Raw genomic sequence first — 576,716 nt, 5'->3', positions numbered from 1 at the left:
AGCCTCAAGTATTTGTGCCAAAACCCCGACGCGCGCGGCACGGGTTTATTCGCTCCACAGATACTTGTTGGCTGTTTTGCTGTATGGACTTATTGTTACATTCCAACATCCTATTGTAACTTTGACCATTTATCATCATCTGGCTGCTCTGGACACATGGGGCCTCATTATGACCCTGGCGGGCGGCGGAGGCCGCCCGCCAGGATGCCGCCCTCCAAAATACCGCGCCGCGGTCAAAAGACCGCGGCGGGTATTACAAGTTTTCCCCTGGGCTGGCGGGCGGTTGCTGAAAAACCGCCCGCCAGCCCACGGGAAAACGACCTTCCCACGAGGATGCCGGCTCGTAATCGAGCCAGCGGAGTGGGAAGGTGCGACGGATGCAGTGGCACCCGTCGCGTATTTCAGTGTCTGCAAGGCAGACACTGAAATACTTTGCGGGGCCCTCTTACGGGGGCCCCTGCCGTGCCCATGCCATTGGCATGGGCACGGCAGGGGCCCCCAGGGGCCCCGCGACCCCCCCTACCGCCATCCTGTTCATGGCGGCTTTCCCGCCATGAACAGGATGGCGGTAGGGGGGGTCAGAATCCTCATGGCTGCGGAGCGCGCTCCGCAGCCATGGAGGATTCACACGAGCAGCGGAAAGTCAGCGGGAGACCGCTGACTTTCCGCTTCTGACCGCGGCTGAACCGCCGCGGTCAGAATGCTCGTTGGAGCACCGCCAGCCTGTTGGCGGTGCTCCCGTGGTCGGTGGCCCTGGCGGCCACCGGCCGCCAGGGTCAGAATGACCCTCATGGTCATTTTGTACAACGCAGTCTTTTGATTGAGATTTCTACTTTCTACCTGCACTTATAATAAATATCTACACATCATCTTCCAAGAACGAACTTTCTACTTATTCTTGAACATTATCAGGATCAGGATTCATGCTATTGGTGTGCCCTGGCCACTCTTCTTTCAATGTTTAGATGACTAATAGTGTTCATGGGTGTTTTATGATGTGGTTGTGAGTCTAAAGTTGTGTATGTGTTTCTAATTGTGTGCTTTTGCACCTAATTTTGTCCCTGTGGCTGTTGAATGGTACCTATGGAAGTCTGAATAGTGTGAGTGAGTGTCTGATTAATACATACAGGTATTATTTTGTGTTATAGGTGTGTCTGATGTGGAGAACAGGCTTCAGAAAAGTACATGCAGTAGCTTGACGGTAGGTTTTTGGGCATTTGATGATGGATGTGTAGGTTTCTGATGTTGAGTTTGCAGGGGTGGCTAATAGTGGATGTGAAGTCATCTAATGGTTTGTATAGGTGTCAGGTAGTGGCTGTGTGGGTGTTTTATGGTATGGTGGTGTTAGTGTCAGTGTTTAATTTGTAAATAAAAACGTGCCGGCGCCCAAAGCCCTCCTTTTGAACACGCGGCTGCTGCATTTAAATGTGCAAACATTGAATACGGAGACAAAGTAATACTCAAGCCATCTTGGGCCTCTTCAATCCACTTAAAGCCACTCCCTGCCTCTTCAGGTCACTCTTGCCGCTTTCTGCTTTCTCCCATTGTGACGCTTTTTCATTTTTTTCTTTCTCCGTCTTTCCCATATGTGTCTTTTGCTTGCAATAAATGCTTGATGCAGCAAAATGAGTGCTGGCCCTCAAAAATAAGTGCTGGTGCTCCACACAAGCAACAACAAGCACAAATCAAGCACTGGTTAGTGTGCAATTATGTATCTCTGTGTTTGTGTTCAGGTGTCGTATGTTCCTGGGTGAGTATGTGTGGGTGTGTGATGCTACGATGTGGGTGTCTGATGGAGAACATTAAGGACTACATGTATAAAACTCTGAGTTTGCGACTTGCAAAAAGGGATGTAAGTAGAAATTGCAATTCCAGTTTGCGATTCGGTGTGGAGTCGCATTGCAATTTGCGAAATCGCAAATTGTGACTGTGACGCAATTTGCGAGCGGGTGCCAAAACAAGAGAAGAAAACACACTTCCTGGTTCTGAGTGATGACATCAGAACCAGGAAGTACCCCCCATGGAACTCGGAGGAGTCTATCCAGCACAGACAGCAAAGGCACACCCAGCTGTGAGGAGCGCCTGCAGCCATGGCAGCTCAGACCAAGGAGACACCCACTGCAGGGAGGAAGAGGAAACTGAAGTATTCTGATATGGAGCTGGAGGTCCTGACTGAGGAGTGCTGCCTGCACCATGAGGTCCTGTTTGACAAGGCAGCAATAAGTGTCCCTGACACACAGAAGAAGAAGATCTGGCAGGACATTCAGAGTAAGATCAATGCGATAGGCGTCAGCCATCGCACCATTGACGAGGTACGCAAAAGGTGGAACGACCTCAGGTCCAGGACCAAAGGAAGGGTGGCAGAGCGGATGATGGAGGCGCACCAAACTGGTGGAGGACCATCCACAGTACCACCTCCTACACCCATTGAGAGCATGGTGGAGACCACTCTAGAGCCGGAGGCTGTCGTTGGAATTGGGGACCTGGACAGTTCTGTACCGGGAACATCCAAAAGTAAGTAGCAAATCTTACTTATTTACACCATTCAATGCACCATGCACACAACCAAGTACACAAAAGCATGCATCCCCCAAATTTGTTCCATGCCTATATTGCAACCTATAGAACAATGCATTATGGGCAATGTGGTACAGTAGTCCAACTTTTGAGGAATATTTATTTTTAAACACCACACATATGAGAGGCACTGACAGTGTATCCCCTGTGTCCCACAGGTCTCCCACAAGTACCCACCGATGACCCTACTGTGCAGGGAGATGAATCTGCCACCACCACCGCAGACGAGGCAGCCTTTGTATCAGCAGGGGAGTGCATGACCACACCACTTGTCCACCATGCATGTGATACCACTGAGGAGACAGACGTGGACACTGAGACAGGAAACCTGACACCGGGGCCACAGATGAGTGTGAGTCGGCCACATAGGTCAGCTGGGTCTGGGCAGAGACAGCAACATCAAACACAGTCAGCAGGTGAGGAGGATTTCACAGGGGAACAATTCCTAGGACTGGAGGCATCCTTACTGAGCAGTCAACGCCTGCAAAATAAACATATGCGGTTAATGAACAGGAGCCTGCACAGACTGCAATAGACCCTCTCACAGGGTTTTGCCAATGTTGACACACATTTCACCACCATGAACAAAAACATGGCAAACCTCACCACCGCCATCCTGTGCAGGGAAATGGTCGCAGATAAGGCCCATGCAAGGCGCAGAGAACGCAACACTGCTGCCTGTTTGGACCGCCTGAGTCAGTCGATTGGCCACCTCGCAACCACGACTACCTGCCTGTCAAGACGCACTGTAACGCTACAGGTGTAACTTGGGCATTTTGCTGGTGATGTAGCAAGGGGACTAGGGTGCATAGGTCATGCAGTGGACCTAATACAGACCACCTTGGCAGCAAGGGGCATTGGCGATATCCCTCAGGATAGTGAGGACATCTCCAGCGTGAGCAGCATTTCTGCCTCAGATGCACACATCCTGCAGAGTAGCAGTGCCCGCCAAACAACAGGTGATTAACCAGGATCAGGACAATGTGGCCGTAGTCACAGGAGGGTGTGATTTTGCCATTCTGGGATTTGCCTGAGGCAGATGATGTAAATGTGTCAGACATTGTAACATTTTACGTTTTTATTGTTGTTTAGACATCAACAGTTCATTATTACACTCCTGACATTAAAGGGAATTTTTGTTTTTATACATCCTGGCTATGTGTGTCTTACATTTGTTAGTGCTATAACGGTTGCCACGTACCTGCCAAAGTAGTGAGTTGCAATGTGGTCCCGTCTCTGTCTGCCCTCCATTGCTATGCTACCATCCCCAGGCTGTCATTGTGTTGGCTCTTGCTCCTCATCCTCCAAATCTGTGTCATCTAGGGTGAGATGTAGCCCACGTCTGGTTGCTATGTTGTGTAAGATGGCACATGTTCCTACAATCTTGCATGCACTCTCTGGGGCATACTGGAGTGCCCATCCACGTTTGTGCAGGCATCGAAAACGTGACTTCAACATGCCAAAGGTCCTCTCAGTGATGGTTCTGGTTCACCAATGTCCAATGTTGTAGCACCTCTCATTCTGATTGGCAGATGTTAGGTAAGGGGTGAGTATCCATGGCCTCAGAGCATATGCACTGTCACCTGTGTAACAAAACAGCAGATATGAGCATGGCTTCAAGTGGTTCTGCAGTGACATGTATTTAAGACATCGGTGTGTACTACACAGTACCTAATAAATATCCTTCGCCAAACTCCCCACGGTCTAGGCGTTGGTGTAGCCCACTGTGCCTGAATATGTACGCATCGTGTGTACTCCCTGGAAATTTTGCCACTATGTCAGTTATTACATTATGGGCATCACATACCACCTGGATGTTGAGTGAGTGGGTACATTTCTGATTTCTGAACACATATTCCAGATTTGCAGGTGTCCTGTCCACACACCCTATTACATGGGGGAAATTTGCAATTCTGTAGAAGTCCAAGTTGGTGTTGTGTATTTCTTCCTCATTCCTGGGAAGGTATATGTATCTGGACATGTGTGTGAGTATGGCATGTAAGAACCATCTAAAGAATCATGACAGGGCACTTTATGACACCCCACCAGCAACAGCAATCACCCCCTAGTAGCTACCCGAGACCAAGAGGTGCAGTGAGCAGAGCACTTGCACATGTGTGGGGATAGAGCAGCTGCGCAAAGTCGGACGTTCTAGCTGAAGTTTCAGCAGTTCAATAATTTCTAAAATAAATGCGCTGCTCAGTCTGTTTTTTTCATATATTTCCTCCTCAGTTTGTTGAAATATGGTCTGCCTGGTTCTGTATATCCTCTCCTGTCTCCGCCTCCTCCTCCTCTGCTGGGCAGCCTGGACTCTCCTCCTCCATGCAATCACGTTGAGTGCAGCCATTTTGAGAAATCCAGATGCCTTCTGGGTCTGCTTTTATACTTTGGTTCTGGTTATCACCTGTTTGGAATCAGTGCCAATCTGGGTGTGCAAAACTGGCTTTTTGTGACTATTCACAATTAGCGACTACCTTGTAGATGCGGTTTGCGACTCGCAAATTGTGATTTCTTAATTGTGAGTTGCAGTTTTTGCGAATCGGTAATTGGTCGCATGGAAATTTGGGTCTCCGAAATGGCCTTGGAACATACCATCTTGCTTTTTGCACGGTCGCAAATAGCGCTGCGACCAATTTGTGACTCGTAAAACTTTTGTACATGTGGCCCCAAGTTCTGTGTAGTATGTTTGTGGCATAGTTGCAAGTGTATGTATCTGATTAGTGTGCACAACAATATTATAGTGGTTGTGTAGAGATGTTGGATGGTGCATATGAGGGAATGTTTGGTAGGTCTGTGGTCATCTTGTGGTAAGTATGTGGATTTTTGGTGGTTGTGATTGAAGATTGGTGGGCACATGCTGGTGTGTTAGGTCTGTCTGTTGGTTATATGGCAACGTAGGGTAACGGAGTGGTGCCAGATGGGGAGTTGTGACAATGTTTCTGGTGAGAGTGTGAGTGTCTGCAGCTGAGTAAGTGGGTTTAGGATGCTGGGTGTGTTGGAGTGTGATCATTTGTTTTTGGGTCTCATTGTATACAGGTAGCTGATAATGTGCCCGCGTGTCTTCAAGCATATTGGATATTTGATGGTGTACATGGGTATCTGATGGGGCGTGTGTGTTTCTAAGTATGTTGGGGAATTTGATGGTGTGTATGGAGTTCTTTGATTAGTGTATGTGAGTGTCTGACAGGGTGTGCATTTGCCATCCCATGGTGGGTGTGCATGCATCTGATCGGATGTGTGTGCTTGATGGTAAACATTGAGGTGTCCACGGGTGGATGCATGTGTCTGATGTGTGTGATGGGAAGCATGTTTGGCCTATGATGCATGTGATAACATCAGATGTGCATGTGTCTCAGTGCATGTGGGATTCTGATGGAAGTTGTGTGTTGGCTTCTGGTTGGTATGTGGGTATATGATGGTGTGTAGGGGCATCTGATAGGAGGTGCATGTGATAGAGAGTATGTGGGCATGTAATGATGTGTACATGGAGTATGTTGTGTGTGGGGCGAATGATGGTGTAGGTGTCTGTTATGTGGGGGCACTGGTTGATGAGTTATGAGAATTTGGTGGTGTGTGAGGTAATCTAATTTGTGTTAGTGTAGGGGTGTCTGTGCATTTAGTGGTTGTGCGGGCGTATTAGATAGGCTTCTAATAGTGGGGATGTGGGTATCTGATCTGTGCATGTGGGTGTCTGCTGATTAGTGTGTGGGCATCCACCTATATGTGCAGTGGGTTTTAAATAGCATGTGGGGTTTTTGATGGTGAGTGTGTTGCAAGCTGATAAAACGGGTGTCTTGTTGTTGTGTGGGTGTACTGGATGGTTGGGTATTGAATAGGATAAGGTTGGATATTTGGGCATGTATTTGTGGCTGTAGGAGTGTTTGAGTATGTATATTTAGGTGTCTGATGATGGGTGTAGTTGTATTTGATAGTGCTGAATCGTGAGTGATGGTGTATTTGGCTGTCTCATTACTGTTGGTGTACTGTTCAGCTCACTCCTGCAGGAACCCCCAAATGAGTGCTGGACAGACGAGATGCGATGGAGTTTGGGTGCAGGTGCTGGCTGCGTCAAAGTCGAGGTGATGCACTGATTCCGATGTGCAAAGTGGCTGCAATGTGCATTATCGTTGAGGCTGTCTTCGATGGGGATGCAGGGTCCTTGCACACAAGCAAGCACCGCAGTACTGATAACGAAAGAGATGAATCGGTTTTATCCACTCATGGCAGAGATGCACCGGTTCTGTCCAGGCAACAGCGGAGATGTAGTGGTTTTACTGGAGCAGCACCCCATGATCTACCTCCAAGGGACCAGGACTGGGATGGCACCACATTGCAGGGTAGGCTCACACCTGGCAGAGTCTAGTTCCACTATTGGATTGGTTGGAAGTCTTTTATGTCACTCAGACTTCAAATCAGACCAGTAGGCTGGCTCTTGGAGTCAATCTAGGTTCTGGTTTGGAGAGATGCGGGTCCAGTCCTTCTCACCCAAATAAGGAAGAGAGCAGGTCAGCACAGGCAGGCAGCAGTTCTTCCATAGAAGCAGTCCCGAAGAGTGGCAGTCCTTGTATCAGCACAGCAGCCCTTCTTCCTCCCAGGGTTTCCACTGCTGTAGTAATAAGGTCTGACCTCCAGTTCTTATACCCAGTGGTGCCTTTGAAGTGGGGAAGACATAGAGCGCCTCCCTTCCTGCCCTGGCTCAAGACTCCAGACTCACTCACAGGGGGGTATGCAGCCCTTTGTGTGGGGACAGGACACAGCCTATTCAGGTGTAACTGTGAGGTCGTGGCCAGCCTCTCCCTCCCATCCTGCAGGATGGCCCATCAGGGTCCACCAAGTCACACCTCTGATTGTTTGTGGCTGTCTAGAGGGAATACACAATGCCCAGCTGTCACCTACCCCAGACAAGTGATCCAAGACAGAATGCAGGCACACAGAGCTAAAAGCAGGAAAATGCATCTTTCTAAAAGTGGCATTTTAAAAACTGTTATTTAATGTAATAAGCCATCCCCTTTGTTATCCTATGTAGGGGTAGGCCTCACAGTAGTTAAAAACGAATTTGAGAGTTTTCCACTACCAGGAGATGTAAAACTGAAGGCCATGCCTACTTTTGAATTACATAGCACCCTTCCCTATGGGCTACCTAGGGACTACCTTAGGGGTGATTTATATGTAATAAAAGGGGAGTTTAAGGCTTGGCAATGTGTTTTAAATGCCAATTTGGCATGGCTGTGTGACACTACATTCAGGCTGCACTGGCAAACCTGAGACATGTTTTGGAGTGCCAGAGAGGTGGGAGGCACAATAAGTGCTGCAGGCCCACTGGTAGTATTTAATTTATGAGCCCTGGATATATGGCATACCACTCTACGTAGGAGGTACAAGTAAATTAAATGTGCCAATTAGGTATTTACAACTCAAACCATGTCAGGGGAGTGAGCACAAGCACTTTAGCACAGGTCAGCAGTGGTAAGCTGCACAGAGTCCTAAGTCCAACAAAAAACGAATTGATCAAAATTGGTGGCAAGCAGGCAAAACGTTTGGGGGAAGACCACCCACTCTGTGTCAGAGAAAATGTATACAGTGAAACTACATTTAAATAATTGATCCATGGGCATCAACTTCAGGCTGGTGTGTTGTACAAGAATATAATTGTGAATTCCCAGGGAGTACTACCAGGCCGAGGAGGAACAGGCAGGGGTGTAGCTTCAGCAGAAGCGTTTGGATGGTGACACCCCTCTAATGCATCCTTGGTTTGGAAGTTGTATCTGAGGGACCTGAGTGGGGACTGATATGTCTTCAGGTTTTCTTGTCATTCTCATTTCACTAGGAGGTTTTAACTTGTTCATTTTTTTGATTGGGATCTTGAATACATATAGAGTGACCATTTGCCAAACGGGAGTAAATCTGCACCTATAGAAGATTGAATGGGTGGAAATGTACTACTTTTTTGAATTCACAAGCAGAAGTAGCAAGCACCAGTTTCAAGTTTCCAGGAATATTATTGGCAATCAAACACCCAAATTTTGATGGGATGAAAATTTGCAAATGGTTTAATCAATGGCAATCACAGGGTAGGATTGCAGCCCTTGTTTTTGCGCCCAGTGTGCCAGGCTAGGCAGAGACCCCCCTAATGAAAATATATACTAAACCTGATCCTCATGGAAACAGTCCATCCTAAACCTCAGTCATTTCAGCCCTTCACCTGCAGCCCACTGCTATTTTAGTTGACAAATTTGAGATTCACACCACTCAAATCCTATTGATTAAGCTGCACCCCTACATGTGTTGCTGTTGCACTGCACCTGCTTCACTAACAATAGCTACTGCCTTACAAAGTCCTTTGTCAAAAACATGGGGCCTCATATTTTCTAATCACCCTCTAAGCCATCAGTCTGAACCCAGCAAGGGTGTCTCATCTGCTTTAATTTCCCCTTCTTTTTGCAGCTAGTTCCAGTCCAAAGCAACACCAGCACAGCAAGAGCATAGTTTGCTCTAATACAAGCAAGGAAATAAAGTAAAACAGCAATAATTGTGGTTTACTTAGCCCCTGACACCCATTGGCAATGGGTGCCACTGCACCTACAGCACTAATGATACCTACAGCCCTGCAGCTCTTATTCCTGAAGACCAAAGCAGGTGGTCTGCCCATTTTTGTAAGCACAAATGAGAGGATAAGGCACCATATCTCGCTTGGGCCCTGTTTTTCCTGCAGCAACGGTGACCCTGGACCTAACGCTAGCAAGGAAAATGGGGCATCACCCCTCTTTTAGCTAGTAAGACAGCCATAATTGGGATGAAGTGGCCCTCACACTATTGTCCCCCGCGATCACGGCATGCGTTGCACTAATGGCAGTAATGGCCCTGTAAAAAAAAACACCATCTCCCCTCCTTTCTCAGGGCATCTATGAAGAAAGCTGTCTCTGCCCATTCGTAAATGAAAACATTATCCTCCTTATAGCCCCCCTCCTCATGGCCATATCATTGATGTTATCTATATATGGCACTACTTCTTTCTCCTGAGCCATTACTCTGAGTCCTCAAGAGTACAGACAGATCGATTATCTGCATCCATATGCAACTCTGCTGGCTTCTACTCCCTACCACCATCTCCCTAATCCCTTTCTACAGACTCTTCCCTCCTCCATCTCCCCTTTTACTTATCCCAAACCTCATCTTACTACTATGATATCCCAATTAACACTTTTTAGATTCTTCCCACTTCTATCTCTCTGTTATTCTAATCAATCCAACTAGCAGACTCACATGTCCACTTCTCAAATTAACTAATATTTCCCTATAATAATCCACCACTTATCCTTTTGGGTTCTGGAGTAGTGTGCTATTCGCTGAAAATCGATTCAATGCCTCATCAGGGGTAGTATGCGTTACATAAATAACATTTTATTTGTGTAGGTGTTTGGTGGTGAATATATGAATATCTGATGGTGGCTGTATGGGTGTCTGATGGCTTGTGTGGATGTGTGGTTTATGTATGGGTGGCTGATGGTGTGTGTGTGTTTGATGATGTGTATTCTGGTGACTGTGTATGTGTGAGTGTCTCTGCATTTCAGATATATGATTGTCTAACAGTTCTTGTGTGCTGGTATTTGAAGGCTGGTGTGGATGCATATGACTGTGCATACTTTGGCATTGTATGATGTGCGTGGAAAGCTGATGAGTATGCTAAGTCCATCGAATGGTGGTGTAGTTGTGGGTGTCGGATAGTGTTTTAGTGGGTATCTAATGGCGGGAGTATAGTTGCACTATAGAGTGTGTGTTTATGGAATTGATTGTGGGTAAGTTTGGGCCTCTAATGTTGGATACCCTAGCATCGGATGGTGAGTATGTAGGCATAGTTTGGTTGGTGAGTGACTGTGTATGGGTATGACCATACCTATGGATGTCAAACTCAGTGTGTGGGTGTTTATGGAGTGTGCGGGTGTCTGTTGTGTAGGCATATAAATCCATAAACGAGTGTCCGATGGCATGTATGTGTCTGATAGTATGCTTTGGTGTGTGATGGCATACATGGGTATCTGGCAGTATGTACAGATGTCTGTCAATATGCATTGGTTTGTGAGTAATTTGTGTCTTTTTGACAATGTACATGTTTGTTGAATATGTGCATTAGTTCTTAAGACCTTGTGTGTGTATCAGCAACTTGTGAACACCATTTCTGACTTGTCCAAGGATGCTAGGAAACATATTTAACAAAAAGCACTCACCTTCTACAGTAACAGCCCCATTCTCACCCCTTCTTCTGATAACATTTTGCCCAAAATTGCAATTTTAGTATGAAAACTTTTTCAAAAGGAAACGTTCGCTTAGTTTAATCAAGTAGAGTGTGCCCTCGCCCCCATTCATTGCCTAATTTGTAAAAGAATGAGTGCTAGTGCCCAAAACTCTGCAATTAAATGTTGGCGCTCTGAATACTAAGGTGGTGCAGGCTTAAATTCACTTAATATCTTTTAATTCACTAGCAGACACTTACTGTTCCTTCATCTTACTTGTGCAGGTTCCTTCTTTATCCCTTTGTGAAGTTTTTTCAATCCTTCTCTTCCTTCGTCTTTCTGCTTTGTGTCTTTTCCCCTATTTGTCTTAGTAAAAGCCTGATGAGGAAAATAAGTGGTGGTCCCCAAAAAGAGTGCTGGTGCCCCCCTCTGGCAACCACTAGCTTGAATTAAGCTCTGACTCCTTTCCTAAAGACCCAAGGAAAGTTATTATTTTTAATCTCAAGAGCAGATCAGGTGCCTTTTCTTCCTTTCTTCTTCAACCTGCCCAACTACGAGGCTTTTTTATTTTGTTCATGGACGTTTGAGATACCCTGTTTCTCTTTTGTGTCCTGTAGCACTTGGGAGGACTCAGAGGAGCTGGCAGCCCACAGATTCTCCTGCTCTCCGGTTGCAAAATCGATCAGGGTGCAGGGCCAGCTATTCTGTGTACCTCCATATGTTGAATATTATAAAGGAGGGTAATAACTCACAACTACCGCTATGCCCTGTTTGAAATTGACCTATCACCAATGTTGATTCATTACCCCAATGAGAAATTTACTTAGTCGGGCATGACTCTAGGAGTCTGGCATCCTGTCCAGGCTAGACCTGAGAGGTGCCCTGGCTAATGCCTTGAGACCAAGCACTATCTTGCACTGTCTTTTCTCTCATAGTCTTCTCCAGGAACTTCAAAAAATATCGACTGTCCTGTCATCCTTCAGCCTCCTGCTCCTCGCCCCCTCTTCCTGGTAGCCTTTCCATGTGATATCAAAAACACAGCCCTGTGAGGCTGGGTCACATGACCTCATTCGAACTGCAGACAGACCTGATGTGCTGTAACCCATATGATGAAAGCACTGACAGCCAACTTTGGGGTAGAGTAATAAAACACAATACTAATAATAATAACAATAACAACAACCATAGTAATACTAATAATAACCCCCTAGCTGCTCGCCCCCAACACCCCTCCCCCCCAAGTGCTGAGCCCTTTTTTGGCTATTTGGGGTAGTTCGCACTTAGGCCCCCATAACCTTTTGTCCACATAAGCTATCCACACCAAATGTGTGTCCTTTTTCCCAACATCCTGGGGATCCTAAAGGTACCCAGAGTTTATGGGTTCTCCCAAAGGAGACCGAGAAATTATCCAAAATACAGCTAAAAAGTGTTTTGGGGGGAAAAATGGGAAAAAAGGGCTGCAAAAGAAAGCATCTGTTTTTTTTCCTGAAATGGGATCAACAAAGGGTTTGCAGTGATAAAATCACCATTTTCCCAGCTTTCGGGAACAGACAGACTTGAATAAGAAAATCAAATTTTTCAACTCAGTTTTGGCATTTTACTGGGACATACCCCATTTTTACTATACTTTGGTGCTTACGGCCTCCTTTCAGTTAGTGACAGAAATGGGTATGAAACCAATGCTGGATCCCCGATAGCTAAACATTTCTGAAAAGTAGAGAAACTTTTGATTTCAGCAAAGGGTCAGAAAGTAACAGTGGAAATAAAAACATATTCAAATTGAGTTGAAAAAAACTGCCAGTTTTGTCTTCGCTTTCAGCTGTAACCTTTTCCATCTCTAGCAGATTTTTTAAAGCAATATACAGTTGCCTCTGCTGAACCCTTCTGGTGGTAGGGATGTATAGGGCTTGTAGGTTCATCAAGAACCCAAAGTACCCAGAGCCAATAAATGAAATGCACCTTGCAATGGGTTTTTCATTTTATGACAGGCATACAGCAATTAATTTGGTAAAATATAATGAGTGAACAATAGGTATCAAGGAAACATATGTATTTCTGAAAAAAAGCACAAGATGTGGAGTTTAGAAGCAGTGGTTATTTGCACATCTCTGAATTCAGGAGTCCCCACACTAGCATGTGAATTACAAGGCATTTCGGAAAATGACTTCTTTCTTACACACTGTCTTACAGTTGGGAGACGAAAATGTAGAGAAAGACAATTGGCAATAGCACTTGTTCTTCTATTCTGTGGTCCTCAAATCTCCCAATAGAACTGGTACCTCACATGTGTGGGTAGGCCTAGTACCCACGTCAGGAAACGCCCCAAAATGCAACATGGACAAATCACATTTTTCATTGAAAACTGACGTGTTTTTTGGAAAGTGCCTAGCTGTGGATTTTTTTTAAACTAGACACTTAGGGAAATCCAGGATGGGGTGACTTGTGGGGCTCTCATTGGGTCTGTCACCCAGACTCCTTTGCAAACCTCAACCTTGGGCTAAAAAACCCTTTTTCCTCACATTTTTGTGTTGCAAAGTTCTGTAATCTGAGGGGAGCCACAAACTTCCTTTCACTCAGCATTTCCCCAAGCCTCCCAATAAAAATCGGACCTCACTTAAGTGGGCAGTCCTAGTGCCTGCAACAGGAAACAGCCTAAAACACTACGTGGACACATCACATTTTTCCAATGAAAATGGACGTTTTTTTTGCAAAATGCCTAGCTGTGGATTTCGGGCTCTAGCTCAGCCGGCACAACGGAAAACCTAGCAAACCGATATATTTTTCAAAACTAGACACCTAGAGGAATACAGAATAGGGTGACTTGTGAGGCTCTCACTAGGCTCTGTCACCCAGAATACTTTGCAAACCTCAAAGGTCTGCTAAAAAACTCTTTTTCCGCACATTTTGGTGATGGAAATTTCTGTAATCTGAGGGGAACCTCAAACTTCCTTCCACCCAGCATTTCTCCAGGACCCCCGATAAAAACATTACTTCACTTGTGTGGGTAGGCCAAGAACCCGAGACATGGAAGGTCCCAACATTTATTGTGGCAATAATGATAACTAAAGTGAGTGTACTATTTAGACCTGGGATTGGGAACCATTTAGGGAAACTTATCAAACCCAGACATTTCTGTAAAGTAGACATCAAGGTAAGTCCAGAGGGGTATCGCTTGTAAGGGTTTCCCAAAGTTTTCTTTCCCTCAGAATGCCCCGCAGACGTAAACCATTTAATAAAAACACTATTTGTAGCTGCATTTCTGTGATGTAAACTACAGGAATATGCATGGATACACAAACTGCTTATCACCCAGCGTTCCCCAAACTGGCCTGATAAAAACAATACCTCACTGTTGTGCCTGGGCTTAATGCCCGTGACAGGAATGGATCACACAGTGGTCAATGGTAGTCCTTCATGAAGGCTACTGTTGACTCTGGGGTGATCCACTCCTGATGCAGGCGCGAGGCACAGGCACACAAGTGGGGTAGCATTTTTATCAGGACAAGTGGAGAAACACTGGGTGGTAGGAATTTTGTGGATCTCTGCACATTCCTGTAGTTTGCGTGAGAGAAATGCAAGGAAAAATAGAGTATTTATTCAATGTTTCACTTTTGCAGGGTATTCTGGGTAAGAAAACTTTGAGGAATCCACACAAGCAACACCTCTGTGGACTTAACAGGGTGTCTAATTTTCAGAAATGTTTGGGTTTGGTAGGTTTCCCTATATGGCCGCCGAGCCCAGGGCCCAAAACGCAGGTGCCCATCTTACAAAAGTAGGTTGTTTGTGAGATAATTTTGATATCTCCTTAATACGATTGGGTCTTCCCTGTCATGAACCTTGATGACGATAGGGGTTACCCAAACCATGCGAGTCGTCCAGCAGGTCTGAAAGGTGGGTTGCTGCACTAACCCCATTTTGAGCGTAAGGCCCAAAACTATCTTCAACTCCACCATCAAAGTGGGAGTCCACTGGCTTGCCCTGGAACTAGGGATAACCCATTGTTGTCCTACTGCACAGACTGTGCTTGCGAAGGGCCCTAGAGAGCCTCCATGCTCCCTCAGAAATTGTTCAGAACGCAAACTTGTTTGCTGCACAATTTGCTGAAGGAAGTCAACATTCAGAAAGAAGTGGGTGTAGTCAATTTAGCAAAAAGTTGGCCTAATCTACTGTACATCCAGCGCACCAGTAAAAGGTGGAATTTGGGGCTGAACTACATTAGGGGGCTGCCAAGAGAGCAATCTCTGTGCTTGCCGCCGCACACACCTGTTCTCTGGTTTGGGCTAACCTACTATTGTCCCACTGCACAGACTGTGGGCCTCATTATGACCCTGGCGGTAGAGAACCGCCAGGGCCAACGGGGGCGGGAGCACCGCCGACAGGCCGGCGGTGCTCCCTTGGGCATTCTGACCGCGGCGCTTTGGCCGCGGTCAGAAAGGGAAAACCAGCGGTCTCCCGCCGGTTTTCCACTGCCCCTAAGAATCCTCCAAGGCGGCGCAGCTCGCTGCGCCGCCGAGAGGATTCTGACAATCCTTACCGCCATCCTGTTCCTGGCGGCTCGCCTGCCAGGAACAGGATGGCGGTAAGGATTGTCGTGGGGCCCCTGGGGGCCCCTGCAGTGCCCGTGCCAATGGCATGGGCACTGCAGGGGCCCCCGTAAGAGGGCCCCGCTAGTATTTCACTGTCTGCGTAGCAGACAGTGAAATACGCGACGGGTGCAGTAGCACCCGTCGCACCTTCCCACTCCGCCGGCTCGATTACGAGCCGGCATCCTCGTGGGAAGGGAGTTTTTCCCTGGGCTGGCGGGCGGTCTTTTGGAGACCGCCCGCCAGCCCAGGGAAAAACTCATAATACCCTCCGCGGTCTTCTGACCGCGGAGCGGTATTATGGAGGGCGGCATCCTGGCGGGCGGCCTCCGCCGCCCGCCAGGGTCGTAATGAGGGCCTGTGCTTTCGAAGGGACAGCATGACTGACCTCATCGTCTCCCTCAGAATAACTGGAAGAGGTGTCCTCGGATGGGACTCCGCCAACTGAAAAATCACTCCCAGATTCTGCTCTGTTGTCCTCTCAGTCAGATGCTGTCTCAGTATCTGCTATCTCAGTCTCTGATCCTGCCTCATAGCTGTTCGCCATAACCCGAGTTATTGCATCAGAAGCAGTCATCTAACGAGATGCCATCTCTGCTATTAGCTAAACTGTAGCTCTAAAACACTAGCCTATGTAGGTGGCAGATATGTTGACAAAATTGCTAGTGGGTGTGTGTGATGTGTGCAACAGTAAATGTCAGTCACCTTACCTTTGCTTCTTTCCTCCATCAGCAGACACTGAAAAAAAACAAAAAAGACACACTATTACTTAACCTTGGCACATACACATCATCACAGCCTTTAGGGCTCGTGGTGCCTAGTGCGACAAGCATTTTTGTCGCTCCCCCTGTGATGACCTCCTCCTTGGATTCCCTCACTACCACCCAGCAAAATTGACCTTCATCTCTCTATAGCACCCCTGGCACATATATTTCATGTGTTTTAAAGCACAGATAATGGCTGGCTTTACTAATCCACTCAGCAATTCCCATAAATAAAATACAGATCTGTTCTTTGCAGCAGGCATATAAACCTTCTGCGCTACTTCATGGTGTCAAAACTGCCACCAGACAAAAGTTTGATCTCTTTCTCCAGCAGGAACATAATCACTTATATATAGGGAGAGAGTGTTCCTCTCTCCATATGTATATATAAAGAGATCACTTTTTATGTGTGTGTGGTTCCCTGATGGCCGATCGCAGCCAAATGCCAAAGGGGATCGCTCTATATATACACATATATCCATACATCCATATATATATCAGGGTTTAGCCCATTTTCAAGGAGCCCGACCCCCCAGATGACATCTCTGGTGTCCGGTGGGGTTTCCTGGGCATGTATCGCAGCACTGCTGCCCGGGAATCCCTTTCAGGAAGGCCTTGTTTGAAAGGGGAGAATATCTCCCTTCAAACAAGGCCTTCCTGAAGGTTGGGGAGGACCTTTTGGGCCAGTTTTCCCCATCGGAGCAGAAAGCGGCCTCACTTCTTCTCTCCAGGTGGAGATACGGAAGCTCTTCCGTATCTCCCGATGGGTATTAAATAAAAAAAAATCTCTGGTGTGAGCACTGGAGGATTCTTAAAAATCCCTCCTTGGCATTGGCCACGAGACATGGGCCGCACCAGGGAGGGAGTGCATGTGTCGGCCATTGGCCGACATGCACCCATGAGGATAATAATAATAATAATAATAATAATAATAATAATAATTATAAGCTGATTACAAAGCAGAGCACATGATAAATAACTTAATGATATTCCTTTTATTAAGCTGGTGGGGGGGCAGGAAAACTGTAAAACAGTAAACCCACTGCAAACCTGTGTATTGTAAATTGCAACTCTATTCCTGCAGGAGCTAATATACTGCCAGATTCACCCACAACTTTAGATATACACATATTGAAATATGCATGTCATGTGGATCATGTAGAATTGTCAACAGAATATTGCATTACCAGACACCGGGAGCTAACATTTCTTTTACATAGTTTACCTACAATTTAGATGCATTATAGAGATAGATATATTCAGAATCACTCTTCTAACTAAAATCACACTGTAAGGAATTTGAGTAATAGTTGAAGGGGATGAGAACCCACTTCAACTAATATTCACAATACAGGTCAGGGTAAACCACAAAAGTCACTAAATAAACCTTTGCTCAACACCGTGGTAGCTTTCACACAGAGCAGCCAGGATAAACTTTAGAAGCAATGTCTAAAATATTTTTGTAGTACTTAAACAGTAATAAAGTGAAAACACAACAAAAGAATAATCACAAAACAAAGTAAAAAATTAAATAATATTTTAACAACTGAAATGACACCAAAATTACAAAAGTTCTATAAATAGAACTGGACATATGCATTTTTAAAGTTTGAATTAAAAACAGCACCAAAAAGCATAGAGCTCCAAATCGTGGGCATCTGGTTGTGCTAGCCCGGGTCAGGTCAAAAGTCAAGGCTGACTGCAATGGATCACCAGTCAGATACGAAGAGTAGGTTCGTCCCGGTGGTAAGTTTACCTTCTGATTCAGAAACTGTTATGGACAAAAAGTGGTTGTGGATGTGCCATTGGCAAGCTGCAAGCTGAATCCAAAGCGGGGCTCGACTATGGCAATCTACTGGAGAGTGGTTAAAGACCAAAGTCTGTGCTTAGGAAGGTCTCAATGCTGATCAGATGTTGCTTAACCGCCACGGTGCCTTGGACGAGGTGATCTCGTCCTGCACCCGGGAACCGGGGGGAGCGCTAGTGCTCCCCCCATGGGCCCCCCACCCACACCCCCCGGTCGTGGATGGAAGGGGAATCACTTCCCCTTCCACCCCCCTGTGAAGTCAGCGCGCATCGCACGCTGATTGTCACAGAGGCCTCCTCCTTTGCGCTGGAAGCTCAGCTTCCAGCGCGCTCGGAAGATAAATGCAAAGCATTTCTCTTACGATCACTTGGAGGAGGCCCGGAGAGGCTTCAAAGGGAAGGAAATGTATTTCCTTCCCTTTGAAGTCTCTCTCAGCGTTTCAAAAGCTGGATTGTGAAGCAATCTGGCTTTTGAAACGCCCACTAGACACCAGGGATTTTATTTTTAAAAGGCCTTTTCTGCCCCCCCCCCCCAGGGGAAGATCGGCCTAAGGGCAGAAACCTCTAGGCACCAGGGATCATTTTTTTTTTAGAGGTGGGGAGCGCCCCCTTAGGCAAGGGTCGCTACCCTAGGGGGCAAATCACATTTAGGCCTACTTTTATGAGGTCTAGGTTTAGGCCCCGGGGATTTTTTTTTTGCGCTAATGTCACTCAGGGGGAGCGACCCCGTAGGAAAGGGTCGCTCCCTGGGCGGGTTGGGGGGCATATTTATTTTAGGCCATTTCTGCCCCCACTGGGGCTGGCTGAGCTAGAGGCCAAAATCCCCAGGTAGGCAGTTTGTAAAAAACACCTCTGTTTTCAGTGAAAAAATGTGATGTGTCCACGTTGTGTTTTGGGCCATTTCCTTTTGTGGGCGCTAGGCCTACCCACACAAGTGAGGTATCATTTTTATTGGGAGACTTGGTGGAACGCTGGGTGGAAGGAAATTTGTGGCTCCTCTCAGATTCCAGAACTTTCTGTCACCAAAATATGAGGAAAATGTGTTTTTTAGCCAAATTTTGAGGTTTGCAAAGGATTCTAGGTAACAGAACCTCGTCACCCCATCTTGTATTCCTCTAGGTCCCCTAGGTCTCTAGTTTTAAAAAATGCACAGGTTTGGTAGGTTTCCCTAGGTGCCGGCTGAGCTAGAGGCCAAAATCTACAGGTAGGCACTTTGCAAAAAACACCTCTGTTTTCAGTGAAAAAATGTGAAGTGTCCACATTGTGTTTTGGGCCATTTCCTTTTGTGGGCGCTAGGCCTACCCACACAAGTGAGGTATCATTTTTATTGGGAGACTTGGGGGAACGCTGGGTGGAAGGAAATTTGTGGCTCCTCTCAGATTCCAGAACTTTCTGTCACCGAAATGTGAGGAAAATGTGTTTTTTTAGCCAAAGTTTGAGGTTTGCAAAGGATTCTGGGTAACAGAACCTGGTCAGAGCCCCACAAGTCATCCCATCTTGGATTCCCCTAGGTCTCGTTGCACATGTTTGGTAGGTTTCCCTAGGTGCCGGCTGAGCTAGAGGCCAACATCTACAGGTAGGCACTTTGCAAAACACGCCTCTGTTTTCTGTCTAAAAATGGGATGTGTCCACGTTGTGTTTTGGGCCATTTCCTGTCGCGGGCGCTAGGCCTACCCACACAAGTGAGGTATCATTTTTATTGGGAGACTTGGGGGAATGCTGGGTGGAAGGAAATTTGTGGCTCCTCTCAGATTCCAGAACTTTCTGTCACCGAAATGTGAGGAAAATGCATTTTTTTAGCCAAAATTTGAGGTTTGCAAAGGATTCTAGGTAACAGAACCTCGTCACCCCATCTTGTATTCTCCTAGGTCCCCTAGGTCTCTAGTTTTCAAAACTGCACAGGTTTGGTAGGTTTCCCTAGGTGCCGGCTGAGCTAGAGGCCAAAATCTACAGGTAGGCACTTTGCAAAAAACATCTCTGTTTTCTGTCAAAAAATGTGATGTGTCCACGTTGTGTTTTGGGGCATTTCCTGTCGCGGGCGCTAGGCCTACCCACACAAGTGAGGTATAATTTTTATTGGGAGACTTGGGGGAACGCTGGGTGGAAGGAAATTTGTGGCTCCTCTCAGATTCCAGAACTTTCTGTCACCGAAATGTGAGGAAAATGCATTTTTTTAGCCAAAATTTGAGGTTTGCAAAGGACTCTGGGTAACAGAACCTGGTCAGAGCCCCACAAGTCACCCCATCTTGGATTCCCCTAGGTCTCTAGTTTTCAAAAATGCACAGGTTTGGAAGGTTTCCCTAGGTACCGGCGGAGCTAGAGGCCAAAATCTACAGGTAGGCACTTTGCAAAAAACACCTCTATTTTCTGTCAAAAAATGTGATGTGTCCACGTTGTGTTTTGGGGCATTTCCTGTCACGGGCGCTAGGCCTACCCACACAAGTGAGGTATCATTTTTATCGGGAGACTTGGGGGAACGCTGGGTGGACGGGAATTTGTGGCTCCACTCAGATTCCAGAACTTTCTGTCATTGAAATGTGAGGGAAATGTGTTTTTTTAACCAAAGTTTGAGGTTTGCAAAGGATTCTGGGTAACAGAACCTGGTCAGAGCCCCACAAGTCACCCCATCTTGGATTCCCCTAGGTCTCTTTGCACATGTTTGGTAGGTTTCCCTAGGTGCCGGCTGAGCTAGAGGCCAAAATCTACAGTTAGGCACTTTGCAAAAAACGCCTCTGTTTTCTGTCAAAAAATGGGATGTGTTCACGTTGTGTTTTGGGGCATTTCCTGTCGCGGGCGCTAGGCCTACCCACACAATTGAGGTATCATTTTTATCGGGAGACTTGGGGGAACGCTGGGTGGAAGGAAATTTGTGGCTCCTCTCAGATGCCAGAACTTTCTGTCACTGAAATGTGAGGAAAATGTGTTTTTTTAGCCAAAGTTTGAGGTTGAGGTATCATTTTTATCGGGAGACTTGGGGGAACATAGAATAGCAAAACAAGTGTTATTGCCCCTTGTCTTTCTCTACATTTTTTCCTTCCAAATATAAGAGAGTGTGTAAAAAAGACATCTATTTGAGAAATGCCTTGTACTTCACATGCTAGTATAGGCACCCCGGAATTCAGAGATGTGCAAATAACCACTGCTCAGCAACACCTTATCTTGTGCCCATTTTGGAAATACAAAGGTTTTCTTGATAGCTATTTTTCACTCTTTATATTTCAGCAAATGAATTGCTGTATACCCGGTATAGAATGAAACCCACTGCAGGGTGCAGCTCATTTATTGGCTCTGGGTACCTAGGGTTCTTGATGAACCTACAAGCCCTATATATCCCCACAACCAGAAAAGTCCAGCAGACGTAACGGTATATAACTTTCAAACATTTGACATTGCAGGAAAAAGTTACAGAGTAAAACGTAGAGAAAATTTGCTGTTTTTTTTACCTCAATTTCAATATTTTTTTTTCAGTTGTTATTTTCTGTAGGAAACCCTTGTAGGATCTACACAAATTACCCCTTGCTGAATTCAGAATTTTGTGTACTTTTCAGAAATTCTGGGATACAGCATTGGTTTCATGCCCATTTCTGTCACTGACTGGAAGGAGGCTGAAAGCACAAAAAAATCGTAAAAATGGGGTATGTTCCTGTAAAATGCCAAAATTGTGTTGAAAAATTGGGTTTTCTGATTCAAGTCTGCCTGTTCCTGAAAGCTGGTAAGCTGGTGATTTTAGCACTGCAAACCCTTTGTTGTTGCCATTTTCAGGGAAAAAACCACAAGACGACTTCTACAGCCCCTTTTTCCCATTGTTTTTTTAAAAACTAAATTTTCACGGTATTTTGGCTAATTTCTTGGCCTCCATCAGGGGAACCCACAAAGTCAGGGTACCTCTAGAATCCCTAGGATGTTGGAAAAAAGGACGCAAATTTGGCTTGGCTAACTCATGCGGACAAAAAGTTATGAGGGCCTAAGCGCGAACTGCCCCAAATAGCCAAAAAAAGGCCTGGCACAGGAGAGGGACAAGGCCTGCCAGCGAAGGGGTTAATCTCAGTTCTAGTGAAACCCTCTACGTTCAGACTTAAAATCTTTTATGGCACTCAGATCTCCCTCACTGAGTCAAGCCGGCCAGTTGAGGCCGACCAGTGATTTCACTGCGGCTTTAATGGCAACCCTTGTCTCAGTCGTTTCTCCAGGAAAAAGTGGTTAAAAGTCCCTCTTCTTGCAGTTTGGGGACAGGAAAACACTTTATCTAATACCAGCCAAGGGTCTAGGATCTTGGGGGTTAGGACTCACTTCAACCAATGTCAGCAGCAGGTTCTAAAGCAGGTCCAGTAGGAACTGGTTAGCTGGGAATGCAGCCAGCTACCTGACCCTTGGAGTCACTTACTGGGTCCAGTGTTCAAGTCAAACAGGTCCAGCCTTCCATCAGCATCTTCTAACAGCAGGGCAGTTCTTCTGATTCTTCTCAGGTCCAGGACAGTTCTCAGAAGAGGATTGTGGGGTCCACATTTATGCATAGTGCCAGCATGTGGATGAAGGGCAATCCGAAAGGGAGGCAGGCCAAGGTGTGACCTTCATCTGCCAGTAATAGAACAGGCACCCTTGAAGCTCATGAAGGGGCTAGGCATGGCTCACAGGCTATCCTGTTGAGGTTAGAGACTCCCTCCCCACACCCACATCCACAGCCCTTTGTCCACTGTCTGGGAGCAATACACATCTTTCCACAGGGAAGCCATTGGTCAGGTACAGCTATACACTGGAAGGGAAACCTTGAGATTTTTGGTATGAAAATTACAACTTTCTAAAAGTGTAATTTCCAAAATGGCAATATAGGAACCGGCATGGCTGTTACATTGGATTTTATATTACTAATAAAATGAGTCCTTTAAATATTGTTCTAGCTACTCCCACACTGAATTTAGCATGTATTAAATGTAATAGTGTGAACCAGCCTTAAGCTACAGGAGAGTCAGCATTGCTATATTGATTAATGACATTGGAGGTTTACTGTTTTACAGGACATGTAAAACAGTAAACATTCATGCCACACTTTTACATACCATGCATCCTGCCCTATGGACTTTTAAGGCCCAAGTAGGGGTGACTTCTAAGTATTGATAATGACATTTTAGGTCTGGCAGAAGGTTTACTTTGCAAGTTTAAAACCTACACACACAGGCTGCAGTAGCCAGACTGGAGACATGTTTTAAAGTACTACTTTAATGGGTGGCACAAGGAGTGTTGCAGCCCACTAGTAGCATTTAATTTCCATTACCTGGTGATAAGTGGTACTAGGCACTAGAAAGTTGAAAGCAAACTAAATGTGCCAATCAGGTGTATCCAAAATTAAATAGGTTTGAAAGGAGAGCACAAGTACTTTACCTCTGGTTAGCAGGGATAAAGTGCACAGAGTTATACAGCCAACAAAAACGGTTCAACAACAGAAGGTAAAAATCTGGGGGAATACCACACAAAAGACAGACATTTCCAACACACGAGCAGGATTCATGTTTTAATTTCCAACAAATGTTTTCACTTCGTCTTAGAAATACAGAACTCTTCTCAGATAGTTTGTTTCTGTCGCATTGCTGTCTCTTAATTACCTTGTGATGGGAGCTTGCATTTCCTCTAATTTGTCGCCCTGGGATTGTTAAAGGGTGCTGTACTGTTTCTGTGTAGATTTGAGAGGGTTGTGATAGAGCCCCTTTTATACCTATTGTCATAAAAACACTTAACCACAGACAGACCCTTTAGGCATCTTAAGTCATTGCTTAGTAACATCCAAGTAAAGAGATTAGGCAAGGTGAACTTTCAAAGGTCTATGACAGCACAAAACATTAGCTTTGTCCCATTGTGAATGGGTTTTAGGAGGACCAAGAGGAACCTGTTGATGGAATCCATGTAGTGTATCTGTTATCACTCGGTTTACCTCACAAGACTGTTAGAGACAAAAGGAATGTCCTGGGCCACATTGGTGGATCTGAGTCAATGATCAGACTAGGGTGAAAATAAAAATTAGGTAGTTTATAAGAGCAGTGAAGTTCAAATAAAAATTAGGTGGTTTACAAGAGCTGTGAAATTCAACTGTGGTTCCATTATGGTGAGAACCTGAGGTTCTGTGGTGAGAACTGGAGGATTACCCCCAGGGACGGGATGCTGGGCCTGAACATACCCAACAGTGGGGGCAAAAACAACAGGGCAAGGCAGGCATGCTCACCAGTAGCCCCTATGTTTCTATCTCAAACTGAGGAGCAGTGAATGAGTCAAAAACTGTCAAAGATGATGTACCGGCTAAATGTTACAGTATATCTACCTAGGAGGCTGATGCAACAGAAGAAAGTGAAGAACAATATTTTATCTTCAGGAACTTGACAGTGTCATGAACAGCCTTCATAAACACCCCAGGGTTTCCTACCCCAGCACTGAATCCCGAGGAGAATATCATGTGATATCATGACTAATACCCATCATAATATCTGTACGAGGAAGGTCGTGTTACATGAATTAAATGGCATTGATATGCCTATATTTACTAGCTATCTGGCAAAGCAGAATTCTTGATTGAATTATGTACAATGGGACCGATGTACAAAGTATTTTTCAGGTCGCAAATGGTCTGGTTCACAGAATTGGGCTGTTTGCAATTGGAAAAAAACATTTCATAATGTACAAAGGCACTATTTGTGATTTGATAACCTATTACTGAATTACAAATAGGGGTTGCGATTCAGTATTAAGAAGGTGCGTGTTTAGGACGTCCCTTCCTAATACCGACTCGCAGTGGTATGTGTGAATGTTTCCAGCCCAAATGCTGTCACAAAACATTTGCATTTTACTACCACTTCAGAAATGGTGGAAACTCATTCTCAGAGGGGAAGGGGTCTCTAAGGGACTGCTGTGCCCTTGATGAATGTTGATGAAAACATTTTTTTAAAGTAGGCAGACGTGCCATGGACCACTGACTTCTCTTAAAAAATGAATTGAAAACTTTTAATTTTTCCCTTTGAAACGCACCCCATTTTCCTTTAAGAAAAATGGGCTGCATTTTAAAAAATTGCTTTATTGAAAAGCAATCACATATATGGTGGTCTGCTGACCCAAGCAGGCCACCAGCCCTGTGATTTGTGTGATTGAAATTGGTCACAAAGCGAAACCTACCTCATGCATATTAAGGAGGTAGGTCTGTTTGTGACCCAATGCAACTTGCACAATGTGGTAAACGAGCACTGGTACATGGGTATTTGTGATTACCAAATTGTGAATCACAAAAATGTGCGTATTTATAATCGCAAACTCAAATGTATCTGGCTCATAGCTTCATTATAATCTTAGGGGGGCTCTACAGTCAAAAACCCTACCGGCAATCCGTTGATTGGGTTGTAAGAAATATTTCCATCAGATCGAGCAGAAAAGATGGCAGACGAAAAACACTTACGCAGTTATGGATTTTGGCATGAGCCCTTTTACTTACCCAGATCATAGAGTGCTCTTGCTCAAGATTTCAAATCTACTGGCACAAAAAGCATGCACGACTGCTCAGTCCTCTTATTCGAAAAGCGCATCATTTAGGTAATAAAAAGTAACTTTCCTTTGTTCTTGTTCCCGCAGATCTTCCCATGAATAATGACCCTACTGAATCAAACTAATTCAAAATAATATTTTCCTTGCTTAAAGAGATTCAAGGCACATCTGAGTTGAGCGTGACAGCAAAGATGCCCATATGATATGGGTAGCCCGTTTATTGCTATATTTTGTAGTGAATACTACCTTGTTTTAATGGGAAGCAGGTGTTAGCTTAGCCTTCTGGCTTGCAGACTTGTGCCCCCGTCACCCTGTTTCTTTTACCCTACTTGCTTTAGCGTAATTATTTAATTATATCTTTCCAAGATGACTGCATTGTTTTTAGTTAAGACAATGTTTTAGTTTCATGCTATTGGTGCCACTCTGCTAAGGCGTCACTATCAGCACCAGACATAGATAAGATGTAGGTATTCACATTAGGCACTTTCCCACTTTGTGCTTTCGAGGGAATTGTTTATGTAATTGCCGCCCCAAGCATGTCTTGTTATCTGTTGTTTGGGAACAGTCCTACGTCAGGGGTCCTATCAGATTTGTATAAATGCACCTTATACAGACAGATAGTTAGAGGGATTTGTACCAAATGCCATCAATGCTATCGATGCTACACCTCGCCTTGATACTGACCCAGTCTCCGTGTCCCCACAGAGTCTGATCTAGAGACTTCACACTTCACACCAAGGTAACAAGTGTTGTGGAGATCTTCTCATGGACAAGACTTGGCAGATTGGGTTTATCACACCTAGTTCTCTTTAAGGTAGAGGGTAGGCTCATAGTGCTAGGGTATTAGGACATATTTCACATCTCATGTCATTTCATGCTGTTTAAGATGATGGGTGTCTTTGTATTCATGACTCTCGTCTTTACAATTCTGTTTCTTGCACTGTTCATTATCCTAATCATTGTAGCCCATGTAACTTATCGTAGATTGCAGTCTTCTTAATAAAACCTATTGAACACTTTACTGCATCTCCTTCATTGCCTGTGTTTGACTGAGGCAAGTTGTTCATGTGAAAAAAAGGGGTAATCCCCGTTTAACCACAACCTCCCCGAGATGTTGCATTCTCGAGTTCATGTGTAAAGGCTGCCACAAATCACCTTCTACTGTTTGGGTTTTGGGGAGGTGCTGCTTGTGAGCCGGAAGGGTTTTGGATGACAGTTGTGACTTTTTGTAGGATTGACTTAGTCACTTACAAACATAAGTACTGTCCTCCTCAAACCAGCAGTCTTGCCTAGAGCAAGAGGCAAACAATGACAATTTCTTTGTCAATTGCAAAAAGGCCTGTAATTGGATGATTGACTAATAATTTAAAGCAACCTGTTCTTTGACTCACTAACTAGTCAGAGTTGAAAGTTCACCAAGTAAAGCTGCTTTACATAAGGTCACCTAGCATTTAACAGATGTGCTTTGTGTAATAAAATGTGTGAAAAAACGCAACACAAATGCCTTTGTATGAGAGACACAGTTGAATAACTTGCCTCAGTCACAAAAGAAAATAAATTGGTGCCTCATATCATACATGCTTGTGGCTGAACGTCAGGGCTGCTGCCACTATGCCGCAAATTGCAGTCGTTGCATAAGAAACACTCTCATTTCACATGTCACACGTCTGTAAAAAGGAGGGTGCTGTTTTTTATCTGCTAGAACAGCATGACGCCTTAGGAAACCACAATGGGGCTTGACCTTCGTGCATCCGTACCATATTCTAAGCACAGTAAGAGGATAAACGGTCCGCCTTCAACCCTTAAGTGGTGTCTGAATAGAAAGGGCCACCAATCAGGGAAAGGCACATCCTTGTGAACCTAGATGGAAAATACGGAAGCTGGCAACAAGAATTTACAAAGCCAATGGGTCTCACCTTTTTAAATGCAAGATGGCTTGCCAATGTTTGTCTGTAAGGTATTGCTTAAAAAAAGTAAAAGATAAAAACTTCAAAATACTGGAAGAAACATATCTTTTAGTATCCCAAATGTACATTGAATTGACTTCTTTATTTAGTGGGAAGTTTTTTTTTTTCAAACACCTCAGGAAACTGAACACATTTTTTAAAAGAATAAGCGAATGTTAGAATGTACAGGGAAACCTTGCTAATTCTTTTTACTTTCCACAGGAATTCCATATTTGGCCCTCCTATAGTAGCCCAGGGAAGAGATTTATGAGCCACCAGAAGAAGCGGCACTTTCTGCCTCAGAGGCCAGTTAAGTTAGTACAGCAGATGACCCTCCTCCCAGTACCATAAAATCCTTTGTTTGCCACAATGTGTGCTTTCATACAGTATGTGGAATACAGGAGATAAAATAAACCCCTTAATGTTTTAATGTTTTCTCTTCAGCCATACCCAGCAAAAATATTCCTGCTGTGTTTTTACAGATGAGCTGGGGAGATGGGGATCAACACAACCTGAGGGTGGAAGCAGCACAAGAAGAAGAGAGTTAGAAAACGCATCCTCGCTCAATAGTAGCCAAATGAAAAAGCAAAAAAGCAATTTCCTAAATCCAATCAGTAGATTCGGAATCATGAATCTCTAACATTTTTAGTGAAAAATAGCACCTAAAATATCACAGCACCAAACACTGGCATCTAGTTGTGCGAGACCAGGGCAAAGTCAAAAGTTATGGTGGACCAGAATGGAAAGCGGGTTGGATACAAGAGGTGGATTGGGCCCAGACTCGGCTTACCTTTGGACGTAAAAGAAATTGCGACGAAAAGTTCCTGTGAAGGTCAGCTTCAGCTGAGGAAGGCAGCCGGCAGTGTCTGAGGAAGAGGCGTCGTTATCAGAGAGTCGCCGGACGGGATCGGTGAAGATTTCTACCTACTTACTTTCTCACTTTTTTGGAAGTCAAAAATCTCCAGTGGGATGAAGCTGCAGGGTGCAACCGTCAAGGGCTCCACAAGGTAGAACAAATGCTTTTCGAGAGGTCTCATAAAGAGGATTTGCTGCTGCAGAGAAGAAACAGCAGGAACCACCATGAAGTCAGGCAGACCGATGATGCACTTCGGTGCGATCAGCGAGCAGAAAGATCCTGGCCTTCTGTTGGTTCTCAGGCCATGTTTTGGTTTGTGGGGTAGGATCGGCTCTAGGATGGCGCGACTTGTGCCCCCTCACCTGGTGCTGGCTTTGGGTGGGGGCACCTATTTGCAAGTATATATGGTTTTAAAAGCACCTGCATTCATTGCCTCCAGCAATTTTCAGGCAACCATAAAAATGTCAATATAACTCTGGTGATTAATGTTCTTCCTGGAGAGAGAACAGTTAAGTCCAGCGGAAGTTTTGACTCATCATAAGGTAGCGCACAGGGTTAATATGCCAGCTGCAAAGAACGTGTACCATGCAGATCACAAAGTGCCTATAATGTAAAGAGGTCAGTGGATTGCTGCTTTTGTCAGAGAAATCCTTTTGTTACTTGTGGTTTAAAAGTTAAAATCCTAATTTAGAACAGTGAGCAATTAACTGTCACCCAGGAGCTGGATGCAAACTGCAAGGTATAAATAACAGCGTTATGATTTTCCCCAGTCTTTCATTATCCTGATGTTGCAAAAAAGGTTCATTTAGTTAGAAATCAATTCTTATTATTAAAGAGAACCCCCAATCTGGGTTTGTGCTTCTCCAAACTAAGCACTCTTAAAGTATACTGCCTACTAGTATAGATGTCAAGTGACTCCTACACCTTGTAGTCCTCTGTAATATGTAATATTTCCTATACACTGATTTACACACGTTTGATTAATTGACTCTGTGAAATGTGTGTGATATAGAGTGCTCTGACACCCTATACTGTTATGAGTGGTGCTATGAAGGTAATTAAATGCATGTGAGAGAGAGTGGTTATGGAGACTTGAGTGGCATTCTTAAAGGGTGAAAGTGAGTGAATCCAGAGGTGGCCATAGTGGGGCGCCAACAAGCACTGTCGCACTGGGCACCACCGGTGCTAAAGCGAGCCCTGTAGAGGGGCACCTTTAACACCACTTTCATCAAGGGTCCAGGACTGGTTGGGCACCACTTGGGGGGGTCAGGGCACACTCCTGGCAGAGGCCAGACGCAGAACTCAAGGTCTCTGGAGCTTGATATATCCCTGTAGCTGGCAGAGGAAGCTAATAAACTTGTCCTTGGAGCCACTCTGGTAGCCCTGGGATAAAGCAGTACATCGGGCAGAAGGGCAGTCCTCTGAGAGTACAAGGCAAGCTTCAAGCAACGGGGCAGTCCTTTGAAGTACAAAATAGTCCTTCTAGGGGACCTCTGCCGATCCAGGAATGTACTGACAAGGTGGTTTGGGGGTCTAATATTTGTACCTGGTGCAAGCCTTTGAAGTGTGGGAATAGGTTATACCCACATTTGGTTTTGAAAAGTTCCTTCCTTTTCCTGCCAAGGTTCCAACACTGCAAAGTACCCTGGGGGCTCCTCCAGGAGCAAACATGGAAGAGAAACTGTGATGTCAATGGCCCGTGACACGGATGCAGGACTAAAGGAGGCAGACCTCCTAGGAAGCGCACCTGGAGCAGGATGAGGAGGCGAGAGGATGCCAGGAGCCACAGGAGAAGGGGAGGCCAGCTGGAATCGGAGGATCAGAATCCCAAGAGAAGTGAAACAGAATGACAAGACGGGTTGGACTTTGGCGGAAGGAACAGGAGTAACAGATGCACACTCCCACCATGTTCCCAGAGGGACATGTCTGACAAAAGTACGGGCCCGTTTGGGGGGAGGATGGGGAGCTAGCAGACCGACCACCTAATGGAAGGGGGGGATGAGAGGAAACTGAACTGGTGGGGCATGCAGCAGTAATTGATTATGAGTCTCCATGATGTCACCAGCATCCGTACATTCTGGCCATAAGGGGAGCACAGAAGGAACATACACTACCGTACGATAATCCTGAGATAGCTGGAACAGTGCCAGCTCAAAGGTGGTGCGACCTGTGCCATCCCACTGGGTGCTGACTTTGGGAGGGGGCCTGTGTTTACAAGTGTATTATGATTTAATAGCACCTGCTGCAGCGTTCCTCGCCTCCAGCAATTTTCAGGTAACAATGAAAATGTAAAAATAACTTTGGTTATAATGCCTGGGGAGAGATCTGAGTTTTGAGGGGCATTGTTAAAGGGTGGTAGTGGGGGCGCCAACAAACATTGTTGCACAGGGGGCTACTAGCATTAAGGCCGTCCCTGATCTGGAACCACTTATTGCACCACAATGGGACCTGCCTGTTGTTTCTTGGTCTCTCAACCCCCATGCCCCTTTGCATCTCCCTTCCCTCCTTCTTCCTAACAGTAACCCCTCCCTGACATTTTGTTATCCTGTCTGTTTCCTGAGAGCTAGAGAATCCAACAAGCAAGTCACGGTATCATGTGGCTGGGGAACTCTCAAGAAGAAAAACACAATAGAAAAAGACTGAAAGACTGAATAAAGCCTGAGGTGAAGTAATATTCTGATGAGGGATAAACCTTAACCTTACCACAAACCTTTATATTAAGGAAAAGAATAGACAAAAGACAGTGCACCAATTATTGGTTGTCGTTTTTCCACCATGGTCTCGGACTCCGTATCTGCCCCAACACCCTTACCACACTCACACAACTATTGGATCCCAACCCTGAACACCAGTGTAAGAAATTGTGTTATTGGCTGAGAGGGGTGAAACCCTTCTTAAGTAACAACAATCCTTGTCAGGGGAACCACAAAAGTAACTAAATAAACATGTGTTTCATATGCTGGTTGCTTGGCATAAAAGCGGTCAGGCTTAACTAAGAGTCACTGTGATAAGTATTTATGCAACACAGTAAAAAAGACAGTAACAAAGTGAAAACTCAACACAAGAAAAATCCCATATCCATTTAGAAAACTAGATTCATGTTTCTAGTGAAAAATAGCACCTAAAAGATCAAAGCGCCATCAGCGAGCATCCAGATGTGTGAGATGGAGGCAAATGTTATGGCTGACCGAGATGGAAAGCCGTTCGGACACACAAGATGCATTGGGTCCAGTCTTGGCTACCTTCACACTATGAAGAGATTTCAAAGAAATGTTGCTGAGGAGGTAAAGTTCAGAGGGACAAGGCAAAAGGCATTTGACGAAGAAAAATTGTCATCACTGAAGAGCCACTGGACAAAGTCACATTGAAGATTTCTACCTTCTGATTTTGTCACTGTTTTGGAAGTTAAAAATCTCCGGTGGGCAAAAGCTGCAGGCTGTAGCTGATGAGGGCTCCACGAGGCTGGCTACACTTTATGAGAGGTTCAGGATTTGCTGCTACAGAAAGGAATGTAGTGGGACGTACTGCAAAGTCAAGCCAACAGGCGATGCATCTCAGGAAGATCGGCAAGCAGATAGATCCCAGTCTCCTGTTAGTTCTTGGGCCATTTTGGTAAAAAAATGTCTAAGTCCCAAATGTCAGTTTTGGCTAGAGGAGCACCTAAAGCACCACTTTCAAGGGTCCAGGAGTGGTTGGGCACCGATCAGGGGTGGAGGGAGGGGTCTCAATCCAGGCAGAGGACAGGGGCAGGGTTCAAGGTCTCTAGAGCTTGTCATGTCCCTTTAGCTAACACAGGAGGCCAACCACGTAGCCCTTAGAGTCACTCTGGTAATCCTGGGATCAAACGGAAAGGCAGGCCTAAAGCAGCACAGCAGTGCGCTAAGGGTACAAGGCAAGCTTCATGCAGCAGAGAAGTCCTCTGGAAACAGCACAACAGCCCTGTGAGGTACAAAGTAGGCCCCAAGCAGCAAGGCACTCCTCCGAAGTACAAGGTAGTCCTTCCAGTGGTCCTCCGCTGGTCCAGTAGTGTACTGAAAAGTTGGTCTAAGGATCGAATTTTGATACCTAGTGCCAGCCTTTGAAGTGTGGTAAACTTCAAGGTTACCCCCACATCTGGTTCCGGAAAGTTCCTTCCTTCCCTTGCTCGGGTTCTAAATGGGCTAGTACGACAATAGGCTGGTGTCAGGGCCAGGGAACATCTGCCTACCTCCCATTCGAGCAGGATGTTTCACTGTTTGGGCAGAATACACAAAGGCGAACTGCACAGTCATGTGAGTCAGGACACAGGCTGCAGGCACCACATAGTTAGGGTAAGAAAATGCCAACTTTTGAAAAGTGGCATTTTTGGAGTTGTGACTAAACACCTGACTTACCATTGAAGATAATTTTAAATTAGAATTTATTTGAGATCAAACATGAGATTCCTACCTGTTCCCAATCAAACATTAGCAGTTATTAAATGTAATCAGATAACCAAATGTTATCCTATGGGAAAGTGAGGCCTCGCTGGGGTGAAAAACAAATGTTTAAGTTGTTCATTACAAAGACATGTAAAAGTAAACATTTCATTTCCAAACTTTTAAATACAATGCACCTCGCTTTTAGACCTGACAGCCTTAGGGTGGTCATCCCTAACTTTTTGCCTGCCTCCCTCCACTTTTTGGACACTGTTGTTTCTGGTTTTAGGGCTCTGCGCACTTTACCACTGCTAACTAGTGCTAAAGAACATATGCTCTCTCCCTTAAACCATGGTGGCATTGGTTAATACACAATAGGCTTATTTAATCTACTTGTAAGACCCAGTAAAGTGCACTACATGTGCCCAGGGACTGTAGATTGAATGCTACTAGTGGGCTTGCAGCACTGATTGTTCCACCCACATAAGTAACCTCTTAACCATACCTCAGGCCTGCCATTGCAAGGCCTGTGTATGCAGTTTCAGTACCACTGCAACTTGGCATTGAAAAGTATTTGACAAGCCTTAAACTCCCCTTTTTCTGCATGTAAGTCACCCCTAAGGTAGGACCTAGGTAACCCATAGGGAAGGGTGCTATGTAGATAAAAGGCAGGACATGTACCTGTCAGTTTATGTTTATATGTCTTGCTAGTGTAAAACTCCTAAATTCGTTTTTACACTACTGCGAGGCCTGCTCTTTTCATAGGCTAACATTAGGGCTACCCTCAGATACTGTTTGAGTGGTAGATTCTGATCTGAAAGGAGTACCAAGGTCCTATATAGTATGGCCAGAACAGTAATACCAAATCCTTCTGACTGGTGAAGTTGGATTCAATATTACTATTTTAGAAATGTCACTTTTAGAAAGTGAGCATTTCTCTGCACTCAAATCATTCTGTGCCTTACAATCCACGTCTGGCTAGGTTTAGTTGACAGCCCCCTTGTGCATTCACTCAGACAACCCCAAACACAAGATGCTCAGTCACACTTGCATACATCTGCATATTGAATGGGTCTTCCTGGGCTGGGAGGGTGGAGGGCCTGACACTTACATGTCAAAGGACAGTAGCCTGCCCTCACACAAAGGACTGCCATACCCCCTACTGGGAGCCTGGCAGACAGGATGGAACTGAAAGGGGACCTTGTGCACTTCTAACTACTCTTTGAAGTCTCCCCTACTTCAAAGGCATATTTTGGTATTTAAGTAGGGTCTCTGACCCTACCAACTCAGACACTTTTGGACAAGATAACACTGGTGAAGAATCCCTGAACCAGAACCTGCAACCTGCCAAGAAGAATTGCTTGTCTGCCCAAAGGACTCACCTGACTGCTTTTCTGCAAAGGGCTGCTGCCCTGCTGTTGCCTTGCTGCCTTGCTGTCTTCTGGCTCTGCTGAGAAGTGCTCTCCAAGGGCTTGGATAGAGCTTGTCTCCTGTTCCCTGAAGTCTCAGGACCAAAAAGACTTAGGCCCTCATTCTGACCCTGGCGGTCGGTGATAAAGCGGCGGCCAAGCCGCCAACAGGCCGGCGGTCTAAAATATGCAATTCTGACCCTGGCGGGAACCGCCAACACAGCCCGCCAACTTAACACTCCGCCCACCACGGCGGTACAAACAAACAGCGCGGCGGTTCCCGCCAACAGCCAGGCGGCAGACAATGTACCGCCCACCCTATTACGACCCACCAATCTGCCACCTTTTCCGGGGCGGGAGCACCGCCGATAAGAACACGGCGGAAACAGACTACGAACGGGAAAACGCTCACCTCTACGCACTCCACGCGAGATTCCGGCAGTATGGAACCAGAGTTGCAGGTCATCCCCGCACTCCTATTCCTGCTCATATACCAGGAGCACGCCCGGCGGCGCGGAAGACATCGGTGAGTACTGCACCTACGACACAGGGGAGGGAAAAGATTACCGGCACACACCCACCCACCCACACCCACTACAACACACACATCAATGCATTCCCACAGATCACTGTCACAACCCACAAACCACCCCCCTCCGAAATAATGCAAAGACCAAAAGAAGAGATCATAAACGGGCAGATATATTGAAATATGTACACCAGTAATCCCAATAAATAAATAAACTATGTACAAAATATATACAGCTACTAAATGTAGTCCAACCACTGTCCGTGGATCACAGGGGTCCTGTGCAAAGGGGCAAGGCCCAGTCCCACGACAAGAACTCCACGGAGAGAACACTGCAGGGGCATCAGAAAGAAAATAGGACAGGCACCTCAGGGGGAAGGGAAGGGGGGGCACCTCAGCCACTTGAGTACACGACGCCAGATCCACGAGGGGACTCCATGACCACTGGCCCATCCTGGGGAGAGCAAAGCCACAGTCCAAACAGTCCATACAGTGGGTGGCCTGCCCACTGGGCCATCCTGGGGAGAGCAAAGCCACAGTCCATACAGTCCATACAGTGGGTGGCCTGCCCACTGGGCCATCCTGGGGAGAGCAAAGCCACAGTCCAAACAGTCCATACAGTGGGTGGCCTGCCCACTGGGCCATCCTGGGGAGAGCAAAGCCACAGTCCAAACAGTCCATACAGTGGGTGGCCTGCCCACTGGGCCATCCTGGGGAGAGCAAAGCCACAGTCCAAACAGTCCATACAGTGGGTGGCCTGCCCACTGGGCCATCCTGGGGAGAGCAAAGCCACAGTCCATACAGTCCATACAGTGGGTGGCCTGCCCACTGGGCCATCCTGGGGAGAGCAAAGCCACAGTCCATACAGTCCATACAGTGGGTGGCCTGCCCACTGGGCCATCCTGGGGAGAGCAAAGCCACAGTCCAAACAGTCCATACAGTGGGTGGCCTGCCCACTGGGCCATCCTGGGGAGAGCAAAGCCACAGTCCAAACAGTCCATACAGTGGGTGGCCTGCCCACTGGGCCATCCTGGGGAGAGCAAAGCCACAGTCCATACAGTCCATACAGTGGGTGGCCTGCCCACTGGGCCATCCTGGGGAGAGCAAAGCCACAGTCCATACAGTCCATACAGTGGGTGGCCTGCCCACTGGGCCATCCTGGGGAGAGCAAAGCCACAGTCCAAACAGTCCATACAGTGGGTGGCCTGCCCACTGGGCCATCCTGGGGAGAGCAAAGCCACAGTCCAAACAGTCCATACAGTGGGTGGCCTGCCCACTGGGCCATCCTGGGGAGAGCAAAGCCACAGTCCATACAGTCCATACAGTGGGTGGCCTGCCCACTGGGCCATCCTGGGGAGAGCAAAGCCACAGTCCATACAGTCCATAACAGACCCCACTGCCACTGGAGGAGGCAAGTTGGCCAGAGGACATCCTGCAGCCCTGCCCGAGATAGATCCTGCCCTGCCACGTCTGCCAAAGGGCCAGCGGTTCTTGCCTTGAAGGGCCCAGTTCAGCGGTTCCTGAGACGGCGGGGCCCAGTTCAGCGGTTCTTGAGACGGCGGGGCCCAGCGGAGCGGTTCTTGAGACGGCGGGGCCCAGCGGAGCGGTGCGTGAGACGGCGGGGCCCAGCGGAGCGGTTCTTGAGACGGCGGGGCCCAGCGGAGCGGTGCTTGAGACTGCGGGGCCCAGTTCAGCGGTCCTTGCCCTGAAGGGCCCAGTTCAGCGGTTCTTGAGACGGCGGGGCCCAGTTCAGCGGTTCTTGAGACGGCGGGGCCCAGCGGAGCGGTGCGTGAGACGGCGGGGCCCAGTTCAGCGGTTCTTGAGACGGCGGGGCCCAGTTCAGCGGTCCTTGCCCTGAAGGGCCCAGTTCAGCGGTTCTTGAGACGGCGGGGCCCAGTTCAGCGGTTCTTGAGACGGCGGGGCCCAGCGGAGCGGTGCGTGAGACGGCGGGGCCCAGTTCAGCGGCTCTTGAGACGGCGGGGCCCAGTTCAGCGGTCCTTGCCCTGAAGGGCCCAGTTCAGCGGTTCTTGAGACGGCGGGGCCCAGTTCAGCGGTTCTTGAGACGGCGGGGCCCAGCGGAGCGGTGCGTGAGACGGCGGGGCCCAGTTCAGCGGTTCTTGAGACGGCGGGGCCCAGTTCAGCGGTTCTTGAGACGGCGGGGCCCAGCGGAGCGGTGCGTGAGACGGCGGGGCCCAGTTCAGCGGTTCTTGAGACGGCGGGGCCCAGTTCAGCGGTCCTTGCCCTGAAGGGCCCAGTTCAGCGGTTCTTGAGACGGCGGGCCCAGTTCAGCGGTTCTTGAGACGGCGGGGCCCAGCGGAGCGGTGCGTGAGACGGCGGGGCCCAGTTCAGCGGTTCTTGAGACGGCGGGGCCCAGTTCAGCGGTTCTTGAGACGGCGGGGCCCAGTTCAGCGGTCCTTGCCCTGAAGGGCCCAGTTCAGCGGTTCTTGAGACGGCGGGGCCCAGTTTAGCGGTCCTTGCCCTGAAGGGCCCAGTTCAGCGGTTCTTGAGACGGCGGGGCCCAGTTCAGCGCTCCTTGCCTTGAAGGGCCCAGTTCAGCGGTTCTTGAGACGGCGGGGCCCAGTTCAGCGGTCCTTGCCTTGAAGGGCCCAGTTCAGCGGTTCTTGAGACGGCGGGGCCCAGTTCAGCGGTCCTTGCCCTGAAGGGCCCAGTTCAGCGGTTCTTGAGACGGCGGGGCCCAGTTCAGCGGTCCTTGCCTTGAAGGGCCCAGTTCAGCGGTTCTTGAGACGGCGGGCCCAGTTCAGCGGTCCTTGCCTTGAAGGGCCCAGTTCAGCGGTTCTTGAGACGGCGGCCGGTCTATGGCCAACTGCTAATTGCCTGGTGGTGCCCTCCTGGGCAGCGGGGATGGTGCTCCTTCACTGCCCACCTGGGCTGTGGGTGGTGGGGCCCTCCTGGCCAGCTGGGCTGGGTCCTCCCTGGGCAGCGGCTATGGGGGTGGTGGGCTCTCCCGGGGCAGCTGTGCCGGTTCCTCCCAGGGCAGCGGCTATGGGGGTTGTGGGCTCCTCCTGGGCAGCAGGCCTGCTGCCTGACCTCTCCGACTTGCTGCCCTTGCCCTCCTTAGTCGTGGGCCTGTGGCCCTTTCCTCCCTTTGGAGCTGTGGCTGGTGACTGTCTCTGGGTGGTGTCCGGGGGGGATGTAGAAGGCGGGCTCCTGCGGCGCCCCTTCCGCCTTCTGCTCCTCTTCCCAGGGGGTGGGCTGGCTGTCCCCTTGCTGCTGGGCGAAGATCCAGACATGCGGGCTGGCGGGCTCCAATACCCCTGCACCCTTGTCAAGGGGGCTGCAGGGCTGGTGGTGGCTGAGGTGCTCTTCTTACCCCGACGAGAAGGAGGGGGGGGCTCAGGGTCAGGAAAGAAGTTAGTAGTGGCGAGGAAGAGCTTCTTGGGACAATGGAGAGTGGTAGGTACAGTGGGAATGGGAGTGGAGGGAGAGGATGTGGTTGTAGGTGAGTCACGTTTGCTGTCTTTGGGTGCAGGTGCAGGAGGGATAGGCTGTCGTGAGGTGGATGGCTGTTGGGTGGGTGGGTGGCTGCGTTTGTGTGGTGTGGAAGAGGGGGTGACAGACACAGTGGGAGAGGACACAGGGGACGTGTAAATGGCAGTGGGGGTGGTGACTGCACGTGTGCGGACTGGAGTGGAGGGTGTGCTGGTGATGGAAACACTGGCTGATGGTGAGGTGAATGGAGGTGTGAGTGTAGACGTCACAGGGAGGGAGGAGGGAGACGAGGAGGTGGGGGTCACAGAGGTGGTAGTGACTGTTGGCATGTCTGCATCGGAATGTTGCGTGTGTGAATGTCTGCGTGATCTGTGGTGCTTATGTTTGGATGAGCTTCTCTTGGGTGTTGAGGTGTGTGCAGGCTGGTCTGATGGTGTGGGTGGGACAGGCAGAGGAACAGGAGACTGGGAGGAGGGAGTTAGTAGAGGCAGGCAGGAGACAGGGACAATGGCTGCCGTCAGTGCTGAGGCCAGAGCCTGGAACGATCGCTGATGGGCAGCCTGACCCGAATGAATGCCCTCCAGGTACGCATTGCTGCGATGAACCTCCCTCTCCACCCCCTGGATGGCATTCAAAAGGGTAGTCTGCCCAACAATGAGCGTTCGGAGGAGGTCAATGACCTCCTCACTGAGGGCAGCGGGGGTAACAGGGGCAGGGCCTGAGGTGCCTGGGGCGAAGGAGGTGCCCGGCTTCCTGGCAGAGCGGGCACGGGGCGAACGCTGAGGGGCTGCTGGGAGGGCGGAGATGGTGCGCTGGGTGGCGGCTGTACCTGTAATGGCGGGGGGCACGGATGGTGCCACCCCCGCAAGGGAGCCCCCTTCCGAGGACGTGTCCGTGTCGCTGCAGGGTCCAGTCGTCCCCGTCGTGGAGCTCCCCTCGCCCTCCGTCTCACTGGTCCAGTCTGACTCTGTGGCATGGCCCTCCTGGGCCATGTGAGATGCAGCTCCCTCCTGCCCCGATGCCACTTCTCCTCCGCCTGATGATGCTGATGCACACAAGCACAGAAAGACAAACAAAAAGGGGGGGGGAGAGAGAAATAAAGGGATATTGAGTACATGGATCTCCGGTACAGTTAGCGGACATGACAGACACAGATGCCCCCTGCACTAAGTTGCGCACTTGGGGTCCGCTACGCATTCCGTGGAACATGCCCTACACGCCTAGAGTTGACAACTGCACCCATGGATGACACGGCCCAGGGATGGCTGTACTGACAAACTACTGAGGGTGGTGGCTGGGGACACAGGGGCTTACGGGGGTGCCCAGCCTACAGATATCGCCCTGGCCTAGGGGGACCCCCAGCCCTCCTCCCCCACCCAGACACCTCCACTGCGCGACAACAGAGTAGATAATGCTTGTACTCACCCCCTTGTGTCTGCTGTGCTGCCCTCACGCGCCCATCCAATTCAGGGTAGGCCACCGCCAGGATCCGGAACATCAGGGGGCTCAGTTGACGGCAGGCACCCCGCCTACGTTGGGAGGCCATCCCCAGCAGAGACTCGGCGGTCTTCTTGGTCCCGCGGCGGATGTCCTCCCACCTCTTGCGGCAGTGGGTGCCCCGTCGATGGTGGACCCCCAGGGTCCGGACTTCCTTGGCGATGGCACGCCAAATCCCGAACTTCTCATGGGCGCGGACCTATGTGACACGTACAGGGAGGGAGAAATACCACGTTCAAGTTTGTCAGCATTTTCCTTTCCAGTGGCCCAACGCCCCCCATCCCCGCCAGGCCCCCCGCCATGCCCCCCGCCAGGCCCAACATGCCCCCCATCCCCGCCAGGCCCCCCGCCAGGCCCCCCGCCAGGCCCAACATGCCCCCCATCCCCGCCAGGCCCCCCGCCATGCCCCCCGCCAGGCCCAACATGCCCCCCATCCCCGCCAGGCCCCCCGCCAGGCCCAACATGCCCCCCATCCCCGCCAGGCCCCCCGCCAGGCCCCCAAGCCAGCCAGTGGCCCCAAATCCATATTGAATTAAACTCACTTGTTGGTCTGGAGGACCGTAGAGTAGCGCATACTGGGGGAGGACCCCATCCACAAGTTTCTCCAACTCCTCTCCAGTGAAGGCAGGGGCCCTTTCCCCAGGCGCAGCAGCCATTGTCCCTTCCAGACCGAGGTCACAGCAACACTTGCAGTATAGGTCCTCTCCTGTGAAAGTTCAAGTCGCAAGTGGATAAGTAGATAGAAAATGGCGGTGACGTCCGCGGCGGTGCGTACCGCGGCGGTGCGTCCCGCCACCGCCGGCGCCCTTCGCCATTGGCTCCTGAAACCCATAGGCTTCAATGTTAACCAATGCGGCTTTGCGCCGCGGTCTTCGCCCGCCGCCCGCCGCGGTGTGCCACGCCAGCGCATTGACCTCACATCCCATTGTCACACTTCACAGGTCAGGCAGCCGCCATTTCCAGGGCCCACATGGCTCAATTTCAACTGCGTCACACAGGCCTAGGCCTTGCATAGCCACTCAGACACGCCATTCACTGCATAGAGAATCGTATACTGTGCTAGCTGTGAGTACGTACCTGTGGGTTGCTTGACTGTGTGCTCCATGTTGTCCTTCCTAGGCACCGTCCGCTGGGTTGGGCGAGGAGACGGATGAATCCTCCCGTGTACCGACCGCTGGTGGACCTGTCGACAATGGAAGAACGCCATATTATCCTGACCTACCGTCTTAACCGTGCCACTATCCATGAATTTTGTGCCCAGCTGGAGCCCGACCTGATGTCCCCCATCCGCCAACCCACAGGGATTCCCCCTCTGGTGCAGGTCATGTCAGTACTCCATTTCTTGGCAAGTGGGTCATTTCAGACAACCGTGGGAATTGCTTCTGGGATGTCTCAGCCCATGTTTTCGAAGGTGTTATCCAGAGTGTTGTCTGCCCTGATGAAATCCGTGAGGAGCTACATCATTTTCCCTGAGGTGGGCGAATTGGCTACAGTGAAGGGTGATTTCTACGCCCTTGGACATATTCCCAACGTCATTGGTGCCATTGATGGGACCCATGTGGCTTTGGTTCCCCCAAGAGACAGGGAGCAGGTGTACAGGAACAGAAAAAATTACCATTCAATGAACATCCAGGTGGTGTGTTTGGCTGACCAGTACATCTCGCATGTAAATGCCAAATTCCCAGGGTCAGTGCATGACGCCTACATCCTCAGGAATAGCAGCATCCCTTACGTGATGGAACAGCTACAGAGACACCGTGTATGGCTAGTGGGGGACTCTGGGTACCCCAACCTGTCGTGGCTACTGACCCCAGTAAGGAATCCCCGGACCAGGGCAGAGGAACGGTACAATGAGGCCCATGGGCGTACTAGGAGGGTGATCGAACGCACCTTTGGCCTCCTAAAGGCCAGGTTTCGGTGCCTGCATATGACAGGTGGATCCCTAATGTACTCACCTAAGAAGGTGTGTCACATCATCGTGGCCTGCTGCATGCTTCACAACCTGGCTTTGCGCCGCCAGGTGCCTTTCCTGCAGGAGGATGGTCGAGACGGTGGTGTTGTGGCAGCGGTGGAACCTGAGGAGAGTGACGAGGAGGAAGACGACGGGGCTGAAACAGACAACAGGGACAGAATCATTGAACAGTACTTCCAATAGGACACAGGTAACATTTCAAAGATAATTTAGTAAATGTTAACTACTCTCCAGCATCTCTGCTGCCTGTCTATTTGCCCCAGTGTATGATGACTGAGTTTTGGCTTTTCCCTCCCTATTTCAGATCTGGGGTCCCCACTACGAGTCCTGTGCTTCGTTTCCCCATGGACTACAGCTTTGTGGCAGCTGTTTGTTGACTTCACCATGTACAAGGACATATTTGCACTGTCATGTCAATTACAATATATTGAAATCACAGCCAGACTCCAGATATTTTGGTGCAAAATAGGTGTTTATTTAAGTGCTCAAAATGGGATGGGTGGTTTCAAGTGGGTGGGGGCTATGGTGAAGGAATGTCCATGGCAGAGTCCAGAGTAACAGTCACACAGGTGCATTGTCCAGAGGCCTGTGGAGAGATGGAGCATGGGCAGTTCATGGATGGACAGGGTGACAATGTGGGACAGTGGGATGACATCAGGTGGTATCCATTGCTGGCGGGGGTCTTGACATCCTACTCTGTCTTCTTGCGAGATCTCAGGGCCCTCTTGCGGGGTGGTTCTTCTCCTGCAGGAGGTGGGGGTCTGGTGGGCTGCTGCTGTGCGGGGGCCTCCTGTCCACTAGCGCCGGCGGAAGTGGTTGGCTGTTCTTGGTCCAGGCTAGTGGCAGGGGCCCTTGGGTGTTGTTGAGTGTCCGCCCTGTTGTTGACGAGGTCCTGCAGCAGCCCTACCATGGTAACCAGGGTGGTGTTGATGGCTCTGATGTCCTCCCTGTACCCCCAATAGTGTTCCTCCTGCAGTACCTGGATCTCCTGGAACCGGGCCAGTACCGTCGCCATCGTCTCCTGGGAGCGGTTGTATGCTCCCATGATGGTGGTGAGGACCTCGTGGAGAGTGGGTTCCCTGGGCCTCTCCTCCCCCCCCTGTCGCACAGCTGCCCTCCGAGTTCCCCTGTTTCCCTGGGCCTCTGCCCCCTGGCCGGTGTGCCCACTACCACTGCCCCCAGGTCCCTGTTGTTGTTGGGGTGGTGGGTTATCCTGGGTGCCCTGTAGTGGTAGACACACCGCAGATTGACGCGCCCTGGAGACAGAGGCATGGGCCGGCTGGGTGGGAGCTGTGCTGGTGTTCCCAGAGGGGTTTGGGTCTGTAGTGGCCTGGGCCTGTGTGAGGGGAACCGACTGTCCAGAGGTCCCCGATGGTCCGGGCTGGTCATCGGTGTCCAGGTCGACAGAGCTGCTGTCATCGCTGACGGCCTCTTGGGTGGGGGGTGTGGAGAATTCTGGCCCCTCCGCCGCGGTGTGTTGACGGTCGGGTCCTGCAGGGGTATAGAGGTATGGTTATAGTTTCAATGTGTGGCATATGGGTGTATCTGTGGGTTCTCGTGTCCCCAAGTGCTGGCATTCGTGTGTGGGGGCTTTGGTGAGGGTGGCTTGTGGGGGGGATGTGTATATGCATTGGGCATGCTTTGGTGATGGGTGTCCATGCTTAGTGGACGCATGCAGGCCTAGGTTTTGGGATGTGTGGGTTGTGATGGTGAGACATTAGCGGGGAATAGGTGTGCTGGGGGTGGGGGTGAGGATGGTGGTGGGGGTGAGGATGGTGGTGGGGGTGGGGGTGAGGGTGGGGTTCGAGGGTGGGGGTGAGGGTGGGGTTCGAGGATGGGGGTGAGGGTTGGGGTATGATTTGGCATGCAGGTGGGGGGGAAGCAGTATTGAAGCTTCAACTTACCAGTATCCATTCCTCCGCCGACTCCTGCGAGGCCGTCAGGATGCAGGATGTTCAAGACTTCCTCCTCCCATGATGTGAATTGTGGGGGTTGAGGTGGGGGTCCTCCGCCAGTCTTCTGCACGGCGATGTTGTGCCTGGATACCATGGAACGCACCTTCCCCCGTAGGTCGTTCCATCGCTTCCTGATGTCTTCCCGATTTCTGGGGTGCTGTCCCACTGCGTTGACCCTGTCGACAATCCTCTGCCATAGCTCCGTCCTCCGGGCAATGCTGGTGTATTGTATCTGTGTGCCGAACAGCTGGGGCTCTACCCGAACGATTTCCTCCACCATGACCCTGAGTTCTTCGTCTGTGAAGCGGGGTTGTCTTTGGGGTGCCATGGGGTGGTGTGTATGATGTGTGGGGTGGAGTATGTGTATTTAAGTGAGTTGAGTGTGGTGGTGTGTGTTGTTTTGTGTGTGGATAGTGTGTGGGTGATGGTGTTGAGTGGCTGTGGCTGTTATTTTTTGGATGCTGGTGTCTCGCTCTTGCCTTCTTTACGAATTTTTTAGCGTAGGGGTTTGTGGGTGATGTGGGTGGGTGTTTTATATTGTATTGTGTGTGTGGGAGTGGTGTGTGTATGTGTATCAGGTGTGTGGGATTCAAATCGTCCAATGTGGCTGAGTTTTGTTCGTTTGTGTGTATTCTGACCGCGGCGGTGTGTCCCGCCAATGGAATACCGCGTTTGAATGACCGCCGCGTGGATTCGTGGGTCGTAATGGCATGGGCGTATTTCTGTTGGCGTGACGGTGGAGGTTTTGTCACCTCCACTTTTCCGCCGACCGCTGGTCTGGCGGTCTGTTGTGGCGGTCGGATTTTCGGAGGTTTGCCTTCTGCGGGTCAGAATGACCGTGGCGGGTTTCCACGACCGCGGCGGGATTATGGAGGATTTCTGACCGGCGGTAGGCGCCTTTTACCGCCGAGGTCAGAATGACCACCTTAATCTCTTTAAAAGAACTCGTTGTGCTGCGAAAATCGACACACAGCCTGCAAGAAACGACGCACAGCCTGCCTTGCGGTGAGAAAATCACAGCATGCTGAACCGGTACAACGCAGCCCGACTTCTGATGAGGAGATCGATGCAGCGCCAGCGCTGCAACCGGAAATTAGACGCACGACCCACTGGATCGCTGCAAAGCTGAGCCGGAACAACGCAGCCTGACTACCTGAGAGGAATTGATGCAGCGTCTGCCATGCATCAGAAATTTCCACGCATCGCCCACCGGATCGACGCAGCCCCTGTGACTTCATCCTGCACGCCGAGGATTTCAACGCATCTTCCCCGGGGTGTCCGAAAACCCTGCAACCCGAAGAGGATCCCAGTCTCTGCTTTGGAAATCAATGCATCACCTGGCCTGTGTGAAAACTCAATGACGCATAGTCTGTGTGCAGCGGAAAAATCGACACACTGCTCCCCGTTTTCCACGCAACTCCTCCTCTCCAGGCCCTTGCAGAGAATTTGAACACAAACCAGGAACTTTGTGCTTGCAAGAGACGCTTGTTGCTTTTTAAAAGACTAAAGACACTTTATATAATTTTTACAGTGATATCTCAACGTATACTTATTGAATCTTAATCGTTTTGACCTGCATTAATCCAGATAAATATTATATATTTTTCTAAACACTGTGTGTTGTATTTTTGTGGTGTTCTACTGTGTTATTGCATGATTTATTGCACAAATACTTTACACATTGCCTTCTAAGGTAAGCCTGACTGATGAGTGCCAAGCTACCAGAGGGTGGGCACAGGATAATTTGGATTGTGTGTGACTTACCCTGACTAGAGTGAGGGTCCTTGCTTGGACAACCTGACGGCCAACCAAATAACCCATTTCTAACACCCTCCCTATGAGCTGTTTAGGGAATTTCTTAGGGGTGATTTTCATGTATTAAAATAGGAGGTTAAGGCCTTGAAAAGGTTTTTTTTACCAGGCCAAATTGGCTGTTTAAAACTTCTCACATGCTGCTCGCAATGCACAATGGCTACCTAAATGGGTGGCACAATAAGTGCTGCATGCCTCTAGTACCATGTTGCTAGAGACTTATGTATAGCTGACAAGTTTTCCAGGTCCATGCGTGATGTGCTGCTCCAGTTCAGGTTTTCACTTTGTATTCTGGGACTTGTAGTCCTGTTTTATATTGGACTAACCAGGACACGAAATTCCTGAATTCAAAGACAAAACCTGAACTAGAGCAGCACATCATACAAGGAACTGCAAAACTTTGCAGGGCTGTTTCTAAGTAAATTAAATGTGGCAATCTGGTGTAGGCCAATTACCATGTTTTGAGGAGTGAACCCAAGTACGTTAGTACAAGTTAGCAGTGATAAAGTAGACAGAGTCAGAAAGCAAACAAAAATGAATGGCAGCAAACGAGAGAGGGAAAGACAAAACATTTGAGGGAAGACCACACCAAAAGCTTTCAGGTCTTACAGACATGCACAAGAAGAGGAAGGCAAGCCATCAAATAAGAAGCGAACAAATGAGACTGACAATAAAGCCAACCAGTGATAAGCAGTGGGCAGGATGTAGGCACACTGTAAGTTCACAATAGACCTTTCACTACCTGACAGAGAGTGGGCTCAACCTAAAAATGGCAACCTCTGGCTGTCCCTCTTGTAGCACTGCTCGCACTACTCTCAACTGTGGAGATGAGCATGGTTGAGGAGTTCCCACAAGTGTAAACATATGTGTTTGAGTGCATTAGTGTGCAAGTAAATTACATGGGTGTGTATGGTTGGGCCATGGGGAGGGAGATTACCCTGATTAAATGGTACCAACATGTAAATTATTATGACTCATTCAAGGCACTGTTCTGGATATATTTTGCTTTATACAGGCCCATCTGTGACACAATGTGAGCATTTCTGGTGACATTCTTGTCATTGAGGTCATTACTGGAGTCTGTCAATGACACGGCGGCGTGTGCTTTCAGGCTAGCAGTCTAGCTGTCCCTTTGCAATAACAGGCCTGTCTTATTTTTGAAACACTTTTTTTTTTTTGGGGGGGGGGTTGTGTTTTTACAGAAAAAAGGAAAAAGAGATCCAGGGTTATCACGACAGTGAATTGTGACAGGTTTGGTGTACCATCAAAAAATACAGTGCATGACAGCTGAAAACGAAAGCCCAATGTCATGTTCATATGCAACAACATAGTACATTCGAAAAGTGTTGAGCGGACGTCAGCAAAGTTCTTCAACCCCTTCATCAGATGTATCATCTGGAGACGGAAGTCCTACCAAGCGAGCACATTGCAGGATATCGAGCACAGTAGTTGCAGAAGTCAAAGTGTCCCTGTGTCTTTTGTCATACAGTTTGAACAGTAGCCAAATCCTTTCAAACTTAAATGTCTTATCTTAAAGTAGCGCGGTCAGGCATTCCATAGAACAAATGTGCCACACCTTAGTCCACCACAGTTTAAGACCTGAAGGGAGGGGGTTCTTCCAGATGTGAGCTATTGTGTAGCATGCTGCCAAAACGAAGAAGGAAAGTCACCGGCCCCTCTGGGTTATGTAAGAGTAGACCGAATTTTCTCCTGCCTCGCCCAACAGTAGCACTAGTGAGTCCAGTGGCAGAATCACTGAGCAAATAAGGTGGATCTGTTGGAGCACCTCACTGCTTCGCCTGTGCAAACTACCACCACATATGGAAATATATGGCCCGCTCCCCACCGCCCCCCAGCAAAGGTCGGAAGCCCCTGTCATAGCATGTATGTGTACTGTAGTAAAGTACAACCTGGTGAGCACTTCGTTTGTGTTAGCTTTGTGTTGAAGACAAACCAATATCCCTGCCACCTGCTTTCACAGTCGCTGCCAGAACTCATCTGATGTTGTTATTCCAAGTTCATATTCCCAGCGTGAATGCTATGCGTGGGTATGATGGCTATGAAAGCATACACAGGGCTGTGTATAGGCAGGTAATACCCTACTTCACAAAACCCTGGATAAACAGATACTCAGGAAGGGGCAGATTTAAGAGCCCCTTACACCATAAATTGGCACATTAGCATCATTTTTTATGGTAATGTGGCGGTAATATGGAAAAAATGCTGTGCCATAATTACAAAGTAGCGCAATGCATGCTTTGTAACCCCTTGCGCCAAATTATGCCTGAGCCAGGCATAATGTATGAAAGGGGACGTTCCTCTATTAGGAGGGCTGAAAAAATGGGGCAAAGAAATTCAAAAGATTTATTTCCACCTTTTTTGTGTGGCATTTTTAATGCCTGCTCAGAGCAGGCATTAAAAGGAGGCACACCATTATTTATAATGGGCCTCAATGTGCTTTGCAGGATTAGCATCAACATTTTTGACACCAGTCCTGCAAAGCACCAAACTAACACCAAAATGTTGACATTAGTTCCCTAACTACTGCCATGGTGCTCCGTATCTTAAATACGGTGCACACATGGTGGCGTTAGGGGGCGCTAAGAGGCGAAAGAAAAGAGGCGTTGCATTGGATTCAGTGCCATTTTTCTTAAATCTGCCCCAAAATGTTTTAGCCCTGCTTCCCTTTTCTTTGACCATTTATAGGTTTGCCCAGTGAAGGAGTTGGGCATGGAGAAACTCATCTACGTCGTATAGCTTGAAGAGTTGTTTACATGCATGCCTGTCTAGTAGAGTCCCGCTGCAATGTAGGTCACCCAGTAGTGTGGTCACCCCCCCCTCCAGTCTTCAAAGGTGGTATCCATCATGCCTGGTGGGAACTCTGGGTTTCACGTGATGGAGGAAAGCGGTGAATGATAAGCTGTAGCAGTCTGATGGCAATTGATGCCCCAATGGCTAAAAAGGGTGGCTGTTGCATAAAGGGGCCTATGAGGGTCCGGAGACCGATCCACATGATGAGGTTTAAAGGGATGAGAAACAGTCCTGCTCAAAGATCACCCAGGGTTTCACATAGGGGAGGCAGTGCCATTCTAAGATTGTTTAGAGTTGTGCGACATGAATGTAATGTCCTATGTTGGGAAACCCCAAACCCTTGTCCCCTGTGCTCTTGTAGAGAGTCCACCTTGATACCCTCAGAATGGAAATATGCCACACAAACTGAAACTGCTGTTTCAGGGTTTGAAGCATGGCCTCGGTGGGTTTCCACAGTGGCAGAGTGTGAGTGATATAAGGTAGTCGAGGGAGGTAATTCATTATAATGCTATTTATGTGGCCAAGACAGAAGATCCCGAGCCTTTTCCATTGGTATATGCTTTTGCGAAGGGCCTCTAACACTGGAGGCATATTACTAGCATAACAAGTGTGGGTAGAATTTGTGAGGGTTATTCCAGTTAACACTAGGAAGAGGCTTCCCATAAGAGGCCCAATGCAGTCAGTAAGTGCCAAGACTGGTAGGGTCCACCACTCCTTTGATTGTGGACTTTGCATTATTAATATGAAAGCCTGAGACCACTTTTAATGATTGGATCTCGCTCAGGAGGACTGGAAGGGGCATGGCACGGCTCCTGAGGAAGCACAATATGTCATCAGCAGAGAGCGCTAACTTATATTGTTCACCATCTACCTCCATCCCCTTGATTTCTGGGTTAGATACTAAATGGTAAATTAGAGGCTGGTTGGTGAGTGCAAAAATAAGTGGGACAAGGGCACCCTTGTCTGGTGCACTAATGTAACGGTATTGGAGAAGAGAAGACACCTTTGACCCTGAGACGAGACCCCAGGCTATATAATTTGCCAGCAGATAAGTCATCACACAGGGGCTCTGTGCGGTCTTCTAAAGGACTGCTTGAAGGAACTGTCAGTACACCAGTTCAAAGCCCTTCTATGCATCAAGCGAGAGAAGGCTAGTAGTGGTACGGGTGTGCTCTTTCATGCTTATAACATTTACTGCCAGTCTTACATTATCCCTAGCCTGTCAGTTTCTTCTCAATCCTGACTGGCAGCTGGATATTAGCAATGGCCAAACTTCGTGTAGTCTTGATACCAAAATAGAGGTGAAAAGTTTTAGAACAATGTTGAGGAGTGTGGGCTGATAGGACGAGTGGAATGTCAGGTCCTTACCCAGTTTCAACAGTAGGGTACCCGTTGATTCGAGCATGGCTGGTGTCTCTCTTTTAGTCTGCAAGAAGGAGTCCTCCTATCAAGCTATCTGATATTCCATAACCACATTTTTAAACTGCCTGCAATAAATGTAATCTTTCAGACCACTATTATGGAAATTATGCTGAACAATCAATCCACTGTTCTGCTACCATTCCTTCAAACCTCAACAAATCTGGAGATAGTACATCTTATATTGCACATCACAAAATATTGTAACATCCGAGTTTTTAGCCAATTTATGTGAAAGTTCCACTATAAAATGCATCATTTGGCTACTGCTTTTCCAAATGGAAGAATTCCCTCAGTGGAAAAATTAATAGAAGTTGGGCTCATTCGTTCAGTGAATCTGAGGAATCAGCACTTGCAAAGTCCTCCAAATACCACCAGATAGAGAGACCAGCATCTTTAAGAAATAAATGCATAGTTCATCAGGATCACTCAGATATCATCAGGACATAGGGCTCATTCAGCTACAAAGTATCTCAGAATTCAGGAAGATCTGAAATAAGAGCAGACGGCAACTCAGAGATGAAGACAGAGAAGAATGTTATTCAGAACTAAGGACAGAGAGAAAGAATCAGGGTCCAATGTTATAGTATGTTGTTGGGTAAAGTGTTTAAGGTAGTAACAGAGGGGGATCATAGGAGGCACAGGGGGAGACTAAATGAGGGTGGAAATTGTGAATAGAAAGAGCTTCGGCAAAAGTCATTCCAATCGGGCTGTTGGAATGGTAGTCTGGAAACGGTAGTCAACCAGAGGAACTGACTCAAGGTTATTTAGTGGAAAAGTGTAAGATGCATCCCTTTCAGGCCCAGATTTATACTTTTTGATGCAAAACTTCACTTTTTGCACCATTCCAGGATGCCAGCCAGGCGCCAAATTTATGGAATGGCACAATCTGGCGCAGAGGGTGGGCTAACGTCAAGGAAAATGACGTAGCCGGGGGTGGCAGTTTGGGAGAAGGGGGTTTTGCACTGACAAATGATGTTAGGCTGGTTAGAGTCAAACAAAATGACTCTAACCAGCCTAGCGTCATTTCTTGATGCAAAACCTACCATACCACATGGCTCCTACCTTATAAGGAAGGGGAAACTGACCTCTGCGCTCTGCTCCTCGAATTTAATTTTATTTCTTTTAAAAAGAAGTAGGAAGTATTAGTTCGTTTTTTAGACAGAGTGTGATTTTAAACTGTTAATATATTGTTTGCATATCATTGAAAAGGGCCTGTCAGAGCCCGGTGAAATACTTAGTATTTCTGATCTATTTTGGGACGGCTGACCGGCATTGAATCGGGTACGGCGCCACGCCCCTTTTTAGAATCACATGGGCACTTCAGCCCTTAATTGCCAGACGAGGACGCAGAAGTGAGCAGCGGGCACGCCTAGGGCAAGCCCGTCTGTGCCCTTCCGCGCCCGACCGGGACCAGGGACTAGAAACTCTGCTGGTGGGGCAGACTCCAGGCAAGTTAAATATTATTCGTGTTCTCAACTAAGAAGCCTTATGTAGCCGGGATCGCCCGGCTACGGACACGGGAACTGACGTATCGGCCGAAGCCGATACGTCATTTCCGCGTCTTCCCGTTGCCGGGGAGACGCGGCCGGAACACGGCCGACAAGGTACCGTTGCCCGGGAAACGACGTGTGTTTCCCGGGTTAAAAAGGTGAAAACAGGAGACGCGGGGGTGTGGAGAGAGAGGAACAACGCGGTAAAAGAAAGGCGAGAGGAGAGAAAAGAAGACGCAGAGAGACCAAGGAGAGAGCAGCGCGAGGAGGAGAAGGACACCAGGAAAGAAGCAGACGAGGAATTGACAGACAGAGAGGGAAGAGAAGAGCTCCTGAACCTGGAAGCAGGACACCAGCAGGAGGAACACTACCAATCCAGCCACGACCCTGGAGGGTCGTGGCTTAACAAGGTACGGTCCTTTTGGGACAGAAAGAAGGGAAATAGGGGAGAAGGGACTGGGGAGGGGTCATAAAGGAGGGTTGGAGAGGGAGGTAAAAAGAAGGGCACTATAAGTAACTCACCGGGGTCACGTATTTCTACACTAATAATAGAAGTGTGCGCACTAGTCCCTGAACCACTTCCCCACTGGCACCAACCCCTCCTTTTGTGTATACCACCTCCCAGTCCAAAAGTAAGAGTATAGGAAAAGCCTATTACTGAAACCCAATACTTACCTTGGCGTTCTCCCTTCTATTTCCGGCACCATCCTGGACTCCGATGAGCGAGTACGACAGCTGGGTTACCTGTAAAACAAGAAACAAGGATATACCATCACGAACCTGGGAAGCAATACAAAGGAAGAACAAGTGACTAAGAAAGACGATAAAACTTGTGACTTTGTGTATACTACTCCAAAACCACCACCCCCCCCTATCATAAGGAAAATAAACCACTTACCGTCACCTAAAATACGTCTCAGTGGTCTTTATACTGTTCGACCTGCGACAGTGGTGTCAGAAGTGGGATCTAAACCTGTATAGCCCTCGCAGTAATCGAACAGTATAACCATGAGTGACCAACCCTCATTAGAGGATATGATAAAGCAATTGGCCGAGGGCCAGCGGCATCTCCAACTGGTGTGGGAGGCCCACCAGCGAGAGGCCAAGGAGGACAGGGAGGCGTTGCAGTCGGCTTTGAAAAGTCAGGCAACCATCCTCGTGAATAATCAACTGGTACATGAGACCGCCATGAAAAAATTGACTGAGACCATTGCTAGTAGTAAAGTACATCCCAATGTCCCAAGTTCCGTGTTACAAAAGTATCAAGACGGGGAAGACCCCGAAGCTTTTTTCACTAATTTTGAGAGAGTGGCGTCCTCCGCCCAATGGCCTGAGGATAGATGGGGTCAGTATGTCGCCCCCTTACTTACAGGGATTCTACAAGCGGCATATCAAGCAGCAAACCCGGGTGGAACCACGCCATATCAAGAGATAAAGACTAGTATTTTGTAACGCGTGGGACATGACACAGAATATTATAGGGTTAAGTTCAGAAAAATTAAATGGGGACCCAATGAAGACCCCCGAACCTTTTATTATCGGGTAAAGGACTTGGCCTTAAAATGGTTGGGGTCTTCCGGAAATAGTAGGGAGGAAGTGATCCAAACAATCGTCCTTGAACAGTATTTAGAGTCCCTGCCTACCTCCACTAAACATTGGATACGTCAACATCCAAAGGTGACTACTGACATGGCAATTGATTTAGCGTGTGCCTATCATCGCTCCACTGATGTAAGAAATATATCCACCCGACCCAACCTAAAACCAGGACCTCCCATTCCTAAAATTGCATTTAAACCCTTCCCGGAGGAACCAGTACCTCACCGAGTTCCTAACCCTCCCCCGGTAGCAGGACCCCAATGTTACAACTGTGGGGAGTGGGGCCACATCGCCCGAATGTGCCCCAGGAAACAAGATAGTAGTGAGCCAATGGAAATTGGAGTTACTAGGCGAAGGGTACTGTGTACGGGAAAAGGTAACCCAAAATTTAAACAGCTTTTGACAGTCAACGGGAAACTCATATGGGCCCTTGTTGACTCAGGATGTAGTCAGTCGGTGGTGAGAACAGATATAGTCCCCGTAGAAGATGAGAGAAACGAACAATGGGTGAATATATGTTGCATACATGGAGATAAAGAACAATACCCTTTATGTGACGTCATATGGGAAAACACCGAGATATCTTGTCGATGGGTATAATGCCCAATCTGATTGAGGAGTGCATCATTGGAACTGATTATGAACATTTCCAAGAAATACAGGATTATGTTCGACAACCCAAACTGACACAGGATTGGTGGAGAGAAGCCCCTTTCTCCAATAGCAGTATAGAAAGCCCCACAATCCGGAGGAAGTTATCACGCAGAGAGAAACGAATAGAAAAATTGACTTACTTGGGGAAGGAGAGAACAGGACCAGACACAGGCATTATTGCAGAAACACATGAAGTCCCTGTCAGTTTTCCCCATCAGCAAAGAATAGATCCTTCTCTCGCTCACGCTTGGAAGTCGGCCAGAGAAGAAGAAACCGAAGAGGTAGGTCCCTACTTCCTCATTAAGAAAAGCCTCTTATATCGAGTAACCACTACCAATACCGGAGAACATAAACAGCAATTACTCGTACCCGATCATTATCGCAATCAGGTCCTAACGATGGCACATTGTCAACCAGGGGGAGGCCATTATGGGAGAGAAAAAAACAGAAGAATACCTTCTTAGACGGTTCTATAGGCCGGGGGTGTTTGCTCACATACGTAAGTTTTGTTCCCAATGTCCCAGATGCCAACTCACTGAACCCGGCAGACCTAAGAAAGCTCCTCTAATACCACTACCCATTATTGACATTCCCTTCAGTAGGATAGGAATGGATCTAATTGGACCCGTAATACCATCCACAAAAGGTTATACGTACATCCTAGTACTGGTTGACTATGCCACCCGATACCCCGAGGCCATTCCCTTAAAAAGTATGACAACTAAGACAGTGGCCTAGGCCATGATTAACGTTTTTTCCCGAGTAGGATTCCCACATGAAATACTCACTGACCAGGGGACTCCTTTTATGTCCACTCTTATGAAGCAAATATGTAAAACCTTAGGTATTTCCCAAATCCGTACCTCGGTATATCATCCTCAGACGGATGGATTAGTCGAAAGATATAACCAAACAATAAAAAACTTACTAAAAAAAGTAATGGAAGAGTCAGGGAGAGACTGGGATCAAAAACTACCCTTAGTGTTATATGCCATTCGAACACATGAACAGTCCTCTACAGGACACAGCCCCTTTGAACTGATGTTTGGAAGACAGCCAAGATCTCTTCTTGACATGGCCATCGAAACATGGGAGGAAGAGGCCGAAGAAGGGGGAAGACCCCTTCTAGAATATGCTCACAATTTAAGGTCACAACTACAAAATCTATGGGATACGGTCAAGGTAAATATGGAACAAGCTCAAAACACTCAAAAACAATATTATGACCGCGGAAGCAAGTTACGGGTTTTACAACCAGGGGATCAGGTCTTAATTATGCGTCCGACCTCAGAACAAAAACTAATTGCTAAATGGCAGGGCCCATATAAGATAATAAGAGCCGTATCTCCAGTTACCTACCTGGTGGAGTTATCAGATACTCCCCGGAAATCACAGATTTATCATATAAATCTTCTAAAAAAATGGGAAGACCCAGACCCCTCGAACACTGCTGGCGTGTTGGCAGGAGTTCTATGTCCCAATAATAAGTCAAGTATTGAGTTCTGTCCAACCGAACACAGTAACAGGGACGATCTACCCTCAGTAAATGAAACCTTAACAAAAGCCGAAAAAGAACAGGTATACAGAGTACTTGAACATTTCCGGGATTTCTTTTCAGCATTACCAGGTAGAACCACCTTGATAACTCATAAAATAAGAACCATACCAGGGAGGATTGTGAGGTTACGACCATATCGTATTCCTGAAGCAAGGAAACAGATTATGGAGACTGAAATACAGAAAATGTTAGACCAAGGGGTGATTGAACCTTCAAATAGTCCCTGGTGCTCCCCGGTGGTTTTAGTACCAAAACCCGACGGTACTATTAGATTCTGTATTGATTTCAGGAAGCTAAACGAAAACTCCCTGTTTGACACATATCCTATGCCCAGAGTTGACGACGTATTAGAGAAACTAGGGAAAGCCAAATATATGACCACCTTAGATTTGACAAAAGGGTATTGGCAGATTCCCTTAGACACAGAAGATAAAGAAAAAACAGCATTCGCCACCCAGTCCGGTCTGTATCAGTTCACTGTACTACCCTTTGGTTTACACGGAGCACCAGCCACGTTCCAGAGGTTAATGGATAGACTCCTAAATCCCTTTCAATCTTTTGCAGCGGCCTACCTAGACGATGTGGTAATTTTCAGTGAAACCTGGAGTGATCATCTCAAACATTTACAGCAAGTTTTCCACACCCTTGTCACCGCAGGGTTAACTGCCAATCCAAAAAAATGCGTCATAGGAACTCCCGACATATCATACTTGGGGTATAAAATTAGTCAAGGGAACCTGAAACCCCAAACAAAAAAAGTAGAGGCCATACTAAATGCCCCTAAACCAACAACCAAGAAAGAGTTACGCTCCTTCTTAGGGTTAGTAGGTTATTATAGAAGATTCATACCTGAGTATTCTACCATAGCTGCCCCTCTCACGGACCTTCTATCTAAATCCCATCCTAATCGGCTAGCACCCTTTTCGGCCCAACAGACGTCCAGCTTTGAACAACTAAAATCCTTCCTAACCAGAGATCCGGTACTCCGTTGCCCAGACTTCTCCAAACCTTTCCATCACTATACTGATGCCTCAGTTGTGGGTTTAGGGGGAGTATTGGCCCAACCTGACGGGGACGGTAGAGACCACCCGGTAGTGTACATCAGCAGGAAACTATTTCCCCCGGGAGCAACACTATCCGACTATTGAAAAAGAATGTCTGGCCATAAAATGGGCCGTGGATACGTTACAATATTACCTTCTCGGCCGCCCCTTCATACTTTTTACAGATCATGCTCCCCTCACGTGGTTATCTGCCCACAAGGATACCAATTCTCGGATATTACGATGGTTCCTTGAACTGCAACCATTTTCTTTCCAGGTCCGTCACATCCCCGGTCGCCAACAGGCCCCAGCTGACTACTTATCCCGCTTCCCAGACGCTGCTGCGGTCCTCGACCAGGACCTTTCCTGGGGAGGGGAGTGTAGCCGGGATCGCCCGGCTACGGACACGGGAACTGACGTATCGGCCGAAGCCGATACGTCATTTCCGCGTCTTCCCGTTGCCGGGGAGACGCGGCCGGAACACGGCCGACAAGGTACCATTGCCCGGGAAACGACGTGTGTTTCCCAGGTTAAAAAGGTGAAAACAGGAGAGGCGGGGGTGTGGAGAGAGAGGAACAACGCGGTAAAAGAAAGGCGAGAGGAGAGAAAAGAAGACGCAGAGAGTCCAAGGAGAGAGCAGCACGAGGAGGAGAAGGACACCAGGAAAGAAGCAGACGAGGAATTGACAGACAGAGAGGGAAGAGAAGAGCTCCTGAACCTGGAAGCAGGACACCAGCAGGAGGAACACTACCAATCCAGCCACGACCCTGGAGGGTCGTGGCTTAACAAGGTACGGTCCTTTTGGGAGAGAAAGAAGGGAAATAGGGGAGAAGGGACTGGGGAGGGGTCATAAAGGAGGGTTGGAGAGGGAGGTAAAAGGAAGGGCACTATAAGTAACTCACCGGGGTCACGTATTTCTACACTAATAATAGAAGTGTGCGCACTAGTCCCTGAACCACTTCCCCACTGGCACCAACCCCTCCTTTTGTGTATACCACCTCCCAGTCCAAAAGTAAGAGTATAGGAAAAGCCTATTACTGAAACCCAATACTTACCTTGGCGTTCTCCCTTCTATTTCCGGCACCATCCTGGACTCCGATGAGCGAGTACGACAGCTGGGTTACCTGTAAAACAAGAAACAAGGATATACCATCACGAACCTGGGAAGCAATACAAAGGAAGAACAAGTGACTAAGAAAGACGATAAAACTTGTGACTTTGTGTATACTACTCCAAAACCACCCCCCCCTATCATAACGAAAATAAACCACTTACCGTCACCTAAAATACGTCTCAGTGGTCTTTATACTGTTCGACCTGCGACACCTTAGTACTAGCTTATGCAAAAGTAGGGAGGAGATGCCTCTATCTCCCTCCCCCTTGGGCCTAGCTGGTTTTGACAGGCATGTGCTTGGACTCCTTGGGTGCCTCATTTCCAGGAGTCTGGATTCCAGGCCCAGTGTCAGGAAGCAAGCATCAGCTCTGACCCCTTATTAAATGTGAGCTATTGAATGCTCGATCACTTCCCAAGCATGGTCTTGAAATTGGGGAACTAATAGTAGATAGAAATTTGGACTGTTTGTTCATTACGGAGGCCTGGGCTAAAATTGATTGACTCAGATCTTGACTTTGTGGCTGTTTTACCCACAGGATATGGGGCGGTTAGTGTGGATAGACAGAATAAAAGGGGAGGAGGGGTGGCAATCATTGAGTTGTAGCCTTATTCCATTAGCAGACTACTCTGATGTCTGCGAAGGTTCTCACTTTAGAATCAAAACAGGTAATGCACCAAATTTGGAAGGTCTTCTACTCTATCGCCCTCCCAGACCAAAAAAGCATTTTTTGGAGTTGTGGCTGCAAATTATTGAACCTCTATCTACATTAGACCAGAGTATCATCCTTGGGGACTTTAACTTCCACTTGGATGATAATGAGGATAAAGACAACACCACTCTTTTAGATTTTATGTCAGGGTTGGGATGGTCCCATATGGTGAGTTCCCCCACCCATTTAGCTGGTCATACTTTGGATGGCATTTTTACTACACCTAATACCCTGGAGATAGGGGGACTGTAATCAACTAGATTGGACTGATCATAGTATTATTGCTTTTGGGATAATTCTGAAGGGCAGTAATAAACATTCCCATCCTGGGACTGTGAAGTACAGGATATGGGATCAGATAAAGATTGAAGATCTTTCTGCCATTTTAGAGAAAACTCAGATAGATGATCTGAACGCACCTGGACTATCCGTCTCTGCTTTTAACACTTGGATCAAGGAGGCTATTGAGTCAGTGGCTCCCCTGAGGGTAGTCCACCATACAGAGAGGACAAGAAATTCTGCCCTTTGGTTCTCCGCTGGCTTGAAGAGTATCCAAAGAGACTGCAGAAGACAGGAAAGGAAATGGAAACTTTACCCTACCCTATTAGAAATTATTAAATTAAAAGAAATTAGAAATCAATATAAATTAGCCATTAAACAGGCGAAAATTGCATACTTCTCTCAGAAACTTTTAAAGGCCTCAAATTCCCCTCAGGAATTGTCCAAAACTGTGAAGTCCCTCTCCACTCCTTTTTCGACACAAGGACTAGACAACTCACAATCGCTCTGCGATAGGATAGCTAGTTTCTTTAAGGACAAAATTATTAAAATACATAATGGTTTCCAGGATCCCCTACCTCTGCTGAGAGACTGGGATCCAGATCTTTATGCAGAGTAGCCTGAGCACCCTATCCTAGAAAGGTTTGCCCCACTTTCTTCAGAACAAATTAAGGGCTTTTATCCAGGACTCATTTAGGATCCCCAGCTGACCCCTGTCCCCCCAGGGTGTTACAGCGGATTGGCAATTAAGTCAGGGCCTTTGGAAAAGCTGTATGCTGGGGTGTTGGAAAGGGGCACTTATCCTCCAAAATGGAAAGAAACAATCATTGTCCCCTTAAAGAAAAAAATGGACGGTGACTCAGAAGACCTTAAGAATCTTTGCCCTATCACCCTCCTACCCACTCTAACTAAATTATTGGAGAAACATTTAAATCAGGAGCTTACCTAGTTCCTGACTACTCATGCCTGTCTGGATGGCTCCCAACATGGGTTCCAGAAACACCATAGTATGGAAACTGCCCTGTTGGCAACCACCGAGGCAATTAGGAAACAGGTAGATACGGGAGAGGGTGCAATCTTGATATTATTGGATTTATCAGCTGCTTTTGACACCATCTCGCCACTCAGATTAACTGACCGTCTTTATGAGGTCGGGGTGAGAGGATCAGCCTTAAACTTGCTCACATCTTTCTTTCAGAATAAATCACTTGTAGTTAAATGTGGAGACTACATTTCGAACCCTTTTCAGCTCCCTTGTGGAGTTCCTCAGGGATCCTCCCTTACTCCAACCCTGTTTAATTTGTATGTTGCACCTTTGGCAGAACTAGTGCGTTCGATTAGGAAGTGGATCATTTTTAAAGCATTGTGCCTGGTTCACAAGTCCGTCACTTACAGGCTCCTTTCTCGCCTCTTCCTTTCATTAAGTGGTACATACCTGGGAGGATTCTCCGCTCAGCTGATCGAAAGCTAGCTTATGCCTCCAGGACCAAGAAAGTGAAATGGGGGGACCGAGCTTTTTCTACAGCGGCGGTCAAATTATGGAATACTTTACCTTTGAAAATTAGGAATATCCCTTCTCTTCAGCTATTTTGTAAACTATTTAAAACCTAGTTATTTCAAGCCTAATCTTAGACGGATCGTTGTATCATGGTCTCATTTCCTCTAATAGCGCTTTTATACCTCTGGTCGAAATGCGCTTTATTAAATAACAGATAAATTAAAAAAATAAAAAAAGACAGGAGTAATGCCCACCACCCCAATGGCCAGCACAGGGGGATAGGGGACCCCTGGGCATGGCCATTGCACCCAGTGCCATTTAGGGGGGCCCTAAATGGGCCCCCAGTGGCACTTAAAATATGAAGAAAAAAAAATACTTACCTATACTTACCTGGGATGGGGTCCCTCATCCTCCGGTGTCCCTCTGGTGTGGGTGGGGGTGTCCCTAGGGTCTGGGGAGGGCACCTGTGGACTTATTCCATGGTGTTCCACCATGGAAATTGGCCCACAGGTCTCCTAACGCCTGGATAAATTAGACACTAGGGCCTTAAAGTCATTTTTTGGATGGGAACGCTCACCTTGCATCTCACTGACGCAAGGTGGATTCACGCATCCAAAAAATGACTTGGACTCCAATATTTTGATGTTAGACTAGTCTAGCTTAAATATGGAGTTAGGTTTGCGCTGAATTAGCGTAAAAAATAACTCTAATTCAGCGCAAAGCGAGTACAAATCTGGGCCTTAGTTTGTTATATTTTACTCAAGTAACTGTGAATTTAAATACTTAATCTATATAAAATTTAAGCGGAGGCAATTCACTCATTCAACACTCGATTCCCAACTATGCTGGGTAATGATACACAGTCAGAGTTTATGGATAAAGCATGAAAATGCTCTGGGTATTTCACTGCAATTATCAGGGCACATATAAGCTGAAGGACTTGGGGGTAGATTTACAAAGATTTTGCGTTGGGTTAACCAGTCAGACATATTTCCAAGGCAATGTGTAAAGTATTTGTACCTAAACACACAGTAATACAGTGAAAACACTACAAAATAGACACCACACCAGTTTAGAAAAATAGCCAATATTTATCTAAATCAGACAAGACCAAAACAACAAAAATCCAACATACACAAGCAAAGTTATGAATTTTAGAATCTTACGCCATAAAAAACAATGGAATCGTTGTTGTTACACAAAGTAACTGGTTTAGGTAAAAAATAAAGCCGCATGGGCAAACGTGCGTCTGACAAGTCAGCGATGCGTTGATTCCTTACTCGCAAGTGAGGCCGTGCATCATTTCTTCTCCAGTCGGGTAGGCGATGTGTCGTTTTTTCTCTCCCACAAGAGAGCGGTGCGTCGATTTCCAGATGGGGCACCTCAGATCCACGCTGGTTCACGTTGATTTTGATGCTCAGCGATGATGCGTGTCAAATCCGCACGGTGATGAAAAACCATGCCAATTGGGGGTTGCATCATTTTCAGCAGCCGCAAGCTGTATTGCGTCGTTTCTCCAGCCGCGATGCAGGTGATGTGTCGATTTCCCAGCCACAATGCAGGTGATGCATTGATTTCAGCCACGAAGTGGGGTTGTGTGTCGTTTTTACAGCCGCGTTGCAGGTGGTGCCTCAAAAGTTTCCATGCACACCTCCTGTGCATTGATTTCCACCTTGGTTCTACCAGCTTCACCTTTCAAGGGCCAACGGACTGGATAGGGCACCACTTGGCAGGGTAGGAGTCTCAGCAGAGAGTCCAAGTGCTGGCAGAGGAAGTCTTTGATGCTTCTGAGACTTCAAAACAGGAGGGAAGCTCAGTCCAAGCCCTTGGAGACACTTCACAAGCAGGAATATAACACAAAGTCCATTCTATGTCCTCTTTCAGGCAGAAGCAGCAACTGCAGGCCATCCCAGCAAAGCATAGGCAAAGGGGTAGTACTCTTTCTCCAGCTCTTCAGCTCATCTCCTTGGCAAAGGTTCCTCTTGAATCCAGAAGTAATCTAAAATTCTGGGGTTTTGAGTCCACTACTGATACCCATTCTGCCTTTGAAGTAGGCAAACTTCAAAGGAAAGTCTCTGCTGTTCACAAGATTCTGCCTTGTCCAGGCCTGGCCCCAGACGCACACCAGGCGGTTGGAGACTGCATTGTGAGAGGGCAGGCAAAGCCCATTCAGGTGTAAGTGTCAGCTCCTCCCTCCACTGTAGCCCAGATGACCCATCAGGATATGGAGGCTACAACCCAGCTCCCTTTGTGTCACTGTCTATAGAGAATTCATAACAGCCCAAATGTCAGTCAGACCCAGACAGGTAATACACAAGCAGGCAGAGGCACAGAATAGTTTAAGCAAGAAAATGCCCACTTTCTAAAAGTGGTATTTTCAAACTGACAAACTAAAACCAATATCCCCAAAAGTTGTATTTTTAAATGTGAGTTCAGAGACACCAATCTCCAAATCTTATCTGCTCTCAAAGGGAAACTGCACTTAAAAGATATTTAAAGGCAGCACCCATGTTAACCTATGAGAGAGACAGGCCTTGCAACAATGCGTCAGACAAACAAGGCAACTGAACAAGGACAACATCCAGGCCCACACATTGCTGACATGATAATGCAATTGAATGGAGTAAAGGTTTTTGTCTTGCCTGATATAAATACAGGTTATCACATTACAACCTTTTCTACACATGCTGGTTTGTTTCTATACAAAAGACTTAGGCGGTGATTCTAACCGCGGCGGGCGGCGGTCGCCGCCCGCCATGCGGTTACCACCAAATGACCGCACCGCGGTCACAAGACCGCGGCGGCCATTCTGGCTTTCCCGCTGTGCTGGCGGGCGACCGCCAAAAGGCCGCCCGCCAGCACAGCGGGAAAGACCCAGCAACGATGAAGCCGGCTCCGAATGGAGCCGGCGGAGTTGCTGGAGTGCGACGGGTGCAGTAGCACCCGTTGCGAATTTCAGTGTCTGCTAGGCAGACACTGAAATTCTTTTTGGGGCCCTCTTACGGGGGCCCCTGCAGTGCCCATGCCAATGGCATGGGCACTGCAGGGGCCCCCAGGGGCCCCGCAGCACCCCCTACCGCCATCCTGTTCCTGGCGGGTCTGGCGGTAGGGGGTGTCAGAATCCCCATGGCGGCGGAGCACGCTCCGCCGCCATGGAGGATTCTCAGGGGCAGCGGAAAGTCGGCGGTACACCGCCGACTTTCCGTTTCTGGCCGCGGCTGAACCGCCGCGGTCAGAATGCCCAGCGGTGCACCGCCAGCCTGTTGGCGGTGCTACCGCGGTCATTCGCCTTGGCGGTTTTTACCGCCAGGGTTAGAATGACCCCCTTAGGCCCATTATGTGCTATGGAATTTAGATTTTGGCGGACATGATATCCGTCACCATTGTGACAGAGTAATCCCCCCTCCGAGTTTTAAATCAAGTCCTACCTTTTGGTGTGTCATCGGCTGCAGAACTTTTTTAAGATGTAATTTAACGTATCATGCAGCCTGTGGTAAATGTGTTCAGTTATAGCGATGATATATTGCTTTTCTGAGCAATGCAGAAGGAGCGTTATAGAACTCTCATGCAGTAGGTAATTTACTCAGCGATGCCGGATTGACTTTGAATGCAGACAAGTGTGAGTTCAACAACACAAAAGTGAAATTCTTTGGCCATATCTTTTCTGATGGGGGAATGACACCTGATCCTGCAAAAGTACAAGCTCTGTCAAATGCTGATCCCCCTCAAGATGTTTCAATGGTACGTTCTTTTTTAAGCATGACATGTTACTGTTCAAGGTACATGCATGACTTTGCCACTTTTAGTGCTCCATTACGAGAGTTGACAATGAAAAATATTACATATATGGTCATAAAAGTGTGAGCAAATTTTCAATAGACTCAAACACACCCTCGCAAATGTGAGTGAAATGGCATACTTCAATCCAAAGCTTCATACAGAGATTGTAGTTAACGCTAGACTGGTCAGGTTAGGTGCTATCCTTGCACAGCATAGAGTATGCCCAATTGTTTGACATCACATTGTGGCCTATGCTTGTAGAGGTTTGTCCCAAACAGAATGTACTTAATCACAACCTGAGAAAGAAAGTTTGGCTGTGGTATGGGCTTGTGAACATTTCCATACATACCTGTACGGAAAGCCTTTTATGCTGGCAACTGATCATCAAGCTTTACTGATAAGCTGTGGCAATCCAAAAGCCAAGATGCCTCCTCTCATTGAGCGATGGGGACTATGATTGCAGGAGTATGATTATACAATTGTGCCTCGTCCAGAAAAGGATCAGATTCCTGCTGACTACTTTTTGAGAGTTCCCTGTACTAGATCACGGTACTCCATCCAAGATGGCTCAAGCCTACATTAAATTCATTGTCAAGTTAAGTACACCAGCTACTATCTTGTGAGCCAAAATCATCACTGCCACAAGCCATGATAGTGATATGCTGAAGTTAAAAGACATAGTTACACATCAGTCATGAAATAAACACACTCGACCTCTCACAAATGATAGTGTATATCAAAATTACAAAAATGTCAAAGATGAATTGTCCATTACTCAGGAAGGAGTTATACTGCAAGGATTAAGAAGCTTGATTCTAGAGAGCTTGCAAAAGAAAGTGATTGAAGTGGCTAATGAAGGACATTGTGGTAACGGTGCCTCAAAAAGAGCTCTCTTAGACCGAGTTTGGTTTCCATACTTAGATGGAAGAGTTGAAAAGGAACTCAAGGCCTATCATATCTGCAACTGCCTTCTACCAAGGTTATTAAACCTACTCTAAACATGTAAGAACTCCCTGAACATGCATGGGAGAGAATAGCCATTCATTTATTTAGTCCCCTTGACAATGGACATCATCTCACGGTGATTGTATATGAATACTCCTGTTTCTCCTTGGTTGGAGATCTTTCATCTACAACTCACCGACGAGTCCTTAAAAAGCTTGATAGCATCTTTGAGACATGGGACATTCAAGCCATTTTGAAATCCGATAATGGCTTACCCTTTAACAATAAAGAATTCAAGTAGAACATCTGAACATAAAGCATCCAGAGAGGACACCTTTATGTTTACAGGCCAATGGTGTAGTTGAGTGTTTTATGAGTACATTAAAGAAAGCAGTACCATGTGCAACTCTTGAGAAGCTCACTACTAAACTGTATTTTAAGAGCTTATTGTTCAATACACCACTCTAACACAGGTAAAAGTCCTGCTACTTTAATTTTTGGGATAACAATTGCAACCATGTTATCTCAATGGGCCACCAAACAAGACAACAGTGAAAGAATGATTTGTACAATGGACTTGGTTAACAAGAAGAAAATGAAAGCATATGCAGACAAGAGGCGACATGTGAAGAACATCTTGTTTAGCGAAGGAGATCTGCTGATCCCCTAACAAATGCTTAAGAGAAAATCTGATGCTCCTTTCAATGCTGAACCTTTCCAAGTGATGTCTACCAAGGGAAATGGTGACTGGCCAGTGCCCTGGGTAGTCTGTTACCAGTGACTCTTCTCACTTTAGACTTGTGATTCATCTGTCTTCAACTCGAAATGGTGAAACAAAGACTGACCCTGAACACTCAGGCCCATATTTTTACATTTTTAATGCCACATTTGCGTTGCTTTTTGAGACAAAAGCGGCACAAACTTACAAAATACAATTGCATTTTGTAAGCTTGCGCTGCTTTTGCATTAAAAAGCAGCGCAAATGAGGCGTTAAAAAAATATAAATATGGGCCTCAGTGGCTACTGAAACCTCTTTACCATCCTTGTCAATCTCTGTCACTTACAGCTTCCATTAACCAGGTCAGGTCGTTTGAATGAAGCACCAAGAAGATTGATTGAAGAGACATAGTTGTATATGCTTCTATGTAAATGTATGTCTACTGATTTTATAAAAATTGTAATTGTTCATTTAACCAAGGAGATGTAGTGTTTTGCATGTTTTAGGACGGAATGTTTTTGGCTCCATATGGCCTCTGTATCAGTGTGACGTAATCGCTAGAATACAATGTAATTAAAGCTTGATTTAGAATGTTGGAGTTCATGGTACTCGCAGAGCAATATAGCCGAGATTTATAGATCTGTGTGTGGTTTAGTCATTGGCAGGTAACAGGTTGGGGAGGATGCTACACATTTCAAGCTAAAATAACCAGTTCACTGTGAGGTCTGATAACTTATACTGCTTTCACCTTCTGCTGTTCAGCTTTTTGGAAGCTTAAGAGCACAGCAGTGCAAGGCACAGGGCCTGTGTGAATCAACCCTTCCTGCCAGTCCTTTTCCCAACCCCTAACTGTCCCCCTGTACCTGAATTAACCCTCCAGCCCAATCCTTTGGCTTGTAGTGGCTGATGCTTTCAGTGAAAGTTTAAAATACATGAAATCTGCCTGATAACAAAGCAAATTTGTTCTGCTGGGTGGCATCTTCCAAATTTTGAGGAACTTCACTTTGCTCTTGGAATTTTAGCCCTTGCTGTCGCCACATCACCATGAAACACCACAAACCAGAGAAATTTAGTTATTTTTACAAATGTGGAAATGTGAAAAAGAGGCATTTTTTGGTACATTCTGGGTCTTGCAGTCTATGAAGTAAAAAATATGTTGCTGCACTGTCTTGCGTGAAAGGAAGTGAGAAAAAAATCAGGCATATGCACATTTTTTCCTTTCCCCCAGCACTAGCAAAATAGGCAAAGTTGGAAAAATAAGAATGAATAAAAACATTTCTCCTCATTATGCGTGCCTTGAGTAGATTAGGTGCACTCTTTCCTCCCCATAATGGTGGTTATTAGAACAAAGTATCTGCCTGCTAAAGCCTACTGCTGTGAAGCACTTTGTGGTCGAGAATCTGAATGGGTAGAGACATTGAATCCTAACATCTATAGGAAGCTCTTTCAACTGCCCCAGAAAGAGTTGTCAGCACACATTTGGCTTGTGTTTGGGCTTGTGAGGCAAAAATACTCAAGACAAGGCGCCTTTGTCAAATTCTGTCACAAACTGAGAGCAGCAGAGGAAGACTCATTAGACCAAAGGCTCTAGACTGAATTGTCTACAACAGCGGCCCATACAGTGACTATTTACAGTCTAGCATACGGCTCCTTTAAATAAATAGAGCTATGGGAACTCTCCACATAATTTCAAGCCTTCAGGAAACATGTCAACAAAAATATATGCAAGCTCTGGCTTTTGGATGACAAAAACATCATCTCAAATCGTGCTCACTTGTATATTATCATTCAATCCTAAAAGGCCCTAGCACAACAGGAATATCTAAGTTCCCAGTTATTCATTTCATCAAAACAAATGAAAATAATGCCTTTGCACTTGGGAGATTTCCAAACTTTGGCCTTTTTTACGAAATGGCTTGCAAATGTAAACAACAAGTCCTGCAGAAGCTGTAATCAAGCTCTTGAAACTATTACAAATATTGGGCCATTTTTGTGAGGGAGTTGCATCGTTCTTGTACTGTGCAACGTGGTGCATGTGTGACGCAACTCCAGAATGCAATTTATCAAGTCATGCAAAACTACCTTGCGTGGCCCTGAGTAGCTTGACAATTTCAGAGTAATACAGCAAAGCGCAAAGCGCAATGTTGCGTTACTCTGCCACAGGGAGGCTTTCCATGGGTGTAGCGTGGTGTTCCCACTCAACACCCATGGACTTTGACACATTTCCAGATTTATTAAAAGTGGAAGACCTGGGAATGCACTAAAGTGCTACACCTCCCCAGGTGAGGCGTAACGAGGAGAAATATCCTAATTTCTCCTTGTTTTTACCTCTTGCTATGTCTGCTTCATTCTTCAGCACACATAGAAAGAGGAAAATGCCTCAGAGGATTGTTTTGTGCAGTAAAGTACCCCTTTCTGCACAAAACAATCCTCCTTACAATAGCAGTACCCTTAGACCATGGTGCAAGGATGCCTGCTGTGGCACTGGGTAGCCAAAACGGGCCAGTAGAGGGAAAAGACAGGAATGCACTGTATTATTTTACATATGGTGCATTCCTGCCCTTTCCTTGTCATGCAACGCAGTTTCACTTTCTCATAAATATGCCCCATTATCTGTATCTGTCTTGGATTTCTGCCAGCGCAATGACAATTCCTAGGGCATTTTTTCAACTCACTAGGAGTGCAAACTTTCCGTCAGGCAGTTAAAGCATGTTTCAAAGGAGTCAACATAGGACTAAACCTGCAGATGGTCAAATCTGTGACACATTTTGCAAACAAACTGCAACAAAAAACAAGTTACACAAACCTTATGCCCTCCGTGTACACTGCTGCTAGCACTGGTATAAAGATAATATTTCTTGATGAGTTTCTAAGACGCCCTCCGAAATGAATTTTAGGCTTTATGTGTAAAACTGTTGCTAGCACTGGTATTGTGATAGTATCTCATAATGACTTCTTAAAGTGTTTTTTCAATTGTATTTTTATGACAAACTTTTATTGTGCTTTTTTGTGCAATGCCTTTTACTAACTAAGCATATGTAATAAAATTGAATTGAATTGAAAATTGAGGTGCACATTCCGGTCTACAAATATTAGTACATAGCCATTGGAGGTGATTGCAAGGAAATGCCCCTGTACCACCCATGGAACTCACACTTAATACAAAGCAGCACCTAGCACAACTTTGCATTACTTTGGGAACTATCACATTCAAATCCTGGTTTGTATTGGATAACCCAATTCAACACGTTGTGCCAGGTTTACTTCACTTTTGTGATGCAACCCCAGCGCAAAGGATCTGTATACCTGGGCCCTGATACAAAGCACAAACGCATAAATACAATGTGCAGCACATTGTGCACAGTTTTGAATAACCTCATGAAGCTCAGGAGATGCTACCCAAGATGAGCATTCCCAAAGGCTGATCATGAATCTATGAGCTGCCCACAGTGTGCAGCATGGCCACACCGGCTGTCCTATGTACATTGTACAGCAGTTGATACATGGCACTGAATAAAGAGCGCTCAGCATGCTTATCAGGATTACTCTCTACCTTGGCTAAATCACCTTACTTTATCACTTTTAAGTCTTTCTTATTTCTCAAAGTACGTTAGCCCACCATCCTTTTATACTTCTTTAGTTTCCTGCAACATTGAACACACAGTCTTAATCTGCTCTCAGATGTCACTGGGCATTCTCTTGGCATTCTCCAAGCATCAGTCTAGGGCATTTCTTCCTGTTCACTTCTTTCTTTAACAGCATCAACTCTTTGTAGCAAAAATATCAAGGACAAGAATATCCAGAAGGTAAGTGCAAATAGGTAGGTACAGATTTACTACTCATAACTCCACATCTATGCACCTTGAAGAATATATATATATATATATATATATATATATATATATATATATATATATATACATATATATATATATATATATATATATATATATATATAAACATACATACACACGCTGCAGGATACAGCAAAAGGTCTGGAGAAAATTGACAAAGTAACTAGAGAACTGTTGGTTCTAGTACACAAAGATGTTTTTGATGACTATGAAAAATTTGGAGATACGACTTCAGAAATTGGAATCATGAACAGGAAACAGAGGGAGTTTAGTCAGGATTTCAAAGACTATCAGGCATTAAGAACATTGACCTTTCACCGGAGGACACAGTGCTTAATTTGCTTAATTTGCACAATAATCAGTGCTGGTGCTCAAAGCGCTGCTCAGAAACCTATGGCGGCACCAGTGCACCGAGGACCACGCTGATTGGCCTTAAATTCACCTCAAGACACTTTAATACACCACAGTCAAAGGGGGACACAGCAAACTGAAAATGTTATGAATGCACCATGAAATGCAGACAATGCCTGTGGGTTGCAGAACAGGTATATGAACTGAAGGAGGAGAACAGGACAGGTAGGTACATATATTTTTAATGTTTACTGGGTCCATCGCACAGGGGAGAAAAAATCAATAGCCATGGTTCTGTTAAATAAGTGCTGGTGCCAAGCACTGGAAACCACCAATACACATGAAGCACTGGGAAGACCCTAATGGACAAAAAACACCTGTGGGAAATGGGAAACCACAGTTCTGCATGGAACCTGATGAGAGCAATGCCTCACATAGTAATCTATCGGATGTCTCTAATACAACTTCAGCCAGGGGTCTCCCAGTGGATAAAGGTGCAAGTAGATCAATTTTTTTAAAGCAGTTGCAACTGCTCAACCAGGGGAGGACAGAACAACGCAGAGAGCAGTCTTTCCAAAGGGGCAGAGGGGGAGGAGTGAGAAGAAAAGAAAGAGGAACCAGCGGGCAAAAGCAAGAAGGTGGAAGAGAGGAGCCAAAGCCAATGGGAGTGACGATAAGGGCCAGAAAGACAATACAATGAATGTGGTAAATCTCTCGAACTGGAAACTGTCGACAGATGAACAGAAACTCTTATCTCGAGGCCTCACCTTTTGTCCGACAAGTAATTTTGATTATACACAGACTAGGATAGACCTGTGTACATTTCTGAGAAAGTTAAAATGAAAGAAGTGTTTCCAGACTAGAAGCACGCATCAAGTCAATGCAACTGTTGGGTCCAATCTTAGTGCTTTGTGCATTGAGTATATGGATATATTACATACTTTGGCAATTTTGCATGAGGACCTTGATCCCCATGAGGACCCTTTTATTATTCCGAATGTTTGGGTATTGCGGTAGACAAGGCTTGTCAGAGTCCCTTGAAGCCCAAATCTACTTTTATACCATGTGTGCACTGTGACGCCATAGAGGTTTTTGAAACAGATGTAGTGAAAGAACTGAAAAAGGTCAGATTCAAGCCCAGTAACACCAGAAGATAGGACTTACCAAGGTCTCAATTGTATCCATTTGAGGGCATGAGACAGTTGGGGGATCCTAGCAGTTATGTAAAATCAAATCGAAATGAAGTCAAAGAAGCTCATATAAAATACAGAGATATGTTGTTTGAATGGAAGGAGAGTGGCCTACTTGAGTGGGATGAATATCTGTTTCTGAAGTGTAACCATCCGAAAATTCCTGTGTTATATTTACTGCCCAAACTACACAAGGATAGGTTCAACCCACAGGGTAGATCTATTGTGTCTGCAATAGGATCACTGTTAGAGAACACCTCAAAATATATTGACCATTATCTTCAGTTCTTTGTAAGCACCCTGTCACTGTACATTAAGGACACCACACATTTTTGAGAACTATTGGAGACATACAATGGGAGCAAGATCATTTATTACTGACACTTGACTTAATTTTGGGGACCAGAACTTATTTTTCACCATCAGACTTTGACCAAAAAAGACAGAGACAGGAAATGAGTGAAAGAAAGAGAAACGAAAAGATAAGAAAACCAATGTCAAAGTGTGAAAGTGAGAATGAGAAAAACATTCAGAAGTCAGGTAAAAATAAATATGGAGTGTTGGGTGATGAAAGAAAGAACCCCCGAATGACAGCCCTGGCAGCAGGCTCCTAAGAACAATGTTTGCCCCCGCAATTATTTTCTTAAATGTTAAGCAGTACCTCTGCTAGTACTTTTAAAGGCTTATTCAATTCAAGGGAACTTTCGAATAATTCATCCACAAGACAGCCTCAGCAGCATGAAATGAGCTATACTGTACTGCATTAAAGAAATTCAACCCCACCTCCCGTTCTACAACACTGAGATATTCAACAAAAACACACATGAGTAAGCAGAATTACTGTAAACGTCTGCCCATGTTCCTCTTAGACTACTCCTCTCCTATTTACAATTTGATCAACTTTTCAAACTGTGCAATTTTTAATCTCTCATTCCAGCAACCTTGTTTCCATTACCAAGAATAGGTAGAATAGCTATTTGCAGTTACAGAGAAGAGTTCTGGCACCTACCTTGAGTTTTCAAGGCCATCCACCCTTAATTCTCTCTTTTCCGCGCCTCACTCTTATGTTACACTCCTGATAGTTCACTGTTCTCTTCTAACCTTTGTTAAAGCGTCCCTTTATGATAATTTATTACACATCAGGACTCGTTTTAGGCCAATGAATCTTTTGACCCAGTTGACAGACACCTTAGGACGATATAACTAATCAATATATCAATCAATACGTCAATAATGTCATCAATATTTATCACAACAATGCATTTCACTTTAGTCAAAGACATTAATCAACTTAAGACACCACCATGACCTTGCAGTCATGAATAACCACACCAGTTTAGTAGAATTTTACGAGTTTTATTCCCTATTAGTTACAATTCTAAAAGCAGAAGCGTTAATCTCAAAACCAAGAAACACAATAGCATAGTCACAATATGGCAACTCTGACAAGATTTCATTAAGGCAAGAATCACAAACATTAGAACATAACACGGCGTAAACATAGATCAACTTTAGCAGAGTGTCATTAACGTGTCAGTTCAACAAAGCATTGTTTCTGTTGTTCGTCTATTTGCGTCTGTTTAGTGAACCCCTGAGCTGCCCACTGATTAGCATTAGCATGTTGGGCTTCATGCTAAATAATTTAGAACACCAATTTGGAAAACATGGTCTCTGTCAAAAGTAAGCAGTTGGTACCTAGAAAGGAAAAGCAAACAGACAAATCACAATTTCATTGTCAAAGTTACCCTCCAAGGTTTAGGTCAGCACTCAGGTTCAGTCTTCGTCATCAGGACATCAGTTGATTCGCCATCAGTCAAAACTCAGCTCTGGGGCACAAAGGGGCACTTCCCTCATAAGGAGGTAAAGTGTAAATGGGAAATCTAAGGAAAAGGATGGTTTAAACAAAACCAAAATAAGTCACCAAACAGAGTGACAAAGTTTCTGGATCAAATCAGCAGCATCTCCCTAACCAATCTAAATGGCTCCCCGTGTCATGGGTTTTTATCCCTTTTCCGTTGTACATTCCCCTAAAATGTCATTGGTTCATGGTTATACCCTACTATCTTTAGCCTATTAGAAAACAGATTCTGTCATTAATCTTTCACCCCATATTATTTTACAGACATTTTATCGGTCCATGTGATTTACGCCTTCAGAGGTAGCACGTCCGGTATGATTCCATCCTTCTGTAATTCGTTGCACATCTTTTGGTCAGTACCTCCATTGTCCATATCGGTTTGAGCGACCTTGTACATTATACTGATCTACACTGTTGCTTTTTAACTAAACATTTTCTACAAGCAATATGAATTTCATGAGAACGGATCCACTATAGTCACATTCAGCTTCTAGTTGAAGAAAACAGGAGGTCATGTCCTTTTGCGAGTCAGCACACTGCACGTTAAAAAAACACATTCGATATGAGAGCCAGGCAGCTAAGCTAACTTAAGGCCTACAAATTTATTTAGCATACTTTAATAACATAATCATTAATAATTAGTACAAAACTAAGTCTAATACAAGAATTTATAAACATTAGTCATTTTCATTAGTACACGTATACATTGGCGGCCACTCCCCGTGGACACATTTCAGGTGCATGTTTAAGCAAAATACATTACTACAGTTTCTATTCGGCATTATTATATATTAGTTCATAAGCATTTGCATATTAATATAGATTATATAAGCTACGCTCTCTCACCTTCATCTCCTCTATATTCACAATACCACCAAGCTGCATCCAGCTTCTTTTCACTTCATGCACTTTACTTCCTTTTGCTGGAATGCTCATTCAGCATTTCCTAGTGCCTAGATTGAAATCTATTTGCAAAATTCCATATTTCCAACTATGAAATGTCCTAAAACCGACGCACAACATACCTCACAACACTTTGCCACAACGTTCTATCCTCAAAAATGCTAGCATGTTAGCTCACAAGAGCCTGAAGAAAGGTTCCTCGAAAACTGGTGCATATCTTAAAATTAATCATTGATGCTGTATTGGTAATGATTTCCCTTTCCATGAACCACCAGCCAAAATCCAACCACTTTTAATTATCCCCCAGATTAATTTTCTACCTCTGCGTGTGATCTATTCTTACATAACTTCTTTTTGAAATACTCAAATGAGCCAGGTTTAACTAATGTCAGTTCAACTCCAGAACTGTGTCGAAGCAGGGGTTCCAAGATATTAGCCAGAGTGCTCTCAAATGTAGAGGCCAACGTGGTGCTGCTGGGGTCCATGAAGATGTGGATGGACCTACTCTTCTACATGAGCTACTAGGACCTCCTCACAATGATCAAGTCCATGCGGATCCCATTCCTCTGGCTAGAAAATTCATGAATATGTGGAATGCTGCATATTTCAAAAGTATATTTTCTCAAATTAGTGGCTACTAGACAACTACATTGTCCCCTGAAACCAAGATGAAATTGTAATTATCGACACCCAAGGGTTCTATTAGTGCAAGGGAATGCCTTTTGATTTGAAGAATGTCTCATTTTTGAGGTGGTGTATCAGGTGCTGGCTGATGTGTGCTTCTGACAACAGGGCGAGGTTCACACTGGGCCAATCAGTGGTAAGGGATAAAGGAAGGGAGCACCCATTGGTCATCAGCAGTTACAGACTGTAGCTTTGGAAAGAGAACTGACACTGTGAGAGACAGGACAGCTTCACAAATATTTGGGCCATGAAATGCTTTAAACTCTCCTTTTAAAACATTCAGAGCCAGATGTGCGAAGCTTTTTTTCTTGTCGCAAACAGCCAGATTTGCAGAATCAGGGCGTTTGTAACCAGAAAAAAGCATTTCTGAATGTATGGAACCCTATTTTGTGATTCGCTAAATAGGTAGCAATTCGGTATTAGGAAGGAGCATGCCAGGGCCGTCCCTTCCTAATAGCAAGTCACACTGATATGTAGGAATGTTTTATGACTGGGAATGAGGTCACAAAACATTTGCAGTTACCACCAACTTCAAGTTGGTGGTCAACCACAAATGGGATGGGGTCCCCAAGGGACCCTTTCCCCTTTGTGAATGGGGTGCAAAAAAATGTTAAGAGCAGTTTTTCATTTTTCTTTTTGAAATGCATCCTGTTTTCCTTTAAGGAAAACGAGCTGCATTACAAAAAAATTTGCGTTACTGTAAAAGCAATCATAGACATGGTTGTCTGCTGACCTCAGCAGGCCACCATCCCTGTGATTGTAGCCATTCGCATGGGTCACAAATTGCAACCTGTCTCATAAATGTAGATGAGGCAGGTACATTTGCTACCCACTGGGAATTGCTAACAGTGTCAAACAGGCTGTTGTACATCACAGTTTGCAATTTCCTAATTGTCAATTGCTAAAATTTGCTATTAGGAAATCGCAAACATTTGATTTCGTACATCTGGCCCCAAACACCTCAGTTCTAGTCAGCTGAGCTGTAAGGTAATTGGGGGTTTTAACTGGCACACTTCCACAAGACAAACTCAATACAGTACAGGCTTGATGTAGGCATCAGTCTCCTGACTGTTGTCTCTTTGTTCTGCACACGCATGAGTTTCTGGCCACTAGATAGATAGTAGAGATTCTTCTTTCAAGGCTGTATCTTGGTTCATATCATTCAAAGGAAACAACAACATGCACCTTGTTTCTGGGAAATGTTCTCCTGTTGTAGGGACAACAGAGCTTCTCCTTGAAATTCAGAGGGTTACTGGCTCAAAGAGACAGTCCTTATCCTTCTCTGGGGGTCCAGGCACAGCCAACTTCATCTGTTTGGGCTTTCTCCATATGCCTTTGACAGGGGCAAAGAAGGGGGCAGGCACTAAATGATTGTTTTTTGTATTTCACATAGGTAAAAAATCCAAAGGATTATATAAGGGGCACCTGCTCTTTGAGTGTTGTAATGGGAATGTACCCTGTACGTTATAGAGACATGTACCCCTGTTCTTAGTACTCTTCTGCTTGTGTATATGGTATTGGGACTTCTATTTTAACCCTTGCTTTATGCTAATCTAATTTAGGTCCTAGACCTGTACTTCACAATGTGTGGTCCAGGAATTGTCCTATGACCAGGAGGAGTACACCAAGAGTGCCTTCCTAGTAGATAGCAGACTTTTGTCCCTTTCCTAGGTTTAGTATATAAAAAGGGAGTGGAAGTGTAGCAGTCCTATTTTACCTGTGTTAGTGAGAGCTGTTGACCCCTCTATTGTAAACTACTACTATGCGAAACCCAAGTGACACCTCACGCTAACATCCTATGTGCATGTTGAGTGCATGCATGTGTACAGAATGTGAGCAATATTTCTGTGGTGGTAGGACTCTGTGGGTTTATGAGTCTGAGTACAGAAGCCAGAGGGATCCATTTTAGATGCTCCTGGTTTGGGATGCCACATGATGGTGATACGGTCAGCTTCCCCAGATAATGGACATGTACTAGCTGCATTCTTGTGGCCGGAGGGTGGAGATCCAGAGACTAAAGCCAATAGGATGGAGACAGATGAAGACATCCAATAGGATGAGACCTTTAGAAATTCCATGAAGGCTTTGTTAGCAAGGGGTTGCTCATTAGTTCTTCTTGAGCACTGCCATTTTATGGATGGCAAGTTGAGGAGTGGGTCTGTAGCTTCTGTTGTTCAAGATGAAGAAGTTTGTAGGACAGGTCTACCCCTTTTTCTGGACCTGTTTACTACTTTAGGAAGGCTGATGAGAGCCAGCTGCAGAAACTTCACACTTCATTGTGCCCATGTAGTGGGTGCTCCAGCTTGGACACAGTTCCAGTTCTACCTACCATGAAAAGCATCACTTTGCATAAAGGCTGTCTCTGGAGAGCAGTCTGAGATGGACACTTGAAAGAGAACTACCCCAAACTGGTTCTGATTTTTGAGTCAGTGAATCTATGTTCCTGTCAGCAAAATGTGTTTAAAAGTGGGATCCAAACAACTCCACTTTGATCCAGCTCTAAATTTGTCATAGCCAAGGAAGGGAGTGCTCTAAAGAATAGGCACGGGATTGATTTGTGATCTGCCTAACAACCAGTCTCCTAGAGGTGAGGGCATATCGTCTGAACTCTGTTTACTGTGGGACTTAAAGAACCAGGGTCACTCACATGGGAGAGAGCACTAGGTGGTTGTAGCACCCACAGGAAAATTGAGATCAGGACTATGACCTTGTAATATCCAATTGGACTGTGTTGTATTTTATTGTCCTGGGCAATTAAAATTACTTACTTTCTTCTTCAAAACAGCAAGCATCAAATGATTGTGTCTGTTGGTAGATTGTACAGTTCTTAGCTTGTGCCCGCACACTTCCTCCCTGAGAAGGATATGCTTGCTTACCCTCACCAGCCTGTGAGCCAACTCCAGAAAGGGTTGTGCTTGGTCCAATGAACGGAGCCATAGTAGGACAGACCTTTGGGACATTGGCGGCCAGTGATCTCAACCACCACCTTTGGGGCCCAGTAGCTCCTGTCTGTCCTACGGCTGCCTGGATGAAGTTTCATCGCACGCCTTAAGTTGGCTGTGTGTTAAAGCATGCGTTTCTTTGGAGATATTATGTATGCGACAATAACTGAAGGGCAGAATATCTTTCTATCAGTCACCTCAACAGCAACGTCCAAGCATATCCAGACAGGAGATATTTCTTCTGTTAAGTAGCTGTTGGCAGAAGAGATACAAATGGATCAGTATTTTCCTTGTTTATAGTAGGAGAGTCGAAATACAGCCATTCTAGTTCCATTCTATCCCTCTTCTGCCTTCATTAGTGCTTGGATCCTCTTTGCTGTCTTTGGTGCTTTCGAAATTGCCATGGAAAGCACTTCAGAGTAACCTGGCCTGGCACTCCAGTCCAGGTTACCCCCTTGCAGGGGGAGTAGGATTGAAGTTAACGTCCACGCAAAGGACAAATAAATGAAAAAAACAATTTATTGCAGCATTCACAGCATTTACCTTAGGCCAACATTAACAATGTGCATTATGTTTGAAACTCAGTGATAGCATTCCATAACACACACATTCTTGGCTGAAATAAGAGCCCTGGTTATGGGGATCTGAAAAGATTTTGCATGCTCCATATCAAATGCAATGGTAAAGAAGCATCGGAAAAGGCAGTAGGTCTGGCATGTTGGAATTGGCGTTTCTTGTTTTGTTGTGTCACGGTTTTTGCAAAAGGTTATTGTTAGGAAAGCTGGTGGGCCCTCATCAATCTAAAAATAATGGCTAAAGGTAAAAGCATTTTGGTCTGTAAAAGGCACACATTACCATAGTAGTCCTGGCACCAAACAGAACTACTTTGTGTGTGGGTGTACCCCTTGTGAAAGGGTATCATGCCGTAATTAATAGTGAAGTCATGAAAATGTTGGAAGGGTCTGAAACACTGCTCCATGATACATGCTTGAGTGGCTGTAAGGGAAATGTGAATGTCGCAACCACAGACTAATGAATGAAGTCTGGCTAAAAAAACGCTAAAATTAACTATGTTTTACACATAATTTTAGTAAAATCAGAAGCTGTTACTTAATCACAGACCTAAAAAAGCCAATAGATTGGACATTGGCTGCCAACCTCTTGCCTTTGCCAGGGCTTATTTTTGTAATGTTTTAATGTTTTTAAATCTTTGCTACAAATAGATAGAGAGTGGGGGAGACAATATGGGTAAATACAGAGGCTTGCAAAAAGGATATGGAGGGTAGATAGATGGTGTTAGAAATGGGGTTTTTGGTTGGCAGTCAGGTTACCCCCTGTCCAAGCAAAAGCCCTCACTCTAGTCAGGGTAAGTCACACACAATCCAAGATTATCCTGTGCCCACCCTCTGATAGCTTGGCACGAGCAATCAGGCTTAGAAGGCAATGTGGAAAGTATTTGTGCAATAAATCATACAATACCACCATATAGCACCACAAAAATACACCACACAGTGTTTAGAAAAATATATAATATTTATCAGGATAATTGTAGGTCAAAAAGAATAAAGTTGCAATGGAAAATTGTAGAAATATCACAGGACAGTGATATAAAGTATCTTAGAATATAAACAAAGTCTCTTTCAAGCACAAGTACCTGGTTGGGAGTGGAAAAATCTCCTCAGAGGGCCACAAGAGAAGAGGTGCGTGGAAAAAGGGTGTGTGCGTCGATTTCTCCCCAGCACACACGGACTTGCGTCTTATTTTCCACGCGGGGAAGTCGGCATCGTTTTCCGGCGCGTGGACAGTCTCTTTCTGTGGATCGCAGGGATTACCAGATGTCCCGGGTCTGTGCGTGGATTTTCCTACTTGTTCTCCGGCTGCGCGTCGGTCTGCGGGGCTGCGCGTCGAAATTACGATCTCACGGCAGGCGTCGCGTCGATTTCTCCTCTAGACTTCGATCTGCGGGGCTGCGTGTTGAAATTACGATCTCACGGCAGGCGTCGCGTCGATTTCTCCTCTAGAGGTCGGGCGGCGTTGTCCTTGCGAGGCCGCGCGTCGGATCTTCGATCGTCCCAAGAGGGTCGCGTCGATCAGCGTCGGAGTGCGGCGTTTTTCTCGCCGCGAAACAAGCTGTGCGTCGAAATTTTCGGCGCACGGAGCGTCCAAGTAAAAGAGAGAAGTCTTTTTGGTCCTGAGACTTCAAGGAACAGGAGGCAAGCTCTATCCAAGCCCTTGGAGAGCACTTTCACAGCCAGACAAGAGTTCAGCAAGGCAGCAGGGCAACAGCAAGGCAGCAGTCCTTTGTAGAAGCAGACAGGTGAGTCCTTTGAGCAGCCAGGCAGTTCTTCTTGGCAGGATGTAGTTTCTGGTTCAGGTTTCTTCTCCAGCAAGTGTCTGATGAGGTAGGGCAGAGGCCCTGTTTTATACCCAAATGTGCCTTTGAAGTGGGGGAGACTTCAAAGAGTGGCTAAGAAGTGCACCAGGTCCCCTTTCAGTTCAATCCTGTCTGCCAGGGTCCCAGTAGGGGGTGTGGCAGTCCTTTGTGTGAGAGCAGGCCCTCCACCCTCCCAGCCCAGGAAGACCCATTCAAAATGCAGATGTATGCAAGTGAGGCTGAGTACCCTGTGTTTGGGGTGTGTCTGAGTGAATGCACAAGGAGCTGTCAACCAAGCCCAGCCAGACGTGGATTGTAAGGCACAGAAAGATTTAAGTGCAAAGAAATGCTCACTTTCTAAAAGTGGCATTTCTAGAATAGTAATATTAAATCCGACTTCACCAGTCAGTAGGACTTTGTATTACCATTCTGGCCATACTAAATATGACCTTCCTGCTCCTTTCAGATCAGCAGCTGCCACTTCAACAGTGTATGAGGGCAGCCCCAATGTTAGCCTATGAAGGGAGCAGGCCTCACAGTAGTGTGAAAACGAATTTAGGAGTTTTACACTACCAGGACATATAACTACACAGGTACAGGTCCTGCCTTTTACCTACACAGCACCCTGCCCTAGGGTTTACCTAGGACACACATTAAGGGTGACTTATATGTAGAAAAAGGGGAGTTCTAGGCTTGGCAAGAACTTTTAAATGCCAATTCGATGTGGCAGTGAAACTGCACACACAGGCCTTGCAATGGCAGGCCTGAGACAAGGAGAAGGGGCTACTTCAGTGGGTGGCACAACCAGTGCTGCTGGCCCACTAGTAGCATTTAATTTACCAGCCCTAGGCACATAGAGTGCACCTTACTAGAGACTTATAAGTAAATTAATAGTCCAATCAGGTATGATTCCAGGTTACCATGTTTTAGGGGAGAGAGCATATGCACTTTAGCCCTGGTTAGCAGAGGTAAAGTGCGCAGAGTCTATAAACCAGCAAAAACAGTGTCCAAAAAGTGGAGGGAGGCAGGCAAAAAGTTAGGGGTGACTACCCTAAGGCTGTCAGGTCTAACAGATAGATAGATAGATAGATAGATAGATAGATAGATAGATAGATAGATAGATAGATAGATAGATAGATAGATAGATAGATAGATAGATAGATAGATAGATAGATAGATAGATAGATCAGAGCTTCAGTTAGTGACATAATAGTTGAATGACTATAAAAACACTATATACAAGAGCACTGAAAGTCAACAAGAAGAGAAGCTGTACAAGAAAGACAAGCAGGCCAAACTGGTTTACTAGTATAGCTGTAGGCGTCAATAAAATCAGGTCAGCATGAAATAGGAGAGTTCAGTTATAAATGTACTTTGTTGCATGCATAGTAAAAAGCGGACATCTTTATAAAGAACCTATTCAAATGGACACAGTCTGATATGCTGTGAAAAAGCAGCAGTCAGATAAAAAAATCCCACTCCTGAAGGAATTTACAACAGCATTAGCAGAAGTGAACTGCTAATGCTAGAATGTGACCTATGCTCGCATGAAGAGCTGGTAAATGCGTCCTGATTCCTGCATCCTGCTTAGGAACTCTATAGTAATAATAAAATAAAGACAAGAAACTGGCACCGGGTGAACTATCTTATGTGCGGATGTGCTCTTTGTGAAAGAGCAAAATGCAGTCACTCAAAGTGTAGTTAGCTGGCAGCTGAAGAAGGCTGAACCATTGCCCCATGTTGCATGCTGTAGAGGGTGGAAGCGATATATGAATGACTCAAGAATGGACCAATGGATGAAACCTGCTAGCAAAAGGCCACTTTAGGTAAGCAAGTTATACACATACTTTTAGTCAAATCAAAACATCTTGGTATGTGCTAGACCTAAAAAAGTAATTCCTTCTGAATTTTGAATCAGCTGCCACCAACTGTGAGACTCATCATGGCCTGTGTAGGAGGAGCAGTAGCCTTTCTCTACTATGGTGAAGTGCTCTCTGAATTATACTCATTGTTGCAGCGCTTGAGCATCTGCTGCTGAACGTCATTAAAACATAGTATCCACCACGAGACTCCTAGTTTGTCAAATCCTACATGGAAACACACCTCATAGGTGAGATTAGAAAAAGCACAACTTTCTTGCCATGGGAAGGCGTTTGTTCCTGTAAGGATTTTATTTATAAGTCCTTGGGCAAGCAAAGAAGCAATGCTGACGACCTTCCACTCAGCTTTGGGAAACTCTGCCTGCTTCAGCTGTATGTATTGAAAAAGTTACAGCCAATGTCTATGCCTGGAAGATCTTATCTTTAGATGTCAAAATCAAAACAACAGCACCCCCAAAGACTTTGAATTTTTTATGACAGTGTATTTGACTGTATGTGCATGCAGTGGTGCTGGGTTAATTTTCAGAGTGGGGGTGCTGCGTATAATGTTACATCAGTGAACTAAAAGGAACTGTGAAAAACCCAATGTTCGCACAACAACTAAGGCCCATATTTATACTTTTTTAGCGCCGCATTTGCGTCATTTTTTGACGCAAAATCGGCGCAAACATAAAATACAACAGTTTTTTATAAGTTTGCACCGATTTTGCATCAAAAAACGACGCAAATGCGGCGCTAAAATAGTATAAATACGGGGCTAAGGGGGTTATTACAACTTTGGAGGAGGTGTTAATCTGTCCCAAAAGTGACGGTAAAGTGACGGATATACCACCAGCCGTATTACGAGTCCATTATATCCTATGGAACTCGTAATACGGCTGGTGGTATATCCGTCACTTTACCGTCACTTTTGGGAGGGATTAACACCTCCTCCAAAGTTGTAATAACCCCCTAAGTGTTGAAAATGAGTCCTAACTTTTCAGCAAGACAGTGGTATGGGTGTAGTGTGCAGCTGGCATTTTGGAGCACACTGTTGCAAATATATTATCAATGCATTGTGTGAAAGGGGGCATGGCCTAGATGGTGGCAGAAGCGATTGCATGGTTGCAAGCTCTGTCCTGTCACTGCAAAGATCCTGGTGATACTGGTGCAATCCCCCCCCCCGCCTCCGGAAACGGAGTGCTGAGCCTACCCGCAGTCTGCTGCACTGACAGGGAGTCGCAGTGGGCCTTGTGGTCTCCCTGAATGATTTGGGAGCAGCCGCAGTGAACTTCGGCCTGTGTGTGTAGGCCATTGGGAGCAGCTAGCACAGGGGAGTTTGATCCCTGTCTCAGGTCCACTATAGAATGGTAACAGAGAGAGGGTATATGTCGGCCACGGGGGACAGTCTGTTTGTGCTGATTACCCGGGCAGGTTCACAGGCCACTAGGACTTCAGGATTGTGGAGAGACTCAAGCAGCAGCAGGGAGAACAAGCGGGCCTTACCCCTTTTCACTTTTCGGGCCATTGGAGATCACGTCGTGCATAGTAGGTGGCTGGGGAGGTCCCACCACTTAATTGAAGGTGCGGCCGGGCAGTACCTTGAGGCGCAGACAGACAGCACAGTCTGCCAGGACTTTAAGGCAGTTCTTCCTGCTGCTTGCAGTATTGCCACATGGACATCTGTGCTGCTACTTGTTCATTAAGGACGGGTAATCCAGGGCCCACTAGTTGGCCTGGCTGCCTATCAAGGGGGCACTGGTGAAGCTTTACTCCTGCGACATCCTGCATATTTGGAAGCCCCCTGAAACCCTTGGATGAACCCTTGCAGGACTACCCACTGGGAGTGTTTGGGACTCATCGTTTGCAGGGAAAGCTGTCCCTTCTTTACACTGAATAAACTGAAGGCCTAGATGCCCACCTGCATTGGGGAACAAGCAGAGGAAACACTGCATTGGGTGAGCTCACTGGAGGAGTAGCGAGCGACCTGGTGATGTGGCCTGACTGCACCTTGGATAATCCTAAAGGGTGCCACTATGGTGAATATGAAGGGGACCAAAGCAGGTGAGGGACAGCAGTCATCCTCCTTGGGTGACACTGGGGCATGACCAATCTGGAGCACTTCTCAACGTGAAGCTTATGCTACAGGACACCAATGCTAAATTCGCTGAGCTCCTTGCCACTGTGCAAAATTTGAAAATGTCTCTGGATCCAAAGTTGGATACGCTGCTCATTGATGTGCAAAAATTAGCCATGCGTGTGACAAACATAGCTCAGCTGCATTCCACTGTGACCACAACACAGATCGAGGCCTTGCAGTGGGGGGCAGAACTGTTGTGAGGCAAGGCGGACGATGTGGAGGGCCACTCGCGCTGCAATAGTATTAGGGTGTTTGGACTCCCTGAGAGGATTGAAGACCCACGCATGGACCTGTACATGGAACTATGGTTGGCACAAACAGTCCTGGGATGCAGGGTGTCCACCTTCTTCGCTGTGGAGCAGGCACACTGAGTCTCAGCCACCCCCACCCACCACCTGGGGCGCTCCCGCATTTGCTGGTGGTGTGGTTGTTCAATTTCCACAACAGAGATAACATACTACAGATCACTTCCATCAAAAACCCATGATAGGTAGAAAATCTCATAGTCACAATTTTCCCAGACTACAATCCAGATGTACAGAAGCAGAGAGCTTCTTACTGCTCAGTGAAACAACAACTTTGACTTCTTGGCCTCAAGTATTTTCCCGCCAAGCTAAGGGTCCTTGAGAGGACAAGGTGGTCCCCTTTCAATCGGCACGAGAGACCTGGGTGTGCCTGGAGGCCAGGGAAAAGCATGCACCTTTGGACGAAGATGAGACGGGAGAGAGCTGGAAGGATGCGAGGAACAGACATCAATTGACTTGTAGGCTTTGTTCCAAGCTGTCCAAGGCACATGCAGCACATGAGAGGGTGCAAGTGGTGGCTGTTCTGGAGAGAGGGTGATCCACAGTCTCTGGGGCTGGTAACTTTGACACTACTAGGATGCCATCACTGTGTGGTTCCCTTCCAGATGAGATCCGGGTGTCCTTATTTGGGGCCCCCCAAGTTACTGTTATGACAGACAATTTCCTGTAATATAGCCTGCACTGATGTATCCTTTTTGCTTCCTGTTGTGAAGGTTGGTACTGACTTCCCTGATATCTTGACAGAAGTGCTGGGAACTTGATATACTTGAAAGTTGGGGAGGAGAGGTGCTGGGGACACCGCAAAATATCTCAGTGTACTTCCGAGTTGCAAGGCAATACACCATCCATAAGAACCTTATGTTGGACTATAATTTTCTACAAGGTTTGTGGGCATTTACAGCACTATTGTGAAATGGTCTGTGAAAAGGAGTACTTGGGCAATGTTTGTTGAGACTTCATGTGTGTACAGATGTGTGTGACAAAACACCCCCTCTTATTCTGCTATCTCAGAACCCCTCAGGAGTCCAGGCACATAGCTTTATTATGGTCTTGTAGGATTATAGACTGATCACATGGAACGTGAGAGGCATGGGTACATATGTCAAGCGGCACAGGGTTCACGACTACTTCAGCAGGCATCAGGTACACTTTGCATATCTGCAGGAAAAACACCTAACAGAGGCGGAAGTCTCTAAATTATGCAAGCGTTGATGGATTGGGCTCTTTGGCACGGCTGATTCAGGTTCTGCCAGTAGGGTCCTCGTGTGTGTGTCCCCTTGTGTCCTGTACACAGTCTTCCATACTGGCATAGACCATGAGGGCTGATTTGTGGTGGTGGGGGGATCCCTGGATGGGAGGCCACTGACACTAGTGGTGGTATATACCCCAAATGCAGGACCGGCTATCTTCCTTACATCTCTGGCACCCACCCTTTTTACTGATCCTCCAGCATCCATGCTCCGGTGCGGGGACTTTAGTGGAGTCCTGGACCTCACAGTAGACAGAGCCACACCTCCACTGCCGGGGGCTTTGTCCTGCATCGTTTCACAACAGTTGTGCACATGGGCCCACAATATGCAGGTGGGGTAGGTGAGGAGGCTGTTACATCCTGAAGACAGGGAGTACTCTTATTACTTAGCAGTATATACATTACACTCATGTTGGACACGGTATGTAGCTCCCTTGATCTGTTCCCTCAGTTCACACAGGTGGAATACTTGGGGTGCACACTCTTGGACCACAACCCATTGATTATATCATTAGCATGGGGTAGACCCAAGCAGAAAATTCCTACTTGGTGCCAACCCACAACTGCACTGAATGACACAGGGTTCTGTACACAGACAGGTGAAACCATAGAGTAATACTTTCAGGAAAACTATGGAACTGCCTCGGATGTCCTGATTGAATGAGAGGTGTGTAAGGTGGTCCTCAGTGGGCTATGCATGAAACAAGTTTATAGGGTGAACAAAATCTTGTTCTGGAGGCCATTACCACAGAAACCCGTAGTAAGTCACTGGAGAAAGAGTATGTGATATGACCAGACCAATGGGCAACGCTGGTAGAGTTATGGAAGGTATACAGGGCACTAATGTGTAGGCTGTCTAGCTTTGACTATAAAACCTAACCTCCAACGACAACACGAATTGAGAGATAAAGCTGGCCACCTACCAGCCTGGCTACTGAAGACGGAATCTGTCAGGTTTCCCATCGGCCCTCTGCCTGCACTCAGGGCAAGTGGTGAATTCTCGACCGGAGATAAATGCTGCATTTGAAGAGTACTAAAGCGGGTTATGTGAGCAGTAAATTGTCAGAAGACATAGCCTAAAATGTGTCCTCTGTCTTTGAATACACAGGAAATGGAACAAGATCAAAATAAAATTTCAAGGCATCATTCACCTTCTGGACTCCAGCAAGGTTATTGTTGGGGTTCTGCAGCATCCCAACCACACCACTAATTCCAGCGCCTATGTGTGCATGGGGAATGTAGCTGCTTCCATATTAATCAAATATCTTTTAAGAAAAATAGATACTGTCAGGGCAGGGTCTTGTAAGGTAGCTGCCAGCGGCTGCTATCAGCTAAAAGCATAAGGTCAGTGTTAAGCCTGACATCCTTGCATCCTCAACGTGGGGCCTCACAACACTCTGCAACCAAGATTTAATGTACTTTGTTTAGTGGGCCTAACTTGGTACCTGTATCCAGTCCACACTCCATCTCGGTCAGCATAAACTTGTGACTTTGTCCCAGTCCGGTGCGTACACATAACCAAAGCTTGCACTTTTTGCTTGTAAACAGTATTTTTACTCACATCTTTAAATTTGCATAGCTTCAGTTCCACTGGTTAGATATTTGTTGCTTTGGTGTCAAATAACGTATTACATTTTACTTTATTTCTCTAAATTGGTGTGGGATTTTTCTTGTGTTTTCACTTTATCACTGTTTGAAGTATCCAACCTGTGCTCCATCTCGGTCAGCCTTGACTTGACTTTGTCCCAGTCCGGCGCAAGCAAATAACCAAAGTTCGCACTTGGTATGTGCAAGCACTATTTTTACTTATATATTTTAAATTGCAGGTCTCCAGGCCCACTGATTGGATTGTTGCTGCTTTGGTGTCAAATAAAAGTTGACTCTATTTTTCTAAATTGGTGGTGTTTTTTTCCTTTTTTGTGTTTTCACTTTATTACTATTTGAAATGCTGTATAAATAATTTACAAATTGCTTATAAGTTAAGCCTGACTGCTTTTGTGCCAAGCTACGAGAGGGTTCATTTGGGATTTGCTTGTGTTTCACCCTGAGGAGAATTGTGGTTGCTGCTTGAATAGGGCTTCACCCCTCAACAGTTACCCAGTTTCCTAAAATCAGTGATTTCAAATGTCACGTTCATAGAGCGAACAAGGGGGCGGGCACTGAAATATGATAATCAATTTACTGCCAAGGTCATGGCGAGGCATGAGGAAGTAGCAGTCACAAAACACATACGCTCACAGATTCGTAAGTTCCAGTCTCGCAAAGGTTGAAATAACTCAAGAAGAGGCAATACCAGCAACCATTCATGGAAGCCAGAAATATTCCCATGGCTTCAAGGCACCCTTCATGGCAAAATGTGGACTGACACTGTGGCTCTCAGAGCCTTCTCACTGTCTCACACCAAGTCATGAGTCCTACCATGTAAAGGTTCTCCATTGGTCCTGGCCCTGTGGTATGAACTGTCCACCCCACAGCTGGAATTGTTACCAGCTTGGTTTACTGATTCACAATCCACCTCCCACACACCATCACTGGCATTCCTAAGCCCCACAACAAAGTACTCGTGCACCCCCCTTCCACCCCAGAAACCCTCCCTGACACCTTTTGCGTGGTGATCCAATGTCAGATTGCATGCAGTAACCATTTCTTGCACGAGGACATCCTATTGGATAGATGTACTTGACTTGGACATCATGACTGGTGGTTTGCTCTAAATCTCCCATTAGCAAACTGGGCAAGGTTGGAAAACTTCAGAGGCTTTCATGTCTTAAGTTTCTTTACTTGTTTGACTAAATGGGTATAAAGTTTGTCCTGGCCTACTTTTGGCAAGTGTCACATCTAGCAATAGAAGCAGGGCAGTTTCCCTTCATAACACCAGTTGCCAATTCCTAACAGATTCATGCCTTCTCTCTGTAAAATATGAGTCTCTGCCAAGTGAAAGATATCTGGACGATGTTTAACTCGCACTAGGGTATGCCACTCTGTCTGCAAAGGACATAGCAAGGGTGTCAGGGATTAAAGAGAGTTGGACTTGTTGAAAGATGAAGGAAGGGTAAAGGTGGCCACATGGTAGCCAGAGATAGGCCTTAGCTGATTTGTTGTTGCAATTTCCCTTGTGCATTGCTTTGTCCTGGCCATTGAGTCATTTGTCGTCAAGTATGATTCACACTTTGCATACAGGTGATTTGTACAGAGAAACAGTACTCCTAGCCGAAGACTCAACATATTGGCAGACGTTCTCTCCTAATCCCCTTGCTTTAGGAAAACCTCCTATAAGGGCTAAAGAATTCTGGCACTGGGGCTGAAAAGATAAAACGGAAATTTCCAGGAGTAGCTTTGATTGAGGAGTGAATGCTTAATCATAGATGGCAGTGCATTAATAACAGTCTTTTGCAGTCAATAATTATCAATGTGCAGCCAGAGATATTGATTTTAAAATTAGGGAGCCTGATTCACGAACTTTGTTGTGCAACAACAGTGTGCATAACAAATCATGATTGTAAATTCCACATCGTGATCCACTGAATACGAATTCGCAAAATGTTTTGCTCAGAAAATGTATAATAGAGCAAAATACCAGATGTTCCACCATTGTATACCAAAGGGTAAAGAGTGAAAGGTGATTTCTAGAGAATTAGCCCTGTAAAATGCAGTGAATACCTAAACCTGTTATGTTTGTGGATATTCACTTGAACACATTTTGAAAAGAAGACTCCTAGAAATCTACAAATGAAGTGGATCTTCATGAGTCATTTAGAGATTTTTGTTAGTCAGTTCTACTATGTAATATAAGTGATTATGGGAGTAGATTTTTTGACTTTTTGGAGCCTGTTTTTGTGAATACGGCCCGATATGTTTTTAATAAACATGCAAATTATTATATCAGTTAGAAAGACAAACAACATCAAAATACCATTACAACATAGTTCCAAAAATATCACCTCAAGTAGCTTTCCAGTTACACAATAAGGTTTTTTTTTTCAAAATTGTGGTTATCACTTCTATTCTTCTACTAGGCAACCTATGAAATGAAGCACAAACACTTGCAATTCGCAACCCCCACCCCTTGATATCGGCGGGGATAATCTCAATCTCAATTGTTACCATTACTGGGGCTTTCAGAAATAAATGGATGAGGGAATAATAGGATTAAAACATTTGAGCAACAGCATGGAGGAATTAGATGTTATCCCTGCATGCTTTTGACCAGTATTTCACCCGAAGACTTCACGTACTTGCAGGGCCAAGTGAAACACTACGGAGCTGTAGTTCTTTAAGAAAATGTATAATTCAAAAGGGCCAATAATTCATTATATATCACCCCATCTGTGTTATCAGGCCACTCGTAATGACTGCCTAAGTGGTCTCAAAGTGGCACAGAGTGATACAAGAACATTGAGACCACTTTTGGGTGAGTTTCTTCAAATGTAACACTGACCAGACCCGAATTGCTTTCAAGTCTACAGCTGCATTCCGAAATTTCTGAAAGGGTTTTGATCTTGAGGCCATGAGTTGTAAAATAAATCATTTTCTAAAGAGTTTCTTGTTATTTGTTTGATGTTTTGGAGTCACAGTTAAAGTCGTCTCATGTACACTGATATCTGTGATTATGGTGCTTCAGTGGCAGGAGGGATTATATAGGGTGTTACCTAAAGAATTACCTTTTACGGATAAACTTTCTGATGCCCAATGGGAGCTCTGGTTGCTCGCACCTCACTGTTAGATTTAAGGGATAACTGTCAACTGAACAGGCCGTTTAGCAAACGTCACAGGCAATGATCAGTATTTTCTGGAGCCCGGTAGAGGCAGTGGAGAACCTTGGGTTAGATACCTTGTGAACAGACTTTGGGTCACTGGGAACATTTACTGGCCTTGATATTAGAATCTAGTAGCCATGGAAGAGTTTTCTTTTCCTTTGGTAGCCTTTCCTGTTATTGGGCACAGGAAAGGGGACCCTGGATGTCAGCAGGGACCATTCAATGTTCACCATCACAGAATCTGGCTTGAGGGCTGCCAATTGCTGGATAGCACTCAGCCCCACAACCGACCATGGTTAAAGTGATACCTCAAGTAGTCTCAGACACTCCTACAGCACACAGATGGTGTCACAAACACAGTGATGCTACTCTGAGCACAATGAATGGGTTGTCCGGTGCAACTTAGTTTCTTGCATGGCAGAATCAATATTTTCGACCCCCTCACCTGTGCATGGTTGTCAGTTTCCTTTAGACAGCTCTGCAGTTTCAGGATGTTCCTGTGTATTCTTCATACTGGAGATACATAAGGTAAGGTTGGCTCCTTAGCTGATTCCTAAAAACAAGACCTTTTTCCCAACTGCTGCACAATATGTAGCCTGCAGCTCTACGATCCAGGCAGCTAATGCAAAGGTCTATGGAGAGATTCAGGGGGCGACTTTCAAAGTACTGCCATAGAAGCACAAACCATATTTAGTTCAGGGGAACTAGCAAGGAGCTTTGATAAAAATGTTGGCCAATCAGAGGAAAGAGGAGGAAAGAGCACTTTGGTGGGCAGTCCTCAAGCATACTGGAGCAAACTGACTTTGGGTGAGAAGGATGAGGTCCATCCTAAAGCCAGATATTTCCAAAGCAACTCCTCATTAGGTTAATGGATGCAAATAGTGGTTTGAGGCAGGTAAGTTGGTGAGGTCTGCAACACTGATCCTGGTACTCAATAGACTGCACACATGCGCCCATTAAATTAGGTTGTCATCAGTTTATCAATCTTGCCCCAAACACGGGGTATGGGTACAGTCTATGGGAGGGCATGGATTTACGCAGATGGGGCTCACATTCACATAGATTTTACACAGAAGGGGCTCGTAGGCACACACTACGATGACTGCACTTACTAATGTATGAGACTGCCACCAACCAAATAGTATCTTCGGAGATATGTAAGAAAGATTGCTCCCGGGAGATTAGAAAAAGTAAGGGGACAATATCTAACACCCTCCCCCCCACCACCGCGCATCCAGTGCTGTGTTGACAAATATTTAGAACTAGCTTAGGTGGTTTCCTTGCGCAAAAGGCCACCAGGTGAAAGCTGAAAATGGCAAAATGTAAAAGGAAACAAACAATGGGAGAGCAGTGACAAATACCTCTGGACCTTCATACTTGGTTTATGGTACCTCAAAGATTCTTCACGAAGATTTCAAATAGGAGCTATGGAAATAACATATATATAATGTATGCGATGTACCACGACCAGATAGCGTGGACATAAAGATCTGTTCATCTCCTTTGCTTTCTCTCACTTTTATCTCATTTGGCAATTGTTCATTTCTTTCTAGAACCAGGTGTAAAGTCATGTATTAGTCACAGAGCCCTACAAATCCCCACCGTCATTCCTGAGAAGTCCTTGCGCCCTTGCGGACAGGGAAAGCATTCCCTCAAAGACGCCAACCGTGAACACCACCAACGGATCCGAGTCGCCAAGCGCGCCCACTTCACTGAACGCATCAACAACAACGCCCACGACTGCAAAGAACTCTTCGGCATCGTGAAGGAACTCTCAAACCCCAACGCCAACTCCAACGACATCCCGCCCTCCCAGAAACTCTGCGACGACCTCTCCACTTTCTTCCACCAGAAAATCACAACCATCCACGACAGCTTCAACGCCACTCCGCCGCCAGACCCCACCCCTGACATCTCCACAGACGCCTGCCGCCTCACCGCCTGGACCCACGTGGACGACACCGAAACAATAACAACCATGAACACCATCCACTCAGGCTCTCCCACGGACCCATGCCCACATCACGTGTTCAACAAAGCCAACGCCATCATCGCCCCCAAACTCCGCAAGATCATCAACCTCTCCTTCGACTCCGCCACCTTCCCAGACAGCTGGAAACACGCAGAAATCCAACCCCTCCTCAAGAAACCCAAGGCTGACCCCAACGACCTCAAAAACTTCCGACCGATCTCTCTCCTCCCTTTTCCAGCAAAAGTCATCGAGAAGATCGTCAACACACAGCTCGCCCACTTCCTTGAAGACAACTCCATCCTAGACCCCTCTCAATCCGGTTTCAGACGAAACCACAGCACCGAGACTGCACTCCTCGCCGCCACAGATGACATCAGAACTCAAATGGACAACGGCGAAACCTCGGCCCTCATCCTCCTCGACCTATCAGCCGCTTTTGACACAGTCTGCCACCGCACCCTACTGACCCGCCTCCATGAAGCCGGCATCCAAGATAAAGCCCTCAACTGGATCTCATCCTTCCTCTCCGACAGAACCCAGAGAGTCCGACTCTCCCCTTTCCGCTCCAAAGCCACCAACCTCATCTGCGGCGTCCCCCAAGGCTCCTCCCTCAGCCCTACGTTGTTCAACGTCTACATGGCCCCCCTCGCTAAACTGGCCCGCCAACATCACCTCAGCATCATCTCCTACGCCGACGACACCCAGCTCGTCCTCTCCCTGACCAAAGACCCACTCACCGCCAAAACCAACCTCCACGAGGGACTAAAAGCCATCGCCGAGTGGATGAACGACAGCCGCCTGAAGCTCAACTCCGACAAGACGGAAGTCCTCATCCTCGGGCGCACCCCTTCGGCCTGGAACGACTCCTGGTGGCCCACCGACTTCGGACCCCCACCCACCCCAACCAGCCACGCAAGAAACCTCGGCTTCATCCTGGACTCCGCCCTCACCATGTCCAAACAGGTCAGCGCCGTCTCCTCTTCCTGCTTCAACACCCTTCGAATGCTACGCAGAATTTTCAAGTGGATCCTAACAGGAACCAGAAAGACGGTGACCCAAGCCCTCGTCAGTAGCAGACTTGACTACGGCAACGCACTCTACACAGGCATCCCAACAAAAGACATCAAACGACTCCAGCGTATCCAAAATGCATCCGCCCGCCTGATCCTCGACATACCCCGCCGATGTCACATCTCCCCTCACCTGAAGGACCTCCACTGGCTCCCCGTGGACAAGAGGATCACCTTTAAACTCCTCACCCACGCTCACAAGGCTCTACACAACACCGGACCTACCTACCTCAACTCCAGACTCAACTTTTACGCCCCCACTCGTCAACTCCGCTCTGCCAATCTCGCCCTCGCCATCGTCCCCAGGATCCAGCGCAAGACCTCCGGCGGCAGATCCTTCTCCTTCCTCGCCGCCAAGACCTGGAACTCTCTCCCCACCTCGCTACGCCAGACCCAGGACCTCGTCACCTTCAGGAGACTCCTCAAGACCTGGCTCTTCGACCGCTAACAGCTCACCCACCCCCGTCCCCCCCCCCAGCGCCTCGAAACCCTGACGGGTACATAGTGCGCTTTACAAATGATATGATTGATTGATTGATTGATTGATTCTTCCTATTGCTTTGGGGGTAAGCTCTATGCAAATGGATACATTGTATGTATTGGAGTCTTGTGCTGGAAGGTACTTACCGAAGATACTCTAGTACTTTATCCCATTCTTTGTTATAAAACAACCTCCTGAGAACCTAGTTGTGGACTGTTGCTTTGGTTCCGAACCATGCAGTCCAGTGGATGCATCGATTTTCTCCATGCAACAGGAGAGGTGTGTTGGTTTCAAGATGCGGTGGAGTTAGGATGCAAGTTTCTGCTGCGTTGACATCGAGACTCCAGGTGCTGGGTTTGCAATGCAAAGACTGTTGTCGAGGATGTGCTGCAGTTGAGGCAATCAGTCAGTTCTGAAGAGTGCAGAGGCTGTGATGCGAAGATTCGTCGTCGAGCAAAAACGATTTTGGGAGTTTTTCACTACCAGGACACGTAAAGCTTAAAAGTACATGTGCTGCTTTTTAAATTCACCACATCCTGTCCTGTAGGTTGTCCAGGCCCGCCGCAGGGTTGATTTCTATGTAAAAAGGGAAGGTTTGGCCCTGGCAAAAGTGTTACTTTGCCAGGTCGACATGATAGTGTACAACTGCAGATGCAGGCTCTGCAATGGCAGGCCGGAGACATGAAAAGGGCTGCTTAAGTGGGTGACATAATCAGTGCTGCAGGCCCACAAGTGATATTTAATTTACAGGTCCAGGGCACATGTAGTGCACTTTACTAGGGACTTATAAGTAAATTAAGTATGCCAATTGGGTGCAAGCTAATTGTACCATATTTAGGGGAGTGAACACGAGCACTTTAGCACTGGATAGAGTCTTAAAGCCAGCAAAAATGAGGTCAGAAAAGAGGAGGAAGTAGGCAAAAAGTTGAGGCAAAGACAGCCCCAAAGCTGTCAGGTCTAACACAACCCAACTGATCAATGATTAGAACATGATAAGGAATCCATTTTTAAACTCACCCCCTAATGTATCCAGCATTATTAGTCCCCAGCTCTGTGAAAGACTGAGGCGCTTCATTAACCGCAAGACTACATAACAGTATTCAACTAGTTGCGGTTCGCTTCGGTCAAAAAGAGAGGGGTGGGTGCAGCGCACCGTGGGGGGGGGGGGGGGGGGGTTGACCTGAAATTTAATACAGTTAAATAAAACAAAAAAAAACACTTACCTTTTCGGTGCTGTCGGTTGACGGGGATGTATGGACCTTGTGCCTCTGTGTTGGTTCTGAAGGCAATTAGCCAGTTCTGTTCCAACAGCGTTGATTCTGCCCCAGCAGCAGAGCATGCATCGGTTCTGCTGGAGAAAACACCTACAGCCAAAGGTGAAGACAGCTCGAGCACTGGGCTCCAAACACTGGTCACTTGGTGGTTTTCTTTTCGTATTGACGGTGATTGCAATTTTTACATCCTTTAGGCACACCAATCCTTTGCCAGTGCGTGCGTTTTACTTCCATTTCACATCCTTTAGAATGTGTTATTTATGTATGTTTTGCTGGCACGTACTACTGATGTTGACAGAGATTAGTCGCCCATATTGGTGCATTCTAAGCCTACACAAGGGATTACCATGATTTTTGAGTGTTTCCAAAAATCTCTTTTCATTCTGAGGATGACAATTATATGAGTAATGTAATATTGTTGAAACGTCGACAAGATACTAGTGGACTGTTTTCAATTTGATTTGGAACATGATACTCTGCTACAGAGTGCTGTTTAACAACAATTGTATCCATATCAGTCACAAGTTTTGTACATATGCTTTAAGTATAGCACTTGCACAGAATAAAATCAATGATTTCACTTTCGCTGTGCCTTTGTATTTTTGGAGCACCTTATTGCAATCCAATGTGTTCAAAAAAGGTATCTTTATCTTCATACTTCAAAGAGGAAGCAGACCATAGTATATCGCACCTAACCCGTGTTCCAAATTTTTTAAATCTTTAACCTTGCAATGTCTAGCTGTGTGCACTCACTACAAACAGCTGCTGCCAAGGTGCAACCCTTATAGAGGGCTAGAACAACAATATTAAATTGAGAGGTGCACCACATCAAAAGTAACAGCATAAAAGTCCCAATCAGCTGAGAGAATCTTCTCTTTATTTTTGTTTCTTAAAATCTTCACACAGTTACACTGGAAACAGCCAATGTGTTTAGTTTCTTAAAAAGGACTACTTCAGGGACGATAGAAATGAACATTTCTCTAAGTCAAATGCATAGAGTGGGCTTGATTTATGACCTTAGTGGGTTCCCTTCATCAGTTTATCCTTATCCATCATGATTAGAAAGTTATTCACTTGGTTTCCAATCTTCCCATGCTTCATGTATGTCATCAAACCCCACATCAAACAGTAGTTGCGTGGTAGATGCAGGCCACTTTTGCCTGATCGTGGCACTCCAATTGGTGCCGGGAGCTGCATCCACCCATCTTCTTTTCCTCTTGCAAGTAAGAAAGCCAAGTCTCTTATCTTTGTCTTTATTGTTTTAAATGAATTGAATACATTTGATTGACTCGTTCAAACCAATCTAGTGATGGTTTTGTATTGCTACTGAGGAAGTTGAGGCTCACACTTCCCCCTTTGGGACCATAACATTTTCTTTATTCAGAATCAAAAACCTTAGGCCCACTTCCAAGGGTCCAGGACTAGGGTGGCACTACTTAGCAGGATAGTCTCACAAATGGCAGAGTCCAGGGTAGGTGGAAGTGATGAAGCAGAAAATGAAGGTTTTGATTTATTAACGCATAAACGTAGTGTGAAATAATCATGTGTGACTTTAACCGAACTAATAAAGATTGTACGGGGACAAAATGTGCCCTTAGAGTAGTTCGCCAACATTTATAAGCGCGCTTTATATAACGTGGTGTATTAGAATTGCACTAATCCGACATAATCATAAACGTGTGCTACAATTTGCTTGTTTGAAATGCTTTAGCTTAGCATTACTTTAATGGAGGCTTTGGCCTAGTTGCCTGGTCTCACGGTTTAGATGCTCGTATTTTTCCACTGTGCTAATAAACGTGTATTTTTGCTTGAAGCTGTACTTTTCCACAGAAACTGTTCACATGCTTATCTTAAGGTTTCGTGCCAGCCTGGCATATTTTCTCTTTACTCCAAGGTCGATTTGCAGGTGCGGACAATGGAGGCTCTGAAAGTGAACTAATTGGTATACAATGTTGCAACGTGCGTACCCATCTCCAAGGATAATGTATGCTTAAGTAAAAGCTTGAGAACTGTCGTTTTTGATTGGACAATTTGAAGCTAACCTATGAACCCTCCAATGGAAGACCCTATTGGATTCGAACTGTTGTCTATAAAAACCAGGTGCACGAGAAGAAATTAGATCATTACAGCCATTACCAGCTATTGCCCGACATTGCGTCATTTCGTAGCTATTATGGCCCATCTTGCTGCGACGCCATTTTGAGAGATACTTTGATGCTTTCTCTAATCGAGAGAAAGAGACTTTAAACGATTCCTGCCCTAGAGACTTTAACTTTGAAATGCTCTTTGCATGAAGTAGTAGTTTTATTGCCACCGTGAGGCAATTGCCCCGTCCACCACTGCCCCTTTTGTCCCGTCCCATGCCGATCGAGAAACGGTACCTGTGAGACGAAGACTTCCTTGTATGCTGATCGTAATTGGTAAATATGAAAGGAAAATTGTAAAATTGCATTGTGTTTCTTTTAGGTAACCAACTGCTGATTTTGATAAGAGCCCTAGCTAGGAGTTTTCTAAATTTATGTTGCTAAATTGTTTTTTGCATGAAGTCCCACATGCCGATGCCAATTTGAGGTTAGACGAGGATTCCATATGTCGCACGATGCAATTTGAGATCTTGTTATGCTGACTAAATGTACGCAATTAGCTCATTACAGATTATCGTATTAGTGATTTGCATTGCCATTATCGAATGCCTTGTGGTTCAAATGTTACATAGATTACACTTGTTTCGCCGTTATGGACAGCTATTAATGTTCATTTATGTTTATCATTTGGTGTTGAGACACATATATATTGTGCTAGCTTTGTTAATATAGGGAAATAAATTCACTAACTTTGCAATAAACTGGTGTGGTTATTCCTGACTGAAAGGTCAGGGTTCGCCGAAATGTATTCTGGATTAATTGTTAAGTGTTATGTTGATCAAGGTATTGCTTATGTTCGTTATTGATTATTGATTTGATGCAACTGATCGATATAAGAGTACGGAGAGTTCCCACTTAGTCAAAAGATTCATCGGCCTAAAGAGCGTCCGAACACAGGTAAATTATTACTACGGTTCGCTCTATCAGTAGATGGTAGCAGGGGACGGTTACGACTTTTGGGACCCTGTACTCTTAAAGTACATGGTGTTGAATTAACGGTTACGCATTTTGAGACCCCATTCGAGAAGTTGAATTAGATTTTTCTTGGGTAAAATAGATTGACAGAATGATGATGGGCTTGGTCCACCGCGACTTTCCCGGGATCTCGGAGCTTGCGAATGGAGAGAATGGAGGTGTGGAATCAGCGTTGGCGGTACTAGCGATGGTATGAGTGAAGTTAGGGTTTTGCGCTTGCACAGCTTATTGCCGCAGGGTGTGTGAAAAGGTTGCGAGGATTTTTTTTTCTTTTAGAGGATAGCGGAGGTGCGGCTCCGAGTGTAGAAGTAGAGAAGTCGTCGAACTTCATAGAAATAGCGGAGGTGCGACTCCGAGTGTGAGAGTAGGGAAGTCGTCGAACTTCATGTGCATGTGGCGCTTTGTGCATAAAAAGGTCCACGTGGTTGTTGTTGTTGAGACGGGCCCTGCGAGGTCAAGAGACTCCGGAGTATGTTGATCCATGTTGTGGTCTGGGCGGTTTAGTAGGTTGATCGGGCGTGGTCAACAAGTCGGTACATGTGTTAGGGAGTGAAAGAAACTTTGACTTCGGGCTTTGACAAGATTCTAAGTGCACTAGAATAGATCATTGACAAGTTGAGAGTAGGTCTGCGGGTCAGATTTGCTTGCGAACGTGGGGACCGAGAAAGACGGAATAGCGGCCGAGGCTAGTGAAAGGTCCCTAAGGTCCTGAAGCAACTGTGTTACCCTTCCTGTAGTAAACCGACAGATCTGTTTTATTTTTTGGTAGCTCGCAATATATGCAAGAAGTTGTTACGAAAAGAGGTGAGTGAAGGAAGACTAGCCGCGAGGCTTTGTCAGCCGCAGTGTGTGTGAGTGTGACGTCACTAGGAGCCGCGCTGGGATAGGTTGGTTGGAGAGAAGGGTCGCACACGGATTGGACGCAGTCCGTGGGGCTCGATTGGAAGGGGAAAGGCAGGCGAAGAGTATTCCGGGAATTAAAGTCACCTATTGATTACAAACTTTGTGAAATAAAAGACGAGAAAATGAAATTCCTTAAAGCATTTAGGAGTGCGATGAAGGGTGAGTCTTACATTAAAGCAAGCGTAGGAGAGGAGACGCCGCCCGAAGGTACACCAGCTTACATTGTAATGGAAGAGAAGGGGGTAGCTCCGTGTCTTTGGCTAAAGCAATGGCACAAACTGACAGAGAAACATGGGAGCGTAGCGTTCCCGATACATGGGACATTCAATATAAGGATCCTAGAGAATTTGAGATTCACGATGTACGACATGAAGGTACCTCCAAGGCCAGCACAGTTTGAGGCTCTAGCGATTTGGGAACTAATGGCCAGACAGCAACAGCAGAAGAAGTTTGAGACCAGGATGAGAAAGGTAGAAAAGACACTAGCGGATGCTAGGTGGGATAATGCACAGAAGGTGTGGAGGTCAGATGTACTGCAGGGAATAAAACTGTTTCCCGCAATTACTAAGGAAGAAGAAGAGACAGGCAAGAAAGCTACCTGTAAGACAGATAGGAAGTGTTCCAAGGATAGAGAGGACGAGAAAAAGTTGAGAAGAGAAGAGGAGTTAGAGGATGAGGAGTTAATAATGCAATTGCTGAACGACCGTCCACCACCTTATGCGGAGAATGGACAAGGTCCAAGTACCAGTTCTGCCCCTCGGGCATCGGTACGGAACAGTGAAACCCAGAGTTCAGGAGCATCATCGGGATCTAAGGACCCGAGTTTATTGTTCACTCCGCAGATACCGCAGGTTAGGAGAATATATCCAGATGTGCCCATGTTGAAACCAGCAGAAAATTATCAGCCGCAGATGCCAGGGTACTACAGCAGTGACAACGATAGTGGAGGAATGGTTCTAGAACAAACCGTAAGGGGAGTACAGAATGGTCACAATCCAACAATGACACAAGCTGAATCAACTCAGTTTTTGATGCCTCAGAAGCAGATGCAGGGGGGAAACGCACATGCTCAAATGACGGGGAGTCAGATGGGCATGCCGGCAATGATGACCCATGGTGTGGGAATGAACATGCCTCAGAACATGGGAAATGGACAGAACCCAGATGCGATATCCCTACCCATTACTGTAGGTCCACTGGTACCTTTGTATAGTCAGCCTAACTTAGGTATGAGCAGTCAGGGATCAATGCTGCAGAATGGGACAGAGAGGAGGTGCATAGAAAACACTCCAGGGATAACTCCTATAGCGGCTCAGCCAAATGGATCTGGGTCCTTGATGGAGTTTAGTCCCATATGTGCTCAGTCAACACTGGTGAGGTCGAGCCCCCCACTGATAATACCTCTAACATTGAATACTGAAAAGTTGCCGCAACCATCAATGGCAGTCGATGTGAATGCTACACTGATGGGGGTAAATGCGCAACAGCTGACACAGTGGTTCAACAGTTTGAATTCCACACAAAGTTCAGACAGTGGGAAAGGGGAAGATTATCTGAATAGGATGAGGCTGAACATGGAAGCACAAGAATTGGTGGAAGGGACTATGGGTGTGAATAGGTTGGAGTCCTACTCGGAAGAGGAGCTGAGATACCTATGTCCAAAGATCACGAAAGAAGTGAACAAGGTACATAAAAGCTTGCAGGAAGTAGCGGATAGAAACGGGGTTGACATAGACAAGATGAAACACTTGAGCAGAAGCTATAGGTTGGATTTTGGGGCCACAGATTTTGAACACATGAGGTCAGCAGGCATGAAGGCGCACCTTAGAGAACTGCTGCAGAGTGCACAAGTGTGGAGGTGCTTAGACAAGTGGGAAAGCAGATGGGTAAAGAGGAAGGAAAAGAGGAGGGACAGTGCTACAGAGCATAATGAGAAAAGACCACAGAGTAGCGAAACAGTAACCATGTTACCAATGAGGGAGACAGCAGGGGGAAAATTAATACATGTACCATGGCACAGAAGCGATATTCAGTCTTTTACGGACGATTTTCCCAAACTGAGAGAGAAACCGATCGAATGGTATCAACAGACTGATAGGTTTGTGAAGCTTGCAAAATGTCTCTGGGAAGACCTGAACACTCTCTTTGAGATTGTGGTTCCGGCAGATTTGTGGGAGGATTGCAAAAGAGCTGTAGGTTGGCCGACAAGTGAACCAGAGAGAGACAGGGAGACGGGTGCACCATCACCTATGGTGATGAGCTTGTACTATAAGGTGATTGAGCATTTGAAGACGAAGGTTGCCGCGAAAAATGTGGATTGGCAGAAGATTGATCGAACTGCCCAAGAGGCTAAAGAATCGATTCATAGTTACTATGAGAGGTTGTTGAAGGCGTTTAAGAACTACAGTGGCACGGAAACAATAGAGGCGAAGGACATTCTTCATTTTGTGTTTAGATTTGTGGAAGGGCTGAGGCCAGAGATAAGTCAGATGATAAAGTCGCATTTGATTTGCTGGCAGTCTAAACCGATTGACGAAGTATTGAATTATGCGAAATACTGTAGCGACGAAATTGAGGTGAAACAGAAAAGGTTGAAAGAGAAGGTGATGATGATGCAGCTTAAAGCAGCTCAGACAGGTTTGCAAGGTCTGCAAGGGTTGCAAGGGTTCCAACAGCAGGTACCGCAACCGCAGCCGCAGTTGCAGGGAAACATGGCGTTTCAGCCACAGGCGAGAGGCAGAGGCAGAGGAGGTTTTGTGAATAATGGTCCGGATTTGAACACTGTTGTGACTGGTGTGCAGGCAATGAAGAAGGTGATGCCGTGTCACGTGTGCGGAATCGTCGGTCATTGGAAACGCGAGTGCCCGATGGTGGTGCAGGAAGGTACAGGTGCAGGTGCAGGTGTTGGTCAGCAAAACAATGATGTCAATGCATTTCAGACAATGAGGGGACCGAAAATGAGAGGTCCAAACCCAAATTTTCAGACCGTAAATCAGCTGCAGGGATTACAACCTATGCAGCCGCAGCAGATGCAGATGCCCCGTATGCAGATGACGCAAATGCAGCCAATGCAACAGCAGTTACCCATGGTACCTAATCAGCAAATGCAAATACCTTTGGCACCAATGAGTCAGCAGCAAGTGATGGTTCCTCCACAGGTCTCGGGTCAGGTAATGAGTACAAATGGCACCGTACAACAGTTCCCATTACACAGTGAGAGTGGAATAAACAATGTATGGGAGAGTGAAAGTTCAGAAGAAGAAGGAGATTGTGTGCTTGCAGCATCCTTGGAAGTTGATCAAAAGGGTCCGTACGTGGAGGGAAGAGTAATGGGTCATCGTGTCTCATTCTTGGTTGACACGGGAGCCACACGTTCAACTGTTAAGAGCAGTGAAGTACCAAATTTGCCACTCTCAGGGAGCACAGTTCAAGTGGTGGGAGTAGCAAACAGGCACCTGACAAACCCGATTACAGATCCGGTACCAGTCAGCATTGGTAACTATCAAGGGTTACACAAATTTGTGGTATGTGACTCAAGCCCGATAGCATTGTTAGGGAGAGACCTATTGTGTAAATTGGGTTGTTCGATTACGTGTTCGAACGAGGGAATAACAATACAGACGAGCAGTGATGGGGAAGAAGAGGACAGTGTAGAGGGGGATGAGATGGAAACTGTAGATGAAGAGTATCCTCTGATTTGCCTTTTCCCGATTATAACTGAAGAAGATATTCCAGCCGAATTACGGGAAACAGTCGGAAGGGAAGTGTGGGATATGACAGGGAAAGAGGTGGGATTGATGAAAGGAGTGGAACCAGTGAAAGTGACTGTAAAGCCCAATGCAATCTTTCCCCAGACCCCACAATACCACATGGCACAAGACACCCTCATGAAAGTTGCTCAACTTATTGACGAATTTGTAAAACAGGGGGTACTGAAGGAAGTGTTAAGCAGTCCATGTAATTCACCAATAATGGGACTAATAAAGCCAAGTGGAAAGGTCCGACTTGTGCAGGACTTGAGGAAAATAAACGACATCATAGTCAAATGCTGCCCAGTAGTACCGAATCCAGCTGTGATAATGTTCCAGATCCCTTGCGATGCCGAGTGGTTCTCAGTCATCGACTTGTCACAAGCATTCTTCTCGGTGCCTCTTCATGAGGACAGCCAGTTTCTCTTTTGTTTCAAATTCTTAGACAGAGTGTACAGTTGGTGTCGAATTCCTCAAGGGTTTTCTGAGTCACCGTCAATATTCAATCAGATTCTAAAGAAAGATTTGGAAGCATTAGAATTGCCATTCGAGTCAACCCTAGTACAGTACATTGATGACTTACTGGTTGCATCAAAGACAGAAAGTGGCTGCACCGCCGATACCATTGCTCTGTTGAATCATTTGGGAAGGAATGGTCATAAAGTGTCTCCTTCCAAATTGCAGTTCTGTCAGAAGAAAGTGAAATACTTGGGTCACCAGATAGAGAAAGGGTCACGGAGAATAATGAAGGAAAGAATAACGAGTGTACTTCAGATGAGTCCACCAAAGACAAGGAGGGAGGTGAGGAAGTTTTTGGGAATGGTGGGTTATTGTCGCCAGTGGATTCCCAACTTCTCGACTCTAGCAAAGCCTTTACTGAAGTTGACCCAGAAGGAAGCCTTGGATCAAATTGAGCTGAAAGGAGACGAGATGGATGCTTTTGTTGAATTGAAAGAATGCATGTGCAGGGCTCCAGCTTTAGGTATGCCTGATTACACAAAGCCTTTCACATTGTTTTGTCATGAACGTGATGCATGCTCTCTGTCTGTCTTGACTCAAGCCCATGGTGGCGTAAACAGACCCGTAGCGTATTTTTCAGCTACTTTGGATCCGGTCGCAGCAGCACTCCCAGGGTGTTTGCGCGCCGTAGCAGCAGTTGGTATCAGCCTCACTCAGAGTGAAGGAATAGTGATGGGACACCCAGTAACAGTCATGGTCCCTCACTCAGTTGAGATACTTTTGACCCGCTCCCGAACGCAACACATGACTGGAGCAAGACTCACAAGGTATGAAACGATTATTCTGGGCTCACCGAATGTGCAGCTGAAAAGGTGCACTACGTTGAATCCAGCAACCTTGCTTCCTGGAGAAAATGCTGAAATTGAGAACGCTGAAGACGTCGAGCATGACTGCCTTCAGGTGACTGAATTTTGCACAAAACCCCGACCGGACATTAAGGATACTAAGCTTGATGAAAATGACCAAATTCTTTTTGTTGATGGTTCATGTCTAAGAGACGGGATGGGGATTTTGAAAGCAGGATACGCTGTATGTACTGTAACAGGTGTCTTGGAAGCGGGATGGCTCCAAGGAGTCTATTCTGCACAAGTAGCAGAACTTGTAGCCCTTACCAGAGCATGTCAACTGTCTGCATTGATGAAAGTCACCATTTACACTGATAGTCAATATGGGTTTGGGATTGTGCATGACTTTGGACAACTATGGTCACAGAGAGGTTTCCTGACTTCTTCAGGATCCCCAGTGAAGAACGGGGAGAGGATAAGGGAATTGTTACACGCCATTCAAGTGCCAGCTGAAGTTGCAGTGGTAAAGTGCAGTGCTCACACGAAAGGACAGGACTATGTTTCTCTGGGAAATGCATATGCGGATCAAGTCGCAAGATTTTGTGCCTTGAACTGTATATTACTCAGAGATGAATGGAATTCAATAAGTGAGCCAGAACTAGAACCAGCTGAAGCATTTGCCTTGAAGGTCGTAGATACGATGGATGAATTAAAAGCATTGCAGAATAACGTCAGGGAGGATGAAAGAGATTCCTGGATTAAATCACAGTGTATAAAGAGACCAGACGAGTTATGGGTTTCAAATGAGGGAAAATTTGTTTTGCCAAACAGTCTCTTATCACAGCTTGCGCGGTTCTATCATGGGCAAGCTCACTTAGGGAGAGATGCCATGATAAGATTGTTCAAAACTGATTGGTTTAACCCCAGATTTCGTCAAGCTGCAGAAGCAGTTTGCCATCGATGTGTCACTTGCCAGCAGATGAACCCAGGAAAGGGAACAGTTGTGAACGCGAGCCACATTGGTAGGGCAAGCGGGCCTTTTAGTCGTATGCAGATGGACTTCATTGAGATGCCTGTGCATGGAGGTCTAAAGTATGTGTTGGTGATTGTGTGCATTTTTAGTCACTGGATCGAGGCATACCCCACACGTAGAAATGACAGCCTTACAGTTGCAAAGCTATTGTTGAGAGAATTAATACCACGTTTCGGATTCCCGATCTCTTTAGAATCAGATAGGGGAAGTCACTTCAATAACGAGGTGATAAAGTTACTCTGCGAAGCGCTGAACATTGAGCAAAAACTGCATTGTAGCTATCGCCCTGAAGCATCAGGACTGGTGGAGCAGATGAATGGTACACTGAAATCAAGAATGGCGAAAATATGTGCATCGACAAATTTGAAATGGCCTGACGCATTGCCCTTAGTGCTAATGTCAATGAGAAATACCCCTGATAGAAAGACTGGATTGTCTCCGCACGAAATTCTCATGGGCAGGGCTATGAGACTTCCTGCAGTTCCCGCAAACGCGCTTTTGAATATTACAGATGATATGGTGTTAGACTACTGCAAAGGACTGGCTGACGTGGTTCGCTCTTTCTCTCACCAGGTGGAAGCGACCACCTTGCCACCGATCCAAGGTCCAGGACACGCACTGAAAGCAGGTGACTGGGTCGTGGTAAAGAAGCACGTGAGAAAGTCGTGTCTGGAACCCCGTTGGAAAGGCCCTTTCCAAGTGATCCTGACGACAACTACCGCTGTGAAGTGTGCGGGGGTTCCCAACTGGATTCACGCCAGTCACACAAAGAAGGTGTTGTGTCCCACAGATGAGGAAGTTGAAGCGCTGAAACTGCCAGTGCCTGATAAAGCAGTGCTGAGTGCTGAGACAGAACAAAACCGAACTGAAAGCGGACAGGCAGAAGCAGGAGAGAGAGAGATATTATTGGAGAACGAAGAGTCCGACTCACTTGGGGAAGACCAAGGAGAAAGTTCAGACAGCGACGAAGAAGTTGAAGGTCACAGAGAACCTGAAGCAGCTGAGGGTAGCAAAAAGCCTGAAGCAGCCGAAGGTGACAAAGAACCTGAAGCAGCTGAAAGTGATACAGAGCCTGACGAAAGTAACGGTGAAGAAGGGCTCGAAAAAGGTGAAAAAGCAGGAGAGCCTGATCAGAGGAGGGCTTTCCCAGAAGCAGACGATACAGAAAAAGAAAAAGAGAACGTGACTGATTCCCCAGAAGGAGGGGACAAGTCAGAACTGAACGAAAAGGTTCAAGATTCCTCAGGAAAGATCACAGGTCCATCAAATGGACATGGTGCAAAGAGAAGACTAAGCATATCACCAATAAAACAAAGGACTGAAGAAAGTTTGAACGAGGGAGGAAGGCCAAAAGTGAAAGAGAAAAGAAAAGAAGTAATTGTCGGGTGTCATCACCGAGTGAAGAAAACGACTCGACAAAAGAGGAAAGTACCAGCGAGGCAGAATCGAAAAGGGAAGCCAAATTGAAAAGGAAAAGGATACCAAACAGGAGATATTCCGGTCCTGAATGGGCATATGCAGTCAATGACGATTGGACTGACGAGTTTGTATCTCTAAGCATCGAGAACGAAGAAGAAGAAGAGATACCAATAGAAAAGAAAAGTTTTATAGACTCTGTCGATTGAAAGAGTAATAAATGATATTGCTTGCTACAATCTAACGTGAAACAAATAACCAGCTGAGACATTGCTAAACCGGATGAGACTTGCTGAACTGATAAAGACTGAGTTATTGCCGAATTGAGACAAATGCTGCTAACCGATAAGTGACTGGCCTTTTGAAGAAAACTGTGTGAACATTGCGCTCGTTCAGCTTTGTAACTGAATTGCTAAATAGTTCATTTATAGGTGCTTCTAGCTCTCTGATTCTATATAGATCATGACGCAAAACAATAGAAAGAAATATTGTAAATATGTGTGTATAGGCTTGGTAATTACATGTGTACTAATAATAATGGCAATTGTGCTTGGAATGCATGGAAAGGGTGAGAATGAGAATATTGAGGCTTCTACTTTTGCTCCTGTTACTGTCACTGAACTAACCGCATTGAAAAGATTAGAAATAGATGAGAGGCTCTTGCATGATAGGAAGGAGCTTTCGTATAACGTTTTCTATCGCTTGCTAACAGAATATGTTGAGACTCTGGATGCGAAAGATTGTTATGTGTGTACACAGATACCGACATCAGTGAAGGAAGGGGTGACATATCACCACATGCCTCTTACATACGGGATTACATGTAGTATAGTAATGTCTAGGTTTTATGGTCAAACTAACATACAGTATTTTTACTCAAATTATGATGTTACCTTTGCTTATGTTCCTATAATAGCGCAGCTAAGCCAGATTGCTAAAGATTGGGATGCTAAGATAATGAGGGAATTTTTCGAGCCAATGCTACCTTTTGAAACGGCTCACGCTCATAGGGAAAATCTTACCTGCTCGCTCTCTGCAGTAGAAATAAGCTTTTTAGATCGTACAGATGATAGAAGGGCACAAATGAAGGCGAAATTAGAAAAGGAGTTACATAAGAGGACTTCAGTAGATAATTATGATTTTGCTGCAATAAAGACACAAGGGAAGATTGCTTTAGATGCTTGGCATGTAGGGAAGTTTTGTATATATCGAGGTGAATCTTATTATGACAACATTTTTGTAGGAGCGAGTGAGTGTAAACACACGTTTATCTTTAAGGCCAAATGGACATTCATGATCGATGGACTTGACCCTGTCATTCCAGGTGTATATTACATTTGTGGGTATAATGCCTATTATCGTCTTCCAAAGGGATGGTGGGGGAGATGTTATTTGGGTATAGTGTTCCCAAAGGTTTATCAACTGGATGACCTATCGATGATTCAAAAGACATCTGGATCCCATCGTATCCAGAAAAGGGAGACCGCAGCTGCTGTGGGAGGAGATATATTTGGAGCCATGATTCCTTCATTGGGAGTTGTGTTGAATTCCATCAAGATAAGAAAGTTGTCTACTATAGTGGATAACATGTTGACAAAGTTTTCAGGTGCTATAATCCTGATAGATGCTGAACTTGCAGCGGAAAGAGCTATGACTCTTCAAAATAGGCTTGCTTTAGACATTCTTTTAGCAAAGGATGGTGGCGTTTGCAAAATGCTTGGTGCACGACACTGTTGTACCTATATACCTGACAATAGTGTGAAAATTAAAACTATGCTTGCTAATCTAACAAAGGAAAGTGCAGATTTGAAGGAACTGAAAGAACCAGGAGTGTGGGAGAAGGTTGGAAAAGGACTTGCTTCCGTGGGACATTGGATTGGGGGAATTTGGAATGGAATATTGTTAAAAATAATAGAGGGAATTTTAATAGTGATAATTTGTGTATTTGGAATTTGGGGAATAAAAAGGGGAATAATAATGATTATGGAAAGAATAAAAAGAAGAAAGGAGGAGAAAATTATGAAAAGAATGGCAGAAGAATACAAAGCGCAAACTAGGGGAACTAAAAGGAAAAGAGAACTGACAGAATTTTAATGGAATAAAATTTGTGGGCTTAATTTGTGTGATGACCAGTAGTCATCAGAGGAGGGATTGATGAAGCAGAAAATGAAGGTTTTGATTTATTAACGCATAAACGTAGTGTGAAATAATCATGTGTGACTTTAACCGAACTAATAAAGATTGTACGGGGACAAAATGTGCCCTTAGAGTAATTCGCCAACATTTATAAGCGCGCTTTATATAACGTGGTGTATTAGAATTGCACTAATCCGACATAATCATAAACGTGTGCTACAATTTGCTTGTTTGAAATGCTTTAGCTTAGCATTACTTTAATGGAGGCTTTGGCCTAGTTGCCTGGTCTCACGGTTTAGATGCTCGTATTTTTCCACTGTGCTAATAAACGTGTATTTTTGCTTGAAGCTGTACTTTTCCACAGAAACTGTTCACATGCTTATCTTAAGGTTTCGTGCCAGCCTGGCATAATTTCTCTTTACTCCAAGGTCGATTTGCAGGTGCGGACAATGGAGGCTCTGAAAGTGAACTAATTGGTATACAATGTTGCAACGTGCGTACCCATCTCCAAGGATAATGTATGCTTAAGTAAAAGCTTGAGAACTGTCGTTTTTGATTGGACAATTTGAAGCTAACCTATGAACCCTCCAATGGAAGACCCTATTGGATTCGAACTGTTGTCTATAAAAACCAGGTGCACGAGAAGAAATTAGATCATTACAGCCATTACCAGCTATTGCCCGACATTGCGTCATTTCGTAGCTATTATGGCCCATCTTGCTGCGACGCCATTTTGAGAGATACTTTGATGCTTTCTCTAATCGAGAGAAAGAGACTTTAAATGATTCCTGCCCTAGAGACTTTAACTTTGAAATGCTCTTTGCATGAAGTAGTAGTTTTATTGCCGCCGTGAGGCAATTGCCCCGTCCACCCCTGCCCCTTTTGTCCCGTCCCATGCCGATCGAGAAACGGTACCTGTGAGACGAAGACTTCCTTGTATGCTGATCGTAATTGGTAAATATGAAAGGAAAATTGTAAAATTGCATTGTGTTTCTTTTAGGTAACCAACTGCTGATTTTGATAAGAGCCCTAGCTAGGAGTTTTCTAAATTTATGTTGCTAAATTGTTTTTTGCATGAAGTCCCACATGCCGATGCCAATTTGAGGTTAGACGAGGATTCCATATGTCGCACGATGCAATTTGAGATCTTGTTATGCTGACTAAATGTACGCAATTAGCTCATTACAAATTATCGTATTAGTGATTTGCATTGCCATTATCGAATGCCTTGTGATTCAAATGTTACATAGATTACACTTGTTTCGCCGTTATGGACAGCTATTAATGTTCATTTATGTTTATCATTTGGTGTTGAGACACATATATATTGTGCTAGCTTTGTTAATATAGGGAAATAAATTCACTAACTTTGCAATAAACTGGTGTGGTTATTCCTGACTGAAAGGTCAGGGTTCGCCGAAATGTATTCTGGATTAATTGTTAAGTGTTATGTTGATCAAGGTATTGCTTATGTTCGTTATTGATTATTGATTTGATGCAACTGATCGATATAAGAGTACGGAGAGTTCCCACTTAGTCAAAAGATTAATCGGCCTAAAGAGCGTCCGAACACAGGTAAATTATTACTACGGTTCGCTCTATCAGAAGTCTATTATATCCCTGAGACTTTGGATGAGGAGGCCAGTGAGATAGACCTTGGAGTCACTCTGGGTTCAAGTGATGCAGGTCCAGTCCTTCTTACCCAGAGAGGGAAACAGCAGGCAGCAGGGAAGCATAGCAGGGCAGGTGTCCAATAAAACAGTCGTCCAGAAGAGTGGTAGTCCTTCAGCAGCACAGCAGTCCTTCTTCTAGGCAGAGTGTTCATAGGTCCAGCAGTGTACTGAGTTGGTGGTATCAGAGATTCACTATTTATACCCATTTGGGCCTTTGATGTGGGGTGGACTTCAAAGACAGGCCTTTGAAGTGCACATATGTCCTGGTCTTCCTGCCCTGGCTCCGGACTCAATACAGGGGGTTGTGCTGCCCTTTGTGTGGGGGCAGGACACTGCCTATTCAGATGTAAGGGAGGCTGTGGCCAGCTCCTCCCTTCCATTCTGCCAGAATGGCCCATCAAGGCCTATATTGTCACAACGAAGCTCCCATTGTGTGTGGCTTTCTAGGGGGAATGTACAAAGCCCAGCTCTCACCCATCCCAGACAAGTGATCAAAGATGGGCAGCATGCACCAAATAACTAAAGTCAGAAAATGCCAACTTTCTAAAAGTAAACAAACACAAATGATGTACAGAATGCGGAACTAATCAAACGTTCACCCCCAGTCACAGATCTGGGTAGAATCCATAAATTCTTTTGCTCACCATGCCACCCCAGTTTGGACCCAGCCATATGCAATTCAGTCTTGACCCTGTTCACCATGGGAACAGTCGAGCCCGAAATGCCAGGCCAAGTCCTCCCTGGACCGGAAACAAGCATCCTGGGACCGATTTCAGGGTATCGCCCTTCATCAGCCAGGCTAGTTTGAATCCAGTGGCATAGTGAGCCCGGGACCCATGTCTGAGCATACTCCGTGCACTTATGGCGACAAAAGCAAACAAACACAAATGATGGACGGAAAGTGGAACCAATCAAGCATTCACCCCAGTCACAGATCTGGGTTTAATCCAACAATTCTTTTGCTCACCATTTGTGATGTTAACTTTTTAAAAGTGGCATTTTCAGAATAACAATTAAAAATCTGTCTTCACCATAAATTGTGATTTTAAATTGTGGTTCCAGAGTCACCAAACTCAAAATGTTTATCCCTTCCATATTGCAAATTACACTTGATGTAATATGGTTTGTCCCAAATGTTATCCTATTGGAAAGAGAGGGCTAGCTGTAGTGAAAAACGATTTTGGGAGTTTTTCACTACCAGGACACGTAAAGCTTAAAAGTACATGTCCTGTTTTTTAAATGCACCACATCCTGTCCTGTAGGTTGTCCAGGCCTGCCGTAGGGGTGATTTCTATGTAAAAAGGGAAGGTTTGACCCTGGCAAAAGGGTTACTTTGCCAGGTCGACATGATAGTGTACAACTGCAGATGCAGGCTCTGCAATGGCAGGCCTGAGACATGGAAAGGGCTGCTTAAGTGGGTGACATAATCAGTGCTGCAGGCCCACAAGTGATATTTAATTTACAGGTCCAGGGCACATGTAGTGCACTTTACTAGGGACTTATAAGTAAATTAAGTATGCCAATTGGGTGCAAGCTAATTGTACCATATTTAGGGGAGTGAACACGAGCACTTTAGCACTGGATAGAGTCTTAAAGCCAGCAAAAATTAGGTCATAAAAGAGGAGGAAGTAGGCAAAATGTTGAGGCAAAGACAGCCCCAAAGCTGTCAGGTCTAACACAACTCGACTGATCAATGATTAGAACATGATAAGGAATCCATTTTTAAACTCGCCCCCTAATGTATCCAGCACTATTAGTCCCCAGCTCTGTGAAAGACGGAGGCCCTTCATTAACCGCAAGACTACATAACAGTATTCAACCAGTGGTGGTTTGCTTCGGTCAAAAAGAGAGGGGTGGGTGCAGCGCACCGTGGGGGGGTGGTGGTTGACCTGAAATTTAATACAATTAAATAAAAAAAAATAAAAAAAAACACTTACCTTTTCGGTGCTGTCCCGCGCAGCGCTCCTCTTCCCTGCTGGCTGCAGACACAGGCTCCCAGCCTGCCCTGCGGTCAATCCTGACACTGCTCAAAGCGGCGTCAGGATTGTCTGGGAGCACCCTGGCTGGGCCGGGCTGGAGAGAGATTACCACGCATGTGTGTTTGGCCAGCCTGAGCTGGCCGGCCAAACATACATGCGCAGGGAGGGGGAGTGTTGAGCACTTCCCTTCACAGCTCCTCACCCCAGATGCCCCACCCCTTTCACAGCGAGGGGAAAGGGGTGCAGCTTCTGCTGCTGGTGACGCTCCTCAGCCCTAACGCAGGAGCCGCCCCTGCTTACACCATAGCATCAGCTCACTGACTGGCCCTGATGCAGATCGGGTGAAATCCCGTTGACTGGGGTCTTCGGATATCCTAGATACGATTAGGACCTTCTGATGAACTCAGTTGTCTTCCCCATAGAATCACACTGTCCTAGAAATTAACTATCTATTCATGATTTAATTCCCTGGGCCTGACAATCCTGTCTGGGTTCATAGCCCAGCTCTGGTAAGAGTATTCTACGCTGTATATATTTTTAAATCTTGGGGTCTTGTCACATAGAGCACTAAAAGTGCCAATGTAAGTAATTGTTTCTGCACACTTTTTGGATGAGTGGTGTCCTAAGTACTTGAAGAGCTGAAGCAATGGTGCTGGAGCTGGTGGTAATTTATCACCAAGACTCAAAGCAGCCCTGGTTTAAAAAAACAGCTCAAAGCAGTTCTGCCCCCTTTGTGTCCTTGTGCCATTTCTCTCTCTCTCTTCCGTTCCATCCAAGACCTCTCTCCTTCTCACCTCTCTTCCTTCCCCATCTCTTGTTTCCTTCTCTGTATCGTCCCCCTCCCTCCCTGCTTTGCTTTCTTTCTCTCTTTTGAAGCCTCCCCATGCCCGTTGCAGTTAACCTTGGGAGCTAGGGAAAGTGACAGCGGCACCAGGAGCTGTCCTGGGCTTTCAAAACTGGCCATGAAGGGCCCCAGTCCAGCTGGAAAATGCCCAGTAGAATAAAAGGCCTGTCCGGCCACGTTTACCACCTTGGACAATAGTAAATGGTTGCTTGTCACAGGAACTTTAATTGTCCTGTTTTTGGCTGGAAATGTAGCAACAAGCAGCATGGTTGACATATCTAAATGAAACAAAAGAACATACCACTTAAGAAAAGCTCAAGAGGCATCACTTTCAGCTCCGTCCGAACCCCTAGTATTTCCCATCTAAATACATTCCAGACTTGCCACTTATTTTCTGCTTCTTACAATCTTGATCTTTCACCAAGTCTTGCCTCATCATTCCGTATCTTCATTTCCCTATTGGATCCATGGAACCGGTATAGTGTTGTATGATGAACTAAAATCTCAACTTCCTTCCAATGTTTTACCTTCTCTCTCACTTTTTGTTCATCAGTTTGTTAAATGTTCTTCCATTGTCTGATCAACACATTTGTAATAGTTCCTCCATTCCAGGTTCTTTGCTCTTCGCACTCCTACACTCTACCTGATCTTCTCTCATCTTGCTCTTACCCTTCTCCTTCACCATTAAAACTTTGACAGGCTCTTTCTTCCTTCGGGCATACCCCTTCTGTTCTTTACATCTAATTCTAAACTCAGCACTCCCAATGGTAATGTTCCCTTAAGTGTGTTCCTCAGTTCTTAAGAAGAATTAAAATTGAGTTTTTTTTTACTTTAATGTTCTTTTTCCCTTGTTAGCATTTTGTTAACTTCATGAAAGATCTACCTAAGCTGTATGGTTGCTGCTGGGCACCTGGAGCGATGTTTGGCCATCTGTTGAGCACATTGGACAGGGTAAGAGAGATCATTCTTAACTGTTTGTTTACCTGTAAAGCACGGTGACACCCTTTGATTAGGTTGTGTTGGAGTGTAGCTTTTAGAAAACGTGATAGACTAATATTAATACACATGTTTGAAATGTGCCCACGGGGAGTGGCCACCAATGTGTACGATGATTAATGAAATTGACTAATGATGAATTATTAATGTACTAATATATGATTTATATTAGCATTAAGAGTTATATGGTAAGGTTTTGCTAAATTAATTACTAGGCCTTAGTTAGCAAGGGTCTGGGCCTTGCTGCCGGGTCTCATATTAAATGTGTTTTTTCTAACGTGCAATGTGCTGTCTTCCTGAAGGACATGAAACTGTACTTTTCCAGGAGCTAGAGATGTGTTTGTAACCGTAGTAAATACTTTCTCATGAGACCCGACTTGCTCAAGGAGACATTCTTGCTGAATGCAACAGTGTAATTCGCAACAGGTGCAAGTTTGCCTAAACTGGTAAAGACAATGGAACTACTGACTGGAGCAATGAGTGTAACTTTTCTTCCCTGACATTCTACCCATTGAAGACGTCAATTACAGGAGCCAATAAGCTACGTGAGAACTGTCTTAAGTGAAAATTCTAGTAAGGTGTGTGATGGATCATTGGACAGAGATAACAATACACCAAATATTGCCCAATGGGAAATTAGAAGCTTGTTAGCCGGATTCGATATCACGACGTGTCACAAGGAAGAATCAGCCATTCTATGCCATTTTCCTGAAGCCATTATAGAGACATTCTTGATGTTACTCTGATATTCTGCCTTAAGACTTTGCGGTTTGATTTTTCGAACCATCTTCACTTTTCTTGCCTCACCCAATACTTACTTCTCCTCCTTATGAGGGAATACCCTATTGCCCTACGTTGCTGAGACTTTGCTGTTCTGTCCTGGCCGATGGCAAATCGACTGATGTCCTGAGGATGAAGACTGACTCTGTATGCTGACCCATTGCGGAGGGTAACTATATGGTAATGAAATTGTAATTGTCTGTTTGCCTTTTCTTTCTAAGTACCAACTGCTCTTTTGATGGAGACCATAGTTAGATGTTTTCTAAATTTGCGTTACTAAATTGTTTTGCATGAAGCCCAACATGCTGATGCTAATTAGAAGTTAGTTAAGGAATTCACTAAAACGGATGCAAATAGACAAATGACTGAATCTTTGCTTTGTTGAATAATGTGCTAATGATACTCTGCTAAAGTTGATTCATGTTGACGTCATGCTTTGTCCTAATGTTCATGATCTTTGCTTTGATAAAGTCTTATACAAGTTGCCATATTGTGACATTGTTGATGTGTTTTCTGGTATTGAGACTAATAATCTTGCTAGTAGAGTGTAACAAATAGGGAATAAATATCGTAAATCTTACTAAATTTGCGTGGTTATTCATGGCTGAAAGGTCATGGTGTGTTTTGATTCTTATTAATGTCATTAACTAATTTGATTGATCGTTATTGTGAATATTGATGAGGGTATTGATCTAATGATTGAAATGCTAAATAGATATCTCGTCTTAAGGTGCCTCCAATCAGGGTCAAAAGGTTCATTGGCCTAAAACGAGTTCCAGTGTAAGTTAAATTATTAGAGGTGGGACCCGTTATCAGTTCTGGTAGCAGAGGACGGTTTTGCCTCGTTGGGGCCCTAAGACGAGGGACCATTGTTTTAGAATTGTTTTTTAAATAATGCAAATTGGAGAGATGATGTGCCCCTAAGTCCCAAATGACTTTCTCGGAATCTCAGAGCTTGCCGAAGTGAGTTGGGTATGTTCTCGGTGTTCTAGTGATAGTGTGAGTCACGTAGGGTTTGCAATTGCACAGCTTATGCATACCACAGGTGAACTGTGAGGTTTGTGAGAATTTTAGGCCAGGTGATGTTTTAATAGGAGTGGGTGTACTCCGCAGTATGAGAGTAGGGAATTCAGTGAACTTCATGTGAGAGTGGCGCTTTATGCTCCAAAAAATTGTCCACGTGGTTGTTGGTGATGTACGTACCCTGCGTGGTCTAAGACTCCGGAGTATATTGATAAGTGTATGTGACACTTGGTTTATGTTGCAATTTGCGCAGTTTAATAGGTCAATCGGGCGTGGTTGACGAGTCAAATTTGAGTCAAAATGTGTGAGTGAAAACTTTGATGGAGATTTGGCGAGTTCTAAAGTGCACTAGGACAAACCATTGAGGATTCGAGAGTAGAATATGCGGGTCAAATTTTGCTTGCGAGTGCGGGATCTGAGAAGGAGAGATTAGCGGCCGAGGCTTTAAGTGAAATCTCTGTAAAGTTCTGAAGCGATTGTGTTACCCTTCCTGTAGTAAACCGGCAAATTTGAGTTTTGCTGTTAAGGGCTCGCAAAATATTGCATTACGTTTTTGTGTGAATAGAGAGTGAGAAGGACAAGCCGCAAGACTCTGTCAGCCGCAGTGTGTGTGGGTGTGACGTCATTGGAGCTGCGCTGGGATAGGTCGGTTAGTGAGAAGGGTCGTGCACGGATTGGCAGCTGTCCGTGAGAGGCAATTGGTTGAGAAGGTAGGCGAAGAGTGTTCTGGGAATTAAAGACACTCCCAGATTCGATTGATAAACAAAATAAAAGACGCAAAAATGAAGTTTTTCAAGGCTTTAAGGAGTGCTTTGAGGGGAGATGTGTACATTACAGCGAGTGTGGGGGAGCCTACACCGCCAGAGGATACTCCGTCTTATGCCGTAATGGAGGAGAATGGGAGTTGCGCCTTGTCTTTGGCTAAAGCAATGGTGCAAATTGAAAGAAAAGGATGGGAGTTTAGCGTTTCCAGAGAACGGGTCATTCAATATAATGATCTTAGAGAATTTGCGGGAGGCGTTAAATGAGCAAAAACCGCCTTCGAGACCATCCCAGTTTGAGGCGCTAGTGATTTGGGAACTAATGGCCATACGACAGAGGCAACAAAAGTTTGAGAGGAGGATGAGGAAAGCAGAAAAGATAGTGAGTACAGGATGTGAAGAAGGGAATTAATAGATGGAGTTATGATGGTTCCGGCAATAACTCAACAAGCCGACATGCAGGGAAGAAAGGCCACTTGTAAAACGGACAAGGGCTCTAACAAGGAAAAGGAAACTAAGAAGTCTTGGGCAGATGCAGATGACTCAGATGATGATGAGTTTCTTAATCAGTTGTTACATGATCAACCACCACCATATGCCATAGATGACAATAGACTGAGTACGAGTGCAGGTCCTGTAAATTCGACACAGAATCAGGGGACCACAAGTACAGCACAGGTAAATAAATGTTACAACACCGGCTCCGATAAAGAATGGTGTTAGTGTATCCACTGCTCCAGAGATGCAGACATAGTTGCAGCCACCACCAGTTCAGAGGCTCTACCCTGATGTCCCGATATTAGAGACAACTACGAATTTGATGGTGCCGCCTGATCAGGCATATACGAGATTAAAGTTGGTGCCCCAGCAACAGATGGTTCCAAGTTATACTTCGGTCACAGGACCGCAGTCAGCCACAGCACCTGTATTGAATCAGAATACGGGAATTAATGCTCCACAGGCTTTGGGAAACAGACAGGCGCCAGCTGCCATATCCTTACCTATTACATTTGGTCCACCAGTACCATTGTATGCTCAAGCAAAACCTAGTGTATGTGATCAGGGGGTAAGGACCCAAGACATGATAAGAGGAGGGTTCGTAGGGAGCTCTCAAGGGATGACACCGGGAGAACAGGCTGTTGAGAGGCCCAGGTCCCTGTTAGACTTCAGCCCAATTGGGATTCCTCCAGATACAATGAGACAATCAGGTGTGGGACTGCTGACTCCGCAGATCTCTAGTGCAAATGTGCCGCAAACACCGATGTTGCAGGCTGGAAATATCTTGTTGCAAGGTTTAACTGCGCAACAATTGAATGAATGGTTAGACAAGCTGAATTCCCCACAGACCACTCCGGCGACAGCAGAGTGGTCAGAGGGAGAGGAATACCTGAATTTCGTGAGGTTGGGCGTGGAAGCAGCTGAGCTAGTAGAAGGGAGTATGGGAGTGAATAGGTTAGAATCATACACTGAAGGTGAAGAATTGAGGTATCTGTGCCCAAAGATAACCAAGGAAGTGAGTAAAGTGCACCAGAGGCTAGCAAATTTGGCAGACAAATATGACATAGATCTAGACAATATAAAACATCTGAAGAGGAGCTACAGGTTAGACTTCGAAACTAAGGATTTTGATCACATGAGGTCTACTGGGATGAAGGCACACCTTAAAGAAATACTACAGAGTGCTCAAGTTTGGGGACCATTAGAGAAGTGGGAAGGCAGATGGGCAAAGAAAAGAGATAAAAGGAAAAGTGACTGCTCGGAACAGCAGCAGGTGAAAGCCGTGCCAGATACAGGTACAATAAAGATGTTGCCAATGAGAGAAACTGCTGGAGGGGTTCTTGTCCATGTACCATGATCTAGAGGTGACATTTTGTCATTCCCAAATGACTTTCCCAGATTGAGGGAGAAGCCGATAGAATTGTATCAGCAGACAGACAGGTTTGTGAAGCTCGCCAAATGTCTCTGGGAAGACCTGAATACCCTGTTTGAGATCATTGTTCCATCTGATTTGTGGCTTGAGTGCAAGAGAAGTGTGGACTGGCCGACAAAAGAACTGGCAAGGGACAGGGTTACTGTAGCACCATCTCCTGAGGTGATGAGGTACTACTTTAAGGTGATTGAGTTCTTGAAGCAGAAGGTGTCGCTGCAGAATATTGATTGGCAAAAGATTGATCGAACGGCACAGGAGGCCAAAGAGTCGATACTACTGTGAGAGGTTGTTAAAGAAGTTCAAGCACTACAGTGGTACAGAGGTTATAGAGCCGAAAGACATGAATCACATAGTGTTCAGGTTTGTTGAAGGATTGAGGCCTGAGATTAGTCAGATGATTAAAAATCATTTGATCTGTTGGCAAGCGAAGCCGATTGATGAGGTGTTGCAGTATGCAAAATACTGTAGTGATGAGATTGAGTTGAAGCAGAGAAAGTTGAAGGAGAAAGTGATGGTGATGCAAATTAAGGCAGCGCAAGCAGGGATGCAGGGAAATGGAGTACGACAAATGGTGCAACAGCCGCAAGGAAACGGAATGTTTGAGGCGCAAGCGAGAGGCAGAGGTCGAGGAGGTTTTGTGAACCGTGATCCAGATCTGAATTCTGTAGTGGTTCAAAATGATGTGCAAGGGATGAAGAAGGTGTTACCATGTCATGCTTGCGGGGGCGTTGGACACTGGAAGCGGTAATGTCCAATGATGGTGCAGGAGGGTGTTGTTCAACAAAGCAATGATGTCAATGCATTCCAACATGCTAAAGGACCAACAATGAGGGGTCCAAACCCAAACTTTCAGAATAACATGGTTCAGATGCAGGGTCTTCAACCCATGCAACAAGTGCAGATGCCACGTGTACAACCGGTGCAGATGCAGCAAGTGCAACAGCAGATTCCCGTGGTACCTAGACAGCAAATGCAGTTGCCCTTAGCACCAATGAGACAGCAACTGGTGATGGTTCCTCAACAGGTCATAGGTCAAGGAATGAGTCAAAATAATGCAGTACAACAGTTCCCATTACGTGGTGAGAATGGAATAAACGATGAATGGTCGGATGACAGCTCACATAGTGAGGAGTGCAGGCTTGCAGCGTCCCTAGAAGTAGATCAGAGAGGGCCCTATGTGCAAGGGAAAATGATGGGTCACAAAGTTTAATTTTTGGTAAACACAGGAGCTACACACTCTACAGTCAGAAGTGCAGAGGTTCCAAAGCTGCCTCTTTCAGGGCGTGCAATAAAGGTAGTAGGAGTAGCAAATCAGCTCCTGACTAACCCGATTACAGATACGGTTCAGGTTGAGATTGGTACCTTTCAGGGATTGCACAGATTTGTAGTCTGTGATTCAAGTCCTGTGTCCCTACTGGGAAGAGACTTACTGTGCAAGACGAGGTGTTCAATCACCTGTTCCAATGAAGGAATTGAAGTGCAGACAAACAGTGATGATGAAGGGGATGATGGTCAGATCTCAGAGACGGAGACCACAGATGAGGAGTACCCCTTGATAAGCTTCTTCCCAATGTTCACAGTGACAAATTTGCCAGCAGAATTGCAGGGAACAGTCACAGAGAAGGTGTGGGACTTGACAGGAAAGGAAGTGGGATTGATAAAAGGAGTAGAACCAGTCAAAGTAGATGTGAAGCCAAATGCCGTGTTACCCCAGGTACCGCAGTGCCACATGGCACAAGATGTCCTTATACAGGTAACGCAGATAATTGCAGACTTTGTGAAGAAAGGGGTCCTAAAGGAAGTGATGATCAGCCCATGTAATTCACCAATAATGGGACTGAGAAAGCCTTGTGAGAAAGTTCGATATGTCCAAGATTTGAGAAAAATAATTGACATAGTGATAAAATGTTGCCCAGTGGTGCCAAACCCAGCTGTGATTATGTTCCAGGTCCCATGTGATGCAGAGTGGTTCACAGTCGTGGACTTGTCTCAAGTGTTCTTTTCTGTGCCTCTTCATGAGGACAGCCAATTTCTCTTTAGTTTCATATTCCTGGACAAGGTTTACAGTTGGCGTTGAATTTCTCAAGGGTTTTCGGAATCACCTTCCATCTTCAATCAAATCCTGAAGAAGGATTTGGAGTCATTGGAATTGCCTTTTAATTCAACTCTAGTACAGTACATTGATGATTTGCTGATTGCATCCAAAATGAGAGATGACTGCAAGTACGATACTATTGCCTTACTTAACCACTTGGGAAAGAATGGACATAAGGTGTCCCCAAAGAAACTGCAGTACTGTCAGAAAGAGGTGAAATATCTAGGTCATCTAATTGAGAAGGGGTCGAGGAAAATATCCAAGGAAAGAATGACTGCCATATTGCAGATGAATCTCCTGACATCTAGGAGAGACTTTAGGATGTTTCTGGGAATGGTGGGCTACTGTGGTCAGTGGATCCCGAATTTCTCAGTTATCTCCAAGCCGTTGGTGAGACTGACCGTTAAGGAGGTTAAGGATGGCTCAGATACCATAACTACGTCCGAGAAAGAGATGAAGGCGTTCATTGAGCTGAGAGAGTGTATGTGCAGGATTCCAGCTTTAGGTATGCCTGATTACACTAAGCCTTCTGTCCTGTTTTGTCATCAACGTGATGCTTGTTCCTTGTCTGTCCTGACACAGGTCCATGGAGGTGCAAACCGACCAGTAGCATATTTTTCAGCTACTTTGGACCCAGTGGCAGCAGCCTTACCGGGTTGTCTGCGTGCCATTGCAGCAGTTGGTCAGAGCCTCACACAGTGTGAAGACATAGTGATGGGACATCCTTTAACAGTCATGGTCACACAAGCAGTTGAAATTTTACTGACCCGAACCAAAACTCAGCACATGACAAATGCCAGATTGACGAAATATGAGACGATTATATTGGGGTCACCAAATGTGTCACTGAAATGATGTACTGTGTTGAACCCGGCAACTTTGCTTCCAAATGAGAATACAGAGGTTGATGATGCTGAGGAGGTAGAACATGATTGTCTTGAGGTAACAGAACTGTGCACCAAACCGAGACCTGACATTAAAGACACCCAATTGGAAGAAAATGATTATATCATCTTTGTTGATGGCTCATGTTTGAGAGACTCAGTAGGAGTACTGAGAGCCGGATACGCTGTTTGTACAATCACTGGTATCCTAGAAGCATCCTGGCTTGAAAGGGTATACTCTGCTCAAGTCGCTGAATTAGTTGCTCTTACTAGGGCATGCCCTGCCGCTGACAAACTGAAGGTCACTATCTATACTGACAGCAGGTACGGATTTGGAATTGTCCATGACTTTGGCCAGCTATGGTCACAGAGGGGTTTTATGACTTCTTCTGGTTCTCCAGTGAAACATGGTGAAAGAATTAAGGAATTGTTGCACGCGATTCAGTTACCTCTTGAAATTGCCGTGGTGAAATGCAGCGCACATTGGAAATCACAAGACTTTGGCCCGTATTTCTACTTTTTTTGCGCCGCATTTGCGTCGTTTTTTGACGCAAAAACGGCGCAAACTTGCAAAATGCCATTGTATTTTGTAGGTTTGCGCCGTTTTGCGCCAAAAAGCGGCGCAAATGCGGCGCTAAAAAAAGTATAAATACGGGCCTTTGTGTCAATGGGAAACGGATATGCAGATCAAGTCGCAAGGTTTTGTGCATTGAACTGTATATCGTTCAAGGATCAGTGGGGATTGTTACCGGAAACAGAAAAGGAGACATGCACAGGTTATGCATTGAGGGTGGTTTACACATTGGAGGAATTGAAATTGTTGCAGAATTGTGCCAGCAGAGATGGGAAGCGCTCTTGGCTTAAGATGCAATGTGTACAAAGACCAGATGATTTGTGGGTTTCAGATGAGCCGAAAATGGTTTTGCCAAACAGTCTTTTGTCCCAGTTTGCAAGGTTTTATCATGGTCAAGCACATATTGGGAGAGATGCCATGATCAGGTTATTCAAAACTGATTGGTTCAACCCGAAGTTCAGACAAGCCTCAGAAATGATTTGTCACAGGTGCATCATCTGTCAGCATATGAATGCGGGGAAAGGGACAGTGGTGAACTTGAGCCACATTGGGAGAGCAAGAGGTCCATTTAGCAGGATGCAATTGGATTTTATTGAGATGCCTGTGTGTGGAAGTTTGAGGTATGTGCCGGTGATTGTGTGTATCTTTAGTCACTGGATTGAAGCATACCCCACATGTAGGAATGACAGCCTCACAGTAGCGAAGTTGCTGCTTAGGGAATTGATACCACGTTTCGGGTTTCCTATCTCTTTAGAATCAGATAGAGGAAGTCACTTCAACAATGAGGTGGTTAAGCTGTTGTGTGCAGCATTGAACATTGAACAGAAGTTGCATTGTAGCTACCGCCCTAAAGCATCTTGTTTAGTGGAGCAAAATAATGGTACCTTGAAGTCGAGGATGGCAAAAATGTGCGCAGCTACAAATTTGAAATGGCCTGATGCATTGCCCTTAGTTCTAATGTCAATGAGAAATACACCCAATAAGAAGACAGGACTGTCTCCTCATGAAATTCTCATGGGCCGAGCTATGAGATTACCTGCAGTACCTGCAAATGCTCTTGTGAATATCATGGATGATATGGTGTTGGACTACTGCAAGGGTCTGGCTGACGTGGTCCGCTCTTTCTCTCACCAGGTGGAAGCAACCACACTGCAACTGATAAATGATCCAGGTCACAACCTGAAAGCTGGTGACTGGGTTGTTGTCAAGAAACACGTGAGGAAGTCGTGTTTGGAGCCACGTTGGAAGGGGCCGTATCAAGAAATACTGACAACTACTACTGCTTTGAAGTGTGCGGAAATTCCAAACTTGTTCCATGCCAGTCACACAAAGAAGGTGACTTGTCCAACTGATGAGGAAATTGAGTCGTCGAAAATAACAGCTACAGAAAAGGCAGTCTCAGGGACGGAGAGTAATCAAAGGGGAACTGAGACTGAAGGAGAGCCCGTTGAGGATGGCTTGCTCACTCAAACAGTAAACGAGATCCAGAGGGGTGACGGTGAGCCTATCTCAACTGAGAAACCAGGAGGACCGACCCAAAGAGAGGTTCTCCCAGAAACAGACAGATACGGGTTTGAAGTTGAACCCCTGACAGACCCAGAAGGCGGAGGAGTTGAGGCAGAGGGAAGTCAGAGTGCCCGGACTCCTCCTGAGCCAGTTGCAGGTCCAGCAAGAGAAAACACCATAGAACAAGAGGAGGGCATTGGGCCGCAACTAGGAAAGTCAAGCAGTAGAGAGACACTGAAGGGAGATAAAGGGCCAGAATCGCAAGTGATAAAAGGAAAAGTGGTTGTTGATGGGACAATAAAGGAAGAGGTCGATACGACAAAGAAAGAAGACCTGAGCGAAGGAGAACTGCAAGGTGACCGCAAGTTGAAAAGAAAGAGAATAACGAACTGAAGATACGCAGGTCCTGAATGGGCTTATGCAACGTCAGCTGAGTGGCAACAAGAGTTCTTGGCATTCTGTTTTGATCGAGAAGTCCCAGGTCAATACTATGGTACCTGAATTTGGCCACAAAGAAAAGAGATTGTGTTAAGTTGAAAACTGAGCTAGAGAAACCTGAGAAAAGAGACTGATAAGTTACCGGATGTGACACTGCGAACCTGAATTGACTTTTGAAAACAGATTGTGACAAGCTGCTAACCTGAATTGACAAGGATCCTGGGAGTGAATGAGAAAGCTGTAAATACTTGCTGGAGAAAGACTTTGCTTAGCTTTGCTGAAAGAGAAAAAAAAAAGCTTTTAACCATCCTCAGTTGGTTGTTGTTTACACTTATAGCACTTTACTTTCTGATTCCTTACAGATCATGCCTAGCACGGGAGATGATAATGGAGGAAGTAGGCGTTGTAAATATTTGGGTGTTGCTTTGGGTGTTGTATGTGTGATATTCATTATAGCTTGGTTTGTGGAAATGCGATTGGTGGTTGAGACTGAAACTAACGATGCTACAATTTCTGAGACTGCTACACTAACTCCTTGGGAGAGGTTTGAGCAAGATACGAAGTATTTGCATGAGGAAACTAACACAAAGGGGGAGCTGTCTACTAATTTTTCTATTGCTTGCTGAGTGAGTATGTTGACACTATGAAATGCGAAAGCTTGTTATGTGTGTACACAAATTCCTGTTTCAGTACAAGAAGGAGTTACCTATCATAGTTTGCCCCTAACCTACGGGATAAGCTGTAGTTTGCTACTAACACGTTTCTATAACCAAGAAGAAGTGCAATATTTTTACTACAATCATGATCTTGTGTTCTCTCATAGAAGATTTGAATGGTGTAGCTAAATATTATGCCATAAAATTGATTAAAGGATTCTTTGACGCAAGAGTAACAATTAGTACATCTTATGCCCTCCGCAATAACTTGACATGTTTGCTTACACCTGTAGAGAAAAGCTTTTTAGATCACACTGAAGATAGAAGGAAGGTTCTAAAGGGGAAACGAGAAAAAGGCTTGCAGCAACGATCTTTTATTAAAAGTGGTAGTTACAATGGGGTTAGGGAACAAGGGAAATTAGCTTTAGATGCACTACATGTAGGTAAGCTTTGCATAACGCGATCTAAGTCATATTATGATAATGTGTTTGTGGGAATGAGTGAATGTAAGCATGTGTTTTTGTTTCAGAGTAAATGGACGTTCATGTTAACTGGACAGGATCCAGCGATCCCACTGGGTCTATATGTGGGCTTAATGCTTATTACTGTCTCCCAAAGGGACATGTTATTTGGGGATAGTTTTCCCAAAGATATATCAGCTAGAGGACTTAAAGGAGTTTCCGAAAGTGTCTGAATTACATCGTACTAGACAAAAGAGAGAGACTGCTGCTGGGGTAGTAGGAGACATATTTGGAGCAATAATTCCTTCAGTGGAAGTTATTTTAAACTCCATAAAGATTCGAAAGTTGTCTACTATTGTGGATAACATGCTGACAAATTTCACAGGAGCTATACTACTGATGGATACTGAACTTGCGGCGGAGAGGGCTATGACTCTTCAAAACAGGCTTGCTTTAGACATACTTTTAGCGAAAAATGGCGAGGTCTGTAAGATGCTTAATGAGCATCACTGCTGTGCCTACATACCTGACAATAGTAATGCGATTAGAAGTATGCTTACTAACCTAATGAGAGATAGTGCAGATTTGAAGGAACTGAAAGAACCAGGAGTTTGGGAAAAGGTTGGAAAGGGACTTGCTAAAGTGGGAAGCTGGTTTAGCAATATTTGGCATGGGATATTGGGAAAAATAATACAAGGGATAGTGATTGTTTTGGCTTGTTTAGTTGGGCTATGGTTATCATGCAAAATTAGTAAAAGAAGTAGAGCAAAATTGGCAAAACATAATGCGAGGAGTGAAGAAAAGAAAAGGGAAAAATTGTTCAGAGCAAAATATGCAAAGGCAAAATCAGAGGAAGAAATAGAAATGAAAGAGATAAGAAAGTGAACGAATTGTGAAGGAAAATTTGTGTGATGACAAGAGTAATCAGAAGAAGGATTGTTGGAGTGTAGCTTTTATAATCAATATTAACATGAAAAGCTTGCAAATTCATGTGTAATAAAGCTGTATAGAAAACGTGATAGACTAATATTAATATACATGTTGAAATGTGCCCACAGGGAGTGGCAACCAATGTATACGATGATTAATGAAATTGACTAATGATGAATTATTAATGTACTAATGTATGATTTACATTAGCATTAAGAGTTATATGTTAATGTTTTGCAAAATTAATTACTAAGCCTTAGTTAGCAAGGGTCTGGGCCTAGCTGCCTGGTCTCAAATTAAGTTTGTTTTTTCTAAAGTGCAATGTGCTGTCTTCCTGAAGGACATGAAACTGTACTTTTCCAGGAGCTAGAGATGTGTGTGTAACCGTGGTAAATACTTTCTCATGAGACCTGATTTGCTCAGGGAGACATTCTTGCTGAATGCAACAGTGTAATTCGCAACAGGTGCAAGGTCACCTAAACTGGTAAAGACAATGGAACTACTGACTGGAGCAACGAGTGTAACTTTTCTTACCTGACATTCTACCCATTGAAGACGTCAATTACAGGAGCCAATAAACTACGAGAGAACTGTCTTAAGTGAAAATTCTAGTAAGATGTGTGATAAATCATTGGACAGAGATAACGATGCACCAAATATTGCCCAGTTGGAAATTAGAAACTTGTTAGCCGGATTCGATATAACGACGTGTCACAAGGAAGAATCAGCCATTCCATGCCATTTTCCTGAAGCCATTATAGGGACACTCTTGCTGTTACTCTGATATTCTGCCTTAAGACTTTGCGGTTTGATTCTTCGAACCATCTTCACTTTTCTTGCCTCGCCCAATACTTACTTCTCCTCCTTATAAAGGAATACCCTATTGCCCTACGTTGCTGAGACTTTGCTGTTCTGTCCTGGCCGATGGCGAATCGACTGATGTCCTGAGGACGAAGACTGATTTTGTATGCTGACCCATTGCGGAGGGTAACTATGTGATAATGAAATTGTAATTGTCTGTTTGCCTTTTCTTTCTAGGTACCAACTGCTGTTTTGATAGAGACCATAGTTAGATGTTTTCTAAATTTGCATTACTAAATTGTTTTGCATGAAGCCCAACATGCGGATGCTAATTAGAGGTTAGTTAAGGAATTCACTAAAACGGATGCAAATAGACAAATGACTGAATCTTTGCATTGTTGAATAATGTGCTAATGATACTCTCCTAAAGTTGATTCATGTCGACATTGTGCTTTGTTCTAATGTTCATGATCTTTGCTTTGATAAAGTCTTATACAAGTTGCCATATTGTTACATTGTTGATGTGTTTTCTGGTATTGAGACTAATAAACTTGCTAGTAGAGTGTAACAAATAGGGAATAAATATCGTAAATTTTACTAAATTTGCGTGGTTATTCATGGCTGAAAGGTCATGGTGTGTTTCGATTCTTATTAATGTAATTTACTAATTTGATTGATCGTTATTGTGAATATTGATGAGGGTATTGATCTAATGATTGAAATGCTAAATAGATATCTCATCTTAAGGTGTCTCCAATCAGGGTCAAAAGGTTTATTGGCCTAAAACGAGTCCCTGTGTAAGTTAAATTATTAGAGGTGGGACGCGTTATCAGCTGCACTATATACAAATGTAAAATAAAACAATAACAACACAAAACATGACAGGGGACAACAAAACAGTCGATTTAGAATGCAACACAATAACCACCGTCCAATACAACATCACAATACAATAGATCAGCACGAAAATGTAGCATTATAAAAAACACTGTACATCACAAATTCCACACAACAAATCTGCATTACACACTCTTGCCACATGATAAAACCTGAAAAAATCTGATTTCATATTACGGTAGTAAAAACTGTTACCACCAAAGGCTGCCTTAACTTTCCACCATGGGTGCGAAATACCACCAATGAAGTATGTTTTGTGATCCAGCCCTTCTTGTTTAATTGCGTTATAGAGTAATACTATTTTAAAGAAAAACCTCACCAACTTGTCATGTACCGTTTGTTACAATTTTGACAGTACCTGGGCAGTAACATCTATAGTCTGTCGAAAAATGTGATGGCCATAAGAGAATATAAGTAAATAACTGTGAGACAGCAACATGTCTTCTGTATGCCAGCAATATTTATATGAATTTATAAGATAATTAGGAGGGGATATACCTTTTCATTATGAGAATGATGCAAGTGATGTGCATAATCGACTGCCTTTTCCTGAAGAGATCTCAAATGAGGAAGTTGTAAGGTCATAGATCTATCATTTCAATGATCTCCTAGGTCTTGAAGATTTGTTGTTTATTCTTTTATGCCCTGAAGAAATGTCTCACCACCGCAAATTATGTATTGGCTGTTTGGGTTTTTGTGACACTTCTTTATATACAGAAAATTTTGGTCACAAATTTCAGGACACATAAATATTTTGTGTTTCAATGTGAACTGGATACATCTTTTTTTCTGAATGTTTGTATCAGTTGTGTTTATTCAGAACATATGTGGGATAGTAGATAAACAATGGAAGATAGACAACATTGAATTAAAAAAAAAAGCATAATTGTGTTTTTTTATCCTATTATGAATATGATGTAAGGTTGATGAACAAAGAGGTTGACTCCTCCCAAACCTACGGAGTTACAATTAAAACAAAACAGAGCACAACAAAACAGTCAAAACAGAATGCAACACAAACCGCACCATCCAACAGAATAACATCACAGTACACTAAAGCAGCACAAAAAGAAAGCAGAAGAAAAGACAATGTCCGTTGTAAATGACACACAACAAATCTGCATGATACACTCTTGCTGCGTGGTACCACCTACAGAAACCTGCTTTCACAACAAGACAGCAATAGCTGTTACCACCAAGGGCTGGCTCAGTCTACCACCAAGGATGTGAAATACCACCAATGAAAAATGTTTTACGCCGTCGGGAAAACAATTAGTCAATTCTTTTCTCAAAGGGAAGGGATACATCAATTTCTGGACAGGCAGCCTTGGGTCTGTGTGGCAATGCTGACAATTTGACGGCCAGGCTCTGTGCATGGAAATTTCTGATGCGCTCTGCGAAGGGTCCACGTTGAGAGCAGGCGCTGCATCGATTCTCTAGCCGCGAGGAAGGTGCTGCATTGAATTTCCAGCCACAGGACAAACAGTGCATCAATTTTTCTGATGCGCATAAGGCGGTGCATGGATTTTCCCCTGCAGGTTACCAACTCACACTCCAAGGGCCCTGGGACTGGTTGCGGCACCACTTGGCAAGTCAGGGGTCTCAGCAAGAGAGCCCAGATGCTGGCAGATGAAGTCTTTGGTGTCCCTGAGACTTCTTAACAGAAGGAAAGCTCAGTCCAAGCCCTTGGAGAAACTTCACAAGCAGGATTTCAGAAAGCAAAGTCCAGTACTTTCCCTCTTAAGGCAGAAGCAGAAGCAGCAGGCCAGCACAGCAAAGCAACAGGTAGAGTGGTAGGTCTTCCTCAAGCATCAAGCTCTTCTCCTTGGCAGAGGTTCCTCTTGATCCAGAAGTAATCTAGTTGTGGGGTCAGCAGTCCAATACTTATACTCATTTCTGCCTTTGAAGTAGGCAAACCTCAAAGGAAAGTATTTGTGGTGCTCAGGACCCTGCCTCTTCCTTGTCCTGCCCCAGTCACACTGTAGGGGGTTGGAGACTGTATTGTGTGAGGAGAGGCACTGCCCGTTCAAGTGCAGGTGTCAGCTCCTCCCTCCCATTCTAGCCCAGGAAGACTCATCAGGAAATTCAGGACACACCTCAGCTCACTTTGTGTTACTGTCTGGAGTGAATTCACAAATAGCCCAACTGTCAGTCTGACCCAGGCGTGGATTCAGCAGCCAAGCAGAGGCAGAGAAATGTTAAGCAAGAAAATTGCCATTTTCTAAAAGTGGCATTTACAAACTTACAATCTAAAAACCAACTTTACCAAAAGATGTATTTTGAAACTCTCAGTTCAGAGACCCCAAACTCTAAATCTCTATCTGCTCCCAATGGTAAACTGTACTCAAAAGATACTTAGAGGCATTCCCCATGTTAAACTATGGGAGAGATAGCCTTGGCAGTAGTGAAAACCAAATTTGGCAGTATTTCATTATCAGGACATGTAAAATACACTAGTGCATGTCCTACCTTTTAAATACACTGCACCCTGGCCATGGGGCTGCCTTGGAGCTACCTTAGGGGTGACTTACAAGCAGTAAAAGGGAAGGGTTGTACCTGGCCAGTGGGTGCACTTGTCAGGTCGAAATGGCAGTGCAAACCTGCACACACAGACACTGCAGTGGTAGGTCTGAGACATATTTACAGGGCTACTCGTGTGGGTGCACAATTAGTGCTGCAAGCCAAAGAGTAGTATTTGATTTACAGGCACTGGGCACACAAAGTGCACTTTACTAGGGACTTACTAGTAAATCAAAAATGCCAATCACCAGTACAATTTAGACAGAGAGCAGATGCACTTAAGCACTGGTAACCAGTGGTAAAGTGCCTAGAGTCCTAAAGCCAACAAAACAGGTCAGAAAGATTAGGAGGAAGGGGGAAAAATGTTTGGGGGTGACCCTGCAAAAAGGGCCAGGTCCAACATCGTGGTACCCAGTAATACTGTTATAAAGAGAAATATCACTAACTTATAATGTACCTTTGTTGTGTTTATTGTGTGTGATTAACTTTGTGGTACTGTATCCAGATGTGAGCTCCCAACCCGCTCCTGATTAAGCTTTGATTCATGACCACAGTTACCACTGGCAAGTTAAGGACATTATTGTTTGCCTAACAACTTGAAAGTAACAATAAATAAGCCCTTGGAACTGCATTGGACTCCATTACTAATCATTAGTGTTTCCCAGTTAACTCTGCCTTTCGCACTACCTGGAGAAAAGCAGGCCTGGGCAGAACTTGCAGAGTTTACAGAAAAACTCTGCGAGACTCTGCAGAGTTCCACAAGTGGGCAGAATCCGGCACATCGGGCTGTTCAAGCTGATTTTTAGCGACAAAAGCTTCTTCTGCACTGTAAAATCAGTGCAAACAGCACCATGTGATGCACCAGAAGTTGCTGCTTCGTTCTGCCGCTTGAGTAGATTTTCTACTCAAGTGGCTGCTTTCCCATCACAAACAGTCGCAACCTCCTGCGACCGTCCACATTGAGAAATCTCGCCAGGAGGCATTCTAGCGCCTGAAAATAGCACTAAGGGACGCAAATCCCTGCTCGCCAACTTACTATTGCAAGTCGCATGCAAGAAAAAGCTCCACCATGCAGCAGTTGGCGGAGTTTTGCCAGAACTCTGCACTTCAAGTAGTGCCCAGAGTGGGCAAAACTCTGCAAACTCCACCAGTGGACCAGAATTTTTCACCCACTCCTAGAGAATAGGCCGGAGTTTATGAGGTTGCAGTTGGTAGTAAACTAACAGAGTAGGCACCATACAAATATTTAAAATATTAACACCACAAAAGTTACTTTTTGATATCAAAGTGATTAATAAGAATCATTTGAATGGGGAAATGCAAGGATGTTTTTCTTGTTACACACATTGAAAGCCCTAGCAGAAAATGTTTGTTTGCTTTTTTCTTTTTTGTTGGCCCTTTAGCAACCTTACTGACTTTACTACATTATCCATGTGTTTTAAGCCTACGATGTATACGGAAATCACACTGGAGAAAAAATATGTTTGTGCAAGGTACTCTCATAGAGACATGATTACAAAAGGAAAATGATAACAATGTGCCTAATTAAGACCCTTCACAAACATGCCAATAATAAAATTAGGGCCTCATTTACACAGCCCTTGCACCACTGCGACATCATTTTATTTACGCTGCAGCAGCGCTAAAACAACTCCAAATCTACAAAGCGGCACTAGAGGCTTCTTGAATCACTTTCACCCATGGGCTCCAGCTACCAGCAATGATATGCAAGGTAGGTGTTCCCAGTAAAAAAGCCATGCAGAACTGACGCAGTGAAATTTACATTTCACTGCATCATTCTGTGCTTTCACTGCGTCAGAATTTTACAGCCTGCTCTAAAAGTGACACAGGACGTTTGTCTATGGGGGCCTCCTCGCATTGCTGGAGTAGCTTCATTTGTTTACCCTAGTCCAGCAATGCATGACTTTTGCACTACAGATGCATCAGAATTTCTGACGCATCGGTGAAAACGTGCGCCATAGAGCTCTGTGTTGTTAATACAGCGCATCCATGGCGATGTTAGGGGGTTTCAGGGCAGCACAAGAAATCTGATGCATCGGAGCCGATGCGTCAGATTCTTGTAAATGAGGCCCATAATTTGTAATTCCAATGAGAATCCTTTTATAACTCACTCTCAAACTCTTCTTCTTACAACTTCATTATACTTGTGCTGCAATACTACAATTTACACATTATTTAAACTGTTATCATGCTGGTCGTCATCACAGTTTTCTGAGGTGGTTTCCCTGTTTCTACGAAAAATGCTTTTTAATCAACCAAAGAAAGATGAACAGATGAAAAATCTGTATTTTCTGAAACTTTCTAGAGTTTTCATTTCCATACATTTCCATTTCTATGGACGTCATCTAACTTGGTAATCAGGGAGACTTAACAGGTGAAATCAGAAGGAGTGTACTGCTAATTTACCACAGTGCTCCCTACACATCTGTTCCTCACCCTCGCCTCATCTGAGTCTCCCCTTGAATGCCCCCTCCCCCCTCTCCCCTGAGCTCTGAGGAGGGAGCCAGGAATACAGGGCTAGAGGAAAAGATACAAGTATCTTTGGTAAGTAAAAATAAGCACTGGCAAAGCCAATAGATCTGCCTTTTATTAAGTATGTGCACACATGCACACAAAGAGAACAATACGGGGACACATACATTCTGCCATACACTCACAAATAGGAGAAACATACAGGTACTTATGAACGCTGGGGCAGTGTTCATAAGAGCACATGCACACACATGCGCACGTAGAAAACCAATGTATACGGCAAATGCAGAGGTAGGCAATACACACATGTTCACAGACACACTAGCATCACGACAGAAGTGAATGTGCACACAGAACACAAACCATTGTGTCCAAATACATGCGTAAGCTGTATCTTGTAGAAATGTTTAAACTGTTTGGCATTAATGGGTTAGTGAAAATCAATTGGAGGTGAGGTTGTGTCACCTGTGTGCACTTGTAGACCATCTAAATTAAGGGCCACATGTATCATCACGGCCCTTTGCGATTCGGAAATAGCGATTTTTAATAAATCGCTATTTCCGACTCGCAAAGTGCCATGTATCACATTTGCGATTCAGTAATAGTGATTTCTTAAAAATTGCAAATGCTATTACCGAATCGCAAATTGCGATACCGGCTCCATTCGCAGCTATGGGCCTGTTGGCCCATATCTGCAAATTTTTTGCATTTTTTGCATTTTCAAAATTGCGATTTCTGGTTTTGGATATGCAAAACCCCAGGGTGCTGGGGGGCTAAGGCCCCCTCTGCTGCCCCATAAAATATTTTTCGGGGACATGTATGGTGCACACATGCCAAAAGGGCATGTGTGCTTTACATGTACAATTTAAAAATGCATTTTCAATGCATTTTTTTATTTTGCACCTGGGTACCACCTGGTTTCAGTTAATGGTATTTTGCATGTGCAAAAAGCCATTCTGCGATAAATCGCAATTTGTGATTTTTTGATGCATCTCTTTGCGACTTGGAATTTGCGACTCGCAATTTGCGCCTCGCAATTTCCTACTGGAAATACCGAATCGCAAATTGCGACTCGCAAATCCAGGTCGCAACGCAAAAAATCGCAATTTTTGCGATTTCTTATTTTTGGTCGGCGAATGCCTTTCATGCATCGCAGACCCCTTTTTTGCACTCGTAAACGGACGATTTTTGCGATTTGCACCGTTTGAAAGTGAATAAAAGTTTCATACATCTGGCCCCAAGCTACTGTGAACTGTCATTGGGATGGAAATGCGTTAACATATTTTATCTTTGCAGAAACTAATGGCTTATAAAGCTTAGGAGATGTATTATACAGAGTGGCCCAGGACACAAAGGGCGAGTGTGCTAACTTTTCCCTCCCATGGATCACTTTGGTCTTACAAAAGGAGCCACATATGCTTGAGAAGTCCCTTTTGAAACATAGATCACACTTGTGCTAAATGTCCACCTGTGCAACCCCAAAAGGGGCGGGGTGCTCTCATTTGCATGAGGGTATTTGAGAGGATCAGTCGCCTTTGTGCCCTCAAAGTATTTTAGAGGTAGGTGCAAAGCCAAAAACACCATCGGGAGAAACACTGAGGGGCATATTTATACTCCGTTTGCGCCGAATTAGCGTCGTTTTTTTCTACGCAAATTCGGCGCAAAACTAACGCCATATTTATACTTTGGCGTTAGACGCGTCTAGCGCCAAAGTATGGGCAAATAGCGTCATTTTTTTGCGTGAACGCCTTCCTTGCGTTAATGAGATGCAAGGAAGGCGTTCCCGTCTAAAAAAATTATGGCGACGCAAATGCGTCGTATTTATACTCCCGGCCAAAAATCACGCCCGGGAGTGGTCGGGTCAAAAAACCCCACATTTGCGCCACTATTTAACGCCTGGGTCAGGGTAGGCGTTAAGGGGCCTGTGGGCTCAAAATGAGCCCACAGGTGCCCTCCCATGCCCCCAGGGACCCCCCCTGCCACCCTTGCCCACCCCAGGAGGACACCCAAGGCTGGAGGGACCCACCCCAGGGACATTCAGGTAAGTTCAGGTGAGTATACATTTTTTTTGTTTGTTTTTTTTTTTTGGGCATAGGGGGGCCTGATTTGTGCCCCCCTACATGCCACAATGCCCAATGACCATGCCCAGGGGACATAAGTCCCCTGGGCATGGCCATTGGGCAAGGGGGCATGACTCCTGTCTTTACTAAGACAGGAGTCATGTAAATGGCGTCTGGGCGTCGTTTAAAATGGCGCAAATCGGGTTAAGACGATTTTTTAGCGTCAACCTGACTTGCGCCATTTTAAGACGCCCTAACGCCATTTTTCCCAACGCCGGCGCTGCCTGGTGTACGTGTTTTTTTTCCACGCACACCAGGCAGCGCCGGTCTGCTTGCGCCGGCTAACGCCATTCAATAAATACGGCGCCCGCATGGCGCTTCAGAATGGCGTTAGCCGGCGCAAAATTTTTTGACGCTAAACTGCGTTAGCGCAGTTTAGCGTCAAAAAGTATAAATACGGGCCTGACTTTGTCCCACATAGAATTGGCGCACAGTCAGTGCACTCTCGAGAGCACGGCTTGAAAGAGGGAAAAAGGGGTCACACAGACCTCCACTACAACCCACATGCAGTAATTTGCTGCACCCACCTGCAGGTGGATCTATTCCCTCTTCTAAGTGAGAGGCCAGGTTGCAACCTGCACAGTGAAATGCAGACTGGCCACTTTCAACAACTGCTCCCCCTTTCACTAATGCACTGTTACTTGTGCAGACGCGAGTTTGCCCCTGCACTGGGAACAACACATTCACTATAATAGGACACACTGTCCTAGTGTGCACCTATTACACTCGACTGCGTGTGTAATACAGGCGTAGATGGGTAAGCGCAGACACTTTTCGACAGCACTGCGAAACTTTTAACATGAAAGTAGCAGAATTTATGAGCAATGATTCTATCACTTAACAGGACAGAAGTGACCCATTTTGTGAAGAATACTATTATTTGTTGAGGATGATAGCTTTTCTTTTGAACTCACTTCCAATACTTGAGTACAATAGTGCTTCTTGTCAGTTTCTGCAATCCGTTTAATGGAGACGTGGTGGTACTTTTCGTTGAGATGCCGTACTTTAAAAAAAGAGAGAAGCAGCACTTCTAAGAAGTGACTGTTTTTTAACTGGACACCAGCAGCCTATATCCTAGCATCTTCGGAAACGTTTCCGAGAGCAGAACGAAATTGACAGCATATTCCTATTCAAAGGACTGCACGAGAAACAGAACTTTGTAAAGGATTCATGTTCCACTCTCTAATTTGGTTTTTCAGAAGCACAGTCTATTGTCTGCTGGGTGATGTTGTGAGAAAAGCCCTGATAGAATAAGGCGGCATCACAGTTAAACTACGGATGTGCTTCTGTAGTGAGGCTACTTCTGCGAGTAGTGATGAGTGTCCAACTTTAGCCAGTGGGTGATGGTCGTAAGGGTGAAAGACATATCATGGCGCATAATTACACTAGTTTAAGCAAGAATCACCTGTGAGAGCACATGGAAATATTATGGACTTGCATTCTTAAAAGGATGTGGCCCCAAAGAAGATCTTATGTAACTAAGCCTGCTGGGAGATCGAAACGCGTAGTGTTTGGGTGCTGTCAATGACAATGAACTAAGGGCCATATTTATACTTTTTGATGCAAAACTGCGCCAACGCAGTTTTGCGTCAAACATTTTACCGCCACCTAACGCCATTTCTTTGCGCTGCTCGGGCATCAAATTTATACTTTGACGCACGGCGGCGCAAACCACTGGTGTGAGTCTTTATTTTTACTCAAACCAATGCGTCACGTCGTAAAGAAAAACAACGTTAATGTGGCGAAAAAGACTGTGAGCCAGTTTACGACGCCGCAAACCGGATACCTGCAGTTTGTTGACGCAATAGCGTCAAAAAGCGCCACAAACACTGCAAAATGTGCTAAGGAGAGCCAAAATGGATCCCAGGTGCTTGGACAGACCCCAGGATGATGACAACAGACCAGGAACCAGCCAGGAGGAGCCATACAAGACCCAGGAGAGGGAGAAGAAGAAAAGAAAGTGTTGCTTCAGTGCAGAGGAGCAGGAAATTCTGGTGAAAGAGGTGACAGAACACCAGCACCAACTGTTTGTCACCTCAAAGTTGCCAATCAGTAGGAGAAAGGCAATTTGGCAACAAATTGTTGACAAGATAAACAGTGTGGCAGAAGTATCGAGAACAGTCATCGAGCGCAAGAAAAGCTGGCATGACTGCAAGTGCAGGACCAAGGAAAAGATGGCAGGAAGGCAGCACTGCACACTGGAGGTGGGAGTCCAGCACTGCAGGAGGCCCTGGACCACATGGAGGAGATGGTGGTAGCCGTCATCCCTGAGGAGATCGTCACAGGGATTCAAGGACAGTACAGCGCAGACTACCAGGAGACAACACAGATGCAGGGTAAGTCACATGAGGAATTAAAATGCACAAATGTTAACTGCAAGCAGGGGGGGGAACATACCTACTACACAATGCATGTAAGTCATGATATTCAGGGAGTGGAATGGGTAAAGGGGCACGATACGGGGGCATGGCCTGTTCAGAGGAAACCTGGGGCACAGTACTACACTGCACCAACAAACTTTGCATGGGTGTATGCTGCCATGCCAAGGATGTTGGAAAGGTAATGCCAGTCCAGGAGGGTAGGGTACAATGTAAAACTGGCCTGCTGTCACACGTCAGCTGGTATTCTCCCTACATAAACTAGGGCTCAACGAACAGTCTCAGGCCATATCTGCAAGTGGAATTTAACATTGACAACAGTTGCCACTACCACCTCTGCTGTGTGTGCAGGTCAAGTAGCTAATGGCAGTAAGATCCCCATGGGTCAAACACACCCAAATTAGAGGGTTCAGGATGACAACTTTATCAATCCCCTGTAATCAATACAAATGTTCTAATCCTGTCAAATGTGATTGTCCATAGTTGCTACAAACATCAGTCATTGTCATAAACGTTATGAGGAACACATCACTAATGTCATACCCATGCTGCATATGTCAGGGTCCACCTTGTGCCTGGGTCACAATAGCTCCAATGACGCCATCCAACATCCTAAATGTCATACTGCTCAGACAACAGCATTGAGGGGGAGGACATATGTCACTGGCTAGTGAAATTCACCCTCACAGTCAGAAGAGGAAATGGAACACTTCTAGGACCATCAGTGCAATCCAATGTAGCACACATTCCCCAACATCAACATTACACACTACCAATGCTGACATCTGTAGTGTGTCATGCCAATGCTATACATAGTATATAATAGATCTCCGCAACATATAGCTGGATGTGAAATATCTGAGACTGGTTCAGTTCCAGATTGTGAAGTGTGGTGCAAATGCCATCAGAACAACCACAGCCAGTGCAAGGCCTCACCATGAGAATGGAAGTAGACGGAGGGTTGAGTAGGACAAGAAGGTGGTAATTCACAATTTGGCCAGAACCAACACCTAGAGGATGTGATGCTGACAAGTCCCCAAACTGAACACAATACATGTGACATGCAGGTGGGGCATAGGCCATGGGAGAATGCTAATATTAGAGACACAGACAGGAGTAATGAACAGGAACCAAGATCACAATGTGCAACAAATAGGAAGTTCAGGCATATCACATTACAAATCCCACAACACAGACACACTAATTGTACAATATCTCATTGCAGAGGACGATGGCTCTCCTGGGGATATGTCTGTCCTGGACTACCCCGATGACATGGATGATGAGCTGATAAACATCAGCCAGCAGACCCTCCAAGATGTCCTTGGGACCCTCCAGACCCCACCTTCAGTCACAAGGAGGAGCACAGATACAGCAGTCATACCAGAGGACCCACCCACTACCCCAATTGTACGACCTGCCAGCTCCAACCCAGCTGATGTCTCTGACGACACTGGCACCAGCTTTGAGAGAACTGTAGTTGGTGTACAGCGGGAGCTGGCCAAGAAGGTGCGGGTGGGGATGGAAAATATGGCAGCCAGCCTAGAGGGGGTGCGTTTGTGCATGATGTCAACTGCAGAACAGGCAGCAGCCATGCAAGGGCAAACATCAATCTTGCATGAACTTGAAAAAAAATGTGAAGGAAAACAGCACAACTGTAAGAGAGTTGACACAACACCTCCAACAACAAACCTTTCACCGCGTGCACAAATGCAATACTGACCCCCTCAGGGCCGACCTGGCTGCCTGCCACAGTGATGTGGCTGCTATTCTTAAGAACCAGCAGCTCCTCCTTGCTGAAGTACTGCCCTTAATTGCCCCACAGTTGGCAGCTACCGGGATGTCTGACTCCACATCTTCAAACACTGAGGTGTGTGTTGCCCCTTCACAACCACCACCAGCAAGGGCAGAGGAGACAACACACACATCAGAAGATGAAGACGTGGAACAGATCACCTTCACCCGTAAGAGTACCCAGTAGCACTAGTCCCTGCCACATGGCTACTTATAACCAAGGTCCTGTGCTTTGTAAAATGCCAGTCTTGTAACAGCTGCTCACAAGCACTGTTCAACAACCCACTGTTTATCTTGTCACTCTGCCCTGTGATTGTCTCTCACTAACTCATTGGCAAATCCTGTCCCTCTGCACTGTCTGACACTTCACCTCAGGATTTCCAATGACATGTCCTTTTGCACTTGTGTAGGATCACAATGGAAGGTGTCACACTAATGGACTCACAATCATGGACAATGTAAATATAGCACTACAGCACTTTAAAATAAATAGCACTTACACAACAACTTTGTCTCTGTGTAATGTGACACATCAACCATGATGGAGATCAGTGATGTTTACCTCATGTGAATGATTATAGACTGTCAATACAACTGCTCTGATAACTATGCACTGTGGTCTGGATTGTACCATCATCTGCCCTTCCTGAGGGTTAATTCTGAGGGAAATAGAAATTTTACAGTATAATGATGTGTTGGACAGAATAAGTCTTCCTCAAGGGATGTCTAAGTCAAAGATTATTGCCTTTAAATTTGTCTTCAAGCCCATACAGCAGGAATGGATGTGTATGAGTGTACGTACAAATATGTAACCTGGCTGAACAATGTAACAAATGATAGGTGTGAGTTATGTATACCGTACTACATGAGATCATACTACCACCCTCCTTATAAGGCTTCACTTGAACATTAGGTTGCAGGCAGACGAAACACAGTGTCCTCAATACCAAATCTGTCCCAAAGTAGGTGAGATTGAAAACATACATTAACAACACTCTGGGATCCATAGTAACCTTGACTGGCGGGTGCAATGGATGGCAGAATCAAAGTAGCTTTGGTGTAGCTGTCAATGTAACAGCTCAATTGGGATTTGGTTGCAGGATGGGACACAGATGCAAATACTAAAGAGACACTGTTCAGCCATGGCAAGGCCCTAATCCCCAAGCATGTGACACATACTATAAAGAATTACCTAAATATTTATTTAACAGTAAAAAAGGAAGATAAAACCTGGGGAAACACCTTACCTAACCTAACCTATCCTAACTACACATTACCCACAACAGGCCCTTACTAACCTAAGCTAAACTTCATTATCACATTTAACTAAATAATCTAAACATCAACCCCCTGCCCCCCTTATAAGACGGGACACATGGAGGACAACATATACTGACCTAAACACATACTATCTTATTCTAAACAAATATATATTTTTTGTATTTTTATATTTTATATATCTATATATTTTATTTTTGTAAAACACAAAAACCCCAACATCATCCCCCGCCCACCCACCCACACACATAATAAAAACTGACATTAAAAGTATCATACACCCACCTGCTAACCCACTACTACTATCAAAACTAACAGCCTATTCTAACCTAACACTAAGCCCCCTAAACCCACTAATTTAAAGAGCCAGGAAAGAGGAGGGAGGGGAGGGAGGGAATCATGGCTGAGGGTATATTGTTCACAAGTTCACCCTCCGCAGGGTCTTCTTTATGGCACTTACCCTCTTATTAACTTGTGCCACCACCTGCTGCAGCCTGTTCATTTTCCTCAACATACGTTCAATGTCACGTTGCATCCTTTGGAAATCTGCAGAGTCAATGACTGCAGCAGGGGTGGTCTGGGTGCCAGTTGAAGATGTTTGTCCAGGTGTCGTTGCCAAGCATGTAGGAGGAGGTGCAGGTGGTGCTGTGATAGGTCTGGGAGCAGTGGAGGTTGATGGTCCTGCAGTGGTGCCTGCTATGGTTGGTGCCACCTGGGTGGTAGTGGTGGTGCTGGTGGCTGTGGTGAACACCGAAGGGCCCCCTTGGGCAAATGCCCTCCACACTCTGGAGGCTCTTTCATGGCGATAACGCCGTGCAATGTGGCAGAACCCAGACTCCACATCCTGAATGTGGCGGTAATGCATCGCCTTGCCCTTAAACTCCCGAATCTGGGTGGCATTAATATTGGCTGCTGTAAAAAAAAAAAGATAAAACCAAACATTAGGTACTTAATTGTGTGATATAGCTACTGAAGTAAATCAGACAATACATCTAATGTACCAGAAACAGGCCATATCATCATACAGATCACAGATTGTCCCTGAGGAAGTACATGCCAATGCAGCCTACAAATGTCCTATCTAACAGCACAGCAATGCTCTAAAAGATGTGTAACAACTTAAATGACCTAAGCATCATAGTTCAGCCATTTGTCATGTAAAAAATCCTCCACACGTGACAGGCCAACTAATGACTATCCTCTGGATGACAATCAAGGGCCACAAGATCTGTGATTTGTAAATGGAATTGCCAGGATAGAATGCAGTTGCTAATCATAAGTGGGTATCCTAGTTTTGGACAAGTGATTTACAGATTTACATGTCTGTGTACTAAACTTGGATCATCAGTCCTAGGTACACATTTCATACCCCTAAGCCTGTGCCTGAAGGGGTGGGATGGACAAGCAACAAATACTTTCCAACATCTAGGACACCCAGGAAGCTTTGGACAGCTGTACATGGGGATGGGCGGTCCACCACAGATAAGGAGGATGTACAACTAGGATACACCCAAACCTTTGACAATCCCATCCACATTTATGTTTGGAAATGCAGACAATTGTCAACATAATTTAATTCCACTAATACATGTTTTACAATAAGCAGATAGATGCAAGCACACATCTGGCTATGAGATGCATGCACACCTATGACATTGTACTGAAGTGCCACATACATGCAGCACAACATGGTGAGCTACATGCTGCTAGGAAGTCAAACATACAGTCAAACATGTTCCTTAGTGAACAGGGAGGCTCAAGTCTGTGGGTAAGACTTTGGCATCCCTATTCTGTGAGATTCAGGGTCTGACTTGCTGACTAAATCATAAATATGGTCCTCTGCTAAATTTTGTTAATAAAAGTTTTATCAACAAATGTCACCCTATTCACATGGCCATGCCTACAGGGCTGCACTACAAAACTATGAATATACGCTAATGATTGTCCAACTCAAAGATGGAAAAAAAATGATACTCCACTCAAGTAACATATCCAATCATTTACCAGCACATCATACCTTGCTATATGTCCAACACACAGGAGTCAATCACACAACAGCTGCAAACACAACACAGAACAGATATATCCACACTAACTGGAGATGTCTGGCTCCGCAAATCGAGCCACCTCTCCGATTGTGTAGGGGGCAGGTCCACCTGTAAAGCATGGAAGGGAGAAATGTGCTCAATGTCTGTGCACTGTACAACACTTCCAAATACAATTACTGTGTGTAACCTTAAATCTGAAAGTCCAGCCTCTCAGGCATTATGATACTGCAACAGACATACCACTGCAAACATGTACAGACCCAGTCACTCCAGTGAGTGATACACATATATCTGCACACATGCAGTGGCCCTAACTATCATGTGGTGGCAAACATGCTCCATCATTTATTTGCAGACTCATTTATGGAGTGCACTCCTCTCATCATTTGTATCAATGAGAGACATGCAAAGCCACTTTCCTGGCGCACTGCAATACCAGTCACTCAGGTATTGTGGCTTGGGCATCAAAGGACAATCATTTACTGTGTGACGCACCTGTGAGTTGATTCAAGATCATGATTTATCATGTGCTCTATTGTCCCTTACATGTAGGGCCTGTGTTGTGTCTAGGGGCCACATGTACGAACACATTTTCCCATAGACACAGAATGGATAAAACCCTTTACTACATCTGGCCCTAGGCTACATATGCTACATTAATAGGGTACCCTGAGCCACATATGCCCCCTATGACACCATAATGGCAGGGATCCTGTGCATTATTTGGTGACAGTTTGAGGATAGCCATGGATTGACCAGTTTTCATATTTGGATACAAACAGGGAGATATATGTTGACAGTGTATATTGTAGTCATCCATGACAGACTGCATGGGCACAGGTGTAGTCATTGCACATGAAATGTGTCACTCGTTGCCCTGTTTACCCAATATGGGTTTCAGAAATCACAGATGAGACACATTCATCATCTTACATTTGCCAATTTGGTTGATCAGCGGATATACAGCAAACTGACACTGTGATATTATTAATACATGGTTTATCAAATGTACCACTATGTCAATCATGATGATGTAAGTTTCAATTTGTATATACCTTCAGAATGACAGTAGACACAGGAAGGCTGGTCCTCTGATCTTAGCATACACCCATGTCAGTGATAGCCTCCATACTGGGAGGTTAGTTATTAAACATATGCTGCACTAGATCAACATGGGTGTGCCAAACTAAACTAGCAAAGTATTAGTCAACTTTATATGTATGATGGAATTGGTCAGAGGTCCCTTGCACGACATCATGCACTTAATCCATTGTGATCATGCATTTCCCAACGTCAGGTATCCCATAATGATCCCTAACTTATGAGAAGTACATGGCAATAGAGTAACACAGATGGCAAATGCATTAGCTTGGGTCCAGCTATTGTGACTAATACCAATGTAAAACACATAGGTACAATGAACAGAGGGCCATGGATAGTTGTTACCCCTCAATTTAGATCATTTGCTTCATTTTATGTGCCACAGCTATGGTAAGTAGCAGCAAACATTTTGATATGAACCCGTGTGCATTACTTTTGGCATCCATCCCTAATTTAATTGCGGCACAACCAAGTCAAACTATCAGCTTAAGATGTTACCTGAGGTCAGAAATAACTTGTTACGTATGTGTCAGAATCCAGTTCAGACATGCATTCAAAATAATTGGGGGACACATTAATTCTTGAAAATATCTGGACTAAAAACATGTCTTTCCTGGTACACTCTCAGACCATGCATAAAACATATGTTAGAGCCACATTTGCATCATCGATTGACGTGAAGACAGCACTAATTTACAGGCTCCAGTTGTGCTTTGTAAGTTAGTGCAGCTGTTGCGTAAACAAATGACGGTAATGTGTAGGAATTATTGTATAACTCAAGGCAGCTGTAAGTTTAACTTGCATACCACATGTCCAAAAACATTGCCTGCAGCATATGAACAAATCTGCTACTGTCACTACCGAGCATTAAAATGTGCACACTACTCTGAATTGTACTCACCAACAGGGCCACTAATCACAATCCCCAGGTGGTCCAGCAGGGCTTGCTCCCTGGCAACCAGGTCAGCCCAACAGTGTTTTAGCTGGTGGTCGTTGCGCGGTGTGTTGTATTTTCTTTTAAGATGGTACAGGACCTTTGCCCACCGCATCCTCATTGCCTCTGTGTGATACCCCTGTGTCACCTGTCCACCTGCTTCAATCATTAAGGGGAGGAAGTGGCCAAATAAATCCCACCAGCTCCTCCTCTCTCATTCTACCAAGACGTGGCCTACCCAACATGCTTGAAAAAAAAAAGGAATTAAGGGGTACAGAGGATAATGAAGGGAAAGGAGGAGAGGGAAATGAAAAATAAAGAACACTACAACAGCTCAACTATCCCAAAACTAACGCTGCCCACAACAGACTCCCAACAGTACAAAGACAAAATTAGACACCAGAAATGACAAAAATACACTTACACAGGATACCACAGACACTTAAGAAACACCAAAAGACAATATAAAGAGCACACAGGAGACAAATTCACAATATTCACAGAGAGACAAGTCCAAACACAGCCACACAGTCAAGAAAAATCACAGACTACAAAGTGAAAGTGAAAGTACACCCACTATACCGATTCTGTAAACAGGATATCCTATTACATCACTTCCTGCCTCAAATGTGGTGCGTTTTTATTGTTATGCGTCAAAATATTGTAACAGTTACAGTCTGTGCGTCATTTTTTTGACACACATGCTTAGAAATTACCCTGCATCCATAATTCCAAATATTTTTCATAGTTAACCAATTTCATGCGGTACAGTGTGGGAATTACCGCTCAGGGCCAATGGATGTATCATGGCAGTGAGCGTAATTTTTCAACGCATATGCGGCATTTTTTGATGCATGTGCGTCTTTTTAGATGCATATGCATCAAAGTTTCTGTCTTCCACTGGGTTTGGGTCATTTCTCAATTTTATTAGTACATGACAGGTGTGGCTATACAGAGATACACTGTTTGCATCTACATTGTGCCTTCCTGTGTATGGGCACATGTGGCAGATCATACTACTGCGGACCATGACCCTCTAGTTGTAATACCGGATTTGCACTCTACATATTGGTATTCCCCAGTTTGAGCAGGTTGTGTGTCAATAGAGGATGGCAAGGCTACGCAACTCAATACAGTAACTCATTGCCTGTGTGTCACGGTGTGTGAATTGGCTTTTACAAATGTAGTTGTCCCACTGTGTGAACATCACAAGACGTGTTTTCTTTAATGTGCTTGTATGTATGTATTATCAATGTGGCCAACCATCAGATGCTATTCAGTGTGGAGATGAGAACGGAAATGTGTTTGGCATACACGTAGCAACAAATGCTGTGTGAACTTCCCAGATTTGTTGGGACATAAGCATCTCCAATGACAAACCATGCACAGGATAGATAGAAGATGGTTGATCATGGTAAATGTTCCAAGACTAGGCCATCACATATTCTGGAATGTTGGATACCACTTCCTGGGCACTTGCTTGTATACTACCCATGAGTCAGGCATTGCAAAATGCTATGTGGGTACGGTGTTTGTGACACCAAGTTTCAAAACCAATCCACAAATGTAATGTCATGCCACAGTTTGAGTCATATAAATAACCTATGTTTCTCTCGTGGCAGTGGAGGCAGCACATGTTCACATATTTCCAGTGGTTAATTGCACAAAGGTGTCCAGTTTAAGTGTGTGGGCCAATGTTTAGCCTGTATTATTATTGGGGTCCATGTTGTCAAAGTTACGTGCAGGTCTAGTCATGAGTCTGTGGAGCCATTCCCTGCATCAACAAAGTATCCTTCACAGCTGAATTGAATGAAAGCCAAAGAGGAATAGAAAACACAGATGGGGATAGTCCAGCTATGGCACTGCAGAAGTTTAATGAGCCTGACAACAGGGCAACCTTGGTGTCCTCACAAAGTTAATGAATCAGTAATTTTAAACCAGCAGGTTTCCTCACAACATTTGTACACAGGGTGGCCTCTAGAATTCCCACTGCATCCAGGAACATCAGTGCCTCTGTGTTGATTAATCTCACAGCTATTCACCACGCAAGCCCCAACAATATTTTGGGGGCAATGTGAATCAGTGTGTGGACCGTCAGGGTACAAACATGTGTTTACATTTCATGCACATTATCTAAAGGTGTTTGTTGTGCTGGAGGCACCATAGCCAATCCATGCATACTGCCATGGTACACTGTCACTATTTGTCACTCATGCATACATGAAACCCAGACAAGGGATGGGCCATGATTAGGCTATTTGAAGACAAGTTCCACCCCATGATACGATAAGTAAACTGATTACGCTATACAATGTATTTGAGTATTCATTGTAGACCTACCTGACACAATACCCCAGGAGGACAGTGAGGGCATGGAAAGCAACTATGAGACAAATGTAGCCACAGGGAACCTTTATGGTAATGCAAAGACAGGAACCAGTCAGTCTAACAGGATGCAGGGTCAATCAGGAACAAAAATTAAAAAGGCAAACATACAGTGAGCAGACTGATACTGGTCAAAGGTGGAACAACACTGTGGAAAATGAAAACTGTATTTGTCCTGTGTGCTGCAACGTTACACAATAACCCAAGACCTGGGTTACCCAAGTGATTTATACGGCAATGCATAACAGTGATATGCATATGATGGAAGTTTCTATGCTGTTCCAGGCAGCTGCAAGGGCAGTGCATGTTCAAATGGCTGGTCTGCATGGAGGTGCACACAGGTGTGTGCAGCTTCAGTCTCTCACAAGTTCTGTAGATGAGAATCAAGTTCAAAGGGCCAACAGTACCTTTCACATGGGAAGCAATGGACAGGTGATTACAGGTCCTACAGTCTACAAGGCAGTGCATTATCCGACCAGAAGTCCATGCAGACAGAAGAAAAATGACTATGGCATATCATACTGAAGAGGGAAGCACACTGGAGTCAGAATGTGAGTCTGGGTGTGTGTAGATGAGGGATTATCTGGGTACAAATAGTCCATTTCCAGAGCACTCTCGAGATGGGTGGGGAGAGACAGAGAACATGGCAGTGACAGGACTTATGACCTGGGATGGCATGTGCAGGGGATGTCTTGTGAGCAATGCTAGTCGTACCTGGGGCACTCGTGCTATCCACTTGCTGCTTACATGGATTTCTTGTCACACATACTCCTTGCAAAAATAGCTGATGTCACACTTACTGCTGTCAAGGGTCTTGCCATACCTTCTTGTTACCAATGCTATAGCACATCCACTGCCTCATGTATGAGGCATTTTTTTCCTTAGTGAATGATGGTGTCTTAGTTGTGTGCCATATGCTGCAATGAACCATGTTGCCAACATGTATGTGTGAAATAGCTGTGGTCCTCTGCTATTGCAGTTCAAATGTGAAATAGACAGGATATATGTCATTTACAGTGTGTGTGATGTTGGGTGTACATTCATACCCATCAAATGTGATGTGGATTTTTCAGTATCCTAATATGTAATCCTGCAATGCTCCATGAGGCTACACTCTGATTATGAATCTTAGGGATAATGTGATGCAAAAATGATTATCCAGGACATGATATAGTGATTAGAATAGGTGTTTAATGACATATGGTAAGACAGTGGTGATGGTGAGTAGAGTTAAAAGAAGTTTTGGACTATGTGTTGTATCTGACGCAATCCTATAGCTCTGTTTGGATCGTCCCCATCAAGTTGATGGACAACGTCCTCCTCTTTCTCCTCTTCAGGCATTTGTGGGTCTGGTTCATATAGGGGAATGTTCCTCCTTACACAAATGTTGTGCAGGATGGCACAGGTCAAAATGATATTACAGACCATTTCTGGTGAGTATAGGAGGCTGTCTCCAGTGATGTCGCGGCACCTGAATCTTGACTTCAGGATGCCAAAAGTCCTCTCGACTATGGTGTGTGTCCTCCAATGTGCCTCATTATAGGCACGCTCTGATGCTGTGCTTGGGTTTGCAAATGGGGTTATGATACCCCTGATCAGCTGAAAGAGAAATCACATCTCCTTAAGTTGTCTGCACTGACGTGTTGACAATTGACTATGCACAAATATCCCATGTGTGACAAGTTCTCTGCAGACCTATTTCTCTGCTCTTGCTGAGTCGATTCATGTTCAAACGTGTACCTATACTACTGAACATGTTCCAGTTCAGCTGGCTAACTTGGTTGTGAGGTTGTCGTTTACAGTACAAGAAGGTCTATATGCCTGTACATCTGTTGTGTGTGTGTGAAATTGTCTCAAACCCTATGTGTAGGAATGTGCACTTTCAATATTGTCACATCAATATGTGTTTTTAGCACAGTTCACTTGCTTATTGGTAGTGGACAATGTCAGTGCAGGAGTGATGTGAGATATTGGTACAGCCTCATTGATCCCATGTCACCTTCATTGTACTCATCATCATCATGCTATGTGTCTCATGGTGTTTGACCTGCAGCAAAACACATTGCACACACCTTACACAGTACTTATTGGTTGGAAGTGTGTTTGATTGAGTGTTATTGATGTGATATTGAAAGATTAATTTTCCAAGTTGTAATGCCAGTTAAGGCCATGTCATTGTGTTGTTTTTAAATTGTTCCCTTGAGTCTGTCGAGTGGCATCTGTTGTTATTTGGAACTGTCATTTGTCCAAAGGTGTGTATCCCATTGTGTGAGGATATCAAACATGCCTAGCGGTGTCACAACCTCAGTAACTTACTGGCCACGTGTCAAAGTAGGGGTGTATGTGTTGTTTGTCCTAGAGGGTTGCCGTGCTGTGTGTATATAAGTAAATTTCTGTACTTACCAACAAGTAGGCCATTTCCATATCGTCGATCCTGGAAGTGTTGATTGATGGTGCAGTGACGGAAGATGAATGAATCATGTACACTCCCAGGATACTTTGCCACGATGCTGGTGATCAATCCCCGGTGATCGACAATGGCCTGCACATTGATGGAGTGTGTGTGCTTCCTGTTGCAGTACAGATGCTCGGTTGCAGCAGGTGGCACAATGCGTATATGTTTGTCAATGGCACCAAGCACGTGTGGGAAGCCGTTGATTTGGTAGAAGCCCTGTTTTGTCTCCTGCTGCTTCTGCTGTGTGTTGCGGAAGCTGATGTGGTGGGGTGTGAGGGAGATGATGGAATCCAAAACCTTGGGTAGGAAAGCAGAGATTGAGGGCTGTGAGATCCCGGCAACCAGGGCACCAGTGGTTTGAAAGGAGCCACTTGCCAACATGTGGAGGACAGCTAACAGCTTGGTTTCTGGAGGAATGGTGTGGGGTGTCTGCAAGCTGGGTGCCAACTGTGGCTCAATGTTGCGCAGCAGCTGCTGAATGGCTTGCCAGTTGAGTCTGTACCTCTTGATGACGTCTTGTTGCCGGAGTCACAGAAGGGTTGTTCTGGTGCAGAATATCCTCTCCTGCCTTCTGCGTTCCCTTTGGGGTCCCTGCTGGTGTTGTGGAAGCTGCTGTTGTTGGTCCTGTGCTCTGCGTCTGCATGCATGCTGGATGAAAGGCACCTCCATGCCATCCTTTTTGGAGCTCTGCTGTTGCTTCTGTGTGTTTTCCTTATGTACTGGTGTGTTTGCTCCATTTTAACGCCTGCCCTGACCCAGACGTTATTTTTTGATGCAAATCGGGCTATGCGCCATTTTCCGTCTCCGCCTCCCAGCCGTGTGGGTTTTTTGCATGGTAGCTTAAATATGGCGCACGGGTGTTTAAGTAATTTTTTGGACGGGAACACCTACCTTGCATGTCATTAACACAAGGTGGTTTCCCGCATCCAGAAAATGATGCACATGGCGGACTTTTGGCGTTTGCGGGCTTGGGCGTCATTGTATAGATATGGTGCAAGGTTTGCGCCGAATGTGCATCAAAAGTTTTGACGCACATTCGGCGCAGACAGAGTATAAATATGCCCTAAGTCCTTGATGCTGGATTAATCGGCACTGTTTTACACTCATGCTATGGGGCTACTTGTGTTGAAAAAGTATCTGGGTGATTACAAAACTCTGGATAGGCACTGTGAAATACTTTAATGGTCTTGGTTTTTTATTAGGTTTCCTTTGTTAATATTTGTATTGATTAGGTATTGCATTACTTTGTAAGCATGGTTCACACAGTACCTGTGTTTATTGAAGGATATTTCTGCATTTAAGTAAATTAATTATTGACATGATGAAAAATTACAGCATTGTCTTATTGTTAAAGTTCTACCTTTTCAAATAATGGTGAATTAGGGTATTGATATTGTGGATATATTCAGTAACCCGACCACCATTCTCCTTAATTGGGTCAGGCCCCTTCTTCTTTATGTTTAACTTTCTAAAAGTGGCATTTTCTAAATCATTACAATAAATTCAACTTTACAATTAAAGAGAATGTATTATTAAATATTGCATATGTACAAAACGTGACATGTCTACCTCTTCTCAATCAGGAATTACAGTTTATTAAATGTAATAAGGAATCCCCAGTGTTATCCTATGAGAGGGGTAGGCCTCACAGTAGTGACAAATTAATTTGAGATTTTTTCACTACTAGCACATGTTAAACTTAAAAGTGCACATCCTACCTTTAGTTACACCACACTGTGCCCTATGGGTTACCTAGGGCCTGGCTTAGGGGTGATGTATGAGTAAGAAAAGGGGAGTTTAAGATTTGACAAGGGGTTTTAAATGGCTAGTCAACATGTCAGTTAAACTGCACACACAGACTCTACAATTGCAGGTCTGATACATGTTTAAAGGGCTACTTAAGTGGGTGGCACAATCAGTGCTGCATGCCCACTAGTAGCATTTAATTTACAGGCCCTGGGCACATGTAGAGCACTTTAGTAGGGACTTATAGGTACATTAAACATGCTAATTGTCTATAACCCATTATTAGCATGTTGTAAGGAGTGAGCACATGCCCTTTAGCACTGGTTAGCAGTGGTGAAGTGTTCAGAGTCCTAAGGCCAACAAAAATGGTCGAGCAAAAAAGGAGGGAAAGCAAAAAGTCTGGGGGAAGGTTACCTGAAGGCTGACAGGTTTAAAATTTAAGAAGGCACTTACAAGCTATTGTGAATACCAAACCATGGTTTTTCACAGTTAAGACACTCTTAATTCTGCTCTTAGGTTTAGTAAATCAACCCTATATATAGGTAATAAAATAAACAAAATTAAAATTATCAAACATGATTATTACAACATAAAAGTTACATACAAAATGATAGTATTAAAATTAACATTTCTCAAAAAATAAACACAACACAAACTCAAAAAACAATATAAGAATATAAAATTAAAATAAATACTGAAAAAATAAATAAAAACTAGCTAAAAATAATCACAAATACTAGAATAAATGAAATTCTAAACACAGAAATACCATTATAACTCTATGCAGACAAGAGGCTAGATATTGGTGGGATCAAATGTATTATTCCCACTCCAAAAAAGAAAGTGTTGGATACAAAGGGTACAATTTACAATACCCACTACAAACTGAGCAACAGTAAGGAAAGTGTCGGACAATGGAGGGATAAGATATGCTATTCCCACTCCCAACTTAGCAATAGCAATGAAAGTGTTGGACACTGGAGTGGAGAAATTAACAATTCCCACTCGAAGCTGAAAAACATTGATGAAAATATTAGACTTTGAGGTGGCATTTAGATTTATGAATCCCACTCCAATCTGAGCAACAGTAGAGAAACTGTTGCTCTTCGGAGGGGTCAGGTTTACTATTACTTCTGTAAAACGAGCAACAGTAAAGGAAATGTTGGACTCTGGATGGATAATATTTATTATTCCCACCTCAGTATGACAAAAATTATTAAACGTGTGGCACTTTGGAGGGGGTTAGATTTACTATTCCCACTCTATCCTAAACAACAGTACAGAAAGTATTGGACTTTACGGAGTTCAAACTTAACATCACCTATCTACCTGGCCAGCAGTAGAAAAAAATTCAGACCTCTAAAAACAATTTTACAATTTACTATTTATTTAATTACCAAATGACACTGATTCATAGTAAAATAAATGTAAATATATGTATACATTAAAAACTGCAAACAAATATTACCACCAAAGTACTCCAAATAAATATACATCAATGTAAATAAAATGTACAATTTGAAATCACAATATTAAAAAAAAATAATAATGTCAATTAGAAACATATGAAAAAATAACAAATGCGTAGAAAAAAACATAAAAAAGAAATTATATTTAAAAAATCAAGAGCTAAAAAATGTACATATTTTAATTAACAATATTAAAATATAAACACAAAGGTATAGTCATTATACAATTTTAAACACTTATCAAACATAATTAATAAATGTTTAAATAATTAATAAGTAATACATAATACATTTTAAATCAGGAAAAACAAATTTAAAAACACTTCCACGCTACTTCTCTACAAACCAAACATCCCACCAAAACAAATTCTAATTTATATGTTACTAAATGGAAAATATAACTAAAAATAATAACTAAAACTACTATTAAAATACATCTTAAAGGTTTTACAAACACAACCATGCATACTTGTAAGTCCCAAAAATATTTTGTAATTGTATAAACCAATTTATAAATATGTACATTTATTAAACAAAGTGACAAATTCAAAATTGTTTAATATATTTAAAAAATAAACATATAGTTTGTTAGTAAATACTTTATTTCAACTATGAAGCCAAGTACATGAAAATCTTGTTCACACTAGAATCAATTAAAATGTATACAATTTGCCATGTGCAATGTTTGCAACAGTCAACCCAAAATAAATTCAACAATCACTTGGGATACTATACCATAGTTATATATAGATTGTGTCTATTTTGGCTTCCATGATTACTGGGTCTTTTGAGTACCAGTTCTCAGTCTCAATTTTCAATGCCAGTGCAAATAGCGAAAAACTGCAAATCATATACATAGTAAAATTATTTACAATTCATACAATCTACCATGTCGAGTAATTACATCAGGCAACCCACAATAAATTCAACAATCGGATAAAATACTGTACCAGAGTCATAAGTGGATTGTGTCTATTTAGGCCCGTGAGGTTGCTGGGTCTTATAAGTGTTAGTTCTCAGTTCCATTCTCCAAGCCCAGTGCAAATAGCGAGAAACTGCGAACATGATTATTTCTTGCGTTTCGCTTTTTAAGATTTGTTACTTTACCTTATATTGTCTTATACCCATTAATTTACTTAGTGTAATTATCTGTTTTTTCTGCGCCAGGGTGTATTGTGTACAAAAAATGAAAAAATTAGCCTCAGACTCTTTAAGCATTAAGCAGTGTGGGCAGGAAGATTGGCCACTGAATTTATTTCCCCAACTTGCAGTGAAGGACTTTAGGGGAAGAACCCCACATCTGAACAAAATATGAAGTTGTTTTGCTTGGAGGGGAGTGATGTTGTCAACATATGGTTTGAATTTGGTAGTACACTTATGTAACAAAAGCTGTGCAGTTATACTCCCATTTTTCTGATCAGCCCAGGCTTTTAACACAATGTGATCCCAAAATTCTTTTTTCAGTTCCTGCACAGTGTCTTTTCTCATTGACCAAGGCCTGCTCCACAATTGCCCCATTTTTAACATATCCATTAATTGTTTTAATGTTTTAAACAGGGTATAAGTAGCTGTGAGTCTAAGGATACCAACTCGACCAACGATTTCCTATGTGGGGAGGATTCCGCAGATGAGAACAATTTTATCCAATACACTAAGGGTCTCAAGGCAGTCAAATGATGAATCCTATTTAGGGACAGGTCATATGTTAGTGGTAGAAGGGGTATACATGTTGGGAGATCAAACAAAGCCCTGATAAACTTGTTTTCTGTCTGTAACAATAGTGTTACATTTGCGTAGCCCCAAATCTTAGCCCCATATGTGGCTGCTGACACAGCAGCAGCCCCATAAACTTTTAGAACCGGTGAGACCAAGCCCCCTCCCCTCCGGTAGCTTTATATCTTCTTCATATAGCCATTGCCCTCTGAAATAGGATAGACTTACTTTTATCTAGTTGAGGTCCCCAGTACATGTTATCTGCCAAACTTACCCCCAGGAAGTCAAACATTTTGACTTGTTCAAGTAGGGTTCCACAAAATATTGGCTTCTTTCTGGAGGACCGATGAGGATTGATTGTCATAAACTTGGACTTTGATGGATTCAATTTTGAACCTCTTTTATGGCAGAAAACAGCAAAGGAATCCAGCTCACATTGTAGTCCCATAGGGGATCTTGATATTAACAGCGTATTGTCTGCAAACATAAGGAGTGGAACAGGTACCTCAGTAATTGTAGGCGCATCATGCCTACAGCGTAACAGCCTTTTCACTGCGCCATTTATGCACAGGCTAAACAATGTTGGCGCAAGCATGCACCATTGCTTAACGCCTCGGCTAATGGGGATTTTAGGTATAAGGTCCCCTCCTCTGCTCCATCTGACTTTTGCGTCTGTTTCTTGGTGCAATGCTCCCAGGCTCCACAGGAGATCACTGGGAATTCCATATGCTTCCAAAACCTCCCATAAGGTGTCTCTCTGTACCAGTCAAATGCTGCTCATAAATCTATAAATGCAACATACAGATGGTCAACCAAATAGTTACGAAACAAAAAACCTGGTCATAGGGTACTAGTTTTGGCCCTAAAGCTTGCCTGTTCTTCTGCAAAGATTGAATTGTTTGCAAACCAAGATTGAAGTCTAGCCAGGACCTGCCTATATATATTCACTACTCCACAACAAAACCACCAAAAATATCAAAATATTATTTAAAAAAATCTAAAAGTATATGCTATATAAAATACACACAAATATGTGTCAGGTAGTCATTTGACACAGCCAAATAATTGAACTTAAAAGTCTAAACTGGGAATTGCCAAGATTTGCCTTCAGTGACGTGAATTCATATCAAAGGTGTTTTGACTACAGGGATGACCCTTTCGTTAAGGCAGAGGAGTGTCACCCCCAAGCCCCCGCCAGCAGCAGAAGCTGCAAAACATTCACAACGAGGGGATAATAAACTATGTTTATTATTCCCTTGTTGTGAAAGGGGCGGGGCATCTGAGGTGAGGGACTGTGAGGAGGAGTGCCCAACGCTCCCCCTCACTGCACATGTATGTTTGGCCGGCAGGCTTGGGCCGGCCAAACACACATGCGTGGTAGGCACTCTCCAGCCTGCACAGGCTCCCAGTCTGCCTGGGACTGGCCGCAGGGCAGGCTAGGAGCCTGTGCCTGCAGCCAGCAGGGAAGAGGAGCGTGATGCGGGACAGCGCCAAAAAGTTAAGTGTTTTTTTTGTTTCATTTAATTTTATTAAATTTAGGTCATCCTCCCCCTTTGAGCGCCACTCCTGCCCCTCTCCTTTTGAGCGAAGTGATCAGTGACTGGGTGCAAGAGGTGGAACTCAGTCTGGCACAAGAGATTTGCACCCTCTTTAGAAGCTGGCCAGTAAACTGGTGCACAGATACTAGACCAGTTATTTCTGGTACCGGCAGGTAAGTGTGTGCAAGGCACAGAATAAAAACTTTTTCCATGTCACATGGTACTGAAATTAGTGGGCAACCGAATTACAGAATCTGGCCATTAATATGGGTAACACTTGTAATACTACGCCCGGTATTACTGCACATGTTAAAAAATTTGCGAGTCAGCTTCCCATGAGTGTGGGAAGAGAGTGTTCTGTTGATTTCTGAGCCAGCCTGATACACTTCGCACTCATCACTCCCATGAAGTTATATGACCTTCGACATTTTAGTCCATTAAAGCCAACTATAATAACAATCCTCAGTATCTATATCATGGTCAGAGAGCGACTCAGAAAGTCAAATTTAAAGAACAGTAGCTTCAGGTTCTTGTGTAAGAAGGTTGTGAAAGAGGAGCTAAGACTCGTGGGCCATTTGCCCCACAAAACTAGAGTAAAAGTAAAAGGGAAAATCTTGCAAGAAATATACAAAAGGATAATGCAGGCCTCTCTCACTCTCGAATCCTTGAATATTGCAAGACAAAGTCCCAAGACCTAGAACTCTGGGGCATATTTACAAGAAGGTGGAGCATCAGCTATGATGCACTACTTTTCTTGCGCCCCCCTGCGTATCCCCAACATCATCATGGTAGTGCCGTATTTACAATACAATGCACCGTGGTGCACATTAGCACAATAGCGTCAAAAATGTTTACGCTATTGGGGCGCATTGGTTGTCTAGCGCCCCAAATTATGGTGCTAGTTCAGCAATGTGTGGACAGGCCCATTGAAAAAAATGGGAGCATCACTTTAACACCTGCCTTGGGTAGCCGTTGAAAATGATGGGAAAAATGGTGCAGTGAAATCTCAAAAATTTCACTGCGTCATTTTGCTGGGCCTCCTAATGGGGAATTCCCCCCTTGCATAAATTATGCCTGGTGCAGGCTTAATGTGGTGCAAGGGGTTACAAAGTGGCACAATGCTTGCATTGCACCACTTTGTAAGTCTGGTGCGGGGAAAAGCCTCCTTGAGCTGCCTCAGCGTAAAAAAAACAAAAAATGACTCTATGGCAGCACAAGGGGGAGCTAGAAGCTTGTAAATATGCCCCTCTTTGTCAGGGACATACTGTGAAAGGACAGGTGACAGAGTCTGCCAGCTGGGGAAGATCAGCACCTGACTTAGACCTAAAGTCATGGCAAGAGAACAGGAGCGCAATTAAAAGCCTGACCAACAGAGAGGAGCAAGAAAAGGGTTTTAATTTAAATAATTTTATACATTTTATATGTTTGCACTTGCCTATTTTACATTATGTTCACAGCTGTACTGGAGAGTGTACCTCGAAAACAGATTTGGTGGGAGACATGCTTGCTTCCCTTTGCTTTCTCGGGCAAGACTGAGGGATATATTTAGTAACATTTTGCATGGGCTTTGCGTCACAAAATCTGTGATAAATGTTAAAATAAAATTTACTTTTCAGCCTACTTAAAAAAGTAGAGAGTGTTGTATATCAAAAAAGCACTGTTTTGACATTAGTTATTGATCAGAAATGCTTTCATTTCTTCAATCTTTTCTGACTTTGCATGTGTGCTGCACTGTGCAGCATACAATCAAAGTGTAAAAAATGTAATTCTATGAAAAGTATTTTGTACTGGAAGGGTAGCCAATCAGAACAAAACCCTAGACAGGAAGCAGACTCCCCGGCATTGCACTGGTAGCCTAAATGTGCGTCAGTGCTGGGAAGTTAATCGGATAGTACCACATCTCTGTGGATATGGTGCTGTCCTGCACTCGAACTCTCAAGCCAGCAATACAGCAACTGTGCTGCAATGTGTTGCCAGACATTTTAGCAAATGCACACCAGAGTCTCGTGCTAAAACAGCATTTTCTTGGCACGAGTGTTGCCGGTGACAATTTAGCCGTGTGAAATTCATTAAATATATCCTGCACACATTTTCCCCATTTGTGCAAATCTGAATGGAGTTTTTCACAGAGGACTGTGAAATTGTAGTAGTAAGCCTGGGGTAGCAAATAGAAAATTCCTAGAGATAGCTGAGAACTTCCATCGTACCACAAGATGGCGCCAGAGCAACATAAAAATGAAAAGAATACCTGTACTGCAGTCTCCCCAGCTATGCTTTTTACGTTTTTCAGTAGTAAAATACCGAATGCTACGTGTGGAGCAGTATTTATTTCTATCACTCCATTGGATAAATGCAGACTGTAAATCTCGTTTTTAGCATTACAAGACGTGCTACTCGCAAAGTAAACTACCATAAAGTCTGGCACTTGTGACGTAATTAATTACGCAGTCATAGTTGCAGTATAAGAAAAAATGGGATTCGGTTATAATTGGAACATGGGCTTGAGAGGGACATTTAATGGTAAGCGCATGTTTATGTTTAAAGGGGGCACACGTTATAGTTACCTTAGGGCACGGGTTATAGTCAGTGCTTTAAATAGGCCGGTACTCTCCGGTACTGAGTACCGGCACTTTTTTATTTTGAGAGGGAGAGTACCGGCATATCTCCAGAAAAACGTAATACTTTTAATTGGAGAGTACCGGCACTTCTCAGAAGCAACCAGGTACTCTATTACAGAGTACCTGCACTTCTATTTTTCCATTTAAAGCACTGGTTATAGTTACATGAAATAACGAACTAAAAATGTTGAATTTCTATTGTTTTGACAGGGCAAATTCAGTACTATAACTCCCCTTAAGCTTTGGTAATGTTTAAAGAATTTCTATGTTTTTTAATTTCTATTTTCTAATATATATATTCCACAGCATATTTAATTTAAAAGTGATTTGTGTTGTTACGCGTTTCTTTACAGCTAGTGTTCTCTCACCAGCTTTAAACACCAAAGCAACTTGCATGCCTGCGTCTTTAAGGGCTGGAAGAATTAAGGGTGTGCATTTCTTGGTCACCCACAACCATTCACAACTAGGTTAAACAAAGATGACTTCCTCTTGTGCCATCTCTAAAAATAAGAGAAGATGCTGTAGGGTGATGGGGTGTTAAAAACACCAAAGGCCACGTTGCAAGTGAATGTGACACATTGTAACGAGTGTAAATGCAAACACAAGTATTGCTGGGACATAGAGTGACATTACCAACCTCTCCAAGCCTCCTTTATGTCTTGAGCTAAGGGGGTTGGAGTCCCTTCTCTTAACATAGTGCGCTCGACTTCCACCCCATCTTGTTCCTCGATTAAATGCTAGGAAGTATTGCACACATATGGATTGCAGAGAGGGAGAAGCAGACAGTGGTGGGGCAAGGCTGCCCTACGGGGCTGTAGACTACCGGATTCTGGCTGGTTGGAAATGTCATCTGTTGCAAAAAAACTTGCGTCTGGGTCAGGGCAGGCAATGCTTAATTTGTGCCGATGGCTGCAGATGGTTACCACCTGAACTTATTTCTCTTGACCAGAACTTGTTTGCCACTGTTCAGCAGTGGTGGCAATCATTTTCAGGTCTTCCCTGCGCTTTAATGGCTCTGGGAATTGGTCAATTCTCTGCGTCAGTGTCTTATGATGTGTCCTGAGCTCTTATTTGTGCCCATGTCGCCCTGCCTCACCCTGGTAGTCGGGCTCGGACTGACCCTCTCACACGTACAGGTGCACAGCAGTAGCAGCTATCCGTCCCTAAAAAGCACAGCTGACAGCTGTGAGGTTGACAGGTGGGCCCTCTGGCAGCTTCAGTCTGCACATCCTTGCTGACATCTCCACCACAGGCGCAACTACACTTGAACCTCGGTGGGGCTAACATTTTAAGCAGCAGTGATGGGCCTGATACCTTAAGCAATGGGGAAGAATTAGGCCCTGAACAAGTATGACAAAATTGAGTAATCAACTTTAGTACCATGTAACCATAGTGGACCAGACCGTACAATTAGAAGAAGCACGTGTTGGTAGATTTCACACCTTATGGCTACCTTCGGTGATGTTTGGAAAGGAGATTGTGTGTTTTGGCAACTGAAAGGTAGCTTCCACAGATTTCAATACAAAGCACATTACAACCGTTTTTTGCAAAGTTATTTCAAGAGGTAACAGATTTTGGCTATTCACCCACAATTTCGTCTGGGTCAGGCCAATGTGTTAATGAAATACATATCACTGCAAGTCCAGAGAGGCACTCATGCATGATTGTTAAGTGAAGGAATGTTTCATGTTTTCACGCTGAAGGATGCACAAATACGTGCATATCTCTAAATGCTGAGCTTAAATGTCACTTGATGTCAGGGCATAGTGAGTTGGCAAGTCACAGGTTTGATACTTAACACGCCTTTCCTTTTCCTGGGATTGACACATTTCAAATCAGTCAGTCTTATTACTGCCTTTTAATTGCTGTGAATCTGTGCTACACTAATTAAAAATAAAATTGTTGCTAGACCCTCACAATGAGCAGTAATCACATACATGCGATATTGCTTTAGATTATCTTCAAGAGGTCTGCCTTTACATTCTAATAAGCACCAGAACCTGAAAGGTTTTTATGGTTGTTCTGAACAGAACTGTCTTGGAAAACCACAGCGTTCCTGAGCATTCCAGAGACGGCCCTGACTGGCAAGTTGGATTGTTTCATGGACAGTAAGGAAACACTTAGGACGCCACATAGCTCCTTATTCACCCTCTTTTGTCCATGCCCAGTCTTCCAGTTTGGAAACGTCCTCTATTTCGCTTTCCCCTCAGCTCCTGGGGTGATTTCCAGGTGGGGTCTCGAAGGCCATTATGATCAGGAATCTAGATAGCTCTATACCTTATATTTCTGTTACGGTCACTGATGATCTTTCTAATGTTGGTGTACTTCTCACTTTCTCCCCTATTCAATAAAATCTCCCTTCTGTATTACAGTTTCTCTGGGAGGGATTTCAGTAGACTTCTGCTTTCCCCATCCTAAGAACGCAATTGGCAGCGATTAGAGCACTTCCTGATTCTTGGGTCAGTTTGGGTGAACTACAAGTTCCGGTTTTCCATATCATGAAAGGTTTATTCATGTCTTGTCCTGTGCCTAGGCTTTCATCTCCTACTTGTGATTTACCTCTGGTTTTATTATCACTTCAGACCTTCTCTTTTGAACTTTGAACTTCTGTTGGCCTTAGATTTCTGACTATGAAGTTTGTTTTTCTGGTTGCGATCGTTTCAGCCCTTCGGATTTTCGAGCTATGTTCTTTATTGTGAAGACCTCGCTCCCAGATAATATATTCTATGTCGCCCTGATCTTGAAGTTCTATACAAGCTGGTAACCATAGATCATATGGATAAGGAGATTATTTTGCACATCTTTTTCCCTCGCCTTCTCCTCCGAATGGAGAAGCATTACATTCAATGAACGGAAAGCGGGTAATTTTTATTTCTTTGGAATGTTCTAAACATTTTGGTTTGTCGGATTATAATTTTGTCCTTTTTATAGGAGCTAGAGGTGGGACACAAGTATTCTTCGTAAGCATTGGTTGTTTTGTTCCACAATACCTTCAGCCTGAACCTTGGCTTGTGCTCCTCTCTCTGAGGGTTTCCAGGATAAAGCAACAAGGATGTGGGTATCTCTTGGATGGAATATCTGGGAGTTTCTTTCCCTGAAATTTGTAGAGTGGCTGCATGGGCCTCTCCCCATACCTATGTACAGCATTACAGCCTACAAAATCTGTTATATGTGGGTTGTTCTTTTGGACAAAGTACTCATTTCTGCTCTGCCTTACATTTTGTTAAAATCAGCAATAAATTATTCACTGGGTGTTTCAATAGTAAGTGATATACTGTGTGCATTTACTTTTTTATATTTTAGGTTGTTTTTTTTTGCTTTGGTTTACCTCCTCTAATGATGAAGGTAATGGAAGTAGAGGTAATGCTCTGATTACTTACCAGTAATCTTAATTACTCCTAATTCTTCTCACTCTCATCACATTCATTTTAAAAATCCTACCCTTCCTTGACTTCAGCCTTCGAGTTGGCTATGACATATGCTGAGAAGTCATGCCCCTTGTATCACCCTGCAGAGTGGGCAGGCTTTGTCTTTTCAGCATGGTCATGAGTTTCTCCTGTCTGGATATAGGCCTAGCACACACTTGATGACTACGACTACGCCTGGGGGAAATTTGAATCATGCCAGAGTAGTCATTGTAGTTTTGGTAATCTTGCATTACTCTTTTGATGCTAAAATACTGAAAATTAGTCATGTTTCTGTAATTATTAGCAATTTAGCACAAAACTCCGATAGCAGGAGCACAGGCACAACAAACTTATGCGCAAGCAGCTTCTGGTTAATGATTTTCATGTTCTTCTCCATTTAGAACTATTTGTTTAGTGCAAAGTGCGTCCTCAGGTTTATTTTGGATGCGAGGTGTATTTCTCGCTAAGAAAAATAGTTCTAAATACTGGGTTATGCTCCTTGCATAATTGCACATATTCTTCTGTAATTTTGCTGAGTAATTATGCTACACCAAATAACATGAGTTATGCCCACCCCAACTGTGACTATCATATTTAGGAGTAACAACGATTACTGGAAAGTAATTAGGACATCAGCGATTCTGCTATAATGTATTGAGGTGGGAAGATATTAAAATAATTGCAATGCAGATCACAAGCCCTTTGAAAACCTATGCAATTTGGATTGATCAGTATCCGTTAGGGTCCTGGAAATTGTGTGTGATGTGTATAACATCTGTTGCTTTGTGGTCTAAGTGTTCTTATTCCTGATTATCATCAAGGGCCCTGTAGCCACAGACATACATTATTATTTGGCTACCACGGTGTAATGCGCAGCAGATTCCTATCAGAAAAAAATCACCAGCAGCGGCCTCGTGTGAAAATAAAATACGCTGAACACCGGCATGCTGGGCAGGTGTGGAACCTAGCAGAACAAGAGAGGGACACCTTAAACTGGGAGATTTTGTGCACCTTTATATGGTTTCATAGTGCTTTTAAAGTAAATAGTCGAGGACCTCCAGCCCTTTCTTTCTCCATCTGACCTCAATTTGATACCCTTAAACTACTTGCAGCCTGTCACACTCACCAACAAACCTTTCACTGCTGTCCATCAGATAATTTGTTGCTGTTTTTTGTAATAGGCATGATTCTGAATTTGTCAGTAACTCCTATTCTGCACAATCCAATTAAGAGTTTCTCCACCTGAATGATTAATAATATACAAAAGTAGTTTTATCAGGTACAAAACCTGCAAATGGATCCCCTTTCTATGAGGACTACTTGGCCCTTTTCCTGTCCCATGTACCACCTGCTGTCAGCAGGCATGAAGTGGAAACGCTGGGCAAGGGAGGCTAGTGCCAGGAAGGAAGAGAATTACTTTGTCAGGCGGGGGGCAAGCTGCGCGGGTGTTCACAGCCCGTACCTGATCCACACTTGATTTTAGAGGCCACCATTTCTGGCCAGTAAAACAGCCCAGTGTTCTCACACCTAATGAATCCATATATGGGAATATCACATTACTAAGGTGGAGCAGTATCCCTCTAGGAATACCACTCTGTCTTGCTCATAAAATGGCCCTAAGTAAGGTGCTGTAAATGATATGAAAAATTGAAATATAGGCTAGTCTGCTGGTCCTGGCTTGTCATCCAAAGTTATGTATATTTTATCTTGAGCATCTATTTGAGTATATATTATGTCAACAGACTTTGCAATGGAGCTCTATACGCAAGAGTTTGGTCTTAGAGTTCTGTGAGGCTCAGGTATGTTGTATGGTGCCATATTTGCATTTACATAGCGCTTCATATCCCAGACAAGGACTGAAGCTCATTTTGCGGATGGGGTGTACTCCATGGAAGTGGATTGGATGCAAGAGTGTGTGTTTGTCATGTGGCCTATATGGGTAGTACATTGACACATGCATCAGAACAAGAGTTGTGCTTCTAATGTGTTTTGTGACTGTACCTTTGAGTGTATTTAAAGAAGAAAATAGTGAGAGATATGTTTCTTATACGTTAGATGATAGTGTTCGTTAGATGTGGATGAGCTCATGATGGCCTATGAGGGAATTTATGTGGCAGAGATTACTCAAACTGTGTCATTAACACCTTCTAGCTCTAGCTCTAAATGTGCCCTATATGCCCGAAGAGGGGAGATGGCTGTACCTCAGCCCTTAACTGGATCCCTGGCCTTTTATCTGGGCATGTGGGCCGAGAAACGTGAAAGGGAGGAGTAGGAATGGCCAGGATACCGAGATTCAGTGTAACAGCCATGTGCAGGAAAAACTGTGCCCTGTGCGCAGGCCGACAGCACTCATTTTGCATATTGCTTGTGCCTACAATTACATTGACAGGCTCACTCACAAAGGTTCAGTGTAGAAAATTAGCTGGGAGTATTAGGACAGTTAAGGTAACAAGTATGGGTCCACCTATGAGGCCAATCTGAAGATGACACACAAGACGAACAGACCACGTGGCAGATACGAGGTGGGAAAGGCACACACGAAATCTAGCAATGCAGGCAGGTGCAAGGGCTCGGATTTTACCCAGTCACGTAAAAAACATAAGCATCAGTAAAATCTTATGTGCATGGCTCAGAACAACAGGGACTACAGCACAAAAATACAGATTGCACAAACCAACAATTATCTGGAATGATCAGAGCAGTCCGGCTGGAAGGGCTTCGGTATTTATTAGAATGATCAGTAAAACCTAAGGCAAAATGTACTAATATTTCAAGGAAAGCAGTGTTGTGCAAAAGTGAGCTAGTAGGACAGTTTCATTTCCATATGGACATGGCCCAGCTGCGCTCCTACCAGGAACTGGCACACAATCTGGGCCACATACACACACACACACGTTGGCACTACAGTGCAAATGTATATGTGTGGATCAAGCTTAGGTATTGTACTGGAAAGGTAACCTTCTAGTACAAAACACTATTAGTAGATTAATTTAAATGTTTTCGCACTTGGTATATGTGCTGTACAGCATGACATTCATGCAGAGTTTGAAACGTGTGGAGAAATAAAAAAAATTCTCCTACTTTGGTCCTGCCACGAGGAGGTTCCATTTTTTGCTTCAAAGCTCTGTCTACCATTGAAAGCAGTGAGGCCTTCCGTCAAAAACCATAGATGTTAGCCTGTGAACACCTGTGTACCACCAATAGGACGCCCACTTGATGCAAAGTAATGTAAAGCAGTGCAAAGCACTGGCAAAAGGTGTTGCTGAACCGGGTCACTAGTGTCAGAAGGCACAGAATGCAACATTTCTTACTTTCAGTCTCTGTTTAAACAGTGCCTCCTACTGTGAATGGCTTCAAAGTACAGAGGGTAAAACAACTGTTAACAATTTCTTTCTAATTTCCTACACATTGCTCTTTTACTTTGAAAGGCAAATCCTTCTCAGATTGTGTATTCTGCATCTGTCTAGAGGAACTTAGGGGTGAACCCTACCGTGTAATTGTAGATCAGGTGGAAAGTGACAAAGGGGCCTTTAATTCATGCTGTTCTTTCCCCAGATACTTCAAGTCACCTTGGTGGTTACTTTGTAAGGCGACTGATAAGTCAGTGAGAGTGGGGTCTGCAGTCGGTAGGGTAAGTAAAAGAAAAAAACAAAATAAAGAAAGAAAGTCTTTGAAGCCTGTAAATGGTTTTTGAATGGCCAGCAAAACACTTATGATGAGTTGACCTGAAGGCCACAGTCCAGAGTACCTCACAGCAGTTGGGAAATTTAGGGGCAGATTTACAAGGCCCTAGCACCTTTTAGAGTCATTTTATTTTTATGCTAAGGCGGCGCTAAGTAGGCCATTCCCCTGCGTCATATTTACAAAGAGGTGCAATGGAGGCATTACACCACTTTGCAACCCCTTACGCCACGCTGTGCCTACACCAGGTATAATGTATGCAAGGGGAGCGTTCCCATACAGGAAGACCCCAAAAAATGGTGCAGTGAAATTTACAAGATTTCACTGCGCTGTTTGTTCTGTCATTTTTAACTCCTGCCAAATGCAGGTGTTAAAGTAACACTCCTGTATTGGCCTATAGGGCTCCCTGTGCTTTGCTGCACTAGCATCAACATTTTTGATGCAAGTGCAGCAAAGGGTCACAACAGCATCATAAATTCAGACACTGATGTGGTAACGACCGTCATGGTGGGCCATATTATAAATATGGTGCAACCATGGTATCATTAGGTGGGGCAAGGGGAACACAAGAGAAGTGGTGCATCAGGACCAGTGCTCCACTTTTTCATAAATATGCCCCTAAGTGTCTTTCAGTGCTGCAGCAGCCCAAGCTGTGCAGGTGAGGGTGGGGCTAAAACCCTTTGAATCTAATCATAGACCTGACAACTAAAACAAATCATTTTGTGAGGAGGCCGGGTTCTTGATGTGGGCATGGCTTGTGCCAAGAATACCTAAGAAATACCTAAGAGGCACCTTTGTCCCCTCACCTTCACTCCCTTATGCAAAAAACAAAAAACTTGTTGAGGCTGGTGCCGATGTCCTCAGGTGTTTTCACAAAGCTTAGTGAACATCTGTGAGGAAGGACCTTTTTTGACATGGTTAGGCCCCACTTTTTGCCTGGTATTTGATGTGGTTTCAAAGTTGTTGTTACTGCCCAGGGCCCCTGCTAACTAGGTTCCCTGGGCCGGATCTCTTTCCCAAAACTGTTGTGATGCATTGGCACAATTGGAAACACCATTAGGTGCCCTTATAAGTCCCTAATAAATGGTACTAAGGTACCCAGGGCATGAGGTACTAAGGGTAGGCACCCAAGGGTAGCAGCACAGATTGTGCCACCCTCAGGGACATGCATCCAAGTGCACCCAGCACTGCCATTGGAGGCTTAGTGTCCTGGTTCAATCCTAAAATGCAAAACTGACAAGGCACATAGCCCGTGTGCCCTGTCTGCTACACACTGCATGAAATATAGGTAAGTCATCCCTCTGCCAAGTCTTTTAGCCCCAAGGTGGGGTGCACTATACTGCATGTGTGGGCGTAAATGAATGAGCAATATGCCCCTACTGTGTCCCTGCCAAACCTGGGACATAGTAAGTGAACAGAGCAGCCATTTTACATACATGTGCTGGACACTGGTCAGTACGAGTTTCACAGCTACACGATGGCCACTCTGCCCGCTGGGTTGTTTAGTATCAAACAACTCAGAACAATAAATCCAAACTGGTACCAGTATTTGATTTATTGCTAAATGTACCCAGGGGCCACCTTAGAGGTGCCCCCCAGCAAAAGCTAATTACCCTGCCATGGTTGCTGGCTGGTCACAACCAGCCTGCCACCACTAGGCAGGATTCTGGAACCCTGGCATGAGAGCCTGTGCTCTCTGGGTCCAGAGAACATAGCCCTTTTTGGGCAGAGGTGTTACACTTTCTCACCCAGCAATGTGCACAGCCCTGCTTATAAGCTTCAAAGAGCTTACCGCCCTTGAAAACCAACCCTCAGCCCTGCTGCTAGCAGCAGATGGCCACACCCATTGGAAACTACCACTTTTGGCAGGAGCAATGGCGGGAAAATGCCTAAAGAACAGCAGGAGTGGTCCCTCACAGATTGCACCACCCCTAAGATGTTGCAAGCAAGGTGACCCGTCCATTTAATTTTCCTCCATCTTGCATGTTAAGAAAATCGCCTATCAGGGACAAGGAAGTGACCTCTGCCCCCAGGAAGTGGTCACATAGTGGGTGTAGCCACCCTGAGGTAGAGTGACCCATTGGTCACTACTAGGTACTCCCCTAAATGCCCACTAAATGCAGTATTTAGTGGGCACCCCTAGAACTGCAGATCAGATTCCAAGGACACAAGAATGCCTGCAACAAAGAAGACCCAAGACTCAAGAACTGCATTCCTGCTGCACAGAGAAAAGGGACCAAACCCTGCCTGCTGCACCCAGGACTCAACAGTCACCGCTGAAGGGTTGCACGAACATTGAACGGACTTTACAAAACGCCAGAGGTCCTCCGTCCTTCTGAAAATCTACAAAGATCTCCCTCTAGAGTGAAGGCATCACTCCCTGCAACAAAAGACCCAAAGACTAGTGAAGTCCAGTTCACTGACCGGTTGCTGACCATGGAACCAGATGTTACAGCCAGACCAAAGTGTACCTGACAGACCAGGAGGACAAATCCTGCAAGTGTACCATGTTTGGTGGCACTGGAGGTTGCAGTTCAGGGACTTCAGGACACATAAGAATCACCCCCAGAGTGGCTCTTCAGACATGAAATCCACCCTCAAAGCGACCTGCCTCCTACTTCCAAGGGCTCCTTTGCTCACAACTCTTGGCTCACCTATCTCCTGTGCACCCAGCCTCCCAGGGCCCTGCACCAGAGAACCAGCTGCACTCTAAGGGCCCCCCACCCCTTGCACCCTCTACAGTCCAAGGAGATCCACCAGACTCACCTTGAAGTCCACCGTGTACGGCTTTTCCAAGTGGTCCCCCACAGTGGTGCTGCACCAGCTCCAAGGAATTTTCAGTAGCTCTTCCCACCAAAACTGGGAACTGTCCAAACTTCCCTGGCTGGCCTACTGGACTTCTTGACAACCTCGACCTAAAAGCAAAAGGAGACATTGGTAAATGCACTGCCTGATTTTATTTGTATTTTTAAAGTTTTCTCCCATTGATTCCTATGGTGCATAATTACGCACAAAATCAAGACATTTTCTAAACTTTGAAAAATCTTAACTTAAAAAGTACTTACCCAGCTTTGATGATCTTTGTCTTAAAAACATGTATAAAAATCTGAAGTATTTTTGTAAAGTGGTTTAGAATTATTGAGTTATTGATTGGAGTATGTGTCTTCATTTATTGATACTACGAGTACAAAAAATGCTTTGTACTTCTCCAAGATTAGTTAACTGCTCAACCAAGCTACCATAAAAATTACAGCATTAGGCGGTCCACTTTTTATTTCTGTAAACCAATGTGTGTTTGCCTGGACTCTCTGCACAGTGTGCCTTGTTTTGCACACTACAGAGAGTGCAAGCCTCCTACAACTTCAGCTGCTCAAAGCCTTAAAAGAGAATCTGGACGTTCACTATTTGTGTGGTTTCCAACTTGTTTTTCCTGCCACTGTGTAATATCAGCTCCTCACTTGGGGACAGTTTGAAGGGAGCCAATATTGTGTGCATTCAGTGGCAATGTGTGACTTGGTAGGTCTGCAGACCTGACAACCACCCCTTCATCTGAACAATATGCTGTGGAGGGTGCTGCTTGAGTATGGATATGGAAAATGACAGGGTGGAAGTGGCTCCAGAACCACTAGCCTGGTGAATTAATGACTCATCACAATTGTAGCAATACCCCAAAATTGTGTGTACTCCATGTTAGTGTCCCAAGGGTCAGAAGGGCACTGTAGGGCATATGCTATTTCTATAGTCCTTACTCTTGGATTTAGGAAAACACTCTTTTAAACCATTACTAAAAGAATTTTTACAGGCTTGCACTGATGTCTGGTGCATGTTGAAAGCTGTGGGAAATTAACACCTATTTCAAATAGGGTTGAGCAAGCAATCCAGTTCCCTCTCAAAACTGAAGTGAAAGGGGATGTGGTGGTTTTTCCCCTGAGAAAATTTTGAAGAATGCTGCCAAATGGTGCATTTTAAAGTGCAACTTTCATATAAGCTAGCTAAAAATACAGATGTTCTGAATTAACTATTATAATCGTTGGAACTGGCCCTTTCAGCATAGTTTCCCTTATCTTTTTGGCTTCTGACTTCCTGTTTTGATTATGTGCTGAATTTAGTTTTTGCTGGCTTTAGGACTCTGGACACTTTACCAATGCTGACCAGTGCTAAAGTGCAAGTGCTCCCTGCCTAAATTGTATTGGTGATTGGTTTATCCATGATTAGCATATTTACTAGTAAGTCCTTAGTATAGTGCACCATGAGTTCCCAGGGCCTGTGAATCGAATGCTACTAGTGGCCCCGCATCACTGACTGTGCCACCCACATGAGTAGTCCTGTAAACATGTCTCAGACCTGCCACAGTAGTGTCTGTGTGTGCAGTTTTAACTGCCAGTTTGACCTGGAAAGTGCACCCACTTGCCAGGCCTAAGCCTTCCCTTTTACTACGTTAGGCATCCCTAAGGTAGGTACAATCCAGTGCCATGGGCAGGGTGCAGTGTATTTGAAAGGTGGGGCATATACTGGTGTGTTTTACAGGTCTTGATAGTGAAATACTGTTAAATTGGGTTTTCACTATCGTATGGCCTAGCTCTCCCATAGGGTGTTTGACCTGGCATCCTTGGCGTGGTCTCCTCTGTCTTTTTTGCCTCTGCTTCCCATGTTTTGAATGTTTTTGGTACTCTAGGCACTTTACCACTGTTGACCAGTGCTAAAGTGCAAATGCTCCTGTGTAAATTGTATGTGTAATTGGCATTTCCCTAACTGGCATATTTGATTTACTAGTAAGTCCCTAATAAAGTGCCCTAGAGGTGCCAATGGCCTGTAAACCATATGCTACTAGTGGGCCTGGAGCACTGGTTGTGCCACCCACACGAGTAGCCCTGTAAATATGGCTCAGACCTGCCACTGCAGTGTCTGTGTTTGCAGTTTTAAACTGCCAATTCAACCAGGAAAGTGTTCCCACTTGGCAGGCCTAAACCTTCCCTTTTTTTACATGTAAGGCACCCCTAAGGTAGGCCCCATGGGCAGGGTGCAGTGTATGTTGAAAGTGGGGCATGTACCGGTGTGTTTTACATGTTTTAACAGTGAAATACTGCTAAACTCAGCTTTCACTGTTGCAATGCATATCTCTCCCATAGGTTAACACAGGGGCTGCCTTTAAAGAACATTTAAGTACAGATTCCCTTTTGAAGCAGATAGAAATGTGGAGTTTGGTGTCTCTGAAATCACAATTTTAAAATACATCTTTTAGTGAAGTTGGTTTTTAGATAGTTAGTTTGAAAATGTCACTTTTAGAAAGGGATAATTTTCTTGCTTAAACCTTTCTGTGACTCTGCTTGTTTGTGGATTCCCTGTCTGGGTCAGACTGCGAGTTGGGCTGCTGTGAATTCCCTCTAGAAAGTTACACAAAGGGAGATGGGGTGTAGCCTGCATATCCTGATGGGCCACCTGAGCTAGAGTGGATGGAGGAGTGGTCATTTACACCTGAATGAGCTGTGCATGCCCTCATGCAATGCAGTCTCCAACCACCTGGTGTGTGTCTAGAGCAAAGACTGGGCAAGTCAGGATCTTGCAAACAACAGAGACTTTCCTTTGAAGTTTGCCAACTTCAAAGGCAGGAAGGGGTATAAGTATTGGACCCCAAACCCCTGAAAATCAGATTTCTTCAAGATTACTTCTGGGATCAAGAGGAACCTCTGCCAATGAGAAGAGCTGAAGAGCTGAGGAGAAGTGCTACCCGTGACTGTGCTTTGTTGGGCTATTCTCCAGTTGCTGCTTCTGCCTGTGAAAGGGGACAAAGACTGGACTTTGTTGTGCATTCCTGCTTGAGAAGAATCTACAAGGTCTTGAACTGAGCTTGCCTCCTGTTTAAATGTCTCAGGGCCAGCAAAGACTTATTCTGCTAACACCTGGACTCTCTGCTGAGACTCCTGCCCTGCCAAGTGGTGTCCCATCCAGTCCCTGGGCCCTTGAAAGGTGATGTTGGCAGAACAAGAGTTGAAAATCCACGCACAGAACATCGTGTGGGGAAATTTTCGATGCACCATCTGCAACGCGGCTGACAAACAACGCGCCACCTGCTTTGCAGCTAAAATCGACGCTCAATCTGCATCACGGCTAGGAAATCAACACATCCTGGCTGAAGAAACGATGCGCAACACCTGCTTGCGGCTGCTTATAACGACGCAAAGCCCACGCAGCGCAGTTTCCTAACAACGTGCAACCGGATTTTCCACGCATCGTCCCTGGGCGTCAAAGTCATCCCGACTCTGTGTGGATCCGAGGTGCCCCATCCGGAAATCAACGCAGCGCTCTCCTGCAAGGGAGAAAATTATGCATTGCCGACCTGACCAGAGAAGAAACGATGCACGGTCTCCCTTGCGAGGAAGGAATCGATGCATCGCTGACTTTTCCAACACACACTCACCCCTGAGGCTTTATTTTTGAGGCAAACCAGGTACCTTGTGCAAAATCACAGTTTCCATTGTTTTCTATGGAGTAAGACTCTTAGGGGGTCATTCTGACCCTGGCGGTCCATGACCGCCATGGCGGAGGGCGGCGGAAGCACCGCCAACAGGCTGGTGGTGCTTCCTGGGCGATTCTGACCGCGGCGGTAAAGCCGTGGTCAGAAATGGGGAGCCGGCTGTTTCCCGCCGGTTTCCCGCTGGCCTAGGGAATCCGCCATGGCGGCGCTGCTTGCAGCACCGCCATGGGGATTCCAACCACCTTCCCGCCAGCCTGTTTCTGGCGGTGTCCACCGCCAGAACCAGGATGGCGGGAACGGGTGCCGTGGGGCCCCCTAACAGGGCCCCACAAAGATTTTCACTGTCTGCTTTGCAGACAGTGAAAATCGCGACGGGTGCCACTGCACCCGTCGCACCCCTGCAACTCCTCCGGCTCCATTCCGAGCCGGCTTCATTGTTGAAGGGGCTTTCCCGCTGGGCCGGCCGGCGGTCTTCTGGCGGTCGGCTGCCGGCCCAGCGGGAAAGCCGGAATGGCCGCCGCGGTCAAAAGCGGTCTTTCGGCGGGAACCGCTTGGCGGGCGGCAACCGCCGACCGCCGCGGTCAGAATGACCCCCTTATTCTTTTGAAAATTCATATCTTGACTTGTGTATGTCGGATTTGTGTCATTCTGTTCTTGTTTGATTTAGATAAATATTGCCTATTTTTTAATAGTGTGGTGTCCATTTTGTAGTGTCTTCACTGTATTACTGTGTGTGTTGGTACAAATACTTTACACATTGCTTCTTGGTTAAGCCTTCCTGCTTGTGTCAAGCTACCAAGGGTGTGTGTGGAGGTTAACCAGGTGTGTTTCTCCTTTGCCCTGACAAGCGTGAGGATCCTTGATTGGACAGAGGGTAGCCTGACTGCCAACCAAAGACCCCATTTCGAACAGGGCATTTTCTTGCTGAAACGTTCTGTACCTCTGCCTGGCTGTTAATGCACGTCTGGGCGAGGATGATAGTCAGGCTGTTTGTGAATTCCCTCTATAAAGTCAAACAAAGGAAGCTGAAGTGTACCCTGCAAATCCTGATGGTTCTTCCTTTGCTAGAGTGGCGGGAAGAGCTGATACTTGACCCCGAATAGGGATGTGCCTGTCCTTACAAAAAGCAGTCACCAACCCCCTGAAGTGTGTCAGGGGCCAGGGCGAGAAAGGCAGGGTCTTGTGCACTACAAAGACTTTCCTTTGAAGTTTGCCTACTTCAGAGGCAGAAATTAGTTAATGTATTTGGACCTCTGAGACCACAACTTTAGAATCCTTCTGGACTGAAGACATTCTGCCAGGAAGAAGACCTAGATGCTGTAGAAGGGACTGCCATTCTGCCTGTTACTTTGCTGTGCTGGCCTGCTGCCTGTTGCTTCTGTCTTCTGTGAGTGAAAGGACTGGACTTTGCTTTCTACAGCTTGCTTCCAAAGGTTCTCCAAGGGTTTGGCGTGAGGTCTTATGAAGTCTCAGGAGCATCAAAGACTCCACCTGCCAGCACCTGGGTTCTCTTACTGAGAGTCCTGACTTGTCAAGTGGTGCCCAATCCAGTTTCTGGGCCCTTGGGAGTGAGTTCTGGTGTATCAAAAAAGAAACAAGCACATCAAGTCCGCGCTACTACCTCACTGGAGCCGTGGTCCCCGCGGAGTGCAATGACCATGACCAATGCCACAGCGTCTCCGAAGTCCCGCCACAGCATGAGTCCTGAGTGCCGTGTCACCGACATCTGAATCACCCAACTCCAACTCGACCACAGCACCTGTGGCTCTGTGATGTGATTGTGACACTGTGAAGTTGACACCTCACATCTTGACCTGCTGGATTTATCGACCCCACCGAGTCATAAGGAACCAACTTCTCGCCGACACTGCATCAGCTCCCCTGCAACCGTAAGGAACCAATGCCTCACCTCCTTTGCCTAGCAGTAAGAAACTGATGCTTCACCTCTCCAGTACCAGTAAGGAACCGACCCCGCACTGGCTACTTCAACGCCTCACCTCCCCAACTACATGCAACATCTTTTATTCCTCATTTTCCAAAAGTATTGTACCTGGGGTCTATGCAACTCCGTATCTCACCCCCCACTTCCCTGTGAGTGGTGTCGGACTGTTGGGAACGACTCCGTCAAGCCTTTATGACAGGCCCACTTGGAGTTATTGGGCTTCTAAGTGCTATATTAAGATTTAGGCCCTCATTATGAACACAGCGGTTTACATCCCCGTGTTCATGTTGGCGGTCTTTCCAGTGACCGCCAGCTCCCCCGGAACCAGACTGGCTGTATATTGGACATTCCTCAGGGCCGGCAGGCAGAAACATTGTTTCCGCCCATTGTTTCCGCCCGCCGGCCCAGAGTAATGCCTGGCGGGGCCATTGCCGGCGTCTCCACATGGAGCCACTGTCAATGCCTCTGTACGGCGGGGGCAGCTGCACCTGTAGCGCAGATCACTGCCTGTAAATCGGGCAGTGACCTGCGCGATGGGGCACTGGACAGGGGCCCATGCCAAGTGCATGGGCAGTGCAGGGGCCCCCAGGGGTGCCCCGGTGCACCCCTTCCACCAGCCAGGGAAAGGCTAGAGGCAAAGGGATCATTATCCGAGGGGCAGCAGTGCTGCCCTGTCGGATAATGATGCAGTCCACCGCCAGGTTGTCTGTCGGAGGCAGCCTGGCAGTGGGTGAGGGCCGCCTATGGTGGCCCTCCCTATCATCATTATGTGGTGGTGTGGGCCGCCGTGCCGGATGGTGGGATTTCCCACCACCGCCGGCATGGCAGCCCACACCGCCACGTTCATAATGAGGGCCTTAATCTTTGAGAATTCATATCTTAACCTGTGCATGTTGGATTTTTGTCATTTTGCTCTTGTTTTTTTCAGATAAATATTGGTTATTTTTCTAAACTGGAGTGGAATAATTTTGTAGTGTTTTCACTGTGTTACTGTGTGTATATGTGTACAAATACTTTACACATTGCCTCTGGGATAAGCCTGGCTGCATGTGCCAAGCTATCAAGTGGGAGAGCCAGGGGTTTTCTTAGCTGTGTAGCTCCCTTACCCTGACTTCAGTGGGGGGCCCTACCTGGACAGGGTGCAAACCACTGCCAACTAGAGACCCCATTTCTAACAGTAATATTTAAGCCAAGCACACTCTATCCTCACAGGGGTGTTGTGCCTCACTGTGTCCAAGAGAAGGTAAAAATGGTGGCAAAATAGTGGATTATTGCGAAAAATATCCATCTGGGAATTGCCATCATTAAGCTATTAAAAGTCTAATTATCTCCAAAAATAGCCATATTAATGCAAGGATGGGCCACTCTGGATCCTCAAAGAAAACATCCAGGCCAATAAATTCACAGACATACAAGCACACTTCTCTCCTCTCCTACTCCCCACACACAAACATTCTTTCTCTCTCACTTAATACAATTCCGGGGCTACTTGACTGAAAGCTCAAATTCACAGATCTCTCAGGGTGTATAATGTGCAAGAGAATCCAATAGGTTCAAATGATAACACTGTTGGCTCTCTGAAAACAGTTATTTGTATACCATGAACACTTTGTGGGAAGCTGAGTAATATGTTCTAATGCTGATAATTTCTGCAAATAGGCACTCTTCCCTGGTGCTTGTTCCCGATCCTGGCCATACTATACTTCCACTCACAATCTTTTATTTTCTTCTGCCGTCTGTGAAATATGTCTTACTCCAAATGTTGTCTCCAAAGAGAATCTCATATTTATTTGCATTTGTAATTTAATGTATGTTCAACTAAAGAACATTATTTATTCAAGCAAGGTGATGTAGCTGCCTATTTTCTAAATAACAGTTGATACCCAACTTATGAAAGTTCTTGCCGCCATGAATAACAGATGCTAATCTCCTACACATTTACATATTCCATTTTAGAAAACAAAATGTACCAGCTACATCACAGATACACCCCAGAGCTGGTGGAGCATCATGGTCCACAATTTGTTTGATGTTGTTTTAGCATATGTAGAGGAATTACACACTGGGCTGCCTGATGCAAGGATAGCAACTGCACAGTGCACGCATTTGCAAATACTGTGGGCCATAATTAACGTCATTTATTTTGATGTTAATGTGGCCCCACGAGGCCAAAATCCCTGCGCCATATTTACAGAGTGGCGCAATGCATGCATTACAGAGTGGCGCAATGCATGCATTGTGCCACTTTGTAACCCTTTGCGCTACATTATGCCTGCACCAGGCATAATGTATGCAAAGTGGGCGTTCCCCTGTTAGGGGAGGCGGAAAAATGGCGCAAGGAAATCTATGAGATTTCTTTGCCCCATTTATTAGGGCACTTTTTACTCCTGCTCAAGAGCAGGCATTAAAAGGGGGCTTCCATTCTTTAGAATGGGTCCCTATGTACTCTGCAGGAGTAGCGCCAATATTGTGGCGCTATTCCTGCAGAGTACATCAAAAGCGTCATAAAAAATGACACTAATGCCCCCTACCCTGCACCATGGTCTGCAGTATTTTAAATGCGACGCACACATGGTGGCGGTAGTGGGGTGCTAAGGGGCGCAGGGAAAGTGGTGCTGCACTCGGTGCAGCGCCATTTTCCATAAATCTGCCACGTAGTTTATAAATATACACAAAACTCTAATGTCAGTAGTTAATCATTCCAGCACGTCACAAATGGGGCATTGATGGGGGTATTGATTTTCTTTTATTTATTTGCTTTTGTAATTTAATGTATGTTTAACTAAAGAACATTATTTATTCAAGCAAGGTGATGTAGCTGCCTATTTTCTAAATAACAGTTGATACCCAACTTATGAAAGTTCTTGCCACCATGAATAACAGATGCTGCTGTCCTACACATTTACATATTCTATTTTAGAAAACAAAATATATCAGCTACATCACAGATGCACCCCAGAGCTGGTGGAGCTTCACGGTCCACGATTTGTTTGATGTTGTTTTGGCATATGTAGAGGAATTACACACTAGGCTACTTGATGCAAGGATAGCAACTGCACAGTGCACACATTTGCAAATACTGTGGGCCATATTTATAGGCCCCTAGGGCCACCTTGGCCACATTTACGGCATTTATTTTTATGTTAATGTGGCCTACGAGGCCAAAATCCCTGCGCCATGTTTACAGAGTGGCGTAATGCATGCATTACAGAGTGGCGCAATGCATGCATTGTGCCACTCTGTAAACCTTTGCGCTACATTATGCCTGCGCCAGGCATAATGTATGCAAAGTGGGTGTTCCCCTGTTAGGGGAGCCGGAAAAATGGCGCAAGGAAATCTCTGAGATTTCCTTGCCCCATTTATTAGGGCACTTTTTTAAACTCCTGCTCCAGAGCAGGCATTAAAAGGGGGCTTCCATTCTTTAGAATGGGTCCCTATGTACTCTGCAGGAGTAGCGCCAATTTTGTGGCACTATTCCTGCAGAGTACATCAAAAGCATCATAAAAAATGACACTAATGCCCCCTACCCTGCACCATGGTCTGCAGTATTTTAAATGCGACGCACACATGGTTGCGGTAGTGGGGTGCTAAGGGGCACAGGGAAAGTGGTGCTGCACTCGGTGCAGCTCCATTTTCCGTAATTTATAAATATGCATAAAACTCTAATGTCAGTAGTTAATCATTCCAACACATCACAAATGGGGAATTGATGGGGTATTGATAGTTTAGCTTCAAATTAACTTGATAATCATTTACACATCCACCAAAGCAGTTCATTTTAGGTTCCCTAGATTAACTCCTAAACAGTCTAACCGCAACAGCATCTTGTACCATTGGATGAACAGACTTAATGTAGAAGGTATGTACCTTTAATTTCAATGTGTAGCAAACCCGCAAGAGAAGGAACAGGGCCCAAATTAAAGGTTAATCATACAAATATGAGATAGTCCCTTTCCAAAGCAACAGGCAATAAGATATACATAAATGCTGTTATTTAAACTGAGGGGGACATTCTGTTTGTCATACACAAAACCTAATTGGTTTGAAACTAATCACAATAGACATTCTTTTTTTGCGCAACAAAATTCTGAGCCTGTGGTCCCTGCAGCTTCCCATTATAAATCAACAGGGGCAAGTCTTGAACTGCACGCCTCTGTGGACACAAAAAGATAAACAAGGAATTTATGTTGGTAAAGTCTAAGGAATAAACAGTGTGGATGTGAATAACAACAAGCTTAGGCTTCCAGACTACCAGGATAATTGTGCACAATTAGTCATTTGCAGATTATTTAGCCCAGATGTGTAGTGGAAATTGTGTTTTTTTAAATATTGTGCAAAGGAACTGTGAGGCTATAAACAAAGAAACAAACAAACGAAATAAATAAATAGTGTATGCAGTCTAATGGCATTGTTTTCTTTATCTCCTTTAAAAAAGGATGGGTCAAGAATAGCAAAAGCGGCACTCCTCCTTATCTGAGGACGGGAGCCCTTAATGGCCTTATCCTAAATGAATGGCAGTCTGGTTCAAGAAATCAAATGCAAGTCACACACCTAACAGACACCGAGAGCCGTTATCTGTTGGAGTGGAATTATAGAATTGCAAGTAATTTGAACGTCACCCTCTGGAGACAAGTTTTTTTAATGTTATGAAAATAAACGTGAGCTGAACTAAAATGGATAATGGGAGTACTGGAAAGCGAACTTATCACATGTGGGGCCAGATTTACAAAAGCCAAAAATGCTGCTGTGTTGCATGAAAGGAAGAGAGCAGGAGAGCGCTGTATCTACAGAGGTATGGCACTCTCCTCCCCTCTCCCCCAGTGGCGTGACAAAGACCACCGCAGCCCCTGTGGTGCTGGGGCGAGCTCTAGGGGGCCCCATCGTCACAGTACCCTGGCCTGAGAACTTTTGATGTATTTTGGAGAGGGGCCCCTCCATGTACTTTGCAGGAGGGCCCCCTCAAATTTCGTTACATCACTGCTCTTTCTAGCGCAGGTGCAGAATTTTGCTGCTGAGCACCACACACACACTTTTGTTCCATAGTGTAAGCGGTTGTGCGTGAGTCTAGCATAGGTTTTGTACTGGAAGAGTTTCCTTCCAGTAAAAAATACTGTGCCTAAACCAGCTTTAGGCTTATCTCTGTTTAAATCAGAATACAACAGCACCCACCTACAACCATTGGCTAGTGGGGAAGGTAAATTCAAAAAGATTGTTTAAAAAAACATGAAGTGGGATAAGAATAGGGGGTAAGATAGAGGACTCAACACTATCTCCAAGTTGAAGAAAGGAGCTAAGGAGAACTAATGTGTGTATGGAGGAGGGTATGAAATAATCTGTCTTCCATATTAATCATTCTCATGTGTTGTTATCGTAAATCGGAGTATCGGGAAGTAGATCGGGCAGGTCATTGCCCGAAATTCATCCAATAGGTATTGCATGCATGGACCCGATGTTTTGTCAACTGAGGCAGTGTATGTGTAGCAACTGCTGTCAGTTTTTCCATTCCTAAAAGATCCCACAATTTGTACAACCAATCTAGCTTTGTTAGGATAGCGCCTGCCACCCCATTGTGATAACAGAACCTGCTTAGGTGCTCCCAAAGGGAGTGTGATAGCGCATCCCTTTGCTGATCTCAAGAGCGTAGGTCAGAGCGTTTTGGAGACCTAGTAGGATGTAACTAAGGAATCACAGCAATTTAGTGTCATGCCTTTCATCTATGTCCGCCAGAACGCCTGCCTAGAATTGGTGTATTTTGGGGTGAAACATACACCCCGTAGGGCAGGACCTCTTAGGAAGCCAGGGGTTTTTCCAGATGTGTATTCCGCTAATTGCTTAGTGAATAAAGCACCAATGTTTCTCTGTTTCTGTTCGAGACCATTCCACTAGGTATCTAAGTTGGGTCGTCTGGTAGTATTGTACCAGGTGCAGTATGCCCAATCTCCCCTCTGCTGGGCTCAAATAAGCCTGCACCTTTGACACTCATGCCCTTTTCCGGGCTCACATGAAATAATTTATGAGGTGTTGTAATTTGTCTAACATGTGTGCAGGAGGATGCAAAGGTAAAGTTTGCATAATTTAAATAATTTTAGGGAGCAAGGTCATCTTGACTGCTGCTAGCCTCCCCAACCACAATATAACATATCCCTTCCAAGATGAGAGATCAAATCTAATGGTCGAAAGAAGGGCAGTATAGTTAGCTTGTGAAATGTAAACGATAATGGAGTGTGTCTGTAGGTCTAAATATGTGACTCCCTGAGTGGCCCATTCAAATGGAAAAAGGCGTTTGAGCTTGGCTTTGTCCTCTTGAGTGATAGTAAGGTTAAGGGTATGTGTCTTCTGCAGATTCATTTTTTAAACCTGATGCTTGTCTGAATTCTTTCAAATCAAGCAGAAGTGGGGAAGGGAAGTAAAGGGCTGTGTTATAGTCAGCATCACACCGTCAGCATACATTGCTAATTTATGCTCTCTACCGCCCATACATATTCCTGTTATAGAAGGGTGTCTCCTTATGCGTTCAGCAAAGGGCTCCATATACAGGGAGAATAAGAGTTGGGACAATAGGCAGCCCTGACAGGAGCCCCAAGCCACTCAAAATGGCTTGGACATCATTCCATTTACCCTGACCCTTGCCTGTGGAGCCGCTTAGCTGCGTCGTACCCTGCTGTGAAAACGTGCGCCGAAGCCAAACTTAGAAAGCACTTGCAAAAGGTGTGGCCAGTGTAAGCCGTCGAAGGTTTTCTCAGCATCGACTGATAATAGAAGTGTTGGTATGCGTGTATGCTGTGACTTATCCATTAGGTGGCAGAGATGCCTAGTGATGAAAGAAAGCTGGTAAAGATCTTAACATCCACATTAAGCAACAATATAGGTCGATATGAGGCACAATAAGTTGGATCCTTACCCGGTTTAGGGAGGACCATTATGGTTGCCATTTTCACTGTTTTGGTGAGCACACCTGTGTCACTAAAGGCGTTATAAAGATGTGACAGGAGTGGGGAGCGAGTGGATACAAACGTTTTATATAATTCTGAAGTGCAACCATCCTGTTCGGGGGCATTACCTAATGGTAAAAATCGAATGGTCAAAAATACCTCTTCTATGTGAATATCTTTGTCTAAATAGGAGGCATCATGTTCCGGAAGCTAGGTGATGGAAGCCTGGGCCAAGGAGCCCCTGCCGTGCAGCTGTCAAGCTTCCCTGATGTGTATAGTGCGGAAAAGAACTGTTCAAATTCCTGAGCTATTTGCATATCTTGGTATATGTGGCTACTCTGATACCCTTTAAGTTCGACCAACCATTGTTGCATAGTTTAGGCATGAAGTCGATGAGCTAATAGTCATCCTGCTTTGGTGCCTTCAGCATAGAAAGTTTGCTTTGTACACAAGAGAGCATATTCCGCCTTGTCATTATCCAATATCCTGAGCAATTTGCAGGCTGCCGTGAGTTGCCCCCCCCCCACACTTTAAATGAGCCTGTACGTGTATGTATCCCCTCTAATTCCCGTATTTCCTCTTCCAGACACATCTAGTGCTGCTTCCTTTCCCAATTTATTCTAGAAGAGATGGCAATGAAGTGGCCCCAAATGACCGCTTTCAAAGTCCCACAGCATCGCAGCTGGTGTTGTTGGTAGGTCATTAGCATCTAAATAGGCGTGTATAACTTTAGTAATTTCTGTGATGTTAGAGTCATATGCGAGTAGTTTATGATTCAAATGCCACGTCATGTGCGCTAGTGTGGAACCTCCCCCCCCCCCCCCCGCAACTGCAGAGTGATGGTAATAGGCGCATGATCAGACAGAGCCACCACACCAATATTTACTGAGATGGTAGCTAATGTGAAATGAGTGGTTGCCAAAAATCGTTCAATGTGTGTATACGTCTGCTTAGCGACAGAGAGAAATGTGTAAGCTCTTGTTGTCGGGTTATGTTGCTGCCACACGTCGGTCAGACCTATGTCCACTAACCATGTTTGACTGGAAGCCTACAGGGTCCCCGCCTGTCCCGTTATTTGAATGGATATTTACAGTAGGGCATTGTGAACTATGTTAAGGTCGCCCCCCCCCATGAATATGGCTGTGTCTACCATGGCCACCACCCGTTCCCACCGCATCTTTGGTAAAGGCCTCCTGGTGATCTTTTAATGCATAGATCAAGGCAACTGTGAAGGTATGATCCCCTACTTCTAGTCAGAGGGAGAGCGGTCGGCAAGGCAGTTCCACTTGGGTCTGTACTATCTTTCCTGGGAAGTGTGATGCCAGTAGTATAGCCACCCTGGGCCTCTTCCCAGGTCTAGAGGAGAAGTGCCTGTAGTCAATCCAGCACGACCGCAATCATTTCCAATCTCCACAGCGGAAGTGTGTTTCTTGCAGTAAGCAAACATCTCACCCAGAGTCCTTAAGATATGAGAGCAGTGCCAATTACTTAGGTGGAGCATTGATACCCCATGTATTGAAGCTTAATATCCTAACCATATGTTTGTGTATTGTAGGAATTAAACCTGGTAGGATATAGGGCAGGGAACTGTGTGATCCTCCATTTATTAAGAAAGACAAGTAAAACAGAGATGGCTCTCAATATATCAGGATCTGTCGAGCCAAGGATGGAAAGTAAAGTATAAAACTTAACAATCAAACTGGAAAGTTCTCCTTCTGGGAACAGGATAATCAATTATTAGAGGGTCCGTGTCACCGGTGGCAGCAGCATCCATTTCCGTTATAGTACAGTGGGAGGGTAACGGGCCCTGCCCCGACATGAAGTATAAGTTGGGAGGGGCGACAGCTCCGCCAAGCCCCCGACGGACACCATAAGGTGGGCCTTCAAGGGATGAAGAGGATTCCTGATGTGGGCGATTGGAGACTGTTATTTCTTAATCATTTTTGTGATCTGAAGCATTGTTTTGTTGCTGCAGCTGATGCGGGAGTGCAACCCTTTCTTTGCGGCTTTCAGTATTTGTAGGCTTATTGACCTATTTCGAGAGTGCCAGCTCTCTGGCCCAGATCACCGATGTCCATGTTCATATCCTTAACCTCTGTTGCTATGTCGTGCTTCAAGGCCACTAGATCCTCTCTGAGAGTGACAAAGAGGTTCCTTAAGAATGACCGGGTGACCAATGCATCTTCCTTCGCAGTCACGGGCGGGGTGGGTTGAGTGGCTGACGTCTCAGCATCACCGTTTTGATTGTCCTTCTTTGCAGGAGGTTTACTGAACATGTCCTTGGGGGACCTTTTTTTGTGGTGGCAGTGGGAAGACATGACTGATGTGTTGATATCACCAGATGTGATTCAGGTAGTGCTCAGGACCCCTCACCCGGGATGTCCGCTACACACCAAGATGCTCCCCTCAATTAATGATGCTGTGGCAATGCTGTATTGGTGCCGAGGGTGTCGACCTTCACCAAACTCATGTGGCACGAAGGGTCTGCGGCGTTCTTTCAGGAGTTTTGGTGATTATAACTTTGGTCTTGAGCCCATGGGTAAGCCCACCAGATGAATGTGCAAGTCAATCATGAGTAAACCTTTCTCATCTGTCTCTCCTCAGTAGGGTGCCTATGTGAGCGCCGGGTACAGAGCGATATTATCTGGGCTTGTGTGTACTCTGGCAAAAGGATATATCAATGGGGTAGCAAGTATAGGCCTCTCAAGCAAGGACGCCGCACTCCAGGTGCCTCCCTGGGCCCTCCATGCCTGTGGGCTAATGCTGAGTCTTTCAAGGTAGTTTGCGGACGGGCCCCCAGTAAGTGTAGCAACATATGGGTTTCCACGGGCCCGGGCTCCTATGCTTCCACACTAGGGTTTCTTAGGGTATCTGTGGAGGTGGGCCGTGCTGTGTGGGAAGTAAAGCAGTGCCTTGGCAACCGGGCCGTGGGGTGATTCAGGGGAGACTGGCCTCTCCCATTCCCACCAGTTCTTTTGCGCTCACCTTTTTGTGCCGGATGGGGGCGAAGGTCTCATCAACACTGCATGGCCCCCATAAGGCGGCTCTGAGGTCACCTTCTGAAGCGTCTGCAATCCCCCAACACTTTCTGCTGGTAAGGAGAGGGTTAATTATTACATACAAAACTGCCCCAAAAGGGAAACCAACAAATTATTTATACATCATAGAACAACATAGGTGAAAATAGAAAAACTATTTATTCATATAAATATATGTTCATTCATCTACATATGCATCTAAAAATCATCTTAATATATTCATCCTATACGGACATCCCATCTAATAAACAACACACCAAAGGACAGGCAGTGTAGGAAAAAGTGCTTGTGATAAATGACAGAAAGAAGAAGAATAAATATTAAAATAGATCCAAAACCTATACAAAAAAACATTAAAAGCAGTCGTCTGGTTCTTTTTTGCTGCATTGACTCCATTCCAAATCCTCAAAGAGTCTAAATGACTTCCTGAAGTCCTCCAAGGATCCTATGCAGAAACCAATCCGAACTATGACATGCACGTTGACGTTTCGACCCCTCAATATCTTGGGCCAAATCATAGCTCCACAATGGGTCTTCTTCAGGACTAACTGATGGGAGTCCCTTAATATATCATCTGACTCCGTCACATTTCTACTTGTCTACTTATCAGGAGATTGAATCTGATTCTAAATTACAATTTCTCACCATATACCGGGTCACTGATCAATTCCATGCAATCTTCATCCGTGTGTGAGCCCTCGTAAAACTGATCGTTGTCAAAGCAAACCCCTATTGGGGTTTATGGGTTACCCTCTGTGGTTTATAAGTAAATGGTAAGGAGAGGGGAGCCGCTCACTTTGGAGGCACCCAGCTGCAAAGCATCCCCATAGCTCTTTGTGCCACCACCAAACAGGGCCAAGCAGGCCGCAGGCTGCTGTCACTCCCCTCTCATGTGCCCTTCTCTGCATGGGCCTGCTGTCGTCTTTGGCGGGCCTCGGAACATGGAGTGCCAGTCCCCCTCAGCTCTGATATTGAATGACGGCAGCTCTGGCTGAGAGGTAAGGTGTTGCAGTCCTCTCCCTGCCCCAGAGTCAGAACCAAAGAGCAGTCAGAGCTGCAAGCCACTGCAGTGGCCATTTTAGGTTACAGGCCACTCACTCTGGCCATATTAAATCAGGTCCTGGGAAGGGGGTCCACACTCCGGGCAATGTTGTTTCAGTTCTCCCCACCTTCAGCAGACCTCAGGCATGTCAGTTCTGAGGTTGGAAGCCCCGCCGTGTGCCACCACCATTCTGTTCATAAATTGAGGCAGCAAGGGTCCGAGGTGATGCTGCTGTTCGGCTGCTATTTTAACCACACACCCCAAACCAGCTTATAAACTTTTCTATTTTTTATGTATGCTGTACAGTGCAGCACATATGCAAAGTTGGAAAAGAAAGGAGAAATGAAAACATTTCTCGTATTAGAACCTGCCTTCCATTTGATTCATTTTTAACACAAAACCCTGTCTACTATGGTCAGTAGAAAGGGTTTGCATCAAAAAGCATGGATATTTGCATGGAAAGGCCCGTGTCCAACTCATGTACTACCCACTTGACGCTAACTAGCGCAAAACAGAATCTTGCGCTGCTTTGCATTACTTTTAAGCAACTTTCTTTTTTAAAGAAATATTTTTACTGATTTTATAAGGCAGTTGTAAGGAAATGCCTCCTTGGCATGGTTGCCCCCTGACTTTTTGCCTTTGCTGATGCTATGTTTACAATTGAAAGTGTGCTGAGGCCTGCTAACCAGGCCCCAGCACCAGTGTTCTTTCCCTAACCTGTACTTTTGTATCCACAATTGGCAGACCCTGGCATCCAGATAAGTCCCTTGTAACTGGTACTTCTAGTACCAAGGGCCCTGATGCCAAGGAAGGTCTCTAAGGGCTGCAGCATGTCTTATGCCACCCTGGAGACCTCTCACTCAGCACAGACACACTGCTTGCCAGCTTGTGTGTGCTAGTGAGGACAAAACGAGTAAGTCGACATGGCACTCCCCTCAGGGTGCCATGCCAGCCTCTCACTGCCTATGCAAGTATAGGTCAGTCACCCCTCTAGCAGGCCTTACAGCCCTAAGGCAGGGTGCACTATACCATAGGTGAGGGTACCAGTACATGAGCATGGTACCCCTACAGTGTCTAAACAAAACCTTAGATATTGTAAGTGCAGGGTAGCCATAAGAGTATATGGTCTGGGAGTTTGTCAAACACGAACTCCACAGCACCATAATGGCTACACTGAAAACTGGGAAGTTTGGTATCAAACTTCTCAGCACAATAAATGCACACTGATGCCAGTGTACATTTTATTGCAAAATACACCCCAGAGGGCACCTTAGAGGTGCCCCCTGAAACTTAACCGACTGTCTGTGTAGGCTGACTAGTTCCAGCAGCCTGCCACACTAGAGACATGTTGCTGGCCCCATGGGGAGAGTGCCTTTGTCACTCTGAGGCCAGTAACAAAGCCTGCACTGGGTGGAGATGCTAACACCTCCCCCAGGCAGGAGCTGTGACACCTGGCGGTGAGCCTCAAAGGCTCACCCCTTTGTCACAGCCCAGCAGGGAACTCCAGCTTAGTGGAGTTGCCCGCCCCCTCCGGCCAAGGCCCCCACTTTTGGCGGCAAGGCTGGAGGGAACAAAGAAAGCAACAAGGAGGAGTCACTGGCCAGTCAGGACAGCCCCTAAGGTGTCCTGAGCTGAGGTGACTCTCACTTTTAGAAATCCTCCATCTTGCAGATGGAGGATTCCCCCAATAGGGTTAGGATTGTGACCCCCTCCCCTCGGGAGGAGGCACAAAGACGGTGTACCCACCCTCAGGGCTAGTAGCCATTGGCTACTAACCCCCCAGACCTAAACACGCCCTTAAATTTAGTATTTAAGGGCTACCCTGAACCCTAGAAAATTAGATTCCTGCAACAACAACAAGAAGGACTGCCCAGCTGAAAACCCCTGCAGAGGAAGACCAGAAGACAACAACTGCCTTGGCTCCAGAAACTCACCGGCCTGTCTCCTGCCTTCCAAAGAACTCTGCTCCAGCGACGCCTTCCAAAGGGACCAGCGACCTCTGAATCCTCTGAGGACTGCCCTGCTTCGACGACGACAAGAAACTCCAGAGGACAGCGGACCTGCTCCAAAAAGACTGCAACTTTGTTTAAAGAAGCAGCTTTAAAGAACCCTGCAACTCCCCGCAAGAAGCGTGAGACTTGCAACACTGCACCCGGCGACCCCGACTCAGCTGGTGGAGAACCAACACCTCAGGGAGGACCCCCGGACTACTCTACGACTGTGAGTACCAAAACCTGTCCCCCCTGAGCCCCCACAGCGCCGCCTGCAGAGGGAATCCCGAGGCTTCCCCTGACCGCGACTCTCTGAAACCTAAGTCCCGACGCCTGGAAAAGACCCTGCACCCGCAGCCCCCAGGACCTGAAGGACCGGACTTTCACTGCAGAAGTGACCCTCAGGAGTCCCTCTCCCTTGCCCAAGTGGAGGTTTCCCCGAGGAAGCCCCTCCTTGCCTGCCTGCAGCGCTGAAGAGATCCCTTGATCTCTCATTGACTTACATTGCGAACCCGACGCTTGTTCTAACACTGCACCCGGCCGCCCCCGCGCCGCTGAGGGTGAAATTTCTGTGTGGGCTTGTGTCCCCCCCGGTGCCCTACAAAACCCCCCTGGTCTGCCCTCCGAAGACGCGGGTACTTACCTGCAAGCAGACCGGAACCGGGGCACCCCCTTCTCTCCATTGAAGCCTATGCGTTTTGGGCACCACTTTGAACTCTGCACCTGACCGGCCCTGAGCTGCTGGTGTGGTAACTTTGGGGTTGCTCTGAACCCCCAACGGTGGGCTACCTTGGACTAAGAACTGAACCCTGTAAGTGTCTTACTTACCTGGTAAAACTAACAAAAACTTACCTCCCCCAGGAACTGTGAAAATTGCACTGTGTCCACTTTTAAAGTAGCTATTTGTGAATAACTTGAAAAGTATACATGCAATTGAAATGATTCAAAGTTCCTAATGTACTTACCTGCAATACCTTTCAAACAAGATATTACATGTTAAATTTGAACCTGTGGTTCTTAAAATAAACTAAGAAAAGATATTTTTCTATAACAAAACCTATTGGCTGGATTTGTCTCTGAGTGTGTGTACCTCATTTATTGTCTAGGTGTATGTACAACAAATGCTTAACACTACTCCTTGGATAAGCCTACTGCTCGACCACACTACCACAAAATAGAGCATTAGTATTATCTATTTTTACCACTATTTTACCTCTAAGGGGAACCCTTGGACTCTGTGCATGCTATTCCTTACTTTGAAATAGCACATACAGAGCCAACTTCCTACATTGGTGGATCAGCGGTGGGGTACAAGACTTTGCATTTGCTGGACTACTCAGCCAATACCTGATCACACGACAAATTCCAAAATTGTCATTAGAAATTGATTTTTGCAATTTGAAAAGTTTTCTAAATTCTTAAAAGACCTGCTAGGGCCTTGTGTTAGATCCTGGTTAGCATTTCTTTTAGAGTTTAAAAGTTTGTAAAAGTTTGAATTAGATTCTAGAACCAGTTTTAGATTCTTAAAAAGTATTCCAACTTTTAGAAGCAAAATGTCTAGCACAGATGTGACTGTGGTGGAACTCGACACCACACCTTACCTCCATCTACAGATGAGAGAGCTAAGGTCACTCTGTAAACTAAAGAAAATAGCAATGGGCCCCAAACCTACCAAAGTACAGCTCCAGGAGCTTTTGGCAGAGTTTGAAAAGGCCAACCCCTCTGAGGATGGCAACTCAGAGGATGAAGATAGTGACTTGGAGGGAAATTCCCCCCCTCCAGTCCTACTTAGGGAGAGCAGGGCTTCTCAAGCCCTGACTCCACAAATAATAGTCAGAGATGCAGGTTCCCTCACAGGAGGGACCAACAACTCTGAAATCACTGAGGATAACTCCAGTGAAGAGGACATCCAGTTAGCCAGGATGGCCAAAAGATTGGCTTTGGAAAGACAGATCCTGGCCATAGAAAGGGAAAGACAAGAGATGGGCCTAGGACCCATCAATGGTGGCAGCAACATAAATAGGGTCAGAGATTCTCCTGACATGTTGAAAATCCCCAAAGGGATTGTAACTAAATATGAAGATGGTGATGACATCACCAAATGGTTCACAGCTTTTGAGAGGGCTTGTGTAACCAGAAAAGTGAACAAATCTCACTGGGGTGCTCTCCTTTGGGAAATGTTCACAGGAAAGTGTAGGGATAGACTCCTCACACTGTCTGGAAAAGATGCAGAATCTTATGACCTCATGAAGGGTACCCTGATTGAGGGCTTTGGATTCTCCACTGAGGAGTATAGGATTAGATTCAGGGTGGCTCAAAAAACCTCGAGCCAGACCTGGGTTGACTTTGTAGACTACTCAGTAAAAACACTAGATGGTTGGATTCAAGGCAGTGGTGTAAGTAATTATGATGGGCTGTACAATTTATTTGTGAAAGAACACCTGTTAAGTAATTGTTTCAATGATAAACTGCATCAGCATCTGGTAGACCTAGGACCAATTTCTCCCCAAGAATTGGGAAAGAAGGCGGACCATTGGGTCAAGACTAGGGTGTCCAAAACTTCCACAGGGGGTGACCAAAAGAAAGGGGTCACAAAACCTCCCCAGGGGAAAGGTGGTGAGACAGCCAAAAATAAAAATAGTAAAGAGTCTTCTACAGGCCCCCAAAAACCTGCACAGGAGGGTGGGCCCAGAGCCTCTTCACAAAACAATCCTGGGTACAAGGGTAAAAACTTTGATCCCAAAAAGGCCTGGTGTCGAAACTGTAGTCAGTCTGGACACCAAACTGGAGACAAGGCCTGTCCCAAGAAAAGTTCCACTCCAAACTCCAATCCAGGTAACACTGGAATGGCTAGTCTCCAAGTGGGATCAACAGTGTGCCCAGAGCAAATCAGGGTCCACACTGAAGCTACTCTAGTCTCTGAGGGTGGGGTGGATTTAGCCACACTAGCTGCCTGGCCTCCTAACATGCAAAAATACAGGCAGCAGCTCTTTATTAATGGGACAAGTGTAGAGGGCCTGAGGGATACAGGTGCCAGTGTCACCATGGTGACAGAGAAACTGGTTTCCCCTGGCCAATACCTGACTGGAAAAACCTATACAGTCACCAATGCTGACAATCAGACTAAAGCACATCCCATGGCAATGGTAACTTTAGAATGGGGAGGGGTCAATGGCCTGAAACAGGTGGTGGTCTCCTCAAACATCCCAGTAGACTGTCTGCTTGGAAATGACCTGGAGTCCTCAGCATGGGCTGAGGTAGAACTAAAAACCCATGCAGCCATGCTGGGTATCCCTGAACTGGTGTGTGTAAAAACAAGAGCACAATGCAAGGCACAGGGGGAAAAAGTAGAGCTGGAGTCTGGAAAAATGGCCCAGCCTACCAAGAGAAAAGGAAAGTCAGTTGGGAAACCAACTGCAACACAGTCAGAAAAAGAGAACCTCTCTTCTCAGGAAGAAGTTCTGCCCTCTGAGGGAACTGAGCCTTTGGAGCTTGAACCTTATCAGGTTGAGCTCTTAGGCCCAGGGGGACCCTCAAGGGAAGAGCTGTGTAAGGGACAAGCAACCTGTCCCTCTCTTGAAGGCCTTAGGCAGCAAGCTGCTGAAGAGTCCAAGGGCAAGAAAAATGGAACACATAGGGTCTATTGGGAAGATGGACTCCTGTACACTGAGGCCAGAGACCCCAAACCTGGTGCCACTAGGAGAGTGGTAGTGCCTCAGTCGTTCAGAGAGTTTATTCTGACCTTAGCCCATGATATTCCCCTTGCTGGGCATTTGGGACAAACCAAGACGTGGGAGAGGTTAGTCAACCACTTCTACTGGCCCAATATGTCCCAGAAGGTTAAGGAGTTTTGCCTCTCCTGCCCCACCTGTCAATCCAGTGGTAAGACAGGTGGGCACCCAAAGGCCCCCCTCATTCCACTTCCAGTGGTGGGGGTCCCCTTTGAAAGAGTGGGTGTGGACATAGTTGGTCCACTGGAACCTCCCACAGCCTCAGGAAATATGTACATCCTAGTAGTAGTGGATCATGCTACTAGGTATCCTGAAGCTATTCCCCTTAGGTCGACTACTGCCCCTGCAGTAGCCAAGGCCCTCATAGGTATCTTTACCAGAGTGGGTTTCCTAAGGAGGTGGTGTCTGACAGAGGTAACAACTTCATGTCAGCATACCTAAAACACATGTGGAATGAGTGTGGAGTGACTTACAAATTCACTACACCATACCATCCACAAACTAATGGCTTAGTTGAGAGATTCAACAAGACATTAAAAGGCATGATCATGGGGCTCCCAGAAAAACTCAAAAGGAGATGGGATGTCCTCTTGCCATGTCTGCTTTTTGCTTACAGAGAGGTGCCACAGAAGGGAGTAGGATTCTCACCCTTTGAACTTCTGTTTGGTCACCCTGTAAGGGGACCACTTGCTCTTGTTAAAGAAGGCTGGGAGAGACCTCTTCATGAGCCTAAACAAGACATAGTGGACTATGTACTTGGCCTTCGCTCTAGAATGGCAGAGTACATGGAAAAGGCAACCAAAAACCTTGAGGCCAGCCAACAGCTCCAGAAGTTTTGGTATGACCAAAAGGCTGCACTGGTTGAGTTCCAACCAGGGCAGAAAGTCTGGGTTCTGGAGCCTGTGGCTCCCAGGGCACTCCAGGATAAATGGAGTGGCCCTTACCCAGTGCTAGAAAGGAAGAGTCAGGTCACCTACCTGGTGGACCTGGGCACAAGCAGGAGCCCCAAGAGGGTGATCCATGTGAACCGCCTTAAGCTCTTCCATGACAGGGCTGATGTAAATCTGTTGATGGTAACAGATGAGGATCAGGAGGCAGAGAGTGAACCTCTCCCTGATCTTCTGTCATCAGACCCAAAAGATGGCTCAGTAGATGGGGTGATCTACTCAGACACCCTCTCTGGCCAACAGCAAGCTGATTGTAGGAGAGTCCTACAACAGTTTCCTGGACTCTTCTCCTTAACCCCTGGTCAGACACACCTGTGTACCCTTGATGTGGACACAGGTGACAGCATGCCTGTCAAAAACAAAATCTTTAGACAGTCTGACCATGTTAAGGAAAGCATCAAGGTGGAAGTCCACAAGATGCTGGAATTGGGAGTAATTGAGCGCTCTGACAGCCCCTGGGCTAGCCCAGTGGTCTTAGTCCCCAAACCTCACACCAAAGATGGAAAGAAAGAGATGAGGTTTTGTGTGGACTACAGAGGGCTCAACTCTGTCACCAAGACAGATGCTCATCCAATTCCTAGAGCTGATGAGCTCATAGACAAATTAGGTGCTGCCAAATTCTTAAGTACCTTTGACTTGACAGCAGGGTACTGGCAAATAAAAATGGCACCTGGAGCAAAAGAGAAAACAGCATTCTCCACCCCTGATGGGCATTATCAGTTTACTGTTATGCCCTTTGGTTTAAAGAATGCCCCTGCCACCTTCCAAAGGTTGGTGAATCAAGTCCTTGCTGGTTTGGAGGCCTTTAGCACAGCTTATCTTGATGATATTGCTGTCTTTAGCTCCACCTGGCAGGATCACCTGGTCCACCTGAAGAAGGTTTTGAAGGCTCTGCAATCTGCAGGCCTCTCTATCAAGGCATCCAAATGCCAGATAGGGCAGGGAACTGTGGTTTACTTGGGCCACCTTGTAGGTGGAGGCCAAGTTCAGCCACTCCAACCCAAGATCCAGACTATTCTGGACTGGGTAGCTCCAAAAACTCAGACTCAAGTCCGGGCATTTCTTGGCTTGACTGGGTATTACAGGAGGTTTGTGAAGGGATATGGATCCATTGTGACAGCCCTCACTGAACTCACCTCCAAGAAAATGCCCAAGAAAGTGAACTGGACTGTGGAATGCCAACAGGCCTTTGACACCCTGAAACAAGCAATGTGCTCAGCACCAGTTCTAAAAGCTCCAGATTATTCTAAGCAGTTCATTGTGCAGACAGATGCCTCTGAACATGGGATAGGGGCAGTTTTGTCCCAAACAAATGATGATGGCCTTGACCAGCCTGTTGCTTTCATTAGCAGGAGGTTACTCCCCAGGGAGCAGCGTTGGAGTGCCATTGAGAGGGAGGCCTTTGCTGTGGTTTGGTCCCTGAAGAAGCTGAGACCATACCTCTTTGGGACTCACTTCCTAGTTCAAACTGACCACAGACCTCTCAAATGGCTGATGCAAATGAAAGGTGAAAATCCAAAACTGTTGAGGTGGTCCATCTCCCTACAGGGAATGGACTTTATAGTGGAACACAGACCTGGGACTGCCCATGCCAATGCAGATGGCCTTTCCAGGTTCTTCCACTTAGAAAATGAAGACTCTCTTGGGAAAGGTTAGTCTCATCCTCTTTCGTTTGGGGGGGGTTGTGTAAGGAAATGCCTCCTTGGCATGGTTGCCCCCTGACTTTTTGCCTTTGCTGATGCTATGTTTACAATTGAAAGTGTGCTGAGGCCTGCTAACCAGGCCCCAGCACCAGTGTTCTTTCCCTAACCTGTACTTTTGTATCCACAATTGGCAGACCCTGGCATCCAGATAAGTCCCTTGTAACTGGTACTTCTAGTACCAAGGGCCCTGATGCCAAGGAAGGTCTCTAAGGGCTGCAGCATGTCTTATGCCACCCTGGAGACCTCTCACTCAGCACAGACACACTGCTTGCCAGCTTGTGTGTGCTAGTGAGGACAAAACGAGTAAGTCGACATGGCACTCCCCTCAGGGTGCCATGCCAGCCTCTCACTGCCTATGCAAGTATAGGTCAGTCACCCCTCTAGCAGGCCTTACAGCCCTAAGGCAGGGTGCACTATACCATAGGTGAGGGTACCAGTACATGAGCATGGTACCCCTACAGTGTCTAAACAAAACCTTAGACATTGTAAGTGCAGGGTAGCCATAAGAGTATATGGTCTGGGAGTTTGTCAAACACGAACTCCACAGCACCATAATGGCTACACTGAAAACTGGGAAGTTTGGTATCAAACTTCTCAGCACAATAAATGCACACTGATGCCAGTGTACATTTTATTGCAAAATACACCCCAGAGGGCACCTTAGAGGTGCCCCCTGAAACTTAACCGACTGTCTGTGTAGGCTGACTAGTTCCAGCAGCCTGCCACACTAGAGACATGTTGCTGGCCCCATGGGGAGAGTGCCTTTGTCACTCTGAGGCCAGTAACAAAGCCTGCACTGGGTGGAGATGCTAACACCTCCCCCAGGCAGGAGCTGTGACACCTGGCGGTGAGCCTCAAAGGCTCACCCCTTTGTCACAGCCCAGCAGGGAACTCCAGCTTAGTGGAGTTGCCCGCCCCCTCCGGCCACGGCCCCCACTTTTGGCGGCAAGGCTGGAGGGAACAAAGAAAGCAACAAGGAGGAGTCACTGGCCAGTCAGGACAGCCCCTAAGGTGTCCTGAGCTGAGGTGACTCTAACTTTTAGAAATCCTCCATCTTGCAGATGGAGGATTCCCCCAATAGGGTTAGGATTGTGACCCCCTCCCCTCAGGAGGAGGCACAAAGAGGGTGTACCCACCCTCAGGGCTAGTAGCCATTGGCTACTAACCCCCCAGACCTAAACACGCCCTTAAATTTAGTATTTAAGGGCTACCCTGAACCCTAGAAAATTAGATTCCTGCAACAACAAGAAGAAGGACTGCCCAGCTGAAAACCCCTGCAGAGGAAGACCAGAAGACAACAACTGCCTTGGCTCCAGAAACTCACCGGCCTGTCTCCTGCCTTCCAAAGAACTCTGCTCCAGCGACGCCTTCCAAAGGGACCAGCGACCTCTGAATCCTCTGAGGACTGCCCTGCTTCGACGACGACAAGAAACTCCCGAGGACAGCGGACCTGCTCCAAAAAGACTGCAACTTTGTTTCAAGAAGCAGCTTTAAAGAACCCTGCAACTCCCCGCAAGAAGCGTGAGACTTGCAACACTGCACCCGGCGACCCCGACTCGGCTGGTGGAGAACCAACACCTCAGGGAGGACCCCCGGACTACTCTACGACTGTGAGTACCAAAACCTGTCCCCCCTGAGCCCCCACAGCGCCGCCTGCAGAGGGAATCCCGAGGCTTCCCCTGACCGCGACTCTCTGAAACCTAAGTCCCGACGCCTGGAAAAGACCCTGCACCCGCAGCCCCCAGGACCTGAAGGACCGGACTTTCACTGCAGAAGTGACCCCCAGGAGTCCCTCTCCCTTGCCCAAGTGGAGGTTTCCCCGAGGAAGCCCCCCCTTGCCTGCCTGCAGCGCTGAAGAGATCCCTTGATCTCTCATTGACTTACATTGCGAACCCGACGCTTGTTCTAACACTGCACCCGGCCGCCCCCGCGCCGCTGAGGGTGAAATTTCTGTGTGGGCTTGTGTCCCCCCCGGTGCCCTACAAAACCCCCCTGGTCTGCCCTCCGAAGACGCGGGTACTTACCTGCAAGCAGACCGGAACCGGGGCACCCCCTTCTCTCCATTGAAGCCTATGCGTTTTGGGCACCACTTTGAACTCTGCACCTGACCGGCCCTGAGCTGCTGGTGTGGTAACTTTGGGGTTGCTCTGAACCCCCAACGGTGGGCTACCTTGGACCAAGAACTGAACCCTGTAAGTGTCTTACTTACCTGGTAAAACTAACAAAAACTTACCTCCCCCAGGAACTGTGAAAATTGCAGTGTCCACTTTTAAAGTAGCTATTTGTGAATAACTTGAAAAGTATACATGCAATTGAAATGATTCAAAGTTCCTAATGTACTTACCTGCAATACCTTTCAAACAAGATATTACATGTTAAATTTGAACCTGTGGTTCTTAAAATAAACTAAGAAAAGATATTTTTCTATAACAAAACCTATTGGCTGGATTTGTCTCTGAGTGTGTGTACCTCATTTATTGTCTAGGTGTATGTACAACAAATGCTTAACACTACTCCTTGGATAAGCCTACTGCTCGACCACACTACCACAAAATAGAGCATTAGTATTATCTATTTTTACCACTATTTTACCTCTAAGGGGAACCCTTGGACTCTGTGCATGCTATTCCTTACTTTGAAATAGCACATACAGAGCCAACTTCCTACAGCAGTGATACTGAAGGAGAATACATTGAAGCATACAGTTCAGTGAAACATAAGAAACGGAATGCTGCGGGCAAAATAATTAAAGAGGTTAACCTACAACTCATACAAAGTCCGCACAGGCCCATCCGGTTCTGTGAAACCTGTAAATCAATAAAATGCCAATGATGAAATACAAAAAATAATTACATTACTCAGCAACTCAGGGGAATACATTCCTGCAACACTACTGATAAGACAGAGTTTAAAGTGCGGGTTATGCAGTTCTTATCCACATTAAAAGTCTACCCAGTCCTCCAAAGGTGCCCATATCTGTTCACCCACCTCTCCTAACCCTCATGCCCTCTAGTTAGTATAGTCATTTTCCCAAACTGAACAGAGCCAGTAGGCGTAACACCAATGAGAGAAGGACGGAAGGGATGAATCCTGGCAGGCCTAGGTGATGCATAAGAGGAGATAGCAACAAAAACACACATACGGGAAGGTCCTGAAACCACCTCACCCTGCACTCCTAAGAGGATCAATTGTGGGGTTAATCCCATATCACAGCCCAGAATTTTCTCCAAAAACCCATTAACTTCCTTCTTGAGATTACCCAGTTCTGGGCAAGAGGAGAACATACGGGTTAGATCCGCCTCCTGACATTGGCAGTGTGGGCAATTAGTACCCATGGTTCCTCCTCATTTAGCGATTTTAACAGGTGTGTAATATAAATCAAAAATCGTTTTGTAGTGTTGAGCTTGGAGAGATGCAGAGCACACAATAGTTTGGCCTAATTCGAGAGACTCTAAAAAGGAATGATTATTTAGCCCAAGTTTCCCTTGCCATTTCCCAATCTGCTTTTCCAGATCATGCATTGAGAGGGCACTCAGGATAATTGACTAATTGAACACTCTGCACTATAAACCAGCAGCTCTCTAGCTCGGTTGTGGCAAAACCATTGGGTTCCCCCTTCTTATGAAGGAAGTCACACATTTGAAGATATTTACAAAATTCCTTGTGACTAACTTGAAACTTCTCTTCTAGTTCCTCGAAGGAGGCAATGCGGTCCCCATCAAAGAAATCCCTAAGCATCTGTAACCCTAGGACTTCTCAGGCCTTCTCAGGTTCATACACAAGGATCATTAAATATATCAGGGAGCAGTTGGTTTCTCTGAAGGGGAGTATAGTGATTCAGCTGCCCCAACCCGAGCTTTTTATGTAAAGCCCCTTAAGCGTTATGCACAGCTAGCAGGGTCTTGAACCAGGCTTTCATGAAATAGCTGGATTCAAGTTGTCTCAAAAAACAGCCCTGGGCTTTTTCTCCAATCAGATGGAAATAAGCAGTGGATACCGCATCCCCTGTCCATTTGTCTTCTTTCAGATCAACTACCAAGATGCCAATATGTTGCAGAGCAGCAGCCCAATAGCATACCTTGAAATTCAGAAACGCCCAGTCGCTCCTATCCCTAGGAAATGTTAAACATTTCAGGGCCCTCCGAGGCTTGCCATAGGTCCAAATAAATCGGACAGAAAATTTGTCTAACAACTGCAGCCAACAAACCTCAAATTCGAGAGGTATAGCCCAAAAAAGATATACAATTTTTAGGGAGAAAGAGCATCTTGACAGTGCTGCAGCAACCTACAATCGAAAGATGTAGATTATCCAGTCATTGGAGTTCGCAATTTGCTTTCCTGATAACTGGGATTAAATATCTGCCGCGATTGAGTGGATATTAGCCGAAGTAGTCACTCCTAAATATACTGCCCTCTTGGTTATGAGTGGATCCTAAATTGTTCATTGCTATTAATCACAATGTGGGTTTTTCCTGGAAATCAATAAGTAGCCAGAGAATTCATCCAAAAGGAGTGCTTCCTGCTCTATCTCCTTTAAGGCCTCCCCGAATCCGATCTATCTGCGGTCACATTATCTGCATAAGCAAGTACCTTTGTATCACCACCTGGATAGCGTACAGGTGCGATTGAGATACTAAGGTCCAACCTCCTGAGAAGGGGATCAATATAAAGGGTGAAAAGAAGAGGAGAGCATGGACACCCCTGCCTTGTACCACGCAGAATACGAGCCTGGTCATGTTGGCCACCCATCATCTGCAGTCTAGCCGTGGACGCAGATTAAACCACACACACACTGCTTGAATAAAATACGGTCTGATCCACCCCTAGACGTCGCCTGCCACAATTAGCTCTAGGAAACCCTATTGAATGCCTTCTCTATTTCCAGTACGATAAAGACCATAGGGTGTCCCAAAACTGAGGTGGGGTACAGGAGCGTAATTAATTTGCAAGTATGATCAGTGGTCCCTCTTTCCAGGATGAAGCCATGTTGCCATGGTGAGACAACCGAACATTTATTTGACAAAGTCTGGAAGACAAAACCTTATTGTAAATTTTAGAATCACTGTTTACCAGGATAATAGGTCTATACGATCCGGGTTCTTGTGGGGGTTTTCCCATTTTAAGGAAAACCACAATGTTGGCAGATGCCCATGATGGAGGAACAAACTGATTTCCTAGTATGCCCAAGAATAAGTCCACTAAATCAGGGCCGAGTATAGTTAAAAAAATCTTATAGAAGTTGAGAGGAATCTGGTCAGGGCCTGCTGCTTTTCCCTGTGCCAAATTACTAAGAGCAGCTGATATTTCTTCCTGCATCAATGGGGCATCTAGACTAGCTCGGTCCTCTACTCCTAGTTTATTAGTTGATAGGAATTCTAGATACTGGGGACGGTTATCTGCCAAATTCTGCTCATCCCTGCTATAAATAGGGTGACCATATGTCCCGGATTTCCCCAGACAGTCCCGTTTTTTAGAGTACTGTCCTGGGGTCCCGACGCTTCTCTTAATTTTAAACAAATGTCCCGGTTTTTGGGACAAAGGTCAAATTATTACATAAATGTCCCGGTTTTTGGGACAAAGGTCTGATTATCTAGGAAAGCATAAATTCAAGGTATGCTCTTCTTTAACAGACATCCACAGAGTATGTAATAATTAAAGTAATTTATCTGTTACTGTCAGGCAACACAGTCCCCTGTGTGCTCCCAGCAGAGAGACGAGTGGGGGGCAGAGAGAGGTGGGTGGGGGCGGTTTTGGGGTGCAGGGTGGGCGGTCAAGCCATAGCTAATTTTACATGTATAGTCTTGTTAATGTGTGTGTGTGTGTGTATATATATATATATATATATATATATATATATATATATATATATATATATATATATATGTATAAACACACATGTATATGCACACATTCACAAAGCTACGCAAAAAAACGGGACAGGCCAGATATAAAAGGGAGTGAAGTCATTAGTCCTTCTTTTATGTCTGACTTGTCCCGGTTTTTGCTCCTCATAATCTGGTCACCCTAGCTATAAAGCCCCCCATAGTAAACCTGAAACACCTCCCTGATTCCAACCTGGGAAGTCACCAGATTTACCTTGTCATCCCTAATTTCTGTGATCTACCCTTGGCTTTGCTCCTTTCTGGTTTGCATCACTAATAGATGACCCACCTGCTATATTCGTGAAATTCTTGCTTCCAGGTGAGGAACCTTCAAGCCGCATTCTTGGTGGAGATATCTCTAATTGCTGCCCTGGTAAGGGCCACCTTCTCTTGCGTGCTATCCAGTGCTGCCCCATCAGTTACTGTGGATGTCAATTTCTTGCATAGTGGCATCAGCAATTGGGAATGTTTCCTCTGCTGGTTGGAGCTAAAGCTTATTATCTCCCCCAACACCCCCCTTAAAGTCATCCCATACTAGCTCAGGTGACAATCTCCACCTATTGAATTGAAAGAAATCCTGTGTCCACTTACTCATATGTTAGATATATTCCTTATCTTTAAGCAGGGCTCTCTCAAAAGACCAACTAAGATAGGCCTTATCTGACCTCTCAGCCTGACCCTCTAATTGAATCTCTAATACTAGTGGGTTGTGATCAGACATAACTTGGGTATATTTTTCAATCCCACCACGTGGGATCACAGATCAGGAAATCAGGACCAAGATAGGACAAAGACCAGAACACTTTAGGTATCCGGCCACTATAAGTTGCAGACCCCCCCCCTTCACAACCCCCCTCCATCAATTTGATACAAAAATCCCTACACATTATAGTAGGCATTGGCCATAGGGCCAGCTCTGATCTCAATGAATCAAAAATACCCAGTTCATCTGATAATGAGCCCTAGAAAGAGCAGTAAAGGTAAATACATTTCTTCTCTCTCGATAGGTCACTATTGCTCTATGTACCATATTTATCGGCCAAAGTGCTCTTGAAGCAGCCTATGCTCTTGCGTGTTAATATTGTGACTCCCCATGTCCTGGTGCTGTGAGGTGTGCATGTAATAAGTGCAAATCCCAGATTATCTAGAACTTTATGCCTGGCTCCCTCGATATGAGTTTCCTGAAGACATTGGATATCAGCCTGTAAAATTTTGAGATCAAGAGCTACACTCCATCTTTTGGCATCAACGTTCAGTCCACATATATATTATCAGAGTTGAGCCATAATACTAGTTTGATTGCATCACCACTACAAACCATTTCCCCCAGGATTAAGAAAATCTAATAAAAAGATAGATCAGTGCTGTATAGGCTGCAAGGACACTATTGCCTTCTCCCCTTGTGTTAAACCCATATAACCCCTACCTTCCTCTCAGCGACCCCCTCCCAACCACCATCTTTCCACCCTCCTCCTTAGCTCCCCTTTCTGCATCCCCTGTCCCCTCACACTATTTAGAAGCAGTCAGACTACTGACGGCCCGAGTGATGGATCATGAGAACACCCTCCCAGCCAGCCCTACCTATCTTCTGGCACGGCATTCAATAGGAAAACCAAGAAGAAGGAACAAGGGAGAATTACAGAATTTATGGTGAAATAGTAAAGGAGACAACATCCTAGTATTTAGTACATAATAAAAAAACAGGTGGGGTCAGGCTAACCTACCAAACAGCTGGACTCCATGCCTCCCCCCCAGCCCACTGCTCAGTGATAAGCCAGAGAGAATCAAGGCCCAAAAGAGTACCAAACATAAAGACAACCTAGTAAATACCAACAATTGAACTAAATGTTGCACCAAAGAGCTAGGGCTTCAGGAGATCTCTCACCACTATGAACCACAATCTCAAACAGTGAGCTGAGTGCCCCACTGTCATGACAGATGTCAGACTCATTGACCCACTAGCTGACCATTCCAAAACTCCCTTGCTTTAATTTCAGAGCACAATCGAACCGAAATAAACAGGTGGGCTTCTTCCCCAATGTCATGTAAAGGCTTAGTCATCTGTCGAAGCCTCCATCTCCTCTCCACAGTTGCGTGGCATACGTCTGGGCTAACAAAACAGGTATGGCCATTAAATGGCCTCCTAGCCTCTGTTGGGCCTTTTCAAAGATTGCCTGCGGTAATAGAAAGTTCCCAAAGTAGATTAGGATGGCCCTAGGCCGAGTAGCGGCTGTTTTATTCCGAGGGAACCCCTAACTAGATTTCAACATTGGAGGAAAGTGATGCACTCTCTGCACCTCTGTTTCCCAGTTTCAGGATGAGATCTCAGGAAACACTCTCTTGAGCAACGAGATCATGAAAGACCTAATATCATCACCTTCAGCCCCTTCAGCAATACCAAGGGCTCTCAGATTATTTCTTCTTTGATGGTTCTCAAAATCCTCTATTTTCCACAAGACATCCATAAGTTGAGATTTATGTGCTTCGGTCTGACCTTTCAGAGCTCCCAGGTCTCACTCCAAAATATCAGTGCGGGCTTCCACTGTGGAGATACTCTCCACTATCTCAGAGCAGGCTTTATGAATTTTCTGGATTCTCCCTTGTAATTTCTTTGTTGCCAAGCCGGCCCTACAACCCTCATTATGTGATTCCTCCTTGTGCTGCTTGATTGTTTCTCATATAAGACTCAAGGAGGGCTCGGCTGGAGCACTGGCCATATCTAAACCAGAGTGCGTGCCTGCTGCGAGGAGGGGTTTTGCTGCTGTCCCAAGTGCTCTGAGTAGACTTGCTGTGTTGCTGAATAATCCCATTTCAAAGATCGAGGGGCCTTAGATCTCCTGCTGCTACTGGCCAGAGTTTTGTGTGTCTTTGTCTTCTTCCCTTCATGTTCACTTGGCTCGGCCAGGGCACCATGACCTTCAGACCCACTCATGCATATGGTGCCAGACCCTGATGAATGTGAGTCCTCAAAGGAACTCATGGCACTAAAGTCCGAGCCATCAGTAAAGGAAAATAATTTATCGCCAGGATCCAAAAGGTCTTACCGGGGGTTTATGTCTCCAGTCTCTTTTACTCCTATGATGGGTTCTGTGGTAACAAAGGCTATGGCTCCTCCCTCCACAAGCTGCCGTGGGATGGCAATTTGAGAAACTGACTTTGTCCTTTCCTTTTCTGGAGTGGTAGGGGAACAATGTACTTGTAGTTTGTAATGTTGCTCATTTGGGGGCAGTGCCAACCCTCCACCCATAGGCCAATCCTGTGTAAGTGATACACCATCGACCAGTGGGTGGACCCACTTTCTCCTTCCTTTCCCACTGTCTGACCTGTGTCTTTACTGGGATTTCCTCCCCATTAGAACACCTCTGGTTAGCTTGAAAGGGGATGTAGGAGTCTACCTCTGCATGTTTCTTTGGGGGACCAGAAAAAATACATTTGAGTGGCTCACCTGATATGTTCTGTGAGTCCAGATCATTATCTGCTGCCTCCAGCTGACTGGATAATTTGTTATACTGGCAATCCTTGATTGAAAGCACACCTGCCTCTCTATTGGTACCTCCACTAGCAGGAGTCATGTTGCCCTGAACTAGAACCTGTAAGGGGGCAGGAACAATGAATCCGGCAATAGATGAATCTCAAGGCTTCCCCTGAGGTTGGAGCTTTGGTTTCTCCATGCCCGAGCCGGCCTTTTGAGTTTCACTCCTTCAAGCACCGTTATTTCTGCTGGCATCCCCTTTTGCCAAGGCAGCACTGGAGTCTGTTTTTAAACACCTTTGAGATACGGAGTATGGTGGTTGTGTGGATTGCTCTAAATCCCTTGGGCAGCATTGTCGTCCCCCTGCAGCAGCGCCAAACAACAGGGAAATTATCAAGCCCATGCCACCCCTTTATGGCAGAGAAGAAAAAGTCTGAAAAGCTGAGCAGTTTCTTGAATACCCGGATAGGCAGCAGCTCAAACAAAACAGAGCAGCCAACCATGAGTAGAACGCTGCCACAGCACTCCGGGTCCACAGCAGCCCCAGTGCATCCTGTGACCAGCGGTATTCTCCACCTGAGGCTATCTCAAATGCAGCTGTGATCGGAGCTGGAGAGAGGCAGGCAGCAAAGCACGCTGTGCACTTGCCATCGTTTTTCACGCACCCAGCACTCTTGGAAAATCACTTTAAAGCGACTTTCCTGCAAAAAACAATTGGTCTGGAAAGTAAATAGAAAAAAACATTTTGTGCTGGTTTGTGTCACAAAGTGACACAAACACAATGCAAAATGTTTGTAAGTCTACCACACAATCACTTCTTTTCAACAGGATCACCACACAAGTTTGCTCCTCTTTACTAAATAGCCTGCTGACTGTGGTGAGCTGCAAAGAGCAGTTTTTTTCCTCCTGTTGCTGGTGGTCAGCCACCCTCTATTGCACCAGCTGCCCTGGAAGAGCAGTGAATTATCCAGGGAGTTATTGGAGAGGAAGGGGGGAGAGGCCTGACCTAAGGACTGGAAGTTACCACCAAGGAGCAATAATTAACTGGCTTCTGTGTACTGCCTCTGATTGCAGCTGGAACAGTTTCCTGCTTCAGCTAAGGGCTACTGGATCTGCCCTTACATTAATCGCAAAACTCAGATTGTTTTTTTAATTTCACAGCTGCCACGTTTCCCAGGTCCATGCATGATGTGATGCTCCACTTTAGGTTTCTTCTTCCTATTCTGGAAGTTGTAGTCCTGTTTTATAAAGAAAAATAAATAAACTACAAGTCCCAGAATTCAAAGAAAGAACCTAGAGTGGAGCAGCACCTCATGCATGGACCTGAGAAACTTGGCAGGGCTATAATATGTTGGGGTATAATTATACCAATACAATAAACATAATCTGGTTAGGTCACAACACTGCTCTAAGAGAATTTCTGTTTAGCCCATAGTGGCAAAGTAACAAGCAAAGACATGAATGCTAAGTTCAAGCAGTAACAAACATCATTAAAGTCAATAACAGAAAACAATAACATTTTCTAAATCAGCTTAGGAAACTCAAAAAAAATATGGATCAAAAAAGGCACCAAAATTATTACCATCAGACAAAGGGAACTGGAGATACGAATGTTTAATTTACACTGGAAATCATGGTTGACCGGGATGTAGCTCTGATTTTAGTCCAAAAGCAATTGAGAAGCGGTCTGGAAGGGCAAGTATGTCACATCATTCAAAGTCTTAACCGACTGACTTAGAAGGTTTTCTGAAGCTTCAAGCCTTCCCCGGGGTTATACATGAAGACGAAACTGGTGAGAGTCTCTCAAAGTCAAGGACACCGTTGTCAAGCTTCTCCTGTAGCCTTTTGTCGTGGCTCTAAAAGCCCAGAACAGGACAAAGCAGGATTTCACTGCTCTTGGTTCATTTCACCACAAGTGTTGACATCCTAGCGTGGACCAAGGCTGAAAGCTGTAGCTGGGCATGGATGGGCAGATGACTTCACTATGAAGTCCTGCTGAAGTCTTTTCTTTTCTGGCAAAGCCCAAAGCTGGGCAAACATGGATGTTTTACCCAGTGAAGACATGCCCTCCCTGAGGAAACCTCAGCCGCTTGTCCTGAACCTCCGGAATGGAAAAAATATTATGCCCCAAACAGTTTCTAGCACTGGAAAGACACTCCTGGTCGCAGCTGCAATCCTCACATCAAGCCTCTGAACACCCAGTTCCTCTCCAGCCAGAGCACCTGAAGGGTCCGGTCACCATGCCTTGTATCTCTCTTTGTAACAAACTACACCGAAGGGACCTTTCCTATATGCAGCACTGAAGAATGGATGAAGGGACTGAACTGCTTGATTAAGGAGTGGGAGAAGTAAAAAACATCACAACATGTCTAAACAGACAGTGACATCCTCAGTCACCATTTTGGACTAGCTCCTGAAAAGTAGTACAAACACGTGAAGTACCTCATTCTGAATGGCCCAGTGTTTCTGAATTGGTTGCAAATTAGCTTTTGTGACCCATTTGAACTTTTAGATTGAGCAGATCAATCTACATCCAAGTATTCTCCAGTGGCGGCCGGCAGCTTTAGGAGGGAGGGGGGCAGGCGGGAAGCACACACACACTCATTCTTTCACACACAGACACACACGCACATCCATTAACAACACTCATAACATTCAAACATGCACGCACGCACCAAACATTCAATTTAAAAGTTCACACTCATTCTTTCACAACACACACACGCACATCCATTCACAACACTCATACCATTCAAACATGAAGGCACGCACCAAACATTCATTTTAAAACATCACACACACACACTCACTCTTTCACACATGCACGCACGCACATCCATTAACACTCATAACATTCAAACATGCACGCATGCACCAAACAATCATTTAAAAACTTCACACACACAAACACACACATCTACCTTCAGCCTCGAGGTCCCAGGAGGGCTGGGACTGCTGCCTTCCCTCATTGGCTGACATTAGGTCCCACAGAGTGGGATGGGGTCAGTGAAACTGCTGACCCCACCCCACTCTGTGATGAAGTGTTGTTAGCACGTCAGAGCCTTGATAAGTAAACTTACAAGGAGACACGTTCAGGTCGACAAATCTTTGGACCATGTTCGGGGACTTCCCAGTACGAGATGTCTTTTTGGCATCACAAATCAATAGATCAATAGCCCAATCAATATTCACAGTAACTAATCAACAAGTTAATAAATAGCGTTCAATAAGAATGAATAGGTTGAACACACCATGACCTTTCAGTCACAAATAACCACAACAAGTTAGTTAAGTGTTAGGATATTTATTTCCCTATCGATTACAATCTAATGTAATCTCTGTTAATCTCATTAGCAATAAACCTCATTAGAACTCTTCTAATTAGCAATTAGAATGCAATTTATCAATGCATAGAGAATATTCATTCAGTATCTAGGCACGTCATTAATATGAAACAACTTAGCCAAGTCTCACTAGTACATGATTCAACAAAGCAAGAACTCAGTCATTTGTCTATTTGCACAAGATATTTGTGAACGCCTTAACTAACCTCAAATTACCATTAGCATGTTGGGCATCATGCAAAACATTTTAGAAAACACAAATTTAGAAAACATCTAAGCTATGGCCTCTATCAAAATAGCAGTTGGTACCTAGAAAGGAAAGGCAAACAGACAATTACAATTTTGCATCAGATAGTTACCAATCCAACAGATCAGCAAACAGCGTCAGTCTTCGTCCTCAGGACATCAGTCGATTCACCACCAGCAGAGATAGGACGGGGCAAAGTCTCAATATGGCATAGCTAAGGAATAAACTCTCTTCCCTCATATGGAGGAGAAGTAAGTATCAGGTAAGAATGGGTAGAGGATGGTTCAAAGTATCAGGACAAAGCAGAAGAGTAAAAAGTATTTGTGAAGTAAGTGGAGTCTTAAAGTCTCTGCGCCTCTCTCAAAGCTTATTCTTCTTGGGTCTCCGTTACGTCAAAACCACCTAATTAGCCTATAACTCCCTATTGGATAATAATTTGTGCATCGTTATCTCTGTCCAATAATTCTTCACACATCTTGCCAGAATTTTCCACAAACCACAGTTCTCATGTCGCGGATTGGTCCATGTTTTTGACGTCTTCATTGGTTGGAATGTCAGGTAGGAAAAGTTACAGTTTGCGCTCCAGTCAGTGTCTCCATTGTTTTCTCCTACTACAGTTAACTTTGCATCTGTTACAAATTACACTGTTGCATTCAGCAAGAACGTCTCCTTGAGCAAATCTGTTCTCATGAGAAAGAATTTACTACGGCTACACACACATAACTTCTGGAAAAGTACTGCTTCATGTCCTTCAAGAAAACAGCACATTGCACGTTTAGAAAAATGCAGTTTAATACGAGACCAGGCAGCTAGGCCCAGACCCTTGCTAAGCTAAGGCCTTCTAATTTTAATAAGCAGCTTCTTAATACATAACTCTAATTATGATACGCTAATACAAATTCAAAACATTATCGCATAACAATTCAGAATTAACAAGCTTTTCATTAGTTTTCATATACATTGTTAGCCACTCCCGTGGGCACATTTCAAACATGCGTATTATTTTTCTATGTTAACACGTTTTCTATGCAGCTTCATCACACAATATATTGCAAGCTTTTCATATCAATATTGCTTCTAAAAGACACACTCCAACAATCCCTCATCTGATGACTCTTGTCATCACACAAAACTTTCCCCAAAAATCTTACATCCTAAAATTCTTTCAACTCTATTTCCTCTCTTTTTGGCTTCCCCTTTGACTTTTCCCTATACAATTTTTCCCTTTGTTTTTCTTCCATCCTCTTATTATTTTTCACCATTTTCAATTTTATTCTTTTGCTAATTTTATATGCCACCCACAATCCAAATAGGCAAGCTATAACAATCAATATCCCCTGTACTATTTTAGACAATATCCCATGCCAAATGTTACTAAGCCAATTTCCCACTGAAGCAAATCCTTTCTCAACCTTCTCCCAGACACCTGGTTCTTTCAACTCCTTCAAGTCTGTACTATCCCTAGTCAAGTTAGTAAGCATACTTCTAATCTCATTACTATTATCTGGTGTATATGCGCAACAATGACGCTCATTAAGCATTCTACAGACTCCGCCATTTTTCTCTAAAAGAATGTCTAAAGCAAGCCTGTTTTGAAGAGTCACAGCCCTCTCCGCAGCAAGTTCAGTATCCATCAGGAGTATAGCCCCTGAAAAGTTTATCTGCATGTTATCCACAATAGTAGACAACTTCCGAATCTTTATGGAGTTCAAGATAACTCCACTAAGGGAATTACCGCCCCCAAATATGTCTCCCACTACACCAGCAGCAGTTTCTCTCTTCTGTCTAGTACGATGTAATTCAGACAATTTCGGAAACCTTTTCAAATCGTCAAGTTGATATATCTTTGGGAAAACTACCCCAAATAACATGTCCCATACCATCCCTTTGGAAGACGGTAATAAGCATTAAGTCCACATATGTAATAGATCCCTGGGATCGCTGGATCCTGTCCATTTAACATGAACGTCCATTTACTCTGAATCAAAAACACAGGCTTACATTCACTCATTCCCACAAACACATTGTCATAATATGATTTCGGCCTAGATATGCAAAGCTTCCCTACGTGTAACGCATCTAAAGCTAGCTTCTCTTGTTCCCTAATTGCACCATACCCTTCACTACTAGCAGAAGTCCGCTGTTGCAATCCTTTTTCTAATTTACCCTTTAATGCCCTTCTTCTATCTTCCCTGTGATCTAGAAAGCTCTTCTCTACAAGTGTAAGCAACCATGTCAAATTATTGCGGTGTGCATAAGATGTACTAATCGTCAATGTTGACTCAAAGAATCTTTTAACTAATGTTATACTATAGTATCTAGCTACCCCACTCAAATCCTCTATTATAGGCACATAAGAAAACACAAGGTCATAATTCGAACAGAAATATTGAATCTCTTCTAGGTTATAGAATCTTGTTAGTAACAGGCTACAACTTATCCCATAAGTTAGTGGCAGACTATGACAGGTAACCCCCTCTTGTACCGAAACAGGAATCTGTGTGCACACAAAGCAATCCTTTGCATCCATTGTGTCAACATACTCACTCAGCAAGCGATAGAAAACGTTAGTTGAAAGTTCCCCTTTGCATTAGTTCCCTCATGCAAATATCTCATATCCAGCTCAAACCTCTCCCAAGCTGTTAGTGCAGTTGTAGTCTCAGGAATTGTAGCATTGTTAGCCCCACTCTTATCCATTAGTGTCATACCCACAACCACAACCATAATGAATATCACACACACAACACCTAAACCAACACCCAAATATTTACAACGCCTACTCCCTCTATTATTCGGTCTAGTGTTAGCCATGATCTGTAAAGAATCAGAAAGTGAAGAATGGTTAATTCAAACAACAACAGAGGATAGTTAGAATGAATTTTTCTCCTCTTTTTTTTTTTTTCTTCTCGCAGCAACGACAAGTGAAAGTCTTCCTTCAGCAATTATTTACAGCTTTCAGTTTCACCCCCAGGATCCTTGTCAATTCAGGTTAGCAGCTTGTCAAAATCAGGTTTCAAAGTCAATTCAGGTTTTAAAGTCTCATCCGGTAAATTCTCAGTCTCTTTTCTCAATTTTTAACTTTAATTCGATCTTTACACCAATTCATTCTCTTCAGCCAGACTCAGGTGTCAAAGTATTGACCTGGAATTTCTCGATCAAAGCAAAACGCCAAGAACTCTTGTTGCCATTCAGTTGTAGTTGCATACGCCCATTCAGGATCCGTGTACCTTCTGTTTGCTATTCTCTTTCTCTTCAACTTGTGATCACCTTGCAACTCTCCTTCACTTAGATCTTCTCTCCTTGTTGTATCAACTTCTTCCTCTATTGCATCTTCGACAACCACTTCTCCCCTTTTCACTTGCAATTCTGGCCACTTGTCTCCTTTCAGTATCTCTCTGGTCTTTGATCTTTCCTGTGGCAACCCTTCGCCCTCTCTTGGCTCTATGGTGTTTTCTCTGGATGGACCTGCAATCTGCACAGGAGGAGTTTGGACACTCTGACTCTCTTCCACCTCCACTCCTTTGCCTTCTGGGTCTGTCAAATGCTCTAGCTCATTCCCATAACCGCATGCTGCTGGAAGAACCTCCCTCTGACTAGGCTCTCCTGCTGCCCCAGTTGAGATAGGCTCACTGTCACCCCTCTGGATCTCTTCTCCTTCGTCTCTTACTGGAGTGACCAAGCAGTCCTCAACGGGCTCTTCTTCTGTCTCAGTTCCCCTTCGATCACTCTCCGGCCCTGAGACTTCCTTCTCCGTTGTTGGTACTTTGAACAACTCAACTTCCTCATCGGTCGGACACGTCACCTTTTTCGCATGACTGGCGTGGATCCAGTTCGGGATTCGCGCACACTTCACAGCAGTAGTAGTCGTTAGCATCACTTGATATGGGCCCTTCCAACGTGGCTCCAAACACGTCTTCCTTACATGTTTCTTGATGAAAACCCAATCACCAGCTCTCAGGTTGTGTCCTGGATCATTTATCTGTGGCAGGGTGGTAGCTTCCACCTAGTGAGAAAAGAGAAGACCACATCAGCCAGGCCCTTGCAGTAGTCCAACACCATATCATCAGTGATATTCACAAGAGCATTCGCAGGCACTGCAGGCAATCTCATAGCTCGACCCATGAGAATCTCATGAGGGGACAGTCCTGTTTTCTTGTTAGGTGTATTTCTCATTGACATTAACACCAAAGGTAATGCATGTGGCCATTTCAAATTCATGGCTGCACACATTTTTGCCATTCTCGACTTCAGGGTACCATTAATCTGTTCCACCAGTCCTGATGTTTCAGGGCGGTAAGTACAATGCAACTTCTGCTCAATGTTCAGTGCTGCACACAGCAACTTAACCACCTCTTTGTTGAAGTGACTTCCCCTATCTGATTCTAAAGAGATCGGAAACCCGAAACATGGTATCAATTCCCTAAGCAGCAGCTTCGCTATTGTGAGGCTGTCATTCCTGCGTGTAGGGTATGCTTCAATCCAATGGCTAAAGATACATACAATCACCAGCACATATCTCAAACCTCCAAACACGGGCATCTCAATAAAATCCAATTGCATTCTGTTAAACGGACCTCCAGCTCTCCCAATGTGGCTCAAATTCATCACTGTCTCTTTCCCCGCATTCATCTGTTGGCAGATGACACACCTCTGGCAAATTGCTTCCGCAGCTTGTCTGAATTTCGGGTTAAAAAAGTCAACTTTGAACAACATGATCATGGCATCTCTCCCAATATGTGCTTGACCATGGTAAAACCTTGCAAATTATGACAAAAGACTGTTCGGCATGACCATTTTCCCTTCATCTGAGACCCACAAGTCATCTGGTCTTTGTACGCATTGCATCCTAACCCAAGAGCGCTTCTCATCCTTGCTGGCACAACCCTGCACCAATCTCAATTCTTCTAGTGTATCAATCACCCTTAATGCGTAACCCGTGCATGTCTCATTTTCTTTTTCATGCAACAATTCCCATTGATCCTTAGGTGATATACAGTTCAATGCGCAAAACCTTGCGACTTTATCGGCATATCCATTTCCCATTGAAACAAAGTCTTGTGACTTCAGGTGTGCGCTGCATTTCACCACGGCAATTTCATGAGGTAACTGAATCGCGTGCAACAACTCCTTAATTCTCTCACCATTTTTCACTGGCGAACCAGAAGAAGTCAAATAACCCCTCTGTGACCATAATTGGCCAAAATCATGAACAATTCTGAATCCGTATCGACTATCAGTATAGATAGTCACTCTCAACTGGGCAGAAGCATGGCAAGCTCTAGTAAGAGCTACCAGTTCAGCTACTTGAGCAGAATACACTCCTTGAAGCCAAGACGCTTTCAGGATACCAGAAATCCTGCATACAGCATATCCGGCTCTCAGCACTCCTACTGAGTCTCTCAAACATGAGCCATCAACAAAGATAATTTGCTCATTTTCTTCCAATTGAGTATCTTTAATATCAGGCCTAGGTTTGGTGCACATTTCAGTTACCTCAAGACAATCATGTTCTACATTTTCGACAATTTCAACCTCTGTATTTTCACTTGGAAGCAAAGTTGCCGGGTTCAATACTGTACATCTTTTCAATGTTACATTCGGTGACCCCAATATAATCATTTCATATTTAGTCAATCTTGCATTCGTCATGTGCTGCGTTTTAGTACGGATCAAGAGGATTTCAACTGAGTGATGGACCATGACTGTTATAGGATGTCCCATCACTATACCTTCACATTGGGTGAGGCTTTGTCCAGCTGCTGCTACTGCACGCAGACAGCCTGGTAAGGCTGCTGCTACTGGGTCCAAAGTAGCTGAAAAATATGCTACTGGTCGGTTTACACGCCATGGACCTGTGTCAAGACAGACAAAGAACATGCATCACATTCATGACAAAACAGAACAAAAGGCTTTGTGTAATCAGGCATACCTAAAGCTGGAGCCCTGCACATTCTTTCCCTCAACTGGGTAAATGCTTTCATTTCCTTCGCTCCCAACACTATGACATCCGGCCGCTCTTTGACCCATCAGTCTCACCAGTGGCTTGGAGATGACTGAGAAATTCGGGATCCACTGACAACAGTAACCCACCATTCCTAAAAACATCCTAACATCTCTCCCTGTTATTAGGGGATTCATTTGTAATAGTGCAGTTACTCTTTCCCGGGATAACTTCCTAGACCCTTTCTCAATTTGATGACCCAAGCACTTGACCTCTTTCTGGCAATATTGCAATTTCTTTGGGGACATCTTGTGACCGTTCTTTCCCAGGTGATTTAGTAAGGCAATCGAATCATACTAGCACTCATTCCTTGTCTTGGATGCGATCAACAAATCATCAATGTACTGCACTAGAGTCGATTGGAAAGGCAGCTCCAATGACTCCAAATCTTTCTTCAATATCTGATTGAATATGGAAGGCGATTCCGAAAACCCTTGAGGAATATGACACCAACTGTAAACCTTGTCCAGGAATTTAAAACTGAAGAGAAATTGGCTGTCCTCATGAAAGAGCATGGAAACGAACGCTTGGGACAGATCAATTACTGTGAACCATTCTGCATCGCATGGAATCTGAAACATAATCACAGCTGGATTTGGCACCACTGGGCAGCATTTCACCCCTATGTCATTGATTTTTCTCAAATCTTGGACAATCTGAACCTTCCCACAAGGCTTTCTCAGTCCCATTATCGGTGAATTGCATGGGCTGCTCATCACTTCTTTCAAGACTCCCTGTTTAACAAAGTCTGCAATTAATTGCGCAACCTTCATTAGGACGTCTTGTGCCATATGATACTGCGGTATATGGGGGAAAGCAGCATTTGGCTTCACACTGACTTTAACTGGCTCTACTCCTTTCATCAGTCCTACTTCTTTCCCTGTTAAGTCCCACACCTTACCTTGGACTGTTCCCTGCAAGTCTGCTGGGAGATCAGCCACCGTGAACATCGGGAAGAAGTTTATCAGAGGATACTCCTTGTCTGTGGTCTCAGTTTCAGGCTCTGAAGCCTGTTCCTCCCCTTCATCATCGCTGTTCGTCTGAAGCTCAATTCCCTCATTGGAACAGGTGATTGAACACCTTGTCTTGCACAGTAAGGGCCAGATGTATGAAAGCATTTTGCATTCGCAAACGGTGCAAATGCCCGTTTGCGAATGCAAAATGCCATTTCCGAATGTATGAAAGACATTCTGAATGCAATTTTAAGGAATCGCTAAAATAGCGATTCCTTAAAATTGTGACCCTGTTTAGAGAGTCACAAATTGCGACTCTCTAAATAAGAAATCGCAAACAAGGAATCCTTATTTGCGATTCCTTAGCACATGTATGAAGCAATTCCTAAATGCGATTTGGGCATTTAGGAATCACTATTTACTACCAAGTTGAACGTGGTGGTAACCATGTGCAAATTTAAAAAATGCATTTAAAATGCACTTTTAAAACTTACATGTAAAGCACACATGCCCTTTTGGCATGTGTGCACCTTACAAGGTGAAAAAAATAATTTTGGGATGCAGCAGAGGGGGCCTTAGGCCCCCAGCACCCTGGGGTTTTGCATTTCCAATATTGCGATTTCTAGTTAAGAAATCGCAATTTTGGAAATGCAAAAAATTCGCAGATGTGGGCCAATAGGCCCATAGGTGCAAATGGGGCCGGTATCGCAATTTGCGATTCGGTAATAGCATTTGCGATTTTTAAGAAATCGCTATTACCGATTCGCAAATGTGATACATGGCATTTTGCGAGTCGGAAATAGCGATTTCTTAAAAATCGCTATTTCCAAATCGCGAAAGGCCTTCATGATACATCTGGCCCTAAGTCTCTTCCCAGTAAGGACACAGGACTTGAATCGCAAAACCACAAATCTATGCAATTCGTGGAAAGTGCCAAGCTCGACCTGAACCAGATCTGTGATCGGGTTAGTCAGGAGTTGGGTTGCTACTCCCACTACCTTAACTGTCCGCCCCGAAAGGGGCAGTTTCGGAACCTCTGCACGTCTGACTGTAGAGCGTGTAGCTCCTGTGTCAACCAAGAATGACACCTTGTGACCCATTACCTTCCCCTGAACATAGGGCCCTTTTTGATCTACCTCTAAGGATGCTGCAAGCCTACACTCTTCACTATCTGAACTCTCATCCGACCATTGATCGTTTATTCCATTCTCACCATGCAATGGGTACTGTTGCACTGTGTTATTTTGACTCATTCTTTCACCTGTGACCTGTTGTGGAAGCATCACCTGTTGCTGTTCCATTGGCGCTAAAGGCACTTGAATTTGCTGTCTATGTACCATGGAAACCTGCTGTTGCATTTGCTGTAACTGCATCGGCTGTATATGTGGCATTTGCACCTGCTCCATGGATTGAAACCCTTGCGTTTGATTTACATTATTCTGGAATTTCGGATTTGGACCCCTCAGTCTCGGTCCTCTCACATTTTGGAATGAACTGACATCATTGCTTTGTTGAACAACACCCACCTGCACCATCATCGGGCACTCCCGCTTCCAATGTCCAACGACCCCGCAAGCATGACAAGGTAACATCTTTTTCATTCCCTGTACATCGTTTTGAACCACTACAGTGTTCAAATCTGGACTTCGGTTCACAAAACCTCCTCGACCTCTACCTCTCACTTGCACCTGAAACATCCCGTTGCCTTGCGGCTGTTGCACCATCTGCTGTAGGCCACCTCCCTGCATCCCTTCCTGTGCTGCCTTAATTTGCATCACCATTGCTTTCTCCTTCAACTTTCTCTGCTTTAACTCAATTTCGTCACTACAGTACTTTGCATACTGCAACAGCTCGTCAATCGACTTGGCTTGCCAGCAAATCAAGTGACTCTTAATCATCTGTCTAATCTCAGGTCTCAACCCTTCAACAAATCTAAACACAAGGTGATTCATACCCTTCGCCTCAACAACCTCTGTACCATTGTAGTGCTTGAATGCCTTCAATAACCTCCCATAATAGGCATGTATCGACTCCTTGGCTTCCTGAGCCGCTCGATCAATCCTTTGCCAATCAATATTCTTTGGCAAAACTCTCGATTTCAGAAACTCAGTCACCTTATAGTAATACTTCATCACCTCAGGAGACGGTGCCCTGTGATCCAGTCCCTTGCTGGTTCCTCGGTCGGCCAATCCATGCTTCTCTTGCACTCAAGCCACAAATCATCTGGAACTATGATCTCAAAGAGAGTATTCAGGTCTTCCCAAAGACATTTCGCAAGCTTCACAAGCCTGTCTGTTTGCTGATACTACTCTATTGGCTTCTCCCTCAGCCTGGGAAAGTCATTCGTAAACAACAGAATAGCTCCTCTATTCCATGGTACATGGACAAGAACCCCTTCGGCAGTTTCTCTCATTGGTAACATCTTTACTGTATCGTATCTGATAACGCTCTTGCTGGCTGCTCTATGCAGTTACTTTTCCTCTTGTCTCTTTTCTTTGCCCATCTGCCTTCCCACTTTTCTAAAGCTCCCCAAACTTGTGCACTCTGCGGTATCTCCTTGAGGTGTGCCATCATCCCAGTAGACCTCATGTGTTCAAAATCCTTAGGATCAAAATACCAACATGGTTGTTATTTTCTAAATCTATGCCCTACTAATCTGCTAAATTTGCCAACCTCTTGTGCACCCTGCTCACTTCTCTAGTTATCTTTGGACACAAGTATCTCAGTTCTGCTTCCGTGTATGACTCTAACCTGTTCACTCCCATGCTCCCTTCAACAAGTTAATTTGCCTCCATGCCCAACCTCACAAAATTCAGGTGTTCTTCTCCTTCCGTTCTCCCTATGGGTACAGGAGCTGTCTGTGGAGTATTAAGCTTGTCTAGCCAATCAGTCAGCTGCTGTGCTGTCAAACCCTGTAATGAGATATTCCCTGCCTGCGCTAAAGGTGTCTGTGGCATATTCACATTCGAGATCTGCGGAGTTAACAGTCTCAAACCTGTATGTCTCATTGCCTCTGGAGGAGCCCCAGTCGGACTGAAGTCTAACAGGGACCTAGATCCCTTGAATGTCAGTTCCACTGCAGTTGTTCCTTGGGAACTCCTACGAACCCTCCTCTTGTCACCTCTTGAGTCATTACCCCTTGATCGCATACACTAGGCTTCGCCTGCGCATACAATGGTACTGGTGGACCAACTGTAATAGGCAAAGATATGGCGGCTGAAGTCTCCCTGTTCCCCAAAACCTGTGGAGGACCAACTCCCATATTCTGGCTCATCACTGGTGCCATGTTTGATTGCGGCCCTGTGACTGAAGTATAATTTGGAACCATAAGCTGCTGTACCTGTGGCAGTAAAGGTGGTGTTGGCTCAGTCTGAATCAACTTTGGTCTTCCACAAATTGGCTCTGTCGGCATCATCAGATTTGTGGTGGTCTCTAAAATTGGGACATCGGGGTAAGGTCTCTGAACCTGTGGTGGTTGCAACTGAGATTGCATACCCTGAGCAGTGGACATGCTAAAACTGCTCTGCACCGGGACTGGTGTCGAGACAGGACTAACCTGTATCGGATTCGTTGTCACCTTCTTTTGGGTCGAACCTGCAGGACATGTACTTGTTCTTGGTCTATTGTCATCTATCACATATGGCTGCGGTCGATCATTCAGTAACTGATTAAGGAACTCATCATCGTCTGAGTCATCTACCTCTGACCAGGGCTCCTAGCCTCTTTGTCTTTGGAAGGACTTTTGTCAGTCTTACAAGTGGCTTTTCCACCTTTGTCTTCACCTTCTTGAGCTATTGCTGGAAACAGCCTGACTCCATCTATTGTTTCTCTTCTCCAAACTCTTTGTGCAATATCCCACCTAGCCTCCGCTAGTATCTTTTCTGCTTTCCTCATTCTCCTCTCAAATTTCAGTTGCTGCTGTCGTATTGCCATCAGCTCCCAAATTGCTAATGCCTCAAACTGTGCTGGCCTCGGTGGTGGCTTTAGCTCATTTATCACCCTCCGCAAATTTTCCAAAACCCTCAAATTAAACGTTCCGTGCTCCGGAAACGCTAAGCACCCCTCTTTCTCTGTAGCTTTGCACCATTGCTTTAGCCAAAGACATGGCGCGACCCCCTTTTCCTCCATTACAGCATAAGCTGGTGTATTCTCTGGCGGTGTAACCTCCTCTACACTCACGGTAATATATACGTCTCCCCTCAAGGCTCTCTTCAAAGCCTTGAAAAATTTCATTTTTACGTCTTTTATTTTGTTCACAATCAAATCAGGAATTGACTTTAATTCCCAGAACTCTCTTTGCCTACCTTCTCAACCAATTGCCTCTCACGGACGGCTGCCAATCCGTGCGTGACCCTTCTCACTAACCAACCTATCCCAGCGCGGCTCCGATGACGCCACACTCACACACACTGCGGCTGACAAAGTCTTGCGGCTTGTCTTCCCACTCTCGATTCACACAAACTAATGCAATATATTGCGAGCACCAACCAAATAAAACTCAACATTTGCCGGTTTACTACAGGGAAGGGTAACACAATCGCTTCAGAACTTTACAGAGATTTCGCTTAGCCTCGGCCGCTACGCTCTCCTTCTCAGATCCCGCACTCACAAGCAAAATTTGATCCGCAAATTTTACTCTCGACTTGTCAATGGATTATTGTTCTAGTGCACTTTAGAACTCACCAAATCTCCATAGAAGTTTTCATTCACTCACCATGACTCCTACTCGACTTGTCAATTTCACCAACGACCTATTAAACTGCACAAATTACAACATAAACCAAATGTCTCATACACTTATCAATATACTCCGGAGTCTTAGAACACACAGGGTCCGTACATCATCAACAAACACGTGGAAAAATTTTGAGCACAAAGCGCCACACTCACATGAGGTTCGCCGACTTCCCTACTCTCATACTGCGGAGTACGCACACTCCTAATAAAAAATCATCATCTGGCCTAAAATCCTCACAAACTTCTCAATTCACCTGCGATATGCATAAGCTGTGCAAGCGCAAAATCTACTTCATTCACACCATCACTCGAATGCCGAGAACATACTCAAACTTCCATCAGCAAGCTCCGAGATTCTGGGAAAGTCATTTGGGACTTAGGGGCACATCATCTCTCCAATTTGCATCCTTGAAAAAGAATAATTTTTCCAACCCAATTTTTCCGATATGCCTTGCTTACTTTCAAACCACGCCCATCAATTTCTACCAAAAACCGACACCTTTTCTAGCAACACTCCGTTAAACCGTAGTCCCTTGTACTGGGGCCCCCAAAGGGCCAAACCATCCGCACTACTACTAAAACTGTTATCAAACCATGATCTTTCGTACTGGGGCCCTAAAGGGCCAAACCATCCTCTGCTACCAAAAACTGTTAGTGCGTCAGAGCCTTGATAAGTAAACTTACAAGGAGACGCGTTCAGGTCAAAGAACCTTTGGACCACGTTCGGGGACTTCCCAGTACGAGATGTCTTTTTGGCATCACAAATCAATAGATCAATAGCCCAATCAATATTCCCAGTAACTAATCAACAAGTTAATCAATAGCGTTTAATAATAATGAATAGGTTGAACACACCATGACGTTTCAGTCACAAATAACCACAACAAGTCAGTTAAGTGTTAGGATATTTATTTCCCTATTGATTACAATCTAATGTCATCTCTGTTAATCTCATTAGCAATAAACCTCATTAGAACTCTTCTAATTAGCAGTTAGAACGCAATTTATCAATGCATAGAGAATATTCATTCAGTATCTAGGCACGTCATCAATATGAAACAACTTAGCCAAGTCTCAGTAGTACATGATTCAATAAAGCAAGAACTCAGTCATTTGTCTATTTGTACAAGATTTTTGTGAACGCCTTAACTAACCTCAAATTAGCATTAGCATGTTGGGCTTCATGCAAAACATGTTAGAAAACACAAATTTAGAAAACATCTAAACTATGGCCTCTATCAAAATAGCAGTTGGTACCTAGAAAGGAAAGGCAAACAGACAATTACAATTTAGCATCAGATAGTTACGAATCCAACAGATCAGCAAACAGCGTCAGTCTTCGTCCTCAGGACATCAGCCGATTCACCATCAGCAGAGATAGGATGGGGCAAAGTCTCAATATAGCATAGCTAAGGAATAAACTCTCTTCCCTCATATGGAGGGGAAGTAAGTATCAGGTAAGAATGGGTAGAGGATGGTTCAAAGTATCAGGACAAAGCAGAAGAGTAAAAAGTATTTGTGAAGTAAGTGGAGTCTAAAAGTCTCTGCGCCTCTCTCAACACTTCTTCTTCTTGGGTCTCCTTTAAATCAAAATCACCTAATTAGCCCATAACTCCCTATTGGATAATAATTTGTGCATCGTTATCTCTGTCCAATAATTCTTCACACATTTTGCCAGAATTTTCCGCAAACCACAGTTCTCATGTCGTGGATTGGGCCATGTTATTGACGTCTTCATCGGTTGGAATGTCAGGTAGGAAAAGTTACAGTTTGCGCTCCAGTCAGTGTCTCCATTGTTTTCTCCTACTACAGTTCACCTTGCATCTGTTACGAATTACACTGTTGCATTCAGCAAGAACGTCTCCTTGAGCAAATCAGTTCTCATGAGAAAGAATTTACTACGGCTACACACACATAACTTCTGGAAAAGTACAGATTCATGTCCTTCATGAAAACAGCACATTGCACTTTTAGAAAAATGCAGTTTAATACGAGACCAGGCAGCTAGGCCCAGACCCTCGCTAGGCTAAGGCCTTCTAATTTTAATAAGCAGCTTCTTAATACATTACTCTAATTATGATACGCTAATACAAATTCAAAACATTATTGCATAACAATTCAGAATTAACAAGCTTTTCATTAGTTTTCGTATACATTGGTAGCCCCTCCCCGTGGGCACATTTCAAACGTGTGCATTATTTTTCTATGCAGCTTCATCACACAATATAGTGCAAGCTTTTCATATCAATATTGATTCTAAAAGACACACTCCAACAATGTCACTGATTGACACTCTCCCTGGGCGCTTCAGGGCTTAAACCTGAAGCGCCCAGGGCGAGTGTCATTGGGTGATGCTTTCCTCGTCACCCAGGGGAGGGCCTCAAGGCACCTTTGCTGAGCCGAGGAGGTCACACCCATAGGAGCTGTGACCTCCTCTGCCCAGCAAAGTTCAGCTCAGGCAGCCAGCAGTCTGCACAAATCGCGCATGTCGCACTCCTGGCAGTCTGAGCTGAAAATGAAGAGTGTCTGTCAGGCTGACCTTTGTTCAACCTGACAGACACTCTTCATGAGGGGCAAAAGGTGGGGGGAGTGGCCCCTCCGCCCTAAAGGACGTGCCGTGCCTGGTATTCTCTCCATCCAGATTTAGCCATGTAATACATAGTGAAATGTTTATTGAAAGAATGGTCAGAAACAGAGAAAGACTGTGGTAATGAGTTGCGCAAACTCCAATGCCACAGTTTATGCTTCATTTGGAGCAGAAAAACTCAGAAATGGGGGCAGAGGTGAGGTTTAAACTTCCACCAAGGAAAAAAGTGCACCTGCCAATGTCAATATTTCCGCGAGCAGTTTCACCTCACTTAAATACTGGACAGCTCAGAATATTTACATGAATGGTTGTATGTCTGAGTTTTGATAACAAAAATATATCCTGACACATCATTGAGTTCTAAATATCGTGTACAAAAATATAATTGTTTTGGGCGTATATTTTCCTGTTCTGACTTCCAATGGGCTGATATTTCTGTAAACAAAAGCTAGGGTAATATATCTCTGTCAGATGATACTTAGGCCATAGTACTCTGGTTCCATAGCCCATAAACATATTGCATTAATTCCTAAAATACATTATAAACCTAGTCCAGATCTCAGACTTTTGGATAATAGCTACGACTTGACATGTTAGATTTCTAATACACTGTCTTTCCACCATTTTATAAAGCATAACAGGCTACTATAAGTTCAGAAATAGGGAACATTTTCAGTTCTGATATTCAGAATACGTGTTCAACAATGAAGTAACCACTATTCATACATTGTTTGTTAATAGTCCCAGACTCAATAACACCAGTATGGAGCAACTAAAGTGGGATAGTTGTGTGCCAGAATGCCATTTACAGAAATCATCGGGACATTTAAATTTTGTCCTAAATATCACTTAGGAAAATATTGTCCCATTGGGTGCAGATTTTCTATTATAAATTCCAAACAGGTGATATATTTGCAGATGATATTTGGAACATAATATTCATGTCAGATTATATTTTGACAACAAAATTGTAGAACAACAACATCGGGGTCAAATTATTTGTGAAAAGTGGGTACTATCTGCTAGAAAGAATATTTAGCTGATGGATATTTTCAAGTGTTAAAACAGAATTTTCCTACATTTTACATATATATCTACTACTTTAGCGCTGTTTTATGGATCTTGTCATTATCGGATCCCCCTGCCTTGCTTTGTCATTTCTTCACAACTACCTCTTGTAATCTCTAAAATCGTTATACCACATTTCACTCACAGTGCATCCATTCTGTCATTCCTTCTCTCGTGTTCAAATGCACTTAGAAATAAAAAAAGATAAAACTTGGGGATGACAAAAAGAGAGCTTTGAACATTCCGTACAAAAAGAACACATTTTGATTTAAAAGAAATGGATTTCTTTTTTATGATAAAATGTGAACATAAAATTACTCTGTGGGTAGATCATTTTTACAAACAATAATTATATATAGGCGTTGCAGAAAATTACTAGTTTTGCACAAAGCACATGCTTCAAAAACACAGTGATTCCTAAACTTACAGGACAATAATGAACTTGATTAGTCACTCTAGAAGAATACATTTAAAAAAACATTGATTTATCTTTGTGATACTGAATGGGCAACAACCTAGGAAGTGATATCCTTGCTGCTGCTCCTTGTTATCTAGAACTGAAACCAGGATACCCAGCACTGTCCACGCTAACCCAGAAAAGTGACAGCAAGTTTACACAGTGTAAGAAAGAACATCGGGGCATATTTATACTCCGTCTGAGCCAAATTTGCGTCAAAATATTTGGCACAAATTCGGCACAAACCTAACACCATATTTATACTTTGTTGCCCGACCCCGCGAATGCCAAAATTCTGCCGTGTGCGTCATTTTCTGGATGCGTGAAACCGCATTGCGTTAATGACATGCAAGGTAGGCGTTCCTGTCCAAAAAATTACTTAAACACATGTGCGCCATATTTATCCTACCACTGGTGCCTTGGTTGCTGGAATCTCACAGACCTCATTCTCTGCCTTCCCACCCAAGGTACTGGATGCCATCATCTCCCTCACACCCGCCACATCAGCTTCTCCTACACACAGCAGAAGCAGCAGGAGACCAATCATGGCTTCTACCAAATCAACGGATTCCCACACGTGCTTGGTGCCACTGACTCCACACATGTACGGATTGTGCCACCTGCTGCAACCGAGCATCTATACCGCAACAGGAAGCACACACACTCCATCAATGTGCAGGCCATTGTGGATCACCGGGGATTGATCACCAACATCGTGGCAAAGTATCCTGGGAGTTTACATGATTCATTAATCTTCTGCTACTGCACCATCAATCAAGACTTCCAGGTTGGATGATATGGAAATGGCCTACTTGTTGGTAAGTACAGAAACCTACTTATATACACACAGCACAGCAACCCTGTAGGACACACAACACATACACCACTACATTGACACATGGCCAGGAAGACACTGAAGTTGTGACACTGCTAGGTATGTTTGATATCCTCACCCAATGGGATACACACCTAGGGACAAATGACAGGTGCAAATAACAACAGATGCCACTCCAGAGACACAAGGGACCAATTTAAAACCACACAGCGGCAATGACATGACCTTAACTGGCAGTACAACTTGGAAGATGAATCTTACAACATCACATCAATAACACTCAATCACACACCCTTCCAAGCAGGACGTACTGTGTAATGGGTGTGTAATGTGTTTCGCTGCAGGTCAAGCACCATGAGACACATAGCATGATGATGATGATGGCTCTAATGAATGGGACATGGAATCATTGAGGCTGTGACAACATCTCACATCACTCCTGACATTGCCCACTACCAATAAGCAAGTGGACTGTGCTAAGAACACATATTGATGTGACAATATTGCAAAGTGCACATTGCTACACATACCGATTGAGACATTTACACATATACACAACAGATGTACAGGCATATGGACCTTCTAACAATTAAACCTTCACCCCCACAACCAAATTAGCCACATTACGTGGACCAGGTTCAGTAATGTAGGTACATGTTTGAACATGAGCCAACTTGATGAGGGCACAAAAATAGGTTTGCATAGAACTTGTCACATATGGGATATTTGTGCATTGTCAATTGTCAAAACTTCAGTGCTGCCAACTTATGGAGATGTGTTGTACATTGTCACCTAGCCACATCAAAGGCCCTCACTGTTGTTTAACACATTCTATTGCATATGTTGAATTGGATGGGATGTTTAGGCCATATAGATGCAACCGTGTTACCACCACTGTGGAATTGATTCTGTGTGTAGAAGTATCATCTCACCCCCAGTTAAGACACATCGACATCTCTTTCACATGACATAATGCATGGGAGTACACAATGTACTGCAAGTCTACCAAAATACAGCTGATATCCGGTCAATCAGCCAAACACCAGTTCAGATAATGAAACAACCCAATACTGATGGTACATCCTAGAAGCCTTGGATTCCACACAATAACACAAACACAGATGAGTCACAGACAACACAAGATAACAACTGCCATGCAAAGTGATAATCATGGTGCAATTCCATCAAAAATGTTCACTCATTTTCCCTTTTAGCAGATCAGGGGTATAGGATCCGGCCATGGATCATGACCCCATTTGCAAACCCAAGCACTGCAGCAGAGCGTGCCTATGCTGAGGCACATCGAAGGTGCCGCACCATAGTAGAGAGGACCTTTAGCATCCCTAAGTCAAGATTCAGGTGCCTCGACATGACCGGAGGCAGCCTGTTATATTCACTGGAAATGGTCTACAAGATAATTCAGGAGTCAGTGATAGAGAGCCTTATTGTGGTGGAACAGGCAGGAGTTCCTAGAGTAGAAGTGGTGGAGGATGTGGCTAGATTGAAAGATCAGCACTTTCCAGGCCAAAATCTACAGGCAGGCACTTTGCAAAAAACACCTCTGTTTTCTGTAGAAAAATGTGGTGTGTCCACGTTGTGTTTTGGGGCATTTCCTGTCACGGGCCCTAGGTCTACCCACACAAGTGAGGTATCATTTTTATTGGGAGACTTGGGGGAACACTGGGTGGAATGAAATTTGTGGCTCCTCTCAGATTTCAGAACTTTCTGTCACCGAAATATGAGGAAAACATGTTTGTTAGCCACATTTTGAGGTTTGCAAAGGATTCTGGGTACCAGAACCTGGTGAGAGCCCCACAAGCCACCCCATCTTGGATTCCCCTAAGTCTCTAGTTTTTAAAAATGCACAGGTTTCGTAGGTTTCCCTAGGTGCCGGCTGAGCTAGAGGCCAAAACCTACAGGTAGGCACTTTGCAAAGAACACCTCTGTTTTCTGTAGAAAAATGTGATGTGTTCATGTTTTTTTGGGGGTATATCCTGTTGCGGGCGCTAGGCCTACCCACACAAGTGAGGTATCATTTTTATCGGGAGACTTGGGGGACCACTGGGTGGAAGGAAATTTGTGGCTCCTCTCAGATTCCAGAACTTTCTGTCAATGAAATGTGAGGAAAAAGTGTTTTTTAAGCCACATTTTGAGGTTTGCAAAGGGTTCTGGGCAACAGAACCTGGTGAGAGCCCCAGAAGTCACCCCATCTTGGATTCCCATAGGTCTCTAGTTTTTAAAAATGCACAGGTTTGGTAGGTTTGCCTAGGTGCCGGCTGAGCTAGAAGCAAAAATCTACAGGCAGGCACTTTGTAAAAAACACCTCTGTTTTCTGTAGAAAAATGTGATGTGCCCACGTTGTGTTTTGGGGCATTTCCTGTCGCAGGCGCGAAGCCTACCCACACAAGTGAGGTACCATTTTTATCGGGAGACTTGGGGGAACATAGACTAGCAAAACAAGTGTTATTGCCCCTTGTCTTTCTCTACATTTTTTCCTTTCAAATATAAGAGAGTGTGTAAAAAAGACGTCTATTTGAGAAATGCCCTGTAATTCACATGCTAGTATGCGCACCCCGGAATTCAGAGATGTGCAAATAACCACTGCTTCTCAACACCTTATCTTGTGCCCATTTTGGAAATACAAAGGTTTTCTTGATAGCTATTTTTCACTCTTCATATTTCAGCAAATGAATTGCTGTATACTCTGTATAGAATGAAAAACCACTGTAGGGTGCAGCTCATTGATTGGCTCTGGGTCCCTAGGGTTCTTGATGAACCTACAAGCCCTATATATCCCCACAACCAGAAGAGTCCAGCAGACGTAACGGTATATTGCTTTAAAAAATCTGATTTTGCAGGAAAAAGTTACAGAGTAAAACGTAGAGAAAAATTGCTGTTTTTTTCACCTCAATTTCAGTATTTTTTTATTTCAGTTGTTATTTTCCGTAGGAAACCCTTGTAGGATCTACACAAATTACCCCTTGCTGAATTCAGAATGTTGTCTACTTTTCAGAAATGTTTAGGTGTCTGGGATCCTGCATTGGTTTCATGCCCATTTCTGTCACTGACTGGAAGGATGCTGAAAGCACAAAAAATCTTTAAAATTGGGTATGTCCCAGAAAAATGCCAAAATTGTGTTGAAAAATTGGGTTTTCTGATTTAAGTCTGCCTGTTCCTGAACGCTGGGAAGCTGGTAATTGTAGCACTGAAAACCCTTTATTGATGCCGTTTTCAGGGAAAAAGCCACAAGCCTTCATCTGCAGCCCCTTTTTCCCATTTGTTTGAAAAAAACGAAATTTTCACTGTATTTTGGCTAATTTCTTGGCCTCCTTCAGGGGAACCCACAAAGTCTGGGTAACTCTAGAATCCCTAGGATGTTGGAAAAAAGGACGCAAATTTGGCGTGGGTAGCTTATGTGGACAAAAAGTTATGAGGGCCTAAGCGAGAACTATTCCAAATAGGCAAAAAAAGGCCTGGCACAGGAGGGGGAAAAGGCCTGACAGCGAAGGGGTTAAGTTGCGAAGCCTTGCTATCCTCTGTTGCCGCACAACCTGCTCAAACTGGGTAATACTAATTTTTATTCAAAAAGTTAAGGTATCTATGACATCAGTGAAGAGTGCCCATCTGGTACAACAGCATGAGTATTATGGTCCGCAATAGTGTGATCTGCCACATGTGCCCAAACACTGGAACACACAAGGCAGGTGCAAACAGCCTATCTCTGTACAGTTACAGCATTCATGTACTTTAAAAATGAGAGAAATGACACAAACACAGTAAAAGACATATATTTTGACACAAACGCGTAAAAAAAGACACATATGTGTCAAAATTTGCCGCATATGCGTTGAAAAATGACGCTCACAGCCATTGTACATACATTGTCCCCGAGCGGTAATTCCTACACTGTACCCCATGAAATTGGTTACCAATGAAAAATATTTGGAACAATAAATGTGGGTAATTTTTAAGCATTTGCGTCAAACAAATTTGACGCACCGACTGTAAGCGTCATAAAATTGTGGCGCATCATAATAAAAACGCACTGCGTTAGAGGCAGGAAGTAATGTAATAGGATATCCTGTTTACAGAAATGGTACAGTGGGTGTACTTTCAGTTTGCAGTCTGTGATTTTTCTAGACTGTGTGGCTGTGCTGAGTTTTGTCTGTTCAAATTGTGCTTTTGTCTCCTGTGTGCCATCCTATTTGTCATCTGTTTTATTTGTAATTGTCTCAGTTGTTCATTGTAAGTGTGTATTTGTCATATTTGGTGTCTAATTTTGTCTTTGTACTGTCGGGAGTGTGTAGTGGGTATTGTTAGTTTGGGGTAGCTGGGCTGTTTGTGGGTTACTTTACTTTCATTTTCCCCCCTCCTTTCCCTTTATTTTCCTCTTTACCCTTTACTATTACTATAATTTCTGTCATGTTGGGTAGGCCACGTCTCGGGAGAATGGGTGAGGAGGAGCTGGGGGCATTCATTTGGCTGGTGTGCCACTTCTTCCCCCCCGATGATTGAAGCAGGTGGCAGGATGATACATAGGTATCACACGGAGGCAAGGAGACTCAGGTGGTCCAAGATGCTGTATCATCTGTGTCGCAATTTCAACACACTGCGCAAACGACCACCAACTGAAGCACCACTGGGCTGACCTTGTTGCCAGAGAGCAAGACCTGCTAGACCACCTGGGTGTTGTGATTGGTGGCCCTGTTGGTGAGTACAATTCAGAGTAATGTGCACATTTAAATGCTCTGTAGTGACAGTAGCAGATTTGTTGAATTGCTGCAGCCAAAGTTTTTGGACATGTGGAATGCAAGTTAAACATACAGTGGCCCTTAGTTATACAATACTTGCTTCACATTACCGTCATTTGTTGACACAACAGCTGCACAAACTTACAAAACGCAACCTGATCTTGTAAATTAGTGCTGCTTTCACGTCAATAGATGATGGTAATGCGGCTCAAACCTATGTTTTATCCATGGTCTGTGAGTGTACCAGGAAAGAGATGTATTTTACAAGCTAAAGCAAGGAATTAATGTGGTCCCCAATTATTTGGAATACATGTCTGAACTGTATTCCGGGCCACACGTACAAAGTTCTTCCTAACCTCAGGTAATATCTTAGGATGATAGTTTGACTTGGTTTGTGCCGCAATTAACTTAGAAATGGATGCCAAAGTAATGCACATGGGATAATATCTAAATGTATGGTGCTACTTTCCATAGCTGTAGCGTAAAACATGAAGCAAATGCTACAAATTGAGGAATTAAAAATATCCCCGGCCCTCTGTTCATTGTTCCTGTGTGTTTTAAATTGGCCTTGGCTACAATAGCTGGAACAGAGCTGATGCATTTGCCATCTGTGTTACGTTATAGCCATGCACTTCTCATAAGTTATTGGGTCATCATGGGGATACCTGAAGTTGGTGAATACATGGTCACAGTGTATTACTTGCATGATGTTGTGCAAGGGACCCCTGACCAATTCCATCATACATATAAAGTCTTCAAATGCTTTGCAACTTTACGTTTGGTACACCCCTGCTGATCTAGTGCAGCATATGTACAATAGCTGACTTCCCAGTATGAAGGCTATCACAGACATGGGTGTATGCTAAGATCAGAAGACCAGCAGTCTTGTGACTGCTGCCATTCCCAAGGTACATACAAATTGTAACCTACATCATCATGGTTGACACAGTAGGACATTTGCTAAACCATGTTTCAATAATGGGACAGTGTCAGTTTGCTGTATACCCGCTGATCTCCCAACTTGGCTAATGTAAGATGATGAATGTGGCTAACTGTGAATTCCAATACCCGATATGGGTACACAGGGCAATGAGTGACACATTTCATGTGCAATTACTACACCTGTGCCCATGCATTCTGTCATGGATGACCAAAATATACACTGTTAGCATACATTTCTTTGTTGTATTAATTTTGATAAATGACCAATCCACGTTTAGCGTCAGTTTGTCATCAAATAATGCACAGGATCCCTGCCATTATGGTGTCATAGGTGGCATATGTGGCTCAGGGTACACTGTAAATGTAGCATATGTAGCCTACACACAACACAGACCCACATGTAAGAGACCATAGAAAGCATAATAAATCATAAGCTTAACTCAACCTACATGAGCATCACACAGTAACTGATTGTCCCTTGATGCACAAGCCACAATAAATGAGTGACTGGTATTGCAGTGCACCAGGAATGTGGCTTTGCATGTCTCTCATAACAACCAATGATGAAATGGAGTACACTCTATAAATGAGCTTGCAACCAATTGAGGAAACGTGTTTGTCGCAACATGATACTTACTGCCACTGCATGTGTGCATATGTGTGTGTATCACTCACTGGAGTGACAGGGTCTATACATGTTTGCAGTGGTATGTATGTTGGAGTATCATCATGCCTGAGGGGCTGGACTTTCAGATATAATGTCACACACAGTAATTTTACTTTAAAGTGTTGTACAGTGCACAGACATTAAACACATTTTACCCTTCCATGCTTTACAGGTGGACCTGCCCCTTACACAGCTGGAGAAGTGGCTCAATTTGCGGACCCAGACACATCCAGTAAGTGTTGATATTTCAGTTCTGTGTTGTGTTTGCAGCTGTTGTGTGATTGGCTTCTGTGTGTTGGACTCATAGCAAGGTATGATGTGCTGGCACATGATCTGATATGTGACTTGACTGGAGTTTTACTTATTTTTTCATATTTGAGTTGGACAATATTTTGGGATTGAAGTGCAGCCCTGTAGGTATGGCCATGTGAATAGGGTGACATTTTTTGTTACATTTCTTGTAAAAACAAAATCGGAGAGGGCCATTTTCATGATTTAGTCAGCAAGTCATACCCCGAATCACACAGAGTAGGGATGCCAAGGTATTACCCATAGACTTGAGCCTCCCTCTAATGAACATGTTAGACTGTATGGTTAACTTCCTAGCAGCATCTAGCTCCACATGTTGTGCTATGTTCATGTGGCACTTGAGTACAATGTCATAGGTGTGCATGCAGCTCATGCCCAGATGGGTGCTTGCATCTATGTGCTTGTTGTAGGACAGGTATTGGTGGTATCAAATGATGTTGACAATTGTCCGCAATTAGGAACATAAATGTGGATGGGATTGTCCAATGTCTGTGTCTATCCTAGTTGGACCCCCTCCTTACCTGTAGTGGACTGACTAAACCCATGGAGAACTGTCCAAAGCTTCCTGGCTGTCCTTGATGTTTGAAAGTATGTGTTGCTTGTCGATCCCCCCCTGAGGCACAGGCTTAGGGTTATGAAATATATGTACCTAGGTGTGAGGATCCAAGTGTAGTACACAGAAATGTAATTCTGTAATTCATTTGTTCCAACCTAGGATACCCACTTTTGATTAGCAACTGCATACCATCCTAGCAATTCCAGTTACAAATCACCGATCTTGTGGCCCTTGATTATCATCCAGAAGATAGTCATTAGTTGGCCTGTCACATGTGGAGGACTTGCAGCATTTGTTATGTGACTAATGTCAAAACAATGATACTTAGAGCATTTAAGTATGTACACATCTTTTTGAGCATTGCTGTGCTGTTAGATAGGACATGTGTGGGCTGCGTTGGCATGTACTTCCTCAGGGAGAATCTGTGATCTGTACTGTGATTTGACCTGTTTCAGCTAATTTAGATGTCTTTTTTGATTATCATCAGTAGCTGTATAGCCCAATGATGCAACTAATGTTTGGCTTTATCTTTTTTAACAGCAGCCAATATGGATGCCAACCAGATCTGCAAATTTCAGAGGTGGGCGATGCGTTACTGCCACATTCTGGATGTTGAGTCTGGGTTCCGCCACATGGCATGGCATTATCGCCATGAGAGAACCACAGGGGTGTGGAGGGCATTTGCCCAATAGGGCCCTTCTGTGTCCACAACAGCCACCACCACCAACACCACCACTGCGACCCAAGTGGCAGTAAGGAGGACAGCCACCAATGCAGGTCCATCAACATCCTCCGTTCCTGGACCACTGACAGCAGCCCCTGCACCTCCCTCTCCAAGCATGGCACCAGCAACTGCACAACCCTCCACAACTGGCACACAGACCACCCCTGCTGCAGTCATTGACAATTTCATTCAATGCAACGTGACATGCAACAGATGTTGCGCAGACGGGACAGGCTGCAGCAGGAGGTGTCCCAGATCAACAGGAGAGTGCGTGGGATAAAGAAAACCCTTTGGTGGGCAAACTTGTGACTTGGAGACCCTCAGCCATGATACCCTCCCCTCCCTCCTCTTTCCTGGTTCTCCTATTTAGTGGGTTTAGGGGGCTTAGTGTTAGGTTAGAATAGGCTGTTAGTTTAGTTAGTATAAGTGGGTTGGGGGTGGAGGGTATGATATTTTTACATGTGTTTTTTGTGTCGGTGGGTGGGTGGGTGGGCGATGATGTTGGGGTTTTTGTGAATTAAAAAAAAGAAAAAACAAAACAAAAAAATATATATAAACAAATAAATACCAAAAACATATATAATTGTTTAGATTAAGATAGTATGTGGTTGGGTTAGTATATGTTGTCCTCCATGTGTCCCGTCATATAAGGGGGTTGGGGGGTTGATGTTTAGAGTGTTTAGTTAAATGTGATATGTAAGTTTAGCTTAGGGTAGTTAGGGCCAGTTGTGGGTAATGTGTAGTTAGGATAGGTTAGGTTAGTTAAGGTGTTTCCCTTAGTATTAGCATCCTATTTTTACTGTTAAATAAATACGTAGGTACTCCTTTACAGTATGTGTCATATGCTTGGGGATCAGGGCCTTGGCATGGGTGAACAGTGTCAATTTAGAATTTGCATTTGTGTTCCATCCTGCATTCAAATCCCAATTGAGCTGTCACATTGGCAGCTACACCAAAGCTACTTCGCTTGGAATCTGCCATCCATTGCACCCACCACTCAAGGTTACTATGGTTCCCAATGTGTAGTTAAGTTTGGATGTATGTTTTCAATCTGTCATACTTTGAGACCAGATTTGGTATCGAGGACACTTTGGTACGTCTGCCTGCAGCCTGATGTTCGTGTGAACCCTGATAAGGTGAGTGATGGTAAAATCTCATGTAGTATAGTATACATAACTCACACCTATCATTTCTTACACTGTACTGCCAGGTTACTTATTTGTACATACACTCATACACATCCATTCCTGCTGTATGGTGTGTGGGATCACATTTTTGAGTCAAATGTCACATACCTAAAGATTGTCTGGAAGAAAAATTTGAAGATAATGATTTTCTGCTTAGACATCCCTTGAAGCAGACTTATTCTGTCCAACACAGCCATTATCCTGTAATTTTTCTATTTACTTCAGATTTAACCGTCATGAAGGGCAGGTGATGGTACAATCCAGACCCCAGTACATAGTTATCAGCCCACAATCGTTCAAGGCAGTTGTATTGACATTCTGTGACCAATAACATGTTACATAAATCATACATCTCCTACACAGTTGATGTGTCACATTACACAGAGACAAAGTGGTTGTGTAAGTGCTATTTATTGAAAAGTGCTTTAGTGCAATATTTACATAGTCCAGGATTGTGAGTCCATTAGTGTGACGCCTTCTGTTGTGATACTACACAAGTGCAAAAGGACATGTCATTGGACATGCTGGGGTGAAGTGTCATACAGTGCAGTGGAACATGAATTGCCAATGCGGTAGTGCGAGACAATCACAGAGCATAGTGCAAAGGTAAACACTGGGCTGGAGAACAGTGCTGATGAGCAGCTGTTGCAAGACGGGCATGTTACAAAGCACAGGACCTAGGATATAAGTGCCCTTTTGGCATGGACTTGTGCTACTGGGTACTCTTACAGGTGAAGGTGATCTGTTCCACATTTTCCTCTTCTGATGTGTGTTGTCTCCTCTGCCCTTGGTGGTGGTGGGTTTGAAGGGGCAACACACACTTCAGTGTTTGAAGACGTGGAGTCAGAAATCCCGGTAGCTGCCAACTGTGGGGCTATTAAGGGCATTACTGCAGCAAGGAGGATAGCAGCTACATCACTGTGGTAGGCAGCGAGGTAGGCCCTGAGGGGGTCAATATTGCATTTGTGCACGCATTGAAAGGTTTGGTGTTGGAGGTGTTGTGTCAACTCCCTTACTGCTGTGCTGATTTCTTTCACACTTTGTTGGAGTTCTTGCAAGATAGATGTTTGTCCCTGCATGGTTGATGCCCGTTCAGAAGATGACATCATGCACAAACGCACCCCCTCTAGGCTGGCTGACATATTTTGCATCCCCACCCACACCTCCTGGGCCAACTCCTGCTGAACTCCAACTACAGTCCTCACAAAGCTGGTGCCAGTGTCTTCAGAGTCCTCAGCTGGGTTGGAGCTGGCAGGTCGTACAATTGGGGCGGTGGGTGGGTCCTCTGTTATGGCAGCTACTTTTGTGCTCCTCCTTGTGACTGAAGGTGGGGTCTGGAGGGTTCCAGGGACATCTTGGAGGGTCTGTTGGCTGATGTTTGTCAGCTCGTCATTCATGTCATCAGGGAAGTCCAGTACAGGCATATCCCCAGGACAGCCATCGTCCTCTGCAATGAGATATCGTACAATTAGTGTGTCTGTGTTGTGGCATTTGTAACATGACGTGCATGACTTCCTATTAGTTGCACATTGTGATCTTGGTTCCGGTGCATTGTTCCTTTCATTAAGATTATCATTCTCCCAGGCCTATGCCCCACCTGCATGACACATGTAGTGTGGTCAGTTTGGGAAAATGTCAGCGTCACATCCTCTAGGTGTAGGTTCTGCCCAAATTGTATGTTGCCACCTTATTGTACAACTCCCCCTTCCGTCTACTTCCATTCTCATGTTGTGTCCTTGCACTGGCTGAGGGTGTTCTGATGGCACTTGCACCACACTTGACAATCTGGAACTGCCCCAGTCTCTGATATTTCACATCCAGCTATATGTTGTTGAGACCTAGCATATACTATGTATAGCATTGGCATGGCACAATACAGATTTCAGCATTGGTAGTGTGTAATGTTGATGTTGGGGAATGTGTGCTACATAGGATTGCACTGATGGTCCTAGCAGTGTTCCATTTTTCTCTTCTGACTGTGCGGGTGTGTTTCACTAGCCGGAAACATATGTCCTCCCCCTCAATGCTGTTGTCTGAGCAGTATGACAGTTGGGATGTTGCACTGTGTCATTGCAGCTATTGTGACATAGGCACAGGGTGGACCCTGACATGTGCAGCATGGGCATGACTTTTCTGCTGTGTACCTCATAATGTTTATGACAATGGCTGATGTTTGTAGTGACTATGGACATTAGCATTTGACAGGATTAGCACATTTTTATTGATTACAGGGGATTTATAACGTCATCATCCTGAACCCTCTAATTTGGGTGTGTTTGATCCCTGGGCACGTAACTGCCATTAGCTACTTGACCTGCACACACAGTAGAGGTGGTAGTGGCAATTGTTGTCAATGTTAAATTCCACTTGCGGATATGGCATGAGACTGTTAATTGAGCCCTAGTTCATGTAGCAACAATACCAGATGTCATGTGACAGCAGGCCAGTTTTACGTTGTACCCTACCCTCCTGGACTGGCTTTGCTTTTCCAACAGCCTTGGCATGGTAGAGTAACCCATGCAAGGGTTGTTGGTGTAGTGTTGTAGTGTGCCCCAGGTTTGCCCTGCACAGCCCATGCTCCCGTGCCATGCCCCTTTGCCCTTTCCACTCCCTGATTATCATGACTTACATGCATTGTGTAGTAGGTATGTCCCCCCGCTTACAGTTAACATTTAGGCATTTTAGTTCCCCTGCATCTGCGTTGTTTCCTGGTAGTCTGTGGTGTCCTGTCCTTGAATCCCTGTGACATCCTCAGGGATGACAGCTGCCACCATCTCCTCCGTGTGGTCCAGGGCCTCGTGCAGTGCTGGACTCCCACCTCCAGTCTGCAGTGTTGCCTTATTGTTCCTTGCCATTTTTTCCTTGGTCCTGCACATGCAGTCATGCCAGTGTTTCTTGTCACTCGATGACAGTTCTCCGTACTTCTGCCACACTGTTTATCTTGTCAACAATTTGTTGCCAAATTGCCTCTCTCCTACCAATTGGCAATTCCGAGGTGACAAAAAGTTGGTGCTGGTGTTCTGTCACCTCTTTCACCAGTATTTCCTGCTCCTCTGCAGTGAACCGACACTCCCTTTTCTTCTTCTCCCTCTCCTGGGTCTTGTGTGGGTCCTCCTGGCTGGTTCCTGGTTGGTTGTCATCTTCCTGGGGTCTCTCAAAGCTTCTGGGATCCATTTTGGGTCTCCTTTGCACATTTTGCTGCGTTGGCGCCGCTTTTTGATGCAATTGTTGCCAGAAAAAGGCGCAGATCTGGTGTGCGACGTCGTAAACCGGATCAAAGTCATATTCGCCACGTTAACGTTGTTTTTCTGCACAATGTGGTGCATTGGTTTGAGTAAAAAAAAATGACTCACACCAGTGGTTTGTGCCGCCAAGCGTCAAAGTACAAATTTGACACCGGAGCAGTGCAAAGAAGGTGCAAAGAAATGGCGTTAGCCGGCGTTAAAATGTTTGACGCACAACTGCATCGGTGCAATTTTGCGTCAGAAAGTATAAATATGGGCCATCATGTTTTAACATGGTCCGACAACGTTTTCATACTTTAGTTGCTAGCTTTAGGGGTCTGTTATCTTATGTTACATTAATTTCGTTTTTAAAGGGAACGTACGTCGAGCTTCATGGCGCTATCTTAAAAACTTAACCATAACAAGATTTGCTTGAAATATATGGACAGGAGAATGTAGTTATAGTGCAGAAAACGACATTATTGGTTAAACAGCCAGGACTTTAGATGTTTCCGCATTAGGGCCAAATTGCTTTCAACTAGTATGGTCTATGGGGTAGAAATCAAATGTCTGGCCCTGGCAGTGGACAAAGTCCATCTCCCGAAGTTACTGTTCTTTCCCTGTGTATGGCTAGCAGCAGCAGCTTTTCTGGGTGCAGCTGGCCGAGTGGCATTTCTGGCTTGAATTTGGTGGCAAGAAAGCCCATTGCCATTTGATGCATATGCATGACTGTGTGAACAATGATAAGGGCTTTAAATCTCACCTTGGATTGGATAGGTAGCCAAGGAAGGGCAGTGAGCTCTGACGGAGCTTGCTCACTTATGGAAGGTTCAGGAAGATGATGCACCGTTGTGTTTTGCGGTAACCACTGCAGCAATCTGAATGGCATTGCTAGGTATATGGCCTGGCAATGTCTAGTCTGGGTTAACAAGGGTGTACATGGCTGACACGGGAAAAGTAGGGTCAATAAATAGTAGCATTTTCCCCAGTATTCATACATAGCAGACATTTGCTACCTTCCCAACTTTTAAATTCAGATACAGGTCAAAGTCTACGAAGATGCCGAACGGCCCAGCTGGTGCACCCATCACTGCTGCTAAGGCCGTGTTCAGCTCATTGGCTAAATTAGGTGAGGTCATCAGGATTTCGGTTTTAGCTTATGTCTCCTATCTCCGGCTCAATCATATCTTCTCTGGGGCCTCCTCTTCTTGACCTTGATGCCATTATTCCCCAGCAGAATATACCACATTCTCTGGGATTGCCCCAAGTTTACCGGTGTTCTAGAGTCAGGTCCCCAGACCCTGACTCGCTGCGCTGCCACACTAATGCCACCCTCCTTGGGAGTATTGCACATTGTGGTTTTCCAACGCTCTCCCAAATGCAAAGCGCTCACCAGATTTTTAGACCTCGCATTGATATTGGCAAAAAGGACAATCACGGTCTGCTGGAAGTCTGCAGTGGCCCGCCCTATCAACCTGGCGCACACATTTGCTGAGATTGGTGCGCACAGAGAGCAAGGCACTACACAGGGAGGAGAGCAGAGGCCTACGGAGCCATCAGATATCGGGGCACTGGGATGAGTTATGGCAAATACTGTTGGTGACCCCTAGGGATGACAAGCTACCCTCTTGAAGGTGTTGTTCAGTGAATATCCCCTCCTAAACACACAAACTATATCACCTGGGTTTCCACTTGTCCATTTCTGATGGATACTTAGCTGAGGCTCACACACCAACAAGCCTCCTCTTTCTCCTGTGTGCAACAAAAGACTAGGCCACTCAGAATGAGGGCCTTTGTGTGGATGCGCTTATATGTACTTAGAAATCACAAATAAGTTAAGAGTGAATGGATGATGAACCCAAATTTTGTTCACGAGACACACCTTCACCCTTCTTTGACCGACCTGACTTAGTTGTCCAACTTGCTATTTCCTTCGCCTCTTTAAGCCACCGCTGAATTTGGGCTGACTGTGGTTCAGCCACTTTGCAGAAAATACAATATTTCTTTATTTTACCTTAATATGTTGTAAATCATCCTCTGATCTCATGGGTGTGGAAATAGTCTGCTGGCCTAGTGATACGGTCTTTAGCAGGGATGAAGAAGGAAAGAGGATCTGACTAGGAAGGCAGAGATGGACTACGCAGAAGTATTGAGAGTGATGCAGATGTCGTAACTCAGATACAGTTCACCTGGTCATTTCTGCTCTACGCTGCTTTCCCCCAGTCAGATTCACAGTGCATCTTATTACAGTCAATGCACTGTGCATATTGTCGAAAGACCAACCAGCTCTTGCAAGCTGATGGTCTGTCTTTCAATTACACTAAGAACAGTCTTATGTTTAGAAGGGGGGCAAGGACCATTACAGCAGGGTGTAATTGGTGACTGTACCCTCCTGCAGACTGAGGTCTAGAAGGTACCTGGGATAACCTTTTATTCAAAGATGCACCCTTGTTGGGTGCACGGACTGTGTGAAACCTCTATGTGGTCATAATCGGTGCATCCCTAAAAGTTTTCTTTGCACTTGTGCTCACGATCGTAAGATGGCACCAGTGCAGGGGAAAAGGGTTTCCTCATGTCCATGGAGCCAGGCTGCATCCAAATGACAGAGTGCTTTGTTTTGATGAGGGTGGCGAACATTCATGGAACAGTGTAATAGGTATTACAGAAGGGTTCGCACAAGTGTTTGTGGCCTCTACCATATTACCAAACTGCCCCGGGGTGAAAACCATAGGCGTGCACACCTATTGCTTCCCCAAGGCATTTTGACCTTTCTATTGGGGAGCAAATCTCAATAATGTCTTCTTGATGCTGCCTACTCACCTCTGACTCTGTGTGTTACTGCCCCCACAGCCCCCAAAGACTGTGTGCCACATGTCCCCGAAGAGTCAGTTGCTATCTGGTCACCCACGAGCCTGTTTTGCTCACTATTACTTGAGTTATGTGCTACTTGCCACCTTTGAGCCTGTGCGAAACCTTCCCACCACTGTGCCTGCACGCCACATGTCCTCCCTTGAGCCTGCGAGGCACTTGTTCAGTCCAGGCCTCTGTGCTACTTTCCCACCACGAAGGGTCATAGTTACCATGGATGCACCCAGTGCAATGCACCGGGGCCAAGAGGTGGAAGGGGCCACAACTACCAAAGCCCCTTCAGCCCTGAAAGGGCACCTGTTAACATAGGTGCTGGAAGTAGGCATGCGGGTGGGGCTGCAGCACCTCCAAATCAAATATGCAGGAGTTTTGCAGCTGAATGGGCATCAGAGATGACATTTTTGCTATGCTTTCAAGGACAGAGGTCAAATGTCAGTCTAGTTTCGGGCAATGTTTTTTTAAAATTCATTTTACAAGGAGACCGGTATTTACTGTTCTTTCAATTGCTGCAAAGAGGTTTTTCTAAAGTGACTTTGTGGTAACATTGCTGGTGTTAAAGGAAAGGCAGGGTGATGTTTTCTTAACACACAACAAAATGTAAAAACCTATTCACGAACTGTACAAATATTTCAAAATAAATGTACAGGAAAGCACAAATGCATCCCCAGCTACCTTCGACACAGCACTCTCCTGGGTGGGGCTCATTTGTGAATCTGTTTCTTTGTGTGATACTTGGAGTTTTCAGAATACCTATGAATTCAGTGATGAAATATTTATGGTAGCACACCCAGTCTGACAATTGTTCTGGTACCACTGCCTACTGTGGCCAGAGTAGCTCTTACAACACTGGGAGCTTGCTGTTAGCACCCCCAGATACCTTCAACTACAAGAGTCAGACTTCAAGCAGCAGAATTCACTGAAGCACCTGCTGGCTTACTCTGAAGTCTTCATTGCATGTGCACTAAATGGTCGAGTGGTATGCATGCTCACATTTGCAAATGTAGAATGTGCCATTCGGCCCTGGCTGATTGTGCCAGAAGACATCCAAGAAGAAGGTATGCCCATACTGCTTCCTCACTTCTGATGACAGATGGAGGGCAGATGATGGTGGTTATTACAAGGACATAGACTTACCTAGGACAGAGTGCAGGAATTGCGAAAATAATTTATTTAAGCATTGTTTGTTTCATTTTATGCAACAAAATGCACATGCATTTTTAAAACAAATTTCTTCTGGGGTCATTAGGGCACAAGCATTACTTATTAAAACCAGAAGGGGGGACAATTATCCCTCGGAGATCCAGGGAAAACTGCCAAATTCTTGGAAAACAAGATGTTGCTCCCCAGCATGAGATCCTGAGAGAGGGAGAACTCGAGTAACTGTTATACAATTGTAGTGCTTTCCTCTTATCTAGTTTCTAAGCACTAACATAATACAACAGAAATGCACTTCTGAGGTCAAAGAAGACTTTTATTGTTGTTAATTCTTCCCCAACCACAATATTTATGAATGACGAATTAGTAGCTTTCAAGTCCGCGTTAATCAAACAAAATATATCAGTTTGCAATATACACAGCAGGTTATATTTATAAGATATTGAATGCAAAGCAAAACAAATACTTCACCGTGTGGGAACTATTTACAGCTTCATCTTTCTAAGGTCTGCAAGCTGATGACCCCTGTCAGCCGCGAGAAAGAGATTCAACTACCCACACGGGATTGCTGGCAGCTGGCGCCAAGCTCCAGCACGAGGTCCGGCAGATTCGAATCTGACTCTCTGCAGCCTGTTACATTCGTTACAAAGGTGTGCCCCCTCCTCTCAGACCTGGGAAACTGAGCAAGCCTTTTGGAGACTGGCCAGGTCTCCAAGACTACTCCTGTTCCCAAGCTCAAGCAGAGAGAACAACACCATGTACCCTCTCTTATCAGGTCTAGTCTACTGTGAGAAAAACATCTTGGTTCTCTGGTGCAAAAACACAGCTTGGAAAAATACAGCTTGGATTCTCAACTGCAATGTCTAACTCCACGTTAAAGGCAATGGGCAGCTAACCTAAATATCAAATGCAATGTCTAGTGTCATGTCAAAGCCAATAAGCATCTAAGCTGAATACAAAATGCAATGTAATATCATGTCAAAGCCCATAGGCAGCTGAGCTGAATACAAAATGCAATGTAATAGCTTATATCATGTCAAAGCCCATAGGCAGCTGAGCTGAATACAAAATGCAATGTATAATATCATGTCAAAGCCAATAGGCAGCTGAGCTGAATACAAAATGCAATATATAATATCATGTCAAAGCCAATAGGCAGTTAAGCTGAATATAAAATGCAATATATAATATCATATCAAAGCCAATAGGCAGAATATCTAATAGCATGTCAAAGTCAATAGGCAGCTAAACTGAATACATCATGTCAAAGCCAATAGGAATGCAATGTCAAAGCCAATAGGCGGCTAGACTGGATACAGCATGTCAAAGCCAATAGGCAAAATACAGAATGTAATGACTAATGCAATGTCAAAGCCCATAGGCGGCTAAACTGAACAAAACATACCATGTGCTACTGGTGAACATTGAGCAACTAATATGCGCAGTGGTGAAACACAAAGTCATTGGTCAAAACAAACTCCATCAAATGGCAGTACAACAATGTACTGTAGTAGAGGTAGGCAAGCCAACAAATTAACAAGGAGAGCGGAGCCAAAGGTCTGTTTTGGCTCTAAAATCCAAGGCACAACCTGAGCCATCGGAACATTTGGCATGGAAACTGTGCAACAAATATTATGTAAAAATATGATAAAATGTGTTCAAACTTCAAGCAAGAATATATTTTTAATCAACATTTTGCCTCAGTACATCAGGTTTTCTCACTGTGTTAAGAGGCATTTATTCAACGTTTTCAAATATGAACTTAGAAACATTCAAAGAACCACATTAATTCTATGTCTGAGAAGGAAGCTTTTAGTGGCTGGATCTGCAGCACCACACTTGCTCCAGGTCTTTGAAGGAAATTTACATTAGTCCTGCAATGCCGCACTTGTTCCTTGTCTTTCAAGAAAGCTTGCACTGGCGTGAAGTATCATACTTGAACCATGTCTTTGAAGAAAGCTTGCAATGGCTGGCTCTGCAATAAGACACATGTTCCATATCTTTTAATTATATTTGCACTGGACTTGTAGTAGCACACTTGTTCCATGTTTTTGAAGGACATTTGCACTAGCCCTGCACGGCCACACATATTCTGTGTCTTTGAATGACGTTTGCAATAGCCCTGCTGAACCACATTTCTTCCATGTCTTTGAAGAATGCTTGCACTGACTGGCCCTGCAGTAGCATGCTTGTTCGATGTCTTTGAAGGAAGCTTGCACTGGCCCTGCAGTGCCACACTTATTCAATGTATTTGAAGCAAGCTTGCACTAACTGTCCTATATCAGCACGCTTGATCCCTGTGTTTGAAGGAATCCTGAAGTGGCTGGCACTGCAGCACCACCTGTTCAATGTATTTGAAGCAAGCTTGCACTAACTATCCTAACTGTAGATTAGTGCTAATGGAGTAATGAGAGTACCAGCTGCTCTGCTGCTATTGCTACTGGACCACAATATTCGTATGCAGAGTGCCAGACATCACTGTTGCAAGCTTCAAAGTCATGCCTCTATCTTGAAACAGTATTGTGCATACACTGTCATTTTTTACTTTGCCAAGATGGCAGATCAGTGTAAAGCTTCCCTTTGTTCATTAAAGCACATGTCCTTCACAATTAGTTGGCTTCATTTTTTTCTTTTAATTTACTGTATTTCTTTATTTATTTACTTTAGAATGTTCTTGTACTACACAGAAAAACACCACCTTGTTTTTAGAAGGAACGTAGGACTATTTTCTTATACCAAGACTCTTCCTGTCAAACTTCCACAAAGATTAGGCCCACATTGTCTGCAGTGCTGGTCCAAAAGTGGCTGATTGGAGATTAGATTACCTCAAAGGACATTCAGGCTTCAGTGAACCTTACCTCAATAGCTTTAAATTGCACTATAACTCCTATGCCACCATCTATCCCAACTCTGCTCCTTCCTAGTGAGCAGAATACCTGTGTGTGAGCGGTGTGGTTGTGTGAGTGCAAGAAAGCCACTATGGTTTATAAGTGCATTGTGAATGGTGTAACTGTGTGAATGTAAGATTAAAATCGCCAATTGTGAGTGCAGGGTATGTGGTCTGGAGGTTGAAAGTTGCGCCAGTGTGAGTGCAGAGTGAAGCAAATCCCTGTGTGAGTGCAGACTAAGGTTATGCCCATGCGAAGGGAAACAGCGTGTATGTGGGGTCCCTGCATGTTATTTCTTTGTGTGCATGAATTTACAAGGGCCAACCCTATTAACTTTGGTAATGCTTTTTAGGGTTTTGTCTTTGATTCGCAAAAATACAGCGCAGGGAATAAGCATACAATACTGTGTGTATGGTAGTGAATTTTGATATGACAGGTTATGTCAAAGGAGGTGGGTTGTGCTGGAGGGCTGCTGACAGACTGAGATGCAGAACTAGTGAGGGAGCCCAGTTACATTGTTTGGCCTAGGGCCCGTGGCAACCTAGCTAAGCCACTGCCACCACTGAGCCTGTGTACTACCCTCAACACTTCCTATTGTTCAAGCCCACTTTATGAAATGTAATAATTGTATCCAACCACTGGCCTATTTTGCATTTATTCTTGTCGCAATTGACATTTTAATTGCTTGCTGCTTCTCTGTTTGTGAAAGGCTTGACAGACAAAAGCAACAACAACAAAAAAACACTGCTACTCCTATCTGACAGCTAGATATTCAGATCAGCAGGAGAGGCATGGACCTCAGAACCCGTGAAGGTTCAGCACTCATAATGATATAATGTCATCAGTTCAGGCTATTGGCCTTGGATGATAAGGTATCCTTCATTTGGGACAGTCCCTAGTCTTGGAATCTTCTTTCCAGAACTTCAAGGGGCATATTTATACTCCGTTTGCGCCGAATTAGCATAGTTTTTTTCGACGCAAATTCGGCGCAAAACTAACGCCATATTTATACTTTGGCGTTAGACGCGTCTAGCGCCAAAGTATGAGTAAAGAGCGTCATATTTTTGCGTGAACGCCTTCCTTGCGTTAATGAGATGCAAGGAAGGCGTTCCCGTCTTAAAAAATGACAGCGACGCAAATGCGTCTTATTTATACTCCCGGGCAAAAATCACGCCCGGAAGTGGTCGGGTCAAAAAACTCAGCATTTGCGCCACTTTTTAACGCCTGGGTCAGGGTAGGCGTTAAGGGGCCTGTGGGCTCAAAATGAGCCCACAGGTGCCCTCCCATGCCCCCAGGGACCCCCCCGCCACCCTTGCCCACCCCAGGAGGACACCCAAGGCTGGAGGGACCCACCCCAGGGACATTCAGGTAAGTTCAGGTAAGTATAAAAAAAAAAAAATTAATATTTTTTTTTTGGCATAGGGGGGCCTGATTTGTGCCCCCCTACATGCCACAATGACCAATGACCATGCCCAGGGGACATAAGTCCCCTGGGCATGGCCATTGGGCAAGGGGGCATGACTCCTGTCTTTACTAAGACAGGAGTCATGTAAATGGCGTCTGGGCGTCGTTTCAAATGGCGCAAATCGGGTTAAGACGATTTTTTAGCGTCAACCTGACTTGCGCCATTTTAAGACGCCCTAACGCCATTTTTCCCAACGCCGGCGCTGCCTGGTGTACGTGTTTTTTTTCCACGCACACCAGGCAGCGCCGGTCTGCTTGCGCCGGCTAACGCCATTCAATAAATACGGCGCCCGCATGGCGCTTCAGAATGGCGTTAGCCGGCGCAAAATTTTTTGACGCTAAACTGCGTTAGCGCAGTTTAGCGTCAAAAAGTATAAATACGGGCCCAAATGTCCTTACTGGAACCGTGCCTGGATATTCAGCGATTTAGGCAAAACTGTATTTTCCTCTGGTTTGCTTTCATTGCAAAGAACACAGGCACGTTTTGGAGTTTTTAAGTTTTTTGGTGCCCCCCTAAGGTGTGCCAGTCACGTTTCCACAAGGTAGTAGCATTACCTTCACAGGTCCTCTATGCAGACCTGTGGCCAGACTGAGGAATTATGTCCTGGAGATGTGATGCAACAGTGGGCTCAATATCTTTCTGAGAGGGTCTGATTATGAGATGGTACATGGGTAGTCATCAGGATTCCTGTCAGCCAACAGGAGGTCAGTCTTTAGTGTTGGACTAGATAGCCCTTTGTTAGATTTTTATTTTTGCTCCTTTGACCAGGGATGGATTGTCTGCTTTGTCCTTTGGTCCACCTTGGTTTCAATTTCCTCTCAGGTTACTTCATTGAAAACTATCTCAGATTTTGGATGTTAATGGTATTCATCTCACCCAGGTGACACTCGCAAACGGTGCGAATGCCCGTTTGCGAATGCAAAAATACATTTTAGAATGTATCAAAGGCATTCTGAAAGCAATTTTAAGGAATCGCTAAAATAGCGATTCCTTAAATTTGCGACTCTCTAAATAAGAAATTGCAAATAAGGATTACTTTGCGATTTCTAAAGCACATGTAAGAAGCAATTCCTTAATGCGAATTGGGCATTAAGGAATCTCTATTTACCACAAAGTTGAACTTGGTGGTAACCATGTGCAAATTTAAAAAATGCATAAAAAATGCATTTTTAAAATGTACATGTAAAGCACACATGCCCTTTTGGCCGGTATCGCAATTTGCGATTCAGTAATAGCATTTGCGATTTTTAAGAAATCGCTATTACCGAATCGCAAATGTGATACATTGCATTTTGCGAATCAGAATTAGCGATTTCTTAAAAATCGAAATTTCCGATTCGCAAAAGGCCTTCTTCATACATCTGGCCCCATGTGAGATAGGGACTTTCTTGTCTAGGTGTCCCTATTTGTGAGTGATCTTGACTGATTAGCAATATTCTGCTTTCCACCAGAAGTGTGAAATTGGTCTCCCTTTTCATTCCCTGACTGGTCTCAGAAGTCAATTCTAGACGTCACCAGTAGGCATTTCAAGGGATTTGCCTGAACTATTAACATTTATCTAATGAACTAGGGTGGCGAAGGTGTGTTGGGTTGTGTAGGAAAGTACCCTCTTTTTGGCATGGTTACCCCCATTTTCTGCCTGATGTCAGTGTGTTTGACTGTGTTCACTGGGGTCCTGCTTCTCTCTCCTCTCAGTTTTGTCACTGCATACTGGTAACTCAGTATTTCACCCAAACTTGGCATACTGGTGCCCCTTATAAGTCCCTAGGATATGGAACCTAGGTACCCAGGGCATTGGGGTTCCAGGGGATCCCTATTGGCTGTATCATTTCTTTTGCCACCCATAGGGAGCCTATGCAAAGGCTTCTGCAGGACTGCCATTGCAGCCTATGTGGAAAGGTGCATGTGCCCTTTCACTGCCATTTACACTGCACCAGGTCACTTGTAAGTCACCCCTATTGCAGACCTTCCAGCCCTGAAGGCAGGGTGCAGAGTACTTGTGTGTGAGGGCACCCCTGCACTAGCAGAGGTGCCCCCACAACCTCCAGGACCATTTTCCCAGACTTCGTGAGTGTGGGGACGCCATTTTAAGCATGTACTGGACATAGGTCACTACCTATATCCAGCTACATAATGGTAACTACAAACATAAGCATGTTTGGTATCAAACATGTTGGAATCATACCCCAAGGATTTTACAAGCATTGTTGTATGATCCCATGCACTCTGGGGGCTCCTTAGAGGCCCCCAGTATTGGCATTGCAGCCTTCTGAGGTTTTCTAGGCATCCCCAGCTGCTGCCACCTCTCAGACAGGTTTCTGCCCTCCTGTTGCTTGAGCAGCTCAAGCTCAGGAAGGCAGAACAAAGGATTTACTTTGGAAGAGGGGTGTTACACCCTCTCCCTTTGGAAATAGGTGTTCCAGACTTGGGAGGGGTAGCCATCCTTGCATAATCCAGTCTACAGTGGTTCAGGGACCCCCATTACCTGCTCTAGCGCGAAACTAGACAAAGGAAAGGGGAGTGACCACACCCCTGTCCATCACCACCCCAGGGGTGGTGCTCAGAGCTCTTCCAGAGGGTCCCTGTGTTTTGCCATCTTGGATTCCAAGTTGGCAGGGCTCTCTGGGAGCATCTGAGTGGCCAGTGCCAGTAGGTGACATCAGAGCCCTCCCCTGATAGGTGCTTACCAGTGTAGCTGATCAATCCCCCTTTCAGGGCTATTTAGGGTCTCTCTCTTGGCTGGTTCTTCAGATTCGGATTGCAAGACTCCAGCAGGACTCCTCTGAATCCTTTACTTCACCTTCTTACTGAAAAAACTGCATCTGGACGGTCCAGGGACTCTACAACTGCCACAAAGAAGCAAATATGACTTCTGCAACATTGTTTCTTCAGCTCCTGCCAGCAACTGCAACTGTTTACTGGTCATGCATCCTCAGAGGACAGCCTTTCTTCAGCATGCCCCAGAAGAATGAAGGAATCTCCCTTGGAGTGAAGGAGTCACTTCCCTACTTCAGCAAGCACCCTTCTGCAGCAAAGACCGGTGGCTTGGGTCCCCTCTCCTGATGAAGCGCATGGATCCAGCATCACAGGTGGTGGACTGAAGTGGTATCAACAGTCCTGATGTCCAAGTGTCCAACTTTGGTGGAGGTAAGAGCTTGCCTCCCCACGCAAGACAGCACCCCCATGCACCTCATGTTTTGCAGTTGCCAAGGCTTGTTGGCATCCTTTCACAAACGTCTTTTGCACTTTTTTTGTCTCCCTGCTGTGGGAGTCCTGTGCATGCTGCCTGGTCTTCTGAGGGCTCTCTGAGTTGCTGAGAGCCGCCTCTGACTCTGAATCCCGGGTAGAGTCGACCAGGTCTGTCCTGGTACCAGGCAGCGCCTTTTTCCGCTAACCGCAAGCTTTGCGTCTGCCAAGGCCTGTTGGCAGAATCCAGCGACGCAAACCAGACTGCAATCATCCATCCGGCGTGGGACATCTTCTGCACCAACCAGGAACCTGCATCCATCTTCTTGGGTGCAGAACTGGCTGTTGTTCTTCACCGGTGGTTCTTCTTTTGCACCTTTACCCGAGTTAACAGTGGCTCCTGTTCTTCCTGGACTTTTCAGTGTTTCTTGGCCTTAATCCCCTTCTTCCACAGGTCTTCAGGTCCAGGAATCCATCATTGGCATCTTGCAGTCTCTTCGGGTTCTTTCAATATCTTCTTTCCTGTGTTCTTGTGTGTTCTAGGAAAGATACTGTGATTTACTCCTGCTTTCCTGGGCTCTGGAGTGGGTTCTATTACTTATCTTTGGTGTTTTCTGATACTCCCAGCGCCCCTCTATATACTACACTTGCGTAGGTGGGAAACCGACTTCCGCATTCCACTTTCTTAGTATATGGTTTGTGTTCCCCAGGCCCATTTCTAACTAATGTGATTTTCAGTATTTGCACTGTTTTCTAACTGTTTTTACAGCTATTTCTGCATACTAGTGTATATAATTTGTGAATTACTTGCCTCTTTTTGGAGTATAGCCTCTATGGATTTTTGGCACTTGTGTTACCAAAATAAAGTACCTTTATTTTTGTAACACTGAGCATTTTCTTTCATGTGTGTGAGTACTATGTGACTACACTGGTATTGCCTGAGGTTTGCATATCTCCTAATTAGGCATTGGCTGCTCATCCACACTACCCCTGGAGAGCCTGGCTTCTAGACAATGTCTACATTTCACTAATAAGGAAAAACTGGGGCTGGTATAAGGTGTAAGTACCTTAGGAACCCACTACAAACCAGGCCAGCCTCCTACATTGGAGAAACTGGTGGCCCCTGAGCAACACCTACTTGGTCATCAGTACCAAGTGACAGACGCCCATAACAACACTGTTAGCCACCCCTGGCTGTTGTTGATCTCAACTGTGGGGGGTTACTGGTCCAAGGAAAGTTGTGGTATCCACAGACCTACCTGTAGAATGGCTACTAGGAAATGACTTGGAGACTTCAGCTTGGGCTGAGGTGGAGTTGGAGGCCCGTGCAGCAATGCTGGGCATTCCTGGGCATATCTCTGCTTTGACAAGGGCTCAGGGCAAGAGGCAAAGAGGACAGGGAAACTTGGATCCTGGAACAATGGACCAACAATTTCCCAAAAGCAGGGGTAGAAAGGGTAAAAGGTTATCCACTATCCCTCCCTCCACTGAAGATACCCCTATTGAGGAGGAGGAGTCTACTCCCTGTGCAGAACCTACACAAGAGGAGCTTCAGGCTGACACAGCTGAACTCTTGGATGCAGGGGGGGATGCAAGGTAGGAGTTAAGTGTGGCTCAGCAGACCTGTCCCACACTTGAGGGTTTAAGACTGCAAGCTGCCAAACAAGATGCAGGGGATGTCAGTGACACCCATAGGGTGTATTGGGAAAATAATCTCCTATACACAGAGGCAAGGGACCCAAAACCTGGCCCCACCAGGAGACTGGTCATTCCCTTGCAGTATAGAGAATTTATGTTGACCCTTGCTCATGACATTCTCTTTGCTGGACATCTGGGGCAAAGCAAGACCCGCACTTTCACTGGCCTCACATGTCAGAGGACACAAAGGAGTTTTGCCTCTCCTGTGTCACTTGCCAACCACTGGTAAGACTGGTGGCACCACAACGGCCCCCTTGATCCTACTGCCAGTGGTTGGGGTGCCCTTTGAAAGGGTAGGGGTTGACATTGTTGGCCTCCTTGACCCTCCTAGTTCTTCTGGCAATAGGTTCATTTTAGTGGTAGTGGACCATGCCACTAGATACCCAGAAGCAATAGCTCTGAGGACCACTACAGCTCCTGCAGTGGCAAAAGTCCTCCTGGGAGTCTTTTCCAGGGTGGGTATTCCAAAAGAGGTGGTGTCAGACAGAGGTAGCAACTTCCCATGTCTCCATACCTAAAAGCAATGTGGTGTGGTGTAACCTACAAGTTCACCACACCTTATCATCCCCAAACAAATGGGTTGGTTGAGAGGTTTAACCAAACCCTCAATGATAGTATGATTATGGGACTCTCTGAAAAGCTCAGAAGGAGATGGGATGTCCTGTTACCATGCCTCCCTTTTGCCTACAGGGAGGTACCCTAGAAAGGAGTTGGCTACAGCCCATTTGAACTCCTTTTTTGGCACCCTGTTAGGGGTCCATTAGCTCTTGTGAAAGAGGGTGGGAGCAGTCCTTAAAGCCCCCTAAACAAGATATAGTAGACCATGTGACTGGCCTAAGATCAGGAATGGCTGAGTACATGAAAAAGGCCACTAAAAACCTTCAGGCAAGCCAGGAGTTACAGAAACAATGGCATGACCAGAAGGCTGTCCTGACTGTGTACCAACCAGGACAGAAGGTGTGGGTACTGGAGCCTGTGGCACCCAGGGCACTCCAGGACAAATGGAGTGGACCACACATAATAGTGGAGAAAAAGGGTGAGGTCACTTATTTGGTTGACCTAGGCACTTCTAAAAGTCCTCTAAGAGTACTTCATGTGAACCGCCTGAAGCCCTACTATGACAGGGCTGACTTAACATTGCTCATGGCCACTGATGAGGGATGGGAAGATGAGAGTAATCCTCTCCCTGATCTCTTCTCTAACGCTGCAGCTGATGGCTCAGTGGAAGGAGTTATCCTTGGAGACTGCCTTTCCGTAGATCAGAAGTAGGACTGCAGGAACCTCTTGGGTCAGTTTTCAGAACTATTTTCTCAGACACCTGGTCAGACTACTTGGTGTGAAAACACTATTGATACTGGAGACAGTTTACCTGTCAAAAGTAAGATTTACAGACAGCTTGACCATGTCAGAGACTGCATTAAATCAGAGCTTCAGAAAATGCTTGACCTATGAGTGATTGGACACTCTGATAGCCCCTGGGCAAACCCAGTGGTGCATGTACCCAAAGCTCATTCTCAGAATGGAAAAAGGGAGATGAGGTTCTGTGCAGATTACAGAGGGCTCAACACTGCCACAAAGACTGATGCTTACCATATACCCAGGGCAGATGAGCTTATTGATACACTTGCATCTGCCAAGTATCTCAGCACTTTTGATTTGACTGCAGGGTATTGGCAGATCAAACTATCAGAAGTTGCTAAACCCAAAACAGCTGTCTCTGCCATTGGAGGGCATTATCAGTTTACTGTTATGCCCTTTGGTTTGAGGAATGCACCTGCCACTTTTCAGAGAATGGTGAGCACAGTCCTCCAAGGTCTGGAAGCTTTTAGTGCAGCATATCTTGATGATATTGCTGTCTTCAGCTCCACCTGGGAGGACCACCTGTGGAAAGTTTTGGAGTCCCTGCAAATGGTAGGCCTCACTATCAAGACTACAAATTGCCAGATAGGGCAGGGGAAGGTGGTTTATCTGGGATACCTGGTAGGTGGAGAACAGATTGAACCTCTACAGGGGAAGATCTAGACTATTTTAGACTGGGCTCCCCCTACAACACAGACCCAGGTCAGATCATTTCTTGGTCTTACTGGGTATTACAAGAGGTTCATTAAGAACTATGGCTCCATTATTGCCCCTCTTAATGACCTCACCTCAAAGAAGATGCCTAAAAAGGTATTGTAGACAGCTAGCTGTCAGAAAGCCTTTGAGGAGCTAAGCAGGCTATGTGTACTGCACCTGTCCTAAAAAGCCAAAACTGCTCCAAGAAGTTTATAGTCCAGACTGATGCTTCAAAGGAAGGAGTTGGGGCAGTACTATCACAACTAAATTCAGAGGGCCAGGATCAACCTGTAGCTTTTATCAGCTGAAGGTTGACTCCTAGAGAAAAGCTTTGGTCAGCCAAAGAGAGGGAGGTCTTTGTTGTTGTCTGGGTCTTGAAGAAGTTGAGACCATACCTCTTTGGGACTCACTTCATAGTTCAGACAGACCACAAACCTCTCTTATGGTTAAGACAAATGAAAGGTGCAAACCCTAAATTGTTGAGGTGGTCCATTTCCCTACAGGAGACATACTTTACAGTGGAACATAGACCTGGGAGTAACCACTCCAATGCAGATGAACTCTCCAGATATTTCTGAATTAGACAATGAAGACTGATCTGGGCAAGGTTAGCCTTATTGTCCCTCATTTGGGGAGGGGTGTAGGAAAGTACCCTCTTTGTGGCATGGTTACCCCCATTATCTGCCTGATGTCAGTGTGTTTGACTGTGTTCACTGTGATCCTGCTAACCAGGACCCCAGTGATTATGCTCTGTCTCCTCTAAATGTTGTCACTGCATACTTGTAACCCAGAGACCCTAGTATATGGAACCTAGGCACCCAGGGCATTGGGGTTCCAGAGGATCCCTATGGGCTGCAGAATTTATTTCGCCACCTATATGGAGCCCATGTAAATGCTTCTGCAGGACTGCCATTGCAGAATGCATGAAAAGGTGCATGCACCCTTTCACTGCCATTTACACTGCACCAGGTCACTTATAAGTCACCCCTATTGCAGGCCTCCCAGCCCTGAAGGCAGAGTGCAAAGTACCTGTGTGTGAGGGCACCCCTGCACTAGCAGAGGTGCCCCCACAACCTCAAGGACCATTTTCCCAGACTTCATAAGTGCAGGGATGCCATTTTGCGCATGTACTGGACATAGGTTGATACCTAAGTCCAGCTGCATAATGGTAATTCCTAACATAGGCATGTTTGGTATCAAACATGTTGGAATCATACCCCAAGGCCTTTGCAAGCATTGGTTGTATGATCCCATGCACTCTGGGGGCTCCTCAGAGGACCCCCGGTATTGCCATTGCAGCCTTCTGAGGTTTTCCAGGCAGACGTAGCTGCTGCCACCTCTCAAGCAGGTTTGTGTCCTCCTGTTGCTTGAGCAGCTCAAGCCCAGGAAGGCAGAACAGAGGATTTCCTTTGGGAGAGGGGTGTTACACCCTCTCCCTTTGGATATAGGTGTTACAGGTTTGGGAGGGGTAGCCTTCCTCAGCCTCCAGAATGCTTTGAAGGGCACAGATGGTGCCCTCCTTGCGTTATCCAGTCTACAGCGGTTCAGGGACCCTCAGTCCCTGATCTGGCACGAAACTGGACAATGGAAAGGGGAGTGACAACTCCCCTGTCCATCACCACCCCAGGGGTGGTGCTCAGAGCTCCTCCAGGGGGTCCCTGGGTTTTGCCATCTTGGATTCCAAATTGGCAAGGCACTCTGGGAGCATCTGAATGGCCAGTGCCAGCAGGTGATGTCAGAGCCCTCCCCTGATAGGTGCTTACCTGTGTGGCTGACCAATCCCCCTTTCAAGGCTATTTAGAGTCTCTCTCTTGGGTGGTTCTTCAGATTCGGATTGCAAGTATCCAGCAGGACTCCTCTGCATGCTTTACTTCACCCTCTTACCGAAGAAACTGCATCTGAACCCTCCAGGAACTCCACAACTGCAACAAAGAAGCAAAGAGGACTTCTGCAACATTGTATCTTCAGCTCCTGCCAGCAACTGCAACTGTTTCCCAGTCGTGCATCCTCAGAGGACAGCCTGTCTTCAGCCTGCACCAGAAGACTGAAGGAATGTCCCTTGGAGTGAAGGAGTCACTCTGTTGCTTCAGCAGGCACCCCTCTCAGCGACGACTGGTAGCTTGGGTCCCCTTTCCTGATGAAGTGTGTGGATCCAGCATCACAGGTTGGAGACTGAAGTGGTCCCGACGGTCCTGATGTCCAACTGTCCAACTTTGATGGAGGTAAGAGCTTGCCTCCCCACGCAAGACAGTGCCCCCGTGAACCGCATGTTTTGCAGTTGCCAAGGCTTGTAGGCATCCTTCCATGAAGTTCTCCATGCACCGTGCAGCTCCAGTCCCCAGCACTCCTTCCTGCGATGCACAGCTTCCTGAGTGGTTCTCCGGCGGCTCAGGATCCCTTTGTGTAGTGCTGCATGGGTCTCCTTTTGCACCTTCTTTGTCCCCATGCTGTGGGACTCCTGTGCATGCTGCCTGGTCTTCTGAGGGCTCTCTGAGTTGCTGAGAGTCCCCTCTGACTCCCCTGCCTGGTCCGGGCAGTGCCATTTTCCTCTAACCACGAGATTTGCGTGTGCCAAGGCTTGTTGACGGAATCCAGAGACGGAAACCAGACTGCATTCATCCATCCAGCGTGGGACATCTTCTGCACCAACCAGGAACCCACATTAGTCTTCTTGGGTGCAGTACTTACTGTTGTTCTTCACCAGTGGTTCTTCTTTTGCATCTTCATCCGTGTTAGCAGGGCCTCCTGTTCTTCCTGGACTCGTCAGTGCTTCTTGGACTTGGTCCCCTTCTTCCACAGGTCGTCAGGTCCAGGAATCCATTGTTGGTGTTTTGCAGTCTCTTCTGGTTCTTGCAATATCTTCTTTCTGTGTTTTTTTGTGTTCTAGGAAAGTTACTGTGATTTACTCCTACTTTCCTGGGATCTGGGGAGGGTTCTATTACTTACCTTTGTTGTTTTCTAATACTCCTAGCGCCCCTCTACACATTACACTTGCCTAGGTGGGAACCCGGCTTCCACAGTCCACTTTCTTAGTATATGGTTTGTGTTCCCCCTAGGCCCATTTCTAAATATTGTGATTTTCAGTATTTGCACTGTTTTCTAACTGTTTTTACAGCTATTTCTGCATACTAGTGTATATAATTTGTGTACTACTTACCTCTTAAGGGAGTATAGCCTCCATGGTGTTTTTGGCATTTGTGTCACCAAAATAAAGTACACTGAGCATTTTCTTTCATGTCTGTGACTACTGTGACTACAGTGGTATTGCCTGAGCTTTGCATGTCTCCTAGTTAGGCCTTAGCTGCTCATCCACACTACCCCTAGAGTGCCTGACTTCTAGACACTATCTACATTTCGCTAATAAGGGATAACTGGACCTGGTATAAGGTGTAAGTACCCTAGGTCCCCACTGCAAACCAGGTCAGCTTCCTACAGGTAACATTAGACATGAGTTTTTCATGGCCGTTATTGGAGGAGCTTCACTGCACGTTATTTGTGACACTGCACTGTCAATATCAGTCCAACCCCTGTGTCCTACAGCTGGCTGGATGTGGGAAAGATGGGAGACTGGGACTCTGTTACCAGGATCCTTTCTCTGTGCATCACTTTTGAGATTTCCTTATTTTCTTCTCATGGTTTGATATATAAGCCAGCCTCGAGCTGCGATGTGCCATGTTTTGTTGTAATTGTCATCGGAACAAAATATGCCACCTTGTATATCATCATAAAAATAAGGACTGAGAAAACGAATGATTCAATTACTTATCTGTAATTCTCATTACACCTCCTCTCTTCTCCACATCCTGGTCCTTAGTCTCAAGTAATAACATAGGATATTTATGAGTATGGGTAACTTTTACATTATCTTCTGGTTTGGGGTAGGGGCATGTCAGGGCAAGGCGACTCATAGTCCTAAATCTTGATTTGTGGAGTTGGGTACCTGTTGTGTGAGCTGAACACAGCCTAGTAAAATAATGTTTGAAAAGATGAATTCGAAATCAGAGTAATAACCTACTCTTAGCATGACCCTGAGTCAGTGAGCCAAGTGGATTCGTCACGAGTGCACAAGTGGTCAGTAGGAGCACAGAAAATATGTATGTGCTACTGTGGCCCTTACCCCTAGGCTACAGTGTGCTGGAAATTAAAAATTGAATGCCACGAGTTACAAAAGTATTTTAGCAATTGGACAAAGTCCAAATTAAACCACAATTAAAGTACCGTGTTCTGACCTTGTTATAATTCAGTAATAAAAACGGATGAACAGAGAACTGAAAACTGTACAGTGAAGGGTCTCGAAGTTATTAAAAGGGGAAGAAACAAATTATGAGCGACGGCTCTAACAATTTAGAGTTCGCCCTAAATTGTTCTGTACGTATTTTGTACTGAAAATAAATACGTTTAAAATGTTTGATTACGAATCATTCATTACTACATCTATCAGTCGAACAAGTATTACATTAGATTAACTTTCAAAATTACTTCTCTACAATGCTTTAGGCAGTACAAACATTTTCTTATTAGTCTTGCTACTGCATCAATTTTTCATCGTAATAACGCTCACAACTGCTTTAAAGTGCTTTGGGCTGCTCTCTGGGAGTCACACATGTAATTCGTTTTTTTGATTGCTTCTTGTATAAGTACATAAAAGAATGACAGAACAAAAGAAATGAATTGGACCCTTTTTAAGGCAGCAATGACAGAGATTCGATTACCTTATGTCACAGGTTCCCTGCAGACCTCGTCCTTTCAGCCTTGGGCAGCTTTTTCAAAGGCGGGTTAAAGAGCTTCCTAAAGATGTTTGACCTTGGTGGGTACTACAATGACAAGCAAGGCAGCCTGCTCTAATTGCCATTTTTGTGGGAAGTTTGGCCTTTGAGCTTTTTCCCCTCCTTAGCACTCAAGGGGAAGCGTTTATAGATATATAATTCTACTTCTAAATTATGTATTGTTGTAATCTATACTTTCATATTTTCAGTGAATTAAGTTTTACACAGGTCACTACTGGTGTATTTTTTGGACTAAACTCTGAATGGCAATTATTCTGTTGAGTATTCAACGGCTTGTTCTGTGTGCAGTGCTAGAAAGGTCTATACACGGCACATTAGTTCTCCCGTTAAAATGCCTCGGTAGGCCCATTGGCACTTCAGAACCAGTCCCCAAGAGGAGGAAGTAAGAAGACTTCCCTGCCTGCTGTGCCAAAAAATCTCAACCTACTTGTCAAAGAAAACTAGAAGATGAGTCCTTACTCTACCAGAATTTTTCCCCAAGACTTGATTCAACCTAATTCCATGTTTTGCCCACCAAGGCTTGATTCCACCTAATTCCAATCTTCCAAGAGTCGATCCCAGCTAATTCCAATCTTTGCCCTTCAAGACCATATCCAACCTAATTCCAATCTTTGCGCTCCAAGATCTGATTCCACCTCGTTCCAGTCTTTGCCTACCAATACCTGGTTCAACATAACTCACATTTTGCCCTCCTTTACCTGATCCACCTCATTCTAATCTTTGCCCACCAAGACCATCGTCCACTGATTACAATCTTTGCGTTCCAAGATCTGATTCAAACTAACTCCAATCTTTTAATCTTTGCCCTCCGAGACCTCATTTCACCTAATTCCAATCGTTGCCATGCAAAACCCAATTCCTCCTAATTCCAGTCTTTGTGCCCAAGAACAGATTACCCATAATTCAAATTTTTGCCATCGAAGACCCGATTCCGCCTAATTTCAATCTTTGCCTGATTCCACTTAATTCTTTGAGAATGCGCTTACTGATCTGGTCCGAAGTGAGATCTAGACCAGTCCTGCTAGGCCTGGAGGTTGTTTTTGACCAGTTGACAAGATTCAAGATAACTGCTGGTCTGCCTTGAAGTTGTGTAAGGCTTTTACAAGTTGTGGTGAGCTACCTACAACTGATTTTGAAGGGAACAAGATCCCATTAGCCCATGCTTGAAGTAAAAAGAAGACAGTTTTTATTTAATTGTATTCAAAACAAAGGCCCTCATTTTGAGTTGCCTAAAATTCTCTATTCAACTTAATCAGGAGTAACGCGTGATGTGATAATACTACATGGTGTAATTTTGTGTGCAGTACTATCCTGGGTGTTTCTTGCTGTGTTCAAGCTGGCAGATTTTGGCTCCAGAAAAAGGCCTGAAATTGGGGCATTACCACTGGAAATTGGTGCAGTGACTCCAATTACCACAGTAATTCCTCATTTCACAAGGTGACACTTGTAACAGGTTGGTAATTTCACAACCCAGAGTTACCAATTAACCCAGTACTGGTAATTTGGGGTGCAAAATCCTGAATTACAGCACTCAGAAAGAGTACCCTAGAGGCTAGTTTTAATTCTGGTGTGACACTATACAGACATGAAAGCTAGAAATGTCAGTATTGAGAGATATCCATTCATGGACCCAGGTTCCTGAGGAAATGTTATCTGTTTGTTGCTGCTCCATTTTGACATATGACTCTCTTGAATTTCTACATTTGAAATGAAGAATATTTCTATGTGTCATAACTTTTTAACTTCTTATCCATTTTTCTTCATGTGCTTGTTGGTTGCTTACACACAAAACGTCAGGTATTTTCTCCAGAGTGTGCCTTACTCCTTGGGACAATCTACCAAAATTGAACTAAATGTTTCCCTGTTGAAACCTTTTGCTCATTTTCGAGTGCTCTATCTAGTCAGCATAGGAGCTCAGCCACACTACTTAAATACTGTGGGCTTTCCAACCTGTAGCCTGCTAGTTAATATTCATACACTCAGATTGGATGGAGAAAGAGTTTTGCTAGTACTTTCTTTTGTGCAAATTTGGGGCCCATACATCTGAAGAACCAACATCCACAACTTAGGCTAGTCACCAAATCAATACATTTAAATAACATGAAGCACATTAAGCTCCCTAAGGAAGACAGTGAATGGTTACATTTTCAAACCATAAAAGTCTAAATCATCAAATTAGCGTTAATAGTCAACAACTGAATACATTTAGTAATCATGAAGCTCAAATCAATCAGACTTATAAGCAGGTGGTCAAATTAGTATAAAGTTGTCTTGAAGGAAAAAGTTAAGTACATCCGTTCTCCCATAAAGAGAGCGCCCAACGTTTGCTCTATGCTGTCTCAAAAGGTACTGTAGAGGTTATGCAACCATTCTTCTGAAATGGTTCTGAACTCTCATCTATATTGCACTAGCTTAAATCACACAACTGTAACATTTGCTATTCCTACACATGGTTCCCATAAAATGCTCTGGTCAGGTTAAGGCATACAGATTCAATCTAGACCTCATTAGCATCTCAAGATCCTACACAATGCAGCTTCTCTAAATGTCCCTCAAACTTACAGTTAGCTGCAACAAACGACATACACTGGACCACCCTGTGCTCTGCAGGGCTACTGTTGCAACTAATTAGGACCTTCTACAGTTCTCATAAATAGGAAATCATTTTACATGGGAAAGAAAGCAAAGACAAATGGTGTTTGCTAATTGTGAGTTCAGCTTCTCCTCGAAATAAAATACACAAGTGATATGAAACAAGATGGCTCCCAAACCTCAATCTAACCGTAAATAATACAGTTATTAGCATTTGTTTGTTTACATGTTAAAGTTGATATAATGCAAAACCACACTAAAATTAGGGTTTGGTTGGAATTCCTTACTATAATATTGTACTATTGAACTGCCATTCTGAAGAAACTATTTTTGTTTATAGAACGAACCGTTGATGCTGAATAATTATTGCACCCTCTACAATTCGAGGATATGCCCCACTGAGGAGCACTTAAATTTCTTCACTCTTCAGGTTCAGGGCTTGATTATTATATTTTATTAAACCTGGTTCACCTACCTCAATTTTGAAAAATAACTTTGTGCTTGTGGTTTTCAGTAGGGGTGGGTGTAACTCGCATAATTCAGTGTGGCGTAATCAGGTGGAATTACTATAAAATTCTGCAAGGTTACGTATAATTATGTGAAATGAGTAAATCTGCGGATAGCAATATTTATTAACAGAAAAATGTCCCCTTGTGTCTAAAATGGGCACAAGAATGCAATTTCCACTAGGAAATAGTGCTAAATGCAAAAGATTATTAGCAGAAAGCATGAGCAGTCACTTTTGCTCATTAAGGCCCTCATTATGTCATTGGTGTAAGTCCCGCTCACTGCTATGCCGACTGCTGCCAACATACCGCTGCAGTTTACCGCTACCCATATTATGACACACACATAGCAATCTGTCACTATACAGACACACACACAAGTCTGCCAGCCCAAAGTTCAGTGATAAACTGGCGGTATCCAAATCCACACCATTACGCCAACAGAACTACGCCCACAACATTATGACCCACGAATCACTGCAGCAGACATTCAACCGTGGTAAACCATTGGTGGTACATACCGCCGTGCTCAAACAAAACAACAATACATTGGACAATTCAAACTACACACACCTGACCCACACCACTAAAAACACACATCCACACTACCCACAACCCCTTAAGACTCAAAAATATTGCCAACTGAAAGAGACAGACCAACAGCACCCACAGAACCAGAGCCACCAAACACTATCACCCAAACACCATCCACATACCCTACAACACACACCCCAACACATCACCCCACACACCCACACACACACCACACACACTACACCCATGGCACTGCAAAGACACCCCAGGTTATCAGAGGAGGAGCTAAGGGTCATGGTGGAGGAAAGCACCTGGGTAGAGCCACAGCTATTTGGATCACAGGTGCAGCAGACATCCATTGCCAGGAAGATGGAGCTATGGCGGAGGATCGCGGACAGGGTCAACGCCGTGGGACAGCACCCAAGAACAAGGGATGACATCAGGAAGAGGTGGAACGACCTACAGGGGAAGGTACGTTCCGTGGTAGCAAGACACCAGATAGCAGTACAGAGGACTGGCGGTGGACCCCCACCTCCTCCCCCACAACTAACAACATGGGAGGAGCAAGTCTTGCCAATACTGCACCCTGAGGGCCTGGCAGGAGTAGCAGGAGGACTGGACTCTGGTAAGTCCAATCTTTACTACTTTCACCCCCCCTACCTGCATGCCATTATATACCCCACCCTCACACTCACTCCCATCACTCCACCGCCGCCCACACACCCATCATAACAACCCACCCCTCCCACAACCAAGCCCTGCATGCAACACCAATGCATGGACACCCATCACAGACCTGCATGGACACTCATCACCAAAGCATGCACACTTGAGACAATCGCCTAGCCCACCAAATCACCACTCACACAAGCCTAAGCTGCCAGGGGCAACACACATATGCACAAGATGGCACACGCAGAAACAATACCACTGCATTTACATCCTCACAGGTCCCCCACACAACGTCACTGGAGAGGAGGTACCAGCAACATTTAATTCGGCCCTTGAAGAGGCCCACAGTGATGACAGCAGCTCTGCATGCCTGGATCAGGATGACCAACCTGGCCCATCAGGGACCTCTGGACAGTCGGTTACCCAGTCGGTTACCCAGGCACAGTCCCATACCACCACAGGGCCTCCCCCCATGAAACACCAGCACAGCACCCACACAGAGGACATGTCAATCAGCAGTGTGTCCACCACTACAGGGACCCCACAAACACTGTACGATCAGGGACCAGGGGTTAGTGGCAGTGGGCGCACGGTCCAGGGAACAGAGGCACAGAACAACAGTTAAGCTGGGAGGACTGCTGTGCGACAGAGGGAGGACAGGCCCAGGGAACCAACTCTCCACGAGGCACTCACCAACATCCTGGGAGCATACCACCATTCCCAGGAGACGATGGGCCAGATACTGGCCAAGTTGCAGGAGACCCAGCGGCTGTAGGAGGGACTGTACCTGGGGATCAGGGACGACCTGAGGGACATCCACACCACCCTGTCCACCATTGCAGGGGTGCTGGCAGACATGACCAACACCACGAGGGAGGCAGTGGCACACCAAAGGGCCCCTGACACTAGCCAAACCAATGAACAGCCTTCCACCTCTGCTGACGCTAGTGGACAGGAGGCCCCGCCACAGGAACAACAGGCCATCAGCACCCCTCCCCCTGCAGAAGGAGAACTGACCTGCAAATGGTCCCTGCGATCCAGGCAGAAGCCAGAGAATATTGCCAAGACCCCGCCAGGAAATAAGACTCTCCTGAATGTCACCCTTGTGCCCCACTCTGTCACCCTGTCCACCTTGAAGTGCCATTGCTCCCCTTCCTATGCCCCCTTGGACAGTGCACCTGTTATACAAATAGACTGGAACTTTACCCAGGACTCTCCTCCACCACCACCCCCAGCCAATTGCAATAACCCCTCCACTTATTAGCAAATAAATAAACACCCTTGTAAAAAATACAAGCATCGAGTCTGTCAATTGATTGAACTATGTATTTGTTTAACAAGCTGTAAACATTGCAATTCAACTGTACAGTAATGTACACATAGGTATGACCTGTAGTTGGCTGCAGTTAACACACCAAGAGCCAGAGTGGGGCACAGATATCTGAAAATAGCCATACCAAAGGGTACAGTAAGTGGCCATAGTAGTGGGAAAATCAGCCGGCCAATGACAATATCCAACACAAAACTGTCAATGGAAGGTGAAGTTACAGCATCTTACCTGTGTGTCACTGGAAGTACTGTCATATGATTGCTGTTCTGTTGTCCTCATCCTCATCCTCTGCTTTCTCTTCGTCACTGTCCACAGGGTCCACTGCTGCCACACGCCCATCTCCAGCCTCATCTTCCTGCAGAAAAGGCACCTGGTGACGTAAGGCAAGGTTGTGCCCCATACAACATGCCACGATGATCTGGCAGACCTTCTTGGATGAGTAACACAGGGAACCACCTGTTAGATGGAGCCACTGAAACCTGGCCTTCAGGAGGTCGAATGTCCTCTCTTTAATTGTTCGTGTTCGCCCATGTGCCTCATTGTAACGTTCCCCTGCCCTTATCCTGGATTCCTCACTGGGGTCATTAGCCATGAGAGGTTGGGGTAACCAGAGTCACCTGCAAATATCGAGGGATACCAGTTAGCCAAACACTAACCCTCAGGGCTAACCCCATATCCAAACACCAACATATACTGGGTGGGAACCATGGGCTCACCTATTAGCCACACCCGGTGCCTCTGGAGTTGAGCCATCACATATGGGATGCTGCTATTCCTCAGGATAAAGGCATCATGCACAGAGCCAGGATACTTTGCATTGACATGGGAGATGTACTGGTCCACCAGGCACACTATCTGAACATTCATCGAGTGAAAGCCCTTTCGATTTCTGAACACCTGTTCATTTATCCAGGGGGGGGAACAAAGGCAGTATGTGTACCATCAATTGCCCCAATAATGTTGGGGATATGTCCCATTGCATAGAAGTCAGCTTTCACTGTGGCCAAATCCTCCACCTAGGGGAAAACAATGTAGCTGCGCATGTGTTTCATCAGGGCAGACAACACTCTTGTTGGCACTATTGAGAACATTGGCTGTGACATTCCTGCTGCCAAGCCCACTGTCACTTGGAAATAACCAGTTGCCAAGAAATGGAGCACAGATAGCACCTGCACAAGAAGGGGGATCCCCTTGGGGTGACGGATAGCAGATATCAGGTCTGGCTCCACTTGGGCACACAGCTCTTGGATTGTAGCCCTGTTAAAGCTGTAGGTGAGGATAATGTGCCTGTCCTCCATAGATGGCAAGTCCACCAGGGGTCTGTACACAGGGGGATGCCTCCATCTCCTATTCATCCGCATCGGTTGCAATCTAGGGGGCAAAATGATGAGCATCTGGTCAGTATTCCACATTTCCAAACATTCGCCTGTCCTTTGTGGATGGACAGGTGGAAATGAGGTAATGCCGCTGACGTTGTGCGCCGTTGCGGGAGGTGGTCGAGTACCGCTGTGCAACTCCTCATTGGTTGTCTATGGGCCCTATGTGTTACAGTGGCCAATGGTGATGTATACCGGCGGTGAGGGTACGCACCCCCATGGACGTGACCACCATTTTATATCTGTTCTCTCACTTGCTACCTGATCTTCAACAGGAGAGGACCTACACTGCAAGTGCTGCTGTGACCTGTGTCTGGAACCAACCATGGCTTGTGTCACTGGCGAAAGGGCCCCTGCCTTCACCACTGTGGAGTTGGAGAGACTGGTGGATGGGGTTGTACCCCAGTGCCGAATGCTGTATGGGCCTCCAGACCAACAGGTGAGTACACTGTGAGCACGATGCATGGGGCATGAATGCATGGAGTGCTGTGTGTGAGGGACTCGTGTAAGGGGGGGGGGGTGGAAGAGTCCTGGGCAGCGTGCTGCATGTATGGTGGACAATGTCTGTGTATGAGGGGATGGAAGGGATATGGTGGGCCATGAGTGTGAGGCCGGCTGGTATGGCTGATATATTTTTCTATGTTTATTTGTCTGTCATCAGAAAAAGGATATATGGCGTGCCATCGCCAAGGAGGTGCGGACGCTGCGGGTTGGGGCAGGCGGAGCACCCACTGTCACAAACGGTGGGAGGACCTGAGATGCTGGGCACGAAAGACGGTGGAGGCCCAGCTGGGGATGGCCTCCCAAAGAGGAAGGGGTGCCCGTCGAACCATGACCCCCCAGATGTTCCGCATACTGGCAGTGGCCTATCCGGAGCTGGATGGGCGCTTGAGGCCAGCACAGCAGCCACAAGGGGGTGAGTACAGTTTCAAAATTTGAAATTTGCGGATGACGGGGTGGTCTCCAGGTGGGGGATGTGGGCCTGTGGGTGCCCCTAGGCCAGGCAGGACATTGCATGGTAGGTCCCATGTTGGACAGGGTTCTGATGTGAAAGTCCTCCAACCAAGCTAGTAGGCCTCCACTACTGGGCAGGGGTCTGTGGGTCTCAGGTATGCTGCTATTGGCCTTAGGTATGCCTGTCCTAGGGCTGATGGCTAGCATTGTGACTTGTAGTGCATTGCATAGTGTGTAGACCTGTTCCCTGTGTGAGCCAACGGTGGTGTTGGTGCAGCCATTGACCAAGTGTATCCTTTGTCCCCCCCCTTTTTGTTTTGTCACCTTGTCCTTGTGTTCATTAGCATAATCTGGCAGAGGAGCAGAGGCACCGGCGACGGAGGGAGCTGCATCCCACATGGCCCAGGAGGCCGAATCCACCGACGGTGCGGGCACCAGTGGGAGGGAGGGCGAGGGGAGCACCATGGCGGAGACAGGAGGGGACAGTTCTGACAGTGATACCTCCTCGGATGGAAGCTCCCTGCTGGTGGCGGACTCCTCTGCGCCCACCCCAACTACAGATACAGCCGCCAACCCCGTACGAGCACCGCCCTCCCAGCAGCCCCTTAGCGAGTTTCCCGTGCCCGCTCACCCAGGAGGGTGGGCATCTCCTTCGCCCTAGGTACCTCAGGCCCTCTCCCAGTTAGCCCTGCTGCCCTGAGTGAGGAGGCTATTGACCTGCTGCGATCCATCTCTGTTGGGCAGTCAACCATAGTGAATGTCACCCAGGGGCAACAAACAAATGCATTCCTGGAGGGCATTCACTCCGGCATGGCTGCCCAACAGAGATCAATCCAGCCTCCTCCCTGATGGCAGCCATTGTCCCTGCCTCTAGCCTCCCCCCTCCAACTTCCTCTATCGAGTCCCATTCCCCTGAACCCCAACCTATTCCAAGCACACATTCAGACCAGCATGCACCCAAGACAACACACAGGAGTGGCTCAGGCAAACACAAGCACCACACATCATCCCACAGGCACTCACACAAACACAATACAGAATCAGACACACCAACATTCACTGCCTCCACTGTGTCCCCCTCCTCCTCCTTGTCCACCACCCTCCCAGTAGCATCTCCACTCACACCTGCATGCACTACATCCTCATCCACTATCTCCATCACGCCTGTCACTACACACCCCTCACTGGCAGTCACCACCCCACATCAATGCACATGTCCCCTGTGTCCTCTCCCACTGTGTCTGTGCCCCCTCCTCTCAAAGTATATAAACGCAAGCACTCAGACACCCAACAGCCATCCACCTCACAACAGCATCCAGCCCATGCACCTGCACCCAAACACAGCAGACTGACACCTCCTACAACCACTCCCTCTTCCTCCACTCCCAGACCTTCACCCCCTTCCTGCCCCAGTGTCCCTAAGAAGCTTTTCCTCTCTGCCGTTGCCCTCTTCCCTCCGCCTCCCCCCGTCCTTCACGACGGGCCAGGGTGGTCAGAACCCAGGCTAGCACCTCAGCCACCCAGTCCACAGCAGTGGAGAGGCTCCAGGGAACCAGCCATAACCACTGACAGTGTGCCTGCACCAGCTGCCAAAGGGAGGGACAAGGAGGCACCACAAGCTGTGAAGGGCGAGGGCAAGGAGGCACCACCAGCTGTGAAGGGCAAGGAGGCACCACTAGCTGTGAAGTACAAGGGCAAGGAGGCACCAGCTGCCAAGGTGAAGGACAAAGAGGCACCACAAGATGGGAAGGGCAAGGAGCCTGCCCCTTCAGGCAGGAAGGTCAGGAGGACTGGTGTAGGGACTGAATCTGAGCCCCCACCACCAACCATGGCGGTTCAGCCATCCAAGGCTGCAGGGGAAGGGCTGGAGCCTCCCCCCACCACGTGCATTCCCAACACCAGCACAGCCACCAGCACCGCCACCAGCATCACTGCCTGCAGCAGTGCCAGCAGCAGCAGCCCGAGTGGGCAGCTGTCTGAGGATGCAGGGGACGGGCTGGAGCCTCCCCCTACCACTGCCAGCACCACCGCAGCCTGCAGGGGACGGGCAGGTGCTTCCCCCCACCAATGGCATTCCCACCACCAGCCCCGCCACTGCCACCACTGAGCAGCCGTCACTGCCGGCGGCAGTGTGTAGTCCTGCCTCCATGGACTGTAGTGCATCCTGGCCCATGCAAATCCTGTGGGTGTGACACCCAGGTGAGAGACTGTGACCTTCCACTCCCCATGTGCTGCATCACTGGGCACAAAGCCCCCTCCAGAACCAGTGGAATAAGGCATCCACTCACCCCTTCCTTGCCAGGACGAAGCACACTGGGCACAAAGCTCCTTCCAGAACCAGTGGAAGAAGGCATCAACTCACCCCCTCCTTGCCAGGACGAAGCACAGTGGGCACAAAGCCCCTTCCAGAACTAATGGAAGAAAGCATCCACTCACCCTCTCCTTGCCAGGATGAAGCACGCTGGGCACAATGCCCCCTCCAGAACCAGTGGAGAAGCCACCCACTTGAGAGACTGTGGCCTTGCACTCCCAGGACCAAGCAGTGGGCAAACCACCCACTTGAGAGACTGTGGCTTTGCACTCCCCAGGACCAAGCAGTGGGCAGAAAACCCACTTGAGAGACTGTGGCTTTGCACTCCCCAGGACAAGATAGGGCAGAGCTCCCACTTGAGAGACTGTGGCTTTGCACTCCCCAGAATCAAGCAGTGGGCAGACCACCCACTAGAGAGACTTTGGCCTTGCACTCCCCAGGACTAAGCAGTGGGCAGACCACCCACATGAGAGACTGCGGCCTTGCACTCCCCAGGAACAAGCAGTGGGCAGACCACCCTCTTGAGAAACTGTGGCTTTGCACTCCCAGGACAGTGTGATGGGCATGTAGCCCCCACCAGAACCAGTGGTGTTGTTCCATCTTCCGGCTGAAGTGCCCCCCGTTCCCCGTCTCCCTGAGGTGCGTGTGTATTTTCGACCTGATGCCCCTGCAGTGTTCTCTCCGTGTTGTTGCAGGAGTCAAGTGGGGCCTTGGCCTGTGTGATGTAGCCCTGTGGCCCACGGACATTGTGGACTGGGCAGTGTCCCTCCATTTGTATATATGTATATACTGTTCTGATTTCGAATGTCGTATTACTAGTATTTTATCCTATTACACTCACTTTAATCAACTACTTTTGTCCTTGCATTATTCCTGAAGGGTACAGGGTGGATACGTAATGTTACTACATCTGTTTGTGTGTATGGTGTTGGGGGTGGGGGTGTTGTGTGTTGCGTGTTGTGTGTGTGTATCACTCTCTTTTTCCTATCACCTCCCATGTGTGCTAGGCAGCAGTACTCACCGTGGTCGTCTTCGCCGGTGTTGGTTTTCATGGTGAAGAAGGAGATAGACGAGCATGGAGAACACCTGCAACTCAGGCTCCATGGTGGCCAGGTTCTTCCTTAAGTTTCCGCCGTGCTTTTGATGTCGTTGGTACCACCTCGGAAAAGGTGGCAGAAGGGCCTGTTGTAATAGTGTGAGCAGTACGTTGTCTTCCGCCTGGCTGTTGGCGGTTACTGTCAAGAAGACCAGATCCTCCGGGCTTGCGCATGTTCCCAACATGTCCACTTCTTGGCAACTCCAAACTCCACTAGTTATTTTAGCATAGAGTTAAAGAATGGCCAAGTGGGGGAATGGGTTTTGGGTTTAGAACAGCGGGGAAGGAGACCTGTGGAGGCAAGAGTTAAACAACGCAATTGCAAGATTAATCACAATGACTTTCAATAAGCTTTGTTTCAAACAACACTTATACTGAAAACATGAATGGCCTAAAGCTTCACTATAACTAGGCCTCAGGAATCTAGGTACCTGGAAATCAAGAAAGGTTATGCAAAGTTTCATATGAACATTCCAGAATTAACATATCATATTTTGAACAATGAACACTCTCCAAATAGTTCTTAGAATAATCACTGCATTACAACAAAAATCAAAGAGCACATGGTTTTCTCTGCATGGATGAACAGTAATAGAAAAATGAATCACACTCTGATTAACAGTTCCAAGACTCAAAGGTTCAGGAATTATTATGCACCTTAATCAAACTGCACATCAAGATTTCAATGTCTAGAAATGATCGTGCACTCTGCTGATCTGTATTTCAAAAGTTAAAATGCCAGGAATCAATTGCGCACACTGTTGCCGATTCGAACATCTAGATTCAAATGCAATGAAACGATCGCGCGCACTGCCGATCTGTATTTCAAGTGTTAAATGCCTGGAATGAATCGCGCACACTGTTGCCGATTCGAACATCAAGAATCAAAGGCCATGAAATGATCGCCCACACTGCCGATCTGAATGCCAAGAGTTAAATGCCAGTAATGAATCGCGCACACTGTTGCCGATTCAATTTTCACGATGCAAATGCCATGAAATGATTGCGCACACTGCTGATCTGAATGCCAAGAATTAACTGCCAGGAATGAATCGCGCACACTGTTGCTGATTCGAACTTCACGATGCAAATGCCATTAAACGATCGCGCACACTGCCAATCTGAGTGCCAAGAATTAAATGCCAGGAATGAATCGCGCACACTGTTGCCGATTCGAACATCACGATGCAATTGCCATGAAATGATCGCGCACACTGTGGACCTGAATGCCAAGAGCCACATGCCAGGACTGAATCGCGCACACTGTTGCCGATTCAAACATCACAATGCAATTGCCATGAAATGATTGTGCACACTGTCGATCTGAATGCCAAGAATTAAATGCCAGGAAAACAATCGCACACGCCTAAAACTCGAATGTCACTGGAAACGGAGTTGGGGGCCTAACCTGACCTCCGCCTTACCGCCCTGCTTGAAGATCATCAAATAAATAAGGGCAGGCCTGGAAATGACTTGATAGGCCTCTGGGACAGGAGCTCAGGAACATGCTGCTGCTCTGCACCGGGACCTCTGCATAGTGAGCACGTGGAGCTGGGCTGGCTCCCTTATATAGATCCAAGCCCTGCCCATGAGCCGCACCCAACCATGCTGCAGGAAAGGCTTCTAGAATGTCTTAGAATAAGGACCACACCCTGTAATCCTGCAAACAAGCCTTGCAAATGAACAATGTATTACAAACAGCATTAATGACTTTTCAAGGTAAAAGCTCTGCAATGCAAAAGATTAACATACTGCATAGAAACACAATGCATGAAATATGGCCTTGCATAAGGACTGTGTTTTTGTGTTTACGTCGCCCGTAGAGCGTGCACTGTCCTGATGTTGACAGTTACCTCTGTGGTGCTTGTTGCTACCGCCACGGCGGTCAGTGTGTTAAAGTGGTTGTCTGTGTGAGGGGTTTCCGCCGTTTCATAATTCCATTTTTGTTACCGCCGGCCTGTTGGCGCTATTACCGCCACTTTATCACCAACCGCCAGGGTTATAATAAGAGCCTAAATGTGCTCTTGGGATTGGATGATCACCCAACCTATCCCTGTCATTTTGCACTATTTTCTTATCACACAGTGCCCCTCTCCTGACCAAAATGGGCTCAAGAAGGCACTGTGCACTAAGAAAGTGCTAAATGTGCTGTTGTGTTAGACCCTCCCCCAACTTACTCCTGGCATCTAGCTCTATTTTCTTAGTACAAAATGCACCCTTGTGTCAGAAATGGACACGTGGATGCATTTTGTGTTAAAAAATAACACTAAATGCAGTAAAACACAATTAGCAAGCAAGTGCGAGCAGCTGCTAGCGGTCATAAATGTGCTCTTGCTGTATGATTTTTTCCACACAACCTACTCTTACTTGCATGAAATAATTCTGCTGAGTTTTCAGTTAGATAAATCTAAATGTCAGGTGCAATAGTGGAAAAAGCCATAAACAAGGTTACTTTACAGAAATATTTTTTGCATACCTTTAACCTCTTTTTTATGGATATAAGGACTGTTGATTCACTTGTGGAATGGCATTCAAGTTATAATTTGAAGGGAAGCTGAGCATTGTCTTTTGATCATTGCTGATGCATTCAGGCTGCAAACACCTGTGAAATAAAAAACTATAAAAAAGAGAGGTGTTCATTTTTTGTAATGCATGCCTGACCATAGAGTACAGTTATATGTTATGTTCTAGTCAATGGAGTGCCACTGGTTTTCCTCTTGTTTGAGAGTGGATTGATATGTTGTATGTGATTTTTTACAGATTTGACATGCTACAGCATAATATCAATACTAGGTGGAGAACTTTGAAAGTAGTGGAGAGTAAAGATCATCATCATCATCACAAGCTTTATTCGATCATCAATGCATCACATTACATTCTAAGTAAAAAAAGAACTCATTTAAAACCTAAACAACCCTTAATTAAAACAATAGCTAATAAATAACTTTAAATACTACTCATATGAATCCCACCCATGCAGTCATCACAAGCTCCCATTTAAAAAACAATTGCATTTATGCCACGCTGCCACTAAAAACTTACTAACAGCAAAAATTAACACGTTGGAGCTGGAACTTTTTAAGACCCTTAGTGCTATATTACATTTTCTCAGCCCCATTTCTCGACAAAGTTTATAAATCCATTTTGACCGGGGAAAGGAGTAGGCAGGACAAAAAAACATAAGGTGCTCTCCTGTTTCTGGGGCACCACCACATGCCGGACATATATCAGCAGTAACAATTGACCCCCAGCTACATGTCAATGACTTCAGAGGCAGGGTCCCAAAGCGAAACCTAGCATATAGACCTTTACCCAATAAATAAGGTATCATATCTAAGTAGGGTTCATATTGTGGGTACCACTTAAAATCAATAAAATGGTTAGTTAGTTGACCGTGGGAATTTCGACAGATGCAATCATTCCTAACAAAAGCCCAGTATACAGATTTCAAAACAGTTTTATGGGTTTTCTCTAATTTGTGGGGATTCTCCCAATAATCTCCCAGACCCAAGGTAACAAACCAATTGGACACATGTCTGACCCATGGAATATTAGCAAGATTTGGTCTCTTTAATAAATCAAGTAATGAGATCTTGTATATATCCAGGTCGGGGACAGTCCAGATCCTTACCCAGTATAATAAAGGTCTTAAAGCTATTAGATCAGCTACTCGTTTTAGCCCTAGGTCAAGGAACATTGGGATCAGTGGTGTTCTGAGAGGGCATGCAATCAGAGCCCTCGCAAAGTTGTTCTCACCCACAGCTAATCTATTGCAGTTCGAGGAACCCCATACCTCCGCACCATAGGCAGCAGCTCCCCACGCCTTGGCCACATAAATCTTAATGGCTGGAGATACAGCTTTTGTGGTCTTGCTCTTGTAAAAACGTTGGATAGATTCTGCTCTATGCTGCAAGAGCCCCACGCTTTTGCTAATCTGATCCTCCCAAAGCAATTTGCTTGTTAGCCTCACTCCCAAATAATGATTTGAACTGACCTTACTCAGAGGAGCACCGTCCAATTTGATGGTGCATTTCCTGCAGGGTCCAGAACTGAACACCATCAATTTTGTTTTACTAAAACTCAACTCCAAACCATAATCCCTGCAAAATGAATTAAATCTATCGACAAGAGTTTGTAGGCCCATAGGCATCCTTGAAATAAAAAGTAAATCGTCAGCAAGGAGAAGAATAGGAATTTTCTGTGCATTCAGCCAAGGGGCATCGTTCTGGCAGGAAGTCAAGACCAGTACCACCTCATTAATAAATAGGGTGAACAATAGCAGAGCCATCCCACAACCCTGGCGAACTCCCCTTAGAATGGGGATTTTTTCAGTCAGCTTGCCTTGATTACCCCATCTCACTTGCGCACAAGTATTTTCGTGCAGCCGCATAAATATTTGGATTATATTGACTGGGGTCCCTAATCTATGCAGCACTTCCCACAGTTTTTCCCTTGGGACCAAATCAAAAGCGGATCGCAAGTCTCCAAACACAACATACAAGTGTTGCTTGGCAAGAACTACATATTTTCAAAATAGAACAGCCAACCTTAAAACCTGATCTACCGTACTGGTTTTTGGACGGAACTCCGCCTGAAGAGGAGAGAGAATCTGTTTATCTAAAACCCAACTATTTAGCCTCCCTAAAAGTTGTTTGGCAAAAGATTTTTGTAAGTTGTCAATGAGGCCAATTGTTCTATAATTAGTTGGGAAATTTGCGTTGCCCTTTTTATAGATAGGGATGATTTCAGCCCCTTTCCACGTACCCGGAATTTGGCCACCTGCAGCAATTCTATTTGAAATTAAGTTTATATACCAGGACCATATAACTGTTTCTGATCTGTAAAGATCTCCTGGAAGTTTATCCGGCCCTGGAGCTTTACCTAGTTTAAGGGAATTAATTGCATCAAGGGTTTCTTCCATGGAAAAAAAATATATATGATTCTCAAGAGCGTTGTTACCCTCCCCTAATAGGTCAATACCAGGATTCACATCCTGCAACGTTGAGAGGACCTGATTTTCAGCAGGAGAGTCGGATGCCAAGACATTCTCAGGTTTAGCATAAAGACAAGAAAAATTATCCACCCAACTTTCTGGTTGTACGTGGTTCCTCATGCTACTCCTGCCCCCTCTTTTTTGTTTGAACAGCAGTTCCCAAAACAACGTGTTATTGTTAGATTTTTGATGTGTCCAGTAATTGCTGCCATATTGAATCTTCCCAGGATAATTTTGCTCGTGATATAACTCCCTTATATGTACATCTGGCTTGTTTTTCTCCCCCATGGAACCAGTCATAATTGCTGTTTTTAATCCTGATTTAGCCCTAGAACAGACCTCATCAAACCATCCATTGTTAGCCGGGATCCCACCCCAGGAATTAGATCCAGCCTTCTTATAAAAATAACTCTGCATTTTTAAAAATAAACTATCATGTATACTAAGTATAGGTATGTCGTTGGTATCTAGTTCTTCAAACGGTGCCAACTTATCTATAAACAATTGATAAATCCCACGTATCAAATAGGGATTAGACATCACCTTTGGCCACCCTAGCCTTGTAGAATTATTGTTTAAACATGGGGATGGGACAACTGTACGCTGGTTATTACATGTCCTCCTAAATACATCCCCGAAGAGAGGAAGAAGCAAGGGATGATGATCACTCTCACAACCTGGAGCCACCCTCATATCCTTTAGCAAGGGCCATAGTCTGACATCCACCAGGAAGTAGTAGATAACACTTGTCGACCTTTCTTGTTTGAAAGTGGGATCTATGTTTAAATCACAGGGCGTACGGCCATTACAGGCCCTAAGGCCATATTTTAAATATAAAGAAGCCAACTGGAAGGCCACACACGAGCAGGTACAATACTGATTATTGTTTAACTTTGGGATTCCCCAAAGTTCATCCTCTTCATCAGTTAATACACTGAGCAAAACAGAGGGTTCAAAAGTGCAATTCAAGTCCCCTGCTATAATTAAAAAAAACAAAGATTGCAAGGTATCTAAAAATTCAGATAATAGTACCAAAGTCTGGGACTCAGAACCTCAAGAGACAGAACAGGTGTAAACATTAATAAAAATAACATTAAAATTATTTTGAAACGAGATTTGCATACCCATTAAATCAACAGAATGAATATCTAAAATCTTAAAATCACATTGCAATTTCTTATTTAGAAGAATTAAAAGCACTCCTTTATCATGACCATTCCCCTTCTCCGAAGGTTTAGCAGATTTACTAAATGAAAGAAACCCATCTATATTAATTTTACTCATGGCCCAAGTTTCTTGAAACAAGCAGATGTCCTGGTCATTAATAAACACAGTCCAATCTGGGTCAACCAATTTCCTCTCAAGTCCAGCTAAGTTCCAAGTCATTATTGACAATCCATGGTTATATGGTTCTGATCCATATATCGAGGAACTAGCCCCCTCCGTGTGTATGCAAGGCCCGGACGGCACTATCCTAATACTTTCAATCATGTCTGAATCCTCAGCAATAATACCAATAGGTGCTTCCTGGGCGGGAGTTAGTCATACAGGTATATGCTGTACAGCGGAATCCCTCTCTTGGTGGTAAGTTGAACGTCCGTGGGCAGCATTCGAACAGGCACTATAAGGCTTCAGTGCAAGGCTAATCCCTGCCCTCATCTTCCTATATTGGCGAGTACGTAAATCAAAGGCCATAAGTTGTGCCACCAATACCTTATCAGGGAGATGAATAGAAATTAAATCAAGATTTGAACCCTGGGGACTACATCTTTCTGCTGCAAGAACATCTGAGTGGATAATTGAAAGACAACTCCGTCTGGTGTGTAGCCAATGTATTACCTTGTTGATCCGGGATTCATGATCCTCAACAGAGCCCGGTAACAGCTTAGGGACATCGACCATATAAATGATGTTATCTCCACTTTTTATGCCCAAATCTTGGGCCGAAATTACTGAATCTCTGGGGTTACTACAAAAGAGAGAATCAATAATGATAGAGGACCCTAGTAATGTATCCGTAGGGGTAGGAGGAACAACCTCTTTACCCACTGTTTTAATATTGTCATACCCCCTTGGTCTTCGCCTGTCTTTAGGAACATCAGGGCAGGCACTGTTGCATATCAGATTCTTCGTGGGATCCCCACAGTTGGTTACTCTATTGTAACCCCGTCTGTTACTCGTGGGGTTACTTAGAGGATCTTGGTGATGCCCCTCTGCACCAGAAATAGACAATTTGTCGCTAGGAGGGAAGTTTACTAGTCCCCCTAGAGGGATATTATTAGATGAAAATATTTTAGTCTTAGGTGGTATATCATCCCCCCTTTTCTCCACATCATTCTGCTGACAGACGCACCCACAATGGTGGGTCATTTTTTCCTTCATTAGGTTAGTTAGTAATATGACCATGTCCCTAAATTCATTTACCCTCTGTAGAATAAGTGCCATATAAATCCCACTTTCTGGTGGTTCCAGTCCTCTGTAGGTTAACGGAGGGGGGCTAGCCACAAGATTATCCTCACTGGCAACTTCTGGCATAGATTTTAAAGTGCCCATAAACAAATCACCATCCTTTGCCAGTGGATCAAACCGATTAGTGCATGGTATAGTTGGAATCACCCTGACCACAGGGCTTAATGAATGGGGAATAGGCATAGCTCTATCCAAGAGAGTAACTTCCTGACAGAGTGGAGAGTTAGGAACACTACAGGATGTTGGTAAGCATAAAGCAGTGTTCCATGATGTAAACGATTTCTCCCTCCTAACAACCTCTGTGAGAGAATCCAATGTTTACCCTCCCTTCTTCCTATTAAAGATCTCTGGAATTTTCCCATTTCTGGTCGAGACCTTCTTAACAGGCAAGCCCCCGGCTGAAGGAATATCAGATTTCAAAATAGCCTCTACTTCCTCAAACAATAGATCGATTTCATCGAGGGGTTTAGCTTCACATCCAATGGGCTCACTTACATGTTTCCTGGAGCGTTTTTTTGATTTTTTTGTATAATTTAGTGGCACAGGTAGGTCAGCAGCCTTCCTTTTCCCCATAATTGAAACTGATAAGATAATACCAATCCAAATGTAGAAAGAACCTCTAGCTCATACTTGTGAAAGCTTCTCCAGCCAAAATAATGGGCCCTGCCCGTCCTCTATCGGACGATGACGGGCGAAGACGGGCCCGTCTAGGCCTGGTCTTCGCCCGGACACACAAAAAAAGGGGAGCACACTGCCTCACACTCCAGCATAAAATAGCCCCTATGCATCATGGTAAATGCAGTCATTTGATTTAAAGATAGAGACATTTTTCAAAAAGTCTTTCACCTTAAGTAGGTGCAGCAAGTGCTGTATCTCTGGACACGTGTTTCTGGCTTTCGGCCGTCATCAGCAGAGAGAAAATATATCTGAAGGGGTTGCTTGAAGTGCCGCCGAACGTCTTCACAGGTTTTTGTACCACTCAGTAGGCGAACAGGTGCATCACCAGAGCTCGTCAGCTCGTAGGCTCACGGGAGCCGTCAATTAGACACACAAAAAAAGGGGAGCACACTGCCTCACACTCCAGCATAAAATAGCCTCTATGCATCATGGTAAATGCAGTCATTTGATTTAAAGATAGAGACATTTTTCAAAAAGTCTTTCACCTTAAGTAGGTGCAGCAAGTGCTGTATCTCTGGACACGTGTTTCTGGCTTTCGGCCGTCATCAGCAGAGAGAAAATATATCTGAAGGGGTTGCTTGAAGTGCCGCCGAACGTCTTCACAGGTTTTTGTACCACTCAGTAGGCGAACAGGTGCATCACCAGAGCTCGTCAGCTCGTAGGCTCACGGGAGCCGTCAATTAGACACACAAAAAAAGGGGAGCACACTGCCTCACACTCCAGCATAAAATAGCCCCTATGCATCATGGTAAATGCAGTCATTTGATTTAAAGATAGAGACATTTTTCAAAAAGTCTTTCACCTTAAGTAGGTGCAGCAAGTGCTGTATCTCTGGACACGTGTTTCTGGCTTTCGGCCGTCATCAGCAGAGAGAAAATATATCTGAAGGGGTTGCTTGAAGTGCCGCCGAACGTCTTCACAGGTTTTTGTACCACTCAGTAGGCGAACAGGTGCATCACCAGAGCTCGTCAGCTCGTAGGCTCACGGGAGCCGTCAATTAGACACACAAAAAAAGGGGAGCACACTGCCTCACACTCCAGCATAAAATAGCCCCTATGCATCATGGTAAATGCAGTCATTTGATTTAAAGATAGAGACATTTTTCAAAAAGTCTTTCACCTTAAGTAGGTGCAGCAAGTGCTGTATCTCTGGACACGTGTTTCTGGCTTTCGGCCGTCATCAGCAGAGAGAAAATATATCTGAAGGGGTTGCTTGAAGTGCCGCCGAACGTCTTCACAGGTTTTTGTACCACTCAGTAGGCGAACAGGTGCATCACCAGAGCTCGTCAGCTCGTAGGCTCACGGGAGCCGTCAATTAGACACACAAAAAAAGGGGAGCACACTGCCTCACACTCCAGCATAAAATAGCCCCTATGCATCATGGTAAATGCAGTCATTTGATTTAAAGATAGAGACATTTTTCAAAAAGTCTTTCACCTTAAGTAGGTGCAGCAAGTGCTGTATCTCTGGACACGTGTTTCTGGCTTTCGGCCGTCATCAGCAGAGAGAAAATATATCTGAAGGGGTTGCTTGAAGTGCCGCCGAACGTCTTCACAGGTTTTTGTACCACTCAGTAGGCGAACAGGTGCATCACCAGAGCTCGTCAGCTCGTAGGCTCACGGGAGCCGTCAATTAGACACACAAAAAAAGGGGAGCACACTGCCTCACACTCCAGCATAAAATAGCCCCTATGCATCATGGTAAATGCAGTCATTTGATTTAAAGATAGAGACATTTTTCAAAAAGTCTTTCACCTTAAGTAGGTGCAGCAAGTGCTGTATCTCTGGACACGTGTTTCTGGCTTTCGGCCGTCATCAGCAGAGAGAAAATATATCTGAAGGGGTTGCTTGAAGTGCCGCCGAACGTCTTCACAGGTTTTTGTACCACTCAGTAGGCGAACAGGTGCATCACCAGAGCTCGTCAGCTCGTAGGCTCACGGGAGCCGTCAATTAGACACACAAAAAAAGGGGAGCACACTGCCTCACACTCCAGCATAAAATAGCCCCTATGCATCATGGTAAATGCAGTCATTTGATTTAAAGATAGAGACATTTTTCAAAAAGTCTTTCACCTTAAGTAGGTGCAGCAAGTGCTGTATCTCTGGACACGTGTTTCTGGCTTTCGGCCGTCATCAGCAGAGAGAAAATATATCTGAAGGGGTTGCTTGAAGTGCCGCCGAACGTCTTCACAGGTTTTTGTACCACTCAGTAGGCGAACAGGTGCATCACCAGAGCTCGTCAGCTCGTAGGCTCACGGGAGCCGTCAATTAGACACACAAAAAAAGGGGAGCACACTGCCTCACACTCCAGCATAAAATAGCCCCTATGCATCATGGTAAATGCAGTCATTTGATTTAAAGATAGAGACATTTTTCAAAAAGTCTTTCACCTTAAGTAGGTGCAGCAAGTGCTGTATCTCTGGACACGTGTTTCTGGCTTTCGGCCGTCATCAGCAGAGAGAAAATATATCTGAAGGGGTTGCTTGAAGTGCCGCCGAACGTCTTCACAGGTTTTTGTACCACTCAGTAGGCGAACAGGTGCATCACCAGAGCTCGTCAGCTCGTAGGCTCACGGGAGCCGTCAATTAGACACACAAAAAAAGGGGAGCACACTGCCTCACACTCCAGCATAAAATAGCCCCTATGCATCATGGTAAATGCAGTCATTTGATTTAAAGATAGAGACATTTTTCAAAAAGTCTTTCACCTTAAGTAGGTGCAGCAAGTGCTGTATCTCTGGACACGTGTTTCTGGCTTTCGGCCGTCATCAGCAGAGAGAAAATATATCTGAAGGGGTTGCTTGAAGTGCCGCCGAACGTCTTCACAGGTTTTTGTACCACTCAGTAGGCGAACAGGTGCATCACCAGAGCTCGTCAGCTCGTAGGCTCACGGGAGCCGTCAATTAGACACACAAAAAAAGGGGAGCACACTGCCTCACACTCCAGCATAAAATAGCCCCTATGCATCATGGTAAATGCAGTCATTTGATTTAAAGATAGAGACATTTTTCAAAAAGTCTTTCACCTTAAGTAGGTGCAGCAAGTGCTGTATCTCTGGACACGTGTTTCTGGCTTTCGGCCGTCATCAGCAGAGAGAAAATATATCTGAAGGGGTTGCTTGAAGTGCCGCCGAACGTCTTCACAGGTTTTTGTACCACTCAGTAGGCGAACAGGTGCATCACCAGAGCTCGTCAGCTCGTAGGCTCACGGGAGCCGTCAATTAGACACACAAAAAAAGGGGAGCACACTGCCTCACACTCCAGCATAAAATAGCCCCTATGCATCATGGTAAATGCAGTCATTTGATTTAAAGATAGAGACATTTTTCAAAAAGTCTTTCACCTTAAGTAGGTGCAGCAAGTGCTGTATCTCTGGACACGTGTTTCTGGCTTTCGGCCGTCATCAGCAGAGAGAAAATATATCTGAAGGGGTTGCTTGAAGTGCCGCCGAACGTCTTCACAGGTTTTTGTACCACTCAGTAGGCGAACAGGTGCATCACCAGAGCTCGTCAGCTCGTAGGCTCACGGGAGCCGTCAATTAGACACACAAAAAAAGGGGAGCACACTGCCTCACACTCCAGCATAAAATAGCCCCTATGCATCATGGTAAATGCAGTCATTTGATTTAAAGATAGAGACATTTTTCAAAAAGTCTTTCACCTTAAGTAGGTGCAGCAAGTGCTGTATCTCTGGACACGTGTTTCTGGCTTTCGGCCGTCATCAGCAGAGAGAAAATATATCTGAAGGGGTTGCTTGAAGTGCCGCCGAACGTCTTCACAGGTTTTTGTACCACTCAGTAGGCGAACAGGTGCATCACCAGAGCTCGTCAGCTCGTAGGCTCACGGGAGCCGTCAATTAGACACACAAAAAAAGGGGAGCACACTGCCTCACACTCCAGCATAAAATAGCCCCTATGCATCATGGTAAATGCAGTCATTTGATTTAAAGATAGAGACATTTTTCAAAAAGTCTTTCACCTTAAGTAGGTGCAGCAAGTGCTGTATCTCTGGACACGTGTTTCTGGCTTTCGGCCGTCATCAGCAGAGAGAAAATATATCTGAAGGGGTTGCTTGAAGTGCCGCCGAACGTCTTCACAGGTTTTTGTACCACTCAGTAGGCGAACAGGTGCATCACCAGAGCTCGTCAGCTCGTAGGCTCACGGGAGCCGTCAATTAGACACACAAAAAAAGGGGAGCACACTGCCTCACACTCCAGCATAAAATAGCCCCTATGCATCATGGTAAATGCAGTCATTTGATTTAAAGATAGAGACATTTTTCAAAAAGTCTTTCACCTTAAGTAGGTGCAGCAAGTGCTGTATCTCTGGACACGTGTTTCTGGCTTTCGGCCGTCATCAGCAGAGAGAAAATATATCTGAAGGGGTTGCTTGAAGTGCCGCCGAACGTCTTCACAGGTTTTTGTACCACTCAGTAGGCGAACAGGTGCATCACCAGAGCTCGTCAGCTCGTAGGCTCACGGGAGCCGTCAATTAGACACACAAAAAAAGGGGAGCACACTGCCTCACACTCCAGCATAAAATAGCCCCTATGCATCATGGTAAATGCAGTCATTTGATTTAAAGATAGAGACATTTTTCAAAAAGTCTTTCACCTTAAGTAGGTGCAGCAAGTGCTGTATCTCTGGACACGTGTTTCTGGCTTTCGGCCTTCATCAGCAGAGAGAAAATATATCTGAAGGGGTTGCTTGAAGTGCCGCCGAACGTCTTCACAGGTTTTTGTACCACTCAGTAGGCGAACAGGTGCATCACCAGAGCTCGTCAGCTCGTAGGCTCACGGGAGCCGTCAATTAGACACACAAAAAAAGGGGAGCACACTGCCTCACACTCCAGCATAAAATAGCCCCTATGCATCATGGTAAATGCAGTCATTTGATTTAAAGATAGAGACATTTTTCAAAAAGTCTTTCACCTTAAGTAGGTGCAGCAAGTGCTGTATCTCTGGACACGTGTTTCTGGCTTTCGGCCGTCATCAGCAGAGAGAAAATATATCTGAAGGGGTTGCTTGAAGTGCCGCCGAACGTCTTCACAGGTTTTTGTACCACTCAGTAGGCGAACAGGTGCATCACCAGAGCTCGTCAGCTCGTAGGCTCACGGGAGCCGTCAATTAGACACACAAAAAAAGGGGAGCACACTGCCTCACACTCCAGCATAAAATAGCCCCTATGCATCATGGTAAATGCAGTCATTTGATTTAAAGATAGAGACATTTTTCAAAAAGTCTTTCACCTTAAGTAGGTGCAGCAAGTGCTGTATCTCTGGACACGTGTTTCTGGCTTTCGGCCGTCATCAGCAGAGAGAAAATATATCTGAAGGGGTTGCTTGAAGTGCCGCCGAACGTCTTCACAGGTTTTTGTACCACTCAGTAGGCGAACAGGTGCATCACCAGAGCTCGTCAGCTCGTAGGCTCACGGGAGCCGTCAATTAGACACACAAAAAAAGGGGAGCACACTGCCTCACACTCCAGCATAAAATAGCCCCTATGCATCATGGTAAATGCAGTCATTTGATTTAAAGATAGAGACATTTTTCAAAAAGTCTTTCACCTTAAGTAGGTGCAGCAAGTGCTGTATCTCTGGACACGTGTTTCTGGCTTTCGGCCGTCATCAGCAGAGAGAAAATATATCTGAAGGGGTTGCTTGAAGTGCCGCCGAACGTCTTCACAGGTTTTTGTACCACTCAGTAGGCGAACAGGTGCATCACCAGAGCTCGTCAGCTCGTAGGCTCACGGGAGCCGTCAATTAGACACACAAAAAAAGGGGAGCACACTGCCTCACACTCCAGCATAAAATAGCCCCTATGCATCATGGTAAATGCAGTCATTTGATTTAAAGATAGAGACATTTTTCAAAAAGTCTTTCACCTTAAGTAGGTGCAGCAAGTGCTGTATCTCTGGACACGTGTTTCTGGCTTTCGGCCGTCATCAGCAGAGAGAAAATATATCTGAAGGGGTTGCTTGAAGTGCCGCCGAACGTCTTCACAGGTTTTTGTACCACTTAGTAGGCGAACAGGTGCATCACCAGAGCTCGTCAGCTCGTAGGCTCACGGGAGCCGTCAATTAGACACACAAAAAAAGGGGAGCACACTGCCTCACACTCCAGCATAAAATAGCCCCTATGCATCATGGTAAATGCAGTCATTTGATTTAAAGATAGAGACATTTTTCAAAAAGTCTTTCACCTTAAGTAGGTGCAGCAAGTGCTGTATCTCTGGACACGTGTTTCTGGCTTTCGGCCGTCATCAGCAGAGAGAAAATATATCTGAAGGGGTTGCTTGAAGTGCCGCCGAACGTCTTCACAGGTTTTTGTACCACTCAGTAGGCGAACAGGTGCATCACCAGAGCTCGTCAGCTCGTAGGCTCACGGGAGCCGTCAATTAGACACACAAAAAAAGGGGAGCACACTGCCTCACACTCCAGCATAAAATAGCCCCTATGCATCATGGTAAATGCAGTCATTTGATTTAAAGATAGAGACATTTTTCAAAAAGTCTTTCACCTTAAGTAGGTGCAGCAAGTGCTGTATCTCTGGACACGTGTTTCTGGCTTTCGGCCGTCATCAGCAGAGAGAAAATATATCTGAAGGGGTTGCTTGAAGTGCCGCCGAACGTCTTCACAGGTTTTTGTACCACTCAGTAGGCGAACAGGTGCATCACCAGAGCTCGTCAGCTCGTAGGCTCACGGGAGCCGTCAATTAGACACACAAAAAAAGGGGAGCACACTGCCTCACACTCCAGCATAAAATAGCCCCTATGCATCATGGTAAATGCAGTCATTTGATTTAAAGATAGAGACATTTTTCAAAAAGTCTTTCACCTTAAGTAGGTGCAGCAAGTGCTGTATCTCTGGACACGTGTTTCTGGCTTTCGGCCGTCATCAGCAGAGAGAAAATATATCTGAAGGGGTTGCTTGAAGTGCCGCCGAACGTCTTCACAGGTTTTTGTACCACTCAGTAGGCGAACAGGTGCATCACCAGAGCTCGTCAGCTCGTAGGCTCACGGGAGCCGTCAATTAGACACACAAAAAAAGGGGAGCACACTGCCTCACACTCCAGCATAAAATAGCCCCTATGCATCATGGTAAATGCAGTCATTTGATTTAAAGATAGAGACATTTTTCAAAAAGTCTTTCACCTTAAGTAGGTGCAGCAAGTGCTGTATCTCTGGACACGTGTTTCTGGCTTTCGGCCGTCATCAGCAGAGAGAAAATATATCTGAAGGGGTTGCTTGAAGTGCCGCCGAACGTCTTCACAGGTTTTTGTACCACTCAGTAGGCGAACAGGTGCATCACCAGAGCTCGTCAGCTCGTAGGCTCACGGGAGCCGTCAATTAGACACACAAAAAAAGGGGAGCACACTGCCTCACACTCCAGCATAAAATAGCCCCTATGCATCATGGTAAATGCAGTCATTTGATTTAAAGATAGAGACATTTTTCAAAAAGTCTTTCACCTTAAGTAGGTGCAGCAAGTGCTGTATCTCTGGACACGTGTTTCTGGCTTTCGGCCGTCATCAGCAGAGAGAATATATATCTGAAGGGGTTGCTTGAAGTGCCGCCGAACGTCTTCACAGGTTTTTGTACCACTCAGTAGGCGAACAGGTGCATCACCAGAGCTCGTCAGCTCGTAGGCTCACGGGAGCCGTCAATTAGACACACAAAAAAAGGGGAGCACACTGCCTCACACTCCAGCATAAAATAGCCCCTATGCATCATGGTAAATGCAGTCATTTGATTTAAAGATAGAGACATTTTTCAAAAAGTCTTTCACCTTAAGTAGGTGCAGCAAGTGCTGTATCTCTGGACACGTGTTTCTGGCTTTCGGCCGTCATCAGCAGAGAGAAAATATATCTGAAGGGGTTGCTTGAAGTGCCGCCGAACGTCTTCACAGGTTTTTGTACCACTCAGTAGGCGAACAGGTGCATCACCAGAGCTCGTCAGCTCGTAGGCTCACGGGAGCCGTCAATTAGACACACAAAAAAAGGGGAGCACACTGCCTCACACTCCAGCATAAAATAGCCCCTATGCATCATGGTAAATGCAGTCATTTGATTTAAAGATAGAGACATTTTTCAAAAAGTCTTTCACCTTAAGTAGGTGCAGCAAGTGCTGTATCTCTGGACACGTGTTTCTGGCTTTCGGCCGTCATCAGCAGAGAGAAAATATATCTGAAGGGGTTGCTTGAAGTGCCGCCGAACGTCTTCACAGGTTTTTGTACCACTCAGTAGGCGAACAGGTGCATCACCAGAGCTCGTCAGCTCGTAGGCTCACGGGAGCCGTCAATTAGACACACAAAAAAAGGGGAGCACACTGCCTCACACTCCAGCATAAAATAGCCCCTATGCATCATGGTAAATGCAGTCATTTGATTTAAAGATAGAGACATTTTTCAAAAAGTCTTTCACCTTAAGTAGGTGCAGCAAGTGCTGTATCTCTGGACACGTGTTTCTGGCTTTCGGCCGTCATCAGCAGAGAGAAAATATATCTGAAGGGGTTGCTTGAAGTGCCGCCGAACGTCTTCACAGGTTTTTGTACCACTCAGTAGGCGAACAGGTGCATCACCAGAGCTCGTCAGCTCGTAGGCTCACGGGAGCCGTCAATTAGACACACAAAAAAAGGGGAGCACACTGCCTCACACTCCAGCATAAAATAGCCCCTATGCATCATGGTAAATGCAGTCATTTGATTTAAAGATAGAGACATTTTTCAAAAAGTCTTTCACCTTAAGTAGGTGCAGCAAGTGCTGTATCTCTGGACACGTGTTTCTGGCTTTCGGCCGTCATCAGCAGAGAGAAAATATATCTGAAGGGGTTGCTTGAAGTGCCGCCGAACGTCTTCACAGGTTTTTGTACCACTCAGTAGGCGAACAGGTGCATCACCAGAGCTCGTCAGCTCGTAGGCTCACGGGAGCCGTCAATTAGACACACAAAAAAAGGGGAGCACACTGCCTCACACTCCAGCATAAAATAGCCCCTATGCATCATGGTAAATGCAGTCATTTGATTTAAAGATAGAGACATTTTTCAAAAAGTCTTTCACCTTAAGAAGGAGCAGCAAGTGCTGTATCTCTGGACACGTGTTTCTGGCTTTCGGCCGTCATCAGCAGAGAGAAAATATATCTGAAGGGGTTGCTTGAAGTGCCGCCGAACGTCTTCACAGGTTTTTGTACCACTCAGTAGGCGAACAGGTGCATCACCAGAGCTCGTCAGCTCGTAGGCTCACGGGAGCCGTCAATTAGACACACAAAAAAAGGGGAGCACACTGCCTCACACTCCAGCATAAAATAGCCCCTATGCATCATGGTAAATGCAGTCATTTGATTTAAAGATAGAGACATTTTTCAAAAAGTCTTTCACCTTAAGTAGGTGCAGCAAGTGCTGTATCTCTGGACACGTGTTTCTGGCTTTCGGCCGTCATCAGCAGAGAGAAAATATATCTGAAGGGGTTGCTTGAAGTGCCGCCGAACGTCTTCACAGGTTTTTGTACCACTCAGTAGGCGAACAGGTGCATCACCAGAGCTCGTCAGCTCGTAGGCTCACGGGAGCCGTCAATTAGACACACAAAAAAAGGGGAGCACACTGCCTCACACTCCAGCATAAAATAGCCCCTATGCATCATGGTAAATGCAGTCATTTGATTTAAAGATAGAGACATTTTTCAAAAAGTCTTTCACCTTAAGTAGGTGCAGCAAGTGCTGTATCTCTGGACACGTGTTTCTGGCTTTCGGCCGTCATCAGCAGAGAGAAAATATATCTGAAGGGGTTGCTTGAAGTGCCGCCGAACGTCTTCACAGGTTTTTGTACCACTCAGTAGGCGAACAGGTGCATCACCAGAGCTCGTCAGCTCGTAGGCTCACGGGAGCCGTCAATTAGACACACAAAAAAAGGGGAGCACACTGCCTCACACTCCAGCATAAAATAGCCCCTATGCATCATGGTAAATGCAGTCATTTGATTTAAAGATAGAGACATTTTTCAAAAAGTCTTTCACCTTAAGTAGGTGCAGCAAGTGCTGTATCTCTGGACACGTGTTTCTGGCTTTCGGCCGTCATCAGCAGAGAGAAAATATATCTGAAGGGGTTGCTTGAAGTGCCGCCGAACGTCTTCACAGGTTTTTGTACCACTCAGTAGGCGAACAGGTGCATCACCAGAGCTCGTCAGCTCGTAGGCTCACGGGAGCCGTCAATTAGACACACAAAAAAAGGGGAGCACACTGCCTCACACTCCAGCATAAAATAGCCCCTATGCATCATGGTAAATGCAGTCATTTGATTTAAAGATAGAGACATTTTTCAAAAAGTCTTTCACCTTAAGTAGGTGCAGCAAGTGCTGTATCTCTGGACACGTGTTTCTGGCTTTCGGCCGTCATCAGCAGAGAGAAAATATATCTGAAGGGGTTGCTTGAAGTGCCGCCGAACGTCTTCACAGGTTTTTGTACCACTCAGTAGGCGAACAGGTGCATCACCAGAGCTCGTCAGCTCGTAGGCTCACGGGAGCCGTCAATTAGACACACAAAAAAAGGGGAGCACACTGCCTCACACTCCAGCATAAAATAGCCCCTATGCATCATGGTAAATGCAGTCATTTGATTTAAAGATAGAGACATTTTTCAAAAAGTCTTTCACTTCGCCCGGACACGTGCATGGCCATGTCCCACGCGTGTCCTGTGCGAGGACGCGTCAATTTCTATTCAGCTGCCGTTGGTCTGAAGGTTTCTGGGGGATGTAGTCCAACCCCAGGCCGAGGAAATGTGCAAATACGCGTCATGCGCGAGGACGCGTCAAGTTATAATCAGCTGCCGGTGGTCTAAAGGTACCTGGGGGATGTAGTCCCACCCTGGGCGGAGGAACTGTGCAAATACGCGTCCCACGTGAGGACGTGTACATTTCTAGTCAGCTGCCGGTAGTCTGAAGGTGCCTGGGGGATGTAGTCCCACCCCGGGCTGAGGAAATGTGCAAATACGCGTCCCGCACGAGGACACGTCAATTTCTAGTCAGCTGCCGGTGGTCTGAAGGTGCCTGGGGGATGTAGTCCCACCCCAAGCCACGGAAATGTGCAAATACCCTTCACAAACTAGACAGTATGAGTGAGCAAAATGATATTGCCTGGCCGTCTTTAGAGAAGTTTGGCAAGTTCTCCTAGCTAGACCATTTAAAAAAACTATATCCAATTGGTACATTTTAATGTCCAAATTTAACACAGGATATTCTAATAACCAGGGCTTTTGAAGGGGTACTAGCAAAGCATTCCAATCTTTCAGTGTGGTGCAAAGCAAGCATTCCCTTTCCCATGGGTGTTCGGAAACATTGTACGTGCAAAAGCACAAAATGAGAGAGCTGTTGGAACATAGTCTTCATATAACCTTCTCACACCAGGGATGTTTGTCGGCAGAAACAGACAGTCTAAGGAAGGTCAACTCTACAGTCCAAGTGTGCTTTTATCTCCTTCCCTAAACTCTTTTCTCCTTTCCCGTGGAGTGCAGTGTCGTCATCTAACCAGCTTACTTCAACATGAGGTGTCCCTCCTCTGTTCTGAAATAATTCTGTTCCAGTACTGTCTTCCTTCACTATCCACATACAACTGAAGGTGAGGCTTAGAAGTTCCTGGGTTTTCTATAATGCCAGGCCACTCCTGGTGAAGCAGACCTCCTCTAAGCTCTTCTGCAGGTGTTTGTGTTCAAGTTTGTATATATGGCTGCACTGATGTATGGTATTTGTAGAGTGTGAACCTAGCTAAACAGCAAAGCAACAAGGAGGTCCAGGTTTTCTCTTTTATTCAGTTTTATTGGTTCTAGTCTGGTGATATCCTTGGTGCTAGTGTGACACTGTGTGCCCGTGGTGGCACATTCTGAACAGGTTTGAAGTGTTGCCATGTTGAGTGGCCTTTTATATGAGGTAGCTAGTCTTGAAGATTATCCAGATAGGCAGTTGGTGTGGTTTCTTCATGACTGTAGTGACATGGTCAAATTTCTTCAGGCCTTCTATGAAATGTGCTGCAGCATTTAAGATACTTTTCAATGGGGTATGTGTGATGTTGCAGAAATTGTACAGCAGTGCATTGCCTACATCCAGGTGAAAGAGGACTAAAGCTTGGGCTGTTTTTCCAAAGTCAGTTTCAGAGGGGAAGGGTTTCACTTTCTGCAGCAGAAAGAGATGGCCCCACCAGTCATGATTTTCTTGCTTATGTGTTATTTGTTGGGGAGATCAGTGTAATGCGTGAGAACAAGGGATTTTGTTTCGGATGACAGCTTGTGGAATGAACCTGTCCATGTTATTTAGTAGAGCTGGGATTTAATGTGTGGTTGCTTGTTGATGTTGGAAGTCTGTCGTACTTGGGTTGAGCTTTAGGTGGTCAAAGGAACAAAGTGGCATTGGAGTGGCTAGATCCATCAGTGTTGCAGTGAGCGGACTCCTTATCCCATGCCTTGCTTTGCCATAGGGCAAAGGAATCCAGAATACATTGTGAAAGCCAAAGCATCAGCCTGCCTGAGACAAGGGGCAAGATGACAGTTCAGTCTTTAGGCAGAGATGAAGTAGACATGTCACAAGTAATCATAGGTAATGAAGTCCCTTAATAAGACCCTGTGCCCCCCTCATAAGAGGATACCCTTCTATCTGCAAAGGGCATGTTTTGAGGTGCCCTAAAATAATTATCTGTTATCAATTTTTTATTACAAGGAACATTTATTGGCACATTCTGCCATGGCCAAATTTATAAGCCAGAGTAAGCCCAATTGACTCTCCAAACAACAATCTGAAGAAAAGCAAAACCGCATTCTGACAGTTTAGTTATAAAGCATAGTTACATAGAACTGGTTCCACATCTCAAAAATATTAGGACACCAATAGGTTTGCAGCCCTCACCATGGTAATAGCACAGAGACATTTAGCAATGAGCTTGGGAGCAAAGAAAGGCCATAATCTGAACAGATGGGAAACAAAAGCTAGAAGATTGGGAGAGTACCCACCTGCACACAGAAGACAACAGAGGGATGAGAATGCCAAAACCAGTCCAAATGTGGTGAATGATACTCTAAGATTACAGCTCTAGAAAGGTGGATAGCTATTCATAAAATTGATTTACATATTAGAAAGGAACACAATAGGGGAGTACAAAAGACACAAAAGACCAGAGAGATTGAGAGAGGAGAAATGGATGCAATGAAATCCTACATGTGGGAAACAGGCACCTCCCTAACACGTGACACAACAAGCACTCATTTTCATCTGAAAACCATCGGTCCAGTCAGACCCCAAACGTTGAAACGGTGTAAACTGTAATAGAATTGACACATTATGGTGAGGTGCAACATGCTGGTGATAGATATGAAAATGTATCCCCAACACAGATTATAAGGATATTGCAAGTCACGGATGAGCTCCATGACGATAAATAGGAATGAGGCTGAAGACCAAGTTCCTTTACAAGACTTTGAAACTCAAAGGTGATTTACAATATCCTTATCAGGTAGCGCGGGGTTCTTTATTTCTTGTGATACATAGATACTTCATTGCTATTACTAGAAACTACTTAAATCCTTGGTGCATAACTATTTCATGAAGAGAGACCATGTTTGCACACACGAAGAACAAAAACAGAATCTTTCGCATGAAATTAAACACATCAGAAAAGCTGTTAGATACTTGTTGCAAGGACATATTGGAAGCCCTTTAATACAAGTTAGTTAAAAAAAAAAAGAGCACAGTAGAAACTTTCGTAGACATTCGAATTTTTCTATAATTACCAATGAGTGCAAAAAATAAATATGTTGCCATGAATATCTCCTTCAAGCCAATGTACAGCTAGAAAAATAGAGCAGAAGAAAAAAGAGTAGAGTTTCATTTTTCATTCTTTAAACAGCTTTTTTTAAATTATGCTCTGTTACCTGACCTGCCTTACCCTGGTTGCTGGCGACTCAGTCCTCACAAGTCCCTGATTATTAAGAAATTAGAGACAGATTTTTACAAAGGTATTGCAGTTTCCCATTTATCATGATTAAATATTGGGGCATGAGAAATGAAAGTAATGTAATTTCAATATGGTTAATAGTTGTAAGCACAATTGTAACTTATAATGCACGAAAAATATCAATAGAATACGTTGAAAACAATGCCTATCAAACATTCCTACATACAATAAACAACCCGATAGACAGACAGTGTCTAAGGCAATATAACAACAGTCCTCAAAGACAAGCAGACCAACATCTTGACAGACAAGATAAACGTTGAACATACAGCGCAAAAAACTAATCTGTAAAATAATTTAAAAGGGAGTCTGGAAAGCAATAAAAACAGGAGCCCTGCGGCCTTCTGTCTGCAGCCCTGCAGACCAAAAAGTACCTGACAATAAGGTTAAACAACAGCCTGGCAAACATCAGTCTAACTAAAGCTGAACAGCTTCACGAGCAAGGTAACCAGCAACCTGACAGACAAGGTGCAACAACATGACAGTGAGGTCAATAAATTCCTGGCATACGAGATAAACCAAAGCTTGTAGGACATGTTGAGGTAAGCAACAGTTTGACTGACAAGCTAAACAACTGTCTGAGCGACAAACAAGGCACTGCCCAACACATAACGTATATATATATACCTACTTGTAAGGAAAACAAAAGCCTGAAAGGCACAATTATCCGCAAGCAACTGGGAACCCTGATCAAAAGAAATTTGACTGACACCTTAAACAACGGGCTGGCCAGGCAGGTAAATCAAAGTATTCGAGGCAAGTAAACAACATGAAGAACAAAATAAACAACAATCCGTTGACAAGATGCAAAAAAAAAAAAAAAACGGCAGACTGAAAAGCTTAAATACAGTTTAACAGGCCAAATAAACAACAGCACAATGGACGAGGTAAACGTCAGCCCAATCTGACTGAAATATACAACTACTATGTGTCACGCAACAAAGCATATATAACTTAAGCAGATGTGCATGCGGCGCGCAAATTACAGAGGACACCCGAACAGCTCAAATGAAACCGAGGAGCCTCGTCGAAAGTAGCATTTCACATGTCATGCATAACCCAAGAGACACTTCAAATTAAAAGGTTTTCGCGAACGTTCAGAGAAAAAATTGACAGGCGTGAGAAACAGAAAAGTGTGAAACATTGTACAAAAGAATCACCACAGGCAAGAGACTGTTCATAGATCCAAAAAGGAATGGACCCAAGGGATTATGAAATTATAGCAGTCTGACAATAGCACGAGAACCCCAAGGTATATCTTATTTTTATTCTAACGACAGTTTATGGCAGGAGTGGAAAAATTGTCGGAATCATGCTTTACTCTTTTCGAGTCTGGCAATAAACACATTTACCTTAGAGGAGGTGCCCATACGTGTTATTAAGCAGGGCACCACGAAAACATGGCCATCTGTAACCACTCAGCCTTTAGAAAAGAATGATGTTGTTGCACTGCAGTTGGCTTTTCCGTTTATGTAAATCTGAAACAGTTCTCTGAGTCTCTTTGTACAACCCTAGATACTTTGGGCTTTAACACAGTCTCTTTATTGCAGATGTATGTTCGGCAGCAGCATTTCATAACTTGTTTCTGATACTTCACGTGGCCCTTCACCTTTACGCCAGTCTAATGCAGCTCAGCAGAGAAACAAGTGTTCCTTGTGCCTGAGCCAAGGCAAGACCAGGGTCTGCCCAACAAAGATAAACAGCAATGCCGTCCGAGCTCTCTATGGCCTTCAGGTTATCCTTGAACGCTGGCCTCATGCCACTATACAAGGGGCATGCTCTAGCTTTTCCTCAAGATAGTCTTTACCCTCTGCGTACACTATGCCATGGTATGGTGCCTTACATCACATCCTGTGTGCTATAAATTCTATGGGGTGCTTGAGCGCATGACCCAAGACCAAGTACTCATCCAAAAAATCACAATGATCACAAGAATCAGGGGACAGAGACATCCTATCTATACACCATTCAGGAGTATCCAGTCTTCATTCACTTATTAAACTTTATATAATGTTCTTCCTCCTCCAAGATGGTCAAGTCTATAATGAGTGCTAATGTCGTACCTGCCTCATTGCTACCTCTGATGAGGGCTCTTCTATATATCCCTTAGCTTTTCCCAGGGCCACATTTACCTCTAAATGCTCTCAAAGCTGGTGAATGTATTATCCTCTGAAGCATAGATCAAAGGAAACATATCAAGACCAGGGTGCCAAAAGAACACCCTCCAATGTCAGGCTTCATATCCCTGAAGGGACCTTACAAGGTGGGCAACCTTAAAACTCAAAGGGAAAGGTTACTCAGTGTACATCTTGATCATATATGCCAATATATGGGCCATACCAGCAAAGACACATCATATGGATTGGGCAGCAGATGGACTGTAAAATAACATGGCTCATTAAAATTAATAAATCAATGTTTTCATTATATTGGCAAATATTTCAATTTAGTACATTAAATTGCCTGAGTGCATTGAGCGACATGTATTAAAATATGTAATTGGTAGATATAAACTTTACAAGAAGAAATAAATTGCCTTGAAGACCTTGCCAAAAGATGAGTGAGCCAAGAGTCAATTTCATGTGGTGCCTAATGTAGAAATCATTAATAATGCAGTTATATACATAGCAACTGAAGAGTACTGAACCATATAAATTAGACTTTAATACAGCCTGCATTAAATCATGCTAGATGCTCCCAAATTTAGCAGTGAAGGAAATACAATTTCGTCAAAGGAGGACGAATGTGGGATTTATTCTCAAGATTCCCAGTCACATGTGGCCTAATTTAAAATTCCAGTGATTCCCAGAAGTAGTGATAAATCTAAAGGGGAATCTACTGGTGGAATTTCCACCACTTCAGGGATCGTTTGGTAAAGAAAATTGTACGGGTTAATTCCCCTCTTGATTTAGCACTTCTGAAAATCAAAGTATTTTGAATTGCCACCCAGTTCTAAATCTGTTCTGTCCTGTTCTGCACAGGAATTACCTCCTGTCTCTAGCTTTAGAGGTGTGGTAAATGATGTGTGCAGTGGCTCATAAACTAAATTAGTAAACTGTGCTAAATAATGATGACTTGGAAGGTATACAAATAGAATACCAGACTTTACAATGCAGGTCTTTAACTGCATGCCTTTGCCTTGAAGGCATTACTGTGCGCTTATCTTTGCAATACATTGTCAGATTATACAGAGCTTTGCAACACATGGTCCTCCCTGAAACGTTTTGGGGCAATCTGTCAAGCAGAGGCAGAGAAAAAAGGGGGCCCCAAAAGCAAATTTCCACATGCGATTTCCATAGACTTTTGTCAGAAGCATATGCACAAAAAGTGTTGAATGAAATTATGTCACGTTTGGCAGGAAACTAGATCTCGGACTATAAATTGTGTTTTTTCATGATATGGATATCTGGGTGGTTGGATTCGAGGGACTCTTGTGAGAGTTCCCCAAACCCAATTGAAAAAAATAGAGCCTACTGATTGGCCAAAGGGGCTTTTTTCCTTTGCGTCAATTTGCTCCTGGGGGAGTCAGACTCACACAGGAGCGATCACTCTGATTGGCTGCCAGCCACACAGTGAAAATGTTGCTGGCAGTTATTATGGGACTTAGGACTGACTATGGGTTACTTCGTCACAGTGGTGGCGGATATCCTGTCCGCCGAATTCTAAATCCTGTTGTACTGGAGTAACCCATCCGCCAATGTCTAAATCAGGCCCTTAGTTTCCTGTCCTGCAATGCTTTTTAAAAAACATTCTTATGCCCTTCTATCATTTTCCCTACAATATTTGGGAAGGGGGATGTGAGTAAGGCTCTTCTCCTGGAGTTTAGGTTGAGCCCTGGGGACCTCATCCCAGGGGTTGGGCATCTCAAATAAGGGGAGGGGCACAAGTGCCCCCCCCCCCCCGCCCTGTGCCAATGGTGGCTCTGGGGACCCTATCCCCTGGGGCCAAATTGAGGGAAAAAGGGGGGGCCATGGTGGTCCCCTCCTCGAGCATTTGAAGGCCCTGGGGAACCCATCCTCTGAGGCTGATTTCGGTAAAGAAGAAAAGTGAGGGGGGCTGCACAGCCATCGTCCTCAGTCTTAAAAATCCCCCTCCACTTTTTAATTGCATGTGGCCCTGAGGGATTAGGTCCCTTGTGTCTAATGAGGCTCGCCCTTTTTAATTTCATTTGGCACTAAGGGATGGGGTCCCCAGGAGCCTCTTAAGGCTCGTGTGAGAGCGCTACATGCATGACAAATTTCCACATAAGATAGAAGACTGTGTGAACCAGGGATTAACCTATGCATATGTATTTGACTAGCTTCAGAAGGTGGGCTATCTGTAAAATGTTCCCCACAGTATGAAGACTGCAGGTCGTATGACCTTTAGCACCTTCAGATCTTGGATATTTTAGGTGAAAAGTCCCTCTTTCGACAGGTTTTGCATAAAGTGTACAGTGTTCTTAGTAGATACTTTTTGATACTCTTTGGTGTATGTCTCATGAGAGTTTCACTGTCACCAAACAGTGTGGTACAGAGTAAACACTCTCCATAGAGGCTGTCTGTAGTAGTGCATTCGTTATTTAACAGAATATGAGTATTTGGAGGATCTTGGTTTTCTTTGAACAGTTGTATAAAGATTGAACACCTTGTGCAGTAACCTATCTATTTGTGACTGATTGTTAAAAGTGTATGGTACAGGGTCAATAATGAACATAGCACAAGCTTGGTTCACCTAAAGGGGTTGTATGTGTGATGACATTTATGATGCTTCATATTATTCTGAGCTATTTTGTACTTGCCTTCACCTCTAATACCGTACTCATTTAAAGAGTAATGTGTACAGAAGAAGCTTGAATAATGTCATGTGTGATGTCATCAATAATGCCATTTGAGATGCCATCAGTAATATTATAATTGATGTTATAGAACATGTCATGAGGGATAAAATATGTGAGGCCATAAGAAGTGCATAGCAGGGTGCTAGTTATAGCTAGTTCTGCTGGTGATTTTCTGTGATTTTTTGAGTCCAAAAAACATTATGTATTATATGTAGCTAACTATACCGCCACTTTCAGTGATATTTATTTTATACATATACATATAGCAAATTAATGATATAGTTAGGTGTGAGGTTCAATGACAATGCAACATTTTATACATAAAATACACTGAATTTCACCAGCTAGAGCTATCCCAACTTACTATAACGCATGCCCTCAAATAGCTATAACTCGCACTCTGCCATGCCCAATTTCCTCATCAATAATTGCATTGCAAATGTTGCAGTGATTTTATTGATAATGTCATAGAAGATGTCATAAGTGTTATAATATGTGGGGTGATTAGCAGTGCATGGCAAAGGAGAGCGTTATATTTATCTTAGGGCACAGGATATAGTCAGTGAATTTCTAGGGTTTTTCATTTCATTACCATACATAAAGCACATCCTTCGCCATGCATGGCCTTAGGTCATTGCTTGGCACGGGGTTGGGCACAGTGCCTGACCTGTGGCTAGTCACTGAATCCAACCACCCCCAGGCAGCCAACGCCATGTGCAAGTCCCTGTACAGTAGCTAGGCCCTGCACCCAATCTATTGGAAAAAGCCACGTTGAGCACCAGGGATCCCTTAACCCAGTGCCATTATTTTTTAAAAGGGAGGGGTGGTGGCTCCCCTCCCAGAGCCACTTCGGGCCACAAATGGGTCATCCCCTGGGGCCTATGTTTTTTTTAAGGGGAGGGGAGGCGCACAACTTCTCTTCTCCAAGGGCCACTTTGGGCCACAGGTCCCGATTGCCTGGGGCTTTTGTTTTTTATAAGAGGGAGGGGGCTTGGACCCCCTCCTGTGCCACTAAGGGCCCCAATAACCCCATCCCCCAGATCCTCGAGCCAATAGTGGCCCTGGGGGCCCTATGATCTGGGGTCAATAGATATTTGTAAAGGGGAAGGGGCAGATGCAACCACATCCCTAGGAGGCGTTAAGGGGAAGAGGCATGCAACCCCCTCCCCAAGCCAATACCGGCCCATCCATTGGGGCCAAAACATATATTTTAAGAGGAAGGGGCGTGCAGCCCACTCCTGTGCAACTATGAGCTCTGAGGGCCCCATCTTCTGAGGCCATGTTTTTATAAAGAGGAGGAGCACACAGCCAACCTCCCTGAGCCAATATTGGTTTTGGGGACAGCGTCCCCTGCGGCCTGACTTGCTTGAGGATGGGTGTAGGACTCTGGCACTCTATATGGTGCACAAAAAAGAAGTGCACTGTGCAGAGAGTCCAAGCAACCCCACTTTGGTATCCAGGGGTAAAAAGAGACCACCTAATGCTCTGTTTCTGTGGCAGTGTGGGTGAGCAGTTAGGGTTATCTGGAGATGTGTTGTACTCAGCATATCAATAAATGTGGACACATACTCAGGAGAATGACTCAAGAACAATTTACAAACATACTTATTTTGTTATGATTTTTCAAAGTTCAGAAAATATATGTTTTTTGTGCATAATTCCACACCATAGGAATGAATGGGAAAATCTTTAACAACGCATATAAAATCAGGCAATGCTCTCAAAACGTCACCTTCTATTTTTAGGTCGAGGTCATCGAAGTGTCCTGTAGGCCAGACAGAGAAGCTTGGGTGGTTCCAGGTTCAAGCGCGACAAGCAGCCGAACATATTGGAGATGGTGCACGATGGAGAAGGGGACCACTTGGAAACACACTTAAAAGTAAGTCAGGTGGGTCCCCTTGGAGTGTAGAGGTTGCAAGGGGTTAGGGATCCGTAGAGAACAGCTAGTTTGGTGTTGCAGGGGCCAGGTAGGCCTGGTGCAGTGTGAATAGGTAAGCCAATCTGACCTATCCTATGCACCAGGGAGTCCTTAGGGGCAAGTGCAGGTCACTTGGAGTGTAGATTGCAGGTCAGCAGCGAAACTCTGGGATGGTTCTTGGGTGTCCTGAAGTCCTTTGACTGGTGCCTGCTTCTGGTCCTCGGAGAGTCCAGACTTTGCTTCTGGGTGTCCGATGTTGGGGTCCAGTACCCTGGGCAATGGGAATTCCCAGGCGCAGTAGTCACAGTGCCACCAAACTTGACAGACTAGTAGGGTTTGTCCTTTGGGTTTGTTGTGTGGATTTTGGTTGGGCTGCTTGGTCTGGTGTGTTGGTCAGTCGCTGGTCAGTGCAGTGGACTTCACTGGTTCCTTGCTTGCAAGTTCCAGGAGAGTGATACCTTCACTCTGAGGGAGGTTCTTGGCAATTTGCAGAAGGCTGGAGGTGTTCTGGTTTTTGTTAGAGTCCTTCAGGTTTCCAGACGGCACCTCATTAGTGATTGTCGAGTCCTAGGAGCAGTAGGCAGGGTTTGGCACCTTTTTCTTCTTGCAGCTGGAATTCCGTACTCGTACCTCGGATCTTCTCTGTTCCTAGTCTTCTTGTGTCCATCGAATATGCTCTGCAGGTCTAGGGATGGCCAGTAAATACTGCATTTAGTGGGTGTTAGGGGGAGTACCTAGTAGTGGCCAATGGGCCATCTAACTTGGGTGGCTATACCCACTATGTGACCACTTCCAGTGGGAAGAGGTCACATACCTAACCCTGACTGGCTATTTTCCTGCCATACAAGATGGAGGAAAATGAAATGGAGTGGCCATCTCACCTGCCACACCTAAGTGGTGGTGCAGGCTGAGGGGGCCACTCCTCCAACGCTGGCCATGTTTTCCCACTGGTTTTCCCACTCAAAGAGCTTAGGCTCTCACCCCAAGAGTCCAGAATTCTTACTGGTGGTAGCAGGCTGGCTAAGACCAGTCAGCAACCATGCCAGGGCTGTTAGGTTTTGCAGGGTCAGATTTCAAAGGAGGTAAGGCTTTTGAAGCTGACCGCTGGTGCAGAATGCCTGCCTGGTGGGGGGTGGTGTAACACCTCCACCCATGATAGGCTTTGTGTTCTGGCTCCTGAGAGCAGAGGCTCTCACCCCAGACTTCTGTCTGGCATGCTGGCTAAGACCAGTCGGCAACCATGCTTTTGCAGGGGGCACCTCTAACTGGGTACATTTTATAATAAATAGAACACTGGCATCAGTGTGGGTTTATTATTCTGAGTTGGTTGATACCAAACAATCTACTATTCACAGAGGCCTTCATTCTAGCAGGGGAACTCGTAATGACCAGTGTCTACCATATGTATTAGCTGTGGCTTCCCTGTACACTTATATGTCTTAAGATTTTGCAAAGACACAGTAGGGGCATATTTCCTCATTCACACATATGCCCACACATGTATATTAGATCACCCTGCCTTAGGGCTGGAATGCCTGCCAGAGGGGTAACCTACCTATATTGCAGTATTGCAGTATAGGGGGCATGGCACTCTTGGTCAGTGCCATGTCGAGTTTGCAACTTTTAAATACACCTTGTCATGCACTTGCAATGGCAGTGTGCTAGAGGCTGGTGTGGGGCCTCAATTGGTGCTGCAGGTCTCGGAGGCCTTCTTCAATATCCATGCCCTAGGTATCAGGGGTACCATTTACTAGGAAGTTCCAAGGGTGGCTGAAGTGCCAAACATAGTACAGTTTAGGGGGGAAAGAGTTCTGGCCCTGGGAACCTGATTAGCAGGGGCCCTTGGCACCTACAGTTTGAAACACCATCATTTTCCAGGTGAAAAGTGGGGGGCTACCATGTCAGAAGGGACCCTTTCTCACAATAGATACTCCGGTGTCCACCTGAGGCACTCACCAAACAGTTGGGGGCCATGTGGGAGCCCAACAGCCCAGTGGCTCCATCCGGCTCCCCAAATGCACCCATCCTGGTGGAAGCAGCTGTTTTGTGTTGCAATTGCCAGGTGAGAGCAATGTGAATTTCCCTGCCCACAAGAGTGCAGGCACTGAAGCAAAAGTCTGCTCCCAACTGGCGGGAGCTTTTTTGAAACTCCTGCCGAGTGGGAGCAGACAGGCCTTCCCTTCTCAGGTACCTGAAAGAACAGAAGGCCTGTTTGCGCCCATCTGGCCCAAGCTTTAAAAATGCTCCTGCCAGGTGGGAGCAGACATATGTTTCCCTGCCTGCGCTATTAGGAGCAGAGGTGAGCTCCCCAGGACATGGTAATAGAGCTGGCCCCAAGTAAAATGGGCCCCGGGCATTTGCAGGCTGGGGAGAGCGTGGGCTGTGTGCTCTTATCCCCTTCAGTTTAAGGTTGGCCCTACTGGAAAGGGATCCCAGGGGCCTATCAGTGCTCGGGTAGGGTCAGTGCAGCTCCTATCCCCTTATGAATGTAATTCAGGGTCAGGAGATGGGGTTTCCATGGTTTAATGGGGCTTGGGGAGGGTGGCCGTGCACCCTGCACCTTGCGTTTCATGACGGCCCCGGTGGATGGGGCCCCAGGGTCTCCCAAAGGATTGGGGATGGATGCCATGTGCCCTCTTCCCTAAAGAATGCTTTGCACCACCCGCTTGGCCCTGGCCCACCCAGAGGATTTCTTACAGTAAATGTGCAGCAAAATAGTTTTAGAAAAACACATTTTTGTCTCTAGGCCTAGGGTGGTCAGAGTACTCCTACCCTGCCCCATATCTCTTTTTTTTAACCTTTGGTGCAGGACTCGAGATTGACTCCTAAGATGGCTGCCACCCGCCACATCCTTGTTGGTGTGGTGGCAGCCAATCAGATTTCAGCATGAGATACGTCTTGACCGAGGAGCCTCTGCTGCGTGATATATACAACATTTTTGAGCCTTAATTACTCAAAAACTATTGAACTGATTTACACCAAATCACAAAAAAGCACTCTTTCTGGCCCAAGTCTAGCTTTCAGCCAAATGTGGTGTAAATCCTATGTGTGGGCATATGTGTGAATGTAGCTGTTTCTAAATGTCCTATATAAAAATGAGTGGTGAAAACATGTTTTCCACTTCCCTCCACTTTTTCTTGGCCCATGCTTGAAAGAACACCCTGAAACTTTCCTGGATGGATCTGAGGTGGACAAACCTTTTTTTTTGTTTCTTGAACATTCGCCAAACTGCACCAATGTTATAAGCAAACCAAAAAATGCTTTTCCTATTGAAATACAGTCCTAACTATAACTACCCAGTATATATTATTTTTCAGTTTTTTTCATTTCGAGTGTAACATACTCAAATCTTCCCCCTTTTTTTTAACAAGTAACCTATCTTGACCTTTACCACTGAAACCCTACAAACCCTTGCCTCACTTTACCTCTACCCACCGATGAACCCTAATAAACCCTTTTCTCTCTAACCTCCCATGAATCCTAAAAACTATTTACTGTCCGTTATCTCTACCTGCCTATGTGGTATTTACCTGCATGGTAACATCCTATGGAGTGAATACACATGGGTGGCTCCTTCACAATGGAATAGGAACGTCGCCCCACCCCACCGGCGTTTTATTTTTCAGCTCCTGGCTCGTCCAGCAGCATGTAAATGGAGGGGCAGGGCTGGGCCACAGGAGGGCGGAGGGGGAGTGGAGTCTGTGCACTTCTAAGTGGGCTTGCATGTTTGGCCGGCCGTCTTAGGTTTCTCCAACCCAGCTGTGTTGCACAGTTAGGCTTGAGAAACAGCACAGACCCCAAGGCAGTGTCTGAGCTGCATTCCAAGCCACGCAGACCAATCGTAACGCTGCTCTCGTGCTAGGTTTAGCATGAGAGCAGCACCAGGATTGCTGGGGAGAAGAAGAGCAGAGGAGTGAGGCAGCAGGCGATAGGAATACGTTTTTTTTATTACTTTTTTATCCCCCCATCTATCCCCCCACCGGCCCCACACCTTGAGATTTGTGAAGGCCGCCACTGTAAAGACAGCAAGGTAAAGAATGTATACCATACAAATCACCTAATAAATCAGTCTGACAATGCATGAGAAAATGTTCTGGGAAAAGCGTAGTCAAATCAAGAGGATTCTATCACAAACAACAGAAAACAAACAAGAGAATGATTATGTACGCCAGTGGGACAGGGCAAGCCACAGGGATTACCAAAATGCACCTGCATTGTTCCACCTGGGGCAATCTTAATTGTAAGGAAAGCAAGCACTCTATATATATGTTAATAGCACTCACCTCCACTGACTAAACAAATAAAACCATTTCATGTGGGATTCCACACCTCAATAGAGGCACTGCAAATAATTAACTAGACAATGCAGCAGACCTGTGAAATTCAACTCAACTACACTCCCTAGGTGCTTTCCGCCTTTTGTTCTGACTTTAATCCAAACTTCAGTTTCAGAATATAGAAGACTTATTCAGGTACTGCTCTCTTTCATTTGCAAAACGCTTGTTTAATTTTTTCCCATTATAAATCTAAACAGAGCGGGAGGAGCCCTTCCACAGCTGCGGGTGTTACTCATTGGCAACTCATGGTTGCACAAGAGCCGAAACCAGGGCCCATACTTATCATGTTTTGACGCAGCATAATGCAGCAAACAACCTTTCTCCCCTGCGCTACCTAAAAGGGCAGGAATGTGCCATATTTAAACACTGTATGGCGCATTCCTGTTCTTTCTCAGTGCTGGTGCACTTTTGGCTCCCTGGCGCCATCTTAAGCACCTATGCACCATGGTTCAAAGGTGCCTAGGTTGTAGGCAGGATTGTTTTTGTGCAGTAGGGGACACATTCCTCCACAAAAACAATTCTCAGAGGCATTTTCCTCTTTCTGGGGAGGTGTAAGATTTTGACCCATTACCAGGTCTACTACTGATAGAAAATTTGGGAATGCACCAAGATACATGGGTGGATGCATGGGAACACCCATGATACACCCATGTAATGCATCCCTGGGGCACAGTAATGCAAGACAGAAATTTGCGCTGCCTTGCACTACACTAGATTTAGCAAGCCATGCAGGGCCACGCAAAGATTCCTTGCATAGCTTGATAAATCTCACTCCGGTTTTTGGTTAACCTTGTGCCCCCTTATGTGGCGCAAGGGTGACTCAAAACCTTAAAGAAACTGGGCCCAGCTATTTATGTCTCCATTTATCAAGATTAACACAATGCAATGCAGCATGGAAATCTGCAGCCTTGTTGAGCAAATGGGTAAAAACTGCGTTGCAGAAGACTTACTACACATCACCTGCCATGATGCCAATGGCACACTTATGTACAAAACTCTGTGGAGAAAGAAGTCGAAGAGTAAATTGTTCGATTTCCTGGGAATGGCATATATTAAGCAAGGAAATTTCATGCGATTTATCTGTTACTCATAGGTTGTGCATGTTTTCGTTTGGCACTACGAATCCACGCAAAGCCATGTCATGCTTGACTTCAGTTGATTTGGATTTCTGAGGAATCATACGGTTTGCACTGTTACGGCAAGCCAACGCTCATTTTGCGTGGATTATGAAGGGCTATGCACTAGGAGACACATTGCTGTTCAGCTCTGCATTTGTGTCAATTCTGGGTGCAAAACCCATTCACGCACAACAGTTGATCAACGATCTCCTTTGGAACTCTGCTTAGAGCAGCACCCCTTTGCATCACGTGAATGCACGCATTTACATTTAGCAACTATGGGCTTAGGTTCAGTATAGGTGTAAATCAGCTCACTTTGGGCCAGAATAAAGAAAAGTGGCGCTGCTCTCGGTGCAGCGCCACTTTTCTTGCACCCCTTAGCGTACACCTAACGGCACCATGTGTGCGCCGTATCTAAGATATGGTGCACCATGGCGGTAGTTAGGGAACTAGCGTCAGAATTTTTTATGCTAGTTCGGAGCTCTGGAGGATTAGCATCAAAACATTTTATACTAATCCTGCGAAGCCCATTGAGGCCCATTGTAAACAATGGTGGGCCTCCTTTTAACGCCTGCTCTGAGCAGGCGTTCAAAGTGCCGAAAAGAAATCTCTTCGATTTCTTTGCGCCATTTTTTGGCCCCCCCCTAGTGGGGTAATGCACCCTTTACATACATTATGCCTAGCGCAGGCATCATGTAAGAAAAGGGTTACAAATTGACGCAATGCATGCAAATTTGGCGTGGCGATTTTGTCCTCGTTGGGCCACATTAGCATAAAAAAATTGCGCTCTTAAATCTGCCCGTTTGTGTTGGCCGTAATGTAGGCCCAGGCCTTTCAGAGAGAGTACACTGCAGATTTGCACACACACTTTCCCAATTCCTTTCTATGTCTGTGATATGATGGAATAGAATGGTCATTAGCCATATTTATACAAGGGAGAGGGCACCTGTTAGATTTATCTGTCCCTTCCTCTTACTAGTATCTTTGCTGCCAGGGGTCCAAACTGGAGACCACAAAGACAGGGTAGGGGGCTGTATCCCACACATTGCTCACTGCATGTGTCCAATGGGGGGTTTGGGCAGTGCTGGATTAAACCCTGTGGAGGCCCCTAGGCAGTCGAAATTTCAGAGCCACCCTCGTAAATTATCTCCTAATACGTTTTAAATTTTACCAACCAACAATTTTAATAAACCAATTTTACAACACAAAACTAAACATTACACTACATAGTTTGCACCAAACCTTTTTACAAACTGACAGCCAAGAGAAGATGAGCTTTTAAGAGACAAACTGTTATGTGAATCTGATGTCTGGTTTATGCACTTTAAGTTGTTAATGGGTATATTACGTTAATACAGTATTTTCTCCATAGAATCTTTAAAGTACGTTTTTTTTGTTTTTTTCTATCTCTTGGAAACAATTTAAAAAAGCTCGATTGTAATTTTCTTTCAAGATCAAATCAATATTATCTTAATCCATTGTCACGAGGTCCCTAAAAGGAGTGGGTCCCATAGGCCAGTGCCTACTTTGTCTCTTTGGTGATCTGGCACTGGGTTTGGGGGACAGCCAACTGGGTGAAGGCCTATCCCTTTGGATTATTGGTGGAATGGTGCAATCCAGTGGACTGTCCACCTTTGGGGCTACTTACCATTAAAGGTTGTAGCCAAATTGTTATACAGGCGGCCATCTTGGCTGCCAGCCACCACTTTATGGTTAGGTGACACAGCGGCAGCCCAGTCTCGAAGTGGCTCCTGTTTTGTTGCCTCTGGTGGGTTAGGGATTATGGCTGAGGACAAAGTTCAGTAGGTGTTTCTCTTACTGAAGTGGGGCACCTGGATTTATTGGCAGATAGTATGGACTCTGGCCCTGGTTGGCGAGCAAGAAGTGCTTTGGGTGATGCAGCAGCCACAGTGCTAACTTTCTAACCACCCCATGGAAACCTGAGAGGGAGGCAGAGACAGCAGGTAGGAAGTTTGGGCTGCTCGCACGTACAGATAATGTCCCCGCACAAGAGCAGGTTAAAGCAGGGAGAAGGGTAGGAGCTTAGCACAGAAGGCTGTTGGGCCGGGGAAGCTTTTACAGCTTAGAAGGCTACCCCACCTGGGGGCACAGCCTTCAGGGGAACTTCTGCCACAGCTGGGTAGAAAGCAGGCCGCATGGCATGACCGCAGTGGGTCGGATGCAAATATGGCAACGCAGAGGGTAACCGGAGGCAGGTGTTGGGAGTGGAGAGGATCTGAGTCTGGCCAAAGAGATTTCATTATTGTCAATGAGACGGAGGTAGCAGTTGGTCACATACAGGAGGAGAAGGCCAAGTGCAACAAGAGCTATGAAGGTGGTGGGGGGGGGCAGGCTCATAAGGCTTTGCCTACATTTATGTCACATAGTGAGACAGGGTCGGGTGGGGGCATGTCTGAATATCTCTAGAAAAAAGGGATTGGTTAGACAGGGCACCTCAGAGGTTGTGGTCACAGTGGCCAGGAGGAGTCACATGGAGGGAGATGCAGTCAACAACCAGAGAGTTTCTGGGGAGAAAGGGGCCCTAGAAGACACAATAGGATGGGCCAGGCTTGCATCCATGTGTTCAATTGGGCACCCGTGTCCACCTTAATGGCCACACTTTTAGAATGGACTGAAGACGATGGAAAAAAAAGGAAAAAGATAAAGATGGGACACAGTCTGGCTTTAAGCAGAAGGGGCAGATACAGCTAGATAGAGATGGACCCAAGCGAAAAGTGGGTTTACTCCCGCTTGGAAGTGTGGACACAAAGGTTCAGAGAGTACAACACGTAGGCATGGGGGGCAGAGGTCATTTTAGAGAAAAGTTGCCCGCAACCAGGCTGCAGCATGGAGGCAGGCATGCTACAAAGGGTGATTCAGCCACTAGGGGACTATGGTGATAGAATGGAAGGCACATGAGTGACAGGAAGTGGGGGCAGGATCTAAGCATTTAGCACACAGGACCTATCCTCTTTTTTGCAGGTTGAGAGACACAATTGAACAGCAGATTCAGGGGAGCATGGTGCAGCTCAACTACACCGAGGAGAAGTGAAGGCATGGTACAGAGCGAACAGCCGAACGATGTTGTAGGACAGGGTATTGGCTGACACACGAAGGTCTGGTGAGGCTGATCAGAGTTTCCCGCGAACATGCACAGAGCATCTTCGGGAGCAAGGACATATGGGCCACGATGGTTTGCATCGACGGAGTGTCTGGGAGGTCTTGTTACAGCCCCTCAGGAAAAGGTAGAATTTTACCCTGATGCAGTGTACACTATCAGGAGAAAGTCCTGCCATTAGCTGGGTGGGCAGTGGCAGATGAATTGACAGATTGCATGGAGCTGGACTATGAGGATGATATTCTTGAGGAGGGCGAGGTTGTGGACAGTGATGTGCCTGTAGAAGTGGAACAGAGGTGGTGCCGGTAAGGGGCAGGACAGATCGGGGGGACCTTTTACTAGTTTCCACCTAGTATTTTGGACACTACGGACAAGGCACCAACAAGATCCACTGTCACAAGTTTAACAAGCAGGCGTGTTCCACTGGCAAGGCGGCAAGCTAAGGAGATGGCATCGACCTTAACACCAGGGAAGGAAAAGAGGGCCATGATAATGGCCCCGGTGATGGTGTTGGGGTACTTGTCAAGAGCGGGATGATGAAGGTATGCTGTTGAGGAAAGGAAGGTATGTGAAGGATGCTGGGGTAGGCACAGAGAATCAGAAGTCAGGCAAGGGGAACGGAGAAAGTACACACAAGAAAGAAAACATGCAGGGAGAAGGTGGGCTTAGCACACGGGCAGGGATGTCAGTGGAATAGCAATAAGACGAAAAGGACAAAAGACACAGGAAAGAGTGCTGGGTGGGAGGCAGGGGGACAAGAACAAGGTGGAAAGGCAGAGGAAGCAGAGGGTAAGGCAAGCAAGGAGTTGAAAATAAAGAAATTGCTATATAAGGAGGTGACAAAACCGTTGCGGGCGCACCTTATGCTGTCCTCACAGGAAAATAATGGAAAAGGGAATATGTTGAAATGTTTAGGCTGTACATAGAGAACTCAGGGCAAAAGAAGGGTCAAAGGAGGAGGAATATGAATTGTCTAAACAACCAAAAGTGCTTGTGACTATTGCAAATGAGACAATGGCATTCTTGATTTATGCCTGCGTCTACTGCGAAAAATACCCTGAGCAGAGCGTAGCTCAGTTCAAGTACATAGATGTATTACTTAAGACGTAGAGCACGTATGGGGAGTATGCTTGGGTGCAGTAAGATTTAGGGTGTGTATGGCTTTGGACGCAGAGGCAAAATGGGGGAAGATTGATTCCAACCAGGGGCAGCTCCTCTATTAGGGCGGAGGAGTGTCGCCCCCCCCTCCTGACAGCAGCAGCAGCTGCAAAACCTTTTCAGGAAAACAATAAAAAATGTTTTTTATTATTGTTTTCTTGAAAAGGGGTGAGGCACTGGGGTGAGGCGCACTTGAGGGGAGTGCATAGAGCACTCCCCTCAGAGCACATGTGTGTTTGGCCAACTGTCTCGGGCAGGCTAAACACACACGTGCAGTAGGCTCTCTCCAGCCCAGCAACACAGTTGCTGGATTAAAGAGGGCCTGCCCAGGCTCCCAGTCTGCCTGGGAGTGCCCTGGCTTGGCCGTCCACCCCTTTTGTGACCCGCGAGCCAGAACTAATTCCAACTTGTGTCAACACACAATGGAACCTGCTAAATTTGGTAAGACAAGTTACACAGCCAGTGATTTCCCATATAATATTGGTCCTTTCAGGGGCGCCCCACCCGGGCGGCGTGGAATGAACAGCTAAAGGGCAGAGAGAAATGCTAGGTACCTGCTGGAATTTTAGCAAAGAACCAAGCACAGGTGAATATTGTTATGTTCCGGCAAGAGTTTTCTAAATGTGCATGGGCCAGGAGGGGGTCATGCGGGGAGGTACACAGGACATTGCCAGCAACACATGGGGGTTCAGGTGTGCCCCAAACAGAGGGCTTTAGGGGAGGGAGAGAAGCACAAGGACCTGGTGGGAAAGGCTCATAGACCAGTTAATCTGGACGGGTTGGATTTTTGACTGCAGCCTTATGTTAACAGGGAGGATGCAGCACTGTTGAGGGGAGGGTTTCACTATGGGTTCACGCTGGGATATGAAGGAACAAGAGTAAGGCGGTGGTTGAAAATCTCAGTGTGTGGAGAAGTGTGGCACAATGGTTAGAGCTGCCAACCCTGATGCAGAGATCTGGCCTGAGACTACGGTTCAATTCCCACCTCAGTGGGTCCTAGGCTCAATTCCCTTGGACCAGATAATTCTCGCCTCGGTGCCTAATCTAATTAATGGGTCCCACTCTGTAACTCTAGGCAATCGCTTGCTTAATCTCCACGATAGCCCTCACAGAGCTTGGATGCCTGGGGCTGTCCAGGAGTGGGTGCCTCACAGGGAAAAGTCAGGAGGGGTTCCACAGTGGTATGCGTACAGCACCTTGAGACCCCAACAGGTGAGTAGTGTACTATACAAGTGTGAAGTTTGCAACTTTTAATCAGGAAACATCTACAAGTGGTGCAAGACAAACTGCAAAAGGAAATTCTGTAAGGTAGGCTGCTGGGTCCTTTTGATGACTGTACGTTGGCTGGTCTGACACTGTCCCCGGTCGGGCAGTCCCCAAAAAAGAGAAGTAAGGCTAGTTTCAACTGATCCAACACTTGTCCTGGCCTGAAATGAGTGCATAGCTGAAGGCCTGGCCTTAGTGTCTTATTCTCAGTGGATAGTGAAACAGGAAAGGATAGGTGCAGAGATGGCAAAGGTGACATAAAATCATCCGTCCAGTTGTTTCCAGTGCACCCAGATGACTTTCAATTGCTTGGTGTTCAGCTTGAAGGGCAGTGGTATGTGGACAAAGCCCTGCCAATGGGGTGCTTTATTTCATGCTCTCTGTTTAAACTTTTTAGTTCTTTCCTACAATGGCTATTTATTGGTGTAATGGGTATGCGTGAGTTACCCACTATCTGGATCATTTATTCTTTATTAGCTGCCCAGCTTGGCTGACTGCCAATGGTTGCTGGACAGTTTCCAAGAACTCATGAAGGATCTGGGAGGGGGGTCCCTTTGGCACCTGAAAAAATAGTGTACCTGCAGTGTGCTTTCCTTTTTAGCTATAGAACTTGTTTCTAGGAACATGGAAGCACGTTTTCCACCAGACAAAAAGTCAAAGATGCAGTTGTTGTTAGACATGAAGCTGGGGAAAGCCAAGGTTAAGAGCTAGGTGCTTCTAGGACATTTTAAGCAAGCATGTAGAATTGTAAGAGCAGGTAGGATCTTTTATCGGCAGCTGGGAATAATGCTTCCAGGTTTGTCTCTTCCACATCATCATGTGCAGTTGTCTGCAGGTAAGAAGGAGGATTTGAGCATGTGGCATTTGTTTTTGGAATGATTCAAGAGTATTCTGTTGTGCACACCGCAGGAGTTTGAGTGGGATGTCCAGATTCATTTTGACACCACAGGGGGTATGGGTTTTATTTTGTACTAGCAGGGACGCTGGTATGCCGAGGAATGTGCCATGGCTTGGAAACATGGAGGCTGAGGTATTGCTTTTTTTGAATTTTTTCCACTGGTTCTGGCTGTTTCCATATGTGGTGCTGAGTTGGTTCAAAAGAAAGTCCTGTTTCGGATTGATAACATGGAAGTGGTACAGATGGTGAACAGGCAGTAGGCGAGGGAGTCACAAGTGTTGAAGCTGCTATGGGTTGTTGTGCTTGAATGCTTGAGACATGACATTTTGTTCAAGGTAAAGAATATGACAAGGGTGGACAATGACATTGAGGATGCTTTGTTTCGTTCACTGTGGGAGAGATTCCGTGGTCTGGTCACAGAGGCAGGCTGGGACAAGACTCCTACGCTGACAGATCTATGGAAAGTAGGAGTCAGAGTCTGTTCCAGTTAGTGGTAGGATCACTGACAGAGTCCACCAGGAAATCATATGTGTAAGCATAGGAGGAATTTTCAAACAATGTGGCTAAGAAGAGGCCGGTGGGGTGGGAGAGAACTGAGGATGTAGTTCAGTTTATATTGACACTGACAGAAAAAGGGTTTTAACGAGTTAAGATCGCGGGAACGTTGGCAGGCATCGCATTCATGGGGAAGTTGCTCTGGGGTAGGCACCATCTGCAAGGGAACTGGGGAAGCAAATGTTGAATGGTTGGGCTTGGGAGCAGGGCTGTGCGAAGACAAAGCGGAAGCTACTGACTCGGCAGGCGTTTATGCAAGTGATCCAAATTCTGCCTTTTATATGCTTTCTTAAAAGGGGAGGCACCATTGTTTCCTACCCTGATGGATTGGATGTTTTTGGCACCTTTTGGGTATTGGAACTGCTGGGGGTAAGGCGTGGTACAGGTCTTCTTTGGGAAGAGGTAAATGGAAGAGTTGGAGTAGGGATATGGCTACGCCATTCAAAGGCAAACAGAGATCAAATGAAAAGGTGGTAGTGTTGAAGTCTTACCCTGTGGAGGGTGTCTGTCTGGTAAAATGGGGTGAGAAGTTATGAGTGTGTAGGGCTTCACTCCATGGGGACGTTTTCAGGCACCGGGACCGTGAGCGAGTGACCACTTTCCAACTGCTAGCAGTATTGAGGGAATGCTTTCATGACTTGGGATGGTAGAGAAGGAGTATAAGATGTATTCATTCTGCACTGGGGTCGCAACAGTGGTGGGCAGGAGGGGTTGGTCATGAGATCAAATTAGGAGGCTGGGAAGCTGATCCTAAGACTGTTTTAGGAGATATGTAAGGGTGGAAGGGGGGTATTATTGACAAACAGTCTGCTGTTTTTTTCCTTTTCTGTTTTTCTGTCTTTTCAGGTTCAGTTCTGGTCTTGGAGGCTGCCAGCTTGTCCTTATGGATCCCTGGGTACTCTTTGATGAAGTGGGTTGACCGGGAAGTAGGAAAGAGTGTGCAGGGTCATAATCTGAGTTTTGATGCACATTTTCTTTTGGTGTATTGATAAGGGAAGGGTTAAATGTGCTGGAAGGAGCTGTTGTCTAGTCTGAACAAGTTCCTGTTGGGAAAGACATGTTGCTTTGCTGGTGCATTAAAGGTAAAATGACTTGGTGGAAGAGAAGGGTTTGGCACTGCTGCTAGTGATGAAGCAAGATTTGAGAGAGATCATGACGCAGTGGTCAGGGTGCTTCGTGGCTTGGACAGAATTTACCCCTAGAGGAATTTCGAGAGGTGCTATCAAGCCGGCGGCAATTGATAAGGCTAGGAGAAAGACCAACAGGGAAATGAGAGTATTCTGTAGGGAAGAAAGATTTGGTCGAGTGGTGTATTCAGTCCTGAGATATTATAATGTGGATTGTTTTTCGGGCTGATGGAGTTTACCATTCCCGGCATGGGATGGAACTGAATTTGTTGTAAGTAAAAAACTTTTTAGCTCAGACCTGGAAGGTACAGCGGTGAACAGTAAGGACTTTGGAGAGGAGGTAGTATAAGTCAGGTTAGCAGTAGCAACAATAGCTTGCCGCACAGGACACAGTTCATTCTTAATATTTTCAGACTTCCGATGCTCACTCCCTCTGTTTTGAATGCCACAGAATTAACACAATTTAAGCTACCCTTAAGGGAAGGCACCAATATTCAATTAAATCAAATTCTCCCGGGGCATATATGTGTCTGTCAACAGTGGATGATCAAGTTTTCTTATCTCATATGTAATTGTTCATCATGCTCCAAAGAAAAGCAGAATCTCCACATGTTTGGGATACAATCTTTATTCCAAGTTCTTCACTTAAAACAGACCCAGCCAATACATTGCATCTCTTAACAGGGTTTGGTGGACAGCCGACTGAGGGGAGGTCTGTCCCAAGGCTTTTTGGGGGGAATGGGGCAATCCAGAGTACTGTGCCTTTTCGGCTACATACAGTTAAAGATGTATTCCAAGTGGTGTATAGATGACCAGTCTTGTAGTGGTTCCTGTTTTGTTGCCCCCACCATCCCATCCCTTAGCCAAGGAGGTTTTGTACAGCATTGAGTGCATTGACATTGTGGGTTTAGTGACTTTGGTTTGGGACGGGAAATGTCCTAAACAACCTGTCCTGAACGACGCAGACATTTTCAACGCAAGCGTAACCACACTTACCTGAACAATCAATGGCATATGCGTTGAGGCACAGAAAAAGCCATGCGGTGTTCGGGAAAGGACGCAGAGAGGTAAATGCGCCTGGAACAGGAATTTGGGTGAGGGGTTTTGGTATTTTTTTAAGGGATTAGGGTGGGGGGGTCAGGGTATTTTTTTTAAGTGGCCAAGTTATTTTTATTTATTTATTTATTTAGGGTGGGTCGGGGTAGTTTATTTTTAAAGGGGTGGGAAAAGGTTTAAGGAAGGGCAGGAGAAGAGAAGAGGAGGAAGGAGCTGGAGAGGATGTGGTGAGGTAAGTGGGGTTGGGGCTGGGTTGGTGGATAGTTTTTAGCAGTGGGGGTAGATTTAGGGCCTTGGGTTTGTGGGGGTTTGGGGTAATTCAGTTTTTGGGGATGGGGTAGAGGGGCGGGATAGGTTTAGGGTGGGTGGTGGAGTTGGGGTTGTTTACTTAGGGGGAAGGATTTAGGGCTCACAGTGGGTGGGGGGGTCAGGGTAGTTTACTTTTCAGGGGTGGCGGTGGGGAGTCGGAGTACTTTAGTTTCTAAGGAGGGGGGTGGTAGGATAGTATTGTTTAGGGCTCAAAGAGGGTGGGGGGTCAGGGTAGTTTAGGTATTAGGGATGGGGGTAGTTTTGGGCCCCAGGGTGGGTGAGGGGGTGTCTGATAGAACCACGTATGCCATTTTGTATGCTGTTTCCATACATGCCTTTACTATGCATGCTTTTACAATAAAATTTGTTGTAAATGCATGCGTGGTAAAGGCATGTATGGAAACAACGCAGTTGTGGTTCCGACCACATTGATAAGGCATGCGTTGTTCCAGCATTCGTTGTACCATCATACAACCGCTTGGGACAGATGCAAAGGGGGAGAGGAGTTATTGGATGGTTGTCCCTTTTGAGCCAGGTGCAGGGTTGGCACGTGGTTGGCCGGGAAGATTGCCTGGGTTTAGCTAATGTTATTATTGTTGCTGTCAGTGAACCAGGATTAAAGCAAAGGTTATGAACATGCTCACAACGAGATGAGGCAGGAAGTTAAAGGTTACGTTATAGGTTTAGTTTAGTAAATGTTAATAGGTCCACTCATATCGGAAGCTAAAAAGTTCACAACTGCAGGAGTGCAGTGTGTTAGGAGTTATATACTTGATGGGTTATGTATTGTGGGGGCAGGACATTTAGGGGCGGTGGGTAGGAGATTAGGTGATTAACTTTTGTATGGGGAGTTTTAGTTTTGTAAGGCTGAATGCCCAGGGATATTGTGTGATGTGCATCTGTTTCAATAAAAGCTGCCTTTTTCACAATTATAAAATGTGTCAATGGTCTGTGCTGTACCTCTCTTACCCAGCATCGTGTTTCAAAACACCTCACATTTCTGCACCTAGCTATTAAAAAGACTCTTCTTGTGCAGACATATACCATTAGGAAATTATTGGTCGTAAGTCACCTGCGACTGAACCACTAAAACAGTTTTTGAGATCTTTTATAAATCTAACATTGGTTTTCTATGGTTTATCCTAATTAACTTATTATCCTAAGATTCTAAGATCTTGATTATGAGTGGACCAGAGAGTGGAAGTCTGCAACTGCTAGGTCTGGATTATTTTGGCACAACAATTTCCCCCTTTTTCCAGTTTTGACATTTGAAATGGGCCATTGTATGTACATTTTGGTGCAGACAGCCTCAAAATCCATATGTACTGGCATTTCCTGGGCCTTTTTATCTACTTTAAATTTCAGCAGATTTGATTCATTGATATTTACAGGGGGTTGAAGAATGTACTGCTCCATGCTAAAATCCACACAACTTGTAATTCCAAGTCATGAGCAACAAGGAGACTGTGTGGGAGGACTGAAGTTTCTGGTCCACTCATAATCAAGACTTAAGTATGTTGCCCAATTACTTCACTTTGAAAACTGATGATATTTCCAGCTTGGGGACATTTTTAGGTTGAGCATAGCAGCATGCAAATGTTACTTTTCCCAACGTGTTGGTATCTATGTGGTCTTTTAACCACACCCACCTCACGCCCATCACTTTAACACGTTTATGGGCTTGCCTTTCAAAAATCCTTTGATGACAATAGTAAATGCTTTATGTTTGTCCCGCCTTGGGGCAGTTTTGTTACCGGCCTGGGGACCGACTCTGTTACCTGGATAATTGCACGTTTGCCGATAGGTTTGACTGAGAGCAAACTTCTTTTTCCTTTTGTGACTCTACTTCGTGAACACGCTCCTGGCGGCTGTGGCGCTTTGAATTAACTTGATTATGGCAACTGTTTTACTATTCATTTTTAATTTATGTGGAAAAACAAGTCCAGTTAGGAATTTAAAACACTAAGGGCCAGATGTATCAAGGCCCATATTTATACTTTTTGACGCAAAACTGCGATAACGCAGTTTTGCGTCCAAAAAAAATGCGCCGTCTAACGGCATTTTGAAGCGCCATGCGGGCGTCAAATTTATACTTTGACGTACGGCGGCGCAACCAACAGGTGGGAGTCATTATTTCGTGACGCACACAGCGTCGGTCTGTCGTAAAGGAAACCAACGTAAATGCGACGCACATCACTGTGGGTCGATTTACGACAGCGCAATTGTGAAAACGCTGTTTTTTTTCACGCTATTGCGTTACATTTTTGCGCAAAAACTGCCCTTTCAGCAGAGGAGAGCCAAAATGGATCCCAGATGCCCCAACAGAGCCCAGGAGGATGAGAGCAGACCAGGAACCAGCCAGGAGGATCCATACAGGAACCAGGACATTTTTAAAAAAAAAAGAAAGTGTCGCTTCAGTGAAGAGGATCAGGAAATCCTGGTGAAAGAGGTGACGGAATACCAGCACCAACTTTTCATCTCCTCAAAATTGCCACTCAGTAGGAGAGAGGCCATCTGGAAACAAATAGTGGACAAGATCAACAGTGTGGCTGAAGAACGCCGCACAGTCACTGAGTGTAAGAAACGCTGGCATGACTGCCAACGTAGGACAAAAGAGAAAATGGCCAGGAACAGGAAGGCAGCAATGCAGACTGGAGGTGGGAGTCCAGCACAACAGGAGGCCCTGGACCACATGGAGGAGATGGTCGCAGCCGTCATCCCGGAGGAGATCGTCACAGGGATTCCAGGACTGGACAGCGCAGACTACCACGACACAACGCACATGCAGGGTAAGTCGCATGGGGAATTCAAATGCAATAATGGGGACTGTAAGCAGGGGGTGGGATACCTACTACACAATGCATGTAAGTTAGCACATATATGAAGTGGCATGGGTAAAGGGGCACGGCAGGGGGGCATGCCCAGTACTGACCGAAGCTGGGGCACGACAAAATACAGCAACAACAACAGTCCCATGGGGACATCCTGTAATTACAACAAGAGAGCCAAGGGAAAGCAGTGACAGGTGGGAAGGCCACTACCTCAAATCCACATCCAGGCACTTGTAGTGCAAAATCTAATCTACATCAACTAGGTCCCTATCTGTAATGCAGTAGCAAAAACAACAACTGCAATGTAACTGCCACAACAGTTGACAATAACACCTCTCATCTCTGTGCAGCTTTAGTACCAAATGGCAGGAACCCCCCCTGGAACATACATACCTAAATTAGGGGGTGAGGATGACATCCGCAACTACTCCTAGAAATAAGACAAAGGTACCAGTACACTCAAATGCCGAATGTCCATACCTGACACATACATAAGCCTAAGTAACCAGCAATAGGAGCCACACAGCACTAACGACACACACATGCTGCATACGTCAGGGTCCCTCACGTGCCTGGCTAACAAGGCTACATCACTAATGTCATACTGCTCAGACAACAACATTGAGGAGGGGACACAGGCAACTGGTCACTGAAACACACCTGCACAGTCTGACAAACAAATAGGACATTCATACGATAAACAGGCCAATCCAGTAAGACACACATGACCCAACATCATCTTCAAACATCAGCAATGTTTACATCCATACCACATCCTAACATTGACATGCATAGGTAATGCCACGTAACATGTACAGTTCATGCAATGTGAATAAAAAGTGTATGGGGCAGGGCCTGAGAGGCAAGTGTGCTGGCAGGGCAGTCACAACACCCACAGTCAGTCAAAGTGTATTGTGGCAAGTGAAACGTATACATTGCGCATTAGCTTCAGGCTTTAGGCCTTTGTGCATCTTACCCTGAATGTACTTATACTCATTTGCTCACATCTAAGAGCCTCAGAGCACTTTGCACTAAATGATTCTCATTGCCCTTCCTATCAGTTAATGTAGCAAATAGCCAGTCTTAAGGTGTGGTCAATTAGTCAAATCACACTGTTTTGCCTACTTCTGCACTGGAGTTTGCCAGAACATATTCACTCTGTGCCCCAGTCAAGGATACAGTCTGGTATGTTGCTGATAGATGTGGTAGGGGTTAAGGTTTGGCATTCCTGCGTAGGGAAACTTTGTCATCACCATGACATATGACTTTTAAAATCACTTCCTTGTCCCAAGACACGCAAGAGGGAGTTTCCAAACAGAAAATCACAACTAGATGCTGCCTGCCTTGCTGCTGATGCACAACCAGATCACAGCCCATTCCTCTGATATGAGGGATGATGTCTCCCCTGTGATTCAGACAGGCAAGCTCCAAACTTAACATGCTGTGCTATACATAGAACAAGCAGAGGGAGAGTGGAAACTGTTAGGCACCATGATAGCTGTGTACTAATGTATTACTCTCCTGCGGACTATTTCAATTCTAAGAGTGTGTATTGTTTGGGTTATTGGGGCTCACACCTAAATTTCTACAAGTCAGTTGTACAATGAAACTTCATATTAAACAAATACTGTCTTTGTCCTTTGTGTATGGGAACATACCGGAAAATACATAATTGTGTAGGATCTGAGTGACCACGACTTCCCTGAGAAGTTCCAAAGATGTCATGCGCTCGGATGTCTAAACATTCCTTTGATGTGGGAGACCAGAGGCACTGCTAGTTAGTCTGAGCAAAATGAAATATCTGGGTGACAGAGTTATTTACAAGTGGGTCAGACTTAGTCCCCCACACCATTAGCTATCCTGCTGCTTAGAAAGCCAAGAATCACATGTAGGATAATGAGAGCACACCCAACAAAATGTCCCTCCATAACAATAGTTAAACACCGAGGGAGGAGTAGGACAAAAAAAAGCCTATTCCTAAATTATTACAAAGCAACACCTAGAGGCGACCTGGCAGACATGTCTGATAGCTCCATATCATACATGTGACACACGGGTGGGCCATAGGCCTACAACAATGCCCTATGACGGACAGCATATACCAAGACAAACACAGAGTACAAAGTTAAGGCATCCAAAGGCTTGTATCTTAGTGCAAAATTGTCACAACACAGACACACTAATTGTACCCTGTTTCATTGCAGAGGAACACGGATCTCCTGCCGATCTGCCTGTCCATGAGTTCCCTGATGACATGGATGACGAGACCATCAACCTCCCACCAGAGACCATTCAAATGGTCCTTGAAAGCCTCCAAACCCCACCTTCAGTCACAAGGAGGAGCACAGAAGAAGCAGCCACCACAGGAGAACCACCCGCCACCCCAGTTGTAAGACCTGCCAGCTCCAACACAGCTGAGGACTCTGACGACACTGGCATCAGCTTTGAAAGAACAGTCGTTGGGGTCCAGCGGGAGCTGGCCAAGGAGGTGCGGGTGGGGATGCAAACTATGGCAGCCAGCCTTGAGGGGGTGCGTTTGTGCATGTTGTCAACTGCAGATCAGGCAGCTGCAATGCAAGCACGAACATCGCTCTTGGAGGAACTTTTAAAAACACAGAAGGAAATCTGCACAGCTGTCATCCAGTTGACACAACAACTCCAACTGCAAGCCAGTCAACGTGTGCACGAATGCAACTTAGAACCCCTCAGGGCCGACCTGGCTGCCTACCATCGTGATGTGGCTGCCATTCTGAAAAACCAGCAGGCCCTCCTTGCTGCAGTACTGCCCTTCATTACTCGACAGGGAGCAGCCCCCGGGATGTCTGCCTCCATGTCTTCTAACACTGAGGTGTGTGTTGCCCCTTCACAACCAACAACCACAAGGACACACCAGGCAACACACACATCAGAAGAAGAAGACATGGAACAGATTACATTCACACGCAAGAGTACCCGGAAGCCCTAGTCCCTGCACCATGGCCTACTCTGACCAAGGTCCTACGTTTTGACACATGCCAGTCTCACTACAACTACACTCAATGACTGTTCGGCAATCCACTGTATGACTTGTCCCTATTGCCAGTGAATGTCTCTCTCCTACTATTTGGCAATTCCTGTTCCTCTGCACTGTCTGTGACATCACCCCAGCATGTCAGGAGCATCATCCACACCCCGTCTGTAGGATCACCATGTAAGAATGCACCAGAACGGACTCAGCTAACATTGTGAATGGACATTTTGCACTACACCACCTATAAATAAATATCACTTGCACACCTATTGTGTCTCTGTGTTATTTCACACTTCAAATGTGCAGTACATAACTCCAAAGTGGCTGTGTGGCAACCATGTAGATTCTCTATACTACTGTCCTGATTTCATGTATACTGAAACATCTGTGCATCGGCCAGGATTGCATCATAGCCTTACTATACTGAGGAAAATAACTGATGAAGGGACTAAGCACACACAATCATGCTGTGTTGGACAGAATGATGCACCATCTATAGCTATTCTAGACAACTAATGGTGGCTGAGAAATTTAGGCACCATGCAATACTAAAATTAGAATTAATGCTGTAAAATGTAAGGAATCATAAACAAATTACACTGCATCAATCACCCTTACGGCGTATACTTCCATGAAGGAAATTCATGCTGAATCAGTACACACATGATGTAGGTCAGCAATGACAGCAACAAGACAAGAGTGTGAACAAATCCTCATCTACAAAGATCTCCCTGAACTTCACACTGCTGTCCGACCTATCTATTTACCTACAATAACAAGTCTGGAAGCACTCTTTTTGAAGTAGGATACATGCCAACCCAAAACCTTGATGATCAATGCACACTACCAATGGTGGGTCTCCCACATGGTGGATACTTACCAAGTTAGCACACGGGTAGCTGGCATGTTAAACCTCAATAGCCTGGGGATAGCGAGCATAGGACACAAATGTCATACTAAAACATTCTGCTACACTGATGTCAAGGCCATGATAATGTAGCACCTAACGAATCATGTAAAGGGTTAACTAAATTTTTATTTCAAAGAAGTAATAAAAGAGGCAACTAAGGGAAAGGTAAACCTACACTAATCTAACCTGACTACTACTAACCCACATCTGTCCCTAACTAACCAAAGCTAAACTTACTCTACACATGTAACGAAACGATCTAAACATCAACCCCCACCCACCATTATGAGACAAGACACATGCAGGACAACACTTACTAACCTACACACATACTATACTATCCTATACAAACATATATTTTTTTGGGTATTTTTATTTTTTTATTTTTATTTTTTATTTAAACAGGAATCCCAACATTGCCCCCCACCCACCCACCCACACAAAAATAGAAGATAGAAAGAATAAGGACCCCCCACCCTCTTACCTAACACTAATTAAGCTAATTACCTACACTTATCCTATAACTAACCCCCCAAACCCAACTAACAGTATAAAATAGGAAAGAGGTGAGAGGGGAGGGGTCAAAGTTCAGGAGGGCAAACGTACTACAGATTTGCCCTCCGTAGTGTGCGCCTGATGGAGCGCACCTTCTTTTTGACCTCATTCATGTCCTCCGTCAGGTTGTCCACCTTTCTAATCAACTTGTCCAATTTTCGGGACAATGCCTGGAAGGCCGCTGGGTCGATAGGAGGGTCAGTGCTGGTTTGCGTGCCGGTGGAGGTGTATGTTGTGGCAGGAGTTGTGTGGCCACGGGACAGTCCTGCTCCCACCACACGGCTGGGTCCAGGTCTGGAGGAAGATGCTTGGTCCGTTGCTGGGTCCACTTGGGCAGACCTGGTGGATGTAGTGTCAGTGGTTGTTGGTGGCACCGTTGGGGGAGCCTGTGGTGTGGCCCACCACGCCCCAGAGGCCCGATCTGAATGGTACTTGCGGGCCATCCTCCGATACCCACACTGCACCTGCAGGATGTGCCTGTATCTCATCGCACGGCGCTCAAAATGGTTGCGATCAGCGGCACTCAGGTTTGCAGCTGTGAAGAGAAAAGGCAAATATTTAGCTTTGGATTTCCAGTGGGTGGAATACCACAATGGGTCATTTGTCCATTACTAGAAATGTATTGGTTGCAGCAATTGTTACAACATAGTTCACGGAAAGGCTCAGAGGAAGTACATGTGAAGCATGCATACATAAGGGCATATCACACCTAGCATATCCATGTCTCTACATGATGTATGACATCACCCTAAACTACTCATCCAAATCATACCTAAGGCATTTGACATTATGGCACCACCTCTTCCGCATACTGACTTCACTACATATGTCATTCTATGTGATAACAATCACACTCCTCACTCAATGGCATTTGGAATTAGTTGTGTGCTAAGATTGAACCCCTGGCCCAGAATCATATGTCCACACTAGGGGCCAGATGTAGGAATTTGGAAAATGCAACTAGCAATTTGCAGTGCAGAACGGTGTCTCTGACACCGTCTGCGAGTCGCTATGGGGTCCCTAAGACCCACCTCATGAACATCAATGATGTGCGTTACAAGTTGCGCCACCTTAGCGACTATGGGCACTCAGGGGGATGGAGGCCTGCTGGGAACAGCAGACCTCCATGGACGTGACTGCTTTTAAATAAAGCAGGTTATTTTTCCCCAAGTGTAGGCCGTTTACCTGAAAGGAAAATGAGCTGCAATTAGTTAAAAATCACAACAAATTCAATCTTGGATCATTTTACGGTAATTAGTGGTCCCTTAGACCACTGGCTGTTTTGTGCAGGATTATTTTGGTCCACTCACAAAGGTGAAGGGTTACAATGGGGACCCCTTCCAGTTAGCAAGTGGGTTACCATCCACTTCAAGTGGATGATAACAGCGACTCACTTTGCAACCACGTACTCGGTTGCAAATGGGATTTCCTACCACTGTGAGTTGCAAGTAGGTCTGGTAAACCCCTTAATATTTAGCAATTTGAAAAGCATTTTGCTAATATGTTCATGACCACCAATAACAATTTGGAATCGGAAACAGACGTTTGCAACTCACAAACAGAAATGTATGCCATTTGCAACGTGTAGACATTTTGCTACATCTGGCCCTAGGTACTCACTCAAGTCACAAAAGGTGTCAAGTACGTGTAACATACTGGTTGCTACAGTCCTAGGTACCCTGTTTCACAGTAATATCCCAGTCTTTGTGGGTGGTGTGGGAAGAACAACCAACAATCCCATGTTCAATGCACACCCAGGAGTGTTTAGAAAGTTCCACAAGTATGTGCCTTCACACACAACACCTATGAAGGGCTAGCAACACGTTGTAGTCAGCCAAACATTGTCACATCCCAGGTCCACACATGTCAAAATGATATGACTTAGGCCAACATGACATACTATCAGTGAGGCATGTTTTACAACACACACAGAGGAGGTAGAACACCCATTCTGATGATTCCACAGAACACCTAGGCCATTGCACTCAAGTCACACACATTTCTAGTTCACCTTGTGGAAGTACATGCCCCCGGAAGATCCGACCTACAGTGTACACAGTCCATCCTCAACTAGGAAGAAGCACTTGTCATCAAAGCCATGTGCCTAAGCTATCTGGGAGACTGTCAGTCTGATATGCAGACTCAGTTCATGGCAAGTCCCTGACCAAGTCTAACATTGACCAGTGTATTCCAAATGAGTCATACCATTCCCCATTGCCGCACAACTGGAATGACCTACAGCCCCTCAAACTGAGAGATGGCTAGGTATTGCTTTACAGAAACAGAAGTCCTATTTGATATCACACTAAAACAACAATGCCAATGAACGGCGAGCGCATCAAATCATGAATTCTCTTGAACACACAGTAATCCATCATGCTTCTTTACCAAACAATGAAAATGCAACTCAGGCGACACTCACTGTAGGTATCGGGTTCGTCAAAATGTGCCACCTCTCCCACGGTGTACGGGGCTGGTCCACCTGTAAAGCATGAAAAGAAGAATATACTCAGACTGGGTGAACTGACAAATAATTTAAGTTACAATGACACTGTGTGAATATGACATGGTAATGATAGACTTTCAGACATGCTCATACTGCATGGATGACTTTGTATTCAACATTATCATTGGATGAGTCTCCTGCTACAGTGACACACCCTACTACACACATGCAGTGGCCAGGACAGTCATGTGTTGGCCAAGTTAATCCTCCATTAGTATGCCCCACCAATAATGTTATCCATACATCTCAGCATGTGCATCCCAGAGAGACATTCCAAAACTGGTTCCATGAGGACTGCATGACCCCTCACAATCCAACAGGCTAGGTGGACATGTTCAACACACAGCAACCCCACACACATGTGACATATGTGTGGACAACATAACTAACTTCATGTGACGTGAAGCCAACACACATGTATAGCATCATCATGGGTATCTAATTTTCTGTCTAGCTATGGCGTCTACATATGTAGGTATGTTGTTTCAACATGACTTACTCACTGGCCATTATGACCAGTAGAGTACAAATAGAGCCGTTCACGTGTTGCTTTTCTGACACAAATGCAACACTACATTACATACAGCTACAGGCATCTGGTATGTGTTGCAAAAATGAGCCATCGGACTGGTAGCATTGGTCTTCATACACATTCTGCAACAAATACACATTAGGGCACATATGTATACCTTTGTAGCGCATCATTTGCATCATTTTGTTACGCAGAGAGGGGGCTACTTAGCAAAATACAGTTAGAAGTTGCAATTTTCTGCTGTTCTTGCGTGAAAATGTTTTGCAAAAATGGGGATATATGTGTATAACCATGGGCCTAGGTTTACCTAGCATTACACACAGTCTGCTACTTATTTAGCAGATTGGGTAACAATCATCACATGTTCCCACACAGATTTCTAATTTTCCCATGTAATTGATTTGTACTCACCAACATGGCCACCAATCCGGAGTCCCAGGTGGGCCAGTAGGTCCTGTTCCCTGGTGATCAGATCTGCCCAGCGGTGCTTGAGTTGATGGACATTTTGCATGCTCCCGTAGACCCGGACCAGGTGATGGCGCACCTTCTCCCACCGGATTTTCCTAGCCTCCGTGTGACACCCCTGTATCACACGGCCCCCAGCCTCCAGCATCAGTGGGAGGAAATGGCTAACTAGCCATATGAATCCCCCCAATTCATCTTCACCCATCCTGGACAGGCAAGGCCTACCTGACATATTTAGAGCTCTAAAAATGGACAAATGAAATATGAAAGTAAAAGTGGGAAAGGGGGAAAGGTAGAGGTGTGAAAGAAAAAGAAAAAGTAGAAAATTAGCCCAACTAACCCCCCAAACTATGCTACCCACAACAGACACCCACAGACAATACAAACTATCACAGGAATAGACAAAACAAGACTAAACAGACAGAGACAATGTTATACAACAAGAATAGATTGACAAAAAGACAAAATACAAGGGACACAGGACACAAAAGCAGTAAAACACAGGACAACACCTTTCACACAACCACACAGTCTAGATAAATCTGAGACTGCAAAGTGAAAGTGAAAGTTAACTCCCAGTACAGATTTGGTAAACAGGATATCCTATTACATCACTTCCTGCATAAAATGGCCGCCGTTTTTATTTTCCCGTTATGCGTCATATTTTCACGCATACACAATTGTGCGTCACTTTTTTTTACGCATTACATTGCACATGATGCCGAGTCAAAAAATATGATATGAATATGAATATTTTTTATTGTACATGAGATGACCAACATATTGTCCATGTAGCGTCAATTTTACCACGCATACATCATGGGCATAATTTTTTTTCCACGTACAGTAGTGCACATGATGCGGAGTAAAAAAATATGATATGAATATTAATATTTTTTAATGTACATGAGATGACCAACATATTGTCCATGTCGCGTCAATTTTACCACGCATACATCATGGGCGTCATTTTTTTTCCACGTACAGTAGTGCACATGATGCAGAGTCCAAAAAATTGATGATGTAAATTATACTTTGAAGGCGAAATATTAAGACACTTTTGGATACATTCGTATTTGACTCTGCATTGTGTGCACTCATGTACGTGAACAAATTATGACGCCCATGCTGTATGCGTAGAATATGGAGCAAATTTTTCCTTATGTCTTCATGTTTTTACCTTTGGAAAGGTGATTTGTCATGGTCAAACGGTGCGATGTGATACATATTTGTGTTTGGATATGACACATGTCCGTTGTTTTATGTATAGAAGGCATTCACACTGTAATGTTTTGGATACGTTAACTAATGTATTGACCATATTTGTCAACATATTTGGGTTAATTGCTGATGGCTATTTTGAAATGATGGATGGGATACCATGATGTATTCCTTCTCCAAAATGTGTCCACAATTAGGATGGTGATGCTTTTATCTGTAGTCCTAACAGGGAGTGGAAGAGTCACTTACAGTTTTTATGGAGCTAACCATGTCCCATTATGATTTTGTGTTTCAGATTTGTGTTGGACTTATGACATGTAGGCCACACATGTGCCTTATGCATGTGTTTAGTTCACAAGTACATGATTCTTGTATGTTTTGGGGGCGGTAGAGGTGGACTTAGGCCCCCAGCACCCTAGGATTTGACCATCCAGAATAGCTACTGTATCCATGGAGTATATTTATTATATCATGGCAAACCTGCAGCAGCAGGCTAATGTAAGGCCATATGGTATGAATGACTGTTGACCATTCATTCATCTCATTAGCCCATTTGACTTTTGCAGTAATGATGAATTGGAGCAAACTTGCATACCATTTTCAAATGACTATGTTTGCAAGACTCTCAGCGTTCCCGATGTGATAATGAGAATAATTTTGTTGTTGTCTGTGTCCCTTTCTCATAAACTGGTTTAGTGGCATGTTACAATCTTCCTGCTAGGTTCAAACTGGGACACAACTGTGATGGTCTACTTTCAAATATTAGGTTGATTGTATGACATATGTGTACATGTGTGTGGGAATGTGGATCCACTATTACCTGTCTGGGTGTATGTTGTCACTGTGACTTCAAGGTCTCCTCCTGAGTTAGTGGCAGCTGATGTTGTACCAATTGGGTATTGCTCATATCACACACTTGAGAGAAGCCATTGATGACATGGTCACGTACACATGGACGGTCCCACCCTGTCTCTGAACACGTGTGATGTGACTTTCAAATGATCTCCAATTTTGGGCTGGATGAGAGACTGTTTCAGTTGTTTAGATCCGGCATGTGTAATTGCCACATTTGTACTCCTGTTGTGCTCTGTGTATGGTAATGTATCATGCCACATCCTACCCTCTGTGCATACATTTGTGATGTTTTTTTTTGGTGTGATGAATGTTATAGCATTCTTGCTCAATGAGACGACATTCATCTTCAGCAATTTCAAAATAAAGGTGGTCAGAAATGAATAGGCCAAAGCATGATGTGGTGTCTCTTATCTGTGTTTATTTACAAGTGTGGAATACAAGTGATTATAATAAATTATGAAAAAAAATTATTGACAAGCTGTTGGCGCCTACGCACTCCTGCTGCCGTGTTAGGTTGTTCCCCCTCCTGTTGCAGGCCAGCATCCTCCTCTTCGTCATCCTCAGGCATGTCTGGGTCCGGTTCAAGGAGGGGAATGTTCCTTCTTACACAAATATTGTGTAATATGGCACAAGTGAGTATGATCTTACAGACCATCTCTGGGGAATAGAGTAGGCTACCGCCAGTGATGTCAAGGCAGCGGAACCTTGACTTTAGGATCCCAAAGGTCCGCTCCACAATGCTGCGTGTCCTCTTGTGGGCGTCATTGTATGCCCGCTCAGCAGCAGTATTAGGGGTTCCCATATGGTGTCATTATCCAAGGCTGGATGCCATACCCCTGATCAGCTGAAAGAGAAACACAGAATGGTATCAATGTAGGAGGCACTGTTGTACGTATCTTTGATGGCAGTAGTTGTGTTGTGTTGTCTGTGACTATTTTGTGTACTAATGTGACAACCTATGGTTGTTGGTGAAAACTTTGGCATTGTTTTTTTTCCTTGGCTGAGCAAGTGTTTGTTGGCTAACTGTTTGTCAGCAGGATGTATTGGTTTCTCCAGTACAGTGTGCCCTCCCTTGCATTGTGACTTGTGATACAGGTGTCCGTGTGTCCTCACTGGGGGTGTGATGATAGTTCCATGCAGAGTTGAAACATGAAAGTGTATTAGAAACGTTCATATGAACATACCCAGGCCATCCCATCCCTTTAAACGTATGCATTGTATTAGTGTACAGGTTATTGTGAGCCTTCAAATTTGCAAGGTGACATTTAGGCAACCACAGTCATTAATGTCTTCACACTAAGCTGTAGAGTAAATTCCAATGTGTGAGAGGTTCAATGGTGACTTGTGAAACTTGGCTAGTGATGTGAGTACCTCAGTGTGTTCCTGTCTAGGTGTTGCTATTGTGGTGTATGTGTTGTTTATCCTAGAGGGTTTCTGGGCAGTGTGTATATGAGTTTGTTTTTTGTCCTTACCAACAAGTAGTCCATTGCCATACCGTCCATCCTGGAAGTGTTGGTTGATGGTGGAGTGACGGAAGATGAATGCGTCATATACACTCCCAGGATATTTAGCCACAATGTTGCTGATCAGTCCTTGCTGATCGACTATGGCCTGCACATTGATTGAATGTGTGTGCTTCCTGTTGCGGTAGAGGTGTTCACTCGCAGCAGGTGGCACAAGGCGTACGTGTGTGCAGTCGATTGCACCAAGGACGGGCGGAAAGCCACTGATGGCGTAGAACCCCTGTTTAGTTTCCTGCTGCTTCTGCACTGTGTTAGGGAAGCAGATGTGGCGGGGTGTCAGGCGAATGATGGCATCCAGTACTTTGGGTAAAAAGGCGGAGAATGAGGGTTGTGATATTCCACCAACCAGGGCAACAGTTGTCTGAAAGGAGCCACTTGCCAGCAGGTGAAGTACGGCAAGCAGCTTTGTTTCTGTTGGGATAGTGCGTGGAGTCACTAAAGTGGGGGCCAATTGCTGTTCAATATTTGTCAGCAGCTGCTGAATGGCCTGCCAGTTCAACCAGTACCTCTGGATGATGTCTCGTTCCCTGAGGCCATGCAGGGTTGTTCTTGGGCGGAATATCCTCTCCTGCCTTCTGCGCTGTCTTTGGGGTCCCTGCTGTTGTTGTTGTAGCTGCTGTTGTTGCTGCAGGGCTCTGCGTCTACGTGCACGCTGAAGAAAAAGCACCTCCATGTCTCCCTGTTGCTGCTCTGCTGCTCTGTTGTTTGTTCTGTGTGTTCTGATTAAGTACAGGTGTGTTTGCCCCATTTTTTTGCGCCGCCTGCCGCGCAGGAGTGATTTTTGCCCTGAAGCATAAATACGACGCAACGCTGTGTGCGTCGGTTTTTGGACGGGAACGCCTACCCTGCATGTCATTAACGCAGGGCGGGGTGCCGCTTCCAAAAACTGGCGCACATAGCGCCATTTTCCTTGTGCGCCGGCTCGGGTGTCAGGGTTTAAATATGGGGCAACGTTTGCGCTGAAAGTGCGCCAAAATTTTTGGCGCACATTCGGCGCAAACGGAGTATAAATATGCCCCCAAATCATTTTGCATTCGCAAACGGTGCGAATGCCCGTTTGCGAATGCAAAAAGCCATTTCAGAATGTATCAAAGGCATTCTGAATGCAATTTTAAGGAATCGCTAAAATAGCGATTCCTTAAAATTGCAACCCTCTTTAAAGAGTCGCAAATTGTGACTCTCTAAATAAGAAATCGCAAATAAGGATTCCTTATTTGCGATTTCTAAAGCACATGAAAGAAGCAATTCCTTAATCCAAATTGGGCATTAAGGAATCGCTATTACCACCAAGTTGAATTTGGTGGTAACCATGTGCATATTTTAAAAATGCATTTAAAATGCATTTTTAAAATTTACGTGTAAAGCACACATGCCCTTTTGGCATGTGTGCACCTTACATGTTGTAAAAAAATGTTTTGGGGTGCAGCGGAGGGGGCCTTAGGCCCCCAGCACCCTGGACTTTGCATTTCCCAAAATTGCGAATTCCAGTTAGGAATTTGCAATTTGGGACATGCAAAATATTCATAAATATGGTCCGACAGGCCCATAGATGCGAATGGGGGCTGTATTGCAATTTGCGATTCAGTAATGGCATTTGCGATTTTTAAGAAATCGCTATTACCGAATCGCAAATGTAATACATTGCATTTTGCGAATCAGAAATAGCGATTTCTTAAAAATCGCTGTTTCCGATTTGCAAAATGCATTCTTGATACATCTGGCCCTAATAGCTCTAAGTGGAACAAACGTGAGACCCATTGCTTTGCAAATGCTTGTTTTATTTTTTATTACATCTATGCAGTGGGAGGAATCACAACATTTCATGAAGCCTGCTAAATGTTCTCAGCTTCGCCCACTTTGCCACAGGTTGTGGTGAAAACTTTGTCTGCCCCCTCTTTCCTGCTCAATAACTATATTTATTTATATCATGCAGTATTTGCCATTTCTTCTTGCTTCTTTATTTTTCTTTCATGATTTAATTGTCTTACTGCTGTGTCTTTGAATGTGGTATGTCTTTTGCATGTCAGGTTCGCATTGCTTAGTCAATCAATAAGGGAGTATTGGAACAGTGTTGTGTTCTCTGGTGCAGTGTATTTCCTGTCCCTTTTTTGATCAGAGCACTGCTGACATTCTGACCTCTTCCCAGGAATATATGGTGAAGTACACAAAAAGTGATGGATGGAATACCTGAATTAATCACAACCACTGGTTATTACTAGTGGCCACACCTCAGTCAATCATTTTTATGCACTTTATGCCATCTCACTTTAGACCTAGCCATATTCAAATCAGTCTTGAACCTGCTCCAATGGGAACTGTTCAGCCTGAACTGCCAGGCCAGGTCCTCCATGAACCAAAACACCAACAAAATAGGGTTGGTTTCACCCTGATTAGATCGCATCATCCAGGTATAGCTTAGTTCCAGTATTATAGTGCACACAGGATTCACATTTTGGCATACCCATCCCACTGAGGGTGACACACTGAAGTATACAAAAAACGATGAATGGAATGCTTGAATTAATCTCAGGCACTGGCAATCATGTAGGCTGCATCCTAGTCCATCTGTGTTTTGCACACTGTACCACCTCAGTTTGGACCCAGCCATATGCAAATCAGTCTTGAAAACAGTTTAGCCTGAACTGCCAAAGCAAATTTTCCTTGAAACAGAACACAAGCAATTTAGGACCGGTTGTGCCCAGATTAGGAGTCATCAGTCACATGTAGCTTGATTCCTGTGACACAGTGGGTAAGGGATCCATGTCAGGGCATATCCATCCCATTTAGGGTGACACCCTGAAGTATACAAAAGGGATTGATGAAATGCTAGAATTAATATCAATCACTTGTTACTACTTGGACTGCATCTCAGTCCACCAATATTGTGCACACCATGCCACCTCAGTTTGGATCCAGCTATATGCAAATTATCCTTGACCCTGCTCCAATGAGACCATCTAGCTTGAACTACCAAGCGAGGTCCTCCTTGAACTGGAATACAACAATTTAGGACCAGTTTTTCCCTGATTAGGCTCATTCATCCAGGTATAACTCAGTTCCAGCGATACAGTGCACGGGACCCACATCTGGGAAAACCCGTTGCACTTTGGAAGACACATTGAAGTATACAAAAAGAGATGAATGGAATGCTTGAATTCATTTCACGACACTAATAATTACTCAGAGCCGCATCTCAGTCCATCGTTATTTTGCACACCATACCACCTTAGTTTGGATCTGGCCATATGCAAATCATGCTGATTAGGGCTCATCAGCCAGGTATAGTTTGGTTCCAGTGACACAGTGTGCACAGTATCCATGTCTGGGCATGCCTGACTGTCCATCTTCAGGGACGTTTCACAGAGGATGTGGCCTGGCAGTTTGTGCTGGACTGTTTTCAATGGAGCAGGGTCATGAATGATTTGCATATGGCTGGATCCAAACCGAGGAGGCATGATGGGTGAAGAGAGACAGACTGGGATGTAGCCCTGAGTGATTGCCAGTGGCTAAGATTAATTAAAGCATTCCCCCCATCACCTGTTGTTGGGGTTGACGTGTATGCCCTGACATGGATCCGATGCTCCCTGTTCCACTGGAACAAAGCTGAGGTGTTACATGTACATTCTTAGAACCCAGTTCACAAATACATTTGCAGGTGTTCAACTTAAACATTCAAATGACATGATTTACGACTGCAAGCAATTTACAAAAGGTGTACATGCCATTTTATATAATTTCCCAATGTCATATTACTCCCTTATAATTTAATATTATGCAGATGTAAATCTCATACAAAGGTGGGGAGTGGGCATTCCAGAGCCAGGGTTTACTGAAAATGAAGCTACTGACAGCAAAACTGTGATTGTCTGACCCTTCACAAATATTTACATCAGTGATTCTCACCTTGGAAACAAGTCACAGATTAACTCATATCCAGGGCAAGAGTAAATCGATTTTAGGGGAAGAATGAAAAGGAAAAACTTCCAAAATTGGTGGCAGTGTAATGAAAAGGTTTTTTGCAATGGGAGGAAAATATTTTCCCTGTGGTGAAAAAAAGTTAAAACATTCAAATTGCATTTGCGCTCATGCAAAGCCATTTAAAATGCACATTTGTACACTGTGCACAATTAAGCATACAGAACTGAGCTACATTCGCATCAGCATAATTAGGAATTCACAAAATTTGTCTAGAAGTACGCCTGCAAACGAAACCCTCAAAAGGTATCCAGGAGGCACCATGGAGAGGTTTATGAATTTGTGAATTCTGTCAGCAACTATGTGATGGTGTTAATCTGTGGGAAAACATTTTTTTTAAATGATGTAACATGGTAAAGCATGAATCAAAATAGATCAAGTAGTTCACCAATAAGACCTTATCAACATGTTTAACTGCCCCCTCCCTTCTCACCCGGTTGTTGTGTAAGGCATTATGTTCAATAGATGACAGGAACTTGTACATAATAAAGGCTATTACAAAGTTATTCAACATCTTGGGTATGTGTGGTATTAGTTAATTGTTCTGCAGTTTAATTCGAAGGAGGTTCCTTAAGGTCTACTAGCATGGCTGCCCAGGCCGGAAGATCGTCTTCCAATTTATCACTGGTCCAGATATGTTTCATTTGGATTTCTTCCACAGTATCTCATTTGGAGCCAGATGTAGGTAGATATGATTTTGCGACTCGCAAATTGCGAGTCGCAAAATCAAATGCAGAATGGTGTCCATGACACCATCTGCGAATCGCAAGGGGGTCGCAAAGACCCACCTCATTAATATTAATGAGGTGAGTCGCAATTTGCGACCCCATTGCAATCCCTGCACTCACAGGGATGGTGGCCTGCTGGAGAAAGCAGACCACCATGTCTGTGACTGCTTTTTTAATAAAAAAAAAATGTTTTGTATTGCAGCCCGTTTTCCTTGAAGGAAAACGAGTTGCAATACAAAAGAAAAAATGAAACCATTTGAAACCAAATGGTTTAATTTTTTCAGAGTAGACAGTGGTCCATTGGACCACTGCCTGCTCTGAAAAAATATTTTTGGCGACATTCACAAAGGGGAAGGGGTCCCCTGGGGACCCCTTCCCTTTTGCGAATTAGTTAGCACCCACTTCACATGGGTGCTAACTGCAAATTGCTTTGCGACCGCATTCGCGGTCACAAAGCAATTCTGCATCGCGGTGCAAATCGCAAATAGGAAGGGAACACCCCTTCCTATTTGCGAGTCACATTCCCATTTTGCGAGTCGATACCGACTCGCAAAATGTGAATGTGCATCGTGATGCCCGTTTTGCATGGCGCAAACTGCAAATGCTACATCTGGCCCATGTTGACATCTCTGAGCCACTCATTATACCAATAGGGGGTAGCACTCAACCATTTTATGGCTGTGCAACATTTTGCTAATGTTAGGCCCAGCAGAACAAACTTCTACTAAGTTTCTTACCTAGAGAGGGGAGGGATAAGGCCTAGACGTACTTGTTGAGACTCCAGTGGTATAACCCAGCCAGAGGCTCTTTTAAGATTGTCAAGTATTTTTCTGCAGTACGTGGAGAGTGCTGTACAGTTCCAGGTCATGTGTATGAAGTCCGCTGTTGAACTTTGGCACCGGGGACACATGCCAGAGTGTGCAGGGTAGATTACATGTAAGGTAGTGGGAGAAAGGTAGGTTTGATGGATACATTTGTATTGTGCAAGCTTGAATCTAGCATTAGAGCTGGCACCGCGAACCACCTCATGTTTATGTTCCAAGTCTTTATTTGTCAGTTGGTCTAGTTGCAACCCCTCCCACTTAGTCATCATGCAGCACTCTGTATAGATGTGGCACTTTTTGGTGACCCCCCAGCCATCTCCAGTAGTCTGGTGAGAGTGACAGAGCTTGTTGGGGCGATGGGAAAGGTATGCAATATCTCATGCACCGAAATCTTTTAGTATTGCAAGAATTGACCCAGACCCAGAGCAAACAATTGCACTGCCTTGGCAAATAGTATGAAGCGTCCTTCCGGGTACAGGTCTCCCATTGTAAGACAACCTCCAAATTTCCAACGCTGGAGAGACATGGACTCTGCTGTCCTACTGAAGGGATATAGGCTCTCATTACACCCCTGGTGGTAAATGGCACCTACCGCCGTGCTGACGGCCGCCAACATACCTTGACCGCGGTGGTATACCGCTACGGGTATTATGACCCACACAGAGAAATTTGCCACTATACAGACACCCACACAAGTCCGCCAGACCAAAGGTCAGTGATAAACTGGCGGTACCAAAACCAACACCGTTACGCCAACTGGAATACACTCACAGTATCAGGACCCAAGAATCACCGCAGCGACTTTCAACCACGGTAAACCATTAGCGGTACACACCACCACGCTCAAAATAAACACACAGTAACAAAACTAGACCACATTGGACAATTCAAACTACACACACCTGACACACATACACACACCACACCCACACACCCAATCCAATATAAAAGACACACCCTCATTACCCACAACCCTTTCAATGAAAAAAAGGATTGCCAACAGAGAGAGAGAGACAAGCCAGGAGCACCAACCCAATCTGAGCCACATAACACCACCACCCATACACCATCCACGCACCTCACAGCACACACCACAACACATCACCCCACACATCCTCACACATATCACTCACACCACATCCATGGCACCCCAAAGACACCCCAGGATTTCAGAGGAGGAGCTAAGGGTCATGGTGGAGGAAATCATCCAGGTAGAGCCACAGCTATTTGGATCACAGGTGCAGCAGACATCTATTGCTAGGAAGATGGAGCTATGGCAGAGAATCGTGGACAGGGTCAATGCCGTAAGACAGCACCCCAGAACAAGGAATGACATCAGGAAGCGGTGGAACGATCTACGGGGGAAGGTGCGTTCCGTGGTAACAAGACACAAGATAGCTGTACAGAGGACTGGAGGTGGACACCGCGCTCCTCCCCCACTTCTAACAACATGGGAGGAGCAAGTCTTGGCGATCATGCATCCTGAGGGCCTTGCAGGAGTAGCAGGAGGTCTGGACTCTGGTAAGTCAAATCTTAACTATTATATCCCCCACCCTACCTGCATGCCATCCTACCCCTACCCTCACCCCCATCACTCCACCATCTCAAATATACCCCACTATCACAACCCATCCATCCAAATACAAAGCCCTGCATGCCACACCAATGCATGGACCCCCATCACAGACCTGCATGGACACCCATCACCACAGCATGCCCATTAGAGAGAATCACCTAGCCTGCAAAATCACCACTCACACAAGGCAAAGCTGACAGGGCAATCACAACCATACAGGGAAACACACCCATGCACATGATGCCACACGCAGATACACTAACACTGCATTTGCATCCCGACAGGAGCCATACTCAACATCACCAGGGAGGAGTGGCCAGATACATCCAGTCCCCCCAGAAGAGGCCCACATTGATGACAGCAGCTCTGCATGCCTAGATCATGATGACCAACCTGGCCCATCAGGGACCTCTGGACAGTCGGTTACCCTGCCACAGTCCCATACCACCACAGAGCCTTACCCTTCAGCAAACACCAGCACAGCACCCACCCAGCGGGCCCATTCCACTGTCCCCAGGACACGTCAATCAGCAGTGTGTCCACCACTACAGAGACCGCAGACAACCCCACAAACCTGAGAAAATCAGGGACCTAGGGTCAGTGGAAGTGGGCCCATGGTTCAGTGGACAGAGGCACAGGACAACAGGGAAGCTGGACAGGGGGAGGACAGGCCCAGGAAACCCATTCTCCAGGATGCACTCACAAACATCCTGGGAGCATATCACCATTCCCAGGAAATGACAGGCCAGATACTGGCCAAGTTGCAGGAGACCCAGCGGCTGCAGGAGGGACAGTACCTGGGGATCAGGGATGACCTCAAACACATCTACACCATCCTGGTCACCATTGCAGGGGTGCTGGCTGACATGGTCAACACCATGAGGGAGGCAGTGGCACAACAACGGGCCCCTGACACTAGCCACACCTATGAACAGCCCTCCACCTCCGCCGGAAAAAGTGGACAGGAGGCCCCGCCACAGGACCAACAGGCCACCAGCACCCCACCCCCTGCAGAAGGAGAACCATCCTGCAAATGGTCCCTGTGATCCAGGCAGAAGCCAGAGACTATTGCCAAGACCCCCGCCAGGAAAAAAGTCTCTCCTGATTGTCACCTTTCTGTCCCACTCTGCCACCCTGTCCACCTTGAACTGCCATTATTCCTCTTCCTATGCCCCCTTGGACAATGCACCTGTGATACCAAGAGACTGGACTCTATCTGGACATTCCTCACCCTCACCCCAGCCCATTGCACACCACCCTCTACTTATTAGCACTAAAAATAAACACCCTTGGAACAAATACAAATCTGGAGTCTGTCAATTGATTGAAATATGTATTGGTAACATTCTGAAAACATTGCAATTTAAATGTACAATAATGATACATTGGTATGACCTTTAGTGGGCAGCAGTAAACATACCAGGAGCCAGAGTGGGCCACAGAGATCTGAAAATAGAGATGCCAAAGGGTACGGTAAGTGGCCATAGACATAGGGAAATCAGGCTGCCATGTACAATATCCAACAGAAAACTGAAAAGTAAAGTGAAGTTACAGTGTCTTACCTGTGTGTCTCTGGAAGTACTGCTGTAATTATATTACTTCTGTTGTCCACATCTTCTTCCCCTGCCTCCTCTTCCTCACTGTCCACAGGCTCCACCGCTGCCACAACACCATCTCCAGGCTCTTCCTTCTGCAGAAAAGGCACCTGACGTCTCAAGGCCAGGTTGTGCAACAAGCAACATGCAACGATGATTTGGCACACCTTCTTGGGTGAGTAGTATAGGGATCCACCTGTCAGATGGAGGCACCTGAACCTGGCCTTCAGGAGGCCGAAGGTTCGCTCAATTATCCTCCTTGTTTACCCATGTGCCTCATTGTAATGTTCCTCTGTCCTTGTCCTGGCATTCCTCACTGGGGTCAGTAGCAATGAGAGGCTGGGGTAACCAGAGTCACCTGCAAATATCGAGGGATACCTGTTAGACACACACTAACGCTTAGGGACAACCCCATACCCAGACACCAACATATACTGGGTGGGGACCTTGGGCTCACCTATTAGCCACACCCGGTGCCTCTGGAGTTGAGCCATCACATATGGGATGCTGCAATTCCTCAAGATAAAGGCGTCATGCACAGAGCCAGGATATTTGGCATTCACATGGGAGATGTACTGGTCAGCCAAACACATCATCTGTACATTCAGAGAGTGATAGCTTTTCCTGTTCCTGAACACCTGACATTTCTCCGGAGGGCGACAAATGCTACATGTGAACCATCAATGGCAGCAATGATGTTGGGGATATGTCCCAGGGCATAGAAGTCAGCTTTCACTGTGGCCAAATCCTCCACCTGGGGGAATACGATGTAGCTGCGCATGTGTTTCATCAGGGCAGACAACACTCTGGTCAACACGTTTGAGAACATTGGCGGAGACATCCATGATGCCATGGCAACTGTTGCTTGGGAGGAACCACTTGCCAAGAAATGGAGCACTGACAGGACCTGCACTAGAGGGGGGATACCTGTGGGCTGGCGGATAGCTAACATCAGGTTTGGCTCCAATTGGACACACAGTTCTTGGATTGTGGCCCGATCAAGTCTGTAGGTTAGGATAATGTGTCTGTCCTCCATTGTCGCAAGGTCCACCAGGGGTCTGTACACTGGAGGATGTCTCCACCTCATATTCATCCTCAGCGGTCGATGCCTAGGGAGGAAAACGGTGAGCAGAGAGTCATATTCACACATCTACTGCAATAATGATGCATCTCTTCATTTACAGAACCAGTATGTGAATCCAAGAGTCAGTTGATGTGCCAATGTCTGCTATGACGCAGTTAGGTGCCATGGCCTGTGCCTCCCTGAAATGGCGGCTGCCTGACCTGTGTGGAGGGACAAGTGGAAATGAGGTAATTCCGCTGGCATTGTGTGCTTTTGCGGTAGGCGGCCGATGACCGCAGCGCAACTTCGCATTGGTTAACATTGGACCCTATGGGTTCCAGGAGCCAATGGCGATGTACGCCGGCGGTGACGGTACGCACCGCCGCGGACGTGACCGCCATTTTCTATCTGTTCACTCACTTGATACCTGACCTTCAACAGGAGAGGACCTACACTGCAAGTGCTGCTGTGACCTGTATCTGGAAGTGACAATGGCTCATGTGTCTGGGGAAAGGGCTCCTGCCTTCACTGCAGAGGAGTTGGAGGACTTGGGTCCTGCCCCAGTACACTTTACTCTATGGTCCTCCAGACAAACAGGTCAGTACACTGTGAGCATGATGCGTGGCCGATAAATGTATGAATTGCTGTGTGTGTAAGACCCGTGTAGGGGTGGGTCTGAGGGGTCCTGGCCAGAGTGCTGCATGTATGGTGGGCAATGTATGTGCGATAGTGGATGGGAGTGTAATGGTGGGCCATGAGAGTGACGGTCCGGACGGTATTACTAATCGCTTCTCTGCTTTATTTTTCCTACAGGTCAGCGCCCATCAGAAAAAGGGAATTTGGTGTGCCATCGCCAAGGAGGTGCGGTCCCTGGGGGTCTTTGACAGGCGGAGCACCCACTGCCGCAAACGGTGGGAGGACCTGCGCCACTGGGCAAGGAAGACGGCGGAGGCCCAGCTGGGGCTGGCCTCCCAACAAGGAAGGGGTGCCCATCGCACCCTGACCCCCCTGATGATCCACATCCTGGTGGTGGCCTATCCGGAGTTAGATGTGCGCTTGAGGGCATCACAGCAGCCACAAGGGATACAGATTCTGATTCTTGACTTGGCGCGCATTAAGGGGTTACCTGGGTGGGGGATGTGTGCTGTGGGTGCCCCTAGGCCAGGGCGAACATGGCAGGGTAGGTCCCTTGTTAGGCAGGCTCTGAAGCACTCCAAACACAATGGTGTTAGTTGGCATCTACTACTGGGCAGAGTCCTGTGGGTTTGAGGTGTGCAGCTGATGGCGTTAAGCCATGTCCCCCATGGGCTGGTGACTATCATTGTAACTGGTAGTGCATGGCCTAGTGCATAGGGCTGTTCCCTGTGTGTTGTGTATGCCAACGGTAGTGGTATGGCTGGCACTGACCAAGTGTATCCTCTGTCTCTCCCCCCCCTTTTTGTTTTGTCACCCTGTCCTTGTATGCATTAGCATAATCTGGTGGAGGAGCAGAGGCACCGGTGATGGAGGGACCTGCATCCAAAATTGGCCTGGAGGCCGAATCCACCGACAGTGAGGGCACCAGTGGGATGGAGGGTGAGGGGAGCACCACGACGGGGACAGGAGGGGAGACCACAGACAGCGACTCCTCCTCCGATGTAAGCTCCCTGGCGGTGGCGGACACCTCTGTGCCCACCCCAACAACAGGTACAGCTGCCACCTCCCCTACCAGCACCGCCCTCCCAGCAGCCCCTCAGCGTATTTCCCGTGCCCGCTCACCCAGGAGGGTGGGCACCTCCTTCGCTCCAGGAACCTCAGGCTCTGCCCCAGTCAACCTAGCTGCCCTCAGTGAGGAGGCTATTGACCTCCTGAGTTCCCTCACTGTTGGGCAGTCAACCATACTGAATGCCATCCAGGGTGTCGAGAGGCATTTGCAACAAACAAATGCATACCTGGAGGGCATTCACTGTGGCGTAAGGGCCCAACAGAGAGCATTTCAGGCTCTTGCCTCCGCACTGATGGCAGCCATTGTCCCTGTCTCTAGCCTCCCCCTCCAACTTCCTCTACCCAGACCCAGTCCCCTCAACCTATCCCAAGCACACCTTCAGACCAGCATTCACCCAAATCAACACACAAAAGTGGCTCAGGCAAACACAAGCACCACACTTCATCTCACAGGCACTCACACAAGCACCATCCCCATGCAGACACAGCAACATCCACTGCCTCCACTGTGTCCCCCTCCTCCTCGTCGTCCACCTCCCTCCCAGTAGCGTCTCCACTCACACCTGCATGCACTACATCCTCATCCACTACCTCCATCACGAGCACGCCCATCACTACACACCCCTCACTGGAAGTCACCATCCTCACATCCATACGCACGTCCCCTGTGTCCTTTCCCACTGTGTCTGTGACCCCTCCTCCCAAAGTACACAAATGCAAGCACACACACACCCAACAGCCATCCACCTCACAATAGGCATCCAGCTCATGCACCTGCACCCAAACACAGCAGACGGACACCTCCTACAACCACTCCCTCTCCCTCCACTCCCAAACCTTCACCCTCTTTCTGCCCCAATGTCCCTAAGAAGCTTTTCCTAGCCAACACTGACCTGTTCCCTACCCCTCCCTCCCGTCCTTCCCCTCGGGCCAGGGTGGCCAGATCCCAGCCCAGCACCTCAGCCACCAAGTCCACGTCCGCTGTGGTTCCTGCAGCTGTCATAGGCTCAAAGGGGGCACCTGTCAGGCCAGCCAGTGTGGCACCAACCCCTGCCAAGGCAAAGACCATTTCGCCACCTGGCAAGGTGAAGAAGGGGACAGCATCCAGTAAGGGGAAGGAGCCACAACCACCCAGCAAGGCCACGTCAAAGACTCCAGCTGCCAGACCCAAGGTGACACCACCATCTGCCAAGGGCAGGAAGGAGCAGAATACACCAGCCAAGGCACTTCAGCCGTCCGAGCCTGCAGGTGAAGGCTTGGTGGCTACCAGCACAACAGCCAGCCCCGCCACCTGCACCGTGGCCAGCACCACCACCTGCACCCCCGCAAGCACTGCCGCAAGCACTGCCACCTGCACCGCCACCTGCACCGACGCAAGCACCACTACTGTCAGCAGCAGCAGCCTCAGTAGGCAGCCATCCGAGGCTGCAGGGGAAGGGCTGGAGCTTCCCCCCACCACTGGTAGCACTGTCACCTCCACTGTGGCCAGCACCACCACATGCACCGCTGCAAGCACCACCACCTGCACAGATGACAGTAGCACCACTGGCAGGAGCAGCAGCCCCAGTGGGCAGCCGTCCGAGGCTGCAGGAGAAGGGCTGGAGTCTCCCCCCCACCACTGGCAGCACCCCTACCAGCACGGGCACTACCGCCACTGTGCAGCCTTAGGCGCCGGTGGATGGACTGTATCCCTGCTTCCATGAACTATCATGCATCCTGACCACTGCAAATCTCGTGGCTCTGACACCCAGGTGAGGGACTGTGACCTAGCACCCCCCAAGTGCTGCATTACTGGGCACAAAGCCCCCTCCAGAAACAGTGGAGAAAGGCATCCAATCACCCTATCCTTGGCAGGATGAAGCAGACTGGTCACAAAGCCCCCTCCAGAACCAGTGGAGAAAGGCATCCACTCACCCTATCCGTGGCAGGATGAAGCAGCCTGGGCACACAGCCCCCTCCAGGACCAGTGGAAGAAGCCATCCACTTGAGAGACTGTGGCCTTGCACTCCCCAGGACCAAGCAGTGGGCAAACCACCCACTTGAGAGAGTTGAGAGACTATGGCTTTGCACTCCCCAGGACCAAGAAGTGGGCAAACCACCCACTTGAGAGACTGTGGCCTTGCACTCCCCAGGACCAAGCAGTGGGCAAACCACCCACTTGAGAGACTGTGGCCTTGCACTCCCCAGGACATCGCTGTGGGCATGGAGCCCTCTCCAAGTGCAGTGGTGTTCTCCCATCTTCCGTCTGAGCTGCTCCCCCCCTTCCCTGTCCCCCTGAGATGCCTGTGTGTTTTTGACCTGATGCCCCTGCAGTGTTCTCTCCGTTTTGAGGCAGGAGTCAAGTGTGGGCTTGGCCTATGTGTTTTTGGCCAGTGGGCCACGGACTATTTTTGTGTGGACATTGTCCCTCATTTTGTATATATTGTATATATTGTACATACTGTTTATTTATTTATGAACCTATTTCTCTAGAATTGTAATATTACACTATTTCTTTTGTCCTTTCATTATTTCAGAGGGTTACGGGGTGTATATGTAATGTTGTGGCATGTGTTTGTGTGTATGGTGTTGGGGGTGAGGGTGGAGGTGGGGATGTTGCGTGTTGCATGTGTGTGTCACTCTTTTTCCTCTCCCCCTCCCCTTTCTACTAGGTGCTGTACTCACCATGGTCGTCATTGCCGCCGTTGGTACTCCTCATGTATGACAAGGTAGACCAGCATGGGCAGGACCTGCAGCTCGGGCTCCACGGTGTCCTGGTTCTTCATTGAGTGTTGAGAGGTGAGTGGTTTCCCTTCCAAGTACTGTTTCCACTGTGCTTTTGATGGCGTTGGTACCGCCCCGGAAAAGCTGGCGGATGGGCGGGTTGTAAAGGGGTGGGTGGTACATTGTCTTCCGCCTGACTGTTGCCGGTTAACGCCATGGTGTTGGTTGCTACCGCCGTGGCGGTCGGATCGTTAAAGTGGCTGTGTGTGTTGGTGGTTTCTGCTGTGGTCGTGATTCCATATTCCTTACCGCCGGCCTGTTGGCAGTATTACTGCCGCTTTAACACCGACCACCAGGGTTGTGATGAGGGCCATAGTATCCAGAGTGGGAGTCTGCCAAGGACTGAGGTAGTGGATGCCTTTCTCCACTGGTTCTGGAGGGGGCTTTGTGCCCATAGTGCTTCATCCTGCCAAGGACTGAAGTAGTGGATGTGACAGTCCACTGACGGTGGGGCAACATGGAAGCTGCCCAGGCCCCTGGAACTGACCACCAGCCACGTACGGATGACCACTGAGGATGGCAGCCATGTCTGCGGTGGTGCCACTGGCTCAGGTTGTCGCAGGTCCGCTGGCGGCGGTGTCATTAGCAGCAGTGCTTGCGGCGGTCATTGTGGCGGCAGTGCTGGTGGCGGCCTCACTGACTGCCATGCTGGCGGCTGGCTCACTGACTGCTGTGCTGGTGGCTGGCTCACTGACAGCGATGCTGGCGGCGTGTCAGTAGCGGTGGTGCTGGTGGCGGGCTCACTGACCGCGGTGCTGGCGGTGGTGTCAGTAGCGGCGGTGCTGGTTGCGGGCTCACTGACTGCGGTGCTGCTGAAGGGCACATTGTCTGTGGTGCTGGTGAAGGGCTCAGTATCTGTGCTGCTGGTGGCGGTGTCCGTGGCGGCGGTGCATGTGGCAGTGCCGGTGGCGTTTTTTTTGTTCGCCATGCAGGTTGGTGGTGTTGTTGACTTGCCTTTCTTCTTCAGGCCCTTCCCCACCTTGGATGGTGGCGCAGCTGTCTTGCCACTCCCCACAATTGTCTTGCCTGAGCACTTGGTGGCAGGTGTTTTGGCCTTTTCCCTCTGGGATGTGGGCAACTTTTTCTGTTTTGGAGGTGGAGGAATATCCTTGGCCTCGCTCCTTGGGACACTGGCAGACCTGTTGCTTTGCGCACTCCACAATCCAGGTATTGCTGGCACCACTGTGCCCGGTGATGTGGTGGCTGAGGTGCTGGGTTGGGACCTGGAAAGGCGGGCCCTAGGGGACGGACGAGGGGGAGGTGTAGGGAAGAGGTCATCATTTAAGAGGAAAAGTTTTTTAGACACACTGGGACGGGTAGATGGAGGGGGTTTGGGAGTGGAGGAAGAGGTAGTGGTTGTAGGAGGGGTTCATTTGCTGACTTTGGGTGAAGGTGCATGGGCTGGAGGCTGCCGTGAGGTGGATGGCTGTTGGGTGGGCGTGACTGCATTTGTGTACTTTGGGAGGAGGGCTCACAGACACACTGGTAGAGGACACAGGGGATGTGGGAATGGTACTGGGGTGGTGAGTGCACGTGAGCAGTGTGTGGTGATGGGCGTGCTGGTGATGGAGGTAGTGGCTGAAGATGTAGTGCATGCAGGTGTGAGTGGAGACATGACAGGGAGGGAGGAGGGAGACGTGGAGGAGGGGGACACAGTGGAGGCAGTGGATGTTGGTATGTGTGCATGATGCTTATGTGAGTGCCTGTGGGATGTGTGGTGCTTATGTTTGCCAGAGCCACCCTTGTGTGTTGAGGTGTGTGCCTGCTGGTCTGATGGTGATCTTGGGATAGGCTGAGGTACCGGGGATTGGATCTGGGTGGAGGAAGTTGGAGGGGGGAGGCTGGACACAGGGACAATGGCTGCCATCAGTGCAGAGGCCAGAGCCTGAAATGCTCATTGTTGGGCTGCCTGGCCAGAATGAATGCAGGTATGCATTTGTCTGTTGCAACTGCCTCTCTACACCCTGGATGGCATTCAGAATGGTAGACTGCCCAACAGTGAGGGATCTCAGGAGGTCAATAGCCTCCTCACTGAGGACATCAGGGCTGACTGGGGCAGGGCCTGGGGTGCCTGGGGCGAAGGAGATGCCCACCCTCCTGGGTAAGCGGCAACGGGACACACGCTGAGGGGCTGCTGGGAGGGCGGTGCTGGTAGAGGGGGTGGCGGCTGTACCTGTAGATGAGGTGGGCACAGAGGGGCCTGCCACCGCAAGGGAGCTCCCATCAGAGGAGGAGTCGGTGTCGCTGGTCTCTGCTCCTGTCCCCGCCGTGGAGCTCTCCTTGCCCTCTGTCCCACTGGAGATTTCTGACTCTGTTGTCTCGCCCTCCAGGGCCATGTGGGATGCAGCTCTCTCCTGCTCCGGTGGCACAGCTCCTCCACCTGATGATGCTAATACACACAAGAACAGGGAGACCCCAAAAAGGGGGGGGGGGGAAAAGAAGAAAGACATGTTCAGTGCATCCAATCCCGCTACCGTTGGCAGACACTACAGACACAGCAGCCCTCTGCACTATGCCATGCACTTAGAGTTCCTAGATTAATCACAGTCACATGAGGTACATGGCCTATGCCCGATTGCTGCACACCTGGAAGTCACAGGAGCCTGACTAAGTGTTGATGGCTCTTACCACTGGTGGGGTTGGGGTGCCACTTAGCCTTCCTCACAAAGGGTCCTTGCCTACAAAGCTCGCCCTAGTCTAGGGGAACCCACTGCCCAGCTCCCCCACCCAGACACCTCCAATGCGCGCAGAGTCAGATGGATGTGACGGTACTTACCCCTTGTGGCTGCTGTGATGCCCTCAAGCGCCCATCCAACTCCGGATACGCCACTGCCAGGATCAGGGGGGGTCATGGTGGGACAGGCACCCCTCCCACGTTGGGAGGCCATCCCCAGCTGGGCCTCCGCCGTCTTCTTGCTCCAGCGGCGAATGTCCTTCCATCTTTTACGGCAGTGGGTACTCTGTCTGTGGTGGACCCCCAGGGTCCGTACCTCCTTGGGTATGGCACGCCAAATATCCTTCTTCTGGTGGGCGCTGACCTAGAGGAATAGTACAGGGGAAAATGAAAAACTTTAACCGTCCGGACTGTCACAGTCATTGGCCCACATTCCCACCTTTGCCCTGACGCACATACACTCACCATCTGATCATGCAGGCCTCCTGCCCCCCCCATATCTTCCATCCACACCACTCCAAACAGGCATTGCCCATACAGCATGCTCACAATGTACTCACCTGTTTGTCTGGAGGACCGTAGAGTAGCGTGTACTGGGGGAGGACCCCATCCACTAGTTTCTCCAACTCCTCTGATGTGAAGGCAGGGGCCCTTTCCACAAACACATGAGCCATCGTCGCTTCTAGACTGAGGTCACAGCAGCACTTGCAGTGTAGGTCCTCTCCTGTCGAAGATTAGGTATCAAGTGAGTGAACAGACAGAAAATGGCAGTCACGTCCTCGGCGGTGCGTACCGTCACTGCCGGCGTACATCATCATTGGCTCCTGGGATCCATAGGGCCCAATGTTAACCAATGCAGGATTGCGCCGCAGTCTTCGACCGCCTACCGCAACGGTGTACAACAACAACGCAGTTATCTCATTTCCCACATTACAGGTCAGGCAGCCACCATTTCAGGGGGCCACATGGCATTAATTTTAAATGCATCACACATATCTAGGCCTTGCATACACACAGAGACAGGCACATAGCGGATTGACAAATGTGTGCAATAAATTTGTATTTTTACTACCTCAGTGTTGGCTGACCCTGTGCTCGCTGTTCTCGTCCATAGGGCACGTCCGCTGGGGAAAGGCGGCATACTTCGGTGTACAGACCGCTGGTGGACCTGTCGACAATGGAAGACAGACATGTAATAGTCACCTACAGACTTGCTTGTGCCACAATCCAGGAACTGTGTGCCCAGTTGGAGCTAGACCTGATGTCAGCTACCTGCCATCCCACAGGAATCCCCCCTCTAGTGCAGGTCCTGTCAGTACTCCATTTCCTGGCAAGTGGGTTTTTTCAAACAACAGTGGCCATAGCATCATGGATGTCCCAGCCTATGTTCTCCAACGTGTTGTCCAGAGTGTTGTCTGCCCTGCTGAAACACATGCGCAGCTACATCGTGTTCCCTCAGGTGGAGGATTTACCTACAGTGAAAGGTGACTTCTATGCCCTGGGACATATCCCCAACATCATAGGTGCCATTGATGGGACACATGTGGCCTTGGTCCCCCCGCGGGAGTGAACAGGTGTACAGAAACCGGAAGAGCTACCATTCAATGAATGTGCAGATGGTGTGTTTTGCCGACCAGTACATCTCCCATGTGAACACCAAGGCCCATATTTATACCTTTTTTAGTGCCGCATGTGCGTCATTTTATGATGCAATAGTGGCACAAACTTGCAAAATACAATTGTATTTTGTAAGTTTGCGCCGTTTTTGCGTCAAAAAGCGGCGTAAATGCGGCGCTAAAAAAGTATAAATATCGGCCCAAGTTTCCTGGCTCAGTGCATGACGCTTACATTCTGAGGAATAGCAGCATCACTTATGTGATGGGGCACTCCAGAGGCACCGTGTGAGGCTAATAGGGGAGGACAAGGACCCTATACCTTGTGAATAGTTGTCTGGGGTTGTCCCTAAGGGTTAGTGTGTGTCTAACAGATTTCCCTCGACATTTGCAGGTGACTCTGGTTACCCCCACCTGTCATGGCTACTGACCCCAGTGAGAAATCCCTGGACAATGGCAGAGGAACGAAAACAATGAGGCACATGGCCGAACTAGGAGAGTGATAGAAAGGACCTTCGGCCTCCTGAAGGCCAGGTTCTGGTGCCTCCATATGACAGGTGTTTCTCTATACTACTCACCAAAGAATGTGTGCCAGATCGTCGTGGCTTGCTGGATGATGCTGAACTTGGCTTTGCGACGACAGGTGCCTTTTCTGCAGGAGGATGGTCCAGAAGGAGGTCTTGTTGCAGCTGTGGAGCATGTGGACAGTGAAGAAGAGGAGGCAGAAGAAGAGGACATCGACAACAGAAACACCGTGATTCAGCAATACTTCCAGTGAGACACAGGTAAGAAGACATCACTGCCTCCTACATCTGATAAAACTGTTTGACCTATCATCTGTCTGTCACTTCCACCCAGTGTATGGACCCTGAATTGTCACTTTGCCTTTCCATTTCACAGATGTGGGTCCCACTGTGTGACCTCTGCTGTGTTACCTCACGGACTAGAGCTGTGTGACATAGGTAAGTTGACAATACAATGTACATTGCTATTTTCCTCAATTATTGCAAATACACATTTGTGAAAGCACAGACTGACTCCAGATTGTTTTGTGATTCAAGGGTGTTTATTTAAGTGCTAAATGGTGGAGGGGGTTGTAAAATGGTCAGGGGCGATGGTGGAGGAATGTCCATGGCAGAGTCCAGTTATTTGTTGCACAGGTGCATTGTCCAAAGGGGCATAGGAAGTGGAGCAATGGCAGTTTAAGGATGGGCAGGGTGACAAAGTGGGACAGAAGGATGACATTCAGGGTGGTCTAATTTCTTGGCAGGGGTCTTGGCATTGTTCTCTGTCTTTGTCCTGGATCTCAGGGACCGCTAGCGGGGTGGATCTCCATCTGCAGGGGGTGGGGTGCTGGTGTTGTGGTCCTGTGACGGTGCCTCCTGTCCAGTAGCGCCGGCGGAGGTGGTGGGCAGTTCATCACCCAGGCTAGTGTCAGGGGCCCCTTCTTGTGCCACAGTGTCCCTCCTGGTGTTCACAAGGTTCTTCAGCACCCGTACAATGGTGCCCATGGTGGTGTTAATGGAACTGAGTTCCTCGCTGAACCCCAAATACTGTTCCTCCTGCAGCCGTTGGGTCTCCTGAAAGTTGGCCAGTACCGTTGATATCATCTCCTGGGAATGATGGTAAGCTCCCATGATGCTGGAGAGGGCCTTGTGGAGAGTGGGTTCCCTGGGCCTGTCCTCCCCCTGTCGCACAGTAGACCTCCCATTTCCCTGGTTTTCCTGGGCCTCTGTCCCCTGAACCGTGTGCCCACTGCCACTGCCCCCAGGTCCCTGCTGTTCTTGTGGTGGTGGGTTTGCCTGGGGTCCCTGTAGTGGTGGACACACTGCTGCTTGACGTGTACTGGGGACAGAGGTATGGGCCCGCTGGGTGGGTGCTGTGCTGGTGTTTCCTGAGGGGGGAGGCTCTGTGGTGGCCTATGACTGTGTCAGGGGAACCGACTGTCCCGAGGTCCCAGATTGGCCCGGCTGGTCATCTAGATCGAGTTGGACAGAGCTGCTGTCATCACCGTGGGCCTCTTCTGTGGGGGGTGTGGACATGTCTGGAACCTCCTGTCCGGTGACGTTGGCTAGGGGTCTAGCAGGGTTGTAAATGCATGATTATTTCATCTGTGTGTGCCATGGTGTGCAATGGGTGGGGGACCCTGTACCCCAGTGCTTACATTCTTGTGTAGGACCTTGTGTGATAATTGTTTTGTGGTCTGTGTGGGTATCTGTAGTGGACATGCTTTGATGATGGGTGTCCATGCTTTGTTGTTGCATGCAGGGCTTGGTGTTGGCATGTGTGGTTTGTGATAATGGGACATATGTGAGGAGTTGGAGTGATGGGGGTGAGGGCGAGGGTAGGGGTATGTGATAGCATGCAGATAGGGTGGGGGATATGGTAGTTAAAGATTTGACTTACCAGAGTCCATTTCCAGCTACTCCGGCGAGGCCCTCAGGATGCAGTATAGCCAAGACCTGCTCCTCCCATGTTGTCAGTTGTGGGGGAGTAGGTGGGGGTCCGCCGCCAGTCCTCTGAACTGCAATGTTGTGTCTTGAGACCACGGAACGCACCTTCCCCCGTAGGTCGTTCCACCTCTTCCTGATGTCATCCCTAGTTCTTGGATGCTGTCCCACTGCGTTGACCCTGTCCATGATTCTGTGCCATAGCTCCATCTTCCTAGCTATGGAGGTGTGCTGCACCTGTAATCCGAATAGCTGTGGCTCTACCCGGATGATTTCCTCCACCATGACCCTGAGCTCCTCCTCAGAAAACCTGGGGTGTCTTTGCGGTGCCATGGGGTGGTGTGGGTGATGTGTGAGGTGGTGTGTGTTGTGATGTGTGGGGTGATGTTTTGGGGTGGGTGGTGTTTTGTGCGTGGATGTGTATGAGTGATGATGTTGTGTGCCTCTGGATGCTGGTGTGGTCTTTGCTTTTCTGTCTCTCTGCTTCTTCCAAATTTTTCGTTGTAAGGGTTTGTGGGTAATGTGGGTGTGTGTTTTATATTCTATTGGGTGTGTGGGAGTAGTGTGTGTATGTGTATCAGGTGTGTGTATTTCGAATTGTCCAATGTGGTTGTGTTTTGTAAATGTGTGTGTATTTTGAGCGTGGCGGTGTGTGCCGCCAATGGTTTACCGCGGTTGAAAGACTGCCGCATGGATTCGTAGGTCGTGATAGTGTGGGCGTATTCCTGTTGGTGTGACGGTATCGGTTTTGTTATCGCCAGTTTATCACTGATCTTTGGTGTGGCGGACTTGTGTGGGTGTCTGGATTTTGGCGGATTCCGAGCTGTGGGTCGTAATAGCTGTAGCGGAATTCTGTGGCTGAAGCGGTGTGGTGGCGGTCTTCTGCATTGCGGTAAGCGGGATTTACCCCCAATGTTGTCTTGAGGGCCTGAGTGTAGTCAGGGAATATGGAGATGGGCCTTCCCTGGTATGATGGAGGTTCTCAGGCTTCGGTCCTCTGCAAGATTGCATCGCGGCCACAAAAATTTAACAGATGGGCAATGATAGCCCCTGGAGGAGCCCCCGGTACTGGCTGTGGTACCAGTGCCCTGTGGACTCTTTCTATGGTAAAAATAATTGAGGGTCTGTTTGGCTCAAGGGCTGAAGTGATCCATTCCTCTTGGAACTGTTAAATAGAGGGTCCCTCCGCCTTCTCCGGGGACCCCACAAAGTAGAGGTTGTTCCTTCTGAATCGTCCTTCATAGTACTCAATGTGTTCATCTAAATGCACTGTTAATTTTTGTAAATCTGAGACTGTGGTGCGCAGGCTGCGGAATTCTTTTTTTAGTTCACCCACATTTTGCTCAATTGTAGCCACTTGTCCTACACTTTACGTAGGTCGGCGTGGAGCATGGTAACATCCACAGCTACTGCTTCGATTTTATTGACCACTTCAATTGTGGATCCTTGGATTGCTGCAATGAGGTCTGCCAAGGAGGAAGTGATTTCCCTCACTCTCTGTCTGCTCAGAGGGTGGCGACAAGTGGGTATAATTGAGTATTTTATTTGCTTGTGACAGCTTCGAGCCTTTATTTTTCACCATAGAACGCTGAGTGTTAATGAACACACGCAACACCAGCGCAGAGCCAATTCCAAATTCCTGATGTTCAGGTGCTCCAGCCAGCACCACCGGTGGGCACCAACGCAGTTCTCTGGCCCAGAATAGCCAGTAATACCAGTTAGGGAGGGCGGCAACACTAGCGAGACCACATCAACACTATTGGACAGTCCTCATACCCCCAGCAGGTCTGTCCCTTTGCTATTTGAGTGCACCCCTAGAAGTAAATGGCACCAGATGTCTCACGTCCATCCTCCAGGTGTAGACCCGTGGGCAGCGACTGCCAGTGGAGGCCCCTCACTGTGCACTATCACAGGGGTTCCTCACAGGAGCAGTCATCAAAGAAATCCATGTATGTGTCCTGCAGGATCATGCAGCTCCCCTCTACTCAGCCACACAGTTCGATCAGAGCCACACAGAAGGAGTCGTGGCTGACAAATGCTGAGGGGCTTATTCAGGCATGGGTTATAAGTTCCCAATCATACACCACTCCGCCTAGTCCTGAGGGTCTCGAGGGGGCCGCTGCCACAGAGTTGGATGGCCAGTTACAGTACTGTTTCAAGTGGTTATCATTTTCTGTGTCCTATATCAAAGTCAGTGTGGGGCCCCACATGGAGGTGGTGTCAAAGCCCAGCTCACCTGAGTCCTTGTTCAGTTCTGATGGAGGTTGAAGACAATCCGACCCCACCCTGAAACTTCTTGTTCCAGCACACTAGTTTTTAAAACAGTGCACTAAGAACAGAAGCTCAAGGGAAGGGGGGAAGTGGATAAAATAAAATAAAGAGACAACACCGTTCTTGCGTTTCCACTGTTGAAGTGCTGCACAAATCTGCGGCCCTCTCTGACTTTTGTAGAAACTGGTGCCTAATGAAACATAAACAAAGAACAGATAAGTACAACCTATTCCTAACTGGGTTCCTGACTATCCCTTTATTTATTAGAAATTTTCTTCTAAAAGTACCTCTTGGATCCTGGTCTCTAGTTTCCAGGTTTGGAATGTGTTACTGCTCTGGGATGTGCTTTCTATTACTCTAAAGCTTCTAAAACATTAAACAAATACCGTTATCAGAATTACCAATATCAAACATTCATCTTAATATAACTAAAGCCTAAATTCCCAATAGCAGACTCACTTTTCCCATATTTCCAGAATCTTTTATAAAACAAATACTGTACGTCAAAATACAGCATGTAATTTGTGCTAGTCCTTGATTTACTGTTTGCCTTGCTGTTAATGGTTTCCACGGTTCGATTCTTAAAAGTTCCATTAAAAAAAAATGTTTGCTTCACAAAGTTACGCAAAGTATTCTTGTAACAAAAAGTTTGAATCACAATGTTCGTGGAAGGTATCTTGTTTCAAATTGTCTATACACGAATCCAGAAATTGTTGTCAAAGTTCTTTCAGGTAATAAAAGTGTTGCACTTACTTGTTGCTGGCAAGAGATACCGATCAGTCTAACCTTGTCTTCTTTCTCTTTTGCAGGTCGCTTGTAGGAGAGAGGCTAAGTCAAGGAGGAACCGGAAACCGGAAGAAGGAAGAGCCAGCAGCTGCGCCCATTGAAGCCAATGAAAGTCTGTAGAGAGCAGGAGTGCCAGCGCCGAGGGATCTGTCCTCAGGTAAGCGGGAGGTAGACGAGCACAAGCACTGGGTGAGGCTCGGGGGCTGCCTTTTATAGACAGGGCTGGGTGTGGTCCTCACATGCTGCACATGTTCTTGAAAGGTGTGCAGAGCTGGGTGTGGTTTGAAGAGCTGGGTGTGGTCCTCACATGCTGCACATGTTCTTGAAAGGTGTGCAGAGTTTCAGTTATTATGCAAATGAGTTAAATTAACACATGGCCTACAGAGGAGTGTTTTAAAGAAGCCTTGGTAAAAGCAAGGCCCAATGTGTAAACAAAACAGCACATTAAACAACATACACAGAAGCCTGGGGGGGAGGGGGGGGGGAGAAGGTGAGATAACAAGAAAGGCTTTCAATAGTAAGTTTAAAAGGGAGCTATTACAGAACCCACTAGTGCAGTGAGAGGGGACATGCTCTTTGCTGTGCACAAACCCTAACAGGTGGCCATCCGATATCCAGGTGTCAAGCCCAAGCCAGGCTCTCATGGTAAGGCCGTGTCGTTCACCCTTTGCCGACGCAGCAGTGTATGCAAGCACCACCTCGGTCCGCATTTCCCAGGCCTCAAGGTTTCCATCTCGGTCTGTAGGTGCTGCTCCCCACTTTCTGCCTGTTACATCCATGGATGGTGGTAACACACTCAGTAACTCTAAGCCTATGTATGAGGGATACCAACAGCCTAATACAACCTGCCTCAACACCTGTGTTGATGGGGTTGTCACCAATGAATCTGACCAGGGTAGTTCTCTGATGCCACATCCTGTGACTGTTGCTGCTACAACTGTTAAGCGCAAAAGAGAACCTGGAAAGTCAGCACCAGTAAAGGGAAAACAACCCTGTTTGGATTGTTTTGAATACTGTTTGAGCGGTGAGCTTATCCAGCTCCCCCCCCCACTATGTTCAGCTGCAAAGAAGGTAGGGAAGGGGCTCATTGGATAATGGACAGGTTCTGTCAATGAATGTCTGTAAGAGGTTACCCCAAAAAGGAACAATACACAGGGGAGACACTGCTGCATGCACAAACAGAGCAACTCAATCGGGACTATGGAATCCTGTTTCGTCGAGTAAATCGGATATTGCAGTTAAAGAAGCACTAACCACTGTTTCTAACCACGCCCAGAGAGATGTGTGTCCTAAAGTTCCAGAATCTTCTGGTTCATAAGTTTCTAACCACACCCAGGATAGAATGAGGCTTTGGGGGTCAGCGATCGGGGGGAGGTGTGTCCCTGGAATTATTGGGGCAATGGAGCAGTCCATGACTGCTCGGGCTATATTTGGGCTTCTATATCATCGTCTATATAAACGGCCATTTTATGATTTTTGTCACCATTTTGTTTTTAGGTGACACGTGGCTGGCATCCTCAGTAGTAGCAAAATTTTATCTCCTCAGTAGTAGCAAAACTTTAATAATTCAAATTTAGCAAGTGTGTCTTAATTGTGTGTGTCAAGTAGTTTATTGACCGCGCGGGTTATATTAATTATGTACTTTGAGGGTGACTTATTTGTCATGTCAGTGGATCTCGTCCAGCAGGCTTTGGCAGGATTTGCTTACACAGGCCGCGCGTCCTCATGCGTGACCAGCGAGAAGAGCATCAGCAGGTGTGGCGGCAGCTGTGGCAGCCTGCTCGCCGCCACGTCGTGATGCAGTCAGGGAGATTGAGATAAGTCTGAGAGGCAGCTCGCGTACACGGGGTGTGGCCTCAGTAGGGGTGGGTGGGCAAAAGGCAACTCGGCTCACGCCACGAGACCGCATATTGAAGAGCGGATCTCAGGAGGTTTTGCAAGGTGAGGGGCACGAAGGGAACGCGCTGCAATTTGGGAGTCGGAGTGTCGAGCGTCATAAGCAATGGGGTGGGTCCACGCTGAATGCTCGGCTGGAGCTGTAAAAGGCCGAGGATTGGGAGGTGGGGGGGATTTAAGTGGGAGAAAGGTGAGTCAATTTGTTGGGGAAGGTTTGGCTAATACTAAAAAATGAATAAGGACAGGTGAAAATAAAGGTGATGGGGATAGTTTGGATCAATTTGATCTATTTACGACACATTCGGGGGGTTTCAAGCTGTGTGAGGCAAGGAGAGCTTCTGGTGACGGAACAGCAAGACGCTTTAATGTGGGATGAGGATTTTCAGGTTGGGCAGTCCATTGATATGAGCAGAGGTATAGTGGAGAGCGAGAAAGGCGAGGTTTACGGCAAGCATAGTCTTGAAAGAGAGGAGGGCCCTGCATTGGCGCTGGTAGCTGCCCTTTTGGAATAGAGTGAGGATGAGGATGAGTGGCACTGTAGGCCCCCCAAGAAAGTATACACTAGAGGTATTGGAATTAAGGAGGCTGTTGGGAAGGCAAAGAAGGCAGGAGTGGCACAACAAAGGGTGCCAAAGAGTAGTAGGATGTACGAGGATGAGACAGTGTGGGGAGGAGAGTTGTCAGAAGTAAAGAGAGACAGCATAGAAGTTTTTGAGACAGGTAATGTCAGCACACCGGGCCTGTTGTCTTTTTCTTTTTCGCAGCAGGGTTTAGCAGGCACGTTTCGGAGTTCGAGGGAGCTTCGGGCGGCTCAGGACACTCGAGGAGAAGAGAAGGCTGAGCCCCGGTTGGCTGGCTGGACCTATGAGGGATCGAGGAGGTCGCCTGGCTTTGGTGACGGTGAGGTGGTAAGGATGCCTTGAGATGGCAGGTCTGGTACAACTGCTGCTCGAGGCATCAACAGTCTGCAGAAAAGGTGGCTTGGTGGGAGGGTGGGTTCTCAGGGGCCCCTCGACGCCCAACAACGGCTATCCAACATACAACAGTGGAACCATATACTTATGCTGAGTAACAACCAGGGCCGTCCGGTATGGCCAAGCGAGTTTTTAGCGATCACACAGTACATGATTTTGATGAAGAAAGTCTGGAAGAAGGGGCGATGTGGGAGGAATATGGGGCTAAGAAAAGTGAAGCTGAATGGTGGCACAAAGAAAGGAGCCAAAAGGTGAGGGTTTGGGGGGACGGATGATCCTGTTGTTCATATTTTACAGGGGTCAAGTTTCAGGGGGTGTATGGCGAGGCGCTGGGAAAAGGGAAGAGCTGGCAAGGCGGAAGAGTCATGAGCGACCACTGACCTTGATGCCAGGTAACCAAGCACAGAGGAAAAAAGCAATGGTGTCTGTGGCAGTGGAAACCACTAAAGCAGGTAGCAGTGGGACGCGCTTGTGGAAAGGGGTGTATATGACGGACATGGCAGTGTGTACGGAAGGGAGTTTGGAGTTGGAAAGGGACCCAGTTGGTAAAAAAGACACAGGTGGGCAGTGCATTCAAAGAAAAGTGGACACGGAGGTGAGTGTAGAAGACGAACAGGTAGTCATAGCCTTAGGTACCAATAAGAAAGATTTGGAGAGCAAGGAAATTAAGGTTAAAAAAACTCCCGTATATGGGAACTTCTAAACCATTGGAGGCCCACTTAATGATCACTACAAAAGAAAAGATATGGAAGGGTGAATATGTTGAGATGTTGAAACTATTACATAGAGAATTACGAGCAAAGGAAGGATCAAAGGAAGAAGAAACTGAATTGGCAAAACGCCCCTGGGTACCTGTAACAATCGAGAATTGGACTGCAGCCTTTTTGATCTTCGCTAGTGTGTACTGTGAAAAGTACCCTGAGCGTTCAGTGGCACTTCTTAAATATATGGACGTCATTAGGAAAGCACAACTGAACTATAGCGGTTATGCCTGGGTCCAATATGATGAGGAATTCAGGGCCCGTATGGCAGTACTTCCTGAAATTCAGTGGGGAGAAATTGATGCGGACCTATGTCAGTACACTATGGGCCCTGCAAAATTTGGGAAGACCGTGTTTACAGCTAGTGATCTTCCTATATTGTATTGTCCCTTTCAGGACCGTCCCACCCGGGGTGGGGTGGGTGTTACCAGAGGACATGCCAGTGGTACTGGTAGTGGACAAACAAGAGCATGCTGGGACTTTAATAAAAGATTATGTAAAAGAGAATATTGTCGTTTTCGGCATGAATGTTCCAGATGCAGGGGAAAGCATGCCTTGGTTAGCCTTTCGGGTGGGCAACAAGCTGGGGGCTAAGGAGGGCAGTGGCCAGCATCGCAGGGCACTGGAGGTTCTCAACAGTTCCGTGCAAATACAACAAGAGAAGGAAGAGGTGCTCATAGCTCTGGGGGTAAAAGCTCCTACTCCAATTAAATTGGAGAAGTTGGAATTTTGGTTGCAGAAATATCACAGGCAAGAAGATGCTCACACTCTACGAGAAGGTTTCACATGGGGTTTCCAGTTGGGATACACAGGTCAGAGGGAGCACAGATGGGCAGAGAATTTGAAATCAGTAACAGCAAACAAACAAGTGGTGAGGGAGAAGTTAAGAAAGGAGATTTTGGAAGGACGCATGGCAGGCCCTTTAATTGATTGGCCGATGCAAAACTTGATTATTTCTGCTATTGGGATTGTTCCTAAAAAATAGGCAGGTCAATTTCGTATGATTCAACATCTATCATGACCGGAGGGAGCTTCGGTCAATGATTTTATTCCTGAAGAACAAGTATCCGTGTCATATGCGTCACTGGATGTAGCATTTGATTTGGTGGAGGAAATCGGACAGGGGGCTATGTTAGCTAAGAGTGACATTAAGTCAGCTTTCAGGCTCCTGCCGGTACACCCTGATGATTTTGAACTTTTAGGCATCCAGTTTGAGGAGCGCTGGTATGTTGATAAAGCATTGCCAATGGGTTGTTCCATATCATGTGCACTATTTGAATGCTTCAGCACATTATTGCAATGGGTTTTTCAGCAGAGCACAGGGCATAATGGTATAACACATTATTTAGATTATTTTTTCTTGGTAGGAAAACGAAAGTCAAATCGGTGTAGTGAGATGTTGAAGGCTTTCCAGGAGCCCCAGAGAAGACAGTTGGACCTGTGACATTATTTTCTTTTCTTGGCATTGAAGTAAATTCTACGAGCAAGGAAGCACGGATCCCATCTGACAAAAAAATTGCAATGGCGCAATTATTACTTCACATTTTAAATAAAGAGAAAGTAACAGTGAGGGAGATACAGGTGCTTTTGGGTCATTTGAATTTTGCCTGCAAGGTAGTCAGAGCTGGAAGGGTTTTTTGTAGGCGATTGGGGTTGTCCTTGTCAGGGAACCGGCTGCCTCATGACCATGTTTGTTTATCAGCAGGAGTGAAGTAAGATTTAAGGATGTGGTTGAAATTTTGGAAGAGATCAATGGAGTTCCTCTGCGACGATGGCGTAAGGTGTAATGGGACGCACACATTTTTTCAGATGCAGCAGGGGGTATTGGTTTTGGAGTCTATTGGCAGGGCAGGTGGTGCGCAGATGAGTGGCCGCAAGCATAGAAACAAGGAGGCAGAAGTATTGCCTTTTTGGAGTTGTTCCCTTTGGTGGTAGCAGTGTTCTTATGGCGCGGAGAGCTGGCGCACAAGAAAGTTCTGTTCATGGTGGACAACATGGCGGTGGTACATGTTGTCAACCGTCAATCTGCAAGAGATGCTCAGGTTGTAAAATTGCTGCACTTTTTGTGCTGCTGTGTCTAAGGTACGATCTTGCATTCAGAGCACAACATATTCCTGGAGTGGATAATGACATTGCGGATGCTTTGTCTCGTTCGCAGTGGGAGAGGTTCCTTGGTCTGGTCACGGATGCGGAAATCAGGAAAGTGCAGATGCCTCCGGAATTATGGACTCTGGGAGAAAAAGGATGCTTCAACTGGTTTTGAATTCATTAGCAATGTCAACACGCCGAGCGTACTTGCAAGCCTGGAAGGAGTTTGAGCAAAGTGGGGCCTACAGACGGTGGGATCAGTGGGAGAAGGAGGAGGATGTTGTACAATTTATTCTAAGGCTGATTAAAAGAGGGAAATCCAGAGTGACTATTTTGGGCAAATTGGCAGGCATTGCCTTCATGGGCAAGTTACTGTGAGGTTACGCTCCTACAGCTGGCGAGCTGGGAAAAAGAATGGTGGAAGGTTGGGCCCGAGAACTGGGGCAGAGGAAGAATGCCAGAAGACCAGTGACAATTCCAGTTTTGAAGGCTTTGGTTCGCAAATTGTCAGAGATTTGTTGGGATGAGAACAAAGCATTGCTTTTCAGCACACTTATGGTGTGGATGTTTTTTGGGGCATTTAGGGTGTCAGAGATGTTAGGGGGAAGGTCACAGGCAGGGATACGGTGGTCCGATGTGCAAGTGAAGGAGGACTCTGTCTCCATTTGGGTTAGGAAATCAAAGGCAGACCAAAGAGGTAGAGGAAGCATGGTTCAGTTGGTGGTCTACCCAGATGGTATCATATGCCCAGTAAAGTGGGGTAAAGAGTTGCAGGCGAGGAGGGGTTCTCTTGCTGGGCTAGTCTTTTTACATATGGACAAGCATCCAGCAACGGCTATTCAACTTTTGTCACTATTAAGGAAAGCAGTTTTTAGCTATAGGACTCACTCCTTCAGAGTTCGGAACCCACTCTTTTAGAATCGGCATGGCAACTGAGGCAGACAGTAAAGGGTGGGGTAGGGATCAGATCATGAAGTTGGGTAGGTGGCACTCCGAAGCTTTCAGAAGTTACGTGCGCGTTGATCAACACCAAGTTATATGAAGTGTCTCAAGTCTCTTGTGTTTGTTCTTTTTGCAGGTTCAGTGGCTGGTCCAGCGAGGGAGGTGTTGGCGATTTGGCTCATGGGGTGTATTCATTCATAAACTGGGCACGCCTGCAAGCTCACCAGGGCAGTCAGGGTCTAAATTTGGGGCTAAATCCATCAGAATTTGAATTAAAGTGGCATGGAAAAGGGGGCATTAAATGGCCAGAGTTACTGCTGTTGTTGAATAAGTTAGTGGTTCAAGGACAATGTCCAGATGTTTTGGTACTCCACTTGGGGGAGAACGATTTAGTGGCAGTGAAAGGGTTGCAGGTTTTAAAAACTATGAAAACAGACCTAAAAGAGATCCAGAGGCAATGGGCTGGATGCCATGTAGTATGGACAGCATTTGTTTCACGGTTGGTATGGAGAGGTGCGAGGCGACCAGGAGCAATTGAAAGGGCAAGAAAGAAGATTAATAAGGAGATGAAGAAATTTTGTTGGGAGAAAGGTGTTACTTATGTGGAACTTTCAGATTTGCAACTGAAGGTTGATGTTTTCTTTTGAGGGGATGGTGTCCATTTGTCATTCATGGGTAATGAACTTTATTTGTTACGTATCAAACAGGCACTGCAGGATCTTTTTAGGATATGATAAAAAGAAAATGTTGGGGGGGTGGCAGAAAGAGTCCATTTATGCACCCTTTCTGGGTGGAGGGGGGCAGGGCCAGTTGGCATGGTTTGCACAGTTTTAGGCTTGAAAGCGGCAGCCCAGGTGGGAAAGGAGAGGGGAGACTGGACTTCGCAGGGTCGAGCCACGTTGTTAAAATGTTCGGCAGGAAGTTAGAGTTGCTATAGTTGCAGAGTAATAGCATCTTGAAAGGGGTTTTGAATATAGCTATTGCAACGAGAAAAACAAGAGGACAGGATTGCAATACTGCTGTTGGGAGGGGGAGGGTAGGGCGGGGGTGGGGGAAGTGACGTAGTTGAAGCGCATGTATAGTGAGGCGGTTAGTTTTGGAAGACAAAGGCCAGGTTATACTGTTAAGGGCATCTGTCTTCAATAAAGCGGCCTTTTCCACACAATTCGATGTCAGTCTTGGTTATGCCCCCATTTTCCCCAATTTGCGTTAAGCCTAATGAAGACTCTCTGAACTTGCCACCAGCTGCTTGCTCATTTGTTTTCGTACTTGCTGGAGTGCCACCCCGGGGGACTCCCAAAGCAAATCTTGGAGGGGTTACAGAATAAATGTGTGGACTGGTTTCATAAGCATAAATATTTTAACCCCCAAAGCACCAGTGAGATTATAATGGTACGAAGGGTGGGGTTGGTGCGCCGCTCAATAAAAAACATTGATGGCGATTGTATTGTAGAAAATTTCACCAGGCCATCTAGTGTCAGAAATAGTTTACGGCAGAAGAAGTTATTGGATGCAACATCATTAAAATAAGCTCCCTTTCCGTAGGTTGTTTCTACAAACCCTCAACATTGAGTGCCTCGCTAAGTCCTCCCAGTTTTGCACATAATAGGTTCTCTATTTTAGATTACCTCGATGGGCTGGATTGACTGAGGTCCAAACTCATCGATAGGATTATACAGGCTCCTATTTTCCTGGAAAGAGAGCCCACACCTGAGGCTCCTTCATGTTTAGGTATTGAATTAGGGCAAGACGTTCCTGATCTAAGAATTCTCAGATGGAATGTGGCTGGTTTACAATCAAAGATCCTGATACCAGATTGGCTAGCCTTCATCAGAAAATATGATAGTCTAATGTTCCAGGAAAACTGGAGGATAGATAATTTACCATAACATCTCAGCAATTCTGTCTAAATCAGGTTGTGCATCATGTAAGTTGGCCATTTGGGTGAACACTTTGGCAGAGGGTTGTGTTCAGGCTAAAGAAGTGCATAATGATAATTTGCAGTTAGTGAGGTACAAAAGCGGTCTGACATTATATTTCATTACTTTTTAAAACAACACTTTTATTAACACTTCCAACACTAGATTTCCAGTTCTATTTAATTATATCACCTGTTTACAAAATACTGTTGGGGAAGTGGGCAATTGTCAGGTTTCTGACTAGGAGGTAGGTGATTTAAATTCCAGGCTAATTCCACAGGCCAACTTTCTAGGTAAGCTTAACAGAGTTATTATAAATAATAGTACTTATGCCCAGAAAAGCATTGGCATTAGGGGACCTGAGGAGATGGCCTATTTGGCTTCACAGGACTTAAATAATGTTATGGATCTTGCTGGCCAAACAGAACAATTGCCACCTACTTTTAGAGGTAGAGGCTGTACCACCACAATTGATCACTTTTTTACATCATCCAATTTGGGGGGAATTATTGCTTTATGGTACAATCATCATTTCAATCTTTGGGGACCATAACCCCATTAAGGTTGCACTTTCATTTTTACCCTAACCAAAATTTAGTAGTGAATGTGGAGCAAGGAATCTCGAACCGTCTAATGACGGCCTGAGATTAAAATGGAGAGCTGTTGAACTGGGCCAACTTTTTGGTAGTGCGATTAACTCCTTAGCTGCTGGGCCTTCTCCCCCCCCCCAGTGCTGAGCCCTTTTTTGGCTGTTTGGGGTAGTTTGCGCTTAGGCCTTCATAACATTTTGTCCACATAAGCTATCCATGTCAAACTGGCGTCCTTTTTTTCCAACATCCTAGTGATTATAAAGGTACCCAGAGTTTGTGGGTTACCCTGGAGGAACTCAAGACATTATCCAAAATACAGCTAAAATGTTGTTTTCTTTTCAGAAAAAGTGGACAAAAGGGCGGCAGAAGAAAGCATGTGTTTTGTCCCCCTGAAAATGGCATCAACAAAGGTTTTACGGTGCTAAAATTACCAGATTCTCAGCTTTCCTGAACAAGCAGACTTGAATGAGAAAACCACCTTTTTTAACACAATTTTGCAATTTTTTTGAGACATACCCCATTTTTACTATTTTTTGTGCGTTTAGCCTCCTTCCAGTTAGTGACAGAAATAAGTGTGAAACCCATGCTGAATCCTGAACAGCTAAACATTTCTGAAAAGTAGACAAAAGTATGAATTCAGCAAGGGGTCATTTGTGTAGATCCGACAAGGTTTTCCTACCGAAAATAAGAGCTTAAATAAAAAAAATATTGAAATTGAGGTAAAAGAAACAGCCATTTCTCTCCATGTTTTACTCTGTGACTTTTTCTTGCAATGTCAGATTTTCAAAAGCAACATACCATTACATCTGCTGGAATCTTCTGGCTACAGGGATATATATGGCTTGTAGGTTCATCAAGAACTAGAGGTACCCAGAGCCAATAAATGAGCTGCACCTTGCAATAGGTTTTCATATGATGAAATATAAAGAGTCAAAAATAGGTAGCACACTCAGGGGGTCATTCTGACCTCGGCGGTAAAAGGCCCTTACCGCCGGTCAGAAGTCCGCCATACTACCGCCGTGGCCGCGGTAAACCGCCACGGTCATTCTGACCACCAACTGTGAAACCGGCAAAAACCCGACATCCAAGGAAGGCCGCCACATCAGCGGGCCGCGGAAAACTGGAGATGACCAAACCTCCACCGTCACGCCAACACAAACACGCCCATGCCATTCTGACCCACGAATCCACGCAGCGGTCTTTTAACCGCGGTATTCCATTGGCGGTACACACCGCCGCGCTCAAAATACACACACAGCTCCAAAACACAGCCACATTGGACAATTTGAACTACACACACCTGAGACACATACAAACAACACTCCCACACATCCAATCGACTATAAAACACACACCCACATCACCCACAAACCCCCACTAGTTGGAAATCGGAGAGAAGGCGATAGAGATAGAGATAGAGAGAGCGAGCACAGCAATCGAAAACCCCAACACACACAGGAACCTAACTTCATCACCCACACCACATTTACGCACACATCACCACACATCACCACGCACATCACCACAAACACCACCCCACACCTCATCCACACCACCCCATGGCACCCCAAAGACACCCCAGGTTGTCGGACCAAGAACTCAGGGTCATGGTGGAGGAAATTATAAGGGTTGAGCCCCAGCTGTTCGGCACACAGGTGCAGCACACCACTATAGCAAGGAAGGCTGAGCTATGGCAAAGGATCGTAGACAGGGTCAACGCTGTGGGACAGCATCCCAAAAATCGGGAAGATATCCGAAAGCGATGGAACGACCTACGGGGGAAGGTGCGCTCGATGGTGTCGCGACACAACATCGCTGTGCAGAAGACTGGCGGCGGACCCCCGCCCACTCCACCCCAATTCACAGCATGGGAGCAAGAGGTAGTAAAGATCCTGCATCCTGATGGCCTCGCTGGAGTACACAGAGGAATGGACTCTGGTAAGTCGAATCTCAACTACTTCACCCCCCCCCAACCACCAGCATGCCAACCCCCCCCTCCCCTCACCCCCAATCTCAACCCCCCAGCACACAACCTCCCTGCCAATGTCTCACCAGCACAACCCACCCTAAACAACACCAACCCCTGAATGCCAACACAAACCATAGACAGCCACCACCAAAGCATGACCATTGCACATACCCATACACCCCCCCCCACCACCCTCACAACACCTCCCACAAGGGAATGCCAGCACTGGGGGACAAGGGCACTCAAAATGCACGCCATGGCACACACAGAAACAATAACCATACTCCTTTACCCCTGCAGGGCCCGAACGCCAACACACCGCCACGGAGGGTCCAGATTTGTCCATCCCACCCCCAGAACAGGCCCCCAGCGAGGACAGCAGCTCTGTCGACCTAGAACCTGATGACCAGCCCGGACCATTGGGGACCTCTGGACAGTCGGTTCCCCACACACAGACACAGGCCACAGCAGACCCAACCCCCTCTGGGAACACCAGCACAGCTCCCAACCAGCGGGCCCATGCCTCTGTCTCCAGGACGCGTCAAGCAGCGGTGTGTCCGCCACTACAGGGCACCCAGGCTGACCCAACACCCCAACAACAACAGGGACCTGGGGGCAGTGGTAGTGGGCACACCGTCCAGGGGACAGAGGCCCGGGGAAACAGGGCAACTGGGAGGGCTGCTGTGCGACAGGGGGGGGAGGACAGGCCCAGGGAACCGACTCTCCAAGAGGCCCTCACCACCATCATGGGAGCATACCATCACTCCCAGGAGACGATGGCGACGGTACTGGCCAGGTTCACCGAGATCCAGGCACAGCAGGAGGAACGGTACATGGGGTTCAGCAATGAACTCAGGAACATCGCTACCGCTATGGGGACCATAGTCCAGGCCCTCAACCGGATAGAAAACACATTGCGGGACCATGTGGCACCACAAAGGGCCCCTGTCACTAGCCAGGAACAGCCTACCACCTCCACCGGCGCTAGTGGTCAGGAGGCCCCCACAGAACGACGGGCCACCAGAACCCCACCTCCTGCTGAAGAACAACCACCCCGCAAGAGGAACCTGAGATCTCACAGGAAGACAGAGTAGGATGCCAAGACCCCCGCCAGCATAAGATACCCCCTGATGTCTTCCCACTGTCCCACATTGTCACCCTGTCCAACCTTGAACTGCCCCTGCTCCATCCTTCCACAGGCATATGGAAAATGCACCTGTGAAACTGAGAACTGGACTCTGCAATGGACATAACTCCACCCTCACCCATCACCGTTTTAATATCATGTACCAATATCTAGCACTAAAAATAAATCACTCATTGCACTGAAATCATTCAGGAGTCAGCCTGTATTATTTACAAATGTATAACACATTACTGATCAATAATGTTCAGTTCTTTTTGTGATGACAACATACCGATGTCAATAAGCATTAGTCCATGGGCTAACCAAGCAGAAGTCATGCAGTGGGTCATACAGCACTGAAAAGGGAAGGGAAAATCAAACATCAGTTTAAAAGAACTGGGGGGACATACACAAAGTAAAGATGCAGGGGGCTTTCAGTAAATGTTAAATGGCGTGGGTGATTCTTACCTGTGTGCTACTGAAAATACTGTTGGATAACTCTGTCCCTGTTGTCTGTGTCGTCCTCTTCGTCTTCCTCCTCTTCACTCTCCGCAGGCTCCACAGCTGCTTCAACACCACCATCTGGACCATCCTCCTGCAGGAAAGGCACCTGACGTCACAATGCCAGATTGTGAAGCATACAGCAGGCCACGATGATCTGGCACACCTTCTTTGGTGAGTACATCAGGGATCCCCCTGTCATATGCAGGCACCTAAACCTGGCCTTCAGGAGGCCAAAGGTTCTTTCTATGATCCTCCTAGTTCGCCCATGTGCCTCATTGTTCCGTTCCTCTGCCCTGGTCCGGGGATTCCTCACTGGGGTCAATAGCCAAGGCAGGTTGGGGTAACCAGAGTCACCAATTAGCCACACACGTTGTCTCTGTAGCTGTTCCATCACATAAGGGATGCTGCTATTACGCGTCACATACGCGTCATGCACTGACCCAGGGAACTTGGCATTCACATGGGAGATGTACTGGTCAGCCAAACAGACCACCTGGACGTTCATAGAATGGTAACTTTTCCTGTTTCTGTACACCTGCTCATCGTCTTTTGGGGGTACTAAAGCCACATGGGTCCCATCAATGGCACCAATTATGTTGGGGATATGTCCAAGGGCATAAAAATCACCCTTCACAGTGGCCAAATCAACCTCCTCAGGGAATACAATGTAGCTCCGCATGTGTTTCGTCAGGGCAGACAACACTCTAGACAAAATTTTTGAAAACATAGGCTGAGACATTCCAGATGACATGGCCTCTGTTGTCTGGAATGAGCCACTTGCCAAAAAATGGAGGACTGACAGAACCTGCACTAGAGGGGGAATTCCTGTGGGTTGGCGGATGGGGGACATCAGGGCTGGCTCCAGCTGGGCACACAGTTCATGTATAGTGGCTCGGTCAAGTCGGTATCGTAGTATGATATGGCGTTCTTCCATTGTCGACAGGTCCACCAGCGGTCGGTACACGCGAGGATTCATCCTTCTCCTCGCAAGTCCCAGCGGACGGTGCCTAGGAAGCACAACATGGAGCATAGAGTCAAGCAAATCACAGGTACGTTCACCACAGCATGCATAGCACACTATTATCTATGTATTGAAAGGCGTGTATGTGTGGCAATGCAAGGCCTAGGCCTGTGTGACGCAGTACAAATTATGCCATGTGGGCCCTTGAAATGGCGGCTGCCTGACCTGTGAAGTGGGACAATGGGATGTGAGGTCAATGCGCTGGCGTGGCACACCGTGGCGGTAGGCGGTCGAAGACCGCTATACGAAGCCGCATTGGTTAACATTGAAGCCTATGGATTTCTGGAGCCAATGACGAGGTGCGCCGGCGGTCGCGGTACGCACCGCCGCGGTACGCACCGCCGCGGGCGTGACCGCCATTTTCTATCTGCTTAATCACTCGAGACCTGATCATCCACAGGAGAGGACCTATACTGCAAGTGCTGCTGTGACCTCGGTCTGGAAGATACAATGGCTGCTGCGACTGGGGAAAGGGCCCCTGCCTTCACGTCTGAAGAGTTGGAGAAACTAGTGGATGGGGTCCTCCCCCAGTATGCGTTACTCTACGGTCCTCCAGACCAACAGGTAAGTACACTGGGTGCACATGGAATGGGCTATGCCTGTGTTGAGTGGGGTGGATGTATGATGGTGGGGTGGGGAGCGAATGAGGAGTGCAACGCACGACAGATGAGAGCATGTGCCACATGGCAAATTTGGGGAGGGGGGGGCAATCACATCTAACATGCAGATAAATTATGAATTTTCCTTTCCCACCCTGTACATGTCAAATAGGTCAGCGCCCATCAGAAAGTCGACATTTGGCGTGCCATCGCCAAGGAAGTCTGGGCCCTGGGGGTCCACGTCAGACGGGACACCCACTGCCGCAAGAGGTGGGAGGACATCCGCCGCGGGACCAGGAAGACCGCCGAGTCACTGCTGGGGATGGCCTCCCAACCTACGAGGGGTGCCAGTCGTACCCTGACCCCCCTGATGTCGCGGATCCTGGCGGTGGCCTACCCTGATTTGGATGGGCGCTTGAGGACATCACAGCAGACACAAGGGGGTGAGTATCAGCACATTCTGCTATCTTTCTGCGCAGTGGAGGCGTCTGGGTGGGGGAGGAGGGTTGGGGTGACATTAGGCTAGGGCGTTTTCTGTAGTGTAGTCCTCTCCTTTAGGCATGGCCCTGTGCCCCCGCCCCCCACCTCTGTAGGGTGCCAAGTACAGCTATCCATGGTCCTGCATCATCCATGTGTGTATTTGTTGTGCATAGACCTGTAGGCCTGGTCACAAGTACTGAGTAGTATACCCCGATTGCGCAGCGTAGTGCATGAGGCCCCTGTGTCTGTCCTCTCCGCCAACGGTGTTGACATTGCATGCACTCAACCTGTTTTATTATTTCTCCCCCCACCCTTTTTCTTGATCATCTTGTGCATGTGTGCATTAGCATCATCAGGCGGAGGAGATTTGGCATCGGAGCACTAGGGAGCTGCAAGTCACAAGGCCCCGGTGGGCCGTGGTACAGACACCGTGGGCACCAGTGATCCGGAGGGCGAGGGGAGCACCACAACGGGGACCGGTGGTGACACCAGCGACACCGACACGTCCTTGGATGGGAGCTCCCTAGCGGTGGCGGCAACATCCGGGCCCCCCGCCTCTACAGGTACAGCCGCCACCCAGCGCACCAGCCCGCCCTCCCAGCAGCCCCTCAGCCTACGCTCCGTGCCCGCTCGCCCAAGAAGGCGGGCATCTCCTTCGCCCCAGGCACCTCAGGCCCTGCCCCTGTCACCCCTGCTGCCCTCAGTGAGGAGGTCATTGACCTCCTTCAGACCATCATTGTTGGGCAGACTACCCTTTTGAATGCCATCCAGGGGGTAGAAAGGGAGATGCATCGGAGCAATGCCTACCTGGAGGGCATTCATTCGGGTCAGGCTGCCCATCAACGATCGTTCAATGCTCTGTCCTCAGCACTGACGGCAGCCATTGTCCCTGTTTCCAGCCTCCCTCTTCTAACTGCCTCCAGCCTGTCTCTGTCTCCTGTTCCTCTGCCTATCCCATCCACAGCATCAGACCAGCCTGCACACACGTCAACACCCAAGGTCAGCTCATCCAGACACAAGCACCACAGATCCCACAAACACTCACCCAAGCAACATCCAGATGCAGACATGCCAACAGTCACTACCACCTCTGTGTCCCCCTCCTCCTCATCTCCCTCCTCCCTCCCTGTGACGTCTACACTCACACCTGCATGCACACCACCATCAGCCAGTGCTTCCATCACCAGCACACCCTCCAGTACAGTCCGCACACGTGCAGTCACCACCCCCACTGCCATTTACACGTCCCCTGTGTCCTCTCCCAATGTGTCTGTCACCCCCTCTTCCAAGACACACAAACGCAGGCAGCCACCCACCCAACAGCCATCCACCTCACGACAGCCTACGTCACATTCACCTGCACCCAAAGACAGCACACCTGACTCTCCTACAACCACATCCTCTTCCTCCACTCCCATCACCACTACTCCCACCCTTTACCTTGGTCCTAAAAAAGTTTACCTCTCCAATCTTAACCTCTTTCCCTCCCCTGACCCGCCCCCTCCATCTGCTAAGAGTCCCAAGAGCACCTCAGCCACCACCAGCCCAGCTTCGAGTGTCACTGTGGTGCATGGGTTCTGGAGTCCACCCTTTGGCAGCAGTGACACTTCTATCAGCAGCAAGGGGACAGCCAGCCCCCCCCCCAGGCAAGAGGACCCGGAAACTCAAGGGCCGCCATGAGAGGACTGACACGGCTGCCCCCAAGGACCAGAGTTCGGCCACTTCACCTGCCACAACATGCAGGGGAGGCAAGGGCCAGAGAGCCTCTTCTAAGGAGCGAAAGGGCAGCAGGGCGGAGAAGTCAGCCAGCAGGAGCGCGGAGCAGGAGGGCCCCACAAGCCCCATCCCGGCTGTAAGGAAGGACACCAAGGGGCCCAGGACTCCGTCGCCGAAGGGTCCTGCGACTGCACGGTCGAAGGGCGACTGAGCAGGAAGTCCAGGCCAGGTCTGGCTCCCTTGAATCACTGGACAAGCACCGCTGAACAGGTCCCCGCCGTGCAGAAGAGCACCGCTGAACAGGGCCCCGCCGTGCAGAAGAGCACCGCTGAACAGGGCCCCGCTGTGCAGAAGAGCACCGCTGAACAGGGCCCCGCCGTGCAGAAGAGCACCGCTGAACAGGGCCCCGCCGTGCAGAAGAGCACCGCTGAACCGGGCCCCGCCGTGCAGAAGAGCACCGCTGAACAGGGCCCCGCCGTGCAGAAGAGCACCGCTGAACAGGGCCCCGCCATGCAGAAGAGCACTGCTGAACAGGGCCCCGCCGTGCAGAAGAGCACCGCTGAACAGGGCCCCGCCGTCTCAAGCACCGCTCCGCTGGGCCCTTCCTGTCAAGCACCGCTCCGCTGGGCCCCGCCGTCTCAAGCACCGCTCCGCTGGGCCCCGCCGTCTCAAGCACCGCTCCGCTGGGCCCTTCCTGTCAAGCACCGCTCCGCTGGGCCCCGCCGTCTCAAGCACCGCTCCGCTGGGCCCTTCCTGTCAAGCACCGCTCCGCTGGGCCCCGCCGTCTCAAGCACCGCTCCGCTGGGCCCCGCCGTCTCAAGCACCGCTCCGCTGGGCCCTTCCTGTCAAGCACCGCTCCGCTGGGCCCCGCCGTCTCAAGCACCGCTCCGCTGGGCCCTTCCTGTCAAGCACCGCTCCGCTGGGCCCCGCCATCTCAAGCACCGCTCCGCTGGGCCCCGCCGTCTCAAGCACCGCTCCGCTGGGCCCTTCCGGTCAAGCACCGCTCCGCTGGGCCCCGCCGTCTCAAGCACCGCTCCGCTGGGCCCTTCCTGTCAAGCACCGCTCCACTGGGCCCCGCTGTCTCAAGCACCGCTCCGCTGGGCCCTTCCTGTCAAGCACCGCTCCGCTGGGCCCTGCCGTCTCAAGCACCGCTCCGCTGGGCCCCGCCGTCTCAAGCACCGCTCCGCTGGGCCCTTCCTGTCAAGCACCGCTCCGCTGGGCCCCGCCGTCTCAAGCACCGCTCCGCTGGGCCCTTCCTGTCAAGCACCGCTCCGCTGGGCCCCGCCGTCTCAAGCACCGCTCCGCTGGGCCCTTCCTGTCAAGCACCGCTCCGCTTGGCCCCGCCGTCTCAAGCACCGCTCCGCTGGGCCCCGCCGTCTCAAGCACCGCTCGGCTGGGCCCCGCTGTCTCAAGCACCGCTCCGCTGGGCCCTTCCTGTCAAGCACCGCTCCGCTGGGCCCCGCCGTCTCAAGCACCGCTCCGCTGGGCCCTTCCTGTCAAGCACCGCTCCGCTGGGCCCCGCCGTCTCAAGCACCGCTCCGCTGGGCCCCGCCGTCTCGTGCACCACTGGCACAATGACAGTGCCGGATCTGTCTCGAGCTACTGTTCACGGTTCACTGTGCCCACCATGCCTCCTCCTTGACCGGTAGAGACTGTTATCCACCTAATGGACTGTGGCTTTGCACTCGTCAGGATGGCACAGTGGGCAAGCCACCCACTGTAGAGACTTGAGAGACTGTGGCTTTGCACTCCCCAGGATGGCACAGTGGGCAAGCCACCCACTGTAGAGACTTGAGAGACTGTGGCTTTGCACTCCCCAGGATGGCACAGTGGGCAAACCACCCATTGTAGAGACTTGAGAGACTGTGGCTTTGCACTCCCCAGGATGGCACAGTGGGCAAGCCACCCACTGTAGAGACTTGAGAGACTGTGGCTTTGCACTCCCCAGGATGGTACAGTGGGCATGGTGGCCCCTTCCTGGATCTGGCGTCGTGGACTCATGTGGCTGTGGTGCCCCCCCCCCTTCCCTTCCCCCTGAGGTGCCTGTAGTTTTGTCATCAGATGCCCCTGCAGTGTTCTCTCCAAAGGACTCAGGTCTCCTGTGTGGGCTTTGCCCTTGTGTTGATACACTTTGGCCCACGGACACTTGGAATTTCGTTAGATGTGAAGGACTAATTGCCTTGGTTTATCGTATGCACTAAATATTGAATTGATTTTTTAGATTTGTTATTGCTATTTGACCATGACTTATCAGTGGCTTTTTATTTCCATAAATTTCGATTCACAATTTAATTATGTCCTTGCTTTTTTCACGGGGGTTTGGGTGGTGTCACTGTGACTTGTTGCTCTGCATTGGTGTGTACATAGTTTGGGGGGGGGTGGGGGTCGCATATGTGTGTGCCGTAACCTTTCGTCCTCCCCCCTCCCCTGTGTCGTAGGTGCAGTACTCACCGTTGTCGTCTGCGCCGGCGTTCGTACTCGTGGTAGATGAGCAGGTAGACGAGAGCAGGTAGGATGTTTAATTCGGGTTCCATGCTGTCCTCCTTCCTCGTGGAGTGCGTAGAGGTGCACGTTTTCCCGTTCGTAGTCTGTTTCCGCCGTGTTTTTATCGGCGGTGCTCCCGCCCCAGAAAAGGTGGCGGATTGGTGAGTTGTGATAGTGTGGGCGGTACATTGTCTGCCGCCTGTCTGTTGGCGGTGACCGCCGCGCTGTTTGTTTGTACCGCCGTGGCGGTCGGAGTGTTAAAGTGGCGGGCTGTGTTGGCGGTTCCCGCCAGGGTCAGAATTCCATTTTTTGGACCGCCGGCCTGTTGGCGGGTTGGCCGCCGTTTTATCACCGACCGTCAGGGTTAGAATCACCCCCTCACTGTGCTAAATCCAACTCCTTCCAGTTTGTGGATGCAAGTTGGGGGTGTCCGAGTATGCAGTACAAAGCGATTCCTCAAACTGAGTGAGCATATCTATCTTTGAAACTAAGGCAGACATGCAGAGGAATTTTCATGATGTTCCCTAAAGAGAAGGTAACAGGCTATGGAAAAAGGCAGTATTTGACACAGAGGGAAGTCCATGAGAACATAGCATATGTCCCAGCCAACATTATGTGCAGTGCTGTGACTGTAATGCACTTATCATACAGCAAATTGAACATCTACTAAGTTCTGATGCAGGATGAACATAAAAAGCAGGTCAAACACTGACCCATACGTGTCATTGTGCTTCAGTGCTGGGAGGGCACCAATGGGTTTGAATCCATAGGTGTAGATGATGTATGTCTATTCAACCTTTACTGTCTGCCTTCTATTTGTGCAATATCCCTGTGAAGGCACACCTATCATAAGCTTTCCTTACCCATTCATGTCTCTGTCCTCATCAGAGTCCTGACTCATCCTATATAATTGCCAAGTGAACCTATACTAGGTTGTGGATGCAAGTTGGGGGTGTCGTAGTATGCCTTGGGAGGCCTATTCCTTGAACTGAGAGAGCATATCTACAGTTGAAACTAAGGCAGACATGCTGGTGAAGAAATCCTAAGGTCTCTAAAGTAAAAAGTCAAACAAATATCCTCTGGGACTCATTCACCAACACTTAGGGGGTGATTCTGAGTCTGGCGGGCGGCGGAGGCCGCCCGCCAGACTTCCCCCACCAAAATACCGCTCCGAGGTCGAAAGATCGCTGAGGGTATTTTGGGATTTGCCCTGGGCTGGCGGGCAACCGCCAAAAGGCCGCCCGCCAGCCCAGGGCAAATCATCCTTCCCACGAGGACGCCGGCTCAGAATTGAGCGGGTGGAGTGGGAAGGTGCGACGGGTGCAGTGGCACCCGTCGCGTATTTCAGTGTCTGCATAGCAGACACTGAAATACAAAGTGGGGCCCTCTTACGGGGGCCCCTGCAGTGCCCATGCCATTGGCATGGGCACTGCAGGTGCCCCTAGGGGCCCCGCGGCACCCCCTACTGCCATCCTGTTCCTGGCGGGAGACCCGCCAGGAACAGGATGGCGGTAGGGGGTGTCAGAATCCCCATGGCAGCGGATTCACAAGGGCAGCGGAAAACCGGCGGGAGACCGCCGGTTTTCCGCATCTGACCGCGGCCGAACCGCCGCGGTCAGAATGCCCTGCGGGGCACCGCTGGCCTGTCGGCGGTGCTCCCACCGACCCTGGCCCGCCGGGGTCAGAATGACCCCCTTAATGTTTTGGTTTGAAAGTGAAGCTACAAATTGAGTTTGCACACTTTCAAACAAGTAGAAATGTTGGTGAATATGTTCAACAAAACATTTGTTTGACTTATTACACTTACTCTGGTTCTCATTGGCAATCATGGTGGCCTTGTGTATCATACATAAGTTCCCTAACAAGCACTTCAACATTCAGTCATGCCTTTAAATTATGCCACACAGGGTACTCTGTGACAATGTGGCATTTGTTCTGTCTACTAGTACGTGCAGAATGGGGACTATAATGCACGTTAATTGAACAGAACACCTACCATGTTTTAGCGGTGGATATAGGTCTCAAGCAGACCATAAGGAAGTCTATGATTTGCAGAAGTAGATGAAGTAATATTCTGTGGCTGCTTGCCTAACGAAGCAGTGGCCATGGACGTTCGGTAACCATGCACAGCCACTGAAAGGATTACCCAACCGCCGCTCCACCTCAGTCGATTTCCCAAAACTTTGCTTTAGTATGATGCAATGTACAGCAAGTAGGGACACAAAGGCCTGGTTGAGATGGGCACTGGGGACAGTAATACCGACTCTCCTGCCGCTTTCAATCCTTGGAGCACACTTTACAGCGACGACATGGACGATCCTTTTGGGTTGTTTTAGGAATGCGATCAGCAAAGTGACGCTCCTGCAGCCTTGCCACATCCTCCAGAACATATGAAGTGGAGGCTGCTGCTGCTGCTTCTGTAACAACAGTGAGGCTTTCAATTACGGACCACTGGAAGCCAAGGAAAGTCATGAGTTTTCCTGTGGTTGTCTGATGGTAAATAACATACGCATTGAATGTTGCCATCTGGATCAGGTGGGTAAACAGTTTTGTGTACCAAGTGCAAGTTTTACGACACGCACTGTATGGTTGAAGAACCTGGTCGTTCTTGTTCACTCTGCCCGTATTCTTATTGTAATCAAGTATACAGATGGGCTTGTGGACTTCGCCCATCTGACCCCAAATCGTGATGGGGGAAGTGCTCTCATCATGAATTGTAGCGAGCATGTATGCATCACGCCTATCCAAGAACTTGACTGCGAGCAGTTCGTTGGAATGCAACGCAGGACTCTGGGATTTCTGGAGCTTCTTGCAAACAAGCTCCTGCAGGAATCCTTGTCGGTTAAAACAAACTGTACCGCAGGCCACAGTGCCAAATTTGTAGAGCTCACTGAACAGCTCTACTCCTGCATAAAAATTGTCCACATAAAGGTCATAACCTTTGTGAAGTAGTGGCTGGACAAGTTCCCACACAATCCTACCTGTGACCCCTAACACGGGAGGGCAACCTACAGGGTTTAGGGTAGAGTCCTTCCCTGTATACACTCTCAAGCTGTACACATAGCCAGAAGAGCTCTCACACAGCACATACGGCTTTAAGCCACAGCAAGCTCTTTTGCTCACAATGTACTGTCTGACCAGCAGCCATCCTTTGCACAGGATCAAAGACTCATTGGCTGCTATATTCTTTCAAGGAGTATAGATCTCTGGAAATCTGGCAGACAAATGCCCAATGACAGGCTGAATTTTGAACAACCTGTCATGGTCTGGATGGTCCCGGGGCAATGCAGCAGAATTGTCACTGAAATGCAGCATGTGCTGCAGTAGAAAAAAAACGATCTCTGCTCATGTATGGTGCAAAGATGGAGGTTCCCCAAACCGTGTGAGTCATCCAGTAGGACTGCAAGGTGGGTTTCTGCATTAACCCCATTTTGAGAGTAAGGCCCAAAAATATCTTCCACTCTGCCAGTGAAACTGGAGTCCACTGGCGTGCCCTAGAACAGGGCCCTAGAGTGCCTCCATGCTCTCTCAGAAATTGGTCTGCACGCAAATTTGTTTGCTGCACAATTTCCAGTAGGAAGTCAACATCCAAAAATAGATGGATGAAGTTGACTGGCAAAAGTTGGCTGTAACAACTTTACATCCAGCGTCACCAGTAAAAGGTGGAATTGGGGCTGAACTAAATCGGGGGGCTGTCAAGAGAGCACTCTTTCTCTGCTTGCAGCCACATGCACCTGCTCTCTGGGTTCGGATAACCCGCTGTTGTCCCGCTGCACAGACTGCGCTTACAGAGGGACAGCACGACTGTCATCATCTCCCACAGAATCACTGGAAGAGGTGGCGTCGGATGGATTTTGCCAACTGAAAAATCACTACCAGATTCTGCCCCATTGTCCTCTCCCTCAGATGCTGACTCAGTCTCTGATCCTGCCTCTGAGCTATCCTCCATAACCTGAGTTAGGGCTTGAGCGGCAAATATATATATATATATATATATATATATATATATATATATATACATTTAGAGAGAGAGACTGACTCTCTACATCACTTCTTCTTTTTATACATGTGTGCTATCCCTAGGGCCGATGGTGACCCTCATGGCAAAGCACACATGTATAAAACAAGCATTTGCAGTGCAATAGGTCTCGCGTTTGCTCAAGTTAAAGCTATTAGCTTTGTAAACTCCTAACCGGACTTTTCTTGCCACATAAACTGAAAACTAAAACAGTATCCCATGAGCAAGCCGAGGGCCGCTGTGAACATAAAGCAAAAACACAAAAGGGAAAAGTGCAATTATCCATGTAACCGGCAAAAGTGCAAATATCCATGTATTTCCCTAATTAAGTCAACCTAATTTTAAAAGGTAAGCCCACAAACCAATCAAACTGATGGGCTTGACATGGGCGTGGTTAAAAGCCCACAGAGAGATTACACCAGGGACAGAGCGCTTTGTGCTCACCCCTTAAAATGCCCCCTTGGTTTGGAAAAAATAGAGAAGCAAGCCTCACTAAAGACATCATTATGGATTGCCTTAGCTGTGACAAAGGCATGGACATTCCATGGTTAGCAGGGGTGGAAACCTCTCTGTGAACGTTTGGGCACCAGTATCTTTTCGAGAATCCCGAGGGAAATCACACCAATACTAAAAAACAGTTATAAAACAGTTATAACTTGCCTTTTATAAATCTTACTGTGAGGAAAGACTGGCCACCAAGGCTAAGAATATGAGTGTGGCAGCTTATCTGAATATTAGAAAAGACAGCCAAATTGCAGGGTATCTTACCAAATCCTTGGGCCATTGGAAGCATAGCCTATTGTTTTGATTCAGGGCTGATACTGTCAAATGCTTGCTGTGCTTTCCCTTAGGCTTTCAAGCAAACCTTGATTCTTTACCTTGTCCGTGCAATGGGAGTTCAGGTCAATCATCATTGCATTTTTTATTTTTTTGTGGCTTCTACCATATGTACATATAGTTTATTTTACGCTCTTTAAATATTACTGATTTCTGGGAAGCATTTAGTTTTCTGCTTCTAATGAATGACGAAGAGTCCATTTTCTATTTAGGTGCCTTTCTGAGAATCTCTGTCTGAGACCGTATCTTGATGAATACTGATTAAATTAGAATTTATAATTGTTAACCTCTTCTCTATTTGTCGCTGTTTTAATTTTGTATTCTTTTAAAAACTGTGCACTATTTATGGAGCAATGTATTCATTTATGTTTTATTATACATTCATTTTTTTGTTACGTGTTTTAAATGCATTTTACCTCTTCTGGATACTTTTGCACCCGAATAAAGATTAACTGAATTGAATTCCTTTCCAGTAATACCATGCAACACCCTCTAGGGGTCAGCTCGCCTCATCCTACCCACCAATTACCCATAGAAGGAACTGCAGGTCCAGCTCCCGGAAACTCCTGTCTAAGGGCCAGATGTATCAAGCTCCCAGTTTGCATTTCTTAAATTGCGAATTTTAAGAAATCACTATTTAAGAAATGCAAAATGGGATGTATGAAAATTGTGTTTCTATAATAGCGAGGTCCAAATACCCAATCGTAAAAATAGCGAATCGGTATTTGGAAATCGCTAATGATTCCAGCAATCTGGAGCAGCCTCATGACATCACAACCAGAAAGTGAGTCAGTGCATGCTGTTTCCAGAAGCCCAAACCACAGGAGCAGGCAGAGAGAACCAGACAAGCAGCAGGGAGGCAGTCTTGAGAGTCGGCCAGGACCAAACAAAACAATGGCTACTGATGGGAATGGGAAGGACAAAGGAGAGAGAAAGCGCAAACTCAAATTCAATGAGCATGAATTGGAGGTGCTCACAGAAGAGGTGGTTAAGAATCATGACCAGTTATTCGGAAAACACTGACTACAGGTGTCGGAAGGTGAGAAGAAAAAATGTGGACAGACAGCTAGACCAAAATATGCACAGTGGGTGTTGCGCAGGGCTCCATCGAGGAGATACACAAGCGCTGGAACGACTTGCGTTTACATGCCAAAGAGAGGGTAGCAAGTAGGCTGAACGAGGCAAGAACACTGGAGGAAGACCACCCATTCAGACACCGTTCACACCAATGGAAGACATGGTGGAGTCAACACTGCTTCCTGAAGCTGTCAGTGGTGTCACTGACATTGACACCTCAGGCACACCCAGCACCAGCAATGGTAAGGGCAGTAATGATGATTCCCCATACGTCCATGTACAAATGCCCCTTAGAAAATAGCTATGGCACTATGCAGTGTGATAAGTAGCCTATGCCCATTTAACATACAACACAACAATGCATTATGGGAATGGTAGTCCACACCCCTAAAGTGCATCTACCACATAAATAGCAAGCTAGTGTAAAACCAAACAGATATACAACACAAAAAGCGTTCATAGATACTATGCCAGGGTAAACTTTATCCTTTTACGTAACTGTGAGAGTACATATCCAAGCATGACATGCTGCGCATTGTTGTTGCAGATGTTCCGGACATGATGCAGCAGAAGGTGGAAATGTGGGGGATTGCGAAAGTCAGCCACAGTCCGACTCAAACACCAGTGAGTCCATCATACAAACACCAACTTGACGCAGGGCAAAAGTGCTACCCCTCCCTGAGTATAACCTGGACTCCGATGAATTGCCGGAAGAAGTACCCACACCACCCCCAGAGGCTAGAAGCACCGATAGACAGCAGTCCCTGCCCCAGCATCAGTCCACTCCCCTCAGGAGGCGTTGCGATGAAGTCAGACAGTGCACAGAGGAAGGTGAGGGCCCTGAGGCTTCCATGCTGAAAGTGCAGCGCATGCAATGTAAACACATGAGGTCAATACACAGGCAGTTGTTGTTCATCGATCATAAGATGGGATCAATGCACAGGCAGTTAGAGTCTCTCAGTGACAACATGGGATCAACGCAAAGGCAGTTTGAGTCGCTTAATGACAACATGGGATCAATGCACAAGCAGTTGGAGTGTGTAAGCTGCATGAGGGACAGCAAACAGCAGCAGAACATGCAAGGGATATGACAAATACAATTAGGGAACTTTGCACTGTGATGCAGCAGGAGCATGTCAGCCACCATAGGTGCCATCACCAATTAATGGGCCAGTTTGATGGGTTCAGCAGATCTGTCAATTGGCTCACTACCACAACTGCTTTGGTGTCACGACATGCTGTGGGCATGCAAGTGGAGATGGCACATTGCAGTCAGGATGTTGCACGAGGATTGGTGCACATCACCAATATTTGGAGACAATGCAGATGGCCCGGAGTGCAACAAACAGGGAACTGGGTGGTGGGAATAGTGAGGCTCTCTCTAGCCTCAGCAGTCTCACAGCCCCTGTGATGGATCCTAGGCGTCGCAGTACCAGACACAATACTGTCTCTGAACCCGCAACAAGAGGTGCCACTGAGACCACTGAGCACTCAAGTGGAGTGTGTGGACGTAGAAAGTAATCTTAAGAGTCACAGGGGACTTGCATATCATGTAGCAATGCAGTGATACTATGATGCTAACAGTGTGACACTAACTAGGACCTGTTTGTGTATACTGCTTACCTATGTTCTAATCACACATATATTACCTGAAGTCAAGGCAATAAAGATGCTACCTACAGCAATACATAAAGGTTGACATGGTGTTGTCATTACTTACGTCAAAAATAGTTGCGTGTGATCTCAACACGTCTTTGTCTGCCCTCTGTTGCACTGCTTCTGTCTGCTGGATGAAGGGGTGGCAAGGGATCATCATCCTCATCGGAGTCAGGCTCTGTGGGTTCCACTGGTATGCTCCTCGTTGTTGCAATGTTGTGCAACATAGCACATGTTGCCAGGATTTTGCAGGTGTATTTCAGTGCACCACCACTCTTGTGCAAGCATCAGAAATGGCTCTTCAGCAGGCCGAAGGTCCCCTCTAGAATGCTGCGTGTCATCCTGTGTGCTGCATTGTACCTCCTTTCGTCTGAAAAGAGTCTAAGCCATTCTGGGCCTCTTTATATAGGTTGCACCTGTTTACCACCTGATTTCAATTCGTGGTAAATTGCACGTGCAAAACCCATTCTGCAAATATTTGCAATTTGCGACAGGTTGATGCATTACATTGTGAATCTGGTTTTGCAAATCTCATCGCTATTTGCGAATCGCATTCTGTGATTCGCAATATCTCGTCACAATTGTAAGAAATCATTATTTTAGCGATTCCTTAGAATTGCACTGCGAATGCCTTTCATACATCGTGAAAGGCAATTTTGCATTCGCAAACAGTGTAATTTACCAATTTGCACTGTTTGTGAATGCAAAATCCTTTGATACATCTGGCCCTAAGTTCTGAGTTTTCACACCTGGTTAAGGAATTCTCCATGATACAGAGAGCCTGTGGGGTGTTTGGCTGCTTGTGGCTCGATCAGGAATAGTGTGCCCATAGGGTCTGCTTCCCTCTGCCATGTAGGCTGGAAGCCCTCATTTCAGGGGTGGTGGGAGGTGCTTGCCATCCATGCCAGATTAGAAAGGAAAGTGGCCTCTGGCAGGGTGATGACACGAGCATTGGCCTTCTTCTTCAGAGACTACCTCCAAGACGGAATCTATACTCTTAAAATGTCTAACTTCACATACCCATGTGCATGCAGTCGGACAATCACATCACAGCACTTTTCCCGTGATGAAACTGTTACTTCACCGGTACTCACATCTGCCTGTCCCTGGAGAAGATACATTGCATGTCTCTTTCCACAGTGAAATCACTTGTGCAATGGTAATTGGGTCTACCTTTACAAATTGCTCAGCCCTCCCTTTCCCCCCAAAAGGTGACAGACTCCACTTTTTGGGTTAGGACATAGCAAATTTACTTCACATCAAACAAGGTGGCATAACATCTGTCGGTGACCTCCGTGTTGAAGCACCTCATGGGACAAAGAGGGGGCCACCAGGTGCCAGCCCACTTTTAAAGCTCCTTGCCCCTACCCCCTCTTCTGCGTCACTTCTGTTCGCTTCCGGTCATGACCACTTTCATCCGGCCCCCAGCCCTCTACAGTGAGTGACTAATGACACCCACAGCAAATGGTGGTGGTCTCTTTGCAAGGACCCCAAATGTGCCTTAATTGGTGCTCAGCATGCAAGATACCAGCTCCACACAAACACACACATTTCCATGCACATGTACAGAAATGTACCCCTACAAATGTTTTAGTTGTCATAGTATATTTGAGCCTTTAGTTTGTGTTAAGAAATAATACTATTCTGTACATCTAACATGTCAAATTTGTGTTACATACTAGGAGTTTGAGGGACAGCTGACCACAGGGGAAGTCTGCCTCCCCTGGGTCTTTGGGAGGGGGTGCAGCGCTACAGTTTCCATTTTGGGCTTGGGCTATCAGGGAGCCCAACACAGCCCAAGGTCTATATAGAGAGCTTCATTTGGGCTCCCTGCCACCATTTTAGGTTCCAATGACCTGGCGGCTGGTGTTTTTTTCCTGCCAGCCAACTTCTTTATTTCAGTTGTTGGGACCTGATAGGTTTCTGTGAGGTCTTCTTTGTCAGTGGCTCTGTTGTTGTGACGGATGCATAAAGGGAGATTATTGTTGTTCTGTTGTCACTTGAGACAGTTGCATAGGGGTGGCCTGAACATTTTGCAGGAAGTTACACAAGTTGGAGTGGCGTTACCATAGGTAAAACTGATTAACACTTACAATCATAGGAGGTAGGGGAAAGTTGAGGTTGAAAATGTTGAAATGTGCTTATTTTGCAATGAGATACTTGTGGGGTCGGGTATGTGGGTGTAAGAGTAGGTGTGGGTGTAGGATATCAGATAGTTAATTGGATGTTTAGAGAGGTTTTAGTTTCATAAGTTGGTTTGTAAAGGAAAGTTGTAACTGTGCACCAGTTTCAATGAAGCGGCCTTTTCCACACTTTACTAAATGGTCCGTGGTCTGTGGTTCCCTCTCTCCCAATAACATTTTTAAGCAAAGGAGCATAACCACTGACACAGTGCGTTAACTATTAAAAATGCTGATCTGCGTTGCCCAAAAAACTCTTGCCCTCTTTTCAAGTTTGACATGTCTAAAGTAATTTGCCAGGCCGGCAGGTTCTGCTTCGTGCATGAAACTACATTCCTGAGTAGAAAAACAGTGGCAGCCTATCCGGCTTCTTATTGAGGTATGACAGATCGCCGTCTTTTTTTGTCTGCCTTTCTGTAGTGTTGACGTCAGGAAGAGGGACGGGCCATTCACCTGTATCCTTGAAAGGTCACGCAGAGGACCTCCACCAGACCTGGGCAGAGTGGGTGTGCCCTGGCTGACATCAGGGAATGTTTTAAAAGGAAGGGGAGCGGGAAGCGGGAAATCAGTAGGATAGCAACGGAGATTAAATAAAGTTATTTACTGCACCGAGTCGGCGTATTCATTTACTCACTACGCCGACCCGACAACTGGCGACGAGGGTGGGCCCACCTGTTGCCTTGCACTGCTGACTGTCTTGCACGCAGTGTTGCAGTGGAGCTGTGCCGCGCGTCACCTGGCTTCCTGCCCATGCACACACCGACGCCTCCAGCCTGCCCAAGGATCCTGCTTTTCTGCTGCCATTTTCCGCCCAGCTGCCTCATCGCCGCTCACCCCACGCGAGTGTGCGGCTGAGCCTGTCACAGCCCTTGGTCCTCTGAGAGGCTGCTCTGGGTGTGGGAGTGTCCCGCCCCATCTGCTACACTCCCTGCTGGGACCCGGACGCTGCCTCTGCTGCACTTCAAGGCAGAGACAGGAACGCCTCGCCCCAGCATCACGCACTCCTGAGTCTCGGGCGGCTGGCCCAGCCCACCTGTGTCGAGGAGGCACCGTCCTCCGTTTTTGCCACAACAAAAAAAACTAAAAAAAAGGAGGGGATGAAGCCTGCTACCCCCCCATTTCCATCTACCTGACAACACACCATGCACGTGGTGCACCAACAACAGCAGACCTACCTACGTTGCATGAGGTGCGGAAGCAACTGCCCGGACACAGCCATCGAGGCGTCCTCCCCCATGGCCTGCAGACAACCCAAGTCGTCCTCCAACATGGCTGGCATCCCCCCACTGGAGCCGTTCACCATTACAGGGGCCCCTCCCACTCAGGCAGCAAGGTGGAAGGTATGGGTAGAGCAGCTCGAAACCTATTTTGACTCTTTGGACATTCAAGCAGAGCGAAAGAGGCCCCTCCTCCTCCATCTAGGAAGGGGGGACATCGATAAAGTGTCCAAGTCAGTATTTGAGGCACAGCCACACACATATGACATCTTAAAAGGGGTCATCACAGCGCATTTCGAACCATACGCAAACCGGGACTATGAGAGGTTTTTGCTACGCCAAGCGCGCCAGACGTCAGACGAGTCAGTTGACGTTTTCTACGCATGCAAGAAAGAGCTAGCCAGCATGTGCACGCTGCCCGATGAAGAAGACGAAATCCGGGCGCAGTTCATCCAATGCTCCTCATCGAAACTCAGGGAGCATATCCTGCAACAGCCAAACATGCTGATGAGGGATATCCTCATCCTTGGACGGTCCTTAGAGCTGTTAAAGGCACGCGCGGCACACATGGAGCAAGCGCCAAACAGTCCAAGTCAAGGCAGAACCAGTTAACGCTGTGTCCACAGGCACATCGTGAACAGTTCCAGAGGGAGGTACAAAGACAGACTCTGCAAGTGGTGTGGAGGGTCGCTACCACACCCCGGAGGCTGCCCAGCACGAGGGAAAGTCTGCAGTGCTTGTGGGTAACTAAACCACTTCGCGAAGGTCTGCCGATCGGCACCAAGAGCAGCGGCGTCCGCACCTAAGAAGTTGGTCAGGGCAATAGACGCCGCCCCGCCCCCGCATTCAGACAGTAACATGGACGATGATCACCAAGTGGTCCACATTGTGCACACCATTGGCAATAGATGGCTACCCACGTGCTAGGTGCGTCTACAAGGCCTACCCATATCTGCACTAGTGGACACCGGGGCCTCAATAAATCTCATGGCCATAGAAGGGTACCGGAAACTTTCCAAACCCCCACCCCTCAAACCGACCCTTGTACATATCTACGCATTTGGCAATGCCCAACCGCTCGAGATAGCAGGGGTTTTCACGGCAGAAGTCGCCCATGGAAACACCACAGTATCGACTAGGATCTATGTATCCAAAAAAGGCTCAGGATTCCTGCTTGGCTGCCAGACCGCCCAAAGTCTCAACTTGGTGCAGTTTGCATTCAGCTCTCTACGCTAGCAACCTAGAGGGCCTCGTGAAAGAGTTTGACTCACTTTTTAAGGGAATCGGCTCCCTGAATGGTCCGCCCCTTAAACTCCACATTGACGATTCAGTGGCTCCAATCACTCTCAGGCACCGGCGAATGGCTTTCCACCTATGCCCAAAAGTAGAACAAGAATTTCGGCCTCTGGAAAAAGCAGGTATAATTGAAAGAGTGTCAGGCCCTACCCTGTGGGTGTCTCCGATTGATGTAGCGCGAAAACCCAAACAACCGGAGGCCGTCCGAATCTGCGTACACATGCACCTGCCCAATCAGGCGATCAAGAGGGAACGACACCTGACCCCGACCATAGACAACATCTTCGGTGAGCTTGCAGGATCCCGGTAGTTCTCCAAAATGGACCTCAGGTCGGGGTACCATCAGATTGTGCTACACCCAGCGTCCCGGCCGATAACCACCTTTTCTACACACACTGGCATGTGGAGATACACCCGTTTGAACTTTGGCATCTCCAGCGCCGCGGAGGTATTCCAACACACCATAAAAGGGGTCCTGCATGGACTCCCACCGGTCCTCAATGTGAGCGACGATATCTTGGTGCATGCTCCCACTTTGGAAGTTCACATGGTAAGGGCAGTATTTGTGAGGCTGCAAGAACACGGGCTGATGATCCATAGGGAAAAATGTGACTTTCTCAAGCAAGTAATATGCTTCTTTGGCTACCGGTTCTTGGAGCATGGGATGGGCCCAGACCCGCACAAGGTAAAGGACATTCAGGAAGCCCCAGCTCCTACATCTGTCTCGGGGGTCCGGAGCTTCCTTGGCATGGTCACATATTGTGGTCGGTTTATGAAAAATCTGTCCGACATCACCGGCCGTTTGAGAGTACTCACTCGGACTGACCAACCATGGGCATGGGGTGAGGAGCAGGAGCGCGCCTTCCAGGACCCCCGCTGTGAGTCGCAGTTGACCGTCGAGGCCAGCCCCAGGGGTCTGGGTGCCATCCTGACACAGAAACAAGACTCTGGAGAGTGGGCCCCAATCGTGTTCGCCAGCCGCAAACTCACCCCTACCGAACAGCGGTACTCCCAGATAAAGCGTGAGGCCATTGCCATCAACTGGGGGTGTCGCCACTTCCACCTTTATCTCTATGGAAAAGCATTTTCTGTGGTGACAGATCACAAATCTCTATTGCCCCTTTTTAAAGGGTCTTCGTCCAAGCTGCCTCCACGCATCGAAAAGTGGATCTTGCAGCTGCAGGAGTTTGACTTTACTGTTGAGTACCAGCCAGGTACGCGGAACCCTGCTGACTTTTTGTCATGCAACGCCCGACAAGCTACCCTCCCGGGAGGTGTCAGAAGTGCTTGAGACTGAAGAATATGTTCGGTTTGTGGTCGACTGAGCCAGGCCGCTGCCCATGCCGCTTGAGAAAGTAGCAGCAGCCACCAACCAAGATGAGTGCCTGAGGATTGCAGTAGCAGTCACCCGGTCATGTGGGAGTGCCCCGGCTGACGTCAGGGAATGTTTTAAAAGTAAGGGGAGCGGGAAGCGGGAAATCAGAAGATTAGCGACGGAGATTAAATAAAGTTATTTACTGCACCGCACATCCGAGTCGGCGTATTCATTTACTCGCTACGGCGACCCGACACTCTCAAGAGACAGGCACATTGGCTTGGGCATAGCCAGGGTAATTTGAAGCCTCTATCTTTAAAGCCTTAAGTACAAAGCACAACGGTCTTTCACTTAAAATACAACGCAATATGCAGCAAACAATGCAATTACAGTGTAAGTAGGACCCTAATGTATGTCAGAATCTTTGATGAGGTCGAGTTCTAAAAACTTTTGCGAGGTTCCTCTTTGGTTTTCATTCCAAGGAGTACCTTGTACTGGAGAAACCAGATGCCAAGGAAGGAGACAACACAGCATTTGTAGCCACCTATTTGGATTGCTGCAGTAGCTGCATCATGAAGGAACAGTTTAGGCCTGATTTTTCTTAATTAATTGCATATTGTTACAGGAGTGCACGGACTGAGAACGAGTGAGGCAGGACACAATGCCCGGGATACCTTTCCCGTGTGATGTCTTGATGGCCATTGGATCAGACAGAGATGTTTCTGTACCCTTGGTTGCAGCTTCACGGTTAGATGTGAGCCTGTTGTTTATTGGAAGAGGGTGTGCTGTGGTTGGTTTGGGCATGTCATGAGCGATAGGCCACCCCACTGGATGAGTGGCCAGTGTTAGCCATAGATGGAGTGTCTGGAATGGCAGCCAGCTCTCATATGATTGTCTGTTGTATAAACCTCTAAGAGAAAAGTGCATGTGGTGGAAGGGCCTCCCCATTGTCCTCTTAACCGAGATAAAAGGGGTGTTTTCAGCATAATTTACCAGCATTCACCCCAGGCATGCTCCGGTCTTCAAAAGGTCCTGTCAGGAAGATATTTTGCCTGGGGCATCCTGAACTGAATATGGTGCATGTGGTGCATGGCTCAGCCTTCATTGTCTTAATTCAGCAGGGATGTGAGGAAGAGTGTCATCAAACACCTAACAAGTTAATACTGTAAGGTTCATTCAGTACTGAAAATTAAAAGAAAAAATACTTTTCCTAAATCTCACATGATGTAATACTTTGCATAAGTGGCTCAGAAGCAACCAATCAAAAACTGAGCAGTAATGTTACTCTACAGCCTTCACTGTGGGAGGAAAGCTAGGCTATTTATATGTGACTATCTTGTATCACCCTTTCATGCAATTAATCTCTCTTTTAGTTTCTGGGGCCCACTGCCATTGCTCATTTGGAGTTTAGAAGTCTTGGGAACTTATTTGCTATGTTGCAGATCTGTTTCAGCTACTACATCCTTTGTAGTGGGGTGGGAATCACTGCCCCCTTTCTGGGCTCCCTTCAGATGCACAGTACCTTGTAGTTGTTGAATTATTTGTGCTGCAGGCATAGGTTAGGTGTCTCACTGGGACCGCTCTCCTCACTGAGGGGCCTATTTATACTCCATTTGTGCCAAATTTGTGTCTTTTTTTTACGTAAATTCGGCGCAAAACTAACTCCATATTTATATTTTGACGTTAGACACGTCTAAGATGAGATGCAAGGTAGGCGTTCCCATCTACAAAATGGTGCTAACTCCATAGCCCCATATTTATCCCCTGTGCTAAAATGATGCACGGATGGAAGGAGGGGGCTAAATAATGATGCAAAGCTGACTTTGCACCATTATTTAGCGTCTGGGTCAGATCAGACATTAGGGGACCTGTGGACCCATATCCATGGTTAAATGCCATGGAATGGGTCCACAGGTGCCCTCCACAAGCCCTAGGAACACACCCATCCACATCAGAGGGACACTGGAGATTGGGGGACCCCATCCCAGGTAAGTAGAGGTATTTTTGTTTAATTAAAGAGCCATCAGGGGCCCAACTTTGGGCCCCCTGTATGGCACAGGGTGCAATGGCCATGCCTAGGGGACGCTGGTCCCCTGTGCTGCCCATTGGGGCGTTGGGAAGACATGAGTCATGTGGTATGGATGGTTTTGCGTCAGAAAATGAGGCTAGGCTTGTTAGAGGCATTATTCTTGCCTCTAACCAGCCTTGCCTCATTTTTTTGTTCAAAATCACCTTCTACCCATACCGCGACCCCCACCCGGCTAAAATAAAACAAATTATGCCAGCCCACCCTTTGCAATGGCTTGCACCCGGCTGGAGTCCAGGAATGGCGCAAGCCGGTGCTAAACTTTTTGATGCGATGTGTTAGTGCAGTTTTGCATCAAAAAGTATAAATATGCCCCTGAATGTCTACTACCCACACCCAGTGTTCAGTAAGCAGAGATCCCTCCCTAGCCCAACTAGGTGGTTTGCGATCTGCATTCACAGAGCTGGCACAGGTCATAAGTAAGTGGAGGCATCACCTACAACAGTTGAAAAGGTGACTGTGGATCATGGCTTAGGAATCTTTCTTGGGGCTAGAAATAAAGCTGACACCTCAAACAGCTGGCTGCACACCCCTAGTAAGTACATCACTGTGACTCATTTTGGTTTTTCTCTTGCTTTGACTACAGACATGATCTGGTCACACTGTATTGGCACCTAAGAGACTCCTGGGCCTCACCCTTGCAGAGTGGTGCTGATCCTTCCCCTTGCAGAAGTGAAATTTTCATCTCATCTCAGCTTCAGTTCCTACATTGACTCACTTCTTCAGAGAAGCATCTCCCTCGTGCAAGGACAATTCCACTGTCCCTCATGAGTAGTTGGTTAACTCTGTCCCTCAAAGCAGAGTCCAAACTGCCTTTTCTGGCAATCTTAAGCTAAGATCCCAGGTTTCTGGTTCTGAACCTGGCAAATGGAGTTGGCAGTAAATACTCTAGTCCTGGAACACAGAGAGTGAAGAGACGCTGGCCTTGAAGCTTGTAGAGAAAACTTGGCACTCTGGCTGAACTTGACTGCTCTATCTATATTAAAGTTGCAGACTAATTGTGTGTTCCAAGAGTCAGCTCTGAGACTGGTTCTGGGCAGTTCCGCTCCTATTGAATATTCTACTCAGACTAGTCCTTCAAGGTATTTGTCACCAGATGTGAGCATAAAGGTGGGGTTGCACTGGGAGTCTCCAAGCAGGAGAACCTAAAACAAGTACACAAAAGCAAGGGAAGCTGTCCCACTTAAATGCCTGTTACCTTGCAGGGGTAGCTCTTCCAGATAATAGGTGGTCTGGAGAGGGCAATGATAAACAGTCAAGTTTCAAAGGGGCCCTCTGTCTTCTCTCGTTAACATCCCCTGATCTGACCCACTACAAAGGATACCAGGAATGCTCTTGGGAGAGGCCTGTGGCCCACATTCGCTGCCTAGGACCTCCAAAACTCTCTAAAATAGGTACAATTTGATTGCAGTAATTACAACATAGATCCCAGTTTGGCTATGGCTGCTTTGCCATATGAGCTACATGCACTCATCCTATGTAGACACAAAGCATATGATATATATCCAAGTCCCACTTGGAGGAGGAAAGGACCCAGTTGCAGGGGACTGGCAGACAACATTAAAAAGCAGAACATGCCAATAGGTGCTTCTTCCTGGCATAGACTGATAAAAAAGACCTGCCGTGCCACTATCAACAATATCGCTGCCACAACTGTTAGTCCGCTGCTGCTGGATGAGCTGACAGCAAAGAGGAAGCATATGGTGTTCTCATCTGACCACCAGAGCCCCACATTGGGTCTCAATCCATGTCAAGAAAATAGCTCTAGCGCACACTCATGTTTGTCATGTGTGCTGAGGTAGGGGTCAAAAAGCTACAGGTTGTTGTGGTGTGCTGAGGCAGGTGTGCACATTTTCCAGAGCCACGCATTGGACTTTTCTCTATCCCAACACAAGAGGATCTATGAATGGACATTTAGACAATTGACTAATTCATGTTCCATCCATCTTCGGGAAAAGGGTAGACACAGTGATGGTTTGCAGGCTCTTGTGAGATGATAAATTTCTTCGCAACCAGAACAATTTGCATGTACTTTATTTTAAAGATGTGAAATTCATTAAAGCAAGATTATTGAACTACTGAATATCGATCCCCAGAATATTGTGGAACAAGTATATTGAGGAAACAATACTAAGGGACAAAATATCAAAAGGTAGGTGCAACTATGGAACTGTAGAATTACAATTCCTAACTCCATATCTATGTACCTTGAAGATACATGTATCTCTTAGGTACATATGTAGAGTTGTGTATAGAAAATCAAGATTGTTTTACCTATTGATATTTTTTTCAATATTTTGTCCTGATATTGTACCCCATCGATATTCTGGGATTAATATTCAGGGTGCACAACAAGAAAGATTCCAGATGTAATTCGAGGCAGTCTTCCTGCCTTAGCTGAAAACTACAGGCCTCTAGTATCATCTTGCTTTATGCTGTAAAAGGAGCAGGATTCTTCCATGCAGTTGCCTTGGGGCAGTGGAACAAGCAAGCTTGAGAACTGTAGTGCCTGTCTGACAATCCTTCCTGGTGATGAGTTGGATCAGTACTTATGGACTCTTTGGGGCATATTTATACTCTGTTTGTGCCGAATGTGCGTCAAACTTTTTGACGCACAATCGGCACAAACTGTGGACCATAGTTAAACTTTGACGCCCGAGTCCGCGAACGCCAAAAACCCACCGTGTGCATCATTTTCTGGATGCGGGAAACTGCCTTGCGTTAATTACATGCAAGGTAGGCGTTCCCGTCCAAAAAATGACTTAAACAGCTGTGCGCCTTATTTATGCTACCGCGCAAAAATGACGCACTGCTGGGAGGCGGAGTCAGAAAATGACGCACAACCCGATCTGCGCCAAAAAATAACCCAGGCGTTAAAATTAGGCAAACACACCACTACTTAAGGAAAACACACAGAAGCAACAGCAGAGCTCCAAAAGGAAGACATGGAGGTGCTTTTCATCCAGCATGCACGCAGACGCAGAGCACAGGACCAACAACAGCAGCTTCCACAACACCAGCAGGGACCCCAAAGGCAACGCAGAAGGCAGGAGAGAATATTCCGCACCAGGACAACCGTTATGGGACTCCGCCAACAAGACATCATTCAGAGGTACAGGCTTTACTGATAAGCCATTCAGCAGCTGCTGCGCAACATTGAGCCACAGTTGGAACCCAGCCTGCAGACACCCCACACCATTCCACCAGAAACCAAGTTCTAGCTGTACTACACATGCTGACTTCTGGCTCCTTTCAAACCACTGGCTCCCTGTTGCTGGGATCTCACAGCCATCATTCTCCGCCTTCCTACCCAAGGTACTGGATGCCATCATCTCATTCACACCCCGCCACATCAGCTTCCCCAACACACAGCAGAAGCAGCAGGAGACAAAACAGGGGTTTTACCAAATTAATGGCTTCCCACACGTCCTTGGTGCCATTGACTGCACACATGTACGCATTGTGCCACCTGCTGCAACCGAATATCTATACCGCAACAGGAAGCACACACACTCCATTAATGTGCAGGCCATTGTCGATCACCGGGGTTTGATCACCAACATCGTGGCAAAGTATTCTGGGAGTGTACATGATTCATTCATCTTCCGTCACTGCACCATCAATCAACACTTCCAGGATAGACAATATGGAAATGGCCTACTTGTTGGTAAGTACAGAAACATACTTATATACACACCGCACAGCAACCCGCTAGGATACACAACACATACACCACAACATCGACACGTGGACAGGAACACCCTGAGGTGGTGACACCGCTAGGCATGTTTGATATCCTCACCCAATGGGAGACCACACCTAGGGACAAATGACCGTTCTAAATAACAACTGATGCCACTCCAGAGACACAAGGGAAAAATGTAAAACAACACAATGACAAACATATGGCCCCAACTGGCAGTACATCTGGGAAGATTAAACTTTCAATATCACATCAATAACACTCAATCCAACACCCTTCAAACCAATACGTACTGTGTAAGGGGTGTGTAATGTGTTTTGCGGCAGGTCAAACACCATGACACACATAGCATGATGATGACTACGATGAAGGTCACGTGCAATCATTGATGCTGTACCAATATCTACTAAAGGTTCCTTGGGCCTACATTTGTATCATAGTTGCTTTCCCAACCCTCATATTCCTCCTGGGGTATTGTGTCAGGTGGGTCTACAATGCATACTCAAATACATTGTATGGCATAATCAGTTTATTTATTGCACCATGGGGGGGAACTTGTCTCTAAATAGCTGAATCATGGCCTATCCCTTGTCTGGGTCTCATGTATGCATGAGTGACACATTGTGACAGTGTACCATGGCTGTATGCATGGATTGTGTATGGTGCCTCCAGCACAACAAACAAGGTCAGATAATGTGCATGAAATGTCTACACATGTTAGGACCCTGACAGTCCACAAGCTGATTCACATTGCTCCCAACATATTGATGGGGCTTGTGTGGTGAATAGCTGTGAGAGTAATCAGTGCAGAAGCACTGATGTTCCCAGATGCTGTGGGATTTTTAAAGGCCAACCTGTGTACAAATGTTGTGAGGGAACCTGACTGTATAAGAATCCTGAGACATTAACTTTGTCAGCACACCAAGGTTGCCCTGTTGACAGTCTCATAACACGTCTGCAGTGACAGGGTTGGACCATCCCCATGAGTGTTCTCAAATCCCCATTGGCTTTCCTTCTATTGATCTGCGAAGGATACTTTGTAGATACAGGAAATAGCTCCACAGACTCAAGACTAGACCTGCACGTAACTGTGACAACATAGCCCCCAATAATTATACAGGCTAAACATTGGCCCACACACATGAATCAGACACCTCTGTGCATTTTACCACTGGAAATATGTGAACACGTGCTGCTTGGTCTGCTGGTCCTCCACTGTCACAGGAGAGACATGGCTCTGTTATATGACTCCAACTGCGGCGTAACATTACAATTGTGTATTATATTTGGGACTCCGTGTCACAAAAACGCTACCCACATAGTATGATCCCATGCCTGACTCATGGTGGGTTAACAAACAAGTGCCTAGGAAGTAGTTGTTAGGGTTTGTGCACAGCAAAGAGCATGTCCCCTCTCACTGCACTAGTGGGTTCTGTAATAGCTCCCTTTTAAACTTACTATTGAAAGCCTTTCTTGTTATCTCACCTTCCACCCCCTAGGCTTCTGTGTATGTTGTTTAATGTGCTGTTTTGTTTACACATTGGGCCTTGCTTTTACCAAGGCTTCTTTAAAACACTCCTCTCTAGGCCATGTGTTAATTTAACTCATTTGCATAATAACTGAAACTCTGCACACCTTTCAAGAACATGTGCAGCATGTGAGGACCACACCCAGCTCTTCAAACCACACCCAGCTCTGCACACCTTTCAAGAACACGTGCAGCATGTGAGGACCACACCCAGCCCTGTCTATAAAAGGCAGCCCCCGAGCCTCACCCAGTGCTTGTCTCGTCTACCTCCCGCTTACCTGAGGACAGATCCCTCGGCGCTGGCACTCCTGCTCTCTACAGACGCAGCTGCTGGCTCTTCCTTCTTCCGGTTTCCGGTTCCTCCTTGCCTCAGCCTCTCTCCTACAAGCAACCTGCAAAAGAGAAAGAAGACAAGGTTAGACTGATCAGTATCTCTTGCCAGCAACAAGTAAGTGCAAAACTTTTATTACCTGAAAGAACTTTGACAACAATTTCTGGATTTGTGTATAGACAATTTGAAACAAGATACCTTCCACGAACATTGTGATTCAAACTCTTTGTTACAAGAATACTTTGCGGAACTTTGTGAAGCAAACATTTTTTTTATGGAACTTTTAAGAATCGAACCGTGGAAACCATTAACAGCAAGGCAAACAGTAAATCAAGGACTTGCACAAATTACATGCTGTATTTTGACGTAAAAGTACAGTATTTGTTTTATAAAAGATTCTGGAAATATGAGAAAAGTGAGTCTGCTATTGGCAATTTAGGCTTTAGTTATATTAAGATGAATGTTTGATATTGATAATTCTGATAATGGTATTTGTTTAATGTTTTAGAAGCTTTAGAGTAATAGAAAGCACATCCCAGAGCAGTAACACATTCCAAACCTGGAAACTAGAGACCAGGATCCAAGAGGTACTTTTAGAAGAAAATTTCTAATAAATAAAGGGATAGTCAGGAACCCAGTTAGGAATAGGATGTACTTATCTGTTCTTTGTTTATGTTTCATTAGGCACCAGTTTCTACAGAAGTCAGAGAGGGCCGCAGATTTGTGCTGCTCTTCAACAGTGGAAACGCAAGAACGCTGTTGTCTCTTTATTTTATTTTATCCACTTCCCCCCTTCCCTTGAGCTTCTGTTCTTAGTGCACTGTTTTAAAAATTAGTGTGCTGGAACAAGCAGTTTCAGGGTGGGGTCGGATTGTCTTCAACCTCCATCAGAACTGAACAAGGACTCAGGTGAGCTGGGCTTTGACAGAAGCACAAGCCTTAATTAAAAAATAAAAAATAAAAATTTCAGTTCTGGTGGACAATGAATATCGGGGAAGAAATAGAGGGCATTGACGTCACGGATATGGCGCAGGCCCTAAATGAGGACTTGGCTCATAATGAATCAGTGTCTGGCATCTTGCAACATATGCAAGAGGAAATAGAGAGATTAAAGATGGAGAATACCTCTTTAAAACAGGATTTAAGCAGGTATAAATTTAGGGTATCTCAGTGGAACACAGCTTTTACGCCTTTGTTTAAAACCTCCTCAGAGACAGGGGCGCCATCAAAACATACAACTTTGCCTCCCCCAGTTGAGGTCACTGTTAATGTTCCTAATGCTGTGCCCTTAGCAGCACCTGAACGTTTTCATGGAGATAGTAAAAAATTCCATGTTTTTATCAATCAATGTCAATTACACTTCGTTTGTAAGCCACAACAGTTCCCTACTGATGCTACGAAAGTGGCATTCGTCTTGTCTTATTTGGGTGGCACAGCAGCCAATTGGTCAATTCCTTTCGTGGAGAGAGATGATCCCATCCTCCATAATTGGAATCAATTTAAACGTACCATGACCAGCCTTTTTGCAAAACACACTTTCATGCAGGCAAGTGATAATGAGCTTTTAAATCTTAAACAAGGTAACAAGGATTTATTGACCTATCTCACTAGTTTTAATCGTTTACTCACCGAGACACACTGGCCAGAAAAAAAGCGTGTCTCCCTTTTCTATAAAGGTTTGAGAGACGAGTTAAAAGACGCGCTGGCTCATATCGTTGATTTGCCAGAAGACTATTCGGACTTTGTAGATTTAGTTGTGAAATTAGAACATAGACTAGGAGAAAGAAAGGGAGATAAATACAAACTGGAATCACGGTTAACTTTTATTAGACACGAGAAGAAAGACCCAGATAATAAACTCCCTGAACCTGAGCCTATGCAAATAGGGACACTCAGAGGTTCACTCACATCAGAGGAAAAAGAAAGAAGGAGAAAACTTCAATTATGTTTATATTGTGGAAGGGCAGGTCACTTTGCCAGAGAATGTCCAGTAAAGCCTAAAAATCCACGAAAGGGTGCTGTTTCCTCCACCTCCTCAACTGAATCGGGAAACGATTAAGCTCGACAAGGGGAGAGGTTACTTGTTCGAGAAAACATCTTAATCAAACCTCTAATGCTGCAGCCTTCATGGTACCGCACATACCTAGACATTTCATAATTCAGGTCGTTTTAATTGTTACTACCCAAGTGAGGCATTCTCTCCCTGTCCTACTGGACTCCGGCGCAACAGGAAATTTTGTGGATAATAAGTTAGCTGAAAACTTAGGACTTCCTATGTGCCTAAAGCCTTGTCCAGAAGCAGTATGTGCAGTGGATGGGTCAGAATTGACCTCTGGATTAATCACAAAACAAACAAGTCCACTTGTTATGGTCTGTCAGAACGGGCACACAGAGGTGATTAGCTTTGATCTGATAGATACTCCTAATTTTGGTTTGATTCTCGGGGTACCCTGGTTAACAACTCATAACCCAAAAATTGATTGGGTGAATAGAAATGTTACTTTGGATTCCTCTTTCTGTAGAACCAATTGCTATCAAGAAGCAGGTACAGAACAGAGCACAGTATTACACTGTGCTAGTGTTATACAAGATGAACCAAGTCTCCCTCCTGAATATTCTGACTTTAAAGACGTCTTTGATCCAGTAAAGGCTAGTGTGCTGCCCCCACATAGGTCTTATGACTGTCGTATAGATCTTATCCCAGGGGCCCCTTTACCTAATAACAGAGTATATGCTTTGACTGACGAAGAAACCAAATACTTAAGAACCTACCTAGATGACCTACTACAGTCTGGGTTCATCCGTCATTCCACATCTCCGGTGTCATCTCCACTCTTTTTTATCCCGAAGCCGGATAAATCCCTGCGCGCGGGTATCGATTATAGAGGACTAAATAAGGCTACAATAAAGAATAAATATCCTCTTCCTCTAATACCTGTGTTGTTGGATCAATTAAGACATTATACTGTATACACTAAACTAGATCTGCGGGGAGCTTACCACCTGGTCTGAGTAAAAGAGGGGGATGAGTGGAAGACAGCTTTCAAGACAAAGTTTGGTTTATTTGAGTACACAGTAATGCCCTTTGGGTTATGTAATGCCCCTGCGGCCTTTCAGTTCTTTATAAATGAGGTCCTACACGAATTCCTGGACGTTTGTGTCATAGTATACATAGACGACATCCTCATTTACTCTAAGAACTCAGAAGAACATACCCAATATGTTTGTGCAGTATTATCAAAGTTAAAAGAAAATAATCTTTTTGCTAAGTTAGAAAAGTGTACTTTTAATGTCAGCAAGGTGGACTTTTTGGGATACTGCCTGTCACCTCAAGGAATAACTATGGATGTAAAGAAAATCAGTGCTATTGCTGATTGGCCAGAACCATCCTCTGTAAAAGATATTCAGAAATTTCTGGGTTTCGCCAATTTTTATAGGAGGTTTATTGCACATTTTGCAGACATTGCGGCCCCAATAACTACCTTGTTGCGGAAAGGGCAACGATTTCTTTGGACTGATGAGGCGGCACACGCCTTTCAACTCCTAAAACAAAAGTTCACTTCAGCCCCAATTCTGAAACATCCTGATCCTGACTTGCCTTTTTTTGTTGAAGCGGATGCTTCACAAGTAGCTTTAGGAGGAGTTCTCTCTCAACGAGATGCAGTAGATGGCCAGTTACATCCTATAGCCTTCTATTCCAAAAAGTTATTACCAGCTGAACAAAATTACACTGTGGCTGAAAGGGAACTACTAGCTACCAAAGTAGCCTTTTCAGAATGGAGGCACCATTTAATGGGAGCCAAGAACCCAGTTACAATCTTTTCTGACCATAGGAACCTACAGTTTTTTGTATCACTTAAAGCACTAACCCCACGTCAGATGCCCTGGTTAATTTTTTTTAGCACATTTGACTTTGTAATAACCTATAGACCAGGTGCACAACAAATTCAATCTGATGTGTTATCTAGATACGGACATACTTCAGACATGAAACAAGATAAAATAGGAGAACCCATTATTCCTCCCCAAAAGTTTTTGGCACCAGTACAACAGAAGGATTTCATCACAGATCTATATAATGCACACATGCAAATAGCACCTCAGGATTGGTTAAAGGATTCCCATAACACAATACAACGAGGTTTATTGTATCACAACAACATGCTGTTAGTGCCCACCTCTGAATTACAAACACAGGTGATAATTTGGCATCACGCCTCACCGTTGGCAGGTCATCCTGGTTGGGTAAAAACCCTGGAAAATGTGCAAAAACACTTTTGGTGGGACACTATAAGAAAGGACATTAAGCAATTTGTCACTACCTGTCCAATTTGTGCAAGACATAAATCTTCTCATAAGGCCCCTGACGGTTTGTTAATACCAATGCCAACACCCAAGCAACCTTGGCACACTGTGAGCGTAGACTTTATTGTAGGTTTACCACCTGTAAAATCTTTCACAACAGTGTTGGTTATAGTGGATTTTTTATCTAAAATGGCACATTTTGTACCATTACGGAAATTACCCACGGCGGCAGAATTTGCCGATATTTTTATAAGGGAAATTGTGCGTTTACATGGTTTGCCAAGCAAAGTGGTGTCAGACCGAGGGAGCCAGTTCAACTCTAAATTTTGGAAAAAATTATGTAAAAAACTGAAAATAGATGTGGCATTATCCACTGCTTTCCACCCAGAGACAGATGGACAGACTGAACGACTGAACCAAACCTTACTTCAAACGCTACGTTGTTTATTGGCTGATTATTCTAGTGAATGGTTGGAAGCTCTCCCTGTAGCGGAGTTTGTTTATAATAATACTGAGCATTCAGCTCTACTTTGCTCACCATTCTATTTCTTGCAGGGGTATCATCCAAGAGCTATACCCATTTTGTTAGAAGATTCTCTGTTACCTACAGTAACGGATAGACTAACAAGGTTAGGTGATATACAAGACAAAGCCAGGAAACATTTATTAAAGTACAAGGAAAGCATGAAATGACAAGCAGACAAACACAGATCTGAGGCCCCAATGTATAAAATCGGTGACAAGGTATGGCTCTCCACAAAGAACCTAAACATAGAGGGATCCCGAAAGCTGCAACCACGTTTCATTGGACCCTTTAGTATAACTGCCATAGTAAACCCGGTAACAGTAAAATTAGATTTACCAAAAGAATATCCAGTACATACTACATTCCATGTGTCCTTGCTTAAGCCGTACAATCCAAAAACCCGACCTGAACCACCACCTCCACCCATACCAATTAAGGGAAATCTAGAATATGAAGTGAAAAGCATAAAAGACTCAAAAAGAATTAGTGGTCGTCGGTTTTATTTAGTAGAATGGAAAGGATATGATGAATCTGAGAATTCATGGGAACCAGCATCATATGTACATGCCCCACAGCTGATTAGACGGTTTTATTTAAAAAATCCAGGAAAACCCCGTCCTGTAGGAGGGCCTTTGAGGGGGGCAACTGTTAGGGTTTGTGCACAGCAAAGAGCATGTCCCCTCTCACTGCACTAGTGGGTTCTGTAATAGCTCCCTTTTAAACTTACTATTGAAAGCCTTTCTTGTTATCTCACCTCCCCCCCCCCTAGGCTTCTGTGTATGTTGTTTAATGTGCTGTTTTGTTTACACATTGGGCCTTGCTTTTACCAAGGCTTCTTTAAAACACTCCTCTCTAGGCCATGTGTTAATTTAACTCATTTGCATAATAACTGAAACTCTGCACACCTTTCAAGAACATGTGCAGCATGTGAGGACCACACCCAGCTCTTCAAACCACACCCAGCTCTGCACACCTTTCAAGAACATGTGCAGCATGTGAGGACCACACCCAGCCCTGTCTATAAAAGGCAGCCCCCGAGCCTCACCCAGTGCTTGTGCTCGTCTACCTCCCGCTTACCTGAGGACAGATCCCTCGGCGCTGGCACTCCTGCTCTCTACAGACTTTCATTGGCTTCAATGGGCGCAGCTGCTGGCTCTTCCTTCTTCCGGTTTCCGGTTCCTCCTTGCCTCAGCCTCTCTCCTACAAGCAACCTGCAAAAGAGAAAGAAGACAAGGTTAGACTGATCAGTATCTCTTGCCAGCAACAAGTAAGTGCAAAACTTTTATTACCTGAAAGAACTTTGACAACAATTTCTGGATTCGTGTATAGACAATTTGAAACAAGATACCTTCCACGAACATTGTGATTCAAACTCTTTGTTACAAGAATACTTTGCGGAACTTTGTGAAGCAAACATTTTTTTTATGGAACTTTTAAGAATCGAACCGTGGAAACCATTAACAGCAAGGCAAACAGTAAATCAAGGACTTGCACAAATTACATGCTGTATTTTGACGTAAAAGTACAGTATTTGTTTTATAAAAGATTCTGGAAATATGAGAAAAGTGAGTCTGCTATTGGCAATTTAGGCTTTAGTTATATTAAGATGAATGTTTGATATTGATAATTCTGATAATGGTATTTGTTTAATGTTTTAGAAGCTTTAGAGTAATAGAAAGCACATCCCAGAGCAGTAACACATTCCAAACCTGGAAACTAGAGACCAGGATCCAAGAGGTACTTTTAGAAGAAAATTTCTAATAAATAAAGGGATAGTCAGGAACCCAGTTAGGAATAGGATGTACTTATCTGTTCTTTGTTTATGTTTCATTAGGCACCAGTTTCTACAGAAGTCAGAGAGGGCCGCAGATTTGTGCTGCTCTTCAACAGTGGAAACGCAAGAACGCTGTTGTCTCTTTATTTTATTTTATCCACTTCCCCCCTTCGCTTGAGCTTCTGTTCTTAGTGCACTGTTTTAAAAATTAGTGTGCTGGAACAAGCAGTTTCAGGGTGGGGTCGGATTGTCTTCAACCTCCATGAGAACTGAACAAGGACTCAGGTGAGCTGGGCTTTGACAGTAGTATCCAACATTCCAGGACATGTGATTGCTAAGTTTTGGAACATTGACATGAACAACCGTCTGCTATCTATCCAGTGCATGCTTTGTCATTGGTGGTGTTTATGTTCCAAAAAACCTAGGAAGTGCACACAGCAGTTCTTGCTATGTGTAGGACTAACACATGTCCTCTCTCATTTCCACACTGACTTGCATCTGAGGGTTGGACACATTGACTCCACATGCATACAAGCAGATTAGCAAAAATGCATCTTGTAATGTTCACACAGTGGGTCAACAGCAATAGTAGTAGTCAAATCACACACATTGACCCATAGGCTTTGAGTTATTGTAGTGAGTTGCGTTGCCTTGCTATCTTCTCTTGACGCAAAACATGCCCAAACTGGGTAATACATAATTGTATCCCACATGTTTGGCCATCCTTTGCGTCAGTGATGCGTGAAAATCCGGTACACCAAGTAGAGGATCATGGTCCGCAGTGGTATGATCTGTCACATGTGCCCATACACCATAATGCCCAATGTGGGTGCAATCAGCCTATCTCTGTATTTTCACAACTGTCATGTCCCATTCAAAATTAGAAATGACCCAAACCCTGTTAATGACAGAAATGTTGACACATATGCGTAAAAAAAGGACACACATGCGTCTAAAAATGCTGCACATGCGTCGAAATATGACGCACAATGCCCTGAAACATCCATTGGCCCTGAGCGGTAATTCCCACACTGTCCCCCCAGAAATTGGTTAAGTATAACACATATTTAACAATATGGATGCAGGGTTATTTGTTATCATTTGCGTAAAAAAAAAAAATGATGCACAGACTGTAAGCATGCTTATATTTTGACACATAACAAGAAAAACGCACAAATTTGAGGCAGGAAGTGATGTAATAGGATATCCTGTTTACAGAATTGGTACAGTGGGTGTACTTTCACTTTCACTTTGCAGTCTGTGATATTTCCTGACTATGTGGTTGTGTATAGACTTATCTCTTTGTGCATTTTGTGATTTTGTCTCCAGTGTGGTCTTTAAATTGTCTTTTGTGTATAATAACTGTCTGTGGTATCCTGTCTGAGTGTTTTTGTGGTCATTTGTGTTGTCAACATTTGTCTGTGTTGTGTTGGGAGTCTGTTGTGGGTAGTGGTAGTTTGGGTATAGTTGGGCTGTGTTTGTAGTTTTCCTGTCCTACTTTCCCTCTATTCTCCTTTGTTTACCTTTATCCCCTCTTTAGTTTTGGTACAATAATGTTGGGTAGGCCTTGTCTTGGCAGGATGGGAGAGGAGGAGTTGAGTGGGTTTATTTGACTGGTGTGCCACTTCCTACCCCTGATGATAGAGGCAGGTGGTCCTGTGATCCAAGGCTATCACACAGAGGCAAGGAGGCTCCGGTGGGCAAAGGTGTTGTACCATCTGCAGAGAATATACAACACACCGCAAAATGACCACCATCTGAAGCACCGCTGGGCTAACCTTGTTGCCATGGAGAAAGATCTGCTGGACCACCTGGGGATTGGGATTGGTGGCCCTGTTGGTGAGTACAAATCAGAGTAATGTGCACGTTGAAATGCTCTGTAGTGACAGTGGCTGATTTTTTCATATTCTGCCTGCAATGTTTTTGAACATGTGGAATGCTAGTGAAACATACAGGGCCATATTTCTACTTTGTTAGCACTGCAATTGCGACCTGTTTTGAAGCAAGAGCGGCGCAAACTTCCAAAATACGATTGTATTTTGGAAGTTTGAGCCACCTTTGTGTCAAACAGCAACACAAATGTGGTGCAAAATATGTATAGATATGAGCCACAGTTGCCTGTGAGGTATACAAATTTCCTACACATTTACCGTCATTTGTTGACGCAGCAGCTAGACAAACTTTCTAAACACAACAGGAGCCTGAAAATTAGTGCTGGCTTCACGTCAATTGATGGCAATGTGGCTCAAACATATGTTTCATGTGTGGTCATTGAGTGTATCAGGAAACATATCTTGGAAATCCAGAAATGTTCCAGAAATATTGTGGCCCTCAATTGTTTTCGGATACATGTCTGAACTGGATTCTGACACATACGTAACAAGTTATACCTTACCTCAGCTAACATCTTAGACTGATATATTGAGTTTGTAGTGCCACATTTCAATTAGGGATGGCTGGCAAAAGGTATGCACGCGGGTTCATATCTCTATGGTTGGTGCAACTCACCATAGCTGTGGCCCATCAAATGAAGAAAATGATACAAATTGAGGGCTAACAACTGTACCTGGCCCTTTGTACATTGTACCTGTGTGTCTAAAATTGGTCTTAGTCACAATGTCTGGGTGACTGGTATTGCAGTCCTCACGGAAAGTGGCTTTGGATGTCTCACATGGATACACATGATGAGAGGAATACACTCCTTGATTTTGTCTGCTCACTAATGAAGGAGCATGTTTGCCACCACATGATAGTTAGGGCCACTGCATGTGAGCGGATATGTGTGTATCACTCACTGGAGTCCTCGGGTCTGTACATGTTTGCAGTGATATGTAGGATGCAGTATCATCATGTCTGAGAGGCTTTAATTTCTGAGTTAATATTACACATAGTATTTGTATTTTGAAGTGTTGTACAGTGCACAGACATTGAGCACATTTCTCCCTTCCATGCCTTACAGGTGGACCCGCACCCTACACTATTGGAGAGGTGGCTCGATTTGCGGACCCAGACATCTCTAGTAAGTGTTGATATTTCTGTTCTGTGTTGTGTTGTGTTTGCTGATGATGTGTGATTGACTCCTGTGTGTTGGACACACAGCAAGGTGTGATGCGCTGGTCAATCATCTGTTTTGTTCCTTGAGTGGAGTATTATTTTATCACCATATTGGAGTTGGCCAATCCTTATCCTATTGGCATATTTTGGGATTCTAGGTCAGTCCTGTAGCATGGCAATGTGACTGGGGATGAGTTATGTGGATAAAACTTGAAATCAGAAAATGCAGCAGTGGACCATATTTGTTAATTAGTCAGCAAGTCAGACCCTGATTCTCACAGAATAGAGATGCCAAAGTCTTACCCACAGACTTCAGCTTCCATATTCACTAATGAACATGTTGGACTGTATGTTTAACTTCCTAGCAGCATGCTCCACATGTTGTGCCACGAGTATGAGGCACTTGAGTTCAATGGCCTAGGTATGCATGCACCTCATGGCCAGAGGTGTGCATGCATCTATCTGTTTGTTTTAAGTCATGGCTTACTGGTAGGAAATGATGTAGACAATGGTCTGCATCTCCAAAGATAAGTGTTGATGGGATTGTCCAAGGTTTGGGTATATCCTATTTGGAGTTCCTCCTTACCTGTGGTGTGCTGGCCAAACCCATGTACAGCTTTCCAAAGCTTCCTGGGTGTCCTTGTTGTTAGAAATTATTAGTTGCTTGTCCACCCCCTCCCCCCCCCCAGACACAGGCGTAGGATTGTGAATAGTGTACCTAGGACTGTGATCCAAGTTTGGTACACAGACATGTAAATCAGTAAATCACTTGTGCAAACCTAGGATACCCACTCATGATTAGCACATGCATTCTATACTGGCAAGTCCATTTACAACTTGCATATCTTGTGGCCCTAGATTGCCATCCAGAACATAGAAATGTGTTGGCCTGTCTGTGGTGGAGGATATACAGCATGATTTTTACCTGACAACTGGCAGAACTATGATGCCAAAGTCATTCCAGTTGTTATCCATCTTGTATGGTTTGGATGTGCTATTTGATGATAGGACAGTTGTAGGCTGGCTTGCCATGTTCTTACTCAGGGACTATCAGTGATCTGTATGATGATATGGGCTGTTACAGGTACATTAGATGTATAGTCTGATTTACTTTTGAGCCATTTCACACAATGCAGTACCTAATGTTTGGTTTTCTATTTGTCTTAACAGCAGCCAATATGACTCCCATCCAGCTTCGAGAGTTTCAACGCAGGGCAATGCGTTACCGCCACATTCTGGATGTGGAGTCTGGGTACCGCAACATGGCAAGACGACATCGACATGAGAGAGCCTTCAGAGTGTGGAGGGCATTTGCACAAGGGGGCCCTTCCGTGTCCACCACAGCCCCCACCACCAGCACCACCACTACCACCCAGGTGGCACCAACAGCAGCTGGGACCTTTGCTGGACCATCTACAGCAACAGCTCCAGGACCAGTCACAGCACCACCTGCACCTCAGCCTACGGACATGGCACCGACAAGGGCCCATACTTCATCGACTGCCACCCAGACCACCACTGCTGCAGCCATAGACCCTGCCGCTTTTGCCCAGATGCAAAGGAACTTGGACTGTGTCCTACGGAAAATGACCAGACTGCAGCAGGAGGTGGCACAAGTTAACCGGAGGGTGCGTGCCATTAAAAAGACCCTGAGGAGGGCCAACTTGTAGACTTCTACTCAGACATGATTCCCTCCCCTCCCTCCTCTTTCCTGGTTCTTTAACTTAGTGGGTTTAGGGGGCTTAGCGTTAGGTTAGTATAGGCTGTTACTTTAGTTAGTAGTAGTGGGTGGGGGGGTGGAAGTTTCATACTTTTTTCAACTGTTTTTTATTGTGTGTGTTTGGCAATGTTGGGGTTTTGGTGTTTTAAAAAATGAAAAGATAAACAGAAATAAACAAAACCACAAAAAAAATACAAAAAAATATATATTTGTTTAGTATAAGATAGTATGTGTTTGGGTTAGTATCTGTTGTCCTCCATGTGTCCCATCTTATAAGGGGGGGTGGGAGATTGATGTTTAGGACGTTTAGTTAAATGTGATAAGCAAGTTTAGCTTAGGTTAGTTAGAGACAGTTGTGGGTAATGTGTAGTTAGAGTAGAATAGGTTAGGTTAGGTGTTTCCCCTAGTTTTAGCTTCTGTTTTTACTGTTTAATAAATATCTAGGTAACCCTTTACAGTATGTGTCACATGCTTGTAGATCAGGGCCTTGCCATGAGTGAACAGTGTCTCTTTTGTATTAGCTTTTGTGTCCCATGCTGCAACCATATACCAACTGAGCTGTTACATTGGCAGCTACACCAAAGCTACTTAGCTAAGATTCGGCCATCCATTGCACCCGCCACTCACGGTTACTATTGATCCGAAAGTGTGGTTATTTTGTGCTGTATGTTTTCAATGTCGCATACTTTGCTACCACATTTGGTATTGGGGACACTGTGTAAAGTCTGTCTGCAGCCTGATGTCCCAGCAAATCCTTATAAGGTGAATGGCAGTATGCTCTCATGTAGTATGGTATACATAACTCACACCTATCATTTGTTACAATGTTCAGCACGGTTACTTATTTGTATGGAAACTCATACACATCCTTTCATGCTGTTTGGTGTGTATTAGGTAAAATTTGGCGAATATGTCACATACGTAAGTTTTGACTTTCAGTAACAATAGAAGGCACTTTTTTCTGGCTTAGACATCCCTTGAGGAGGCGTTATTGTGTACAACACAGCATTTTGGTGGATAGTTTATATTTTGCTCAGAAATAACCCTCAGGGAGGGCAGATGATGGTACAATCCAGGCCACTGTGCATAGTTATCAGCCATGAATTGTTCAGGTCAGGTGTCTAGACAATCAGTGCTCATTGACCTGAGGTAAACATCACTGATGGCCATCACGGTTGATGTGTCACATTACACAGAGACAAAGTTGTTGTGTAAGTGCTATTTATTTAAAAGTGCTGTAATGCTATATGTACATTGTCCTTGATTGTGAGCCCATTAGTGTGACATCTTCCATTGTGATGCTACACAATTCCAAAGGACATGTCATTGGACATGCTGGGGTGAAGTTTCAGACATTGCAGAGGGACAGGATTTGCCAATCAGTTAGTGAGAGACAATCACAGGGCAGGCTGACAAGATAAACAGTGGGTTGAAGAACAGTGCTTGAGTACAGTTGTTGCAAGCCTGGCATGTTACAAAGCACAGGACCTTGGTAATAGGTGGCCATATGGCAGGGCCTAGTGCTACCGGGTACTCTTACGGGTGAAGGTGATCTGCTCCACGTCTTCATCTTCTGATGTGTGTGTTGTCTCCTCTGCCCTTGGTGGTGGCCATATAACTAATTGCAGGGTGAGGGCAGAGTTAATAGGGTTTATAACTGATACCATGAAAGTCATCCTAATAATGATGCATTACCAGGGAAATGGGTAATTCTGGTCCTGATTCTCTTGGCAATTTTTCATTACTGTGCTGTATTTCAACTGAAGCTTTCAGGTGCTTTCAGCAGCCAAAAACTCTGGAGGCAATGCACAGGATCAGTGCATCTTTACCGTTGGGGTTGGTAACTCCTTTTACCATCTGTAAGCATGCATCTCTTGTGGTAGAGGCGCCTTTAGTTATTTACAGATATACCATGTGATAATATAGGATAATATAGGACCTGTATGACAGTCATTATAATAATATACCTAAACATACCTCATGGTGAAAAAATGTATTACTTTCTATCTCTGGCTGTATAACTCATGCCTGGTTTTCTTTGTGGAGCAATCAACCTAACTAAGGAAGGTTTACTGCCAAATTATTGTGAACGTTTTTTCCCAGATAAAAATAAAAATTATTTTTGTATTACTTTCACGAACACCGGTTTCATTTTAATTCTCTCTCACGCTTTGTATTTCACGCTGCACTACTTCCAACGCTAATGCATTGTACCAGTTGGTAAATTATTTTCTGTTAGTCCAACAAAAAGTACCAAGATCCGAACTATATTTTTATACAATAAGAACATTTCATTTTACATTTCGATTTAAATTGCCATAATTTACTTGCTTATACAAAAACAACGAAAATCCCCGCCTCAAAGCCACCGCCATTTTTTATTGGTAGCAAAGCCTGCTATATTAATCCTTACATAACAACATTTGTGCAAATTATTACGAATTGCAAGTACGCCTATGTCGGTGATAATGATCTCAATTAGCAAATAATATGTAGACTGATTGTAATATGTGCCTTTCCCATGACTGATTGACGTGTGTTTTTAATTTTCAGTCAATGAGCTAGGCCTGGGAGAGGGGTCACCTAGAATTTCTACTATAGTTAATTATCTCAAAATATATTGGGCCTGATTCACAAAGGTAAAGTTAGACTTTTGGTCAAAGTTTAGACCATAAGTCTAACTTTAGGGCTTTTTGGTATTCAGAAGGTTAAGATAGGAGTCCTATGTGGAGTCTCTGAACTCAGGGCAAATTCCGCCTGAGTTCCGAGATTCCGTCCAGAATACATAGAGATACGACTGGTATCTTACTCAGAGACGTTTTAAGGCCTGGGCAAAGCGGGCTTTCAAGGGCCCCCCTGATAGTGCCAGCTCTGCCCTGCAGAGGGTCTTGTCCTGATGACCTAAAATGGTTCAAAAACAGATTGTTTTAAAGACTGTTTTACTTTAATTTATTTTCAATTACAGTGATGAGTGAAATTCTATTAGACATTTTGCAAAGAAATGTTTCATGCAACGTTGATAAAAAGTCTCTTTTAGATCAAACAGGACCTCGCATATGAGAAATTGGAGGGTGTTGTAGAGATTATTTGCAGTAATACTAGTGAGATGCTGCTGTGTTACAATATTGAAAACACATGTCACTATGGCCCTCATTATGACCCTGGCGGATGGTGGTGGTTTTACCGCCGACAGGCTGGCAGTGAAGACTGCCACATCATGAGTGTGGCGGGCTGGCATGTGCCAACCCACCACATCCCCACCTGTACCGACAGGGCGGTTGGACCCACCATGCTGGAGATTATCATCTCCGAGCCGGTGGTCCAATGAAGACTGCTGGCAGTATCAGGAGTCGGCTTTCCACCAGGGTTTCCGCAGCGGTATCACCTCCATGAAAACCCTGGCAGAAAGGCTACCGGTGACAGGAAGTTTCTTTTTTACAGATAAATTTCTTTCCTGTCACAGGCAGATGACTCCCCCACCACCCCCGACAAGCCCAATACCCCCCCTAACCTCCTCTCCATACCAGAGCTCCCTTCCCCTCACCCCCACTACCAGAACAGCTCTGCCCTCCCCCAACCCGCTCCTAGTATGGCACCCCCCACACTCCTCCCCACACACACACACACACAGACACCCACACGCACCAGGCATACACTCATTCACCAACACTGACATAGACGCATTCACTCACAAGCATCCATACACGCACTCACTTCAATATCTATACACGCACTCACTTCAACATTCATACACACATTCACTTCAACATTCATACACGTATTCACTCACATGCATCTATACACTCACTCACTTCAACATTCATAGATGCATTCAACCACGCATACACACACATACACACAAGTATACAAACATGCATACAAACATGCATACACACTTACATTCACACACATAGGTAACACCCACTCACACAAGCACACACAACACCGCCCACCCTCCCATCCCCCTCCCCTGTTGGATGATCGACTTACCTTGTCCGGTGAGGAGGTCGTCCAGCAGGGAAGGGGCACTTCCACCACTGGCAGTGCCCCGCCATCAGGACACCACCAGGCCGTATTACAGGTCGTATTACGGCAGGTGGAGTCCTTTTGGTGGGGCCAGTGGTGGAACCGCCCCAGAACTCTCATGAATAGAAATACACACACACACACAATATACTAATAACGTCAAAATGTGAAGAAAAAGATCATGATACAGAATCCAGCTTAAAATTTGCTATTGTACCTCTTTTTAATCGTGTGTACACAACTATTGTTATGGGGACATGAACGAGTGTTATCCACTTCTTGGGGACTTACTCAATAATGATGATTTGTCACTAACTTCATGAGCAAATGGCTAAATGTTTAGAGTGCTGTGCCATATTACATGACACACACGTATATATTGTGATAAGGCCTTTGTGGTAGTGGCTAAATTGGCTTAGGAAACTCAACCTTTGATTTGTTCATAAACTTGCTACCGTCTTTGAAATTTGAAAGAGACTATTTACAGAAGAGTGCCTTTCTATTTGCTTATTCATTCATCTATTTTTGTGCATTGGAATAGTAGGGGAAGCTTTTAGGTAGATTATCAAAATGTGATTTGTCCATTCAAACTTCCATGTGGAGATTTGGGTTGAGCTACAAAAATGAACTGTTGTCTGGAATGGCACCAAAAGTGGAAAGCATAGAGCTCTGGTTCACTGGTGTGCTTTTATACACTTGGTGGAAATGTGTTTATATTCCGGTGTGCAAGTGCCCAAAAGTCTGTGGACCATCCAGTGGCGTAACAAAACTTGAGGAGGCCCCCCTGCAAAATACTTGGAGGAGGCCCCCTCCTCCCTGGTCCCAGTCAGAGGCTTGCCTCCTGTGCACTGTGTTCTGTGCTGAGGGGGCCCCTTGAGCTCCCCACCCCTGTTGCGGCGGAGGCAGCTGGGGCCTTTGTTACGCCGCTGGGACCATCTCGCAATTGACTATTTGATTCTGTAAATCTGAACATTGTGCCTTGACCTCCATTTTGTGATGTTTCATGATGTCTGATGACTGACATGAAGACTGTGGACATCGACCTGGAAAGAATTTTGTCAATGCCTAGGGAATGAAATAGGATGTTGGGAATGAGAATATTTTGAGTTTGAAGGACTGCAGGAGCTGAATCCTGAGTTCAGTGCCGAAGCTAAGACGAAGAGCATTATAAACTTTAAAGTTTTGGTTCATGAGCCAATGCAATGCTATTCTCGAAGAAATTATTGTCTGATCGTAAGAGTACTGAAAGGCATAGCTGGGAAGTACTTTGCTGGTAGGGGTGCTCCACTGAGTAATGAAGTTATACCTTTCCCCATTTTTAACACAAATGTGATGGGATTGTCATTCTGTTGTGTGGGATTCTTAATCCTCAGCCGCAGTCACTACAACTGAAATTCTACCATTGTATTCCAAAGTGAAGGAAGTTGAAAAGGACCCAAACCTTTTGTTCAATTGGCAGAACACTCTCAAGTAAAGGGAGGTCATTCAGGAATAAGATGAAACAGTGTACTATGAATGAAGCCCATAGGATAGGCCTTTAATTGTGAGGAAAGGTCAAACGTAGTTTTGAAGACTGTGGGCAGTCACTATTATTTGAGACAACTCGCTGTGAAAATTGAAAAAGTCCTCCTTGCCCACTTTGAAAGTTCAGACTTTTTCACTTGTTTGCACTGTTGTTTGCTATTAAGGACTAATTATTGATTGCCCACAGCTGTCAGTAGACCTCACTGTAGAATATGTCAGGTTTCCCTACCCCCAAATTATCCAAGGATCTTTGAACTGATCCTGGGTATTAAAAATAGAATGCAGGAGTGGTTTCTGTTTTAGGGCTCTGGGGCTGCGTCCCTCTGAAATTCCTACCGCTTTTCTGTAAAAACTATTAATTACATTGATTTATTACGGGATACGATCTCAGATCATAGCTCTAAATAAATCACTGCATTTAAGTCTGGGTTGCTTGTCCCAGGCTATCTGCCCCACCTCGTTCTGAACAAGGAGCAGCCAGGCAGTAAATAAACGTTCCTTATTGGATGCACAATGCAGGGTTTACCTTTCTAAAGTCCTTCAGTGCTGTGGGAATCTTTTGTGATATCCACTGTAGGCCAGTGACGCTGCCAGCATCATAGGTTTGGGCACCGTAGCATGCATGCATGGATCCTAGCTTTTCCCATTCATCAGCGAGTAGGATTGAATGTGAGTTTGGTAACTGAGATTTGGTACCTTGTCCTTGGTAATGGTAAGTGTTAATGTTCTACTTTTATTATGTATATTGTGCTGAAACGCCTGGTCATGCAGACTCCAAGACTGTGACACCCTAGACCATGTCTATAGCTGGCCGACCCCTCTAAATTTAGAGCTGCTGTATTTGTTGCCTGGCAAAGTGGATCCTAAAGTCATGCAGGCCTTTTGCTTCTTGGTAAAGTTAATCCAAATATTCTCAGCTTTTGAGGAAGTCAAGTGAAAAGGGGGAAATATGTGCTCATAGTGTCCTGATTTATGGAATGCCAGTAAAATATAAAACATCAATAAATACAATGAATGTGAATGCCTAGAAAATGGCACACATATTTGGTTCTTATGAAACTCCTAGTTCATTTAGATTAATCAGACACAATGGTCTTAGAATGTTTTATCCTCAGCGTGGACATGTTTTGATTTTAAAGACCAGTGCTGTAGCATGCTAGATGTTTGTGGTGGCATAATTCTGGAGATCTGGCTCTATCATATGACATTAAAACAGACATTGAAATGTAATTGATTCCTGTCTAACCCAAAATACATGCCCCAAACATTAATGCCAAACACACTGATTGATTTCCAAACATTGAATGTTAAAAACGTTAAGGAAATGCATGTCTTCCATTTAGTTCCCATTTCTATTTCACATGTTTGACATTATCTTGCATTTTCTACGTGTGTTAGCTATTTCCATGATGTTGTGTTTCTGTGCTTTTTTGTGCATCTTCTTACTCTTGTATAGTGCATACTTTTAACTGAGTCACACCAGGTGTTTATGATGAGCTACAATTGAGAGCTCTGGCACTGAGGCTGAAGGCAGTGTGAGTTTCTCACAGTGGCCGTCAATGGGTTGGCCTCTCTGCAGAGCACACAGAGCAATGGTCACATATTCCAGGTGCAATTAAAATTCTGTTTAAATGTATGGCACACAGTGATCAAAATATTGACAAGGCGAAAGTAAAAGAAAATAAAGTGCTTGTGAGAGGTGGGAGCTTGGCCAGTGAAGGAGATATGAGGAAGTGCATTCAGGAGAGGGTGAAAAGACGGTGCTGAACAGGAAAGAGAAAAGGTTTAGGATGTGCAGATGCACGAGATGTGAAGGGAAAAAGGGCATACATTTCTAAACCAAAGTGTACATAACTGAAAACCAATACTCCTTTTACAGGCCTCAATACCATTTAATTCACAGTCTCACAATTTTAGAAATGAAACATTTTCAATATCAATTATTTACAACAAAATCATTGTTGTTATAATTTACCTTAAACAACTAACAACCACTGACAAAGCCAAAAGTCCTGGCAGGTTTCAGGTGTGTGCCAGTTTAGTGTTATATATCTGGATGCAATATTGGGACGCTCAGAGAGAAACCAAAATACTCGCTGTCAGAACCCCTTTCAGAGGGCCATGGAGCATGCAAGGGCTGCTGGGCCCAATCATGGTGATTAAGGCTTTTAACTCTTGTTGTCTTGGGGACTGGCTTACTACGGATTCTGAACAACTGGGCCAGGTGCCCATTCTGCACTTGACTCTCAGTGGTAAACGTGATCGAGCAGTCCAAGTCTCATTTGGGGGAGAGGTTTTGTGCGATACAGATTAGTAAACACAGGCTCACAAATCAAAATGCCCACAGCAGCAGCAATAAATCATTGACCACTCAAATACTCGCTTTTATGAAATTACACAGTTCTACCCTAAGGTCGGGGCTCTACTGTATCTTTGGCGATTCACTGACCCACTCAATCCTCGTGTCAGTGATAGTGGTTATTCCCCATTCACTACTGGTAACATCCAGGATATGCCCCACTAGCAGTCCAAACCTTGAGTCTGCTAATCACTTGATTCAAAGTCAGTAGTATTCTAACGTAGCCATATTTTCCCTAGAGGGATCAGGCCCAAAACAAGTCTTGCCCACACTTGCAGGAGGGAAACGTTTGAAGCTCTGGAGTGTACTCAGTCTGTGGGCACTTACAGAGGCTCAAGTCCAAGTCAGATGAGTTGGCCACCTGCGTACTCAATGGGTGCACTTGCCGGGTGCATGCTCGCTCATTCGCGGTCGTGCTCTTACAGCAATCAGAGGTTCCTTGCAGGGTAAGTGTTCACTCACTCCTAGTGGGGGTGGTGGCTATAATGATCCTGTTGTTGGTTCCACGCTTGCATCCAATGCAATAGAACAAGTTGCAGTCCTTAGTCTTGGCAAGTAGACAGGCAATTGTTCTCCAGGTTCTGAGACAGGTGGTCTTGTATTTCATGGGTGATGTCCCCTCACACAGCAGGCTTTACCTCCCAGTTTGGTCACAGACAGAAGTCTAGCAGAGCTTCCCCATCTCATACAGCCTGTCTGGCAGATGACAATTTTTGTGATCTCAACTTCCCCTTTTTAGTCCATTTTCAGACACCAAATGTGATTTAGAGTCTGAGTCTTTGGAGTTTTATGTTATGTTGCTGCTTCCATTGAAGTGCATACTCATCTGCTCCCTCTTCCTCTTGAAAAGCAGTCTGCTACAGTAGAGATGTCTCAAAAGCTGACAGTTCCACAACATAGGCCATGGAAATTACTAGAGTTAACACCTTGATGTTAGCTACATTAATATGTGCATCAAAAGGTTATCCCAGGGCCCGCAGTTCTACTCTTTGTGATTCACTTATTAACCTCTCCTTCCCGAGATGTGGCCAGGCCTCCTCCTTGTGAACTCTCACTCAATCCAAGAGCATTCTTTGAAGTGAATATGGGGGGCCTGGTCCTCCCCTCTACAGTATGTTTTCCACTCAGCTTACTGGAATGCAGCAATTCACCAATCTGCCCAGGTGGATCGCTCTACCTGCACTGTAAATTTCACCATGCAGGCCTGGGTCTCCCAAAATGGAACCGAGAGCCCACCCTGTCTTGTAACATCCATTGGCATACAAACATCTAGTGCATGTATACAGAATACATGCACTGTACAGTGCTCTATTCTACATCTACTGCACCATTCAGAGGCACAAATACATCATGCACATTCATTCAGCATTCGGGCACTGTATCATTTATGGACTGTACCACTCACAGGCACATGTAGATCCAGCACATGCATCTATAATGCAACCATTGCACCATTCTTGTATTATACAATTCCCAGGTACACATACACTGAGCACATGCCTTTATCTTGTACTCACAGTACTGCACTACAACCTTCATGTACTGTATCGCTCATGGGCACATGTACATTTGCCTTGTTGACATATATTGTTGCTGTTAAAAGTTTGCCCCAGCATACTCTTAAAATGTATTTACACATCATGGACACAAGAACCAAATGTACCGGAAAGAACCTCACCAATGATTGCACAACCTCTGGGAAAGCGTCTAGCACAGGCCAAGACAGACACCAGAGCCGTAACAGTTTAATGAAGTCCTTGGAATTTATGCTAACTGACCTCATCCCGCACATAGAACTACCCCAATAAAACCTAAAAATAATTCCATTACTATTGCCTAACCATCTGTTTTTTTTCGAATTAATCAAAATAAATAGTTTAAGATTCTGAGTCTAATTCCAGAATAGCCGTCTCTCTTCTTAATACCTAGAAAGTTGGCGGCTTCGTTAAAAAACGAATTTCCTTTGTGTCTGTGTAACTACAAGAGTAAGGATGTTCTATATTACTTCTGGCAATAAAATTGACTTATCAAACGAACATGGCCACTTGTTGGTCACTGGCATTAGGAGTTTCCAAACAAAAGGTTATAGTGGTTACTTTTTTATGTGCAGATCCTTAGAAACAAAGACGGTCACAAGTGAGAGTTAGAGATTTTTACACTATGCAAAGAACACAAGGATACTAAACTGTGTTAGATATGAGCATTCTTTTAGCAATCAGGAGGCTCCTCAGCAAAGTATTCTATTTCATTCTAATATAAGTCACAAAAATGCTGAGGCATATTTCTACTACAGAAATACTGTAATTCATTTTTAGGTTTCGCCTGCACGCGCCCTTGTGCACATGCTTGCAAAATCATTTGTTAGTAGAAAAACTTAAAAGGGACTTGGAACCAGCCCCTTACTGACCTGAACTTATCATTGGCTTACTCCAACGTCGCTCTGATTTACCTGCTTCAGTTTGGCCAGCACGTCGTCTTCACATCACTTCCTGTCGTCGTCTTCTTCTCTGATCTTGCTGTTGAGTTGCCTGTGGACCTAGTACTCCTTCTGGTCACTTCCTATTGGACACTGGCCAGTGTCCTTTCCACTGGCTGTGACGCTGAAGGTACTTATTTTTTCTTCTTGCATGCTGTCTTCTTTCTTTTCTGAAGACTTATTTCTTAGCTGCCATCTTCTCTGTCTTCTTTCTTCATTGCTGTCTTCTTTTTTCTTCAGCATGCCATCTTCTTACTTCACTGACATCTTTTTTCTTCTATGCCTTCTTCTCAGTCTTCTTTCTTCGTTGCCGTCCTTCTCCTTTTTTCTTTCTGCATACTATCTTCTCCCTTCTTCTATCTTCTCCCGTCTTCTCTCTTCTTCCGTCTTCTCTCTTCTCACACCTTCTCTCTTCTGCTGTCTTCTCTCTTCTACCGTCTTTTCTCTTCTTCCCTCTTCTGTGTTCTTCAGTGTTCGCTCTTCTTCCATCTTCACTCTTCTTCTGTCTTCTCTTTTGTTCCATGTTCTGTCTTCTTTCATCTTCTTCTATCTTCTCTCGTCTTCTGTCTTCTTCTGCCTTCCGTCTTCTTCCATCTTTTGTCTTCATCCATCTTCTCTTATCTTCTGTCTTCTTCTGTCTTCTCATGCCTTTAGTCTTCTTCTGCCTTTGATCTTCTGCCGTCATGTTTCTTCTGTCTTCTTTCTTCTTACACACATGCCAATAAGTATTGCTTTTGTTTTATCCATGTAACTGGATTACAAATATTAGAAAAAATGTATAATAATGTTTGTTTTTAATTTAATATATCAAACATTATTGTAACATTTCTCTAATATTTGTAAGCTAGTTACATAGAAAAAAAGACAAAAGCAAAACCTATTGGCTTTGCCAATGCTTGTTTAACAAGTTACAGTTAAAAGTAAGTCTTAACACTCTCATGCATTGGTGCTCAACAGGTCACCCCATGATACTTGTTCACCCTCTGGATCATAGTTCTGCCATACATGTGAACCTCCATTGTACACAACACTTACATGCAGGTAAAAATGTGACTATAAAAGCCAGTTTCAAATTGTTATTAGGATTTGTTAAAGATGAATTGTTTAAACTATGCATCCTATAATATAGATGTACCCCCCCCTCCACTATTCCATCATTTACATGGGTGGTAAAATCAAACACAGCATACTTACCTTACCTTGTTCCAAATTGTACCTTTTCCCTAGAGTGGACCTGATTTCGGTACCTGGGATAAGGATAAATGTTATTGCAGCAGTTTTTATTGTAATCACCCCGGCCTGACTAAGATAGTATCAATCCATCAACATGATTACCATCTTATCAACCTACTCTTCGTAATGGTTTGGAAAATCTCACCATCTTTTTATGATTGAGTAGGGCTCTCAACTTCCAAATTATATTCGTAGTAGTCATTGTCAAAGTGTAGTTTGTCTTGGGTTTTTAACAGATAGTCAAGGGCATGTTCCGTAGGGAAATCTGTAATTCCCTGTGCATGCTTACTTTGATGATGTGCTGGAAGCTGATACTGTGAATTTGAAACGTGCAGGCTGACATTTGTGAAGTAAATATTGCGATTTGTACTACCTCAAGAAAAACACATTTAACTTCTCATTTGTTTTTCACTAGCAAATTCCACAGCAGACTTTTAATAAATAATAATAATAATAATAATAATAATAATAATAATAATAATGCTTATTATTATTATTATTATTATTATTATTATAATAACTTGTTTTTATATAGTGAGTTAAATTGCACATCTGCTGTTTCCATGGACTGAAAATAACAGATGTCACTATTTCCCTTTTTTAATGCGGTGCTTCTTACTGCACTTCTATTATTACTAAGCCTGAAAAAAACAGATGTTACAATTACCAAACGTACTGACTTTCAGGAGAATGGAAGGCTGAGACAGTTGAAAAAATGTGGCCCACCAATGATCACTGTGTTCAAATGGCGAACATTCATCTCACAGGGCTATTCCTATAGATAAGTGGTGGAAAATTGGTTCCTTTCTTAAAATGCAAAAATATAGGGCCAAATTTATAATTTGGTGGTCAGAGTACATCCATTAAGGTGGCAGAGAACAGTATGTCTGGTAGACTGTTGTCTGCCAAATGAAGCAATCATTGTGGCCTTGACAGAAACTACCGTGATTGCAGTTGCTGACGTTCACCACAAATGAACAAAGGTTTTGCTTTTCAAAAACAAACTCCTAAAGGGCAGCTTGTGATTGAAAACAAATAACTAATAAGTGAGGGTTATAATGTCCTTCTTCCGATGGCCCCTATTCCATCGTAGAAAGCATTCTGTCGAAGCAGCCAGTGGGACCTCCTTTTCTAGAAGAGCTGACGGACTCCTCAACTCTAATGAGGCATGAAAACTGAGGGTTTGTTGGGTTTAATGGACAGGGTTCTCTATCACAAGTGTGACATAGTACCCTGTTTCCTAAACTCTAAAGGGCTAATTTACAATCCCCTTGCGTTGCCTTAGTGACATTTCTTTTGACGCTTTGGAGGAGCAGAAAAGTCCCCACTCCGTGCCATATTCACAAACTGGTGCAATGGTACCATTGTGTAAGTTTGTAAACCCTTGCGCCACATTATACCTGTGTCAGGTATAATGTATGCAAGGGAGGCGTTCCCCCGCTAGGAGGCCCGCAGGAATGGCACAGTGAAATCTAGAAGATGTCACTGCATCATTCTAGTGTCATTTGTTAATGTCTGCTCAGAGAAAGGCATTAAAGTGATGCTAGGTTGTTTTAAATGGGCATCCCCAAGCTTTGCCTCACAAGTGTCAAAGGTTTTGACGCTAGTCCAGCAAAGCGCCACAACTACGTCAGAAATTCTGACGCAGCTGTGCTAACGAGCGCCATGGTGTGCTGTATTGTAAATACATTGCTACCATTGTGTCGTTAGGGGGCGCAGGATGGCGCTAGCTGACTGGCGCTTCGTGAACGATGCACCAGTTTGTTGTACATGAGCCCCTAAATCTGCCCCTTAGTCTGTATCTGTTCTCCACTGCTTTGTGCACCAGATATTGCTTTGTGCACCAGATAGTAGCTGCACTCAGAGTAGGGCTAAATGACAAGTATACTGTATGAGGAAAAGCTCTCCAGCACAGTTTGAGGGGATGGAGAGACCTCCCCAGCTTGCCTGCATTCTGATTCCATTGCTCCAGGTCCTTATAGACACCTTTTCATATCCTGTATTCCCATGTCATGAACTAATGTATCTAGGCGTTGCAGTCTTGTTCTACTTCTATTGAACTAATTAAACTAACACATCTTTAAAAAATCATTTGTAGGTGAAAAATTCTGGGCTGTCAACAATGTCTGCAATGACCTGGTGTAAGATGGTCACTATTCTGCCACTGGCTCATAGATCAACTTACTCTAAGGCCAATTCCTGGGTGCAACGTTTTCAGGATAATAGACTCTTTTCTTCTGAAGACACATTCTTCACAGGTTTTTTTCTGTCTTCTTCGGGTTATCTGATCTCAGTTTAAGAACTCAAAAGAAGCTCTCGGCTGAAAGAAGCAACTTCTCACTTTTTCTCAGTATCTTTTCTAAATACTCTGTTTTAAATCTATACCTATAGACAAATACATAGCATTTCCTTCCAGTCCACCACACCACCTCCAACCAATCATACATTTGGTTACCGCAGAAGCACACACTAATAACACACTAATGATTGATGGTAAGCCAGATGACCACCTATCTTTACCCACTGTTTCATGGGCTGCCAGCGGCTCTTTCTATCTGATTTTGTTTGTATTTATTTACTGTTTTCCACAGCCTGATCTCCCACCCATCCGGGTTTCAGATCAATGTACAATGCTTTCCTATAACAGGAGTAAAGAAACATTGACTGAAACAATTTGAAGAATAGAATTAGCGTTCAAAGAACAGTCGTTGCGTGTCTACAAAGATGTAAAGAAAGACAGGAATATAAACACATGGTAAGGGGATATGTGAAGAGGAACCGGCATACAGGGAGCAGAAGCTGTGCAAATTATGAACAATGCTTATTATAAATTAAATTAGCGGTAATATTACCAATGATGATGTGGGTTAGAATAGAAGGTAAATAAATGAAGTAAAAAAATACTATGAGAGGACTTACTGGTGCAGGTCAGGCCAGTTTGCAACTCAACCTCATATTTGGTGAGTTGCTTTATGATCGAGGAACAGAGGTGATTACTATCAGGGTTGTGGAAGTCAGCCACATCATTTTGTGCAGAACAAGAACCAGAATGATATCATCAAATCATAGCAGAATGTACGAGAGGAGTGCCAGATAGTACGAATTCAGAATTGAGTTTTGAAAGTGACATCGTTATACAGTAAAGTTGGGCATCATACATGAGCAGTATGGTTAAGGGGGGTAATAAAACACAAGGGTGTTAAATTAGTTCAGAGAAAGAAGACATAAAGAACAGCTTAGACTTCATAGCAGCAGTGAATAATGGAGCAGTCGCCAGTAATAAACAAATGCAGAAGCTTAATAAGATGGGCAGAATTCTAGGCAATAAAGGCAATTTAATGCTTCTAAGAATGGGAATGAAATGCCATGAGTAGGAAGAAGCCATGATAGAGACGTTACAGATCGAGAGTAAAAAAGCAGTATGCATTCACGGAAATATGTTTCTCAAAGATCATCTTTTTAGATGGGAACACAAGGTAGACAGGGGAACATTTCTAATCTGCACCAAAACAGCATCTCCAATTCCAAGAAGCATGGACCAAGAATGATCTGCTATCCTGGCGTTCCCTTACACACTGTTGCAATGGCTACAGTAAGAATGTCAACTCGTCTGCAGTGGCCCGAAGGATCTTAAGGTGGTGAGGAAGTAGCTCCTAGCATAGTGCAGTTCTTACCCACAGAAGCAGAACCTCAATGGATAAACTTTCTAGCCTTGATCATAACTAGGGAAAGCCTACAACTTTAATCTCAAACAATTGCTTATAGGTACTCAAACATGACTATAGGGGAAAGCTATAAGATAAACACATAGGGCCAGATTTGCTAAGGACTTGGGTTGTCTTTGCATCTCAAAAGGCAGCACAAGTCCTTTATTTAGATTTACTAAGACATGCAAAGACACCTTACTTGGTTCTGCATGGTTTAGTAATCGCCACACCGGTTTATTAAGAAGAATTATAAAATGTATCTCCCTAAATTAACAATGCTAAGGTTGCGAAAATAACTCTTAAACACAAATGGTAAACGTATAAGACCAATAATGGTTGATTAGAACGTCTTATATATCTCAATTTGATTAAGACAACCAAACAAATGATCTCCAAATGAATCACATTTATTAATAATACCAAAACCGGTAATAATGGCAAAGTATACATTAGTTCAGCATTCAAATAATCTCAAAATATGTCATGAGCATTTCAAATTAGTTCCCTCTCTAACCTCAAATTAGCATCAACATGTTGGGCTTCATGTGAAAAGAATTTAGTAACACAAATTTAGAAAAACTCTTTAACTCAGTTAATGATAAAAAAATATTATTAATATGCAGCAATTAAATCATAAGTTGCAGCTGGTACCTGAAAAGCAAAAGAGACACATATTACACTACAATGACATACATTACCAATAATAGAAGTAGAAACAGCAAGTAGTTTGCTTCAGCCAGGGGACATCATCAGTTATGTCATCTTAAGATTTGGGCCGAACCACAGCTAAACCCACTCAGCCCAAAAAAGACTCGAACCATCGGAATCTCTCTCTCTGACTCTGACTATTGTAATTTAAATCTTTGACTCTAGAGAATTCTACCCAAGGTGTTATACTAAATCCTAATAAGCTTATGATTGGTCCATCTATGGGGTGGTTACGCTTCAGCCAATCAACAACTAAATTGATAACCTATAATACAACAATTCTACACTAAATAGAACATTTTCTTCAATAGTAGCATTTCCACTTCCGTCTCATCTGTAGCTCCATTGTTTCATCGCCTCTCAAGCGCCTGGTCTCAGGAGAAACTTTTACTGTTTCACTTTACTTCCATCCTTGAGGAAAGACCAAGTATTAGTAACATTCTCAAACAATAAGACATTCAACTTATGCAATGCTTGGTTAAAACATGACCGTATAAGACATAATGCAGCAACCCACTAGGGGTAGCTGTGGACACATATACTCAAACTTCGAAAAACACTTTTATGTAAGCTTTGCTCTATGGAAAATAACCACAACATTTAGTTAGGGTTTTGCTCAGTTCGGAACAGAAAATGAGCATTGGTAACCATTTTCAAAAGTCACTCATTTTACACGTTAATTCATTACACATTTAAGTTACGCAAAACCATTAACAAGCATATTAGAAAAGTCACACTCTCACAATATATTTCTTATTAATTGTTGCCTCAATCAGGATATTAATTGTACAGGGTACCAGGTGGAAGCTCATAAAAGGGTTTGGTTGGAATTTAGCGCTTAGGGCATTGTGACCCCTATCAGCTCTGACTACTATTTCCATAAAATTTAAATAGGGCCACAGTGCATAGTTCAGGAGGATTTCATTATTATTGCTAGAGGTTATCCCTCTATTAAAAATTAGACGAGGGGGAAATCTGACCTAGTATTGCCATTAACGATTCTTAAACCATATATTAAGCCAGCTCCTCGAGTTATAATGCTACACACGATGGCTTTCAAACATCGTCCTGGAAAGACCTTGATCTTGATAGAGTATCAGTGAAGTGTGACACCTGGCCTAAGTTGATTTGGTCTTGGTCTATAAGGTCCCCCTACTCTGGGTCTGCCAACTTCCTAACTCCAGCTACATTCCATGATAAAACCTCAGCAATTTCAGTCTGTGACTCCTCTCTCCCCACTGTAAGTGCTGATTTGCAGTTGTTCTGGCCTACTGAGGCTGAAAGAACTCTTTCATTACTCAATGATTCACAAGTGGTTTTCTCACACCTGTTCTTCCTACTGTGCCCAGGCCATGTGAATTAGTTGGATCTTTCACAGTAACTAATGTGGAGGCCACAAAGGCGCGTGATCTCCCCTGCAGTCAGTCATTATCAGATAGATCTGAATACTCAATTGAATTGGATGTGGACAGAGAGAGACTGAGGCTGTATGGAATTTGGGACCTTTCAGAAAGAGGGGGGCATTTAATTTTAGTCTAATCAATGACCTATTAATAGGCCCAACCTCAGTTCAATTAAATCAACCCATCAACCAATTTACGGTTTCTTAATTTCAATCCTATGCAATCATAATGTGAGTCAGTATTGGTCCAGCGTACTGCATGCAAAATATCTTCCCTTATGATCGAGCTGTATCCTCTAACGTTCCTCAGCCAGTGTAAGGTTTTGCTCACAAGTGAGTCATATTGTTCTCTAGTACCTGTGGATTTTTGGGACGTTTAAAAAAATATCATGGGGCTTGCTCAGAGGCACGAGGGGCAGAAGTGTTGTTCTTTCTGTAATTGTTATATGATGATGGCTCTTTTTCTCTAGCTGGAGTGCTTATGTTTGGCCCTTCTAGAGAGTTGAAAATATGCTGCAGTTGATCCTCTGCTGCTTGTGCTACCAGTTATCAGTCCTGCCCCAACATAATGGCTGCTGCCTGGACGTCCTTCCTTGATCCAGCAAGGATCTGGACACTGATGTGAGGATTGTCATGCAGGTCACATAGGTGCCTTCTTAGTATTAACCATTAACATGGAGTTAATATTTACCACCAGGGTCGAGGGTTTATCTAGCTTTTCATTTAATGCCTTTGCCAATCAACCCATACAATCACGCATATGTTCTATCAGAGGCTGACACAGGGAACTGCACACAGACATAACAGCCCTTCACATCCATAGTATTTACATATTCATAAAGTAATTTAAAATAGAAATTTGAAGAATAATCTCATCTAGATGTGCCACTGGAGATTTCTGGAGGCAGTTGACTTGGGCTGTCGGTGCGAAGAGCCGGCCACGCTGAAGCTTTGTTTCGGTGGCCAACATGGGCTTTTGGTGTCAGCCCGAAGAGCAGGTCTCGAAGGAGCTTCGTATTGGAGGTCATCGTTGAGTGTTGTTTATTGACACAAAGACATCACTTTGCACTTACAAGTAGCCCAAAATGTCTGTATTGTCAACTTTTATTCAGGACGAGTGCACTCTGATGCCAGCCAAGGGCAAGACCTGGGGGGCACTACTGGCAGAGGCCAGCATCAGGGCTCAGGAAAGTCTTGTTGGTACTGGTCAGCAGGGGACTTGCAGGGTAAAACAGGGAGGGAGGCCTCTGGAAGCTTGTTGTGCCCCTTTAGCCTAAACAGGAGGTCAGCCAACTAAACATTGGAGTCCAAGCAGGTCTAATCTTCCTTCATCAGACAGTAGGACAGTCCTTCTTTTGAATCTTCCACAGTACATGGCAGTGTTCTGATAAGTGGGTTCTGAAGGTGCCAGTGTTTTGCCAGATGCCAGCTTTTGTGTGGGGGATTTTTCTGATCTACACCCCAAAATGGTTGTGTTTAGATTTTCCCTTCCACTGGTCATGGCTCCAAACTGTCTAGGGTGACACAGGCATGGGCAGGCCTGATGTGAGGTTCCTTTGTATGTGTTGCAGGTGAGAGGGAGCAGGAACATGATTTACAATCTCTCGTCTGATGGATCTTTTAAATTTGACTGAGATGTTGAGGGAGTTAACAATAATAAACAATGAAAATCTTTGTGACGCCCATATGGCCCCACAGTGAAGACCAGGAATCGATGATTGAACTTAGGTGGTTTTATTTTCAATCAATAATCAGTCCAATATATATGCATGTCATGAAAATATTAAAAAGATACAGGATTACAGCTGGCAAGCTGAAATATAACAATTGGTTCAGTATCATTAGATTAAGATACAAAGCAACAACAATCATAGCAATACAGAAATTGAGAATTAGAAATAGCTGCTCAATAAAGAAACCTCCCTCTCTCTCCTAAACATGAAATGGTTCTAAAATCATCTAATCAGAGTTCCAAGCAAGGAATGAGGATATTTTAAGTAAAATCTTAGGGCAATTTGGAAATGCTGGAAGGTGTCAGCATAGTTTGAAGGCTTCAGTAAACATCTTCCAGAAAAATGGATGTGTTTAGCATAAAGCTTTACACATGTAAGAATAAAGGAAGCAGAGAGGTCTGTACCCCTCAAAGTCTTGGGGAATGCTTCCATTTTCTTACGATAATGGCATTACTCCTAGTCCTACTCCCTCGCCTTCCTTTTAACCAATGAGGCCTCCCGCCTCCCCTCTAGACCCTCCCTTCCCCTTTCAAAAACCCCCCCCACCCTTATCCCCTCCTGTACAAAAACCAAGCCCAAGCTGCAACTCGGACAGTCCGTACCGGGAGGGTGGGAGGGAACGGAAAAGGAAGGCGAGGGAGTAGGACTAGGAGTAATGCCATTATCGTAAGAAAATGGAAGCATTACCTCCCGTCCCTCCCTCGCCTTCCTTTTAACCAATGAGACATAGCAAGAAAACACACAGGAGACGGACATCGAGTTGCAAGACCTTTATTTAATATCCTGCACCAAGAACATCCCAAACATTATCTCATAGAGGATAAGACCCGGTGACCTAACACCGACTCCAAACTACCCAAGTCCGACAGCCTATAATGACGCACAAACGTCGAAGGAGAAGCCCAAGTGGCGGCCCTGCAAATTTCCACCACGGAAGTCCCCTGAAGCTCCGCCACCGTAGCCGTCATGCCTCTGGTAGATCTCCCCTGAATCCCTTGAGGAGGAACCACCTCTTTCAAGGAATAGGCCAACAGAATTAAAGATCGAACCCACCGACTCAAGGAAGCCGTGGAAGGTTTCTCACCTTTGCGAGCCGGACCAAAATTAACAAACAGTGAATCCCCTTTACGAAAAGGAGCCACCACCCGCAGATACTCCAACAAAACCCTGCGCACATCCAACGAATGCAAACGGACCTCCTCCCTTGAGGAGGGATTCGGACAAAATGAAGGAAGGATGACCTCCTGCCGGGAATGGAACGAAGAATTGACTTTAGGAATAAAGGAAGGTTCCGGAACCAGAACCACCCGATCGTGAAAAATCTTACAAAAAGGAAAGGAACAAGCCAATGCCCCCAATTCCCCCAACCGACGAGCCGAAGTAATGGCTACCAAAAAGAATGTCTTCAAAGATAGATGGCGCAAATCACAGTCCCCCAAAGGTTCAAAAGGGGGCTCCGTCAACACATCCAAAACCAAGGACAGATCCCATGAAGGAAAAGAATGTACCGGGCGAGGAAATAAATTAACAAGCCCTTGAAAAAATCTCGGCATCAAGCGCCCTTCATCCTGAAGATTACGCCATGGTCCTCTGAATGCCTGAATAGCCGCCCACTGCACCCGAAGAGATGCCACTGACAACCCTAAATGAGCACCGTCCTGCAGGAACTGCATCACCTCAAAGATAGAAGCGCAGGTAGGATCTAACTCACGACTTAAGCACCATGACGAAAACACCTTCCACTGTCTACCATAAGAAAGTAAAGTGGAACGTCTCCTCGAAGCCAGCAATGTAGAACTCAAAGCTACCGGCACCCCCAGACCTGTCAATCCCCGTCATTCAACTTCCAGGCCGTCAAGTGTAACCTTCTCAATGACCCCAATGGGAGGCAGGGAAACTCCAGGGGAGACGGACAAAGAGGCAGAGGCCACATCCTCCCGTCCGCCATCAGCCTCAACAAGGGGAACCAATTCGCCCTCGGCCAAAGTGGCGCAATTAGGACAACCCTGGACCCCAGATCCCTCACACGTAACAGAAACGCCCTGAGTAGTTGAAAAGGAGGGAACGCATACAAAAGGCCCTGCGGCCAAGGACATGACATCCCGTCCACCTCCCATGCTTGGGGACATCGAAACCGGGAGCAGAAGCGATCCACTTTCGCATTCCCTACTGACGCAAACACATCCAGCACTGGAAGACCCCAAAGCCGAACCAGATGCTGAAACAGAGACTTCCGGAGAGAGAAAAGTTGAGAGGAAGGAATCACTCTGCTCAGCCGATCCGCCCGAACATTCACCACCCCCCGAATGTACGTAGCCCTGAGAGAAGGAACCCACTCCTGAGCCCACACAAAAATCTCCCTGACTAGATTGAACAGAGCCCTTGACCTGGTCCCTCCTTGCCGATTGACATAAGCCTTGGCCACTAAGTTGTCTGTGCGAACCAGAACCGCCGAACCCCTCAGGGAATCCTGAAAATGGACCAGAGCCAGGAATACTGCCCGCAATTCGCGCCAATTCGACGACCGACTCGCCTCCCGAGGGGACCAAAACCCCTGAATCTGAGCCGACCCCATCCATGCCCCCCAACCGGAGAGGCTGGCATCCGTCGTCACCACCACGGGTCTCAGAGGCGATAAAGAAACCCCTATCCTCAGGTGGTCTGCATCCAACCACCATTGCAACTCTCTGTGAATCAATCCGGACCCTGGAACCCTGTCCTTCAGAGAACCGGACCCTGGTGTCCACCTTCTCAAGAACCATGTCATCAAGCACAGGAGATGGAAACGTGCCCAAGGAACCAGAAATATCACCGACGCCAAATGACCCTGCAGACGCAACCATAGAAGAGCTCGGGGAGCAGACCGCAACAATACCTTCTTTACCAAAGCCTGTAGGACACCCAACCGTTTTTCTGACACAGTCACCAACCCAAGAAGAGTCTGAAACCGAGCTCCCAGAAAAACCAGATCCTGGGACGGCACTAAGTCTGACTTCTCCCAATTGATTAAAAACCCGTGGTTTTGCAGGACCCCCAGAACATGGACGACCTGCTTCTGCAAAAGGTCTCGTGATTGGACATGAATCAAAATGTCGTCTAGATAAGGATGCAGAAATACCCCTTCTGAATGAAGCAAAGCCACTAGAGGAGCCAGCACCTTTGTGAAAATTCGAGGAGAAGATTTTAGACCGAAAGGCAGAACGCAAAACTGATAATGGTCCTGACCCACAGCAAACCTCAGGAACTTTTGAGAGGATCTTGCCACCGGTACGTGTAGGTAAGCATCCTGCAGATCCAGTGACACCAGAAAGTCCCCGTGTCTGACAAATGGAAAAATAGTCTGAATGGACAGCATGCGGAAATGCACTGTCCTGATCCAGGTATTCACCTCCTTTAGATTGAGCACCGGCCGAAATCCCCCTGAAACTTTCTGCACAAGAAACAAGACCGAATAAGTGCCCTGACCCCGCTCGTCTAGCGGAACGTGGGAAATGGCCCCCTTGACCAGTAAGTCCCGCACTCCGTCCAATAATGCTCTTCTCCGTGACCCCTCTGAAGGCAGAGGTGTGGGACGTACCCCTGAATCTGGAGGAACCACCACAAAATCTATGACATAACCATTGGCCACAATGTCTAGTACCCAATGATCGTTTACACTGTCCTTCCAAGCCGAAAGAAAGTGACTCAGTCTTCCCCCAACCGGCCCTCTGCCAGGCCCACAGTGATTGTCAGGACCCCTTCTTGAAACCACCCCGGGTCGCAGGAGCAGACTTCTTAGATGAAAAACGCGGCTGAAAACGCCGTTTCCTAAATGAAAAGGATTTAGCATCCCTAGTAGGAGAAGATCTGGAATGTTTCTTCCACCCTTTACTCGAAGAAGAACCCCCTTTATAAGGTAAGGCATGCTTCCGTTCCTTAAAAGCCTTGGAAAGCATGGATGGCAATTGTTCTCCAAACAAGGTACGACCTTCAAACGGCAGTCTCAACAAGGCCGCCTTTTCCCCCAGATCAGCCTTCCAGGAACGCAACCAGAGGGACCTACGAGCCCCAATCAAAGACCCAGATGCCAGAGCCGAAGTACGGACCACATCCGAAGACACATCAGCCAACAATCTGGCCTGCTGCTCCATACCAGCCAGGAGCTCCGAACATTCCGCCCCTTCCTGTACAGCCACCGCCAGTTTATCAAAGTCTTGAACCAATGACTGTGACGCATATGCAGAATAAATCCCTGCCCTCAGCGCCAGATTTTCCGCAGCAAAAGCCCTCTTAAGACCCGAATCCACTTTACGGTCAGTGGCATCCGTAGGCACACAATCCTCCGGATTGACTGCCGTTTTGCCAATCAGAGTAGCCAAAATAGAGTCCAGGCGTACTGAAGGAGGCAAAACCTCCTCACCCTCAAGTAAGTAAAGTTTCTGAAGGAATCGTGGAACCTGAGCCTTATCCACATCCTTCCACTCACGAAACACCATATCCCTCACAGGTCCCTGAAAAGGCATGGCAAACTTTGAAGGTGTCTTATATTGAGGAAATAAATGAGAATCCGAGTCTGCAGGTTGAAACACTGGGAAACCCAAATTGTCCCGAACATGTGCCATCACTTCCCACATATCTTCTCTGGAAACATATTTCCCCCCAGATGACGTCGATGGGGCCTCATCCTCACTCTCCGATGAGGATTTCCTAGTTGCTACCGATGAATGCTCACATTTAGACTGACCAGTCCTGGCCACGCCTGCTTGTAGTGCCCTGGTCACCGCCACCTCAATCATATCCTGAACCTCCTCTCTGGACATGAGGGGAGTACCCCTGCCAGGTACCTGTGAGTTCTCCGGAGTAGTAATGCTAGCCTCACCCCCCTCCTCCTCCGAGGAAGAAGAGACAATCCTACGTCTCTTTGCTGGAACTTTAGGCATGGTAAACAAATAATCACTGACTTGAACCCCAAAAAACTACCCTCTATATAGGCACCTGGTCCTCCCCCCAATCAGGGCTCCACCAATCCCTAAAGAGGTCACCTATTTCATCAAAATACATAAAAACCACGGGCCGAACGCCCTTCCTACCTGAGAGCATCTCAGAGTTGAAGTCCCTCGGTTCCCCGCGGCTCCGCGGCGCTGAAACCCGGAAATCAACGTCCCAGCCACAGAGGGCCGGCTGACCCCGTCAGCCGGCCTCCAGGACACGCCTCTCGAGCAACCATGCTGCTCGTTCAAGACGTGACCCAGCCGTAGCACTCCTCGCGGAGCTCCGCGTCCCGAGGAGTGCCTCCATCGACGACCTCCAGGCCCCGCCGTGCAGGTAAGAAAGGGAAAGAAAACCGTCTAGCGTGGGCTAGACAAAAGAACAGGAGGGGATAAGGGTGGGGGGGGTTTTTGAAAGGGGAAGGGAGGGTCTAGAGGGGAGGCGGGAGGCCTCATTGGTTAAAAGGAAGGCGAGGGAGGGACGGGAGGTAATCTGCCTTAACCTCTAACAGCCTAAGCATTAATTAAAACAAACAGAACCTTTAAAATCAATCTATCTCTCCCTTCCCCACCAGGAACCAATCATCTCTTTGCCCATCGTGTGGATCTGCAACATCACCTGAATTTCTCGTCCTATAGAACTAAGGGAGTTATTGCCACCTTGAACATCCACCGTTACTGATACGGGATTAATAGGAGACTTCAGCTGCTCATTAGGGCTTCATGTCTCTTGCCAAGATTTCTCTTCTCAGGTCTTACTATCAACAAACTGATATATATAACAATACTTCTTTTCTCTAAATAATGAAACCTTGAAACACACCTGCTAAAGAATGAACACCCTAACCAAGCAAAATACACTTTAAAGCTAAGGCCTTTAGTAGGCTAATTGTAACCAAGCGTTTAATGTGCATTTCAAATACATGAAAATACATTCACACATATAACTTTCAAAATATATACAAACATGAGAAACACCTACAAATACAACTTAAACTGTAAAAATAAAACATGAATAACGATTACATGCAACCTTTTCCAAATGAACATTATTGCAGACATGTCTAAAGCTTCAGTGGTTACATTTCACGAATGCATTTAAGTATCCTCACACATTAATATTATTAAGGCATAGATTGAACATAATGTCAAAAATAAATGCGTATTTGACAATGATGGCATGTAAAAGATAGATTCTAAATTGTACTGATCGAATCCCCCATCTGATGGAGATGTAAGCCATCATAAAAATAAACATATAAATCTGTATTAGGTGAGATGAAGTCAAAGCCTTGAAGTTCTCAACACCTTTCGTCTAGTATATTCCAGAAGTTTAATGTCATCCTAAAATTTATACTGATTCTCCTATATTTCCAAATCACTCCTAGTTCTTTTCAGTCCCTTTGAATGTTGCTTTTTCTTCCTTTTCTTTATTTATATCCCTTGAAGATATTCAACAGATGTATCGCACAGATGGCAATAACAATATCAGGTCTCAAGACAGAACCCACTTTTCCAAACCTGCCGACCCTAGAAAACCCTGCTCCAATTGCTTCCCAAACATATGTATCTTCTAATTCCTGTAAATCTCCTTCCAGATCAGTAATATCCTTAATATATTTAAGTCCTCACTCTTGTCAGGGATATAGGGGAAGCATTGATGGACCTTTAAAACTTTGCAGGCTCCACTCTCTTTCACAAGAAGGATATCTAGTGCAAGAAGATTCTGCAAAACCATGGGTCTAATAGTTAGTAATTCAGTATCTACATTCAACAAGGAACTTGCTGTACTTGCTGTACTCATGGACAATTTATCCGCTATAGTGGACAGTTTTCTAATGTTGAGATCATTCAAGATTACTCCTACAGTTGGACTCACTGCACCAAAATATCACCCACAATTTCAGCACCACTAATACCTTGTGTAGTTCCAAATTTAGCTTCTTATACAGGATCATCAAAATGTTCCACATGATAAATCTTTGAGAAAACCACACCCAAATAACATGTACCATACCATCCTTTGCGCAAATTGAAATATGCACAATACCAACAAACAAAATAAATTCCAGGAATACCGGGGTCTTGTCCTCCCAAGAACAGAAGCCCTATATCTCCATATTCGAAAATATGGTCACAATCAATTTTACCCATGAACTCATTGCTAAGGGAAGATTTATTCATACCCACACTATGGGGGTCTTTCCTAGATTGGCGGGCGGCGGTCGCCGCCCGCCAAGCGGGAACCGCCAGAAGACCGTACTGCGGTCAAAAGACCGCAGCGGTCATTCTGAGTTTCCCGCTGGGCTGGCGGGCCCGCCAGAAGGCCGCCCGCCCGCCCAGCGGGAAACCCCCTTCCACTAGGATGCCGGCTCCGAATGGAGCCGGCGGAGTGGAAGGGGTGCGACGGGTGCAGTGCACCCGTTGCGATTTTCAGTGTCTGCCACGCAGACACTGAAAATCTATGTGGGGCCCTGTTAGGGGGCCCCACGACACCCGTTCCCGCCAGCCAGGGCTGGCGGGAAGGGGGTCGGAATCCCCATGGCGGCGCTGCTTGCAGCGCCGCCGTGGAGGATTCCCTGGGGCAGCGGGAAGCCGGCGGGAAACCGCCGGCTTCCCTTTTCTGACCGTGGCTTTACCGCCGCGGTCAGAATGCCCCCGGAAGCACCGCCAGCCTGTTGGCGGTGCTTCCTCCGTCACCTACCCTGGCGGTCATAGACCGCCAGGGTAGGAATGACCCCCATAATTTCCCCTTGTGCCGCCAATCTAAAAGTAATGGAGACATAACTCATAAGTCTCAAAGTTTAGCTTTTTCCACATCCCACTGTCCCTTATATCCCTCATCCCTTCCTGTTTTTCCTCTTTCATCCATTGCTCTCTTCCTGTTTTCTATTGAATATAAAATGTCTTCTCAACCTCAGTGAAAGAACCTTTCATGGTGTTTCTATGGGCATAAGCTGTGTCCAATGTCGTAATCGGTTTAAGGGAACTGTCTCCATTGTCTTAGCATGTAAATGGTGATTCAACCTCTTCAGCAAGGGAACTTTGGAAAATACCAAATCAGAATTCGAATCATAATATTGGAATTGTCTCTCCCCATAAATCAGACTCAACAGAAGGCTACATGTGACACAATATGTAAGAGGGATATGGTGATAGGAAATTACATCAGAAGCTGACGCAGGTAACTGCATACAGACTTAACAGCCCTTCACATCCAAAGTATTTACATATTCATAAAGCAAGTTAAAATAGAAATTTGAAGAATAATCTCATCTAGATGTGTCTACAAGCAAAGTTGCAAAGTTATGTAATCTAGTGCATGCAAACTCTTATCTGTAGGACTCAGCGTCTTAGAAATAATACTAGGCTTAAGCTCGGGTACTATAAAAGCCCCACAAGAAGAAGAATGACAAACAACACTCCAATAAATATAGTTACATCTATTTGTATTACTTGTTTCCATGATTTCTCTAAAATTAGACTGTTGAGTAGAAATTAGCAGCAAACAAAGGGCCAGATTTATACTTTTTGACGCAAAACTGCACAAATGCAGTTTTGCATCAAAAAGTTTTGCTCTGACTAGCGTCATTTTTTAACACCACCCATCATGTTTACACTATGACGCTGGGTGGCGTTAAACATTGCGCTTTTTCGTAAGGCAAAATGACATTATTGCTGGAAAAATTACTCTAACCTGTTTAACGACACGTAAACATGTCGCAAAATGGAAATGCACCATTTGTACCCGCATTACCATCAAATACTTACGCTAAAGGAGAAAACAGTGCAAAGGAGATGCAAAATGAGCCAGAAAGCCAGTAGAGACCCTCGGGTGACCCCAATCAACCAGGAATCAGCCAGAAGGACACAGACAAGACCAAAGGGAGGGAGAAGAAAAAGAGAAAGTATCATTTCAGTGAAAAGTAGCAAAAATACTGGTGAGAGAGGTAACAGAGCATCAACATCAACTCTTCACTACCTCCAAATTGCCAATTGGCAGGAGAGAAGTAATCTGGCAACAGATAGAAGTCAAGAATAACAGTGTGGCAGAGGTGAGGAGAACCGTAACAGAGTACAAGAAACGCTGGAATGATTGTAAGCGAAGGACAAAGGAAAAAAACGGAAAGGAACAGGAAGGTAGCACTGCAAACTGGAGGAGGTAGTCTAGCACCACAAGAGCACTTGGACGAGATGGAGGAGATGTTTGCAGCAGTCATCCCGGAGGAAATGGCCACTGGAATCGCAGGAAAGGACAGTGCAGACTACCAGGAAACACCACAAATGCAGGGTAAGTTGCATGGGGGAAATTAATGGTAAATTGTCAAGTGCAAAAAGGGGGAGGCACATAGGACTCACACAATGCATGTCAAAGGAGCGCAGAGGAACACATTGCATATGAAGCAAGTTGCACCATGCTAATGTAAGCTACACATGTACCTAGGCCTTGGTAGTGTTATGCACCACAACACCTATACAACTTGGACATATGTCAATCACCAGGCCTAAATACCTACAAGTACACATGCAGCACATGGGATGGATGGCATGTATAATGACTGTGCCTGTGGTTGTGTCATTACAACATCACTTGCATATAGTCATATTAACCCTGCCAACATGACCAAGACTTCAGAGACTAGGTAGTCAGTCAGTACCATTCCTGGGGTTATGTCATGGTGGTGTCCCTTGCAGTAACAGTTTGCAACTGCCTTGCCTCATTGCTCAAACACATGTGTGCTGCACCTCACAGCACTCAATTCATTGCAACCGTCCCAACAGTACCCAGACGTGTGCCTGTAGCACCACCACCACTCACATTGACAACACATCCACATAAGGCAGCCACCACTCCATCATGCAGTGAGGATGCCCCCTGAGCAGGCACTGGGGGCATAGAAGGCTAGTCCTGTATCACTGGAAACATGCCACTACCCAGACCAACTAAACTGGTGTAGTGTGGAACCACACATCTTCATGCTGAACAGAAATGTGCCACTACAGAAAATATGTACTACAGATAGCAAACTGTAGGTCACAACAGTTACAGGCTGAGACCACAGCTACTCTAACACAACCATGTGAGACACATAGGAATGGGGAAAAATACACACATACAACACATGCTGTATGAATGTGAACATAATGGTGTATAATTCCACATTGATGGGTGGGGGATGGTCAATGGGCAAGTCTGGTGTTGGTAAGACTGCTAGTGCAGTGTACCCTTTGCGGTTGGCATTATGAGTCACACTTTGGGATGGAGGGAGGAAATCTGTCTGCTCATGGTAGCTCTGTGGGGCACTTAGCACCACATTGTTGATAGATCAAATAGAGTCAGTGCCAGTCTTGGGGTGCATTGGGTATGACAGGACATGCTGCACTAAGCCCTTCAAATCAGGCGGTGGAAAGGGCAAAGGGGCAGGGCATGGGACCCCCTGCACTGCCCATGCCAGGTGCAAGGGCTGTGCGCTGGCACCCAGGGGCACACCACACCACATCACCACCAACCTTTGTATGGGGTTTTCACCGCCATGCAAAGGCTGGTGGAAAAGCGGGAACAGACCTGAAGGGGAGCGTTGATCGTAATACTGGTCTGGTGTCACAAGACAGGTGGCATTGCCAGTCTGAAAGCTGCTGGAACCTGCCAGTGCCCGGCCATTGGCCCACGGGCATTCCCCATTGACAACATATGCCACTACCCCCAGCACTGTTGGGGGTGGTCATTTAGACAATGGCAGTTAGGTGGTCATAGGACAGCCGCACTTGTAATGAAGGATCAGTATGACCATCTACAAAATCACCATCAAGCTAGCTCGAAGCCCTGACCTAAGTTCAACTCGAGTTAACTGGCTATGTCCATGAACTAAGTTACCATCAGGCACTGTCATATACAATATGATGTACACAGCAAAAAATAATACCCATGCTGGCCATCCCCTGGTCTACCCCTGTGCCTGTGCCAAATTAGCTGCACTGGACAAATGATGTAGCAGCCATCCCAGATGCCCCACCCAACACCCCAATAGTACGACCTGCCAGCACCAACACAGCTGAGGACTCCAAGGACCCCAGGACAAGCTTTGAGAGGACAGTTGTAGGAGTCCAGCAGGAGCTGGTCAAGGAGATGCGGATGGGGATGGAGACTGTGGCAGCCAGCCTAGAGGGTATGCACAAGCGCCTCGTCATGGCCAAAGAACAGACTGCAGCTAAACAAGGCACACACTTCCCACTGCATGGAGTCCGGAGGTGTCTGAGGGACATAGTTGCTGCCATGTGGGAGAGGCCACAACAACTGCCCTCCCAAACTTGCAGCAGTGTGCTTGAAAACAAGATGGACTCCATGCACCGGGAACTGGTCTCCCTCAGGGTAGACATGGCTGCCTACCACCGGGATGTTGCTGCTATCCTAAAAAATCAACAGTTCCTCCTTGCTACAGTGATGCTATATGTAGTGCCACAGATGGCAGTTGCCTGGAATTGGGACTCCACATCTCCAACCACTGAAGTGTGTGTGGCCCCCTGCACCTCCCCACCACCACCATCAAGGGCAGAGGAGACACCACACACATTGGAGGATTGGAGGATGAAGATGTGGAACAGATCATCTTCACCCATTAGAGTTCCCGGCAGCACCAGCCCATGCCACATGGGCAGTGTTTTCCTTTGTCCTGTGCTTGAAATCAAGTCAGTTTTAGCACAGCTGAATATGTGCACTCTTCAAAGACACAATGTTGGCCTGTCTGCAATGGACTGTCATTATCTCTCACCTACAAATTGGCAAATCATGTTCCTCCACACTTACGGACACTTTACCCAAGCATGTCCCATGACATGTCCCTCAACCCTGGACTTGTGTTGTGTCGAAATTGTATGGATTTCACAAATGGGGACCAGTATGACTATCTGCAAAATCACCATAAAACAAGCTTGAGGCCCTGACCTAGGTTCAACTCCAGTTAGCTGGCTATGTCCATGAGCTAAGTTTCCATCAGGCACTCTCATACACAATATGATAAACACAGCAAACAATGATACCCATGCTGGCCATCCCTGGGTCTACCCCTGTGCCTGTGTCAATTTAACTGCAATGCCACTACTGTATACTGCATCTCTTGCATCATAGTACAAGGATGGCTGCATTGACGGGGAGATCGTAGTTGTGTAGGAAGGTGCACCTTCCAGCACAGACAGTAGATGAATTGGAAATCTGGAATTGGGACTCCACATCTCTAACCACTGAAGTGTGTGTGGCCCCCTCTACCTCCCTACCACCACCATAAAGGGCAGAGGAGACACCACACACACACATCGGAGGATGAAGATGTGGAACAGATCATCAACAGAACAGTCCCATGACATGCCCCTCAACCCAGGACTTGTGTTGTGTCCCAACTATATGGTTTTCACAAATGGGGTGACTGACCTGGACATTGTAAATATTGCACTACGGAACTTGTAAATAAACACCTCCTACACAAAGAGCATGTCTTTGTGTATTGTGACACATCTACTATGCTTAGGAATTGCGATGTGTGTAACCATATCATCAGTCACAGAGTGCCAGTACAAGAGTGCAGGAATATGGAGGCACATATCTACACACAAGGGCCCTGATTTATACTTTTGGTGCAAAACTGCACTAACGCAGTTTTCTACCAAAAGGTTTATCACCGGCTTGCACCATTTTTGTGCACCAGCTGGGCACCATATTTATGGAATGGTGCAAGCAGGTGCAAAGAGTGGGCTAGCGTAAAAAAAAAATTACATTAGTCGGGTGGGGCTTGTGGTATGGAAGATGGGGGTTTTGCACCAAAAAATGGTTAGGCAGGTTAGAGTAAAAAAATGACTCTAACCTGCCTAGAGTCATTTTCTGACGCAAAACCATCCATACCACATGATAAGACAGGAGTCATGCCCACCACCCTACTGGCAAGCACAGGGGACCAAGGTCCCCTCAGCATGGCCATTGCACCCAGTGCCATGTAGGGATGGGGGCCCATTTCAGGGCCCACAATGGCACTTTAAAAAGAAATACTTACCAGTACTTACCTATACTTACCTGGGATCTGGTCCCCCACCCTCTGTTGTGGGTGGGGGCGTCCCTGGGGCCTGGGGAGGGTACCTGTGGGCGTACTCCATGGTGTTCTACCATGGAAATAGGCCCACAGGTCCCCTAACACCTGCCCTAACCTAACCCAGGCATTAATAAATGGTGCACAGCAGGCTTTGCACCATATTTTGACCCCTCCTCCCTCCCATGCGTGATTTTAGCATGGGGGATAAATATGGCACTAAGACCATAGAGTCATTATTTGCACGGGAACTCCTACTTTGCATTTCATTGACGCAAAGTAGGTTTCCACGTCCAAAAAATGACTTTAACTCCATAAATTTGGCGCTAGACGGGTCAAGTGCCAAAGTATGAATATGGAGTTTGTTTTGCACCGAATTTGCGTAAAAGAAAATGAAGCAAATTTGGCGCAAAACAAATATATATATGCCCCAAGGCTCCTACATGATAAATGTCAATGCTGGTCTTATCCCCTACAAGCAATTCACTGAGTATGTCAAAAATGTAGAACACATGCATGCTTCACTCACTACATACAGCAGGAATGGCTGTGAAACAGTTCTCGGGCAATATCGTCAGCTGGCAGAACCAGTAGAACACATTGGTGTGAAACCAAGGTACTTAACCTCATCTGTAATTGCCACTGGTCAGTTTTGCAGGATATATTTTAAATGTAGGCTGTTGTCAGATGTGCCACAGGGCTCAACATCCCTACACAGGACCCTAACACTGACAGCTGAATTATCACACCTACCTTTCCAATACAAAGTAAACATAGTCACCTTGAGTGGTGAGTACACTGTATGGCAGATGCATGGACATGTAGATGTGTTGTTGCTGCCAATGTGACAGCTCAGTTGTAAATAGGTGATGAACATTTCAAGAGAGGGATTTGGAGGCAGGATGGAATCCCTAGGCCAACACAAAACTTTCACTGTGCACTCATAGGAAGACCCTGAGACACGAGCATAAGACACAAAAAGTAAAGGAGTTCTCAAAATGTTTATTAAGTATGAAACTTAACTAAAGAAATCAAGAAAACCTATCCTAACCTAAACTAACCTATCCTAACTATTCTTAACCAACAACTAAAGCTAATTACCCAATGATAAACTTGCCTAACACATTTAACGCCACACTCTAAACATTGCTCCCCCCCACACACCCCTTAAGTTACCAGACACATGCAGGACAACATATACTTATACTACACATATACTAACTAATTCTAAACAAATATATATTTTTAGATTTTTTTTTTTACACACATATATACCCCAACATGATCCCCACACCCACCCACCAATTAACATGCAAAAAGTAAACAAAACACCCACCAAATCCACTTGTCCTATCTAAACTACATACCTACACTAACCTAACACTAACCCTCTAAACCCCACTATAAAACGTGAATAAAAATGAGGAGGGAGGGGACAGAACTTGGAGGTGACAGTTCCAATGACACTCAAAGTTTGGCCTTCTTGAGGATTTTTTTTTAAATATATTTGTCGCTTTGTGTTGGCAGCCACCTCCTTCTCCAAACTATCCAACAGTTGCAACACAAGGGGAACGTCCCTCTGCAGATCCTGCAGCATTTTAGGGTCCATAGTAGCAGGTGGTGTGGGCTGTTGCACCAAGGTCGAAGATGTTGCAGTTCAGGGTGTTGACTTTGTGGCAGCTGTGCCCCCTGCATTTGCTGTGGAGCTGGGTCTCTTCTGTGTGGCCTCTGCCAGTGTGGGGCCCCCTTATGTGAATGCCCACCATTCCCCCGTTAACTTCTCAGCATGATAGCTGCGAGCCATACTCCAGAACCCAGATTCCACTGCCAGGATGTGGTGGTACCAGACTACCCTCTTTTGGAAAGCACGCAGTTCCTCATTGGTCATGTTGGCAGCTGACTGGAGACAGGCAACTATCAGTGTCAGCATTGTGTGGCATATGCACAGATTATTAGCTTACATTTCTACATCTAATTACAAATGCACTCCAACTCACATTCCAGAAAAGACAATGGCCATTATAAATGTAATGACAATGGTGCCTTAGCATCATGTAATTGACACCAAAAAGACGCAAAACAAGAATATGAACCAAACACATGGTAGTGTGCATTGCTTTTGCGTAATGTGTAATAATGCAAAGGCAGCGCAAGCTTCACATAGATCAGGCCCAAACTTCCTCATCATCTGTGTCACTTTTCAACCATACATCCCCAGTAACTTGAACATGTTATTGGGAGGATGGGATGCTGTTTGTAACCATAAGGGGTCAGTGCTGATAGGTACACATGCAAGCTTGATCAATATGACTGTCACCTACGCTGTGAGCATCACATCTACCTACAAATTTGGTATTTCTCTCCCCCTTGTGCCTACGGGGGGGTGGCCATTCAATCCATCATCTCAACTGTCATGGTCATCCACCAAGGCATGCCCACTCATACATGGAGTCAGGAAGTGGACCATATGTTAAGAGGGCTGACAACTAGGAAGTTGGTATCCATAGGTCTATCACATCTACATTCATATGTCCCAGTGTAGAAACCCATCAATACCTGATCTGCCAATACTATTCCTCACACACCCACTTCCATGCCAGCACACGTTTGGCCTTGAACTGCATGCACGCCAATTACATTCCACATAAGTGTTACATAGATGGAGTGCAAAATACAAAGCACCATGCTGGGGGACCATTGCCAGCCCAGTCCTCCATCTTCATGACAATACAAGGATGCATCAAATTGGGTTCAAAATGGTGCATCCCTGTGTTGTGAGAATGATGGACTGCCCCACTGTCAATATTCTCACAGCGTTGCTCTCTGTCATTCTTAGTCACATATGGATCCACATGTGGCTTGCCATCACCTTGTTTACACAATGCTGGACATTGAGCACCACGAGCCTCACAAAAAGTGGCCCTCTGGTGGTGCATGGGGATCCTTTCAACGGGACACAATGTCACAATCCAGCCTACTTTGATATCTGATCACTGGACAGCTTATCACATCTAGCATTGTATGCAACACACATGACTCACTCACACCAAACCCTGGATTACGTCACAGGTCACACATTATCACACTTACTGCATCCATCTGGGTACTCAAATTGCACAACTTCGTCAATCGTGTAAGGGGCAGGTCCTCCTGTAAGATATGAATGGAAAACCATGCTTAGTGTCATATCACAGTCACTAATAACGGACAACAAATTTCAATATGTACTATTTGAGAGGAGTGAGTTAGTTATCCTAGTGTAAAACAGTGCAACAAACACACCACTACAATCACACGATGATGCAGACACTCAGGTGAGTGAGAGACACACATCTGTACACTTACACTGGGCAGGAGACTCACGTAGTGCTACACCCTGCAACAACCATATGTGGGCAATCTATAGAAGATGGAACTACATGGTATAAGGAGGAGTTGTGCAATAAATACATGACACTACCGTGGTGCTTTGCAAGACATTTGACTCAGGTACTCAAGCTTATCCTGCAGTGCACCCAGAGGCACATTGTGATAGACAAGCAGCTCAATTATAAGTCTGCAATAATCATGCGTTGAGTAATCCATGACTGATGTGGCAAAGTTGTCTGATGGTATCAAATGTCCCATTTACATTGCCCCCTAAGGCGGGTAAGCCCCCTTTGCTGACATAATGGCAGGGATCATGTGCCTGAAATGATGACAAAGTTGAGCTATACATACAATGCCCAACTTTGTTGACACAATCCAGGGAAACATGGTAGGCTGGCGATGCCTTGGCGTCTCATACATGACACTATGCCGGGGCCCAGGTGTCACCATGGCCCCTGAAATGTGTGACTTTGTGTTGGTTGTGCTTGACTCTCCAGATATATGACCTGCATTGGTATCATGGTTGGACATGTGAACTCCATGTCTAGACTGGCGGAGATACACTTCATTCTGGTTGCATGCAACCTGTCCACAAGCATTGCATGCAGCACTCCAACTCATCTGCTTGAGCTGGAGCTCATTCTTGCTGCTCTTATAGACCCTCTTCAATTGGTGGAGCACCTTGCCCCACCGCAGCCGCCTGACCTCGGTCCGTTAGCAATGTATGACCCGGCTCCCCACCCCCAGCATTATCGGCAGGTTGTGGGCTACCAGCCACACAAATCCACGCAACTCATCCTCTCCGATCCTGGTCAACCTCCCCCTACCAGGCATGTTATTAATGGTAAAGGTTGACCCCAAATACGTATAAAAAAGAAAAATTAAAAGAATCTTAAGCCCACTAACTAATCCCAACTATCCCAAATGATTAACTACCGCAGGCAGACACCCCACAGTACAAATACAAATATACACAAAAAACACACAAAATCACAACTACTGGGACTAAGACACAACCACCAGCTCCAAAACACAACAACACAGTCAAAAAGGCACAGACTGTAAAGAGAAAGTGAAACTACACCACTGTACCATGCTTGTAGATAGGATTTTATATTACATCACTTCCTGTGTCTGTGCATCACGTTTTCAGTTATGCATGTATTTATATGATGCATTTGACATCTGCGCGGGTTTTTTAGATACATAACACACGTGCGTCGCTTATACTGACGCATGACCATTATACGTTGATTCCACAGAAAATCAGCATTGAGAGGAGTGCAAAGGTGGAATTCACGCTAAGGGCCCACGTGCCATTTCCTTTGCGTTTGCAGATGTTTTAGACTCATTTGCGTCGTTTTTTCTTTACTCAATTCCTAATTGCGTGTTTTTTTACCATTTGTCCTTAGATGCACCCTGAATCAACATACATATAACATGGGCTGTGCTGCAGTGTGACATATTGGGTATGGCCACATGTGGTAGTCCATGCAACAATGTGATGAGGGTGTAATTGGTCTGTTCCACCAATGTGTGTGTTACAGAGTCAACAGCATTCAAATAGTTGCACGTCGTGCATATATATGCATGTGTGACAACAGTGTATCCACATATGTTTGGCAGTCAGTACAATGTAATAGTTATGGTTTGTGATTGTGTATTGTGTTTTCGTATGTGATGTGTGATGTTGCCATACAGAGCATAATGTTTTATACTACATACACAGCTCAAGCATTGTTGATGATGGGTGAACCAATGCTACCTGGGAAATGTTACCCAACAACTGTCTCCGTATGTAGATTTAGAGTTTATGGAGACTTGTGTGTGGCCTACATATATGTCTAACATGTGTACATCTTTGGTACATACTGTGTATGACACACTCTGCCTACATTCCACCCAGTTTATGTTTTGACCACAAAAGTTTGATTTAACTCATTGCATTTACCAATGATTGTTGGTTTTGTGTGGTGGACCTGCAGCCCTAGCTGCATATGTTCTCATCCATACTGAAGTGCATTCCACAGATGTGTCCGTGCAATGTGTGAGGTCATGCGTGCCCTGTTTCAGGATTGGGCTCCATAGCAGTGGCAGGACAGATTACCATGGATGTACTGCACAGGCCCAACTTCTTCTATTGCTTGTTATACCTGGCCAAATTAAGATGACCATTGTTACCAATGATGTCCCCTCTTGTCACACGTATTCCATGCAGCCATTGCAACTCTCACACTGAGTTTGTGACAGTGTTCTGTTCCAACATGACTAACTTTCTAATTTTGGACATCCACTACTTCATGTGTGGGCCCCTTGCATACTTCCCATTTGGACATGATGTAGTTGTGTGTAATGAGCTATTGATGAACAAGTTGGCAATGTGGTTGTACAATATATGTTGCAGTCCATAAATTGTGTCCCTCAGTTGTCACATACCAGTAATGAGGCTATTAGTGATGTGTGTGATGGTGGCAGTACAATCTTACACATCACATATGATGTTGCAACAGTTCTTGTCAGATTCATATTTGTAACATGCTTCCTGAGGTTGGACTCACAATCCTATGGTATATATATTGTGGAGATTGAAAAGACCAAAGCAGGATTGGTTGTATAAGTGAAGTGGTTATTTACAAAATCGACAAGGTGATTTAAGTGGTTCACAAGTGAAAACGTTCTCAACTATGTGCTGTCTGCGGTGTATCCCAGCAGCTGTGTTATTCTGTTCTCCCTCCATTTCTTCACCACCATCCTCCTCCTCCTCAGGCAGGTCATCAACCTGGTCATACATGGGGACGATCATCCGCACATATATGTTGTGCAGGATTGCACATGTCATGATAATTTTGCAGACAATGTGTGGGGCATATAGGAGGCTGCCTCCTGTGAGGTCCAGGCACCTGAATCTTGACTTCAGTCTGCCAAATCTCCACTCCATGATATTCTGGCCCTCATTACGACCCTGGCGGTTTGTAACCGCCAGGGCCGCTGGACGCGGAGGCACCGCCGACAGGCCGGCGGTGCCCCGCAGGGCATTCTGACCGCGGCGGTTTGGCCGCGGTCAGAAAGGGGAAACTGGCGGTCTCCCGCCAGTTTCCCGCTGCCCCTTTGAATCCTCCAAGGCGGCGCAGCGAGCTGCGCCGCCGAGGGGATTCTGACACCCCCTACCGCCATCCTGTTCCTGGCGGTTCGCCCGCCAGGAACAGGATGGCGGTAGGGGGTGTCGCGGGGCCCCTGGGGGCCCCTGCAGTGCCCATGCCAATGGCATGGGCACTGCAGGGGCCCCCGTAAAAGGGCCCCACTTTGTATTTCACTGTCTGCATTGCAGACAGTGAAATACGCGACGGGTGCCACTGCACCCGTCGCACCTTCCCACTCCGCCGGCTCGATTCCGAGCCGGCGTCCTCGTGGGAAGGTTGTTTCCCGCTGGGCTGGCGGGCGGCCTTAAGGCGGCCGCACGCCCGCCCAGCGGGAAACTCAGAATGCCGGCCGCGGTCTTCAGACCGCGGTGCGGTATTCCTGCGGCGCAACTTTGGCGGGCGGCCTCCGCCGCCCGTCAAAGTTGTAATGAGGTCCTCTGTGTCTTACAATGTCCCTCATTGTATGCACGCTCTGCTGCTGTGTTTCGGTTTGCAAATGGGGTCATAATCCATGGCTGTATGCCATAACCCTGATCCGCTGCAAAAGATAAAAGGAATAAGTTGTTGTTAAGGCTTGCAACAGGTTTGTCATGTAACAAAGCTAAGAGAGGGTGAAACATAAGAGAGTGAAAAAGGCGCTCAAGCTCACAAAATAAACTCACAGTATCATAAATAAACGGTGCCCAAAACTAGGGTTACACCCTCAATAAACCCCCCATGATAACTCAAATGAGTTATCTAACAATAACAATCGGTAATGGCACACGTTAATATATATGATTACATAATGCAAATCGGAGTACAGTCCAAAATTGTGTCCATTTCCAATTTTAAAAGAACATTTATTTCAAATGAATTATTATAATCCAAATAATATCTGCATCTGCAAGCTCCAAAAGAAAGATGTGATCCTGTATTTCAAAGTCGTTTCACAGATCCAATAATTCCAAAATGATTTCAGATTCCACTTATTAATCAATAGAATTTCATATTGATAATTCTCAAAAGCATTTTTAGGATTTCACTTGATTGTCAACACGTGTTTCATCTGGGGAGCGCCCCAGGACTTCTTCAGGACCTCCTGAAAAAAAATATATTCCCATAGATAATACGTCAGTGTAAAACTCATATAGTACATTCACAATCCCATCCTTAATAACTGCTTATAAGGTACATACTTTATGTTACATATTAAATGTACACCTATGGCTTGGAGATATGATTTATATTGGGTTTACACATGTTGTATAGAACATTTATGGTGAATACTTTAGCAGCTTTGTGAGCATGTTCATATATGGAGTACTATTTTCAACACTTATGTAACTCGAATAGTGTTAGTATTACACTTTATGAAATGGGTTCAGAAGTTCAATACACTTTCTATTTTGACTATTATATGCAATAAAATATCTATTACAGCGTGACTGCACATCATAAAGTGTTGTGATGTAGATTCAATTTTGTGCACGGTTTCCACTAGTAAGCAGTTATTTTTGCTTTCACCATTAAGGATGGGATTGTGAATGTACTATATGAGTTTTACACTGACGTATTATCTATGGGAATATTTTTGTTTTAGGAGGTCCTGAAGAAGTCCTGGGGCACTCCCCGGATGAAACACGTGTTGTCAATGAAGTGAAATCCTAAAGATGCTTTTGAGAATTATCTATAGGAAATTCTATTGATTAATAAGTGGAATCTGAAATCATTTTGGAATTATTGGATCTGTGAACAGACTTTGAAATACAGGATCACATCTTTCTTTTGGACCTTGCAGATGCAGATATTATTTGGATTATAATAATTAATTTGAAATAAATGTTCTTTTAAAATTGCAGGTTTGTCGTGTAGCATGTCAGTTGTTATTTTGAGTTGCTTGTGACTCATATGCATTTGTGGTATTGTGTGAGCTCCTGGCCTTGTGCAAAGTTTGTTTTCTTAGCACTGTGTTGTTGGGCATGTCAATCTTGAGTATTAGCTTAAGGACCTGGGACATATGATTTGGAATCCTAACTGATGGTCAGTATGTATGTACCATGTGTTGTGTAGTGCACCTTTGTATCAGTGTGCTATCACTAGATGGGACACAACACATCCTCACAACGCAATGGGGTCAGATGTGGTGGCAACATTGTAGCACTACAGAGCCTGGACATCCCAGCCATTTTGACATGTGTCATTACAGATGAAGTGCAACGCTTAGGCCCATTCAAATGAGTAAGTGACAATGCACAACTCAACTCCAACATTGGCAGCACTGTGCTGCAACATTTTGACTAAGCAGGAACACACCATGTGTGACATGTTACTAGGCAACCCTTTGTTGTCCCCTGCGCCAGTGGCTAATATGCAGCCGTGCTCCGACACTACCAATTTTGCACCAGGGTGCTTGGCTAGCTGCCCTGTGGAGGTGGATGTATCTGTGCAGGAAGGGACACCTTCCCATACATATGCTATTTTGATGGACAATTGACTCTTTCTGTGTGGGCAGCAGTGTACAGCATGCATTGGATGGGACATTCATGTGAGTTCAAATCACAGTCTATTTCCTTATTTCAACCTGCAAACAGCACCCCTCGGGTGGTGTTTGATGTTGGCATTGCCTCAGGTTTTAGGTGACACCTACATCTGAGTCAGCATCATCATGATATGTATCTTGTGGTGACAGACCTGCAGCAACACACATTGCACGCCCCTTTCGCGCTAAGTGCTGCGTGGGAGGGTGGCTGATTTACAATGTGGCTTCAAGTCACAAAAGAGTGGTCATCCGAAAACTTGTACATATAGTGTAGGCCATGACAATGGCATTGGAGGCTCTTACGTAGGTCCCTTAGTGATCCTGAGTGCCAGCTGATGTTTGTGCCAGCCATCAGGTGTCCAAGGGTGTGTATCCCATTGTTTCAGGATGATCAACATTAATACCAGTGTCTCTCCTATCTTCCAAAACATGATTCAGCATTTATACTGTCAACATATGCACAGTGCAGTCTATGGGATGGAGCTCAGCTACTTAGCAAATGTGTCCCTTGGCACAGTGCATGTAAGGTCAGTGACGTCCTAAATACTCCTACAGTGTCCCACTATGGCATCCATGATCTGCACTGACCAACAGTGACTCTGCCCATGGTGGGCCATTAATTGTGTATGGTACTGCCATGATGGTGTTGTGGATCAGTAAGTTGTGCATGTGAGGTGGCACTACAGTAGGTGTGGTGCCACGTCTCACAAATCTGGCATATGGTATGTGATGGGGATTCATTTTGTATTCCTATGTGTATCACCCAATGCGTCAGGCAGATGTATATGCACACTACAGGTAAGTCAGGTATGTGTCGATGAGATGTAGTTGGTATTGGCACCAGTTGTCTTGCATTTGATGTTTGTTCTGGCAGTGACTTGCATTGCATGATTTGAGGGATCTGTGCCTGTGTGAGACTTATGTAACATGAGCATGATATATGCCATTGGCATTGCTGTGCTATTCTTTGTTTGGTGTACTATGTGTGAAGAGTACACAGTAGTGCCTGTCAAGTTGTGGGTGTGTTACGTACAAGTGGGTGTATGTGTTTGTGGTGTGCACTGATTGTGCTGTACTGCAGCATGGTGCATATGTGCTGTTACCTGCACATCTGTGTTACGCTGGCCATGTGTTTTTGGAGAGGTGTATGTCTTGTGTGTCCTACAGGGTTGGTGTGTTGTGTGTATATTCCTAGGTTTGTTGACTTACCCACAAGTAGGCCATTTCGATATTAGCCATCCTGGAAGTGTTCGTTGATCCTGCTGTGCCGGAATATGAAGGCATCATGGACACTCCCAGGATACTTGGCGAAAATGTTTGTGAATAGTCTCTGGTGGTCCATTATGGCCTGCACATTAATGGAATGTGCATGCTTGCGATTCCGGTATAAGTGCTCTGTTGCTGCAGGTGCCACAAGTCGGACATAGGTGCAGTCAGTTGCACAAGCACATGCAAGAAGCCATGAAATTGGTAGAACCCCTGTTTTATCTCCTGCTGCTTTTGCTGAGTGTTGGGGAAGCTGATGTAGCGGGTTGTCAGGGAGATTATTGTGCCTAACACCTTTGGCAGGAACACAGAGAATGACGGCTGTGACACACCAACAACCAGAGCACCCGGTGTTTGAAATGAGCCACTTGCCAGCATGTGCAGGACAGCTAGCAGCTTTGTCACAGGTGGTATATTGTGTGGGGTCTCCAAGCTGGCTGTGATTTGTGGCTCAATGTGGTGCAGCGGGTGTAGTGCAGCTTGCCGGTTGAGTCTGTATGACCTTATGATGTCATGTTCTCTGAGGCCAAGGAGGGTTATCCTGTTTCTGAACACCCTCTCCTGCCTTCTGCGTTGACTTAGTGGTCCGCGTTGTGGTGGTTGCTGTTGTTGTTGCTGTCCTTTGCATCTTCTCGCAAGCTGGAGCAGTAGCACTCCCATCTTCTCCTGTAGGTTTGCACTGTTGCTTCTGTGTGTTTTCCTTAAGTAGTGGTGTGTGGGCCTCCTTTTAACGCCTGGTCTGACCCAGGTGTTAAAATTTGATGGAAATCAGAATTGAGGTAATTTTTTGGGTCCGTCTCCCACCCGTGAGTCATTTTTGCCTGTGTGGATAAATATGGCGCTAGGGGCTTAGAGTCATTTTTTGGATGGGAACGCCTACCTTGCATCTCATTGATGCAAGGAGGTTTCATGCATTCACAAAATGACATTAACTCCAATAATTTGACGGTAGACGGGTCTAGCTTCAAAATATAAATATGGAGTTAAGTTTGCGCTGAATTAACGTTAAAGAAATTACGTATAAATATCGGCCAAAGTCTTCTCTGTACTTTTCTGCTTGTGCAAATGGCAAAACAAAGTTCAAATGATGTGCAATGAAATTATGCACACAATCTTTGTAAGCCTTCCCTAGCCCTGCTCTGTTCTCTTCTAAATGACATCCTTATGCTCCTTATGCTGCCCTGGGTCTGGAGGCTCTTCTTAATTCTTTTAAACAATGTCCTTTTCAATATTTACAAAATTAAAGTTCAGTTCAAATGATCATGTCAATAGTCTCTCAAAACAATTTGTTCACTAAGAGTGCAAGTTCAAACTCAGTTCAGGTTGAAATTCAAGTTTACAAAGGCTCAACTGGGATCTCACTCTTGTCTTTCAAATCACAAGTTTCTCTTTCAAAATTGTCATCAGCAAAATATATCCATTAATGGATGAGTACCTCCGGAATGGCACTCTAGCTCTTTTTGATCTCCTGAGTACGTGTTGTTCACTTTCACTGTCACTCAGGTCAGAATACTCCAGGACAGTACTCAGTCCTTGTTCCGTAGGCCATCTTAATCTATTTCTTGTTTTCTTAGCCAATGGTCCTCAGTCTCTGCTCAGCATGACACAGCACTATGCCCTTCGTCAGGGTCTGAGTCTGGCTCAGGTAACAGTTCAGGTCATGACACCTCAACTGTCAATTCATCAAGACTTCCCTCAGGCTGAGAATGTGCTGTCACAGGCTCTTGCTATGTCTCAGTACATGCTCTTCTTGCTGTCCATCTATTATGGGTTGCACTTCTGAAAGAGATACTGTCATATCATCAAGAGGAGACTCCACTCTGTGAGTGTAAGCTGCATGAATTCAGTTAAGAATACCTCCATGCTTAATAGCAGCATTTGTCACTAGAATGGCCTGGTACGGTCTCCAACACCTAGGCTCCAGACACCATTTCTGAACATGTTTCTTCTCATGTTTCTTCACATGTTTTCTTCAGCAAGACTCAGTCACCAGAACTGAGATCAAGGCACTGCTCCAGACATGTAGAGATGGCAACAGCTTCAACTTGACAGGACACATGACGGGCCACATCAGCTTGTCCTTTTCATTAGTCAAGAACCATGTAATTTGTAATGTTCACAAATGCATTTGCAGGCTCTGCAGGCAGTCTCATGGCTCTCTCCATTATTATCTCATGAAGGGGCATTCCTGTTTTTCTGTCAGGAACACTGGAAAGACTCATTAGCACAAGGGGCAAAGTGTCTGGCAACTTCAATGTTCCATTCACCTGCTCCACAATGCCAGAAACCTCTGACCAATAACTGCAATGTAGTCTCTGTTCCACTTATAATACTGCACACAACATTCGCAGGACCTCATTATTGAAATGAGTCTCTTGGTCTGACTACAGCAAAGTTGGAAAACTAAACTTAGGTATCAACTCCCTCAACAACAATTTGGCTCCAGTAAGACTGTCATTTCTCCTGGTTTAGTAGCCCTCCAACGATCAAAAAAAGATGCACATAATAACCTAGACATATCTCAGCTCGTTGCACACAGGCATTTCAATGATGTCCATCTGCATTCTGTTGAATGGCCCACCTGATCTTTCTATATGGCTCAATGTTACCAGAATTATTTTCCCTACATTCATCTGTTGACACACAATACATCTGTGGCACAATTCTTCAGTCACCAGTCTAAATTGTTGGTTAAACCAATGTTGTTTGAATAATCTGACCATGACATCCCTCCCAATACGTGCGGGTCAATGGAAATATCTTGCCATTGGTGATAGCATGCTGTTGGGAAACACTGCTCTGCCTTCTACAGAAACCATATATCATCGTATCTTTTCACACATCCTGCTCTGATCAAAAGCTGCTGTCCTGCCTCTGACACTTCCTCCTGCAAACTCTTCACCTTCTTCCAGATATCAGTTGATGACAACAAAAGGTTATAGTTGGTCTCACCTTCAGATATATTCACATACTCACCATTGAAAGTAAGTGACCCATAACCACAATATAAGTCAAACTCATCAACTTAACTGTCACATAATCATCACTACTGCGGTGAGCAGAGGACTTCACAACTGCAATTTGTGCAGACAGTTATAGTGCTTCAAGCAATCTCCTGAAATGTTACTAGTTGCAGATTGGAGATCCAGATGATATCATAAATTCACTTTGTGACCATAACTGTCCGGAGACATGAACAACACCAAAGCCATACTGACTACCTGTAAATTTAGTCACTGTCAGTTGGTCAAAGACAAAGCAAACTCAAGTAGAGCTATCAATTCAGACACTTGCACAGAGAACATTACTCAAATCCAGGAAGCTTCAAGTGCTCCTGAGACTGTACAGACTCCATTGGATGCTCTCAAATTCCCTCATTATCTTTAGACAAGACCCATCCACAAACACTGTGTGATGAGGCTCTACCAATGGCTCATCTCATATATCTGGTCTGGGCATGGTGCATAGGTCAGTGACATTGCCATCATCATTTTCATTCTCCGGGAGATGCATCAAAGCAGCAGGATTCAAAGGGGCATACCTCTTAAGGGTGATGTTGTCAACCGCAAATATAATCTGTTCATATTTTGTGAAGCGGCTGTTTGTAAAGTGCTGAGCATGAGTATGTATCAACAATATCTCAAATGAAAGTGGTACAAGAACAGTTAGAGGATGTCCCATTATACTACTTTCACACCACTCTGTGCTGACACCAACTGCTGTCACTGCTTTAAGACATTTGGGCAATCCTGCGGCTGCAGGATCAAGAGTACCAGTAAAGTATGCCACTGGTCACCTTGCATTTCCATGCATCTGTGCAAGCACTGAGAGACCACAGCCCCCTGCCACTGCAGAAAAGAGTAAAAGTTTTATTGTAATCAGGCATTTTTAGTGCCGGGGTGTAGGAAACCGCCCCTTTTCGACATAGCTACCTCCACTTTTTGCCTGACATTCAATGCAATTTTGGCAGAACGTACCCTGGGCTCCTGCTAACCAGGTCCATAGTGCCAGATCTCTTTCAGTAAAGTTGTACAATTGTTTCCCAATTGGCAATATATTTGGCACCACTGTAAGTCCCTAGTAAATGGTACCCTAGGTACCTAGGACAGGGGCACCAAAAAGGATCCCCGAGGGCTGCAGCATGTATTCTGTTACCCTCATTGACCCCTCACCAGGCACAGAGAGTCTACCATTGCAGGCTGTGTGTCCTAGTGCAGATAAAAGTGAAAACACAACGTGGCACATAGACATGTGTGACATGTCTACTAACACTGCATGCAGTATATGTAAGTCACCCCTACAGCAGGCCTTCCAGCCCCAAGGCAGGGTGCATTATATTACATGTGTGGACATATGTGCAAGAGCAGATATGCCCTTGCTATGCCTTTGTCAATTCTTAGACATAGTGAGTGACCAGGGAAGCTAATCAATGTACATGTGCTGGAACCTGGTCAATACGAGTTCTCCAGCTACATGATGGCTCCACTGAAACTAAGGATGTTTGGTATCAAACATGTAGCACTAATAAACCCCGATTCCAATGATGAATTTATTAATACATACACCCAGAGGGTACCTTAAAAGTGCCCACTGATAAACCTACCAACCGCTGGTGCACTGACTGACTAGTTCTAGCAAGACCCCCACCAACTGACATGTTTCTGACCCCCAAGGGTGAAACTCACCTCTCTCAGGCTGTCAGGAACAAAGCCTGCTCTGGCAGGGGACTTAACACGCCCCTCCTAACAGGATGAACTAAAAATCTGCATTCCAAGGAAAGGGGCTTCAAAGAGCTCACCACCCTTGGTATGTAGATCTGGTTTCCCTCGGAGGCAGAGATGCTGACCCCCTGACCCAAGGCCCGTTTGGCACCTGGACAGGCGAGAAAATTAGTAGTCAGAAAGATGTGTCAACCCATCAGGATAATTCCACTCTTAGGGTGAGCCGCCTGATGTGGACACGAAATTTGAAAGTCTGTCATCCTGGGGATGGCAGAACTAGGAACACTGAGACAGGGTTATGGCCACTCCCCAGAGGTGTTTCAACCTTCTATAGGAGCATAACTATGATGTTGTGTTTCTCATAGAAACTTGGCTTCACAAGGCATATACTCCTGGTGTTATTGTGGCAGTCCCTCCCGGATAAGCTAGGGATGGAGTGGGGGAGGAATCGCTGTTGTTTATAAGAGGGAATACTGCTGTAAGGTTGACGATATCATGATTCCTGAATGTGAGGATTGTTGTTTACCTTAACTTGCTCACAAAAATTCACTTTTACTGGAGTCTTAATTTATCATCCACCTGGCCCGGCCGGGACATAAACCACTTCCTTGTTAGATAGTATTGCACCCCAAATTTGCAGATTTTACTGTGCTCAGTGATATTTATCTTCATCTTGAAGACACAAATTGTAACCAGAGCTCAATTTTAATTCAGGATTTGGATGTTCTTGGTTTAACGTTGCAGAATTCTGGTGACTCTCACTTAGCAGGCCACCTTTTGGATCCAATTTTTTCAAATATGATGGATCTGCTTTCTGAATCTCATATCCCTCTACCTTGGACCAACCATCTTGTGGTTCCTTTTAGGATTAAAATAGCAGCCCTAAATCATCTTTTATTACTAGAAATTGGTCCAAATTAGACGTTTCTGCTCCTAATGAAAATGGGAGGGCATCCACACTTTCCTTTCTAAGGCAGTGGACAGCACTTTCCCATTTGCTAAAAAACATGCCAACAGATGTCACCCACCTGCACCTTGGTTTAATGAGTCTTTGAAGGACTCAAAAAAACAGAGCAAGGTACTTGAACATCGCTGGAGAAAGAAATATTTAGAAGCGGCCAAATTATCTATAAAGATGAGCTTAAGAAATATCATGGGCTCTGCAAAGCTGCACATGCTGCTTTCTATGCTAATAAAATGTCTGAGGCCCACAACTGCCCGAAAACCCTTTTCAAGGTGGTACAGGAACTCTCAGATCCAAATATGCTTTCTCACGCACATGCTTTAGCCCAAACTCAATGTGAGGAGCTGGCTTGTTTTTTCAGCTCTGAAGTTAATATTATGTATGCTCAACTGGTAAATGATTGTGTGAAATGAGTGCTCATGTTAAATCCAGGAGCAAAAATCCAGGAGCAGTCATTGCTGACTCTAGTTCACTATACAGGGACATTAATGTTACTTCTCTCTTTTCCCCAAAGCTCTCTATTGATACGTGGACTCCATTAGACATGGACACTTTTATGTCCATCTTATACACCAATAAATCAGGTTCCCCAGAAGATCCATTGCCTCCTGCCAAGCTGAAATTACTAGAACCCAGTCTTTTAAATATCATTTTAGATGCCTTAAATGCCTGTCTGTGTGAGGGTTACCTACTATCGAAGTAGAAGCACACTATTGTGCTTCTACTGTTAAAGAAAACCCATGCTGACTTCTATTCATTCTAACTATCATCCCATTTAATTATCTTCCTTCTCCAAAATTTTGGAAAAGTATGTTAACGCACAGCTCACTGTTCTTATAGAATCTCATAAGATGCTGCTTTCCTTACAGTTGGGCTTTTGGATGGGTTACAGCATGGAGTCTACTTAGTTAGGGGTGACAGAAGACTTGAGGCAATGCCTGGATGTCGGTGAGTCCGCTGCGCTAATGCTGCTTGATGAGTGCAGCCTTTGACATTGTTTCTCATTCTATTCTGCTGTATAGACTAGAGGGTCTAGGGCTTAAAGGCCGGGTATTAGCGTGGCTCAGCTCCTTCTTACAAGGACGCTCATTCCAGGTTTTCTCTGATGATGCCAAATCCAACCCACAAGATCTATCTTCTGGCATCCTGCAAGGTTCAATCCTTAGCCCACTTTTGTTCAATCTCTAAGGCTGCACTCTAGCAGAAATATTGGAGAGTTATCATCTGTCACTATTCGGCTACGCTGATGATACTTAGATCATTTTTTCTGTGTCTCCATCATAGTCCATATAAATTTTAAGAACATAACATAGGGGGTGTAGTGACCCCAGGGGTAAGGAGTCCATTGGCTACTGCCCTACACTCTCCTGACACTCCTCAATTCAGTATTTAGGGGATCCTCTGGTCCCAGAAAATCAGATCTTGCCACTGTGAAAGAAGAATAAGGACACTACAGAGATGCAAAAGCAAGAACTGAAGAACCAGTGACTGACTCAGTGCCAACCTTGCCAGACTGCTTGCCGACTTCGACAATTGAGACAAAGGTGCCTCATCCTGCAGCTGCTTGTGCCTCTAAAAGACTGGGAGGACTGCCAGCCTTCGTCGCAGAATCAGGAACTCCCGTGGAGTAGTGGAGCAGCTTTCCTGCATCTTGCAAGCATCTCAAGAAGAACTGAGTGGACTCTGGACTGCCAAAACCCCACAGTGCACAGCACCACTGCACCTGTGCCTCCTAGTCCAAGCTGAAGTGGACCACCAGTGTCAGAGTGGTTCCAAAGCCCTCCAGAGATGAAGCCTACCTTCAATTCGCCCTCTGTGGACTTCCCGGCGACGCCTGCAGCCTCTTTCTGCAAGACCACCTTCTACCGCGACTACCTCTGGTGACGGAAGCCCAATGGTCCACTACACCTCTGCACCCTCTGCCCTGGACCGAGTAGAAAAGGACCAAAAATGTCACTACATCCTCGAGCCTTGTGAGACCTAAGCCCACTTGTTGGTTCAGTCGGACTGGACCCTCAGTCCATGCTTGCAGCTTCTTTCTGCAGACCCCCCTCTTTTGCGACCACCTCCGGTGACGGAAACCCAACGGTTCACTGCATCTCCGCACCTGAGTGCTCCTGACTGAGAAGAAAAGGACCACAGATGTCCCCACATCCCTGAGCCACGCATGTTTTGAACCCTCTTGTGGGTTCACCCAGATTGGAACTCCAGTCCCTACCTGCAGTGCCTTTCTAACTGGACCGGTTCCTATTGACTTCAATGGGGCACCTGACTCTGAAGTGCACCTCTGCACCCAGCCGCACCCGTGCTGCCCAAGGTGACCTTTCGATGTGGTCTAGGACCCTGCCCCATTCTCACCTTAAGTCTGGATGATTGGTCCTGTAAGTCACTGTTGAGTACCTGTTTGTGTTCCTGCTAACCAGGAGTTTTTCCTCCTTAGGTTAAAAGTGCAGCTTCAGAAAATTGCACTGTGTCGACTTTTACAAATTGTAATATTTACTATTGCAAAACGTATTTACCTGATCGTATTGATTCTTGTGCCTAAACATATCTAAAGATACCTGTTATGTTTGTAAATTGGTGTGGATCTCCTTTTTGAGTCGTCTATCTCATTTATTGACTGTATGCCTGCTGCAGATGTCTAACACACCTCTTTGATAAGCCTAAGGTTGCTCAACCAGACTACCCCCTAAAAAGAGCACCTTGGGATTGCTAGAGCAAGCCCCTGTCCACTCATAAGGGAACCCCTAGACTCTTTGCACAATATACCTAATTTTGGTGTACTTTATTAAGAGCCAGTTCCCTACATGGGGCATGACAGACACTTTCTCTCAGCTCCAGGAGAACAAACAAACAATTGTTAACCCTTGGTTTCAGATCAGATACATCCTTCTGTGTCAGCCTCTGTAAAGGCTTGGCCACTAGGGAATAGCTGGGTATCCACTGGCAACAGTGGCTCACCATTCCCAAAACATTCTGACTTCTCTCTGGGTGGTTGGTGGATTCATTTTAAGAATCACAGTTCTTCTTTTTTTCTCACACCGTTCTCAATGTCATGTCAAAGATACAGAACTTCCTTCTGATAATATTGCAACTTACTAAGGGGCACTTTATGTCCATTCTCAGCTAATTGGTTTAGCACTGCAATGGCGTCTTGTTTGCAAGCATCTTTTCTGTATCAGACTCCACTAACAGGTCATCAATGTCCCAAATTAAGACAGAGTTACAGGGCATGATTAGAGCCTTAAGATTCTTTTTGAAGAGCTAAATAAAGATGTAGGGACTCTCTGAATACCTGTGTGTGATTTGGCACCATGACAAAACATGGTTCGGGAACCAGAAGGTAAAGAGGTACTGGCTATCCTCATGCATAAGAACAGAGAAAAATGCCTGACACAGATTGATGGCAGTGAACCACTTAGCCTCACATGGAATTTGAAACAAAATCACAGCTGAATTCAGTGGCACGGGACAAGAGGGAACAACAATCCTGTTAATCCTTCTAAGGTCCTGCACTACACAGTAAAAACATAGCTCTCAAAGGCCCCAAACATAGGAAATGCTGAAACAGGCTCTGACTTCAGACGGAATTTTTGTTTAAATTTGGGACTTGATTTGAATTAAATCAGATACCATTTACATTTTTCTGTAGCATTGATGTTTGTGGAACCTGCATCACTGAAGCTTGGTCACATTAGAATTTTGCATTCTAAGTCTAGGTACATTCTGTTGCTGTACGGGTTTATTACTGTGGGGTGGTGTAAACCCTAAATTCTGAACCTGGTTCTCATTCACCACTCTAATAGGATTAAGTTGACATTACTGCTTCCAGTGCCCTAGCTTGTTGCAATAATGACAAGGATTCGATCTCTTTAAAGTTGCCACATCAATCCCAGTGCTCATGTCAATTGGAATACCACGACCTCTACCTCGTTGAGTGAACCCATTTCCAACTTGCATCACAGGAACTCCTTGTTGATACACGCCTTGCAAAGAACCAACATTTCCTCCAAAAGGTTGACTCTGACTTCCTCTCTGTGCTCCTTTCATCTGTGCCACCATAAACTTCTCTTTCACTTGCTTCCTCTTCATTTCCAGTTCATCAATGCAGTATGTCCCATATCTCAGGATCTCATCAACTGATTTATTCTGCCAACAAATCAAATGTTGTTGGACCATCAAGCTAATCTCAGGTCTCAATCCTGTCACAAAACAGGACACACAATTTCCTATGTCTTTAGCTTTGAAAGTCTCCATTCAACTGACCTGTTTAAACCCCTACAAGACTCTCTCATAGTAAACATGGATTTACTCGTTGGGCTCCAGAGTCGTCCTGTCAAGCTTCACCCAATCAGTATCTTCCCTGTCAAAAAAGGTTATCACCTGTTGATACCTTTTCATCACCCATTGTAAAAGGGCATTTGATATTGGATTTCTTGTAGGTTCCCTATCTGGCCACTCCAAAACCACTTTATATTCTGACCACTAGTCACTCAGTACTGCACTGTCAAAGATGGTATTCAAATCCACCCACAAAAATAGGGGAAATCTTCAGAAATCACTCAACCTGTTCATACCATTCCACTAGTTTGTCTCACAACCTTGGAAAATCATTATTGAATGTCGCAAAATCACTCCTACTCCAAGGCATATGGACATAACCACTACTAAGCACTCCTCTCAATGGAAAATGTGAAGCGTCATATCCATCCAATAAAGACAGAGGTGGCTCTCCCTTTGGCTTCTTTTGTTTTTTATTTTTATTTCATCTGTTTTACCACTAATTCAACTCACTCCATTTTCAAATGCCACTAATTCATTCTTTAGTTTACATTTTAATTTCTGATGTTCTCATACTGCATATGTCATTCTCATCAAAACATACACAATAGCATTTCTGCAATGACCTGGTTCAGTTTTAGTCTACCTCATAAATTCGGGCTGATTCAGACAATTTATCGTGAACTTGCCCTGCAAGTTTGGTAATGTCTTTACACATGAATACAAGTTTGCACTCTTGGTAGGTATCTAATTGAGAAAAATCAAGGTTTCATTGTATCATCTCATCCAATTCTAGCTTTAGTTTGACCACATCCACTTCATTTTTCCTCACCGGGGTCTGAATTATTTTTCTGTCTGATCCTGACCCTTAATTTTCTCTTGGGGGCCCATTGTAAAATCTAATCAAATCATCTAGTACGTAGGGATTCATGTTCTGTACTCCAGGTGTATTCGATTTTGTTCCTTTTATTAGGCTACGGTTGATAACACCCTCAGGTAAACTCCAGACAGGCATGTTAGACTTTTGTGATCTTGTGGTGGACTCTCTTACAGGAGTAAGTCTTGTCTGATTCATGGTTGATGCCAGAGAGACAACACAAGGGTTTTTGTCTGATTCGAAACTAAAGGAATTCCTCCTATTCCTGGAATTACAGGAGAATTAAGTGACACCTCTTGTTCAGTAGGGACTGTCAAAGTATGTGTTATGGCTCCTGACAACTCAGGTTTATACAAAGGGACTGCAGGACCAATAGTGACCGCAACAGCGATTGCATTTGCGGTATTGGGAACAGTGGAGTTAACAGGGACACTAATCCCGGAACTATCTCCTATTAGATTCTGACTCATATTTACTGATGCAATAGCTATTCCAGAGTATATACTGGCAACTGTACCATTCATTCCTTCAGTCTGTGCCACATTATATGGAGGTGGATGCGCTGATAACAACACATCTAAGAGATCATCACTAGAATCAGTAAAGATGTGCACTGCTTTTCAGACTCTTCCTTGATTTTTTTCCCTTTCCCTAACAAGAGCTGTGTGCTCCCAAGCATTAAGTGATTTGAACTGGGCAGGACTACGAGGTAGATTTATTTTGTACAATACCCTTCTCACGTTTTCAGTGATTCCTAAATTAAATGTGCCATGGCATGGAAAAATCAATGCACCTTTTTTCTTTGTGATCTTATGCCATTGACTCAGCCAAATACATGTGTGAAGCTCTACATTTATGGCCATATAATGACCTAGCATATATTCAGGTGGCGTCTCTTCTCCCTCCCAAACACATCTTCCCTAAGCAAATTTTGTATAGTCTTAAAGAATTTCATTTTTCAACAATAATGTCGATAATTGGAAGTATTATACAATTTCAAAGAAGGTATACATTAATTGTGGTCACAAATTCCATCTGCCATCAACAACCAATAACACTGCAACCATCTATGACATAGTCGACCAAAACCAGTGCAGCTCTAACTCCAACAGTCCAATCTCAGCATGGCACATTGTCACATCCTTCTCTCTCCTCCCAGCAGCTCACCCTCCTTTTTCAATTCTTCATGAACACTGCAATACAAGCATAACAACAATGCCAAGCAAAATTTCAACAACTTTGTCTGCTCCACTAAAGAATCAATAGTATTCAATCACACAAGAAATGGTCCAGAGCAACACTTTCCGGACTACTCTGACTCACAATCGAGTGAAAGCTCGACCAGTGGGGAATCATCCGGATTAGTGTAGCTTCACCCCTGTGCAAACAATTCCACCACATCAACTACTACACCTTTCTATCACACATAGGTATTTGTCTCTATCGCAATTGTGTAGCCAATGGCACATCATGACTAACACCACCAAACTTAGCAGACAGTTCTAACATAGTGTCTTCTACACTAATAACTTGTTACAATTCTGGGATCTTAGGCTACGTTGAGCCCAATAACCACTTCAACTTCTTTGCATTAAGCGCTTCCGCATCCACACAACTTAGAACATCATCGCATCACACCACTCAGTCTCAGCAAAACACTGCAAGCTAGACATAAGCAATTGCAACAGGCAACCCTATTGATACTCACTCCTCCGCTTTTACAACTTTATTCCAAATTTCTGGAATACCGCTCCTCCTCAGAACTGGGATATGGACTTTGGGATCAGGCATGGGCTTGGGCAAGACTGGGCTCTCACACAGATACAATGACTCCCTCTGTCTCAATAACTAAACTATCCAACATGCTACCATTTGACAGCACACAGGAGCGTGATTTACAATCTCTCGTCCGATGGATCTTTTCAAGTTGGCTGAGCTGCCTAGGTAGTTAACAATAGTAAACAATTCAAACCTTTGTGAAGCCCATTTGGTCCCACAATGAGGACCAGGAATCAGTGATTGCAGTTAAGTGGTTTTATTTCCAATCAATAATCAGTTCAATATATATGCATGTCAAGAAAATATTAAATAGAAGCAGGATTACGGCTGGCAGCTGAAACATTGCGATTGGTTCAGACTCACTAGATTAAGATACACAGCAATAACAACTACAGCAATACAGAATCTGAGAATTAAAAAATAGGTGTTCCATAAAGAACCCCCTGCTCTCTTTCCTAAACATGAAATTATTCTAAAATCATCTATTCAGAGTTCTAAGTAAGAAATTAGGATATTTTAAGTAACATCTTAGGGAAATTTGGAAATGCAAGAAGGTGTCAGTATAGTTTAAAGTCTTCAGTAGAAGTCTTTAAGAAAAAGGTATATGATTAGCATAAGGCTTTATAATTGTAAGAATAAAGGAAGCAGAGAGGTCTATACCCCTCAAAGTCTAAGGGAATCTGCTTTAAATTCTAACAGGATAGGCATTAATTAAAACAAACAGAATCTCCAACATCAATTGCATCTCTTCCCTCCTCATCAGGAACTAATTCTCTCCATATCCGTCATGTGCATTTACAACATCACCTGAGTTTCTCATCGCACAGAACTCAGACTGTTACTGCAACCTTGTACAACGACCATTCCTGATACACAATAAATAGGAGACTTTGGCTGCTCATTAGGTCTTCACATCTCTTGCCAAGATTTCTCTTCTCATGCCTTACTATCAATAAACTAACACATATAACAATACTCCTTTTCTCTAGCTAATGAAACCTTGAAATGCATCTGCAGAAGAAAGAACACACTAACCAAGCAAAATACATTTTAATATTACCTTTAGTCAGGCTAACTTTAACCAAGAATTTAATGTGCATTTTGAATACATGAATATACATGCACCCATATAACTTTCAAAATATATACAAACGTGAGTAAAAGAATGCATGAATACTCCTGCAAATACAACTTAAAGTATAAATATAAAACATGAATAATGATTTCATGTAAACTTTCCAAATGAACATTAGTGCATGTTTATATAGCTTCAGTCTTTCAGTGGTTACATTTCATTAATGTGTCTAAGTATCCAAACATGTTAATATTATTATACCACACAGTAAACAAAATGTCAAAAATAAATGCGTATTTGCACAATGATGATGTGTAAAGGATGGAGTCTAAATTGTGCTGCTTCACAAGCAAGGCCCTTTAAAGTGCATTCAGACAGGGCAGGGTACAACTCCTCCCCAGCTATCCTTGCTAGGTCACAATGGCAGTTTACAACTGCACTACAGGCTACAGTGGCAAGCCTGAAACATGTTTTTACGGTGCTACTGTAGTGGGTGGCACAATGAGTGCTGCAGCCCATTATTAGCACTTACTTTATAGGCCCTGGGTACATATATTACAATATACTAGGGACTTACAAGTAAACTAAATGAACCAATCGGATGTAGGGCAATTGTATCTTGTTTAAAAAACAGGGCACAAGCACAGTGTTCTTATCCCTGTGCTGACGTGAGGTGAAACACGAGTCAAGGTCCTCAAATGACTTAGGAACATCTTCCGATAGTATGTTGCCAATTTAGCATGTTCCTGAGATTCCCATTTCTGCTACCTAAGCTTGATGTCCCCAATCACTAAATCTATGTTATTCCAGTTGGGTTCCCCCACAGTGGTTGTAGCTTTTCCCTAGGAGTCGTCTGTGCATTGTACCCCAAAAGGCCAGCATAACATTGACTGCTGGGGTGTATATAGGTATGACTCCTTCCTCTTATAGCACAGACAGGTAGTGCCAAGAAGACTGCTGAAGTAAATTTACGTGTTGAGGACCCAAAGGTGGCTCACTAGAGACCTGGGCCAGGATAGTAAATGGGACAATTGGTGTGACAAGTGGTGCAAGTACATATCAGTTATATTCAAGTCTCTGCAGATGGTGGGCGCATGTAGCTTGGACAGGTGAAGGTTTAGTGTCCATCTCACCCATATGAAACTCCTAATCTCCACAGGTATAGATTTCAACACCTTAGTAGGGATCTGGAGAAGTAGCATGCCCGGCAAATAATTGTGCCTTGTAGTGACCATCATTTTAACTACTTGTTCCTTCTCCCACAGGGACGATTTAAGGGAGAACCAACATTGTTACTTTTGTGTATTAAGGGTTGGAGATTCTCTGTTACTATGTTATCTAGTTCCCTATTAAGCAGGACACCAAGGTATTTGAAGTGTTATGTTCGCAATTTGAAATCCAGCTGCTCTAACATCATTTTAGCTTAGTCTTTGGTGAGCAGTAGTACCCCTCCTTTCTCCCAGTTAAGCCTTTACATGGAGAGCGATGAGAATGAATCTTTAAGGGCTATCATGTTAGAAAGGGATGTTCCTGGTTCCTTGAGGGTTAGCATGATGTCATTCCACTACAGTGATAACTGGGATTGGTGTAAGAAGATTAATTCTACATTTAGTGTTATTTCTTAGTGCAAAAATGCCTCCTCACATCCAAAATGGTTGCAAGGATATATTTTGTGCTACAAAAATAATGTTAAATGCAGAATAACACAAATAGCAAGTAGTAACAGCTGCTTGCACTCATTAAATGTGCTCTTGGGGTAGGATTTTTCCCCAATTTACTACTAGCATTTACTGGCACTTTCTCAGTGCAAAAAGACCCTTGGTCAAAAATGGATGAAAGAATGCATTTCGTGTTAAGAAACAATTCTAAATTCAGCAGAACATGAATAGGGAATGTGAACAGCGACTTATGCTTGCTAAATGCGCTCTCACTGTAGGACTTTCCCCCAAAATTACTCTTAATTACGTGAGCAGGAGTAATCAGTAATTCCATGTCACAGAGTATCGGGGAATTACTGAAATTACTCCAATTACTGTGACGTAATGGAAATTTTGCCCAGGCCTACTGTTGATGTGATCCTTTAGATGCTCCAAGGTGACCACTCTTTATTCTGCTTTCTCCATCCTGGATTGTAAATTACATAAATCTGTCTGCGAAGGCTTGACATATATTGCCGTCTGCAAAGTGTCATCTCGTGTAAAGTCCATCATCATTCTGACAGAGGCAAGTTCCCTGGTTAACATTTTCAAAGTGGCCCATGCCAGTTTTTTGGTGGTTCAGATTGAGGCTTTCCAGAGAAGAGCAGTTGCTTCGAGGAGTTGTTTGACGTGTAAGGTCGGTCTGGATGTACATCCCACATTTATGTTTTTTTTAATGTACTCGGCATTGTGCAGCGCCTATTAGCATCACAATGTCTGGCACTATCAGTGGGGCAGAATGCCTTCAGCAGTTGGTGCTCACTGGAGCATCGGGATGGAGTGACGTAGTGCCCTGTGCTCAGAGCAGTAGGTCACATCAGCTATCATGAGAGGCAATTCAGAAGAGGCAAGTAAATGACTCTAGCATGGACAACAGTGGTGAGATGAAGTATGGTGCCACATGGATAGCATCCTCGACCATCAGCCATGCTGAGGATGAAAGGGTGGGTGAGATAAAGCTGTAGCTTAAAAATTGATTGGTCAAGCAGTGCAACAATTGGCAAGCAGCATTGCAGTGTTGTTTGTCTACCCCTTGTCGGCCCATGTGAGGCAAAGATAATTTGCGAGGTCTGGCTACAGCACAGAGCCTCTTCCTAGAGCCTGCACCCCGTGGTCCATGCGAGAAAGGGCCATGATTTACCATGCAAGGAATGTGTTGATAGCACACAACTTCTTGAAACACGGGATTGCAATGATAGAGATGGAGTAGTATTAGGACCTTTCCCTCAAGTCAGATGTCTGTGATCAATTGCTGGCTCTACACAAAGGCACAAAGTGACAGGGTTCACATCCTATGTCCAGCATGGGTGCTGCTCTATTAGTAATTTCAACTCTCCGTTGTGGTGGACAACTCAGTGGACGCCATGAATTTAGGGCCTGAACCACTGCAAGTTATCCATGATGGGTCTGGGGATCTCCTCCTATTTGCAGTAAATTCAAGTCTCCCTTTAGCCCCCAACATGCCCACTCTTCATGCGCCAGGAGTTGCAGTAGTGCCAAAGGCCTCACTCCAAGTTGCACAGCTCCTGTGGTGGGTCTCAGATGGCTGGAGCCGCCCTCAGCAGTTGCAGCTGGATCACCTGTGTCTGTGATGGCTGAGCTTCTGCTACACCTCCACCACCCAACTCGAACTGTTGGTCCATGGCACAGGTGTCGCAAATTAGCAATGGACTGCTAGAGGCAAGGGGATGGGATCTTTTTCTGGAGTCAGTTATTTTTAAGTCAGTCAGGCAGTCTCTGGCTGTGTGCCCCTCCCATTCCTGACTTGATTCTGTATTGGTTTCCCTTTTCAGGCTTGGGAAATGTTACTCATCTGGGTGGAAAACAAAGACATGGCTCCATGTCCTCTAGTCTTAGTGCCGTGACACTCCTTGGGCATCTTTTGAGCTTTATAAATCCCTGTTCATCATCATCACCAAATAACCCCTGTACATTTTACTCTCGACTCGCATACTATGAGTCAAAGAATATGTTATAGTTACAACAGGCCTGGCAGAAGCTTTTTTGTCGGTCAAAACTGTTCATGTCATGCCATCTCTCTGTGGTGCAAAACCACTTTGCTCAAAGTGGAACAGGATGTGGAGTTGTGGCTAGAGCTGCCGACTTTGGAACTGGAAAACCAGGCTCGGGACAACTTTAGAAGTGGAACACCTTGGGGCATATTGACAAGCGGCTTGCGCCACCAAAGCGTCACTTTATTTTACGCTCTGGTGGCACAAGCCTCTCAACCATATCTGAGGTCATGCAAAGCCACTTTGTGTGGTCTCATAGATATGCAGTAAGACAAAGCAGCGCAAGTTGCTATGTTGCCTTACTCTGCGCCAGGGAGGCATTTCATGGGTGTTGCAGTAGGTTTTCCCATGCAACACCCATGGATTTTGACGCTGCCCCAGATTTACAAACTCACACAAACCTGGGGCAATGCCAAAACCTTACGCTTCCCCAGAACATGCGTAATGCGGAGAAATATTTTAATTTCTTCTTGTTTTATCCTCTTTCATGTGTGCTGCATTCTGCAGCACATTTAGAAGGAGGACAACACCTCTCTGGATTGTTTTTGTGCAGGAAGGTGTCCCTTCCTGCACAAAAACAATCCTGCATTCAATGCAGGCACCCTTGCTCCATGGTGCTCACATTGAAGTAGGGCAGTGCAGCAAGAAAACTTGCGGTTCCACTCTACGCCAATTCCCCATAAATATGGGCCAGGGTTCCAGTATCGGCATTGGATCAACATCCTGTGATTCTTTACATATCACTTAATTTGTGCCAACTGCCAAAAAATAATAATGTGACATTGTGTAATATAACTGGTGCTCATGTAAAGTGCTCCAATATCTTCGGGTCATGTTCCTGTTACATTTGAGGCTGTTTCAGTACGTAGGACTCCTTACTGGCAACTGTCATTACCTGTCCCATTTATGTCCTACAAGCAAACTAGGCATGCTTTTGTAATATATAAATAGATTTAGCATTGAAAGTATGGTGACTTGAAATGAGTGCGTGTGGGGCAAGGAATTCAAAATGCCACCCCCTTTTGACAACCATCATTTAGAAGCACTGAGTCAAGAACCTATTGAGGAAACCAGATCATGTGTGTTTGTTGGTGGACGTTTGCTTTATTTGGATCTAAAGAAAATAGTAGATGAAGATCAACAATGTTAGAATGTAACCTGTGCCTTATTCAGTTCACAGGAAGCTAGCTATATGTGAAGACTTTGCGTGGTACTCAAATTCAGTCTGTGAGATCTGTAATGTGTTTGTGGTTCATAAAAACATTTTTAAAAAGACTCCAGTCTCCTGTCTTTCTTTGTTGGAGGGCATTGACAGGAAAGACACCTGGTAAGGGCCACAAACAGCTGTGCTGTGGTTAGATGTAGCAGACTTAGACAAAAAGATCTAGGGGCATATTTATAAGAAAGTGGCGCATCAGTGCCAATGTGCCACTTGCGCCGCCCCTGCCCCACATAACGACACCATGGTTGCCCCATATTTAAAATAGGGCTCACGATGGCGGTTGTTAGGACAATAGAGTCAAAATGTTTGACATTCTTGTGGTGCTTTGCTGCACTAGCGTCAAAACGTTTGACTCTAGTGCAGCAAAGCACAGTGAGGCCCATTGATTAAAATGGGGGCATAATTTTAATGCCTGCTCTGAGCAGGCATTAAAAATTACTGACAAAATGGTGCAGTGAAATGTTGTAAATTTCACTGCACCTCACTGCACCATTTTTTGGGCCTCCCTGCTTTGGAATGCCCCACTTGCAAACATCATGCCTGGGGCAGGCATAATGTGGTGCAAGGATTTACAAAGTGGTGCAATACAAGCATTTTGACACTTTGTAAATACTGCATGGGAGAAAGGGCTCCTTAACTTCACCTTAGCATAAAACAATGACACTAGGGTGGTGCAGGGTGGCACTAGGGGCTTGTAAATATGCCCCTTATTTTGTGTTAAAGCAAGTGACCACTCACTTTCAGGACTCACTTTCTGTTTCAATTTCTGTTTTCACATACATTTTTGTAGCAGACATGAAAGAGGTTCCCACAATGGAACATTAGGAGATTGTTTCTGATGCACCCTTGTTATTATTTCACTGGCTTCAGAATTGTTACTATTTCCCTTGTTCAGTGTAACTCTGAGATTTCCAGAGGCCGTCCACTATTCTTCTCAGATGAGACAGAATATCAAGCAAAAAAATATTGTGCTACAAAAATATCAAAGCAAAAGCATCAACAGTAAAAATACTGGTAACATACAGATAAGAATAGAAAGGCAAGCATTGATTTATTAGCATACACTGAAAACAAAGAAGTCATCAGGAGCAAGAGTGGTACATGCAAGGCAGATTCTCTTGGTTTGCTGAAGAATGGTCTTTGAATGAGGAAACTGAGGGCCCTGGCCCTTTTTGACTCTTGAATCAAAGTGAGCTATTTCCTGCCATTTGAAGTGAGGAGTAGTACCCTTTAGAACTGTGCAATGTATGCATTTCTTTATAGACAACTGTTATCTTGAGTGTGTTTTGCTTATTTCCTCCCAGTTTTTTGCTGACTCTCTTCATGTGGCCTTAGGACTCAGGGCACTTTCCCACTGTACTGCAGTGGGAAAGTGTGTGCACCCTTCCTACATATGCCAGGAAGGGGTGTTCATGTGCGTGGTTGTGGTGCTGTACCCGGGAGTGCCCTGTAAAAAGGTACACCACATACCCCGGGCGGGTACAGCCCTGGCTACTAGTGGGACACTGCAGTGTGTGCCACCCACTAGAAGAGGCTGTCACCATGTCTTAGGCCTAATAATGCAGACCTATGGGAGCACATGTGCACCTCTGCTCAGGGTACCCTGAAACTGGTCCCAGAATGCTTTTTTCTGGTTCAGGGAAGACCTGGCCTGGCAGTTCAGGCTGGACTGTTCCAATGGAGAACAGGGTCAAGACTGATTTGCATGTGGCTAGGTCCAAACTGGAATGGCATGGCAAGCAAAAAAAATGATGGATTAAACCCAGATCTGTGACTGGGGGTGAATGTTTGATTTGCTCTGCATTCCGGCCATCATCTGTTGTTTTTGCATTTGTCACCCCAAGTGGGAAGGGTATGCCCAGACGTGGGTCCCTTGCTTGCTATGCCACCAGATTTAAGCTAGCCTGGCTGATGAAGGGTGATACCCTGAAAATGCTTGTTTCTGGTTCAGGAAGGATCTGGTTTGACATTTCGGGCTGGACTGTTCCCATGGGGAACAGGGTCAAGACTGATTTGCATATGGCTGGGTCCAAACTGGAATGGCATTGCAAGCAAAAAATCTAATGGATTAAACCCATATATGTGACTGGTGGTGAATGTTTGATTTCCTCTGCTTTCAGTCCATCATCTGTTGTTTTTGCTTTTGTTGCCCCAAGTGGCAAGGGTATGTCTAGACGTGGGTCCTGTGCTTGCTATGCCACCAGATTCAAGCTAGCCTGGCTGATGAAGTGTGATACCCTGAAACTGGTCCCAGGATGCTTGCTTCTGGTTCAGCGAGGATCTAGCCTGGCAGGTCTGGCTGGACTGTTCCCATGGGGAACAGGGTCAAGACTGATTTGCATGTTGCTGGGTTCAAACTGGAATGGCATGGCAAGCAAAAAAACTTATGGATTAAAGCCAGATCTGTGGCTAGGGGTGAATGTTTGATTTGCTCTGCATTCCGTCCATCATCCAAGCCCTGCTCAGGGTGGCAGCTCTCATGCTGAAGACAACACTGAGCAGGGCTTACACTTTCCCCGGGCAGGTATATCAAGGTGTGCCATGCCCTGGTTAGGAAGACCCCCATGTGGGTTTTCTCTACCTAGGGGGTCAGCCTTTTCCAAAGGGTGGGCTCATTCTCTTGCAGTGACCTTAGAACCCTGGGCACTATCCACATGTGTGTACAGTGTGGAAATGCGCAAACTGTTCCGCCACCAGTTAGAAAGTGGTGCTAACCAGTGGGTACAGGACCTGCTGCAGCCGGCCAGTGTGTGCCTACTTGTACAATAGCGTTTTACTATGTGGTGAGCCTGTCATTGCAGGCCACTGTGTGTGCACCTGCACAATTGTGTTCAATAAGGTTGTTCACACTTGCACAATGGGTTTTTCAGATATTGAGCCTGGCCTAGCTGGCCAATATGTCCACACTTGCACGATGGTGTTTTCATATATACTGAGCAGGGCATCCCTTGCCAATGTGTGCACAATTGCACAATAGTGTTTTCACCCATATATTGAGTCTGTCACAGCTAGCCATCATGTTATACTCAATAGTTATACTCAAGGGTGCCTTTGAAGTTGGGGGTGGTTTAAAGGCGTCCCCTTTGAACCACAGGTGTCTCCCCTGAATTACAGCCATTTTTGCCATGGGGCTGTGAGATGCAGATCTTTGTCTTTAATGGTGCCGTGATCTGCCTCCTAGAGGCCAAGTGTCAAAACCTCTCCCTCCAATCTATCCAGCAGGCCCTCATATGGCAGACGTCTGTCATTCCATTTATAGCTGTCGCCTCGGAAGTACGCAGATGTGCTTTTCCTTCGCTTCCAGTGGAATGAAGCCAAATTAAAACACACAAAAAGAATTTTTGAAACATAGAAATGCCCACATTCTAGAAGTAGCATTTCTAAGTTTTATTGGCAAAACCATATTTACCATGAGAAGGGGTTTGCCATTGTGAATCCAATGATAGTAAACATTATGAGGCTGCTCCCCTGCAATCCACTATTGCAGCCAGGATTAACTATAAACTTCCTCCCATGTTAACCTGTGGGCAGAGCCCTGAGTGGATCTCAACATTAGCATAGAAGGGGTGCAGAAGACGAGCTAGGACTGAGTTGCATTGGCAGAGTGTGTGTGAATTTCTATACTCGTGCACTAATAAGCCAGTTATCGGAGTCCCAATACTAGACTGGGATGGCACAAAGGGTATAATCAAGACCACCGGATTTATGTAGCAGATGAGGATCAAATTAAGCAACAGGGGTGTCCAAATTATGCAGCAAGAAAAGCCAAATTATGTGGCATGATTTGGCACATTTTCTGATACTATTTCATTATATTGTCTCCTTTCCACATGTTAACACTGCCTTGTTAACGATTTCACAGTATTAGGCTCGCTTTCGCGCCCAAGTGCAACAATAAGTAACAAAGATGACCAGTCAAGCCTTGCAAAATGCTTTTCGGCGGGCAGGAATGCGTGTCGCCATGTTTTAGTAGTTTTTTAGCCGTTCATTGTAGAAACGATTTTTTTGTTGAAATCTGCAGGTCGTGCAGCATATGATGGATTGGGTGGCAAATGCAGCATATACATTATTATGCGAAATATGCGACGGCCGTAGGAACCCGTAATTCAAGGGGCCCTGAGCGCAAGAAATCTAGACAGTGGTGATCTTTGAAAGCTGCAACTGGTTCTCAGTACAAGCAACAGCAACGAGTGCTGCGGACAAAGTTGAAGTGAGGTGTCGTACTATACCAGCAGAAAGTGTCACAGAAATGAGGTGCATTGGCAGAGCAGTGTTTGGACAGCACCCTTTAAATAACAAAGACTGGCAGGCCAGTGATATTGTGCATTGCGAAGAACTCCTTATGGTGCTTATTTCAAGCATATCGGAGGTGCCAAAACAAGTTACGTTGAAGGTACATTGATAAAACCTACTGCAAAAATAGATATTCTCCGCGTTTTACACAATTTACTGGTTAGTCACCAGCACAATTCACATTTTGTTACGAACTCAAACATCTGTTCTCACTTGATGCATCTGTTCTCACTTGATGCACCTCTCTAAAGTACAGAGAACGAAGGTGATTTCATTTAGAAGGCCGGGGTCGGTTTCAGGAGCACTGGCTTATCTCTGATATTTTATTGACTGACAAAGCAAGACTTACCTATTTTTAACCCTCCAGACTCCCATCCTAATTTAAAAGGTTTGAAGCTCACGAAGTATACAGCAGGGAAGCCCAAGTTAAGCAGCTCTCACATTGTGGTCACCAGCCAAGAAGAGAGGCGTTTGTTTATTCCAGCCTCAGAAATGCACTGAACGTCACATCCTGCCCACCAAAGAGGAGTGAGTGGGTCACAAAGAGGAGCCAGTCAGCCTGAGAGGGCCATCTTCCCTTCCAATTAGGAGTCCATGGGCTCCTGTCATACAGAAGACAATAACACCTACTTACAAGTACATTAAAAGGAATAAGAAGCCATTATTTTAGTTTAAACCTAATAATCTAAGAAGAATGTCACCCGGAATTACAACAATCCTTCTGTCTTTAAAATACAAGTGATTAAAACAAGAAAAGTGGGATTTAAAGGCCCTTATACAGAGATTAGTGGAAAGTAAAAACCTGTGTTAAATGTGTGGTGTGATTCAGTTTATTCAACATAATACCCTCGATTTGGAGAAGAGCGGTATTGCCACAACTAAACCGATTTGCCTTTTGCTACCACTGAAATCTGTCTCCATGTGTAAATTTCAGTCCCATTAATCACGAAGAGATTAATCTCGAGTGATTAATCTCGGAGTGATTAATGTCGGATGTTGTTTAATGGATTTTCATTAACCTCTGGGCCTTTTTCGAGGTTAATCTCAGCATTAGTGTTTTGTTTCTAATTTTATTTAATTCCAGTATCATGAAGGAAGACCCTCTATCCTTTTTTCCTTTTGTCTTTTGCCAGGTTCAACCATTTTTTTTATTTTCAACTAACAATTTCTTGTTGTAAACGTATTTTTAAGTTAACGAGGGTTTAGTTAAGGAGGGAGATACTCACATGTCCTCAACCTCAAAATGTATTTAGACCTCTTTCTGTTACCCCGATTCATAGTCCCTGTAACATACCTGCGCACTTCATGACTTTTTTTTTATCCAATTTTATTATTTTATTTTTGAACGTGTTAAATAGCCAGATATTTGTGCTTTCAGACTGATGAACTCGACTAAAGCACATTCCATCCTGAAGTCCTAGAATGAGAACATTAAAATTATGTGGACTTCGCATTTGGGAACACCCCCCCTTCAGCCCATAGTTATCAATACTGGAGGTACCAGATATTCCCTTGCGGCAGGGTTAAAGTGGAATACAGAGGTGAACCAATAAAGAATTACTGCAGGTAACAGTAACTCTGATTCAAGTTCCAAAGGTAGTTCCGCATTTCGCCCTAGACATTCACCCAGAGTTATCTGCTGCTTCCAGATGCCAACATCTGTAAGTGAAAGTAAGCAGATCCACAGTGTTCTTGTGGCCTCACAATGCTGAAGGGGCCAGTTTTTCCCATTTCTCATCTGAATTGAGTAGCCAATCATAATGAGGAACTGTATGGGAAATGTCTGCTGCTGAAATCAGTCTATAAAATAAATGCAGTATTTCAGCAAAAAAAAAAGAAATATTTTCAGACTTGTCTTCACTTTCAAATATCACCCCTAAGCACACTAAAGCTTGCAATGAGGTATCTCTGCGAGCATCTTCGTGTGCTGGAACCTCCATGTTCTGGTTGGCTGAGGCATGGCCCTAGTCAGGCAGAACCTACAACTCCCGCCAGGGGTGGGGGATTATACTCACTGTATAACCTTCGCTCACCCTTGAGTAGCTTGGCACAGAGCAGTCAGGCTTATCACAGGGGCAATGTGTAAGCAATGGCACAGCTCTTCCACACAACAATTACACTGAGCGTCACAAAAGAGACTTCACATGAGGTGTATGTAAATACAATTTGTATTTAACACATACATTACTAACACAGCATGATCATCATGTAAATCTGGGCATAAATCACATTTAGAATTATTACTCGCAGCACTAGGCCCAACTGTGTTAGACACCATAAACAAAATGTACCCATGAGAAAAAATAATACTTCACCTCCCAGCACCCTCATGCGGTGCCAAACATTGTCAGCATGAAACCCACCCTAGAGATTACCCCAATTCAATAACACACTGTAGCAGGATGCTCCCCGGTTCACAATGTTAGCAGCAATACGTATATACTAAGGCTTAAAGCATTTTTAATTAACTCTGAGGCCTGGGCAGCACAAGTAAAACTCAATGTCAACCGTGAGAGGCCTCTGACAAGAAATAATGTGTACGGCAACACAACCATGTTATTCTATCAATCACCAGTACTCACTCCCTTACATTCACTCTGCACCCCTACGTGGTGCCACGGATAACAGGCAGCTCGTACCCACACACTCGCATGTGCTCGCTCATAGCACCCTAATGTGGTGCACTGATATCCAGCCAGTCAATATCACTGTGTTTGCAGACACCCGGGCCCAGAACCACACTCCACCTGCCAACCAATTCCTGCTACTCTGTCCCCACTAGTTGGGATGAAGCAACCTTTCCTCGGATATCGAACTGCTCGTGACCGAAACTCACACTTCTCAGGATACTGGGGACAAAGTCGGGGAAGACAGAGATAATGGCTGATCAGGCAACAGTTAACATATAGAGGTTTGGGCACAAATCCGGAGGTTCACTCAGAGGTCTGCAAAGCCCGGGGAGGGTTGCTGAGGCCACACGCTAGTCACAGTGGGGTCCAGTGCAGCCAGGCACTCCAATACCTAAATAGTTACCAAATCCACCCCTCCCAGGAAGGAGGCACACATCTGGGGCATGATGACTTGAGCTGCCCCAACAATTCTGGTTGTACACGAAGAGTTACCAGGTCTGTACCTCCGGAAAGGAGACACAGCGTCTGGCACGCAATGACTTGAGTCACACTAGACAAATCCAATATCACACATAAAGTGATCAATGCCATGCCTCCCTGGAATGAGACACAATGTCTGGGGCGTGATGACTTGAGTCATCCCAGACAATTCAATCACACATGAACTGGGTTCCAATGCAGTACCTCCCCGAAAAGAGACACTAGTCGTGTGCGTGATGACTTGAGTCACACCAGTATTTCTGGACAATCACACAAAGAACTCCAATGCTATACTTCTCTGGAATGAGGCACTATGCCTGGTGAATGATGTCTTGAGTCGCACTAGACAATCTGGTCACACACAAGGCAATCCAATTCTGTACCTCCCTGGAATGAGGCACAACGTCTGGTGCACAATGACTTGCATCACACCAGGTAATCCAGTCACACACAAGGAACTCCAATTCCTCACCTCCCTGGAAGGAGGCACAACATCTGGTGCATGCTGACTTGAGTCACACCAGACAATTTGGTCACACACAAAGACGTAAGTTCAGAGGCCACATGACGTAGAATGCGGCACTGCTCCGGTTGCACCCCCACCTCCGAGGGTCACAACCTATGATTCGGGCACCACACACAATGAGCATGCAGTCAGGTGTCACATGAGAGAAATGCAATTCACTCGACAAAAGCAGGCCATATGGGGTCCTGCAACCGATAAATCTGTTCACAACAAACAAGAAGTTGATGTGTGCAGTGGCCCAACGATGAAGGCCCACACTTCTTAAGCCTGGGCACTACTTTGAAGGCTCCTCACCAGGTGATTCCGGGCTCCAGGAGCAATACCTATTCTACACTCACACCGTTGCTACCAGATGGAGTCCAGCAGACGATGTAGGTGCGGAGGAGGTCACCGTTCTCCAGATGACACCAATAGATGGTATAGGTCCCTTGCAGGAGGTCTTGATGTCCCTGAGACCTCCAGAAAGAACAGAGGACATGCCAACAAACCCTTGGAGAGCACACCTCAGAGTGCCACAAAGCAGCAGGCAATCTGCCCAGGCCAGCTAAGATGCAGGAAGGTGTGTGGGTCCCTTCCAAAGACAGTAAATACTCCTGAGAACAACAGAGTGCACCATGTGGTCTAGCGATACTGGTCCCACATCCCTGCTAGTGTATCTCTAAGTTGCTAAAGTGTGGTACTCTCAATTATACTTAAGTGTACCTTTGAAGTTGTGGGTGGTTCAAAGGGGTCCCCTTTGAACCACAGATGTCTCACCTAAATAGAAGTCCTTTTGCCATGGGGTTGTGGGATACAGATCATTGTATTTAATGGTGACATGGTCTGGCTCCTAGAGGCCAAGTGTAAGAACCTCTCCCTCCAATCTATCCAGCCAGCCTCTCAAGTGGCAGCAGTCTGTCATTCCAGTTGCCTAAGCTTTATAGCTGTTGTTAGGTAATACACAGATGTGCTTTTCCTACACTTCCAGTGGATTTAAGCTGAAGTAAAACACACAAAAAGAGCTTCTAGAACATAGAAATGCCTACTTTGTAGAAGTAGCATTTCTAGGATATTGTTGACAAAACTACCTTTACCATGAGAAGGGATTTTTCATTGTGAATCCAATGATAGTAAACATTATGAGGCTTCTCCACTGCAAACCACTATTGCAGCAAGGATTAATACTAAACTTCCTCCCATGTTAAACTATGGGCAGAGCGGCTCTCATGGGTAGTGAAAACATACATGGGTACTCTGCATTCCCTGGGCACATGTGCCCTGGCACACTCACTAGTCTGTAGGGGCAGGCAGGACACAAGCCTAAGATCCAAAAAGGTGTGTATGTGCCCATACAGGCCTGCTGTGACAGGCTCAGCATATATAAAAACACCAGTGTGCATGTGTGCACACCCTGGCAAGTTGAGGCAGGCTCAGTATCTATGAAAATGCCATTGTGCAAGTGTGTGCATATTGGCTAGCTGTGCCAAACATCAGTCCTGAAAGGTGCACCCTCTACTGGCACTCAAACCCATACACAGATCTGATAGTTCTCGTATTGAAATTCACAAACAACTCTGCCAGTGCTGTCCATGTACTTGCAGATAGTGTCATCGTGCGCCATTCCAGTACTGGACTCACACAGACACTGCCAGTGTGCCTGTCTGGTGACCTCGTACGCCCTGCTATCCTACCTAAAAGAAGCACAAGCAGCTCTGCTAATTCACCCAGGATTATCCTGTAAATCCCCGAGCTCCATCTGTCCCGCCCGCCCCACTGCCGCCAGCCACCTCCATCAATGTACCTCAACCCTATCCTTTCAACACAATTCTATGCGAGAGAGCTCGGTATTATGCATGTGTTGTAAAACGCACAGACACTTCTTTACCTGCAGGGCCCCTGCCTCCCACGGTACTAGGAGAGACGGATTGGAGCAGAGGAGAGGTCGGAGCCGGGGGCAGTAGAGGAAGGAGGCGGAGGCATAGGAGACTGCAGTGCATGTTAATAGTCAGCGAGACTAATTTATGCGCTGCCTGGAAAGCTGCAGGGACTTTTAATAGACGCCTAATTAGACATTAATTAGACATTTGCATAAATTAGAGAAGGAGCAAAAATGTCAGTATTTTTATTACAAAAATGTGAAATGTGAAGATGCCAAATTTTCAATTGGCACAAGCGGCGTTTGTTTGTTAAAGGAAGATAAAATTAAATCACAATAGATTCTTCCCAGGACACGAAAGTCATTACTGGACCAGGGAAGGAGCAACGGGCGGGGGGTTGCGGGGGAAGGATTCCTGCTACCTTACCACACATCAACTCTAAATAACGCATCTCCACCTCATACAAATCCACGCCACTAATATGCACTGTCTTCTCTGCTATGCGCTTCCCAACTCACACCACCCATTTCAACCTCAATCTTTACCCTCCTCATCACACATACCGTTTTCCCCAACTCTTCAGCGCTTCATCCCTCCATACACCATCCCTCCTCATCTCAAGGTCCCTCTCATCTCCGGTACATTAACATTGTTCACCACAGCTCCAGGTACATCATAATATCTTCACACCTTTTGCACGTTGCCTTATGCACGTTGCACTCATCTCTCAACGACACACAACACACACATATTTGTACGACACACAAGCCACTTCCCTGTCTACAATAGTGCTTAATTTGAGCCGGTGGTTTGCAGTGCTCAAGCCTTAATTGTCAACACTGGCACTTTTGACAATCTAATACAGTGGCATCTGCACTCTGGTTTATATTATAAACAGAATCTTTCATCACAGTTTGTCATATGGTGGCACTGTTTGTCTAAGCTAGAGATGAACACGGCAATGCTTTTTTAAATTCAATATGCATTAAAATGACTAATGTCTGGTCCCAAGGTCATTCTTATAGCTTTAGGGGCCTGGACCAGTCACACTGGTCACAGGATGGGATGGTTAGTAGTTGTCTTGGCACTGTCATTGGCTGCACTGGCAGGGACAATGATTGGTGCAAGCCGCAATGGCCTCTCACGAGGGCCCTGGCACTTTTCTTTTGTCCAAATTAAGCACGGACCTACTGCCTTTGCCTCCGTACGACCTGTTATCTCAGCTCCCTCCTCATCAGTACTTTAACACCTCTCCCTATTACATTCAACTTCTCCTCCAACACATCACACTTCTTCGCCCAAATTCCAGGGATGACGGTATCATATCGCAGCAGTTGCAGTGGAAGCAGGGCCCAGAGGATGGGGGGCCCCACTGCACCCCAGTCACTGCCGGCTTTTACTCCCGACCGTGGGTCAGCAGGGGCTTGTTTTCCTTGCTTACGTTGGGGACAATACCTTCCTTGCTGTGCCACTACCAAATGGTCCATCTCTACGATACACTACCATCTCTCCACGCCACACACTTAAACTATACATCCGTAGTACACCACAGATTTCCCCATACATTCCACTTTCTCACCTTTGATATTCCAACCACTCCTCACCTGCCCTACAACACCTAAGCTCACCTTACTAACGCACACTCGACCTGCTCGAAAGCACATCACATCTCCACACTACGCACTCACTTCTCCACCAATACCCCTCAATCTCTTTCAAAAACACAAAAATGCTAGCTCTCCTATGACCACGGGCATGGCATCTTTCACCACCACCACATACTTCACCTTTCCACTAACATATCTCTACCTCTTCCCATTACAAGCTAACTTTCTACTTAAACACAGCACCATCTCTCACCAATATCTCACCCTGCTGCACACACACTCATAAATATGCTGTCTCTCAACTGCCACATTCTCAAACACCATCTCTAGCATCTCAAGCATACAACCGCTTCCCACATGCATAGCAGCTTTACGTGTCAAACCCATCAACTGCCCAATACCACGTCACTTCTTGCACACACACCAACTCAACCCCACTAGGGTGACCACCTGGCATTGATGCAAATTCTGGACAGGACTGTAAAAAAATCAGGACAAAGGGTCAAAATTCAGGACACAAATTCAAGAACAAATGTCAGTGTTACAGACACCCGCAAGAGAGGCCATGCCTCACTATGTAGTCAGGGTTTTTATTTACTTTTTAACATAGCACTATTTATTCACTGTGGTCTTTTTGTGATTGCCTCCTGGTATGCTACATTCAGGTGTCACAGTACGTCCTTGTTCAGTAGTAAATTAATTCCCTTCAGTACTGCAGCAAGGCCATCACTCTTACCCAAATCCACCCAATCTTTCTTGAGGAGAAATTAACAGCAATTTTTTGATAATGTTTCTAAACATTTTAAAACCTCTGGCAAACAGTTTGGGAAACATTAAGGTAATTAACCTTATGTAAGTTTAAACACATTGAACAAAAACATCTGGCTTACCCCAACCACCCATGGACTTCCAACCTATTTTTTTTTTAAAGAGGCAGGGCAGATGGTGTGGGTGACAGTCTCACACCTAATGTCAGGATGTGAGGTAGCCACAACTTGTCTGTAGTCTGACAGCACTAGAGTGTATGTCTGGGACTCTACATTTATCTCACGAGTCTACTCTGCACTCTGACACTGCACCACTCTGCATTACTGCACTCTCTGCCACTCTATTGTATGCCACTCTACTCCACTGCACTCTATGCTACACTACCCCATGCCACTCAATGCCACTACACTCTGTACCAATGCACTCTAAACAACTGCACTGTACGCCACTGCCCTCTACTCTGCACCACTATACTCTACGCCACTGCTCTCTGTGCCACTCTACTCCTCTTCACATCACTGCACTGACGCTTTACTCTGCAACATTGCACTCTCCGCCACTGTACTGTACACCAATCTACTCTGTACTACTGCACTCAATGCCACTGCACTCTATGCTACTCTTCTCTGCATCACTCCACTCTACGCGACTGCACTCTACAGCACTATACTCTACTCTGCACTGCACCACTCTACACTACACTACACCACTGCACTCACTGCCACACGAGTCTACTCTGCACTCTATGCCACTGCACCACTCTACAATACTGCACTCTCTGCCACTCTATTGTATGCCACTCTATTCCACTACACTCTATGCCACTTTACTCTGTCCCACGCCACTCCATACCACTACACTCTAAACCCCTGCACTCTACGCCAATGCACTCTAAACAACTGCACTGTACCCTGCACCACTGGGCTCTAAGCCACTGCCCCTATGCCGCTCTACTCCACTCCACTCCACTCCACACCACTATGCCACTAACTTTTAGCTATGAACAGCAGCCACTCAGATGTATAACATGGCTAAAACACATTGGCAAAGCCAATAACTCTTGCGCAGACGAGACCTATTGGCTTTGCCAATGTTTGTTAGTACTATGCGGTATCGAATCTCCTGAAAGAACTGTGAATGTGTGAGTCCTTATTATAAACATGCATTGGACGCTTCGTCAGGGATAGTAAGCGCTATATAAATACAATTACATCATAATATAGGCTGCTACAAAGTGTGCAAATACATTTCAGTTAAATATTAAAAAGTGCTTCTCAAACACAGATTTTAATAATATATCGTTTATACCTAGTACTAACTTTTTTTTATAACACTCCATTAAAACCACACACTCCACAGCTCACCTTGGAACACCCTTAAGGTACATCTCTAAAAGAAAATATCTTTGCCATCAGAAAGCTTTAAGTGACTCCTTTGTTTAAAGTCAGTGCAGGTTTTCAAGCCCCTTTACATTTGCAGATTTACCAGTTTGCACATTTGCTTTTCTTTAGGGGAGACACCCTGGCAAGAAGGCCCTTTCTTATCTGTCTGCCCCTTCCTCTGAGCACAGGAGACTCCCTGCCTTTCAATCCAGCTGGTTAAACTAATCTACCCGTAATTTCGCCCTGGCCTCATTGTCCTTTTGGTGAAAGGCTAAAATTACGGACAAATGACGTCCGTTAAGGCTTTCATCACGGACAATGGACGGCAGGGCGAAATTAAGGGCAGTCCGTAAAAATGTACGGACGGGCGGTCACCCTACACCCCACACACAAAACGTTTGCCTGTTGTGCACATCAACTTCCCTCCATACAAACATGCAATATCTTCCCACTGTAAACTTTCTCCTTTCACCCATCATTCATCACTATATCTCCAATTCAAACACATTACCACACAGTGGCGGCTCCTCTCTGTGGGCGGAGGAGCGTTGCCCCCCGCCAGCAGCAGAAGCTGCAAACCTTTCACAAGGAAGGCTTTGTCCCTTCCTTGTGAAAGGGGTGGGGCCATGGTGTGATGAGCAGTGAGGGGAGTGCACTGTGCCCTCCCCTCACCGCGCATGTATGTTTGGCCGCTGTCGTGGGCCAGCCAAAAATACATGCACAGAAGGCTTTCTCCATCCCAGTCTGCCTGGGAGCCCTGGCTGGGCACTCCAGTCAGGATTGGCGCAGGGCAGGCTGGGAGCCTGTGCCTGCCTGCAGGACAGAAGAGAGGAGCAGTGTGGCGAAAAGCGGGGTAGATGTAAGTTTATTTATATTTTTTAATTAAAATTTCTTTACCCCCATTCCCTCCACCCTGCACCCGTACCACCCCGCCCCAACCCCTGTAGCCCCAGTGAGCCGCTGCTGCTAATACATATCACTACTCACCACACACATAACATGTTCATATTTTCCTAATAAAGGAACCAGTTAATTTGCAAACACACACACACCACATGCACGCACTTACACACTCACACACACATCCTTTCCACATACACGAACAATCATCACAGTCCCTTCTCCTCTAATGTAACCAACCAATGCATTAACTTACTCCCTACTATAAACACTGCCATCTTTCCCAGGCACACATATTCCTGCCTTTTTTTATTACACCTCCGCCTCTCCCTACATCAATCGTCACCTCCGCCCCTCCCTACATTCTCTTCTTATCACATATCATCATCCTTTCCCACCAGGTCTCACATAAATAGGAAAACCATGCATGCTGCCAACCCTCGCCCACAAAGACTGTATCACTTTGTTAAAAAACACACACACAGCATTACACCTCCCCAACCATCTGAAAATGTATCACACTCACTCTGCTATTCTTTCTATTAGACCCACATGCAGCTCTGGTAATGCACTTCAGTTCTGACCCGCACCACACAACGCTTGTCCAGAACCAAGACCCAAAGGTGGCTCTATCAAGGCATCTCAATTCGGACCTGCATCTCCCCTAGTTTGCTTTCAGTACTGAGACCCACAAACAACAATGGAAGTATGTATGCGCCTACTTGTATGTGAAACAGCATTTAGACAGGACAACTCTAATTGCGAAGCAAAAGAGTGATGCACATTGCAAGAGCTATACATATACCCTATGGAACAGAAAGGAGGGAGGCAACTGAAGATCATGTACAACAACACAGGATGGAAGATTCTTGTTGCTACGTGTAGGCACAAAAATCAGCAGCTGTTTCTACTAGTTCTTCCAGGCTAGCAAATTCTAGGCTATTTCCACGAAGTTTGATTTTTGCATACCCTAATGGTCCTAATCTAATGGCTTACACCAACATATGTTTTCTTGAGTAGAACTCTAAATTGCTACTGAAAAGAGGTCATACGTCACTGCCCTGGACGTAGAATCCCTTATCGACACCTAGTTGGCTTTCTATAGAGTTTCTCATTTTTGAAGGTGTAGTGTGGTCATTTTTATGTATCTTTTGCGCGTTTGCTTCTGGCATTAGGCCTTTGCGCACTTTGCCCTGGATGTATTTTATTCCTTGCTTGCAGCATAGAGCCTCTGTGCACTTTGCTCTAAATGCATTTTATTCAGCTTCGTACTGTTATTTTTCAAATAGCCAGTTCTACGGTCTTGTTTTATTTTTGATATCACACTGTTTAGCCTACTTTAGCACTGGAGTTCTCAATAACATATTCTTGCTCACTCTGTGATTCAGTCAAGGATACAGTCTGGTACAATGCCGATAGACGTGGTAGGAGTTTAGTCTCTGGATACATTCTTGTGTAGGGACGTTTTGTGATCACACTGACATGTTAGTTATAAAAACACTTCCTTGTCCTAATACAAGGGAGGGGGCGATTCCGACGAGGGAACCACAACTAGACGCTGACTGCCTTGTTGCAGATGCTGTACCAGATCACAGGCCTTTGCTCAGGTATGAGGGTTGATGTCTTCCCGGGGAATCTGAAAGGCAAGTTAGTAGCTTAACATGCTGTGCTCAAAATATAACCGACTGAGAGAGAATAGAATCTATTAACACCATGATAGAGTTGTTTTTATGTTTCACTCTCATCGTTACTATTTCAATCCTACTGTGTTGTATGGTTCTGGTTATTGCGGCTCACGCCTTGTTATCTAAAATGCAGTCGTTTTATTAAAAACAATATATAAAACTTAAACTGCCTATGTTATTTGTATATGAGATCATACTGTAAATGAGAGAGTTGGTTGGGCCCTGAGTGACCACGACTTCCCTGAGAAGTTCTAAAGATGTCATGCGCTCGGCTGCCCAATCATCCCTCCCCCTTGGGAGAGATGAGGCACTGCTAGTTAGCCGGAGCAAAACCGGATTGAGGGTGACAGAGGTCCTTCCAAGTGGGTCAGACTCAGTCCCCCACACCAGGAACGATCCTGCTACCTAGAAATCCAGTAGTCTCATTTAGGATAATGAGAGCCCTCGCGACAAAGGTACATCATGCTTACACCCGAGGTTTGAGGTCTACCAACTCGCTCATGGTAAAGTCCAGCAGGTACAATAATGACTGATACTTCTCCAATCATGCCAAGAGTGTAAGGGCTGTGATTGTCTGGAAGTACCTTGTAAATTATTCTTTTTGTGTGAGACAAGACTTGATAAGTTCATGATCGAAGTCAGTTTCCGTCTTTGCAGAGGCACCACCTCCCTTAGGGGTTTTTGGTGTGAACTTAGTTGCCATGTTGACTTTTAGCCTCACAGTGAAGGTGATTTGTGTATATCTGTCCTCTGGAAAGCCCCTGCTTCTTCATGCTCCAGTGTCCCGGGCAACTAACACCTATTATATTTAAGCTGCTTTTCTCATGTCTGGCTTGGATTTGAAAAACATACGTAAGATCCAGTTCAAGCCAGCTCCTATCCCTCGACTTAGGGATTAAGCTCACAAATATACAACCAACTGATTGGTTGGTGCCAAATTTATAGGGACCAGCATTGAAACTGGTAGAGGTGTTGAAGTGCTTTGATGAAGCTGGATTCCCTACTGCCACAAATGTAATATTTGTAATATACTTTACTCCACATTTTGAACACTCCTAGCATTCAACCTGTGTTGACCTTTGGAACAAGTGGCATGCTAAGTGTCTTCCATAGTATGAGACCAAGTTTGAAATTTTGCCTGCTGAGGGCTGGTGACAGGAAATTCTGCTAAAAGGAAAGCACAAGCATGCCGAAGGAGACCAGAGAAGCTGATAGAGAGCCCTAAAACCCCACTGAGATCCCTCCAGAGGCTGGAGAACTCCAGTGACAATGGAAAAGTGGAGATGAGCTGGCCTCTACGAGTGGAAACCCTACCTTGTGACATCTATGCCACTGCACTAATAAGAAGGACAATATTTACTGTGAAGACCCCCTTCTACAATACAGTGCACCCAAACTACCACCCAGCATGGTACGAGGATAGGTCCATAAAAGTTTAGCCCTGAGTACTAAAATAGAGTCCCTCGTTCATACTGGACCACCACTTGACACTGAATGGTTTTTCCTTAGTTGCACCTTGTACTCATCACTTTACAGGTCCAGAACTAATGGACTGGAGCTGGCAGTCCACCTGAGACCCGTCATGGCTGAAGGGAGAATGCCTTCATAGGAAAGCCATATAATTTGCCCCAAACGGTACAATAAATATAAAAAAAAATTGGTTTTGGATAACCCCACTCCTAACAAAAACAACCTAGGTCTTCCTGTGTTCAAGAAGAGCTTAAGTATTTGGGGCCAGATGTAGCAAAGTGTTTGCGCCTCGCAAATGGTGAAAATCGCTGTTTGCGAGGCGCAAAAGCCACTTTGCCATTCAGAAATGCATTTTGGAGTCGGCTCCGACTCGCAAAATGCACTTCCGACTCGCAAATAGGAAGGGGTGTTCCCTTCCTATTTGCGACTCGCATTGGGATGCAATTCCATTTGCGACCGCGTATAGTTACCATCCACTTCAAGTGGATGGTAACCCACTCGCAAATTGGAAGGGGTCCCTATGGGACCCCTTCCAGTTTGTGACTGGACCCCAAATTATTTTTCAGGGCAGGGAGTGGTCCAAGCTTTCTAAAGGTTTCGTTTTTTTTGAAGTGCAGCTCGTTTTCCTGTTAAAAAAAAAACTGCTTTATTGAAAAGCAGGTCGCTAACATGGAGGCCTGCTGACGTCAGCAGGCCTCCATGTTAGCGAGTGCCTATACTCGCAATGGGGCCGCAATTTGCGACCCACCTCATGAATATTCATGAGGTGGGTCATTGCGACCCCATTGCGAGTCGCAGTCGGTGTCTGAGACACCGTACTGCACTCGCAATTTGCAAGTCGCAAATTGCCGACTTGCTACATCTGGCCCTTGATGTAATGCAAAGGACAATTTTTTCATAATTTCTTATGAGAAGTTATGGCTATGGACTACAGACTGACACCATTCATTTTTCGTTTTAAAGTAGTATAATTTTAAGGTGTTCATTAAAGTTTATAAAATCTTTTAAAGTAACACCTCTGGCAGGACATTGATATTTTTGCTGACTGTAATGGTAATGTAACAATTTGCACTGCTCAAACTCCATACCACCTCCCATGTACTAGAATTTGATTGCATGTCTAGGCTAACTACCCCAAAGAGTCTAGCAGACTTTGAATACAAACGTTCCTTCTCAGATTAAGCAGCTTGCTTAGCATGGAATATAGGATCTCTCAAATTGATACTGCTTAGGGGATTCCCAATCATGAGAGTAAAAGTTTGCCATTATACAGAAGGCTGGTTTAGCTACACTGGACCTGTGTCCCTAATGACACTCCCTCTCAGCTGTCATAAGCACCCTAAAATAGCGCATTTTCCTAGATTTCTGCACAGCCCATCACGGTAAGGAGACATTGTATGAATCTGAAAAACTCTCTCTGCATCAAGACCTAACGCTGGTGGGGGTTTATGTTCATACCTCACTGAATGTGGACCTTGGAAATCTGGCATTCTGAAAGGTGGTTCCTATGTTAGCAAAAATATCACTTGTGGAGTACGGGAGTGAATCTGTAAGTGATCTCAGCTCTTGGGGTTCCGGTCACTCACACATAGTCATGTTGCATTGGTTGATGAGAGCATGAAGGAAATGTTTTTTTTAATTCTCTTTATTTCCATTCTATTTGATGTAATAATTTACATTATTTGTCGAATGTCAGTCAGAATCACCTTATAAGACCTATAGCAACAAAACAGTACCCTTGTTGACATTGCCATCTAGAATGCTCACATTTAACACAATAAGAAAAGAGAGGAAAAATAAAGAAGCCAAAGAGATGAAAGTCCCAGTTACCCTTCCCCACACAAGTCAAATTGTTTCTTCGACGTATTTAGGAGCACATGAATACTCTAAATATCTATCTCTCAACTGCGCTTCTCAGTTACCCTTTATATCTACTCCCCTCTTTATAGCCAAACAGTCTACGGAGGGTAGGGGGAATGTCACTTCTCTTGACTCTTTGCCCATTTGGCATATATATATATATATATATATATATATATATATATGCAAAAACTGGCGCTGCAATCCTTTATTAGCTAATAAACTTTTCTTATGAACCACTGTCCTGGAGTGCAATCTTGGTGTCCGCGCGAGGATTGCGGTGCCTGTTTTTGCATGTTTAGTGGGTTTCTGGCTTCCCGCAAGTATCGCACCGACCTTGTGGGGTGGAAGTGATCAGTATCAGCCGGACGAATATACATGTACTATCTATCTATCTCCTTAGGGATTATCGACAGATCTTCTTATAGATCGCTTCCTCATTTAGTCATATATTTGTATGGTTTCTTTGTGAAGGGGGATTAAGATATTTGTAGAGTGCTGAAACACATCTCTTAGAGCCTTGCTATGAGTAAGTAGATCCTTCCCATGTGTCAGTGGTCTTACAGCATCTTTTTTACATCTTGTTGGACAGTACAATGTCTAATCTGTTGGTAATCAACTCTTTCTATATTTCATACCCCTCAAGGTTTCCTACAGTCTTCAAATGACTTAATCTGTCCATTCTGGAACATATCTGAAATCATAAGATAGTCGCCTTTCCACCAGTTTTGAAAGCTTGAATGTCCCAGCCCTGGACTGAACTTTGGGTTGTCAAATAGTGTGTGCTAGCAGTGATAGGAAGGTTGGAACATTGTACACAGACACAATTTTATCCAATTTTTGTTGTAGAGTGCTGGTGATGTGACTACAATGGACATTCTGGGGCCAGTCCATTTTTGTTCAACAACTCTATGAGATCTCATAGTGTCATTCCCACCAATGCTGTGGCCGTATAGACCCAGTGGTTATCTGCCACTTTTCTTAGCTACATTCCAGCTCTGCACATCTGGGAAGCTCTATAATAGTTCTGCAGGCATGAAAAGCCCAGCCCTCCTCTTTCTTTTGAAGCCTTTAGTATTTTCTTAACATAATCTTGGCTTCTTCCCCTGTCAGACACATTTTATTAATGCTCTCTGTAGGCCTTCTATTGTGTCTCTCTCTGGCAGCACGTGGACAGCACACTATAGTCTAGAGATCAAGTTAATTCTGATTGCTGTTCTGCAGCATCACCATGAAATGTATAGGTTGTCTCATCTTTTCAAACTTGTTCGAATTTCTTTCCAGAGCTTACGTGTTTGCATGATACCATACAGGAAGTAAGGGTGTCAATTATACACCCAAAGTATTAAATCACACCCTTTGTGATTTTGAAAGGCACCTTTTGACTCAGGTTCTGTACGTTGCTAGTGGTGAAGCCAAGCAGGCGGTACTCAGACATATGATCAGTAATCTTGTATTCTGGGAAATCACTACACTCCAAGAAGCCTTCCGCTTGAATCACCAGTGTTGTATTGAACATGCTGTTACGTTGATGACATTAGTGCCGGGTGGCACATGGCAAGGCATACGGAGCAAGGAGTCAACGAGGCAGCGAGGCAACGAGGTGGTGAGGCAGCGAAGCAGTGGACGGTCGCAGGTTGCGGTCGCAGGGACGTTGGTGGGTCATGAGTCAAGGTGAGGCGTGGGGCGGCTTGGCTGTGCTGACCCCCATGGCCCCCGCCCCAGTGCTTCAGCATTTGCAGCATTTGCCTTTCCTGGCCTTACTTGCCCGGTCCTAAGCTCAGGCTCCAGGCTCCAGTCTCAGGCTCAGGCTCAGGCTCCAGGCTCTGGACTTAAGTGGTTCCCAGCGGTCCTAAGGGCTTCTGTGTCCCCCAGTGGAGAGCCCCCCGTGAGATCGGAAGTGGCGAGGGGGGCTGGAGGCCTGTGGTGCTCAGGCCCCTTCTGCCACTTATCCACTGCCAGTTGTTCCTGGCAGTTGTTGCTGCCATAGTCATAGCCACAGCAACAGCCACAGCCCTTTCTCATTCCGGGACTCAGGGCCATCCGGGCCTGAATTAAAGATCCAGGACCAGGACACTGGACCCAGGATTAATATTTTAGTGCCGTGCAGTTAAATCTAGCAGCGTGGGTGCAGCGAGTGTGCAACTTAAGGGCCTCAGACTGCAGCCACCTTCTTCACAGAAGCAGCCGGCATTAGGCCGGTGCGGTTTGTGCTTACGGAAAGTCTGCCAAGCTCCCTCTCAACTCACCTTTCCACCTCACCTCTCCATCTCTTTGTGGAACAGGCCCCATCACAAGACCATAACAAGGCCTTCAACCCTAGTCCAGCCTAGCCTAGTCCAGCTGCTTGGTCGCCCATTAACCAGCAACCAGTAACTATCAACTGCCATCGCAGGTTAAGAGGCGAGGAGTAAGGATGCCACTAACTCGGAGGAAGAGAAAGGTGGCAAAAAGGCTAAGGCAAAGCTCCCCAAGGCTTTCGTGACAATCGGATCCAACAGGCCAGCCAAATGACTCTATCATCAGTCTAAATGCGGCTGAGAAACCTGCCAACAACTCGTGCAAACGCAACTCAAGCAAACCGTCTGGTCAATATAAGAAAGAGGGGTATAAAATGACTGACTTTTTGTTATCTAAGATAGTGAATAAATCTACCTCAGCTTTCATCACCACTCAGACAGACCCTCAGCACCCGAACATCTTGGAGGCGGCCGTCGCAGCGACACTGAGGTCCCCCTGCCAGGGTAAGCCTCCTCTGTAGTACCCCAAGCCCCATGAGTGCTCCCAACAATAGAATAAGGGTGGAAGTATACTCTGGTAATCAACAGGACTCCCTCCCTTCCCTGAATCTCAATAATTGGAACAATTGGAGCCAGAACTCTGCCTTACCATCACCACAGGTGCCACTGCAGGTACCATTAGTACCACAAGCATCACAATCATCAATGAATCCGCAAGGACGGGGTATCACTTACAGCACAACAATGCATGATCCACCACCAATCGATCTTTCTGAACTTTCTGACTCCCATGTCCTAGTACCCTCAACCGAGAAGGGGGGCCTCTTTGTCCCTCTCAAATATCATGCAAGGAGGGGGGAGCGTCTAGCTAGTCCAACGGCCACCCCGAATCAGGGTACTATCAGCTGTAGCTCACTGGTGGAGATAGCTGCCCATTCTTCCTCCAAACCAGGGTGTTCCAGTGTCTCCAGTGTACCAGTTAAGCAGGAGTTGGCAATTGGTATGATGCTGGGTCGATCAGTGGAGGCCAAAGCTTCAGCGGTCTCTTCGTCGGTTGTTCCATCTAAAGAGGCCTGGCCGACTTTTGGGGAGGCTGGGGCCTCCTGGAATGCCCTGCTCACAACCATGGATACCATGTCCACAGCAATCTACTATCAAGCAGACAAACAGGAAACCCAGGGGATCTACTTAACATCTTGGCAGTACATATTGTGAGCATTGACAATAAACCTCAGGGTTTGAATGACCTTATTAGAAGGGCTCAGACCCATTCCTACACTCAGCAAGTGCAATGTCAATGTGCCTCTACTGGAGATAACGCCCCCAAAACTACAGAACTTCTACATTAAATCTTGATGAAAGTCAGGGCTCAAGCCCCGAGATCTCAGAATGGGCTCTATAAGAGGGCCGGGCCCATGCATGAGAATTTCCAAGAAAGGACGGCAGCAGACGGTGAAATCAGAAATCAGGAGCCAGCAACTAGTAATCCACAGGCAACTGGCCCTCCCAGCAAGAGGTAATCCAGAACTCCATTGGGGCTTCCAACTCTCTGCCAGCAATTCCCACTGAGGAAGCGACTGCAGGAGAAGCCCTAAAAGCCTCAGTAGCAATCAAGGTCTCTCCTACTAAAAGGGATAAGAAACGGCTAGGGAAAGCAGGTAAGATGGTCAAGGTAGCTCAACAAAACAGCACTTGGAAGTCATTTGTAAAGTTTACGGGTACGCAGGGCAATTACCCTGTGGGGAAAGATGAGGGAGTCCCGGAGGATTGCAGAACACTCCCCCCACAGCAGGAAACTATGCAAAAGGACAATCAGGAAACCCCTATAGAAACTGGCAGGGCATGCAGTAGTCCATCATGTCATCGAAATCAACCACTCAAGGCTTCTTGGACACCTAGGCCACCGCACAGCGACTGGGATGGAAAAGCAGCTCACGGGGAGATCATTAACTCCAACCTCCCGGATGTAGACTTCAATACCAACCAGAACATTGTGCAAGGGTGCTGTGGTGACAACACTGGGCGAGCAGCCCTTGATCACAGAGTTTTCAACCAATCTCCCACAGTAATTGAACACCCTCATGTCCCTCAACATGGTTTACTGGCTAATATCCAGCCAATATGGTACAACATATAAAACACAACACCAATCTGAAATCGCAGACATCAAAATGCCCGCCGGGAGAACGCTTTCTTTCTCATTCCAAGGCTTTGAGCAATCATAAACTCCTTTTCATTCCCTGGTATAATTCAATAGGAATCTTTGACATCTTAAACACAGGATCGATCATCAGGCTCATTAATGAAATTCTGCCCCTTTTCCATTTCATTACGGCCAAGCTGCATCAAGTGGAGTTTGTCCCGCACCCGTACAATCGGGACAAAGAGGCAACTCTTACATCCTGGGTTTCTCCAGATATTACCGCTCAAATCCTGTCTGGGTATTACACTATTAAAACAAGAACCCTGCCAATATCCTAGCCCCTTGCTCCTGGGAACCGTGAAGGAGGCATCAGTGTTGAAAGGAGCAGTTGAAGTGGAGAAGTCCAAAAGCAGACGTGAAAATTTAACCATAGTAAGAAACCTAAGCTTGCTTGATCAGGCATGCAACCATCAAGTATTCATCAGCAGGCCCAGAAATGGGAATGAGGTAGAGCGACAGCCCACCAAGGCCCACCACAGCAATTGGTCCTGACACTAGAGTATGGGAAACTACCACTGAGGATCACTTACACATATGCACTTGGAATTGCCATGGACAGAAACAATTGGTCACGGATGAAGCGGCACTGAAGTTTTTACAGACATGTGATATAATTATGCTCCAGGAAACATGGTGCTCAGAGCCCATTCAAATCTCTAGCTATATTGGCCGGCATGTTCCAGCAGTTAAGCTCCAAAATTTCGGGCACTCGAAAGGTGGTCTCACCACCCTATGCTCAACCAAGATCAGCTGGGCTATCAAACAAATCGATCTTGGAATCGACGGCTGCTGCCAATTAAGTTGGATCCCCAAGAGCCGTCCGGGACTATGAACTCACTACTGTTAACCAACATTTACACTCACCCAAACAAAGAATTAAACAACAAAAATTTGTAAACTCTGTTCAATATCCTTAAAATATGGATGAGGCAGTATAAGGAGGCCACTCATATTATGGCCTGTGAATTTAATGTGGACCTGAGCAAAAGCCACCCAAGACAGGGGAAAAAACATTGTGGCCCATATCTAAATAATTGGCTTGAAAAACTGGGACTAGGCGGCAGATTTATGCTTTTTGACGGAAACCTGCATTAGCGCAGGTTAGCGTCAAAAAGTATAGCGCCGGCAAGCAGCATTCCATGATGCTGGCCGGGCGCCATATTTATGGAATGGCGCTAGCCGGCGTTAAGGCCCTGTTAGTGTCCTTGTAAAGAAGGCGTAGGGGGAACCGGGGCTTGTGTGCCAAATTATGGCGCTACACTGTTTAGAGGCAAACAAAATTGCCTCTAGGCAGTGTAGCGCCATTTTGTGGCGCACAAGCCCCATGGACGTGGCTCCTGTCTTAGTAAAGACAGGAGCCATGCCCACCACCCCAATGGCCATGCCCAGGGGACAAATGTCCCCTGGGCATGGCCATTGGGGCCAGTGCAGTGCAGGAGGCCCCAAATCAGGCCCCGAGCGGAGTTTGGAAACAAAAAAAAATTCTTACCCGGACTTACCTTGGATGGTCCCCCATCCTTAGGTGTCCTCCTGGTGTGGGTAATGGTGCATGAGGATGTCCCTAGGGACAGGGAAGGGTACCTGTGGGCAATTTCCATGGTCTCTGACCATGGAAATCAGCCTACAGGTCCCCTTACGCCTGCCAAGACCCAGGCGTTAAATAATGGTGCTAAGCATTATTTAAGGCCCCCATCCCCCGTGCTGGGTTTTACCATGGTGGATAAATATGGCGCAAAGTCCATATCGTCCTTTTGAGGACGGGAACGCCTACCTTGCATCTCATTGACCCAAGGTAGGTTTTCCCCTCCAGAAAACAATGTAAACTCCATTACTTTGGTGCTAAACGTGTCTAGTGCCAAAGTATAAATATGGAGTTCGGTTTGCTCTGAATTAGCGTTAAAAAATGACGCTAATTCAGCACAAACCAAGTATAAATATGGGCCTAAGTCACTTGAAGACACACTCAGGGGAAGATTTTCCGCCGCCAGTAACCTTTTCAAAAGGAGCTATGAAATCAACAATTGACTTTACGCTAATAAATGACGCAGCACTGCCACTCGTTGCTACCTACAATATACGTGCACGTCCAGAAAGCGACCACTTTCCTCAGGCCATACAGCTAAGACGGGCATGCAAGCGATTACCAACTACAAACATCATCATTGCTGCTCCTAGGACCGACAACATAAAGAAGTTAAAATGGCAAGGGCAAGGCATTGAGAAAGTGATTGAAGAGGTATATTGTGGCATGGGGTCATTTGACGAGCTTAAAAATGAATTAAAAAATCAGGAAGGATCGTTTTGCGTCCAGGAGCCTGGGTGAAGGCTTGGAAGTACTGATGTGACTCACTACTACAGAAATTTCCTAATAACTCATCCAGTTTCAGCTCTGCAGTTGTTGTAAAGGGAAAGCAAAAAGCTGTCAACAAAGTGCAGCCATGGTACAATAGAGCCCTGCACAATTTAAAAAAACAAGTTTCGCGCAAATCTAAAAAAGTGGCTAAGGAAACACATAAGAGTAAGACCCCGGATAACTCAATGCTAATGAAATTGAGATTACAATACAAGAAGGCTAGCTGGAAGGAAAAAAGGCAGTACTATGAAGATCTGTGGGGCAAGCTCTTGATGTCCAAAAAAACGAAAACCAATAGTAAATTCTGGCAATTGGTAAACAGGCTTGTACACGGGAAATGACGGCATTTCAGTGCAGGCATAGATGCTGCCTCTTGGGAAGCCCATGTTTTGGGACTATACTCATCCCCAGCATAAATGGAGATAGTAGGGGACCTCCCACCAACAATCTGGAGCACTTCAAGGCCATCTGATGTTGGCTTTAGAGTCAAGACAAAGTCAGACCCTGACCAAGTCGACGTCATCAAGGACATTGATATCGAACAGCTAATTGGCATCATAAAGAAGCTAAAAATGTCAGGAGCAGCAGGACAGAATGGTATTCTCAACGTCCTATTCAAAGGTGATGCAACATACTGGGCCTACAACCTGGCACTCCTTTTCAACCACCTCCATGGCTCCAAGACGCTTCCAGATGCCTGGAAAGGCAGCATATTTCACCCTATCTACAAGAGGGGCCGCCTCTCCAACGAACTATGGACTAATTACCTTGATTGACGTTGAAGCTAAGCTTCATGCATCATGTTTGCTGTCACAACTATCTGGTTGGATCCAAGAGACACAACTGTAACCACGAAGCCAAACTGGCTTTAGAGCAAGCATGGGAACCTCAACTAACCTGACTGCCTTTACCTTGTTAGGCTTTAAGTCCAGATACAAGAAAAGTTGATTATTTGCCTGTTTCATTGACCTTAAGTCAGCGTTCGATCAGGTCCCGAGAGTCCGTCTGTGGGAAAAACTGAAAAGCTGGGGTCGACCCAGCTGCCTTTTGATAGTGATGATAGAACTATACACAGGCACCTGGGCGCAAGTTAAGATCAGAGCAGGCAGCCATGTCACCAACAGAGTTCATACCATAAACTGTCTAAAGCATGGAAGTGTTTTAGGCCCCATGCTATTTAATTTATACCTGGATGATCTTGCCGAGGCTCTCTCCTTGATATCAAACCATCCGCCAGCCCCTGCTCAGGATACAACTGCATGGTTACAGTATGCAGATGACATTGTGCTTCTTAGTCAAACTCCAATTGGCCTGAAGCGTATTATTAATGCCCTTACTGATTACATCACCAAACAAGATTTAGAATTGAACCTGAATATAACCAAAGTGGCCAGGCTGGTGGATTCGAAACGTAAATCTGGCTCATGGTTCATCAATGGAACCCAGGTGGAAGTCCTTGCTGCTTACAAATATCAGGGCTTTATAGTAGATAGAAATCTGCCCTTCAAACCCCAGCTGGTTGCTGCTCAAGCAAAAGCACAATTCATGACATATGGATTCAAGACACTAAAACAAAAGCAGAGCTGTCCATCATACAATCATCTGCTCTCTGTTATGACGGCACGGCTAATGCCAACAGTCACTTACGGGGCCGAGATAATGCTGGGCAAAGAAACAGCAATTTTTAATCAAATTCAAACAAAGGCCTACAAAGCTGTGTTCCAGATCCCTAATTTAGCTTCACCTGCTCAGGTTCACCTAGAATTTGAATTAGAAAATTATATATTCCAGAGCAAGAATGCGTATGTAAAACTCTGCTGGCGACTGCGAGGCGCAGAAATAGGATCAATAAGCAACCTATGCTGGCTTGAAATCAAGGGACAACAACGTCGTAATATCATCGGCTCATGGGGAAACCATCTAAATAACTCAATAAAGGACCTGGGCCTGGGCACTGTCTGGGACATGAGCTTGAGCAAAGGGGAGTTCTACTGGATGGTCAACGCTGCAACCCGGTCACTGTCACTCATCACTGATAAGAACACACTTGTCAAAAGACGACATGCCTGGGTGGTACTACCTTCATACCAAGTTCTCAGACCCCAGGAATATCTATCAGCTTTTTTTAGAGTCGATTGCCACCAAAGATATGGATCTCTCCTGGAAACAGCAATTCAGTTCAGAAGCATGTCGTCTTTGTGGGTACAAACAAGAGTCCCATGTGCATCTTTTTTGTGTATGTCCAGCATTGTTGGAGCAAAGGAAAATACTTCTGAAACACACCTTCAAGTCCCTTGGCATACGCTCTTACAGACCAGTTGTTATCAGCTGGCTAAGTGGCTCTTCGATTCCTTATGCCTGCCGGGAGACGAAGTTTATGGTGGAGGAGTGCAAATCTCTGTCAAATAGGGCCCAAATGGTAGCTGAAAAGTCTGCGCAAAGCCAGGATTGATAGGGGTGTCATTTTCATACATCCAGTACGAGGTGTAACCAAGTACCACCAGACTTCCGGATGATAGTTAATGCTGTATTGCCATTACAAAATTAAGCTCAGAATCGAGGATTCGTCCTCAACATTCTGTTTGTTTTAAGTTTTAAGGAGGATTCCTCCTCAACTCTCTGTTTGTTTTAAGTTTTAAGAAAACCAGGTGGGGCAAACCCAACTGGCCAGTTTGTAATCGCCTGTTCCAACCGTATTAATGCATACATGTTTGTGTATATTTACAGCTCACAAATGTGATGCGTTGAATTGGCGTTGGTTTTAATTAACTATGCTAATAAAATCTACATAACAATCCAAGAAGATGTTTAGCAGCAGTGGTAATGATGTCAGTGCTTCATTCAGTGAAAGAAGGACATGAACAGCAAATAGTGATATCTTATGCTCTAGGGACTACAGAGGAGATGCCATTTATATATCCCATTTGATTGGGCCTTCCGAGGAAGATGTAGAGAAGTAGGGAAGGGGGGCATCTCTGCCTCGTACTACTGGTATAAGCTAAGGGTCCTCAATAGTGCTCTGTCTAGTACCACTCTAGCCTTTCAGGGCTTGATAACTAGCCATTACTATTTTTATAAATTGACCCATCAATCTAGGTTTCCTGGAATGAATGAAACACTCTTTTGCGGAGTGGTACCACTATTTTGTGGAGTGGTTCCATTTGCTGAATAGGTTTTGAAGAATTCTCCACTGAAACAATCAAGTTCTGGTGTTTTATTGGCCTTTAAGTTTTTCATTACTACTCTAATCCTCCTCCACATGACAGGAAGTTCCTGTTTTTTCAGCTGATTTTTAAGAGTTTAGGAGCTTGTTTATAAACTGGAGAAGAGGAGGTGAAGGCCTGATGAGTAAAAGAATGTTTATCCAGATCCTGCATGCCTAAAGGGAGATGTTTACCCAGGTTCTGTTGCTTGAATCCTATCTTTTTGTTTTATGCTCTGTTTGGTTCGAGCCTGGAAATGTGTTGGCTCCATGTGTCACGTTGGCCAACATTGGTAGTTTCTCAGCTAGGAAGTTTCTTCTCTGGTTTATGATGCTTTGTAGGTGATATAGCAGGTTTTGAGTAGGATGCAGGTTGGAAAGGGCAGAAAATACAGGTTCTTGAGGGTAGTCCACTGCTGAAGCATCTCAGTCTTAAACTGATGCATCCAACTCTAATCCACTAAAAAGACACACATATAGATCTCCCAATGCATCTCTGCCCTGACCCAATCGTCACCTACTATTCAAGCAATGAGACTAAGCAAAGCTCTGCCCACAAATGCACCTCAGGATTGACTTAAACACCCCCTGCTGTTCCATTAATGAGACAATCCTAAAGCTCTGTCAGTGCTCTCATCAGTGAGCAGAAACACCCCCCATAATTCCAATGATGAAACTAAACCAGGTTCTGCCACTATGACTCAATCCTGACAAGAACAATGGCTCACCCAATATAGTGATCAAAACAAACCTCTGCCAAAACACATCAATCGTGGCCTACATCACGCAGCCTTGGCACTCTCATGCAGCTCTTCCAAATAACAATACAACTCATTCTGACCAACAAGGGCAGACTGGCCGTACCGGGCACCGGGAGTTTCCCCAGAAGGCTGGAAGGGTGGACCTGCTTTTGTTACAGTGGGGAGTTTGTAGCAGTGCAGCACTTTTAAAAGCACTGCAGAGTTCCTCGTATATCCAACAGTTTTCAGGCCACAATTAAAGTGCCAAAATAGCTCTGGTGATTAATGTACCAGCTGGAGAGAGACTGGAGTTTTGTCTTGTGGCAGTTTTGACTCATCTAAGGTAGGGCACAGGGTTAATATGCAGCTCATAGAACAGTATTTTATGGGCAATGTTCAGTGGGATACTGTTTTTGTCATGGAGATCCTTTTAGGGTCGCAGCATACGAGACAGCACAGCGGTCTAGTCTGCTAAGAAAATCTTGTGGACTTTCAGAAAGTTGACCTAGGAATGCATTCCGCTTGTTGATTACCATTGGCTTTGTGATTAGTAACTCACACTTTCTGGCTTTCCATTTGCTGGCTTTCTTTACTTTAGGCTCTCCAGGTTCAGCTTGTCCCTCCTGTTGCCTAAATCATGTTTTCTGCATAGTTCCAAAAACTCACTTTCTGTTAACAGGCCTTTTTTTCTTGTTCTTATCTCGTCACATTTGCTGTGTATTCAAAGACCGAGGTCAAATGCCAGATGGTGCATTCCAAGGGCTTTTGTTTACACTTCTTTCACTGACTTCAAAGTGAGTGGATTTAGGTGACAAACTTGCTGTATACTGGGGGTAAGGTAGAGTTTTTTTTCTGGCACAGGACAACATATAAATGAACTGTGTAAACATTTCAGAATATATCAGAATTATGAACGCACAGATGAAGCACATTTTTGTTAATTCTGAAGTGTGTTGGAAACAAATACTTTAATATGATCAAAATGAATTATTAAACAAGGTGATTATATTTCCACACATTTTCGTCAGTGCACTGAATAGTTTTATTAGTAAAACTGTGTGTCTGTGCAAATATAATGGTCATTTCAATTGAAAATCTGTTGTCTGTAATGGCAGTGTGCTACCACACCATAAATAGCCACTCCACGTCACTGCACTCTAATCTGCACCACTCCACTTTACACCACTCCACGCCACTGCACTCTGGACCACTCCACTCTACACCACTGCACTATGTACCACTTCATGTCAAGCCTCTCTACTCTACCCTATACCATTCTACTCTATGCCAATGCACTGTTTGCCACTTTACTCTACACCACTGCACTCTACACCAATTCAGTCTAGGCCACACAAATCTACACTGAACAACTCCACTCTATGCCACCATACTGTACTCCACACTGCAACACTAGACTCTATGCCACTGCACTCTATGCCCATGCACTCTTTGCCAATGCACTTTATAGCAGTTAAATCTATGCCCCTGCACTCTGAGCCAATCCATTCTGCACCACTCCACTCTGCTGTGCACCACTTTAATCTACGTCACTGCATTCTATGGTGATGCATTATATGTCACTGGATTTAATGCCACTGCACTCAATGTCACTGCACTCTGCAACACTCTACACCAATGCACTCTACACAAGTCCATTCTACTCTATGCCACTCTAGTGTATGCCACTTTACGTGACTCCACACTATGGGCCTGATGTATCACAAAGCAATGCAGTAACAGTTAACTCTATGCCAAATCACTGTGTCACTCTAATCTACTCTGCACCACTGTATTCTATGGCTTTGCACTCTACACCACTTTACTCTATGCCATTGCACTCTTTGCCACTCTGCGCAGCTGCAGTCTACCTTGCACCACTCCCTTCTATGCCACTGCACCCTGCTCCACTCTACTCTTAACTACTGCGCTCTATGCCAATGCCCTCTACACAACTGCACTCTCTGTCACTGCACTCTATACCATTGCACTCTGCATACGGTACTCCACATCACTGCTTTATATGCAATCCACTCTAATCGTCTGCACTGTGGCTCTCTACTGTGCAACACTGCACTGTTCACAACTGAACTCTACATCACTCTACCACACGCAACTGTACTCTATTCCACCGCACTATATAGCACTATACTCTACTCTGCACCACTCTATGCTAATCTACTCTGCACCACTGTATGCCACTGCACTCTATACAATTTGACTTTACTCTGCACGCTATGCCACTTCACTCTATGCCACCCAACCGTACTCTGCACCACTGAACATGGTATCACCCAACTATATGCCACTCTACTCTGCACCACACTATGCCACTCTACTCCCCACCACTGCACTCTACGCCACTGTACTTTGCTCTGGGCCACTCTACTCTGTGCCACTCTACTCTGAGCCAATCCATTCTGCACCACTCCACTCTGCTTTGCACCAATCTAATCTACGTCACTTCATTCTATGACGCTGCATTGTATGTTGCTGAATTTAATGCCACTGCACTCAATGTCACTACACTCTATGCCACTATACTCTGCAACACTCTACACCAATGCACTCTAGACAAGTCTACTCTACTCTATTCTACTCCAGTGTATGCCACTCTACGTGACTCCACACTATGGGCCAGATGTATCACAATGCAATATTGCATTTCCTAAATAGTGATTCCATAGAAAATGCTATTTCGGAAATGCAAAATGATATGTATGAAATTACAGATTTCCTAATTGAGATTCCTACAGAGTACAAATCGGTATTAGGAAATTGCAATTATGAAATCCTCTGGCATTTGTTCCAATGAGTCAGTTTAGCATTTCCAAAATAGTGATTTCTTATCTTGGAAATGTTAAACCAAGGATGACTATGGGCATAAGGCCTTGTGTGTGCTCTATTGCACTTTAAAAAATACATCTTCAGATGCTTCTTTAAAGTTACATGTGGCTGGCTACCATCAACTTGGAGCTGATGGTGATGCATTTCCTAAATGCCCAATTCGCATTTAGGAAATGCTTTGTACATGTGAATACTAATTGCAAGGAGGTAATCCCTAATTGGGATTTTCTATTTAGGCAATGGCAAATTGAGATTTCTACTAGGTAGAAATTGCAATTTGCCACTGCTTACAGGGCTCTGTACATCTGAAAAGCCCGTTTAGCATTTCTCCAGAGCCCGCAATAGCGATTCAGCCTGTTAAGAAATGCTAAATGGCTTTGTACATCTGGCCCTATGCCACTCCAATACACGACACTCTCTTCCAATCCAATCTACAGCACTCTACTCCACTCTTCGCAATTTCTCACTATGACACTCCATGCCACAATCATCTATGCCACTAACTTTTAGCCATGCTGATCAGCAGCCTCGCTGGTGAACAACATGACTAAAACACATTGGCAAAGCCAATAGCTCTTGCATACGCCAGACCTATTGTCTTTGCCAATGTTTGTGTTACTGTGCAGTTCATAAATTACAATCATAATCTAGCCCAGTAAACTATGAGCTGCCTTCAAAGAGCTGCATTGAAACTGCTTGGTACAGGTTAGAAAGTTATGTTTTAGCCAGTATTTGATTATCCTAATTTTGCTAAAAAAGGGTTTGTTTGGGTAAAAATAAATTATTAGTAACGTCAACTCTAATCACTGTGTTAAGTTCTGAATCCTGAGTTTATGTTCCTCAGACCAAGCACTCTTGAAAAATACCTAGCAGTATGGATTACGTGAATCTTGTTTTCCCCCTGGTCTTATATAACATTTTCTATACACTGATTTACACAGTAGGATTCATTGTCTCGCTACCTGTGTGAGGTAAAGTGCTCCAACACCTTACACTGGTAAGAGAGGTGTTGTAAAACAAATGAATTACATGTGAGAGATGAGAGGCACTGTTAGAAGGTGATGGTGAGGTAATCATTGAAGAACCCCACTAATGATTATTGTATCCTAGTGCAATGTAAGGTCATTATTTAATGTGCTTTAAGGAATACAATTAAATATATCATGAAAAATGTGTTATAGAATGCCGCGTTTTGGCATTTTTTCCCAAATTTTCTTAGATGGGGAGAACTCCCCTAAAGCCATGGTAGTGGCCAGGTTCACTCTCTATCCACCCTACAGGTGGCTGGCTTCACAACATTTTCGAGGGCTGCTTTGGGTTCCCTGTCTGGCCCTGCTGAACAATAGTCACTGCTGTGGAAATGTGATTATTTAACAATTTAAAATTAATCCTGCAGCTGTCTGTCGGCTGACCAACCCGCCCTTTTGATGTCTGGCCGCATCTATCTGCACATCGACACCTTCCTTCGCGTGTTTGCCCTCGCGCTCATCTCGTCTCGATCCCGCCTCCCACCGCGCGCCCCCTCACGTTTGCGCTCCCGCCCCCTCTCGCCGTCTACCTCTTTACGTGATTAAATATATCCGTATTGCCTCACAGCATATTGCTTTCATGTAAATGTGGTTCTCCCAGTAATCTGCTTTCCCGTCACTGCTGCATTAATTACGAGAAAGACGGGTACTTGAGGATGGCAGACTGAGGGGCCCTTCTCCTGCCTGCCCCCACATTCATTCTGTTTCGGTTTATGTAGCTCTTAATCCTTTCTTCTAACGATGTTGTCCTCCCTCCACCTCCTTCCCAAACTCTTCACACCATGTCTTCTCCAACGTCCTCTAAGATCCCTCGTAAATCTGTCCCTCCTCTAGTGTCTTTTTCTCGTGTCTCCTCAAAAACCTCTATCCCTTCGATCTTTTCGTTTCCATCCCTCTCATCTTCTTCCCTCTTCTCATCTGCTCTCCCCTTTCCCATCGCCTTCCTCTCGCTCCCTTATTTGAATTTCGTCCCTCCAGCCCTTCCTCGTTCTATTCACTTACACTCCTCATTTCCACTCTCAGTACCTTCTCCCTTCCTCTCGTATTTCCCTATTTCATCTCCTTTTGTCGTTGCCTTACTTCCCTTTCTCCCCCACTCCTCATTCACAATCCTTCCCCTCCATAGGCTCTTTTCATTCACAGCATTTTTCTCTTTTATATTCCCCCTCTCCCTTCACCCCTTTCCTCTTCTCCTCCGTGTCCTCTTCATTCATATTTTCTACCTCTGTTTCTCTTTAGTCTTATTCAGTGCTTTAAGTGGCATAAAAAACGTTAGGTGACTCTAAAATGCACATGGCCAATGAAGCATAACTAGGAACCCTTTCCAAGAGGAAAGGGTTCCTAGTTACCTAATTAAGGGCCAGATGTAGCAAAGGATTTGCGCGTCGCAAACGGCGAAAATCGCCGTTTGCGAGGCGCAAATGCCTCTTTGCTATGCAGAAATGCATATTGCGAGTCGGGACCGACTCGCAATATGCATTTCAGAATCGCAAATAGGAAGGGGTGTTCCCTTCCTATTTGCGATTCGGAGTGGCATGCAATACCATTTGCAGTTACCATCCACTTCAAGTGGATGGTAACCCACTCGCAAATTGGAAGGGGTCCCCATGGGACCCCTTCCTCTTTGCGAATGGACCCAAAACAATTTTTTCAGGGCAGGTAGTGGTCCAAGGGACCACTGCCTGCCCTGAAAAAATACCGCAACTAAAGGTTTCGTTTTTTTTTTTAAGTGCAGCTCGTTTTCCTTTAAGGAAAACGGGCTAAACTTAAAAAAAAAAACTGCTTTATTGATAAAGCAGTCACGAACATGGAGGTCTGCTGACGACAGCAGGCCTCCATGTTTGCGAGTGCCTAGACTCGCTATGGGGCCGCAATTTGCGACCCACCTCATGAATATTAATGAGGTGGGTCATTGCGACCCCATAGCGAGTTGCAGACGGTGTCTGAGACACCGTTCTGCATTGGAAATTGCGACTTGCAATTTCCAACTTTGCTACATCTGGCCCTAAGGCCCATATTTTTTCTTTTTTAGCGCCGCATTTGCGTCATTTTTTGACGCAAACGCTGCGCAAGCTAACTAAATACAATTGTATTTTGTAAGTTTGCTCAGTTTTTGCGACAAGAAACGACGCAAATGCGGCGCTAAAAAAGTATTAATATGGGCCTGTGTGTGTGGCTAATACATCCTGAGTAGAACTTGGGCGCCTGTCTGTGAGGTTTCTGCATGCCGACATAACAAACTACAAACAAACACTTGAAATAAATCAGGCCTATTGGCTTTGACAGTGCTTGCTGGCATTATCAAACAAATAAGTGATAACAATGGTAATGTGAGTAATAGAAACTGAATGTGTTTTGCTGCAGACAATACGAGACTGAATTAAAGATTACTATTATCCGTGGAAAGGGTTGTGGTCCTCTTAGTGGCTCAATCATTTTAGTTTCTCTGTAGTCTTTTACCGTTAGACACTAACAGCTTTTTGTTCCTCCCCAGATCTTTATTAAATCCCTTATCTTCGTATCTCGCTCTCTCTCTCTCTCTCTCGCACACAAACACCCTCTCTCTTCGTCCCTCCCTCTCTCGCACACATACACAAATACACAATCACACTTCCTCCCTCTCTCTGTCTCTCTCTATTTCTCCTACCTACTATAAACACGTTATTTTAATTTGATGATGCCACTAACTGTACATATATTGGTAACACACATTCACGTACAACAGTAATTCTAATTAGCACATATCCGAACATAACTCCATGATCTCTGCCGATCCAAGGCCAAGGTTTGGGTGAGCCTGCAGTCTTTACGATCCACTGACAAGGGCAAGAATCTCACACCCGCTTTCGCCTCAAATCTAGAGCTCTCAGTCGTGCCCCTTCATGAACACCGATTCACACTGTGAAATAACACGCATTTGGTTACAATACCTCCGTGTGCTCCATATAAGGGACATATTAGGGAATGCTAGATTAACAAGAACATGGGAAATGTAAGCATCGGGGATGCTGTTCAGTATTGCTAAAAACCAATGGCAAAACCAGTGGGTCCCAAAGCTAGACCTATTAGTTTGACCAATACTTGTTTCATTTTCCTCTGCCAGTCCTCTCGCTACCAACCTCTCCTAGCCCTCAGCCACCACTCATTTTCCACCTTCTGCTAGAATTTATACAGCACTTAAAAATGGGGTCGGACTTTCCACAGAAAGTGTTCTGGGCAAAACTAAATTTGGCGCCCCTCTTGATTCTTCTACCTCATCCTTTCCCCATCTACACTCCCCCATTGGTGATCCTGGCAGGGGACATTTAGTGCTCACTGGTCTCACACCATGTCCATGGCTGGATACCTTGAAGCAGTAAATAGCCTGTTAACACACATTTGCCACTTGACACTTCACTTTATTCACCTATTCTTTCAAAAATATTTTATTGGATTTTTATCAATATAAAAAAATACACAATATTGGCAGTTTAAACTGCATTGCATGCATCATTCACTCATCCCAAGTCCAGTCTGGCTGCAAGAACCCCCCACATCTATCCAGTCCCCATGGGTCCACGCTAATGCCTGGCACCAATGGCCATTCCAGTAGGTGATCACCAGGTTTTCAGTAATGAGCTCCTAAACAGCAGTAGTCCACTTACGTCTCTCAAGTCACTCGGTGAGTCGTAAGGATCTTAACTACATAGGGTATCCATAAACAAAGTCTTTCACTTGTAGATAACTCAACAGGGATCACATGTCTCCTCAAAGCTATGTCCCCTCTTCAGGAGACTGCAGGGCAGTTTTTCCATTGCTAACAACATCCAAAGTCTTCCCGTCCATTCCTACACGGGGGAGTGGCCCTTCCTGGATTTCCACTTCAGTGCAAGCAGTTGTGTTGGCGCCTGAGAAGTCTGTGATCAGTCGCTAATCCCTCAATGATAAGCACTTGATCTCCTGTATCCTTAAGTTCAGTATCAATGTTGCCGGGTCTGGTCTCAATGGATATCTGATCACCCCCCTGATATGGCTAAGGATCTTTTTTCTAGAAAAACTGGAGTCTTGGGCATGCCCACCACACATGCAACATATCATCCACCAGGCTACACCCTCTCCAGCATAACCCATCTTCTGTGCCATACATGTTTTGCAATTTCTTATGTATCACATACCAAACCATCATTATTTTGTATATAGTTTCCCAGTTCTGGATGCTTTTACACAAAGGCGTGATATCCCCTACTGGGAGATTGGGATCTGTTTTCCCAGGGCCGTTTGACAGTGTCTCGTGTATAGCCAATCCAAGGAGGGCCAAATCCAGATATGATGGTATAGATGGTATAGGTAAGGCCCCTCTGGATACTATATGTATCAAAACGTTTCTCCCGTACAGTCAGAGGTCAGAGGGTAGCTGCTTCTTTAGCAGGGTGGAGAATTCAGTGTTGCAGCTGAAAGTAGTGTATCTGGTGAGTTCCTGGAGGCAGTATTCTTGTTTACACTGGGAGAAGGCCTTGTTAGGTCCCTCAGCATCCTACAGCCTCCTTCCTCCCAGTGATCAGAATCTCTTTTACTCAAACCTCCAGTGCCCACTTCTTGGTTTATTAGCCAGGCTTTGAACATACTGTGCTTGGTCCTGATTTAGGACATATGAGTTGACAATAGCCAGTGTATGATCCCATCCCCTTTCCCGAAGTACACATATTGCCCCCATAGAGTATCTCATTTGACCTTCACAATATCGAAGGGACAGCCCTCATATATGCCTATCATCACACCTCTCTTCTTGAGGTACAAGGATGCAAAATATTTAGTTTTAATATAGCCTGTGTTTCATATAGTACATATCTAGGATCGCAAATACTTCTCCTGGAGAAGCACAATATCCAGGAACAGCCTTCTGATTTCCTTTCAGATTTTATGTCTCTTACAGGGGGATTCATTACTTTCACATTCCAGATAAGTATCTTAACTGATAGGCATGAGCGTTTGAAGAAAACCATACCTCTCCCGCATTCCAATTACACCCATGGGGTTGTGCATCGATTCTGAGCTGCCTCTTTTAACTAATGCGTGTGCTGCAACTGACCCGTTTTTATGGATCCCTCCTGGGTGACCATACCCTCCCCTGTCAAAACCAAGATCCCTCCCCCACAAACAACCCAGTACCTAATGTAAGGGAACCAAGACATTCTCATCACGGTGGTGAGCCATGAAGTGACCTTCCCCATTCCCACCAGCCCCCCCCCCCCCAGACAACACACACAGATGCACCCGTTAGTCTAGGGCAGCAGAACTGTCAAATCTACATTACCCTTCCTGTCTCTCCCATTGCGGGGAAGTGCACAAGTTCAATATCATTCCTATGGTGAGAATACACGCTAAGTGCCCACCCCCCCAAAGCATGCAGTGCCAAACATGAGGTGGGAATGAGCAACCAGAGCTTGTACCCCCATACCTGGCTCCGTGCTGTCTGTCTCAGAGCCACCCCTCCAATGTCCATCTTCCTTGTCGTCCGTCACTTAGGTCCAACTGAGTCCAACCTGGGCTTGCTGCGGCATGACTTGTTGCTGACCTACCTCATCCTGGACAGCGGGCTGGCTCCTTGGTCCGAGGTTAGGCACTCATCAGCGCTTTCTGGGGCATCCGAGCTTTCTCTAGGGGGCGCCTCTTGTGCCTCCTCCACCATGCAAATTATGTGGGTTCTGACCCTCCCCACCAAGAATCACAGTGCAAAGGGAAACATCCATCTGAACCGTATTGCCACTGACAGAGTTCTGCAGTCATCGGGCCAACAGTCATCATCTGTTAAGGGTTGGCAGGAACACATCCTGAAAAAAGGCCTACCACTTGGTTTCAGAAGGTAACCCTGTCCATCTCCCTGGCCTCCCTCATAATAGTGTCCCTGAGGTGGGATGACCGCTTAGCTATAATGTCTCTCAGGCGGGCCCCAGAAGAGTTGTGAGGTGCTCCAACCCTGTACACTTGAATAATGGGGATGTCTGGTTTGGGGTTGTCTTTAAGCACAGAGTGAGAGAGCGAGCTTTACAATAGTCAGCTACGTCATCCCCTTCTTTTCTTCCTGAGACACTGCAGCTTTGTCCTCCTGGGACATTGCGGACACTTGTCCCACAAAACCTTCACATCTTCCTCCATCTTTGTGTCACTGTGAGGGCCCACGCCGAAGGCAGGTCTACAACTTCACTAGGCATTCTGACTCGCCCTCTTCTCACTGTTGCTCTTTAACCCATGCTCTTCTGCTAGGCCTCGGGCCACCCGATCACTTGAGTGTTGGCCTCGTTTCTGCTAGTGGAGGCCGGCTGCAGGCCACAATATGGCTGTGGCCTGTGCTCCATTGTGTATTGTACTTCGATGGCCCGGACTTGTGGAAACTCCAGCCTAGGCCACTGCAGGTGATGCCTCCAACATCTCTGTAGTGTCCTGCTGGATACATTCTAGTGTTTCCACATGCCACTTTGGTGAGGGCTGGCTTCTACACTCACCCGACACCCATCCATCACAGGCGTCACCTGTTAGGTGACCCTGCCAATAAAAGGGGCCAGGCGAAGTGCCCCGGGCCAGTTAAGTAACCTACCAAGCGGTGTCTGTGTGGTTATTCATTGCAGAATCTGGGTCTAGGGCCCACAACATAACAATCTCCACATCTCCTCACAGCATTCCTACTGTCAGAGTGCACTGGAACTCGCCCCACTCACGCCAGGCGAAGGCTCCAACCCAGAGCTCACCCCTCCGGCATCCACTCAGCTTGGGTTCAGGCCCTTTATTCACCTATGCATTTGCTAAACTGGAGGTGAGCGTTCATGAGCGGGCGAGGATTAAGGAAAGGGAGTGGGAGAAAGATAATAGGAGGGAGGATAACGAGGTAGCCTGCACTCCAGCCGTAATGAATTGAGCGGCCAGGAATGAAAGCATTATTCTAGGCAGCTCGGGCGGTGAGCTGCGCATGCGCCCCTCTAACTGTCGGTGCCCCTAGCTCTGGGCCCAGTTCGCCCATGTCGAAAGGCGGCCCTGCTTGAAAATTCCCCATTTGTCAACTGGTCACATTTACAAAGCAACAATGTTTGTATTCCTGCTGGGACACCGACGATTACCAGTTTTATTATTATTGTTATTATTATCATTATTATAATAGGACTTTCACAAGATTCACCTTGGTGTGCACTCGGTGAAGGGAGGCGAAGCTGTGAGGCCGACAGCCGCTCGTCACCCTTCCGCAGTATTCGCTGAGTACACAACAAGGTCATGGCTGCCAATGATACATTTACTACAGCATTTGACAAGAGGGAAGATTAGCTGATCACCCCATGTCACTCACGTGGAGACGAAAGCTGTCCCACCCTATCGTTTTCTTTCCCGAACGCTTGCCTTCTTTTGCCACATCACCAGCAGCCCTTGGTTTCCATCAGCTTTCATGCTCTTACATCAGTGGCCTAGGCTGCTGCTGAGAGAAGGTGGAACCCAAAAAGTGGTTTAATGCCTTGATCCTTCAGCCCTCAGAGTAAAATCTAAGTAGATTCTCATACTATGACCCATCTTCCGCTCACTGATTGGATGTCCGTGATGTTTTGAGACAGTTCAGACAGCCCCAAAGCATTATATAAATGTCTTGTACTCTGTCACTCACTTTGGAAAGGAATGTGGTCCGGAAGGTAGATTTGACATGAGTGCAGAGAGATCTATGTGACCGTCCGCCCTTTCCCTTCATCCTTTCCTTTTCTCTTCACTGTCAGACATGGAGTGGGCATATACCCAAACCGTTCTGCACAAGGAACCCTCGTGATAAACAGCAAGGTGAAGCCAGTGAAAATTCCCAACCCTCTCCAATGAGATCTGTGTGTCTGATTTCCGTTTTTCTCATTTTTGTCTTGAAGCGGGAACACACAGACTTTTCATGTCAAAGCAAATCCTTCTAAGTAGCCCAAGAAAGGCATCTAAACCAGCTTTCTCTGTTATTGGCTGAATATCAAAACTTAGAATGTTACTCTCATATTGATTGGAGCTGGATCCCTGTCCAGCACTCTCAAAAATAACTATACACTTGCCAATTTAAGCGATCACTTCAAAATATCCCCGAACTTTAATCTGTGTGTTCTAGGAGCAGGGAAAGTGTTGATCTGTTCCTGCTGTTTCTCTGAAGGGGATCCCCAGCATTGCATCCCCACACTCTTGGATGGATTGACAAAAAGGGAACGCCCCTAAAGAGGTGTTTGAAAGTATTCCATGACCGTCTCTTTATTGACTCTGGCAGGCTGTGCAGAGGTCCAACAGGCAGGTGGGCTTTCCTCCCTCCTTAGCAAGAGCTTGTAAATGGGAACCACAAGTCAAATCTTGTGTTTGACTTATTCAGGCTTCGATTACAGGATACAGGATAGCGAGACCATTTAACCTCCTTCAGCAGCAACCTGAGTCTCCTCAAACCCATGCCTGGTGGACCCTTGGAGAAACCACCTATTGCATTATACCTGCACGCCAATGCCCAGACACCCTGTAACCTTGAACCAAAGATAGCAGGCACTAAGCAAGTTGTACTGGAAATTTCCAATGACAAACTTTTGTTTATTGTCTTTGTTTATGTTTCAGATCTGTACAGTGCATATGTACCCAACCAGGGCTTTCAACCGCTAAAGAGCGAGCAACAAGACAGTAACCTGCAACTAAGTATTAAACGAGCCATGTAGTTAATTGTTTCCTAAAGGCATTTGTTCCAACAATATCTACTTAAAGGTTGGAATGAACCTAACTGAAGGATAACCATCTCCCACCATGTCCAAGGATGCTGAAATTATTCGGAAGTTCATGAAATATCATGAAGTGAGCTAACAGTGACAGCAGGCTGTAACCGTGAGGTCCGAAGACTCCCTTGCCGCCCATGGGGATTACAATTTAATGAACACATTCCTTTTCCATTGACATGAATTCCTTTTTGGAAATTAGTAATAATTTTTCATAACTTCAGCAGTATTCAAAAACCCAACAAAAATCTTAATCACCTGCGATACGATCACAAAGTCAGACCCTGACTATGCCATCAACCCATAAGGTTCTGCCATGTACTTTTATTTTAAAACTGCAATCAGCATCAATAAAATCAGCATCATGGGCAGCTGCTGAGCTATGATGGTGCTGATGTCTCTGAATTGTACAGTCGAAAGTCCCATGGCCTTGTGACACCCTGCTCCTCATATAATCGTTCTGCCAGACGCAGTTTGTTTTTCCCCACTCAGATGACTCATGGCTGGTATTTGGCATCACTTTTGCGTTGCTCTGCTGCAGAAATATAGGGCGAGACTTAAAAGGCCCTGGCGCCACTGGAGTGTCACTTTTTGTGATGCTCCAGTGGTGCTGTGCAGTGCACCACATTTACAAAGCAGCTCTAAGTCACTTTTTGTGGCTTAACACCACCTTGTAAATATGGGCCCCTCTGATGCAGTTTTCTGCGTCAGAGGGGCGTGCAATGGGTGTTGCTGTGGGTTTTCCACCACAACACACATTGCTATTGATGCTGCCCCAGATTTACAAGAAGGAGCAAATCTGTGGAAACCCCAAAAACTAATGCCACCCCAGGGGTGAAATTAGCATGGCACAACGAGGAGGAATACTTTTATTCTTCCATGTTTCTGCTTTTTCCATGTGTGCTGCATTCTGCAGCACACATAGAAAGAGCAAAAGGACATGAATGAATGTTTATGTGCAGGAAGGTGTCCCTTCCTGCACATAAACAATCATTCAAAAATGACGATTTGCTACTTCTATTTGAGCAGCATTCTGCAGCACACATAGAAGTGGCGAATCACCATTGTAGGTTGTTTATGTGCAGGAAGGGGCACCTTCCTGCATGTAAACAATCAAACCCCTCAACATAGGCACCCTTGCACTATGATGCAAGGATGCCTGTGTTGGCACTGGCAGCTACATTTAGTGCCTGCACAGGGGGAAACACAGGGCTGCACCGTATTTTAGTAAATACGGCTCATCCCTGTGTTTCTAAAGTGACGCAGTGTTGAGCTGCAAATTTTGGTGCAGCACTGCACCACTTTTTAGTAAATCTGTCCCATAGTCTCCTCTGGGCAGCATGGACCACCTCAAAGTGATATTACTTTTAATATGGGTGGTTGCAGTCCCAATGACCAGGCCTTGCCATCACTAATGTTTGGTGACAGCTTATCAGTAGTCATGTGATGTAGACCTATATTCGTGAACGTCAGAGGGAGTAGATTGTTCACTGACTCTCACCTGATAAAATCTATGTAATCTGTCTTGAGTTGACCACTTATGAGTGTGAGGTGTGTGAAGTGCTTGGATACATGGGTGTTGCACTGAAGAATTGGGATTCCACTCAGTGTGAGTAGTGGCAAGATTTGAGAGGGCTCTATAGGATTAATGGTAGTCAGAAAAATGTACTGATTCCCGTTTCCTAATGCCAGGTTCTCTCATTTCACCAACTCAATAGAGTAGCGACTTCACACCAGTTTTTGCATGTCTGGTTTTAAGTTACATTCACTTCAGCTGAGCAGGTCAATTCTTTTGTGCCTTATTGTCCCGCAACCGAGGCAGTTTCATGGATTCAGCTAAGGCTTGACATAGGGAATGCCTGAATAGAGAAAAGTGTCCTAGTACAAGGCCCCTCCAAAACAGATTTGTAAAGGAGATAGGCACATTGAGCCATCACTTGCATCCTATATCCAGCTATGGGAAGTGCATCTGAGCCCCAGTAACTCAAAGGTTACAGACTGTCTGTGCCTGGTACACAAGTCCATTGTTTTTTATTGGATACCTAAATGCTCAAGGAAACAAGACTGAGGGTGCATTATTTGAACACTAGTTTCCATGGAGCTGAACGTCATCTGCAGTCAATGAGCCTGATACGATTGGATCTTCCCAAAATTTGAGAACAACTTTGAATTTAGGTGTGCAATTGGGCTGGCTCCAGCTGCCATTTCTTCCTATAGGCTAGCCTGAGCTCTGTTCACAAGAGCAGAGGAAAAGACTAAACCAGTGTCAGAAAGCTGGGCAATCTCCCTTGGCCATGTTGGGAACTTGGTACAGGAATTATGAGAAAACCTGGTGTAGCTGAGACATGAAAGAAAAAGAGGCAGACTTTCTGACATGCTGGGAATTGGCTTTGTTCAAGCACAAAACGCCTGGCTCGAATGCTCCACATGATGCAGTGAGGGCTTCTGTCTGTGAAGAATTGAGCAAAATGGGAGTTCTGTTGTCTTAATCTAGGCTGACACCAAAATCCTGGATGACAAGAGGAGAGCTCTACCTAACCTGCCCACACCTGACCATGAGTGTAGGCACCAGTAGGTGTGGGAAGAATCCAGAAACCCACCAAACTTTGGGACCTGATCAACTCCTCCCGTCCAGACATCGCATTCCTAACAGAGACCTGGACAAACCCTACCTCCGCAACAGACATCGCCATCGCAATCCCGGATGGCTACAACATCATAAGGAAAGACCATCCCTCCAATCTGGGTGGAGGACTGGCCATCGTACACAAGTCCTCACTCCTCATCACGGTCAACACAGAGGAACACTGTGCCACAATGGAACACCTACTCTTCCTGATCCACACCACTCACAACTCCTCCCTCTGTGGCACCCTGGTCTACAGAGCGCCCAGCCTCCACCCAGCCTTCTTCGATGCCATTATAGACATCACCACCACACATGCCCTGGCATCCACCGACTACCCCCCCCCACAGCAAATGGAATGAAATTACTGACAAGCAACTCACAAAGACCCTTGCCAAGTCACTCCCCCCCAACAACGACACCAATGCTGTAGAATTCAAAATCAACTCCTGGATCACCGAATGCATCAACTCCTTAGCCCCCTCCAATCAACTTCGGTCGAGCACATCCCAAAAAAAGCCAGCTCGTTCACCGCAGAACACCAAAAATCCAAACTCACCTACAGGCGCCTAGAGAAGAAATGGAAAAACAGCAAAACTAGCAAAGACCTTGCCTCCTTTAGAGCCCCCACTGTCACCCAACCCCAATGCATTAAGAACCCAAAAAAAGGAGCACTCCGTGAATGCATCAGCACCTCCCCGCACAACACAAGAGAACTCTTCAAGGTAATCAACAAATTCACAAATCCTCCCTCCAAAGCCACCGAAATCCCCCCGTCACAAGACCTCTGTGACAAATTTGCCACTTTCTTCCACCACAAGATTAAGGACATCTATGACAGCTTTCTACCACAGAACCCACCCAGCATCAGAACCTATGACCAACCCAGCCCCCCAGATCCTACCCAAACCGTCCAGAGCTGGTCCACTCTCACCACAGAAGAGAATGAAATCATCATGAACAACATCCATTCTGGAGCTCCCACAGACTCCTATCCTCACCACATCTACAACAGAGCAAGTGCATCCATCGCCCACGAACTCCGCAAGACGCTGAACTACTCCATCAAAACAGCCCCCTTCCCCGAAGATTGGAAACACGCTGAACTCCGCCCCCTCCTGAAGAAACCCACAGACGACCCATCAGAGCTCAAGAATTTCTGGCCCATCTCGCTGCTACCCTACCAAGCCAATGTCCTGGAAAAAGCCATAAATTCACTGCTGCAACAATTCCTAGAGGTCAACAACTCTCTGGATACCTCTCAGTCTGGCATCCGTAACAACCACAGCATGGAGACAGCTCTTCTTGCAGCTACCAATGACATCCACACACTCCTCGACCGTGGCCAGACCACAGCACTCATACTCCTTGACCTCTCCGCAGCCTTCGACACGGTCTCCTGCAACACCTTATGCACCAGACTCCATAACGTAGGAATCCACGGAAAAATCTTGCAATGGATTTATTCCTTCCTCACTGGAAGAACACAGAGAGTCAGACTCCCACCCTTCATATCAAAACCAACAGAAGTGAGCTGCGAAGTCCCTCAGGGATCCTCCCTGAGCCCACTGCTCTTCAACATCTACATAGCCCTCTTGCAGCCATCGTCAGAGAGCACGTAATGAATATCATGTCATACTCTGATGACACACAACTCATCTTATCCCTCACTGAAGACCCGGACAAAGCTAAGAGGAACTTTCACACTGGAATGTAAGCCGTTGTGGCTGGATGAGGGAGAGCTGCCTCAAGCTCAAATCAGAAAAGACTGAGCTCCTCCTCTTTGGAAACTCCATTTCAGCCTGGGATGACTCCTGGTGGCTCACATCGCTCAGTGCACTACCTATTCCGACTGACCACGCCCGCAACCTAGGAATCATCCTCAACTTTTCCCTATCAGTGACCCAACAGGTAAACACAGTCACCTCTTCCTGCTAGCACACCCTCTGATAATTCTGCGATATCTTTAAATGGATCCCGGTCGACTGCTGCAATATAATCACCCATGCCCAAGTCTCAAGCAAGCGCGACTACAGCAACGTACTCTACTCTGGCACCACAACAAAGTACATCAGGAAACTACAAATCATCCAAAATGCCACTGCCAGACTCATCCTGAACCTTCTCCACCAGGAACACATCTCCCAAAACCTGAGGATCCTCCATCGGCTTCTAGTGGAGGAGCGAATCAACATCAAGCTACACACCCACACCTACAAGACCCTTCACAACATCGGATCAACCTACCTGAACCAGCGCATCTCATTCCATAACCCTGCCAGACCCCTCTGGTCTGCCCAGCACGCGCTAGCCACCATCCCATGCATCTGGAAAACTACCACCGGAGGAAGATCTTTCGTCTACCTCGCAGCTAGGAGCTAGAACAACCTGCCCACACACATCAGGCAAAGCCCATCACTCACCATCTTCAGGAAAAACCTCAAGACATGGCTCTGCGAATGAGGCCCAGACCCACCACCAGCACCTTAAGACCCTCACGGGTGAGTAGTTGCGCTTTATAAAAACTGATTGATTGATTGATTGACCAAGATGTGGGTTGCTTGAGATTCTCTAACTCCTCCTTGAGACTGGCTCCTCCCGTTGTGCATTTTCAGAGAGTTCAATCCTTTCTGTGTTTGATTTTTACTGCAGTGAAAGACACTACTAACCCAGCTTCAGCGGCGATCATACCACTGCGTGCCTTCTTGCATTCCAATGTGGGAGGTTTGCCAAGGCCTTTAGATCTTGGATATTCCATCCTGTGGGCACATTGAAAAGATCCTCCTAGCCTCCATGCTTCCACCTTGGACCTCAGCCTGATGGTTGAACCAGGTTTGTGACAAGGAACAAAATAAATTACTGCACCAGTGTGTGCTCCAGAGCAAAGGCAGGATTCAAAGAAGGGGAAGAAAGGAACTTGAGGCAATCCTCTGATAATGTCTCCAGTTATGCATGTACTACAAAGTACCATTGTGCCCAACTAAAGGTGAATGGGTTGTCACAACTGTCTCTCCAAGGAAAGGAAAAGGCAGAGGGTCGAATGGTAAATTATGACAGTTACACTCAAAACCTTATGTGGAGTTGTTTCTTTAAAAAGTTGCCCTCACCTACTCACAGAGGCATGCTTCAGCATCAGCTACCTCCTTGTTACTAACATTGACCCAGGTGGGTAGTGAGCTCCCTTGGGAGCACTTAGTAGGGGTGCTCCAGATCTAAGACTTTGCTGAATATTCAACGGACACCGCTATGCTGCTGACAAACACCTGACATTAAATTTGGGTTGCACCTTATAGTTACAGACACTACTATAGCCCCAGACTCTCAGGGCCTCATTTTTGAGGCCCTAGTGGCACACTGCGCCACCGGAGCGCCATTACTTTTATACTCCGGTGGTACAGTGTGCTGGCCCATATTTACAAGGCCATGAAAAGCCATGCATAGTGGCTTTGTAAATATGGGCCCCTTTCACGCATAAGACTGTGTGGGCGTTCCCACAGCAAGATCCATGCAATCTGACTGAATCTGACACATTCCCAGATTTATAAGTCTGGGAATGCACCAGATTCCTACGCCACCTCAGGAGTGGCGTTTAAGGGCGCAACCGGAAGAAATAACATTGTTTCTCCCTGTTTTTCATCTTTCTAGGTGTGATGCATTCTGCAACACACATAGAACATCAATGATTGTTTATGTGCAGGAAGGTATCCCTTCCTGCACATAAAAAATCATCCCTGCAATGCAGACACCCTTGCACAATGGTGCAAGGTTCTCCGCATTAGCGCTAGGCAGCAATTTGTGCACCAACGCAGGGAACAAGGGCAGGAATGCGCTGTATCTTACAGATGTGGCACATTCTGCCCTTTTGTTTTGACGCAGTGGGTCACAGCAAAGAGGCTTGCCATGCTGCTCTGCACCAAAACTTAGTAAATGAGGCTCTCAGGGTCTCTAGTGTAGTCCACGTACAGTACTGTATTTTGAAACATAGCAGCACTGAATAAGATTCTATTCTTATCTCTTTCCTAAAAAAAAACACACCTTGAAAAGGAAATGAAATTCTTACATGCCATGGGTATTCTAGCTATATCTGACGTTTTATCCCACACTACTCTCCAAGAGTAAGCGTTACATATTTGATATCCTCACCGCATGAAAGTTAAAGCCTAAAAACAGGAGGTAAACTTAAGTAGCGTCAGGTTCCTGCTGTTTCAGGAAAAGAGGCAATACTGGCTACAAGGACTGTTCAGTTGCCTCCGAGGTTAATATCCCCGTAAAACAGATACAATTGGCACATTATAATATACAAAAGTTGCTTCAGCAATATGTAAAACAGATTGTGCAAGGATTCTCAACGAAGGCACCACAACACTATAGCTAATTTTCAGGGTACGTTTGTAACAGTGAGGGATAGAGAGTACTTTTTCCTGAACGGCCCTTCTAGGCGTTTATTACAGCCTTATTCATTTTAAAGTAATACATTTGACTGAATGTAAATATTTATTTTATATGAATGAATTTGTGTGTGTTTGTGGGTGCGTACGTGGTGTGTGTGCGCGTGAGTGTGTTTCTGTTTGTGGTGCATGCCTGTGTGAAAGGTTTTACTGTAATGCAATGAAGTCTTAACAGTAAGGCCACATTCTACTTCTTGACGATTTCGGATGTTATCAGGAGGAGCGAAATTGAGGGGCAGATTTATCATTATTTCAAGCAGCGCAGCGAGCCACCTTGCTGGTCTGTGCTGCATGAAAGGGCAGGAATACCCAACATTTAATATGATAAGACACATTCCTAACATTTTCTAGTGCTGGTGCACTTTTGGCTGCCTAGTGCCAATTCTGACACTCTTGCACTATGGTGCAAGCATGCTTGTGTTGCAAGCAGGCTTGTTGTTTTTGTGCATGAAGGCACACCTTCCAGCACAAAACAATACATTTTCCACTTTCTAAGTGTGCTGAAGATTGTAGTACACTTAGAAATAGGAAACAATGAGGAGAAATTATGCTATTTCTCCTCATCAAACCTGCCCTGGGAAGGCATACCATTTTGATGCATTTCCAGGTTTGCCAGTGTTGGTGAATCTGGACCATGCTACACCCATAGAATGCGTCCCTGGGGCAGAGTAACTCAAGGCAGCGATTTGCACAGTGTTGTGTTACTTTAGATTTATGAAGCTAGCCAGGCCACTCAAGGTGGTCTTTTGTGGCTTGATAAATGTGACTTTGTTGTTGCATCGCCTTTGCTCCCCCTTGCGTGGTGCAAGGGAGATGCAACACTATGATAAATATGCCCCATAGTCTATAACTATGGACAGAGCAGGTGAGATCAAGTATACTGTGTTCATTTTTAAGATAAGTAGGGCCGTACCCTACCACTGGAACAGCGCCTCACTTTCTATCTAGACATGGTAAACCCCAACCCTCGCACAGCAGACTGTACATGCACTTACTGAGTGCGTTGTTGGAGGTCACATGCGCTGCAAACAGTACAAGGTTTCTTTCTTCGTGAATCAGTGATAGAAGCATCACAAACATGCAATATAAACTCTGCTGCTCAGCCGCCCATCTGCTGAGGAGGGTGCCTAATGGTGGGAGTGTATTCTGCATCAGCAAGTGTGAAGCCTTAGTGAAGTACGGCGAATAAAGAGGAAAAGGTTTACCCATCCATGAAAGAAGATCCAAGTCTCTAAATCTCTGTGTGAAAAAGACAAGAATTACCATCAGCTCTCGGGGCCATATGGAAATAAACGAAGGACACTGGAATAGTCAAAAATCATTTTCTGAAGGGAGAAAAACTATTGACATAGTGGGAATAGATAACAGACCGAACCCTGTATGGAATACAAGGAGAACAGACACCCATAAGCAGTTTCCTGTTTCAGTGCTGTTGATTGACAACTGTGATTATTTTTATAACTTTTTTTTTTTTTAAAGAGAGTCTCAACTGTCACAATTATGTATTGCACATCAATTAGCTTTTGTGGACAAGCATTAAGTGGTACCACCACTAGGCCTGGCAACATTTAGATTTTGCCAGTGCAATTCAATTGGTAATTTTATGTTATGCTTGTTATAAGAAAATTCCACAAATTATGCCTGTACACCATTTGCATAATTATGCGGCCATTCATAGTAAAAATGTAGCACAAGAGCACAGGTACAATGTCAATATCCAGAATATAAGTGGCTATGGTTCACAGTAATTATGTTGTTATGCATCATTATTTTTTAGGAAAATGCATTCTTGCATCAAAAACCGAGACAAGGATGCATTTTGTGCTAAAATATAGCAGTAAATGAATAATGTGCATTTTGTGTAATTAGCTTGTGATTTTGCACAATATTCCCCAAATTTCACATAATTGCATGGAAGCAAATTACCCAAATTTCACACACCCCTAACCACTACCCTTTTTCTTACAGAGTCCAGGTGAAGTTGCCATGAAATATGAAGACTAGACGGACGCTTCGAGATCTACTGCTCCCAATGTTACAAAAGGCAATAAGCACTGCAAAAAGGGATATAAAGCAAGTCATGATATCTCAAGAACCAAACCCCTCAGGCGAAAGGCAGAAGTGTGAAGTATAAAAAGAGATAGCATGATGAATGTCTTTTTCAAGAAAATATAGGGGAAGAAAAAAAAAGTTGTGCAGCAAGAGAGGAAAGATGTGGGGGAGCAAGGTACAGTTGCAGCTGTGATCGTTGTGGGTTCCCCTTAGTACCTAGGCCCGACATCCTTATTTTAGCTTTAGGCCCACAGCCTGGCCTTTAAATACACATACACATTTTATTCCTTTTATATTTTTTAGCGCAACTAGCTTTTCAGCTCGTTGTTTTTATATTTTGATCAGCTGCCTTTTCTGAGAAGGCATATTTGTTTGCGTTGCACATTTTCTAAGCAACTTTGCATGTATTTCACTTTCTGCCCTGCTCAAGGCTGTCACGATCGGTACATGATATTCTAACTAGTATGCTACTCCCGGAGTTACGGAGACAACCCACAATTCTAGTCATATTATCACATCAAGCCTGTTCTTAGAACACTGTTCTATTTCTTATGTAAGCACCATGTAGGCCCAAGGAGAATAGATGGCATTCCATCCATCGATGTCCGGGGGCATACACTATTCCATAGACAGCTTAGCTGGTCCTGGCACTGACTCTTTAGCCAACCGGAAGGATTGCCAGCAGACAACAGGCTGACCCTTGCATGTCTTTCATGTCTTTCCAAAGACCAGGATAGGCAGAAGGGCTCCCAAAACTATGCTCTCAGACTTTAGACATTAGGGTGTAGGTAGGAATCATTAGGTCTAGCATCATACCAGGATGCTGTGATTGTTTATTCTCTTCACTCTAATGGTAACAATGATCACTGTATGATATCTCATCTGCCTACTCATCTCAGCCAACTATTTTTATAATCAAATGCTTTTGCTTCACTAAATATATTGTAACTCATTCTGCATCATCTCATCTGCCTTGGCATATGTGAGACTTTGTGAAACTGAGAAAATCAGGTATGATCTGTTCACCACAATCTGCCTGAGTAGTCAGAGTGTCATGTTCTAGGCTGCCACAAATCTCCTTTACTTTCTAGGTCTGGATGAGGTGCTGCTAGCTAGCCAACAAATTCAGGCCAAACCTCCAAACGGTGTGGGACTGACTCAGTCACCCATACTTGGCGATGCTGCTGGCCTAAATTATGCAGTCTTATCCCCAATGTATGAGTCCTACCACACGGTGCCATCAACGCTTGGTCAGGCACCCTAATTAACTTTATATGTAGCTGTCCGTGGTGTTAGCGAAAATCCTCTTCAGCTAAATAGGTAATACCCATCTTAGCCTGTAGGTTGTTCAAGCTTGAATCTTAAAAGGATTCCCCAAACTCGTGTTTCTTTTCTGAATTTACCTTTCTAAAATGTGGCAGAGCCACAACGGGTGTTATCTCCAATAAATATGAGACTTCCTCCCACACAACATTTATTAACTCATGGGCTCAACAAAGAGGGGGGAGAAGTAATATTCGTGGTAGAGGCACATGTAGCATTTAGAACAGAAATATTACATTTTTGGGTCACCTTCCTGCAGCAGATGCAGACACACACCACTTTCATATTTACACTATAGCAAATGCACCTGCTCCATACAGAGCTTATCCATTCTTATCAAGAACAACAGACCTGGTTTCAAGGTGTCCTTTCAAACACTATTCAAAATGTTATATTAGGTCCGCTAAGTAATGTAAGATGGGGAAGAGGTTGGGGATCAGGAGGTAGAACCCCCCCTCCTACCCTAACTAGGGAGACCAGGGCTCCAAGACCCCTGTCTCCACAAATCAGACTCAGAGATTCTGGTTCTTCCACAGGGGAGTCCAGTCCCTCTGGGAACATTGAGGACAACCTCCGTGTGGAGGACATCCTTTTAGCAAGGATGGCCAAAAGATTAGCTTTGGAGAAACAATTCCTACCTATAGGGAGAGAGCAGAAATGGGTTTAGCACTCATAAATGGTGGCAGCAATATAAATAGGGTCAGAGAAAATACTGACATCCTAAAAATCCCCAACGGGATTGTTTCAAAATATGAAGAAGGTGATGATATCACCAAATGGTTTGTAGCTTTTGAGAGGGCTTGTGCAATCAGAAAACTAAACAGATCTCCCTGGGCAGCTCTCCTTTGGGAACTGTTTCGTGGTAAATGTAGGGATAGACTTCTCACACTCTCTGGTAAAGAAGCAGAATCCTATGACCTCATGAAGGCTACCCTGATTGAGGGCTTTGGATTCTCAACCGAGGAGTACAGAATTAGGTTCAGGGGGGCTCACAAAACCTCAAGCCAGTCCTAGGTTGATTTTTTGACTACTCAGACAAAACACTAGGTGGTTTGATAACTGGCAGTGGAGTTCATGGCTATGGTGGGCTGTATAATATATTTATGAAGGAACATCTGTTAATTAACTGCTTCATTGACAAGTTGCATCAGTATCTAGTAGACTTAGGTCCAATTTCTTCCCACCTCTACCCATGCAGTCCAGCACCAGACCCTCAAACGGTCCCTCAGACCCAGAAATGGCACTGGAACACCTGCCAAGGCCAAGACCCCCACTAAGAAGTGACTCTGGCATGGACTGTCTCCTAAGTGTGCCACTATGCCAGCATCCTCACCCGCCAATAGCAACATAACAACTTGCTAGGGACAGATGGACCTATACCCACTGCCACCAATCGTTGAGCCCATGTACCTAATATGGACATCCACCATTAGCCCACTCCCCATCTCTGTAAAGCGCAACAATGCATTTAGGACACCAAATAAAATACATCTACACCAATTTGTATGTCCCCTGTCATAATGATGAATATATTGTAAATGTGAATTTATTTGCCAGTAAATTCCATAATCAGACCTTTATTGTAGGAATGACACCCCACGCACAACATTGTGTGGAGTCAATTGAAATGTACACCATGTTTGTTATCATGGCACATGCCACCTTATTCTTCAGGTAAAAGTATCAGTGACTACACACCCCACATCCCCATGGTGATTAAGTCAGACAGACATTATGCATTCCAGACAACATCATCAGTGAACAGTACCTCATAGTCACTGGAAGTATAATTGGATCATCTGGTTCCTGGAGTGGACATCTTCCCCTTCATCATCCTCACCATCACTCTCATCTTCTCTCAGAGGAAGCAGGTCTGGATATACAGCACTGTCCTCCTCCTCCAGTAGGGGGACAGCTTTCCTCACAGCCACATTGTGCAGCATGCAGCAGGCCACCACTATTCTACACATCTTCTCAGGGCCATAGCACAAGGAACCCCCAGAGAGATGGAGGCAATGGAATCTAGCCTTAAGAAGACCTATAGTACGCTCTATCACCCTCCTAGTACGTCCATGGGCTTCATTGTAATTCCTCTCTGCATCTGTTCTGGGATTTCTCACAGGTGTCAGGAGCAATTGCATGTTGGGATAGCCAGAATCACCTGCAAAAGTGTTTGAAACAGGACTGTAACAAACTGCCATTACTTGCAGACAGCCTGGCTGTCAGCTATGTACAGATCCAGTGTCATACACACTCACCTATGAGCCATCCTCTGTCCCCTTGTAGTTGATCCATTATGTGTGGTACACTGCTGTTTCTCAGGACAAATGAATCATGGACTGATCCTGGAAACATGGCATTCACATGTGATAGGTACTGGTCTGCAGTACACACCAGTTGTATGTTCATTGAGTGGAAGTTCTTCCTGTTTCTGTACACCTGTTCATTTACTCTTGGGGGGATGAGAGCTATGTGGGTGCCATCGATGGTACCTATCACATGGGGAATGTTAGCAAAGGCATAAAAGTCAGACTTGATGGCAGGAAGTTCAGCCCTTTGGGGAAACTTGACATATGTCTGCAGGTATACTACAAGTGCATCCAGGAATGTGGAGAGGATGAGGCTAAACAATGGCTGTGAGAACCCTGCACCCATGCTCACGGTCACCAGAAATAAGCCTGTGGCCAAGAAATGGAGTACAGAGAGCACTTGCACTTCAGTAGGGATGGCATGCTGATTCCGATTAGCCGGTCTCAGTACAGGATCCAGTAATGCACATAGCTCATGGATTGTTGTACGATTGAGTCTGTAGTTGACAATGATGTGACGTTCCGCCATGGTCTCCAAATCAACAAGAGGTCTGTACACAGATGAGGCCTTCGCTTGCCACATAGGTCCGTACCTAGGGGGAGGAGAGAACACATGTGAGGGACAGACATAGATATGCACAACATGTTGTGTGTGAATAGCTGCTGTACAATATGTAGGTAACACACACAAGCAATGTATGATGTACAACTGTAGGGACATGTATGAAGGGATACGTCTGGACTGCAGTGGGGAACAAACACCCATGTGGGCATGCGACTAAGGGCTGCGGTCCATAGGGCCTGAATGGGGCCCAGGACCAGGAAATATCAGCATTGTGCTAGCAAAATGGCAGCCTCTTGTAGCAGTGGAAGTAACCTCATTCCGCTGGCGGTTGTTGTTATGTTGTAAGGTGGTGTTCACCGCTGTGCACCCATTTATCGGTTAACATGGTTGTCAATGGGGAACCTGGGCCTATCATGATCACCGCCGGCAGTGATGGTGCACACAGACGCGGAGCGTACACCATGTAGTCATCCCAAGTTCACTTGATTCCCGGATCCCATGCATGGAAGTACTCCACTGAGTGTGCTGTTGTGTCCTGACTCTGGTTACTCATATGGCATGTGTCACAGGGGAAAGGGCCCCAGCCTTCACCACGGAGGAGCTAGTGAAGCTGGTGGATGGGGTCCTACCCCTTTATGCCACGTTATATGGGTGACCAGAGGTGCAGGTGAGTAGGTGAATGAGGTGCATGGATGTGCGTGATGGTGGCGGTCGGTATTTACCTGCACAGACGTTGATTGTGTGGCAAGTACCGTGAGTGAGGTGGTGAAATGATCTTGTAAAGTGTCCATACCATAGGGGACGTATAGTCAGCGGTATCACATGGCCATATCATGAACTCTGTCTATCTTTTCTGTGTGTCCCATACAGGTCAGCACCCATCAGAAGAGGGCACTCTGGCAGGCCATCACCAGGGAGGTGCGGACCCTGGGGTCTACAACCAGTGGAGCACCCACTATAGGAAGCGGTGGGAGGACCTGCGGCCCTGGGCCAGGAAGACCTGCAAGACCCAGCTAGGGAAGTCCCTCCAATGAGGAAGGGAAGCCTGTCGGGCCCTGACCCCCCTAATGTGCCACATTCTGGCGGTGGCATATCAGGATTTGGATGGGCACTTGAAGGCTGCACAGCAGCCACAAGGGGGTGAGTACCAACACTATTTCATGCCTCTTTGATGGATGTCTGAGGGTGCTGGAGTATGTATGCTATCTAGTGCCAGGTACTCTGACAGGTGTCTGCCAGCATTCCTGCCCCCATGGGCACTGATATGATTAGGGGCAGGTCTGCAGTTCATCAGGTCCTTGTGTCATGTGGGAGAAGAGTTGTATGCTAGGGTTGTGGCCACTAGTCAGAGGCATAGGCATGACTATAGTTGTAGGTGCTGCGTGTAGGTGTGTAAGCTGGGTGGGAGTGTGTGTGCACCAAGTTTGAACATCCATGAATGTATTTACAGATATCTTTCATGTTTTGTCTCCCCCCCCTGTACTCTTGTGTTGTTGGTGTACATCAGCATCATCTGGTGAGGGAGCAGTGTCACCAGTGAGTGGGGATGCAGCGGCCCGCGATTCCAAGAAGGCAGAGTCTACCAACGCCAAGGGGACCAGTGGGTTGGAGGGTGAGGGGAGTACCACAGGGGAGGCTACTACCACTGGAGGTAGTGACTCTGATACCTCCTCCGATGGAAGCTCCCTGGTGGTGGCGGACCCTAGTGGGCCCACCCATTCTGTGTCATCTTTCGCCACCCCAAACCATCAGCGCCCTCCCAGTTGCTCCCCACCCAATTGCCTGTGCCCGTTCACCCAGAAGGGTGGGCGTCTCCTTCGCCCCAGACACCTCATCCCCTGCCCCAGTCAGCACTGGTGCTCTCACGGAGGAGGCTACTGACCTCCTGAGGACCATCTCTGTAGGGAAGACAACCATTGTGAATGCCATCCAGGGGCTAGCATCCCAGATGCAGCAATGCAATGCATACCTGGAAGGCATTTACGGTGCCATGTCTGGCCTACAGAGATCTTTGAAGGCTCTGGCCTCCTCTTTGATGGCAGCCAGTGTCCCTGGTCTTTCCATCCCCCTCCAACCACCTCTGCCACTTCCAGCACCCCACTCCCTTCACCCATCCCAAGCACACGTCAGACAGCCATGCACACACCTCAACACAAGACGCACACACAGAAACACAAGCACCACACTTCCCACCACAGGCATAACACAGCCAACATACCAAAGCACACATGACAACATCCACTTCCCCCAGTGTATCCACCTCTCCCGCCTCCCTGTCTGTCACCTCGACATGCACACCCACAAGCACTGCACTCTCAGTCACTTCTTCTGGCCCCATTCTTGCAGTCACCACAACATCTGACATCCAGTCATGCACCCCAGGCACCACACCTGCACTCACCACAACGACATTGACTGATAAATGCAGCACACTCACCAGACCTGCAGAAACCCAGACAACATCCATGTACACTGGCAGCCTGTCTTATCCCACCTCCCCACCTTATCCCACCTCCCCAAACACTCAAAGATTCCCAGACACCTACCCAACACACATCCACCACACCTCAGCATACTGTACAGGCTCCTGCATCCACATCCAGCACACCTACACCAGTTAAAAGCACTCCCTCTACCTCTACTCCCACACCTTCCTCCATATCCTCCCCAACTGCCCCTAAAAAACGTTTCCTGGCCCGTGTTGACCTGTTCAAACCCACAGGCCCACCCTGTCTCGTCCCTAAATGTGCCCACCTCCCTGCCCTGTCCACACCTTCCATGTTGAAGTCCGCCCCTGTCCACTCTTCCCATTCCCTTGCCCCTTCCCCAGTGAGCAAGAAGCCCCGTGCTGGCCCAGGTCCATCTGCCACCCCCCATTCCAACTCTGCTCCCCCACCTTCCATGAGCAAACCCAAGCCCCCTCCACGTCTCAAACCTAAGCACAAGCCTCCCCTTCTACACGTAAGTCCCCAGCCCCACCACCACCTGCCCCTGTTCCATGAGGTGCCTGGCGACCCTTCAGCCTTTTACAGTTGAACTGGCCAATGGCCTTATTTGGACATTGCATTTTTCATTTTTTATTAAAGTTTGAGTGCCAAGTTTTGCTGTTGGCACAATCTGGAGACGTGGTTCATTGTTTCTTTGTGGGCGTGTGATGTGCACATGTGTGTACTTTGGGCAGGTTATATTGGCCTTGTGTCGGCTAAGCACCTCTTATTCTGGTGTGTATGGCTTGTGATGGTGTGAGGGGTTGGGGGTGCATTGCAGGGTGTGTGGGGTGTGTGGGTGTGTAACTCTGTCCTTTCTTTCTTGTTTAGTAGGTTGCGGTACTTACTGTTGTCGTCTTCGTCGGCGGTCACGGTTGTAGAAGGTATATGGTAAGGAGCAGCACTGGCATGATTTCCAATTCTCTCTCCATGTCTGCTTCAGCGTGTTGTGTGTGCCTACAGTGAGTGTTTCCTTTCATTTGGTTTGTTTCCGCCAGGCTTTGCGTGGCGGTGCTTCCCGCCCCGAAACTGACAGCAGTATTGTGCTTCATTATTTTGGGGCGGGTGGGGCCTTTCCGTTGGCCTGTGGGCAGCCTCTTCTGTCGATGTCGGAACTCCTATGCTGGCAGGGAGTGGTTTTCACGCTGGCTGTTTCACATGTGCTTCATTATTTGATGGTCTGGACCACCACAGTATGCAAAAAATACAAAGCGACCTTGGATATTTCCAACAGTTTTTTCTGCCAAAATCTAGCACCTGAAAGAAGGGATCTAGGCACATTTTCTGCATTGGGTTGCCCAAGGCCGATTTTGTCATTGACCTCAAGGGTATAAGAACAGCCCAGGACTGCTCTCTGACCGTGTGACATCAATATTGCATGATATTGATCCTGAGGCGTTGTCATGTGTAGATGATATTTATCTGACAGATGATGATCTCAACATAACCTAGCCAGGGTCGATCGCATTGTTTTGGGATTTGCCACACACAGCCACAAATTCAGTTTCAAGAAAACAAAAAACTGCCTTTCACATGGTCCTATTTTTAGGATATGAACTATCAAACGAGGGAAAACACCTTGCACCACAGTTCCTAGAGAAATGTGCTCAATTACAACCACCAAATAACACCAAGAAACTGCAATTATTGCATGTTTTTTAAAATTTTGGCAGAACATATATTCCAGACAATGCACAAAGCATCAAACCACTTTATTATTTAATAGGTCCTGATTTTTCAAGCAAACACTGGACACCACAACACACACAGTTTCTCAGATCATTACAGGCTGACTTGCTTGAAGCAAAACATTCACACACATGTGAAAACAAAACAAATTTGTTAACCGGGTCATTCCGGGTGCCATCGGATTCACATGTGCCAAATTCAATGAAGTGACACTGTACCCATAGCTTACAAATCACATCTGTACTCTAATGCAAAAACGTGTTTTGCACCAACAGAAAAAATAGTACATACATTAGGTCATCAACGTTGTGGATAAACGCTGTAGGAAATTCATTGGCAGATGAAGCTCCCAAATCTGTAGTTGCTATGGCCTCTGTTGCTGCAATAACATATTCTCATATGAGAGTGGATGATGAAATTTTGGCTGCCGTGCATGCCTCTGCTGATGGCAACCCCTTACCAAAAGCATACCCTGCAAAATATTTCTACCACTTCATTGCCCAAAACATTGCCTTTGCTACAAAACCAGGGGTGGGTAATAGTGTAATACCTAACCAAGAACACAGCCTATATCTGATGAAGTAGCTCATAAGGATGTTGCTTCTGCCCATGCTGGTGTGGCAGCTACCATCTCCTTATTGCAAAATCACTGCTGGGGAAAAGGGCTATACAAACAGACCAAGCAGTATGTCCTTAGATGTGGCATTTGCAAATAAATTAAATGGTCCACTGTTAAACACACACTGTAGATACCCCTCCTAATTTCCAACAAACCTTTGCAGTATGTGTACCTGAAGCATTGCAGTCCCTTACAACCAGAAGGTGCATACAAATATATTTTACTTGCTGTTGATTCTTGCTTCAGATTCCTATGGGTGTGGCCACAATGATCGGCTAACGCTGAAACTGTTATTAAAGATTTGAAAGTCTTTAGCAGGGCACATGAGGCTACAGCATTCCTCTGAGACCAAGACCCAGCTTTTGCCTCTATGGCATTCAGGCACACCATGGCAATGATGGGTGCTGGGGTGCATTATTCCTCTTCCTATCATCCCAAGGGAAATTTGGTAGTGGAGCGGAAGAACCAATACTCAAAGCAATCCCCAACAGCTAGTACTAGGTTTAGGTCATAGCTGGCTTCATCACCTGTACGGAGTCAAGAGAGCATTAAACAATCTGCCTAGAAGGACTTTGGAAGGACAAACCCCCTATAAAGTCCTGTTTGGAATCCCCATGGATGTCCCAGATCTTGGTGGCCCTGGCATGGTGGCAGTAGAAACACCCTTTGACACAAACGAACGTGTCACTGTTTTACAGGAAATACAACAATTTAATGATGAAAATTTATCAGCACATGCTGCCACCTTGGGAATGAGGGATTTAACAACTTCCACAGGCTGGATATCTAAAGGTGGGCATCTTGTTTGCGAAAAGATACCTGTGTGAAGGAATTTGGCCCATTCTACCAATCTCCTCAATGCGCATGTATGTTTGGCCAGCCGTCGGCCAAACGCACATGAACACAGGCTCTCTACAGCCCGGCACTGTGTTGCCAGGCTAGAGAGAGCATGCTCAGGCTCCCAGTCTGCCTGGGAGTGTCCTAGCTGGAAGCCCCGAGCCAATCCTGACACTGCTGTGAGCAGCATCAGGATTGGCCGCAGGGCAGGCCGTAAGCCTGTGCCTGCACTAGTGGAGCGGCGCGGTGGTGTCGGCAGCAGAGGCGGCGATGATCCAGGTAAGTTTTTTTTAAAAAAAAATTTATTTAATGTTTCCCTCCTCCCCTTGTGCCGCCCGCCTCTTCAGTGCACCACGAGCTGCGACTGAATTTGGAATAGGGATTTTTGGATTAGTATAGCTAACTCTACGATAGTCAATACTAGTACCATAGGCGATCTGATTTAGATAAGTGCAATGTTACTGCGTTTGCCTGTTATAATACATTTGTGGAGATTAACTATACCACTAATCTATTTTTTTATCTTCTTTATTTCTTATATCAGCACTCACGGGCAAGAAAAGGGGCAGCGCAGAGGTGAGCCTGGGAAGAACTGGGGAGGAGGAGGCCCTGACCCCCAGTGCCACTGTTGAAGGCTCTGCTCACCCACTTAATCCTAATATTTAATTATTATTAGCATTTCCTGAATCTTTACCTCTGTCGACTATAAAACAACTTTTAATTTTGCCTTTTTAAAAAAACTATATCCTTTTTTCCAACTCCCCTATCCAATTATTGTCTAATTCCTGCTATCCATTTGTCAACCAACACCGTATGCCTTTCACTTTATTATTCCACCCCTTGCACCTCTTCATTGCGCTTCACTGATTCGGAGTCATCATCATCATAGGCTACAGCTCTACCCCTCAATTAATAAAAGTTTTTGGTTGCCTTGACTACCTGGCTTTTCTAACATAGTGAACCAACAAAATGCCCAGAGTGATATTTTTGATAGAAGACACTGTAGTGGTAACTGAACTGCAGTGATGTATTGCAGTTGTATTTTTTTGATTAATGAAAGTAAGGGGAGGCATATCTGGCATCTAAAAATGTATGTTTTTATTTCTAGCCACACAGAGTGCCGCTGCAGAAGGATCCGGGGGAGAAGCGGCGGTAGGGATGGCTGGTGGTAAGTCACATTGCTTGCTTGTTGGCAATTACTATTATACTCACTAACTACAAGGGCGTCATTGACTCATGATCGTGATCGCTTTACCAGCTACAATGGTGATTGAGTTATGGCCTCTTCTATCTGCAACTCAGCAAGAGCTCACATACTCTACACTAAAAAGGATGGCTTGATGGAAACGGTAAAAAACATAACGGTAAAAGAAAGGATGGGTGAGATGATTGAAAAGATAGGATGTGAGGGTGGGTGAAAGGATGCATGGGTGAGTGTTGGGTAAATGGATGGATGGGTGAAAGAAGGATGACTGAAATAAAGGGTGCATAATGAATGGATGGATTTGGAAATTTTGGTGAAAGTCTGGATGAGAGAAAATAAAGCTTAAATCATGGTGGCTATGGGTGAATATACTTAGAAAGAATGAAAGGATTATTGAATAATTGCTTGGATGCATAAACAAAGGAGCTCTTCTGTTGCGGGGCATGCTGCTCACCGGCTTCACTTACTTTGTTTTATGGTTATCAAAGGTATGGTTGAAAGTGGAGGATATTTTAATTTTTCGTCTAATCCCTTGACTCCTTGTATTTGTTAAGTGAGGCAGATGTATCCCACCCATCATTATTCATCAACCCCCTCTCTGCCTTTGGCATTTCACCACCCATGACTGAAGTGCAGTATGGTTCAATTTGTGACTACAGTGTTGGCTGTGCAATGTGCATCTGTTCCAGTTTATGTGGCATTTACAAACCTTTCAATCCATTGCACACTGAGCACACAAGGTGTGCTTCCCTTCACCTACTCAGTCACCTCTTAGTAATACCCTCTTTTAACCCTCCTCTGTTTTTCCATCCCATTCCACCAAATAATTGAATAATACATTTTTAGCATGTGCCACATTTTTTGACCATGTGAAGTGATTCAAAAACGTATTTCATGGTTTCGAATAACAGATTTATTTTACACCCATTCAGATTTTTCCCTTTAGACTTTTGTCTATTACGGCGACTGAATAAGCCAAAGCTTGGGCACTTGACAAATTGATAATCAGTGACACCCCCCTATTCTATAGCAAAAGTTCTACCTACCTGCCTAATCCCTCTACCTTGCCTTACAGTAGATTAAGTCAAGTTTACTTTCCTTACCGCTCAGCGAATGAATTTATTGGAAATAATTTGTGTTGGTGGGCGAGGTCAATGAGTAAAGGGAGACCAAGTGCCTGATTTGATTTCAGGTTTAGCGCAACAGATACTCTGTGGCAGATGTGGTAAATACAATCTATATAGCCCATTCCTTTCCCTGTAGTACAGTGCATCTTTTACCCCACTGTCTAATTACGGCAGACAGGATAATAACATACACATTGTATATGTGACGTGTGTGATGTAGTATCTTAATTATTATTAATCTGCCTCTTTGGAGTCAGGGTAAAAAGTGAAAGCCATTTGGAGAAGAGCAGGGCCATTGAAATTAAAGATAGATAAATGTCAACTACAGTTGCCCCCGCTGCAGCTAGTAGCAAAATACTTGAAGTGTTGGCTAGCATGCCTCCATTAATATAGCACAACAACTTGTACTCCATAGTGCAGAATGTCTTACTCAGAAAAAAAGGTAATTAATTTTTGTCTTTCTGCTCAAAGTGTCTGTTTAGTTACTAGAAAAGTCTTTAAAAGGAAATGAAATCACTGTTCTTTTAATCGGTTGTTTTTCTGCCTTAATTATTTTCTACTAGACAGTCCTAATCATAATTGCATCAAATTCCAGTGTCCCTAAGGGACCAGGAAAGTACTGCTACTGTGCCACCTACTACTTACTACTGCTACTACTACTACTACAGAGCATTGTTTACAGTTTGGCTTTTTTTCCTTTTGTTTTTCTTGATATATCTACTCCTGCTGGTCCACCAACACCACCCACCAGGCAGGAGATAGCGGCCTGTCTGCAGCGGCAGAGGGTGGAGACCATCCGGGCAGAATACCGGTGACTGGTGGTCCTGGAGGATGAAGAGGCGGTCCCCAGTTCAGCACGCCAGCTCCAGCCTCCGGCTTCCTGTCCATTACATGCTGGTGGTAATGTCGCAAACTGTCAGGGGCCCTGACTGCCACTGCTGCCACCCCATACGACCTTCAGAGGACATTGTTGTGGCCAATCCTGCAGTGGTTGAACTGCCTGAAGATGCGAGTAGAGACCTGGCTAGAGAGGATCGAACAGAACCTGGACCAGCTCTGGACCCATATTGACAATGCCCTCTTCTAAGCCCTTTTTTAATTTTGTATTTAGTGAGAGGGACTTGTTGTAGGTGGAGAGGGTGGAAAGGGAGTTGGGGGCGAGTTTTTCACTTTGGACTTTCATTGGACTTTTGGGGATGGGTCCATTTGTTTGGGAAGAGGTGTGGGTCTATAGTGGGTAGAAAGGCTGGATTTTCTTATTTGTAAAAAATAAAAGGAGATCATGTATTTTAATTTGTTTATGCCTCCAATGTTACTTTGGTGTTTTAGTTTGCACTGATGTCTTTTAGGGTAGCCTGTTTTTTAAACCTGTTAAAAAAAGTATATGTCATTTACTTATACCCTTGCTCTACTGCCCTCTGTAACTATATTGACCACTAAGGGACAATTGCATTGCCTTTTTTCCCTACAAAAATCTAGATACAAGCAGCATCTTCTTCAGTAGAAGTTAATTACTAACTAAACAAGTTCACTTCAATTTATAGCTCTTCTCTTAACTGAAATTATGAAGCGAGGGCTGACACTTCGTTCTTCTTACTGCAGGGTTTTCCCAATGTGGTATCTTATCTTAACTTAAGGAAGTAGTAGTAGTAGCAGGCTAGTGCGCTAACAGGGAAGACACAAGGTTTCACCCCCATCTATGCAAACTCCAACTGCAGGATTCATCAAAGGGTTAACCATCACTGTCAACTCGATTGAAAGAAAACAGAGAGTTAGTGGATCATATATTACATCATAACTTTAGGAAGTCTGAGAACAGACTACCACAATGACAGTAATTGGCACACAACAAATAAGACCTGATATGATAATAAAAGCTAGCAATATCAACATCTTTTGAGCAATAGGGAGTTAGTATTTAAAAACTTAACTTAGGAAATGTAATCCTTGAGTCAGGAGCTCGGAGTCAGGAGTGGTTGGACGAGGGTAAGTGTTTATGCACACACAACACAAAGCCTTAATGATGATGTTGATGGGGCCGGTGTGAAATACTGCTCAGGTAATAGAAGGTAATGCAGTGAGTTGCTGACACGTTCACCACATCCGCCCTAGCAAGTGTGTGATACATTTGTGGTGTAAAATTAAGTCACACCACAATAAATCACACAGCCTGGGGGAAGAGGGTTTAGGGCTTGATGAATTGATTGGAAAGGGGGTTGGGGAAAAGTGTGACAATGCCAAACACTACACAAAATAAACCACAACAATACTCATCAGGGTGCTGAGCAGCACACCATCATCAATCTGTTGAGGAAGAAAACATTGAAGGGATTTGTAGGACACAGTTCAGTTAAATGCATTGCAAACAGCCCTTCTGCCCCAGAGAGACCCACTATGCTATATTTCTAAATGTTATGCCTTCTAGGTTTGGAAAATACAAATTATGGAGGATGTAAGATAACCCACCCAGTTCTAAAAATTATTTTTGTTAAAAGGAAAGTTATACTGTAATGCCAGATTGCAATCTCCATTCTGCTTGGAATGACTGTCACTCTTGGTTGTTTGACTGAACCCATCCAGCAGGTAAGCTGGTGTGTTGAGCTTTCTCCAAGTTTTGTTTGTGCAGGAGAGGACTAGGAGAAGGCCTACGTATTGAAAAACATGAACTGTGTTACAAAGTAAAGGATAAACACACACACCTCTCTCCAGTTGACAGAGCTGAGCTACTACAATGCCTCAGAGTCTTCACCATCATCATGGTTTCTCTCTGAAGTTGATAACTTTCTCCTTCTAGCTGTTGAGGTAGTCTGTCCCTGAGTTCTTCCATCCTCCTCCTCCTCCTTCTAATTCAGCCAATCTCTGTCCCAGTCCCAAACAGAGCAAAATAGACCTGTGTAGTGTACTGCTGTTGAAGAACAAATAGAAAAACAGATTTGGAGTAATTTGTGTACATTTGTGTTTGGCAACTAAAGTGATTGGTCTGGTCTCCGAGGAACCAGAAAAAGGAGTGTCAGCCACCACATACATCCTCAATCATCACTCACAATCACTCAATATATCACCACTCATTTGTGCAATACTTAGTAATTACCTCTTCTACTCCAAGCAAGGTGGTTGATACAAAATATTATCTTCTGTTTGATGGTAGCAACACAATGAAATTTGGCATTGGCACTGGCAGTCTTTTAATCAATGATCTTCTGGGGCAGCCCGGCTAGATGATGTAAAAATAAAAAAAGGATAGGCCATGGCATGTGAGGGCAGCAGGTCTCAAATGCCCTGAAGAGAATGTGGGGGGTTCTCTTCACTGCACATTGGTCGAGCTCCAATTTGGCCATACATGTGGTTATTAAATGGTGGGCAGCATAAATCCAACACAAACAATGTTCACTAGCTATTTTTTTGCAAAGAAAAAAAGAAGTTCAACAAGAACTAATTAAAGTTCTGTGGTGGCACTGGCATACTTAGGCCCTTATTACTGCTTTGGCTGTCGTGTTGTGAGCCGCTGCAGCCAACAAACCGCCAGTTCTGGCAGTCTGCTGACCGCCATATAAGGAGTCATTGGGGGACTTCTCCGAAGAGGCGGTTGCATCATCAGCACAGCCATGGCAGCAAGACTCCCCCCGCTGTGTTAGGAGCTGTAATAGGGCTTGGTGGAGTCTTGCTGGCATGGTGGTGCTGGCGGTGCAAAACCACCAGGACCCATCCCCACCAGGATGACCTTCTTGACAGAGAAGGTAAGTGATCGTCCAAAAGGGGGGGTTGGGTGCATGTGTGTGGTGTGTGCATGTATGTGTGCGAATGCGGGTGCATGTGGGGGTGCATGTGTGCAAGTGTGCGTATGCAGAGGGGGGAGTGTATGACTGTATGCGTGCATGGAGGGGGTGGGGGATGTAAATGATTGTGGATGGAGAGTAAGGGGTGTCTGTGGGTGCGTGTGCATGTGTTTGTGTGAGTGAACAGGGAGAGCGGGTGAGTGTTTGAATGTGGTGCAGGGGAAGACGGAGGGGGAGGGAGTTGTGAATTTTTGCGGAGGGGGTGCGTATGTGTGAGTAGAGATGTGTGTATGTCAGTGTGAGTGCGGGTGTGGTTGTTTGGATGGATGTGTATGGTTAGGGGAGTGTTTATAAGTGTGTGGAGGGGGGGTTGTAAGTGTGTGGACGGATGGGTGAGGGTGCATGGAGGTGTGGGGACATGTGTACATGTGTGTGCCAGTGACAGGCATGGGGATTCCAGTCGCGGGTGAGTTTCCGCCAGGGTTTTTCATGGTGGGGTGACTGCCACAGAAAGCCTGGAGGTCTGCAGCCTTGTAATCCAGACGGCAGGCTGAGGCCTGCCACCGGGCTGGAGGTGCTCGCCACTGGCCACGTCGGTGCAACTGCACCGGCGAGCCAGGCGGCATTGTAGAGATTTGGCTTCTGCCAAACTGCACAACTTGTATTGTGGTGGTATTTACCGTCGGGTCCGCTATGGTAAGACTGATGACCGCTAGCCTTGTAATGAGGGCCTTAGTCTGGGAAGTAGAATTTGCCCCGAAACGCAGGTGGTTCACCCAGAAGTTGGTAAGAAAACACACTTGATTCAAACCAATCATCCCCTTACTCCTCCTGTGGTGTTTTGGGAACAGTGTAATCAGGTGGTATAAAATGCTGGTTCTGATAATGGCTAATCTCTCCATGTTTTTAGGAAAGAGACTGGTGCTTCCCACTGTAACAACAGCTCCAGCTGCACTGAACACAGGGTGGGTAGACACACTGGCTACAGGACAGGCAAATACTTTATTGTCAGCCTGCTGAGCTCTGGCCATTAGCACATTATCCCATACCAATACACTAATCGGATTTGAATCACATACACCTCTTTTGGGTCATCCAGATACTCCTGGAATATCCTCTGAAGTGTAATTGCTGCTGCCACTTGCTCGACCTCTTTTGCCTTCGTCTCTGCACTGGACTTAAAATCTGCCACTTGAAACCTAGCCAACGCAGAGGTTGGGTCTGATTCTTCTGATCCTGTTGTTGTCAGTCTTCCTATTGCTGGTGTTGGCAGCTGTGAGACCAGACTGCCCTTTCTGAAAGTTGAAGGCAGCACCCTAGAGCTGTAGAGCGGGACTCTTAGTTCCAGCCTTTCTTTTTCCAATTCCCTGGCTTGCTAAACAATCCACCTCTTGTATTTTGAGACATCCCCTTCAGAAAAGTGAATTAAAGTGGGAAGAATTGTTCTGTAGTGTGGATCATGTAGGGTAGCACAGATGTATTCTTTGGATGAGATAATTTCATTTGCAGCCTTGCATTACAAGTCAAGCAATAGCTTAGGCTCTCCACCAAGAGATGCACTTCTGAGTTTTTGTTCACACTTCCAACTGCAAACCCTTTCAGAAACCATCTTTAGCTGCTTCTGTAGCAGGTGCAACAACTGGATAGCTTGGCCCATCGTGCTGCCCTCCCACGTGAAAACCTCAAACGGGAGCAGCAGCTGTGTCAAGCATTTGACTAGACCCTATTTGTCTGCATCCATGGTCATAGCTTTCCCAATTACACATTGCCATTGATCTGTCTGTACTGCTCAAACAGACATTGCAACATATAATAGTTTAAGTTCCAACCTGTGGGGCACCTCTTTTATCAGGGTGTTGTGCAGCTATTTTAGCCATGTTTTTATACACTTTATTTTAGCAGCTGGGCCTGCCCCTGTGCACTTTAAACCAGTTACATTTTATTCAGCTTCTTTTTATTATTTCAGCACAAGCCACATTTGCGGTGCTGTTCGATTTTTTTTATCTAGTTGTTCTTTTGCGTAGGAAAGCATTGCGTTTCTAGAAGGACATTCTTTTCACTTTGTGCTTTCCTCAAGGCTGCAGCCAGATAGAGTTGCCGGCAAAGTGGAATGCTGTGTCTTCAACATTCACAGAAACATACACATCCTTATATGGGGACATTTTCTCAGAACATCAGCTGTTTTATTATAAAAACACTTCTCTGTCTCAATCATGTTAGAGGGAGATTCTAGCCAGATGAGCACAACTTCATGCTGATTGCCTTCGCTACAGCTGCTTGCTTAGACTACCAGATCCCTGGCTAACATGGGTATGGTGTCTTTCTAGACAACAGGATTCCTTGCTCAGGCATGGGGATGATGTCTTCCCATGGGGGAAACCTGAATGATGGATTAGGGTTTATCACGCTGTGCTTTAACATAGCTTAAGTAGGAACCACATATATTACACATACTGACAGTATGGTGGGACTTTTTCTGTATTTCACTTTTCTTGTCACCATTTTGCTTCTATTGTGCTATATCATCCTAGTTATTGCAATTTGTGCAATTTTATCAAAAATGAAGTTAATTCAATAAACCTTATTGAACCATTCTCTCCCCCTGTTTGTCTATGCATATGTGAGTCTAATGTAACTGAGAGAAAAGTATGAGATTTGATTGACCATGATTCCCCAGGGGAGTCATTTCTGTCATGCGCATGGGTGCCACAATCAATCCTGCTCTTAGGCAGAGATGAGGTGCTGCTAGTTAGCTGGAAAACCCAGATTAGGCAGACAGTTATCACATGGTGTGGGATTGGACTCAGTTCCCCCACAATTCAGGTGATTCTGCTTCCCAAATCCAGTAGCCTTATTAGGATAATCAGATCCTACATGACAAGGGCTTTAACTGGTACTCAGTTACCACGCTGAATATTCTGCAACTTCTTCCGGGCTTTAGAAAACTGGATGAAATGAGTACAGATTAATTTGCACGTGGTCAGTATGATGCTGACTGTCCAAACAACTAGGTTGATGCAGTGTGTCGAACAAGGACCCTGAAATAGCCACCATCTACCAGGGCCTTGACTATGTTACTGCCATAGTCGGTGGCAACAAATCCAATTTGGAGACCTCTGGGTTGCAGCCATACAGACACCTTGCTATTAAATTTGTCCAAGATGTTAGCAGCAGTATGAGATTTCTCCATGACCAGCATGGTTACTGTTGCATGCCACCGAATGCTCTTGAAAATTTCTTTAGGGCCAAGGCCTGTAGATAGCTTTTTCTTTACCCCGCAAAAGAAATCCAGGGTGCAGTGATGCACATGTAATCAGTAGTCAGTATTTTGATAGTGCACCCACTAGTTTCAACATGTCAAAAAAGTCCAGACATCATGTAACGTCACTTTTGTTCACTTTGTTAACTTCCTTTTATTCAACTTCTCTTTGCAATAAATTCATAAAAACATCAGCCAATGCATTTCGTCCTCAACATAGGACTTCTTCAGGGCTCTAATGCAATAAGAATAATATCGTCAATACTATTACCTTATAGATTAAATAATGAAAAAAGTGTTCTTTTTCTAAAAACATAAAAGATAAAACAACCTCAACCATACAAAAAACTAACACATAGGCCCTCATTATGAACACGGTGGTAACAACTGCCGTGTTCATGCTGGCGGTCAAAACACTGACCGCCAGCATCCCCGGATCCCTGCCGGCCATATAATGAACCATCCTGTGGGCCGACGGGCGGAAACACTGTTTCCACCCGCCGGCCCACAGGAAGGCCTGGCCGGGACATTGACGGCAGCTCCACATGGAGCCACCACCAATGTCTCTGTGCGGTGGGTGCAGCTGCACCCGTCGCGCAGATCACTGCCTTTTCGGGCAGTGATCTGCGTGATGGGGCCCCTAGGGGTGCCCCGGTGCACCCCTTCCGCCAGCCTTTCCTTGGCGGGGAAACCTGCCAGGGAATGGCTGGAGGATTAGGAAACATTATCCGAGGGGAAGCACGGCTGCCCTGCCGGATAATGTTTCGCCCGCCGCCAGGCTGCCTGACGGAGGAAGCCTGGCGGTGAGTGAGGGCTGCCGATGGCGGCCCTCACTTGGTTCATTATGTGGCGGTTTTGTCCACCATGTTCATAATGGCCGCCATAATCTCTAATAATAGTACACAGACAAAATGGAAAAGAAAGCAAATATAAAATATTAAACACCAAAACACACATATATACAAAAAAAAGTCCATAGCAAGGGAGACAATAATTATACCTTCCCTTCGCATCTAATTATAAATATATACATAAATATATTTCCCAAAAAAACGAAAGTGTAAAAAGCAGGAAGAAAATATATATATACACTGACCATGACAAAACCATTCAATATATATACATACATATAACATCAACATATACAAGAACATTAAAAACTAACTACACGCCAACCAATTAAAAAGTGGGTTAACAAATGTGTGAATAATTTGATATAACAAAAAAAAAACATTATTTATTCCCATAAAAGTTTTTACCCTGCATGATGATACTAATTGCATAATATTAGGTAACATGAACATAATACTAACTTCACCAAAAATATCAAAACTTCATACCTTGTATATGTGTAGTATTCATGCTTGTCATCACAAATAAATTTCAGGGTAAATATAATTGGTATGATATAAACCAAATGAGGGCCAACCTGCCAAAAGAGTAATTGAAAAGACAAGAACTAGTATCAAATGGAACACCGCAAGGGGATTCCAAAAGTTGTATGTACCATCACCGCACTCCGGTAGTATATGCAGTTTATATACTATAAGCGGTTGAGGCAATAAAAAGCGCATGGCCGTTCCCTTCTCCAATATACACCGCTAGTGCATGTGGTTAGTATGTTGCAAATGAGAAGTGCAATAAAGACGCCAATTACCGGCCCTTTCATGTCATGTGGCGGCCACTCACCTTCACACCTCCGCGTCTGCAGGGATGCACGCCGAGTGTTACATGCCCTAGCGGAAAGTGAAACCGATCCGACCTCCACGACCCGGTTATAAACAGATCCTGGCTCACCGATAGGCCCAAAGAGTAAGCATGTTTCTATTGAAACCAAAATGATTACGAACCCATGAACAGCAGCACAACAAATGTGGTGGCCATTTTGTAATATCAAAGAACAACAAACAAGCACCCGTCTGGTGTAAATTCAAATACCGGGATAGCGCTTGCCATTCGTACATGAAGAAAATAAGACACTAACTATTATTGTATATCAATCAACCCAACAATATAAGAGCTAACCACCAAAGGAAAAAACACAAACATTAATCATAAACAAATATAAACGAATATGCAATATTTTATTTAGTAACAAATATATGTCTACTGTACCCCCAAAAAATACCTAAAATATACATAAACCCAAAAAATATTCCAACAGCCGAATATATATTCTAAACCACATCATATACATAAAAAGGAAGCAGTATCTGCACATATCCGCCATATCAAAAATGGGATCACCTAGGACCCGATCACCATGGTTCCCAAAAAACCGGCCACTTATTTCACCATTGGCTACAGAAAGTAGTGAAATTCATCATCAGTATCATGACCCATATTCACGGCCCTAAGGCGGCAAATCCATGCCGACTCTTTGCGCCGTAGGGTCAATTCTCTATCACCACCTCTCAAATTGGATGGTACCAAGTCCACCCCATGAATACAGACCTTACAATCATCAAAGTGTAATTCCATCATATGGAGTGAAAGTGGATATCTAATATCCTTGTTTTTTATAGGCCGGATATGCTCCTGTATCCGGAGTTTCAAGGGCCTGATAGTGCTGCCCGCATAGATTTTGCCACACCTACAACCAATAATATAGACAGAATACTTTGTTTTGCAATTGATAAAATATCTAAAATCATATCTTTTACCAGTATTATAACAAAAGGTTTGTATCTTATCAACACCAAAACTGCAGACATGACAGTCATGACATACAAAACATCCCTTTGGAGCTGTTGGTAGCCAAGTCATCATTCTACTCGTGGTGATGTAACTGGGACACAAATGATCTCTAAGCGTCCTCTCCAGTAAGTAATCTTAGGCTTCCCGGTCAGAAACTTGCCCATGCTGGGGATTTCCATCAACAAGTGCCAGTGTCTATGGAAAATCTTAGAAATCACATTACTCGATGTAGAGAATTGGGTGATAAATGACAGATATCTTAGTTTGTCATTCCTTTTATTCCTATTTGTTTTAAATGTAGTACTTCGCTCTACTTTGCTAATGTGTGTTTCTGCCTTCCTCAGTATGTTATCATTGTACCCTGAGCTCTAAACCTCTGTTTTGCTTGAGCAACCTGAGCAGAAAAGGTGTCATCAGTACTGCAATTGCGTCTTATGCAAATCATTTCACCAAATGGAATGTTGTTAATAACTGATTTAGGATGAGCACTTACTAGCATGGAGAACACTGTTACATGCTGTGGACTTTCTAAACAACGTACTATGTATCTTATCATTTTCAATATAAAATTGAATATCAAGAAAGTCTATTCCTTCCTTACTATATTGTATGCTCTACTGTACATTATATGGATTGCCATTCAGAAAACAATGATACGCAAACAGTTCTTCCTCAGTTCCCTTCCACAGGATGATAATCACGTCAATATATCTTTCCCAAAACACCACTCCCTCAGTCCATTGCGATGCATGTCTGCCCCATGCATGCTCTCTCTCTCATACCAGCCCATGAATAGGCAGGCATAGGAAGGAGCAAACTTGGAGCCCATCGCAGTCCCTTGTATCTGGTGGTACCATAAACCATCATGAAGGCAAATTTCCCCCGGGAAGGCCAATTATATCTGGAAATGCTTCACCTACTGAAAGGATGTCGGAGTATGTGGATGTTTTTCTACAACCTTTTGTACGCAACCTGCCTGCTTTCAAACAGGATAGTAAAGATATACTTAATAAATTTGAGGATCTAGACTGGTCAGAGGATTTGATGTTTGTTACCATGGATGTTACAAGTTTGTATACATGTATACGTAAAGAATTTGGGATTAGAGCGATTGAATCTTTCTTACGTATTAGAACATTGGAATGCTGAGGGCTCCATTGGAGACAATAGAGTGCTGCGGGCTTTTACTGGCCGGTAAAAGCCCGCAGCGCCAACATTCCAATGTTCGCTTTGTTCACAGCAACAGCTGTGAACAAATCCTCACGGAGCCCGAGGGGATTTTAATCCCCTCGGGCTCCGTGATTTTTTTTTTTTAATAGAACATTCTGCCCTGTGTGGCAGAATGTTCTAATAGCCTTAGAACCTGCTGTAGCGGGCTCTACCGGCTATTAAAGTCCCTCTCCCTTGTTAAATGCCCTCGCCTTCGGCTCGGGCATTTCACGCGGGGAGCGGGCCTTTAATAGCCGGTAGAGCCCGCTACGGCGGGTTCTAAGGCTATAGAAGAACGGCTGATCACTGGCAACATAACAACATGCTAGTTGATATGATTGATATTATCTTGTCCAAAAATGTTTTCCTTCATGATGGTTTATGGTACCACCAGATACAAGGGACTGCAATGGCCTCCAGGTTTGCTCCTTCCTATGCCTGCCTATTCATGGGCAGGTATGAGAGAGAGCATGCATGGGGCAGACATGCATTGCAATGGACTGATTCAGTGGTGTTTTGGGGAGATATATTGATGATATTATCATCCTGTGGAAGGGAACTGAGGAAGAACTGTTGGTGTATCATTGTTTTCTGAATGGCAATCCGTATAATGTACAGTTGAGCATACAATATAGTAAGCAACGAATAGACTTTCTTGATATTCAATTTTATATTGAAAATGATAAGATACATAGTACGTTGTTTAGAAAGTCCACAGCATGTAACAGTGTTCTCCATGCTAGTAGTGCTCATCCTAAATCAGTTATTAACAACATTCCATTTGGCGGAATGATTCGAATAAGACGCAATTGCAGTACTGATGACACCTTTTCTGCTCAGGTTGCTCAAGCTAAACAGAGGTTTAGAGCTTGGGGGTACAATGATCACATACTGAGGAAGGCAGAAACACGCATTAGCAAAGTAGAGTGAAGTACTACACTTAAAGCAAATAGGAAAAAAAGGAATGACAAACGAAGATATCTGTCATTCATCACCCAATACTCTACATCGAGCAATGAGATTTATAAGATTCTCCGTAGGCACTGGCACTTGTTGATGGAAGTCCCCAGCATGGGCAAGTTTCTGACCGGGAAGCCTAGGATTACTTACTGGAGAGGACGTACTCTTAGAGATCATTTGTGTCCCAGTTACATCACCACGAGTAGAATGATGACTTGGCTACCAACAGCTCCAAAGGGATTTTTTGTATGTCATGAATGTAATGTCTGCAGTTTTGGTGTTGATAAGTTACAAAACGTTTGTTAGAATACTGGTAAGAGATGTGATATTATATGTTTTATCAATTGCAAAACAAAGTATTCTGTCTATATTATTAGTTGCAGTTGTGGCAAAATCTATGTGGGCAGCACAATCAGGCCCTTGAAACTCCAGATACAAGAGCATATCCGGGCTACAGAAATCAAGGATATTAGATATCCACTGGCACTCCATATGATGTAATTACACCCTGATGATTGTAAGGTCTGGTTTCATGGTGTGGACTTGGTACCATCCAGTTTGAAAGGTGGTGATAGAGAATTTACCCTACGGCGCAAAGAGGCGGCATGGATTTGCCGCCTTAGGGCCTTGGATATGGGTCATAATACTGATGATGAATTTCACTACTTTCTGTACCCAATGGCGAAATAAGTGGCCGTTTTTTTGGGAACCATGATGATTAGGTCCTAGGTGATCCCATTTTTGATATGGCGGATATGTGCAGATACTGCTTCCTTTTTATGTTTATGATGTGGTTTAGAATATATATTCGGCTGTTGGAATATTTTTTGGGTTTGTGTATATTTTAGGTATATTTTTTTGGGTACAGTAGACATATATTTGTTCCTAAATAAAATATTGTATATTCGTTTATGATTAATGTTTGGGGTTTTTCCTTTGGTGGTTAGCTCTTATATTGTTGGGTTGATTGATATATAATAATAGTTAGTGTCTTATTTTCTTCATGTACGAATGGCAAGCGCTATCCTGGTATTTGAATTTACACTCGACGGGTGCTTGTTTGTTGTTATCTGATATTACAAAATGGCCGGCACATTTGTTTTGCTGCTGTTTGTGGGTTCGTAAGCATTTTGGTTTCTATAGAAACATGCTTACACTTTGGGCCTATCGGTGAGCCAGGATCTATTTATAACCGTGTCGTAGAGGTCGGCTCGGTTTCACTTGCCGCTACGGCATGCAACACTCGGCGTGCATCCTTGCAGACGCAGAGGCGTGGAGGTGAGTGGCTGCCACACGACACGAAAGGGCCGTTAATTGACGTCTTTATTGCACTTCTCATTTGCAACATACTAGCCGCATGCACTAGCGGTGTATATTGGAGAAGGAAACGGCCATGCGCTTTTTCATTGTCCAGAGCGCTTATAGTATATAAACTGCATATACTAGCGGAGTGCGGTGATACTAGTTCTTGTCTTTTCAATTACTCTTTTGGCAGGTTGGCCTTCATTTGGTTTATATCCTACCAATTATATTTACCCTGATATTTATTTGTGATGACAAGCATGAATACTACACATGTACAAGGTATGAAGTTTTCATATTTTTGGTGAAGTTAGTATTAAGTTCGGGTTACCTAATATTATGCAATTAGTATCATCATGCAAGGTAAAAACTTTTATGGGAATAAATATATATATTTTTTTGTTAAATCAAATTATTGACAAATTTGTTACCCCACTTTTTAATTGGTTGGCCTGGAGTTCGTTTTTAATATTCTTGTATATGTTGATGTCATATGTATGTATATATATTGAATGTTTTTGTCATGGTCAGTGTATGTATATATTTTCTGACTGCTTTTTACACTTTCGTTTTTTTTGGATATATATTTATGTATATATTTATAATTACATGTGAAGGGAAGGTATAATTATTGTCTCCCTTGCTATGGACTTTTGTTTGTATATTTGTGTGTTGTAGTGTTTAATATTGAATGCAATTGTCCCTTGCTTTCTTTTCCTTTTTGTCTGTTTACTGTTATTAGAGATTAGGGGGGTCATTCTGACCTCGGCCGGCGGCGGTAGCCGCCGGCCTGGCTGGGACCGGCAGAAGACCGTACCGCGGTCAAAAGACCACGGCGGTCATTCTGGGTTTCCCACTGGGCTGGCGGGCGACTGCCAAAAGGCCGCCCGCCAGCCCAGTGGGAAACACCCTTCCACGATGAAGCCGGCTCCGAATGGAGCCGGCGGAGTGGAAGGTGTGCGACGGGTGCAGTAGCACCCGTCGCGAATTTCAGTGTCTGCTGAGCAGACACTGAAATTCAAAGTGGGGCCCTCTTACGGGGGCCCCTGCAGTGCCCATGCCATTGGCATGGGCACTGCAGGGGCCCCCAGGGGCCCCACGACACCCCTCACCGCCATCGTGTTCCTGGCGGTCGAAACCGCCACGGACAGGATGGCGGTGAGGGGGTCGGAATCCCCATGGCAGCGCAGCAAGCTGCGCCGCCATGGAGGATTCCCATGGGCAGCGGAAAGTCGGCGGTACACCGCTGACTTTCCGTTTCTGGCCGCGGCTGTACCGCCGCGGTCAGAATGCCCTGCGGAGCACCGCCAGCCTGTTGGCGGTGCTCCTGCCGACCCCGGCCCCGGCGGTCCTTGACCGCCGAGGTCAGAATGACCCCCAATGTGTTAGTTTTTTTGCACGGTTAAGGTTGTTTTATCTTTTATATTTTTAGAAAAAGAACACTTTTTTCGGCTGAAGATTTTATGAATTTATTGCAAATAGAAGTTGAATGAAAGGAAGATAACAAAGTGAACAAAAGTGATGTTACATGATGTCTGGACTTTTTTGACATGTTGAAACTAGTGGTGCACTATCAAAATACTTTAAATTTGTGATCCCTTTGTGTTGGCACCTTGGCGGCAGGTGCCATGATGAGTGCACACATGGAATGATAAAAAGATATATTTTCAAAAATTGGTGTTTTACCTTTATGACAATAGGTGATAGGGGTAGGTGCATTGATCACTGAGACCCGCTGCCAATTAGTTTAATCAGTAGTGTGACAAATGGTCCACATGTCTGTCATCAGATGAATAGTGTGGACAAGACTTTGCTGCAAAATTTGTCCAACCAATTGCAGCACATTGTGATGCAGTCCTGGACTAGTAACTCTGGCAAAATAGGTCTGACTTAGAACCTTCCATTTTTGGCAGACTGCTGCCACAAAGTCTAAGAATCTCACTCCTTCCACAAAAGAAAAAGGGAATAGGTCCTGTGCTAACATTTTTGCCAGCTTTCTATGTACAAACGTGACATTGGGTGATTGTGTTGTTGGGCCCCTTCTGCCCAAACATGCCCGTAATAGTAGCCTGGATTTTCTTCAGCAATTTTTTTAAGGTGCTCCTCCCACCGGATTGCTGATGTTTTTAAAATGGGTCGTTTGACCTGCAGTACTATAATGTAAAGCAGGCTTGCCTCAATGAACATTTGTGTGGCGAATGAAGCATATTGCAATGTTCTCCTCCTGTTTGCTAATCGTAAAAAAGACCCAAACTGGGGAGAAGTACTTTTTTACTGGGCCACTACCAATGCCTGAAGAACTGGAGGTAGGTGGGTGTGTGGATTGCCTCTCTGCAGTGCATACTTCTACTGCAGTAGGGGTTGGGTCAGGTCTCTGCTGGGGCCCTACAAATATGGGAGCTGGTGGTGCTGCCTGTCATCCATCGAGCATGTTGGATAGTAATGTCAGACTCTTCTGTGCCAGCTTCCACAATGACTGGCTCTTTATCATCATCCTTTTCACTATAATCTCCTTCCATGATTGAAAGGCTTTCTGGAACTTTTCTTTTCCCTTGCCTCTCCTGGTGTCTCCCAGACTCTGCCGGGGTTCACTCTATGTCCCTATCATCGCCGTTAGAATGGGTGCTTGGAGAAGATGGCAGAGGCTCCACCTCCAGTTCTGCTCCAACTTTGGGAACATCTACTATTGCTAGCTGCTATCCACTTTGCTCTGTTTCCTGAAACGATTGGGTACTACTTTGTGAAAGGGACAAATCAAATTCCGGCGTCACTGCTCATCGGCATCACCATAATTACAGTGGCTGCCTCACTGACAGACATGATCTTGGGCTTAGGTTGGGGTAGTGCTGTTGATGCAGGACTGCTGCTCCCAGGTTCCTTACCAGAGGCCACTTTCTTGGGAGCTACTTTCTTTGGGGTCTTACTTAAAGCTGTCAGTTGGCAGTGGCATGAAGCTGCACAAGCGGATGAGATTGAAGGACTAATTGTCAGGCCTTCTCTTTGGCATTGCTGCGGTTGATGTGATGTTTCTTTTCTTGTGCATTTAAAAGCAATCAAAACATGCAGTTAGTAAAACGTGGCATTGTTCCAGGTTAAAATAGTACAGACAAATGGAATATTAGTGCAGTTGGTTACTTATGTTATAAATACCAATTTAATTAAACATTGTAAAGTCAAACCACACCACCACACCAAAAAAAATCATTTAAAATCAGGCAGCACAACATGCAGATATAGATCTTTGCTTTTTCTTCATCTGTTAAGGAGACACCCTTAACAGATGGAGACAGAGGTGCATGGGTAAATAGAATACTCTTTAAAAAACCTACGGTGGCATGACTGTCCTAGGAAAATGGAGTAATCATTAGAAAAAATGATTATGCTGCTGATGTGTCAGCAGTGCACCACAACCAGGGTGTCCAGGAGGAAATTAACTTATTAGACACCTAAATAAACTGAATGCTGTAGCGTGGCTGTACGCCTTTAGTGGATGGATGGATGGAGGAATGGATGGATGGATGGATCAAAGCAAAATGGAGAATTAAATTTAAAAACTAAAATAAAAATAAAAATAAGAAATTAGAAAAAAAATTAAATTAGAAATGAAAATTAAAAATAAAATTAAAAATAACATATAAACTCAAAAAAATTAAATTAACAATTAAAATAAAAAAGTAAAATTACAATTAAAATACAAAATAAATTAAAAAGCTAAAATAAAAACTAAACTAGCAAATTAAAATAAAAAAAATAAATATAATCTTAAATTAACAATAAATCAATAATTGTCTATTTTTGTATGCAAACCTATGGCAAAGGCACTCTGTCTGCATGCACACAATGGCTGACAGCCACATGATCAAACAACAAGGAACAAGGGGGCCTGGCAAACAAAGAACACATACACCTTTATTGGAAAGGGACACTGGCTGGATGCACAAAATGACCACCAGCCACATGGTCAAACAAGAATAACAAGTAGCAAGGAGGCATGGGGAACAAAGAACACATGCAAGCCTATGGCAAAGACACACTGGCTGGATGCACAGCATGGCTGCCAGCCACATTGTAAAACAACAACAAGGAGCAAGGAGGCCTGGCAAACAAAGAACACAGGCAAGCCTATGGCAAAGGGACACTGGCTGGAAGCACAAAATGGCCACCAGGCACATGGTCAAACAATAACAACAAAGAGCAAGGAGGCATGGGGAACAAAGAACACATGCAGGCCTATGGCAAAGAGACACTTGCTGGATGCACAAAATGGCCAGAAGCCACATGGTTAAACAACAACAACAAGGAGGCATGGGGAACAAAGAACACATCCAAGTCTATGGCAAAGAGACACTGGCTCGATGCACAAAATCACCACCAGAAACATGGTCAAACAACAACACCAAAGAGCAAGGAGGGTTGGGGAACAAGAAAACATGCAAGCCTATTGCAAAGGGACACTGGCTGGTTGCACAAAATGGCAACTAGCCACATGGTCAAGCAACAACAAAAAGGATCAAGGAGAACAAAGAACATATGCACAAAATGGCTACCAGCTACATGGTCAAACAACAACTATGAACAAGGAGGAGTGGGGAACAAAGAACACATGCAAGCATCTGAACATAGACTACATAAAATGGCCCCTGGCTATGTGGCACAGAGAACAAAGACAAATGGTGGACAATGACAAACACACACACACACCCACCAACGCACACACACACACACACACACACGCAAGCCATAAGGAAGCATGGTGATAACCGAAGAAAACACTAACATTAATTCAGCAATGCAAAACACGAAAATTAACTAAGCTATAAAAGTTTCCCAACAGTATACAGTCTTATATTCCATCAAATATTACCCCACAGCATATACACTTTTGCAAAAAAAATGGAAATGTAAACAATAACCAACATATTTAATTTAATTCAATTAAATCCCTGTCCAAAATGAATTTTTAAAAACATATACCACTGAAACATTTATTTCATGAACTGATGACTACTAGTACTGGGCCAACAGGCAAGGAAATTCAAAATAAATAATGACTAGGCCCACACTTAAACTCCAGGCCACCACCCATTAACTTCCTTGTGTGATTTCACAAAAACAAGGTCCTTCACTCCAAAGGTGCATCCAGGAGATAAAGAAAGTGATCCTTCCACCTCAAAATCTAAGTGAAAAGTGAGCAGGAGATGGACAAAGCACTGGGAGGAGTCTGCTGGACAAGAACAGGAAGTTGAAGTCTGTGGGGCACTTCCTTCCTGTTTGAAAATAAAGAAAAAAGGTTTTTCACACCAAAAAACAACTTGAAGGTTCCACTGGAGAAGAAAATACACTCAAAAACTTCTTTTTGACAAGGTTTAGATGTATCTTGAGTAGAAAATCAGCTCCACTTGCATTTGCGCCCATGAGCTGGGCTGTTTTGCCCGCTGTCAAGGGCTGAAGCAGGGTGGGTAAATGCAAAGTCTTGCGCACGCCAGAACAGCGTGAGCAAATGCAAGGTCTCACACGCAGTCGCGAGTGGACCAAGAGCCCTGTGGTGCTCGCAAATGAGCACTAAAACCAAATTTTGTGTGTGCAAACCAACTCTGCTTCATGGTGGCTTGCCGAATTTGGGAACTCCACAGTACTCTGTGTGGCGTGAAGTGCCCGGATTACTCAAAGTCCACCTGCGGAGCAAAGTTCTTCTCCCCGGCCTAGTTACTTTCCTGACTTTGATGACTTTTCTTCAAACTCCTCAACATCAGCTGCTGCATCTATGCCCAACATATGTAAGCTTTTTGATTAGGTTAAATATAATTACTTGGTTCATCCATGGTACTATATGTGGGTACTATTGACATTGTTTGCCTTTCTGCTATCGATCAAATTTGTTACCACCTTCTTCTTACTGATACATGATCACTATCTTCCTGAACACTCTGCTGTTGAACTTGTGGATGAGGTTTTAAAGCCTTACTGATCCTCACATAAAGGGCGAAGAGAGTTGTCCCTTGTGAACATTTTAGCAGTTCTGTTTCCTGATGGGATTGTTTGGGATAAAGTGCCCTTTGATTTATTTGTTCCCGCCCAAATTATTTAATTTCCATATGTATTTAAAGTATCAATGAGTGATATTATTACACCTGGGGTTGTTTCTGATGACTGGGATTTAAGAACAGTTGATTCACTGCTTTCTGAGTTTGAATATTATAGTGTGTTTGAAAGTAAGGATGTTTGTATGAATACCACGAACTATGGGGCAACGTTCTGTTATCACCACTATGGACACTGTTAGTTACATTGAGCTAATACTCTAAGAGCAACTTTCAATTATACACAATGAGAACATTGTTCGACTCCATAAGTTGGGAATTCTAAAACATATGTAAAACAGTTTACTTATTTTACTGGGCATGATGTTAAAAATGCTGAGTCCTATTACTTCAAAATATCACATTCAAAAGCGCGGGAAATACTGCTAACCAACTCTAAATTAATTTATTTTGATTCCTTTGTTTTGAAGTTGGCCATAGAAGCTTATGAATATTGGAAGACATTGATTGATTTGAAAAGTGTTTGGGGAACAAAAGATTGGCAAATACAAGGCACAAAGGCTTTATTTAGAGGATGTTTAATTCAGTTGCAATTTATATTTCTAAATGACACTGTACTGCAAATGACTTCCCTACGGCTAGCCAAAATAAAGGAAATGAATGCACCCAGTATTCCCTCTGTAACAAAATTTGAGAATTGGCAAAATATTCTGAATGTTCGGAATGGTACCTCTAATTCATCACTTTCAGGTCCCAATGAGTGGCTATTGTAGCAGTGGTCCCAAATGGTTGTCATGCACATTTAATTAACTCTACATCGGAGTTTAGGGTAAGCAGACCGGACCCTTGTTATGTCATCACACAGCACTTGTGTATCGGTACCACATACAGCGTATGTAAACTTTGTCAGTAATAGTGACAATCATCCACATTAACTGCTGTAGAAGAAGACCATTCTCTCCTTTCTGAAGATGTTGACTTACAAGAATTCTTGTTAGGTCCAATAAAACCATGCTCAAAATGTTTCTAATATGGAATATATAAAGAAATATGGAAACTTTCACAAATGGAAGCTGCTGCATGTTTAAGGCAAATAAAAGAAAAGAGAGTCTAGAGAAAGTTTTAGCTGTTCTCGATAATGGTATGAACACATTGTCCATTGTGTCTTCTGCTATTGACACCATTTAAAATGACATGTCACTCATATTATGGACAGAGTCAGCTTAGGCCCATTATGCAGTTTGGTTGGACTTTATAGGTTCTGAAAAACGGCTGTGTGCCCTGGAAGAACGTTAACTCTAAGGAGTTATTTGCTGTTTTTAATCATACACAAAAAAACAACAGATAATGGCTAAGAAGGTAGCTAGTTACATCATGCTTAGCACTGTAGCTGAAACACCATTGTCAGTGCAGTTAATGCATGGAATGATCTCTCTGCCAATATCAACCATCGAGTTCACTTTGGCCCTGATTACAACCCTGGTAGTCGGTGACAAAGTGGCGGTAATACTGTCAACAGGCTGGCGGTAACTACCGCCAAATTATGACCATGGCGGTGAGAACTGAAATAGACAGCCACTTTACCACACCGACCGCCAGGGCGGTAATACTAGCCAACATGGCGGTGGCCGCCTACAGCCAGGCGGAAGTCAATGTTCCACCCACCGTATTATGAGACATGAAACCGCCAACTTTTCCGGTGCGGTACCAACGACATCAAAAGCCTGACGGAAACACTGCACAGAAGGGAAAGGTCTCATCTTTGGAAACACAGGGAAGAACCATGGAGCCTGAAGTTAAAATATTCCTGATGATATTGTACGTCCTGCTCCTCCACGAACATGGCGAAGACAAAAACGACCACGGTGAGGACAGCCGCCTAGCACAAAAAGTAGGGGGGGGGGGGAAAAGAGTGACACACACACACGCACACCACCCCCCACCTCCAACACCATACACACAATCAGCTGCAGTAATAAAACATATTTACCCCGTACCCCTGAGCAATAATGCAAGGACTACAGGAATGTGATAAAGTAACTGTAATAATAACAACACAGTAGAAATACGAAAAGTCAATCTCATGGTATATACATATGTACAGTTCAAGGGACACTGCCCAGTCCTCATTGTGCATGGGTCACAGGGCCACAGGCCAAAGTCCAAGGTCCCACTTGTCACCTACAACAACACGGAGAGAACACTGCAGGGTCATCAGTTGAAAAATAGGCAGGCACGTCAGGGGGTTGAGGAACAGGGCGCACCTCAGCCGGCAGATGGAACAACACCACTGGTTCTGGATGGGGCAAGATGCCCTGTGCTTGGTCCTGGGGAGTGCAAGGCCACAGCCTTGCAAGTGGGTGACTTGCCCACATGCTCTGGAGGGGGCAACATGCCCTGTGCTTGGTCTTTGGGAGTGCAAGGCCACAGTCTCTCAAGTGGGTGACTTGCCCACATGCTCTGGAGGGGGCAACATGCCCTGTGCTTGGTCCTGGGGAGTGCAAGGCCACAGTCTCTCAAATGGGTGACTTTCCCAATGGTTCTGGAGGGGGCATCGTGCCCTCTGCTCTTGATCCTGGGGAGGCTAGGGTTGATGGGTGACTTGTCCACTCGTTCTGAGGGGGCATCATGCCCTGTGCTCTTGATCCTGGGAGGCTGGGGTTGGTGGGTGTCTGGCCCACTGGTTCTGGGGGGGGCATTGTGCCCTGTGCTCTTGATCCTGGGGAGGCTGGGGTTGGTGGGTGTCTTACCCACTGGTTCTGGAGGGGGCATCGTGCCCTGTGCCCTTGCTCCTGGGGAGTGCAAGGCCACAGCCTCTCTGCTGGGTGTCATATCTACTGGATTTTCAGGGTGCAGGCCGCACAGCAGCCGATGGAGGCTGAACTACATACTGCCCACCAGTGGTGATGGCTGGTGGTGGTGGGGGGAGGCTCCAGACCATTTCCTGTAGCCTCGGACTGCTGACCACTGCTGGTGGTTGTGGGGGGAGGCTCTAGCCCATCCCATGTCGCCTCGGACAGCTGCCCACTGCTGTTGGTGGTGCTGCTGCTGCTGGTGGTGGGGGGAGGCTCCAGCCCATCACCTGCAGCCTCGAACGGCTGCGTACTGCTGGTGGTGGTGGGGAGAGGCTCCAGCCCATTCCCTGCAGCCTTGGATGCTGCCCACTGCTAGTGGTGGTGCTGCTGCTGGTGGTGGGGGGGAAGTTCCTGCCCATCCCCTGCAGCCTTGGATGGCTGCACAACTGTGGTTGGTGGTGAGGGCTCCATCTGAGTCCCTGCACCAGGCCCCTTGTCCTTCCTGCCTGCTGGTGCAGGTTCCTTACCCTTCCTGGCAGCACTTGGGGCAGGCTCTTTGCCATTCCGGGCGGCAGCTAGGGCAGGCTCTTTGCCCTTCTGGCCAGCAGCTGGGGCAGGCTCCTTGCCCTTCTGGGCAGCAGATTTGGCAGGCACACTTTCTTCGAGGCTGGCTGGTGGCTTGGATCCTTTCCCACCACAAGTGGGTGTGGAGATTACTGGGCCCGTGGACTGGGTGGCTGAGGTGCTTGCCTGGGTTTTTGCCACCCTGGCCAGACGAGAAGGACGGGGGTTAAGGGGTAGGGAAGAGGTCAATGGTGGAGAAGAAAAGCTTCTTAGGGACATTGGGGTGGGAAGAGGGAGAAGGTTTGGGAGGGGAGGAAGAAGGAGTGGTTGTAGGAAGTGTCTGTCTGCGGTGTTTGGGTGCAGGTGCATGGGCTGGATGCTGTTGTGAGGTGGATGGCTGTTGGGTGTCTGAGTGCTTGCGTTTGTGTACTTTAGGAGGGGGCAGACACAGTGGGAGAGGACACAGGGGACATGTGCATGGCTGTTGTAGAAGTGTCTGCAAGTGAGGTGTGTGTTCTGTTAGGTGTAGTGGTGATGCAGGTAGTGGATGAGGATGTAGTGCATACAGGTGTGAGTGTAGATGCAACTGGGAGGGAACTGGAGGAGGAGGAGGAAGGGGACAGAGTGGAGGCAGTGAATGTTGGTATGTCTGCATCTGGATGGTGTTTGTGTGAGTGCCTGTGGGATGATGTGTAGTGCTTGTGTTTGCCTGCACCACTCTTGTGTGTTGTCCTGTGTGCATGCTCATCTGCCTGTGTACTTGGGATAGGTTGGTGTTGAGGGGAATGGGATTGGGAAGAGGAGGTTGGAGGGGGAGGGTAGAAACAGGGACAGTGGCTGCCATTGGAGAGGAGACCAGAGCCTGGATTGATCTCTGTTGGGCCACCAAGCCAGTGTGAATGCCCTCCAGAAATGCATTTGTCTGTTGTTTTTGGACTGCCAGCCCCTGGATGGCATTCACAATGGTTGATTGCCCAAAAGAGATGGATGTCAGGAAGTCAATAGCCTCCTCACTCAGGGCAGCAGGGCTCACTGTGGAAGGGCCTAAGGTGCCTAGGGTGAAGGAGATGCCCACCCTCCTGGGTCAGTGAGCACGGGCAACTAGCTGAGGGGCTTCTGGGAGGGCGGTGTTGGTACGGGGGTGGCGGCTGTACCTGTAGCTGGGGTGGTCACAGAGGTGTCCGCCACCACCAGGGAGCTCCCATCGGAGGAGGTGTCTGTGTCCGAACTGTCCCCACTAGTCTCTGCCGTGGTGCTCCCCTCGCCCTCCGTCCCATTGGTGCCCTCACTGTCAGTGGACTCTGCCTCCTGGGTACTCTGGGATGCAGCTCCCTCTGTCCCCGGTGCCTCTGCTCCTCCGCCAGATGAGGCTAATGCACATAAGGACAGGATAACAAAACAAAAAGGGAGGATGGAAAGACAAAGGATACACTTGGTCAATGGCTGCACCAATACCACCGTTGGCGTACACACCACCGTCACACACAGGGAACAGCCCTACTACTATGCAATGCAGTACCTGTGATAATGCTAGCCACCGAGGCATGGGAGGGGCACATACCACCAAATGCAGCACACCTTGGACCCACAAAGCCCTGACCAGTTGTGGATGCCTACAAGCTGGGTAGCAGGAATTTCACTTCAGAACCCTGCCCAACATGGGACCTACTCTGCAATGTCAGCCCTGGCCTAGGGGCACCCACTGGCACACATCCCACACCCGGGTACCACCCTTCCATGTGTAATTAGTGATGATGGGCACTGTACTCACCCCCCTGTGGCTGCTGTGATGCCCTCAAGTGCCCATCCAGCTCCGGATAGGCCACCACCAGTATACAGGCCATCCCGCAACAGCGCAGAAAGTCAGCAGAATTACCTCACTTCCACCTGTCCCTCCACACAGGACAGGCAAACAGCATTTCAGGGGGGGCAGGTCATGGATAATAACTGCGTCACAATTCAAAATAGGACATACAGGACAAATCCCACTTACCCATTACAAATTAACATCATGCATTGTACTGTTGTGGCTACAATGTTCAGTTTGCAACCGGCTCCTCACTCTTTTGCCACATAGATTGCTACCTCTGCGGATGAATAGGAGATGGGGACATACCCATGTGTACAGACCCTTGGTGGACTTGGCAACAATGGAGGACAGGCACATTATCCTCACCTATAGACTTCACAGGGCCATAATCACAGAGCTGTGTGCCCGATTGGAGCCTGACCTCATATCTGCTATCCATCTCCCCATTGGGATCCCCCATCTTGCGCAAGTTCTATCAGTGCTCTGTTTCCTGGCAACTGGTGCTTTCCAAGTGACAGTGGGCTTGGCAGCAGGAATGTCACAGCCAGTGTTCTCAATAGTGCTGACAAGAGAGTTGTCTGCCCTGATTAAACACATGTGCAGCTACATTGTTTTGCCCCAAGTTGAAGATTTGGCCACAGTGAAGGCTGACTTCTATGCAATGGGACATATCCCCAACATAATTGGGGCAATTAATGGAAGACATGTGCATTTGTTCCCCCCCCTGGCAAAATGACCAGGTGTTCAAAAATCGAAAGAGTTTTCACTCCATGAATGTGCAGATGGTGTGCTTGGCGGACCAGTACATCTCCCATGTCAATGCTAAGTATCCAGGGTCTGTGCATGATGTCTTTATCCTGAGGAATAGCAGCATCCCAAATGTGATGGCCCAACTACAGTGGCACCGGGTGTGGCTAATAGGTGAGCCTTGGTTTCAACCCAGTAAATTTTGGTGCATGGGTATGGTGTTGGCCATATAGGCTAGTGTGTGGCTAAATGTTGTCTCTCGATATTTGCAGGTGACGCAGGTTACCCCAACCTATCATGGCTACTGACCCCTGTGAGGAATGCCAGGACCAGGGCAGAAGAGCGTTACAATGAAGCACATGGGTGAACAAGAAGGATTATCGAAGGTACCTTCGGCCTCCTGAAGGCCAGGTTTCAGTGCCATCATCTAACAGGTGGATCCGTGTGCTACTCACCCAAGAAGGTCTGCCAGATAATCATGGCATGCTGCATGTTGCACAACCTTGCCTTGAGATGCCATGTGCCTTTTCTGCAGCAGGAGGAGGCTGGAGATGGCCGGGTGGCAGCAGTGGACCCTGTGGACAGTGAGGATGAGGAGGCAGAGGATGAGGATGAGGACAACAGAGCTGCAGTGATTGGACAATATTTCCCATGACACACAGGTAAGACAGTGGTACTTCACATTTCATGGTCATTTTTTGATTTATGTATGGCACTGTCATGCTGTTAATTCCCACTTCTATGCCCACTCACTGTACCCTTTGGCAACTCATTTTGCAGATGCTGGTGCCCCACTATCGCTCCTGGTGTGAGCACTGCAGCCAACTTCAGGTCTTTACTATGTCAACATTACTGTACAGTTGAATTGCAATGTTTGAACCTTATTAAACGAATACATACTTAAAACATTTGACATACTCCATACTTGTATTTTTTCAAAGTGTGTTTATTGAAGTGCTAAAAAGAAGAGGAGCAAATGCAATGGGATGGGGTGATGATGGAGGAAAGTCCAAGGTATTGTTCCAGTCTCTTTGTAGCACAGGTGCATTGTCCAAGGGGACACAGGAAGGGGAGTAATGGCAGTTCAAGGTGGACAGGGAGACAGAGTGGGACACAAGGGTGACAATCAGGAGAGTCTTATTTCCTAGCGGGGTCTTGGCAATAACCTCTGGCTTCTGCCTGGATCACAGGGAACGTTTGCAGGGTGGTTCTCCTTCTGCAGGGGGAGGGGTGCTGGTGGCCTGTTGGTTCTGTGGCTGGGACCCCCTGCCACTAGCGGCAGCAGAGGTGGAAGGCAGTTCAGATGTCTGGCTAGTGGCAGGGGCCCACTGTTGTGAGACTGCCTCCCTCATAATTTTGCCAAGTCTGCCAGCACCCCTCCTATGGAGACCAGGGTGGTGTTGATGGCCTGCAAGTCCTCCCTGATCCCCTGGTACTGTCCCTCCTGCAGCCACCTGTTCTCCTGCACATTGTCCAGGATCTGGCCCAGCGTATCCTGGGAATGTTGGTATGCTCCCAGGATCTCAGAGGGTGCCTCTTGGAGAGTTGGAACCCTTGGTCTGTCCTCCCCGGGCGCACAGCACTCCTCCCAGTTTCCCTGTTGTCCTGTGCCTCTGTCCCCTGAACCGTGTGCCCACTGTCACTGACCCCAGGGCCCTGATTGTCTTTGGTATGAGGTGTGCCCCTGGGGTCCCTGTAGTGGTAGACACCCTGCTGATTGACGTGTCCTGGGGACTGAGGTATGGGTACGCTGGGTGGGTGCTGTGGTGGTGTTTACAGATGGGGGAGGCTCTGTGGTGGCATGTGACTGGGCCTGGGTAACCGGCTGTCCAGAGGTCCCTGATGCACCAGGTTGGTCATCCAGATCCAGGCGACCAGAGTTGCTGTCATCATTGTGGGCCTCTTCTGTGGGGGTACTGGATAGTGCTGGCACCTCTTCGCCACTGACATTGGCTGGGGTACCTGTGGGTATTTAAATATTTAAATGCAGTGTTATTGTTTGTGTGTGTGTGACATATTGTGCATGTTGGGTTGGACTCTTTGTTTGTATTTGCCCTGGCATCTTTCACTTGTGTACGTTGGTGTATGGTGGTATGATTAGTTCTCTCTAGTGTGCATGCTTTAGTGATAAGTGTCCATGCAGGTCTGTGAGTGGTGTCCATGCATTGGTGGTGCATGCAGGGCTTGGCATTGGGATGAGTGAGATGTTATGGTGGGGGTGTGTGTGAGGTGGTGGAGTGATGGGAGTGAGGTTGAGAGTGGGGGTTTGTGATGGTATGCAGGTAGGGGGGTGATAGTAGTATAGAGTTGACTTACCAGAGTCCAGTCCTCCTGCTACTCCGGCCATGCCCTCAGGATGCATGATTGCCAAGACTTGCTTCTCCCATGTTGTGAGTTGTGGGGGAGGAGGTGGAGGTCCACACGAGTTGGTGTCTTGCTGCAATTGAACGTACCTTCCCCTGTAGGTCGTTCCATCTCTTCCTGTCGTCATCCCCAGTTCTTGGGTGCTCTCCCACGGCATTGACCCTGTCCACGATCCTCCACCATAGCTCCATCTTCCAAGCAAAGGATATCTGTTGCGCCTATACTCCAAATAGCTGAGGCTCTACCCTGATGATTTCATCCACCATGACCCTTAGCTCCTCCTCTGAGAATCTGGGGTGTCTTTGTGGTGCCATGGGTGTTGTGTGATTTGTATAGGTGAGGGTGTGTAGGGTGATGTGTTGGGGTGTGTGATGTGGGTTGCGTGGTTGGTGTAGAGGTGTAGGTGGTGTGTGGCTCTGGTTTTGTCTATAGTCATGATGTCTGCCTCGTGCCAATGGTTTATAAGGATAAAGGGTTGTGGGTAATGAGGGTGGGTGTTTTATAGTGGTGTGGGTGTGTGGGTGTGGTATGTGTATGGGTGTCAGGTGAGTGTCGTTTGAATTGTCCAATGTGGTGTTGTTTTGTTTGAGTGTGTGTATTTTGAGCGCGGCGGTAAGTACTGCCAATGGTTTACCGCTGTTGAATGTCCGCCGTGGTGATTCGTGGGTCATAATGTGATGGGCATTATTCTGTTGGCGTAACGGTATAGGTTTGGATACTGCCAGTTTATCACTGACCTTTGGTGTGGCGGACTTGTGTCTGTGGCTGAATAGTGACGGATTGGTTTATGTGTGTCATAGTATGTTGAACGGATATACGCGGCGGTGGCAGTATGTTGGCTGCAGTCAGCATGGCGGTAAGTGGGATTTACCACCAATGTCATAATGAGGGCCTTTGTCTTTAAAATATTTTCCTTTTGGAAGGTTTGAACAGTTAGGAGACAGTTAGGTCCACAAGGTGTGGGGGTTGCCCATTGATTACAAATTCCTGAATGGTGACAAAGAGTTTTTTCTTAGCGGAAGTGAATGTAAAACTTATGTAAGCCATTCTATGATTTGTAAGCAGATGGCTTTGCACAGCACATATAACATGTCTGTTGAGAATTTAGCTGATATCTGAAGGGTATTCCCGTCCTTTGATTCTCCCAGTGTTTCAGATACTTTCCAATGGAGTAATTTGATGTTGGGGGATCAAGGATGCAGTGGAAGTAGAGAAGGTGTTGTGTATATGATTTCTGTTTCTCAAATAGTCACTTGCTATGGGAAAATTATTTTTCCCCCTACGCATGAGATAAAAGTAGCAGAATTGTGGCCTCACATTGCTACTCAGCAGACGGAAAGCACTATTGTTTTAAAGACACGTGGTGCTTACATCAGCCCGTGAAACCAGTGACCTGCAAGTGCCAAGATTGTTTGCAGAGATACAGTCTCTATTAAATACAAACTTTTCAAGACACTTCGTGAATTGGTCAGTCATCTCTTAAATGCATTCAACACCGCTTTGATTGTACAATTTTTAAACAATGTGGTGTCAGGATTTGTTAGCACCTTCCAGGCTGCATTTGGAGTTATAACTTCAGCCATTCACTCAGTTTTCTTGAGTGTTTTTGGGGGATTCCTGATAGTTCTGGCATTAATTGGTGGTATCCTGCTATTGCTATTTTTGATTTGCAATGGCTGCCCCATCTCAACAAAGAGAAATTATGGAGGTCCCGTAGCCCAACTGTGTCATGAATGCATGATGCATTATTTTGGGGCAGCACTATTGGAGGAACTTGACAACAATTGGTCACTATCATTTCAACTAGTTCTCATTGGTGTGCAGCCTGTCTTCCACTGCTTATGGTGCCATTTCGAATGCACAGTGGAAGTGTGTCTTGCTTTGCAACATGTACTTTCTATGGATGTAAATCTGATGATGTTCTCGGTGAGGATTTATTTCTAGAGGTGCCCCAAGAGAATGCAGTTGTTACGGTACACCTTCTATGAGCCACTCTTTGTGGATCTCGTTGTTCCTGGTGCCTCAACATCTGCTTCTTCATCTGGGACTGTCTGAAATGCTACCCCCTCTGCCGGAACTATGGCTGAGGCAGTGAATCATGTATGCTCCTTCCACTTTTTGACTGAGAAGCTGGTGGTTTTATCATCTGCCGAAGTGGGGTATTTCTTGGATTCCAAATCCCCTGATGTGCTTGGTGACTTCCTGCGGGATCCCGATGACTTTTGAATTGACACCTTTTAAATTGTCTTGTTATAATTCAGCCTTGTGCTTGGGCCTGGTCTGCTTGTTGACTTAGCCATTTTTATCCCTTTTATGTATATTTTGAGAATGCTTCTAGAGAAGTTAGTCTTTGCTTTTGATTTAGGTTGTGGACCCTGTACTCCTGTACAGAAAATGGGAAGGGTATTGTGGGTTCCCCAGGGTCCCTAGGCTAGACATCCTTATTTTAGCTTTAGGCCCATAGCCTGTGCCTTTAAATACCCTTACATGTTTTATTCATTTTATTCCTTTTCATATTTTTTAGTACAGCTAGCTTTTAATCAATCAATCAATCAATCAGGGAATTTGTAAAGCACACTACTCACCTGTGAGGGTCTCAAGGTCCTGAGGGGTGCTGCTACTGCTCAAACAGCCATGTCTTGAGATGTGTCCTGAAGGTAAGGAGGTCCTTGGTCTGATGCAGGTGGGCGGGAAGAGTGTTCCACGTCTTTGCGGTGAGGTGCGAGAATGATCTGCCACTGGTGGTTGTTCTGTGGATGCGTGGGACGGTGTCAAGGGCAAGGTCGGCGGAGCAAAGCTGTTGGGTTGGGGTGTAGAAGGAGAGCCGTCTGTTGAGGTATTCTGGTCCGGTGTTGTGCAGTACCATGTGAGCGTGGGTGAGGAGTTTGAACGTGATTCTCTTGTTGATGGGGAGCCAATATAGGTCCCTCAAGTGGGCTGTTATGTGGCAGTGGTGGGTGATGTCCAGGATGAGACGTGCGGAGGCGTTCTGGATGCGTTGCAGTCTTTTCTGGAGTTTGGCTTTGGTTCCTGCGTAGAGGGCATTGCTGTAGTCCAGTTTGCTGCTTACGAGAGCTTGAGTGACTGTTCTTCTGGTTTCAGTGGGGATCCATTTGTAGATCTTCCGAAGCATGCAGAGGGTGTTGGACCAGAAGCAGGAGATGGCATTGACTTGCTGGGTCATAGATAGTGAAGAATCCAGGATTAATCCCAGGTTGCGTGCATAGTTGGTGGGTGTCGTGCGGTTCCTAGTGTGGCAGGCCACCAGGAGTCATCCCATGAGGAGGGGGTGGAGCCAAAAAAGAGGACCTCAGTCTTGTCAGAATTCAGTTTCAGCTTTTAAACTCATTGTTTTTACATTTTAATCAGCTGCCTTTTCTGAGAAGGCATAGTTGTTTGTGTTGCACATTTTATCAGCTCCTTTGCATGCATTTCACTCTGTGCCCTGCTCAAGGCTGTCACGATTGGTACATGATAATCTAACTAGTATTGCAGCTACAGGAGTTCGAAGACAACCATCAGTTGTAGACATATTAGCAAGTCAGGCCTGTTCTTAGAACACTGTTCTATTTCTTATATAAACACTATGTAGACATAAGGAGGGTAGAGAGCATTCCAGTTATGGCCATCCCAGGACATACACTATTCCATTGACAGTTTTGCTGATCCTGGCACTGACACTTCAGCCAACTGTGAGGATTGCTAGTGGACAACAGGCAGGCCCTTCCCCGTCTTTCAGTTATGGAGTTGGGGCTCCTCCCATCGACTGGGATAGGCAGAAGGGCTAACATCACTATGCTCTCAGGTTTTAGACATTAGGGTGTAGGTAAGAATCATTAGCTTTAGGATCATACCAGGATGGTGGGATTGATTATTCTCTTCACTCTAACTGTAACGATGATCACTGCGTTATGTTTCACCTGCCTAATCACCGCAGCCCACGCATTTTATAATCTGATGCAATTGCTTCAATAAATATATTGAAACTCATTCTGCATCTCCTCGACTGCCTTGACTGGTGTGAGACTTTGTGAAACTGAGAGAAAGGGGTCCGATCTGTTCACAATGACTTCACTGAGGAGTCAGAGTTTCATGTTCTGGCTGCTAAAAATCACCTTTACTTTCTAGATCTGGGTGAGGTGATATTAGTGAGTCAACGAAGTTAGGCCGACAGCTTCCACATGTTGTGGGACTGACTCAGTCACCCACACTCGGTGGTGCTGCTGCCCTAATCTATGCAGTCGTAGCCCCAAGGTAAGAGTCCTACGACATGATAGAATTACACATTTGGCAACATTAAATAATTACCCTGATATTAATGCTAAGTGTTTTAAGTGTAACAAAGTGGAAAACTTTGAGTTTGCAAGAATGAGTTAGCAAGGATTAGTAAAATAATCAACAGTTTGTAGGACCGTGGGTGTAGAACCAAGGAAGATGAAAATTATAATGTACTTGAAGTGTCTGAGCACACAAAAATATAAGAAAGTGTTTGTTTTATGTTGCATAAAAACCCCTAAACTTTGTGGTTGAATTGAGGGGCAGAGAAGTTGGTATTTGGACAGACTATTGTTGAGAATCCCCAAAGTAGCTTATTTCCATGCCGATATTTAGCAGTGGGCATAACTTGCATAATTCAGTATAACTTAATCACACAGAATTACCTCAACATTCTGTGAGATGACGACTGATTACAGGAGAAGAGTAAATCTGTGTTTAGCACTATTTCTCGATTCAAAAATATCCCCTTGCATCAAAATGGGTGCGAGAATGCATTTTGCACAATAAATAGTCATAAATGAAACAGAACATGAATAGCAAGGCGTGAAGCTGCTTGTACTTGCTAAATGTTCTCTTAGGGCAGGATTTTCACTCAACTCACCCCCGCATGTAAAGCTATTTTCTTAGTGCAAAATGCACCTTTGTGTCCAAAATGGACATGAGTATGCATTTTGCTATAAGGAATCGCGCTAAATTCAGCAGAACACAAATAGCAAACGGCCACTCACTCTGTAGGGTTGTTCCCCCCAAATTACTCTTACTTATGCAAGCAGGCGTGATTGCATTATTTTCGGTCCATGTCAAGAAATAACACACATTATCAAAATGACTATGATTTTGTCAGCTCAATTAAAATTACGTCTGGGCCTAATAATATTTTAGGAAGTCGAATAGATATGATTGAAGCATGACAAATTGTTGAGAATTTGGCTGAGTGAGTAGAATGATTCAGGGTTAACTCTGGCTGCCGAAAACTGCAAGTTTGTTATAGATGAAGTGGAATATCTTGAAAACATCATATTAGGGAAGGGATCACTAGGATGAAGTTGGTGGAAGCAACTGGGAAGGTCCAGATAGTATCATATAACTAGCAGTTGAGGTCCTTTCTAAAAACTTGCTGAATATCACTTTATTGTTGCTAATCATTTAAAAGAGAAGACACCGCTGGTGGAGGGGGGTCGCTAAAAAGGGGGTAGACTGTGAATTAGCAAAGGAATTTGACATGGTTACCAAAGCAAAAAAAAGAGCCATTGTTGGGGTAATGCCATTGAAACAATCTGATCCTAATGTTAAGACCACTTTTGTGACTTTTGCAGCTGTATATGGATGTGGGTTGGAAAGCAAGGTGAAGGGAGATTCGTTGCTTTCTCATTAACAATGTTTAGAATGTCAGAAGAGAATTATTGTTATTGAAATGGAGACTCTGGTTTGGTGGTTGGACATTTGTGCACATATATTTGGGTAACTGTTTTTCAGAACACTAGAGATGACAGGATGTTAGCTGAGAGTTTTAAGATGAAAGGTGCAAGCAAGGTAAGACTGCAGATTTCCAAAGGGATTTATGAGCTGCAGGAATATTGTTTTATTTTCAAGTACATGCCTGGTATTGAAAATGCCAGTGCTTATTGTATGTTCAGATGGACTTTGTAGAGCGATGCAGGATTAGAGGATGATTACTGGACGGGAGTTGAACTGATATAGACCAAGAAGTTTTGAAGAATCGATTACAGAGGGTAGTAATGAAGAGACATTTCTCGGACCCAAATGATTATTTCCAAGATATGGATATGTGTCCAAGATGGTGGAAACGATGGTGAAAATAGGAAATAACCAATTGTTGTAGCCGGTTATGCCACATATTGACTTGATAGTGCAGAGGACTGATAAATTGGTAGGGCTGATGTCCTTAGAATGAGATTGAAATAGTTATTGCTAATCAGCTATGAATAGTCAATCAAGATTTGATTTCTGGTGGCCTGGGATGGACAAGGACATATAAAGATTTGTAAGGAATTGTACAACATTGGCGGGCGGCGTACCGCCGGGCGGCCGCCAATACAGCCGAACTCCCACCGCGGCCATAATGAGTTCCCCGCTGGGCCGGCGGGCGGAAACCTGGTTTCCGCCGACCCAGCGGGGATCTCACCCGCAACACAGGAGCCGGCTCCAAATGGAGTTGCACTTTTCACTGTCTGCACAGTAGACAGTGAAAAGCTGCACGGGCATTGGCAAGGGGCCCCTACACTGCCCATGCCAGTGGAATGGGCAGTGCAGGGGCCCCCAGGTGCCCCACGACTCCCCTTTCCGCCAGACTTTTCATGACGGTTCTTACCACCATGAAAAGGATGGCGGGAGGGGGACTCGTAATCCCCTGGGGGGATCTCACCCGCAACATAGGAGCCTGCTCCAAATGGAGCCGGCAGTGTTGCAGCAGTGCGACGGGTGCAGTTGCACCCGTTGCGCTTTTCACTGTCTGCACAGCACAGTGAAAAGCTGCATGGGGCTGTGGCAGGGGGCCCCTGCACTGCCCATGCCAGTGGCATGGGCAGTGCAGGGGCCCCCAGTGGCCCCGCTACTCCCCTTTCCGCCAGCCTTTTCATGGCGGTTGTTACCGCCATGAAAAGGCTGGCGGGAGGGGGACTCGTGATCCCCTGCAAGCAGTGCTGCCCTGGAGGATTACTCCCGCCGGGACAAAAGTGGCAGGAAACCGCCAGTCCCGGCGGTGTGACCGCGGCGCTTTCGCCGTCGCCGTAATCCCCCTGGAAGCACCGCCAGCCTGTTGGCGGTGCTTCCTTCAAAACAGCATTGCCGGTCAAAGACCGCCAGGGTTGTAATGACCCCCTGTATGTCTTGTGTTAGTGGAGACAAATCAAGGCAAAAGAGAAACACCTATTATATCAATTGAGAGGTGCACATGGGGCCATTCTAGTGCCAGAACTCCGTTGCTGCCTTATGTAAGTTTGAGCCTTGAAACTGGTTTGCCAGGAACTCAATGCTGCGTCAAATGGTGAGATGGAGTTGTTGGACTTGCTGATTTGATTTGAAGTGTTCCTTCATACTGAACTCGAATCTGAAGTGACTTTGATCCATTTCATATTATTTGGTGAAATGTGATATTTTTACAATATTCATTTTTACCCGTTTCTAGCTAGTGTGTAAATTCATGCCTTTTAGTATTTTTTTTAATGAAGCTTGGTTTGGAGCTTTAAGTTCTTTAGACCTCAACTGTATTGTTCTTTGACTAGAATTTTGTATGTTGCTAGCTCACCAACATACGATCTGGGAATATCTTGGCATAATACATTCATTTTTTCCCATACATTTCACTGCCTGTACTTACTGTGTGCAGGGGTCGCTGGCAATGCAAGAGCAAGGTGTCACAGACCTTGCTGGCTTGGGGTGTTATGGAGCTATCTAGAACACTTTCTGTGGTAGCATAGACCTGACAAGTCCTTGAGTTCGACCAGGAATGCCTACTCTTGGAGAAAGGTGGAATCAGATGGCTCCAGAATGCATATAGTAGTACCTGCGGGGAAAAGGTTGGCGGCAAATTAAACCAGTATCCTGGGAGGCATATGAGACATCAGCAGGGAGGATGAATGCAGTGGACCTGGGGTCAGAGTTGCAAAGGCGCTCATGTCCATCCTTTCCTGTTACAGCTTGTCAATGCCAGTGGATACGAGCCATCCGCAGAAGCCACAATCCCTCAGAAAGGGGCAGAATTGATACCGGGAGGGACCATCAGCGAGAGACAGTCTTTAGTTGGCAAGGAGTGGGTGGGTGTCTGCGTTGCATCACCATACACAAAGGAGGGAGGGTAACTCAGATAGAGGCAGAAGCAAGGGGTCTACAGAGCCGGACAGAACCTTCTACTTTCTTCATAACTGTTCCAACTCTCTTTTCTAGATTTCTCACCTAGATATCTAGGTCCTCCAGGTGAGAAAAGCCTTAGGGTCCACTAGGAGGCAGAAAGCTACACCTTTCTGGGATCGAAGGGGGAGGGCCCATCTTTATGAGCCACTGACGCTGTTGCTGCGCCACTTTTTGTGACACAAGGGTGGTGCAAATCTTGCACTGAAATCTCTGAGGCTATGCAGAACAACTCTGCATGGCTTTGAATGGCCTCATAGATATGGAGTATGGCAAGGCAGCCCGAATCGCTGCATTGACTTACTCTGTGCAATGGAGGCATTCCATGGGCATTGCAGTGGGTGCTCCCATGCTACATCCATGGATTTTGATGCATCACCAGATTTACAAGACCTTTTAAACCCAGGGATGCGCCAAAACTGTATACTTTCTCAGGGGAGGTGCAACAAGGAGAAATATCTTTATTTTGTCTTGTTTCTCCTGTATGGTTACTGCATTCTGCAGCACACATAGAAAGAGGAAAAAGCCTCCCAGGACTGTTTATGTGCAGGAAGGTGTCAAGAACACAGACACCCTTGCAACATGGCACGAGGGGGCCTGCATTGGTGCTAGGCTGCCAAAACAGCACCAGCGCAGTGGGAAAGGACAGGAATGTACTTTACTGCATAGATATGGCTAATTCCTGTCCTTTACCTTTGATGCAGGGCAGCACAGCAAAGTGATTTGCCGCGCTGTCCTGCGCCAAAAGCCCATAAATATGCACCTGAAGGTTTATCAGGTTCTTGTAATGAGGCAATAATCGAGAAGAGGCGGTCAGTTAATGCATAATTGAAGGAACAAGGAGTGGGTGGGTGTCTGCATTGCATCACCATACACAAAGGAGGGAGGTTAACTCAGATAGAGGCAGAAGCAAGGGGTCTACAGAGCCGGACAGAACCTTCTACTTTCTTCATAACTGTTCCAACTCTCGTTTCTAGATTTCTCACCTAGATATCTAGGTCCTCCCGGTGAGAAAAGCCTTAGGGTCCACTAGGAGGCAGAAAGCTACACCTTTCTGGGATCTAAGGGGGAGGCCCATACTTATGAGCCACTGACGCTGTCGATGCACCACTTTTTGTGACACAAGGGTGGTGCAAATCTTGCACTGAAATCTCTGAGGCTTTGCAGAACAACTCTGCATGGCTTTGAATGGCCTCATAGATATGGAGTATGGCAAGGCAGCCCAAATCGCTGCATTGACTTACTCTGTGCAATGGAGGCATTCCATGGGCATTGCAGTGGGTGCTCCCATGCTACATCCATGGATTTTGATGCATCACCAGATTTACAAGACCTTTTAAACCCAGGGATGCGCCAAAACCGTATACTTTCTCAGGGGAGGTGCAACAAGGAGAAATATCTTTATTTGTCTTGTTTCTCCTGTATGGTTACTGCATTCTGCAGCACACATAGAAAGAGGAAAAAGTCTCCCAGGGCTGTTTATGTGCAGGAAGGTGTCAAGAACACAGACACCCTTGCAACATGGCAAGAGGGGGCCTGCAATGGTGCTAGGCTGCCAAAACAGCACCAGTGCAGTGGGAAAGGACAGGAATGTACTGTATTGCATTCCTGTCCTTTACCTTTGATGCAGGGCAGCACAGCAAGGTGATTTGCCGCGCTGTCCTGCGCCAAAAGCCCATAAATATGCACCTGAAGGTTTATCAGGTTCTTGTAATGAGGCAATAATCGAGAAGAGGCAGTCAGTTAATGCATAATTGAAGGAACAAGGAGTGGGTGGGTGTCTGCATTGCATCACCATACACAAAGGAGGGAGGGTAACTCAGATAGAGGCAGAAGCAAGGGGTCTACAGAGCCGGACAGAACCTTCTACTTTCTTCATAACTGTTCCAACTCTCGTTTCTAGATTTCTCACCTAGATATCTAGGTCCTCCAGGTGAGAAAAGCCTTAGGGTCCACTAGGAGGCAGAAAGCTACACCCTTCTGGGATCTAAGGGGGAGGCCCCATGCTTATGAGCCACTGACGCTGTCGATGCACCACTTTTTGTGACACAAGGGTGGTGCAAATCTTGCACTGAAATCTCTGAGGCTTTGCAAAACAACTCTGAATGGCTTTGAATGACCTCATAGATATGGAGTATGGCAAGGCAGCCCGAATCGCTGCATTGACTTACTCTGTGCAATGGAGGCATTCCATGGGCATTGCAGTGGGTGCTCCCATGCTACATCCATGGATTTTGATGCATCACCAGATTTACAAGACCTTTTAAACCCAGGGATGCGCCAAAACCGTATACTTTCTCAGGGGAGGTGCAACAAGGAGAAATATCTTTATTTCGTCTTGTTTCTCCTGTATGGTTACTGCATTCTGCAGCACACATAGAAAGAGGAAAAAGCCTCCCAGGACTGTTTATGTGCAGGAAGGTGTCAAGAACACAGACACCATTGCAACATGGCAAGAGGGGGCCTGCATTGTGCTAGGCTGCCAAAACAGCACCAGTGCAGTGGGAAAGGACAGGAATGTACTGTATTGCATTCCTGTCCTTTACCTTTGATGCAGGGCAGCACAGCAAGGTGATTTGCCGCGCTGTCCTGCGCCAAAAGCCCATAAATATGCCCCTGAAGGTTTATCAGGTTCTTGTAATGAGGCAATAATCGAGAAGAGGCGGTCAGTTAATGCATAATTGAAGGAACAATACACGCCTATCCTTTTGAGTTCAGTGTTCTATGACACAATATCACAGTGCTCCAGTCATACCACAAGCATTTTATCTTAAAAAGCCTTAAAACTTAGGTGAAGTTACCAAAGTTCCTTATAGAAAGAAAGTAAACTCAATGGGTCTGATTGCCTATGTTTGATGGAAGTTCGGGCGCAGTTCAGATCAGTACAGTGGCCTCTCTCGCCCTTCCCCTCATTAACTATATCCAACATCATATTCATCTTTGGTATTGTAATGTGGTCCATACTAATTCAGAATCTGGCAAATCAATCCAGGCTACCTGGTGCAAAATATTTCTAGCCTGGCATTTTCATTTAACAAGTTAATGATTTCTGGCAAAAAACGTTTCGAAGTGTGGAATTTCTATTCTGTTTTAAATGTAATTGTTCTGAGACAATTAATTTACGGATGAAATGCATGTACTTCGCCCTGAGATGCTGGAAACATTGGTCGCCCTGAAACCTGTGGTGCACTTTTGTTTATTTACACATTCTTCATGCCATAGCGATGGGCCTAGAATGTAATTGTACCCAAGAACCTAGGGTTCATCATTGGCGGCTGAAATACAGGTATGTGAGCTCTTTTTTTGTGGGTCACTAATGGATATTGACTAATATCTGATGATGCTTATTTACAGTACTGTGGACATTGTTTAGTGAGCACTGCAAGAGAAGATATTCATAGTAATTTTGTTATTTAGTTGCAAGACTGTGATTGATGTTAAGTGGAAGGTCCCTAGCTGTGGTTTATCTCAAAGTTTTTGTTTTTTGTCTAACCTGGTTGTCAGCTAAATGGAAGCTCTCTAATACACAGCCTGTAATTTTCTACAATTACAGTTTGATGTGCATTCATGAAAGTTTCCTGTAGCCTCTTCTGCCAGTGAAATATATGTTGCAGCCCACTTTTACTGATGATTAGCATGGACACTCTTGTGGTGCTAAGTGGCAGATATGGCAGCATTGATCAATTTTTGTGCTTAAAAGATTTTTTTTCTTCTGAACTTTGATGTGAGCATAGTGACAAATGTCTTTGATTCATGTAACAGCAAAACCCTGCTAATCCATGCAAATGGGGTCTGTAGTGGCAGGAACACTGCAAACAACTTAGGCCCAGACTTAAGGAGGACGTGTGCCATTTAAACGCCACTTTAGCATCATTTTTTTATGCTAATGTTGCATTAGAAGGCCAAAAATGCTGCGCCATATTTACAAAGTGGCGCAATGCATGTATTGCGCCACTTTGTAACCCTTTGAGCCACATTATGCCTGTGCCAGGCATAATGTATACAAAGGAGGCGTTCCCCTGTTAGTGAGTGGGACAGAAAAATGGCACAAGGAAGTCTAAGAGATTTCCTTGCACCTTTTTGTTGGGCACTTTTAACGCCTGCTCAGAGCAAGCGTTAAAAGGAGGCTTCCATTGGTTTCAGTGGGCCTCTGGGTGCTTTGCAGGATTAGTATCAACATTTTTTACACTAATGCTGCAAAGCTCTGGACTAGCGTAAAAAATTATGATGCTAGTACCCATGAATACCCCCATGGTGCTCTGTATTTTAAATACGGCGCACAGATGGTGGCACTAGGGGGGTGCTAAGGGCAGCAAGAAAAGTGGCACTGTGCTAGGTGCAGCTCCACTTTTCATAAATCTGTCCCCTTATGTTTCTATACAAAGTCAGATCTACTAAAGTAGCATAACCCTTTTTTTGCTTGTAATGCTACTGCCAAATGAAACCAGACATAAACGATGGGCAATCGGAATATTTTTATGTGTAATAAACAATTTCTGAGCGAGCTCATGATTTATGAGGCTTAACCTTGGATGGTTGTCTCCATGTCTAAATTTGTTCTGGACGGTTTCCCTCAAGTGCAAGTCTCAAGCAAAACAGTGCATAATATTTGCGCCTAGACATGATGCTTAGCACTTCGCTAAAAATACACTTTTAACAGGAGCGAAGCCAATGAAATATTTGGCATGCGGCTATTTGTAAATACAGTGCGGTACAATTATTTTAATTGCATTCAGTGCAATGTAGAATTGCATGTAACATTGCACTGCCCGATTTTTAGTGAATCTGGGCCTTTGTTTTATTTCTTCATTTTTAAATCATTGCTCTAGTTTGCTCTAGGTTTGTTTATGCTTTGAAATATGGATATGTTTGTAATATGTATTTATTTATGTATTTATTTATTTATTTTAGGATTTTTCTATAGCCACAACATTGCAAATAGCAGCCACTTGAGCTTCAGAGCACTTGGAGGTGATAAACAGAAATGAAAGACCTAAGCAAAGGGTCAAGAAAGTAAATAATTCAAAGTATTTTTTGAAACAGAGGTTTTAGTTACTGATCCAGGTGTGGTTCCCCTACTGTGGGCTGAAAATATCTCCAAAGAGGACAATTTTCAAATTTTTCTAAAAGGGACTACAGTTTTCTTGTATCTTACCAGCGGGCCAAGATCCTTCTAGAGGTGTGGACCAAAGCACTTTGTGGTTCTTACTTTGTCCCTTTTTTTGTGGATGTGGTTGGAACAAGAGCTGATTTGGACAATCTGCGGTTCATTGTGAGGAGGTGCAAATTGTCAGATTCTGCAAATACTGTAGTCTTTTTCCATGGAGGGCCTTGCAGATGACGGATGCAATCTTGATTTTAATTTTGATGTACTGAAAGTCAGTTGAGGCTCATCAAGGCAGGTGAGATGGTTTCAAGTTTTCGAGTTTTGGGCAGATCCTTGCTGTTTTTGAATTCTTTGTAGCCTTAGCGACTTTGGGAGTCCATGGTATTTTCCACTGTGATAATCCAATCTGGAAAGGATCACAGCTCACAGGAAGGATTATTTCATGATCACAGATAGATGAAGGCTTGAATTCTTAACCATAGTATGCATCTGCAGAAAAATTGTGTCAAATACAATTTCAGTATTTTTGTTTTAGCTGATGCAGTTGATGAAGTTCCTCTGGAGGCCTTGGACAGGTGAATGTTAGGTATGGATTGGTCAATGATGAACATTTCACTTTAGTCCCCACATAGACAAACATAGTTTTCATCCATGAAATAACATGTTCCACGTAGCAGGTGATATCGCTGAGATTAGTGGATTGTCTATCAAATCAGAGAAAGATCTGGAAGTTATCAACAAACATTTTAAAATTGTGATGCAGATGTCAATAAGTTGGGCCAGGGGTGCATATAAACGTTGAATATTAATGGACACAGTGATAAACCTTGAAGGATGCTGCACTGGACAAGTTTGCAAAGGGATTCAGATAAGACGATCCTGAACCATTTGTTGTTCCCTGTTTGATAAGAATGAACATCTCCAGTTCAGGGCAGGTCCAGATACTGAAGATGCTCTCGTCCATTTCCTTCAACTACGCGAGGAGGATTTGAAAACCCATTGTGTTGAATGTAGTAGATAGATCAAGAAGAATCAATAATGATGTTTGGTTCGAGTAATGGACAAAAAGTATTTGTCAGTACTGATTCTGTACCTCTTCAATATCTAAAACAATAATGCTGATCATGAAGACGGTTATTATTTTTCAGGTAATCTTGGTGACTACCCTTTCTATTATGGATAGATATTACAGATTACCTCACAGTGAACAGAAGATTTGAAATTGGTCTGTAACTGGACGGCGTGGCAAGGTCCGCTGACTGCTTTTTTAGGACTGGGGTAATCACCTCTAGTATCTTTTATTTTGGGGTATTTCTCTTTTATAATGAGGCACTGATCAGTTCCATAAGGAATGGAGCCAGTGAGATGAAGAATTCCTTGACCTATCTTGCAGCACATTAATATGTCAGGATGTGTGATGCTTTAATTTTTGCTGCAATGTTTGATACTTGGGCCAGGTTAGCAGACATGATGCTGCAGAACTTTACAGTGGTGGTGGAGAGCGTTAACAGTGGATGTTTATATGATTAAGGGTTTCAGATAATGTATTCATATTTTTTTAATGTTATGGACTCAAAGAAAGAGATGAGACATTTACAATGTTGGTGCAATTCCAAATGAACATTTTTCAAGATGTCGACTATAAAGTGTATATGGAAGGCTGCAATGCCACTTGTTGCCTTTGGTAAACTGAAATTGAAAAATACACTGTAACTCAGAGCTCATTCGCCCCTTTTGAGAAGAAACAGTTGGTGTTTGTGGTGAGGAACGTGTTTAAGGCTAAAGAGCTAGCAATTCTGGGAGACGGGTAAAGTAGTCAGATCAAGCTCCTAATCAATGCCTTACAATTGGTCGTTCTGTTTTCAAGCCCATGAAGCACCTACAATGCTTGTCTAAAACATGTCCTTGTAGATTGTTTATCTAAGTATTTATCGCAGCCCATGCTGGCCATAGCATTGTTTAACGATGACCCCCCTTCACCCACTAACCACTGTATTCAGACGTGCCTGGGTTGATACAGTGTTAGAGTGACTTTGCCTCAGGTAAATAACTATCAATAATGCAGCAGGTGCAGTGTAGGGCACCCCAATCCCGACTGTCTTTCACTACCCCAACAGGAGTATGGGGGCATATTATTTGCTTGAATTATGGCCCAATGCACTCTTCCTTTGCCACTACAATATGCCATCTGTTCTTAAGTTGTTCTGGGGTGGTGCCAGTATATTGCATTTCTAGGGGACAATCTTGAATCAACAACTTCAGAAGCGATTGATAGGGCGATTACTAGGGCGAACCATGCTAGTGCCAACTCTCTTCCTGAGCAGGATAATGAAGCTGCACACAGCCAGGCTGTTCTTCCTCTGTACTACTTACTGTCTGCCCTAAGCATCCGGCAGTTGTTTTGTTGGTCTTGGGGCCTACACTCAATGGGGCATTTTTCCTTTGTGTTCACCTGAATTTGAGCCAAGTGATTATTCCCGCCCCCTTTTTGACCTTGTACGTCATTCTTCAAAGGTAGAACGAAGTGGAAGCCTTGTACATAAGGGACTATTAATCAAGTTCGTGGAAGTCCAGCCTGAAGCACTTGAGCTTTGGTCCACAGATGTAAGTACTTCTGCTCCCTACTGCTTCAAGGTCACAGTGTATGTACAGGCACTGGTGACCCTATTAGGAGATGGAGGGGAGCTCGTAGCACTGCACGTTCAGGGCCCACAACTGTGATTGCTACTTTGTTTACCCACCTGGCTATATATATTTAAGTCCACGTTTGTAAAAATATTGGAAAAACAGATTAGAAGCCAGTTTTTCCCCTTCCGAAACATAAATCTAAAACAGAAAACACAAAATGAAATTAGTTAAAAAGTGTTTGAGATCTGTCTAAATTGTTTCAGAATTATTAGAGTAAACAGGGGTTAGTTGGCATGTTACAAAATAATCTTGACAATTTTACACAAATTATTTTCCCCTATCAGTTCTGGGCCATTTCAGAACAGCAAAATTTAAACACATCTCTGGTATTATTTTTCTGAGAAAGGTGGCAACCCTAGACAGCCCTGCCAAGTATAACACATTGGGGGTTAAACTAATCCGAACGAGGTAATTTTTTCTGCATTACTGCATGTCCCCAAACCATCACGCATGTTTTAGCTGCTTTCCTCATGCTCAGCTGCTTGCAGGCAGCATTACTAAGCTGGGATAAAAAATGGTGCAGGCCAATTTAAGGAGTTACATTATTTCAGAAGCTAACACTCTGTTAGCATTCTGCTGCTGCTTGGAGGTCAAAGCAGCTCCCTGGCTCTAAGGGGCAGACCTGTGGAAAGTGGCGTTGCACTGAGTGCAGCGCCACTTTCCCTGCGCCCCTCAGCGCCCTCCTACCACCACCGTGTGTGCCCCAGATTTAAAATATGGTGCACCGTATGGGGCAATATCATAATTTCTCCTGACGTTATTGATGTACTCTTCAGGAGTAGCACCAAAATATTGGCGCTACTCCTGCAGAGTACATAGGGGCCCATTCGAAGGCACGGACACCCCCTTTTAACACCTGCTTTTATGCAGGCGTTAAAAGTGCCGTAAAAAATGGCGAAAGGAAATCTCATACATTTCCTCGTGCCATTTTTCCGGCTCCTCTAAAGGCAGAATGCCCCCTTTGCATACATTATGCCTGGCGCAGGCATAATGGAGCACAAAGGGTTACAGAGTGGCATGCATTGCGCCACTCTGTAAACAAGGCACGGGAATTCAGCCTCTTTGGACCACATTAACATAAAAAATAATGACGTTAATGTGGTGTAAGGTGGCGCTAGAGGACTATAAATATGCCCCTAACTTTCTCAACTTCTTCAAGACCTGCTATTTGCTAGCAGGGACACGGTTTAAGCTGAGAGCCCATCCTGCTGCACAACGTCTGTTTAAGCTTCTCCAGTCCAGTCCGTGCAAGACAGTGACAGATCTGTACTTCCCCAAACAACAGGAGAGAGAGAGGCTTCTAACCATGCGATGAAGCTGTTTTGGGGTGGAATCAACATTTTATCTCTGCAAAAGGTACATTTAATTTTTTTATAATTTCTGTGGGATCTTGCACATTTTCTAATAAAAATGATTTGTCTGTGGGGATTTGTGCCCCTGCCATTCACACTTAGGGGTCTATTTACCAGATTCTCACACAATCCAGAAGTGAAAAAAGCTGTGCTACGTGAGAACGAGAGACCAGAACAGTGCCATACTCTCCTTCCCCCTCCCTGGCGCCTGTGCACAGTGAGCAGCCGCGAGCCACACACACCTTTGCACCATAGTGCAAGGGTGTCTGCATGAATCTAGCATAGGTTTTGTGCTGCAAGGATAACCTTCCAGTAATATGCCTAGATTATCTTTAAAACTTCCCACTTTGTTTGTGTGCTATACAGTGCAACACACATGCAAAGTTGGAAAAGAAAGACCACATAAAAGCATTTCTCCTTGATAGCACCTATTTGAAATGGGTGTTATTTTTTACACAAAAACTATCTATTTTTCAGTATATAGGATTTTGCATCAAAAGCCATGGGTGGTTGCATTGGAAAGCCTACGCACCACCCACGGAATGCCCCTCAGCGGTAAGTAATGCAAAGCAATGTATAGCAGCACTGCTTTGCATTACTTTTAAGTGATTTTCCAGCGCAAAACATGTTTTGCACTGGAAAGTTAATTGGGAAAAAAATGATTTTACATCGATTTGTGTCAGTTTTCTGATGCAAACATAGCACAAAAACTATATCCCTATTTTTAAACGGTCAGAGCTGCATGGGATGGTTCTGGTCTATGAATGCAGACTTAAAATCCAGAGCTCCTGCTTGAGAATAGTATTAGATAGGTTTTGGCCTATAGGCAGGTTTAACTTATGGCATGGATGCCAGGCATACCTGGATGGAACACATTTTTCTCTATATATCTGTACAACTGCAACACACTTATTTTTTTTCATTTATTAAATTATGACTGTTATTGCTTCTCACCGAAGCAATCATTTACTTCTGCATTTGCAACTCTAAAAGAATTATGAGGCTACATGGATTTGAAAAAGCTACCACATGGCTTGATTATCGCTTATTTGATGTCCACATTTGTTTCTATGACAATTTCGTTAGAAAGGTGAATTAGGTGCTGGACCTAGCTTACGTATGCAGAGCTCTGCAGCATTCTTTTGGACATTTCTGAAATGTATCATAATATGAGCATATCTGCTTTGATCTGCTCTCAATAAACTGTCACGCCAATTGTCATACATAAGGCATCGAAACTTTACACATAAGCACACTAAACATAGAAATGTCACACATAAGCCACCTTAAAACTTGGCAGCTATGCCTACCCAAAGCACCCTAGGCCTCTCTGTCACCAATAGATGCGTGACCTGAGAAGCTCTACATTGTAAGCCACCTTTGCCCCCTTTGCTATTGGTGCAATTCGAACCATTGCCAAAATAAATTTAAAAAAGGGTTTGAATGGACAGAACTGTGAGGTTTTGGAACTTGTAGACCCAAAGATTTGCCACCTGGACAGAACCTCAGTAACCACACAGTTCAATATTTACTACTTTGATTTATTTTAAAGCAGTACCCACCCACCCCATTAATGTATTTTGGTTCAGAGTTCGAAAAACAGACTCGTTTTCTTTACTCCTGTTTTGTTTACCCCTTTAACCTATCTTTAAATAAAATTGCCATTAAGGATTTATAGATGTAAAAGGATCTGGACAACCTTAAATTAATGTATGTTGTACTGCATTTTGCTATATGTGTCACATGCTGCATAATCACTTTATGGATAGCATAAGCATTGAACTTAAATCTAGACACCGAAGTGCATAACATTAGAAGCCCTGTTGCCTCGAAGGGGAGAGTAATTGAAGTACGGCTGCTGAAAGTCCTGTGCTGCCTGTGCGAAGTTCACTGGAGAATGACAGTACCTCTGTGAAAATAATAGTGCTCCTCGTGGTTACCTGCTTACTTTTAACACAGGCTTGGGGACGCCATTAGGAACAAAGGAGCCTGCTTGACTCTAGCTCTTCATTGGCCAAAGACCTTGAATAGCAAAGCATGACTGCCAGGGACGTCTTATGTAGAGGAGGGACTAATAACATGGCAGATTACTTAATTTATTAATTTCTTATGTTTTCATTGGTGGAAGACTTGTCGCTGGGTGCCACCAAGGCTGTCCTGTTTTCACTTCTACTGATATACAGTACCACCTGAACTCTACTTTCCAGGTCTCAGTGCAGGTGTGTGCGCACTGAGGCCAAATCTGACTCGTTCAGAATATGGCTCTCAGTGACAGAGGTAACCACCTTTGTTTTACTCCGGGTATGCTGTGTTCGAATGCTCTGCCCTACATTACTCAAGTCCTGCCTAATGGTTGATGTGTGCATAAAAAGTACACTAATCTTGGATGCACCTGGGTGGTGGAGCACTGGTGGCGCATTCACTGGCTAACGACAGCAGAGTCGGACTGAGACAGAAAATAGTCCCAGGCACCGAAAAAACTGCACTCTTAGTGCATTAGATAGCTAAACAAATAGGCCAAAGTTTAAAAAGTAGGACAGTTTGGGACTTGTAAGGCATACTGTGTAAGTGTTTTTTAAAGCATGGAATTCTGCATGGATTTGAGTTTCCTGTGGGCAGTGTTTGTTTTAAAATCAGGGACATCAACAGTAAAAACTGGTCCACTAGACCATAAAACAGGTACACAAATAGCCCACAAACCAGTCCCAACACTGATCTGTCAGATCAGCCCGCTGGGCACTGCTTGATTGCCCCATAAGCCCGTCCGACCTTGGTGGAGAAGCTGGCAACAAATACCAAAATATCCTGTAAAGCATGATAACATATTTAATCTAACTACACACTTAAGAGCTAAACCTTTTTACGTCATTTTCAAATCAGAGACTACTGACATTTGAGCACGAAAACAACATTTATTAAGCTTGAAGTCCTTAATTGCCAGTCCTAGAGAGCTGTACGCTCAGAGTCTTTCTGCAAGCGAGGGAGGGTGCTATATCACTAAGGCTCTCATTGCAAGTGGTCTCTTAATTCCAGTGGGGGTTAATAGGAATTAAGAAACCAGGGGGAACACTGCAGATGTGTTTATTAATGCTGAAATCTGTCTTAAAAAATGGGGGGAAAAAAGGAATTACTTGGATATAGGATCTGAAATTGCTGATTATTCTGGTAACTATTTGGGGCATATTTACAAGCCCCTATCGCCACCTTGCGCTGCCTTAGAATCAACGTTTTTCACGCCAAGGCGGCATAAAGGAGGCCTTTCTACCATGCTGTATTTACAAAGTGGCGCAATGCTTGCATTGCACCAGTTTGTTAATCCTTGTGTCACATAATGCATGTGCCAGGCATAATGCATGCAAGGAGGGGCGTTCCGACACAGGGAGGCCCAAAAAAATGGCGCAGTGAAATTTACAACATTTCACTATGCCATTTAAAAAAAAGTTTTATTGCCTGCTCAGACCAGGCGTTAAAATGACGCACCCATTTTGTTCAATGGGCCTCCCTGTGCTTTGCCGCACTGGCATAAAACTTTTTGGTTCTAGTGCAGCAAAGCGCCACAATAGCATACATTTTTTTGATGCTGTTGTCCTAACGACCACCATGGTCAGTTATTCTAACTACGGTGCAACCATGGTGTTGTTAGGTGGGGCAGGGGTGAGGTAAGAAAAGTAGCGTATCTGGATCCATGCGCCACTTTCTTGTGAATATGCTCCTTTCTTTTAAGGGGGTCTGGATGGTCCAACTCGAAATGCCTGGTTAGGTCTGGCCCTCTCGATTTACTTGACCCCAAGCATCTGTACATCCATCGGTGTAACTCCACCAGTAGCATTAACGGGGACCTGGTAATGAGCGTACCAGATTGGAACCTGTGACATGCAAGTTGCGTAGACATGTCTGCAGCAGGTCTGTGAACCCACAAATGGTATTCCTAAAATAGAGCCTATAGGCAATACATGCAAATATCTACAATAGGCATTGGGGTTCGAGTTCTCATTGGGATTTGGGACTAGACCTGCAGGAAGCACACACTGGTCTCTGGCATAAAATCATTCAGATTCTGGGATTTCAGAATTATAAATAATGGTCTGCTGGCTTTCGATGGATCTCTGCAGTTGGTATAGTAGCCCAGGTACTCAAAAGGAATGGAACGTGTGGTTTTGAAATGACATATACGAACTTATCTTCCAAACCACAGCCACTTCTTATTTTTCTGCTGTTTAATTTCCATGTTCATTCTTTCCTTTTTTCTTTTCATTCATATTTTCCCTTTTATATATTTGCTCATCCTTTCCTTGCTCATTTCTTCAGGCTCTATTTTTTAGGTTCTACTTGTTGAAATCTGCCCGTTTGCTTTTTGTTTCTTCTTTTATCACTAAATCATGTGCCCCTGTGGTATTTTGTCTCTTTCTGTTTTCCCCTTCATTGCTTATGAGTCGCGTTTTCTAAGAGATAATGCAAAGGAGATATCATTGGAACAAATGAGCCGCCCGATCCAGTATTCTTATTAAGGGATCGGTTTCAGAAAACTCACTCAGCTACTCTGAACTCGTCCCTGTAGACCAAGTAGTAGGGCACCTTGTTAACAAATGTTTAAGAAACAAGTGTAGATGAAGCTGTCCTCATCGCACACGACAGGGTTAAGAAAGTGGAAAATAAAAAAGGTGAAACTTAAAAAGCACACAATCTCAAGAAAGCCTTCTAGGTGCTTCAAACACAAGTGATTAAAATAACACTGGTGACATTTCTCAAACACAGATACCACAGGGTATTGGCCTCGCCAATCTTGAAAGTGAATGATTGTTCATCTGGTTCGAAGTTGGATCCACCAGCCACAAAATGCAGCGGTCCATACACCCCTGCAATGTGAGAAAGTCTTCTAGGAACCCTCAGAATTCTTCTTTCATTGGTCTGTAGTCCCGTCAGAAATGTCACCCCAACTGTCGCTGGCAGAAGTAATCAATTTTAGGTTTTGTTAGAAATGGGGTCTTTGATTGGCAGTCAGGTTACCCCCTGTCCAAGCAAGGACCATCCCTCTAGTCAGAGTAAAGGAGAATCACCCTCAGTTAACCCCTGTCCACTCCCTTGGAAGCTTGGCATGCGGAGGTAGGCTTAACCTCAGAAGCAATGTGTGAAGTATTTGTACCAACACAGAGAGTAATCCAGTGAAAACACTACAGCACGGACACCACACCAGTTTAGAAAAATAAGTAATATTTATGTAAATCAATCAAGACCAGAATGACAAAAATTCAACATACACAAGTCGATATTAATTTAAAAAAGAATAAGATTCTTAATCCTTAGAAAACAGTGAGAATGCTGTTGTTACACAAAGTAGCTGGCTAGCGTAAACAATAAAGCTGCACGGGTGGGCGTGTGTCAAAAAAACCCAGCAATGCGTTGATTTCTCACTCTCAAGCGACACCGTGCGTCATTCCTGCTCCAGTCAGGTCGGCGTGCATCATGTCCCCTCTCCCGCAGGACAGCGATACATCGATTCCCAGATGGGCACCTCAGGTCCAGGCAGGCTTTACGCAGATTTTTTAAACCCAGCGATGTTGCATTCGAAATCTGGTCTCACGGTGTAAGGAAACAACAAAAATCTTGGTTCGTTATCAGCAGCTGCTAGCAGGCGTTGTGCGTTGTTTCTCCAGCTGCGATACATCGATCTCCTAGCCGCGATGCAGGTGGAGCATCAATTTTAGCTGTGAGGCTGGCAGCGTGTCGTTTATCAGCCGCATTGCAGATGGTGCATCAAAAGATTCCCCAGACGGCATTTTGTGCATGGATTTCTGTCCTTTTCCACCAGCTTCACCTTTCAAGGGCCCAGAGTCAGGTTAGGGCACCACTTGGCAGGGAAGGAGTCTCAGCAGAGAGCCCAGGTGCTGGAAGAGAGAAGTCTTTGATGTCCCTGAGACTTCAACAACGGGAGGGAGAATCTTGGAGATTCTTCACCAGTGGGAAGTCACTCAAAAGTCAGTCTTCGTCCTCTTTCAGGCAGAAGCAGCTAGTGCAGGCCAACCCAGCAAAGCACAGTCATAGGCAAAAGGGCAGTACTTCTCCTCCAGGTTCCTCTTGGTTCCAGAAGTAATCTGATTTTCAGGGGTTTTGGGTCCAATACTTAAATCCCTAGGCCTACTTCAAAGGAAAGTCTCTATTGTTCACAAGATCCTGCCTTGCCCAGGCCAGGTCACAGACACACACCAGAGGGTTTGAGTCAGAGGGCAGGCACAGCCCATTCAGGTGTAAATGACCACTCCTCCCTCCACTCTAGCACAGATGGCTCACCAGGATATGCATGCTACACCCCAGCTCCCTTTGTCTCACTGTCTAGAGAGGATTCACAAACAGCCCAACTGTCAAACTGACCCAGACAGGCAATCCACAAGCAGGAAGAGTCACAGAATGGTTTAAGCAAGAAAATGCCTACTTTCTAAAAATGGCATTTTGAAACGAACAATCTTAAAACCAACTTAACTAAAAGATGTATTTTTAAATTGTTAGTTCAGAGACCCAATATCCATATTTCTATCTGCCCTCAGAGGGAATCTGCACTTTAATAATATTTAAAGGCAGCCCCCATGTTAACCTATAAGAGAGATGGGCATCGCAACAGTGAAGACTGAATTTGGCAGTATTTCACTGTTAGGACATGTAACACACATCAGTACATGTCCCGCTTTTAACATACATGTTAGACCTGACAGCCTTAGGGTAGTCACCCCTAACTTTTTGCCTGCCTCCCTCCACTTTGTGGACACTGTTTTTGCTGGTTTTAGACTCTGCGCACTTTACCA

The 576,716-nt window shown here is 45.5% G+C and overlaps 1 long non-coding RNA gene across 2 annotated transcripts; it reads right to left on the bottom strand.

Annotated features, from left to right (window-relative positions):
- Positions 1–139,896: 139,896 nt before the first annotated feature.
- Positions 139,897–378,189, bottom strand: LOC138258626 (uncharacterized). 2 transcript variants are annotated; one of them, XR_011198465.1, is made up of 3 exons: positions 377,700–378,189; positions 183,087–183,192; positions 139,897–140,569 (listed from the first exon to the last, which is right to left on the bottom strand). It is a non-coding gene; the product is annotated as an uncharacterized lncRNA (long non-coding RNA). The 2 variants fall into 2 exon arrangements; XR_011198464.1 differs by having other exon boundaries at positions 183,087–183,189; positions 377,700–378,187.
- Between the last annotated feature and the right edge of the window lie 198,527 nt (positions 378,190–576,716).

Source organism: Pleurodeles waltl, chromosome 9 (assembly GCF_031143425.1).
Source record: "Pleurodeles waltl isolate 20211129_DDA chromosome 9, aPleWal1.hap1.20221129, whole genome shotgun sequence".
In the NCBI taxonomy this organism is placed as follows: Eukaryota; Metazoa; Chordata; class Amphibia; order Caudata; family Salamandridae; genus Pleurodeles; species Pleurodeles waltl.
Note: the sequence above shows the minus strand (reverse complement) of the source record. Positions and strands in the feature narration are given on the sequence as shown.